Source organism: Dendrobates tinctorius, unplaced genomic scaffold, assembly GCF_039654945.1.
Source record: "Dendrobates tinctorius isolate UK_male_01 unplaced genomic scaffold, ASM3965494v1 ptg000129l, whole genome shotgun sequence".
Lineage (NCBI taxonomy): Eukaryota > Metazoa > Chordata > Amphibia > Anura > Dendrobatidae > Dendrobates > Dendrobates tinctorius.
Window position 1 is genome coordinate 1,107,755 of NW_027361797.1, and position 576,716 is coordinate 1,684,470.

The window sequence follows — 576,716 nt, forward strand, 5'->3', positions numbered from 1 at the left end:
CAGGGTCCAAATTATTTGTGCCTATGTATCTTAGATTGCGTCTGTTAGGGAAGTTTCATGATTCTGTCTTGAGTGGTCATCCTGGGGTCACAGCTATGTGAAGTCCATTGCTGTATGTTTTTGGTGGCCGTCCATGCATAATGATATTAAAGATTTTTTATCTGCTTGTGGAGTCTCCACCCGCGCTAAAGTTTGTCATAACAGGCTGGTCTCAGAATTGGCTCCATTGCCAATATTTCCCCAACCCTGGGCCCTTTCCTTTCTGTCCAGTTCTCAGTCGTTCCAGAGAGTTGAAGAATTTTTTAGTGCCCTGGGGGCTCATTTATGACGATCCCGACTGTGTCGCCCTGGCTGAATACAAACTACACCTCCAAAAAACTTTAATAATAAATACCTATCCAAGAATATGAAGAGATTCCGGCAGTAGTGGTTAAAAAAAGTATTTTTATTAAGTAAATACATAAAAACAAATACTGAATAAAATGACAGGTCAAAAGAAAACCTCCAAAATGAGACACAGAAATTGCCAAAGAATTAGAAAAACTACAGGGTGAGCCATTTATATGGATACCCCTAAATAAAATGGGAATGTTTGGTTATATTACCTTCATGTTTGTGGCACATTAGATTATGGGAGTGGGAAAACTTTTCAAGATGGGTGGTGACTATGGCGGCAATTTTGAAGTCGGTCATTTTGGATCCAACATTATTTTTTCCAATAAGAATAGGGTCATGTGACACATCAAACTTATTGAGAATTTCACAATAAAAACAATTGTGTGCTTGGTTTAAACGTAACTTTATTCTTTCATGAGTTATTTACAAGTTTATGACCACTTATAAAATGTGTTCAAAGTGCTGCTTATTGTGTTGGATTGTCAATGCAACCCTCTTCTCCCACTCTTGACACACTGATAGCAACACCGCAGACGAAATGCTAGAACAGGCTTCCAGTATCCGTTGTTTCAGATGCTGCACAGGTATGGTATATGGAGTAGATAGTGGGGCCATTCTTCATCAATGGAAACCTCAATGCCACTGGATATCTGAAATTGCTACATGATGATGTGTTGCCCTCTTTATGCACTGAAGATGGCACGTTCCCTGAGTTTTTACAGCAAGAAGGTGCTCCACCACATTATGGGTGTCAGGTCCGAGCATTCCTACATGAACAGTTTTCTGGAAAGTGGATTAGTCATCGTGGGCCAGTTGAATGGCCACCAAGGTCTCCCGATCTGACCCCCTTAGACTTTTATCTTTGGGGTCATCTGAAGGCAATTGTCTATGCTATGAAGATACGAGATGTGCAGCATCTGACACAATGGATACTGGAAGCCTGTGCTAGCATTTCTTCTGCAGTGTTGCTATCAGTGTCTCAAGAGTGGGAGAAGAGGGTTGCATTGACAATCCAACACAATGGGCAGCACTTTGAACACATTTTATAAGTGGTCATAAACTTGTAAATAACTCATGAAAGAATAACGTTATGTTAAAACCAAGCACATCATAGTTTTTCTTGTGAAATTCTCTATAAGATGGATGTGTCACATGACCCTCTTCCCATTGGAAAAATAAAGTTGGATCCAAAATGGCCGACTTCAAAATTGCCGCCAAGGTCACCACCCATCTTGAAAAGTTTTCCCCTCCCAAATACTAATGTGCCACAAACAGGAAGTTGATATCACCAGTCATTCCCATTTTATTTAGGTGTATCCATATAAATGGCCCACCTTGTAGTATAAAGATCCATATACATAGGAGAGCCAAGGGTGTAGATACCTAAAGTGCCAGTGCTGTGCTCTAAAATAGGGTAAATTTATGCCACCTAAATGGCTAACCATGCAGAGACCTCACATGTTGTATTGCCTCAAGGTATCATACATTTAAAAACAATATATGAAAAAATTGTGAATATATGACTCTACAAGATTCATATAGAGAAAATGATGATTTTAAAGACCGATATAATTACGGTACATCTTAATTAACATGGTTATTTGCCAAGTGAGGGAAAATGTCACCAAAAATAAATGACTTAATAAAAAGTAAAATAAGAAGATCCCCTGCCGACAGGACCCCATACATAGCAATAATTATGGTAACAATTAGTTACAGGAAAGATATATATTACAGAAATATGTGGTGAAACGCGTGCCGGGTCCTTCGTGGGTGAGCTAATAAATCTTTTTTCTGTTTCCCTGCTTTTTGTATATTAGATATACTCTCTTCCTTGGCACATCTTTCTCATTGTTGGTTTTACAAATTTTCCCTGTGCCATATAGGGACGATAAGAAAAATGATATGGGTTATCTGTGATTCTATTGTTACATAATATCAGATATAGCGACTTAATGGCCCACTATTACAAATGTTGGTAATTTGGAGGCAAGGGTATTTCATTCACAGTTCCATTCTTCACATTTTCATGCCCTGCAAGTTTCCCCTTCCTCATCCATGTGGGAACACTGATATACTTACTGCATCGGCCCCGTGGCGTGGTCCCTGGTGTGTTCCCTACTTCCTGGTCTGTGACTTTGGAGGCATGCCTAGTGCGCTTGCACGCTCTCCTGCTCTTAAAGGGGCAGGGCGCATATAGTGAAATGCCCCCTCTTGTAGCTGAGAGGCATTCAGTGTTAATGTTCACCAATAACTGGGGCATTTTGCATATAATACTCCCTCCCCCTTAGGGAGTCACCAAGCAACACAATGAGTCATTAGGTAGTGTGGAGTTCTACCACTGAGGTTGTGAAGCCACCTGGCTCTGGTGTAGCTACTGTCCTGAACCATAATCCCTGGTCCCGGTGTGACCATTATGGACAGTTCTGGACCGGAAATCCCAGGCTCCGGTATGGCTAGTGTCATGAAACTGAATCCCCGGTCCTGGTGCAGTCAGTCCTGTACTCAAAGTCCCTGTTCCTGGCGCGCCAGACCTGAAGTCCAAGGTCCTAGTGCATCCAGTGCCTGAACCTCGGCCTCTGATCCGTGTGCGACTAGTCCCTGAACCTATACTCAAGACTAGAGTTGAGTGACTTTGGTCGGATCGGGTTTCATGAAACAAAATTTGTTTCAGACGCAACTGGTCCGACTAGGGCAAAAAAAGTCGGAGTTTCGTCCGAAACCCGACCCCAATGCAAGTCAATGGGGAATAAAAGTTAGCATTGAGTGGATGACATTCATCCACTCAATGCTGACTTTTATTCCCCTTTGACTTGCATTGGGGTCGGGTTTCGGACAAAACTCCGACTTTTTTTTGCCCGAGTCAGACCAGTTTCATCTGAAACAAATTTTGTTTCATGAAACCCGATCCAACCAAAGTCGCTCAACTCTACTCAAGACCTGTATGTCTGAACCAATGCTTATCCGAGTCCTCCATATATTCCAGCTGCTACAACCAGTCTCCGAACACTGAAGCCACATCAGCAGCACATGTACCCTGAAGCTGCTCCGGCTGTATCTGAATTAGTCCTGTCTCTCCGTGTCAGTAACTCTTCTGCAGAGTACCTAGACCCTATTAGTCTACCTGTAGCCAAGCATAACTCCATTGTCAGGAGCTCCAGTGAACTCCAAGTAGCAGCTTAGGTAAGCCTGGCCCCATGGCACAGTGGGTTTGTGAAACCTTGTGTGCCACCTGTGTGCCTAACATTTCATTATATATGGTTGCATCTGGTTGTGCACTTCCCCCTGCCGGCTTATCCCACTGACTTCCTGTAGTGTGTAATCGTGTGACCGCTTGCGTTCCATGCATGTGGTCCAGCTTGCACTGAATAGGAAGTCCCATTGGTTCTATGCACCAACGATACCAACATATGGCTAGTGACCCGGCATCCTCCCATTCACAGGCGAGCAATATTTTTAGATCTCGATCTGTCACTTTAAAATACAGTCGTGTGACTGTACCCTTACAGTAAGCACATAACTAACGAACTGCTCATATATTGTTATTAATCTTTGTATTTATGTACTCGCTAACAGAACTGGTAATGATGGACTGCATGGACACAGTCAGAGTTATCGGACAACAAATCCCAGCAATCCAATTAGAGCACTACGCAAGCAGTAGGACATAATTGGCCAAAGATCCCAAACAGCCAACGTAAATCATTGAGATTATAAGTGATGCACACTATGTCTACCGCCCAGAACTCCAATATGAAGCCACATCCGCCACATTCACTGTAAAGGTAAAATGATGATAATGGTCATAACAATCTGTACAGATGTCTACCATTTAAAAAAAAACACAGACACATCAATTTTTTTTTACTGTTGGGGAAACAAGTGCCCTATTTTTATTGAGAAATTTCAGGACAGTTGGCAACCCTGATAACTGGGCATACAGTGATGTCTGGCCGGTGTACAGGGAGCTGCAACAGTCAATAGGCACATTTTTTATTAAAGGTTCCATGGAATTTGTATTTGATTCCCTGAGTTTGGATTATTCTGCATGTGACGACTATTTATGTAGAAGCATTTGGGTACTGTTGTCATTTTACTTTTTTCACATTTGTCTTGTATATTTATTTCATTGATCATAATGCAATATTGTATAATATCAGAGTCTGTATTTTAACTACCGTATGTAATATTTATGATATTTCTGTATAACCAGGGACTGTATCGTCAGCCATTGAGAAACACTATTGTGATCTACTGGTTATATCACCTGTATCAATGTGGCAGATGGGTTCTTGTATTATACAATATGGCAATTAGTAGCAAACCCAGATGTGTTACATTCATGCACATTCACCCCAGAAATTCACCTCCTTCCTCCATCAGTAGAATGCTGCGTTATCACTTATCAGCAGCAGGCAGCAACAGACAATTATTGCAGCGTCCATGTACTAATGTCTAACGACTCCACACATGAGAAAAACACTAGTACTAATCTAATGTTCCACATAAAAGATGCCGGATATTGTACAGTGTAATTAATCTGCAATCATCCTCTCCGTACACAGTCATTCATTTGCCCAAATATTGTTTTTGTTATGTGTATTAGCACCTAGAATATTACATTGCCTATTTAATTATTAGGAGTCACGTTGCCAGCCTACATACATGATGTTATTTAGGAGCATAACTCTGTCCATATATTTAGTTAACTATATATATTTTTTTAATTTTAGCTGCTATTAATACTTTTTTTTTAACTAAATCGACCTTCAGTAAGAAATGTGGATTTTTTTGCTGTGTCATGTCATTGTGGGTCTTCATGATTAGATTACTTATTATACATTTGAACTATAATAATTTTTTAGCCTTTTTAAGCAAATTTAGCATTTCAGCATACCAATCTATATGATCAATGGCTAAAAAATCAATATATAATAAAGTAATCAGACAATAAATATTTATCTATCTATCTATACATACATATATATATGGTCTGATTTATATATATATATATATATACTGTATATATACTTATAAATACATATTAAATAAAGCTTCATTTATACACTTTTTTCCTGAGCTATAATGATTTTGTGCATGTTTCTATAACATCAATCACACATACTGTTTATACTTTATGACATATAAATGATGTCTTTTTAATTATCATTTCAAGAACGTATTGATATGTAATAAACATGTCCCCAGCTTTATACCAGGAATATGTCATTTACATTTGTCGCTTACTCTTAAATTCCATGATTATTTTATTACAGTCTAGCTCCTTATTAGAGTTATCTCTAAAATTATTAAAACTCTTAAAACTAGGCTGGGCAGCTTTTTCCTGGAGTTGATCCAGGCAGTTGGGTGTGGAAGCTATGGTGGGCCCAGGAGGAGCTACAAGGTTGGCTGATCCAATAGATGAATCTGGAGGTGGGCACAGTAGTATCAGAACCCCATAAAAGGCTGAATTTAGGGAGCTTTCATCACTGGCGTGCATTGCTCACTCTACACCCAAGCAACCATGGCTCTCAACGCTGACGACAAAGCACACGTTCAGGCCATCTGGCCATCTGTAGCATCCCATGCTGAACAGTATGGAGGAGAAGCTTTGTACAGGTACATGTGGTTTCACTCATTTACTATGGGATATGGTGGGACGGGATGGGGTGGATTGTGGATTTTCAATGTTGAATAGTCCTCATTTCTGTTCTTACCATGCTGTTTGTAACCATATACAGACATGTATTTACTCAATCTTTTTTTTTTATTTATCCTTTTTAGGATGTTCCTTTCCAGTCCCCAGACCAAGACCTATTTCCCCAACTTTGACATGCACAAGGATTCTCCTCAGATTCTGGCTCATGGCAAGAAAGTTGTTAACGCCCTGACTGAAGCTTCAAAGCACATGGATGACATTGATGCAGCCCTGAGTAAGCTGAGTGACCTCCATGCCTACGACCTGAGAGTAGATCCTGGAAACTTCAAAGTAAGTTTGCCATATTTACCACTTGTGTAGTAGAACATTAATGCCATTAGTTTGCTACAGTATGGTTTCACACAGGACATTGAGTTATAGGGTGTTGCTAAAATGTATTCATGGGTTTCATTCCTTTGTAGATCCTGGCTCATCACATCCTGGTAACAATTGCCACCCACTTTCCTGACAAGTTTGATTGTCTCACTCATCAAGCTCTGGACAAGTTCCTGGCTGCCGTTGGGACCTGTCTGACATCCAAGTATCGTTAAATGTGTCGAGAATGACGGAGAATTCATCAACATCATAGACCTACCAATGGCTAATTGTCACATCTGATTGATAACCTGTGAAATAAAGTGGATTACATTTCAATTACTTGTCCCTTAATTTGTTGGTTATACTGGCTTTAATAGATGACAGTTTATCATGAAGGGGTAACACAGACAACCAATAAATACATTTTCTTCAATAAATAAAGCTCTCAGCATTACAGGGGAGATAGATGGTTCTCCCCATAGGGCACACTGGGGAAATGATCATAGTGAGAACATTAGGAGAAATAAAATAATGTCACATTGCTATACAAATGGTAAGACATAAATGGTCATCACTGGATAGAAATAGCTTACCATGTAAATCAACAGTACAACATGAACATGGATAAAATACAATATCAAGTGTGCTATATTCAACACCAGAGGTTGCAGAACATTACTATATCCACCACCACTACTACAGAACTTCTTTTTGATATTGATGAAGGTATTTCATAACAATCAATGGCAAAAAGAAAATTCAGTATATTTGTCAGAAAAAGTTTCTGCAGTAGCTGAGATGGAATATTCCACTCCCTCCTGTGGACCACTGAGAATATTAAATACAAGAACAAAATAAGCAAATACCATGCACTAAATAAATAAATAGCAATAGCACATGAAAATAATATAGGGTACTTAGCTAACATAATTTTGATAAAACCATGCCACCATGTCACGGTGACCCTATTTGGGACAGTTCTAACTTCTAGTATTAAAACCTTATCGTATGTCAAATTAGATAAATGTGAATAAAGGCTAAGGAGCAATGAGCCCCTGACTAATGGACACTCAGCCATGGGGAGCTATATAAGCGTAATGTCCAGCACAAACAAAAGGGCGACCACACCTGTATTTGCACAGAGCACAAAATAACTCAAGCAAAAACTTAAACTATGAACTGGAATATAAACAGCATGTAGGCTTATGTTCACACTGGCTATTAAACAGACAAAACCGAAGATAAAAACAAAATGAACAAATAAAAGCAATAGTGCATGAAAATACTGTAATGTAACATCATTTTGATAAAAAAAAACATAAAAGCCATCCCACCATGTCAAGGTGACCCTACTTGGGAAGGTCCTAACCAAAGTATTAGAAGTTCTAGTATTAAAACCTTATCATTTATTTCTTTGGACATGCACCTGCATGCTGCATGAACACCAACTTATATTCCAGTTAATTTCTTTTAGTTTTTAGTGATATAATCTTTGTCAGTGACCTGTATGAAAGCAGTCACACTGCAGCTTTTTTTATATGTTCACAAAATTTCTTGGGTGACTGCAATATTTGTATACACTACGGAATGGGAAATACATTATTATCATACTTGTAACTTTACCTGGTAAAAGAACAGGTAAAGGTAATGCAATGAATATAATAACCTAAACCTAAACTATTTTGGTTTTCTACAAATATTATAGGAGTGTGGAAATAGGAGGTGGATTTGGGGGAGGTGGTTTACAGAGAGCATTAGATTAAATAAATGATTCACACAGTTAACCCCCTTTACGACTATTGACAGACATAGCACATCATGAGCGGGTGTCAGTTCCCACACCAGGACAGGCTAAGCGCATCATGACATAAACACACAGTGACAGTTCAGTGCTGACAGCTGTCAGTGACTAACTGAGTGATCACACCATTATCGTGCAGCAGGTGCTGACAGCCCCTCTGCCTTTGGATCAGAGACCCCTTGGGATGACATGGGGTCCCGATCCTTGCCATAGTGACCCGATGTTGTCGTGACAACATCCGGGCCACCAGAGCTAGGAAACTTGCTGATTATGCGCAGTGCATGATCAGCAACTTTCCCTGTCAGTGCAATTTTTTTTAAATAATTGAAAAATATTTTTTAAAAATCAAAAATAATAATAAAAATCAAAAAATATTGTATCTAAAAATAAATATTTGAATAAAAAAAACAATAAAAGTACACATATTTGGTATCAACGGGTCTGCAACGACCTGACCTATAAAACTGTCTCACTGGTTAACCCCTTTAGTGAACACCATAAAAAAATAAAAACCAAGGCAAAAAACAATACTTTATCATCATAACACCAAACAAAATGTGGAATAAAACACGATAAAAAGACGGATATAAATAAACATGGTACCGCTGATCTTGTCCCGCAAAAGACTGTGTAAAAGTGCCAAAACATAAAAAAACTATATAAATGAGGTATAGCTGTAATCATACTGACCCAAAGAATAAAACTGCCTTATAAATTTTACCACATGCAAAACGGCATAACCCCCCCAAAAAAAATCCTTAATTGCTGTTTTTGTTTGTTCTTCCTCCCATAAATCGGAATAGAAAGCGCCTAAAAAAGTCACGTACCCAAAAATAGTACCAATAAAAATGTCAACTCATCCCGCAAAAAACAAGCCATCACATGACTCTGTGGGCCAAAGTATGGAAAAATGATAGCTCTCAAAATATAGTGATGCAAAAACTGAGCACTTGTGCCAGGGTTTCCATGGAAATCTCTGAAATACATGACTTAGATGGAGCCTCTGGTGGAAGATTCCCTATAATGAGGCAGATGGAGGCACCATGGACGCCATGTGACCTGTGATCCTTCGGTGTCCATCTTTTTACAATTGCATAAAATTGTCATCCGCCACAGTTTTGTGCACTTCTGAAAAGGACACCGCTGAACAGAGGCCAGATGGAGTCCAGAGTAGCTCTGCTGCCTCATTATAGTGAATGGATCCCTCGAATCACATCACTCAGAGATTTAGATGGAAACCCCAAAGTAAGTGCTCACCGTAGAGCGCCAAATAAATGTGATCCCAAACATTATGTAAAATGTTCCCAATAAAAGCTTCAACTCAATCCACAAAAAAAATCAAAATCAAATCCCCACTCAGGTCTGTCATCTGGTAATGGAAATATAGAGGGCTTCCATGATATTGGTAGTACAAAGGCTCTGGAAAAGCTAAATGGCTCCTCACCCGCCAAAAGAAATTCAACAAATTCTCTGCTCTCAAATCCAAATGCCCCCTTCCCTTCTGAGCGCCACAGTGTACCTAAACCACATATTGTGTCCACGTTTGACATTTCTGAAGTGATGAGAGCCCGCCTAACTTACAGTTGCATGCCTCCAGAAGCACTGGCTGGACATAGCATGCTGGTGACTACAACGGACTGGTCACTACACTGTACTGGTCACTACAACGGCAGTTTGCAATTTTCACTTGGCAACATTTGTTGCTGCTTGTTTCTGGAAAATACCCATGGAGTCAAAATCGTCACTACACCTGTAGGTAAATTCCCCAAGGGGTATAGTTTCCAAAATGGGGTCACTTGAGGGGGATTCCAATCTTCTTGCAATTATGGGTTCTGTGTATGGAATCCAAAAACTGTTCTAGGAAAATCTGCACTCCAAGAGGTACAGTGGGGAAAAAAAGTATTTAGTCAGTCAGCAATAGTGCAAGTTCCACCACTTAAAAAGATGAGAGGCATCTGTAATTTACATCATAGGTAGACCTCAACTATGGGAGACAAACTGAGAAAAAAAATCCAGAAAATCACATTGTCTGTTTTTTTTTCATTTTATTTGCATATTATGGTGGAAAATAAGTATTTGGTCAGAAACAAGCAATCAAGATTTCTGGCTCTCACAGACCTGTAACTTCTTATTTAAGAGTCTCCTCTTTCCTCCACTCATTACCTGTAGTAATGGCACCTGTTTAAACTTGTTATCAGTATAAAAAGACACCTGTGCACACCCTCAAACAGTCTGACTCCAAACTCCACTATGGTGAAGACCAAAGAGCTGTCAAAGGACACCAGAAACAAAATTGTAGCCCTGCACCAGGCTGGGAAGACTGAATCTGCAATAGCCAACCAGCTTGGAGTGAAGAAATCAACTGTGGGAGCAATAATTAGAAAATGGAAGACATACAAGACCACTGATAATCTCCCTCGATCTGGTGCTCCACGCAAAATCCCACCCCGTGGGGTCAGAATGATCACAAGAACGGTGAGCAAAAATCCCAGAACCACGCGGGGGGACCTAGTGAATGAACTGCAGAGAGCTGGGACCAATGTAACAAGGCCTACCATAAGTAACACACTACGCCACCATGGACTCAGATCCTGCAGTTCCAGATGTGTCCCACTGCTTAAGCCTGTACATGTCCGGGCCCGTCTGAAGTTTGCTAGAGAGCATTTGGATGATCCAGAGGAGTTTTGGGAGAATGTCCTATGGTCTGATGAAACCAAACTGGAACTGTTTGGTAGAAACACAACTTGTCGTGTTTGGAGGAAAAAGAATCCTGAGTTGCATCCATCAAACACCATACCTACTGTAAAGCATGGTGGTGGAAACATCATGCTTTGGGGCTGTTTCTCTGCAAAGGGGCCAGGACGACTGATCCGGGTACATGAAAGAATGAATGGGGCCATGTATCATGAGATTTTGAGTGCAAACCTCCTTCCATCAGCCACGGCATTGAAGATGAAATGTGGCTGGGTCTTTCAACATGACAATGATCCAAAGCACACCGCCAGGGCAACGAAGGAGTGGCTTCGTAAGAAGCATTTCAAGGTCCTGGAGTGGCCTAGCCAGTCTCCAGATCTCAACCCTATAGAAAACCTTTGGAGGGAGTTGAAAGTCCGTGTTGCCAAGCGAAAAGCCAAAAACATCACTGCTCTAGAGGAGATCTGCATGGAGGAATGGGCCAACATACCAACAACAGTGTGTGGCAACCTTGTGAAGACTTACAGAAAACGTTTGACCTCTGTCATTGCCAACAAAGGATATATCACAAAGTATTGAGATGAAATTTTGCTTCTGACCAAATACTTATTTTCCACCATAATATGCAAATAAAATGAAAAAAAAAAACAGACAATGTGATTTTCTGGATTTTTTTTTCTCAGTTTGTCTCCCATAGTTGAGGTCTACCTATGATGTAAATTACAGACGCCTCTCATCTTTTTAAGTGGTGGAACTTGCACTATTGCTGACTGACTAAATACTTTTTTTCCCCACTGAAAATAGCGCTCCATCCCTCCTGAGTCTCTCCATATGGCTAAGTAGTACTATACAGCCACATACGGGATATTGCCATGTTCAGTAGAAATTGTGGGACAAATTTTGGTGCCATTTTTTCTCACACCTTGTGTGAAAATGTAAAATCTGGGGCTAAAATAAAATTTTGGTGGTAAAAATGTAGTTATTTATTCTTCATTGCCCAATGGTATAAAATTCTGTGACATACCCGTGGTGTCAATATGATCACTGCACCCATTGCGAGGTGTAGTTTGTAAAATGGAGTCACTTATGGGGGGTTCTGCTGTTCTGGAACCTCATGGGCTCTCCCAGTGAGTCATGGCACCTGCAAACCATAACAGTAAAATCTGGCCCTCATTTCCTTCTGAGCTTTGTACTGCACCTGAAAATTTTTTCCCGATTATATGTAGGGTATTGACGCACTCAGGAGAAAATAGACCTCGGTTTGTTGTAAAAAAAATTCCTATTAGCCTTTTGAAAAATAAAAAAAATTGAGGCTAAAGCATCATTTTAGTGGTATAAATGTAATTTATTCTTTCTTCACCGCTCAGTGGTATAAAATTCTGTCCAATATGATCACTACACCACTAGATTAATTCATTGGGGAGTGTAGTTTGTAAAATGAGTTCATATATAGGGGGTTTCTGTTGATCTGACACCCCAGGGGCTCTGCCAATGTGACATGGCACCCTCAAACCATTCCAGTAAAATCTGAACTCTAATATGGTGCCTCTTCCCTTCTGAGCTTTGCACTGCTCCTCAAAAAGTAGTATTCCCCACATATGGGGTATCGACGTACTCAAGAGAAATTGTATGGTGCAATTTCTCCTGTTACCCTTATGAAAATGCAATACTTTTTGCTAAAAATATATTTGTGGGGAATTTTTTTTTCTTTTTAATTTTTACGGCTAAACTTTATAAACTTCTGTGAAGCACCTAAGGGCTTAATGTGCTTACCACACATCTAGATCAGTTCCCTGAGGGGTCTGGTTTCCAAAATGTTGTCATTTGTGGGGGATTTTCACTGTTTAGGCACATCAGGGGCTCTCCAAACGCAACTTGGCATCCGCCAATTGTTCAAGCAAATTTTGCATTCAAAAAGTCAAATGGCGCTCCTTCCCTTCCGAGTTCTGCCTTGTGTCCAAACAGTGGCTTTCTCCCTCATATTGGGTATCGGCATGCTCAGAAGAAATTACACAACAAATTTTGGGGTCCATTTTTTCCTGTTACCCTTGTCAAAATAAAAAAAAAATTGGATCTGAAGTAATTTTTTTGTGAAAAAAAAAGGTAAATGTTCATTTTTTTTTCCACATTCCAAAAATTAAATTCCTGTGAAGCCCTGAAGGGTTAATAAACTTCTTGAATATGGTTTTGAGCACCTTCAGGGGTGCAATTTTTAGAATGGTGTCACTTATGAGTATCTACTATCATATAGAACCCTCAAAGGGACTTTAAATGTGATGTGGTCCCTTAAAAAAATGGTTTTGTAAATTTTGTTGTAAAAATGAGAAATCACCGGCCAAATTTTAACCCTTATAACTTCCGAACAAAAAAAAGTTGGTTACAAAAAATTGTGCTGATGTAAAGTAGACATGTGAGAAATGTTGCTTAAGTATTTTGTGTGCCATATCTCTGTGATTTAAAGGCATGAAAATTCAAAGTTGGAAAATTGTGAAATTTTAAAATTTTTTGCCAAATTTCCGTTCTTTTCATAAATAAACGCAAGTCATATCAAAGAAATCTTACCACTATCATGAATTACAATATGTCATGAGAAAACAGTCTCTGAATCACCGGAATCCGTTGAAGTGTTCCGGAGTTATTACCTCATAAAGTGACAGTGGTCAGAATTGTAAAAAATAGTCCCTTTCATTAACGTGCAAACCACCTTTGGGGGTAAAGAAGTTTAGAAGAAAAAACGCATAATCCTCTTTTGTGGACCTGGAATTGCCTTTCATTTACCAGCAGCTCGGATTTTCCACTATTTTTTCCTTGTACGTATCTGTATCTGGTCCCAGGACCCAGAGGTTTTTTAAGCAATTTTTATTACAGCACATAAATCGTATGGCGGCCATGCCACACGTACTGTACTCTACCTAGAATCTCCTCTAAGAAGTAACTACACCCCTAGTATGCTACTAGTACTCACAGATGAAAGCTGCCTTTCTAGCTGCATGGCCAAGCGCCTGTTCAGCTTGCAAACTCCATCCTGGCACAGTGATGGTCACATTGGTCAATGTAGTGTAGATGGACCTGGGATGATGTCACTGTCACAGGACCTGAGAGGTGGAGCTTGTGTGCAGAGACTGGGAAAGAAAGTGAAACAGACCGTCTCCTCATGTGGTTGGTGTTCTCTCAACCTGGGGAATTCTGGGAGACAGTTGTAGTTCCAGTTAGTATATACCCTCTCTGTAATATCACTGTCACATAGCATGGACATAATTGAATTGTAGTTCTCCTCACATCTCCTCCCTCCCTGTAATGTAATTTTCAGACTGTAATTTTCTCTACTATTACACAACAGCCTGGGATTCTGGGACCTGACATCTGACATCCCATAGTGGTATTGAAAGCTTACAGTCCGTCTTCCCTTCCCCAAGTTGAAAGACTGCAGGCGAGTTCAATCTGCAAGACTATCAGCAAAGCTTCCAAGCAGCTTGCAAATAAAATGGGATTCTTGATGATTCATGTATTTTGTGATGCAAAGAATCTCACTCTGAGTGCAAACACATTTCCCGTACGTATCATATATCATATCATATTGCTTATGCTTTTTCTTTCAATGATGCATTTAAGCCTTCTAAGTGCAATGACGTAAATTATTGTGGCGCCCCTGAGGCACAGTCGCCACAGAGGTACTGCACCTTCTCCTAAGGTGTAGTGCCCCACCATCCAGGTAAGGTGGGAACTCCTTTCCACGCTCCAACACCCGCACCCCACACACACACAGGGTAGTTCTGCACAGCCACAAGTGGCTCTGTACTTAGTGAGTAGCAGAGCACCTTTGGTGGTTCCCTGCTTGGAACACTGGACGTGCTGGGAGGTGGGTGGAGTTAAGGCATATAAAAGACTGGGAAGGTTTAGAATTACAGGTCAGTCTGACAAGGAGTCAGTCCGTCTAGAGTCAGATAGAAGGTCGGCGGAGTAGTAGGACACTCCAGGAGGAGTGAGGATCCCTGGAAGAAGGGATGGAGGAAGGAGTTCTGCAGCTGCCTCAGTGATCTGAGCCAACTGGCACAGGAAAGGAGAGAAAGGAGAAAGATGTAGAACTGTAACCTAAGTTTCCATAAGAAAGAGAGTCAAGTACGGAACGAAGGAGTAGAGAACAGAGAGGAGACGTGGGTTGGAAGAGGAACCCTGCCTATAGGTTCTCAGCGCAAGGCCGAGGCCCGGTCCCCGAGGTTGTATGGACACTTATGGTTCTGCAGCAGACACCGGTGGAGTAGTTGGCTGTAAATGCACTACTCCCATCTAAGACTTGGGGCACAACAGCATCTGTATAGAGAGCCGGGACTCAGGAGAAGGGAGTCCCCAAAGCAGGCTACAGCTGTCTGCCATACGAGTAGAGAACACAGGAACATCTGTAAGGAGGAACTCCAGCGTAACTTAGTGCTAAGAGATCTTCACACTTAAAGGCGCAATAGAGGAGACCTTCAGAATGGTACATGTTGGCGGAGTGTTGGAGAGGAGCCTTTCATCTTGCCTGGGGGTTGACTGAGTCCCTGACCCAGAGGACAAAGCACGGAGGCAGGCACCTGTGTGCCCTACTGACTGTGAGTAAAGCGTTGGAACTACAGACCCTGGTGTCCTCCTTTCATTATCGCGCCTACACCCTCAGCACCACTACATCTGGGTACCAGCTCCTATACCGCCTGCGCCTCTCCTCATCCATTAATACTACTCTGCCCTGGGGCTACAGCTTCACCTGTGGGGAGCTACACCATCTATGCTGCAACACACCACCAGCCCCAGAGGATCTGCATGCAGCGTCGGCCTAACATCCCACTTGCCGAACACCACGGGTGGCGACACGAACTATTACACTACAAATCGCAACCGCCATTGATTTGGGCGCCCAGGGCCACGGACCGGGTCACTGCTGCTGTGACACATCCAGCTGACACCGGCCCGGTACCGAGTACCCCACGGCCCTGGGAGGGCGACCCATTATCATCATGTGAGTCCGAACGGTCACAGAGAACTGTTGCAATGCAATGTTCAGGGAACACTCGAGAAAAGATTTTGCAATAACATTCTAGCAATGTCATTACAATGTGCTGGTTCCGTTGATAAATATCAGACTGATAAGATTTATGCTTATTCTTAGGAGCCCTCCAGGAGCGAAGGGGGTGTTGTCCGTAATAAGTGACGACATGGAAAGAAAGTGTAGGAGAGAAGGCAACCAATCTGGAAGTCATTTTACAGAATATGTCATCGATTGTCACAGATGGAGTGACCTTAATTATAGGTGAAAAGGTGGGACTGTGAACCCTACTGAAAGAATTAGCGAGGTCAAGCAGTCTGACAAATGCCCAAGGCAGTATGCCTCCACCTCTTGTTAAGATATGGTGCTGCGTACATAGGTCAAACCTAGCTTGGAGAAGTGTCTGCAATACATTTCCAGAACTGAATATCATGTTTCAGAATCTGTCTTCAATTCGCAGTGTTTTCCACATGTCTGGACTCAGAACCAGGGAACTGCACATTATAGCTAAGGTGAATAATATTGATTTAGTCAGTCTTCCTGAAATGTTTGAGGTTCGCTGGCCTGAATTTACACATGTCTGTGCTACGGTCTTAGCAGGCTTTTGTTTTGTACTCCACGTAAAACCATGCCGATAGCTCTTGCTATGGTCACCTAAAATTTCTCTGCGCGGAGGACAACTTAGGATTTTGTGCATTTCTGGCTAATGTACTGTCAGTCTTCAGCAGGTATCAGAAAGCACTTCAGTCAAATTCTACCAATATTGTTGACATGGCTAGACTGATTAAATTTGTGAATTCAAAAATAGCATCCATTGCTGAAGATCTCATCTTGGGAGGGTGGACATCGACACTCATAGAAAGCATTACTATACTACACTGTGGTTTGAGACAGCTGAAGGGCGTTGATCTGACTTCCGGATATGGTTGCAGCTTCGGATCATCATCACCAAAAAGAAGTAGGGTCCGGGACACAATTTCTATGTTACTGTTATGAGGGACTTAACCGCCTTATTCATGGAGGTGAAGGATGACCTCATAACTTTCTTCAGCAACCATTTCTATCAAGATGAAAAGATGATTGACATTTTGAAGCCATTTGCGATCTGTCCAAGGATGCAGATATGAAGGCTGTAATTAATACTATTGGCAGTGATCTTGATCTATCAGAAATAGAACTTGCGTATCGAGACCTAAGAGTTTACAAAATAAAGACATTCTCCTTGGCAATACACTTGCAGGAAAAGTGAAATATTTTGCCTTTTCAGCAAATTACAAAAATCTAGCAACTCTTTTTGGTCGTAACCTTGTGGCTAAGCCTCACAATGCTGATGTCAGCGCATGCTTAGCAACTAGCGGTGACATCACAGAGCCTGTGCATGCTGCTTCTCTTTCATTCCCCTGTAGTTTACAGTCGGAGCGGTCGCATTAGCAGCGCTCCGGCTGTAAACTGATTAAACTCCCGAGATGGATTTACGCCGTGGGAAGTGACTGAGCGCCGGACAGGCATGGATATTGTTGGTTTATTATTTTATAATTTTTTACAGGAGAACGATGGCGTCGATATGAAATTAGTAGTATAATAAAGCTTTAAACACTGTGTGTAGTGTATTCTTTCATTAAAATACTTTGTTCTTATTGTGTGTGTGTTTATTTAATTCTTTAATAACTCTAGGATTAGTAATGGATAGGTGTCTTATTGACACAGCTCCATTACTAATCCGGGCTTAATGTCACCTTACAATAGAAAGGTGACATTAACCCCTTATGACCCCACTTGCCACCGCTACAGGGCAGTGGGAAGAACCCTACAAAGCTCCAGAATAGGCGCATCTAATAAATGCGCCTTTTCTGGGCAGCTGTGGGCTGCTGTTTTAGGCTGTGGGGGGTCAAGATCAATGGCCCCTTACCAGCCTGATAATAGCAGCCCCCAGCTGTGAGTTTTGCCGGGTTGGTTCACAAACAGAGGGGGACCCCACGTTGGGTTTTTATTCATTCTTTCTCTCCTGTTCGCTGTTGCCGACAGAGCAGGAGAGAACAATGACAGCCGCGTTCAGCACCAGCCACCGGGGAACAGCGGCTTACTGTAGTGTTTATAATAATAATAATAATCTTTATATAGCGCTAACATATTCCGCAGCGCTTTACAGTTTGCACACATTTTCATCACTGTCCCCGATGGGGCTCACAATCTAAATTCCCTATCAGTATGTCTTTTGGAGTGTGGGAGGAAACCGGAGTGCCCGGAGGAAACCCACGCAAACACGGGGAGAACATACAAACTCCTTGCAGATGTTGTCCTTGGTGGGATTCGAACCCAGGACCCCAGCGCTGCAGCAGCGCTAACCACTGAGCCACCGTGCTGCGTTTCTTCCCCAGTGGCCGACCTTGTGGTCCTGATGCGGCACCCGGTTGCCACACAGATGTACCACGTATCCACACGGACACTGATAGCTCCGGTACCGTTTTTTCCGGTACCGGAATTATCTGGATGTGTGAGACTGCCCTCAGGTAAACTCTGTCTGACCAACTCAACTCCCCCAGCTGTTTTTACATTTTTAATTGTGTATTTTTTATGAACTTTTTTGCTCTGAATAGTCACTATTTTTTCAGACATGAAAAATTTTTTCATTAAATAATTTGATCAATTTGCCCTTTTTTCCAAAAATGTTTTATGGTTTCACATATGTCTTGCATTAGTGGCCAAACTCCTTGTATTGTTCATGCTTGCATGGAGGAAGCAAAGCTGAACTTTGGCATCCTGAAAAATGCAGCAAGCAAAGCAGCAAAAAAGCAGAAAAACATGCTTTTTGTTTGCAGATTTTTATAAACTGCCAATAGAACAGGTTTTGGCTGCAGAAAAAAAGATCAAAAAGCAACGTGTGAACATAGGCTTAAAGTCTTATTCCCCTTCTCTTGTAGATAACCATTCCCTCAGTCAGGATCCTCCATCCATATGTGCTAATCTGTCACTTATAAAGCTGCCTTTGTTGTATTTTTTGTACCTTATGTTGCATGTTTATGTTATATCATTATTAATACATTACGTGCGAGAATAGAATGCCTCGTCTGTCGCCAAATTAATGTAATATAGCATGACTTAGCATTTTTTATTTCATGTGTTTTTTCCTGGCATATACAAGTGTTTAGCATGACAGGCACTATTTCATCAGAGGAGTGCAGCGACGGGCGCACTCTCAAATAAATTATCAGCTGGACACATTAAAACGTTATCACTACTGACGAACGAGGCGTATGTGATCTCGCATTTCCAGGTTTTTGGGTGTGGGTAACCTCAAGTGCACTTCTAGAGCTAAATGGCCGTAAGCCAAAAATAAACTGTGCAGAGGCTATGTGGTTTAATTATACAGTATTATTATTCATTATTTCACTTATAAGACATATGAAGGTATAGACCGAACGCTCTAAATACCTAATATCAAATGACCATAATTAGCATTTACTTAAATTGCATTTGTTTAATAAAACTATAATATGTCCAAGGTCATACACAATAGAATAGCTGCGTACATACAAAAACACCGTACAGCACCACTCCAGTGTCGTTCTTTTCAGCACTGGAGTGGCGCTTTAATCCAAGCCACCTGCCTCCTATCATATACTCAACCTCCAGCATTTTTACGGGTTTTTTTGGTGCCGCTACAGTCTCCCGGCACCATCTTGTGAGCGCAGCTTCTGACTGTCCAGAAGTCAGAAGCTACATAACAAGAGCGCAATGCAAGTCTATGAGAGGCAGAACGAGGCCACAACGAGACTCCCATAAACTTGAATTGTAAAGTGACCTCCGCACAGCTCAATGAAACACTGAAGCTGCCGGCAGGTGAGTATGAGGCAGGGGACTTACATTTAAAGCACCACTCTAGCGGTGCAATCAAAAAAATGCTGGAGTGGTGCTTAATTTACACTTAGGCGCTTAGGCTTCATGGGCAGCGCAGCGCAGTGCGCAGGAGGCTGTAGGGAGACACACGGAGCCCCTGGTGAACCTCTTTCAGTAGAACAAGCCACAATTTTTTTTCTAAGCATACAGACATATATTATAACCTCCTAGAAACCTGCGGGTACCCATTTATGGTCCCATACTCAGTGGTTAGATTGTGGTAGGAACATTTGTAATCCCTGTAGATTTAGGCCTCAGACATATGTGTTGCATGGATATGTCGTATCCATTTTTTCATGGATTGATCACGTACGCATTATAATCTAGGGGGCTGATCACATGTCCATATTTTCTTTGTGTCTACGGGTCTGTGAAAAATACATACAGCACATGGATGGCGTGTGTGTGTCGTCTGTGTTTAACACTGCAAAGTATAGGAGAAGCATGGTAAAAAAACACTGATGGCACACTGATGGTAAAAACAGACACACTGATGACACACTGATGGTAAAAACGGACACACGGACCACACACTGACACACTGATGGTAAAAACAGACACACGGACCACACACTGATGGTAAAAACGGACACACGGACCATACACTGGTGGTAAAAACAGACACACGGACCACACACTGACACACTGATGGTAAAAACGGACACACGGACCACACACTGATGGTAAAAACAGACACACGGACCACACACTGACACACTGATGGTAAAAACGGACACACGGACCACACACTGATGGCAAAAACAGACACACGGACCACTCACTGATGGTAAAAACAGACACACGGACCACACACTGACACACTGATGGTAAAAACGGACACACGGACCACACACTGATGGTAAAAACAGACACACGGACCACACACTGATGGTAAAAACAGACACACGGACCACACACTGATGGTAAAAACGGACACACGGACCACACACTGATGGTAAAAACGGACACACGGACCACACACTCATGACACACTGATGGCAAAAATGGACACACAGACCTCACACGGATAACACACTGACACACTGATGGTAAAAACGGACATACGGACTACACACTGATGACACACTGATGGTAAAAACAGACACACGGAGCACACACTGTTGGTAAAAACAGACACACAGACTACACACGGATGACACACTGATCGCAAAAACGGACACACGGACCACACAGGGATAACACCCTGATGGTAAACATGGACACACTGATGCACAACACTGATGACACTGGCACAATTTGTTCACGTATGTGTATAACCATGGATGTGTGAATGAGGCCTTATACTGTGTTAGGCCTTCTTCACAAGTCCGTATAAAACACGCACATAAAAAACCGGTACCAGCGTCATCAGTATTTCCCATCGTTTCTTTCCTTCCTCTGTCCGTTTTTACCATTAGTCATCAGTGTTTTTCTGGTATGGATGAGGAAAGAACTAAACGACAAGGCTTCTCCTATACATTGCAATGTTAAACCCGGACAGCACTCGGATGGTACATGTGTGCTGTACGTGTTTTTCATGGACCCATAGACTTGTGCTGGTTCTTGTCATCCATGCTGCTTTAAAAAAAACGGCTATGTCTCCCTGTATTTTGCATGGACACACGGTGTATGTAAAACACAGATATGTGCACAGAACAATAGGTTATAACGGGTACATGTGGTATCTGTGAAAAAAGGGGAAAAAAACGAAGTTGGCCGAATTGGTAGGATCGTCACCAGTGGAAGGCACAGGAAGTCCTTGGCACTGAGGCATGGAGTGAAATTGTGCACTGTTTGCTGTAAATCTAGGGAGCATCCTCTTGTATAAAGGCTTCTTGCCCATAAACAAGGGGACAAAGCAGTGCAAAACGTGGGCACTGAAACCTGAGTGGGCTCATAGGCTCTTCTGCCACCCTATACTGCCCAGTAGTAACCTGCCCACGACCCCAGAAGCATCCTGGCACCTTATGGTGCATTTTCTTCAAACCTCCCGCAGCAGAGGTGGCACGGTGACCTTCCCTGCGGTATTATCACAAAGGGGGAAATTCACACTGAGATCCGTGGTGTAAATGCACATGTCAAGTATCTCAACCCTGCAGCTTTTGTCACTTTTGTGCTGCAGATATTTTTTTGCAACATGCGCATGCGAATTTCTTAATCCTATAAGATCGGGACATTTTTCGGTTTTATTTCTTCTCTTCTTCCAAAAGCCATAACTTTTTCAGGTTTTGCTGTGGTCACCATAAGAGGGCTCGATTTTGAAGGAATGAGTGGCAGTTTAGAATAACACCATTCGTTTTACCATATGATGTCTTGAAAAACAAATGTCCAAGTGGGGTGAAAAAAAAATCTTTGTTTTCCGTTTTTATGGCATTGTGGGGTAAAAATTACCTGGTAATCTGATTTTACAGGTCAGCATGATTACGGCAATTCCAGACTATATATACGCATGTGTGTGTAAGTATGTGTCAGTAGTTAAAAAATTGGAATCTTTCGAGAAAAATTGTTTGTGTTGCCATTTTCTGAGACCCATAACCTCTTATTTTTTTCATGACTACATCTATGCGAGGGCTTTCTGCTTTGGGTGCTGAGCTCTACTTTTTATTTATACCACGTTGAAGCACACACAATGTTTTGATTGATTATTACTTATTTTTAGGGAGGTGTGGCAACAACAAAAAACAGCAATTTTGGCGTGGATTAAATATTTTTTTTGTTTTATCACGTCGGAAAGTTTTAGACACGACAATACTAGATGCAGTTATTTTTTTTTTTTAAGAGGGAGAATTGTATCCGTTTTTCATTTTTTACATTTTTATTATATTTATTACTATATTTTGTAGAGATACTTGGAAACTTAAATCTTATTGCTACATGGGAAATGTACTTTTAGGACTGTGCTACATTCCTGCCTAGAATCAATACGCTGAATTGTGTCAGACATTCTGTGTGCCTTTGTGTAAAGTCGGTCCCCAACAAATTAGCAAAAAATGTTTATTCATTTATTCTGCAATGTAACACAATGGAAAAAACCCCACAAAATAACCAAATCTAATCCCATCCCTACAAATACCTGATCCTTCTTAACAAATTACTCCACAATTCAAAATTAGGACAGTGCCGGACTAATGATAGTGAAAGTCAACTATATCCATGCTGGAAATGTACCACAAAGTTGTACTATAAATTTGTTTGACTGTCATTTACATGTCGTAATAGTCCGTAGGATTTAGTATTGTTAACTCTTCAAAGACTGGGAGCCCCCAGTAATTTTTATTTTATTTGTGGACAGGGGATAAATAACAGCAAACGTTCAAAAAAAAGAATTAAGAAGAGATTAACAGTTCGAGAAAAAGAGTAGCGTAAGAGTCTGATCTTTAAATAATTTCACTCTGATCGTTCTTGTCCTCCTAAAAAAAAAATATTATCTATAGTATTACCCAGACACTAGAGATACATTTACAGAAATATTAATGTTAACACACACATACAGACACACATTATATATATATATATATATATATATACACACGTACATATATATGTGTATGTGTACATATATATGTACGCTTACAGGTATGGTAGGGTATATTCTTCTATATATTTTAAAATACATAAAACATTTTTCAATCATCTAAATTTGGGTTAACTAATCGTATGGGTTGGGTCGGGCGCAGCCGTAGAGGAGGAGGGTGAGCAGATAAGTGTGGTCCATGGCAGCCAATAGTTGAATAGTGTAGATGAGGGATGGACGGTGTGAATCCTATTTAAAGTCAGGGTGTAAGTCAGCTAAAGCACCAGGCTCTTTTCCTCAGAAGCTCAAACCAGAAATCCTAATCTTTCACCATGGTCCACCTGACAGACCAAGAGATCAAGTCTATCAATGCCATCTGGGGCAAGGTAGACCCCAAGGCTGTTGGAGGAGAAGCTCTTGCCAGGTAAATAACAGCAATAAGAAACAGAGATGAAAGAATCTTTCTGTGTAGATTGCATGTCTTATCCTATTGACCGGATTTAACACTTGTTTTATATGTGCTTCTCACCAGGCTTCTCATTACCTACCCCTGGACCCAAAGATACTTCGGGAGCTTTGGCAACCTCGGCTCCTGTGATGCCATCTGCCACAATGCCAAGGTCATAGCTCATGGTGAAAAGGTACTGCGCTCCATCGGAGAAGCACTGAAACACCTGGACAATCTGAAGGGACATTATGCCAAACTGAGCCAGTACCACTCTGAGAAGCTGCATGTGGACCCTGCCAACTTTCAGGTAATTAGTATAAGCATTATTTTACCAGTAGCCTTGGTTTACCTGCTAACAGGAAACATACGATTGTTCCATTGTAGTAGACCTGTTTTGTAAATAACTAATGGCGACAATCTAACAGAAAATGCCATTTGCGCCCATTTTAATACACGTGTTTCTTCTGCAGCGCTTTGGAGGTGTGGTGGTGATTGTCTTGGCTAAGAACTTCCATGGAGAATTCTCCCCAGAAGTACAGGCAGCCTTTGAGAAAGCATTCTGTGGTGTGGCAGACGCTCTTGGCAAGGGTTACCACTGAACCAACATCTCTACTACTTCCAAGGAGTCTCAAGCTACAAGAAAACCATCAGGCACTGGACCATCCAACAATATTGCAAATGTAGTTTTGAGTTTTACAAAGTAGATATTACAACTAGCTCCAAATAAAGTCAGTATTATTATTCCCACTCCTGGTGCCTGTGTATCTTCTGTTTAATCATAGAAGCTTAAAGTCTTATATTCTAACCTGCGTAGGTGGTTTCAAGCCATTATCATATCACTTACCCAAAAGTAATATACATAACATATACGTGAGTACAGATCAGGGCTTTGTAACCTGTTACTCTCTCGCTGCCAACTCCAACACCACAGCTGGAGAGTGATGGGTTACAGACCTCTGATTAACAGTTTACAGGGAAATGTTTATTCCCGTCGCCAAGATCCTATTCCAATATGTAGTGGGTGTAATAATAAAATTAGTAGAAATGTAGTATAGTTCTTCAGATTCGCTACGTCACTTACGACATGTAGGGTATTGCAACAGCTTAGGTATCCATGGTCACGACCAAGAGCTGTTGAATTAACTGTCATTATATCAGTGGCCGTAACCATGGATACCCAAGATATTGAAATGCCCTACATGAAGTAAATGATATAGCAAATCTGAAGAACTATACTACATTTCTTATTTAAAGTATTTGCTAATATTATTATTATTACAACTGCAACATATTGGGATAGGATCTTGAAGATGGGAATTCCCTTTTAACTTACTAGGCATACAAACCTATAGGGCTGTATTGACAGTGCGTTTTGTTAAATTTTACCGCTGGAATGGTGCTTCTAATCTAAGGTGTCTGACCCTACTGTCATCCTCACCTGTCACCGTCTTTACATTCTATCACTGCCGCCCCCGTTGGTCTCCGGCAGTTTAAGACCTGCCAGATCACTCCAGTGTTTGCCGGAGGGACCCGGAGGTCACTCATAACTCAATATCTATATATATAAAAATGAGTGTATGTGTGTGTGTATGTATCAGCCACGCCCACTCCACATAGCAACCAATTACTAAGCACCTTTCATTTCACCAGAGCTGTTTAAAAGAAGCTGAGCTGTGATTGGTCGCTATGAGCAACAGTTTTCCTTGTAGACAGTTGTGGTAACTGAGGCCTATTATTCTTATCATTTCTATGGTGTTATCGTCCTTCTGTATAGCTGGAAATAACACAATTTATTACCGTGCCAACATAGACCACCCTCTGACACAGACTGCAGGGGGAGCCCAGGGGGAGCGCAGTATCACACAGGATAGGATTAGATACACAGCTCAGCACACAGTGTCACACAGGATAGGATTAGATACATGGCTTAGCAGACTGTATCACACAGGATAGGATTAGATACACAGCCCAGTATCACACAGGATAGGATTAAATACACAGCTCAGCAGTCAGTAACACTGAGTAGGATTAGATACACAGCCCAGTATCAGACAGGATAGGATTAGATACACGGCTCAGCAGACAGTAACACGTAGGATAGGATTAGATACACGGCTCAGCAGACAAGACAGTATCACACAGGATAGACTTAGATACACAGCTCGGCAGTCAGTAGCACAGGATAGGATTAGATACACAGCTCAGCAGACAGTAGCACACAGGATAGGATTAGATTCACGGCTCAGCAGTCAGTATCACACAGAATAGGATTAGATACAAGGCTCAGCACAGGATAGGATTAGATACATGGCTCAGCAGACTGTATCACACCGGATAGGATTAGATACACGGCTCAGCAGACAGTATCACACAGGATAGGATTAGATACACGGCTCAGAAGACTGTATCACACAAGATAGGATTAGATACATGACTCAGCAGACTGTATCACACCGGATAGGATTAGATACATGGCTCAGCAGACTGTATCACACAGGGTAGGACTAGATACACAGCTCAGCAGACAGTATCACACAGGATAGGATTAGATACATGGCTCAGCAGACAATACCACACAGGATAGGATTAGATACATGGCTCAGCAGACTGTATCACACAGGATAGGACAAGATACACAGCTCAGCAGACAGTATAACACAGGATAGGATTAGATACATGGCTCAGCAGACAGTATCACACAGGATAGGATTAGATACACAGCCCAGTATCACATAGGATAGGATTAGATACACAGCTCAGCAGTCAGTAACACGGAGTAGGATTAGATACACAGCCCAGTATCACACAGGATAGGATTAGATACACGGCTCAGCAGACAGTATCACACAGGATAGGATTAGATACACGGCTCAACGGTCAGTAGCACAGGATAAGATTAGATACACAGCTCAGCACACCATGTCACACAGGATAGGATTAGATACATACATGGCTCAGCAGACTGTATCACACAAGATAGGATTAGATACACAGCTCAGCAGACAGTATCACACAGGATAGGATTAGATACACAACTCAGCAGTCAGTATCACACAGGATAGGATTAGATACATGGCTCAGCAGACTGTATCACACAGGATAGGATTAGATACACGGCTCAGTAGTCAGTATCACACAGGATAGGATTAGATACACAGCTCAGCAGACAGTATCACACAGGATAGGATTAGATACACAGCTCAGCAGTCAGTATCACACAGGATAGGATTAGATACATGGCTCAGCAGACTATCACACAGGATAGGATTAGATACACAGCTCAGCAGTCAGTATCACACAGGATAGGATTAGATACACGGCTCAGCAGTCAGTATCACACAGGATAGGATTAGATACATGGCTCAGCAGACTGTATCACACAGGATAGGATTAGATACACAGCTCAACAGTCAGTATCACACAGGATAGGATTAGATACACGGCTCAGCAGTCAGTATCACACAGGATAGGATTAGATACACGGCTCAGCAGTCAGTATCACACAGGATAGGATTATATACATGGCTCAGCAGACTGTATCACACAGGATAGGACTAGATACACAGCTCAGCAGACAGTATCACACGGGATAGGATTAGATACATGGCTCAGCAGACTGTATCACACAGGATTGGATTAGATACACAGGTCAGCAGTCAGTATCACACAGGAGAGGATTAGATACACAGCTCAGCAGTCACTAACACAGAGTAGGATTAGATACACAGCCCAGTATCACACAGGATAGGATTAGATACACGGCTCAGCAGACAGTAACACATAGGATAGGATTAGATACACGGCTCAGCAGACAAGACAGTATCACACAGGATAGAATTAGATACACAGCTCGGAAGTCAATAACACAGGATAGGATTAGACACATGGCTCAGCAGTCAGTATCAGAGAGAATAGGATTAGATACACAGCTCAGCAGACAGTATCACACAGGATAGGATTAGATACATGGCTCAGCAGACAGTATCACACAGGATAGGATTAGATACACGGCTCAGCAGTCAGTAACACAGGATAGGATTTGATTCATGGCTCAGCAGACTGTGTCACACCGGATAGGATTACATACACGGCTCAGCAGACAGTATCACACAGGATAGGATTAGATACATGGCTCAGCAGATTGTATCACACAGGGTAGGACTAGATACACAGCTCAGCAGACAGTATCACACAGGATAGGATTAGATACATAGCTCAGCAGACGGTATCTCACAGGATAGGATTAGATACACAGATCAGCAGTCAGTAACACGGAGTAGGATTAGATACACAGCCCAGTATCACACAGGATAGGATTAGATACACGGCTCAGCAGACAGTATCACACAGGATAGGATTAGATACATGGCTCAGCAGACGGTATCTCACAGGATAGGATTAGATACACAGATCAGCAGTCAGTAACACGGAGTAGGATTAGATACACAGCCCAGTATCACACAGGATAGGATTAGATACACGGCTCAGCAGACAGTATCACACAGGATAGGATTAGATACATGGCTCTGCAGACAGCATCACACAGGTAGGATTAGATACACAGCTCAGCACACAGTATCACACAGAATAGTATTAGATACACGGCTCAGCAGACAGAATAACAGGATAGGATTTGATTCACGGCTCAGCAGTCAGTATCACACAGGATAGGATTAGATACACAGGTCAGCAGACAGTAGCACACAGGATAGGAATACACAGTTCAGCAGTCAGTATCACACACGGTAGGATTAGATACACAGCTCAGCAGACAGTATCGCGCAGGATAGGATTAGATACACGGCTCAGCAGACAGTATCACACAGGAGTATTAGATACATGGCTCAGCAGACTGTATCACACAGGATAGGATTAGATACACAGGATAGGATTACCGGTAGATACACGGCTCAGCAACAGGATGTGCCAAAGGAGAGGACTTTTTCATTCCAAGAACTCCACTCATTTCATCTGATTTGCCTTTTGATTTTAAACGCCTCCAGTTTCCACTTCGACTGGCATTTGCAATGTCCATTAACAAGGCTCAGGGACAGTCCTTGAAAGTAGTAGGGATCGATTTGCAATCTCCATGCTTTTGTCATGGTCAACTTTACGTGATCTGTTCAAGAGTTGGAACTGCCAAAAATCTGTTTATCTTTGCACCGAAAGGAAAAACCAAAAATGCTGTTTATCAAAAGGCTCTTAAATGAGTTGAAAACAAAAAAATACTATCAACACTTGGGTAATCGTTTAGTTAATTTGTGTTGCAAATCTGTAGTGTTGAATAAATGATGTGAAATGTTTTTATGTGCAATATAATCATTAGAATTTGCTATAACTAACCACAGTTGGATACTATGCCCAGGCAACGCCGGGCTCTTCAGCTAGTAAGTCTATAAAAGCCTTTTTCTGGCTCTCGTAGACTTGCATTAATAGCTTGTGATGCATCTTTGGTCCAATAAGAACCATGGAACCGGAGTGGCGCAGAAAAAAATGTGAAGGCGCAGGAAAGTGAGTATAAGATTGTGGGCGGGGACCCCTTAATGACAGCCAAAACGTCTTTTTACTGACCTGAGATATAAGAGACTAGCTTCCCCAGGTGACCATCCAGCAGCTGTTGGCTGTCCACTATAGCTGACAACTTGCTGCATCAGCCACGATCAGTGTTGGCACCGACCATATCTGTTTAACCCCTTAGATGCTGCTGTCAATAGTGACTACGTCATATAAATGGTTAACAGAGTGTGGGGGCTTCCTCTTTAACCCCACTGGCATCCTGAGATCATGATTCTGTGGTCCTGATGTTTGCCATGGCAATTCACAGGCAAATAGCAGCCTTAGAGTCTGCCAGCTATAGTGGCCTGTTCAGAAGTCAGCGACATTTAAGTGGTAAAAATATATTTTTTCATTCCTGTCATGCCACTTTGCATTCATTCCTTAACATCACCTGAAGGGTTAATAAAATACCTGACAGCAGTTTTCAATATGTCAGGGGATGCTGTTTTTAAAATAGTATCACTTTTGGAGGTTTTCCAATATGTAGGACCCCAAACGTCACTTCAAAACTGGATAGTTCCTTAAAAAATAAGTTTTGTAAATTTCCTTGAAAAAATGAAAAATTATTGCTACATTTTTAAACCTCCTAAAAAGGCTGACAAAATAAAATATCATTTTACAAATGGTGCTGATGTAAAGTCGACATGTGGGAAATGTTATTTATGAACGTTTTTGTGTGGTATGACTATCTGGATTAAAGGAATAATTATTCAAAGTTTGAAAATTGCAAAGTTTTTTTACATTTTAGTCAAATTTCTGATTTTTTTTATAAATAAACACAAGACATATAGAAATAAATTTACCATTAGCATAAAGCACAACACGTCACAAAAAACAATCTCAAAATCGTTGGGATCTTTTGTAACGTTCCAGAGTTATTACCACATAAAGGGACACTGGTCAGATTTCAGATTTCAAACATTTGGCCCCATCACTAAGGGGTTAAATTAAAAGCCCCACTTCAGCACTGAAAAAAACCAAACATACAAACACACACTGGAGTGGTGCTTTAAAGAGTTAGCAAAACTTTGCAAGGTCCTTTCATATTTCAGTGCTCTTATATTTACAAGCAGATAAATGGAGGTCCAAAAAGTCACAAGATGCATCTTTCATGTCCTCTACATGGGTCTCTTTTCTCCTGTCATCTTATGTGGAACCATAAGGCTATGTGCCCACGAATGCAGAAAATTTCTCCTTCAAAACCGGACACCTTCCCAGAAAACGCGCGTTTTATTTCCGCGCATTTTTTGCGTGTTTTCCGCATGGTTTTTATGCAAAGTTTTTGATGCGCTTTTTTACGCGCATCTTCTGACTCATAGAAAATAGCAAAAACGCGGACTTTTCTGCAAAATTAATGAGCATGCTGCGCTTTTTACCGCTAAGCGTTTTTTGCGCGGAAAAAAACACATCAATGTGCACAAAAAGTTCGGTATTCATTTAAAATGAATGGGATGCTTCTTCTATGCGCTTTTGAAGCGTTTTGACCTGGACAAATGCTTCAAAAACGCTTCAAAAACACTTACGTGGGCATACAGCCTAAACCCGCACCTCCCTTATGTGTATCTACTGCAGCATTGTTATGGAATATTACATTTCATGTGAACTAAGTCGTCCATACTTATTGTATATAGGCTTTTAGCATTATTTAAGATATTTTAAAACTTTACGTGTAAGATTTTACCTGTTTTTTCTGTGCTATACTTTATCACTACATGTCAGCAGCAAGAACCGGAGAGTCAGGACATGTATAATTGTATGTGCTAACGTAATAAGAATGATCTTAGTCTATTGGAAGGTTTAGACTTCTGCTGGCCCCTATGGAGGGGACTGGTGGTCTAACTGTTGTAAAGAAATACTGAACGTAAGTATGTGAGGGTGAGAGACAGGTGTTGCAAGAGTTAACTGTAGGGCCGGCCCTTGCTGAGGCATAGAATTTGGGGGATCTTGGAGTAAGAACTGAGAGAGACTGAGATAGTGTGAAGGAATTTTAGAGGCAACTAGGGCCAGTATTAGACAAAGTGGTGCCCTAGGCAAAAGTTTAAAGTGGGGACCCAAATGTTAACATATTGCACCATCACACAGAAACATTTCTGTACCATTTACATGCACTGACTTTATGTTGTTAAATTAGTGTGATCGACAACATTGAAGTCATTCAGCACTTGATTCCCAGCCTCTTTACACCGGCTGAGGAAGAATGATGGGTACACAACAATCACTAGTATATCAAGTTATCAGTAGCACATATGCAGTTTTCACTGGGCGATGTGCTGCTGAAAACAATTATTTTTGTTCTGGCATAAACAATCATATCACTCAATGAATAGAACAAGCAAGCAAAGGTATACAACAGCATCATGTGTACCACAAATTTAAGATGCCGAATATATAGGATAAACAAAGGATAAGTCGTTTGAACGCATAGCATATGGGATGTGGAAACCACAAATTACGACCAAAAATCCATAGGAAAAGCCATAGGTACTTTATTAGGGAAAATACATAGAACGGGAAAATGGGGGAACAGTTGCACAAAGAAAACAAGTGCTACAGTGCAAGAGGACACGCGACCTGACCCAGACCAAAGTTACATGTATAAATGTATACATAGATAAAAGTGAATATCATCTTTCCTGAGGCCTGTATAACTTGACAAACCCTTTATTGTCTAGGGGAGCTCAATCCACCTTATATATCACTATATGTTACTATTCATTAGCAGACATTGTTGCTGTGGACAACCATATGTACCATACTTAATATATATAGAGATATAAAGGCAGTACCGCATTCAGTGGAATCAAGGTATAGTATCCACCATTGTATATAGTATAAACTCCACCCACCCACACAGGTGAACGGTACAAGAGCAAAATAATTACCTCCAGGGAAGAATCAGTAGATGGCCAGGCGGTCAGCGCGTTACCCCGACGCGCGTTTCGGAGAGGATCTCCTTAGTCAGGGGCCGTGTAATGTATAAAACTGGTGAGTTTAAATATTGCCGGACCGGAAGTGCCCGTGACGCAAACCGGAAGTGACGTGGGTGTAGTCATGGAGACCGGGAACGTTGGATGGACACGGCGTCATGCGATGGGGAGGCGTCCAACAAGTAGGGACACTCCTCCACCGCATAGAGATACCGAGACCAGCCCACGCACCGGGACATGACTCAGATGCGTGCCTGGTTGGCGGCACGTCAGATCCACCGTTACAAAATCATGGAGAAGATGGTCAGGGACATAGTAAAACTGTCCATGTCATGAAACAAAGTTGCCTACACCAGACAGTCACAAAATAAGAGGACATATCCAGATCTCATTATAGCCACCTACTATAGCAATATACATAAGTTGAAACATAATGTCATATTGGAATTGCATATTATATATGGGGCAATACAGGATGTTATAGTCTCAAACCTCGATATATGGGACTAATCCGTCAGACAAAGACATGGACATATAAACATACATGTGTCACACATTGTGAGACATAGCAAAACAGCTAAAAATACACTAATGGACAAAAGAAAAAAAGAAGAAAAACAATATATAAACATAGTTATATACACCATCCATATACATATAAATATGAAAAATGACAAAATAAACGTACAAAAAATATATAGCATATATCAAAAAATAACAAAATTAATTGAGAATGAAAAAAGGAAAAGTATGGAATAATAAATTAAAAAATAATAAAAATAAAAAATAATAAGATAGAATAAAAAATAAACAAAAACATAAATAAAGAAATAAAAAGTATATATGAATTGTGCAGTACATATATGCGTATACATATATAACATAATCATGTCCATGAGGAGGAAGAGGAGAAGGGTAGAGGAAGGGATGGTGTGGGAAAGGGGGGGGGAAGAAAAAGACCAATCTTCATCTAAGGCAAGAAAAAGGGGAGTCACTGATCTTCCATGTTGTTCCAGTCCGGACCATAAAAGATCAATCTAAGAAAAACTAAAACAAGAAAAAATTAAAATCAAAAACTAAAACGAACTGCAGTACAATGCAACTCCATGCACTGCTCAAAAAACAGGGGCATCACAAGAATGGAACATACGATAAATTTTCATTTAATCCTAAGGGGTGTACCGTGTCCAGAGTCCATATCCAACGTGTCTCTTTTTGGGCCAATTGTTGGGACACGCACCCACCTCGAATTCCCACATCGATCATATCTATGCCTTTCACCCTGAGACCACTACTGTCGCAGCCATGATAGATCTTAAAATGTCTCGGTAAAGTTTTAAGCAAATTCAGATCTTCTTCATTTGCTGCGGCCTGTATGCCCAAAACATGTTCCCTGATCCTCACCTTTAACTGCCGAGTGGTCAGCCCTATATAAATCAAGGAACAGGGACATGTGGCATAATAGATTACATTGCGGGACGTGCAAGTGATGGATTTCCTAATCTTATACTCTTTCTGTCCGGAGGAGTCAAAGAATGTATCCTCCTTGACCATATTACTGCATGCCACGCAATGACCACAGGCCTTACTTCCACCACTTTTCTTTCTGGCAAAATCATCCAGAAAAGCCTTAGGGGGTTCACCGACATAATGGCTGTGTACAATGTGGTCCCGTAGGTTTTTGGCCCTCCTGGAGGTGATCTGGGGTCTATCGGGGATAATTTTAGAAATAATGGGATCTGTTTTTAAAATGGCCCAAGATCTTTCCAGAATCCCACGCATTTGTCTCGATCGTGCATTAAAGTTAGTGATGAATCCCACCTTATCAGATTTCCCCTGTAGTTCCTAAGTTTTGTACAAAAGGGAGTTCCTATTACTGTGTTTAGCACGGAGATATGCCTGACCCAGACCAAAACTACATGTATAAATGTATACATAGATAAGAGTGAATATCATCTTTCCTGAGGCCTGTATAACTTGACAAACCCTTTATTGTTTAGGGGAGCTCAATCCGCCTTGTTATATTGTTACTGTTCTGTGTTTTGCACAGGTTTTTGCAGTCAGTGGATGCTATTGTGAAGAAAATCAATGAGACACAGGTCTCAAAATTTAATAGGGATCTTAAAGATTACCAAACTAAATCAGTATATCAATGGAAGAAATCTACTTCACATTTATCATCCATGCATCGTAGTGTGTCTAACACTTCGGTGTCATCAAGTAGTGCACAGTCCGATGTCTCTGCGTCATCGATAATTACTCGATCTGGAGTTAACCATGGGAAGATGAGGAATTATAACTACCATCCATATAAAAGAACGAGAAACCGCTTGCCTGGAGGCCGTAATAGGGACAATAAGGTAATTAACCTTAGTACTCATGTTCTTACACGAGCTGACTGTGCACTTCTACATAAAGGCCTGTCCTTCTCACCTGTGGCGGGTTTTGATCGATTTACGGCCATTAAAGATCTACACATTTTTGCTAGGTCTCTTTTGTTTAAGCGTTTTTTCTTTGATGACAACTTGAATAAATTATTCCCTACAGAGAAAGAACGATCAGCCCTGAGGATATTAGAGGACCTGTCTGATGAACATCTAACATCAGAGGGAGGTAAGATACCCCCGTCAATCAGGCCACACTCTAAGAAATTCCCCCCCCTTTCGAGCTGTAGTGCCATTGATCTTTTTGTCAAAGTGGTGAGCAATGAAATTCTGAAAGTACCTCAGTATATCCAGAGGGACAATCTAACTGGGGAGGAGAGAAAACGTCTTACCTATTTGAAGAGTCTCCCTGATGTTGTGATCAAACCGGCGGACAAGGGGGGTAACATTGTTTTATGGCCTAAACATCTTTATGAAAAAGAGGCCATGCGTCAACTCTATGATACTACTTGTTATAAGAGATTGACATATAACCCCTTGTCCGCCTTTTGTGGGCAGCTCAGGGAGATTCTGACAAGAGCTATGGAAAATGACATTATCTCGAAAGAGCTCTTGTCGGCTTTGATTGTGGTCGAACCGACCATTCCGACGTTCTATCTGCTCCCTAAAACTCCTAAGAACATACAGATGCCACCAGGTAGGCCCATAGTGTCGGGGCGGGGGAGTTATTTGGAGTGTGTGAACAAATGGTTGGATTCCCTTCTCCAGCCACTTGTGGAATCCTTGCCCTCGTATCTCAAGGATACCAATCAGCTGTTGCGCAGGATAGATAATCTTTCTTTGGATAGTGATACGTTTCTAGTCACCATGGATGTCGAGTCGTTATATACGAGTATCCGGCATGGTGATGGTTTACGTGCCACAGAATTTTTTCTGTCGATGTCCAATTTATCTCTGGGATTTAGAACTCTTATCCTAGAGATTTTGGAATTTGCTCTTACACACAGCTTTTTTGTTTTCAGGGGGTCCTTCTACCTACAGCTCCAGGGGACAGCCATGGGAGCGGCCTATGCGCCTTCTTATGCTAATCTGTTCCTGGGGCTGTGGGAGAGGGACCTCCTGATGTCAGATCGTCTGTCATCTATGAAACACGTCCTGTTATGGATGCGCTGCATAGATGATATTCTTGTTATCTGGCAGGGTGAGGCTAGGCTATTGAAGGAATTCATAGGGGTACTTAACGATAATGACCGGAATATCCGTCTCACCGCCACTTTCAATAGGGACAAGGTTGAGTTTTTAGATGTTTCCCTCTTTAGGGGGGAGGAGGGGCTGATTCAAACAACCATATTTCGTAAACCGACATCTACGAATGTACTCCTACATGCATCCTCCTCTCACCCAACTCATATGGTGCGATCCGTACCAGTTGGCCAGTTTTTACGCCTTCGACGGATCTGCTCAACTGAAGATGAATTTGACTCTCAAGCCCTTGATTTGAGGAATCGTTTTGCTGAGAGGGGATATAGTAATCGCTCTATTAAGTGGGCATATCTCCGTGCTAAACACAGTAATAGGAACTCCCTTTTGTACAAAACTTAGGAACTACAGGGGAAATCTGATAAGGTGGGATTCATCACTAACTTTAATGCACGATCGAGACAAATGCGTGGGATTCTGGAAAGATCTTGGGCCATTTTAAAAACAGATCCCATTATCTCTAAAATTATCCCCGATAGACCCCAGATCACCTTCAGGAGGGCCAAAAACCTACGGGACCACATTGTACACAGCCATTATGTCGGTGAACCCCCTAAGACTTTTCTGGATGATTTTGCCAGAAAGAAAAGTGGTGGAAGTAAGGCCTGTGGTCATTGCGTGGCATGCAGTAATATGGTCAAGGAGGATACATTCTTTGACTCCTCCGGACAGAAAGAGTATAAGATTAGGAAATCCATCACTTGCACGTCCTGCAATGTAATCTATTATGCCACATGTCCCTGTTCCGTGATTTATATAGGGCTGACCACTCGGTAGTTAAAGGTGAGGATCAGGGAACATGTTTTGGGCATACAGGCCGCAGCAAATGAAGAAGATCCAAATTTGCTTAAAACTTTACCGAGACACTTTAAGATCTATCATGGCTGCGACAGTAGTGGTCTCAGGGTGAAAGGCATAGATATGATCGATGTGGGAATTCGAGGTGGGCGCGTGTCCCAACAATTGACCCAAAAAGAGACACGTTGGATATGGACTCTGGACACGGTACACCCCTTAGGATTAAATGAAAATTTATCGTATGTTCCATTCTTGTGATGCCCCTGTTTTTTGAGCAGTGCATGGAGTTGCATTGTACTGCAGTTCGTTTTAGTTTTTGATTTTAATTTTTTCTTGTTTTAGTTTTTCTTAGATTGATCTTTTATGGTCCGGACTGGAACAACATGGAAGATCAGTGACTCCCCTTTTTCTTGCCTTGGATGAAGATTGGTCTTTTTCTCCCCCCCCCCTTCCCACACCCTCCCTTCCTCTACCCCTCTCCTCTTCCTCCTCATGGACATGATTGTTATATATGTATACGCATATATGTACTGCACAATTCATATATATTTTTTATTTCTTTATTTATGTTTTTGTTTATTTTTTATTCTATCTTATTATTTTTTATTTTTATTATTTTTTAATTTATTATTCCATACTTTTCCTTTTTTCATTCTCAATTAATTTTGTTATTTTTTGATATATGCTGTTGTATTATTTTTTGTACATTTATTTTTTCATTTTTCATATTTATATGTATATGGATGGTGTATATAACTGTATGTTTATATATTGTTTTTCTTCTTTTTTTTTCTTTTGTCCATTAGTGTATTTTTAGCTGTTTTGCTATGTCTCACAATGTGTGACACATGTATGTTTATATGTCCATGTCTTTGTCTGACGGATTAGTCCCATATATCGAGGTTTTAGACTATAACATCCTGTATTGCCCCATATATAATATGCAATTCCAATATGACATTATGTTTCAACTTATGTATATTGCTATAGTAGGTGGCTCTAATGAGATCTGGATATGTCCTCTTATTTTGTGACTGTCTGGTGTAGGCAACTTTGTCGCATGACATGGACAGTTTTACTATGTCCCTGACCATCTTCTCCATGATTTTGTAACGGTGGATCTGACGTGGCGCCGACCAGGCACGCGTCTGAGTCATGTCCCGGTGCGTGGGCTGGTCTCGGTGTCTCTATGCGGTGGAGGAGTGTCCCTACTTGTTGGGTGCCTCCTCATCGCATGACGCCGTGTCCATCCTGCGTTCCCAGTCTCCATGACTACACCCGCGTCACTTCCGGTTTGCGTCACGGGCACTTCCGGTCCGGCAATATTTAAACTCACCAGTTTTATACATTACACGCCCCCTGACAAAGGAGATCCTCTCCGAAACGCGCGTCGGGGTAACGCGCTGACCGCCTGGCCATCTACTGATTCTTCCCTGGAGGTAATTATTTTGCTCTGGTACTGTTCACCTATGTGGGTGGGTGGAGTTTATACAATATACAATGGTGGATACTATACCTTGATTCCACTGAATGCGGTACTGCCTTTATATCTCTATATATATTAAGTATGGTACATATGGTTGTCCACAGCAACAATGTCTGCTAATGAATAGTAACATATAGTGATATATAAGGTGGATTGAGCTCCCCTAAACAATAAAGGGTTTGTCAAGTTATACAGGCCTCAGGAAAGATGATATTCACTCTTATCTATGTATACATTTATACATGTAGTTTTGGTCTGGGTCAGGTCGCGTGTCCTCTTGCACTGTAGCACTTGTTTTCTTTGTGCAAGTGTTCCCCCATTTTCCCGTTCTATGTATTTTCCCTAATAAAGTACCTATGGCTTTTTCTATGGATCTTTGGTCGTAATTTGTGGTTTCCACATCCCCTATGCACTCAATGAATAGGCAGTATTGTACTCATTTAGTATAATGCACCCCATAGTCCTCCAAATAGTATAAATCAATCAATTGTCCTCTATACAGTATAAAGCATACTTCATAGTCCTCCATATAGTATAACGTGCCCCATAGTCCTCCACTTAGTATAATGTGCCCCATTGACCTCCACATAGTATAATGTGCACCATAGTCCTCCATATAGTATAATGTGCACCATAGTCCTCCATATAGTATTATGTACTCCCCATAGTCCTCCATATAGTATTATGTACTCCCCATAGTCCTCCATATAGTATTATGTACTCCCCATAGTCCTCCATATAGTATTATGTACTCCCCATAGTCCTCCATATAGTATAATATACTCTCCCTAGTCCTCTATTACAGTATACTGCACACCTCATGGTCCTCCATAAAAAAAAATGCACCTCATAGTCCTCTATATACAATAATGCACCCAATAGTCCTCCATATAGTATGATGCACTCCCCATTGTCCTCCATATAGTATGATGCACTCCCCATAGTCCTCCATATACTATAATACACCCCATAGTCCTCAATATAGTACAGGGTGCGCCATTTATATGGATACACATAAATTAAATGGGAATGGTTGGTGATATCAACTTCCTGTTTGTGGCACATTAGTATATGGGAGGGGGGAAACTTTTGAAGATGGGTTGTGACCATGGTGGCCATTTTTAAGTCAGCCATTTTGGATCCAACTTTAGTTTTTTCAAATATAACTTCTCCCACTCTTGACACACTGATAGCAACAGCGCAGAAGAAATGCTAGCACAGGCTTCCAGTATTCGTTGTTTCAGATGCTGCACATATTGATAGTATGCTGTGGTATATGGGGTACAAAGATAGTGAGGCCATTCTTCATCAATGGAAACCTCAATGCCACTGGATATCTGAAATTGCTACATGATGATATGTTGCCCTCTTTATGCACTGAAGATGGCACGTTCCCTGAGTTTTTCCAGCAAGATTGTGCACTACCACATTATGGGTGTCAGGTCCCAGCATTCCGACAAGGAATCTTACCCCCTTAAACTAGCATTTCTTCTGCAGTGTTGCTATCAGCATGTCAAGAGTGGGCAAAGAGGGTTGCATTGACAATCCAACACAATGGGTAGCTCTTTGAACACATTTTATAAGTGGTCATAAACTTGTAAATAACTCATGAAAGAATAAAGTTATGTTAAAACCAAGAACACCATTGTTTTTCTTGTGAAATTCTCAATAAGTTTCATGTGTCACATGACCCTCTTCCCATTGGAAAAAATAAAGTTGGATCAAAAATGGCCGCCATGGTCACCACCCATTTTGAAAGGTTTCCCCACTCCCATATACTAATGTGCCACAAACAGGGTTGATATCACCAACCATTCCCATTTAATTTAGGTATATCCATATAAATTGCCCACCCTGTATAATGCACCTCATAGTCTTAAAAATATTATAATTCTCTGGTCCTCCATATTGTATAATGCACCCCCATAGTCCTCCATATAGTGTAATGTACTCCCCATAATCCTCCATGTAGTATAATACACACTCAGTAGGCCTTCATATAGTATAATTCACACTCCATAGTCCTCCATATAAAATAATGCACCTCAAAGTCCTCCATATACAATAATGCACCCCATAGCCCTCCATGTAGTATAATGAACTCCCCATAGTGCTCCATATACTATAATGCACCCCGTAGTCCTCCATATAGTATAATGCACACCCCGTAGTCTTCCAGAGTATAACACCATAGTCCTCCATATTGTATAATGCTCACTCAATAGTCCTCCATATAGTATATTGCACTCCCCATTGTCCTCCATATTGTATAATGAACCATCATAGTCCTTCATATAGTACAATGCACTCCACATAGTCCTCCATATAGTATAATGCATTCCCCACAGTCCTCAATACAGTATAATGCACTCCCCATAGTCTTCAAAATAGTATAATACATCCCATAGTCCTAGATAAGGGTATAATGCAGCCCTCATATGATACACATAGTATATTGCACCCCATAGTCCAGGATTGAGTATAATTCAGCCCCCATATAGTACATATAATACAATGCACAACCCATAGTCCTTGATAGAATATAATGCAACTTATGACCCACCTAGGTTTAGAACCAGCGCTATTCAAGTTCACCTGGCCTGCCAGTTTCGAGTTGTCCCATACCGGAGAGACATCACTCTGGGCCTGGCTGAAACCTTTTCCTACCCAGGGAGAAGGCAAGGGGGGCTTCACAAGATGCATGAATTCTGTATAGGCTGGAACAAAGCCATCAAAGAGAGACAGACCGTGAAGCAGCTGACACAAGAGTGGCATGAAAGGCCATGCGCAGAATTTGATGAGCAGTGCTCTGATAGCATTGTTGTGAGTTTCAACATCGTCCGAGGATTCAGATTCATCTGGGAGGAAAGAAAAAGAAACTTGGTGTATGTCAGCCACACGGACATCAAGAGGGAGTATTTGCCTCTAAGACTCCACAGTCTGTATTCTGGGAAGGCCATGTGATTTATGAAAATGGATGGGCTATGTGGCTTGTACATCATGGGAGCTGAGTGTCCGTGCATGGCCGAGGACATACAGTTGTGGCCAAAAGTATTGACACCCCTGCAATTCTGTCAGATAATACTCAGTTTCTTCCTGAAAATGATTGCAATCACAAATTCTTTGGTATTATTATCTTCATTTAATTTGTCTTACTTAAATGAAAAAAACACAAAAGGGAATGAAGCAAAAAGCAAAACATTGATCACTTCACACAAAACTCCAAAAATGGGCCATACAAAAGTATTGGCACCCTCAGCCTAATACTTGGTTGCACAACCTTTAGCCAAAATAACTGCGACCAACCACTTCCGGTAACCATCAATGAGTTTCTTACAATGCTCTGCTGGAATTTTAGACCATTCTTCTTTGGCAAACTGCTCCAGGTCCCTGATATTTGAAGGGTGCCTTCTCCAAATTGCCATTTTTAGATCTCTCCACAGGTGTTCTATGGGATTCAGGTCTGGACTCATTGCTAGCCACCTTAGAAGTCTCCAGTGCGTTCTCTCAAACCATTTTCTAGTGCTTTTTGAAGTGTGTTTTGGGTCATTGTCCTGCTGGAAGACCCATGACCTCTGAGGGAGACCCAGCTTTCTCACACTGGGCCCTACATTATGCTGCAAAATTTGTTGGTAGTCTTCAGACTTCATAATGCCATGCACACGGTCAAGCAGTCCAGTGCCAGAGGCAGCAAAGCAACCCCAAAACATCAGAGAACCTCCGCCATGTTTGACTGTAGGGACTGTGTTTTTTTTTCTTTGAATGCCTCTTTTTTTTCTCCTGTAAACTCTATGTTGATGCATTTGCCCAAAAGCTCTACTTTTGTCTCATCTGACCAGAGAACATACTTCCAAAACATTTTAGGCTTTTTCAGGTAAGTTTTGGCAAACTCCAGCCTGGCTTTTTTGTCTCGGGGTAAGAAGTGGGGTCTTCCTGGGTCTCCTACCATACAGTCCCTTTTCATTCAGACTCCGATGGATAGTACGGGTTGACACTGTTGTACCCTCAGACTGCAGGGCAGCTTGAACTTGTTTGGATGTTAGTCGAGGTTCTTTATCCAACATCCGCACAATCTTGCATTGAAATCTCTTGTCAATTTTTCTTTTCCGTCCACATCTAAGGAGGTTAGCCACAGTGCCATGATCTTTAAACTTCTTGATGACACTGCGCACAGTAGACACAGGAACATTCAGGTCTTTGGAGATGGACTTATAGCCTTGAGATTGCTCATGCTTCCTCACAATTTGGTTTCTCAAGTCCTCAGACAGTTCTTTGGTCTTCTTTGTTTTCTCCATGCTCAATGTGGTACACACAAGGACACAGGACAGAGGTTGAGTCAATTTTAATCCATGTCAACTGGCTGCAAGTGTGATTTAGTTATTGCCAACACCTGTTAGGTGCCACAGGTAAGTTACAGGTGCTGTTAATTACACAAATTAGAGAAGCAACACATGATTTTTCGAACAGTGCCAATACTTTTGTCCACCCTCTTTTTTTATGTTTGGTTGAGGTTAAACTTACTGGCCTATAATTTCCAAGTTCAGTTTTTGTCCCCTTTTTGAATATTGGCACCACATTTGCTATACGCCAGTCTTGTGGTACAGACCCTGTTATTATGGAATCCTTAAAGATTAAAAATAATGATCTATCTATGACTGTGCTTAAGACGATGCAAAGCGGGGCTGGGACAACAGTGGAAAAAAATCTTATACCATAAAGCTCTTGACATCAAGCTATAGTCTGATGCATAATTTATTATGATGTTTGTCAGTGTATTCAGTTCTGTCTCAATAGAGAAATCTTTTTCAATATATATTGAAATTTTTTAAAGGTTCCAAAAAAAGTGCTTAATGCAAAAAACGGAGCCTAATTAGAAATTATTCATAGACAGGCTGTAAAACTGGCATACATGAGGATACATTTTAACATATAAAAATCAGCAAAGTTCAATTCATATAATAAGTCATTTGATGCCATCAAACAAATAAATAGATTAGTGAAGCAAAAGACTACATCACCTGAATAGTTTAGAAATGACAGAATGCAAAGGGAGACCAGGAGAGCCGCACATCCCCAACCTCTATGTTGTTTCGCAGTAGATTCTTCTGGGGGTGTGAGAAGCTTCTTCCCCATAGTTGCATGATTGGCCCAGCCCCACTTTGTTTGCATAAATCCCCTCTTTGGAGGTTTATTTCTACCCTGTTTTTTTATTTGGAATTTTCTCTCTTTTTTGTTTATTTTTAATTGTATATCAATAAATTATTAATTTTTAAACTATTGCTAGACTCACTCTGTATCCTTAGGTGGTAAATTACCACTACTTTCGAAAGTGTGGGTCATTAAATAATTTATATCGAGGACAATGAGGTACCAGGTAATAATTTACTGGGGAGTTAGTTGTTCTTAATAGAGACTTTTATATATCGGACATATATCAACATTAAAAATATTAATGATTATTACCGTATTCCATTGAATGGTCCTATGTACCATATATTCTATCAAGACTCACTAATTAATTTTAGTCTGCAATTAGGCAGGAAAATCTAAATACAGAAAAACTAAACTTATAGTTTTAAGTACACTATCATAAGTGATAATATACATTTCCTCTCCATAAAAATCGTATTTCTCCAAATGTATTAGAGGAAAGCACTATAACTAAAACCTTCATTGAGACCATATGGATTCCGCAAATTCAGCCTGAAGAGCCATTTATCTTCTTCCCAGGGCTGTGGAGTCGGTAAGCCAAACCTGCGACTCCGACTCCTCAGTTTCCCTTACACCGACTCCGACTCCAACTCCGACTCCGCCTCCCACACATATTGCTTATATTTAAGTGAAAAATGTATTGTAGTACAATGTGAACCTCAGACATTTAATCATTTTTATGATCCAATAATCAAGATATTTAGACAGAACAGAATATATATTGGTGTACTACCCGATTTTCATTCTTTTTGGTACAGATACGATATGGATAGACAGATATGGATAAATGGATAGATAGAGCAGATTACTAATCTGCTTTTGCTATTGAAAACATTATCTATGAGCTCAAAAACCTTTCAGGTGATGCAGTTTTTTAAAAAGATGATCAGCTTTTGCAGCTGAAAAACGTATCCTCAAAAAACACAGGAAAAACGCTGTGTGTGAATGTAGCCTTAGATCAGGAATAGAACAGCCATTTATAGGACATTTCATAACTTTCCCAAACTCCTATGAAAAAATATTCAGCACATCCTGCATTGAATTACTGTACCCAATTTATTATATATTTTAGGAGTCGGAGTCGGTCCATTTTATACCGACTCCAACTCCGACTCCACCAAAATGAGCACCGACTCCGACTCCACGACTCCGACTCCACAGCCCTGCTGCTTCCTGTAGAAGTAGTTTATCTAAGTTCCCACTGCTTGGTCCCAAGTGCATTTTCCTAATTCCACAGAACTCTAAAGCCCCCGTTACACACTGTGATATCGCTAGCAATATCGCTGTAAAATCACCGATTTTGTGACGTTGCGATATTTCTAGCGACATCGCTACATGTGATACTTACCTCCGACCGGCTCCCCCGCTGGTTATCGCTGATTGCGCGAGAAGCTGCTGGACCATTTCTCGTCGTCAACTTCCTGCGGCGCTTCCTGCTGTGACGACGAGCGACGCGTGGAGCCGGGCGGGAGGACGCAGGATCGCCGCGTCTGACAGGTAAGTAGCGATCGCCGTCCCCAGCGATGTCGCTGGTGAGATCTGCCTGAGTGAATGGAGAGGTGTGCAATTTTTATCGTAGGTACACGTCACCTGTGAGAGATAGAATCTAAAAATAAAAACCAGAAAATAAGTGTATGATTTTTACAAAATTAATTTACATTTTATTGCATTAAATAAGTATTTGATACAATCAAAAAACAGAACTCAATATTTGGTACAGAAAACTTTGCAATTACAGGGGTTAGACGTTTCATGTAGTTTTTGACCAAATTTACAAACACCGCAGCAGGGATTTTGGCCCACTCCTCCAGATCTTTCAGTTTTTTGGGCTGTCACTGAGCAACATTGAGTTTCAGCTTCCTCCAAAGATTTTCAATTGGGTTCAACTCTGAGGATTGGCTAAGCCACCGCCGGACCTTAAAATGCTTCTTACGGAGTCCCTCCCTAGTTGCCCTGGGTGTGTTTCGGATTGTTGTCATACTGAAAGATCCAGCCACGACCCATCTTCAGTGCTTACTGAGAAAAGGTGGTTGTTGGCTAAAAGTTTGCAATACATGACCCTGTCTATCCTCCCTTCAATAGTGTCCTGTTCCCTCAGCAGAAAAGCACCCCCAAAATGTTTTCCCCACCAAGCTTCATGGTTGAGACTGTGTTTTTTGGGTTGTACTCATCCTTCTTCCTCTAAGCAGACCAAACAGTTCTATTTTGGTCTCATCTGACCACATGACCTTCTCCCATGCCTCCTCTGAATCATCCAAATCGTCATTGGTGAACTTTAATAGGGTCTGAACATATGTAGGTGGCATGAGCAGGGGGACCTTGCGTGACTTGCAGAATTTTAATCCATGACACCGTTGTGTGTTACTAACGGTAAAGTTTGAGCCTGTGGTCCCAGCTCTCTTCAGGTCACTGACCAGGTCCTCCCATGTAGTTCTGGGCTAATTCTTGACCTTTCTGAGAATCATCCTTACTCCAAGAGGCGAGATCTTGCATGGAGCCCTAGACCTAGGAAGACTGACAGTCATCTTGTGTTTCTTCCATTTTCTTTTTTTTTTTTTTCCAACAACAGATTTTTATTAAAGAATTATTCAAATAACCAACAGGTACATTGTAGTGATCAAACAGAAAACGAACATTTAATTGGGTGGAGTACAAGGGGAGAGGCCAACGTAAGTGACAGGAAGGAGCAGATGGTAAAGGAGGGGAAAAAAGAAGAGAGGGGGAGTTAGTAGAGTCTAAATATAATATAAAGAATTAGGACGAATCTGGGGAGTCAGGAGAATGTAAACGAAGTGATGGTGTGGCAAAGGGAGGGTGGTTGGCATACTCTGCCCAGGGAAGCCAAATGTACTCAAATTTACAGACTTTATCCATAAGTATGGCAGATAATTTTTCATTGGTCATATACCAAGAAAGGTGTCTCGACTTCTGATAAATCTTGACCTGATTTCTTCCAGTTTGATTGGCTGCTAGCAATATAAATGAGAAGAGAATTTGGGTGTGTTTATGGATGATAGGGATACGATCGTTAAGTAAGGCTTCCCAAGGGTTTTTTTAAGGTTAGTGTTCGTGACAGAGAATAAGGTGACATACCCTAGTCCAAAATCCTCACACCACTGAGAACATCCACGTCAGAATCACAACCTCTAAGACATTTAGGAGAACAGTCGGGAACTGCCTTGGCAAGTCTAGCTTGGGTTAAGTACCATTTAATTAACACCTTATAGTTTGTCTCTAGCATTAAGGTATTTAGAATTCGCTGGTTGAAGAGGACCAAATCTGAGGCCATTCTGAAACAGTAAGGGCAGAGCTGAGATCAGACTCCCAGAGAGAGTTAAATTACACCTGTGTGATGTGTAGTGCTATGTGAGTAGAGGTGTGAGATGGTACCTGGGGTGTGTGGACTCAGGTGACACCTTTTTTCTAAAGGAATGAACGTGTAAAGCGGGATGGAGTTTCTCAGAAGTGTGGTAATAAAGTTCTTCCAATTGTAAATAGCAGAATATTTCTCTAGCAGGGAGTGTGTACTTTTCTTGTAGGGCTGGGAATGGAATAATACCATCAATATTAAATAGATGGTGGACTCTCGTAATGCCTGCAGGGACCCAAAGCCAGAAGCTCCAGAGAGACAATGTTTCTTCCATTTTCTAATAATTGTGTCAACAGTTGTTACCTTATCAACAATTTTGTCCCTGGTGTGCAGAGTAGTAGGGCTTCTCAAAAAAAAACTAATAGGTCTGTGAGAGCCAGAATTCTTGCTGGTTGGTAGGTGATCAAATGCTAATTTCATGCAATAAAATGCAATTTATTTACTTAAAAATCATACAATGTGATTTTTTTTTTTTCTTTTTAGATTCTGTCTCTCACAGTTGAAGTGCACCTATTAAAAAATTACAGACCTTTTCCTTCTTCTAGGTGGGAAAACTTGCAAAATCGGCAGTGTATCAAACACTTATTTTCCTCACTGTACAGCTCTGGCCAAAATTAAGAAACCACTGCACAGTTTTATAAAACTCAGCTTCTCTACATGTCTGACAGCCATTCCATTCCAGTGTCAGTTGAATTCCAACCAGAGTACACCTCACTCTACTTAATGTGCTTCTGATTAGTAGAGTTGAGCGATACCGTCCGATACTTCAAAGTATCGTATCGGATGGTATCGGCCGATCTTTAAAAAAAGTATCGGTATCGCCGATTCCGATACCGGAAGTCCCATTCAAGTCTATGGGACTTCCGGTATCGGAATAAGAAAAACCCTTTCCTGCCCTTGTACAGCCTCTCTGGGGTCTGTACGGGCCTTTCGGGGGGCTGTGCCGGCCTGCCAGGGGGTCTGTGCAGGCTCTGGTGGTCTGTGCCGGCCTGCCGGTGGTCTGTGCAGGCTCCGGGGGGCTGTGCCGGCCTGCCGGGGGGCTGTGCCGGCCTGCCGGGGGGCTGTGCCGGCCTGCCGGGGGGCTGTGCCGGCCTGCCGGGGGGCTGTGCAGGCTCCGGGGGTCTGTGCAGGCATCGTCCGATGGGACTACAAGTCCCATCGGGCGATGCCTGCTACCATGACAGTGATTGACACATTAGCCAATGATGGGACAGTAGTAGTCCCATCATCCGGCTAATGTGTTAAATGTAAAAAAAAAAAAATAAAAAAAAAATTACATGCTACATACATACAACGTGCATACTACATACATGCTACATTCATACTACATACTAGCTACATTCATACTACATACTACATACATGCTACATACATACTACATATATACTACATGCATGCTACATACATACTGCATGCTACATACATACCACATACATACTACATACATACTACATGCATGCTACATTCATACTACATACTACATACATGCTACATACATACTACATGCTACATACATACTACATATATACTACATGCATGCTACATACATACTACATGCTACATACATACCACATACATACTACATATATACTACATGCATGCTACATACATACTACATGCTACATACATACTACATATATACTACATGCATGCTACATACATACTACATGCTACATACATACCACATACATACTACATATATACTACATGCATGCTACATACATACTACATGCTACATACATACCACATACATACTACATATATACTACATGCATGCTACATACATACTACATGCTACATACATACCACATATATACTACATACATACTACATATATACTGCATGCTACATACATACTACATATATACTACATGCATGCTACATACATACTACATGCTACATACATACTACATACATACTACATACATACTACATATATACTACATGCTACATACATACTACATGCTACATACATACTACATATATACTACATTCATGCTACATACATACTACATATATACTACATGCATGCTACATACATACTACATGCTACATGCATGCTACATACATACTACATATATACTACATGCATGCTACATACATACTACATGCTACATACATACTACATACATACTACATACATACTACATATATACTACATGCTACATACATACTACATGCTACATACATACTACATATATACTACATTCATGCTACATACATACTACATATATACTACATGCATGCTACATACATACTACATGCTACATACATACCACATACATACTACATATATACTACATGCATGCTACATACATACTACATGCTACATACATACCACATATATACTACATACATACTACATATATACTGCATGCTACATACATACTACATATATACTACATGCATGCTACATACATACTACATGCTACATACATACTACATACATACTACATACATACTACATACATACTACATACATACTACATATATACTACATGCTACATACATACTACATGCTACATACATACTACATATATACTACATTCATGCTACATACATACTACATATATACTACATGCATGCTACATACATACTACATGCTACATGCATGCTACATACATACTACATACATACTACATTCTACATACATACCACATATATACTACATACATACAATACATTCATACAATACATACATAGACATACAGTACATATAACATAGAGTAACATACTTACCAATACTTGTCACATTGTTCCCCGAAGCCATTGTCGTCTACGGAATAAATATTAACATAACAAACCACAAAAATACTCACCCACGATCCGAAGCAGTCCACGAGTGTGTCCCACGACGATCTTGGGTAGAGAACTGCAGCATCAGATGATGCTGCCGTTCTCTACGGGCTGCAGGAATCCAATGACGGAAGGTAGGTATCCTTCCGCACTGTATTCCTCCGCCACTTAAAAAAAAAAAGTCCCTAGTCTCACTTTATGCCATTGCTGTGTGGGAATTTCCCACACAGCAATGGCATAAAGTGAGACTAGGGACTTTTTTTTTTTAAGTGGCGGAGGAATACAGTGCGGAAGGATACCTACCTTCCGTCATTGGATTCCTGCAGCCCGTAGAGAACGGCAGCATCATCTGATGCTGCAGTTCTCTACCCAAGATCGTCGTGGGACACACTCGTGGACTGCTTCGGATCGTGGGTGAGTATTTTTGTGGTTTGTTATGTTAATATTTATTCCGTAGACGACAATGGCTTCGGGGAACAATGTGACAAGTATTGGTAAGTATGTTACTCTATGTTATATGTACTGTATGTCTATGTATGTATTGTATGAATGTATTGTATGTATGTAGTATATATGTGGTATGTATGTAGCATGTAGTATGTATGTAGCATGCATGTAGTATATATGTAGTATGTAGTATGTATGTGGTATGTATGTAGCATGTAGTATGTATGTAGCATGTAGTATGTATGTAGCATGCATGTAGTATGTATGTAGCATGCAGTATATATGTAGTATGTATGTAGTATATATGTGGTATGTATGTAGCATGTAGTATGTATGTAGCATGCATGTAGTATATATGTAGTATGTATGTAGCATGTAGTATGTATGTGGTATGTATGTAGCATGTAGTATGTATGTAGCATGCATGTAGTATATATGTAGTATGTATGTAGCATGCAGTATATATGTAGTATGTATGTAGTATATATGTGGTATGTATGTAGCATGTAGTATGTATGTAGCATGCATGTAGTATATATGTAGTATGTATGTGGTATGTATGTAGCATGTAGTATGTATGTAGCATGCATGTAGTATATATGTAGTATGTATGTAGTATGTATGTAGTATGTATGTAGCATGCAGTATGTATGTAGTATGTATGTAGTATGTATGTAGCATGCATGTAGTATGTATGTAGCATGTATGTAGTATGTATGTAGTATATATGTAGTATGTATGTAGCATGTAGTATGTATGTAGCATGCATGTAGTATGTATGTAGTATTTTTTTTTTTTTTTTTTAACATTTAACACATTAGCCGGATGATGGGACTACTACTGTCCCATCATTGGCTAATGTGTCAATCACTGTCATGGTAGCAGGCATCGCCCGATGGGACTTGTAGTCCCATCGGACGATGCTTGCACAGACCCCCGGACATCAGCACAGCCCCCCGGCAGGCCGGTACAGACCCCCAAAGGGTGCACAGACCACCGGCAGGCCGGCACAGCCCCCCGGCAGGCCGGTACAGACCCCCACAGGGTGCACAGACCACCGGCAGGCCGGCACAGCCCCCCGGCAGGCCGGTACAGACCCCGGGCAGTCCACACAGCCCCCCGGCAGGCCGGCACAGCCCCCCGGCAGGCCGGCAGAGACCCCCGGAAGGCCCGAAATGACGGCGCATCATGATGCGCACACACCGCGCATCATGATGACGTCAGGCCGTCAATCAACTGAACTTCCGATTCCGATGCCGAATTCCGATATTGAAAAAATATCGGAAGTCGGTATCGGAATTCCGATACAGCAAGTATCGGCCGATACCCGATACTTGCGGTATCGGAATGCTCAACACTACTGATTAGGTGATCACCTGATCCAAATCTTATTTAACCAAGGAAAGTATAAAAAAAAAAACATGCAGTATTGTTCACAATCCTCTTGCAATAGGACAAGCTGGATGGCAAAACAAGTGCTAGGAATATCCCAAAACTAATAGGAATGAAGAAAAAAAAAACATTTAACCATGTCAAAGGAGTTGAAAAGTCTTGAGTGAGGAAAAGAACGGCTTAATTCTGGCCTTACTAGCAGAGGGATACAGTGAGTGTCAGGCTGCCTCCATCCTTAAAATTTCTAAGTCGGCAGTCCATTACAAACAAGGTCAAGCAGCAGACATTGGGGAAAACAAAGCTACAGACCGGCAGAGGGCGAAAATGACTCTCCACTGACCGGGATAACCGTCATCTTATTCGAATGTCACTCAGCTACCGCAGGATGACATAAAGTGACCTACAAAAGCAATGTCAAATGGCAGCTGGGGTGAAGTGCACGGCCATAACAGTTCATAACAGGCTCCCAGAGGCAGGGCTCAAGTCATGTAAAGCTAGAAAAAAGCCTTTCATCAATGAGAAGCAAAGGAGAGACAGGCTGAAGTTTGCCAAAGACCATAAGGATTGGACCATAGAGGACTGAAGTAAGGTAATCTTCTCTGATGAGTCTAATTTTCAGCTTTGCCCAACACCTGGTCGTCTAATGGTTAGATGGAGAACTGGAGAAGCGTACAAGCCACAGTGTCTTGCACCCACTGTGAAATTTGGTGGAGGATCGGTGATGATCTAGGGATGCTTCAGCAAGGCAGGAATTGGGCAGGTTAATCTTTGCGAAGGACGTATGAATCAAGCCGCATACAAGGTTATTTTGGAAAAACAGTTGATTCCTTCTGCTCAGGTAATGTTCCCCAACTCTGAGGACTGGATTATCCAGCAGGACAATGCGCCATGCCACACAGCTAGGTCAGTCAATGTGTGAAGGACCACCACATCAAATCCCTGTCACGGCCAGGCCAATCTCCAGACCTGAATCCCATTGAAAACCTCTGGAATGTAATCAAGAGGAAGATCAATAGTCACAAGCCATCAATCAAAGAACTGCTTACATTTTTGTACCAGGAGTGGCATAAGGTCACCCAAAAGCAGTGTGAAAAACTGGTGGAAAGAAGCCAAGACGCATTAAAGCTGTGATTAAGGCTGAGTTCACACGTGGCGTTTTTTTCGCGTTTCCGCGGCGGTTTTAACCGCGCGATTTTGCCGCGAAAAATAAGCATCCCATGCATTCCTATGGGATTCCGCAATGCTGTGCTAATGCTGCGGTTTTTACCGCGGCGGAATCGCTTTGCGGTAAAAACCGCAGCATGCTCATTAATTTGTGGAATCGCGGCGATCCCGCACCCATAGGAATGCATTGTTCCGCTTACTTCCTGCATGTGGCTGTGCACACCATGCGGAAAGTAAGCAGAACAATTGCGGATGGTACCCACGGTCCGGAGGAGAGGAGACTGTCCTCAGGGCTTTGGGTGCCATATCCCTGTAAAAAAAAAAGAATTTAAAAATAAAAAATATTGTTATTCTCACCCTCCGACGTCCCGCACAGTCTTCCCGCTTCTTTTCACGCTCTCGTTCCCAGTAGTCCTTTGCGAAAATGCCCGCGATGACGTCCGTTCTCGCGGGATCGCGAAGTCTCGCGGTCATTCGCGCGATGTCATCGCGAATTACCGCGAGACATCGCGATCCCGCGAGAACGGACGTAATCGCGGGCATTTTCGCAAAGGATTACTGGGAACGGATGCGCGGGATGTCGGAAGGTAAGAATAACACCATTTTTTTTTTTTTTTTACATTCTTTTACTACTGATGCTGCATAGGCGGCCTCAGTAGTAAAAAGTTGGTCACACTCGTCAAACATTATGTTTGACGAGTGTGACCAACCTGTCAATCACTTTCCAAGCGATGCTACAGATCACTTGGAAAACGCTAGCATTTTGCAAGCTAATTACGCTTGCAAAATGCTAGTTTTTCCGCGGGAAAATCGCAGGAATTTAAAATGCGATTTTCCCGCGGACTGGAATTCCGGAATTCTCGCTGTAATTTCCGCGAGAGTTCCGGTACGTGTGCACTTAGCCTATCAATCATGGTTGTTCCACAAAATATTGATTTCTGAACTCTTCCTGAGGTAAAACATTAGTATTGCTGCTTCTAAATGATTATGAACTTGTTTTCTTAGCATTATTTGAGGTCTGCAAGCACTGCATTTTTTTTGTTATTTTGACCATTTCTCATTTTCTGAAAATAAATACAAAATTTAGTGCTTGGAAATTATTCAAAGACATGTTGTCAGTAGTTTATAGAATAAAAGAGCAATTTACATTTTACTCAAAAATATACCTATAATGAGAAAAATCATACTGAAAATTTTGCAGTTGTCTCTTAATTTTTGTCAGAGCTGCATATGACCCCCTTAGGCTATGTGCACACGTAGTTTGAGGTCCTACGGATTTTTCCACGCTGATTTGGAAAAATCCGCAGGTAAATTCTCAGGTCAAAAGACCTGCGGATTAGCCTGCGGTTTCACACCTCTACAATGGAGGTGTGAAACCACAGCGGAATCCGCACAAAGAATTGACATGCTGCGGATTTGAACCCGCAGCAAATCCACAGCGTTTTTCAGTTTACTGTACAACGCACCTAAATCTGCTGTGGACCCACAGAGTCTGAAACGCTGTGGATCCGCAGCAGAATCCGCACCGTGTGCACATTGCCACTCTACGGCTATCAGATTCCTGATGTAATAATGGCAATGATCCAGATTATCCACAGGATTGACAAATTCTCTTTTTGCTGGTAAGTACTTGTAGAAATAGAATCTGCCACATGGATTCGAGCCACTCCAAAGTTCTTCTAAACAATTAAGTGGTGTCACTTTATTCTCAGCACTAAAATGACTGTGAATCAAGAACTCCTTCAAGTTTTGAGGCAACACGGATAGGAGAGTTTCAGCACCAGAACGCTAGTGTGGACGTGCTCAGCAAAACAGCGTTATGGAACTACGGAAAGGAAGAAAACGAGAGTGCATGTCAATAAATAAAAAAAAAAAGAGTAACTGTCCATGAAATAGAAGAGGCAGCTCTGACCATTTCTAGTGCAATCCTTTATTCATAATTGTAAACACATGGTGGTGGGAGTCGTGTGAAGACAAGATCGGAATAAGGCCATTTCGCACTGCGTGCGCTTCCTCTGGTACTTCAAGCTTTGCTATCTAAGGAAGGTCTCCTAACAATCAGGCAATCCCCACATGTGTTGTGGCTGTCCAACAGTCGCAAAACATGCAGCTGCAGGGATTTGAACATATTATCTCAGCTTGACAAGATATTCGGCTAACACATTATCCGAGCACATTTGCTCATCACTAATTATAACCTTAAAGGCTCAAACTAGTATAGAGCTGTGGAGGCTCCATGCCGGTTGGTTGGGGTGTGTGTGTGTTTGGAGTGACATACCTATCATTACTGCTTACATGAACCTGCACACGAGTCGCATCTTCCAAGTCCTCTACAAGGGTTCTCGTCTCTCCTGTCATCTTATGTGGAAGAATAAAGCCGCACCTCTCTTATGTACATCTACTGCAACATTGTTTTGGATTACTACACTTCATGTGAACTTAGCAGGTCCATACTTCTACTGTAGAATATTTTATATGAAAGCAAAAATACACAGGCTTTTAGAATTTTTAGGATATTTCATAACTTTACATATTTATTCTGTGCTAAACTTTATCACTACATGTCAGCAGCAAGAACCGGAGAGTCAGGACATGTATGTGCTAACGTAGTAGGAATGACCATAGTCTATTGGGACGTTTATATTGCTGACCCCTATGGAGGAGACAGGCAGTCTAACTATTGTACAGAAACACTGAATGGAAGCATTCAGCCATTGACATTTTATGGAGACTCCAGTGGGTGTCACTATGACCACATAACCGATCATTAGCTGAAGTGTGACACCTTATGTTGCACAACTATAATGGTATGTTTCCACAGTCAGTAAATGCTGTGGGTTAGATGCTGCGTACATCTGCAGCGTCCAACCCGAAACGGTCAGATGTTACAGCATAGCAGATGGTATTTCAAGAAATCCCATGTCCACTATGCGTGCACCGGTGGCTTCCCTGCGGAGACGGACATGCGGCACGTTTTTCCAGACAGCAGCATGTTTATTTATATTGCGGAGACCCTCCATCTCCGCAAGATAAATGTCACTTGTACAGTGTATTGGATGCAGCAATTCCGCACAGTTCAATGAACACATGCGGAATCACCTGCGTTAAAAAGCCGGCAGCGCTTTGGACAAAGCGGACATGTGCTGGATCCAAAGTGCTGCCCAATACTGAACGTGTGCACATACCCCAAGTCACCTTGAAAAGTAAAATCTTAAAACTTTTTTTTTTACTTTTTGTAATGACAACATACAAAAAAAAGGATTTAAATGTACATAAATATAAAAAATATTTAAAGGGATTGTTCATTCCTCATATACTGACTTACCCTGACTAATCAGCTGTTTGCAAGCCCTGCATACAAGTTGACAGTGAATGGTGCTAGGACATCACAGCTCCATACACTGTGTAGTAGCCGTTCCCCGCTACTGCAACTCAGCTCCCAAATACCTCAATAAAATCTGAGCTGCAGTAACTGAGAACATCCACTATACAGTGTGAGGCGCTGTGGTGTCCTTGCTCCGGTTTCAGGAGCTGCAAACAGCAGCTCAGTGGGATGCTGGGACACTTAGACAAGCCCTTTCACGTTTTATTCTTCATTCATACCATTTTCCTTTTCTTTGTTTCAGGGGTTGTCCAGACTTATGATATTCATGAGCAAGCCTCAGGATATGTCATAAATACCAGATAGTGAAGGTCTGGTACCTGGAACCCCCACTGATCAGCTGTCTCCACGTCTGGTCAGATGTAAGCAATGCATGAAGACAGAACAGCAAAACTGTGTAGTGGCCGTTCCCAGGTACTGTAGGTCAGCTCCTATTGAATTGAGTAATAGCTGAGCTTCAGCTCTAAGCAGCGGCCACTACAAAAGAGTGCAGGTGTACTGTTATGGCCTTTTACACTGTCTACATGCAGTCTCCGCCGGAGTGGAAAATAGCAGTTTGGGGTGGGTGCCAGGTGTCGGCCCCCACTGATGTATTTTGAGGACATATCCTCAGACAGGTAAATATCATAAGTCTTGTTCCCCTTTAAGAAAGAATAATATCCACTTTAAATGGAAGCCAATTGAGCTGTTCTCTTCTGTAAATCTGCCATGGCGCCTATAACGTGTGACACCAAGGCTTTCTACAAATGAAAAAGCAAGGCTGTTTCCAATCGCTATTTCTTTAAATTTATCTGGGTGGCAATCCGCTGAATTTGAGTAAATATATCTGTAGTACCCCATGACAGATAGTCAAATGAACAGCCATTTATTTACTATATGGATGGGGCAGGTCTGCCACCAAGAGAACCACTGACATGGCTCCTCCGCTTTGGTTCCAAGAGGAGTACACACTAAGACCCTTCAGGATTCGGGTAAGAAAAAGACAGATCACATGGCAGGAGGGGTTGGTTAAAGTTCAAAACGAGAACAGAAGTTATTTTTCACCATTTCACCAAGTTTAAATAAAGAAAATTAATAGAGAATTTGCCCCCAGACATTAAGATACATAAGCAATGTCCACTGACAACACAAAGGGTAAAGGATCAATCCCTCCATCGGTGGCCACACTGTAGATTGCAACACTTGTAGAACGTAGTCATTGGCTCATCGGCTGATCTGGTCTGAATCTGCATGAAAAAAGCTCTTGGATGCTCGCACTTAGGGCACGGTTCTGGAAGAAGAACATAAAAATTACACAAAGGGAGACGCATCAATCCTAATGTAATGCAACTGGTGTTCTGTGCTATCACAGCTACAAGTGTGTCTCACCCAGCCTGGCTACATGACGTTTACACGGCTAATCCAGCCAGCCCAGCTACGCGGCATTTACACGGCTAATCCACCCAGCCTGGCTACATGGCATTCACACAACTAATCCAGCCAGCCCGGCTACATGGCATTCACACGGCTATTCCAGCCAGCCCGGCTACGCGGCTAATCCACCCAGCCTGGCTATATGGCATTCATACGGCTATTCCAGCCAGCCCTGCTACGCGGCTAATCCACCCAGCCTGGCTACATGGCATTCACACAACTAATCCAGCCAGCCCGGCAACATGGCATTCACACGGCTATTCCAGCCAGCCCGGCTACGCGGCTAATCCACCCAGCCTGGCTATATGGCATTCACACGGCTATTCCAGCCAGCCCGGCTACGCGGCTAATCCACCCAGCCTGGCTAGATGGCATTCACACGGCTATTCCAGCCAGCCCGGCTACGCGGCTAATCCACCCAGCCTGGCTATATGGCATTCACACGGCTATTCCAGCCAGCCCGGCTACGCGGCTAATCCACCCAGCCTGGCTACATGGCATTCACACGGCTAATACACGATGCAGGAAAGCAGGTGATAAAGTCCTGCATGGGAGATATGTGTCAAGTGACTAGCCTCAGAAGCTTCCATATGGCACCTGAATCACAATTTTAGCGATAAGTTGCAATTCTTTAACATGGGAAACTGTATTTAGTCTTGTAAATTTTATAACTGCTCATGTATAAAAACAGCTGCAAAAACATCCACTTGTTTGGATGAAAGTCGGGACTATTTTTTTTTTTTTTTTTTTTTTATACGCCAAGCCTACACTTAGTACTGTGAGTAACTCTTACCTGCAGTCGAGTCCACGTTTTCCCATGCTGCAGAGCCTCCCAGCACATCATCCACCTCCTTCAGTTTGGGGTATTTTCGGCTAGTTACCTAAAGGGAAGATCGATCACAAATATGACTAGTGATATTATTATTTATGCAAAATTCCCAAGTGTAGACCACGAAAGATCATAAATCAATTAAAGAGATAGAGAGATAAAGGCAATGATGATGGGACAGAGTATTGCTAAAGGGGTTGACCACTATTAGGCAATAGAGGCAGGTCAGGCTACTTTCACACTTGCGTTATGAGGCGCAGCACACGGCCGCCGTGCAGCTCCGCCCCCTGCCGCACCCCCTCCGGTCAGCTCCTATGCGCGCATGACGCTGCATGCGACCTGCATCCCCTATATTTAGCGTTGGGTCCGCAGGCCGTGCGCTGGTATGCTTTTGCCGGCGCATGAGCCCTTTTGGCGCTGTGCTGAGCGCTCCAAAATGCAACACGGTGCGTTTGGCGCACGTCGGCGCATGCGCCGGCAAAAGCATACCAGCGCACGGCCTGCGTACCCAACGCTAAATATAGGGGACGCAGGTCGCATGCAGCATCATGCGCCCATAGGAGCTGACCGGAGGGGGCGCGGCCGGGGGCGGAGTTGCACGGTGGCCGTGTGCTGCGCCTCATAACGCAAGTGTGAAAGTAGCTTCATTCAGACAATACTGACCTGTCAGAGAATGAAAAGAGGCCGGCGGTAGAAGACAGGCAAGACAGCAGTGCAGGCTGTGCTGCACTTTTAGCTCATTAACATAAAAGTTGAGCAAAGGATTTTAAGGAAAATCGTTTCTCTACAGCAGATGTATAAAAGTGATCTCCTTTACAGCGTCTTTGCTTAAATGCCATTCATTTGGGACAGAACAATCTGCTGACAGGTTCCCTAAATACTGTGTAACCCAATTCTCCTCTGTAGAAAGATGATAGTCAGTGGTGACATGCGGCCACCAAGTCTCCTGCCCACAGGTGTCACCAGAAGCGGCTCTCATGGTGACGGATTAGTAAGAGGCTGGTCCTGCAGCAGACGGTGACGCTGCACAGCTCCTGGCACCCCTGCCCCATCAGTTACACTGGCCCCACACAGAATTACTAGGGTGAGGCGGCCGTGCAGCCCCGAGATGCCACCAGTGACCCTGCCTTATATCACGTCTATGGCCGGCACAGACACATACTGGATAGCCGGGACTATACGGCGAGGGCGGCCATTGTGTATCTAATGTGTAAGGCTAATACTTGGGTGAGGCGGCCGTGCAGCCCCATGATGCCACCGGTGACCTTGCTTTATATCACGTCTATGGCTGGCACAGACACATACTGGATAGCTGGGACTATATGGCGAGGGCGGCCATTGTGTATCTAATGTGTAAGGCTATTACTTGGGTGAGGCAGCCGTGCAGCCCCATGATGCCACTGGTGACCTTGCTTTATATCAAGTCTATGGCTGGCACAGACACATACTGGATAGCTGGGACTATATGGCGAGGGCGGCCATTGTGTATCTAATGTGTAAGGCTATTACTTGGGTGAGGCAGCCGTGCAGCCCCACGATGCCACTGGTGACCTTGCTTTATATCACGTCTATGGCTGGCACAGACACATACTGGATAGCTGGGACTATATGGCGAGGGCGGCCATTGTGTATCTAATGTGTAAGGCTATTACTTGGGTGAGGCGGCCATGCAGCCCAAGGATGCCACCGGTGACCTTGCTTTATATCACGTCTATGGCTGGCACAGACACATACTGGATAGCTGGGACTATATGGCGAGGGCGGCCATTGTGTATCTAATGTGTAAGGCTATTACTTGGGTGAGGCGGCCGTGCAGCCCCATGATGCCACCGGTGACCTTGCTTTATATCACGTCTATGGCTGGCACAGACACATACTGGATAGCTGGGACTATATGGCGAGGGCGGCCATTGTGTATCTAATGTGTAAGGCTATTACTTAGGTGAGGCAGCCGTGCAGCCCCATGATGCCACTGGTGACCTTGCTTTATATCAAGTCTATGGCTGGCACAGACACATACTGGATAGCTGGGACTATATGGCGAGGGCGGCCATTGTGTATCTAATGTGTAAGGCTATTACTTGGGTGAGGCAGCCGTGCAGCCCCACGATGCCACTGGTGACCTTGCTTTATATCACGTCTATGGCTGGCACAGACACATACTGGATAGCTGGGACTATATGGCGAGGGCGGCCATTGTGTATCTAATGTGTAAGGCTATTACTTGGGTGAGGCGGCCATGCAGCCCAAGGATGCCACCGGTGACCTTGCTTTATATCACGTCTATGGCTGGCACAGACACATACTGGATAGCCCGGACTATATGGCGAGGGCGGCCATTGTGTGAGGCTGTTACCACGGCACCAACGCCCTGACGGGGTGTAACGCAGATCATACGGCACATGAGATCTTTACACAAGAGGCTGAGAACACAATCGCTCCCGCCATCCTTCGCTTTGCATTGATTGGATGGATCCAAAGACGTCGCCGACGCAGGATGCGCTTTCTTGCTTCCTCCTTGTCCCGAACAATCATTGCCAACAGACTGTCCTCAAGAGCAAAATCCACACATATCCTCGCAATGTTCGCCAGAACTTCTTCCATCTCTGCCACTTGCTCTACAACCTTTCAAAGATGGGGTGCTAAAACACTCATATATATATATATATATATATATATATATGTTTCCAGGAGCCAATCACGTTTTGGGAGCCTCCCATCTGGCTTTTGAAAAAACGGATCCGTCAAAAAAACGGAAGAAACGGATGGAAAAACCGGATACAACGGATCCGTCGAAAAAACAGATCCCTTGCATCAGTTTTTCACTACTTTCGACGGATCAGTCGCGACAACGGATTTTGACTGACGCCAAAAGACTAAAGTGTGAAAGAAGCCTTATACTGAGGCAGAGTAGTGGGGGCCTAGGAAGCAGAGCGCTGCAGACACAGGGGCCCCGTGGTCTCTGGTCACCGCTACTGACTGTTGCTAGGCAACAAACCTGCCGTGGACATTCTATTACGCATTCACTGGGAAGCCGGTGAGGCTATAAACTCGCCCCACACTGACCTTGCGGTTGATATTGTGCACATAGGGGCAGGTATTGCAGGCGAACCGATAGCACTTCTGCCCCTCCTCCACAATCAGCACATTCCCACAAGTTGGGCAGAACAGCAGCATGCCGCCAGCACGCCAGGACCGGACCCGGCACACCGCGCCACTTCCGCCAATACTTCGGCCGTGGTGACGTATTTCCGCCCTCCGATCATATGCTGTTTCCGCCAGCTGTATGACGTGTATCCGCCCACAGGTCACGTGTTGCGATGTATTTCCGGTGGTCACTGTTAAGCTCTCTATGAAGCATGATGCTTAGTGACAGAAGTCAGACAGCTTCCCGTGCTGTGTAGCCGGTGAGTGGGCGCCATGTTTGTGTTATACCGGTGCGTTACTGCTCCTTGTGCTGTAGAGGGCGCTCAGCTGGATGAGCCTGACATCTAATGTTCTCTATCAGCCATTGCGGTGTGGGTGACATTGCCTCTCACCTTCTGATAGAAGACAAGGAATTAATAAAGATCTTTATTTATATAGCGCCAACATATTCCGCAGCGCTTTACAGTTTAACAGTTTCAAAACACAAGTCATAAGTAACAACGTTAACAATAATACAATAATTAAAGCAAAATAAGACGACCCTGCTCGTGAGAGTCTACAATGAGGTGGGGGAGATACAAAGTACAGGTGTGTATTTACAATGGTGTATTTACAATGATGGTCCGGCCATCTTGAGGGAGGGAGTGATGGATGGAGATAGTGGATGGGCTACACACACACACTTGCACATAAAATGACTGATTAGTGAGCATGATAGGCCGCTCTGAATAGATGTGTTTTGAGAGAGCGCCTGAAACTATGCAAATTGTGGATAGTCCTAATTTCTTGGGGTAGAGCATTCCAGAGGATTGGCGCAGCGCGGGAGAAGTCTTGGAGTCGGGAGTGGGAGGTACGGATTAGTGCAGAGGTTAGTCGAAAGTCGTTTGCAGAGCGCAGTGATCGTCTAGGCCGAAAGACAGAAATGAGGGAGGAGATGTAGGGGGGTGCCGCACTGTGGAGAGCTTTGTGGGTGAGAACAAGTACTTTGAATTGGATTCAATAATGAATGGGCAGCCAATATAAGGACTGGCGAAGAGCGGACACGTCCGAGTACCGATTAGCCAGATAGATGACTCTGGCTGCTGCATTAAGTATGGACTGGAGAGGGGAAAGTCGAGTAATGGGGAGACCAATTAATAGAGCGTTGCAGTAATCCAGGCGGGAATGGATCAAATGCTACAGTGAGGGTTTTTGTTGCTTTCATGGTGAGAAAAGGGCGAATTCTGGAGATGTTCTTTAGGTGTAGGCTGCAAGAGATTGTATATGGAATGTGAAGGAGAGATTGGTGTCAAACATAACACCCAGACAGTGCGTCTGCTGCCGGGGTGTTATTATGGTGCCACCCACGGAGAGGGAAATGTCAGATTTAGGGAGGTTAGTAGATGGCGGGAGCAGAAGAAGTTCCGTTTTTGAGAGGTTACTGTCACTCATTGAGAGTGACAGAGCGGCCATCACTCCCCCACCGGGCCACCGTTCTCCACCTGCCGGACTCTGTGTGTACTTAGGATGTCACATGTCTGCTCCGAAAGTGGGTAACAAGTGACGAGGGCCTGCTGATCGCTGTGCTAGCGCTGCTCGACGGCGTCTCTGATGGATCTCATGGCTCCGCCGGCCCATTGGTGCAGTATTGGGGTCCTAGCAGGAACCCCCAGGACCGAGTCTGAGCCTCACCAATAAAGATCTTGTCTCTTTTAGGAAATAGAAGTAAATATGAATTCGGAGGACGAGGGCGATCCCAACCATTTGGGAGGTGAAATCAAAGAGGAAGATGCGGAGGAGGAGCTGCCACATGCGGAAGTCATAGACATATTCCAGGAGGGTCTCGCAATGTTGGTCCAGGACCCTCTGCTGTGTGACCTTCCCATACAGGTACGGCGAGGCTTGTGGTCTCCTCTGATAACAGATGCTTAACAGGCCGGGGTGCACAACTGTTTCTAATCCCAGGGCCACATTGTCAGATTGGATCAATTCCTGAGGCCTCAGTAAAACCTAAATTATGATCTGGGACATTTACCAAATATTGTAGTTAAATGCCACAAATGTCAGATGTGCAAGTTACAGGACTCCCACATACCAGGAAGCTGAGTAGCTGCCTTCTTGCCATCCCAAACTGTGCTTATAGGGGATCCGTCTACTGGGTCATGCTGCCCAAACTGCAAGCAGCACGGATCACAGCCTTGCAAGGGACCTGTGAATCACCTTGAGCGGTACTGGGAAGAGCCGGCCAGGGGCAGCGCTGGACCCTGCTTGCCTACGCCTGGGAGTGATTACAGCCGCACTCTCCATAACTGATCAATGACTGAAAATGAGCAGGGACAGGGAGAATAAATTGTCATTTTCTCCCTGTAGCTGCTCCAGTAAGGCAGGCAGACATGATTCAAATGCTATTTACATGCAGATGAGCACTATATCTGCAGGGAAACAGCAGTTTAGGAGCTGACTGGTGCACTTTTTTTTTTTTTTTTTTACAGTCTTTAAATGCGTTTTCCATGATTAGAAAAAAGTTGATACAATATAATATCACTTTACCTTTTCCATTGTGTTTACTGATGATTGACCTCTCCCTTTTTTAATTGCAGGTTACGTTAGAAGAAATAAATTCCCAAATTGCACTTGAATTTGGTCAAGCAATGACCGTCCGGGTGTGTAAAGGTGACGGGGAAGTGATGCGTAAGTGTTAAACCAGAGCAGCGACCATTTGTGTTACACTTCTAACACAATGGAATATTTGGGCAGTTTTACAATGTCCAATATTATAAAACCCCAAACTGAACAGATGCGGTGTGAGTCTTCATTTAAATATGTCCAGCATATATTGGTATCTCTCTAATCCAGGTAGTGACGCCCAGACAGTGACGGCAGCATAACAAAGGCTCAGCCTTCAAATATTCAAAGCTGGACCAGGAGTGTACATACATAAAAATCCAAGGACCTCATAGAAAAAGTCCTAAGGATAGGTCCTCAGTGATAAAGTAGTGGACAGCATTGTTTAAGCTCCTGATTCGTTCCTCTAGGGTAAATCTTCAGGGTGATAACCGGGTGAGATTGTACCACTTTTTACTATGCACTGTTATATCTCTTTACACCCCATTTTTTTGTTTGTTTTCGCTTAATTTAGTACCTGTCTGAGCTTAGCTCCTTTTTAATGGTATTATTAAAAGTAAAACTTTAGTTTATCTTGATATTCTCTCTCCCTGCTACTTTGATATATATAATGGTTTGAGAGATCAGTATCACTGTTATTGGTTGAGACCCCTGACTGATTCATAAAGAGCAGTTACCTGTAGTCTTTATTTCTCTTCTGTGAATAAAGCAAACGGGATTCACAGAAGATTATACTTTTTTTTTTTTGGCATTTCAAGTTTGCTTTATACATTACATTAAAAATGAGTTCAGTCTGTGATCCCCCTCCAGTATCAGTGACTCTGCTGGGACACAGCTACAACCCTCTTACCACAGGGCTGTTTTATTAAAACCGCTGTACCTTGTAGTATAAGGATTCACCACTAGAGGGCAGTGAAGGCCAACAGCGGATGTGTATACACAATGTAAGGGCCAGAACATCGCCGCTCTGCAGGCTGTCAGTGGCCTCTGCCAAGGCTGCAGATTGTCTTCTATTCACTAGAATGGGCGAGAATCTGCAGCGGTCACTACACACTGTGGAGTTCTGCTCCTTACATTACAAGCCCACACAGACATGAGAAGAACATGCTAGATGCATGCAGATATTATTTGCTTTTTTTCTTATCACATATTTGTAGCTTTTTAGGAAACCCTATCCTAGAGGTCAGGGTGATACAATAACACAATCACATGAGTGTACTAGATAAACAAGACTAAATTGTAAGTTACTTTGCTGCATTTCAGAATATAGTAGGCAACTGCTTAGGTAGTGATTCCTCCCATTAGGTATCAGAACAACCCGAAAATATCCGCACACGTGCCGTGGGCACCCACCATGACGCCTGCACTGTACAGGCTTGTAGAACACACAGCTTCATAATGTAATCCCTCGGAGAATAGGGATTATTTCCTAACTGTAGAAGTCCAGGGTGGTATCAGTAATTGATCCCGTTCTGTCCTATAGGGCAGTGACTGCACAGAAGTACATGTGTGACTGAGGCTCTTATGTACTGTGCTACATCGCCATCTGCTGGTAAACCTGTGTAGTACTGGCGGTGTGGATTTTGCAACATATGGTACAAAATCACTAAACTGCAAAGCAACTAAAAGAGGACTAAAAATCCTCCAAAAACTATCAGAAAACAGCAGAAAGAAGGCAGTGATGTTTACCTGCCCAGGCCTCCAGACAAATGCACTATCAGGGAGCAGCAGACCCATGTAATTAAGATGGCGGTAACACAGGTGCAGAAATACTGATGAAACAACCACTCTCTGCCTATCAATCCATGGAGGAGGTGGTTGCCTAGTATGTTATTGCTCAATAAAGACTTGTATGTGGCGCTGTTCACACAATGGTCATTCACAGCATCTGGTTTACAGCCTATTAGTGACACCCTTCTATTAACTCAGGCGGGCTGCCCAGCGCTATCCAGATGCATCCTATGTGAACAGACACCACAGTTTACAAGACTATATTGGCCCAACTGCACCCTGAATAATAAAGTGCAGAAAAATACATATAAAAATGAGGTATTAGTCGATATTTTGGTCAAGATATGCAAGCTCGCAACCCACGTCAAGAGTCCTCGCGCTTGTGAGTCCTAACACTAAACAGCAAAGTAACTAAAAGAGGACTGAAAATCCTCCAGAAATTCTCAAAAACCAGCAGAAACAAGGCAGTGATGGTTACCTGCCCAGGCAATAACATACTAGGCAACCACCCATGGATTGGTAGGCCAAGAGTGGTTATTTCATCAGTATTTTTGCACCTGTGTTACCGCCATCTTAACTACATGGGTATGCTGCACTTTGACAGTGCGTTTTTGTGTAGGCCTGGTCAGGCAAACGTCGCTGCCTTCTTTCTGCTGGTTTTTGAATATGGTACTTTTGCATCATTCTATACATTTTGTATCTCTACATTTTATGTACTTTTTTCTTGCAGCTGTAGTTGTTATCCAGAATGCCACAGTTCTAGATTTAAAGCGAGGAATCCAGCGCTACGTTCAGCTAAAGCACCAGAGGGAAGGAGGAATACAGCACATCAGCTGGTGAGTGCTGTAGTATATTTTGTGTGTTCTTTGTGGATCGGTGTGATGTGATATGTGATGACTGACGCACATTTCCCTATTGCTAGGAAATATGTCTGGAAAACTTATCAGTTGTCCTTTTCTGGAGAGAAGCTGGATAATGATGAAAAAAGTCTTCGGGAGTAAGTTCAGTCCATTCTGCTGTGTGCGGAGCTGAGATGGGTCACAGTGATGTTCTCTTTCCTTATACAGGCAGTCCCTGTGTTGCCAGATAGAGACATTCTGGATATGATGGCCACCCATTGCACATATGATCCTCTTCTTTCTGGCATCAGGCGTTCCGCATCTCCGGCCTCTTCACTATAGGCCTGGGCTTCAGTCCCCGTCCATGCGGCAGCTCACTGCACATCATAAGGCTGCAATGACGATGTGACCTTATGACTCTCGGTTATCTCCTGCTTGGACACGGCTGGGAGCCTGACCTTTAATGAAGAGCCCGAAGATGCAGCACAGTGAAAAGAAGATTTGATGGTGGCTGGAGAGGTCCGCAGTGAGGACAGTATGTTAGTGGGGGGGGCGGTTTCAACATCCGATATTCCTATCTAGACGTCCCATGTAAGTCAGATGTTTGTAAGTTGGGACTGCCTATTTTTTTTTTTTTTTATATAGGTTTCAGTGTCCTCCTCTTTACTACTGTCAGGTTAATTAAGGACTTAATTCCAAGAGGGAGAAATGGGGTTTACAGTATATGACCCAATTCATAGCACAAGTATATAACATGAGGACCTTGTGAGGGCCTACCTTCTACTAGAGAAGGAGACAGTGGGTGGCAAGACTAGTGGCTCACGTGGCCATGCTGTGGCAGCAGGGTTCATGTAGCTTACCGGCTTTTTTATTCTAGAGATGGGATCTGCCCAGTTAGGGATCAAGTGCAGAGTATGGTGGTGGCACGGGGGAATCTTAGAGAAGACAAGAAAAACAGAGGTCTTATGAGGACGGGAGATAACATAGGAGGAGATTCGGTCACAGATTGCTGCTTTGTGAGCTGTTGTCAGTACTTTCAACTGAATTCTTTGGACGATGAATGATGAGAGAAGGGATTGGAAGAGGAGCAACAAGGGGAGAGGTGGATTGGAGTGGTGTGTGGAGCCATTTCTGTAAATGAGAGGTCTGGATGGAGGGAGGAATAAAGAATTTGGTTATCTGCCAAAGCAGAGGGGTGAGATCTCGGACTAAAAGGTAAATTTGCAGTAAAAGAGGTAATGCATGCAATTCTGAGAGCTGTCCTCTGCCAATAGTAAGGCTAGAGAAGATTAAGAGCCCCAGGGCAGAGTCTTGAGGGCCACAGACGAGACAGACGTGGTGTGTGAGTGATGGACACTGAGGACTTGATTCATTGTTACACCTGTTTTTTGGTTAGTTTTGAATGTTTATCATGTTTTTGCTTTGCTCAAATTGTTTTTTTAGTTTTTGCCTTTTTTGTCATCTATTTTATGTTTTCCTAATGTTCAGTACTGTGAGCGGGGTTTGGGGTTTCTGGATATTTTCAACTGATTCATCAATTTTTAAAAAAGTCTCAACATTATGTAAATGTGCTGCAGTTTTCCCCTGGATTCGTTTTCTTTTGTGTTTCTGAAAAACTTTAGCGGAACAAGTGACTTTTTAGTTGCAAAAAAAGGTTAAAGGAAAAAATAAAAAGCATTTATGATTTGGCACAAAGTTCATGAACCACGTGCATCATATTGACGAATTGGGCACAAGAAATGTAAAGAAAAAAATATGACTTTAAAACCATCTTCCAAATGATGAATCGGGCCCTAAACGTCAGTTGTTGAGGTTTGGCGCTTTAGTGAGATGCGGCTATGTTATACTTAATGACTGAACTATTTGATGTCTTTTAGGTACGGGATTAAAAATCGGGATGAAGTGGTTTTTATTAAGAAACTGAAAAAGAAGTACTGATTGGGTCAGTGGCATTACATCTAGTTCCCTTGTGAAGGATTTTGTCATTACGTAGATATATCTGTAAATATTACAGTTTCGGTAGCATTTTTACTGATGGTAACGCCTGCAGGACCTATAGAAAAACCCTATGGAGAAGAGGAACAGATTCCAGCAGGACTCACGAAGCTTAGGGTCATAGTGCTTGTGATAAAACATGGCATAGCACTCGGCCCAGTGTTATTCTATGGGACAGATTAGATTATTTTCTCATGCTGATTTGGCATGAGAGAACGATGGCAGAATGCAGCGAGTGCATCTGAGAATTGGATCACACGCACCCATACGAGACTATGGGTGTGTGTAAAATATTGGACTGCACTCAGATGTCATCCCAGTGTAGTCTGATATACACAGAGTCAGGCCATGGAGGAAATTACTTTCTCCATCTCCTCCACACCTGTGCTCTGATTGAAGAGGATGACACTCGGATCACACTCACCGCAAGAGCCGAGGGTTATTAGCATCTCGCATCGGGTGCCATACGCTAGTCTGTTTCCAGCCTCGTAGTAATAATTCAGCCTGTTTCACTTGCATCACGGGGAAACACTTGTAGCCAAGCAGAAGCAAGCGGTCTGCAGACCGGACACTGAATAAATGGACTTGACGGCGTCTCTACCTGGACAATGACTATAGCCGATGTCATGAACATGCCTTTGTATGTAAATTGTATGCTTGTGCTAGGCAGCCATGATCCACCTGGTATTCTTATTTCCATCGTGTTCTTTGAATAAACGTTGAATTAAGCCCAATTTATACTAGGCCTGGTTGACTTTAGAATATATACAATCATATATATTGATGGATGACAAAGCACGGACCCCGCTGATGTCTGCCGATCTTTTATTGATTGCAGATGTCCTTTTCACAGTCTTGTATAATAAAAATTCACAAATGTTTTTATAATTTATTTTGTCTGTGTACAGCTAGGCTTTATGGACACAGCCCGTCATGGGCAGGAGTCAGCTCCTGCACCAGGACGTACTGTGTCCGTCATGCATTTAAACTGTCACTAACAGCCAGGAGCAGTGTACGTGCCTCCCCTGGCTGATAATCCCCTAAATGCTGTGACCGATCACAGCATTCAGGAGGGAGGCAGATTGACGGGAGCTCCCTCTGCCTTCAGATCAGCGTCCCCGCTAAATCATTGCAGGGGCCCGATCATTGCCATGATGACCCCCAGATCACCAAGCTACAGAAAGCTTGAGAGCATGCTCACAATGCTGGTGCATTGCAATGCATTATACCTGCAATCAAAGTAAAAAAAAAAAGTGAAAGTTCCATAAAGGACTAGGTAAAAAAGAATGTAAAAAGAAATCTTGCATAATAATAATCCACTATTAAATACACAAAAGTACACGTTTGGTATCGCCGCGTCTGGAACAATTCGATCTATAAAATTGTCATGCTAGTTAAGCCCTTCAGTGAATGCCGTAAAAAAAAAGTAGCAAACTATGCTTTACCATCATACCGTTTGGAAAACGTGGAATAAGACACGATCTAAAAGACGAATGTAAATAAAAATAGTATCACTGAAAATGCCATCTTGTCTCGCAGAAAATAAGCCGCCAAACAGCTCCTTAAGTGGAAAAATAAAGTTATAGCTCTCAAAATAAAGCGATGCAAAAGTACCGTATTTTTCGGACTATAAGACGCACCCCAATTTTCAGAAGGAAAATAGGGAAAAAAATAATGTGTCAAATGGGGGTCCGTCTTACAGTCCGAATTCAGCTTACCTGGGAAGGGATCCGGCACAGGTGGAGGAGTGGTCACAGGGGTCATTCAGTGGTCCAGGCTCGTGCGGTGGCGGCTCTGTGCTGGGGCAGGTTGGTTGTGCTGGAGCAGCTGGGCTGTACTGGGGCAGGTTGGCTGTGCTGGGGCAGGTGGGCTCTGTGCTCCGGTGCAGGGGCGGCGGCTCCACCGGCATTTCCTCCAAGCCCGGAGGCCCCGCACATCCCTTGCTGGCCGCCGCCATGTTGCGGTGGCCGCCGGGAAGATGGCCGCCAGTCCGGGGATGGCGCATGCGCAGGTTCAGATCTCGTCCCGAGATCTCGGAGGACGAGATCTCGCTGCCGAGATTTGAATCTCTTCCTTCAGATCAGTGTCCCCGCTAAATAATTGCAGGGGCCCGATCGTTGCCATGATGACCCCCAGATCACCAAGCTACAGAAAGCTTGAGAGCATGCTCACAATGCTGGTGCATTGCAATGCATTATACCTGCAATCAAAGTAAAAAAAAAAAGTGAAAGTTCCATAAAGGGACTAGGTAAAAAAAAATGTAAAAAGAAATCTTGCATAATAATAATCCACTATTAAATACACAAAAGTACACGTTTGGTATCGCCGCGTCTGGAACAATTCGATCTATAAAATTGTCATGCTAGTTAAGCCCTTCAGTGAACGCCGTAAAAAAAGTAGCAAACTATGCTTTACCATCATACCGCTTGGAAAACGTGGAATAAGACACGATCAAAAAGACGAATGTAAATAAAAATATCACTGAAAATGCCATCTTGTCCCGCAGAAAACAAGCCGCCAAACAGCTCCTTAAGCGGAAAAATAAAGTTATAGCTCTCAAAATAAAGCGATGCAAAAGTAATTATTTTTTCTATAAAAGTTTTTAGGTGAAAGCACCAAAACATAAAAAAAATATAGATGTGGCATCGCTGTAATCATACTTATACGAAGAATAATGCGGCCTTATCAATTTCACCACACGCAGAATGGAGGAAAAAAAATTCCTGAATTGTTGGTTTTTGTTTTCTCTGCCTCCACAAAAATCGGATAGAAAGCGATCAAAAAATGTTATGTGCCCGAAAATGGTACAAATAAAAACTTCAACTTGTCCTGCAAAAAACAAGCCCTCACATGACTGTGGGCCGAGATATGGAAAAATTAAAGCTCTCAAAATATGGCGATGCAAAAACTTCTTGCAAGAAAAAGCGTCTTTTAGTGTGTGACAACAGCCAAACATAAAAAAAAAACCTGATATAAATCTGGTATTGCTGTAATTTCACCGACCAGAAGAATAAAGTCGCCTAATCACTTATATTGCACGAGGAACTGTGTAAAAAATAAATTAAACCAATTCTTCACCTGCTGTGGATTTGTTCATTCTGCCTCCCAAAGATCGCAGTAAGGCTTGGTGCGCATTATCCTGCACTCTACACTAAGTGCTTACACCAGAGTTTCCGTGTAAATCTCTGAAATATGTGATTCAGACAGAACCGCTGGCAGAATATTCCCCATAATGAGACAGATGGAGGCCCTGTGGATGCCATAGGACCTGTTATCTGGTGGTGTCCGTCTTTTTTGGCGTGCATAAAAACGCAGTCCACCATAGTTTTGTGCACCTCTGAAAGGAAGGACAACGCTGAACAGAGGCCAGACAAAATCCAGAGTAACTCTGCTGCCTCATAGTGATTGGATCCCTAGGGGGTTTCATCTGTCACGTAGCTGGGAGATTTAGATGGAAACCCCAAAGTAAGTGCTCAGCGTAGAGCGCCGGATAAATGTGATCCCAAACGTTATGAAAAATGTTCTCAATAAAAGCCTCAACTCAATCCACAAAAAAAGCAAGTCCCCACTGAGGTCCGTCATCTGTTAATGAAAATATAGGAGGCGTCCACGTTACTGGTCGCACAAAGGCTATGGAAAACCAAAATGGCTCATTGCCCCCAAAAAGAAATTCAGCGAATTGTCCGCTCCCAAATCCAAATGCCCACCTCCCTTCTGAAGCCCAGTGTGCATAAACCACCTTTAGCATTCACATTTGACAGGGGACGGTATAATTTCCAAAATGGGGTCACTTGAGGAGGGATTCAGCTCTCTAGCACTTAGGGGCTCAGTATATGGCGTCTATAAACTATTTTAGGAAAATCTGCGCTCCAGGAGGCAAATAGCGCTCCATCCCTACCGAGACTCTCCCTGTGGCTAAGTAGCACTGTACAGCCACATATGAGGTATTTCTATATTCAGCAGAAATTGTGGGACAAATTCTGGTACCAATTTTACCCACTTGTGTGAAAATGTTAAATCTGGGGCTAAAACAAAATTTTTGTGGTAAAAATGTAGTTATTTTTTCTTCACTGCCCAACGGTATAAAATTCTGTGACCCAACAATGGTGTCAAACTGATCACTGTACCCCTAGATTAATTTATCAAGAGGTGTATTTTGTAAAATGGGGTCGCTTATGAGTAGTCCTGCTGTTCTGGCACCTCAGGGGCTCTCACAGTTGGTCATGGCACCCTCAAACCATAATAGTAAAATCCTGCACTATAATATGGTGCTCCCTCCCTTTTGAGCTTTGCACTGTGCCTTAAAAGTAGTTTTCACCCACACATGGGGTATTGGCACACTTGGAAGAAATTGCACAACAAATTTGGGTCCATTTTCTCCTGCTGTCCTTGAGAAAATAAAAAATGTGATCTAAAAGAAAAAATTTGCGGAAAAATATTTTTTTTTTTTAAAGTTTTCTTAGTTCTGTTATAAACTTTTGTAAAGCACCTGGTGGTTCAAGATGCTCACGACACATCCAGATAAGTTCCTTAAGGCTACTTTCACACATCAGTTTTTTGCCGTCAGGCAGGATCCGGCTATTTTTAGAAAAAACGGATCCGGCATAAATTTTGGAGAACTGTAGAAACGGATCCGTTTTTTTGCTGGATCCGTCTAGCAGGTTATATCTGTTCCTGGGGGCTGGCCAATTGGATCTGAGCATGCGCAGACTTAAAAAAACCGGATCCGGTGGCTGGATCCGTCTTTTTCTGGATCCGGCGCATTCCGGCGCCCATAGACTTTCGCCGGAGACAAAAAACGTTACAGTAGCCGTTTTTTCCAGACGCCGGAATGAGACAAGTTGCCGGATCCGGCAAAAAACGGATGAAACGCAGTGCCATCCGGCACGATCCGGCGCTAATGCAAGTCTATGGGGAAAAACTGGATCCGGCATTGCATTTTGCCGGATCCGGTTTTACAAAAAAAAGCCGGATCGCGCCTGAAGGCAAAAAACTGATGTGTGAAAGAGGCCTTAGGGGTCTGGTTTCCAAAATGATATCATGATATCACTTGTGGGGGGTTTCCACTGTTTAGGCACATCAGGGGCCCTCCAAAAGTGACATGGCTTATGCTCTCAATTCTAGCCAATTTTGTGTTCAAAAAGTCAAACCTTGCTCCTTCCCTTCAGAGCCTTGCCGTGTGCCCAAACAGTAGTCTTCCTCCACACATGGTCTATCGGCGTACTCAGGAGAAATTGCACAAAAATTTTGGGGGTCCATTTTCTCCTGCTACCTTTGTTAAAACAAAAAAAATTGGTGGAAAACGATGATTTTCGTGTAAAAAATTTGATTTTTAATTTTCATGGCTCGTCGTTATAAACTTATGTGAAGCACTTTGGGGTTCAGGGTGCTCAACAAACATCTAGATAAGTCCCTTGAGGGTTCCCTGAAAAATACCTACAGGAAAATTGCCCACACGTAAAATTGCCAATTGCAGCATCACAAAGTTTCAGATCTATGATATTTGAGGTCCAAGGTGAGGATGTTCACGTGATATGTGATCAACGTGTGATTTACAGTTGACCTAATGCAAAACTGCAAGAATGATGAAGATCTGTAATTTGTAGCAGTCTGTCATTATCAGCAATAGATAGACCTAGTCTGCTCTCATCTCTCACTGATTCTGCCTTACTCCTCCCACCAGCCCAAAACAGCAGCACATGCAGAACCATCAGTATTGTGATCCAGAGGAGCCATCACTGCTATCAGTACTCACAAAAGTATCACTGTATTATCTGTGGCGTTACATGGGACTGCAGGTCAGATCTAAGGCCACGTTCACTCAGTGCGGATTCTCCTGCGGATCCGCAAGTCATGTACAGTACAATGTTAGGCAATGGAAATGGAAACTGCTGTGGACATGCTGCGGAAAAATCCGCGCGGATTAGCTGCGGGTTTATTTCCGCAGCATGTCAATTCTTTGGGCGTATCTGCAGCGTTTCTGCACCCATTGACTTGCATTGATCCGCAGCAAAAACGCAGGTCTCAAAAAGATCTGCGGCTTTGCTGCGGATGAACTGCAGCAGATCGGGAGGGGGGAAGAGTGTGGGTGGAGTGTGGGTGGTGACTGTGCGAGTGTATGGTGTGTGGGCAGTGACTGTGTGCAGGGGTCTGTGCGGAGTTGTCGGGGGTCTGCGGGGCTCATCAGGCTGTCGGGGTCATCGGTCTGTCCGGCGGGTGTGCAGGGGGGCTGTGTGTGTGTGTGCAGGCATCGTCCAATGGGACTACAAGTCCTATTGGGCGATGCCTGCTACCCTGTCAGTGAGTGACACATTAGCCAATGATGGGACAGTAGTAGTCCCATCGTCCGGCTAATGTGTTGAATGTAAAAAAAAACAAACAACATATAACATACAGAACATATAACATACAGAACATACATATAACATACAGAACATATAACATAAAGAACACACAACATAGAGTATAACATACAGAACATACAATATATAATATACAGAACATACATACAACATATAACATACAGAACATACATATAACATATAGAACATACAAAATATAACAGAACATACATATAACATACAACACATAACAGAGTATGTACTCACCGCACACACCTAATTAACCGAAGCCATCGATCACCTGTAATAAAAATAAAATAATAAACCAACCTATACATTACTTTTTCCCGTTTCCCATGACGGCACACATGAGAGAGGGGATCCGCGCAGTCAGGACAGGAACCCTACTGAAGATAAAAGGGCGGTACCTCTCCCTCGCTTCAGTTAGGTTTCCTGTCCTGACAGGGACCCGTGTACTGAAGACGTACCTGCCCCTCTCTCGTGCCGGCGTGGAAGAACAGGCAGGGTCCTGGGCGCCATGCGTCGGGGAAGGGAAGCGCCGTCCGCGGGTCCCCCGGGGGCTCAGCGTCCGAGCGGGCGCAGGAGCAGCACGGCCTGGGGTCCTGGGGCTCTGCCGTGGCTGCTGCGCCGCCCTCTCCCCATCTGCCGCATCCAGGAGCGTTAGGGAGCGGCCACTTCCGGGTCGCGCTCCCCTGACGTCACACGCAGGGCACGCTGGGAGGGGGCGCCGGCAATCCAAGATGGCGGCGCCCATAGCAAATAACGCCGGCTGGCGAAAGGAGATCCCGGCGGCATGGCGGGGGGGGAGGGGCTGTGGGGTAACCGGAGGAGGCGGAGAGTGCAGTGGATCCCCCTTACAAAAGGGGGATGACCACAGAAGACGCACTCATGCCCAAGACTTCATGATGGAAGTGGGGCAAGACGAGCAGCGTCAGCAGCAGCGACAGCAGCGTCAGCAGCAAGACCTCTCGCCAGATGCCAGGCCGAGCCGCCAACATACCAGGAGCAGTCGCTCGAGTGGTGGGAGCGGCAGTCGTAAACGCGACCGGCATGACTCTGAAACGTCCAGGAGGAACATCACGAGTGCATCTGAGGAGCCTCCGAGATCAGTACCCCTGATTGACAGCGGTGGTGAGTGATCTACGTGAATGTCACCCTTATGGTAACGGGGTTCCATTTTCTCTGTTTGACCACTAGGGGTCGAGGAAGGCCAGCAGCAAAACCAAAAATAGAGAATGCGCCCTATGTAAACACCCGCTGGCAGATCAGTGGCAGAAAGACCTCTGCGCTGACTGTATGAATAAAACTATACAGGAGGAGACCCCTGATTTGGTGACTAGCCTTAAACAGTTAATTCAACAGGAGGTGAAAGGCTCCCTAAAGGCAGCCCTTAAAAAGAAAGATAAAAGAGATTGTAAAAGAAGCTCCGATTCAGAGGCCTTGCCAAGGCAGAAGGGGCGGGATAGATCCTTGTCCCCCTCCACCTCCTCTTCCTCTACTTAGTCCTCAGAATCCTCCTCGGACAGCGATATAGGCGGCCGTCCATGTTTCCCAACAGAGGATGTGGAAAAACTGGTCAGAGCGATTAGGGCTACAATGGGCCTTTAACAAGGAAAAAGCTCCCAAATCATTAGAGGATGTAATGTTTGGAGGACTGGAGGAAAAACGAAAACGTACCTTCCCTGTAAATGATAAAATAAAAGCGCTAATTGACAGGGAATGGAAAAAACCGGAGAGGTCAGGGGGCTTACCTTCCGCATCATAGAGGAGGTACCCTTTTGAGCAGAAGGATTCAGAAGCCTGGGAAAAAGTCCCAAAAATTGATGGGGCTGTAGCCAGATCCTCAAAAAAGGTATCCCTACCATTAGAGGACTCTGGCGTGTTGAAAGACCCGCTTGACAAAAAAGCAGACGGTTTCCTGAAGCACATCTGGGAAGCTTCAGCAGGTGGATTGAAACCAGCGATAGCTGGTACCTGTACCGCTCGTGCCCTCATGGTCTGGCTGCAACAAATAGAGGACCAGATCAAGGATAGAGTTCCTAGGGACGAAATTCTGGCTAATTTGACACTGGTGCACGGAGCAGCGGCTTTCCTAGCAGATTCCTCTGCAGACTCCGCAAGATTGACAGCTAGGGCAGCAAGCCTGTCAAGCGCGGCAAGACGAGCCCTGTGGCTTAAAGGGTGTCCCGGAGATTTACCATCAAAGCATAGGTTATGTTCCATTCCATGCGATGGCCAATTCCTCTTCGGGAAAAAACTAGAAGAGATTTTGGAACATGCGGGGGATAGGAAGAAAAGCTTTCCCCGATTTCCGGGACAACCTAAAAAGCAGCCCTTTCGGAGGAGGAGATTTAACAGGGGTCGTCCCCCGGGAGATAGAAAAAGTTGGGACTTTAAAGAAAGAAGAGGATCGGGCTATATGTTTAAAGGGCCCTCCACTTCCTCCAAAAAATCTCCCCAATGACATTGGGCCGGAGGTAGGGGGAAGGCTTTCTTTCTTCCTTTCCGCCTGGGCAAATATCTCCCCCAGTACATGGGTCCTAAATATAATCAAGGACGGCTTAAAAATAAAATTCATCCGTCCGCCCAGGCATACCTTCATAGTGACACCCAGAAGGAAAGCCCAAGAGCAACAGCTGGCCCTGGAGACGGAAGTCTTGGGACTAGTGAAAAAACAAGTCCTACGGGAAGTCCCAGTGCAAGAAGAAGGAAGGGGGTTCTACTCCCCCCTCTTCTTATTACAAAAACCAGACGGCTCTTGGAGAACCATTGTCAACCTGAGGAGACTCAATCAGTGGGTAGACAATTGCTCCTTCAAAATGGAGTCAATCAACACGGCCACAAAGATCCTGTTCCAGCATTGCCTCATGGCAGTGATAGATTTAAAAGATGCCTACTATCACATCCCAATTCATCGGGAGTATCAAAAATATTTGAGAGTAGCGCTCTATGTCCAGGGGCAGGTGAAACACTACCAGTACGCAGCCCTTCCATTTGGCCTGTCTACAGCCCCCAGAGTATTCACCAAAGTGATGGCCGAAGTAATGTCTTTTCTGCGTTCCAGGGACATAGTGATTGTCCCATACCTAGACGACTTTCTGGTAATAGGGAGGTCGGAGTCCCACTGCACACATCAAGTGAAGGAAGTGATAGCAATTCTAGTAGGACTAGGATGGATAGTAAACATCCCCAAGTCAAGGATAACCCCAGTAAAAGAGCAATCCTTCCTAGGGTTGATATTGGACTCCGAGCAACAACGCTGCCTCCTACCAGAGAGCAAAGTGACCAAGATAAGGGGCCTAGCTCGCACAGCAATACAAAGGCCAAATATGACACTGAGGAACGCAATGTCCCTTTTAGGCTCGTTGACATCATGCATACCCGCAGTAGCATGGGCGCAGTACCACTTAAGGCAACTACAGTGGGAAGTTCTGTCAGCACAGAAACAATTAAAAGGGCATTTAGAAGGCAAACTATGTCTCTCAGTGGCTGTAAGAGATTCCTTGCTCTGGTGGACTGTAGAAAAGAATCTAACAGCCGGGGTCCCGTGGCAAAAAACAGTCGAAGACATCATTACAACAGACGCGAGTGCCACAGGATGGGGAGCACACCTGAGATCCCACTCAATACAGGGGACCCGGTCCTCGCTAGAAAGAGATCACGGTTCAAATGTAAAAGAACTATGGGCAGTGGAAAAAGCCGTGAAACATTTCCTTCCCTTACTTCGGGGCCGCCACACCCGGGTCATGACGGACAATCAAGCAGTAGTAGCCTACATCAGTCACCAGGGGGGAACGAGATCTCGGGGCCTCATGCAAATATCAGATCTACTCTTCCAGCTAGCAGAACAACATCTGTTATCCATCACCGCACTGCACATAAAGGGGGCAGAAAATATACAGGCAGACTTCCTGAGTCGCAGGCACCTAAGACAAGGGGAATGGTCCCTAAACCCCCAAGTCTTCCAACAAATAGTTCAGGCCTGGGGCAAACCAGAAATAGACCTGTTCGCTACCGCACACAACCGGAAGGTCAGGAAGTTCTGCTCACTAAACCCAAGGGAAAACCCCTTTGCAGTAGATGCCCTACAAATACCCGGGAAGTTCATCCTGGCCTATGCATTTCCCCCGATAACAATGATCCCAGTAGTGGTCAGGAAAATCAGGGAGGATCGAGCGAGAATAATTCTTATAGCTCCGTTTTGGCCGAGAAGGCCTTGGTTCTCCCTTCTGAGGCTTATGTCACTGACAGATCCATGGATACTACCAGAGATTCCAGACCTGCTCTCCCAGGGACCAGTGGTCCACTCTCAGGTGAAGGGCTTCCATCTAGCAGCCTGGAATTTGAGAGGGCACTACTGAGTCGCCAGGGATTCTCTCCAGGGTTAGTCTCCACCCTGTTGAAAAGTAGGAAACATATAACATCCCAAATCTACGTTAGAACGTGGAAAAAGTTCCTAGACTTCCTGGCGGAACCCTTGGGGGATGTAGTGCCAGTGGGACCTATCCTAGAATTCTTACAGTCGGGGGCTACAACTGGGGTTAGCCACTAACACACTCAAAGTTCAAGTCTCAGCTTTGGGGGCCCTATATAACTGCAACTTAGCAGCCAATAGGTGGGTGTCCCGATTCATAAAGTCCTGTGGCAGGTCAAGGCCGGTCATTATCCCAAAGATACCACCCTGGGACCTCAACCTAGTCTTAGAGGCCTTAACCAAAGACCCCTTTGAACCACTACTAGAACTGTCACCAAAGCTACTTACACTTAAAACCGTCTTACTGGTAGCCTTAATATCAGCCCGAAGAGTCAGCGACCTTCAAGCTCTGTCTATATGTCCTCCATATACACAGATCTTGGATGACCGAGTGGTTCTAAGACCAGACCCGGCCTATCTCCCCAAGGTAGTCCAAAAGTTTCATAGGACTCAGGAGATCTCCTTGCCATCGTTCTGTAACAATCCTAGAAACCCTGGGGAGCAAAAGTTCCATACATTAGATGTAAGAAGAGCCATATTACAATATCTGTCAGTAACTAGTCAGTGGAGGAAAGATCAGTCCCTTTTTGTAGCCTTTCAGGGTAGTAGAAAAGGGCACGGGGTAGCTAAGAGTACCATTGCCAGATGGATCAGGGAGGCCATTATGTTATCCTACTCCGCAAGTGGCGCTCCGGTTCCAGAAGGCATGAAGGCTCACTCCACCAGAGCCGTGGCTACCTCCTGGGCAGAGAAGGCTGAGGTATCAATTGAACAAATTTGTAAAGCCTCTACTTGGTCCTCACCTTCCACCTTTTTTAAGCACTACCGACTTGATCTGTCTTCCTCTACTGACCTAACCTTTGGTAGAAGGGTGCTGCAAGCGGTGGTCCCTCCCTAAGGTGTCTTATTCTACAAAAGTCTCTCGTGTGCCGCCATGGGAGACGGGAAAACACCAAGGTTACTTACCGGTAGCCGGTTTTTCCGGAGCCCATGACGGCACCTGTATATTCCCCCCCTTTTTCACTCCTTTGGTGTGCACTATAGTTTGGGTGTTTTTTTTTAGTTAGATATAATGTGGTGATAGTTTTACCATGTGTACTAACCCGGGGGCCTCTCATGCTCTGTAAACCAGCTGAAGCGAGGGAGAGGTACCGCCCTTTTATCTTCAGTAGGGTTCCTGTCCTGACTGGGCGGATCCCCTCTCTCATGTGTGCCGTCATGGGCTCCGGAAAAACCGGCTACCGGTAAGTAACCTTGGTGTTTCTGCCGTAGTCCAATTAATATTGAGGGTCCCACGATGATCTCCCATGGAGAACAGCCGCATCAGCTGATGCGACCCCTCTCCAGGGGCTCCAGCACTGAAATGACAGGAGAAGGTAATTCTCCGCTGTGTATCCCTCCGCTGGGAAAGACGTCCCGTAACCCTAGCCCTAACCCTAATTCTCACGCCGCAGTGCTGTAAAGTGAGACTCTGAACTAAGGTAACCTTAGTCATGGACTTTAGGAGCCATTGTCTCCTGTAAGTTCATCACTGGGAGCCCCTATAGAGCAGTCACATCGCCTGATGTCACTGTTCTATAGGGAAGATCGTCACGGGACCCTCATTATTAATTGGACTGCATCGGACAGGGAGTATCAAATCAATCAATCAAATCAAATTTATTATCGCCAAGTACATATTACATATATACAAGGAATTCTTTGTGGCAAAGAGGCAACATAATATATAACAACAGATACAACAAGTAACATCTAACAAGACAGATACAGTATATAGTCTACACATGACGATTTAATTGTTGAACAGAGAGTGGATAGAAGCTGTTCATATGGCGGTTGGTGCTGCATTTGGGGACTCTGAAGCGACGTCCTGAAGGGAGTAGTTGGAATGAGGAGTGTCCCGGGTGAGAGGGATCGGATGAAATTTTCAATGCGTGGGATCGAATACTCTTATCATAAAGATCCTGGATTTTAGGCAGGGGGGAACCTATAATTCTCTCTGCTGTTCTGAAAGTCCTTTGTAAGCGGAGTTTGTCATGCGCAGTGGCTCCCCCATACCAGACTATCAGAGAGGAACAAATCACAGATCTGATGACAGCATTAAAGAATAAGATCAGCAGATTCTTAGACAAACCATATCTTTTCAGCTGACGCAGGAAGAACATCCTCTGTTGTGCTTTTCTTATAACAGCATCCACGTTTTTCCCCCATTTAAGATCATGAGAGATGATAACACCAAGGAATTTGGTCTCTGTGACCCTAAGAACCACTTCGTCATGGATGTAGATTGGAAGTATCTCATGTTGATCTTTCCTAAAATCCACAACCATCTCAGCAGTTTTTTTAGTGTTGAGTACAAGATTATTGGCTTTACACCAGTCACATATTCTTTCCACCTCACTCCGATACAAGTCTTCAGCATTTCCCCTGATGAGACCAATCAGTGTCATATCATCGGCAAATTTCAAGATTTTTACTGAGTCTGCTGAAGAGATGCAATCATTCGTATAGAGAGAAAACAGTAACGGGGACAAAACACACCCCTGAGGTGCCCCGATGTTTGTGACCAAGGTGTCCGAAGTGAATGGTCCAACTATTACACTCTGTATCCTGGCTGTCAGGAAGTTATAAATCCACAAGCATAAGTTGAGAGGGACTCCAAGAGCTACCATTTTCTTATGAAGTAAATTCGGATCAATGGTATTGAACGCTGAGCTAAAGTCCATGAAAAGAATCCGGACATATGAGTGCAGTTCATCTGTATGATCCAAAATGTACTTCAGTGCCAGATTGACAGTGTCGTTTGCCGAACGATTCTCCTTATAGGCAAACTGAAGCGGGTCCCATAGCTTCTGCGTGAATTTTATCAGGTGGGACATCATAATTCTTTCGAAGACTTTCATAGCTACAGATGTGAGTGCTACTGGTCTATAGTCGTTCAACTCAGAGGATCCCACTTTCTTGGGGACAGGGATAATTGTGGAATTTTTCCAACACTGAGGTACAACGCACTCTTTCAGTGACACATTGTATATATTTGTCAGTATAGGGGCAAACTGGGAAGCACATACTTTCAGACACATTGGAGATACACCATCAGGGCCAGGTGCCTTTTTGACCTTAAGTCCCTTCAGGATGCGTATCACCTCTGCCTCGGAGATCACTACTTGGGTGTTGCACAATGAATGATCTTTATATGAACAGACTGAGGAGCTTAGAGATGAATAGCCACTGTGTGTAGAGCTTGCCTCAAATCTGCAGTAGAATTCATTTAACTCTGCTGCCAGACTTCTGCTGGGGTTCACTATAGTGGGGTGGCTTTTATAATTGGTGACCTCTCTTAATCCTCTCCATGCAGTATACGGTTGGTGTTTTTTTCTAGGAGACGAGGGCGTCGCTTGGATCTGCACGCACAATAAAAATATGAAAACCTTGTCGTGTTTTATTTCATTAAAAGACTTTATTCTTTTGTGTGTGTTTTTTTTTAACCCTTTCAAAAGATTAATAATGGATTGGTGTCTTATTGACACCTCTCCATTATCAGGCTAGTTTCACATTAGCGTTTACGGCGGCTGCGCACGGCCGCCACTAAGCCCCGGCCCCTGCCGCGCCTCCGCCGGTAGCTCCGCCTACGGACGCATGACGCTGCACGCGTCCTGCGTCCCCTATCTTTAGCACTGGGGACGCAGGCCGTGCGCAGTATGCGTTTGGCGGCGCATGCGTCCTTTTGACGTTGCGCCGACCAGCGCCAAACGCAACAGGTTGCAATTTGGTGCGCTCGGCGCAGCATCAAAAGGCGCGGCAGTGGGCGGGGCTTAGCAGCGGCCGTGCGCAGCCCGACGCTGCAGCCGTAAACGCTAATGTAAAACTAGCCTTAACCGGGCTTAATGTCACCTTCCAATAGCAAGGTGACATTAACCCCTTATATTACCCCATATCCCACCGCTACACGGGAGTGGGAAGAGAGGGGCTAAGTGCCAGAATTGGCAGATCTTATAGATGCGCCATTTCTTTGGTCGCTGTGGACTGGTATTTGTAGTCGGGGGGGCAATATCCATGACCCCTTCTTAGGCTATGAATATCAGCCCGCAGCTGTCTGCGTAGCCTTTCTGGCTATAAAATATAGGGGGACCCCACGTCACTTATTTTGGGGGGTCCCCCTATCTTAACCCCTTAAACCCCAAGGGTGGTTTGCACGTTAATGACTGGGACAAATTTTACAATTCTGACCACTGTCCCTTTATGAGGTAATAACTCTGGAACGCTTCCATGGATCCCGGTGATTCTGACATTGTTTTCTCGTAACATATTGTACTTCATGTTAGTGGTAAAATTTCATTCAAATAAATTGCGTTTATTTGTGAATAAAACGGAAATTTGACGAAAATGTTGAAAATTTCGCAATTTTCAAACTTTGAATTTTTATGCCCTTAAATCACAGAGATACGGCACACAAGAAACTTAATAAATAACATTTCACATATGTTTACTTTACATCAGCACAATTTTGGAACCAAAATTTTTTTTTGTTAGGAAGTTATAAGGGTTAAAAGTTGACCAGCGATTTCTCATTTTTGCAACACCATTTTATTTTTACGGACCACATCACATTTGACGTCACTTTGAAGGGTCTATATGATAAAAAATACCCAAAAGTGACACCATTCTAAAAACTGCTCCCCTCAAGGTGCTCAAAACCATATTCAAGAAGTTTATTAACCCTTCACGTGCTTCATAGGAATTTTTTGCATGTTTAAAAAAAAAAATGAACATTTAACTTTTTTTCACAAAAAAATTACTTCAGGTCCAATTTTTTTTATTTTACCAAGGGTAACAGGAGAAACTGGACTGCAAAAGTTATTGTGCAATTTGTCCTGAGTACGCTGATACCTGATATGTGGGGAGGAACCACTGTTTCGGCGTATGGCAGAGCTCAGAAGGGAAGGAGCGCCGTTTGACTTTTTCAATGCAAAATTGGCTGGAATTCAGATCGGACGCCATGTCACGTTTGGCGAGCCCCTGATGTACCTAAACAGTGGAAGCCCCCCATAAGTAACCCCATTTTTGAAACTAGACCCCCCAAGGAAATAATCTAGATATGTGGTGAGAACTTTGAACCCACAAGGGCTTCACAGAAGTTTATAATGTACAGCCGTACAATTAAAAAAATCATATTTTTTCCACAAAAACAATCTTTTCACCCCCAATTTTTATTTTCCCACGGGTAACAGGACCATAAAAGTTATTGTGCAATTTGTCCTGAGTACGTTGATACCCCATATGTGGGTGTAAACGACTATTTGGGCGCATGGCAGAGCTCGGAAGGGAAGCAGCGCCATTTGACTTTTTTGGCTGGAATTGAGATCGGACACCATGTCGCGTTTGGAAAGCCCCTGATGTACCAAAACAGTGGAAACCCCCAACAAATGACACCATTTTGGAAACTAGACCCCCCAAGGAACTTATCTAGATGTGTGGTGAGAACTTTGAACCCCCAAGGGCTTCACAGAAGTTTATAACGTACAGCCGTACAATTAAAAAATCATATTTTTTCCACAAAAATTATCTTTTCACCCTGTTTTTATTTTTCCAAGGGTAACAGGACCCCAAAAGTTATTGTGCAATTTGTCCTGAGTACGCTGATATCCCATATGTGGGAGAAAACTACTGTATGGGCACACGTCGGGGCTCGGAAGGGAAGTAGTGACGTTTTGGAATGCAGACTTTGATGGAATGGTCTGCAGGTGTCATGTTGCCTTTGGAGAGCCCATGATGTACCTAAACAGTGGAAACCCCCCACAAGTGACCCCATTTTGGAAACTAGACCCCCTAAGGAACTTATTTAGGTGTGTGGTGAGCACTTTGAACCCCCCAGTGCTTCACAGAAGTTTATAATGCCTGGGCGTGAAAATAAAAAAACGCATATTTTTTCCACACACATGATCTTTTAGTCCCCAATTTTTTTATTTTCCCAAGGGTAACAGGAAAAACTGGACCCGAAAAATTGTTGTCCAATTTGTCTTGAGTACGCTGATACCCCATATATGGGAGAAAACTACCGTATGAGCACACGTCGGGGCTCGGAAGGGAAGTAGTGACGTTTTGGAATGCAGACTTTGATGGAATGGTCTGTGGGTATCATGTCACGTTTGGAGAGCCTCTGATGTGCCTAAACTGTTGAAACTCCCCACAAGTAATCCCATTTTGGAAACTAGACCCCCACAGAACTTATCTAGATGTGTGGTGAGCACTTTGAACCCCCAAGTGCTTCACAGAAGTTTATAACGCCCGAGCATGAAAATAAATCATATTTTTGCCCCCAACTTGTTATTTTCCTAAGGGTAACAGGAGAATTTGGACCCCAAAATTTGTTTTGCAATTTGTCCTGAGTAGGCTAATACCCCATATGTGGGGGGTGAAACACTGTTTGGGCACATGGCAGAGCTTGGAAGGGAAGGAGCACCATTTAACTTTTTGAAAGCAGAATTGGCTGGAATTGAGATCAGACGCCATGTTGCGTTTGGGAGAGCACCTGATGTGCCCAAACAGTGGAAACCCCCAATTCTAACTCCAACCCTAACCCCAACACACCCCTAACCCTAGCTCTAACCCTAGCCCTAACCCTTACGGGAAAATGGAAATAAATACATTTTTTTAATTTTATTATTTTTCCCTAACTAAGGGGGTGATAAAGTGGGGTTTGATTTACTATTTATAGCGGGTTTTTATTTTTGGCAGCTGTCACACGCTAAAAGACGCTTTTTATTGTAAAAATAGTTTTTGCTTCACCACATTTTGAGAGCTATAATTTTTCCATATTTTGACCCACTGAGTCATGTGAGGTCTTATTTATTGCGGGACGAGTTGACGTTTTTATTGGTGCCATTTTCAGGCACGTGACATCTTTTGGTCGCTTTTTATTCCGATTTTTGGGACGCAGAATGAACAAATACCAGCGTTTCATGAATTTCTTTTGGGTGGTGCGTTTACACCGTTCTGCTTGCGGTAAAATTGATAAAGCAGTTTTATTCTTCGGGTCAGTACGGTTACAGCGATACCTCATTTATGTCTTTTTTATGTTTTGGCGCTTTTATGCAATGAAAACAATTTTATATAAAAAATAATTATTTTTGCATCGCTTTATTCTGCGAGCTATAACTTTTTTATTTTTTCGCTGATGACGCTGTATGGCGCCTTGTTTTTTGCAGGACAAGATGACGTTTTCAGTGGTACCATGGTTATTTATATCCGTCTTTTTGATCGCGCGTTATTGCACTTTTTGTTCGGCAGTATGATAATAAAGCATAATTTTTTGGTTTGTTTTTTATTTTTTACGGGGTTCGCTAAGGGGGTTAACTAATGGGACAGTTTTATAGGGCGGGTCGTTACGGACGTGGCGATACCAAATATATGTACTTTTATTGTTTTGTTTTTTTTTTATTTCCAAAAAATGAATTTATTAGGGAATATTTTTTTTTGTAAAATTTATTTAGCGTTTTTTTTATAAATTATTTTTACACTTTTTTTTTAACTTTATTACATTTTCCCAGGGGGGGACATCACTGTCATGTGACAGATCGCACTTTGCAGGCGTGAGGAAGCCACCTCCCTGCAGGCCCCCGAAGGTCCCCGCCGCCATTCTGGAGCCGGGGACCTGCAGGGAAGGAGGCCCCCGTAGCAGCGCTGCACATCGCGCTGCTGCGTGGGTCTTAGGGAAGCACGGAGGGAGCCCCCTCCCTGCCGATGCTTCCCTAAACCCCCGGTACGCTGTGATTGTGTTTGATCGCAGTGTGCCAGGGGTTAACGTCACGGGGGCGGTCACATAGTGCCGGGTGTCAGCTGTGATAATCAGCTGACACCCGGCCGCGATCAGCGGCGCTTACCACGTGAGCGCCGCTGATCGCTATGACGTACTATCCCGTCCCTTGGAATTAAGTCTCAGGGCACGTGGACGGGATAGTACGTCATATGGCAGAAAGGGGTTAATAGCCAGTAAAGGCTATGCAGACAGCTGCGGACTGATATTCATAGCCTAGGAAGGGGCCATGGGTATTACCCCCTTCCCAGGCTACAAATATTGGCCCCTGGTCATCGGCTTTTCCCCTGTGGGAGCCCACGCCATTTTTTTTTCTGTTGTTTTTTTTTTAAATACAGTATATATGGCTATATATCTTTAGACATATCTATGTATATGTCTATAGATATATCTATGGAAATATCTATAGATATATCTATAGATATAACTATGGAAATATCTATAGATAGATAGATAGATATGGGATAGATGGATCGATAGATCCATATATCTATCTATATCTAACTTTCTATCCCATATTTATCTATCTATCTATCTATCTATCTATCTATCTATCTATCTATCCAAAAAGAATACAGCAGCACATGTACATGAATCTAGGCCATGTGAAAACACAGAAAAACATTAAAACCATTCAATTTAAGTAATAATCCTCAAAAATATATTTTTTCAAAAAAAAATTTTTTACTTACAGTAATATGAAAATGAAGGTTCTTGGTGCACAAATTGGCCAATTCATGTAAGCCCATCAACCATGGCAAGGTGACCTCCCCCTGATGGGTCCCTGCTCTACCGTACATAAGCCACTTCTGGGCCACCAGCCTACAATTTTGGACAAACATGTCACTACCGGGCTAAGCCTACAATTTATGGGCAGGTAGAGCTGATTGCGGCCACCTGCAAGGCCAATGGGAGGGGGTGCAAGATCAGGCTGGAGGCAGCTAGCATCCAGCAACTACTGTAAATAGACAAAAAAAAAAAAACGACCAGCACCTCCTAGTGTGAACACGTGCAAGCTGCAAAATCTGCACAATATAGACAAAAAGAATACAACAGCACATGTACATGAATCTAGGCCATGTGAAAACACAGAAAAACATTAAAACAACTCAATTTAGATAATAATCCTCAAAAATATTTAAAAAAAAATTGTTTAAACTTACAGTAAGATGAAAATAAGGGTTCTTAGTGCACAAATTGGCCAATTCATGTAAGCCCATCAACCACGGCAAGGTGACCTCCCCTGATGGGTCCCTGCTCTACCGTACATAAGCCACTTCTGGGCTTATTTTCATCTTCACTGTAAGTTTACAAATTTTTTGAAAAAATATTTTTGAGGATTATTATCTAAATTGAATGGTTTTAATGGTTTCTGTGTTTTCACATGGCCTAGATTCATGTACATGTGCTGCTGTATTCTTTTTGTCTATATTGTGCAGTTTTTGCAGCTTGCACGTCTTCACACTAGGAGGTGCTGGTCATTTTTTTTTTTATCTATCTATCTATCTCATATCTATCTATCTATCTATCTATCTATCTATCTATCTATCTGTCAAAAACCGCGGCAAAAACGCACCTGCGTTTTCCGTCAAAAGCTGCGTTTTTTGCGCAGAAAAATCTGCATGAGTGTCCGCACTGTGTGAACATACCCTGAGTGCAACTGTCAGACATAGTTGGTCCTGGAAGCCCAGAAGGCACAGCAGAAAGGTAAATTCTGCCACTTGTACCACCTTGTGTTCTTGCTAAGAATGTATGATATGTTTTTGCAGTGGTGTAACTGGAGTCCAATGGGCATCAGTGCGAAATTTGGACGTGCCCCACACACACACACGTTGGTCAGATGTATGTGCCCCTGTGGTGTTCTAAATTCCATAAAGACTTATGAATTGCCCCCCTTCATTATGTAGAAATGTCCCCCATCCTGGTATATATGCCCATCATCCTGATGAATATGTCCGCATCCTGGTATCCAGTATATGTCCTACTGCTGGTAAATATGGTCCCCATCCTGGTATATATAACCCCATCCTGGTTTACATGGTCCCCAATCCTAGTGTATGTGTCTCCGTTCTGCCCCTAATGCATAATTGAAAACAAAAACATTCTACTCACCTTTAATCTGCTCCCACGTCGCCCAGTGTCTTTTGTATCCACCGCACAGCCCAGCAGCTGACATCGGAGTGTGTTCCATTGTCATGCACTGCTCCCTGTGGCTGCACCTCCGACGTCAGCTCACAGCCACTGCACCAGCAACTTGTACCACAGTGCAGGGACCCGACGGGTCTCTGCAACACGATGCATGTCATCTGGATCTGCGTCATCAGTGAGGACGTAGATCCAGCAGAAGCAGGCACCTGTACCCCTGGGCCTGGTCGTGGCCCTGATCCCTGTGACCACAGTCGTTACTCCTCTGTGTTTTTTCTGTTGGTGAACCAATAGTCTTACCAATGTGTGTTCCCCTCATCCTGTGTTGTCTGAGTGGTGTTCTACCCACGGAGATCAAGTGCGGGTGTTCAGTGGGATGAGCCCTGGTTCTTGCGGGCTTTTGAAAGACAGCCAGGCCCGCAGACAAAAGCAGTGAGCTCTTAAGCGGTGATGTCACTGAGGACACCCTTGCCATACTAACCGAGCGAGTGGTTACCTGCCGCTATCCCCGTGGCTCATTCAGGAGCCGGAGGGATAGCGGCGGAGTGGGCAGGGAGTTAACTGAGACCACTCCAGGACACCCTTATCATAGTAAACGCTCACTTGGTGACTATGGCAGTGGTGTCCTCAGTGACGTCACCGCTTACCACGTCGCACTCACTCATTCAGTATCAGAGACCACGGGGAGCGGAAGCGTTCTTCTGCTCTGTGGTTGCTGGTGTAGCAGAGCTGCATCTGTTCATGAAGAGAGAAGACGAGGATCATGGATGGGTACGAGGTTGTGGAGGGAGTAATAAAGATGGAGTCACTAAGTGTCTCTGTGTGTTTATTTCTAATAAATTAATTGATCCCTGTGTTGTCTTTTCAAACCATTTATTTGAGATTCTTAATGGCCGGGTCTAATTTGGCCTGACATTAAGAATCTCAGGGCTTAATACCAGCTGCCAATACAAAGTTGGTATTAGCCTTTTATTACCCAGCGTGCCGCCGCCACCAGGGCGGGAGCCTGGTAGTACGCCTGGAAATGGCGCTTCTTATGAATGCGCCATTTTCAAGAGTGTCTGCGGGCTGCTATTCTTTAGCATGGGGGGCCCTAAAATAATGGGCCCTCACCCCATTGAGATTACTAGCCCTCAGCTGCCTAGTTTTACCTTGGCTGGCAATTAAAAACAGGGCGGAGCCGAGGCATTTTTTTCTCAGCCAAGGTAAAATTAGGCAGCGGAGGGTGGCAGCTCGCAGCTGTCCGCTTTCATCGGGCTAGACTTAAAAATGCTGCGAATCCCCACTCGTTTTTTTTTTTATTATTATTTATTTAACACCCTATGATAGCAGGTTGGTTGCCATCTACTAGTGTGTGGGAGCCAAGCACAATCCCCATCCAGATTGAGGAAATGCAGTCTGACTGCAACAGCCAATCACAGAAGACTCTCACAGTGTAAGTGTCTGTGATTGGCTGTTTGCTGGTCAGTGCAGTGAATATGCTTGAAGCTTAATGGCTGGCCCTGGAAGTAGCAGCAGGAGACTGGTAAGATGATCTAGCTATTCCTACTATCTATCTATTATATTCTAACTTTTTAAACCAGTTCACCGTATTCTCTTACTAATATCATAAAATCATCAACTTTTATTATTATCAAACATAAAATTAACACAACACCAAAGAATCCCAATTATTTACAACACTGCATCATACCAAACCAAGAAATGATTACCGTAGGGAGGTGCCTATCCCTACACTGGCCTATTTTGTCCCTACCTGACAGCGGAGGTTGGAGCCCTATAATCTGCGCAATGGCCCCCCCCCCGCTGCATGACGGCTCTCCCTACTCACCCTATAGTGGCGATCTCTGCACTCACGGACTGCTCCTGACAGCGATAATCCTGCTTCCATAGACATAATGTCGGCCTAACTGCAGGGAAACTGCTGCCAATCAGCGTGATGTCAGCAGTGACGCTCCGTCAATAGAGCAGACCGGAAGTTAAAGAGCTGCTCTGTTAATGTGAGGTGAAATAAAGCAGCAGGCTTGCCAGCTGCTCTGAGATGGGCACCGGGCAGAACTGATGTCATGCTGCTGAAATGCAGGTAGGAGCAGGCTCCATTAGATGGCAGTAGAGTGGAGGCAGGACTACACCTAAACAGATCTGGCCTGCAGTGCAGCAGTGAGGCTACCACAGGTGGCAGCAGAATACTCAGGCAAGCAGAATCAAGTAAAAAACTGTAGTACGGTACCAAACAGAATGAACAAACTGTAATGCTGTAATGTCTATTGTCTGTACAAATCCCCTCTGAAATGTAAAGTGCTGCGGAATATGTCGGCGCTATAAAAATAAAATTTATTATTATTATTATTATTATTATTATTATAACAAACTCAGGGTCAGAAGCTAGCCGAGAAGGTCAGTAACGGTCAGGAGTGGATAATACAAAAGACAGAAGCAGGTCAGGATACAAGCCAAGTCAAAACCAGGGAGTCAGCACACTAAAGGGAAACACTGATACAAGATGGGAATAGGGGAAAACAAAGATACGGGTTCAGACAGCAAGTGCAGCAGGACAAATCAAAGCAATCAGGGTCAGCTACAGCAGCCCTAGGCAAAAACTATAACTGACATCACCTGCAGTTAGCAGCGGTGACAAATAACCAACCTGAACCCACACTGAGGCTGGGAAAGGTTAACTCTTGACATGACCAGACCAGGAAAAAGGGAAAACAGGACTCAAAACCCGGTATAAATTCAATGCCTATGTTAGAGCAGCTTAGAGCCCAATGGAGGATTCAACCCATTGAATGTCCCATCAGAGCCAATCATGGTACACATAATTCATGTAATTTATAAATATATATTATTAGCATTCCCTATTCTTTTTATTTTAGGACAGGGCATCCTCTACTGCATCTGCAAAAGGGAAACCAAAGAGATTTCAGGGAAAGCTAAGAAGTGCCATTTGTAATATGTTACCGGAAGCATATGGGAAACTTATGTGCAGACTGCATTTCCAAAATTGGTAAGGATGAACAATCCTCCTTGTCAGATATAAGGTCTATGATAATGGAAGACATGCAGACCACAGTTTCCAGTCTGGTTTCCCCTCAATGAGCATAGACTTTCCAGTCCTAAAAGATGAAGAAGGGAAATGGAGTTAAGCTCAGAAGAAGACAGTCATCCTATTCTGATCAGGAGGAGGAAGGGAAGAAAGCCGTAACTGTCCCAGAAGAGGGGAAGAAATACAATTTTTCCTCAAACAATACAGATGACCTCCTGCGGGCAGTCAAGAGCACCATGAGGGTTGAGGAAGCACAAACAGCCCATGTTATTCAGGATGAAATTTTTAGGGGGGATTAGGACCTAGAGACATAGGGTTTTGCCCATCAATTATCATATTTGTGCTATGATTGTGGGAGGATGTAGAAAAACAATTGATTATTCCAAGAGACTTTACGATGCCTCTCTCATTTGAACAACCTGAAGACATTATAATTTGGGAGGAAGTCCCAAAGATTGATGTTCCAGTGGCTAGGATAATGAAGAAAACTTCTATACTGTTTGAGGACTCTGAGTTTTGAAGAGCCTATGGATAGAAAGTTAAACAGGCTGCTGAAAACAGCCTAGGATGCCTCGGCAGCTATATTTAGAGCAAGAGCAAATATAGCGGCCACTTTGGTAGCTAGTTCCACACATTTAAAGATCGACGATCTATAAAATCACTTAAAGATTAAAGCATAAAATCACTTAAAGATTAAAGCATGTAGAGAGACCATACTGGATTCAAAATGGCCACAGGTTTCATGGCAGATGCTTCAGCGGAGTTGGTCAGGTTCGCCAAAAGAAATAATGCTCTTTCTAATTCAGCTCATAGAGCAACCTGGCTAAAGACGTGGTTGGATGACCAGATCAAAAGTTCGGATGACCAGGTCAAAAGTAAGCTGTGCTCTATCCCCTTCTTAAGTTTACAAGTGTTTGGGCCAGTCTTGGATGAGATCTTAGAAAAGACCTTGGATAGCAAAAAGGGGTTCCCAGAGGAAAATATTTCAGTCCTTTCATAGGTCACACCCTGCTCAAAGACAGGAGTATAGGAGAAAAGTGAAGTTGGTTAGGTGGAGCTACCCAAAATGAGGTAGAAGTTTCCTGTCCGATTCGGGTCCAGGTATTCCATGATGCTAGAGGTGTAGGCGGGAAGCTCCATTAGTTTCTAAAAAGTGGCAGGCAATACTTTTAAATCATTGGGTTCTTCAGACCATTTCAGTAGTGTACAAGATGGAATTTACCCAATTTCCACTAGAAAGGTTCCTGTAGACATGAGTTCCTGAGGCATGCTTCGTCTACTGTGTTCGGACGTAGGAAATCTGATAAAATCCAAGGTGTTAATTCCCGTTGCCTGTTGTGAGTTCATTTTCCCCTTCATTACTGAGGCCCGAGGAACTCCCTCTTCTGGTAAAGAAAGGTAGTGAGCCTGATTGTCAAACACCTGAGGCTGATGATTGTGACTGGCTGAGTGGAGTTACGGACTGGATATAATGCTGCCGACGCCCTTCTGCCCTGCGGGTGATTTCTCTGTGGGATCCTTGGAGACCAGTCTGGATTCCTGCTCCTCCGGAGCTAAGTTTGCTGCTCTGCCTTTTGCTTTTGTGCTTTGGCTTTGTTTTTGCTTTGTTTTTCTGTATTTCTGCCATTCCCTGCTGGGGTGTGCTGGGTTCGTTTGGCTCTGTCTTCTGAGAGTGCCTGAGTGCTGATTCGGTTTTTGGGGCCTGGCTGCTTCAGGGCCTTTTTCATATCGGCTGGTTGGCTTGTGTTTTTGATGGGGTTTTGGCAGATTGCAGACAGCAGCCTTCCTTTCCTTTCCTATCTAGGTGGTTTTGGGGCCCCGTCTTTGCTCAGTCTATCTTTCTGTCTGTGTTGGTGTTTTCGTCTTGCTTCACCGTCATTATATGTTGGGGGCTGCCTGTTGCTTTGGGGTCTGCTCTGGGGCAGTTTAGATTTCCCCTTTCTTTCTTTGGGCCTGTGTATTTCTCCGGCTGTGATCAAGGGGTCTAGGGCATCGTGGGAACCCCCCACGGCTGCTGCTGGTTGTGTTGATGGGTTCAGGGGTCTGCAGTCTGATAGTTGCCAACTTCTCTGGTTTTCTGGACTTAGCTTGTATTTCTGCTTTTGCCTCCTACGGTGACTCAATCATAACAGAATCACCCGCCATACCGCAGATTCTAGGGTACTCAATAGCAGGAAAGAATTGTTAAAAAAAAAAAAAAAAAAAAAAAAGTGTGTATATTTTTTCCTCTATATCTCTGAGGCTGTAGGTGGAATTTTTTTTTTCCTCTCAATGGAGATAAAGCAATTGTCTGATCGTGTGGAGCAACTCGCTGCGGAAGTGCGGGGAATTTCCGCCTACCTTGCTCATTCACATGCTGCTGAACCAAAGATTCCTACACCTGATGTATTTTTTGGGGATCGGTCTAAATTTTTGAATTTCAAAAATAATTGTAAATTATTTTTTGCCTTGAAGCCTAACTCGTCAGGGAGCTCCGCGCAGCAGGTTAAAATTGTCATCTCTTTGCTGCGTGGCGATCCCCAGGATTGGGCGTTTTCTTTGAAACCAGATGATCCTATTCTGACTAATGTGAACGCATTCTTTCAAGCTTTGGGGTTGTTGTATGACGAACCTAATGCCATAGATCAGGCTGAAAAGACCCTGCTGGCATTGAGCCAGGGTCGTGATTCTGCAGAATTGTACTGTCAAAAATTCCGAAAGTGGGCAGTACTTACTACCTGGAATGATAATGCCTTGGCTGCTCTCTTTCGGAAGGGGTTGTCAGCAGCCGTAAAAGATACTATGGTGGGATTTCCTGTTCCCTCTGGTCTTGACGATTCTATGTCATTAGCCATTCAGGTTGATCGGCGTTTGCGCGAACGCAAAGCTGCACGAGAGGTGTTGCCACCTGTTGAACAAATGACTGAACCTATGCAATGTGATAGAGTTTTTTCCAGAGAGCAGCGTCAGGAGTTCAGAAGGCGTAATAAGTTGTGTTTTTTCTGTGGAGATGCCTCGCATATTATTTCTGTCTGTCCCAAACGAGAGAAATGCTTTGCACACACGTTTTTTGTTGGGAGTGTTCAACCTAAGTTTCTTCTGGCTATTACTCTGATCTGCTCCCTGTCCACATTTTCCGCCAAGGCGTTTGTGGATTCGGGAGCTGCCCTAAACCTAATGGACTTGGATTTTGCTAAACGTTGTGGATTTGCGATAACACCTCTGCAGACGCCTATCCCTTTGAGGGGAATTGATGCTACTCCTTTGGCTAAAAATAAACCCCAGTTTTGGACCCAGGTGGTAATGCGGGTCGCCCCAGACCATCAAGAAAATTGCAGATTTCTGGTGTTGCATAATCTGCATGATGCTGTTGTTCTGGGGTTTCCCTGGTTACAGATTCATAATCCAGTTTTGGATTGGAAATCTGTGTCTGTGGTGAGTTGGGGTTGTCGGTGTGCCTTTAGTGAGGCTCCGGTGTTTTCCACCTCTCCTCAGTCGCATAATGTTCCTGATTATTTGGCGGACTTTTAAGATGTATTGAGTGAGAATGAGTCTGCGTCTCTGCCTCCTCATAGGAGTTATGAATCTGCAATTGAACTGAGCCCGGGGTGTAAATTTACCAAGGGTCAGCTCTTCAATTTATCTGTACCCGAGCACGAGGCTATGTGATCCTATATTAAGGAGGCGTTGGAGAAGGGTCATATTAGACCATCCTCGTCACCCTTGGGTGCCGGGTTTTTTTTTTTGTAGCCAAAAAGGATGGATCATTAAGACATTGTATTGATTATCGTGCCCTCAACAAAATTACTGTTAAATATCAGTATCCGTTACCCCTGATTTCTGATCTATTCTCCAGAGTTAAAGGTGCTTGCTGGTTTACCAAGCTTGACCTCAGGGGGGCGTATAATCTTATTCGCATTAAGCATGGGGATGAATGGAAGACGGCGTTTAATACTCCGGAGGGACATTTTGAGTACCTGGTGATGCCTTTTGGGCTCACTAATGCCCCTTCTGTCTTCCAGTGCTTCATGAACGATATTTTCCGAGATTTTGTCGATAAATTTTTGATTATCTATCTGGATGATATTTTGATCTTCTCCAAGGATTGGGATTCTCATGTGGAACATATTCGGACTGTCTTCCGGATCTTGAGGGAGAATTCCCTGTATGTCAAGGGATTTAAATGCCTTTTTGGAGTACAGAGGATTTCTTTTTTGGGATTTATTTTGTCCCCGTCGACTATTGAAATGGACCCGGCCAAGGTACAGGCCATTCACGATTGGGTTCAGCCCACTTCTTTGAAGGCCTTCCAGAAGTTTTTGGGTTTTGCTAATTTTTATCGGAAATTTATAGCAAAATTTTCTAGTATTGCCAAGCCATTGACTGATTTGACTAAAAAGGGTGCTGATGTGTTAAATTGGTCTCCGGAGGCTGTTTCTTCCTTTCAGGAGTTGAAGCGAAGATTCACCTCCGCCCCGGTTTTGCGGCAACCTGATGTCTCACTTCCATTCCAGGTAGAGGTGGATGCTTCTGATATTGGTGCAGGAGCTGTTTTGTCCCAAAAGGATCCTGTAACATCTAAAATGAATCCCTGTGCTTTCTTTTCCCGAAAGTTTTCTCCATCTGAACGTAACTATGATGTGGGGAATAGGGAACTGTTGGCCATGAAATGGGCATTTGAGGAGTGGAGACATTGGTTGGAGGGAGCTAAGCATCAAGTCGTGGTCCTCACTGACCACAAGAATTTAATTTACCTAGAGTCGGCTAAGCGCTTGAACCCTAGACAGGCTAGGTGGGCCTTGTTTTTTACACGTTTTGATTTTGTGGTTTCTTTTCTTCCCGGAACAAAGAATGTCAAGGCAGACGCCCTCTCTAGGAGCTTCCTTGCTGATTCTCCTGTGGTGACCAAGCCTGCTACCATCTTAGGCGAAGGGGTAGTTCTTTCTGCCATCTCGCCCGATTTGAGACGTGCTCTGGAAGAGTTCCAGGAGGACAAACCTGAGCGTTGTCCCAGTGGAAAGTTGTATGTTCCTGACCAGTGGAAGAAGAGAGTGATGTCTGAAGTTCATTGCTCTGCTTTGGCTGGTCATCCAGGTATTTTTGGTACTAGAGATCTGGTAAGTCGTTTTTTTTGGTGGCCCTCCTTGTCTCGTGATGTCAGGAATTTTGTGCAGTCCTGTGGGACGTGCTCCCGGTCTAAATCGTGTTCTCGCTCTAGTGGGTTGTTGATGCCTTTGCCTGTCCCCAAGAGGCCATGGACCCATATTTCAATGGATTTAATCTTTGATATGCCTGTCTCTCAGAGGATGACTGTTATTTGGGTGATTTGTGATAGGTTCTCTAAGATGGTTCATCTTGTACCACTCCCTAAGTTGCTGTCTTCTTCTGAGCTGGTGCCCCTGTTTTTACAACAGGTGGTTCGTTTGCACGGGATTCCTGAGAACATTGTATCTGACAGAGGAGTGAAGTTTGTGTCTAGATTTTGGAGAACTTTCTGTTCCAGGCTGGGAATTCAGTTGTCCTTCTCCTCTGCTTTTCACCCTCAGACCAATGGGCAGACAGAGAACAAACCAGACCTTGGAGTCATATTTGAGATGTTTTATTTCTGCTGATCAGGATGATTGGGTTTCATTTTTGCCCTTGGCCGAATTTGCTTTGAATAATAGAGCTAGTTCGGCCACTTTGATGTCACCTTTTTTTTGTAACTTTGGGTTTCATCCTCGATTTTCTTCAGGGCAGGTGGAGCCCTCTGCCTGCCCAGGTGTTGACACTGTGGTGGAGAGAATGCACCAGATCTGGGACCAAGTGGTGGATAAGTTATCTCTCTCCCAGGAGAAGGCCCAGCGGTTTTCCAACTGACATAGGACCATTGGTCCCCAGTTTAAGGTTGGTGATATTGTGTGGTTATCATCAAAAAATATTGCTATGAAGGTGGCTTCTCCTAAGTTTAAGCCTAGATTTATTGGACCTTACAAGATTGTGGAGATTATTAATCCGGTCTCTTTTCGTTTGGCTCTTCCTGTCACATTTAAAATCCATAATGTGTTCCATAAATCTTTGTTGAAGAGGTTTGTTGAACCTGTTGTTCCGGGGGTGGCACCTCCAGACCCTGTATTGGTTGAAGGTAACATGGAGTATGAGGTAGAGAAAGTACTGGATTCCCGTCTGGCTAGACGGAGACTCCAGTATTTGGTTAAGTGGAAGGGTTATGGTCAGGAGGATAATTCCTGGGTCTCTGCCTCTGATATTCATGCCAAACGATTGGTGCGTGCCTTTCATCGGGCTCACCCTGATCGCCCTGGTGGCATAGTTGAGGGTTCGGTGACCCCTCCTCAAGGGGGAGGTACTGTTGTGAGTTCATTTTCCCCTTCATTACTGAGGCCCGAGGAACTCCCTCTTCTGGTAAAGAAAGGTAGTGAGCCTCATTGTCAAACACCTGAGGCTGATGATTGTGACTGGCTGAGTGGAGTTACGGACTGGATATAATGCTGCCGACGCCCTTCTGCCCTGCGGGTGATTTCTCTGTGGGATCCTTGGAGACCAGTCTGGATTCCTGCTCCTCCGGAGCTAAGTTTGCTGCTCTGCCTTTTGCTTTTGTGCTTTGGCTTTGTTTTTGCTTTGTTTTTCTGTATTTCTGCCATTCCCTGCTGGGGTGTGCTGGGTTCGTTTGGCTCTGTCTTCTGAGAGTGCCTGAGTGCTGATTCGGTTTTTGGGGCCTGGCTGCTTCAGGGCCTTTTTCATATCGGCTGGTTGGCTTGTGTTTTTGATGGGGTTTTGGCAGATTGCAGACAGCAGCCTTCCTTTCCTTTCCTATCTAGGTGGTTTTGGGGCCCCGTCTTTGCTCAGTCTATCTTTCTGTCTGTGTTGGTGTTTTCGTCTTGCTTCACCGTCATTATATGTTGGGGGCTGCCTGTTGCTTTGGGGTCTGCTCTGGGGCAGTTTAGATTTCCCCTTTCTTTCTTTGGGCCTGTGTATTTCTCCGGCTGTGATCGAGGGGTCTAGGGCATCGTGGGAACCCCCCACGGCTGCTGCTGGTTGTGTTGATGGGTTCAGGGGTCTGCAGTCTGATAGTTGCCAACTTCTCTGGTTTTCTGGACTTAGCTTGTATTTCTGCTTTTGCCTCCTACGGTGACTCAATCATAACAGTTGCCCATACGAAAAGATTCCAAGGTCATTACTCTAGTCTATTCTCCATCAAAAACCTTCAGGGATTTCTGTGTCATAATAAACCTGAGGCCCTTAAATCAATGGGTCACTTAAAAAAAGATTCAGGATAGAGTCGATAAAAATCCACTGTACCCTTAATTGACAAAGATACTGTAATGTGTACACTGGACTTAAAAGAGCATTATTACCATGTTGCCATTCATCCCTCATGTCAAAAGTATTTAAGGTTTGCAATAAGGTTTCAGGGTCGAGTCCACAATTTCCATTTCCAGTGCCTCCCATTTGGTCTATCATCTGCCCCACGAGACTTCACAAAATTAATAGCTTTCCTAAGACAAAAAGGATCATCATAATCCCGTATTTAGATGACTTCCTGATAGTGGCGAACTTGGAGGGCCATCTCGCGGTGACTAGAGTTGAGCGACTTTGGTCGGATCGGGTTTCATGAAACAAAATTTGTTTCAGAGGAAACTGGTCCGACTAGGGCAAAAAAAAGTCGGAGTTTCGTCCGAAACCCGACCCCAATGCAAGTCAATGGGGAATAAAAGTTGGAATTGAGTGGTTGAATGTCATCCGCTCAATGCCGACTTTTATTCCCCTTTGCCTGCATTGGGGTCGGGTTTCGGACGAAACGCCGACTTTTTTTGCCCTAGTCGGACCAGTTTCATCTGAAACAAATTTTGTTTCGTGAAACCCGATCCGACCAAAGTCGCTCAACTCTAGTGGTGACCATTACAACCTTGTAGTTGGTGGGGTCGATTATAAACTGGGAAAAGTCTAACTTAAAACTGGGGACCAGGAAAGTTTTCTTAGGAATCTCAGCAAAGGAAATCTTTCCTTTCAACATCAAAGCATGTAGTAATCAGAGACAGAATTTGTTCCTTTCAACAAAAGCAAAGTTCAAACAGGTTGGCAATGAGTGTTCTGGGGGTGATGATGTCCTGTATTCCCAGTGTGAGGTTGTGTCTGTTCCACTCGAGAGCTTCTGGAAGAAATTTTGTCCACATGAGACAGACGGCAGGAGACCATGGACAAGAATATGGCATTGGCACCGCGAAAAAATCTCTGTATTGTTGGGCGATCCTGAGACATCTTTGGAAGGGTATCCCTTGGGTCTCCTCTGCCTGTGTTACAATCATCACTGATGCAACTCAGGCAGGATGGGGGAGGCTCAGGTAGGAATATAATCTATTCAGAAAGTTTGGTAGTCAGAGATACAGCCCAGGTTCTCAAATTACAGAGAGCTTTGAGCAGTTTGGGAAGCGCTGCAGAGTGGTCAGACCCTTCTAAGAGGTCAGTATGAAAGGATTCTGTCAGACAATATCACTGTCATGATCCATTTTTGGATCTGTGGCAGATCTGGTTCTCAGATTAAAACTTTTTTCCTTTCAGGCCATTGGGGGTTAATGTATTTTTTTCCCGCTGGTGTAATTACATTGCTGCTGGGTTTGCTGATGTTTGGTGACCACTTGCACAGCCTTTAAAAGGTCACCTGATGCATCAGCTGACTGTTGGTGATACAGGTCCTTTCTGGAAACCAACCTAGCAGGAGCAGCGATCTGGTGTCTACCACGTTTGGTGTTAAGAGCCCTGTTGCTGGTGATATCTGCAGTGTGGAGGTTTGCAGCGGTGTATATAAGCTAAGTGCTCTATTTTTGTTACCACGACCCTTTTGTGTCTGTTCCCCTCCCCCTGTGTTTATCAGTAGTGGCTAGGTTAGCATCCTATGCTGTCCAGTGCACTAGCGAGGGCAGTTTAAGGTGACAGTTTAGGGACGAGGTATCCTGACGTTGGCAAGGGGAAGGACCTGCATAGGGTGTTAGGAGAGATCAGGGACAGGCTCAGGTTGGAGCTCAGGAGGTGACCATCCCAGATTCCCTATTGTCAGGCCCTCCCTCTCCCATATTCCATCGGCGTTGTGTTGCTGTGTTGTTTGGTGACCAACCAATAGTAGGGTCGTGTCACACTGGGCCAGTTACTCTGTGACATTCACGGTGGTATCATTTCTGGGTCACCAGGTAATATCTCCCGCAGGCTCCAGCTTCAAAATGTTTTCTTTGGGCTGAAAGAACAGTATTGTCCATCTCAGTGGTACATCTGAACAGTTCGCAAAACCAGGTGGCAGATTTCCTCAGCAGACAAAAAGTGTGGTCCTCAGAATGGGAGTTGAATGAGGAAGTGTTCCAATTGCTGTCTCAACGATGGGGGATTCCTCAAATAGATCTGTTTGCTATGAGGAAGAACGCAAAGGAAAATAAATTCTTCTCTCTAAACCTGAGAGAGTAATCCCCCCGAAGATTCTAGACTTTATACAGGCTGGCTTTAATAAGGGACTAAGGCCAAATACCTTGATGGTTTGACTTCCCTTTAGCAACTCACCCCTGGGTTGTCATATTCTCCAAGGCGATACAAAGGCTGAGGCCAATGGTGAGAAAGTCAGCACCCCTGTGGGACCTCAACTTAGTGCTGAATTCTCTCTGTAAGACACCCTAGGAACCCAGCGTGAAGATAAACATTAACATTCTTTCATTTAAAACAACATTCTTGGTGGCCATCACTTCTGGAAAAAGAATAGGGGATATTTAGGCTTTATCAATCAGTGGCCCATACCTACAGGTCCTGGAAGACAGAATAATACTTAAATTAGATACGGCTTTTTTTCCCAAAGGTAGTATCAACACCTAATATGAATCATGAAATTATCCTGCCATAGTTCTTTCAACCTCCTAAGAATCAAAAAGAATTTTTATTTCACTCTTTGGACGTTAGGCAAGCAGTGTGGACCTTCTTAGAAGCTACTCAGGACTGGAGACGGGACTCGAACTTCTTCATTCGATTCGGAGTCAGGAGCAAAACGAATAAAGCTTCAAAGGCAACCCTAGCTAGATGGATCAGATCCACAATCTGTCTGGCATATTCATCAGAAGAATGAACATCTCCGGAAGTCATCAGAGCACATTCCACAAGGGCAGTCTCTAGTTCTTGGGTGGAGAGAGCAGGTGCCTCTGTGGACCAAATTTGTAGATCAATGACATGGTCCAGCTTGAGCACCTTCTGCAAACACTTTAAGTTGGACATGTTGTCAAGTCAGCAAACTGCATTTGGAAGAAAAGGCCTCCAAGCAGTTATCCCCTCCTAGTACTTTAGTTTGGTATTCTCCTATGTGCTGTCAAGAGGGATGTCATGGAAAGGGGGAATTAGTCCTACCGGTAATTGCATTTCTTTGACCGCACCTGTATAAGGAAATTCAATAAAATTAAGGTGCATCCATCCTGGTGTGATACTTTGAAAAGGCACTGATGGGTGAGGGTGGGAGGGGTCTTTTAACCTCTCGTGTGTTTCTGGTCCCTATGACCTCCTATGTGTTGTCATGATGGACTTCTGGAAATACGATTACCGGTAGGACTAATTCCCCTTTTCAAACTGTTCGTTAAACGCTAAAAAGAAAAATAAGAAGTTGATAAACCAGGTCCTGGAACAAGGTAAGGTAAAAGTGAAAGCACAGAAACAAAGAAAAAGTCTGGATTCTTAAGTACTAACTTTACTTGCTCCATGAATATTTTCTTAATCACCAGTTTCCTTTCATAGTCTAGTGATTGGAATGGGTATTTGTTTTTTTACTGTATATATGCTATGCATCCATATAGATCTATCATGCTTATGGTCAGAAACAACAAATCACCTTCCTACCCTGTTATATTTGCTGACATTAGGATAGATTTATAATAATGGGGGTTTACATACTAAGCAACATAATCTTGTCCTGTGCTACAGTACCTTATGAAAGTATTCGGCTCCCTGGAACCTTTCAACCTTTTCCCACAGATCAGGCTTCAAACATAAAGATACCAAATGTAAATTTTTGGTGAAGAATCAACAAGTGGAACACAATTGTGAAGTTGAACGAAATTTATTGGTTATTTTAAATTTTTGTTGAAATTCAAAAACTGAAAAGTGGGGCATGCAATATTATTCGGCCCCTTTACTTTCAGTGCAGCAAACGCTCTCCAGAAGTTCATTGTGGATCTCTGAATGATCCAATGTTGTCCTAAATGACTAATGATGATAAATATAATCCACCTGTGTGTAATCAAGTCTCCGTATAAATGCACTTGCTCTGTGATAGTCTCAGGGTTCTGTTTCAAGCCCAGAGAGCATCATGAAGACCAAGGAACACAACAGGCAGGACCATGATACTGTTGTGGAGAAGTTTAAAGCCCGATTTGGATACAAAATGATTTCCAAAACTTTAAACATCCCAAGGAGCACTGTGCAAGCGATCATATTGAAATGGAAGGAGTATCATACCACTACCAAGACCCGGCCGTCCCTCTAAACTTACATCTCAAACAAGGAGAAGACTGACCAGAGATGCAGCCAAGAGGCCCATGATCACTCTGGATGAACCGCAGAGATCTACAGCTGAGGTGGGACAGTCTGTCCATAGGACAACAATCTGTCGTACACTGCACAAATCTGGCCTTTATGGAAGAGTGGCAAGAAGAAAGCCATTTCTCAAAGATATCCATAAAAAGTGTTGTTTAAAGTTTTCAACAAGACACCAGGGAGTCACCCCAAACATGTGGAAGAAGGTGCTCTGGTCAGATGAAACCAAAATCAAACTTTTTGGCAACAATGCCTAACGATATGTTTGGCGTAAAGGCAACACAGCTCATCACCCTTCACACACCATCCCCATTGTCAAACATGGTGGTGGCAAGATCATGGTTTGGGCCTGCTTTTCTTCAGCAGGGACAGGGAAGATGGTTAAAATTGATGGGAAGATGGAGCCAAATATACAGGACCATTCTTAAAGAAAACCTGTTGGAGTCTGCAAAAGACCTGAGACTGAGAAGGAGATTTGTCTTCCAACAAGACAATGATCCCAAACATAAAGCAAAATCTACAATGGAACGGTTCACAAATTATTATTATTATTATTTATTTATATAGCACCATTGATTCCATGGTGCTGTACATGAGACAAATAAACGTATCCAGGTATTAGAATGGCCATGTCAAAGTCCAGACTTGAATCCAATTGAGAATCTGTGGAAAGAGCTGAAAACTGCTGTTCACAAACGATCTCCATCAAACCTCACTGAGTTCGAACTGTTTGCCTAGGAAGAATGGGCAAGAATTTCAGTCTCTCAATGTACAAAACTGATAGGGACATACCTCAAGCGATTTGCAGCTGTAATCACAGCAAAAGGTGGCGCAACAAAGTATTAAGTTAAAGGGGACAAATAATATTGCACGCCCCACTTCACCAAAAATTTACATTTGGTATCTTTATGTTTGAAGCATGATACGAGGGGCGCCTGAAAACTTCGAGGCCCACCCATTAAATCTTTTTTGCATGGTCTTGTTTAGCAATGCAATATGTTATTTAGTTAGTTGAATGGTCTCATGAGCAATCTGGATTTATTTTGATTTTATTTGTTTGCGTTACAGCATTTTAAAGTTGGGTCACAAGGCTGAAATATGGAAATGGAGAAGTTGGCAAAGTTCACACATCGGCTGTTGCAATGGCTGCAATTCCACCAAGGTGCTTTTTCATCTGTGGGAATAGGTGATAGTCCGAGGGAGCCAAATCAGGGGAATAGGGTGGGTGCTGAAGCAGTTGGAAACCACAGGAGTGAATTGCAGCAGCCGATGTGTGAACTTTGCCAACTTCTCCATTTCCATATTTCAGCCTTGCGACCCAACTTTAAAATGGTGTAACGGAAACAAAAAAATTCAAAATAAATCCAGATTGCTCGTGAGACCATTCAACTAACAAAATAACATATTGCATTGCAAAACAAGACCATGCAAAAAAGATTTCATGGGTGGGCCTCAAAGTTTCAGGCGCCCCTCGTAAGTGGGAGAAGGTTGAAAAGTTTCAGGGAGCCGAATACTTTAGCAAGGCACTGTATATTTATTACCTCCAGCGCAATACCTATAACAGAACTATTAAGTGGTTGTCTCATTAACAACAGTGGTCCCAGGAGTTGGACCACTGACTACCACTTACTGGTGATCTTGTCTAAGGGAAGGCAAGTAATGTTTCAACCCCAGAAAACCCCTATTTGTCTGTTATTCCAATTTCACAGCTTTTCCTTTGGGCAGGGCAATCCTTGTATTTACAGACCATGGATGAAGTGGCTGTGGTCAGATCTGTTTTTAGACTGTTCTGTGATGTAGGTCCCAGTATATTATCTGTGAACTTAAAAGAGAAATGTGGGCACTTCCTCCTGCCAACTAGTATTTCTTTCCCACTCTACTACACTTTCCTTCAGGATTTATATCTGTATTCTACAACTGGACTACATATATATTCAAATTAAGACTGTCATGATCCAAGGTGGATCTGACAAGTAAATGGACAAAGTGAACTTTTTTTCCTTTGGCTTGGTTGATTGCCCCTGGTGGCCATTAGAATTATTACACGTGGTGTCATTTGTTCTAAGTTGCCCCGGTGGTGGTGAGCGGTAGTGCACTTTAGTTTCTTTGGTTTAGTGCACATAATTACAAATCAGGTGTGAGGCTCTATAAAAGAGTGCCAGGTGTGTTTGATCACTGTTGGTGATAGTTAGTTATTCACAAGTAAGCCTGGGTGAAAGATGGAGCTGAACAGGAGTCCTGGGCAGCCCAGCCAGAGGGGATGAGTGCCAGCTATGGAGTCTGCAGGGAGTGCTGGCATGGATTGGTGGAGTCCAACGATGTGGTCTGCAAGAAGTGCTGGCATGGCATTGTGGAGTCGCAGTTTATGGTGTCAGCAGGAAGTGCTTGCATGGCTTGGTGGAGTGGCGACTACAGTGAGAGTTGCACTCAGCATGCTGGACTTGGTTGCTGAAAACTGGACTCAAGCATGCTGGACTTATGAGCAGAAAAGTTGGACTCAAGCATGCTGGACTTTTTGGCAGAAGCTGGACTCATCTTTGGGACTCTGTTTACTGGGCAGCTGCAACTGGTGGTGGACTCTGCTCCAAGGCTGCACTATGGTGATGGATCCGGTTGGAGGAGAATATGCACGCAGGTGGTGGGCTCTGTTGCGGGGAGCGTAAGCAACAGAGCAAAGCTAAGTGGTGTTTCCCCTGTTTTGTCATCTTTCCTCATGTGTGTGTGTGTGTGGGATTAGTTTCCGCACCGACCAATTCCCTTGTGAGGGTTTAGGTGCAGGGCGAGTCAGGGTTTGAGGTACGCGTGCGTCGCCCTCTGCGGAATCGGCTTAGGGAACGTTAGGAGTGCAGGGACACTGGCTCAGGGGAGTACAGGAGGTCTCCACATCCCTATTTCCTATCGCAGGGCCCACCATTGTTATTGTTACCCAGGTTTCCCCTTTATTATTTAAATTCACCTTACTGGAGGTGGGGTTTCCAGACTACTGTATATATAACGTGTATTACCTAAATTCGCCAGTTGGAGGCGGTGTATCCAGCTGCACGTTTTATTATTTAAATTCGCCCTACTGGAGGCGGTGTATCCAGGGTCACGCGTGTCATGGGTTCGCCTTGCGGTACTCGCTGCGTCCAGACACACGTGACCGTGACATTATCACCAAACCTTACTTTTTTTTCTGGTGAGCCTTGGCCATGTGGAGACCGCTGAGGAATTGCTGCCAGGCCTCACTGAGGTGAGTGAGGAGCGGCATGGTGTGTTAGAGCCGCTGCAGCAGTAGTTATCAGGGTCTGGGGCCTTCCCTTTGGCTTCACTAGAAAATCAAATGGCTGCTGCGGTCTAGCAAAAAGCCCCTAGAGTCGCTGCTGGGGAGCAGGACTTGTTCATACAGGCAGACGTAACCAGACAGGTGGGTGGAATTGGTGTCCCTTTGGTGCTGTCTGGGGTTCCCCGAGGTGAAGGGGTACGTCCCTGTAGTGAGCAGACTGGTATAGTCGGCGGGGCTCACGCCAAATCTTCAATACCACCGAAGAAGCCACCCCTCCTGGTCATGTGGAGGCAACCAGCGAGTGTATTTCTCCTCCATATCCCTGCAGCGCTGGCAAAAAGCCCCCTAGAGTCGCTGCTGGGGAGCGGGACTTGTTCATACTGGCAGACGCACCCAGACAGGTGGGTGGAGTTGGTGATCCCCATGGTGCTGTCTGGGGTTCCCCGAGGTGAAGGGGTACGTCCCTGTAGTGAGCAGACTGGTGTATAGTCCGCAGGGTTCACGCCAAATCTTCAATACCACCGAAGAAGCCGCCCCCTCCTGGTCGTGTGGAGGAAGGCGACCAGTGAGTGTATATTTCTTCCATATTCCTGTCCCCTTCTCCTCCAGGTGTGAGCGGCAAGTGTGCTGCGGGGGAATAGGGACAAATCTCACCCCTCGCCATTAACCAACCCTGGGAGGCGCAGACCTCATGGTGAAAGGGTTGGAGGGTGGTGTCCCTTGGTGAATAGCGAGGGTGTGAGTGTGGTGACACAGGGGGACGCCTCTGTTGTCGAGTCCAGAATGAGTTCACCAAAATATGACAAACGAATGTGTGGCAATAAACGTTCAGGTCCGGACCTGTGTGTGAATGAGCATGTATGGGTGGCCACCAAAAAAACATCTTGTGGAAGTGTGTTGTGGAGTCTGATCAGCTCATAGCAAACATACACATACATAAACTCGCTCCCCAGGTCGGCGCTGTGGAGATGAGTGGTGCCTCCAGAACATGTATTGCCAATACCAGCGGTGCGTTTGTCATAAACCTAAAGTTTCAGGTGGTGGTGGGGTGAACCCAGGATCTGGGCGTCCCCGCTGTAGGTGTTTCCCTTATGAAGAGTGGTCTTGAGGGTCCAGAGGCCCCTCATTAAGGAGGGGGTACTGTCATGATCCAAGGTGGATCTGACAAGTAAATGGACAAAGACCTTTTTTTTCCTTTGGCTTGGTGCCAAAGTGGGTTGATTGCCCCCGGTGGCCATTAGAATTATTACACGTGGTGTCGTTTGTTCTAAGTTGCCCCGGTGGTGGTGAGCGGTAGTGCACTTTAGTTTCTTTGGTTTAGTGCACATAATTACAAATCAGGTGTGAGGCTCTATAAAAGAGTGCCAGGTGTGTTTGATCACTGTTGGTGATAGTTATTCACAAGTAAGCCTGGGTGAAAGATGTTGCTGAACAGGAGTCCTGGGCAGCCCAGCCAGAGGGGACGAGTGCCAGCTATGGAGTCTGCAGGGAGTGCTGGCATGGATTGGTGGAGTCCAACGATGTGGTCTGCAAGAAGGGCTGGCATGGCGTTGTGGAGTCGCAGTTTATGGTGTCAGCAGGAAGTGCTTGCATGGCTTGGTGGAGTGGCGACTATGGTGAGAGTTGCACTCAGCATGCTGGACTTGGTTGCTGAAAACTGGACTCAAGCATGCTGCACTTATGGGCAGAAAAGTTGGACTCAAGCATGCTGGACTTTTTGGCAGAAGCTGGACTCATCTTTGGGACTCTGTTTACTGGGCAGCTGCAACTGGTGGTGGACTCTGCTCCAAGGCTGCACTATGGTGATGGATCCGGTTATGGTGATGGATCCGGTTGAAGAATATGCATGCAGGTGGTAGGCTCTGTTGCAGGGAGCGTAAGCAACAGAGCAAAGCTAAGTGGTGTTTCCCCTGTTTTGTCATCTTTCCTCATGTGTGTTTAGTGCAGTGGTGGGATTAGTTTCCGCACCGACCAATTCCCTAGTGAGGGTTTAGGTGCAGGGCGAGTCAGGGTTTGAGGTACGCGTGCATCGCCCGGTGCGGAACCGGCATAGGGAACGTTAGGAGTGCAGGGACACTGGCTCAGGGGAGTACAGGAGGTCTCCACGTCCCTATTTCCTATCGCAGGGCCCACCATTGTTATTGTTACCCAGGTTTCCCCTTTATTATTTAAATTCGCCTTACTGGAGGCGGGGTTTCCAGACTACTGTATATAACGTGTATTACCTAAATTCGCCAGTTGGAGGCGGTGTATTCAGCTGCACGTTTTATTATTTAAATTCGCCCTACTGGAGGCGGTGTATCCAGGGTCACGCGTGTCATGGGTTCGCCTTGCGGTACTCGCTGCGTCCAGACACACGTGACTGTGACAAAGACAACAGGAACTCTAGTGCCAACTATTGAAAGTAGCAACTCTATAAGTCTGTATCAACCCTTTTAAAGGGCCTTGCTGCATGACTTAGGATGTAAAGGTAAATAATAATCTCCACATGCAGACACTTGTTTCGGGGTTCTTACCCCTCATCAGTGCAAGGTGGCAGACTGATTGGCTTGGCTTCATCTCCTGTTGGTGCTTTCACACTGAGTTCAGGCACCTGTTCATTGGCTCCTTCGGGGCTTACATCCAAACCCCCACCCCGCAAACAGAATTCGGGAGTATGCGCTGACAGGGCTATAGACTATAATGGTGCTAACAGATTGAATGTGCACTTTGACATACATCATTGTTTGGTGTGTATGCATACTAGAGGTGGACACCCAGACACAGTCTACTACATCCTACATCTGAGTCTCCTCCTCCAGTAGGTGTACACGCCCCAAAATTATGCACAATGGCTCTGTTGGCACCGTTAGTCTATAGCCCCATCAGCGCATATCCCCAAATCCAGTTAGGAGGGGGGTTTGGACACAAACCCCCAACAGAGCCATTGAAAGAGTGCCTGTATGCAGTGTGAAAGCACCCTCAGTCATATGGCAACATTCTTTAACCCCTTCACCCCCAAGGGTGGTTTGCACGTTCATGACCGGGCCAATTTTTACAATTCTGACCACTGTACCTTTATGAGGTCATAACTCTGGAACGCTTCCATGGATCCCGGTGATTCTGACATTGTTTTCTCGTGACATATTGTACTTCATGTTAGTGGTAAAATTTCATTCAAATAACTTGCGTTTATTTGTGAGAAAAACGGAAATTTGGCGAAAATTTTGAAAATTTTGCAATTTTCCAACTTTGAATTTTTATGCCCTTAAATCACAGAGATACGGCACACAAAAAACTTGATAACTAACATTTCCCACATGTTTACTTTACATCAGCACAATTTTGGAACCAAAATTTTTTTTTGTTAGGAAGTTATAAGGGTTAAAAGTTGACCAGCGATTTCTCATTTTTACAACACCATTTTATTTTTAGGACCACATCACATTTGAAGCCACTTTGAGGGGTCTATATGATAGAAAATACCCAAAAGTGACACCATTCTAAAAACTGCACCCCTTAAAGTGCTCAAAACCACATTCAAGGAGTTTATTAACCCTTTAGGTTGCGTCACAGGAATTTTTTGAATATTTAAAAAAAATGAACATCTAACTTTTTTTCATAAAAAAAATACTTCAGGTTCAATTTTTTTTATTTTACCAAGGGTAACAGGAGAAATTGGACTGCAAAAGTTATTGTGCAATTTGTCCTGAGTACGCAGATACCTGATATGTGGGGGGGAACCACTGTTTCGGTGCATGGCAGAGCTCAGAATGGAAGGAGCGCCGTTTGACTTTTTCAATGCAAAATTGGCTGGAATTCAGATTGGACGCCATGTCACGTTTGGAGAGTCCCTGATGTACCTAAACAGTGGAAACCCCCTACAAGTGACCCCATTTTGGAAACTAGACCCCCCAAGGAACTTATCTAGATATGTGGTGAGAACTTTGAACCCACAAGGGCTTTACAGAAGTTTATAACATAAAGCCATACAATTAAAAAATCATATTTTTTCCACAAAAATGATCTTTTCACCCTCAATTCTTATTTTTCCAAGGGTAACAGGACCCTAAAAGTTATTGTGCAATTTGTCCTGAGTACGCTGATACCCCACATGTGGGGGTAAACCACTATTTGGGCGCATGGCAGAGCTCGGAAGGGAAGCAGCGCCATTTGACGTTTTTGGCTGGAATTGAGATCGGACACCATGTCGCGTTTGGGAAAACTCCTGATGTACCAAAACAGTGGAAACCCCCCACAAATGACACCATTTTGGAAACTAGACCCCCTAAGGAACTTATCTAGATGTGTGGTGAGCACTTTGACCCCCCCAGTGCTTCACAGAAGTTTATAATGCCCAGGCGTGAAAATAAAAAATTCGTATTTTTTCCACAAACATGATATTTTAGTCACCATTTTTTTATTTTCCCAAGGGTACCAGGAGAAATTGGACCCCAAAAGTTGTTGTCCAAATTGTCCTGAGTATGCTGATACCCCATATGTGGGAGAAAACTACTGTATGGGCACACGTCGGGGCTCGGAAGGGAAGTAGTGACGTTTTGGAATGCAGACTTTGATGGAATGGTCTGCGGGTGTCATGTTGCCTTTGGAGAGCCCCTAATGTACCTAAACAGTGGAAACCCCCCACAAGTGACCCCATTTTGAAAACTAGACCCACTAAGGAACTTATCTAGATGTGAGGTGAGCACTTTGAACCCCCAAGAGCTTCACAGAAGTTTATAATGCCAGGGCATGAAAATAAAAAAATCGTATTTTTTCCAGAAACATGATCAATTAGTCCCCAATTTTTTCGTTTTCCCAAGGGTAACAGGAGAAATTGGACCCCCAAAAGTTGTTGTCCAATTTGGCCTGAGTACGCTGACACCCCATATGTGGGAGAAAACTACTGTATGGACACATGTCGGGGCTCGGAAGGGAAGCAGTGACGTTTTGGAATGCAGACTTTGATGGAATGGTCTGCGGGTGTCATGTGCGTTTGGAGAGCCCCTGATGTACCTAAACTATTGAAACTCCCCACAAGTGACCCCATTTTGGACACTAGACCCCCCACAGAACTTATCTAGATGTGTGGTGAGCACTTTGAACCCCCAAGTGCTTCACAGAAGTTTATAACACTCGGACGTGAAAATAAAAAAATCATTTTTTTCCACAAAAATGATATTTTTGCCCCCAATTTTTTATTTTCCTAAGGGTAACAGGAGAAATTGGACCCCAAAAATTGTTTTGCAATTTGTCCTGAGTAGGTTGATACTCTACATGTGGGGTAAAACACTGTTTGGGCGCATGGCAGAGCTTGGAAGGGAAGGAGCACCATTTGACTTTTTTAACTCAGAATTGGCTGGAATTGAGATCAGACGCCATGTTGCATTTGGAGAGCCTCTGATGTGCCCAAACAGTGGAAACCCCCCAATTATAACTCCAACCCTAACCCCAACACACCCCTAACCCTAATCTAAGCCCTAACCCTAGCCCTAACCCTAGCCCTAACCCTAGCCCTAACCCTAGCCCTAACCCTAGCCCTAACGGGAAAATGGAGATAAATACTTTTTTTTAAATTTTATTATTTTTCCCTAACTAAGGGGGTGATAACGGGGGGTTTGATTTACTATTTATGGCGGTTTTTATATTTGGCAGCTGTCGCACGCTAAAAGACGCTTTTTATTGTAAAAATAGTTTTTGCATCACCACATATTGAGAGCGATAATTTTTCCGTATTTTGACCCACCGAGTCATGTGAGGTCTTATTTTTTGCGGGACGAGTTGACGTTTTTATTGGTACCATTTTCGGGCACGTGACATTTTTTGATCGCTTTTTATTCCTATTTTTGGGACACAGAATGAACAAAAACCAGCGTTTCATGAATTTCTTTTGGGGGGGTGCGTTTACACCGTTCCGCGTGCGGTAAAATTGATAAAGCGGTTTTATTCTTCGGGTCAGTACGGTTACAGCGATACCTCATTTATGTCATTTTTTTATGTTTTTGTCGGTTTTATGCAATGAAAACTATTTTATATAAAAAATAATTATTTTTGCATCGCTTTATTCTGCGAGCTATAACTTTTTTATTTTTTTGCTGATGATGCTGTGTGGCAGCTCGTTTTTTGCGGGACAAGGAGACGTTTTCAGCGGTACCATGGATATTTATATGCGTCTTTTTGATCGCGCGTTATTACACTTTTTGTTTGGTGGTATGATAATAAATCATTATTTTTTGCTTCGTTTTTTATTTTTATTTTTTAAGGGGTTCGCTAAAGGGGTTAACTAATGGGACAGTTTTATAGGGCGGGTCATTACGGACGTGGCGATACCTAATATGTGTACTTTTATTGTTTTTTTTTTTTATTATTTCCAAAAAATGGATTTATTGGGGGAATATTTTTTTTTTTTTTCTAATTTATTTGGCGATTTTTTTAAATTATTTTAACACTTTTTTTATTTTTTTTTTTTACTTTATTAAATAGTCCCAGGTGGGACATCACTGTCCTGTGACAGATCGCTGATCTGTCACATCACAGATCACTGTGACAGATCAGCGATCTGACACAGGCACTGCAGAAGGCTTCCTCATGCCTGCACTTTGCAGGCACTGAGGAAGCCAGCTTCCTCAGGCCCCCGTCGCCATCTTGGATTCGGGGGCCTGGAGGAAAGGAGCCCCCCGCAGCAGCGCTGCACATTGCGCTGCCGTGGGGGGCTCAGGGAAGCACGGAGGGAGCCCCCTCCCTGCCGATGCTTCCCTTTAACCCCCGGTACACCGCGATCATGTTTGATCGCGGTGTGCAAGGGGTTAACGTGTCGGGGGCGGTCCGTGACCGCCCCTGACACATTGTGCCGGGTGTCAGCTGTGATAATCAGCTGACACCCGGCCGCGATCAGCGGCGCTCACCACGTGGGCGCCGCTGATCGCGCTAGACGTACTATCCCGTCCATGGGCATAGGGGCCCGGGTCCCATGGACGGGATAGTACGTCTCATGTCAGGAAGGGGTTAAAGGGTCAATAATGATTTCTAGGATTGCTCCTTCCAATTGGTGGCACTAGAGACCCTGTTATCCTCTTCTGTGAAGAAGCTACTTGTATATTTTATTTTCCTGGGAGCATTGCAATGCCTATAAGGCTTCCTACACCACCTTGAAGGACCTTACGGTGTGCACACATGTTGCGGTTTCAGCGGATTTGGTTCTGCGGATCCGCAGCAGATTCCATGCGGCTTACAGTACCATGTAAACCTATGGAAAACCAAATCCGCTGTGCATATGCTGCAGAAAATTCTGCGCAGATTCTCTGCGGTTTATTTTCCGCAGCATGTCACTTTTTCGCGGAACCGCAGCTGCATTCTGTTCCGGGACATACAAAAAAATCTCTTCTTTTTTCTCTCTCTCTCAAAAACCGCAACATGTGAACACACCCTTAAGGAGAATCTTAGACCCCTTTTTGTACTGTAAAGGAAGTACAGACATCTCTTCCCCGTGTGCAAGGAACAACATGTGACAAAATAAATATACTTCAAGAGGCAACGATTCAAAATTAAATAAATTTATTCATTACCAAACATTAAACATAAAAAGCGACGTCTGCAATAAATAGAAATAACGGAGCAATAACTTTACAAAACCCATTTATTCCAGTTCACTTCAGAAGGGAAGATTCCCCCCAGCCTCATCGTGCAGTCAATACTGGGCCAATAAAACACGCTTAAATCCTCTGATAGTTTGCTGCTTGTGTACATCGCTGGGACTCCAGACTTTGAGAAGAGAGAAGCTTTGGTAGATTTTTCTATGTAGGACTTTTTTATGCAGCCCATTTGTTCCAGCACCTAAAGAAAAAATAATACAAGTCTGATTAAGAACAATAACGTCATAAGCAAAAAAAAAGAAAAAGTAGGAGACTCTGTACATGTCAATTTACTGAATGGTTCTACTATGGTCAAGTGGTAAAAATGATACAATCAGAAGATCTCAAAACTAGCTGCCTGGAAGAGCAATGGACATTGTTAGCCCAGTTTCACCTACGGTAAGCGCTGTACTATGGGTTTTTGAGCCACATATTACAAGTTAGTAGTCCCACGGTCAGTGCAAGATACTTGGCCGTAGGGTGGTGTACCAATATAAAAAAAAAATCATCATCTGTTGTCCGGAGAGTGATACTGTTCATCAGGTGTCTGCTGGGATGTCCACCCCAGGCCAGAGCCTAGTTTCTCCCTGGCTGTGGTTGGTCGCACATGCACTTTGCAGATTCACTCTAAGTCTATAACACTGGTGAAGTTAATGAAGAGCTGCAAGCAGCCATCGTCACTCCCATGGACATTAAATGGAGCCGCAGAGTGTGAGCAACCTGACAATCAATGCAACTCCTCCTGGCCTCCATCATGTGGTGAGAGGAGAACCAGAGACAGGGTCCCTAGTTCTGGGGATTAGTGGGGACCCACACCAACATTTAAAGGGAGACTATAAAATATTACCTGTAATAACTCCAGTATAATGACAGGCTGCAGCACGTCATTGTAATGTTGGATCAAGCTATGCTGTGTGATCCCAGGCTTGGTCATTACTTGGTATAAAACCGCCTCCATCATTCCTTTACAGACTGGTTTATTTAGGCTGCCATCCACAATCCTCCATGGTCTTCCAAGAAAGCAAAAATCTAAATCCCTAAAAGACAAATTAAAAAAAAAAAATCCATCGTTCAGGTTACCCAACTTTATGGTCTGCGTTAACCCCAAAAGGACAAAGTATATATTTTTTTTTTTATCAGTGTCACAAAGGAGGAAAGAAAAAGACCGGGTTTTTCAATGTATCCGCCCTGAGGAAGTGGCAGATTTGCCACGAAACGCTTCGGCACAATAAGGCTTTGAAGAATAATCCTGTCCTTGTGTGGTCAGCGCGGATACATTGAAAAACCCGGTCTATTTCTTTCCTCCTTTGTGACATTGGTATCTACGGGAGTCTGCAGCGACCACTGATTCCTTTCACATTCTGCAAGGGGTTGTGACTGTTCACAACCTGTAAAGGTGAGTGCACTAACCGTGTATTGTCACCCAAAATATCACTTTTATCGCCGTATGTGCGCTCTATTTCTTTCATTTTTTTTTTATCAGGTAATTTTTTTATTGAACATTTTCAAAAGTTAAAGAACACGTAATCACATACAGGATAATTCCCAGACAATGTATTTCATAAACACATTAGAACCCCATAAAGTTCCCTCTCGTCTCACCCCCCACCCTCACCCAACGAAAAACTCTCTTTTCTCCCGATGCATTTGGTCCCTCACAGCCACAATTTTCCGGCTATAAACTCCTCAGCGCTCTCATCCACGTTAATTTAGAAGGCGCCAACCCAGGAGTGTCCAACCAGGGCGCCCACACATCCTCCCACTTCTTAATTGTTCTTCTCTTTTGATACACATACTTTTCCATATCTATATTATTATTGACTGCATAAGTCAAAGTATATTCTTAATTAACCCCTTTACCCCCAAGGGTGGTTTGCATGTTAATGACCGGGCCAATTTTTACAATTCTGACCACTGTCCCTTTATGAGGTAATAACTCTGGAACGCTTCCATGGATCCCGGTGATTCTGACACTGTTTTCTCATGACATATTGTACTTCATGTTAGTGGTAAAATTTCATTGATATAACTTGCGTTTATTTGTGAAAAAAATGGAAATTTGGCAAAAATGTTGAAAATTTCGCAATTTTCCAACTTTGAAATTTCATGCCCTTAAATCACAGAGATATGGCACATAAAATACTTAATAAGTAACATTTCCAACATGTTTACTTTACATCAGCACAATTTTGGAACCAAATTTTTTTTTGTTAGGAAGTTATAAGGGTTAAAAGTTTCTCATTTTTTACAACACCGTTTTTTTTTTTTACAATACCCAAATGTGACACCATTCTAAAAACTGCACCTCTGAAGGTGGTCAAAACCACATTGAAGAAGTTTAATAACCCTTCAGGTGCTTCACAGGAATTTTTGGAGTGTTTTCTAAAAAAAAAAAAAAAAAAAAAAAAAAAAAAAAAAAAAAAATATGAACATTTAACTTTTTTTTCACAAATTTTTTTTTACTTCAGATGCATTTTTTTATATTACCAAGGGTAACAGGAGAAATCGGACCCCCAAAGGTTGTTGTACAATTTGTCCCGAGTACTATGATACCCCATATATGCCGGAGAACCACTGTTTGGGCACATGGCAGAGCACGGAAGGGAAGGAGCGCTGTTTGACTTTTCAATGCAAAATTGGCTGGAATTGAGATTGGATGCCATGTTGCGTTTGGAGAGCCCCTCATGTCCCTAAGCAGTGGAAACTCCCCACAAGTGACACCATTTTGGAAAGTAGACCCCATAAGAAAGTTATCTAGATGTGTGGTGAGCACTTTGAACCCCAAAGTGCTTCACAGAAGTTTAGAATTTAGAGCTGTAAAAATATAAAATCATATTTTTTTCATAAAAATGATATTTTCGCCCCCAATTTTTTTACAAGGGTAACAGGAGAAATTGGACCCCAAAAGTGGTCCAATTTATCCTGAGTATGCCCATACCCCATATGTGGGGGTAAATCACTGGGCACACAGCAGAGCTCGGAAGGGAAGGACCACCGTTTGACTTTTTCAATGCAGAATTGGCTGGAATTGAGATCGGACGCCATGTCACGTTTGGAAAGCCCCTGATGTGCCTCAACAGTGGAAACCCCCCAATTCTAACTCCAACCGAAACCCCAACACACCCTTAACCCCAACCCTAACCACAAACTTATCCCTAACACACCCCTAGCCCTAATTCCAAACCTAACCCTAAATTCAACCGTAACCGTAATCCAAACCCTAACCCCAACTCTAGTCCCCACCCTAACTTTAGCCCAACTCTAACCCTAATGGGAAAATGGAAATAAATACACTTTTTTATTTTTTTTTTCCCTAACTAAGGGGGTGATAAAGGGGGTTTGATTTACTATTTTTTTTATTTTGATCACTGTGATAGGGTCTATCACAGTGATCAAAATGAACCAATAGGAAAAAAAATCTATTGTAGCCGGGTGCCGGCTGGCAGATCTCGGCGGGTGCACTGCGCATGCGCCCGCCATTTTCTCCCGGAAAAAGAAGCCGGCGGCCCGGGGGACTTAAGGGGGGCCTGCAGGGACAACGGAGGTATCGGGGGGGGGACCCTATCTCACTCTCCTACATCAGAGGAGAGAGAAATTAAATAGGAAATCTGACTTTTTTTTTATTAACGGTATAACGGCAATCTGTTGTCAGTTCATTCTCTGGTTCACCAGTTGTGAGTTCTCCTTCCAGAATCCCTCTGGTGGTAACAGCAGGTAGTGAGGCTGATTTGATCGGTGGAGATCTACCACCTGAGAATGAGGATGACGATTGGACCTCAGGAGTCTCAGATTGGATTTAAGACAGCCGACGCCCTATTCAGTTGCTGGTGATTCCTTCTGGCTTGTCAGCTCTTGGTTTTCAGCTCTGTTCCAGTCATCTAAAGCTAAGTTTTTCTGCTAATGTTCACACTTGATTTTGTTGGTCTATTCAGTTTTTTTGTGTGGTCAGCCAGCCCCGACTGGGGGCTGTGCTGAATTTCCACTCTTATTTATCAGTATTTTGCCAATTTGCTTTTTGTCCCTTACTAGTTTGGTCTCTTTTTGTTCTGTCTCAGAATATTTCAGAGTGCTGATATAGTGGGAGAAATCTAGTGACTTCAGGGTTAATTTTGCTATCAGAAGTGTTGGACATTATTTTTGTAGGGTTTTTTGCAGGTTGCAGACAGTGTCTTTCCTTTCCTTTATAGTTAGTTTGGGCCCCATCGTTTACTCAGCCTATTTTCCTGACTGTGTTTGTGCCTTCATCTTGTTTCACCGTCAATACATGTGTGGGGGCCATCTATTCCTTTGGGGTCTGCTCTGGGGCAGTTAGTTTTCCCCTTTTCATGCTTCAGGCTTATTTAGTCCTCCGGCTGTGACGAAGCGTCTAGGAACATCGTAGGTACGCTCCACGGCTGCTGCTAGTTGTGTGGTAGGATCAGGGATCTGCAATCTGCATAGTTACCAACCTCTCTGGTTTTCTGTGACTTAGCTTGTTTTGCTTTTTTCTCCTCGGTGACCAATTCATAACAGCAATCGCAACATCGGGGTCGGTAAAAACCAACCTGAATCATGTTCTCTGGGGTCTCGGCTACCCACGGCAGCCGAGACCCAGGAAAAAATTCCGACGCTGGGGTGCACTATAACCTTAAACCTCAGCGCCATTAAAAAGCGTATCGGCGGTTGTTAAGGGCTTAAGTGTAACTCTCCTCATTCTCCCCTGCTCGCGCCGATCGGCGGGGAGAATTATGAGAGCTGTGTTCAGCACCCAGTGCCGGGGAACAGCGCTTACTGCAACGCTTCTTCCCTGGTGCCCATCTGTGTGGTACTGATGCCGCACACACATGCCACACGTGTGCTGCTAGTAATACACACACGGACACTGACATCTCAGATACAGGAGATGTGAGAGGCCTTATAGCGGGTTTTTATGTTTGGCAGCTGTCACACGCTAAAAGACGCTTTTTATTGCCAAAAATAGTTTTTGCATCACCACATTTTGAGAGCTATAATTTTTCCATGTTTTGGTCCATAGAGTCATGTGTGGTCTTGTTTTTTGCGGGACGAGCTGACATTTTTATTGGTATAATTTTCGGGCATATGATATTTTTTGATCGCTTTCTATTCTGATTTTTGAGAGGCAGAATGAACAAAAAACAGCAATTCATGAATTTCTTTGGGGGGGGGCGTTTATACCATTCCGATAGGTAAAATTGATAAGGCAGTTTTATTTTTAGGGTCAGTACAATTACAGCGATACCTCATTTATATAGTTTTTTAAGTTTTGGCGCTTTTATATAATAAATACTATTTTATAGAAAAAATAATTGTCTTTGCATCACTTTATTCTGAGAGCTATAACTTTTTAATTTTTTCGCTGATGATGCTGTGTGGCGGCTCATTTTTTGTAGGACAAGATGACATTTTCAGCGGTACCATATTTATTTCTATCCGCCTTTTTGATCGCGTGTTATTCCATTTTTTGCTTGGCGGAATGATGATAAAGCATTGTTTTTTGCCTTGTTTTTTTATGGTGTTCACTAAAGAGGTTAACTTGTGGGACAGTTTTATAGGTCGGGTCATTATGGACGCGGCAATACCAAATATGTGTACTTTTATTGCTTAGATTTTTTTCATTCAAATATTTATTTAATGATAGAATATTGATTTTTATTATTTTTTAATATTTTTACAATTATTTAAATTTTTTTTTTTTTTACTTTATTCTAACTTTTAGACTTTGTCCCACTATGGGACAATCATTTTTTGCAGGCTGATCGCCGTTTCTATAGCATGCATATGAAGCAGCATTTGCATGCTGTAGAATCTGTCAGCGCTGCACTTACTGCACATTGACATGAGAGACTTCCTGACATGCAATGCGCATGACAGGAAGTTTATTAGGTCTGGTAACCCGGATGTCGCCATGACGACATCGGGTTACCATGGCAGCGGTCTCTGATCCAAAGGCAGAGGGGCTGTCAGCCCTCTGCCTGCTCCCGGAATGGTGCGATCGCGTTCGATCGCAGCATTTCGGGGGTTAAAGTGCCGGGTGTCAGCTGTGAGAATCAGCTGACACCTGGCCGCGATCGGCTGCACGCCACCCGTGTGTGGCCGATCGCTATGACGTACTATACCGTCTCAGATTGGGCCAGGGTTACTAGTGGGGTACCACAGGGTTCTGTATTGGGCCCCCTACTATTTAATATATTTACAGTATTACTGATCTAGTGGATGGCTTACACAGTAAAATATCAGTATTTGCAGATGATACAAAACTACGTAAGGTAGTTAACACAAAGGAGGACAGTTTGCAACTACAGAAAGATTTGAGTAAATTGGAGAATTGGGCTGAAAAATGGCAAATGAGGTTTAACACAGATAAGTGTAAGGTTATGCACATGGGAAGGAGAAACAGATGCTATAATTACTTACTAAATGGGAAACTGCTGGGGAAATCAGACATGGAAAAAGACTTAGGCATCTTAGTCAATAAGAAGCTAAATTGGAGTGCCCAGTGTCCGGCAGCTGCCACCAAAGCAAATAGGGTCATGGGATGCATTAGAAGAGGTCTGGGGACACGAGATGAAAACATAATTCTCCCTCTGTACAAATCACTCGTCAGACCACACTTGGAGTATTGTGTGCAATTTTGGACACCGGTGCTCAAGAAAGACATTACTGAACTTGAAAGGGTTCAAAGGCGGGCTACTAAAATGATAAATGGAGTTGGTTCACTACAATGCCCAGAAAGGTTATCAAAATTAGGTCTATTTACTCTAGAAAAGAGATGACTTAGGGGAGACCTAATATATATGTACAAGTATATCAGAGGGCAATACAGAGATCTCTCCAATGAACTGTTTGTACCAAGGACTGTGACAAGAACAAGGGGGCATTCTCTTCGTTTGGAGGAAAGACAATTTCTGCACCAGCATAGAAGATGGTTCTTCACGGTAAGAGCAGTGAGGCTCTGGAATTCTCTTCCTGAGGAAGTGGTGATGGCCAACTCACTGAATGAACTTAAGAAAGGAATGGATGCTTTTCTTGTGAGTAACAGTATAGAAGGTTACGAATAACATAATATTAAAGGTAGATGGTTGACCCAGCTTAGGGGATGGAATTTTTTTCCCTATGGAGAAAATTGGCTTCTACTCTGTGGGTTTTTTTTGCCTTCCCCAGGATCAACAATGCAGAACAGCTGCACTAAAAATAGGCTGAACTAGATGGACATAAGGTCTTCCTTCAGCCTTCAAAACTATGTTACTATGTTCAAAACCATGTATGTCCATGGTCAAATTGTGCCAGGTCACATGAACGGCATAGTCAGAAAGGGGTTAAAACAAATAATAGGTAATCCATGGAAGTAACTCACCTTTCGTTTAGTGTCCCCATATAGTCTCCTGAAAGAAACAATGTAAAATATTAAAAAAAGACTGTTGCTTTGCCATATCATGCTTAGGAAATATAAGAGCAAGACTTAACCACCATCTTTTACATATACATTGGGTGAAATAATTATTGAACTCATCATCAATTTTCTATGTAAATATATTTCTAAAAGTGATAAGGACAGGACATGAAATTCTCACCAAATGTCAGTAACAACCCATCCAATTCGTACAGGCAAATAAATCAAACCTTAGATGTCCATAAATCAAGTTATATATAATAATTAGGAATGACACAGGGAAAAAGTATTGAACACATGAAGAAAGAAAAAAAAAAAAAAACGTGAAAAAAGCCATGTAAAGTCATGACACCATCTGAAATCTATCAGTAATTAGAAAGCAATCCAGCCACTTAGCAAAAAATAATATCAGCTGGTTCAACTGATGGTAATGAGACACCATTCTATAGGCCAAGATACCACACAAGAAACATTTCATGATAGGTAAAACCAGTGAGCGGTCTCAAGATAGTTGCAACCTTATTATTGCAAAACATACTGATAGCATTGGTTACAGAAGAATTTCTAAACTACTGAAAGGTTCCAGTGAACACTGTTGGGGCCATAATGTGGAAGTGGAAAGAACATCATTTCACCATAAAATCGGCCATGACCAAAATGCTCCACACAAGATTGGTTCAAGAGCCAAGGACCACCTGTGGAGAGCTGTAGTAAAAACCTGGAATCAACAGGTACAATTGTTTCAAAGAAAACTATAGGTAATGTACTCATCCTCCATGGCCTGCATGCATGAACACCACGCAAGACTCCATTGCTAAGCAAAAAGCATGTTCAAGCACGTTTACAGTTTGCTCAACAACATTTAGACAAGCCTGTTAAATACTGGGAGAATAAAGTCTAGTCAGGTGAGAATGAAATTGAACTCTTTGGATGTCATAATGCTCAGCCTTTTTGGAGGCCAAAAGGCACTGCAAATCACCCCAAGAACACCATATGAACATTTAAGCTTGGAAGTGAGAGCATCATGGTGTGGGGCTATTTTTCAGCATATGGCACTGTCAAACTTCAATTGATTGAAGGAAGCATGAATGGACAAATGTATTGAAACATTCTTGATACAAATCTGCAGCCATCTACCAGGAAGATGAAGATGAAATGAGGGTGGACATTTCAGCAAGAAAATGATACCAAACACACATCCAAGAAAACGTTCAATTGGTTTCACAAAAACAAAATAAAGCTGCTGGAATGGCCCTGCCAATCACCTGACCTGAATCCAATGGAAAATGTATGGAAGGAACTAAAGCTCAGAGTTCATAGAAGGACCCAGGGAACCTTCAGGATCTGAAGTGTGTTTGTGTGGAAGAATGGGCCAAAATCACACCTGAGCAATGCATGTTTTTCCATACAGGAGGCATCTTAAAGCTGTCATCGCCAGCAAAGGCTTTTGTACGAAGTGTTACTTCTCATTATTACTAGGGATGAGCAAACCGGAAAGTTCGGGGTTCACAACAGGCACCTAGTGTACCGAACACGTACTTATTATTGTATTTCCGGTTTCCTGTTCAGGTTTGTCAGTCTAATAAAGTTTGTTGAAAGGCTACAGCACAGCCAATCAACAAGCTTTTAGACTGTGGGCACTTCCGAAGCCAAGTATTGGCTTAGCTGTGACTGGCCGAAACAGCACATATCTGGGCTGCAGAATTATGACAATAAGTAATTTACTTTCTGTCACTAGTTTGCACGGTTTTCTAGATATTCTGAACAGAACATCCAAGGGGGGGTGTGTTATGGCATTGAAATGAGAACTAGTCGAAACCTCCTACTCTACTCCAAACATGCCCTCTATAGCAACAACCCCACCCTCCATAGCTACAGGCCCTCCCCGCCCACATGAAACAAATCCTCCCCCTCTAGCAGCCTCACTGCAGAGAGCAGCTACTCCTCCCCCAGAAACACGCTGAACAGTGATCTATGAAAAGTGAAACTAGTGAGGAGGAGGGAAAATCGTCCTGTATTCTGGGCCACTCCATGATTACAATACATAACTCATTATCAGCAATTCCTTCCCTCACTGTCCCAGGCTGCTGGCAGCAGTGAGAACAGACTGTGTGATGGCCAGTGATGGGGGTCTGCAGCTTCTAATCTGCACAGGGGATGGCAGTCACTGATGTAATCTGTTGTGTGACAAAGCCTCTGCTGTGTGAATGAGACAGCTCTATGTCACTGATGTCTTCACACAGCAGCAGATTTGGTGCAGTGTATGTGTGAGCACTGTGTCTCTAATGACACAAATACTGATGGGAGCAGCCTCTCCCAGAATACAGGATGATTTTCCCTCCTCACTAGTATCACTTTCCATAGATCACTGTTCAGCGTGTGTCTGGGGGAGGAGCAGCTGCTCTCTGCAGTGAGGCTGCTATAGAGGGAGGATTTGTTACTGTGTGATGAGGGCTTCTTCATGTGGACGGGGAGGCCCTGTAGATATGGAGGGTGGGGTTGTTGCTATAGAGGGCACGTTTGGAGTAGAGTAGGAGGTTACGACCAGTTCTCATTTCAATGCCATAACACCCCCCCCTGGACGTTCTGTTCAGAATATCTAGAAAACCGTGCAAACTAGTGACAGAAAGTAAATTACTTATTGTCATAATTCTGCAGCCCAGATATGTACTGACATTATGTGAAAAGCCCGGACAACCCCTTTAAGGATTTGCCCAGCAGTGGTGGCTTGCGCAAAGTGCATCTGTGACTGCGCAATTGCTGTTCTGATGCGAGTCGCTACAGAGTATATATTCCTGTGCAGAGCAGTATCCACTTCAAGCTACCAATTCTGACCTACAAAGCCGTCCATAATCTGTCCCCCCCCACATATGTTTAAACTAATCTCCTTATATCTCCCACCACGTAATCTCTGGTCCTCACAAGACCTACTTTTCTCCTTCACAATCGTACGTTCCTCATCCAATCGCCTGCAAGACTTCTCCCTAGTATCCCCCATCCTGTAGAATTCTGTGTCTCAAAACGTCCGGTTATCCCCATACATTCAGAACTTTCAAGCGGGACTTGAAAACCCATGTCTTCAGAACAGCTTACAGCCTGCAATGACCCTGATGACCGTTTTCACTATCTCTCCCACGTACTCATACTCCAACAGAACAAGTGGTTGGGCATCAGTTCACTGAATTTCTTCCAATTGTTGGCCAGGTTCAGGTGGATGAGCCACAGAACAACAGCCAGCAGCGTTGTCAAAAAGCAGAAGTGACTGCAGGATGACTTGGGGCTCACACTGCTTGCCTGATTTGTAAGGGGGTGAGGTGGAAGACAGATATCCATGGGCTGTAGGTGGAAAATCTGCAGTTTCCGGGTGGAAGACAAAGCAAAAGGACTGAAGGCACTCGCAAGCCAACCAATCTAAAACCACTTCTACTTGTTCTGGCCTCAGCATTCATCCAGTGGTCCTTGTCCGTGATTTGCATTATATACTAGATCATTACCTTCGCAAGTTCTTACCTGCATCCATTTTTGGAGTTAAGATGTCACAGTCAGAAGCTCTCGGCTCTTCAGAAACCGCAGTGTTTTCTGCATCATTTGAGTTCTCAGAATCCACAATCTCTAAAAGTTCTTTCTTTCTAGGCGGCTCATTAATACTTTTATCGCTATCGACCTGGTCCTCAGACATTTGTGGTGCTATTTCTGAGCAGTAAAAGTCTTTACTTAGTAGTGTCTCTTTCAGGCTGTAGGAATGCAGGACCCAGGGATCAGCGTGACCCATGGCTACCAGTCTGACACAAGCTCCTCCAACTTGTAGCACTTGTCTGTATGTTAAAAGATCCTAAGAAATCACAGAAATTGTAAAGTTAGTAGTGAACCTACAGTATTAGTAGCTTTTTCTAACGAGCATCTTCACCAAGTTGATAAGTTTTTTTAGTCTGACCAGTTTTGCAATATTAATATTCCTGGAATTACTGGGCAACAACTAAAAGGCACCATTATAGCTTTCAAAGTGGTCATCAATGATCATCCACCATCTTTCCAAGACTCACGAATGGCAGATATGATTGGCCTAATTAACTCGTAATATCCCACAATCAGAGGTTAAAGCATAACTGCAATTACACCATAACTTGACAAACAAGACTCTAAGTCCACTTGTCTGCCTTCAATTAGTGCACACGGAGCAATATCCTGAATACATAGAAAAAGGCCAAAGTTGGAACCAGGATCTTCAGAAAAGTCAGAACCTGGAAAAGACTTCACAAATGACAGAGACGCATATTATTCCACCTATAATGCAGTAGGTCCTAGAGAAAACGCACTCATCTAAACCGTCACACAACATGTGAGCGCCACACACCAAGTTGGTCTGCAGAGAACAAAAACTCTATAACTGATGATCAGCTGATGGATCATGTGACTATTTAAAGGGAGGTGGGAGTGGTTACCAACTAACATCAGCTGACCAGCCTAAAAGAAAAGCCAGCATGAGACTGACATTACCTCTTGCAGGACAAAAAGGAAAAAACAATATTTAAATTTCAGCAGACCCCGAGCTGCCACAAATCCCATAATGATTTGTGATACATGGCTCCCACTTTCATGAGCCCTGTGCTTGTTCAAAGTCCCGGTTATCTCTATATAAAAATATAGTGACTCAGAACAAGCAGTGATAATGGTTAACTATGTAGTAGCAGAATGAAGCTGCTCACCAGAACTGTCACTCAAGGAGGAGCATCCGCCCCGCAAGCAACCAGGAAGTAAGAAGACCGCATTGCTCTGCGCTGCTCAAGAGACATCTTGAAAATACCTCTTTAACTGGTAACTTTAGGGTTGGTCAATATGACGTAAAAGTAAAAACCTCAATCTTTTAGAACTTACAAATGATTCTCAATTTTAATCTCAATTTAAAAACATGGATTTTTGTGATAAACTCACCGTAAAATCCTTTTCTCCGAGACGCTCATTGGGGGACACAGGTACTGTGGGTGTATGCTACCGCCATCTGGAGGCTGACACTAAGTAAACAACACAAGGTTAGCTCCTCCGTCGTATACACCCTCACCCCAATTGCGGTCGGAAACCAGTTTAGTGCAAAAGCAGTAGGAGAATAACGAAAATCAGCCTTAATGCAGATAACAATATGTCTGGAAAAGAACCACCCTGACATCAACAAATAATGCACCTTAATTAAACAAGAGCCAACTTGGCTAACAGGGTGGGTGCTGTGTCCCCCAATGAGCATCTCGGAGAAAAGGATTTTACGGTGAGTTTATCACAAAAATCCATGTTTCTCCTTCGTCTCATTAGGGGAAAAAGGTACTGTGGGACGTCCTAAAGCAGTCCCTGGGTGGGAAGTTGACTCACCAATCCAATCTACATGCACCTCATGTCTAAAGGTGCGCCACCGCTGCTTGGAGAATCCTTCTACCTAGGCTGACGAAGCCCGAGTATGGACACTGTACTGTTTAGTAAACGTGTGCAGGCTGGACCAGCTTGCTGCCTTACACACCTGTTCCGTCGAAGCCTGGTGCTGAAGCGCCCAAGAGGTGCCCACTGACCGAGTAGAGTGTGCTCTGATCCCTGCTGGAACCGGCGCACCCCTGATGCTGTAGGCCTCCTGAATAGTTAGATGGCTCCATCTGGCTATGGTCGATTGTGAGGTTGCGAGTCCCTTCCTGCGCCCCTCGGGAAGCACGAACAGCGTGTCCATCTGACGAAAGGGTGCCGTCCGCGACACGTACCTCCTGAGTGCTCTCACCAGGTCTAACGTGTGAAGAGCTTTTTCCACGCGATGTACTGGCGCTGGACAAAATGAGGGCAAGACAATATCCTCATTAATGTGGAATGAGGACACGACCTTCGTCAGAAAGGGGGGAGCTGGTCTAAGCACCACCTTATCCTTGTAGGTGAGAAACGGTGCTCGGCAAGACAGGGCCGCCAACTCCGAGACTCGCCTAATGGACGTTATGGCTACCAAGAATACCACCTTCCAGGAAAGGTTCGACAAAAATATCTTGTAGCAGTTAAAATGGAGCTTCCTGCAGAACACTCAGGACCAGGTTAAGGTCCCAGGTGTCCAGGGGCGCTCTATAGGGCGGTACCAAGTGGGAGACTCCCTGGATGAAAGTCCTCACCTGCATATTGGTAGCAATTTTTCTCTGGAAAAGGATGGACAATGCCGATATCTGTCTCCTAAGGGAGCTCGGGGCCAATCCTGAGTCTAGGCCTGACTGGAGAAAGGCCAAGATGTTGGGGATAGAGAATGTCAGTGGAGAAAATCCATGATCCCGACACCAAGCAAAGAAGACTTTCCAGGTGTGATGGTAAATTCTCGCCGAGGTAGGCTTCCGTGCGCTAACCATTGTAGCGACCACCTAAAGCCCACACCCCGCCTGGGTCAGAATCCAAGATTCAACGGCCATGCCGTCAAACACAGGGCCCCTGAGTTCGGGTAGAAGATCGGGCCCTGGGACAGTAGATCTGGGCACTCTGGCAGTCGCCATGGGACGTCAGCGAGCAGCTGCACTAGATCTGCGTACCAAGCCCGACGGGGCCAGTCTGGGGCCAGCAGAATCGCTGGAACCCCTTCTGTTTTGATCTTCTTGATGACCCTTGGAAGTAGTGGCAGCGGGGGAAATAAGTATGGGAGGCAAAACTGGTTCCATGGCAGAACCAACGCATCCATGGCGATCGCTCGTGGGTCCCGAGACCGAGCAGCAAACACGGGCACCTTGGCGTTCACCCTGGAGGCCATCAGATCCACATCCGGTGTTCCCCACCATTGGCAAATCTGCTGGAAGACCTCGGGGTGTAGAGACCATTACCCAGACGCGACACCCTGCCGGCTGAGGAAGTCCGCCGCCCAATTTTCCAAGCCCAGGATGTGGACTGCCGATATTACCGAATGGTTCCTCTCGGCCCAGTGAAGCACATGTCCCACCTCGCGCATGGATGCCCTGCTGCGAGTGCCCCCTTGATGATTTACGTAAGCCACCGCCGTGGCGTTGTCCGATTGAATCCGGATGGGACGTCCTGCTAGAAGGTGCTGAAAATGTTGCAGCGCCTTACGGACCGCTCGTATTTCCAACAAGTTAATCGGAAGGCGTGCCTCCTGTTGCAACCATTGCCCCTGGGCCGCGTGGTAGCGAAAAACTGCTCCCCAGCCGAGGAGGCTGGTGTCGGTTGTGACCACTAGCCACTGATCTGGGAGAAAGGGTTTCCCCTGAAGAAGGGAGGACCTGATCGTCCACCACTCTAGTGACTGTCTGACCTGAGAGCATAGCTGGCACTGATGATCAAGCGTGAACGGGTTCTTGTCCCAAGATGACAAGAGGGCGTGCTGTAGGGGGCGAAGATGAAATTGGGCAAACGGAATCGCTTCCATTGCTGCCACCATCTTCCCTAGTACCCTCATCCCAAACCGAATGGTGTGCAGGACTGGCTGTAGAAGCTTCTGGACTCCTTGCCGAAGCGCTAGGGCTTTGTCTTGAGGGAGAATTACCAACCCTCGGGAGGTGTCGAAGATCATCCCTAAAAAGGAAATCCTCTGGGCTGGGACAAGGGATGATTTTTTCCTGTTGACCAACCACCCTAAGCGGGAGAGGGTATCCAGCGTAATGCTGACATTCTCCTCGCATGCCCGAAACGAGGGGCCCTTCACCAAGAGGTCGTCTAAGTATGGCAAGACAACTATGCCCCAGAGTGTAAGACGGCCATAACAACTGCCATTACCTTTGTGAACACTCTGGGAGCAGTGGCTAGCCCAAAGGGCAGTGCTGTAAACTGGAAATGTCGGTCATTGATGGCGAAACGTAGAAACCTCTGATGCAGAGGAAAAATGGGGACGTGCAGGTAGGCATCCTGGATGTCGTTAGAGGCCAAGTATTCTCCTTGCCCCATAGCCGATATAACTGAACGGAGAGATTCCATTCGGAAATGTTTGATCCTGATGAACTTGTTCAGGAGCTTCAAGTCCAAAACCGGCCTGACTGTCCCGTCCTTTTTGAGGACTGCAAACAGATTGGAATAAAAACCCTGAGCCCTCTCGTGCTCTGGTATGGGAACAATGACTCCGTTGTGCTGGAGTGAATTGATGGCCCCTAGTAAAGCCCTTGCCTGGGGCTCCACTTTGGGAAGTCGGGACAGAAAAAATTGTTTTGGGGGATTCTTGATAAACTCTATCTTGTACCCTGAGGACACCAGTTCCGCCCTACCCATGAGTCGTGTGCTACCGCGACCCAGACATGGCAAAACCAGTGCAGGTGGCCGCCTATTCTGCTGATGTCGCCTAAAAAGTGCTCCGAGTCAATTAGCTGAGGATCTCTGGGATCTGGTTCCCCTCGACCTGGGCTGGCGAGCACGCATTCTCCCCAGTGGGTTGGCTCTATATGAAACATGTCGCTCCCTATCCTGGTTGGAGCGAAAGAACTGGCCGCTGCCGTCCACCCGGGGTTGTGAAAGGCCCAAAACCATGCCTGAGCCTGGCAAAACGGCTGTTTGACCTTTTGTTGCGGGAGGAAGTTGCTTTTTCCCCCTGTAGCATCGGAGATGAGTTGGTCTAACTTTTCCCCGAACAGGCGGCCACCCTGATAAGGCAGGGAAATCAAGGACTTCTTGGAAATTGAATCGGCCCGCCATGTCCTTAACCATAGAGCTCTCCTAATGGCTACCGCGTTCGCGGCCGTAAGTGCCACACAATTGGCCGCATCCAAGGAAGCGTTGATTAAGTAGTCACCAGCCATAGCGATCTGACTCGCGATCTCTGATACCTCCGTAGGCAGGTCTCTATCCTGCAAGACTTTGTTCAATGACTATGACCATGACATCATGGCCTTGGCTACCCACGTCGCCGTGAACGAGGGAGAGAGTGCTGATCCTGACGCTTCAAAAACTGAGCGAGCCAAACTCTCTATGAGCCGATCAGTGGGGTCCTTAATAGAAGAACCACTAGGTACAGATAACAAGGTTTTCGAGGCCAAGCGTGACACTGGTGGATCCACCACTGGGGATTCCGCCCATTTTTTATAGAGCTCCGGGGCAAACGGATATCTTGCCTCTATCGTCTTCTGGCCCAAGAAACGCCTATCCGGCCGTTCCCTGTGACGCTGCACTATGTCCTCAAACTCTGGGTGAGTGCCAAACACTCTATGCGGTCGCTTAGCCCGCTTAAAGGATACCTTATGGCCTGAGGCCAAGGTGACGTCATCCTCAACCTCCAGAGTCTGATTAACAGCTTCGATGAGGCTGTCAACTGTTTCTCGACACCCCAGGGTATCTAGGTCCAGCGGCTCATTTGAGTCATAATCTGAACTCTGCCCGCTCCCGACTACTGGTGAAGGAGAGCGTGATGCCGAACTCATGGATGCCGAGGCACCGGATAGGCCAGGAGACGCCGTGTGGGTTCGTTTCCTTTGCGCCTGCCTGGAGTGAGAGCGGCCCCTGCAGGCCGGAGGCTCTTGTGAGGTGGAGGACCCCTCCCAGATAAGTGAGCCACTATCCTTGCCCCTATCTGGAGCGTGAAGAGACTCGATCGCCTTTGTAAGCGATGCCATAGACTGCGATAGTGATAGGGCCCATTCCGGAGGATTTGGATCACTGGGCTCGGTCGCAGGGGAGGGCTCCTGGGCGTGGAGTCGCAGGCTTCGCATAATTTATTGCCCTGCGCCCGCGGAAACGAGGTCCGACAGGAGATGCATGCAGCGTATAGGAACGTGTGCGTCTTCCTCTTCCCAGCCATATTGTATCCGCCAGTTCTCAATACTGCTCGGCTAGGGGACGTGGGGGGGAGGAGAGCACTCCTCAATTGTCCGTAGTGCCACTCGGACTGTCTTGTGCCTCTGTACAGCCCATGGCTTCCATACCTAGGGGTGCTCAGGGCTAAGTGCGGCCTCATGTCCCACGTCGCGGGAGAGGATACGTGGAGGGATACTCGCACGTGCTCGCCAGTTGATGGTTTGGGGAAATCGGACCCTTTCAATAGGATCCGTTGCCCCTGTCTTATCTTCATAGCCAAAGAGGAAAAAAAACAGTCTGGGGAAAATGGCCCAGATATGTCCCACAGTGCGGGAAAGGATACGTGGAGGCGATACTCACACGTGCTCGCCCGTTGTTGGTTTGGGGAGATTGGACCCTTTCAATAGGGTCTGTCGCCTCTATCTTATCTTCATAGAAAAAAAAAGAAGTCTGGAGAAAACCAGACAAGTGGTTTCCGCCCGCAACTGGGGCGAGGGTGTATACGGTGGAGGAGGAGCTAACCTTGTGTTGTTTACTTAGTGTCAGCCTCCAGATGGCGGTAGCATACACCCACAGTACCTGTGTCCCCCAATGAGACGAAGGAGAAATACTTATAAACTTTTTTTTTTTAAACAAAAGGGAATGTCTTAAATCATGCTAAACTATTCACTGAACCAGTTCCTTAGTTTATCTGATGTTACCAGATCCTCCAACTGAAATGATTATTTTTCGGGGTAACTGAGAGGGCCTCATACATTGAATTGTAAGGTGTAACCAACGTTAATTTAATGTGTATGGGTCCTGCCTCTTCAAACAGCCTACTGTGGGCCAGCTACCTAGTAGGGATGACACAGATATATAAAGGTAATAAGAAAGGAGACTCAAAAATAAACTGATCAGGCGGGGAAGACAATGATGTACATTGGCCTCTACAACAATGAAACAAAGATCGCAATGAGATATCAGTCACATATTACTAAAATGTCTGTGCACATAGTTTACTGCATGCTGTATACAGGAGTATATGTGACCGGCCTACAATATACTAGGACCACAGAAAATAAGCTGCTATATCCCGGATAATATGGTACACTGGGACTAGATAATATCAGATAGTATATACAGGATAATATGGAATGACCATACAGAATAATGCACTGGACTGATTTCGGAAGTGAACGCTGTCCTGCCACTTCACCAAACAGAAGCGCTTCCTCCTGCACCTGGGCCGATAAGCCTGCTCCACCCCTCCTTCAGCTTCAGGTGCCCACAACATTAACATCTCCCTGATCTACTTCACACCCTACTGCGCTATCACTCCGCTATGGGGACGGGGCGAAGATCAAGTTTACAGTTCTGACCAAAATCAGAATCATGAGGACGAGAAAGGGTGAATTACTCTAATTAATTTGATGAATTTCCCCACCCTACCATTAGGTGTGAACATACAGAGAAGAGAGTAAAGGTCACTTTGCTCCTAACAGCACATTGTGGACCACGGTAAGCGTTGATTACACACTCATGTCCTACCTGCATGTACTGCTGTAAAGATTTAGTTCGTCCATCTTCTAGATCTTCATATTTGATAAATCTTTCTCCAATATCTGACACCTGCATGCCAAAATGTGAGCCGGCTTCAATGGCAGATAAGATTTGCAGGACCGACTCTACGTCTTCTTGGGTGTAACCCTGGCTATTTGTACACTGACTTATGAACGTGGTGACGTTCTGATCTTTGGTGTTCACAAGCTCAGTGAAAACAGGAGGAAGCGAAGGCATGTCGGCAAAAAAATCACTAAAGGAACCTAGAAAAATAAATTAGACATATATTTTATTTTTTCATCTGAAGCCCAATGTCTTCATTTCTGACCAGTGTCACTTTTATGTGGCAACAACTCTGGAACGCATCAACGTATCCCAGTGATTCTGTTCTTTTTTTTGTGACACATTGTACTTTATATCAACAAAGAGCCATATCTCAACTATTAAGTGGAAATTAGGGACCAAAAGAGTTTTAGCAAAAAAAGATAAATTTTTATTACATAATAATTAAAAACAGCAACAGAGCATCAATGCTAGAGCAGGCAGTGATAGACATGAATAATTAATGACATCTAGAGTAAAAAATCCAAGTGGATAGAATAATCGTAGAGAGCATTACTCCCTCAAAGTACTCAATAATAAGTCACATCCATATAATATAAATATAATCTAGGGTGCCATATTTATATAGTAGAGATAATAGAGAATATTTCCCTTGCCAAAGAATTTCTTTTAATGAATTCACTAAAATGTTAGTTCTTAGCTAAGGCAAGAATGCAGGACCAATATTATATAATGTGCATTGCACCGTGAACAGTTTTCACCGCACGGAGAGTGGTTTTCAAAAAACTGCGCCAATCACATAACCCTTGCCATTTTATGTGAGCTTAAGAAAAGAGTACAAGTAATTACTTATGTGATTGGCGCAGTTTTTTGAAAACCACTCTCCGTGCGGTGAAAACTGTTCACGGTGCAATGCACATTATATAATATTGGTCCTGCATTCTTGCCTTAGCTAAGAACTAACATTTTAGTGAATTCATTAAAAGAAATTCTTTGGCAAGGGAAATATTCTCTATTATCTCTACTATATAAATATGGCACCCTAGATTATATTTATATTATATGGATGTGACTTATTATTGAGTACTTTGAGGGAGTAATGCTCTCTACGATTATTCTATCCACTTGGATTTTTTACTCTAGATGTCATTAATTATTCATGTCTATCACTGCCTGCTCTAGCATTGATGCTCTGTTGCTGTTTTTAATTATTATGTAATAAAAATTTATCTTTTTTTGCTAAAACTCTTTTGGTCCCTAATTTCCACTTAATAGTTGAGATATGGCTCTTTGTTGATATATACTGCTTTCTGAGTTGTGCTATCACTTGTTTCCCATTAACAGGGAATTTTTTGGTACATTGTACTTTATGTTAGTGGTAAATTTAGGTCGATATGTTTTGCTTTTATTTATAAAAATATCAAACATTTGACAAAAAGTTTCCAATCAATTAGCAATTTTCAAGCTCTATGTCTGCACCATTTCCAAAATTACATTTTTTGGTTTACATGTTAGAAAGTTTAAAAATGTAGCAGCAATTTTTCAATATTTTTTTTTAGGGCCCTAATCAGTTTTGAAGTTATTTAGGAGGGACCTACATATTGGAAACCCCCCAAAGTGAGAGCATTTTAAAAACAGCACCCCTCAACGTATTCAAAACTGCTGTCAGGTAGTTTATTAACCCTACTGATTTTTTAGGAATTAATGAAAAGTGGAATGACAGGGATGAAAAAATGAGCTCTGCAAAGGAATACGTGGATTTCGTCTGCGCTGCCCAAATGATGAAATTCCAAAAGGTTAATAAAGTTTGACAGTGGTTTATTCTACGCGTTTCAAGGTTTTTTGCAACCTCTTCTTCAGGAAATACCTGGTACGTGGTATTTCCTGAAGAAGAGGTTGCAAAAAACCTTGAAACGTGTAGAATAAACCACTGTCAAACTTTATTAACCTTCTTGAATTTCATCATTTGGGCAGCGCGGACGAAATCCACGTATTCCTTTGCAGAGCTCTGTTTCAGATAGTCGGTGACCGACTTGTGGATCTGCAGCAGCCCTTATCTATACATGCTTTGAATACCTACTACCAGGTGAGCAGTTTTTTGTCAAAACGCTTACTTTATTTGTGGGATAAGACCCTATATTGCGCTTGTGTCTCCCTCTTTCCTCACAATAAGGGATGAAAAAATGAAATTTTTACCACTAAAATGTTGCTAACAACCGAACAGGCACCTATAGCCGACAGACTAAGGCCATGGGCAACCACCAGGACCACATAGCCATGATCTCACAGTGCCAATGGGGTTATTGAAGACGCCCCCACACTCTGTTAATCATCTAGATGGCAGTCACTATTGACAGCAGCATCTAAGGGATTAAACGGCCATGGTCGGTGTCAACACCAATTGTGGCTGGTGCCGTGGGGTGTCAGCCATATTGTATATCTGACAGCCACTGTACTGACCACGATCAGTGTTGACCCCTAGATGCTACTATCAATAGCGACAAAGGCATCTGGATGGTTAACAGAGGACGAAGGGCTCCTTCTTTAACCCCATCGGCATTCAAGATCATGATTGTGTTGTCCGTATGGTTACTGCCAGGCTTGGTGTGTCCCAGGCAAAATGTGCCACGCAACATTGTAGTGGGGATGGGGGGGATGTTCCTTTCATTAATTCCACTGTTGTTGGTTGTCCAATATATAAGCTCCTCAAAGTGACTTCAAAACTGATTAAGTCTCTAAAAAATATAATTTTTGTACATTTTTTTGAAAAAAAAAAAAAATTAAAAATTTCTGCTAAACCTTTTAACTCTTCTAACAACAAAAACAACATAATAGGACTTTGAGAAAACGATGCTGATGTAAAGTGAGAAATACGGATAATATTATTTATTAACTAATCTGGCTTAAAAAAAAAAAAAGGTTTAAACATTGCTAATTTTAAAATTATTCTTACAATTTACAATTTTATTTTAACGCAAAACATAAATCGATATAAAGTTTCCCGCTAACAAAGTCCAATGTGTCATGAAAAAACAATCTCAGAATCACGGGCTATGTTGAGACATCACAGCATTATTACCACATAAAGTGACACATTAGTACTAATAAAGAACATAACATATTAGGTAATTATTCATGTGATTTGGGGCCATACAAGCATGTTCCAGGCCAATAATATGCATGCCTCCAACATTTGCACCGCTATTTGCAAGACAATTTTAAAGGGAATCTATCAGCAGGTTTTGCCATGTAATCTGAGAGTAGCATTTTTGTAGGGACAGAGACCCAGTTTCCAATGATATCTCACTTACTGGGCTGATTCTTGCACTTTTGATAAAATCCGTTTTCTCTGCTGCAGATCTATCTGTTCTCTGAATGCAGACCTCAGACTAACCCAGCCCACACCACCGATTGGTAACTTTCTGTCTATGCACAGTGTACACAGACAGCTGCCAATCAGTGGTGGGGTTACATTGAGAAAGAGCACTACATGGCAAGACACAACTAGTCCTGTAGTGATGATAATCTCTTGCTGATAAAACACTTATTTTATTTATACTACATCATGCAGCCCAGTAAGTGACACATCGCTGGAATCAGGCTCTCTGCCCTATGCTGCTTACATATCAAAGCCTGCTGACAGATTTGCTTTGATGCTCCTAAAGCAGTCCACAAAATAACCCGCGAGTTACAAAGTTTACCTACATCTGCATAATCTCGCTTTGTATATTCATGAAAATTGCCATGAACACCATGAAGTGGATCAGTGATCCCTTATGTGTCATCAAAGTGAGACGTTGCTTTATAACCGGACTACCTTTCCCCCCTCTCACTTCGTGATTTTTCAGGGATTAACAGAATCAGATCTACTGTTTCCTATATAAACAGCCTCCATTGTGGATCCCTTACCAGAATAATTTAACCTTCCTTCCAGAGGTGTATTCCTTAGTTTTATCCGTACATGACAAGAATTGACAACCACGCTGTCATTTGGGTTCAGGTTCCTTAAGCTGACTATTCCGGGGGCGCAGTAACCTCTCATCAGCAGATAGTTAGTGTGAGACGCCTGACGCGCCTTCACTTCTATCTTCCGTTTGTTTCCCAAACTGTCGTCATCTTCATCGTCAAAATCTTCTTCATCCAGCCCTTCTTTTCCAAAACTGCAGCAAAATTTGAAAAGGATTATGAAAGTGTTATGTGGCAAGAGAAGAAAAAAAAAAAGTTACAAAACACGTAAAACCCCCCACAAAATTTACATAAAAATAGCTAACATTTCATATCCACACTAGATTGCTAGGATAAAAAGTACCGGTACTTTAAGTATTTTGGCTACATTCACACTGAAGTTTTTTGTATTGTTTACACTCTTCCTGAAGGCAAAATTTTACAGCTTTTCAAATATCCTTTGTTAAAAAGTTATAACCAATTTTGCTCCTATAGTCTGTGCAACTCCTTTAAATAGGTGGTTGTCCTGTTGCTGATGTAGAAACGACTGCATACTGGCTGTATGGTTTCCCCGCTCTTCCCCTCCCTTCTCTCAGTGTTAGGGAGCAGTCAGACATCGATATAAATCGAAGGCGTTATCGTAACACCGTGCACAGACTGGCTAGCAGGTCTCCTGTCCCAAGCGTGACAGCTGCATAGAAATACAGGAAACTGTCCCGCTCGGGTCCAGAGAGACGCCAGCAAGTCCATGCACTGCGTTACGAATGCTTCCCTTGATGCTCTCAACCAGTGTCGGACTGGGAAGTCAAGAGCCCACTAGTAACATCAACTGCAGGGCCGAACTTTTCAGCTACATGCAAATATGACTTTACCTTCATTCCCAAATTTCTATAACAATAAACTGGGTAGACTGTTAAATTAATTAATAAATAAGATGCCGCCTTTGTCTGTACATAATGATTCAAGTACTGTTCAGGAAAGGTGATGGCCCACCAGAGGATTTTCCTGTTCTCCTGTCGGCCAGTCCGAGCCTATTCTCAACACCTACACAGAAACCATTTACCTTTTCATGACTTCGTTCTCAACTAAGGTGCTGTCCACCACTACGATCTGGTCAGGGATTTTCACATTCACAGAAATAAACCCCAGGAGTAGTAGAGACAGAAAGGTCACACATTGGCCGCCTGGGCCATCCAAAGGAAATGACAGCATGTCTTCTGTAGAGTCATCTATCTGGTCACCAAAAGAGAATGTGTCTTCTTGATCAGCATTCCCACAAGACTTTAGCTTTTCCAAAAACTGGAAGGATTCTGTACAAATTGTAGAGGGAAAGCGCCAAGTAAAAAGCCTCGAGGAATAGAAAGAGACAACAATAAGCCGGAAAACGTTCACAGATAGCTAAAACTCGCAGGAAATTATTCAATGTCCTACCTGTAGTAACCCTGTGATAACTGGAAGGACATGGGCACAAATGGTAAAGCGCGGTTTTTCTTTGGTCCTAACGTATGATTTCCACGACGACGATTGACCAGTCTCTTCTTCTGAAACTCCACAAAAGCCTTTCCCAGAATGTCATCACGATACTGTCTGTACATTCGAAAAGTCTACAAAGAAATACAAATTATTCCCAAAAACCTGAACAACACAATCCTGCTTATTCTATTTGAAACCATGTGCAAATAAAACCAAACGTGGTGGAATCATACATCTCAGCATTTGATGCACCCAAAATGTACAAAAACAACTAATATACTCAACACTTCTACGCTCCACGTCCCGAACTGAATGGCTGTTACGTATACGTGACATGAAAATGACCTGGAATGGGGTCTACAGGGCAAATGCAGTATGGAACACAAGTTTTACAAAATCTCTACACATGTCCAGGATATCCTCACCCTCCCACTCAAGGCATATAAGCTCATGCACATTAGGGATTTGGCCAGATGCTAAATTGTAAATAAGATATTGCACTTACTTGTAGAGATCGGAATGACTTCATTTGCATGTCAGAAAGTGCCAGCGTGCTTAAAATGAGGTTCTGTAACACCAACACCTGGATGTCATCCACACTTTACAGAGACAGAAAAAAACAGCTTAGAATCACTTCAAATACTGCACTGGACAGGAAAACAACAAAGCAAAGATGCACTGAAATGAGCACTAGGAGGTGGTCACCCAGCTTCAGTGGGCACTGATGGAGGGCTAACCTAGCCTCAGAGGGCACTGATGAAGGGCAAAACTAGCCTCGGAGGGCACTGATGGAGGGCCAAACTAACTTCAGGGAGCACTGATGGAGGGCCAAACTAGCCTTGGAGGACCAACCCAGCCTTGAAAGGCTTGATGGAGGGCATACAAAGCCTTCAAGCACACTGATGGAGTACCTGACTTTAGAGGACACTAATGCAAAGCCAACTTGTAACCAGAGGAAAATAATTGAAGATCAACCTAGCTCTAGAAAACACTGATAGAGTACCAACCTAGCCCCAGAGAGTACTAATGGAGGGCCAACTTAGCATCAAAGGGCACTGATGAAGGGCCAACCTAACATCAATGGGCACTAATGGAGAGGTAACCTAGCATCAAAGGGCACTGATGGTGGGCCAACTTAGCCTCAGAGAACACTTTTAGGGGACCAACCTAGCCTCAGAGAGCACTTCTGGAGGGCCAACCTAGCCTCAGAGAGCACTTCTGGAGGGCCAACCTAGCCTCAAAGAGCACTTCTGGAGGGCCAACCTAGCCTAAGGCTATGTGCCCACGTAGCGTTTTTTTAAATGCTCAGGAAACGGGTTCTCTTTCCCAGAAAACACGCGTTTCTGATGCGTTTTTTTCCGTGCGTCTTTTGGACTATAGGAAATAGCCAAAAACACGGACCTAAGCGGAAATTAATTATCATGCTGCGTTTTTTTACCGCTAAGCGTTTCCTTAGCGGTAAAAAACGCATCCATTGGCACAAAAAGGCCAAAATGCATTTAAATGAATGGGATGCTTCTTTTAAGCGTTTTTGATGCGGTTTGACCCCGAAAAACGCATCAAAAACGCTTAAAAAAAAACGCTATGTGTGCACACAGCCTAAGAGAGCACTGATGGAGGGCTTACATAAGCTTGGAATGCACTGATGGAGGGCTTACATAAGTTCAGAGGGCACTGATGGAGGGCTCACATAGCCTCAGAGAGCACTCATGGAGGGCAAAGCTTGCCTCAGAGAGCATTGATGGAAGGCCAAGCCATTGTGAAAGCACAGTAAAAACAGTAACTCAACAGAGACATCTAATTGAGGGACAAACCTAATAGAGTTTAAAGGTGATGGAGCTAAGATGGCTCATCTATGATCAATACCTGCTGATGAGTTCCAAATCTTTTTTCTGGTTCAGTTCATCACCAACAGCCAAAACGCGAAACCTGCCAAATGAAGAATGTATTATTAACAAAGTATAACTAAACCCAAGAACGGTCAGGACAACGTGTTCAGCCTAAATGTAAATTACATTTCTATGCATTAATGACAAACAGAAATGTTGAAAACAATGAGGAAGTGAAACATATACAGTATTATGTATATTAGAATCATGTGTTGTGTCGCCCCCACAAGGTACCTAATATTTGCCCCTAAAACCTTGTGAGGGCATCACAACATAGAACCAGACCCCAATCAGAGGACAATAAAACTTTCACACTCCTTTTCTATGAACTAGTCCAATCTTTATGTTTATCCCTCTCCCATAATGACAATTTTGCTTCAAGTCACTTGTCTTATTTATTGCATTATTTCTGTGCTGTGTTGTGCATAAATATGTGATTCTTCAGGTTTTGTATTAGTCTAGCCTGATGAAGAGACCTGAGTAGTCGCGAAAGCTTGCTACGTGTTACCAAATTTTCAGTTAGCCATTAAAAGGTATCAACCACTGAGGACGCTCAATTCTGAATATTTTTCTTTTTTATTCTTCTTTTTTACTGGCTAATACAGTACAAAGATATATCTCGTTCCTGTACTGCAATCCTAAACTGTCTGGATGCGAATCAAGCTCTGATATTATATAAAAGACTTGTTAGCAAGCTCAGCACAATCTTTCAGTGCCTCCCTCCGCCTGTTTCCTCTCCCTGCTCTTCATTACTTCTCCACTATCCCACCTCCATAGAGTATAATGGCCTGTGCTCATGATGACTCCCGTCCATCTCATCTGAAGAAGATGGAATTGAGAGTTTAATTTCCCAGTGTGGATGACAAGTTCAGGAGGCCAGGGGGAGAGTTAGATGTGGCTAAAAAGTGGGGAATAAAGCGGATTTCTCTGATCAGATATATATTAATGTTTCTTACAATCCCCTGTACTATTGATTTATGCCAAGCACAGTTCCATTTTAAAGCCTCATTGGAATAGGAGTTGCATAAAAGCTATACAGCATGTTACCTGTTGAACAGCTCATCGATAGAGTCTGGAATTTCATATATCGTGTAACCCAGAGAAGAGCTGAACTTCAGCTTGAGCCTGTCCACAAATTCTTTAAACTCAGCAGCACAAACCTTTGTGGAAGAAAGACAACCTGAAGTAACATTGGGCTTTTGTTAAGATGACAACATTTCATTATTGTCCAATTTCCGTCTTGAACATGTGACATCTGATGTGAGCCTGTTTTGCCTCCCTACACATGACTGTATGGTCAGAAGTCCATTTTTGGATCCCTATGTGTAACAGATCTGTTTTTATCATCTGATTTGTACTTAAGCCCCCAATAGATAGATGACAGCGGACAAACAGCTACCACCCCAGAGACCCCACATGCTCATCGCTCCTGTGCTCTCTATGAGAGACTGCTCTGGTGGGGGCTTACATCATTAATAACAAAAGGATCGATCAGTGAAAATCCGGTATGCCGGATCCTTCTCTCCGCCACCATCATCTGTCAGGCAACAGTGGAGAAGCCCCCAACCATCTTAGACAGTCAGTCTTTATTAACATCTATTAGCAATTTTCACCAATAAAACAAATCCCGATGGGGGACGGAGCCATTTTTCATAAATTCCGACTGTGTGTCCTTTTTCAAAATCAATTGTCTGTTTGAAGCAAGTGACATAAGGTCACTGTACGCCCTTCATGTGGTCACTAGATATGTGGACCAAGAAAAATGTGTGTGAAGATCCCCGCAGAATGGAACTCGGGTCTCCATTGTGCAGACAGTTTGCAGAATTTGCTCGCTATATTTCTTAATTATTTCATTTTGAAAAGTGTCACGAAAAGAAGCATAGGAAGTCTCCTCTTCCATATACTGTAGAGCGGAAAGGGATCCAAATAGCTATAATATGGCCACCTGAGTGCTTCATTCTACATCAGAGACTTATGGTCGTCCCTAATGTTCCACTTTTATATACTGACTCTGTTGCCAGGATTGAATCCATTGAAATAGTTTTACGCACACACTCATACCTTAGCATCGTCATAATTTTCTCTCCTATTCATAAATTCTTCACAAAGTGCTTTATCCTGGTACACTTCTGCCAAGCACACCCTAGGACAAATGGAAGATGGTCATCACATACATAGAACAGGTGAGGAACATGGCCTGCAAGATTACCACCATAAGGCCGCCTCACGCTATATACTCAGGATGTCCACATAGTAATCACATACATAGAACAGCTGAGGAACGTGGCCTGTAAGAAGACCACAATAATGCCACCTCACCCTATATACTCAGGATGTACCATATACTAATCACATACATAGAACAGGTGAGGAACGTGGCCTGTAAGAAGACCACGATAATGCCACCTCACCCTATATACTCAGGATGTACCATATACTAATCACATACATAGAACAGGTGAGGAACGTGGCCTGTAAGAAGACCACAATAATGCCACCTCACACTATATACTCAGGATGTACCATATACTAATCACATACATAGAACAGGTGAGGAGCGTGGCCTGTAAGAATACCACAATAAGGCCTCCTCACCCTATATACTCAGGATGTCCCATATACTAATCACATACATAGAACAGGTGAGGAACGTGGCCTGTAAGACCACAATAATGCCACCTCACCCTATATACTCAGGATGTACCATATACTAATCACATACATAGAACAGGTGAGGAACGTGGCCTGTAAGACCACAATAATGCCACCTCACCCTATATACTCAGGATGTCCCATATAGTAATCACATACATAGAACAGGTGAGGAACGTGGCCTGTAAGAAGACCACAATAATGCCGCCTCACCCTATATACTCAGGATGTACCATATACTAATCACATACATAGAACAGGTGAGGAACGTGGCCTGTAAGAAGACCACAATAATGCCACCTCACCCTATATACTCAGGATGTACCATATACTAATCACATACATAGAACAGGTGAGGAGCGTGGCCTGTAAGAATACCACAATAAGGCCTCCTCACCCTATATACTCAGGATGTCCCATATAGTAATCACATACATAGAACAGGTGAGGAACGTGGCCTGTAAGATGACCACCATAAGGCCTCCTCACCCTATATACTCAGGATGTCCCATATAGTAATCACATACATAGAACAGGTGAGGAACGTGGCCTGTAAGAAGACCACAATAATGCCACCTCACCCTATATACTCAGGATGTCCCATATAGTAATCACTTACATAGAACAGGTGAGGAACGTGGCCTGTAAGATGACCACCATAAGGCAGCCTCACCCTATATACTCAGGATGTCCACATAGTAATCACATAATCGGCCAAAGGACCCGGGCACCGAATGGACAGTCCAATAATTACAACAGTTGCAATGTAATGCAGCATTGCCGCCAAATGAAGTCTTGTAGTGGCTCGACCCGGCGATCAGAGGACTAATGTCTAAATGGGCAACCAAACTAACCCCGCTCAATATTGGGACAATTTTCAGACTTTTTTTTATAAATTAAAATATAATCTAAATTATTAAAAAATGGCACACTTAAAATGGCAGCCAGCACTGGGGTGCCTGTATGCAATTTTGGGTACCACATGGATATCTTTATGCAATTTCGGGTGCCTCATGGATGTCTTTATCCAATTTTACATCGCAGTGTAACAGTTTGTATAAATTAAAAAAAAAGGCTATGTAAGAGTAGGTGCACAGCGCTAGAACATTAATAATTGGCCAGCCCTCAGCCCCCGGCGGCGTGGGGTCGGTACGTATGCCATAACTTACTTGTAGTTTAGATACGTCTGTGGGTTTTTGATGATGAACCGCGCTCGTCTTCCGATGGAGTGTGAGGTTTTGTCGAGTGACTCGTCCATGCTGGCGTGCATGATATCCCGCACAACTTGCCAGGGAACAAACGGTCTTTTCACCTAAGCAAAAAAAAAAAAAAAAAAAAAGAAGAGAAACAAAAAGTGGAAAATGCCCTTTTTCTTTGGTTTCTTGTCCCGTCCCATGTTTTTCTGCGGCTCTGGTGGTGAAGCCTTACCTTTCTGTTCAGGATGTTGCTGGTGATCCGACAGAGCATCAATAATCCGTCTTCTTGGGAGGTCCAGGCCACGCGCAGGCGGGTCATTCTTTGGAGAGCGCTCTGGTCGGCCTCGTCGTGGTAGCGGTTTTTCTTGATATTTTTCTCTTCATTTGTGTCCTCTGATACATTAAAAGTGTGGAAACCATAGATCTACCGTTACACGACGCAGCACGGCCATTTCTAAGCCTAATGATATTTCTCCAGAAAATGGGTTAAAATATTCAACAAATTGGGTAAGTCATCCTCCAAGGCAGAAATACAGCACACTGTACGAGCATATAAAGAAGTCTCTATTCGCGATGAGCGAGCACACATAAGGTGTTATCTAAGCATGCTCAGGTGGTGACCAAGTGGCTTCGGCATGCCTGAAAAACACGTTCATATGTTAGACAATCCCCACATGGGTTGCAGCTGTTGAACAGCCATGAGACATGCAGGTGGGGGAACTTGAACATATTATTTGAGCATGCCGAAGTCACTTGTTCAGCACCTGAGCATGCGCAGATAACACCTTATCCGAGCACGTTTGCTCATCACTATTCTCATGTGATTGCCCATTGTGCTTCAAAGTCACTGTTAAGTGTGTGTATCTAGTAAGTCTGAGCCTTACTTACTAAAGAGTAACTAAAATTTCATTTATTAATTAATCATATTGTCCAGCATGGAAAGTTATGAAACTTTGCAAATCGCTTTATTACGGGGTTTGTCTTAATTCCTATAAAAAATATTGAATGTAAGTAGCTTCCAAACCCCGTTTTTGCCCCAGTTTATTCGCCTGCCTTCAGCTGCACTGATAGAAGAACGTACTCATGTGGAGTCCAGATGATGGCAGTGATGGGTCGGAACCTGTCTCCTCCTCTGAATGTTGTGCTTATCAGAATAACTTCCTGCAGCAGCTTATCTCCAGAATTAGCAGACACGGGCTGAGCTGACCCTTTCACTTCCATCATCTGTACTCCAGATGAGTAATGGGGAAAAGCAGGGATTTGTAAGCTACTTACATGCATTTTTTTACAACCATGAAGGCAAATTCCCTAATAAGGTTATTTGCAAAGTTTCAGAACTTTCCGTGCTAGACAAAATTCTGAAAAGAAATAAACAAAATTCAGGAACTACTTCCGTATCGCCCATGGACCTTACACCTCCAGGTGGTCCGCATTCTATTCCACAATGTCACGCCATAAGTACACTGCACTCGATCGTGGGGGTCTCCCTATAGAGAAGGCACAGATGGTTTATTACCGCTTCTGCCTTCCCAGCGGTTTCTGACTGTTCGATCGGGGAGGGGTCATATACAACAATGGTGAGAACGGCGTAGCGGGCAGCCATTTTAACCATACTTACTCTTCATCTTCTTTGGTTTTGGCTTCTTCTCGCTTTCTTTCTTTTGCCTTTTCCGCTTCTGGCTTTTCCCCCCTTGCACTCGCTTGCTGCGGTTCGCTGTGACTTCCTTCACAATCTTGACAAGTTCTCCTGTCTCGGACATAGAAATCTCTCCAAAGAATTTCTTTTGATTGCCTAAAACCCAGAATGACAAGGCGCATTGGGCAAGTAGCAGCCATCTTGTATACGCTATGTATCATATCGAGTGGCTGAAGTACATGCTAGGGGCGGCCAATGTCGGACCGCATAAGACAGGGGGGGGGGCGCTAACCCCCTGAATTACAGTAGATTTTGTGTAGAATACTTGCTCTACACGACTTCAGAGATAAAGAGCAAATATCTGTCCTGCCAGGATTACACCTTGGCAACAAATCATTTTAGTTGTATTTTTATTTCCCCATCAAAATTATTTCCATATGTTTCTCAATTGATTTGTACAGATTATGTGTGACCTTAAAGGTGGGAAGAGTTCTGAAATTATTTTTCTTGGAAATTTTTTTTTACATGACAAAAACTTGGGATGTGTAGATGCTTTAGATCCACTGTAAGTAAATATAGTGATAGGAATGTACACTCCAGAACAAAGCATTATAGCGGAACCATAAAGCTCAGCACAAGCTCTACTAATGCTACCACTCTACTACTAACCAGAACTGTCAATCAGGATAAAGACCCCGCCCCTCCAGAAACCAGGAAGTGAGAAGACTGTGGGGCTGTGAGCTGCCCAGGAGACAGAACCCTCTAAGTTTATACTGAAATCAGAGGAATGCATTTATAGCGGAACCATAAAGCTTAGCACAAGCTCAACTAATGCTACCACTCTGCTACTAACCAGGACTGTCAATCAGGATACAGGCCCCGCCCCTCCAGAAACCAGGAAGTGAGAAGACTGTGGGGCTGTGAGCTGCCCAGGAGACAGAACCCTCTAAGTTTATACTGAAATCACGGGAAAGCATTTATAGCGGAACCATAAAGCTCAGCACAAGCTCTACTAATACTACCACTCTGCTACTAATCAGAACTGTCAATCAGGATAAAGTCTCCGCCTCTCCAGAAACCAGGAAGTGAGAAGACTGTGGGGCTGTGAGCTGCCCAGGAGACAGAACCTTTTAAGGTTATACTGAAATCACGGGAAAGCATTTACCTCGGGAGCCTAAGGGAAGATTATGCTTATTCAGGAAGGTCTGGAGTCTCAGAGTAAGGCCGTCTTTTGAAGATGAATTCTTTAAAGAAAAAAGAATTATAGCTTATGAAAGCTGGGCAGGAAACGCATATGAAATGAGATAACGTAACTTAACATGTCTGCAAATTAGGGCTGCGAACACCAATCACAACCGACCTTCTTATTGTTAATGATATAGCTGATCCAAATCCAATTTCGCTTTAGATGGCTGTAAAAGCTCGAGTCCAGGCCGCCGGCTCCTAATCCATCTCCGGGAACAGTGCCATCATCCACAACTTCCTTGCTGCCCCTGTAATGGGAAATACCAAAATAAACCCGTGCTACTCATAAAAGACTAATGCACTCTCCACCTGATGGAGTTATCCATGTTTCCTGACATAGGAGCATTACAACAGTATTATGTATATGAAAAAAGTTCCAATGATTAGCAAGGCTGAAAGTTCCTATTGATTGGGCCCTGGCACTTAGGATACAGTATATCCAAAGAGGTTTTCGCTCTACTTTGCATTATGGAAACAGGTGCAGAACACTTTTTAAAATGACACAAAACGATGTGGACGGGCATAGAAGCCTCACTGTACGCCGCAGGGTCTTTGATGCCACCTGCTGCCCATGGTACCATATGCACACAATGAAAGGACTGAGCTGCATCCACAGCTGTCGACAGTGCGGCGGTCATGCACCGAGCGCTTCATGCACCTGCGCAAGACCGGACGCAGGAGGGGGCACTAACATGTAGGTAGATCATTTGCCACTACCATGGATAGATATAGACAACTGCCGCCTCCATCGTTTACGAATGGTACCCGATAGCCATAGGAAGCAAATCGCCTTCTGCAATGCGGTAGGAGGCTAACCATGGCCGTATAGATTTCGCCCTATAACTGTGCACGGTGGAAGGACTCCTTCTAGTGCGGAGGGAGAGCAGGAGTCTCACACATGCAGAAAGACTAAAATATTTCATCTCTTGTCTAATAATTATTTTATCCTAGAGAAATGTTTTTCGTTTATGAAGTGCATCATATGGACAAAAGTACTGGGACGCACATCAGTCAATAAATCATATGTTATTCAGTCAGTCCCATTGCCCCTAGTCATGCAGTCGCACTTTACTAACATTTGGAAATATTCGCGCATGGTCCTATAACAGAATGCCACCAGTGTAACCAGTCAGTCCATGAAATGTCTTCACCTCTCTATACGTATTCCACCATCACCTGTGAACAATGTTATGGAAATTCGGAAGCGTTTAGGAACACTGTAACTCGGCCACAAAGTTTCCGACCATGTAAAAATACAGAGCGGGGGTCCCCGAGTGCACTAAAGTCACACCAACACTTTGCTGACTCCATAACGGCACAGTCCAAATCTTATATGTTACTAACATCAAGATAAAACAGTGTACCCTCCATCCCATCCCCCGGGAGGTCCATGGTATAGGTTTCTATGGCTGAGCAGCTACATGCGAATCTTATATCACCAAGCACAATGCCAAGCCATGGATGTAATGATGCAAAGCACTACACTACTGGAGTCTGAAGGAGCGGAAACATGTTATTATTCCGAAATCTATTGATTAAAATGGACTTTGTGGGGCAACCACTATAAAACAATGGGTTAACGTTTTAAGTGGGACATGAAGACGTACGGTATAATCTCCAGAATGTTAAATTTCGGCTCCAGAATTTGCTTGTCTTCCTGCTCCACCTCCATCTCTGGTCCTAACGCGCTTTGATCTTGGGGATTTGTCTTCTTTCCACGAGAACAACGGACGATACCTAAAGCCAAGTAGGAAGCAATGGTCATTAGATCCGCAGGTTTCCATTAGTAGGCATCTGTTGCCCTGAGAATATGGCTTACCTAGAGGCGTATTCAGACATACAAACTGCAAGTCGAACCAATAATTCTCCACATCTTGAAAACTTTCTAAGCTGTAAGAGCGCTTCTGGAAGGGATGACTAGCTTGTGCTATGTTGTAGTGGGGCTCACAAACCGTGGTGTCCACTATGGTTGCATTTTTCTTCACATACAAAAATACCTTAGGAAGAAGAAAGGACAGAAACTCTTTACATCAATTTTACAGGGGAAGTCTACCTTCTAGAGGGATTTTACCTTAAAGAACAATTGTTTCGGTAACCCCTATAGGACGAACCCAATTATAGGCGACTCCCCAGGGTTAGATAACAGCAAGTACAAAAAGGAGATTTTTGTGTACTCAACGTAAAATCTCTTTCTCTTAGCCTTTAATTGGGGGACACAGAACCGTGGGTGTTATGCTGCTGTCCACTAGGAGGCGACACTATGCATAATCTGAAAAAGATTAACTTTGGCTCCTCCTCTGCAGTATACACCCCTGGACGGCGTCAGCCTTCTCCAGTTTTGTGCAAAAGCATTAGGAGGAATATACCAGAAACATAACCATGCCTGTAAAAAAAAGGCTACTATAAAACAGGCTCAAACAACAATATGAGAACCCAACCGTAACAACGGCCCACAAGGGCCACAGGGTGGGAGCTGTGTCCCCCAATTAAAGGCTAAGAGAAAGAGATTTTACGTTGAGTACACAAAAATCTCCTTTACTCTGTCGCCTTATTGGGGGACACAGAACCGTGGGACGTCCCAAAGCAGTCCCTGGGTGGGAAGCAGTGGACGAATATTGTGCTGACAGTCCCCTAGACTTGGGGTACTGCCGCCTGCAGGACCCGTCTACCCAGGCTTGCATCCGCTGAGGACTGGGTATGCACTCTGTAGTGTTTTGTAAATGTGTGCAGGCTAGTCCAAGTGGCTGCCTTACACACTTGATGTGCTGAGGCTTGATGCCGAATGGCCCAAGAGGCCCCTACTGCCCGCGTAGAGTGTGCCGTGATACCGGCCGGAAGGGGAGAATTGTTGAGGCGGTAAGCCTCTTGAATGGTGGACTTGATCCACCTAGCAAGGGTGGCTTTGGAAGCCCGTAGGCCCTTGCGAACGCCTTCTGGAAGAAGGAAAAGTGAATCAGACTTCCGGAAGGGAGCAGTCCTAGACACGTAAATACGCAATGCCCTGACAAGGTCAAGCGTATGCAGAGCCTTATCTACCCTATGAACGGGAGCTGGGCAAAGAGACGGTAGTGATATTTCCTCATTGAGGTGGAAGCTGGACACGACCTTCGGAAGGAAGGATGGTACTGTACGGAGAACCACCTTGTCCTGATGAAAAATCAGGAAGGGTTGTCTGCAGGAAAGTTCAGACACCCTGCGTAGCGAGGCGATTGCCACCAGGAAAACCACTTTCTGTGATAGAAAGCGGAGGGAGACCACCCTAAGGGGTTCAAAAGGAGGCGACTGTAGTGCTGTCAAGACCAGGTTGAGGCCCCACGTCTCCAACAGACGTTTGTAGGGGGGAACCAATCGGGAAACCCCTTGGAGAAAAGTCTTCACTTGCGGCTTGTTAGCAATACGCCTCTGAAAGAGCACTGAAAGCGCTGACACCTGGCTCTTCAGCGAGCCCAGGGATAGCCCGGCGTCCAGGCCTGACTGAAGGAAACCGAGGACCTTTGGAAGAAAATAGGGAAGTGGAATCTGCCCACGAGAGTCGCACCATGTGAAGAAAACCTTCCAGGTACGATAGTAAATCCTGGCTGAAGTTGGCTTTCGAGCCCTGATCATGGTTTTAACAACGTCCGGTGAAAAACCTGCTTGGGTCAAAACCCAGGTCTCAATGGCCACGCCGTCAAATTTAGAGCCCCTGAGTTCTGGTGGAAGAACGGGCCTTGTGACAGGAGGTCGGGACGTGTGGGGAGACGCCAGGGAGCGTCTGCTGTGAGTTGCACGACGTCGGCGTACCATGTACGCCTGGGCCAGTCTGGAGCGATCAGAATGGTGGGAACACCCTCTTGTTTGATCTTCCTCAGGACTCTGGAGATCAGGGGGAGGGGTGGAAAAATGTACAGAAGCTGGAACTGGGTCCAGTCCTGAACCAGGGCATCTGCTCCGAGCGACCGCGGATCGCGCGTCCTGGCCATGAAATTGTGAACCTTGGCATTGAGATGGGATGCCATCAGATCCACGTCCGGGATCCTCCAATGATGACAGATCTGACAGAAGACTTCGGGATGGAGAGACCATTCCCCCCCCCCGAGTCCATTCCTTGTCGGCTGAGATAGTCGGCTTCCCAGTTGTCCACACCCGGAATGTGGACCGCGGAGAGTACCGACCTTGCAGCCTCCGCCCATTGTAGGATACGCGTTACTTCGGTCATCGCCTGGATGCTGCGGGTGCCGCCTTGATGGTTCACGTATGCCACTGCCGTGGCATTGTCCGACTGTACTCTGATATGAGAGTCTGCCAGCAAGTGATGGAAGGCTTTCAACGCCAGGAAGATGGCCCGAATTTCCAGGATGTTGATGGGCATGGTCGATTCCCTTGGTGACCACCTGCCTTGCGCTGTGTGATGTAGGTGCACCGCGCCCCAACCCATAAGGCTTGCGTCGGTGGTCAAAACCTTCCATTGACCGGAGAGAAAGGATTTTCCCCTTGCAAGCGAGGTTGGCTTGAGCCACCAGTGCAGGGACCTCCTGTTGTTTGCTGATAACCGGAACTCCCTGTCGAGGGAGAACGGATTCCTGTCCCAGGACTTGAGGATGGCCAGTTGAAGGGGTCTGAGGTGAAACTGGGCAAATGGTACCGCCTCCATTGCTGCTGCCATCCTGCCAAGTACTCTCATGGCATACCGGAGAGATCTGGGAGACTTGCGGAGGAGTGTGTGAACTCCCAGACGGAGAGCCAGTGCCTTGTCCCCGGGGGGGATCACCAGACCCTTGGAGGTGTCGAATAGCATCCCCAGGAAGGTCAGAGACTGACTCAGGGTAGTCGAGGACTTCTGTAAATTGACTAACCATCCCAGGCGCGTCAGAGTGTCGATCGTGATCGAGACGTTGACCTCGCAGTCCTTGAGGGTGGGGGCCTTGATGAGAAGGTCGTCCAGGTATGGAACGACTACTATGCCTCTGGAGTGCAGAACGTCCATGGTAGCTGCCATGACCTTTGTAAATGTTCTGGGAGCCGTGGCGAGACCGAACGGGAGGGCCACAAACTGGTAATGGTCTTGGTTGATTGCGAATCTGAGAAACCTCTGATGGGCGGGAGCAATCGGTATATGCAGGTATGCGTCCTGTATGTCTATGGAGGCAAGATATTCTCCTTTTTCCATAGACGCAACGATTGACCGGAGGGATTCCATGCGGAAGTGACGAACTCGAACGTACTTGTTGAGTTGCTTGAGGTCTAGTATGGGTCGGACGCTGCCTCCCTTCTTGGGCACCACGAACAGGTTGGAGTAGAACCCTCGGAAGCGCTCTTCTGCTGGGACTGGCACTATGACTCCTGCTCGCAGGAGGGAAGAAACCGCTTGACGGAAGGCCTGAGCTTTGAGCGGGGATTTTGGAGGGACAGAGGGAAAAAACCTGTGTGGTGGGCTGGTAGTAAACTCGATTTTGTATCCTGAAGACACTATTTCCTTGACCCACTTGTCTTCTGTAATAGGCAGCCAGACCTGCTGAAAGAGTAGCAGTCGTCCGCCTACAAGTGGGGTGTCTTCCAGAGGGCATGAGTCAGGATGAGGGAAAAGTCTGAGGTTTTCCTCCTTTAGGTTTTGCCTGGCTTGCCTTTGATTGCCAGTTCCTGTCCGGCCTCTGTGCCGCACGTGTGTTGTCCCTGCGGGGGGAACGATTACGGTTTTGTGCTGGGCGTGAGACGGACCAGCCTGAAGAATTCCGAAAGGATCGGAAACGAGATTGATTACGCCTTTTAAACGTGCGTTTTGGTCTTAGTTGAGGGAGGGAAGTACTTTTGCCCCCGGTAGCATTGGATATCATTGTATCCAGCTTTTCACCGAAAAGACGGCCACTGAAGTACGGGAGATTTGTTAGGGACTTTTTTGAGGCCACATCCGCTTTCCATTCTCTTAGCCAGAGAATACGCCGGATTGTGATGGCGTTTGATACTATTCCCGCTATTCCTCTTGCAGAGTCCAACGCTGCATGGACCATGTAATCTGCCACCACTGCAATTTGCACCGCCTGGTCCGCCAGCTGAGGATTTGAAGCTTGAAGGCCCTTTTGCAATAGATCAGCCCAAGCCATGATGGCCTTGGCTGCCCAAACTGAAGCAAATGCGGGAGCCAAAGAGGCACCTGCCGCTTCAAAGATTGAACGAGCCATGCGTTCGACTTGTCTGTCTGCTGTGTCCTTGAGGGTTGAACTGTCCGGCAGCGAGAGAAGCCTTTGTGCTGCCAGCCTAGAGACTGGAGGGTCCACTTCAGGCGGATCTGTCCAATCCTTGGTGTCTTTCTGTGGAAAGGGGTATTTTGCTTCCAAATACTTGCGATTGGCGAATTTTTTCTCAGGCTGCGAAAAATGCTTAGAAAGAATTTTTTGAAATTCCGGGTGATTAGGGAAGACCTTCGATGGTTTCTGAACACTTTCAAAGGAAATCTTGTGTTCTGGTGCTTCCGGGGTTGGATGGGGCCATATATGTGACTGGGGCCCTGTGGAGGGTCCCTTGGGGCGCCATTGCTGCAGAGACCGGGCCGCAGGGAGCCCTGTCTCTGATAAGTGCCGTGCCTCGCTGCACCTCCCCCGGTCCCAAAAGGAGCCCACAGGTGGACTGGGGTCCCTGGTGCCTGGTACAGGCCCTACCTGCGGTGTCTCAACCTAATACCCCCAGAGGGGGATTAGGGAGGGTGCTGCTGTCACCGTCAGGGGGCTTCATCGTCGCCTCGACCTCGACCCAGAGCCGGACGGAACTGAGGAAGGAGGGGGGTCTCGACCTCGAACCAGTACCCGAGGGACTGGTGAGGGAGCGACATGGGGAATAGCTACCTCGACCTCAACCGGGTACCCCTAATAGGGGACCGAGGAGGGAGCCATGCCGGGAGTCTCGCTGGAGACCCTCTTTTCTTCATCTGTAGTCCTTTGGAAAAAAAAAAATCCAGGAAAAAGACGGAGTAAAAAAAATCTTAGGTGTGCCTCCTGCGACACTAAGCAAAAACTGGAGAAGGCTGACGCCGTCCAGGGGTGTATACTGCAGAGGAGGAGCCAAAGTTAATCTTTTTTAGATTATGCATAGTGTCGCCTCCTAGTGGACAGCAGCATAACACCCACGGTTCTGTGTCCCCCAATAAGGCGACAGAGTAAAATAGATTTCATTATAACTGACACTTCCCCGTTGGTCTATCAAAAGTAGGGGGCTAATGTCACTAACTTTAGTGATTTACTGTACGAGATGGTGAGCCCAGTGATTCCAGGGTTTCTTTTTGTATATATACTATTGATACTTAGCTTCGGCGCATGGATGTTTGGGCCTTTTTCCTTTGAGGTTTATTTGTTTAGGGGAATATGGGGAAGTCTCTTGGGGTACCGTCCCTCCCCCTCGTTTTGATAGCCCCTTCAGTTCTGAGATAAGTTATGAATTTTCATAGAGTATGATGAGGTTACCCTGCAACATCTGGAGCATAGTCTGACACTCCTGGACATCATTCCAGTGTGTGGAACACATTTACGCTTGATCTCCCCGATATTCCGGCGTCACTTCTGTTGCGCGTCAATCTGGACCGCATTATGCGTTCCACACGCTCCTGTATGCAGCTCAAGCCCTTGTTTGAAAGGGAAGTGACCGCATAAACCTCGATAAGATGGCAGCACCCGGGTCAGACGCTGCGCACAGCATTTCTGCGGTTATATGGAGACAGATTGGCTTCTCCCACTGGTCCCCTGATGACCACAGGAGGAAATCCATGGGGACAAGTGCCCATATACTACAATGGTTGTATCCCATTTTCTACTGACTTTGTGATTCCCATATTGATGGGTATGCTAATGCAGGCTCCTGACTATGGGATAAGAATTGTATTTTTATATTTGCATAAGAACTGTGTATGTAACTGTATATCTGAAAAGCTCACTGATTCTTTGCAGATGAGTCCAGAAGTAGGAGACCGTGTGATGAGCAAGGTGTCCATGTGTACTGAATCTCAGGTACTGTTTCATCTTCACGGATATTGTTCCTTGAATACTTTGCAGAGTTGTTTAACTTAATGGGATTTTCCCATGAACAAAGTATATTTTAATCAATAAGTCTTAAAATAATAATAATTTTCACAATTGGATGTGTATAAATAAAATGTTCCTGTGCTGAGATAATCTTATAGATGTGCCCCTGCTGTGTACTGTGTAGTGGCTGTGTCTGACCGTGCAGGGACATGGTCTGATCATACCACAGCTCCTGGAGGCAGATTCTCATACAGATCAGTGTCCAGCCCATAGTGCTGAACAGATCATTTACATTGACTTGGCTTCGTTGTGTAGACTTTGTTGCTTTAATGACAGCCAGATTCTATTCATGCGATACTCAGATACTCACACTCCGCAGGTCTGGCACTGATCATTCACTGACTGATGTGGACTAAACATTTTAAAATGCAACCTTTTTTTATAATATAGTCATCGCCACCACGCTTTTTGCAGTCCATCCACTATGGCTTTACACATGACATCAAGGTCATTCTGTGTATACCAATATAATAAAATAAACCACTGTGTCGCTTTTTGTTTTCTATATAGGATGAATACAGATTTCTTATACCTAAATATACAGATCTAAATTAGTATATAGATTACCCTTGTGACACATCAATCAATTTTATTAATGTGTCTGTCAAATACACTACCATAGTATTATTTATCCCCTATTTATTCAAAATCCCTTTTTTTGCTGTTACTTTATAGTAATTGTCTTACTGCACAAATATGGATAACAAACGCATTAGTAGGTGCTAGTTCAGACATACTTTTTTGATATTTCTAAACCAAAACACTAGTCCATTGTACTGGGATATTGCTCTCTGCCCTCATCAATATATACAGCTCTGGCAAAAATTAAGAGACTGCTGCACAGTTTTATAAAAATCAGCTTCTCTACATGTCTGACAGCCATTCCATTCCAGTGTCAGTTGAATTCCATCCAGAGTACACCTCACTCTACTTAATGTGCTTCTGATTAGGTGATCACCTGAACCAAATCTTATTTAATGAAGGAAAGTATAAAAAAACCTTGCTGTGGTGTTCACAATCCTCTTGCAATAGGACAAGCTGGATCCCAAACAAGTGCTAGTAATATCTCAAAAGTAATAGGAATGAATAAATAACATTTAACCATGCCAAAGGAGATGAAAAGAAAAGTCTTGAGTGAGGAAAAGAAGGGCTCAATTCTGGCTTTACTAGCAGAGGGATACAGTGAGTGTCATGTTGCCTCCATCCTTAAAATTTCTAAGACGGCAGTCCATTACAACAAGGTCAAGCAGCAGACATTGGGGACAACGAAGTTACAAACCGGCAGAGGGCGAAAACGACTGTCCACTGACCGGGATGACCGACATCTTATTCGAATGTCACTCAGCAACCGCAGGATGACATCAAGTGACCTACAAAAGGAATGGCAATGGCAGCTGGGGTGCAGTACACGGCAAGAACAGTTCGTAACAGGCTCCTAGAGGCAGGGCTCAAGTCATGTAAAGCTAGAAAAAAGCCTTTCATCAATGAGAATCAAAGGAGAGCCAGGCTGAAGTTTGCCAAAGACCATAATGATTGGACCATAGAAGATTGGAGTAAGGTAATCTTCTCTGATGAGTCTAATTTTCAGCTTTGCCCAACACCTGGTCATCTAATGGTTACACGGAGACCTGGAGAGGTGTACAAGCCACAGTGTCTTGCACCCACTGTAAAATTTGGTGGAGGATCGGTGATGATCTGGGATGCTTCAGCAAGGCTGGAATTGGGCAGGTTAATCTTTGCGAAGGACGTATTAATCAAGCCACATACAAAGTTATCCTGGAAGAACAGTTGATTCCTTCTGCTCAGGCAATGTTCCCCAACTCTGAGGACTGGTTTTTCCAGCAGGACAATGCGCCATGCCACACAGCTAGGTCAATCAGTGTGTGGATGAAGGACCACCACATCAAATCCCTGTCATGGCCAGGCCAATCTCCAGACCTGAACCCCATTGAAAACCTCTGGAATGTAATCAAGAGGAAGATGAATAGTCACAAGCCATCAAACAAAGAAGAACTGCTTACATTTTTGTCCCAGGAGTGGCATAAGGTCACCCAAAAGCAGTGTGAAAGACTGGTGGAAAGCATGCCAAGACGTATGAAAACTGTGATTAACAATCATGGTTATTCCACAAAGTATTGATTTCTGAACTCTTCCTGAGTTAAAGCATTAGTATTGTTGCTTCTAAATGATTATGAACTTGTTTTCTTAGCATTATTTCAGGTCTGCAAGCACTGCATTTTTTTGTTATTTTGGCTATTTCTTATTTTCTGAAAATAAATACAAAATTTAGTGCTTGGAAATTCGGAGACATGTTGTCAGTAGTGTCATGGTCCAGTCCGGAGTTTATCTTCTGCTGTCTTCACTCCGGACTGGTCATGCGGGGGTTAATCTCCTCAGCCTCATTCTGGAGCTAGCTGGGCTATTTCAATCCCTCACAGCCTGCTGACCAGTGTTAGTGAGAGCTCAAGCTTGCAGTTTAGAGCCGCTGACCCTTGTACCCTGGTGATCCTCCTGCCTTGGACTGATATTCACGTGTATGACCCGGACTGATTTCTGACCCCGTCTCTTGGTATTCCTTTCTGCTGTTACGTTCCCTCTCTGGCATCTGACTCCCTGGCTTGTACCCCGACCACGTATTTCGTCTCACGTTTTGGACCCTGTGCTCATGTTCTGGCTTTCTGACTCTCGGCTTTGGTATTTTGACTACGTGTATTGCTGCTCCTTCTGGTACGTCTGCTCCTGTTAGTTTCTGACTCGGTTCGTCTGACTATTCTCTCTTGTTACCTGTGGCACCTGTGCTGTTGCTCAGGGTTGCTGCTCTTAGGCTACTTTCACACATCAGTTTTTTGCCGTCAGGCAGGATCCGGCTTTTTTTTAGAAAAAACGGATCCAGCATAAATTTTGGAGAACTGTAGAAACGGATCCGGTTTTTTGCTGGATCCGTCTGTTCCTGGCGGCTGGCCAATTGGATCTGAGCATGCGCAGACTTAAAAAAACCGGATCCGGTGGCTGGATCCGTCTTTTTCTGGATCCGGCGCATTCCGGCGCCCATAGACTTTCATTGTAGCAAAAAGCTGGAAGCGCCGAATCCGGCGCTTCCGGCTTTTTCGCCGGAGACAAAAAACGTTACAGTAGCCGTTTTTTCCAGACGCCGGAATGAGACAAGTTGCCGGATCCGGCAAAAAACGGATGAAACGCAATGCCATCCGGCACGATCCGGCGCTAATGCAAGTCAATGGGGAAAAACCGGATCCGGCATTGCATTTTGCCGGATCCGGTTTTACAAAAAAAAGCCGGATCGCGCCTGAAGGCAAAAAACTGATGTGTGAAAGAGGCCTTAGTGTATAACCTCTCTTCCCTCACCAGCTCCCCCTGGTGGAGGTTTCACTACATTATCACTAACCTCACATTTAAACGGTATTTTGCTTTTTTTTTTCCTCTGGCCATGGATCTGCTGCATAACTTGGCAGATCAAGTGTCCAGTTTGACACAGATGGCGCAGGACTTTTCTGTGAATCATCAGTCCCTTGTCATGTCTCAGACCCACTTACAGAAAGAACTGACTGAGACTATTAAGACCATGCAGGGAAACACCTCTCATATTGTTTGTCCACCAGGTGACTCTGTAGATGTTATTTTGCACTCTCCTGAACCCTCAGTTAAACTTCCTGACACATTTTCTGGCGAAAAAGATAAATTTCATATATTCAAGGAGAGTTGTAAATTATGGTTTTCTCTTAGACCCCGATCGTCTGGGGATGAGACTCAGCGGGTGGGGATTGTTATCTCCTTACTTAGGGAGGGTCCCCAATCCTGGGCTTTTTCATTGCCCCCTACTGCCCCTGAACGGATGTCGGTAGATAGGTTCTTTGAGGCCCTAGGACTTATCTATGATGAACCGGACCGTGTTAGGGTGGCAGAGGACACTATTTTGGGTCCGGGGCAAGGGAAGCACTCAGCCGAATGGTACAGCTCCGAATTCCGTCGATGGTCCACTGAGGTGTCCTGGGACGACTCTGCACTGAGATGTCTGTTCAGGAAGGGACTGTCGGATTGCTTGAAGGACGCTCTGGCTCTCCATCCACCTCCCAGTTCATTGGAGGAGGCTATGACTCAGGCTATCCGTATGGATCGGAGACTGCGGGAGAGAGGTGTTACTCAGCGAGGGGTTCCGTTTTTCCCTGCTAACCCTGATGTTTTGCTTCCATCTGAACCTATGGAGGTGGGAGCCACCAACCCCCAGGAGAAAGAGAGGAGATGGCGACGTGATGGAAAATTGTGTTTTTACTGTGTCTATGTCATCCGTCAACCTGGAGGGTATTCCGGAGTACCTAAAGGGTTTTAAGGATGTGTTCTCCGAAAAAGAGGCTGAGGTTCTACCACCACACCACCCATTCGATTGTGCCGTGGATCTTGTTCCCGGTGCCAAATTGCCCAAAGCCCGGCTGTACAATCTCTCCGGCCCTGAGCGGGCTGCTATGAAGGAGTATATCTCTGAGAGCCTCCGTAAAGGGCATATACTGCCATCTGTCTCTCCCGTGGCAGCGGGGTTCTTTTTTGTAAAAAAGAAGGATGGTGGTTTACGCCCATGCCTCGATTTTCGAGAACTGAATAAAATAACCATAAGAAACGCTTATCCTCTCCCACTGATACCTGATTTGTATAATCAATTGTCGGGGGCCAGGTGGTTCTCTAAGTTGGACCTCAGGGGAGCATACAATTTCATCCGTATGCGGGAGGGGGATGAATGGAAAACTGCGTTTCTCACCTCTGAGGGTCTGTTTGAAAATTTGGTTATGCCCTTCGGTTTGACTACCGCACCAGCGGTATTCCAGAATTTCATTAACCATGTTTTTTCTGATTTTATTGGACGTTTTGTAGTTGTTTATCTTGATGATATACTTATATATTCTTCTGATAGACAAAGTCATATGGGTCATCTTCATGCGGTTCTCCAGAGGCTCAGGGAGAACTCACTCTTTGCCAAATTGGAGAAGTGTTCATTTTTTACTCAAGAAGCGTCCTTTCTAGGGGTCATCCTGTCCGCTGAGGGGTTTCGTATGGACCCTAGGAAGGTACAGGCCATTGTGGATTGGGTGCAACCCAGAGATCTCAAGGGTCTTCAGCGATTTCTGGGTTCCACAAATTATTACAGAAAATTCATCAAGGCGTTTCATGACTGCTCCGGTACTAGTGCAACCTGACTTGTCTAAACCATTCATCGTAGAAGTGGATGCCTCTGAGGTGGGAGTGGGGGCTGTGTTGTCCCAGGGGCCCACCACATTAACTAACTTAAGACCCTGTGCCTTCTTTTCTAAAAAAATTTTCCTCTGCTGAATGGAATTACGATATTGGTAACAGGGAATTGTTGGCCATCAAGTTGGCATTTGAGGAATGGCGACATTTTTTGGAGGGAGCTGTCCATCGTATCACTGTCATTACAGATCACAAGAATCTGTCTTACATCGAATCCGCCAAACGTCTGACTCCGAGACAGGCAAGGTGGTCACTTTTTTTTTCCCGATTTCAGTTTTCCATCACTTTCAGACCAGGTTCCAAGAATGTGAAGGCGGATGCCTTGTCTCGCAGCCTAGATCCGGTATCGCCTCCGGAGCCTCCTTCCTCCATTCTTCAGCGCGGGGTGGTGGTGGCCTTGGTGTCCCAGAGATTGGAGCAGGAGATTCGTGAGGCCCAATCTCTAGCTCCCCCATCCATACCTGAAAATAAGCTCTTTGTGCCTGTCCAGTATCGGTTAAGGGTGCTTCGAGAGTTCCACGACTCGGCTCTGAGTGGGCATCCAGGAATCTCGGCCACTCGTAAAGCCATCACTAGGCTGTTCTGGTGGCCCTCGTTGACTTCTGACGTCACTGGTTTTGTGTCCTCCTGTGAAACTTGTGCCCGTGCTAAAGCCTCCCACAACCGGCCGGCCGGGGAATTGGTGCCACTGCCAATTCCGGATAGACCGTGGACTCACCTGTCCATGGATTTTATCACCGATCTCCCACCCTCTAATGGCAAAACCATGATCTGGGTAGTTGTGGATAGGTTCAGTAAAAAAGCACATTTTGTACCCTTAACGGGCCTTCCTAATGCTGAGACTCTATCTAAGCTATTCATTGAGCATGTGATTCGGTTGCATGGTGTGCCTGTCAGTGTGGTGTCTGATAGAGGGGTGCAATTCGTGTCAAAATTCTGGAGAGCTTTTTGTAAAAGGCTGGGCATCAGTCTGACCTTTTCATCGGCCTACCATCCCGAGACCAATGGTGAGACTGAAAGGACCAATCAGTCTTTAGAGCAGATCCTGCGGTGTCTTGTCACATCCAGACAGGATGATTGGTGCTCTATGATACCTATGGCGGAATTCGCCTTCAATAATCGTGTCAATCAGTCTACTGGTACTTCTCCTTTCTTCTGCAACTATGGGTTTCACCCTCATTTTGGTGAATTCTCCAGACTAGATTCGGAGTGTCCAGGGGCTGATTCAGCCTTTTTGCGGTTGGAGGAGGTTTGGAGGGAAGTTCAGAGAAACATTGGGGAGGCTCAGGGCAAATATAAGTTTTTTGCAGATAAACGACGCTCGGTGGGGCCGACTTATCAGGTGGGGGATAAGGTATGGTTATCCACCAAAAACATAAGGCTGAGAATTCCCTCTGCTAAGTTGGGTCCCAAGTTTATTGGTCCGTATGAGATTTTAGAGGTGATTAATCCTGTGGTGGTCTTGCGCCTGCAGTTGCCTCCGTCATTACGGATTCCTAATGTGTTCCATAAAGCGCTTCTGAAGCCATCGGTGCCTTCCTCTGATGAGTCTCCCTCGCACCCGCCGCCTGTTATGGTAGATGGGCAGGCCGAGTACGAGGTGGAACAGGTGGTGGATTCTCGTATGCTCCGTCGTTCACTTCAGTACTTGGTCCAATGGAAAGGATACGGTCCTGAGGATCGGTCATGGGTGCCGGCGCGTTCGGTCCATGCGGATCGGTTGGTCCGGGCCTTTCACGCTCGTCATCCAGGGAAGCCTGGGGGTCCAGTGGCCCCCCATTGAGAGGGGGTACTGTCATGGTCCAGTCCGGAGTTTATCTTCTGCTGTCTTCACTCCGGACTGGTCATGCGGGGGTTAATCTCCTCAGCCTCGTTCTGGAGCTAGCTGGGCTATTTCAATCCCTCACAGCCTACTGACCAGTGTTAGTGATAGCTCAAGCTTGCAGTTTAGAGCCGCTGACCCTTGTACCAGGGCTGTGGAGTCGGTAAGCCAAACCTGCAACTCCGACTCCGACTCCTCAATTTCTCTTACACCGACTCCGACTCCAACTCCGACTCCACGACTCCGACTCCGACTCCCACACATATTGCTTATATTTAAGTGAAAAATTTATTGTAGTACAATGTGAACCTCAGACATTTAATCATTTTTATGATCCCATAATCAAGATATTTAGATAGAACAGAATATATATTGGTGTACTACCCGGTTTTCATTCTTTTTGGTACAGATACGATATGGATAGACAGATATGGATAAATGGATAGAGCAGATTTCTAATCTGCTTTTGCTATTGAAAACATTATCTATGAGCTCAAAAACCTTTCAGGTGATGCGTTTTTTTAAAAAGATGATCAGCTTTTGCAGCTGAAAAACGTATCCTCAAAAAACACAGGAAAAACGCTGTGTGTGAATGTAGCCTTAGATCAGGAATAGAACAGCCATTTATAGGACATTTCATAACTTTCCCAAACTCCTATGAAAAAATATTCAGCACATCCTGCATTGAATTACTGTACCCAATTTATTATATATTTTAGGAGTCGGAGTCGGTCCATTTTATACCGACTCCAACTCCGACTCCACCAAAATGAGCACCGACTCCGACTCCACGACTCCGACTCCACAGCCCTGCCTTGTACCCTGGTGATCCTCCTGCCTTGGACTGATATTCACGTGTATGACCCGGACTGATTTCTGACCCCGTCTCTTGGTATTCCTTTCTGCTGTTACGTTCCCTCTCTGGCATCTGACTCCCTGGCTTGTACCCCGACCACGTATTTCGTCTCACGTTTTGGACCCTGTGCTCATGTTCTGGCTTTCTGACTCTCGGCTTCGGTATTTTGACTACGTGTATTGCTGCTCCTTCTGGTACGTCTGCTCCTGTTAGTTTCTGACTCGGTTCGTCTGACTATTCTCGCTCGTTACCTGTGGCACCTGTGCTGTTGCTCAGGGTTGCTGCTCTTAGTGTATAACCTCTCTTCCCTCACCAGCTCCCTCTGGTGGAGGTTTCACTACATGTAGTTTATAGAACAAAAGAGCAATTTACATTTTACTCAAAAACTTACCTATAAAGACAAAAATCAGACAAACTGAACATTTTGCAGTGGTCTCTTAATTTTTGCCAGAGCTGTAGATCACACTCAGGGCTACATCTGATTCAGTACAATAAAGACAGAAAATTATTATCTGGGCAAAGTGCAAGGCCATAGTGGATAGACTGCAAAAAAGACAGTGGAGACGACTATAGTTTTTTAAACAAAAAAAAAAATAAAGGTTAAATTTTAAAATACTTTTAGTCCACATTACTGATGGGCAAATGTGCTCAGATAAGGTGTTATCCCAGCATGCTCATGTGCTAACCAAGTGTTTTCGGCATGCTTGAAAAATACGTTCCAGTCCCTGCGACTGCATGTCTCGCAGCTGTTCAACAGCCTCAACACATGCAGGGATAGCCTGTTCGGCAATGCACCTTGGTTGGTGATGACAGCTTTAAGACGCTTCTGTATGGAGAAACTAGCTGACTTTGGCCTCCAAACATGGTGTGTATTATGGCATCAAAAGAGTTCAATTTTGTCATCATCTGACCAGACTAGAATACACATAGCGATGCACCAGCGATCCCGACAACGATATGGATCGCTGGTGCATCGCTATGTGGTCGCTAGTGAGCTGCCACACAGGCAGATCTCACCAGCGACATCACAGGGGTTGGGGGTCGCTACTTACCTGTCAGACGCGGCGATCCTGACGTCCTCCCGCCCGCGTCCATGCGTCGCTCGTCGTCACAGCAGGAAGCGCCACAGGAAGCGGACGACGAGAAATGATCCAGGACCTTCTCGCGCGACCAGCGATAACCAGCGGGGGAGCCGGTCGGAGGCAAGTATCACATGCAGCGATATCGCTATCAATATCACTGCTATGTCACAAAATCGGTGACTTTACAGCGATATTGCTAGCGATATCGCAGTGTGTAACGGGGGCTTTATTGTCTTCTTTGAAACAATTGTACCGGATTGTAGGTCTTTCTGTAGTTCTCCGCAGGTGGTCCTTGGCTCTTGTACAACTCGTCTGATAATTCTTTTCACTCCTCTATCTGAAATCTTGCCGGGAGCACCTGGTTGTTGCCGGTTTATGGTGAAATTATTTTCTTTACACTTCCGGATTATCGGCCCCAACAGTGCTCACTGTAACCTTCAGAAGTTTTGAAATTCCTGTGTAACCGATGCCATCAGTATGTTTTGCAACAATAAGATTGCAAAGGTCTTGAGACAGCTCACTGGTTTTACCCATCATGAGATGTTTCTTGTGTGGCACTTTGGTAATGAGACACCTTTTTATAGGCCATGACTTGAACCAGATGATATGATTTTTCACTAAGTGGCAGGATTGCTTTCTAATTACTGATAGATTTCTGCTGGCGTCATGATTTTCCATTGCTTTTTGCACCTCTTTTTCTCCAAGTATTCAACACTTTTCTCTGCGTCATTTCTCATTATTACACATCATTTATGGACAGCTATGGTTTGATTTATTTGATTTTGTGGATTGGATGGGTTGTTACCGACATCTGGTGAGAATTTCATGATAGTACATTTAGAAAAATATTTAATTAGAAAATTAGTGACGTCGTCAATACTTGTTTCATCAGATGTATGTATATGTATATATGTAAAGTAAGCTGCCGTTATCCAGCTCACATATGTAAAGCATATTCACACAGACTGAAATGCTAACCTACCTGATCTTTGTCTTGAAATTTTTCAGTTGGCCCGAACTGCAGTAGACCCATCCAGTTTAGTTTCTGTAGCCCCTGAAACACTGAGAAGACGTATCTCCTAAAGAAAAAGAAAGAGGACAGCCATAAGAAAGTGAGAGAGATGAATACTATTCGTCCCCTCTCCATGTGCAGGATGACACTTTTTTTTAGCAGTAATTGTATTCAATTAACTTGGGCAGAAGATTTTCAAACCAAATGTCCACATTTCGGCGCAAAGAAAGTTCCCACGCACCTTTTATACAGCAGCTGCTGTCGTATTGATCGGGGCAGGTACCTGATCAACGTGTGCTTTTTAATTGGATCATTTAAATAGTCATCAAGGTCGTCAACCTAAAAAATATAGAAGAAAATCATTATGTTCTGCAAGAAAATATTCTAAACTTTAAAAAAAAAAAACACACAAAATTGCTTGTGTGCGCGCTCCCAAATTCTTTATCAGTAATCGATACATAGCTATAACAGTAAAAGTGTAAATTCTGCTTTATTTAAGATTAAAATCACATAAGCCATCGAAAATTTAATACTTTGCGAACATAGCTTTACTGATACACGAGGGGGTACCCCCAAAAAACAGACACTGTCTTTGGGTTTCTGCTGCCAGGTGCATGTCTGCAATACCTTTCTGAGTCAGTTCGCAGCCGACGTTGTTGGGGAGGGTGGAGTTTACCTTTAGTGATTTTTTTCTTTCAAGAGTTGTTTTATCATTTGCCTATATTTTATTTATTATTACAATTGACCGCCGAACTGATGAAATGTGATGAAAGCTCAACAAGCCATTCTGGAAGATCTGCTGCCATTGAACCATTGATGAACTCATGGAGTTATCTGGGAATTCATGAATTTCCTACTGGCAAATTTTAAAGGAGAAAATGGGCATGAAACAAGCTGCAGCCTCGCCTCTCATCCCCGATCGAGACACTTGCCGGGCTACGAATGGAGAGATCTTTGAAGGAGACTGAAGTTTCAAGAGGTACAAATAATTACACCATGGGTCCAGTTCATCAAGGCGTTGCACATGCCGGTCTTGATGAGGGGGCGTGCTGGAGTCTGACGCTCCTGACTCTTGAAGAGGTGTATGTGTTTTCATGAATCTTGAATATCAAACAAGTGGCGTCTTGTGCGCTTCCATACGCTACACCAGGAATCTCCCTCTTAAGTCAGGAACTGAAGTGAGATTTCTGGAGTACGGAACACCACACCTCGTCAAGAATTAGCGTCACGTCCATGCAGAGTACCCATCCTGCCCCAGCTCAGTTCATTTTGGTGCAGCTGGGAGAAACTGGCGTGAAAGCTCAGAGTTGCACCTAAATTTTGTGACTTTTTAAAGCATTTAGACCAGAATTCTGAAGTGAAAGCTTTGATAATTTACTGACAAAGAATGGATAATTGGTGAATGGTTGAACTTGATGGACATTGGTCATTTTTCAACCTATAGAACTACGAATCAGGCCCTAAATTATTAGACATAAATTCAGGTTTCTTTTGGGTACCCAAATGTCGTAGCTGTATGTTGTTCAAGTGAATAAGACATCGAAAAGTTGGCAAAAGATTGAGCAGTTAGTTGAAAAAAAAAAAAAATCAGATGCAAAACCTTTAAAGCCAAATGCATCCTTCCCCAATGTGGGATGACATACTGATCCAGAAGGCTTCCACCAGCATTCACCTATGGGCAGACTCCAGTGCTACGACCCACCCACCCTCCAGAAGATTATTCCTGACAAAGAAGACCAACTGCAGGTTCTTATGTCCCCTCTAATGGCTGCCTTCCACTAGTGGGATTTGCAGATTTATAATCATGGTATTACACATCGTAACCCAGCAGCTGGTCCACTATTATTCCCGTGATGGACTTTACCTTGTAGCTGACTTGGACTATCTGAATGAAGATGGAGAGTGGTAGACAGAGAAGTAAATCTTTGACGAGGACCCAGCCTGGTCCAAATTCAGAGTGTATTGTAGCAGGTGGCACACACCTCAGCCACGACACTTCATCAACATAGACTGGAAAAGAAGCAATGTGATAGAAAATGTCTTGGAGGTAAGATGACGCATTCCCACAACGTATCATTCAAGAGCAGCGGTGCAGTATAAGAAATGTACTTCTATTCTACGGTGGGCATTCTGGGTGGTACTAAATCCAGGGACCGGAATCTCAATCTCCACAGTCGAGACTGACGCCCCATGGGGGTCTCTCAGAGGATGCCTTCTACTAGACCGTGCTGCACCAAAATAACAACGACAATATAACAGGAACTTTACCCCCTTTCCGACCAGGCGATTTTCCATTTTTGTGCTTTTGTTTTTGCCTCTCATTGCTATTTTTTTGCGCTGTTCTGTTAGCCAAAAAACTGAAAATCTGCATTTTTGATTTTTTTTCTCCCAAAGCAGTTTAATCGATCGGGTTAAAAAACGTTATATTTTACAAATGTGGAGATACACGTGTATTTTTTTTCCGGTCATTGTTAACGGGGGAAAGGGGGGGGGGGGGGGGTGATTGGAAATTTTTTTATTTTTCCATATTTTTCAAAATATCAATTTTTACTGTATTTGTTGGTCCCTTAAGGAGACTTGAACCTGTGATTGTCTGATAGCTTGTGTTATGTACAGCAATACTACAGCATTTCTACATATAGCAAAAAGCACGATCTATGAACACCAGTCATGAGCTGGCCTTCACAGGATTAACGCCATGACAAGCATCGGGGTCTACAGCAGATGGGACGTGAACTGTAAGTGCAGGAGTCACAGATTGACAGTGTAATCGAACAGATTAACAGCTGCAGGAGCAGCTTTGCTCCATTCATGGCTGTATCATACAGCCATCATCTGTCAGGAAACATGAAGGCTCAGTGGGTTCAGTTTCTGAGCCCGCATCAAAGTAAGGGAGCCGACATATGACATACCAGCACGTCATAGGTCAGTAAGGAGTTACATAAAAACGTGCATAATATTTGAAAAACTATGTCCCCTTTGCTCACCAGTTCTCTGTATGATTAAGTAAGGCGAAAAAAGATGAATATAAAGGGGGAGAAGCCAAAAATGATAGTAAGGGAGGGAGATTAGTCGTAGAGCAATGATGTAAAAAATGAAGTGCTGTGACACAATACCTTGTTCTGTGCTCTCGGCTCCTTGGTCCGATACGTACTGTACCATGTCATCAGCCGTACTGCTGGGATGTGCAGTGGGTGGGCAGTCTGTGGGGCAGCTGACCGGTGGCCCTGTAGTCTCACGGTCAGCAGTGCACTCGGTGATGGGGTTGGGATCAGGGATTTTGGGCTGCTGCCGTGTTTTGTGGGACGAATGACCATATACAATATACCATAGGAACATATGAGTTATTTTTAGGCGTGGCATTTTGGGAAGAAACCCAAGTGTACGTCCAAGTCCAGGAACTGTTTGGGGAAAAAACAAAAATATTACTGCAGAAAAGAAAGGTACAGTAGTGTTCAAAATAATAGCAGTGTGTTAAAAATTGTGAGTTAATCACAAAATCTTTATACTAGTTTACAGAAAATAACAAAAAATGAACATTGGGCTGTTCTATAAAATAGCAGTGTCTGCATTTATCTTCACATACTCACAATATGTACTATTTTTTTGATGATTTAGTACTCCTGTGAATCACTAACCTAATATTTTGCTGTATATCCACAGTTTTTTTTAGAACTGCTTCACATCTATGTTGCATAGTCACCCAACGTCTGGCTTCGGTCACCTGTTATTCCATCCCAGGATGCTTAGATCACATCCCACAGATTTTTGGCATCTGTTGGCTTTGCCTCAAACGGCATTTTTGATGTCACCCACAAGTTTTATATCGGGTTAAAGTCCGGGAATTGGGTTGGCCACTCCATAACCTCAATTTTGTTGGACTGGAACCAAGATTTTGCTCATTTACTGGTGTTTGCAGCGTCGTTGTCTTGTTGAATCACCCATTTCAAGGGCATAATCTCTTCAGCATAAGGCATCATGAGCTCTTCAAGTATTTTAATATATGCCCACAGGTCCATGATCCCTGGTATGTGGTAAATAGGTCCGGCACCATAGTAAGAGAACCATGCCCATATCATGATGCTTCCACCACCATGCTTCACTTTCTTCAGAGTGTATTGTGGCTTGGATGCAGAGTTTGTCGGTCGTTTGATGAACTGTCTGCGGCCCTTGGACCCAAAAACAACAATTTTACTTTCATCAGTCCACAGAATGTTTCTCTATTTCTCTTTAGGCCAGCTGATGTGTTTTTTGGCAAATTGTATCCTCTTCAGTACATGTGTTTTTTTTTTTTAAACAGTGGGACTTTGTGGGGACTTCTTGCTAGGAGATTAGAGTCACACAGGCGTCTTCTAATTGTCACAGTACCCTCAGGTAACTTGAGACTGTCTGTGATCCTCCTGGAGCCGAACATTGGCTGAGCCTTTGCCATTCTGGCTATTCTTCCATCCACTAGAATGGTAGTCTTCTGTTTCCTTCCATGTCTCTCTGGCTTGGCTTTCCATTGTAAAGCATTGGAGATCATTTTAGATGAGCAGCCGATCATTGTCTGCACTTTATAAGTTTAACCTTTTCCAATCAACTTTTTAATCAAAGTACACTGTTCTTCTGAACAATGTCTCAAACGACCCATATTCCTCAGGCTTTCAAGGAGAGATGCATGTACAACATGTCCTGGCTTCACCATTAAATTTCTTAATGATTGACCTCACTAATTGATCTCCACACCGATTATATTGAACACCCTCTTTCAATTAATCTAATACACAGACTCAAAGACCTGCAGATTATGAATGCCGAGTCTGGGGGTTTTCTTAGAATCTACTGCACCAACTGGTAAATTGTGCGACATGTGGTACTAGAATTTATACCAAAACCTGTGATCTCTCTGGTCATATTGGACTGATAGTATATTGAATACTACTGTAGGACTCTAAAAATATCATTAAAAGTGGTAAAGTCATTATCCCATCCTTTGAGGTCAACGTACTCCATTCTCAGGGCTTTGGATTGAGCTCTCGCCTGCCTCCATGCACATTAAATTTATAGCGCACCTCCACTTCTACAATAGAGCGACCATAGTGCAGGACCTTCCCCCATATAGTGTGGTAACCACTAAGCTGACAGCCACTGTCCTTCGTGGGCAGTCATGCACCCCATAGACAGCACAGCAGCTGCACGATCCCTATACACCGTGAAGTCTACTTCCCCCAAACTACACCACCCCTGAAGTCACCTTTCTTATAATAGCCCCATTTCTTTTTTGACCGGTGTGCGTATGACGCTGCCACATCACGGTCAAATGACAGCGCTTCCTACAAAATTAAAATAGCAGGAGATAGAATGGGAACATTTGGATCAGGGTGGGCTCCTCATCTGTGGGCCACCAGTTGTTCACCATTACCACAGGATGTCCCCACATAGTTGAAGATGAGACAGTCAGCTGTATGTAATAAGCTATAAAGGTGATTCAGAAGTATTCAGAGATTTTTCAGTAATTTTTGTGATTTACAGCTTTTTCTCATTTGAAGCTCCATTTGTGACGGCAGAACTGACGAGGTTCTGAGATTAATACCAGTACATTCACATGTCACTAGCTGGTGTCAGTGCTCTGCGAGTATACAAGCTACATACAAGACCAGTATTAACAATCCGCTTGCTGATGGACAGGTTGGGAAAGATCTGCATCTTTAGACTGTAGGTTTTCTACTCACTCGGCTGCGTTTAAGGTAGGCATGGTAAGCGGTTTCAATAAAATGTCCAGGCTATTTTATTAAGACTTCATAAACCGCTCAGGAAACCAAAACAAAAAGAAAACAGCCTTTTCCAGCACAAAGTGAAAACACAAAGAAAATAGTCCCCAAAATATTGCAGATTCACCCACTTGGATTGGTGTCCAGTTCTTGAGTCCTTAGCAAAGACCATCACACTGGAGATGTAGACACCTCCAGACAAAGACACTGAATGAGACAACTGGTCTCCATTTTATCTGTCACACCATGCCCCAGAAGTGGGGATATGTGAGCTGTTATTCCCACCGATCTCTTTGATTGCTCATAAACCTGGCCCTGATACGCCTATCAACCCTCTCACACTATATGTGTGCTGGTGCCTTCTTTCCCAGGCTTACATCACCAAAGCTACCAACCTCGATGATGCATATCTCCCCTCAAGGACCTGTCCAGTGGCCATCTTACAAAGACTAACATTGCTCATGGATTATAAAGACGAGAATTCTTTAATCAAAATTGGGACATTAGATATAACTTGGTCTCCCATGAGAATCCATTTTCCACAAGCGATATAAACATGTAACATAGATATTACATATTTGTCTGAAGATTTATATTATGGGCTTATAATGGCCATGGTCATGAGCGTGGCCCGAAAGCTTGGTTCCTCCTGCTCAGCCAAGTGTGCACGTGTTATTAATGGGGAGGGAGTAACCCACAGCCAGACACATCGAATAGTGGCTTGTCCCCCAGGAACAAAGCTGATATCCAAAATACCCAGTCCTTGCTCCCGGACATCTGCTGTTGGGAAGAATTGTCTGATCCCACACACTATTACATAGTTGTCCAGCTGCACCAAAATCAGCTTGCAAGCAATGTGTCAGGGCACCGTTAATAATTTTCATTCTATTGCAATTATATTGTACTGATTTAGACATTTTCCTTTGCGTATACGAGTCTTAACCATCAAGTCAAGAACAGTAATGGAAAAGCACTGAACCTTCTCTCATCAATCTTCAGGAGCACGCCGCTCCCCAGCATGCCGGCATGCCATGGGCGGTGCGCTCCTGCTTTACAGTTGGAAACATTGGGATTGTTGCAGCGCTGGCCTGAACGTTGTGCTCTCCATTGGTGCTATATGAAGCAGCTTTGGCACTGGAGCGATCCAGAGCTTGTAAGGACTGCACATGTTCAGCCTATGCTACTACACTGCATTATAGATGACAAGTCTTATGTTTTCTAGTAACAAAAAAAACAAAACAGAAAAGCATACCTATAACAGGATGGTAATTTTTTAACTGTGTCACTTCCATTGGGTCAGTGGGCTTCAGTGGATTTTCTGCAGTGTCACCCAGACATGCACCACGTTTTTCCTTTTGCTTCCCTTTAGATGTATCATCAGTCTCCGGTCTGCCAGGTCCTGACTGTCCTACAGGTGAGCGCGACCTGCACAATGTACCAGAGACAGAAACACAACACATAACATGTAACAAAGTCATCTGTCTTCAATGTGTACATTAGAAAAAAAATCCCGATAGACTATAAAAAGTTGCTCTAAAGGGAATTTATCACCATCATTGCATTTTTTTTGTAGGTTTTCCCAATTTCTTGACATTATTGGGGGTACATCAACTGTACCTGAGCTTTTGGATGAGCAACTCCAGAGATTTGTGTTATAGCAGACAACTAGACACAGCAAAACTCATATCATGCATTAACTCTATAGGAGTGTCGTGGGCATGCTCTGTTGACATGTGCAGGAAGATGAGAGAGATCAAATGTTCCCATCATCAATTATATTGGTGGGTCCTGAGTTATCTGCCTCCAACTTTAGAATAGAGGTGTTATTATCCTCTTGTCTTTAAAAAAATGAGGCATGATTGCAAAAAAGTGATCTCAACGATAGCCTCTGTGGCCAGAGTAAAGACTGCTGCATGTAAACATTAGCTTTTTTAACATAGTGCTATAGGATAATAATACAATTTAAAAAATATATCATGTAAAAACCTGACCAACAATTAATGATATATAACATATGATGACACAGCATTTTTTCTGAATCAGGCCAGACGTATTTCTCAGTAGGTCAGGAGACATAGGCCATTGTTCATATGAGCCTTACCCGAGTTGATGTTTGTTGTATTGTTGAAGAGCTGCTGTTTACCTATTATACCAACTCCTACAGTTTATTGTGCTCCTCTGCTCGGAGGACAGGGACATTGCACAATCAAGGCTCGCTAAAGTGTTGATTAGCTATGGTATAAAGTCCAAGAAGCTTGTTGACCTGCAGACATTGAAGGATAAACTGCAAATTGATTGAATACTTGAATAATGAGAGATTACCTCATCCCACCTTCCCCCTGATCTTGGTTTGATGGCTTAAGGACAGTTGTAAACTATAAAAAGGGGATTTGCCTCTGTTCCAAGACAGATTCTACAGGATGCCAGCTTAAGGTACCATGACCCTAGCTGGAGGAATACAGATCTGCTTCACTGACCTTCACTAAACCCTCAAAGATATTTGGAGAATCCAGGTTGGGACAATCAGGTCACCTGGCCCTATGGAAACGCTTGGAAAAGCCAGGTTGGGACAATCAGGTCACCTGCCCCCATGGAGACATTTGGAGAAGCCAGGTTCGGACCATCAGGTCACCTGGCCCTATGGAGACGTTTGGAGAAGCCAGGTTCTGACGATGAGGTCACCTAGCCCCATGGAGACGTTTGGAGAAGCCAGGTTGGGACAATCAGGTCTCCTAGCCCCCCATGGAGACGTTTGGAAAAGCCAGGTTTGGACAATCAGGTCACCTGGCCACGTACCTCAATGGAATGTCTGCTTCCTCAGCTTGTCGTTACCTCCTCTCTTTAGGTGCCCATCAAAAGCGGGGTGTCACTGTTGGCGGTAGTCGGCTCTGGAAACCCCAAAGTCGCAGCTGCTCTAATCCCAGTGAGTCAGTGTAATTTGCACCATTTTGTGTATTTGCTGGGACTGTTCTTCTATACAGTAGGTTATTGTCTGCTGGTGCCTCAATAAAGTATTGCCACACTATTTTACCCTCACTCTGAGTTGTCTGGGTATTCTGCCCATGAGGAAGGACAGCGAGCGTTCAGTGGGATGAGTCTTGGTCCATGGGGTCTTTCTAAAGACAGCCGGGCAAGCAGACGATAGTACCCACTGACCCTCGTGTACACAATATTTTTCAGAGTACTCAATGCACTTTTTAGCAAGAAAAAATGCTGCAAAAAATGTGTGCATCTTCCAGTCTGGAGGAAGCTTCCTGTGTTTAAGCAGAAGACTGACACAGCGTCCTTCCCGATTACAGAGAACTGCACAGCAGCACAGTTCTCTCTCCTCCTGCTCAATCACTAAAGCTGCATGGATCCTGCATGTCCTGGATACCTGAAGGACTTTTCAAATCATGTGATCAGTCAGCAGAAATTTCAATATTTGATAACGTAGCTTAGCTGTGTGTGTTTGATAATGTAGCAGAACTGTGTGTGTATGCAGAAGAACTGTGCGTGTATTCCGCAGTGCTGTGTGTGTGCTTGTAATATGCATGCAGCAGTGCTGTGTATGTTTGCACTGCAGAGACTGTACATAATGTGAGTGCTGTAAAGCTATATGTGTATCGTTCACATGCTACACACATTAACAATAGATCTATTACCCGGCTATATTTTTTTGTACATTTATACTAGTGATATTGACCCCTCCAATATCACTAATTTTTAGTTAGTAGGAAATATGTTTTTTTTTTATTTTGTGCTGTATAAATCTGGGGTGCGACTTCTAGTAAGATGCGTCCTATAGTCCGAAAAGTACGATAATTTACAGGCAATAGATTCCTTTCAAGCCAAACCTCCTTTTTCCATAATCTTCATGCATTCTTACTGACTAATCGTTCACAATATAAAGTTTGCTTTCACTTACCGATTCCCTGATGTCGAATTTGAAATCCGGAAACGGATTTGCTCAATGGCGCTTTTCACCAACGGATCATTTGGATTGATTGATGGATGCACAACAAACTCCACCTGTCAAATCATTTTCAGCAACTTTTAGTTAAGACCACGCAAACTATGAATAAGGCATAACCAGAATATCTTACAGTGTTGTCTACTATTTCTATGGTAAAGTACTAGAACTGGAAATAAACGGTCACCTTTCCCTTATTCTGTCGCCTGCTCTTCGTTACCAATTTTTTCTATACAGCTACAATAACAAAGTCCATATTTGCATTCAACAGCGATATGGTGGGGGATAAACATTATAGCCCACCCTTCTTGACTCGGAATGGGGAGATGCCGAGACTTGTCAACTACTCGGACAACACATTCTCAATTGCTATATTCCTCCGTGTAAAATAACAGCCTCTACTCACCTTTGGCACCCTTCCAGCGATGGCAGCACAGACTCTCCGGGGGGCTTGCGTCACATTGCTATATCACCTGAGCCCTGCAATCAATCAGTGGCAGCCTCACGCTCTCATCCTTTGGACGTAACTGACATCTGGAGGAAGCGAGAGTAGCAGGCAGCGGCTCTCATTTCTTCCAAGTGCTGCTTCACTCTGTAGGGATCATGTAGCATAACAACATCATAAAAACCCCTGTGAGGAGCTGGCCATGGATTAAAGACTATTGGACCAATGCACGTAGAGCGGAATCCACGGCTCTATGGGATGCAGACTTTTTCCAGCATGGCGCACAGGTGAAGTTTATCTTATTGTTGTGTTTTATTAGAGATTTGCTTGCTCATCAGTTTAGTGCACTAATTTCACTTGGAATGTGTTCAGTTTAAGGAATCAATGTTTCCATTCAGTGACAGTAGTCAGAGGAAGATGTGCAGGCTGGATCTAGGCCAGACACGAGATTGGTAATCAGGTAAAGCAATCATTCCATTACTTTATTAGTGTCTTGGAGGCATCAATTGAGCCATTGTTTCACATGAACCTGTACGCTGACTCTTGTATGTTAATTTGTGAATGTCTACTTATTACCTATTGCTTCAGCCCACTGTAGGTTACTAACCTACAGAACTTAGGATAAATATGCAGATTATTTGAACAATCAAACAATAAATGATCACTTCCCCCCATCTTCAAATCCTGTGGAAGAATGTCCTGAATGGGAGCTGCGGGTATAAAGTCTCTAGCTTCGTCTGCAAAGATACACTCTTCAGGAACAGCCGAAGGAACTATGGCTCCATCTGGTGGAATACAGGTCTGCTCCTCTGCCCATCACTGAATCCACAAAAGATGAATAGAGAACCCGGATTGGGACTCTGTACTAAACGTTGTTGTTGGCTGGAGTTGGATATGTATGGATATGTGCTACAGTCTGATATCCATCATCTGGATGTTGGAAATATCTTACACTGACTCAGGGGAGTGCAGGAGGTCTCCACGTCCCCTTTCCCTATCGCAGGGCCCACCGTTGTAACCAATTCCCTTCCACTTGTCTTGTTGTTTTAGTTACCGGCCTGCGGGCCGTGTCACACAGGATGGGTCCAGGTGACAACTAACAACCAGGTAATTCCAACTTGCCTGCCTGTTGTGCATGGCGTCGTTCATCACCGGCACAGAACGGTCTGACCGGTCTTGCCGGGGATGCAGAAGCCGCTGCTGACGTCACGTCTACAAAGCAGAGGCTTGCTTTCTGGTCCACTCTGTCGATGGGGCGAAACTTCTAAGATAATTCTGACTGACATCCGAATCCCCTCTGCCTAACTGGGTAGGCCGGCTGTAATCAGAATGACCTTGGAAGTCCAACGCCATCACACCAGCAGAGGGAGCTGAATCCCCAGCAGAGGGAGCTGAATCCCCAGCAGGAGCGGACTGTGACCGCTCTGCGCCAGGGAAGCATGCACCGTGCACAACAGGCAGGTACGAGGGGCGCCTGAAAACTTCGAGGCCCACCCATGAAATCTTTTTTGCAGGGTCTTGTTTTGCAATGCAATATGTTATTTAGTTAGTTGAATGGTCTCATGAGCAATATGGATTTATTTTGATTTTTTTTGTTTCCGTTACAGCATTTTATAGTTGGGTCGCAAGGCTGAAATATGGAAATGGAGAAGTGTGTGAACTTTGCCAACTTCTCCATTTCCATATTCCAGCCTTGCGACCCAACTTTAAAATGCTGTAACGGAAACAAAAAAAATCAAAATAAATCCAGATTGCTCATGAGACCATTCAACTAACTAAATAACATATTGCATTGCAAAACAAGACCATGCAAAAAAGATTTCATGGGTGGGCCTCAAAGTTTTCAGGCGCCCCTCGTAAGTTGCAATTACAGTATTTTTCAGACTACAAGATGCACCAGACCATAAGACGCACGCCAAATTTTCAGAAAGAAATAGGGGAAAAAAAATTTAACGCATCAAATGGGGGTCTGTCTTACAGTCCAGAATTCAGCTTACCCTGGGGAGGGGGGATCAGCTGTGCTAGTGAAGCAGAGTCACAGGGGGTGTTTGGTGGTCCGGCGCTGATCTGACCCAAACTGGTGTGGCAGGTTCGGCAGTACTCGGTGGGGCAGAGGCTTCACCGACATTTTGTGAAAGCCTGGAGACCCTGCACATCCACTGCTGCATTGTGGTGGTCTCCAGGAAATCCCATCCCAAGACTGGTGCTGCAGGCTCGGCGGTGCGGGGGCTCTGGCGACATTTTGTGAAAGCCTAGAGCCTGCGCACTTCCATTGCCTCGATGCTGTGGCCTCCGGGAAAATGGCAGCAGGAGGCAGTGCATGCGCAGATTGAGATCTCGGCATCGAAATCGCATCCCGGCATCGGGAGACGAGATCTCAATCTGAGCATGTGTCGCCTTCGGCGGCCATTTTCACGGAAGTCACAACATCGAGTTTTCCGGAGGCCACAGCATTGAGGCAATCGAAGTGCGTGGTCTCCGGGCATTCACATAAAGTCACTGGAGCCCCCACATCACCGAGCCTGCTGTACGGGTGGGAGTGAGATCATCACCCTACAGCGCCAGACCACAGGAAGAATCGCCCGACTCCTGCTGCTACCTCGCTAATTGTAAGTATGGTATATTCCGACTATAAGAAGCACCCACTTTTTACCCCCAATTTTTTGGGTAAAAAAGTGCGTCTTATAGTCCGAAAAATACGGTACCTGCCTGTTAGTTCTTAGATACACTTATGTTTTTTGTAAAGTCCCAGAGACCTGCTTTAAGGACTAAAGTCTTGGGCTTTCATTTTCACCTACTGCTCCATTCGACTCTTTTACAGCGGTAAAAGATCTACATTTATTCGCACGCAAGCTTGTACTAAAAAAACTACATGATAGAAACAAGCAAGAGGATGAATGGAGCACTAAGGAACTTGAAGCCATCTCCATTTTGGAGGAATTGAGTGAAGAGTGTGAAAGACCAACCAGAGGGGGTAAGTTTATGCCCCCGGTCCCCAAGAAATTTCCTCCATTGAATTTATACTCCAATGTGGAGTTGTTTGTCAAGCTGGTTTCGGAGGAGTTTGAGCATATTCCTAAATATATAGGCCATGGCAATCTCACCTTTGTCCAAAGGGAAGCCCTGAAAGAATTAAAAAACCTTAAAGAGGTAGTTATCAAGCCTGCGGACAAAGGTGGGAATGTTGTTTTATGGCCAACTGTACTCTATGAAAGAGAAGCTCTAAGACAACTTAGAGACAGTGTCTATTACCAAAGATTGACATTCAATCCAACTTTGAAGTATCAGAAGGAAATTCTATCAATCCGACATAAGGCTTTTGAGGATGGGCTTATTACCAAAGATCTAAAAGATAATCTGATACCAGAATTTCCAAAGGTGGCGTGCATTTATTTTACACCTAAAGTGCACAAGAATAGTACAACACCTCCAGGGCGACCAATAGTGTCCGACAAGGGGAGCCTCTGTGAGATAATCTCACAGTATTTTGATTTTTAATTAAAACCTATGGTGACTGACTTACCGTCTTATGTTAGAGGTACGGGTGATGTTTTGAAAAAGGTAGATGGAATTCCCATGGATACTGATATGTGGCTGGTCAGTTTCGATGTAGAGTCTCTCTACACGTCAATCCAACATGTTGATGGTGTGGAGGCATCTAGGATGCATTTAGGAATGACGGATCTTGGTAGTGTTACTCCGCTATGTCCTGGATCATAACTGTTTTATACTTAAAGATAACATCTATCTACAGAAACAGGGTACGGCTATGGGGGCGGCATTTGCCCCCTCATATGCCAACCTCTTTCTAGGCATGTGGGAACGTAAGATCTTTTCCACAAACCCAATGGCATATATTGAGAAGGTCCTGTTCTGCGTCCGTTATATTGATGATATTCTCATGATCTGGCAGGGGACAGAACAGGACCTTCTCAATTTTCGGGATATGCTGAATGATAACTCCATGAACATTAAACGGACATGTAGTTACAGTCAGACTAGCATAGACTTTTTGGATATGATGATATCCAAAGGTGAGGATGTTTTTTTGCACACCAATGTCCATCGGAAAGAAATAGCTGTTAACTCAGTCCTACATGCCACGTCCTCACACCCTAAGTCTCTCATAGACAGCATTCCAACGGGTCAATTCCTTAGGGCTAGGAGGATTTGCTCCACTGAGAAAGCCTTCCAAGAGCAGGCTGGAGATTTGTCTCAAAGATTCAGGGCTAGAGGTTATTCTAATCGTAGTATAAGAAGAGGCCTTAATAAAGCCAGTCGGGTTAACAGGAGAGATCTGTTGGTTCCTAAGAAGAAAAATACTAATGACCTTCAAAAAGTGAGATTCATAGGGACTTATAATAACAGATGGAGCGAGGTTAGGGAAGCCTTGGAAAAATACTGGCCTCTACTTCAGACTGACAAAACTCATTGAAAAATATGTGTCAAAACAGCCGTCTATCACCTTTAGAAGGTCAGAAAACCTTAAAGATCACTTGGTACGGAGCTTTCACAGTGGCCCTAGACCTAATAAGGTATTTGGATCGAAGGGTCAGAAATGGTTTTTTTCCCAAACATGACACGAGCATCCACATTCTCTTCCAGTGATGGAAAGAAAACATTTGACATCACTCAATACATTACATGCAATACAACGGGAGTAGTATATTACGCAACATGCCCGTGCATGAAAATTTATGTAGGGATGACCTCGAGACCATTGAAAGCTCGAGTCAGAGAACACTATAGGGACAGCAAAAATGCATGCGAAATAGATGACAGCACAATTTTGAAACCCCTACCCAAACATTTTAAGGCAGTGCATGACTGTAATCCCAAATTATTGAGCGTAATGGGTATTGATAAAATCCATGTGGACCAAAGAGGTGGAAATGTGAGAAAAAGACTGGCACATGTAGAGACACAATGGATATATAGAATAGATTCAGTACAACCGAAAGGCCTCAGTGAGGTTCTGAGTTTTTCCCCCCTTCCTTTAGTGTGGTTTTCTGGTATTTTCTTTTAGAATTTTAATATGTAGTTTGTTTTTCAGATTTTTCGATATTGGGCTATCTGGGAATATCGTGGTGGTGATGGTTCCAGTCACTAGGATTGCTCCCTGGAGAGATGGCTTATTACTGTATGTCCCTATGAAGAAAAGGTGTAAGGATGTGAAGAACTGAGTATGATGGGACGAGGGAAGTCTGTACCCTTGGACTTCCATGGTGACTACTGTGGATTGAAAAGTTCTCTTTGGGAAACAGGAATGAAGATGAAACCGTGTGGAACATTGTTATGTTTCCATGTAATCTCTCCTTTTGAGCATAGTGAATGTAATCAGTGCACATAATGTCTGTGTATTAGTAATTTTGTATAGTTAATATATATTCTCTTTGTGTATCCCTAGAGGTATAATTGCTTAGATGCTATTTTATACATATGAAGATAGTGTGGGTATTATGTACCCTATGTAGGGCCTAATACATTGGGAGCTGTCGGTTAACATATTTAGATATATATACTCTTTTTCCCATATATCATTATACTAAGCTTGTGTGTCTGGTTAATACTTGTGGGCATGGATGCACACCGTTCTCTATATATATATTTTTTACATTTTTTGTTAGTCTTATACATAGATGGGTATGTGTACATATGTATGCGGTTCTTTCATATATCTTAAGTACCACTGCAGAATAAAAAAGACACTGTGCACTGATCTTATCTATGTTTATACTCTTAAGCGCGGTGTGCACACATGTGGATATGGTTTTCTGACTCTCACTTTGTGGCATCGTCCGCCTGGCCTGCTTGTGTGGCTTCTCTATCCTGACACGGCGGATGGGGGTATGGCCAAGCGGCTGACGGCGAGGTCACGTGGTGAGGTGTGTAACCATGGGGACGCGGCGTCCTGAGAGGTTTCCTGCTTCCTCCCTGTTCTGACGTGTCAGACGGGGGAGTGGCGGAGCTGTGGGCGGGCGCACCCAATGGCGGCGTCACACGCCAGATACTGCAGGCCTTTGAGGTAATTATCCCAGACCGCGGGGCTATTTAAGGGCACACAAGACCTATAGCCATATTACTCACCGCCCTGAGACAAAGCTAGAGCGAAATGCGCGTCGGGGATCTGCGCTCAATAAGGTTGTATGTTTTCGTGTATGCTCTATGCACTTTACTGTTAGTAGGTAGACCTGGCTGGGGCTTGATGGTTAGTATACTGGTTACCAGACCGCCCTACATATGCTCTGATTTTTGGCACTTAGTGTTGGATTTATATATCTGTACCGCTGCACTCTGCAATTTATGTACCTTTTAGATATTATAGGTCTCTCTCTCTCCTTTATAATCTTTATGATACATGTATCTAGAGAGCAATTTTTTCATTTACATCTATATATGCATGGAGCACTAGTAACTGAGTGATTAGTTACACTCTAACTTGAGTATTGTTGTGGGTTACTACCTATTTGTGAGATATTTTTTCACTGGGATTATATTAGTGCAAACTGGTGTGGATATTGTGTCATTTATAGAGAGCTTTACTGAAGAACATTTAGTGGAGCATTTATGCATGTTTGCAGCCATTACACTATGTCTATATCTATGTACTGTATGCTCTGCTGAGGTGTTTGTTTGACATGAGGCAATATATGCACTTTCCTTATTGGGGGGCATTGGACATGTATCTCCTTTTAGTGTTTTTATGTTTATATGATTGCTATAATAAAGGTATTGACTTTATGGCATTACTTCTCTTTTCGTTTTGGATTTTTTTCTGCTTGAAGGACTGTTGTTGCTGGCTGGAGTGGGATACATGTGCTACGGTCAAGATATTTGTCGTGTGAAGGAGCATGGACTGTACCGGAAGGAGATAAAAAAAGCTGTGGGACAATCAAAAGTCAGAAGACAGTGGGTATGGATGGGATCCTGTAGACTGTGGACATTGCATTGTGACCATCTACTCTCAATTTCTGTAAGATCGTGGACTTAAGGAATAAAAAATAGTTGCATTGTTAACATTGTTGTGATTATTACAACCCACAACCTCAGATCTTCACATCCCCATTAAGAAGGTGCAGGGGAAATGCATATGTGGAAAAAATCCACGCCTAAAGCTAGTCGTATACATTAGATGGCTAACAGCCATCATTGGTGACTCTCCCATGCGCTCCTATGACCTCAATGAAAAAGCCACCAACTACATGTTGGCCGGTGGCTTATGTCCAGGAGAACAAAATTCAGCAGTTCTCAATTTGACATCCATGATCCACATCACTACCGACCACCACTTGGTCCATGCCCCATACACATTAGATTATTGGCTGAATCGGTCTGTGTTAGTCTAATGCTTATGAAGGGATTAAATCAACTGTTGAAAGAAGTTGGACCCCGATATTTATTTGGGTAACTATTTCCGTTCAATGAAACTACAGTAAAATATTACCTGTCAAGGTCTCCATGACTGGAGAAGTACAGGCATAGCAGGCGGCCATAGTGTAGTGTGCATTGTGTAACAATGGTAAGAATGAACATACCTTTTTGCTGACGCCATCTTGCACGACCACAGTGTTGTACAGTCTAAGAAGTCCTTCCTGAGAAAGCCTCTGGACCAATCTCCGGATGGATTTTTTGCAGCATTTTGTAGAAACTCCATCCTGTTTTTCTTGCTCCAAAATCATTTTTTGAAGACTGCAAACATTAAAAATTCAAGGTTAAAGGAGTTGTCTACAGTTGTACTCATTCATTCATTTTAATTAAATTTGTGTATCATTATATAATTACTAGCTGAAGAGCCCGGCGTTGCCTGGGCATAGCAACCAACTGTGGTTAGTTATAACAAATTATAATGATTATATTGCACATAAAAACCGTGCATCTAGTCCTATTCTGTGTGATACTGTGTGCTGTGCTGCGTATCTAATCCTATCCTGTGTGATACTGTCTGCTGAGCTGTGTATCTAATCCTATCCTGTGTGATACTGACTGCTGAGCCATGGATCTAGTCCTATCCTGTGTGATACTGACTGCTGAGCCGTGTATCTAATCCTATCCTGTGTGATACTGACTGCTGAGCCATGTATCTAATCCTATCCTGTGTGATCCTGGGCTCCCCCTGCAGTCTGTGTCAGAGGGCGGTCTGTGTTGGCACGGTAATAAATTGTGTTATTTCCAGCTTTACAGAAGGACGATAACACCATAGAAATGATAAGAATAATAGGCCTCCGTTACCACAACTGTCTACAAAGAAAACTGTTGCTGATAGCAACCAATCACAGCTCATTTTTCATCTTTTAAACAGCTCTGGGACAGCGTGGCGAGTTTTGAGTGGCGACTTTTGTGTTTTGACTTTTATGTGGCGAGGTTGGTGTATGTGTGGTGAAATGTATGCTGAGGGTTGTATATGTGTTGAAGCACGTGGTAGTGTGTGGCGCATTTTGTGTGTATGTACGTATCCCCATGTGTGGTGAGTATCCCATGTCAGGGCCCCACCTTAGCAACTGTACGGTATATACTCTTTGGCGCCATCGCTCTCATTCTTTAAGTCCCCCTTGTTCACATCTGGCAGCTGTCAATTTGCCTCCAACACTTTTCCTTTCACTTTTTCCCCATTATGTAGATAGGGGCAAAATTGTTTGGTGAATTGGAACGCGCGGGGTTAAAATTTCACCTCACAACATAGCCTATGATGCTCTCGGGGTCCAGACGTGTGACTGTGCAAAATTTTGTGGCTCTAGCTGTGACGGTGCAGTTGCCAATCCCGGACATACATACGTACATACGCACCCACATTGAGCTTTATATATTAGATAATCGTAATGACCTGGACAATCAGGCTATCATGTCATTTTTACCACACAATGAACACTAAAAACAAAACCCCAAAAAACAATGCCCTCTCCGCTCCTTCCTCCATTGCCCTAATCTTTTCTTCTACACTTTTTCCATCCTCCTTATTGGTTGGAATAATTCTGTGGAACACTTTTGCAGTATATATTTTCATTCTGGATGTTTAATTCTGTTCTTCTCATCTTTTATATGCTTTTAAGTGTTTTTAGACACGTTTACTAGTAATTATGCTTATCATATCTTTGTATATCGCAGGACAAAGACCTCTCGAAACATTAGATGCCATCGGTTCCTTATCTTCGGTGCCGGATCTGATAATAAAACTATTTTATTTGTAAGCAAGAATAACCTACTTCATTTGTGTCAAAACAAAAATTGGGAGCGCAAAGGGCAATTTTGGTACTAAAAAATAAATAATTTAGGAGATGGAGACATGGAAGATATTCTAATCGTTCATCTTTCATGGTGTCACAAGATGTTTATCTTGCAGGTAATTCAGAAACTGTATTCCTGAGAATCCCAAAGAACCAACGGAATAAAATCAAAAATAAAGATTTTTACGTGAACAAGTTCTCCACTAATCGCAGATTCTTCACCGCTTCCACGATTATGTTTCTTCTCTTCAAGAGACGGACGGTTTCGCGAGATCTCTCCTGTGTTCCAGGCTTACCGGGTTTTTTACCTTTATTCCCTTCATTATCCTAGATTTACATAACACAAAATAGTTCTAGGGTTATTCCTAAACTCACAATGCAGGTTTATAGTAATGTACACATTTATTTATTTTTGCCAATATAATTCGGTTTTTATTCTGTACCATGTCGCTCATTCCTACCCCCTAAGAATGCCCCTCCAGGATAAATTTATCCCCTCCCAAAAATACACAAATTGAGCTGGAATTTGAGTTCACATTGGGCATGAAACAGACAAAACCTACAAGAAACAAATTGAGGATAAATCCTGTAACTAAATAAGTAAAAAGCAAAAGTGCATTTAAATAACAGAGAGTAAGGTTTTAATATTAGACAGTGTAGGTTCATCCCGAATAGGGTCACCTTGTCGCAGGTGGGATGGCTTTTATGCTTTTTTTTTTCTATCGAAAACAGTGTTACTAAGAACCGTGTTATTTAAAAGCACATTTGCTTTTACTTGTTAGTTACAACAGAGTTTATGCTCATTTTGTTTCCTGTAGGTTTTACCTATATTAATCCCCCAGTTGCCAATGGACCATCCCCACTGCAGATCTATTGCTCATGCCCTGCGCAGTCTACCTCCGCTTGCCTCCTCCCAGCACATTTCTTCTCTGCTTCCCCTCCTGACATAGTATATTCTACATATAGACTAGCACACTATATGCTCCAGAACAGTACTCTGCCTACTCGATTGCATCTTCTGTCGTCTTCACTACAATAACCGTATGAGTGGTTTTACAACATAGTTCGCTGTCTACTAGCTGAGCTCAACTCTCCTGCACACTGCCATGCCAGAAAAACAGAGATTGTAATAGCTAGGCACAGTAGCGCTAAGTTGTGTGTTGTTGCCTGCTGCTGACAGATCAGAGATGTGAAACCTGCAAAAACTGCTCCGTTAATGCATAGGACAGAAGATAATCTTCTGCCGTATGCATGAGTAGAGCAGCATTTGTAGTTTTGTACCATTGATCTGTCAGCAGTCTCTGCACCATCTTATTATTACAAGCTCGATTGCAGAGAAGTGCAGGAGTTGAGTTCTGTTAAAAATCTAGAAGTATAGATAGGACAAGAAAAAGTGGTTAAGAATGTGGTTGTACAGAGACAGGGTAGAGAAGAATAAGGTGAATTCTACATTTAGATTGGATTGAATGTAACTCAGATAGGTAGGGTAAGTCAGGAGAGAGATTCCACGAGAGGTGTGGGGGAAGGGGTCTGCAGCACTGACGAGAAGCAAGCACTGCTGGGAAATGTAGTTTTAGCAGTCTAAGAATAAGACTGCCCATTTTGCAAAAAGAAGCTAAAAAAGGAAGATCAAGACATACACAAAGTACAAGAAATGTTAGGCTTAATCTGAATATTGAAGGGTTGGTCCAAGGTCAAAAGTAATTTTCCTCCTAAATCCCTATTTGGTGCCATAATTTAAGATATTTTCTAATGTACTTGAACTAAAAATTCCCTATCCTTCACTAACTACTTTTTCTATTTTTATTTTTTTTTACTTCCTTTTTGTGGATGCGTCATTTGAGAATCCCAGTGCATGCTGGGAAACGCAAATGAAGGGTCATCAAAGGACAGAGACTGCGATCACTGCCACAACCCCGATCCCCTCCCTGAAATGAAGGGTAAGCAGCATTTTAACACTAGGAGTTTGCCCAGAGACCATCAGCCCTCTGATGACACAATTGTAGGATGCTGATGGGTGGTCATAACAGCTGAGCGCCTGCTGAAGGTGCCAATGGCTGCCATGTTTTATCTCCAGATGCAAACTTGGCGGAATATGAGACCATCATTTTACTTGCTCTCAACTGCCATACTCTGGTATTGTGGAATATAGTGGAATATAGTACAAGCAATCAAATGATCGCAGGTTCAAGTCACATATGGACTGAAAAGTAAAAATATTCAAACAATTAGAAAACATAATATTAATACTCCACTTTTTCCCAGTTAAAAACTAAAGAGAAAAATTATATCTCATATTATCACACCCTAAAGAGGTTAGATCTTTCAGAATATAAAACAGATTACCCAAAATGGTAAATGTAAAGAATAAAAAAAACTAAACACTACACAGTCTTAGAAAAAGAAGCAGCAAGCACAATGACGAAACCAATAAAATATCTGACCAAGAACTCCTCGATCACGGAGATCTCATCGTCATCCTCATCAGCAGACAGATTGGCTTCTAGCGGGAAACTGTCCAAACTACAGTCGTTTTCAGACGAAGGCATTTTGTCTACATCCAAAGAAGAAGTGTTCTTCAGGTGAATTCTGGATATACCTAGGGAGACGATGGATGGCCCTGGTAAAATACTAGTATGACGGCATCATTTATTTTTTTGAGAGACCCATTTACAATAATGGCCAGTTAGAGTAAATGACTGACAATGAAAATCTACAGAGAACATTTCCTCCCCATCTGCAGAAAGGATCGCATTGACCAGATCCATGAAACCACTGATCATGGGTGGCGTGTAAACGCAACGTGATTAATAATGTAATATCATCATTATTGGCTCCTCAATCAAATGCAGATATTTGAAGACCATTGTTGGAGCAGGCACAGAAACCTCTCCAGGTTGCCCTTTCTTTATGGTACTTCTGGATCATGTAACATAATATACAGCTGGGAGGTTTCCTAGTGGACTTGCAACACGTTCTCCAAATATATTCATCTCTAGAAAAGCAATAATGTGCTGGCCTTACCTGTTGATGAAGGCAGAGGAGTGTTGGAAGTAGCAGCACCTGCCAGAAATGATTCTTCCGTTCTTGGCCGTTTCCTGCTTCTCGGCTCCTCCTGCTCATCCTCCGAGCTTGGAGCTTCCTCTGATGGCTTGTTTTCAGGAGATGCTTCTTTGTCTTCGCCAACACTTTGAGCAGGTGTCAAGCTAAGCTTGGACAATTTATCACTTTTAGCCTTTTCCTCCATAAACTGTTTCCGTAACTCGCTTTCCTCAACAAACACATGAGAAATGAACTTTGTTGTCCTCTGACGCCCTTCATCCTCCATGAAACCCTAGAATGGACAGCAAAATAATGTATGAAGAAACGTTGTTGTTTAGACAACGTGCACTAAATGATTGTTCTGTGCCAGGGGTGGTAACCTGGGGCATTTTGTAAGCATTAGAAGAGGGGAAGAGTCAAAAAATTTCAGCACTCCTGTTGTAGATTTTATTTTAAGAAAAAAGACAAATATGCATTTTTTCGACCCAATCTCCCTGCTTTTCACTAAACTCTGTCCATCTGTAATCAAGCTTTCGTACTCCCTCATAAAAATATTTTAGGCTGAGCTGCGAGCCACCAATACACCACTGCCTTCACCTCCTCAACAGACGTGAATGGTTGTGTGGGTCACAACAAAATCAGCTCAATGTAGTCATCAGTCGTGGACGGGCATTCAGCGCCTTCTTCTGCATCACTGACACTTGTGAGACCTTCCTTGACAAAATTTTTTTTCGATTCTGTAGGCAAAGTCTTTAATACCCGTATATTCTCGATTATAAGCCGAGGCACCTAATTTTACCATGGAAAACTGGGTAAGCTTATTGACTCGAGTATAAGCCGGATATGAATTGTCCCCTCATCCCTGTCCTGGTATGTGTGGCTCCCCCTGCTGTATGCATGGCTCCCTCATCCTACTCCTGCTGTATGCACGGCTCCTCAGTCCTTCCCCTATTGTATGCATGGCTCTCCCCCCCCCCCCCCCGTCCTCCTCACCCCCTCCTGACGCGGTCTCTGAACTTCCCTGCTTCTCCGATGGTCTCCGGCAGCTTCTTCCTGTGTTTAGCGGTCACATGGCACCGCTCATTAAAGTAATGAATATGCTTTCCACACCTATGGGAGTGGAGTCACGTGCATATTCATTACTTTAATGAGCGGTACCACGTGACCGCTGAACACAGGAAGAAGCTTCCGGTGCCAAAGACCATCGGAAGATCAGGGTAGTGCAGAGACCGCGTCAGGATGGGGTGAGTATGATGTGACAGTGGCCGGCTCCTGCCAATCCCCCTCCCCCGCCGACCCCCTGGGACAATGACTCAAGTATAAGCCGAGACGGGCACTTTCAGCCTACAAAAATGGGCTGAAAATCTCGGCTTATACTCAAGTATATATGGTAAATATCGGCACCAGACTACCTCTCAGACCTAAAAACGAATCACTGCACGATGCTCTTTCTTCGTGTAAATCACAAGTGGGACAGCCATTACTTCTCACAGTCACAAATGAAGTGATGTAATGGGTTCAAACCTGCATATCAGTGACTGAGGGGACAGCCACCTTGCGCAGAAGGCGTTCATAAGACGGTGCAGTCAAAAGAAGTTTTAGTATAACAGGAGTGTGGAATATTTTTGACTCACCCTCATATTTTAATTTATGAAGCACTATTACTTCCATGGTGTACATTTCAGGAGGGTTTACGGACAATAAACATTTACAAAATATAGTGAACATGCTGACAGTGACAGACTGGTACAGAAGGGAGAGGATCCTGCCCTCGAGAGCCAAGAGTCTATGGAGAAGGAAAAGAGACAGTAAGTAGGGGGTTACAGCAGCTCCGGTGATAGTGAGGTGGTAGAGGGGTTAATGAAGGCTGTAGGCTTTCCTCAACAGATATTTCAGGTTATGTCTGATGGATTCCATTGTGGGAGACATTGGCACTGAACTGCAGAGGAGGGGGATGCTTGAGGAAGTACTGGAGATGAATGAGTGAGGAACATATGAGAGCAGAGCACACAAAGGGGTCTTGTGAGGACAGGAGGCTAAGTGTGGGGAGGTATCTGGAGAATAGTCTGGAGATGTATGGGGAAGACAGATTATGGACGGCCTTGTAAGTCATTGCTAGTAGTTTACACTGGATTTGCTGGGGAATTGGAAGCCAATGAGGGATTGGCAGAGGGAAGAAGCAGAGGAGTAGCGGAGGGGAGAGGTGCATTAATCGGGCAGAGGAGTTAAAGCACCACTTCAGCAGTATTTTTTATTTCAGAGCTGGAGTGGTGCTACTAATCTAAGTTCCTAGACCCTAATTCAGAGATGCAGAGTCACCAAACCTGCAGGTTCTTGATAAAAAAAAAACTTGAACTTTATTCCATATTACTTAAAACAGGAAGATAAAGCACACAATGTTTGGGCTATACTTGGCCTTTCTCAAGCCTAAAAAAACACAGCTTTTTGAGCTTGAGAAAGGCCAATTGTGGCAGAAACATTGTCTTCCTGTTTTAACTAATATGGAATAAAGTTCATGTTTTCTCATCAAGAACCTGCGGTTTTAGTGACTCAGCGCCTCTCAATTTTCTACATTGTTGTTGGACCTCTTGGGAGGCCCAGCCGAGCTAAGCACAAGTTTGGTAACTGGTGCACATGAATTTACTTTTGGATCCTAGTTTTATAATTACCAGCTCTGCAACTTTTGACTGATGGTAAGTCAGGAGGTAACGATCACAAGCTCTCACTGTTAGTCTATGAGGGCCTCATTCTGGATCTCATGGACTTACATTGAGTTCTGACTTTCGGATCGCCTAACAAACACTAGAGCGATCAATCAAGTCACAGACTGCTGAAGATCAAGTCGAGTGGCGCTGATAGCAGATGAAGACAGCAGTGGGTAAGTAGGAGACAAGATGTAGCGAACTTAGACTAGCAGCACCACTTCAGCGTTTACAAAAAAAAACAATGGTGAAATAGCGCTTCAAAAATAGAGTCGCGGAGTGCAAGAGTTTTAGTTGGGAGGCCACATGGGAGGATGTTGCAGTAGTCGAAGGATTTGCTAAAGTGTGTGCTAGCATCTTAGATTCAAGGGAGAGAAAAGGAGGAATTCTGGAAATATTTTGGAGTTGGACGCGGCAGGATGTGGGATAAGGGTTTGTACAGAGTAAAGTCAAGGGTTACATTGAGGTAGCGGTCTTGTAATAAGGGTGAAAGTGTGCCGTAATTTCTTGTGATAGATAGATAGCTGAGGGAGATGGAGGAAAGATTATCAATTTGGGAAAGAGAGGTAGATCTGAGTGTCATCAGCGTATTGAGGTAGATCTGAGTGTCATCAGCGTATTGAGGTAGATCTGAGTGTCATCAGCGTATTGAGGTAGATCTGAGTGTCATCAGCATATTGAGGTAGATCTGAGTGTCATCATTGTATTGAGGTAGATCTAAGTGTCATCAGTATATTGCGGTAGATCTGAGTGTCATCATTGTATTGAGGTAGATGAGTGTCATCATTGTATTGAGGTAGATGAGTGTCATCAGTGTACTGCGGTAGATCTGAGTGTCATCATTGTATTGAGGTAGATCTGAGTGTCATCATTGTATTGAGGTAGATCTGAGTGTCATCATTGTATTGAGCTAGATCTGAGTGTCATCATTGTATTGCGGTAGATCTGAGTGTCATCGTTGTATTGCGATAGATCTGAGTGTCATTGTTATATTGAGGTAGATCTGAGTATCATCATTGTATTGCGGTAGATCTGAGCGTCATCAGTGTATTGCGGTAGATCTGAGTGTCATTGTTATATTGAGGTAGATCTGAGTGTCATCATTGTATTGCGGTAGATCTGAGTGTCATCGTTATATTGAGGTAGATCTGAGTGTCATCGTTGTATTGCGGTAGATCTGAGTGTCATTGTTATATTGGTGGTGCCGGAAGCCATGGGACTTTATCAGTATATAAATAGAATGTAAGTCCGCAAGGACAGGGTCCTCTCCCCTCTGTACCAGTCTGTCACTGTAAATTTGCTTACTGTTCACGATATCTATAACTTTGTATGTAACCCCCCCTTCTCATGTACAGCACCTTGGAATTAATAGTGGTATATAAATAATAATAACAATAATAATAACATGAAACAGAATTAAATCAGTTAAAGACTCAGACTTCATTTTTATTAGCCGTTGTCACAAACAATGTGAACAACTAGAAAAAGAAAAGAGAAAGAAAAAAAATGGAAATACTGAATTATAGGTGGCAGGCAGAGGAAATGAAAATGCTAAAAAGCAGATAATAGCCTCTGACCTTAATGAGCCGGTGTCGCTCTAACAACCGGCACAACATTCGGGCCTCCAGCTTCCCGACATTCATTGCCATTTTGATTTCTCTTTGAGAAATTCCCTTTGTTCCTCGATTTTCAACTGCAAAAAACCCCAAAAAAAACAGACAAAATTATATTAGATTGTGAGGCGTCAGAAATAGGGACGAGTGGAGCTGTGGAAGTTCGGGTTCAGTCACCTGTCCCCAACTTTGGTCCAAAGCTCCGTTCGCGTACCAGAACTTGACCATGAACCCCACTGAAAACAACAATACCATAATTTCTTCTCTCTCTTTGTTCAGTGTTTAGCACAGGACACTAAACCCCAAAAGTTCTTTTTAATCACTAGATCTTGGAATAATAATAAGTTCCGCTATTAGATGTGTTTAAATAAAATGTTCCTGTGCTGAGACAGTCTATAAAAAGTAACACTGCATAAGAAAGGCCAGCTCTCTGGAACTGTATGGCAGATAAAAAAACAAAAAAAGAAAGAAAAAAGCAGAATACTCAGATCACCAAGAATAACAGAAGATAAACAACTGGGCCCTTCTGACATGACGTCAATTAGACTGGCTGCATAAAGCAGTCAATCTGGAAGTCTCCATACACGTAAGCAAGCGAAATGCTGGTTTTACCACACTAAGTGAATGACAAAAGTGACTGGCACGGTTATCTTCCAAGAAACAAAAGATCAAAAACATTCACTTCTACCCCTATTTCTGTGGACAGGGAAGAGTCGACTGTGACTATACACAGACCAAACAGGGCTGTGGAGTCTGTAAGCCAAACCTCCAACTACAACTCCTCAATTTCCATGACACCGGCTCCGACTCCCTCATTCATGGCTCATGTTTAAGGCTATGTGCACACGTAGGAAAAGTGGTGCAGAATTTTCTGCACAAAATCCGTGCCGCTGTTTTTATGCGGATTTGCCGCGGATTTTCTGCAGTTTTTACCACTGCGGATTTCTTACATGGAGGGGTCCAGAAACGCTGCAGATCCGCCCAAAAGAAGTGACATGCACTTCTTTTAAATCCGCAGCAATTCCGCACTGATTTTTCTGCACAGCTTTTTTTTTTTTTTCCATTGACTTACATTGCACTGTAAATCACAGTGCGGATCTGCAGCGTTTCTGCGCGGAAAAATCCGCTGCGAATCCGCAGCAAATCTGCATCGTGTGCACATAGCCTAAGTGATAAATTTATTGTAGTAAAATGGTAGCATCAGGCTTTTAATCATTATTATGATACAATAATCACACCATTTAGATAGAACATAAAATATATTTATTGAAATACAACTTCACAGCAAAAAAACGTTTGCCTATTTACAATTTATTATACACTATGCAGTAAGTGGAAAAAAAAAGTTTTCAACAAAAAAAGTGCTGAATAACATTTGTGCAGTCTATGAATTTGTTCTGAGACACAGTATCGCCTCCATCAGATCCTCCTTCATAGATGACCTCAAATCTGACCTAATTTTTTTAAGGCCAGAGAACAACCTCTCTACAGTAACTTGGGTTGGAGACAAAGCCGTAACCACATGGGCAACATCTCTAACAATTTCCGGGTATAAAGGAATTGCCTCATGCACAGTCAGTTTTGATGAACGATTGAAATCTTCTACTTTGAGAGCAAGTGAAACATTTTGCTGAAATATGGTCAATCTGTTTTTTTATGGGAGTGGAATCTTTCCCTGTGGCAACACTTTGCCTGGTCCATGTGGTCCAAATACTTGTCGAAATCAAACTCCTCATCTGACGAGGATGAAGGAACGGCGGCAGCATTGACAGGACCCGAGTCCTCTTGCTCTTGGCGTCCTGTAGGCCATTCATCCTAACTGCTACCTCAGTCAGAGCGTCTTTTCCTTTGGTAAGCTGTTGATCATCAAGCAGTATACAATGACTCGGGTCCACATAATCAGCTGCCAGAAGAATTTTATTTTCTAATAGCAGTGTCTTTCTCTGTTTCATTGAAGCAGCAATGCTATCTGCGATTAAACCTCCTCTTTGAGACAGGCAAAATAGCAAATTCTTCCACTCCTTGATAACAATGCCAGGAGTTAAATCCTCAGCTTGTAACTTTTTAGTCACTGTAAATGGGTGATGAAGCAATTCCTTCAATTCAGTCAATTGTGTCCATTGACCATCATGTAGTGTTACCTGAGGATTCGCCATATCTACAAGGAAGGGTTGCAGCTCAAGCAGTCACTCACTCATTAAATAGGTGATTCCCCACCGAGTGGCTTGATCCACAATTGCCCCTTTTCCAGCACGTCTCTTCAAGATGGAATCAATATTAGGGGTTCTGGCAGCAATAGCCAATTTCCTCACTTTGCTAATCAGAATTCCAGCATGTCCCTCTTGCAGACTCTCTCTTATTGCCAGCTGTTTAATTGTACTGATCATGTTTGAAGCATTATCAGTTACAGTAGCAAGAACCTGTTATTTTGTGAGTTCATAATCTTGCAGAACTTTTTCCACTAAGATCTGGAGAAACTGGCTGCTGTGATGAGCTTTAGTATCTTTTACTGCCAGTGTCTTAGTAACAATTTTTTTGTTCTTACAAATATATTGAACGTTGATAGCAAAATAGTTCACTCTGTGACATATGCAGGCATCCATTTTAAGAAACAAAAAGTGTTTCAAGAGTCTTTTTAAGATCTTCCTTTTGGTTAGGGGCTTCTTCAATCACTAATTTTCTAGTACTTTCTCTTTCCAGAGAAACACCAAGTTTGCGGCCATTTTTCCATTAAGAGCTGTAAAAGCTAGTCGTGCAAATAATAACGGTACACCGTCCTTCACAAAAAGCTCGATGAGCTGTCTTTTTAAACACATCTGCTGTTATTTTTACAGTAACTTTGTCACTTACAAAATATCTTGTAACTGATGTTTGAGATGCAGTGGTAAAAATGCTCCTTCAAGAGCTTCCAATCTAAAAAGACATTTACAACGCTGCCACCCAGAAGTTTACAAAGCTGTGATTGAAAAAGATCACAGCAGCACCAAGAAACCAGCACTTCCTGCCAGGCAAATGTCTCAGAGTCTCAACACTAAGCTGCAACTCCGCTTTCTCACCATCAGCAGCAGCCTCAGAACTATCATCACTTGGCTGTAAACCTGCTAGTATCATCAATAACAGTCTTGGAACATATCACTGATTTGTGGTCCAGCTTCCCAGCAGTCTCTAAAGGCATTATCAGAGTAACTGTGTTGTAACCTAGATTTCTCACTATTAGCAGCAGTCTCAGTGTTCCCAGCCACCTCAGAACCTACCATCACTGATCTGTAACCCAGATTTCCTACTGTGGCAATGCAGTTACAGTCACCAGTGGCAAAGCTGGGATACAGCCAAGAGCTTCTTACAGTATACTAATCAAATGCACATACAATGGAGCCCCTAAGTACAGTGGAGGACTTTAGGGAGAAAGGCGGTGGTCAATGTAAAATATGAAAATAAGTGTGCACGGAGCTAAGATAATCCATCAAATTGAGCAAGTAAAAGATTTAAAGACATTTATTTATTCTTCCGTATTAGTAGATCATCAACAAAACCTGCATTATCTGATCAGAAGATACATGATTTGATCTAATAATCGACCATGAGCCGCCCGTCAAGTAGAATATCTGCCTTATTAATAAGTACAGGAGATACATACCGAGCTCATAGGTTTGGGTGAGCATATCCTTCTCATAAATGAGATCTACTGGCAAAGACGCTTTTACATCTTCCTCGGCTTCAGGATCATCATCTTTTTTCTTATATTCTTTGAGAAGCTTAATACATCGGATCATTATATCAGTACCTGGGAAAACGCAAAAAAAAAAAAAACATTATATTTCCTGCCTTGACACATTTTACACATTTGTTGGTAATAACGCTGGAGTTTTATGTAAGTGCTTATTCACACGCAGCAGAATATCTGATAACAAAACCAACCTCTCTTAGTCTTGAAGCGCGCGGCTTGTGGCTGAAGCTCCAGTAATGGTATGGAAAGTATCTGTATAATGCCAGTGTTCCCCATACAATGATAAAGCCTCTTAAAAAGTCGCTCGGGCACACCCTGCAAATGAAGACGGAAAATCGAGGCATTAATAAAAGTAATTAGCTACAAGCACAATATCAGCAGTGTAATAATGTCTAATCCTGCAAAAACACCTAGCACAAATGTTAGAAGGAGCGATGCTCTGAGGCTGGTCGAATCAATGGATGCCGACTTCCCTGGTAGCCGGGGAGAGCGCTCAGCTTAGACCAGCAGAGCGACAATGCCGCTGCTCTGAGGCTGGCTTGATCAATAGATGCCGACTTCCCTGGTAGCCGGGGAGAGCGCTCAGCTTGGACCAGCAGATCGACAATGCCGCTGCTCTGAGGCTGGCTGGATCAATAGATGCCGACTTCCCTGGTAGCTGGGGAGAGCGCTCAGCTTGGACCAGCAGATCGACAATGCCGCTGCTCTGAGGCTGGCTTGATCAATAGATGCCAACTTCCCTGGTAGCCGGGGAGAGCGCTCAGCTTGGACCAGCAGATCGACAATGCCGCTGCTCTGAGGCTGGCTGGATCAATAGATGCCGACTTCCCTGGTAGCTGGGGAGAGCGCTCAGCTTGGACCAGCAGATCGACAATGCCGCTGCTCTGAGGCTGGCTTGATCAATAGATGCCAACTTCCCTGGTAGCTGGGGAGAGCGCTCAGCTTGGACCAGCAGATCGACAATGCCGCTGCTCTGAGGCTGGCTGGATCAATAGATGCCGACTTCCCTGGTAGCCGGGGAGAGCGCTCAGCTTGGACCAGCAGAGCAAAAATGCCGCTGCTCTGAGGCTGGCCAGATCAATGGATGTCGACTTCCCTGGTAGACGGGGAAAGCGCTCAGCTTGGACCAGTGGAGCAACAATGCCGCTGCTCTGAGGCTGGCCAGCCTTCTACCACAACAGTGGGGTACTCCTGATGGTTAATTGGGGGAAACGTGAATATATTTTATTTTAAATATTAGAATTAGAGATGTCAATAATGGTTATCTGTCCGCAGTTTTTTCTATTTGATATGAGAGAAGCATGTTAAAGAGGCAAGGAGCCTGATTCCACATATGTATCACATGCTCAGCAGCTTGCTGTAATTTCAATACAATCAGTGTTTTATCAGCAGGAGATTAACACTGCTGGACTAGATGAAAGCAGTCCAGCTAATCAGTGTAACCTCGCCCCCACCACTGATTGGCAGCTTGCAACATAATGTACACAGGAAAATGCCTGTCAGCAGTGTGTGTGTGGTTATACACAGCTCAGCATTCAAAGCACTGCTACACCTCCAGCAGCCCCACTGGCTGGCAGGCAAATGATAGCCTTGGGGGCAAGCAAGAGCACTGGCCCATCCTTAAAGGGGTTGTCCAGTTTTAAGCTACAAGTCTGCAGTCACTCTAGTGCCGGCAGCGGGTGGTCATATGATCTGCACATTACTCCAGCTTCGCTCAATACACTTGCATTAGGTGAAGCCAGGCAAATCTAGGCGGCACAGGACCACATGTACAGAAATCACACACTTGCAGTCCCACGCCGGGTGCTCTCAGCAGAACCGTCACAGCGTGCAGTACACTCAATGTGAGGATTCACAAGTCTGCAGTCACAGAGTGACGGGGACTATTTTTTGTACTGCCATTGCAGACACCATTATACCCTGTGTTTTTTGTAGATAGATCTTATAGATCCCCCTTTTCCCTCTTGCAAATACACTCTCCTGATGAGACCTCGTGACTGAGGCAGAAATGCGCTGGGGGACCCGATTTGCAGCAAAGCTCGGACTCCTGCAATAACTCACAGTGAGCTCCAGCAGTGCGGCCACCCATCGGACAATGTACGATAATTAGGAGGTAGTGTCCCGCTACCCCCTCACAGGAGAATGGCTGCCCCAACACAGTCATTACCCCAAGCTCAAACAAAGTCCACACAGCTAGCCGTGGATGTGTCTGCACATCTGCCATGTGGCCGGCCAGCATCAACCACTACATAAGGTACAATGCTGGCCCGTCAGCGGCCCTGATCAGCTTCTGCCCTCGGCACAGTCTGCCCTTGCTGCCACGACACCATGCTGCTTTCAAATTACAGAGCAAAAACCTGACAGATTCCCTTTAAAAGTAATCTGTATTGTTGCTAATAGAGAACCATTAACAGTCTACTGTAGCCTCATGGAGCTAACTAAGGAGGAAATACATAAGGGGAAAGGGGGTGGGTCATAGAGGGCACAGAGAGAGCAGAGAGGGGAGAGAGCAGGAGGGCAAAGAGGCGAGAGCAGGAGGACAAAGAGGGGAGGAGCAGGAAGGCAAAGAGGCGAGAGCAGGACGACAAAGAGGGGAGGAGCAAGAAGGCAAAGAGGCGAGAGCAGGAGGACAAAGAGGCGAGAGCGGGAGGGCAGCAGGAGAACAGCAAGGGGAGCGAAAAGGCAGAGAGGGGAGCGAGAAGGCAGAGAGGGGAGCGAGAAGGCAGAGAGGGGAGCGAGAAGGCAGAGAGGGGAGCGAGAAGGCAGAGAGGGGAGCGAGAAGGCAGAGAGGGGAGCGAGAAGGCTGAGAGGGGAGCGAGAAGGCAGAGAGGGGAGCGAGAAGGCAGAGAGGGGAGCGAGAAGGCAGAGAGGGGAGCGAGAAGGCAGAGAGGGGAGCGAGAAGACAGAGAGGGGAGCGAGAAGACAAAGAGGGGGAGCGAGAAGGCAAAGAGGGGAAGCGAGAAGGCAAAGAGGGGAAGCGAGAAGGCAAAGAGGGGGAGCGAGAAGGCAGAGAGGGGAGCGAGAAGGCAGAGAGGGGAATCGAAAAGTGCAGAGAGGGGAGCGAGAAAGGCAGAGAGGGGAGCGAGAAAGGCAGAGAGGGGAGCGAGAAAGGCAGAGAGGGGAGCGAGAAAGGCAGAGAGGGGAGCGAGAAAGGCAGAGAGGGGAGCGAGAAAGGCAGAGAGGGGAGCGAGAAAGGCAGAGAGGGGAGCGAGAAAGGCAGAGAGGGGAGCGAGAAAGGCAGAGGGGAGCGAGAAAGGCAGAGAGGGGAGCGAGAAAGGCAGAGGGGAGCGAGAAAGGCAGAGAGGGGAGCGAGAAAGGCAGAGAGGGGAGCGAGAAAGGCAGAGAGGGGAGCGAGAAAGGCAGAGAGGGGAGCGAGAAAGGCAGAGAGGGGAGCGAGAAAGGCAGAGAAAAGGCAAATAGCGAGCAGGAAGGAGACATCTTCATGGAAAGTATACAATTCAGCTGAAGGTTTTCAATATACATTACCAGTTCTTCTCGAAGGTTTACCAAAGTTTCGGTTTTATTTGGACATTCACTTAATATCTGGGAGACTCTCTCTGTCAGCAAGTCATACTTATTTCTCCTAAAGATAAGGAAAGAAAAGCAAGGCAATGACTGGAGAAAATCTGGTTAGTATTCTCACGTTGTGCACATTTACTATACCTTTTTTTTTTTTAAGACAGGGTAAATGAAAATGAATATAGATAACTTATACAAAGACGTCTCATGTTACATCCCTTAGCCAGAACTTACAGAGTAAGGATGATTGACAACGGAGATATCGATCCACTGGGATTCGTTCACATACAATTGTATAAGTGAAGTAGTTAATATTCCAGAGCAGGGGTCCCGAACCTGTAACTCAGGAGCCATATGTGGCTCGAGGACCCGTGATGTGTGGCTGGCGGCTGCCTGCCGGCTTGGTGCAACAACCATTAAGATCAGATCAGAAGAGCAGATCTGAATGGGGGGAAAGATAGGAGACCATAGAGCTTGGCATTCTGCCTTGGGATGATTTTAGTGAAAAGCTTTAGCTGTCATTACACCGGTAATAGGGTCTCTGTGTGTCACTACTACGAGTGGGAAAGGAGCTGGATGTTTTGACTGTAGCTGCTCCGTTCACACCTCTAAGACGGACACCTGGCGGCTCCTAGGAGGAATAAAGTTCATTTTCTCCCAGCTGCTCTTTCAGTACAGTGACCAGACAGCATTGGAACGCCATTACCTTGCAGGCTAACAGGGTTGGGGAATATATCAGGTTCCTTTTAAATCAAATTTTTTGAGTAAGTAACAGGTCCTCTTTAAAGAGGTATTCCCAGCGTATATATTTATGGGGCATCCAAAGAATATGTCCATAAAGGTAAAATAGATGTGTTCTCATCAATGGGACCTGCATTTTACATCAAGAACAGATCCTGAGAGCCATCTTGGTCAGCAGAGGTGGTAGAAATTCCCATAGAAACTAATAAGTTCTGTGACCAAACCTGCACTTGTTCTGGAGATGAATACAGGACACATTGGTGACCGTGAGTCTACTATACATTAATGAGATGACTACAGTTGTATGAAAGAGAATTTGCCACCTTCCTGATTTCCTATTTTTTGGCATGTTTGTCACACATAAATGTTTCAGATCACCAAACAAATGTAAATATCAGACAAACATAACACAAGTAATCACAAGATGCAGTTTGTAAATGAAGGTCTTTATTATTAAGGGAAAAGAAATTCAAACCTACAGGGCCCTGTATGAAAAAGTGATTGTTCCCCATCTTATGTTTATAAATTAATTGTGATTTATCAAATCAGGGGAAGCCGAGTTCAAATTCCCTAACCACACGTAGACCTGATTACTGCCATACCTATTCTCAATCAAGAAATGACTTAAATAGGACCTGCCTGACAAAGTGAACTAGACCAAGGAATCCTCGAAAGCGAGAAATCATACCGGAATGCAAAGAAATTTTGGAACAAATGAGACACAAAGTAATTGAGATCAATCGGTCTGGAAAAAGTTATAAAGCCATTTCTAAAGCTTTGTGACTCCAACGAACCATTGAGAGAGCCAATATCCACAAATGGCAAAAACATAGAACAGAGGTGAACCTTCCCAGGAGTGGCTGGTTGACCAAAATTGCCCCAAGAGCGCAGCAACAACTTCACAAAAGACCCCACCACAATATCCAAAGAATTGCAGGCCGCACTTGCCTCAGTTAAGGTCAGTGTTCATCACTCCACCATAAGAAAGAGACTGGGCAAAAATGGCCTGCGTGCCAGAGTTCCAAGACGAAAACCAATGATGAGCCATAAGAACATAAAGGCTGGTCTCAGATTTTCCATAAAACATTTTCATGATCCCCAAGGTTTCGGGGAGAATATTTTGTGGACGGACAAATTGAACTTTTTGTAAGGTGTATGTCCCATTACATCTGACGTAGAAGTAACACAGCATTTCAGAAAATTAACATCATACCAACTGTAAACTATGGTGGTGGTAGTGTGATGGTCTTGGGCTGTTTTGCTACTTCAGGACCTGGAAGACTTGCTGTGGTAAATGGAACCATGAATTCTTCTGTCTAGAAAAAAATCATGAAGAAGAATCTCCGGCCATCTGTTCATTACCTCAGCTGAAGCGCACTTGGGTTATGCAGCAGGACAATGATCCAAAACACACCAGCAAGTCGACCTCTGAATGATTTAAGTAAAACAAAATTAAGACTTTGGAGTGGCCTAGTCAAGTCCTGATCTGAGTCCGTTTAAGATGCTGTGTGTGGCATGACCTTAAAAAGGTGCTTCATGCTCGGAAACCCTCCAATGTGGCTGAATTACAACAATTCTGCAAAGATGAGTGGCCAAAATTCCTTCATAGCGTTGTAAAAGTCTTATTGGTAGTTATCGCAAACGCTTGATTGCAGTTGTTGCTGCTAAGGGTAGCCCAACCAGCTATTAGGTTTAGGGGGCAATCACTTTTTCCACACAGGGCCCTGTAGGTTTGGATTTGTCTTTCCCTTAATAATAAAGATCTTCATTTAAAAACTGCATTTTGTGTTTACTTGTGTTATCTTTGTCTAATATTTACATTTGTTTGGTGATCTGAAACATTTAAGTGTGACAAACATGTAAAAGAATAGGAAATCTGGAAGAGGCAAACAGTTTTTCACAAAACTATGCCCAATATGTATTAGTGAAGACAAGGTGTAAGCTGTGAACACCCAACGAGGGTCCCCGGGGCATGCGCTGATCAGACTGCACTCGTGTTCGACAGGGATCAATATCTTGGTGGGCTATTTGACTGGGGTCCAGCAGCTGGAAATGCTGGTGACAAGCAGCTCACAGTGGCGATTCTGACTTTGATCCAAAACATAATGTAATATTGAAGCCCCGTTGTGCAGACGGCGCTCTTCCCCATGGGTCTACATCAGAACTGATGAGAACGTACCTGTCCACATGAAACCGCTTCAGCAGTAAGAGCAGTGAATGCTGCTGACTTCCACTCGTAAGCCTTATTACGTAGGTCTGCATTGTGATTAGGCCGTTCTTATCCAGCACACGTCTAAGGTAATGGATCTTCCCAGCATCCACTCTAAAATGAATAAAAGCCAAGTAAATCCCATCTAGTCTATGTAATCTGGCTCAGTATATACACTGCATAAAGTGATTATGTAGAACTAAGCACAGAATCCCGTGGTGCTCACATCTACTGTCGTACACAGGACCGGGGTCTTGGGAGGCCCTATGGTATATAACATAGGTGGTATTACAGTCACATACTTGAATATACCCTGCAGGTCCTTCTGAATTTCTCCTTGCCATCGTGATCTTCCAACTTTCTCGAGAATACAGTAAGAATAGTCTGGGAGCTCTAATGAAGGATCTGCTTCCCATCCAATCAAAGTCCGATGGCGCAAGGTCTGAGATCCAACAATCACAAGCTTCTCTCCCCATCTGAAAACATAAGAATGATGGACATGTGCGAGGAAGATAAGGTACGGCCACATATATAGTATAAAACCGATAGGCCACATGTACTCAGCAGCGGCTGCTTCTACCGCCGGGCAATCATTCAGATGATGGTGACCAGGAGGCTGTGATCATGGCTTGGGTGGCAGAATGGTAAATGCCGCCAAGTGACTGGCGAGTGAGTGTAGCCACCCTCTTCTCTGTACTAGGGGTAAGAACCAAGAGTGAGAAATGTGGGGGTCACAGTATCTTAGGCTGGAGTAATCCTATGGGAACATACAGGAACTTATTATTTTCAAGTCTTGCCACAATCAAGTATTATAATGAAGGGGAAGTAAAGCTGATGCCACATTCCCTTTAATTAGCGTCTTTCACATCATTGAAGTCAGAGATACGTTCTCCCCACCAGTAACCAGGCACACCGGAGAAGACATGATTACTAGGAAGGCAGCTTTGTGATTTTAGAGGACGCGCACATTCCCCTCTGTTTAGGTCATAGGCCAACTGTAGGTGACAAAAGTCTTAAAGGGGTTATAACCTTTCAATTATTGTTAGCCTACCAGTGCAGTGATGTGTAAAATTAATTTTAATTACCCTCCCCGAATCCAGAGCTGCCTCTCCGCTGCTGCCCCGGCCTTTACTGATAAAGTCCAATGCTGACAGCTCATTGACGGGGGCTGAGACCGGCGCCATTGATGCGGGCTGGGACCGGCGCCATCGACGCGAGATGGGCTCAGTAATTGACCTCACCGCTGCGGTTAATCAGCAAAGACTGGGGCAGCTGCAGAGAGGCACTGCAGGAGTGAGCGTTACTTACTCTTCTTGAGTCTGCGGCTGACTCTCTGATGTTGCTGACATTTTTCCTGATCAGCTGCAGCGGTGACGTCATGCTGACAGGCAATCATTAAGTTCAGTGGCTCAAGCCATATACATGGGGTTCAGTGATTAATGTCGGTGTGACGTCACCACCGAAGTCGATCAGCAAAGCAAGAGGCAGCACTGGATCTGGGCAGGGTTAGTAAAGCTCAGCTCAGCAGTGACTCTCAGCAGCTGCCCTAGCCTTCGCTGATGGTGCCAGTGCCGGGCAGGTTCAGAGACCCCCCCCGCTGACAGGAAAAAATTAATTTTATTCTAAGTTGAGTCACGGGGATGGTGCTGGTGCGGATTCAGTCACCGCTCTGTGTATAGAGAGCAGCAGCTGTAACCGCATCCCCAGCCCTGACTGACAGCCGGCCCTAATGCTGAGCTGCTGACAGTCAGTATCGGGGAGCCGTTACATCTGCCACTCTCTATTGACAGAGCGGTGACGGAATCCACACCAGCACCATCCCCAACGTAGAATAAAATTAATTTCCTCCTGGCAGTGGGGGTCTCGGTGCCAGTGCCGGGCAGGGTCAGAATGCTACCATCCTGTAGATGAACCCTATATATGAGGGTAATAGCATTTTTCCTGTGACAAGTTCCCTTTAGATAATATAACAGTCTTATGTAACGAGGATACATAAGGTGGTGTTTCAGCTAGAAACTACGACGACTCTCACCTGTCAATGGCAGCGTCACAAGGCACAGACTCAGTCCGTAGAAGCTCAGTAACTAAACTCCGCTCATGAAAATACTGGCAGGAGCCCTGATTGCCCCCTTTATGGTCAGTCACAGGGTGAAATGGATAGAGGTCTTCAGGCAATCCTACAACTCTGACGGTACCCAGATCAAATTCTTCTTCCTCATATCTGGAAAAAAAAACACGAACAGGAAACAACCACTAGAAATCCCATCCTTGTGGTGGCGTTGTTAACACTGACGGCGGATATCTGGCACTGTCTATCTGAAGTATCAGAAAGAGACTTTTAGCCAGTGACAACAAATATTACCATCCTTATAATTCTGGTGAAAAGGAAAAGTGGCGCAGTTACTCCGAGATAAACTAGCCGGTTGTTGGTTTCCTTCCCAACCATGCATGTTGAGAAAGGGAACCTGACTTCTGGTCTCCACCATAAATGTATAGAAATCGCTGGCCGACATAGTGCGTAGGGCAGAGTGTGGCTCCCGAGTGCTGCACTGATCCCTATTCCCTAGCCTGACCGGAGGGGCGACGACGACTGTAGCCTGTCTGGAGAGAAGACTGTAGCATGACCTGAGGGGCTGACGACTGTAGCTTGACCGGAGTGTCGATGACGACTGTCGCCTGACCGGAGGGGCCAATGACAACGACTGTCGCCTGACCGGAGTGACGACAAAGACGACTGTCGCCTGACCGGAGGGACGACGAAGACGACTGTCGCCTGACCGGAGGGACGACGAAGACGACTGTCGCCTGACCGGAGGGACGACGAAGACGACTGTCGCCTGACCGGAGGGACGACGAAGACGACTGTCGCCTGACCGGAGGGACGAGGAAGACGACTGTCGCCTGACCGGAGGGGCGACGACGACTGTAGCCTGTCTGGAGAGAAGACTGTAGCATGACCTGAGGGGCTGACGACTGTAGCTTGACCGGAGTGTCGATGACGACTGTCGCCTGACCGGAGGGGCCAATGACAACGACTGTCGCCTGACCGGAGTGACGACGAAGACGACTGTCGCCTGACCGGAGGGACGACGAAGACGACTGTCGCCTGACCAGAGGGACGACGAAGACGACTGTCGCCTGACCAGAGGGACGACGAAGACGACTGTCGCCTGACCGGAGTGACGACGATGGCTGCCACCTGGCCGGATAGACGACGATTGTCGCCTGACCGGACTGGCTGCGACTGCAGTGTATCTGGTACTGACCTGTTGCTTATCACAAGAGGGCGCCGCTCTGTGGGCAGCATGTAGAAGTGCAGCTCAGGATGACACACCAGAGATCGCCATATAAACTGCTTAGTGACAGCATCAAGCACAAGAGGGAAAGGAGGAACCCGATCCTGAAGCCGCAGCCACAGGGCCGGCACAGTGATGCCGTCCAGTCCTTCCAGGGCCACCTCATCCAGGACAGCCTCCAGCACCTCCATGTCACGGTCCCGCGGCCACCACCACCCAGCGATCACCCCTCATCGGAATACAACTGAGAGACTAGCGATACTGTTCCGTCAGCAGAGGCCGCTGTGCTCATCCTATTACTGTCTGTTCAGTAAGAGCCATTTTGTCGGGGACACTGCTGTAGTAACAACAAAAGGAAGGCTCCGAAATCATGGCCGTTGACGCGGTGTGAGCTCCCGGAAGCGCAGACATGAGGAAAGAAACTCTCACAGACTAGTATCAGCCAGCTCAGTGATTGGATCAGACGTCCTTACTACAACCGAAAGGCTCAGCTACCATTGGCTGATGTAAAGAAAACAGGGTCGTGATTGGCTGATTTGCTAAGGCCCCTGGGATAGACGGCTGTCATTGGCTGCTGAAAGTGGCCGTCTGGTATTGGTAGTTTGCAACTAGGTAACCGGAGAAAACATATGAGCACAGATAAATCTGTTGTGTCTTCATGAGCGGCGGCTCGGTCGGTCTGTATGATGCACAGTAAGTGGTGGCGCGGGGCTCCATGGTCTGCGGCAGTGACCCCGGAGATGAGGAGAAGTAGAGTGAGCATTGCTGGGGCCGGGCGGGACTGCGCAGCACCGGGACCTTCCCCAGCTGACGGGACAGACCGGCATCATAACTGCTGATCGTGACGATCGGTGCGAGCAGATGTCGGGTTGTTGTTCTGGTGTCAGATCCCGGGTGTGGAGCCTTGATCGCCCCCTGGACCCTGCAGACCCCACAGGCTCTGCTGAATGGAGCTGTGCACAGACCTGTACTGGTGATCCACCGAGCAGGAAGCTTCTTCTAAAGGGTGAATGGCCCCATCATGTATCTGCGACCAGTGACGAACAGTGTGTGCACCCAGGGGCTGGTTACACTGTGTGCCTGCAGGTCTCTGTGTGTACACCCGGGGCTGGTTACAGTGTGTGCCTGCAGGTCTCTGTGAGTGCACCCAGGGGCTGGTTACAGTGTGTGCCTGCAGGTCTCTGTGTGTGCACCCAGGGGCTGGTTACAGTGTGTGCCTGCAGGTCTCTGTGTGTGCACCCTGGGGCTGGTTACAGTGTGTGCCTGCAGGTCTCTGTGTGTACACCCAGGGGCTGGTTACAGTGTGTGCCTGCAGGTCTCTGTGTGTGCACCCAGGGGCTGGTTACAGTGTGTGCCTGCAGGTCTCTGTGTGTGCACCCTGGGGCTGGTTACAGTGTGTGCCTGCAGGTCTCTGTGTGTGCACCCAGGGGCTGGTTACAGTGTGTGCCTGCAGGTCTCTATGTGTACACCCAGGGGCTGGTTACAGTGTGTGCCTGCAGGTCTCTGTGTGTGCACCCAGGGGCAGGTTACAGTGTGTGCCTGCAGGTCTCTGTGTGTGCACCCAGGGGCAGGTTACAGTGTGTGCCTGCAGGTCTCTGTGTGTGCACCCAGGGGCAGGTTACAGTGTGTACCTGCAGGTCTCTGTGTGTGCACCCAGGGGCTGGTTACAGTGTGTGCCTGCAGGTCTCTGTGTGTGCACCCAGGGGCAGGTTACAGTGTGTGCCTGCAGGGCTCTGTGTGTGCACCCAGGGGCAGGTTACAGTGTGTGCCTGCAGGTCTCTGTGTGTGCACGCAGGGGCTGGTTATAGTGTGTGCCTGCAGGGCTCTGTGTGTGCACCCAGGGGCAGGTTACAGTGTGTGCCTGCAGGTCTCTGTGTGTGCACCCAGGGGCTGGTTACAGTGTGTGCCTGCAGGTCTCTGTGTGTGCACCCAGGGGCTGGTTACAGTGTGTGCCTGCAGGTCTCTGTGTGTGCACCCAGGGGCTGGTTACAGTGTGTGCCTGCAGGTCTCTGTGTGTGCACCCAGGGGCAGGTTACAGTGTGTGCCTGCAGGGCTCTGTGTGTGCACCCAGGGGCAGGTTACAGTGTGTGCCTGCAGGGCTCTGTGTGTGCACCCAGGGGCAGGTTACAGTGTGTGCCTGCAGGGCTCTGTGTGTGCACCCAGGGGCTGGTTACAGTGTGTGCCTGCAGGTCTCTGTGTGTGCACGCAGGGGCTGGTTATAGTGTGTGCCTGCAGGGCTCTGTGTGTGCACCCAGGGGCAGGTTACAGTGTGTGCCTGCAGGTCTCTGTGTGTGCACCCAGGGGCTGGTTACAGTGTGTGCCTGCAGGTCTCTGTGTGTGCACCCAGGGGCTGGTTACAGTGTGTGCCTGCAGGTCTCTGTGTGTGCACCCAGGGGCTGGTTACAGTGTGTGCCTGCAGGTCTCTGTGTGTGCACCCAGGGGCAGGTTACAGTGTGTGCCTGCAGGTCTCTGTGTGTGCACCCAGGGGCAGGTTACAGTGTGTGCCTGCAGGTCTCTGTGTGTGCACCCAGGGGCTGGTTACAGTGTGTGCCTGCAGGTCTCTGTGTGTGCACGCAGGGGCTGGTTACAGTGTGTGCCTACAGGGCTCTGTGTGTACACCCAGGGGCTGGTTACAGTGTGTGCCTGCAGGTCTCTGTGTGTGCACGCAGGGGCTGGTTACAGTGTGTGCCTACAGGGCTCTGTGTGTACACCCAGGGGCTGGTTACAGTGTGTGCCTGCAGGGCTCTGTGTGTGCACCCAGGGGCTGGTTACAGTGTGTGCCTGCAGGTCTCTGTGTGTGCACCCAGGGGCTGGTTACAGTGTGTGCCTGCAGGTCTCTGTGTGTGCACCCAGGGGCAGGTTACAGTGTGTGCCTGCAGGGCTCTGTGTGTGCACCCAGGGGCTGGTTACAGTTTGTGCCTACAGGTCTCCTGGTGTGCACCCAGGGGCAGGTTACAGTGTGTGCCTGCAGGGCTCTGTGTGTACACCCAGGGGCTGGTTACAGTGTGTGCCTGCAGGTCTCTGTGTGTGCACCCAGGGGCTGGTTACAGTGTGTGCCTACAGGTCTCTATGTGTGCACCCAGGGGCTGGTTACAGTGTGTGCCTGCAGGTCTCGCTGTGTGTACACGCAGGGGCAGGTTACAGTGTGTGCCTGCAGGTCTCTGTGTGTACACCCAGGGGCAGGTTACAGTGTGTGCCTGCAGGTCTCTGTGTGTGCACCCAGGGGCAGGTTACAGTGTGTGCCTGCAGGGCTCTGTGTGTACACCCAGGGGCTGGTTACAGTGTGTGCCTACAGGTCTCTATGTGTGCACCCAGGGGCTGGTTACAGTGTGTGCCTGCAGGTCTCGCTGTGTGTACATGCAGGGGCAGGTTACAGTGTGTGCCTGCAGGTCTCTGTGTGTCCACCCAGGGGCTGGTTACAGTATGTCCCTGCAGGTCTCTGTGTGTACACCCAGGGGCTGGTTACAGTGTGTGCCTGCAGGTCTCTGTGTACACCCAGGGGCTGGTTACAGTGTGTGCCTGCAGGTCTCTGTGTGTACACCCAGGGGCTGGTTACAGTGTGTGCCTGCAGGTCTCTGTGTGTACACCCAGGGGCTGGTTACAGTGTGTGCCTGCGGGTCTCTGTGTGTATACCTAGGGGCAGGTTACAGTGTGTGCCTGCAGGTCTCTGTGTGTACACCCTGGGGCAGGTTACAGTGTGTGCCTGCAGGTCTCTGTGTGTACACCCAGGGGCTGGTTACAGTGTACCTGCAGGTCTGAGAGGATAGGAAAGATGACCAGGATGGTCTCACACAGAAATACAGAGCTCGGTGCCAATGCAGGGAACTGGAATGTATTAAAGGGGTTGTCCAGGCTCCTCTCTACTGCTTCGCTCTGCATAGGAATCAGCGGCACCAGAGATGCCGCTGGCTGCTTTACTCTCTTAGCTGGGGGGCACAGTCCTAGAAGAATTGTGGCTTGCTACTGGATCAATTGCCAGTCTGGATGGGGCTGTGGGGAGTTCAGCGTTTGCTCCCCCATAGAATTTGGCTCCTGTGGCCCGGCACCCCGATGTTCCATTGTATACCATAACTCTCTGAATCCCCACATATATAACATTGAGTCACCCCTTACGGTTGCAGTTTTATATCTAGGGCTTGTCTCCTGTGTCTGTTTTTACAAGATGTCAGACACAAACTTGACGACCAGATGTTGTGTTTTTTGTCTAAAATCTTTGTGATCTGATTGCAGGTAAATCCATGGGAAATGATAAAAGAAAACAATGCAGATCTAAGCCAAGCAGTGTGGTAAGTGCTCATCCTCATTAGTCTCTGGAGCAGATTGATGTGTGTCGGTCGGTGGGACGAGGTCCTTTCTAGAACATTATTCCTGTAAATCCCTGGGGCTGAGAGTCAGGGGTCGGTCCTAGAGTCTGATCACCGGCTGTCTGTATGAGTCTGCAGCCAAAAAGCCCTCGTTAGGAATGATTACTGGACTCCAAATCCCCCCATAAGTACAGTACTGTGCAAAAGATTTAGGCAGGTGTGGGGAAAAAATGCTGCAAAGTAAGTATGCTTTCAGATATAGAAGTGTTAATAGTTTTGTGTTTTGATTATTGGTAAAAAAATAAAGTGACCGAACAAAGAGTCATCAAATTCCAAACAATAAGAGGTGACCTTTCTCTTCCACAAAGCATCGGTTCCTCTACTTACGCTTGCACAGTTTACGAAGGAACTCAGCAGGGAGGTTGTTCCAGATGCCTTGTAGGACTAACCACTGATCTTCTGTGCATGTAGACTTGCGCAAACCCTTCTGTCTCTTGTAATCCCAGACAGACTGGATGATGTAGAGATCGGGGCTCTGTGGGGGCCGTATCATCACTTCCAGGACTCCTTGTTCTTCTTTACTTTGAAGATGGTTCTATATGATATTCACTGTATGCTTGGAGTTGTTGACCTGCTGCAGAATAAATGTATAGCTAATTAGACGCCTCCCTGATGTCGTTGTATGATGTCTGCCTAGAAGAATTGATATTTTGAAGACAATGGGCGGTCACACTAAATATTGATTCAATTTTGATTTTTCTTTTGTTCATTCACTTTACATTTTAAGTGATAGAAGTGTTAATATTTTATTTTTATTTTGTTAAGCGTTCTTGCTTTGCAGTATCTCTTACACCCCCTGCTCTGGCATTTTTTTGCATTAGTTATGCAACAGATCTGTTTTAATATTGTGTGTCCAGGAAAATGAAACCGACAAACAGAATGTCAAACCTCAAGTGTGAGCATAACCTAAAAAATGTCAACCGTCTGTAAGAAAGTCTCCTGTTATCCTGTTGGTGGTGGCATCAGACATGACCCGTCCTCTGGGCATGTCATCCTATTGGCGGAGACATCAGACATGACCCGTCCTCTGGGTGTGTCATCCCGTTGGTAGAGGCATCACACGAGGTCCGTTCTCTGGGTGTGTTATCCTATTGGTGGAGGCATCAGACATGGCCCGTCCTCTGGGTGTGTTTTCCTGTTGGTGGAGGCATCAGACATGGCCTGTCCTCTGTGTGTTACTTTCTTCCTATTGGTTTAGTCATCAGACATGGCCTGTCCTCTGGGTGTGTTATCCTGTTGGTAGAGGCATCACACATGGCCTGTCCTCTGGGTGTGTTATCCTGTTGGTGGAGGCATCAGACATGGTCCGTTCTCTGGGTGTGTTATCCTATTGGTGGAGGCATCAGACATGGCCCGTCCTCTGGGTGTGTTTTCCTGTTGGTGGAGGCATCAGACATGGCCTGTCCTCTGTGTGTTTCTTCCTATTGGTTTGGTCATCAGACATGGCCTGTCCTCTGGGTGTGTTATTTTATTGGTGGAGGCATCAGACATGGCCTGTCCTCTGGATGTGTCATCCTATTGCTGGAGGCAGCAGACATGGCCTGTCCTCTGGGTGTGTCATCCTATTGGTGGAGGCATCAGACATGGCCCGTCCTCTGGGTGTGTTATCCTATTGGTGTAGGCATCAGACATGGCCCGTCCTCGGGGTGTGTTATCCTGTTGGTCGAGGCATCAGACATGGCCTGTCCTCAGGGTGTGTCATCCTATTGGTTGAGGTTCAGACATGGTCCGTTCTCTGGGAGTGTTATCCTATTGGTGGTGGCATCAGACATGGCTTGTCCTCTGTTTGTGTTAACCTGTTGGTGGAGGCATCAGGCATGGCCTGTCCTCTGGGTGTGTTATCCTGTTGGTGGTGGCCTCAGACATGGACTGTCCTCTGGGTGTGTCATCCTATTGGTGGAGGCATCAGACATGGCCCGTCCTCTGGGTGTGTCATCCTATTGGTGGAGGCATCAGACATGGCCCGTCCTCTGGGTGTGTTATCCTATTGGTGGAAGCATCAGACATGACCCGTCCTCTGGGTGTGTTATCCTATTGGTGGAGGCATCAGACATGGCCCGTCCTCTGGGTGTGTTATCCTGTTGGTGGAGGCAACAGACATGGCCTGTCTTCTAGGTGTTAAAATCAGACCTATGATCAGGTAGGAGACCGAGCACTCCAAGTGATCGGACCCAAAGAGTGGTCATAAATGGCTGCACATCCAGTTGGAAGAATGTCTCAAGTGGGGTACCGCAGGGCTCTGTCCTGGGCCCTGTATTGTTCAACATCTTTATCAACGATTTAGATGAAAGAATTGATGGTAAACTGATTAAATTTGCTGATGACACAAAGCTAGGAGGGATAGCTAATACTAGAGAAGAGAGAGAGAGAGGATTCAAAAAGATATAAATGAACTGGAGCAGTGGACAGCAACTAACAGAATGGTTTTTAACAGGGAAAAATGCAAAGTACTACATCTGGGCAATAAAAATGAAAAAAGCATACACAGAATGGGACGAATAGGGCTAAGCAACAGCACATGTGAAAAAGACTTGGGTATACTAATAGATCACAGACTGAATATGAGTCAACAGTGTGATGCAGCAGCAAAAAAGGCAAATGCAATTCTAGGATGTATTAACAGAAGCATACAGTCTAGATCACGTAAAGTCATTATTGCCCTCTACTCCTCTTTGGTCAGACCTCATCTGGAGTACTGTGTCCAGCTTTGGGCGCCACATTTTAAAAAATACATCAACAAATTGGAGCAAGTTCAGAAAAGAGCGACCAGAATGGTGACCGGTCTGCAAACCCTGTCCTATGAGGAAAGGTTGCAGGATTTGGGAATGTTTAGCTTGCAGAAGAGAAGACTGAGAGGAGACTTCATAGCTGTCTACAAATATCTCAAGGGCTGTCACATTGTAGAAGGATCATCTTTATTCTCATTTGTACAAGGAAAGACTAGAAGCAATGGGATGAAACTGAATGGGAGGAAACACAGATTAGATATTAGAAAAAACTTTTTGCAGTGTGATCAATGAGTGGAACAGGCTGCCACGAGAGGTGGTGAGTTCTCTTTTCATGGAAGTCTTCAAACAGAGGCTGGATAGTTATCTGTCTGGGATGATTTAGTGAATCCTGTTTTGAGCAGGGGGTTGGACCAGATGGCCCAGGAGGTCCCTTCCAACTCTACGATTCTATGATTCTAAGGCAATGTGCTCATGTCAGCTGTGTAAGTTAATTTAGAGCAAACGATGTCCTTCATTGTCTTGATGTCTTGGCCTTCATTCATCTTCATGGGTTTTTTTTTCTGCAGAATGAACCAGCTAATCAGAAAGATTTTGATGAGAAACACGATGAATATTTAATTTATCTGCAACAAAAAAACAGGTGAGAACACATATCGGCAAATGTCTAGAAAAGGGCTGAAAGAATTAAGTCCCTCAAACCCATCCAACATCTGAAGATAGGTGAGCGGTGCAGACCCCACTGTCATCTATGCCTATGGCCAACCCCACAGGAGGTGACCTATGATGGCCGATCTTCAGTTTTTTGCATCAGTTATAATCCGCCAAAAAGGCGGACAAGCGGATCCGTTCTCAACTGATGTTACAGGATCCGTTTTCAGACGGATCCTGAAAATGAAGAAATTTAAAGGAATCGCTGGCCGGGAAGAGAGAGAGAGAGAGAGAGAGAGAGAGAGAGAGAGGAAGGAATCGCTGGCCGGGAAGAGAGAGAGAGAGAGAGAGAGAGAGACAGGCAGGCACCCGGGTTAAATCAGTGTTTGCAGGATCCGCCAGAGGAAAAAACGTTACAAGCTCCGTTTTGAAATTTTTGAGGATGGTGACGGACAGCAACTTTTGGCGGATCCTCACAAAAAACGGATGCAACGGACAGCAATCCGTCACAATCCGCCATTAATGCAAGTCAATGGGAAAAAAACGGATCCTCAAAAAAAATTTGAGGATCCGTTTTTTTTTTCAAAACCTGGCGGATTGTGACTGATTGTAAAAAACGCAAGTGTGAAAGAGGCCTTAGGTAAAAAATACAGATTTATGGCAAGAAAATTAAAAGACGTTGAAAGACCTTTAGATATTAGTGGTCTTCTTGTTGAGAAATCTTATATTCTTATCTTAATGATTTCTTCCAGGCTCTGGGGTGTGCGGTGCTTGGAAGAAATCCCTGCCTCCTATCTTCATAATAATACTACCCCCCCCACCCCCATGCGCATCAGTTGTGGCGCTGGAATCCCGCACCTGCACTCTCTCCACAATACGTATCTTTTCCTCCCTTTTATGAGCACTGCATTCAGGCATCTTCTACTACACAGGTACCGGCGACTCACAGTGACCTCTGGTGTTCTTGACGATAAGGTGCTCTCCCCACTTCCTCCCTGCATGGTCATCGCTAGGAACCATGTGTACATAGCAATGACTATGCAGGGAGGAAGTGGGGAGAGCACCTTATTGTCGCACACGCTGGAGGTCACTGGAGCAGAAATCGCCAGCGCCTGCGCAGAAGATTCCTGAATTAAGTGCCCATAGAAAAGAGGAAGAGGTATGGTTTTTTGAGGTAGTGCAGGTGTGAGATTCCGGCACCAGAACTGATGTGCATGGGATGGGGTTAGTATTAATTACACTGAAGACAGGAAGCAGGAATTTCTTTGAGGCACCGCATGCCCCGGAGTCTGGAAGAAATCATTAGCATAAGGAAATAAAAATACGTTTACTTAGCAACAAGACCATTAATATGAGGCATACAGGCAGGACTAGTTTAATATTTCTATTACCTGTATGCTCTGTAGTGCAATGGGGTTGCTGCAGTGCCACAGATGGGATGCGAGTCTGAAAATAAAGACACTGTTTAACAGGAGTGATATCCTCCGGATCGCAGACAGGTTTTCACAAAATTTTAGTCCGTGTTCAGAACCTGTTGCTGTGGACAATGGCACCGCTGTGTCTCTTGGGTGTGTCAGCTGCCTTAAAGTTCCTGGCTCTTTGTTAGCTCCACACAGACTTGGGTTGCACAGAGCCTCCTGCTCTACAGCTTGCAAACTCCAAACTGACATACTCAAGAAAAAAATTAACAGACTTTAAATGGAATTGCGGCCATACAGCCACTTCCAAAATCCAGAGTGGAGAGAGGGGTTCGCCCCACTACCAAAACTTCAGAACCCTTTAAAAATAAAAGCCCTTGACTGGTTTTCCTAAAAATCTGACTGAGTCACTACTTGGACCCAAGCCACTCTTTCTTTTATTTTTCCTTGTGATTCACAGGCATTCTACATCCTGGGGGACACATATCGACCCTCACATATGATCCCCCTCACTGCCTCACAGCCCATAATAATAGGTCATATACGTCGTGACAATAGCTGAAATCTCTCAGTAGTTAGAAAGCAATCCTGCCACTTAGTGAAAAATGTCAGCTGGTTCACCTGATGGCCTATAAAATGGTGTTTCATTGCCAAAGTGCCACACATGAAACATCTCATGATTGGCCAAAGCAGCAAGCTGTTTCAAGACCTTTGCAACCTTATTGTTGCAAAACATACTAATGGCATTGGCTACAGAAGAATTTCTAAACTTCTGAAGGTTCCAGTGAGCACTGTTGGGGTCCTAATCCAGTAGTGGAAAGAACATAATTTCACCATAAACTGGCCACGACCCGGTGCTTCCCGCAAGATTACAGACAAGGGAGTGAAAGGCATAATTATCAGAAGAGTTGTCCAAGAGCTTTAATTATAAAATTGGTGACATGTTCAATACTTATTTCAACCACTGTATGTTCCTGGTAGTAAATTTTGTACTAAGCAATCTGATACGGTTTCATTCAATGAATGAGGAATATGGTGGTTCAGAGTTCGCTCTGCCAAGGTTCAAAGACCCGATCACACACAAAGGTGAAGCATGAATGTGGTTTATTGTCAACATGTTTTAATGTTTCCAAACCTCTTCATCAGGACCAAACCACAATGATGATCATTGTGGTTTGGAAACCATGAAATGTGTTGACAATAAACCGCATTCATGCTTCACTTGAACTTTGTGTGATCGTATTGTTGAACCTTGGGCATTGCGGACTCTGAACCACCATATTCCTCATTCATTGCATCGTATATCCTTGGTGGTCCTGCTGCAGCCTTCACTTGCTTCTATAGGAGTTGTGACTGTCACAACTCCATCAGGTGAGCGGAACTATAATATTTACCCCACTTGGTCATCAGGTAAAAACCTATTTGCGTTTTTTTTTTTGTCTCTCCAGTTTTAACTTTGATTTATTTTGTTTGTTTGGCTAGATGTACGACTTATGATCGTTCATAATCCTTCCAAATATTTGTTGGGCTTGTTGGATTTTTTTTGGCTGATGAGAAGCTCTGGTGGCATTATTGGTTGAAAAAAATCCAATTTTGACCATTATAATGTGTGATATGTTTGGACCATTGACTTTCTTTGGCCAATTTTTATCTAATATGCACAAGGGCCTTAAGTGACCAGAGCTCAGATTGTGGTTTAGTTGATTGTGATGCTGATGTGTTACATATAGACTAGTGGATTTCACCCTTTTACAGTCATATTGTGAAATCCATGGAATAACTGTGCCAATTTCTGCCAACGCTTGCGCACCACACATGGGCTCCCGCTGCGCGCCACACATGGGCTCCTGCTGCGCACCACACATGGGCTTCAGCTGCCGCACATGCATGTCACATATGTAGGTTTTTTCTGCAGATTTGCAGCACAGTCTGCATTGGAAATTGTCTTCTGTACTTAGATGTTACCTTTCTTTATAAGGTATATTATATTTTACAGTAGAAATTCCAATACATACTTTCTAACATACATTGCAAAGAATAAGTGATTTTCTGGCGTTAGGTCCTCAGTCGCTCATATAGCTGGTTTTCTCCCTTTCTCCGGTGCTTCAGGATGCGAGTGCAGCACTTGGCAGCAGCCTGCCATGGGACTGAGTGCAGCAGGATGGCACGGACAGGCAATAGTGCTGTCACTTTCCTCCTGCAGTATTTCTATCCATCCTAGAAGCAGTGACTGCTCTCGGTTTTATACAGTTTTTTTCTGTCTCTGATTTAGGCTGCTCGTGGTTTGGGCAGCCTTAATCGCCTCGTGGGTATAGACGAGGTAATGGTTGGGGCTCGGCAGGCCTCCTCTGTGTACAGTAATGTTTTGCTGAGCTGACATCAATTCTGTTCTTAGGATCCTGAATAACTTCAGAGCAAAGGATCCGGCACGCGTTAAGCTGGAACATCTGGAACAAGGATTTTCTCTGTACATAAATGGAGCAAATGCTGATCTGAAGAAACAGTACAGCACACAGGATTTAGCCAGAGGAGGCGTAAAAACGCCAAAGGCCAAAGGTGAGTGTTGGTCATGTTGAGGCTGCGCGTGATGCTTTCCTCCAAGATGCATGTAAGCGGGCACATGTAGGGATTGGGCTGAGATTAGATTTCATATTATATATCAATAAGTCTTTAGTATTTAAACCAGTGCACAGAGAGATCTCAACCCCGCACTGACCCTGTTACACCGCCTACATCTGCCTGTACCCGCAGCAATCGAACCTGCGCTGCCATCGTTGCTGTTAACTGCTGCTGCTGCAAGGCACGTGACGAGAGATCCTGACCATGAGCATATTGCCCGTCTTGTAAACTCTTCAGACACCCTGTCCTAGGCATCTCATCTGGCTAAGTCAGATCCCTTACTTTGCACTGATGAGGGGCAATTGCAAAACATGCATTCATTTAGACGTGTCTGGAAATAACATTTCGGGCTTAGTTTTTTATCCTAAACTATTTGTCAAGGCTAGTTAAAGGGTCAATATTGACTTTTAGGATTGCTCCATCTTTATTGTAGATGATGGATTTTCCGTTCTTCCTGGGAGACGGAATCGTACTGCCCCTGGCAAGATTCAAAGGAAAGCGTGGATACAGGTAAGACTGAATTCATATATTAAGATTTAATTAACAACCTTATTGTTAAATCCTTACAGGGGAGAAGTTTAAAGACTTATCCCTTTATTCCCTTTGAGTGTAGAAAATCCATCTAGACTGTGGGTGAAGCTTCGGGAGCGGCTGTGCTTTGCTGCGCTGCGCTGTGCTGCACTAGCTCTGTGACTCCCATAGAAGATACAGCATAGACAGTGTTCCCTGTACGTTGGAGACTCTTTTAGCTAAGTGTTTAGAACTGAATCAATGAAATTGACACTGCTTCTATGAAACCTCTCTACATTCAGTTCTCTTTACAAGTACATATTTACACACACGTAACATACCCTATTACACAGGTCACATATGTTGATTATATGTTAAGCAGTTACATAATATATCATATTTTTCAGACGATAGACCACTCTTTTGGCAGGAAAATGTCTTTCTAAAACTTGCTTGCATCCTTAGTCCTTAGTTACTGGGCCGTCCGGCCCAGATTGCAGCCCCCTCCCAACCATGTCTGTTTTTCAGGCAAAGCTCTCCTAAAGCAGATGACAAAGCATTATATTCCTTTTGTCACATGCACATCTTGTGTCCTGGATGCTGCTGCCCCAGTAGACTTTCTGAATTACCCTTTGCAAGTGGAGTCTTTGCCAAGACCGCAGGAGTCGCTTTTTTGAGTTTTTCTGCTCTGCCCGATAATAGAGCCATAGACATAGGTCCCCCAGCCTGTCAGGTAGTAGCTTGTAATTTCCAAGCCACCAAACCCACATTACATCACAAGTTGGCAAAGTGAAACTAAATGTATAATAATAAGGTTGCAAAGGTCTTGAGACAGCTCACTGGTTTTACCCATCATGAGATGTTTCTTGTGTGGCACCTTGGTAATGAGACACCTTTTTATAGGCCAACCGTTGAACCAGCTGATATTATTTTTCGCTAAGTGGCAGCATTGCTTTCTAATTACTGATGGATTTTGGCTGGTGGCTGTAAACAGTCACGTATACTGTGATATATGTGCTGTACTGCACGTAAGTGACCTCTACAGCTCAATTTTGTTGCACGCCATATGTTTAGAGCTCCGTTGACATTAAATCTGAAGCTGGACCACGACTGCACATTGGCCCAAATGTAAAGTACTCTGAGGATTTTGACACAGATGATGATGAGGAAAGCAACGATGACCATGTGAAGTCTGCACGCCATTATGGGAATGATGAGGTAAGTTATCACAGACTGTGGTATTGACTTTCTTTGACAATGCAGAGACTCCAGCTTCACAAACTCATAAAATGTTTTCTTTAATGGTGACATTAACAATTCAGTGCAAAAATAAAATCTTTAAACTGTATGGCCTAAAGGTAGAACCATGGGAAACACAAGTCAAAATGAAGGCCATCCTCCCTTCTACGTGTTTCGGGTGTGTTAACCCTTAGTTTTTTTTCTATAATAATGTGTCTTACAGAATGAACTCACATATATATATATATATATATATATATATATATATATATATATATATATATATATATATATATATATATATACATACATACATACATACATACATACATACATACATACATACATACATACAGTGGATGTGTCCTTCTGTCCGAATGGCTGGCCCCGGAATCAGTGCATGCCGCACTATGGCACCATTTTGTTGACGACACTGTGTATGTGAATTCGCAGACCCAGTGTCTTCACTAAAAGAGCGCTGGAGTCAGCACGTACACATACCGCGATCTCCAGCGCCATTTTATTGCAGGCACTGTATAAATGTATCAATAAAAAATGCAGAACGGGATTAATAGCTAGTACCTTAAGTCTCACAATACCAGTTTTGCCAAGTTGGTGACATTCTTTGTTTTAGTGTACATTCAAGAAGGCTAGGTTAGCGTCAGATTTCTCACTCGTAGCAATAAGGTGGAATTTAAAAAGGAAAATTTACCATATATTAGAAATTGGATCAATGGCCAAGGAAAGTATGTTATATGTCTGACTGGTGGCAGTATGAATCAGAGAGAAGGAAGATCCGGCACTGGAGACTTGATAAAATCACGATAAGTTTTATTCACATAATTTCATGATAAAACCATAAAGGGGAAAACAGACCCCCCACGCCTGACGCGTTTCGAACCTTACACCAGGTTCTTCCTCAGAAGAATCAAAGAGGCAGACAACTAAGCCCTCAAATCACTGGTGGAGTCACTCCCTTGCAAGAAGAGAGAAAAAAAAAAAAAAAGGAAAAGACCTATACAACAATGGACAAGACATAGAATAAATAAAAACATGTGCAATACACACGTTATATTTTTTTTTTTTTGTTTTTTTTTGTTTGTCATTTGATAGTTGTTATGTATTTATGCATTTATACGTGTGTATTGCACATGTTTTTATTTATTCTATAGTATAGGAGTAACCCCGGCACACTAATAACATGAAAGCAAAGTCTTCTCAACGACAGTCTTTAATTGTTGTGATTTTATTGATTGTGAAAAAAAAGGGTGGTGTTACAATCCAAAAAAGGGTGGTGTTACAATCCAACGTTTCAGCTCTACATCTCGAGCTTTCATCAGGGATATGACTAGATCCTTGGTTTTGAGGTGTGTGTATAAGTGGTATAGGTTTGCCTTTGTAATCCAGCTGCTGGAACAGTACCTATAGTAACCACGATGTGTAGGGTCAGCACGTGACTCCCGTCCTTGTGTCCTAAATCTAGTCAGGTGTGGAGGAGGCTGGCCTCCTCCACACCTGACTAGATTTAGGACACAAGGACGGGAGTCACGTGCTGACCCTACACATCGTGGTTACTATAGGTACTGTTCCAGCAGCTGGATTACAAAGGCAAACCTATACCACTTATACACACACCTCAAAACCAAGGATCTAGTCATATCCCTGATGAAAGCTCGAGATGTAGAGCTGAAACGTTGGATTGTAACACCACCCTTTTTTGGATTGTAACACCACCCTTTTTTGGATTGTAACACCACCCTTTTTTGGATTGTAACACCACCCTTTTTTTTCACAATCAATAAAATCACAACAATTAAAGACTGTCGTTGAGAAGACTTTACTTTCATGTTATTAGTGTGCCGGGGTTACTCCTATACTTTAGTCTTGTTTTTTCCCAGAGCACCTAAGTTGGGGTTTGAGCCTGTCATATCTACTTTATATTTATTTATTCTATGTCTTGTCCATTGTTGTATAGGTCTTTTCCTTTTTTTTTTTTTTTTCTCTCTTCTTGCAAGGGAGTGACTCCACCAGTGATTTGAGGGCTTAGTTGTCTGCCTCTTTGATTATACACATGTGTGGAGTCCCTCTGCTGATTAGGAATGTTTATAATCATTTTGTGAACTGTTTTGTTTCATGTCTCTGAGGAAGAACCTGGTGTAAGGTTCGAAACGCGTCAGGCGTGGGGGGTCTGTTTTCTCCTTTATGGTTTTATCATGAAATTATGTGAATAAAACTTATCGTGGATTTTATCAAGTCTCCAGTGCCGGATCTTCCTTCTCTCTTCATGTTTGCAACACATGGTGGTCAGCCATTTGATCCCTAGGCACGACTGGCTTACAGGACTATTTTGGTGAGCACAAATTTCCCTTTCCCCTTCCTAATTTTCTAAGTATGAATCAGACTCTGGCTGAGTTGTTACAGCCTTGTATATTTCTTTTACGTCTCAGAATAGACATATTTTGGCCATCTGGGGACTGTGCTTCTCAGCTGTCCGGTCAGAGACAGGTCCGGGGTGGCTTCTCTCTGCTTCGTTCCTCTAGGCTGACATGTGAGTGTATATGGAGAGACGTGTCAGTCAGAGAGAAGCCACCTGGGACCAGCATCAGAGTGGTCAGCCGAGACGCACACACCCAGCCGGCTGCCGTCTGTACCAAGGGGCCATGTCACCTCTTACCCAATATAAAACAGTTGGCAGATCATGCACTAGCAGCACAGACGTGGCCGCAGATATAATGGGTGGTATGATGTTTTATTTGTCTCTATAATATAATACATTTTCAACTAATTTAAAAATATTCTGTAGACTCTTCCAGGTCCTGGTGGGAACAGTAAAGAAGGCAATAAGAAGAGGCTGCTGCTGGATGCCGGTGACGTTACGGTGTGTTGCGTTATTGTATTACAATTCTGTTTTAGTTCTTAACATGATTTAGAATAAAATTCAGCCATGTGTGGTGAAAAACCAGATACTCCCCAACCAGACCCCTGCCACTCCACTGCCAGTGTCTCCTGCCTGAAGGTGTCCCGCGGAGTCTAGTGGGGGGGACACGGACTGTGATCATGTGATTAGAAACCCCTATATGCGTCCAGCACACCACCGCAATGTATAGACTTCAGAATTATGCTTTATTAGGTGTAAAGTAGAGCACACAGGAAAGTAAAGCCATAAAAAACCCAACATGGAGAAACTGGGGGCGCAGGAGTGCAGCGCACCAAAAACAACGACTGTATACAGCTTGGGGAAAAAATGTATACGTAACTAATGAAGAATGGTCTGAAAATTGGAACATTATCGAAACGCCTTGATTTAAGGATTACCACACAAATGATGGTATAAATGGATAAATATCTTTATAAAAATCAATGAAGTGCTAGAGCATAGTAAGTACTATAGTGATCCATTCATAATCCAATAATAAATTGGGTATTATTTCATAATACAAGATGGGTCAGACTAATATAATGATGAAATAATACAGGGCTACAAACCTGAAGTGTCCATGAGCGCTGCTCGTTCCCCCCCCCCCACCACCACCCCCCCAACACGCTTCTTCAGGGAGTGGTGTGATCATGTGATTGACTATAGACTCGCGAGCTGGAAGAGAGACGGTTTCATCATTGGCCATAGGTGAGTATCTGTTCTTTGTTAGAAAATCCATTTTTATATCTCCAGTGGATCACCCCTTTTTTTGAGCTTCTAATAAAAACCTGAGGAAAGCCCCTGTGCGACACCAAACCAATGCCAACCAGCAGCACATTGTGTAAGCACTCTGGCTCGTTATCATGGCCGTAATCTAGATTGGCAGCGTGATGTAACAGCGGACACCCGGTTATACATTACACCATCGTCGTAGTGTCATCTGTGTGTGCTGTAGAGTGGGGTCCCCCGAAGACAAGATAAGGGATGTCCTGCTGCCGGGAGCCCCTAAAACCAATTGTTGCCTTGGAAGAATACGTGTTGACTCTGCAGAATATTGCCGAGTCTTGCTCCAGATCGGAGAGGCTTTTGGAGCTGGCTATTAAGTGGAACCACTTTATATTAATTCAGCTTGTTCTTGTGGGACATATTCTGGTGGAAGTGTGAAAAAAGTTCACTTTATATTTACTTCAATAGCCAGTAGAGGGCACTGAGGACTCGCCTAGGACTTACCTACTGATCGGCATGATTGTAGTGTACAATATACGGTGTGTGTGTAAAATATATGGCAATCAGCAGAAAGACCCCACTGCCTTATGATTTGTAACTAATTAACTAATGTATAATAATTGAGCCCATGTCTTGTACCTTACAGGCCCTGCGAGAAAGCCTGGAGCGGAGCTTACGTCTACAGCGTGGCAGCAGGGAGAGTTCTGCTGAGGAGTATGACTCCATTGAGGAAGACATTGAGGACGAGCCTTCAGAAGAACCCAAGGCCTTCTCCTCCATGAAGCCAAGACCCTCAGCTGCTGATCATAGTCACCTACTCCCGGGGGACTTGGTTGTGCTAGAATTTAACGGTACTGGTAATAGACTTTTTTAATTTATTTCCTACGTGGGCAGATTGTGAATTATAGAGTAATTATCATTTTAATTTTTCATTCCATGAATCAATGGTACATGTGGAAATAAGCAGCTTTGTGATGTATCTTATTTGGGAAACTTTCTCTTTCTCCTGCTGGTCTGATCCTTCATTACGTGTTCATGGGTAAAATCTGCATTCAGTAAAGACATTTTCCCATTACTGAGATAGGAGATGACAGCTGGTGCTTTTAAAACTTTATGGAGTGATGAGGAGCTAGAGACAGACACTTTCTGTTGCCAGTTCTCCTGAATCCACAGGTACGGTTCTCCATAGAACTTAATGAGCACCAACTGTCGTCTTTTATCTCCGTAATAGGAAAAATATGTATTCACAGAAGACAGATATTACCGGTGAACTGAGAATGACTGATTAGTCCAGGAGGAGAAAGAAGATTTCTCTAATAAGATATAATACAACGTTTCTTATTTTTCTTTTCGCCACGACAGCACCCACTGAGAGAGGGGATCCGCCCCCAGGAACAGGAAACCTACAGAGAGATAAAAGGGGCGGTCCCCCTCGCTCCCTCAGTTGGTTTCCTGTTCCTAGGAAGGAACCCACAGAGAAGAGGATTCCTGGCCTGGTAGCCGCCCGCAGTATTATGTGAGCAACGGGGGCCCCAGAGCTGGAAGCAGCGACGGGCGGATCCGAAATAGGAATCCCCCCTCTGCTGGTAATGCGGGTGAGGCCGTGACGAGGACTGCCTGGCTCACCAGGAGGTGCAGTGGAGGAGCACCTGGGAAATCCCTAGGAGGGGATTGTGCATTACGAAGCGCTGCACAGACGCAGCATGGCATGGTGATGCAGCATATGGCTGGAGTAGAACTGGCTCCGGTCTGACAGCGTAGACCTGGAGAGGCCGACCTGGCGCGTATGAGAGGCGCAGCACGGCGCAGAAGGCCAGCAGTCGGGGGCTTGGCATGGTGATGCAGCATATGGCTGGAGTAGAACTGGCTCCGGTCTGACAGCGTAGACCTGGAGAGGCCGACCTGGCGCGTATGAGAGGCGCAGCAGGCCTGCAGCCGGGGGCTTGGCATGGTGATGCAGCGTATGGCTGGAGTAGAACTGGCTCCGGTCCGACAGCGTCGACCGGAAGAGGCCGACATGGCGCGTATGAGAGGCGCAGAAGGCCAGCAGCCGGGGGCTTGGCATGGTGATGCAGCATATGGCTGGAGTAGAACTGGCTCCGGTCCGACAGCGTAGACCGGAAGAGGCCGACATGGCGCGTATGAGAGGCGCAGAAGGCCAGCAGCCGGGGGCTTGGCATGGTGGGCCTGAGTCTCAGAGGAGAGCCGAGGTAGATTGACTCCCCCCTCGGCCGATAATGACAGTGTGAGGCAGGGGCCAGGTGAGGCCATCCTCGCTCACGGATGCAGCACGATATGGCTGGAATATAACAGGCGCGCATTTGCGCAGAGGGTCTGCAGTTGAAGGCCTTGTATAGCCACGGATAAAAGTGGTAGACAGAATGATTCCACGGAACGAGGTGGTACTACACGGTGAAGCAGACCACATCTTAGGCTGAGTTTCCACAGCCGGTACCATGTGTTAATCATCAAGGAGACGCGGGGTTGCTCTCTTTAGGTGGCTGCTGAGCAGATGAAGGCCGGGCAATTACCAGAGTGGGAGAGAGACCAGCTGATGATCCCTAGTCTGGTTGATGTGTGAAAAGAAAAAAAAAAAAAAAAAAAAAAAAAAAGTGCACTAACCTCACCCTGCTTCCCTGGAGGGGAGGCTCAGTATAGCTAGACCCTCGGCTTGCAATTGGGGGCTACAGCACCCGGCAGGGGTTAATGAAGCAGTGTGCAGGAGTTTGATCATTCTTCCTCCTGCTCTCCGAGAGAAAAAAAGAAAAAAAAGGAAGGGTCGGCAGCCTTTCCAGTCTGACTGCTCTCGTTAGATGGCAGCAGCTAAGTAGCTGGAAGCCAGGCAAGTACCAGAATGGAATACCAGTCATAGATCCTGTTAAACAGCAGCATACTGGTAGCAGTCCAAGAGGCACACACAATTTCATGTGCTGAGAGCCTTATGGGGGACTTCAGCAGCGCATTGTCTCCGTGAAGATTGCCAGCTGCAGCTCGTTAATTGGCTCCTTCGGGGGAGGTCACTCTGACAATTGAGATGTACCATTCAGAGTGGGGGTTATCTGGAACTCTGAGAGGTGCCCCCTTGAGTGTAACTGTGGGCCTGGTCTCTTGTTTAGCACCTTCAAGCGGGGCCGTAAGTCTGTCTGTACCCCATGGGGCCTATGTATATCATATGGTATAATAGAGTCTGGATGTATCGTATTACGTCATAGCGGCTCTATGAATCGTACTGCATCATAGAATACTTCATGGTAATTCATAGTACTTCAGGGTACTGCATGGTGCTTCATAGTACGAAAGATATGCAGTGAGAGGTGGACACCACTGTATAAATTACCAAATATTACGGCCCGCTGCAAACATGCGCCAAAGATGAATAAAAAAAAAAAGAGAAAGCGCAAATAGTGATGCACACGCAGCCAATGATATAATTCATGGTACGTCATATTTGCTTTGTGGTACTTCATGATATGTTATAGTACTTCATAGTACTTCTAGTTGCATCATAATGCATCATAGTGTGCCATAGCTCATCTGACTGCTTCATGGTACTTCATGATAGGTGATATGTGTGTCATAGTACCTTGTGGTACTGCTTATTGCGCCATAGTACATCATAGTATGTCATAGCGCATAATATTGCTGCATGGTATGCCAGGGTACTTCATAGTACTTCATCATATTTAGTATTGCATCATAGTACTTCAGATGGCATAATAGTACTGAATAATGCTGTATTGTGCATCTTTTGTGGTTCATAATATATATGGCTTCATGGTACTTCATAGTACTGCCTCATACTTAGTATTGCTCCATAGTACTTCAGATTGCATCATAGTACTTCATAGTGCTTCATATTACTTCATGGTACTTTATAGTACCTTCACAGTACTTCATAGTGCTTCATATGGCTTCATAGTGCTTCATAGTACTTCATGGTACTTCATAGTGCTTCATGGTACTTCATAGGGCTTCATAATGCTTATTAGTACTTCATGGTACTTCACAGTGCTTCAGAGTACTTCATGGTACCTCAAGATACTCCACATTGCTTCATAGCGTTTCATCGTAATTCATAGTGCTTCATAGTACTTCATGGTACCTCAAGGTACTCCACATTGCTTCATGGTACTTCATAGTGCTTCATGGTACTTAATGGTACTTCACAGTGCTTCAGAGTACTTCATGGTACCTCAAGGTACTCCACATTGCTTCAAAGAACTTCATGGTACTTCATAGTGCTTCATGGTAATTCATAGTGCTTCATGGTACTTCATAGTGCTTCATAGTACTTCATGGTACCTCAAGGTACTCCACATTGCTTCAGAGTACTTCATGGTACTTCACGGTACTTGGTGCTTCATGGTACTTCATGGTACTTCATAGTGCTTCATATTACTTCATGGTACTTTATAGTACCTTCACAGTACTTCATAGTGCTTCATAGTACTTCATGGTACTTCATAGTGCTTCATGGTACTTCATAGGGCTTCATAATGCTTATTAGTACTTCATGGTACTTCACAGTGCTTCAGAGTACTTCATGGTACCTCAAGATACTCCACATTGCTTCATAGCGTTTCATCGTAATTCATAGTGCTTCATAGTACTTCATGGTACTTCATAGTGCTTCATAGTGCTTCATAGTACTTCATGGTACTTCATAGTGCTTCATAGTACTTCATGGTACCTCAAGGTACTCCACATTGCTTCATGGTACTTCATGGTACTTCATAGTGCTTCATGGTACTTAATGGTACTTCACAGTGCTTCAGAGTACTTCATGGTACCTCAAGGTACTCCACATTGCTTCAAAGAACTTCATGGTACTTCATAGTGCTTCATGGTAATTCATAGTGCTTCATAGTACTTCATGGTACTTCATAGTGCTTCATAGTACTTCATGGTACCTCAAGGTACTCCACATTGCTTCAGAGTACTTCATGGTACTTCACGGTACTTGGTGCTTCATGGTACTTCATGGTACTTCATAGTGCTTCATGGTACTTCATAGTGCTTCATGGTACTTCATGGTACTTCATAGTGCTTCATGGTACTTCATAGTGCTTCATGGTACTTCATAGTGCTTCATGGTACTTCATAGTGCTTCATGGTGCTTCATGGTACTTCATAGTGCTTCATGGTACTTCATAGTGCTTCATGGTACTTCATAGTGCTTCATGGTACTTCATAGTGCTTCATGGTACTTCATAGTGCTTCATGGTACTTAATGTTGTTTCAGAGTACTTCATAGTGCTTCATGGTACTTCATAGGACCTCATATCACTTCAGGATGCTTCATGGTATGATATGGTACCTTCATAGTATGAGGAGGAATACGGTCAAGAACTCTGATATCTACCGCAGAGAGAATCCTGCAGAGAGCCAAAACATACCTGTTGTTCCTATTGACCCGTTTTTATCAGGGTAGTAACTTCAGAGCCTGTTCCTGGTTGCTCTCCATGTCAGAGGAGTGGACAATTCCGGAGCACACCTCCTCAGCCACCCTACCCGGCATCAAAAGGAATGGGTGCTCAGCCGGGGCATCTTCAAGATGATAGCGGCTATATAGGGCATGCCGGAGATAGATCTGTTCGCTACAATAGACAGGTCGAAGGGTTCGCTCCACTGTACAGGGCATGTACTCGACGCCCTTCTAAACCCTTGGACGGTTCACCAGACCCTCCGATGTTATGGTCGCCAGCTGTTACCAGGATGATGAGGTAATAAGGAGCGAGAGTCATCTTAATAGCCGGTGGGGCTAAAAAGACGTGGGTTTCATGGCTGAGAGCCATGTCATGGGTTCTCCCTCTGGATCGGGACCTGCGCTCACAAAGACCCTGTTACACCCTCAGGTCAAAGGTCTACGCCTCACAGCATGTAATTTGAGGGGCAGTTACTGAAGCTAAGCAGATGACTTATTTGGCACCCTCTTGGAGGAAAAACTTTAAATTTTCCATTCAGCAGACCTTTCCGGGGAGGGTCTTTTTCCTTGCTATATTAGAGTTCCGGCAGGAGGGGCGTGAGTTTGGACTTGCAGGTAACACCCTAAAATTCCAAGTTTCGGCTCTGGAGGCCAACTATAATAACGTGTGGGCAACAAAGGGGTAGCTCGATCCTTGCTTGCCAGCAAGCAAACCCGGTTCACATTCTTCAAGGACCGCCTTGGGGACCTTAGCTTAGTCCTAGATGCTTTCACACAGGGACCATTCGGGCCCATACACTTGACCTCAATAAAGTGCGTTTCATTGAAAGCCGCCATATTGGCAGCTCTAGTATCGGCAAGGAGGATGCATGATCTCCAGACCCTGTCAATAGATCCTCCATCCTGACAATATTGCAGGACAGAATAGTGTCAAAGACGGACCGTCCTACCTCCCTAAGAAGGCTGCTAAATTCCATAGATCCAAAAAATCTACCTTCCCTCTTTTTTTATTATAGCCCGGCAACACCAGAGAAGGAAAGATAGCATGGCCTAGACGTAAAGGGGGCCATCTTAGTCTATATAGATAACTCTAGGCCCTGGAGGCAGAGCAGGGCTCTTTTTGTCTCTTTTTCTCTTTCCAGGGTAACAAGATGTGTGGATCAGAAACGCATTGGCATATTCGGCAAAAAAAGGAGAAAGCCCGCCACAGGGCGTGAGGGCACATTCTGCAGGAGCCATATCTTCTTCCTGGGCCAAAAGGACTGAAGTCCCAATTGAGCTAATATTGGTCTGTTTCCCTAGAGGTGAGTAGGAGGTAAGGCCGCAACCTGGTCTTCTCCTTCTGCCTTTTATAATCACTACAGGCTACATTTGTCTTCTTCCGATGACTTGGCCTTTGGTAGATCTGTCCTTAACACGGTGGGCCCTCCCAGGTGATTATCTCTGAAAATCTCTCAGTGGGTGCTGTCGTGGCGAAAAGAAAAAAACGGATTACTTACCGGTAATACTCTTTTGTAGAGCCACGACAGCACCCGCTCACTTCCCTCCCTTGATATATATACATGTGGTTCACTCTGGTGGGTGAAGGATAGAAGTTGTATATAAATATATGCTAGAATCGCTTACTGAGCAAATTGACTAAAGCATGTGTGGTGGTTCCTCTTGTTCTCTGTAATCCAACTGAGGGAGCGAGGGGGACCGCCCCTTTTATCTCTCTGTAGGTTTCCTGTTCCTGGGGGCGGATCCCCTCTCTCAGTGGGTGCTGTCGTGGCTCTACAAAAGAGTATTACCGGTAAGTAATCTGGTTTATCATGAGTACTTTTGATTTTATGAAAAAAAAATAAAAATAAATTGTTACTCTTTAAAGGTGTTGTCCAGTCTTAAACTATGTGCAGACCTGTGAATCCTCGGGTCTCGCACAGATTCTTTAGTACTGGCGCCGGTATCGGCAGTCATGTGACCGCAGGCGTGCAATATGCATAATGCCGGCCACATTCCGACTAGACTGTTTCCGGCCTCGATCAATACACTTTCACAGGGCGAGGCTGCGCCCAACTAGTTAAAATGTGACCGGGAGGAGTATTCATATCTCATGTCTGCGGTCACATGAGAATTCTCCCTGCGCGCAGTGCACACAATGTCAGGATTCACTAGTCTGCAGTCGCATAGCGGACAACCCCTTTATGTCTCGCTAAAGGACATGGCCCCCAAGGTATTTTATATGAAATCCTGTGTATTCAAGTATTCCACATCCACACTCGTTACATTCTTAATTACTCATCCCCATTTATCGTTGTCTCGATCTAACTCTTTACTTATTATTATTATTATTATTATTATTATTATTATTATTATTATTATTATTATATTTTTTTTTATTTTTTTTTTATAAAGCTGTTGGAAAAAAGGATGGGAGAGTTTTGTCTGCGAAACGGAGAGACAGCGCTGACCTCTATATTCCGATGAAGCCTGTGATGGTGAAAAGTAAAGTGCCGAGGAGCTCGCCGAGACGAGAGGAGCCGCGCGCACCACGTACGGCAGAACATAGGGCGCACGTAGTGGTCGTTTATGCACGAGACCTTGGGGGGGCTTCTGCTGTTCTCCGTCATTACGTTACTGCTGTATTTTCTTGCCAGTCATACCTATATCGCCATATGTTATCCTAGTTACCAGCAGGAATCCCAGGCTTGGAGTGAGGGTCTAGCTAGATGCTGAGGAGAGCACTGTTTGCACAGTCCAGGTGTTCTCCAGCAGTATCATTGTTTGACTGTCCATTTAAAGCCCCCCATACACATTACAGTAAGGTCGGCCAAAGGTTCCCATATTGATAGGTTTCTAATGTGTATGGATGGGGGTACCAGCCAACGATGGTCAGGGGAGATGTCGTTCAGCATATTCGATTTCGGGCTGCCAATCGTATTGTTCGATCATAGCTAAGCCGCCGACCAACGTGTCAGCCGGCAGCGTTCTTATAGAGCGCACTGGAGTGCTCCGTAAAACAAGCACTACGGTGTATGCAAGAGTCGGCTAAGATGGCTGCCGGGCCAAAGTATCGTTTCACCCATGACCACCTAATGTGTAAGGGGGCCTTTTCTCTACCAGTGCCCATATACATTAGACAAACTACATCTGTGTTTTACTGCTCAGCACTGCTCTCATTTCATAATGTCACTTCATTCTATTCAATCTAAAGGAAATCTGCCAGCAGGTTTATGCTGTCATCTGAGAGCAGGGTAATGTAGGAAAAGAGACCCTGATTCCAGAGATGTGTCACTTTGTTTGCTGGGTGCAGCAGTTGTGGCACAATCAGAGTTCTTGGATATATATATATACCGTGTTGGCAGGGTTAGCTTTCTTAGCTCTGCTACAACAGGCTCTGTATATACATAGCTTAATTCACAGGAGGCGGCGGGGTCAGACCAGGAGGCACGAGGCTGCCAGTCATGGCAATGATAATGTCCTAGCGATAAAACCTTCATTGTAAGTAAACAGCACACAGCCTGAAATTTAACGCATTGCTGAATATAATTGTTTTAACCCCTACCTCATGCTGCCTTCAGATTACATAGCAATAACTAACTGACAGATTCCCTCTAATATACAGCTCTCCAGATCCCTGACGTAGATTTCCAGAGGACATCTTGGCCACCTGATACCACTTCTTAAATATCCACACCATCCACAATTGTCAGCTTTCTGTCTGTCTGCAGTGTAGGTAGAAAGCTGTCAATCTAGATGGGGCTGTGTGGGGTCTGTGGGCTGTGTAACGGACAGTGCATGGAATCCGAGCGTGGCTGCTCTGAGTAAGGATTGTGTAGTAATTCCCTTTATGGAAGTGAAGTTTCACCAACTCGAAGTCCTTATGTTCTTACATTTGATGGTTAACTTTTGCACCTAAACAACAATTTCTTCTGTTCCTTAGGACCAGCTAGTCGGAAAGAGAGACCGCTATCTGCAACAAGAAAACAGATGGCAGAAAGTGAGGATTCTGAGTATTTTGCGAATGAAGTTATAAATGCTGTCCAAATGGAGAATGAGGCGGTTGGGAGAGCAAGGAGCAGACTAGAGGTAACGAGCAGCTAATTAATTGTATCAACTTATTTGGACAAAAGGCAGAATATTCAGCTGATTCTAGTATATGTATATATAGATAGATAGATACAGGGCCTTGCGAAAGTATTCGGCCCCCTGGAACTTTTCAACCTTTTCCCACATTTCATGCTTCAAACGATCTCCATCCAACCTCACTGAGCTCGAGCTGTTTGCCAAGGAAGAATGGGCAAGAATTTCAGTCTCCGATAGCAGGGCTGTGGAGTCGGAGTCGGAGCTCATTTTGGTGGAGTCGGAGTCGGAGTTGGAGTCGGTATAAAATGGACCGACTCCGACTCCTAAAATATATAATAAATTGGGCACAGTAGTTCAATGCAGGATGTGCTGAATATTTTTTCATAGGAGTTTGGGAAAGTTATGAAATGTCCTATAAATGGCTGTTCTATTCCTGATCTAAGGCTACATTCACACACAGCGTTTTTCCTGTGTTTTTTGAGGATATGTTTTTCAGCTGCAAAAGTTGATCATCTTTTTAAAAAACTGCATCACCCGAAAGGTTTTTGAGCTCATAGATAATGTTTTCAATAGCAAAAGCAGATTAGAAATCTGCTCTATCTATCCATTTATCCATATCTGTCTATCCATATCGTATCTGTACCAAAAAGAATGAAAACCGGGTAGTACACCAATATATATTCTGTTCTATCTAAATATCTTGATTATTGGATCATAAAAATGATTAAATGTCTGAGGTTCACATTGTACTACAATAAATTTTTCACTTAAATATAAGCAATATGTGTGGGAGTCGGAGTTGGAGTCGGAGTCGGTGTAAGGGAAATTGAGGAGTCGGAGTCGCAGGTTTGGCTTACCGACTCCACAGCCCTGTCCGATAGACACATACCCCAAGCGACTTGCAGCTGTAATCACAGCAAGAGGTGGCGCAAGAAAGTATTAAGTTAAAGGAGCCGAATAATATTGCACGCCCCACTTTCCAGTTTTTGAATTTCCACAAAAATTTAAAATAACCAATACATTTTGTTCAACTTCACAATTTTGTCCCACTTGTTGATTCTTCACCAAAAATTTACATTTGGCATCTTTGTTTAAAGCAGGATATGTGGGAAAAGGTTGAAACATTCCAGGGAGCCAAATAGTCAAGGGGTTTTTGTAGCCAATGTTAGGGAAGGCTTGCTTACAATGCACTTACTAGTATTGCCATGCCCCTCGTAGCACCAACCTCTGGTCACATCCTGGCTGTCATGTCTGCCATGTCTGTTATGTGTCATGTCCGCCATGTCTGTTATGCTGCAAGTTGCCTGGAGCAGTGTGCACGCGCGCCTTACCTTATGGCTGCACACTGTTGCTGGGTAACCATCCGTCTGTCTGGTTCTGCAATCCGCTGTATTCCTGGAAACCCCTGATCATGTGACCTTTCCTGTGTTCCAGCCCTGCTCTGGTTCTGCAATCCGCTGTATTCCTGGAACTCCTGATCATGTGACCTGCTCTATGGTTCTACCCAGGCTGTTCTAGCGATGCTCTCTATGATCCTGGAGGATCTGAAGCGGAAGTCCTTCTATGATCCTGACCCGGAACTGCAGGTGCTATATCAGACCGCCCCTCCCTATGGTCAATGCCTGATTACCGTGTTTCTGCCTATGTTCCTCTTCAGGTTCCGCTCCTTGCGTTGTCTTTTCCTTGCCCTGTTGGTTTCCCTTCCCCCCTGTCTTGTTGTTTCAGTACCGACCTGTTGGTCGCGTCACACAGGACAGGGTCACTAGTCAGTCCTGTTTTAGTTACCGGCCTTTGAGTCGTGTCACACAAGGCATGGCACGAGACAAGAGGCAGAGTACAAGCACAGAGCGTGTGCAGAGACGCACGACTGGGCAGAGTGCAGGGGCACAGAATACAGGTAGCGACCGAGTAGACCAAGCAGCCATGCAGGGAAGCAATACGGTAATCAGGCCCTGACCATAGGGAGGGGCGGTCTGATATAGCACCTGCAGTTCCGGGTCAGGATCACATGGAAGGACTTCCGGTTCAGATACTCCAGGATCATTGAGAGCATCGGTAGGACAGCCTGGGTAGAACCATAGAGCAGGTCACACGATCAGGAGTTCCAGGAATACAGCGGATTGCAGAATCATAGCAGGGCTGGAACACAAGAAAGGTCACATGATCAGGGGTTTCCAGGAATACAGCGGATTGCAGAACCAGAGCAGGGCTGGAACACAGGAAAGGTCACATGATCAGGGGTTTCCAGGAATACAGCGGATTGCAGAACCAGACAGAGACGGATGGTTACCCAGCAACAGCGTGCAGCCATGAGGTAAGGTGCGCATGCACACTGCTCCAGGCCACTTGACATGACATGGCGGACATGACACATAACAGACATGGCGGACATGACACTGGCCGTATTAGCGCCCCTCCCCTGTCTGTGATCGCAGCAGATGGAGGTTCTGTGCCTAGGTTCTTGTAATTAACGGGTTACTATATGGTCACGTTGCCCCATCTTCATCAATGTTTTGGACGGCATTGCCATTCTTTACTGATGTACTGTAGAGCCAGCTTTCAGTCAGTGGCGGGCAGTGGTTTCACCCACTGCTCACAGTCTGAGTGGTTACTGAAGCTGGAGGCTGCTGGAAGGAATAAAGTTAATTTCCTCCTGGCAGCGGGCTTTCAGTGCAGCGGCCTCACGGCCATAGGACGCAATTATCCTACGGATGAATCTCATATGTCGGTGTTAATAGCGTTATTTCACATGACGGGTTCCCTTTAAAATTAGATTTAAGCATCTTCCCTTGGGTAGCCTGTGGTCCCATCTGGATAGTGGTTCCATCCATAACAGGGCTGCAGATAGAAGGGCAGAACCAGACATGTCATTCAGCCATCATGCCTGTGCGCTAATATTGTGTGCTCAGTGTTTTAATAAGGGGAAAGCTGGATGAAGAATGATGGTCACTAGAGATGAGCGAGCACTAAAATACTCAGGTGTACGTTGCTGGAACCGAGCAATTCCTAATACTCGAATGCTTGTTTCAAGTAATGAGTATAAAGGGAGTCAATGGGAAAGCCAAGCTTTTTTCTGGCAGACCCTACAAAGAGATCTGGGGTGCAGTGAAAATGTTCAAGCAGATGGGAAAAGTACTGAATGGAAGGACAAAAGAATGGGGAAGACCCCTGGAAGCATCTCTGACTCATATCGCTGCTGAGAACAATGGTGTCACGTTAAGGAGTGACAATAAAACATTAAAATCGATGAGAAATTGCATTTTACAAGAAAAAAACGTTAAGCTTTTTTTTTTCCAGTATAATTGTATATAAGGCAAATTTTAAAAAGGATATTAAAAAAAAAAAATTATTTAAGCCAAAATTGAATTAATTTTTTTAAATAAAAAATAGGAAATATCAGTTCATTTATGTAGGAAGCAAGAACTGCCAAAAATTAGGGACTCTGATACACCCTGTATTAGACATAAGAGAGGGCCTCATACACATTCTGTTCAAATTCTCCTGTATTAGTACTCCTAGACTCATAAAGTCTATGCACTTTTGATAGTTATATGCCAAGGAAATGTATAGTCTATGGGAGAGCAATATAATACCGATTTCATATTTGAACAAGTTTTTTGAGGGTTCTATAACGGAATAGTGTATGGGTGAGAAATGTAAGACATCAAAAATTTTTAAGCCTTTTTGGATTGTTATATATCAGGAAGCACATATTAATCTGTGGATGAGTAATTTAATCCAGAAATATTTTTCAAATCTTTTAGTGAGTTTAACATACCACCGTAATGCAGTAATAACCTGTCACGAGTGTGTCATGTCAACGGGAGATCTGGGGGTAGAAGATCACTGCGTATTGTGAATCGCAGATCTTCCATTTAGCCTGAGTTTGGATCTCATATTAAATTGATTTGGTTTCCTTTGGTTCTGAAGAACCTTTCTATGCTGGTCAGAAACATGCAGCTCCATTTCTGCTGCTTCTGATCTGGTCATTAGCTCTTCCTATAAAATCTGGACAGACCCTCTGTCTTGCCAGTGAAAGCTCTGCTTCCTTGATCTTAGGAGACGTTGTGCTGAATAGGAGATTTGTCTTCCTGTGCTGTGTGCTTAAGCTAAGTTTGGAGAGAAGTTGTTGTAGAGATGTTCTGTTGTACATGTGTTTTTTTATCTCCTGGTCCCTGTTGTCTTTTATTTTATTCCTCCCTGTCCCTTTGCTCCTTCATGTTGTTGGTTGGTGCTTTTGTGTGATAGATGGTTTCTGTTATCCCTGTTTTGTCTTGTTCACATTACATTTCTGTCCCAGGCTCCATGGGGTGGGCGAAGGGACAGACCAGGGATTAACTTGAGCAAAGGGAGGCCGGAGACTTGGGCCTCTCTACCATCAAGAGAACCCCCTGGACAGCAATAGTTAGGGTCCCAGTTCAAGGGACTATTTGAGGCCCTCCTCCCTATCTAAGATCGAAACAGCGTGACATAACCATGTTAAGCTGCATGGATAAGTCATTGAATCCATAAAATAAATTTAGATCGTAAATATTTTGATAGTGTAGTTGATGTACTTATATAGTTCTAAGTGCTTTGCAGAAAGTGCAAACCAGGCAAAAATTATAAGAAGGGTAATCAGACCCCTGAAAGGCAACAACTGGTGGGCCTCATTCAAATATTGAATATTACAAACACTTTGTGCTGCTGTCGGCTGGTGGTGTGGAAAATTGTGGGCTTATCCAGGCTTCATTCATTTTTATGAGTGAGCCTGTCAGTATTCTCAGTTGACAGGCGAAAGCACCTGTCTGTTAATGACACCCCTCTTCCCCCGGTGTCACTAAAAACCGGCTCTGATAGGACGCTAGTGTCAAGGCAGCACAACATCTCCAAGGCATAGAGGGACAGTACATGCCAGGTGTCAAGCTTTGAGACCCAATAGTTGAAAGTCACAGAGGAAGAAGGCAGGCCCTGGATATTGAGCTGGTGTCATGAAATTGGCTCACATCTTTGACAGTGTATCCCTGCCTCTGCTGTGTGTCTCCCTGCTTCTCCTCCTTGGTTGGGCAAGGAAGCTTACCCCCAGCTGCTAGCATTGTCTGATGGGAATTTTTTCAACATATTTTTCACAATGGCCTTCTAGTATATCACCACTTTAGTAGTCCTCTCCACCATAGGAAGAAGAGATGCAAAGCTTTCCTTTGTGAAAATCTGGGTAGGTTGTCAGAAACCTCTGAACTACCAAGTTGAGCACATGGTCCAAGTTGTGAGACCTCATATGAGTGAGAAATGTAGTGCAGCAACAGGCTCTGCTGTAGCTAATTTGTCTAGTAGGCAAACCACACACCACGGCAGAGTTACTTAAAGGAATAACATACCAGACAAATTTGTATTTTTTGCTGCTGAACCTCCAACTAGGCATGGTCGTGTGTGATAATAGGCATAACCTGGTAGTGACTGTGAAGCTTGTTAAGCTTTCACACGCTTATACCCCATATGTGGGTGAAATCTACTGTTTGGACACATAGCAGGGCTCATAAAGGAAGGAGTGACTTTTGTAATGCAGACTTTGATGAACTGCTCTGCGGGCGTCATGTGGAATTTGGACAACCCCTGATCTGCCTAAACAATGGAAACCCCCCACTAATTGGTCTAGTGTATTTCCTGGTATGTGAATTTAATATCTTGGCATACGTGCGATTAAGTTGGCTTAAGTGAGTTGTGTATAGGGCATCAGGTTGGCATATGTGAGTTGTGTAAGACAGAAATAAATGTATTAGTCAATGGATGAGTTGTAGACTCTGAAACAGTCCTTCATACTCAGGCCAGGTTTGTCAGGGCTGGTGTCACACTGATAAATGGTGTCATTTCGTATCCCCCTTCTGTAACACGTTTTGCACCTTTTTTGCGACCTTCCTCTCTTTGTGGTTTGAAGAACCTCATTTTGACCTGGTACAACACGGGTACCTTCAGTTCCGGAAGTACTGGGGCCTGCTCCTTCCTGACTGCCAAAGAGGGCCTTAATCACTACCTCCTGGAACTGAAGGTACGACGTAGCGGTCTGTCCTGCACATCATGATTGCACAGACTGCAGTGCACAACGCTTTCGCATTATGTGCACGGCCAGCTTCTTGTAAATCACTTTGGCTTTTCTCATGGCACTGTGCGGCTGGAGGTATTGATCAGAGAAATCAACTCTCTCCATGTTCTTGTTGTGCCCCAGTATATAGTCTGGTTTGGGGACCTGTGTAGAGTTACCTCGTACAGTAATGGGGTGACACCATTACCAAGTATGGTGCTCAAGAGGAGGACATCCCTCTTGTCTTTGTAGTTGACCACCAGCATGTTGCCACTACATTGGCCTCTGGTCTCGCCCTTCATGAGCAGATTCCCAATTAGCATCCTTGGAAGGTCTCTGGTTTTTGCAGACAGTACTGCATGCTGCGGTAGCTCGCACAGAGAGTGACTTGGAGTGGATTAGGAAAAAGCTAGTGATCCAGAATGGATCAGGAACCTCTTCTTTCAGGAATTGCAGGAACACCTGCAGCAGTGATATCACAGACTTGAAAAAGTCTGTGGCACCACAAGTCCCATCAAAGTGCGACAGAATGCCAGTATCACCGGCCTGCACAAATCCGAGCCTAGAATGAGGCACGACGGTCATACTAAGGTCAAATCGCCTCTGACGTCGATCGACGTCAATCAGAGTGCACATTGTCAGATCACACCAATCAGAGCTGGCCCTGGTGACTCCGGCATTGCTAGGCTCCAGTCTGATCGGTGCTGAAACACTGAAAACTCTGTGATTGGCTGTTCAATTCTGAACAGCCAGCCATTGATCATAGTTGCGTGGGGTGGCACGACCCCATTGTGGCTGCAAGTCCCAGTTCCCTGCTGTCAAAAACGGCAGGCATCTTCATGCGATCAACGTGCGTTTAGGTATGTTATGGCGATCATGTACTGGACAAGAGCTGTGCCCCTGCAAACGCCAACGGGAGCTCGGCTTAAGTGATAACCAAGCCCGGCTGGCAGAGCCAGGGGCGGTGCTTGTACTGTCCATTGCTCTTTAACCTTTTGAATGCTGCATTCTATATTGATCACAACATTTAGAAGGATAGACGAGGGAGTGGGCTCTTTTCTATCCGATCAGTGCCTCGAAACGTCATCATGATGGTTGTCGTGGCAACTAGAGATCGTCATGACGACCTCCGTGTTTGCCAGCAATGGTTGCCTGTTTAGACCATGCCAGCAGCATTGCAGTGCTGGTGCATTGGAGTGCATTATACCAGCGATCAGAGTAATAAAAGTCCCATAGAGGCACAAAGTAAAAAAAAAAAATTGTGAAAATAAAAAAATTACAAAATGAAAACAGGTGGAGAAAAAGAAAAATTATATAAAACAAACAAAAAGGTATACATATTTGGTATCGCCCTGTCTGGAACGACCTGACCTATAAAACTGTCATTGGTGAACACCGTAAAGAAATAAAAAAATGTGGCAAAAAACAATGCTTTTTCATTATATCGCCGAACAAAAAGTGGAATGAAATGTGATTTGAAAAGTCTAATATAAATAAAAATGGTACTGCTGAAAAAGTCTCAGGACAGGGGAGTAACAAGCTATAACTGACAGGTAGAAGTTGTTGTTGGAGTTTTTAAATAGGGAGCTCGAGGCTCACCAGCAGGTGTAACCAATAATTAGCACCCAGCAGCTAGATGGTGTCCCTATCTGGGCAGGATCACTAGTCCTAGCCTGACTAATGTAGAACAAGACCACCCTTCAGCATCCCCCAACGCTGTCATCGGTGCAAGGGTGAACCTACGTAGCCACAGTGGTTGTTGCAAAGGGTACCAAGGCGGACGTAACACAGGGGAGACAGCACCCCAGAGTCATCACTAAGGGGTTGTCCAAGAGTGACAGCAGTACTGGCTCTCGCCCCAGGGTCATCACTAAGGGGTTGTCCACGAGTGACAGCAGTACTGGCTCTCGCCCCAGGGCCATCACTAAGGGGTGTCCACGAGTGACAGCAGTACTGGCTTTCGCCCCAGGGCCATCACTAAGGGGTTGTCCAAGAGTGACAGCAGTACTGGCTCTAAAAGCTGGAGATATGATCAGGGTGCCACATGGTAATATATCTAAATTTACACTATTGGAAATTGCTATTATTGTTGGTGCAAATAAAAAGGTCCTTCTAAAGTCAGATCGTGTTCCTTGTATTCATAACAGACATCTTCACAAGAGGAGCAGGAAGGAGTTATCTCACAAGCTATTGAAAGAATCACCCTTATGGAATTGAGGTAACCGCTCCATTATGTCTTCACCATAATGCTACCATTGTTTGGAGGAAGCTGCAGTGTCTTTTATTGTATGGTTAATTTAAGTGGTTTGCAAAATAGTACAATTTTCCACTTCTCGTCTGCCTTGTCCCCAGAGCAGTCCATGCATTCACTTTGTCTCTAGGTAAATGCATGTTGCCAGTATGACAACCTGGACCACTGAGATGAGGAATAGGCGTAGGGGCAAAAGGTCTAATTGCAATCGTGGGTTATTTTCTGCTATTACAAAAAGCCACTGCTGCTTTCTCCTCAAGATACATCCGAGCTGCATTGTCTGCAGTGTCCTGACAGGAAGGGAACATGTCTGGGCCAAATACTTGTAAGTGAGGACAATGCAATATTCTATTCACTGAGAAATATCTTATGGAGACATCCTATGCTGCTCCTGTAATGTTAGATGCTCTTCTCCATTGTTCATTCTGAAAGATGCCTTTACAGAGGATCTGTCATCAGATTCATATCTATAAAATACCTGAAGGGGTGAATTCACATGTGGCAGATTAGCCGCAGAAATTTCTAGAATTGCACCATTCATTGCAAGACACTTACTGAAATCAGTGTGCTTCCTGAAAGAAACATGATTCAGCTGAGTGTGGTGGGCAGAGCCGACATCAGGGTATTACTGTCCTTACTACTGTATGGGGCCCGGTGAGCAGTAGCAAAAAGGGGGGCCCAGACTCGCTGGCAGCCCGGGCCCTCCTCTCTTGCTTCTGCTTGTCAGGTGCAATAGTTCAAGGCCATTGCAAGCCAGATACATAACACTTCAGAGATTTAAAGATACACCTACAGTGTTGTTAATGCATGCGTCGGTCAGAAATCAGTGCTGTACCTTTAAGCCATAGTAGCGGGCCCGAATGTATCATGGTCCTGACGCCAGTCATTTCACGCGCTGCGCACTCTTCTTCATTCTGGATCAGAGCAGCATGCCACGTTTGTGGGAGACACGAGACACTGAAGCCGGCGGCAGGCAGGCAGAGGAGGTGGGCAGTTTGAGAGGACTCGGAAGAGGCTGCTGAAGGGAGTGAGGAGGTGGGATGATGCTGAGGGGAGTGTGGAGGTGGGAGGATACTGAGGGGAGTGAGGAGGTGGGAGGATACTGAGGGGAGTGAGGAGGTGGGAGGATACTGAGGGGAGTGAGAAGGTGGGAGGCTGCTGAGGGGAGGCTGCTCAGGGGAGTGAGGAGAGGGGAGGCTGCTCAGGGGAGTGAGGAGAGGGGAGGCTGCTCAGGGTAGTGAGGAGAGGGGAGGCTGCTCAGGGGAGTGAGGAGAGGGAAGGCTGCTGAGTGGAGTGGGGAGGCTGCTGAGGCGAGGGGAGGCTGCTCAGGGGAGTGTGGAAGTGGGAGGCTGCTCAGGGGAGTGTGGAAGTGGGAGGCTGCTCAGGGGAGTGAGGCGAGGGGAAGCTGCTCAGGGGAGCGAGGGGAGGCTGCTCAGGGGAGTGAGGCGAGGGGAAGCTGCTCAGGGGAGTGAGGCGAGGCTGCTCAGGGGAGTGAGGCGAGGCTGCTCAGGGGAGTGAGGCGAGGCTGCTGAGGGGAGTGAGGAGAGGGGAGGCTGCTGAGGGGAGTGAGGAGAGGGGAGGCTGCTGAGGGGAGTGAGGAGAGGGGAGGCTGCTGAGGGGAGTGAGGGGAGGCTGCTGAGGGGAGTGAGGGGAGGCTGCTGAGGGGAGTGAGGAGAGGGGAGTGAGGAGAGGGGAGGCTGCTGAGGGGAGTGAGGAGAGGGGAGGCTGCTGAGGGGAGTGAGGAGAGGGGAGGCTGCTGAGGGGAGTGAGGAGAGGGGAGGCTGCTGAGGGGAGTGAGGAGAGGGGAGGCTGCTGAGGGGAGTGAGGAGAGGGGAGGCTGCTGAGGGGAGTGGGGAGGCTGCTGAGGGGAGTGGGGCGAGGGGAGGTTGCTGAAGGGAGTGAGGAGGTAGGAGGATGCTGAGGAGTGAGGCGAGGGGAGGCTGCTCAGGTGAGTGAGGAGATGGGAGGATGCTGAGGTGATTAAGGGGAGGCTGCAGAGGGGAGTGAGGAGAGCGGAGGCTGCTGAGGAGAGTCTGCATCTGTCAGGAGGAGGCTAGTGAGGGGATGCTGTATCCTGCAGGGGGAGGCTGCTTACGGGAGTGAGGAGACGCTGCTGAGGGAAGTCTGCGTTCAGCAGGGGGAAGCTGCTGATGGGAGTCTGGATCCTGCGTCTGACATGATGAGGCGGGAGCAAGGGTGACCGGGGCTAGTCGACGAGAAGCGACGGCAGCAATTTCGATTTAAAAGGGTGCCAACCTCTGCAGACAGGGTAGGAACAAGAGTAGTTGACAAATAGCGTGATCCCCATTTGTGCTTGACTACTTTATATTTTCTTTCTATTATCACTTTTTGAGTTCTCATGTTTTGGGGTGTACTTGCTGTATATTCTAGAATTTATAGAGGTTTTTTTTTAATGAATACCAATAAAAACATTTTTTGTTAATGTATAGTGTGTGTATATATATATATATATATATATATATATATATATATATATATATATATATATATATATCTATCCAGAAAAACTGGAGGCAGCACACGGTTTGTAGTGCAAAAAAAGAGCTATTTAGTAAGCCCAAAAGGCAACGTTTCGGTCCAGACAGGAGTCTTAAGCAGTGAACATGTGAAAGTGCCAGAAATATAAAGGGTATGCATAATTATAATCATTTACATTAATCATCATTGTAAGAGCATGTATTTAGATTATAATTAACATGCATAAAGTACAGGAATCGTTCATCACATAAAGTGCAGTGCATAAATATACGGTAGTTAGTGAAGACCTTGAAAAATATGCATTGAAACATCAATCGGTAATAATAAAACAGATGTACAACCTTGTTAATCACATCCATGATTTGCCCCACTCTCTTAGGTAAAGGCAAAAAGATCCAAATAGACAACATATTACAAAGGAACGAAACCTCAGCGCTACTAATTCACAGCACTTTTTAAAAACAAAAATATATAAGCAGAGAAATAAATATACAACGATGTTATAGCATGATTATAGTTCAGTTTTCTTCTTATGCTAATATAAAACACCATAGATATAGGTCTCATTTTCAAGCATGTTACAAAGGGACAAAACGTCAGCGCTACAATATCTACATAGAATGACTAATAAGCTACAACACCTTTATAAGTATAGACAAAAAAAGGTTTTAAAAAAAAATATAAGTTTAAATCACCCCCCATTCGCCCCATTCAAAATAAACCAATAAAATAAAAATACACATATTTGGTATCGCCATGTTCAGAATCGCCCGATCTATCAATATATAAAAAGAATTAATCTTATCAGTAAATGGCATAGCGAGAAAAAGTCAAAACTGGCAGAATGACTTTTTATGGTCACTGCAACATTGCATTAAAATGCAATAACGGGCGATAAAAAGATCTAACTGCACCAAAATGGTATCACTAAAAACGTCAGCTCAGCGCACAAAAAATAAGCCCTCACCCAGCCCCAGATCACGATGGAGATGTTACCGGTATCGGAAAATGGCGACTTTTTTTTTTTTCTCTTTTGACAACATTTGGATTTTTTTTCACCACTTAAATAAAAACGAACCTAGACATGTTTGGCATCTAAAAACTCGTAATGACCTGGAGAATCATAGTGGCTGGTCAGTTTTATTATTTGGTGAAAATAAAAAAAAAAAACAATTGGAGAATTCCACTTTTTTTTTTTTTTTTTTTTTGCAATTTCACCGCATTTTGAATTTTTTCCCATTTTCCAGTACACTATTTGTTTAACCAGTAACCAAGGGAAACAATGATGTGCAAGCCCAAGTAACGATAAACATCAAATCTTTGTTATTAATAGGTATTTTAAAATTGACACCGGTAGATAATGGACAAGGGATTGTAGAAGATGACAGACTAATTGTTCATAGAATGCTGTTACACAAAAGGGGCACACCCCCCCACAAGAATGTCCTAACCAGTGAGCAATATATTTAATACTAAAATATTAATCAATTAAGGCACCATAGATACAACTCTTTTATATTGTATTCCAAAAATGAACCCACAGTACATATAAATGCTATAAAGCAAGATCCCATAGCATGTTAAGTGGACTATGACATCAGCCTCTATAGTAAAGCTTAGGGGATCAATGATAATTACCTGGATATATTGTGCAGAGTGCGCAGCTCCTGGTGAGGGTCAGGGGTGGAGTGTGTGCCCGCCCCAATGCACGTTTTGGACCTACCTTCGTCAGGGGGCACACACAACCCGTCCCTTGTGCTGTATTTTATATATATATATATATATATATATATATTATACTGCAGCCATTGCCACAGGTCCAAGGTCGGCATCACATGGCCGGAAGTGACGTCCCCAGCCAGAAATGACACGCAAGTTGCTATGACAACCGCGACGCCACACGGCGTCACACGGTGGGAGGCATAAAGTGTCAATCACCGCACAAAGACGCTGAAAGCCGGGAGGGGCCACGGGAGCAGAGTAAAATCGCACATACAAGCGCTGACGGTGTATGTATGAAACCCTGTGAAAGCACTCAGAGGTCCTCTCATGCTCTTTAATCCACTGATGCGGAGAAAGGAGTCGCCCCTTTTATCTTGAAGGTTTCCTGTCCTTGAAGGGCGGATCCCCTCTTGTTGATGCTGTCATGGGTTCCGTAAAAACACATTACCGGTATAAGTGTTTCTGTCCAGGCCTGTTCATGAGCTTTATTTTCTTAAAAAAAATCTGTGGAAGCATGGTTGAAAAGCAATGACTGACTGACTTTCATTTGTTCATTATTATTACTATTATTATTACTTTTGTCAGATTCAAGTTATTTCTGTGACCATTGTGGGTGTTTCTGTCATTAAACGAAGGGTACCAACAATTTTTGACCGTGTGTCGGTTGGTGACGCATCTGAATATTCTTAGATGTAGTCAGTGGTGATGTGAATAGAAATGGGCCCCTAATTGCTAATTTGACCACGTATGAGATTAGTCTCTGGTGGCATCTCTGCTCTAAGCACAAGTAGATTTTTGAGATGTGGAGTCATCAGATTCCAGTGTTTCCTATTCCAAAAATAGGTTTTTAGGCTGGTTATGTTTGTCTGCAGACACAAGCTCACGCCTCTCACCCAGTTTACATCTTCTTAGATTTGTAATGGAAATGCACAACAGTAAAAGTTTATTTTAAATCTAAGGCGGGATCTTGATGATGATCGCCCATATGGAGACTGTAATGGCATCTATTACTCATGTAGGAGGCAAAGATAGTTCTGGAACAACTGCACATAACATTCACATGAGGAGAAACTGAAGACGTGTCATGGGTCAGATTGAGCTTGCTTTGTGGCCCCTAGTTGATCACTTCCATCAGTCATTACATGTAGTACATACCATTGTTGTCTTGCACCATTCCGTTACAACTTTGAGTTACTACTTCTGGAAGGAAGGAAACCAAGATTAGGAACATGTAACGCCATAGATTGTAAAAGTCAGTAATTGTTTGTTTGATGTATAATTCAGTATTTTCTTTTTGTAGCCAGCAGAAGAAATTGTTGAAAGTTCTCCAGAATATTGATAAGGAACATGTTTCCGGGAGTGACCTAAAGGTAGGCAATGTGAAATATTTCTTGTGCAAGTCATGTTCTTGTTCTAAATTAAAGGGAACTTGCCATGTCCCCAATGGCTGCTCAGCCATCATCATTAGGTTCTACAATCTTAGACCTGTATTAATGTTATTTTGCTTGTAAGTGCACTGTTTTTTGTGCAAAATCAACATATATTACATCACAGACTAATCTTCCCCTGCCTTTGATTATGATCTTGTGGGCATGATTGAGGTTCCCTACACTACCCTTGTTCTCTTATTGGCCCCCTGAATGCTCCTTCACGTATGTGGTCTTAAATGTTGGGACTTGCGCAGTGAAAATGGGTGTACAGCCCTTTTCCCCCCCTTGCTTCAGTAGCGCACCACACATGACCTACAGATGTGCTCCCATGCCCAGCCCAACTGCCTCAGACGGGCTCGGTGCCAAGTCCAGAGTTTGTGCATGTGCTAATGTGGCCTTATTATGCCCACAGTTTTAATAAATTGCTCCTCTGCCCAAAGTTTTGTGAAAGTGCTGTTGTTCATGGGTGTAGCACGTGATCACTGAGGTCCCAATGATGTTGCGAGATCTGGATTATCAACCTTTGCATGTGACACCCCTGGGAATGATAACTTTTGTGCAAGATCTCGAGTCGGGGAGAAAGTTAGAGAAGAGTGGCCTGACAGTCAGTGACGGGAGGCTATCAGCAGGCGGGGAAAGTGCAATAGAGACTGGAGAGCTGTAAGTTCAGGGCCAAACTCACTGCTATTGTGGCTCATAAGCATAAAAATTAGAAAAGGGATTTGTCCGCAACAGAATCCAGGATTGACGAAACAAAGGTATGGATTTAGTCTGCATTATCGCAACCTAACATAGATTATATCAGTTTGGGGTGTAAAAACCCGCTTACAGGTTCCCCTTACAAGGTAAAAGGGGTTTACCAATCAATGACAGTTACCCAATAGTCCTCCATTGCCCAGGCTAGAAGAAGGATCTGTAGGCAACAGTAGTTGAGCACTCACCCACCTGTTTCTATATCTGATATATGGTGGTATAAAGCGGCGTGATGCAGTCTTGGCTATGGCTTTTGAATTAGCTTTCAGATTGGTAGTATTTACTCTAAACCATTTTTAGCTATTCATTGGTGGTTCAAGCATAACTACGCTCCACGGTAAAACTGGAGAATCGTCAGTCATGTATGTGTGTAGAGTGAGCAGCAGGGTAACCTAATGTACTCTCCATTCCATTAAAGAAGCATGCCCATGAAGGTGTGTGTGTGTGTGTGTGTGTGTGTGTGTGTGTGTGTGTGTGTGTGTGTGTGTGTGTGTGTGTGTGTGTGTGGTGTTTTTTTTTTTTTTTTTTTTTTTCCTCTCACCCTTGCTGACCGATTGTACAACCTTGCCTGGGACTCTTGCGCCTGTAGGAAGTCCTCTCTCACACTAGGCATCACTTCAGCAATCCTTTCTTGCATTTGGGCTACATGCTCAATTGCGCTCCTGTAGGGTGTAGCCTCTGCCTCCCATGTCTCCTTCTCTATATGCAGGAGTCCACAGGGGTGTCGGCCATACAACAGTTTAACTGGGGATAACCCCATAAAAGCCTGCGGAACTTCTACGATGGAAAATAACAGATACTTCAGTAGTTAGTCCTCTTTTCATGACTGTCCATCTGCAGGTGGTACACCAAGGACTTGAGTTGTGTAATCTGCAGGACTTTGCACAACTCTCTCATGACTTTTGACATGAACAGAGCTCCTTGGTCCATCAGGATCCCTTTCGCAGTCACGTCTTGGAATAGACATGAACCAGCTCTTGGTTTATACTCTTAGCGGAGGAGTTTATTAATGGTACCGCTTCCGGGTACCATGTCTCATAATCCAGAACCACCAGGATATTGTGATGCCATCTGGCATACCTGACCAGGGGTCCCACTTAATCCATCCCTGTGTGAGCAAGCGGGACCTCAATAGTGGGTAATGACACTATGTGACTGGAAATGAGCGATCAGGGAGGTTAACTGGCAGGTGGGAAAGGACCTACAATAATTCATGATTTCTTGGTGACAGCCGGGCCAGTAGAATCTCTGGAGGATCCGGTCCTTGGTTTTATTTACCCACAATAAGATATTAGTCTGTTCCTTGTCTAACACCCTGCGTCTGTAGGGCATTGCCACTAACAACTGCTCTATGACGACACCTCTGTTTAACGACCCGATTCAATAACTCTCTATACATGGCAAAACTAAGGTACAGCAACCTCATTTATTAGTTACATTATCAAACGCTCCTTTTAAGAGTTAGTTCCCTTAGCTGGGTGGTTCCTAAGTCCTCGGCCCTCCTCCCTCCAAACAACTCCAGCTCAGGCCTGTTGGCCTAAGGGGAAACTGCTTCATCCTCATCACTAGCAAGCACACAAAAATGAAACCCGGCAGAACGTGGGCTGCAACGTCGGTTCTTTAAGGGTGAACTAGTTGTTATCCGGGTAACCAAGCAACCCTACTTTCTGCCAAAAGTCCCAAAATAAATCAAAGGCCTGCCCTATTATAACAGGATTTAATAGGTCCTTGACTACACCCACCTCAAGGGACTCAATGTCACAGTTTGTCTATGACCACTCTGGCCACAGGGTAGTCTTTAGTGCTCTCATGGATTCAGTGGACACCCACCATCTTCCCAGGAATCAGCTGATGAGGAAGAGGGCCCTCGCTTGGGTTACCAAGTGTCCAGAGTCCAACAGACCTGATATGGTCTCTCCGTTGACTAATACGAGACATGCCTGCGGCTCCTCGCCAGGTTGAGAGTCAGCACTGCAGGCATTATATGCATAATACAAGCAGTGTCGACCGATGCTGGAGTTCATTGGCTTGGTAGTCTTGGGGCAATGGGTGGCTATGTGATCCAGGGCGTGACACAAATCCCATTATTAGGTGGGGCCTTCGGTAACAACTCAGACGCCCCCTGGGCTCTTAGAGCCACACCTAGGTGGCGTCAAGTTCCCTTCTTTTGGAAGTGAGCCACCCTTTGAGAACCCCAGTATGGATATGTTAGGACCCCTCACTTCCCCAAGGAACGGTTGACCACCTGGTACCTTTTTACCTGGCCCACCAGGTCACCGGCATTTCGGGGATCTCCATGGGCAACCCGGCACTGAATCAGCCTCGGCAGGGAGTGTATGAACCTGTTCATGATGACCTCTTTTGAACCAGGTGTAAGAGGTTGAATATTTGGGACCGGGGAGGTTTGTCACCATGACAGGCACAGTGATGCTCTCGTTGCATCCTGACAGTCAGTCACTCCTAAGAGGGCCACGATCTCCGTTTAAACTTGGCATACTCGTTTGTATACAGCAACTCCTGTTCCTAATAATAGGCCTTCTGCGTTTTCCCATCACATATGCTGACAGAATCACTGCCCACTGTGTCGGAGGTAATTTCTCCCATTCTGCCAACCTTCTGAAAACCACCAAGAACACCTCAACATCATCACCTGGGGTCATCTTTTGCAAGACTCTTCTTACAGTCTTCCTCACTTGTGAATCATCATCATCTTGACTTGGGGATGGTGCAGTTGCCCTGCCACGGATTGCCTGTGCTAGGATTTCCATCTGCTGCCTGTGCTGCTGCAGTAGCTGTTGCTGCTGGAGGTTAGCACCATTTGGTTTATCAGTTCCTCCGTGTTGCCTGCTTTTGCCCTTCCTGCCACTTTTACCCAAGACATGCAGTTTCCCCACTGACGTCACATGTGCCCCTCAGGATTTGTACTTGTGCTTCTGCATCAACTGTAAAATTTCTAATCGCTCAGTAGTGTTGAGGTAGGCTCAGTAAGCGGGTTTACGTAAAATGTCCAGACTGGTTTATTAAGTTTCCATAAACCATGCCAGAAGCAAAGGAACATAAACGGCCTTTTAGTGTAGGCAAAACAAGTAAACCGTTCAAGTTACTGCACTTTAGTGATAGTCGATAACATCCAGTATAACAGCTTAGTCTTGAGAACTGCCGCTGGAGGACTTCTTACCTCCACTCACTGTGCAATAATGATTCAGCTGGACTTCCTTATATCCAACATACAACGCCCTGAGGAGGGGATATGTGAGCATCCAGTCCCACCCATCTCTGACTGCTAGTAAACCCGTCCCTTGCCACACTCTATTAACTCTATCAGCACCATACATGCTGGAGCGTGCTTCCTGGCTTACATCACTGAGGACAACTAGGTCCGTGATCATATCTCCCATCAATGATGTGTCCGGCGGCCATCTTACAGTACATGTAGTGTAATGTGAGTGTAGTAGTGTACTCTCACCACTGCCTTCTCTGGGATCCAGCAACGCTCTGGTCCTCTTCTCAGTAACCTCTCTCCTCTTTAAACTTTGAGTCATGCTGTTCTCTGTGTAATCCGTCAGTGACTATTACAATGTAAGTCAATGGATGACAGAACAAGACTCAATCGACTTGCATTGTACGAGACTTCCGGCTCAGGCATAGAACATGGTAATCTGGAGAGCGGTGACGTAACTGAGAAGAGGTGCAGAACTGCGCTGAGTACTAGAGAACACTGCGGTAGGGGATCAATCAAAAAAGTTCCAGCAACAGACATCCAAATAGATTTTAGAATAAACGTTAAAACTTTGTTTATTGCAATGCCTTTAAAATCCTGCTGTTAAAATGGTAAGTCCATATACAGCGGTAGGGGAGTATATTAATACACCCGCTCTATATTGCATGCACAAAAAAATAGAGAAGCACTCGCATGAAGAACACTAAACACAAAAAGAGCTGGATATTGACTTAAAGGGCCACTTAATATGGTGGCAATGGTGGTTTCCGAAAGGAGCCACTCCTTGGCTGGGTCTTTCCCTGGAGGAAGATCTGGCTAGTCCCGTGTTTGAGACTCTTAATTGAGGCTCCACGGACTTTATTTGCATATTCATATTTCCCAGGGAGCAGTGCACCTAGGATTTCACTGTGATTGAGCGCCTTTGCCGGCTGCCGCAGTGTTTTTCTTTGACTGGTCTCCCTGAGGTCAGTGATTGTTTCGTGATGTTGGAGTACTAGAGAACACTGCGGTAGGGGATCAGACAAAAAAAGTTCCAGCAACAGACATCCAAATAGATTTTAGAATAAACGTTAAAACTTTGTTTATTGCAATGCCTTTAAAATCCTGCTGTTTAAAATGGTAAGTCCATATACAGCGGTAGGGGAGTACACCCGCTCTATATTGCATGTAGAAAAAAAAATAGAGAACTCGCACGAATAACACTAAAAACAAAAAAATTAAATATCCCCCAACTCCATCCTTAACCTCCTTCCTTTCTTCTGATTCGATCTCCTGGTACAGTTACAATATAATGTACAATAGATCGAATGGATGGCATATCCCCACATCCTTCTCAAGGTAGAGGGATATTTGCCAGTCAGAAATGGAACTGATGAGGAAAAAATTAAAGATGTTGACCTCATTTTTGGGGAGAATATTTTTATTGTATTTTGGGCTAAATCCTTTTTTGCATTTTGATTTCTTTACAAATTTTGCAGTGTTTGTCTTTTGTTTCCCTGCACATCCAACTTTAATGTAACCTTTGGCCATAAATCAACTGAGAGGAGCTCAGAAAAGATTGGCCACTTTCTTTCGTTAGTGCAGCTTTCCTCACAATCTTCCCAGCACTTTTGTCAATAGAGAAAGTTTGGCAAGGCAGTCATTATCATGACGTGCGGGCTGCGCTCACTTAAAGGATGAGATCCGGAGAATATAAACAAGGTTTATTCATCAACCAATTTTGGCATTGGGGCGGCACATTTCTTGAGGTAAAAAACAAGTTTCACCAAAAAACGTTGGTGGATAAAAAAAACTTTCCTTTTCATGAGCGGAGCCCGCACATCGTAATAATCTCTTTTGCCAAACTGTTATCTGGACGATACTTTCCTCCAGCCATGGTACTGCAGCAGCTATGGCACATCAGGCTTCTACAGGTGTTGTTTTCTTACACAACCCTTACAGGATAGCGCTACCATCACCTTGGCCCCAATTTTGCTCATTATGGTATTACCCTATCTGTGCCCATTTGTCTGATCTGCATGCAAAATATCTAGAAAGTTTATAGCTTTTCTTATCTGTTCTTTCTGATCTTTTCTCAACTGATTTATCTTCACAGTTTAGATTAAAGTTGAATATGAAGAGAAACAAAAAGCCAAATGGTTCAAAATTTGTATTGAAAGTTCTGTCTAGAGGGTGGCAACAAATGCTGACCCGTCTCTGTAACTTCCTTGTATCCAAATAGAATATAAAGACGGTCGTCTTCATGAGAAAACCTAATTAAATTTTTTTTTTTTCCCCTCTGGGTTAGGAAACTGTCAACTCTTCGTAATAAAAGTGTAATACATAAAAATCTGGCACATGATGAATGCTTTCAGTAATGCAGATGAAAAAGCGATTTTATTTTTTTTTTAGAAAACTTTTTTCTGTGTTCAAGATTTACATTTTCATTTGCTCCAAAAATCAAATTAACATTGAACATTGCTATTTGGGGGTTTACAGATGAATTGGTGTTGTGATACGAGCGCTGCATAACCTATGGGCCCGTCAGATTTCTGGTGTGAAAATGGGGGGGAAAAAAACGACCATTTTTCACCTGAAATGGATTGTCATCCCTTTTAGTTAGTGTTCTACTCGGCTGCAGTTTGACTAATGGTGGCCCAGCAGATGCTGACTGGTTATTATACAGCCAGGGCTTTTTCTGATAGCTATTCTCCTAAAAGTATGAAAACATCCAGCCCGGAATAGAATATGCTGACAGCCACTTTTGCCTTTATGGCACTAAAGACTAATGGAGATTCAGTGTTTGGAATCACACGGGCGGCATCTCCTCTGCCCCAAAAGTATACACACAAGACAACGGCATTGCAAAGCTGTTACAAGACAAAGGTCAATGTTATAAATACAGAGCATACATATTCATTATTGTCTGAGCATTTAGCACTGCTGGCATTATTTTTATGCACTGCGATTGGGTGAGTACAGTAAGTAAAGGGCAATGCTATAGTTGACAAATGCAATAAAATAAGCAAAGACAAACTGTAAATTTGAATTGCATCGGTCCGCTATTGTTTTCTGTTAAAGGAGAACCACTCAAAAGGGATAATTTCGTTCTACAGTTTCCCAAGAAAACAGATTGTAGCAAATAACTTGACAGTTTTATTGTCTTGCAAAGCCAGTATGGCCTCAGAATCGCTCTCCTTTTGTGTGGTTATTAAACGGGTATTCTGAGATGTTACTTTTTAAAGTAGCTCTCTCGTGTTTTTGGTTTTTCTTTTAATTGATTCTTTAGCTAGCTCTCAGATTGCTAGAGAATGAGCTACTCTTATTAAATATGTCAGTTACTTTAGTTGTTTCTTTCCATCTGATGATTCTGATTCCTTTTCTTCAATGGAGTCATGTGATTACATGGTCACCCTTTGGGAAATTAATGGCTATGTTTTCTGAAGGAAGGGGGCTCAGCAAGTTCCTGTATGATATAATAATTCATGCTATTTTATGTAGTGAAGTTCTCCACAGGAGGGTATTGGGGTAGAAGAAATTCCTGCCAGTTACTGATGATGACTGCACAGTTCCTGTCACACAGCTATAATGAAGGTCAGTTCAGACCCCTGACTGTAGACTTATACTTAAGTCCAGTGAATTGATTTTTCCAACTCCCATGGGAGTGGAGAGCAGTGAATATTCATTCCCTTTAGTAACGGGCACACATGATCGCCTGGTGGCTACAGAAGTCAGCATTGTGGCTAACCGTGTGTCTGCTATTAAAGAGGAATGAATATTCACTGCGCTCTGCGCCAATAGTCCCTCCCACCTCTCATTGCAGGCTTTAGTACATAGAGGTGGGCAGGACTATGGGCATGGGGAGCAGTGAATATTCATTTCTCTTTAGCAGCTGGCACAGGGTTTATCTGCGGCAGCACCGCTGAAGCATGGATCCTAGTGGCGCCTTGGATGAGGGTATCTTATAAATATGGTCCTAGATGTCTGTAGGCTGCCCTACTGTATGCTTGGACATGGAGGAATCTGCCAAAGCTGAGGCTAGCTCTGAACAGAGCCAGGGGCACGTGAGTAGATTAGTGAGATACCCACTTACAGCCCTTACCCCACACATAGAAGCACATGGCATGTACTCTGTGTATTCTAGGAGGGGAGTACCCTCCTCAACACCCAAAAGGAATGGCAAGAAAGCAGGGAAGGGTAGAACATGTGCTATCTGCAATGTGAAGCTGGCGGACACCTATCAGAAGCATCTATGCAAACTCTACATCTCAAAGGTCATCAGAGAGGAGAAGTCATCTCTGTCTGATATGAGGTCCATCATTAGAGAGGAGGTCCAGGCCTCTATCTCAGGGCTGGTCCCGATGCATGCTTCGCAGCCCGAGTCCCAGGGTGGTCCCCGTGCCAAGAGGCCAAGGGAGATGGAGTTAACCTCTGAGGATGACATATTTTTAGGCAAATCTGACCAGGAAGGAGGAGAAATGTCTGCCGACCCACCAGAGGGATGGAAGAAATACCTTTTCTTCTCTGAGGACACAGACTAACTCCTCCGAGCAGTAAGAAGCACTATACAGGTGGAGGAAACCCAAATGCCTCTCTCCGTACAGGACAGGTTGTTTGGTGGTTTGAGGTCCCAGAGGAACAGTCTTCCTGGTCAACACCCACATCTGTTCAGTGATGATCATGGAGGAGTGGTAAGATGCTGAAAAAACACTGGTTATTCCCAGAGACTTCAAGCTTCCTCACCCTTTGAGCCGGAGGACATCAAAGCTTGGGAAGACATTCCCAAGATCGATGTTCCCATATAGAAGGTGGCAAAGAGGATCCAAAGTCTCACGGTCATTCGTGCAAAGGATCACTGGGACTGGAGCGTGGAGAGAGGCAGGATGGCTGAACGGGACATCGGAAGGTGAGAATAACTATGTTTTTTATTTTTTTTATTATTTTTTACACCTGATCGCTGGTCTCCCGCCTGTCACACACAGCGATGCGTGCTGGCCAGCGGGAGACCAGCGACCAAAGAAATGTCCAGAGGTTTCTTCCAGCGATCAGCGATACCGGCAGGGGGGCCGCTCGCTGATCGCTGTCACACACAGCAATCTCGCTGGTGAGATCGCTGTTGCGTCACAAAAGTTGTGACTCAGCAGCGATCTCGCTACCGAGATCGCTTAGTGAGACGGGGCCTTTAGATTTGCAGCAAGGAATGAAACCTTATCTAATACTGCCCGGAGAACTATTTGGCTAAAAACATGGTTGGGGGATACACAGTCCAAAAACAAGCTGTGTTCCATTTCCTTCTCGGGCAATAGAATGTTTGGTCCTTTGCTAGATATTCTAGAAAAGGCATCAGACAAAAAGAAAGGGTTCCCCAAGGAGAAACCAAAGAAGTAACAGCCCTTTTGTAGACCCCAACCCAACCAGAGGGCAGGCTGTAAGGGGAAAGGCAAGTCAGGCAGATGGAGCTCCCCTGAGGGAGGTAGGGATAAGGACTCCATCTTTGGTTCAGGTTCGGGAAGAAAGGGACGCCGTGAGAGTGATGGGACGGCTAGGGCGGTACCTGGGAAGTTGGCAGGAGATCTCGGTAAATCAATGGGTGTTGGGGATAATCTCTTCGGGTTACAAAATATTGTTTACCCAGACCCCGCCAGCGAGGTTCATAATAACAAACTCCCGCCTCCAGTCTCCCACTCCCCCCCCATGTGTTCAGATGTTCAGGATCTAAAGATCAGAGCAATAGTCCCTGTGCCTGAGCAAGAAAAATGCAAAAAACCCTCGGGAGAAATGCGGACAATAATAAACCTGAAACCACTAAACCGCTGAGTAAATTACAAAAGATGGAGTCCATCAGGTCTACAATCCCCGATAGACAGACGTATGTATCCTAGACCTCAAAAAATGCGTACTACCACGTTCCCATCCATCTTTACTTCTAGCGGTAATTAAGGTTCGCTCTGAGAGTTCAAGGGAGTGTCCGTCATTACCAATTCTGTTGCCTTCCCTTTGGCCTAGCCTCAGCACCCAGAGGATTCACCAAGCTAGTGGCCGAAGTGGTCACCTACCTAAGGAAGCTGGATATTATCATAGTCCCCTACCTAGACGACTTCCTGAACAAGGAACAACTCATCGAGCACCGCCTGACCTCGGTCTGCACGTTAGACGCTAGGATGGGTGATAAACTGGAAGAAGTCGGATCTCTCCAAAATCCAGAAAGAGGTTCCCGGGGGTTCTCCAAGACTCTCACCTAAGAATATCTTTCTTGCCAGTAGAGAAGCAGACCGCTATAAGGGACAAGATCTGACAGTTCTCAGGAAGCTGTTGTTCCATCAGAGAGGCAATGAGGATCCTGGGACTAATAACCTCATGTATCCCGTGTTCGGTGGAGTCAGTTCCACTTGCAGAGGCTCCAGGGGGCCATTCTATCTGCCTGGGACAAACGCCAACTTGCCCTGAACACCGTGATACCCCTATCTGCCTAAGTGAGGAGATTTCTATGCTGGTGGATCATTATGGAAAACCTCCACGCGGCAGTTCCCTATGTTCTCTCTCCCCTGCATAGTAATCGCCACCGACGCAAGTCAGCTAGGCTGGGGTGGACATACGGAAGGAAGATACTTCCAAGGTATGTGGAGCCCAGAATCTGAGCCAGGTCCTCAAACTTCAGAGAACTGTACGCACTATGGAAGGTACTACTCCAGGTCAAGTCGGTAGTCAGGGCAGGCATGTAAAAATCCTATAGGACAACTGTAGCGTTCTTACGCTATCAAGGAGGTCATCCTTCCCTACAACATCTGGCAGGGAAGATCTTTCGGTGGGCGGATAGGACGGTGCTATCTGTTTCGACAGTTCACCTAGAGTGATCCAAAAACCAGGTGGTAGACTTCCTGAGCAGGCAAAAGTTAACTCTGACAGAGTAGGAGCTGAACGAGGAAGTGTTCTGCTGCTATGTCAGCATTGGGGAGTTCTACAGGTATATCTCTTCGCATCCAGAGAAAACGTGAATGTCAGGGAATTTTTTTTACTCTCCACCCCAGGATTGGGATAGTGTGTCGACATCCGCCAGATTGTCTAGGGGGTTTAAACTGTCCTACGCGTTTCCTTCTCTTCCTCTGATTCCAAGAGTTCTGAGGAATATACAGGAAGAGAGGGCAAAGATAATTTTCTTGGTACCCTTCTGGCCAAGAAGGAGTTGGTTTCCTCTGCTGAGGAAGATGTCAGTGGAAGATCCCATCCTGCTTCCACAGAGAAAAGACCTTCTCTGCAAGGGCCCAGTGTTTCACCAGAATCCGGACAGTCTACACCTTTCGGCATGGATCCTGAGAGACCAATCCTGAGAGTAAGAGGATTGTCCAGTGAGTGATATCTACCCATCAAGCAAGCAGGAAACCTGTAACCTCATCTATATATAACAAGATCTGGAAGCGTTTCTGCATGGAGTGTGGGGAGTTATCGATGGATACAGCTCACCCTGATATTCCCAGGATTCTTGATTTCCTGCAGGCAGGTTTCAACAAAGTTCTAAGACTGAGCACCCTAAGAGTACAAATTTCAGCATTAAGCGTGTTCTTTGATTCTCCCCTATCGGCTCACCCCTGGATAGCAAGGCTCTCCACCGCATTACAAAGGCTAAAATTTTCGGTGAGGGGATCTGTCCCACCTTGGGATCTTAACCTGGTGTTCAATGCACTATGTAAGCACCCATACGAACCAGTTAGCAGTATGGACACTTGTTTAAAATGGCCTTCCTAGTAGCTATTAGATCAGCCAAGAGGGTAGGAGAATTACAGGCCCTATCTATCTAGGACCCTTCTCTGCAGATATTTGAGGACCGAATAGTCTTGAGGCTCGACCTGGCTTTTCACCCCAAAGTGGTGTCAACCCCCAAATATGAACCAGAAAGTACTTCCCTCATTCTGCCAGCACCCTAGAAACCCTAAGGAGCAGACCTTTCCCTCACTAGATGTTAGGCAGACAGTTCTTCACTGCTTGGAAGCAACCGGGGACTTGAGGCAGGACCCAAACTTATTTGTATAGCATGGGGGAATAAATAGGGGTAGAAAACTGGCAAAATCCACTAGAGCAAGGTGGAGCAGATCCACGATTGGTCTGGCCTACAAGGCTGAGGGAAAACCTCCTCCTGAGACATTTAAAAGCCCATTCAACTAGAGCTATAGCCACCTCATGGGCAGAAAGAGGGGGGCATCAGTAGATCATATCTGTAGGGCCGCAACATGGTCCAGTCTGAGTACCTTTTTGAGACATTATAAACTAGACGTAGTCCCAGGACAAGTGGCCATCAGTAGGAAGGTTCTTCACTCAGTGGTCCCACCATAGATCACCATACTTTGGTATTCTCCATGGCGCTGTCAGGATTGATGATCTGGAAAACGGTCATTGGACCTACCGGTATTTGTGTTTCCAGGAATCCATCCTGACAGCACGGCTAGTTCACTCCTTTCTGAGAAATTCTATACTTATGTGTCGTAACGTTTGTATAAAAAATGGTCAATAAATTCTGTTGCATCCATCCCGGTGTGGTACTTTGAAAAGACACTGAAGGGTGGAGATTGGAAGGTTCTTTTTAACCTCTTGTTTCCTGTCCAAGTAAGAATAAGGACGTCCTCCATGGTGATGTCAGGATGGATTCCTGGAAGCGCAATTACTGGTTGGTCTAATTACCATTTTCTTCACCACATAAAGGATTTTGCGCTCATCAACCACTGTTTTCCATGGACATACAGGCCATTTTGAGTTCCCAAGCTCATCAGTGCGCTTTTTTTTTTTTGTATTATGTACCACTCTGCTGACTTAGCCACTTCTAACATTTGCTATCTGTTGGATTTCTTGTTTTTTTTTTTTTTTTTTCAGCGTAGTGATGGTCTTATTTTATTGAGAGCTCCTTTGAACGCATCTTGGGGGTTCACCGTAATCATATGCAAATGCTACAGTTGTGACACTAGGGACACAGTACCAGGACCAACCACCAGAGGGCGATGAAATGAGGGAAGCAGGAGCTCACCACAAGTGAAGACCTGTGGAGCCGCAGTGCAGGCACCACAAAGTGGCAGTAGAATAGCCCATCGCGCCGAGTCTGTAACAGCCGGGAGCGAGGTACCAGAGAGGAAAGCGGGGGGCAGAGTCAGAAGCAAGCCAAAAGGTTTGAGCCAGTCAGGAGCGCGGTATCTGAGGGGTGAAACGAGAGCACAGTCAGAAACACGGCAAAAGTTCGTAGCCAGTCCGTATCGGAGATCACAGAAGCGGACGGCAGAAGGGCAGATCAGAGATCATGCCTGGTCAAACACTGCAAAGTAAGCACGAGGGAACACTAAGTCGGGAATAGGGAACGGAGCGAATACGAACACGGGAAGTCAGGAAGCAAAGGACACTCAGGGTGAACTATAGGTCAGCTGCTCTAGCCGAGGACTGGAACTATCACTGACACGAGTTACCGGCGGCCACACAGAGAAAAGGCCACCCACACACCAGAGAGAGGCAGAGAAAGTTAACCCCCACATGACCTGGCCAAGGAAAGAAAAGTAGAAAGCAATCCCCAACCTGGATCATGACAGTACCCTCCCCTCAACGGGGGGCCACCGGACACCCAGGTTTCCCAGGATACCGAGCTTGAAAGGCCCGACCCAACCTATCCACATGGATCTATCGTGCCGGAACCCACGACTGGTCCTCAGGACTGTAAACCCCCCAATGAACCAGATATTGAAGTGAATGTTGGACCAAGCTAGAATCCACAACCCATTCCACCTCATACTCAGTCTGGCCATCCACCGAGACAGGTGGTATGGGAGACTAAGACCCCCCTAACGTAGGCCACAACGGTTTCAAAAGAGCTTTATGGAACATGTTGGGAATTCATAGAGACAGAGGAAGGGGCAAACGGAAAGCCACAGGATTGACCACTTCCATAATCTCATAAGGGCCAATGAACTTGATCCAGTTGAATCAGTACAGGGGCGGACATGAAACACTTCTTTAATGAAGAGAACACACCTCTTGCTGAGGCTGACCTAATCTTTATATCAGCCCCTTTTTGAGTCAGATCAGTGAGGGGTTTGACCACCTGAGAGAACCCTCGTCTATCACGTTTCTCTACACAGCTGTCCCTATCAGGTAGCTGGATCTGGTGGGTGGGATTGAACTGTGAACTAGTCTAAAATGTTCAGTCTGCCACTAGATCTTTGTCAATGATTAAGACGCACGGTTTTACGTTGAAACGCGTTTGATTTTAATGTCTGGACTATGTAATTGCTACGTAATTGCTTTTATACTATTGGAAGTTATGGAATAAAAGAAAAATGGATTTTATGGACTTACAGTGCTGGACTTATTTTTTTTCTAAACCCTCTTATGAACTTCCGATAATAATTAACAAACCCCAAGAAACGCTGAAGACCTTTCAAATCTCTGGGTTGTACCCAATCAATAATGACCTGAACCTTTCTAGGGTCAGCAGACAAGATGAAACCCAGAAAGGACAGTTCCTGAACAAAAAATGAACACTTCTCCAGTTTAGCAAAGAGAAAGTTCTCCAGGAGCCTCTGGAGAACCGCACAAAGGTGACCCATGTGAGACAGTTTATCAGCCGAGTACAACCCCTGGCAAAAGTTATGGAATCACCGGCCTTGGATAATGTTCATTCAGTTGTTTAATCTTGTAAAAAAAAAAAGCAGATCACAGACATGGCACAAAACTAAAGTCTTTTCAAATGGCAACTTTCTGGCTTTAAGAAACGCTAAAAGAAGTCAAGAACAAAAAATGTGGTAGTCAGTAATGGTTACTTTTTTTTAACCAAGCATAGGGGAAAAATTATGGAATCACTCAATTCTGAGGGAAAAAAAAATTATGGAATCACCCTGTAAATTGTTATTCCCAAAACTAACACCTGCATCAAATTAGATCTGCTCGTTAGTCTTCATCTGAAAAGGAGTGATCACACTTTGGAGAGCTGTTGCACCAAGTGGACTGACATGAATCTTGGCTCCAACACGAGAGATGTCATTTTAAACAAAGGAGAGGATTATCAAACTCTCTTAAACGAGGGTAAATCATCACGCAATGTTGCAAAAGATGTTGGTTGTTCAGTCAGTTGTGTCTAAAATCTGGACCAAGTACAAACAACATGGGAAGGTTGTTAAAGGCAAACATACTGGTAGACCAAGGAAGACATCAAAGCATCAAGACCGAAAACTTAAAGCAATATGTCTCCAAAACAGGAAATGCACAACAAAACAAATGGGTGGAAACTGGAGTCACCGTCTGTGACCAAACTGTAAGACATTGCCTAAAGGAAATGGGTTTTGCATACAGAAAAGTTAAACGAAAGCCATCATTAACACCTAAACAGAAAAAAACAAGGTTACAATAGGCTAAGGAAAAGCAATCGCGGACTGTGGATAACTGAATGAAAGTCATATTCAGTGATGAATCGCGAATCTGCATTGGGCAAGGTGATGATGATGCAACTTTTGTTTGGTGCTGTTCCAATGAGATTTATAAAGATAACTGCCTGAAGAGAACATGCAAATTTCCACAGTAATTGATGATATGGGGCTGCATGTAAGGTAAAGGCACTGGGGAGATGGCTGTCATTATTTCTTCAATAAATGCACAAGTTTATGTTGATTTTTTGGACACTTTTCTTATCCCATAAATTGAGAGGATGTTTAGGGGATGATGAAATCATTTTTCAAGATGATGCATCCTGCCATAGAGCAAAAACTGTGAAAACATTCCTTGAAAAAAGACACATAAGGTCAATGTCATGGCCTGCAACTAGTCCGGATGTCAATCCATTTGAAAATCTTTGGTGGAAGTTGAAGAAAATGGTCCATGACAAGGCTCCAATCTGCAAAGCTGATCTGGCAACAGCAATCAGAGAAAGTTGGAGCCAGATTGATGAAGAGTACTGTTGACACTCATTAAGTCCATGCCTCAGAGACTGCAAGCTGTTATAAAAGCTAGAGGTGGTGCAACAAAATTCTAGTGATGTGTTGGAGTGTTTTTTTTGTTTTTCATGATTCCATAATTTTTTCCCTATGCTTGGTTAAAAAAGTAACCATTACTGACTACCACATTTTTTGTTCTTGATTTCTTTTAGTGTTTCTTAAAGCTAGAAAGTTGCCATTTCAAATGACTGTAGTTTTGTGCCCTGTCTGTGATCTGCTTTTTTTTTTTCTACAAAATTAAACTGAAAGAAAATCCTCCAAGGCCGGTAAATCGATAATTTTTGTTAGGGGTTGTAAATTAGGATATCGTCCAGATAAACCACCATAAAGCGCCCAATAAACATGGTTAATAAAATTCTGGAATGCTGCTGGCGCATTAGTCAGACTGAAGGGCATAACCAAATTCTCAAACAGCCCCTCAGAAGTGAGAAAAGCAGTTTTCCACTCATCCTCTTCCCGTACCCAGATAAGGTTATATGCCTCCCGGAGGTCCAACTTGGAAAACCATTTGTTAGGCGTCGAGATTCCACAGCTGCACGGGGAAATATCAGGCCATGTCTTCTGCAGTCTCCCATTCTTCCTCGGCCGCAGAGGATCCTGCTCAACGGAGACGTCGGTCCCAGCGTCTTGCTAAGGCTAATGCTGTGCGTCTGGTTGCTGCTGCCTCCACAGGTCCAGCTATAGCAACCAGCATTTGTCAGCGGCGAGCAGATGCTCCTGGGACTGTCCTGCTTTTGTCCTTCTGAGCATGCCCGTGAGATGACCACTCATTGGTGGTTGGAGGTCACATGCCCAGGTCCATTTGCAAGGTCCCGGAAGATTGCAGCTTTAAAGGGATCGCACGGCCGTGCTCTAGTATATCCTATAATTGTGGAATGTGTGTGTGCAAGCGTGTATGTCTCTGGTGAAAGCTCCTAATGATTCCCTATCTTCTGGTTGTGTATGTGATTGGAGTTTGAGACAGCACTGAGTAGTGACATTGCCTGTGCGCCACTGTGCACTCAGTCTGCACTTCACGATAGTTAGCGTCAGTTATTAGTGTGCGCCTGTGCGACGCCATGCGCACTATGTGCGCTATATCTAGCTGTGCCCTGTGTAAGCTAACAGGATACGGTGTCCGTATATTGCAGTATGGCGCTCCTGTCAGTTAACAGAGTTCACCGCAGTACACACCGGGTGACAGTTAACCCACGTGTGTTGCTGAGCAGCAGTTACCATCTCTGCACGGTTGACCCCGGGTTGCCAATGCACCTTATTGTTATATTTATTTGGTGCGTTCCGCCAACCCTAACACCATTTAGCCCCAGACAATTGGTTGTATAAATCAGGTATAAGTGGGAGGGGGTAAGTATTCCTCACAGTAATCTTATTTAACACTCGAAAATCGAGGAATGGGCGTGAACCACCATCTTATTTAAAAAAACAAAAAACAAAAAAAAAACAGCTGCCATGGGTGAAACCGAGGGACGAATATACCCTTTACGCAGACTCTGAGATGTACACTTTCTTGGCAGCTTGCTCCGGAGCGGAGAGGTTGTACAAATGAACCTTGGGCAATTTAGCATTAGGAACAAGGTCTATAGTACAATCAAATGGGCGGTGTGGTAAAACCTCAGCCTCTTTTTCAGAGAACACATCCTCAAAGTCCTTCAGGTACTTCGGAATACCCTCCAGACTGACAGATGACACAGAAACAGAATCAAAGCAACCTGTAGAACAATTAGGTTCTCATTTCACAATATCCCGGGACTTCCAGTCAATGACTGGGTTGTGTACCCAGTCAACCAGGGAAACCCAACACCAGCCCCACAGAAAGATTGTCCAAGATAAAACATGAAATACGTTCCTGGTGTACGGCCCCCACCTTGATGATAAACTCCTCAGAGGCAAAATTGATACTATTCTTGGTGAGGGGTGTAGAATCAATGGCCACAACATTCATGGGAGACTCCAACCTAACTGTCCCAAACTTACAATTGGCCACCAATTTTGAGTCAATCAAGTTCACTGATCACCCAGATAGTTCCCTCTGGAATTGGCACCTGAGCGCAGAGTCGTTCCAAGACACCTTCGGGGACCATCGCCTAAATTCCGATCACCACTCAGCAGAGAGCTTTCCCTGTGAGAGACCCATGATTGTGTCCTCAGCCAACCTGACTCGGTCCGGTTCATCATAGATTAGACCTAGGGCCTCAAAGAACCTGTAACAAATGGAACCGGAGGCACAGATATTGAAGTGCACATTCGTTTATTGCTATTTTTGTGTAACCACGGGAACACAGGCCGGAGGGCTCTGAAGGGGGAGTGACTGTGCAAACCCCAGACACTCATAGTAAGACCCCCTCAAACAGGATCAAACTGACGTCGTTGTGGGTAACGGAGTGATGGACTGCTGAGCAGGATGGAACTTGCACTGGCAGCACTGGTATCGTCCCAGGGATGGAGTAGCAAGCTGCTGATAATCTGAGAAGACAAACCGTATTAGCTGGGTACTGGCAGGACACTGGAAAAGCACAACAGATCACAGGCATGTCAGAACACTAAACTGGAAACTAGCAACAGGAAACACTTGTTGCTCCGTCGCCCTCTCTATGGCAGAGGTGCACGAAATAGCACACACACAAGGATACCATTGGTTAACAGCATATTTTGAAAAATGCGCGCTGTCTCTTGAAGAGACCGGGAGCGCGCACGTGCATGACGTCCGCATCATACCTCGGGATCTGTTGGTCGTGCGCCAGGAAGCAGAAGCAGGGGAAAGACCAGAGGCAGAGCGACGGGGAGCAATCTGAGAGCGGAGGCCCTGACTTGGACCCAGCGGAGGTACGGGCACGGGTGTTGCAGTATCCCACTCTTTATGCCCCCTATTTGTCAAGCCTGCATAAAATCTCTCCTGTAGAATAGGGGCCTGGATGTTCTCTTTAGGCTCCCTAGACCGCTCCTCAGGACCGAAGCCCTTCCAATCCACGAAGTAGATCTTACCCTTTACTCTTTGTGGCCAAAATCTTCTCTACTTCATAGATATCCTCTTCACTGAAGGGATCAGGAGTGGTACCCGAGTCCTTAAAGAATGAGCTCAAGACTACTGGTTTGAGGAGGAAAACATGGAAAGAGTTAGGCCCACGTAAAGAAGCAGGCAATTTCAATTTATACGAGACTGCGTTAATTCATTTCAAGACTTCAAAGGGACCAATGAAGCAGGGACCCAATTTGTAGGAGGGCATCTTTAGATGGATATACTTGGGGGAGAGCTACACCTGATCTCCGGGCCGAAAAATTGGAGCATCCAGGCGTCTTTTGTCCGCATGTCTCTTCATACGTAGTGAAGCCTTTTCCAAGGCGGACTTGGTATCACTCCACACTTTAGAGAATTCCTCTGCAAAGGTGTCAGCTGCAGGGACACCTGAGGGCCCAGAGATGGGAAGAGTGATTCCGGGCTGAAGTCCAAATACAATCTGGAAATGAGACCTTCCAGAGGATTCACTTACTTGATTGTTGTACAAAAACTCTGCCGAGGGCAGTAACTTAACCCAGTCATCATGCGGCACATTGACAAAATGACGCAGGAAACTGGACAAGATTTGATTGGTCCTCTCTACTTGCCCATTGGATTGAGGATGGTAAGCTGAAGAAAAGTCCAGTTCCACCTTCATTAGTTTACAGGCCGCTCTCCAGAAGCGGTTGAGGTGAACTGGACGCCCCTGTCGGACACAATGTGGAGAGGAATCCCATGGAGATGAAAGATGTGCTGTATGAAGTAGTCAGCAAGCTCAGGAGCAGACGGAAGACCAGATGGATGAATGAAATGAGCCATCTTAGAAAATCGATCTACCACAACCCAGACAGCGGAGCAACCAGAACAAATGGGAAGATCCGTAATAAAGTCCATCGCGATGTGCTGCCAGAGAGCAGAAGGAATAGGAAGTGGCAGGAGCTGCCTGGACGGCAAGCGTTTTGCAGTTTTGTTACGGGCACACGAAGGACAGGTTGCTACATACTCCAGGATATCTTTGCCCATGGTAGGCCATCAGTGTAATGGGAGATAAGTTTCAAAGTTTTTTTTCTGACCGGCATGACCGTCCAACTTGGAAGAGTGACCCCACTGAAGGACACGATTCCTGTCCGAAGTGGGCACAAGAGTGTTTCCTGGAGGAAGCCGAGAAAGATTGACAAGAGGCTACTGGCACTAACCTGGACGGATTGATATGTTGAGGTTCTTCCTCTAAGTCAGATGCAGGAAAGCTCTGGAGAGTGCATCGGCCTTAACATTCTTGTCAGCTGGACGAAAATGAAAAACTAAATTTAAATCGAGCAAAAAACAAAGCCCACCTGGCGGGGAGTCAACCTCTGTGCAGACTGGAGATAAGCAAGGTTTTTATGATTGGTGAATATGACAACCTGATGGACCGCTCCCTCGAGGAGGTGTCGCCATTCCTGCAGGACCAACTTGATTGCCAACAATTCCCTTTCTCCAACAGAATAGTTCCTTTTAGAAGTGTAAAAAAAACCTCTGAAAAAACCCACAAGAGACCATACAAGCGGTAGACGATTTTTGAGAGAGAACCGCTCCAGCGCCTATGGAGGAAGCATCTACCTCGAGAAAAAAATGCTTATCAGTCCGGTCGATTTGGAGAACGGGCGCGGAAGAGAAGGCTTCCTTCAATGAAGTAAAGGCCTCTTCCGCCTCTGGGGTCCAATCCTTGGGATTAACGCCTTTCCGAGTTAGAGCTGAGATGGGTACCACTCAGTTGAGAAGTGAGGAATAAATTGACGGTAATAGTTGGCAAATCCCAGGGACCGTTGTATCGTTTTAAGCCTGGACGGCGAGGCCACTTGAGGATAGCAAATAACTTCTCTGGATCCATCTTTAGACCTATGGATGAAACTATGTAACCGAGAAAAGGTAGGGAGGATTGCTCAAAGACGCATTTCTCAAACTTGGCGTAGTTTGTTCTCCCTGAGCCTTTGTAAGGCCTGGCGGACCTGCCTCCGGTGAATGGCTAAGTCTGTGGAGTAGATCAAGATGTCATCTAAAGCCCCCGTCTCACATAGCGAGATTGCTGAAGCGTCACCGATTTTGTGACGCGAAAGCGATCTCGCTACATGTGACCATCAGCGGCGACCAGCCCCCCTGCTGGATATCGCTGATCGTGCTCGAATGTTCTGGGCCATTTTGTCATCGTCGGTGTCCCGCTGGCCAGCGCGCATTGCTGTGTTTGACCACGACGAGCGACCTTGTTGGCGACGCATAACTCAGTGACTCAGGCGGGAATCATCAGAAAAGCTGCTGTGTGACAAGGTACCAACGACCGCCGAGGTCGTTATACGAATCGCCAGGTCATTGCTGCGTCGCTGAAGAGATCTGCGTGTTTGGCAGCTTACTAGCGACCATTTAGCAACGCACCAGCGATCCTTACCAGCTCAAACACAAAAATTGAGCTTGGTTTGAGTTGGTACACATGCAGCATATAAATGCATGTTTACATGGCCAAAAAGCATACAAAACCTACAAAAGACAAAATGAAAAAACCCTGCTATAATAAGTAAAAAGCAAAAGTGCATTTAAATCATACAGAGTTCTTAGTAATACTGTATTTGATCAAACATAGCATAAAAGCCGTCCCACAATTGACAAGGTGACTGTGGTCGGGGCGGTCCTACACTGTCTAGTATTAACAACCTTATCATGTGTCAAAGTTGACGTCTGTGTGAATAAGGGCAGACAAGGACCGGGTCCCAACCACTAGGACACCAGTCAGAGGAAGCCTTTAAATACAATTTCCAGCTCAGGAAAGGGAGGCCACACCCCAGCTTGCACAGAATGCAAAAATACAAAGAAAAAACACAAAAATTGAGCTTGGTTTGAGTTGGTACACATGCAGCATATAAATGCATTTTCACATGGCCAAAAAGCATTCATTTTGTCTTTTGTAGCTCTCCTGAGCTGGAAATTGTATTTAAAGGCTTCCCCTGACTGGTGTCCAGTGGTTGGGACCCGGTCCTTGTCTGCCCTTATTCACACAGATGTCAACTTTGACACTTGATAAGGTTATTAATAATACAGTGTAGGACCGCCCCGACCACAGAGTCACCTTGTCGATGGTGGGACGGCTTTTATACGATGTTTGATCAAATACAGTATTACTAAGAACTCTGTATGATTTACATGCACTTTCTTTTGCGTTTTACTTATTTATTATAGCAGAGTTTTTTTCATTTTGTATTTTGTAGGTTTTGGTTCCTTACCAGATCGTATCGTTGTCGGCGTTGCTGGTGCGTCGCTAAGTGAAACGGGACCCTTAGTAAACCACAACACATGAGTAGAGGAGATCTCTAAAAATATTGTTTACAAACTCCTGGAAGACCGCGGGTGCATTTCTAAGGCTAAATGGCATTACCAGGTATTCATAGTGTCCGTCTCGAGTGTTTGAAGGCTGTTTTTCATTCATCTCCTTGACGTATCCGAATCAGGTTGTAGGCCCCTCTGAGATCTAGTTTGGTGAAGATCTTGGCCCCTTGGAGACAAACAGCTCTGAAATAAGTGGTAATGGATATCTATTCTTTAACGTAATCTGGTTTAACCCCCTGTAATCTATACAGGGCTGTAAAGATCTGTCCTTTTTCTTAACGAAGAAGAATCCTGCCCCCGCAGGAGATTTCCGGATAAATCCTCTAGTCAGGTTCTCCTGGATGTAATCTGACATGGCCTGGATCTCTGCATGGGAAAAGAGGATAGATTCGGCCCTGAGGGGGAGACGTTCCGGGAAGCAGATCAATGAAACAGTCATACGACCTGTGTGGAGGTAGTCTCTCTGCTTCCTTTTTCCCGAAGACATCAGAGAAGGCCCAGTAAGGATGGTAAACCCGGTAGGGCAGTTGGCTGAACTGGAGGAGGAACAGGATGGATAGGAGCGATACATTGATCGGCGCAGGAATCTCCTCAGCACAGAACTTCTCCAGTCCTCCAATTTAAGACGGGTTCATGTGTTTGGAGCCAAGGTAAATATAGAAGAAAGGGGTGAGACAAACCAGGCAAAACATAAAAACAGATTCTTTCAGAATGCGTTAGACCTACCCGAAGTTCCACTGGCTCAGTCTGGAACCGAACGGACTCGGTCAATGGTTTGCCATCCACGGAAATCACCCGTAACGGATTTGGAAGGCGCTGGACTGGAATCTGGTAACGGTCCATAACCGCTTGCTGGATGAGATTTCCGGCGGCTCCAGAATCCAGGTGACGACAAAGTTCCGAAAATTTATCTGTGTCAAAGGACAAGGAGACAGTCATTTGCAGAGATGGATCCGATGCTCAGAACTGCCACAGTAGAAACATCTGCCTTCCACACGGCGCATCTCCTGGCGCTGACTAGCCAAGCTCACGTGATCCACTAGCATAGCTTCAGGAAGAGAGTTTGGGGACGGGGAAGCAGACTGTCTCTGAAGACTAGGAACCAGTCAATAAGGTCTCTTCTCCCGCTTAGATTCCCTGGAACGTTCTTGGAACCGAAGATCAATCCGGGTTGTTAGGGATATCAGGTCATTCAGCGTCGCAGGAGTACAGGAGTATCTCGACCCGCCAGCTCATCTTTTATTCTCCCAGACAAACCTTCCCAGAAGGTAGCCACCAAGGCCTCATCATTCCAGGATAACTCCGAAGAAAGGGTCCAGAAACGAACTGCGCTGGGCAACTGTGAGATTCTCCTGGCGTAGACAAAGAAGCGAAAAGACTGTCGAGGAAGATCGACCCGGCTCGTCGAAGGTCCTGCGAAATGTCTCTAGGAAAGACTGAAGATCATTAACCAGAGGATCCCCTCTCTCCCACAACAGATTCAGCCAGGTGAGGGCCTCCCTGGCGAGGTGTGACATAATGAAGCCCACCTTGGCCCGTTCAGAAGGAAACCTATGCCCCAGGAGTTCAAAGTGCAGTGAGTATTGATTAATGAACCCGCGACACTTGCGTGGGATCACCATCAAAGCGAGAGGGAGCCGCCAGACGAAGTCCTTTACCTGCCGTTCAACTGGAAGCCATTGGTTGAGAGAGGAGGGACCGAAGATTTCAGCAATCCATACGTGTAGACAAGTTGCGCAGATAGGTCGTGATCTTGTCCTGCTGGTCTCTTAGGCGAGTAACCTCTTGACACATCTCTGCAGCTGGATGTGTTTGGGACCCAGCGGGTTCCATGGCCTAAGCAATCTGTAACAAATGGAAGCACAGATGTTGAAGTGCACATTCATTTATTGCTATTTTTGTGGAACCACGGCACCATGGTCTGGAGGGCTCCAAAGGGGGCGTGATTATGCAAACCCCAGACACCCGTAGTAAGGACCCTCAAATAGGATCAGAATGGAATGTCTGAGGGACACAGGTGCTACCCTTCAGTTAGACCCCGACACGTGGAAGCTGGCCCAGCAGAACTGGTGCACAGACGGGGATAACAGGTAGCGTAGAACTTGACAAGTGTGACGTCCGTCCGCGGATCTGGACTGCAGTAGGGACAGCACCCCGAGAAACCCCAAGACCCTTAACCCCTATACAGGGATCTGAAATTGTAGCAAGGCCCAGGGGGTAGCTGTCTAGCAGAGCAGTGGACCAGAGCAGGACGGTCGCCAATAGGGAAGAAGGCAGGAAACCAAAAGCGTAGTCAGAAACCAGGAGAGCGGTGGAGGTACAGGAACAGCAGGCAGTGGCAGAGTCGATAGTCCAGGCCAAGGTCACCAACCGGGAGAGTAGCAGAGGTACAAAATCATCAGGCAGTAGAGGTCAGAAATCCAGGCTGAGACCTAAGTCTCCATCTCAAGGTCACCCACTTTGAGATACATAACCATCCTTCAGGATTCTGCCACTCATCCGTTCTCTTGGGACATCCACACAGCGCCCCCTAGCGGACACAGTGGTTGCTACACCACAATATATATATATATTTTGCGAAAAGATATGCTACTCTACATCACCATGATGGATGATAAATATTCATTCTTTGCATCCATCTAATGAAATGAGTCTTATGGATACTTTTGAGAATCTCTGGAGAGGGACAGAAGCGCACGTAAAATAGTGCAATACGTTTGGTAAAGGATGGGTATGAGCGACGGTAGCGTTTAGCTAAAGGTGTTGTGTGTAGGCACAACACCTATAAAGGCATGGAAAGCTGCCGCTGCTGGTCCGAGACTGAAGGAAAGGGTTCTTCCAGATGTATAATGGCAAAAAATGGATTCTGGCACGTTTAGGAAGGCTGCGCTGCATTAATGAAGAGCCTTGGGATTCCAAAACAATTCTTAATACCAACGCGTTTCTGCTTGGTTTTCATACTTTGAGAAAGGCCAGCAGTACAGCGAAGAAACGCGTTGGTATTAAATACTTTTGGAATGCCAAGACTCTTCTTCCCCGTAGCGCAGCCCTCCTAAATGTGCCAGCATCCATTTTTTGTCGTTGATGCATACACATGCCCATAGTATCCATCAGTGTGACTACATCTTTACATTTTACTAGTTAATTTAGATGTGGGAGTAACAAACAATAGGATTTACGCTTTAAGGGGCTGAATTGCACACAAAGTTCAAATACACGTTATTCGTCTCTTGTGATAATTTATAAGCTTTTTGTCAGGAACACCGCACTGCACTTGCTCACTGAGCCAGTGCGCGTGTCCTGAGTAAGACAACCTGTGCTCAGAGATACCTGTGGAGCGGGCAGCAGCAGAGAAGATGTGTGCTTCAGACCCACAGGACCTGAAGCATGTGACTGCTGGGGGCGTGGCCTAAACTCCCGAGAGTTAGGAGCTGCAGGAAAACTCCTAGAATGGTAACTACAGAACAAAGTTACTAATAGGCATAGACAGGGAAATAAACCATATCAGGCCGGGGTCAAAGCACGAGATAGCACGACAATTACCGAAGGGCAAGACAGAACGGATAGTCAAGACGTAGCCAAGAAGTCAGAAACCAGAGAAGCAGATATACAGTACAGAATCAACAGGCAAACTCACAACGGGGGACAGAACCGGATCAGAACCATATAAGCAAGCTATAAGACAACGAACAGGCACACAGGGGTCACAACACTCGGCCAAAGGCAAAAGTATAACTGACAGGGATTGGAGTATCTCAGGGCAATAAAAAGTTCTGCCAGAACCAAAGAGAGGCCACAATAATTAACCCCAGGTGGGCAGGTCAAAGCCTGCACTGAGCTCAAGACATTAACCCCTGACGTGCAGGTCAAAACCTGCACTGGGATTATGACACTTTTTTTTTTTTTTTATTGTCTCATATTTTTCTCTAGTAAAGTATTTTTTTGTGTTGCTTGTACCTAAAAGGAATTTCTTACATCCATTGTTATGCTTCAGTTATAAGGGGGTTAAGAGTCAGAGTATATGAAATACATATTTCTCCAAATATATAATACAAGGAATTTTTAATAATAATCATAATAGTCAAATAGGAAATGGTTCTGGAATCCGAGTTGTATTTTTTTATCATCATGCAAAAGGTCACAGATGAATCACATAGAATTTATTCAGTGTGCAGGCTATACGTAGTAATCTCGGAGGAGACGGTGCTCAGAATGATAATGCCCTGTGTATCTCGCCATAAACTATGCTGCCCCAAATTCTCCACTGTGTGCAGCGAGCTCCTAATGACGCCCCCTGCTGCTAAAAATTATTAAAAGGCAACAAGTTTAGTAATCGTGCCGCTGCATGGGGTCCTCAGACTAATGCTTCTTTCTGTATGGGCAGAAACACACTTTTTGACTCCTGCTATCTCTTTTTTTCTCATCAGGATAGGACTTAAATTCACTTCTTAATTTTTTTTTTTTTTCACTTTTTAACAAAGAAAAAAATGTAAATTGGGGGAAAAAAATTTTTTGTAAACTTTGTATTTTGTTTGTGTTACTGGAGACAATTAATTCTAGATCATTCTGCCTTTTCATCTTTGTATTCTAGTAATTGTTACAAAACAGTAGTATTTTACTGTTACAGCAATGTTATTTATGTATATATACTCCTCAACATTGAAGATGCAATATTCATGGAAATCCCAGGGCGGATAGACATTAGTGATGTGCACATCATGAGAGAATGGAAACATTTCCAATACATCTCGATTTTAGTATTAAGTATGAGCATCACCTGCAGAAATACCGTACTCGTGTTTTAACTGTTTGTATCCTCCCAAAAAAAACGGACCCCACAGATGATCCTCCATGCTTAGCTATATTATGTCTCGATAATGGGTGTCCTTTGTTTTTCTTGGTGATGTTGTTAATCTTTTCACTGATTCCCACATATTTCTTTTTCCACAGGCACATAATGCAGTATATAATCCCCCTAGTCTTACAAGTCATATTTTCATTAATTTTTACATTTTCTATTTCCTTCCCTATCAGTAAATTCAGATATTCTTTTGTTGCTTTTCAAAATATGGCATAGTTACCAGCTTTTTTTTTTTCTCTTGTGAAAAATGTAAACACCTGACATTAAAGTTGTAGTCTTCAAGACGGTTCATACTCTGTATTGTTGTGGACAACAAAACACCCACTATATAAGAGAATCAGTGAGCACATTAAAAGCATCACCTAGAAAAACAAGACACCATTATTGAAGCATTTCTCTGCGAAACGCGCGTCGATGCGGCGGGCACCTGGTCTTTGAACTCTCCCTGACTGATTTAACCAAACATATACGGTATTATACTTTCTTTTGATGTTTATTGTCTGGTATACATGTAATCTCCTATAGATGGCTTACTTGGAGTGGTTTGATAATGGTTCTGGCCATACTTTCTACTTTTGAGATGTACCTCAGGACATATATAAGAATTGTGTATGTACTACTAAATATGGTTTTATAAAATTATATAACTAGGCTTTATTTATATATACCAACTTTCTTTTTTTTTTATATATTTATACCAGGTGTCCCCTTTTCCCACCTGTGTTGTCTCATTATTATCGCATTTTATTTTTGTTCTATATGTATAGATTCTAAATAAATGTGATTTATTATTTTTTTTTAATTTATTTTGGCTTTCATTTTTTCTAAATTTCTGTTATTGTGAAGGGTATAACTGCAATAATTTTCTTGGAGAAATACTTCATGACGAAAGTGGGTCCACCCTCACATTTTTGTAAATATTTTTATATCTTTTCATGGTACAACACTGTAGATATGACACTTTGAAACAATGTAAAGCAGTCAGTGTGTAGATTGTATAACAGTGTAAATTTGTTGTGCCCTCTAAATAACTCAACACACAGCCGTTAATGTCTAAATCGTTGTCAACAAAAGTGAGTATACCCCAAAGTCAAAATGGCCAAACTGTGCCTAAGTAGCCTTCCCCCAGTGTCATGTGACTTATTAGTTTTACAAGGTCTCAAATGTGAATGGGGAGCAGATGTGTTAAATTTGTATCGCTCTCATACTGGTCACTGGAAGTTCAACATGGCACCTCATGGCAAAAAATGCTCTGAAGATCTGAAAAAAAGATTGCCAACACCCTGAAACTGAGCTGCAGCACTTTGGCCAAGACAATACAGCGGTTTAACAAGACATGTTCCACGCCGACCTGGCCTCGCCATAGTCGACCAAAGAAGTTGAGTGCACATGTTCAGCGTCATAGCCAGAGGTTTCATTTTCAAAATGGATCTAGGAGTGCTGCCATCGTTGCTGCAGAGGCTAAAGGGTGGGGGGATCATCCTGTCAGTGATCAGACAATACGCCGTACTCCATCAACTTGGTTGCATGGCTGTTGTCACAGAAGGAAACCTCTTCTAAAGATGATGGACAAGAAGGCCTGCAAACAGTACCAGTAATTCATGTCTTTAGTCTGCAGCAAACTATGTCCTGTGGTCTGATGAGACCAAGATAAGATTATTTGTTTCAGATTGTGTCAAGTGTGTGTGGCGGGCAACCAAGTGAGGAGTACAAAGATGTGTGTCTTCCCTACAATCATGCATGTTGGTGGGAGTGTTATGATTTGGGGCTGTATGAGTGTTTCTGGCTGTGAGGAGCTACAGCTCATTGAGGGAACCATGAATGCCTACATGTAGTGTGACATACTGAAGCAGAACATGATTTCCTCCCTTCGGAAACTGGGCTGCTAGGCAGTATTCCAACAGGATATTGACCCCAAACACACTTCCAAGACTATCACTGCCTTGCTAAAGAAACTGAGGGTAAAAGTGCTGGACTGGCCAAACATGTCTCCTGACCTAAACCCTATTGCGCATCTGTGGGGCATCATCAAACGGAAGATGGAGAAGCGCAAGGTCACTAACATCCACCAGCTCCGTGATGTCTTCACGGAGGAGCGGAAGAAGAAGAGGATTCCAGTGGCAACCTGGGAAGCTCTAGTGAGCTCCATACCCAAGAGAGTTAAGGCAGTGTTTGAAAATAATGGGGGCCACACAAAATATTAACATTTTGGGTACAATTTGGCCATTTTTACTTTGGAGTGTGTACTCACTTTTGTTGACAGTGTTTTAAACATTAATGGTTATGTCTTGAGTTTTTTAGAGGGCACTCCAAATTTGCACTATTATACAAGCTGTGCACTGACTACATTGTATCAAAGTATAATATCTCCAGTATTGTCCCATGAAAAGATATAATAAAATATTTACAAAAATGTGAGGGATGTACTCCTTTTTGTGATATTGTTTGTGTGTACGTATATACAGTAAAAAATTTGGACACCCCTAGCCATAATTACTGTTATTGTGAACAGTTAAGCAAGTTGAAGATGAAATGATCTCTAAAAAGCATAAAGTTAAAGATGACACATTTCCCTTGTATTTTAAGCAAAATACATATCATTTTATCATTTTTTTTTTTACATTTTAAAAAATTACAAAAAGGAAAATGAGCTAATACAAAAGGCGTGCCCAAACATTTACATTCCCGTGTGTGTGTGTATATGTATGTAATAAATTTACTTTATTATTCCAAAGGCTTAGACTGTACATGCAATGGTTTTCCTTAGGGCTCATACTCATCTGTGAGGAAAATGGACTAGTGCAATCTGATTAAAAAAGTCAGATTGCACTCTGACAAATGTTAAGCTATGAGTCACAGCTTATCTGCATGGTTTTTTTTGCTTGTTTTTTTGTTAAGCCAAAATCGGACTGAGAAAATTGCAGCATGCTGTGATTGTCCTCGTATCTCGGGCGAGACTCTCCAATGCAAGTCAGTGGGTGCGAGAAAAAAATTGTACGGTACTCGGACCATGCGAGTGCTGTTCAATTTTTTCACACCGGTGTCCTTTGAAAAAGTTGTCAATTCATCTGCCACATACAGTAAACTCCGTGTGTTCCAACAGAATAGAAGATGTATGCACATAGATTAGATAGATATAAAGATGTCAGTCACATATATAAGCAGTACAGTGCTTGTGTAGTTTATGGTACATGTATTTTTTCACTTACTAAATTATTTTCTGAAAAAAATCCCCTGACACTTTATTAAGCAGCGGACAGCTGGGCACAGATGTTTATAGCCTGAGAAGGGGGTAATACCCATGGAGTTTCACAGGCTATTAATATCAGCTCATACTGCATCCTAAGCCTTTACTGGTTATTAAAATGGGGAGCACCCCCCAAAAAATGTATGGTCCCCCTATAATTAATAACCAGCAAAGGCTAGGCAGACAGCTGCAGGCTGATATTAATAGCCTAGGCAAGGGCCATGGATATTGGCCCCCTCCCAGACTAAAAATATCAGCTCTCAGCCACCCCAGAAAAGGCGCATCCATAAGATGCACCAATTCTCTTACTTAGCCTCACTCTTCCCACTTGCCCTGGTGCAGTGGCAAATGGAGTGATATTTAGGGGGGTTGATGTCACCTCTGTATTGTCAGGTGACATCAAGCCCAGAGGTAAGTAATGGAGAAGCGTCTACAAAAGGCCCCCATTACTAACCCCGAAGTGATATTGTATAAAAACCACACCCAGAATAAAGTCATTTTAATTGAAAGCATGACACAGACTCCTTTAATTAATTAAACCATACTTATGTCATCACCCAGTCCACTGAAGCCAGTGTCCCCTGTAACAGTATTAAAATAATAAACAACCATATTCCTTACCTGTCTGCCAAGAAGATAATAATCCATTTGTCCAGCGATGGGTCTAGCTCTGCTACATCTAGATGGCAGGCTGCATTGTTGCATAATGTGACTATACAGCCTGTCATCTAGCAGAGACACTGAGTTCTGCGTGCTTGATCAGCGCCTCGTGGTAAATTCCTTTCACCTTACTGACGTCACCGCGAGCGTGAGAAAGTTCACACACTCGCGGTGCTGTCAGAAAGGTCCTGCGAGTTCACAGCCCGTTAACTCAGTACAATTCACTCACGTCAGCACAAACACCGTTGCAACATTTCCCATGGTGCTCACACTGACATCCGTGAGTTGAACGGAGTTCATTGATTGTTTTAGGCGTCAGGTTTCTGTGTCTGCTCTGCAGGAATCCAGAGCCTCGCATTTTGCGGTCTCCTGCTGTCTTTCTACTGCAGAGGAGATTACTTTGCAGCAGACCGCTCCAGAGACTAAGTCCTTCTGTGCTCCTACTGGGTATGCTCACGAGGCGATCTCCCATTGGAGATCGGGAGTCATGTGCCCAGGTCCTGTTCCAGATCTCATTGGTCAATCTCGGAGATCTGGAAGGTCCCGCACGGCTATAAAAAGTGCGGATGGCCATTCCGCCATGCGCTAGTATAGACTATACTGCTATGTGTGAATGGTGACGGATGTATGATTCTGGTGACTGACTTATTATGAAACCCCTTCCCTCTGATATTACGCATGTGGTTAGGGAATTAGTTCAGTAGTCTGCGCCAGTCTGTGGCAAGCCTTAGGCCACTGTGCACACCGCACCTCTGCGCTAGCGTCCGACATAGCGCCTGTTTGTAGCTGTGTCTTCCAGTGGCAGTGCCCTGCGCCGCGCTGCAGTTGCAGCCCTTCTTGGCATTCGTAGTAGCGACGCCGCACACACGGTAGGTCTAGATGGACGCAGCCCATCTGTCTTAGTTCCTGCTCCTGTGACCTTATACCGTGTGTGCATTTATCTGAGGCCTGTGACTCTAACAGGCTCAGCCTTTTGTATGTTTTTGTTGCGGCGCCTCTGTGTGTGAACAGAGCCCGCTCTGCGCACTTCTGGTGAAGTTGAACCCGTGCGCATTATATCGCCATATTGCTCGTCTGCCATTACTCAGCAGCGGTTGTAACACCTACTGCACGGCGGACCCCGAGCGGCGAACGCACTTTATTATTATTATTTTTATTTTGTGCGTTCCGCCGTTCCTAACGGGTTGTGAACTTGCAAGACCTTTCTGACGACACCGCAAGCTTGTGAACTTTTTCATGCTCGCTGTCACGTCAGTGAGGTGAAATGAAACAGCGCATTGTCTCTGGATAGCAGGCGGAATAGTTGCATCATGCAACATTGCAGCCTACCCTCTAGATGTAGCAGAGCTAGACTAGTCGCAGGACAAATGGATTATCTTCTCGGTGTACAAGTGAGGAATATTGTTTATTATTTTAATTGTGTTACACGAGACCTTAGCTTCAGTGGACTGGGCGATGACGTGGGTATGGTTTAATTTAGTTTCATTTAAGGAGTCTGTGTCATTCTTTCAATTAAAGGACTTTATTCTGTGTGTGTTTGTGTGTGTTTTTATACAATATCACTATGGGATCATCCTACTGTATATTACTTATCACTGTCGCATTACACTAGGCATCATAATGTGATCATAATTACTTGCGTGACACAATGATGTAGCTACTACATATAGTGAACTTTTGGTGTGTTCCGCATCCTAGCAGGATTTTTCAAAGAGGCCCCAGATGTCATTTTAGTTTGAGACCCCTTGTTTAGGAAAAATGTAAATTGCAATGTATGAAAAACAGGCTGTAAGTGGCAGCTTCACGTTAGAGTACATACAGTCATTTGTAAAAGTTTGGGCACCCCTATTAATGTTAACCTTTTTTCTTTATAACAATTTTGTTTTTTGCAACAGCTATTTCAGTTTCATATATCTAATAACTGATGGACTCAGTTATATTTCTGGATTCAAATGAGGTTTATTGTACTAACAGAAAATGTGCAATCTGCATTTAAACAAAATTTGACCGGTGCAAAAGTATGGGCACCCTTATCATTTTCTTGATTTGAACACTCCTAACTACTTTTTACTGACTTCCTGAAGCACTAAATTGGTTTTGTAACCTCATTGAGCTTTGAACTTCATAGCCAGGTGTATCAAATCATGAGAAAAGGTATTTAAAGTGGCCACTTGCAAGTAGTTCTCCTATTTGATTCTCCTATGAAGAGTGGCATCATGGGCTCCTCAAAACAACTCTCAAATGATCTGAAAACAAAGATTATTTAACATAGCTTTTCAGGGGAAGGATACAAAAAGTTGTCTCAGAGATTTAACCTGTCAGTTTCCACTGTGAGGAACATAGTAAGGAAATGGAAGAACACAGGTACAGTTCTTGTTAAGCCCAGAAGTGGCAGGCCAAGAAAAATAGCAGAAAGGCAGAGAAGAAGAATGGTGCCCAAACTTTAACATATGACTGTATGTCAAACTCTGGCCTGCAGGCTGACTCTCCCATCATTCCCCCTCTGGGTCTGATGTTTCAGCACAAGTGGCATGATGACTTTACTATGTAGGACTCATTGTATTGAGCACAATGTGGGGCCCATTATACTGTATGGAGCACTATACGGGGCCATTATACTGTATGAAGCACTATATGGGGGCCATTATACTGTATGGAGCACTATGTGGGGTATTATACTGAATGGAGCACTATGTGGGGCCATTATAATGCATGGCAGTTAATGCAGAAGGACTATGTGAGGCCCATTAACCTGTATCGAGGGTTATGTGGGATTCATAATAATGTGTGGAGAGCTGTGTGTGCATTACAGTTGGAGAATTATACTGTGATGGGGTCATCAGTCTTTGTCTAGGAGACTGAGGAAGGTACAGTAGCATCATCATACTGTGTGTATGAAGTGTACTGTGGAGGAAATCACTGTATTATTCAAAGTTTTTTTATACTTTTGTTATTATATATTAAAATTAGGCCATTGGGGGCCATGTGGGTTTTACTTCTCTTACATAAAATATTATATTATTCCTATATTTTACTGGCCTTTACATAGTGTTGAGGTTTCCTACTCTGAGTGAGATAGTGATTATTGCTTCATTCAGTGTTTGGAAACAGACTTTTTATATCTGTAATTAACAATAAAGATTATTGAATGGATGAAAAAGTAATGCATTTTGGTCATTAATGTAATATCCAGAATGTTGTGAAATTTCTCATAGCATAATTATAAAATTAGAACCTTATTTCAAAGATGTGTGGGTGTACAATCTGCATCGTGTATTCCAGGAAAAGGAAAAAAATCATCTGAATGAAATAATAAACCCCATAACCTTTCAGGCATCGAGCGTCTCATATTGTATTGCTGGAGAGAAGATATTTGTTACATCTTGCATCATTCTTTAACAAAGAAAGAACAAACCTTATGTGGAGCTGTGTGCCCTTATCATGCATTCAGCCAAGTACAATGATTCACATAAGTGTAGGTATATATCTAGAGTGGATGAAAAGCAAAATAAAAGAGCACAGGTGTAATCTAAGTGCAATTGCGGAGAGAGTGTATTCGATAGTCACTTGGACAAAGCATCAATGCTGTTTGGACATAGACTTTTGCATGCCTCATGCAAAGTCATTTTTCTGATAATAAAGAATTTGGATGTGATGATCCCATGATTACGGGAAGAGATTTTTTAAAGTACAATATTACATATAACGTTAAAGGTTTGTGTTCAAAATTGGTTTATTAGAAGTATTAGGACACCGACAGGAGCTGTTACCATATCTCATTCTTTATCCATAGGCATTAGTATGGAACTATCCCCCCTCCCCACTTGTTTTGCATCTATAAACAGCTTCCACTCTTCTGGAAATGTTTTCTACAAGATATTGAGGGTGTGTTTGTTGGAGTTTTACCCTTTCATCCTGAAGAGCATTTGTGAGGTCAGACCATTTCCAATCTAGTCCCAACAGTGTTGGATGGAGTTGAGGCAGGGCTCTGTGCGGCCAACCATGTTCCTCCACACCAAAGCCCCACTACTATTTCTTTTTGTCACACTGTGATGGTCTTCAGTAAGGAAGGGGGACCTCAAACTGTTCCTGGAACTGGGACCCTAACTATCCCTGTACTGGGGGTACTCTTCGAGGTAGAGAGGTGCGAGTTTCTGACCTTACTGTGCTCCTGTTGAACCCTGATGTGTCCCCACCCCAAGAGGCATGGGACAGAAATATAAGGTAAAGAAGACACAAAGACTAAACTAGGATAGCAAAGCCTCTATCCTACAAAATCACTAGCCAACAATAGGGAGGAGAATAGGGACAGGGAGGAATAAACTAAAACTAAATGGGAACAGGGACCAGGAGATAAACACACAGGTATTACAGCAAACTACAGATCACTACTACAACAACTCCAGCCATTTAGCTTTAGCACACAGCACAGGAAGACAAATCTTTCACCGGCAGGTACAAGAAGGTCTAGCAAGTTTTTATAGGAAAAGGTAATGACCAGATCAGAAGCAGCTGAAATGGAGCTGCATGTTTCTGACCAGCATATAAAAGGGTCATTAACCTCTTCAGCACCAGGAGAAACTAAATCCATTTAATATGGGACACAAATCGCACCATCTCTAAAGAAGACCTGCAATTCATTACCCGACGTGACCGTTTAACTCCAAGTCTTACAGGGGGACGAGACACCCTCGTGACACGTCATGGGCCTTGCTTTGTGCACGGAGTCAGCCATCATGTGCGGGGAAAGTCGCTCATCAGCCCACATCAAAGGCAGGGACACAACTTATGACATAAGTATATGTCCTTTGCCATAAAGGGATAAAAGTACGATCAGCCCTTTGAAGTAATTTATATTAACATTCTGGTCATAGGAAGATAATAAAATGATACCTTGAACTCTGTGATCCGATATCTTATTCCAGAGGAATTCACATTTTTCTTATATGTAAATGAGCTGTTCAGGATTATGGGTCGGACATTTATCTGTATGAGAATCTGCCTCCAGAGGTTATTTACATGAAATGGGAAGTTACTGTAAGGTACCCATGGCGGTAGCCTTGAGCGATATGCTGCTCCTCCACGCCATGGTACTTTACAAACAAACGCTGTCCCAGTCTATATGTGTTGTGAAGTTTGCTTTGCACTTAGGCTTCTGCTGCATCAACGTCCTTAACTCAGCCGCACACATGAAGGGATACACGATTCTTTTTAACAAGTTCAATTTTACTGGACAGTTCAAGCACATCAGTCTTTAACACACAGTATCTGGCACACCACCCTCCAGTTCCATCAGCACAGTATATTTCAAGCGTTTGCTTACGTTCAACTCAAACTATACGTAGCATTGAACATCTTGTCAGCACCAGGGATTTCCCGTCCTGCCCCACAGCTCTCTAAATCCTTACATCTCCCTCTCAAGTTTTCCGGTGGAGGTCAAGAAAAGGCTCAGAAGACCAAGCAAAATTTTTGTGAGAACTGCTCGTAGGATTGCTAGAGCGATAAATCAGAACCCCCCGCTTGACTGCAAAAGACATGCAGAAAGATTATGCAGACTCTGAAGTTGTGGTACATTGTTCTGTTCAGAGACGTCTGCACAAATATGGCCTTCATGGATGAGTCATCAGAAGAAAACCTCTCCCGCATCCTCCCCATAAAATTCAGCATCAGAAGTATGCAAAAGACATTGTAAACAAGACTAATACATTTGGGAAACAAGTCCTGGGGACCAATGAAATTAAAATAGAATTTTTTAGCCACAATGATCAAAGGTATGTGCGGAGAAGAGGGCACAGATTTTCGGGAAAAGAACATCTCGCCAACCATTAAGCATGAGGGTGGATCAATCATGTTTTGGGCTTGTGTTGCAGCCAATGGCAGAGGGAAGAATGTTTTAAATGAAATTTCAAATAACCCTTGATGCAAACATAACACCATCTGTTAAAAAATATGAAGTTGAAAAGAGAATGGCTTCTACACATGGATAATGATCCTAAACACAAGTATAAAATCCACAATAGACTACCTCAAAATGCGCAAGCTGAAGGTTTTACAATGGCCCTCAAAGTCCCTTGATCTGAACATCATTAAAAATCTATGGCTATGCCTTAAAATAGTAGTGGATGCAATACGGACTTAGGAATCTCACAGAACTGGAAGAATTTTCCAAGGAAGAATAGATGAAAATCCCACATACAAGAAAGACTGTTGACTGGCTACAAAAAGCATTTACAAGCTGTAATACTTGTAAAAGGGTGGCTACTAGATATTAACCATGCATGGTGCGCTAACTTTTGCATCTACCCATTTTCCTTTTTGTAATTTTTAAAATATAAAACATGGCAATATACAATTTTTTTGGCCTAAAATGCAAAGGGAATGTGTCATCTTTACTTTAGGCCTTTTAGAGAGCATTTCATCTTCAAATTGCTTAACTGTTCACAATAACAGTAATTTTGACCAACGGTGCCCAAACTTTTACATGCCACTGTATGGAAGGGATTAAGGCACATTTCTCTTGCCTAGTTCTGACTGTAGGCCCTGGATGTTACAGGAAGGTCTGCAGGAAATTTGATACAAATGCATGCTGCCAGAACTATATGTACTCCCATGTGACTCCAGCACACTGCACCTTGAATTTTGTCTAGTCACAAGCCTCAAATTTACTCTAACTAAACCAGGAAGTGATTATCTTCTTTACTTGACCCAACCCACTCCTACACTGGGCTGGACTCAAACATCTAATTGTATACTACACTATTCCTATTACTGTACACTAATCATCTATTCTAATGTTTCTATCTATCACTGCCTAAGTTCTAGCATATTTTCTACACTTTCTCTACCCCTGAGCTGAGTGTACCAAAGTTACTTTATGCCTTAGGTTACAGTACCCACACAACAGCCTCAGTACTTAAAACACTCTGCACATTTCACATTACACAATAAAATGCAATGCAGCTGCAAATCAATATCCACTCATTTAACCCGAAATTCTTTCTGGGTGCCGGACAAAAAAATCTCAATCTCTCTCTCTCGCTCTCTCTCTCTCTCTCCGTCCTTTTGGCGGATTTTGACTGATGCAAAAAACTGAAGTGTGAAAGAGGCCTAAGACTACAGTTTGACTCCTTACGTGCAAATTCTTTGAAGCTCTCTGAGCTCTGCTGTGTTGCAACAATATTGCAACCCCATGAGATAAAGCTGAAACACTGAGAGGAACCTACAGATGTGTCAGTTATAACCACACACAGCTCTGCAGTGAGATCAGGAGAGCAGAGAGCTGCCATCAGACTGGTAATGCCTCATGTAAAATAATCTCTGGAGGCAGATTCTCATCCATATCACTGTCAGACCCATAGATCCGAACAGCTCATTTACATATAAGAAAACATAGATTTCTCTGGAATAAGACATTGGATCGTAGCTATCCTGGTGTTATTTTATTCCGCTTCCAATGTCCTACGTGCCCATATAGACGTCTTGGGAGGGTTGATCCTACTGACCGATTTGCTTTATTGCTCCGGCATTTCAGAGACAATATAGTTACGAGATCTGGCTCCTCCCAGCGTCCCTCTATTAATTACCTACAGCGGTGCTGGGACAACAGACTCTGGACTAGTCTCATCTACAGCTATTGTCCTCGGCTGGATCTTTAAAGTATATTCTCCTTGAAACACCGGAGCATTTTAGAGACAGATATACGTGGTTGCAACAAGACTCTGATCCATAATTGCTGTGGTTTGGGCAGCATGAAACATGTGACGTTTCTGTTTAAGAGTTGTGTACTTTTGGCCATATAATACATCTGTATCAGTTGACATTTATTTTTATGTCATTGAATGCTAATTCCTTATTTTACTGTTTTTTATTTTTAGGTCTGTTCACCTCCAGCAGAAAGAGACGCTATATACATAACAGTGGAAATTATATCCAACTGGGGGAATCCTTACACTGTCGGGTTAACAGAGATTCAGTTCTTCAATATGAAGGATCAGAAGATGTTCGTCTCCCCTCATGATGTGGACATTAGAAATGCTGCTTTTCCTGGAGACCTTCATTGTTTGGTTAATGGAAAATTTCAGGTAATGTTGTTTTTAATAAATATTGCAACTTAAATACGGTAATTAGGTTTTTATTATTCATGAACTTATCCACTAAGTAAATCGCATTCTACTTCTCACTGACTAATCACAGTTGACTCTAAACACCTTAGAGAAAAGTTAGCTTCCAGTCTGGGGGTCCCCTGAATGTCCCACCACAGATGCTGTCGGGAGAAAGAAGGATTGAACACCTTAAATTTTGAAGTCCCGTCCTTTTGTTATTCCAGGAGTTGATCTACCGCTAGAAAACTCATTTACCAAAAAATTCTATGGGAAGACACAGCAGAGCTCAGAGAGCTTCAAAGAATGTGCATGTAAGGAGTCAAACTGTAGTCTTAGGCCTCTTTCACACTTCAGTTTTTTGCATCAGTCAAAATCCGCCAAAAGGACGGATGGCGGATCCGTTTTAGTACTGATGACAACGGATGCCACTTGTCCGTTTTTTTTTTACGGATCCGACAAATGAAGAATTTTAAAGGAATCGCAGCCTGGAAAAGGAGAGAGAGAGAAAAGCTGAGAGACCAAGGGAAGAAGCCCACGCGAAACGCGCGTCGGGGCACAGTGTGCGGACGTTTGTGACAGTTATGGGTAAGAACTACTGACTGGGGTTATGACCCACTGACGGATAGGTGAGGGATCACTGGGTCATTTGTACACCTCACTAGGGGGTTTTTCACGCCTCTACCTATCTTTGTCTCTGGGGCCTCATTTATACTGCGGCACTGGCTTTCTTTATATAAGTCTGATATACCCTACTGTCTAAAATACTGCACTAGTGTTGCACCTTGGTCTCTCAGCTTTACACTCTGCTATAATATTGTACATTGATCATGTCTTAATGTGTAATGCAATTTATCTAGATGTAATGAATCTAATAAAATAATTGGGATATTTTTTTACACATGGATTTAGACTCCTTTCTTTCTCTTTGTTTATACGGTTGATGGAGTTTTCCTGTTGCTAATGCTAGTTGTTGGTGGTGTTTTTTTCCCTGACCACTACTCTTTGTAATGATTTGTGCCATTGAGATATTGTATTATAGGAACTCAGAACCATAAGGGGTCTTTGGGAAGAATACTGAGGGTGTCAATCGTGACACCTCAGCCTAGTGAGTCTGAGTTTCAAAGTGTGGACAGATGGTCATTGTAGTGCTTGTTACTATCGGGAGAGGAGTAGTTGGAAACACAAAGTATTAAAAAATGCAAGGTGCTTGCCGCTAAATTAGTCCACCGTCCAGTCACAGACCAGCAATTTTAATATTATAATTTAGGCCATCCTGGAAACCTGAGCCCAGGACCCGGCATATAAAAAGATGGGTCACACAATAATAATAATAATAATTTTTATATAGCGCCAACATGTTCCGCAGCACTTTACAGTTTAACAGTTTCAAAACACAAGTAGTAACAGCTTTAACAATACAATAATTTAAGCAAAATTACAAGCTTACAATCTACAATGAGGTGGGGGAGATACAAAGTACAGGTGTGTATTTACAATGGTGTATTTACAATGATGGTCCAGCCATCTGGAGGGAGTGAGGGATGGAGGGATGGATGGAGATAGTGAATGGGCTACACACGCACACTTACACATAGAATGACTTTGATTAGTGAACGTGATAGGCCGCTCTGAACAAATGTGTTTTGAGGGAGCGTCTGAAACTATGCAAATTGTGGATAGTCCTAATTTCTTGGGGTAGAGCATTCCAGAGGATTGGCGCAGCGCGGGAGAAGTCTTGGAGTCGAGAGTGGGAGGTGCGGATTAGTGCAGAGGTTAGTCGAAAGTCGTTTGCAGAGCGCAGCGGTCGGTTAGGCCGATAGACAGAAATGAGGGAGGAGATGTAGGGGGTGCTGCACTGTGGAGAGCTTTGTAGGGGAGAACAAGTACTTTGTATTGGGTTCTATAATGAATGGGCAGCCAATGTAAGGACTGGCGAAGAGCGGACACGTCCGAGTACCGATTATCCAGATAGATGACCCTGGCTGCTGCTTTAAGTATGGACTGGAGAGGGGATAGTCGAGTAGGTATTCACGTGGGTGTCGACCTGTGCTGATTGTGATCGGTAATTCACTTCTCCTTGCCTCAAGGAAACAGAAGAATAACTTTAGATGGAAACGTTTAGATATTTCTTTTATTTCCACCTCTGTTTTGCATATTTGTGTGTCATTTTATTTTTCGACTTTTATACCTTTTCTTGTAAATACTGTACTTTTTTATATTAAAGCTTAAAACTTGAATAAGCTTGGTCTTTGTATGCTGTGAAGAATCCATAGTCTTTCAGAGAGTGGGTGTCCTTTTTATTTGTCAGACAGTATCATATTTTGGGGACTCATCACCCTGTGTGTTTGATGAGTGGTGTTAGCGTGTTTGTGTAGCCAGGGTGTGTGGACTGTGTCAGGGTGTGATTTATGCTCACTTTATAGCCTAAAACAGAGGTTAAGTACTGGATTTAGTGAGAGGTGATAAATTAACCCTTGCAGGCACCTCTCACATCACGTGCTGTGACATGTGTACGTGACACTCTATATGCGGGCGAGGCGGCCACTATAAAACGTATGTATATGCTGTGTGTCAGCACAGTTTGATTAATGAATACATGAACTTCACTATTGCTATACACCTAAAAATGTGGGGGGTACATAGCTTACTTTTTTTTTTTTAAAGCATAGAAGCCATCCAACCACTCCTTAAATGCCGCTGTTAATTTCTGACACCAGCATTTAAAGCGAGCGAACCATGAGATGGAGCGCAGCATACCAGGAACCTGACGGCTTTTCCGCAACACGATCACCGGGTGCCAATGGGTTCACATGGCAGCCATGCCTGTAATGATGGCGCTGCTCTGACTGGCGATCATAGGAGACTATGATTTTTCTATATACGTCAGTACAATATTGTCTTTTGCGGTATACAGTATATCTAATACTGCTCAGGCACGTTCCTGCTTTCTCTGCTCTTTCCTGTAATATGATGTAGGTATTGTATTGTACAGGTAAGCTGTGCTATTGCAGAATTCTTAACACTTGCAAGGATGATCTTTAATAAAAAAAAAAAAAATGTGTCAAAACACTTTTAGAAAATAAGTGAATTTTATTCATTTTTTTATATGAGAAAAAAGATAATCAATTTTACAAGAGAGAGGAAGGGCTTTGTTAAAAGCATGGTTTGAGGAGGGCTGATATTACAATAATATGAATAATATGAACCATGTGAGCAACCAATATATTCTACCATTACAAGTGAAGACTTCCTATTTCACGATCATATTGATTGCTCGTCGACATATGTAGTTTACCTACTGGACTGCAAGTGCGACCTACAGCACATGGGCCGAACGCAGCAAACCTGGGGACAATGGATCAATAAACATCTGTGCAATACAACAACGGCTTGTTACTGCAAAGTGTCTCCAGACATTTAATGCTGCATCACCATAAAGGTTTCTCTAGTAGAAAGATTATACGTATTGAGCATAGAAGTGTAAGTGTAAATAATAGATTTAGCAAATTGAAATCCCGCAAATCCTATTGGAAATATAAATTCCAATATTTAGCTTCAAATCCATGGAGTGAAACTGTGGAATCAATCTGGTAATAAATATATGAAGCCTCAAAACCAGCTGGGTCATTATGATCTGCTCATTTTTCTTTCTTCTTCTTATATAAGTGGTTCTTTTACATTATTGGCTCTTCTATACCATACATTCTCATATTAGAAGCCTCTTCGCCTTCATCGCAGCTAGTTTTTTAAATTGGCGGCTGCACCCACTAGACAGGTTCTGGCCGGGAGTTTGTATATCGCGTACTTGACTGCGATTCCTCACAGTTAATAGCGTGTCATTGTGTGGTCTGGGAAGATTCACAAATCTGCAGTCACACAGAGACACTGCAGACTTGTCATTCTAGACCGGACAGCCTTTAACATATACACTGGGATGATGTTTAGAAAACACAGTTAACTACGCTATTCGAAACATCAGGCGCCGTCATTGTTTGCCATATGTCAGATCCGGCACGCTTTTTCCTTTTTTTGTTTTTTTTTCCGCTACTGTGATGGAACACAAACCTGTGCTTATCTAGCTCAGACATGATGTAAAGCCAGTCTTAAAAAGCTTCCACGTACATTAACACAGAAATAAATAGAAAATGACTTTTGTCAATTTCAAATTATGTCAGTGACTATTGTGGTTTTTCTTGGTTTAACAGAAGAATGCCAACAATTTGGTCCATACATGTCTATAGAGCTTGTCCAAGGCAATCTGACATGAGAGGACCTTCTACCAATGATTGTATCACCTTGATCAAACATGTTGAACTAGACATCATATTTGTCTTTTTTTGAATGTTTCTTGAATAGGTCTGTGGCTTACTGTACTTCCTATTAATACATTTGTTACCCTTCTCTATGAAAATTGGTCTTTGTGACACCTATAGGAAGTAGCAATCCAAACGGTCAATATCGACCCTTTAACGAGCCTTGTCATATCACTTAGGATAAAAGCCAAACCAGAATCTCAAATTGCAGACACTGTGTTTCGGGGTACTGCTGGTCATCAGTGCAAAGTGTGAGATCTGGTATAGGAGGCACTAGAGTTCTATTCCTCTTCCTCCCTGAAGAGACAATTTGCATATTTTCCAGAGGAGCATTGCGGCTTTAAGTTTCCTCATCTCGGCATGCTTAACATGTCACTCTCTGCAAGGAGAAACAATATGTCTTGGATCCCGGTCAGACGCCTCTCACACAGCCAAACCAGATCTCAGACTTTGCACTGACAAGGGGCAGTACCCTGAAACCCGCAATGTCTGCAAATTGAGATTCTGGTTTGGCTTTTATCCTAAGTCATGTGACAAGGCTCGTTAAAGGGTCGACATTGACTTTTAGGAATGCTACTTCCAATAGGTGGCACCTCGGCGTGCTTATCATGTCACTCTCCGCAAGGAGAAACGATACTTCTCTTAACCTTCTCTACAAATTCCGTACCCTCCCTCGTTACATCTCTTTTGACCATTTATTCTCTATAAGCCGAGTGAAGGCATGGTTAATGCTTGTAGTAGTGTATTATTTTGCCTTAGAAGAACAGCGTCTTCATCACGTGAGCGGTAATATCTAGAGTCATTCCCAGATTGCTGTGCTTTGTGGTGATTTTCTAATTCTTCCAAGTTTTTTTTTATTGCAAACAATTCACCTTCCCTCTTCTCCAGACCACAAAGGAAGACTACATGTGGATGTGCCCGTTCCTCCCGCCCGTACAGCTTTACTTTGTAATACGGAATCCATCTAGGTCATGTGAATTTGACATAGGCAAGATGAAGATCTGGAATTATAACAAGACGCTCAGTGTAAGTAGATTCATCTTATTATCTTATTTGCTGACCTGCATTCCCTCCACGTAGAACATAGTAACGCAGAGTAGACAATGACTTTTTATAAACTTTCCTTCGTTCTCCGAGAATATTTGTAGTTTTTATGCAGTTATATTCTGGGCGCCCATGTGATTTGGAGCAACTGGGTGAGTTAATTCACAATTTATCAAAGAATATTTTTAAGAATTTTTAGAAATATTTATAATGTTGACCTTTTTACTGATTGTTATTAATATTTTTATTGTCATCTGATTTTCATTGACATTTTAATATTGCTTCTAAAGAATTGGTCACTAGTCATGGGCATTTACGATGGTATTGAGAGAATTGAAAGATAAGAAAGAAAAATATAACAATAAAAAAATAGAACATATACTCATCTCGAGGACAATCGCCATTCCAGTGATTATCCGTGCTGTGTCTCTCGACAGTCACATGACTGCTGCAGCTAATTGTTGACTGCTTATAGACTGCAGCGGTCACGTGACACAACAATAACACATGCCCGCAGTTTGTAAGGGGACTTTGGTTTCATTCATTTTTTGGTTGATTCAATCTGGGTCAATTTAGTGTTTAAGAGAGGATTGTCCAGCAGTGGAGAAGCACTTTTATTTGTCACACCGTAGTGTTGTGAATTCGCTTTCTGGCCTACCTCTGGTTACTACTGAAGGTAGTGGAGCTGGTCAAATTGACACTGCGGTTGCGAGTTCTCTTTCTGGGCTCTCTCTGGTGGTTACTGGAGGTAATGGAGCTGATCTGATTAACAGAGGCTTGCCACCTGATAATGAGGACGACGATTGGAGATCTGGGGTTTCAGACTGGATTTAAGACAGCCGACTCCCTCTATCCCTGCCAGTGATTTTCTTCCTGCCTCCTAAGGTCATAGTTTCCAGCTCAGTCCCTGCATGTTCAGCTAACTGTTCATTTGCTATTCTTTTTTACATTTGATCTGGTTTTGTCTATTTCAGTTTTGTGTGGGTCAGCCAGCTCCGGCTGGGGCTGTGCTGAATCACCATCCATATGTTACTGTTTGTGCCAGTTTGTTTTTGTACCTTATTAGATTGGCCTCTTTTTGCTCTGCATTCAGAATGTACCAGAGTGCTGATATAGTGGGCGAAGTCATGCGACTTCAGTATTTTTTGCGTCAGACGTGTTGGACTTTTTTGCAGGTTTTTTTGCGTGATTGCAGACAGTGTCTTTCCTTTCCTGTCCTGTCTAGTCAGTGTGGGCCCCATCGTTTTCTCAGTGTATTTTCCTAGCTGCGTTTGTGTTTTCATCTTGTCTCACCGACAATGTGTGTTTGGGGGCTATCTATTCCTTTGGGGTCTGCTCTGGGGCAGTTTAGATTTCCCCTTTCTTGCTTTAGGCTTAGTTAGCTCTCCGGCTGTGTCGAAGCATCTAGGATCATCGTAGGTACGCTCCACGGCTACTGCTAGTTTTGTGGATAGGATCAGGGGTCTGCAATCCGCTTAGTTACCAACCTCTCTGGTTTTCTGTGGCTTAGCTTGGGCTTGCTCTCCTCCTCGGTGACCCAATCATAACACTGTAGGCCATTTTCACACATCTGTGAAATACAGATTTTTCTATGTGCAATAGACACATTAGAAGATAATCGGCATCAGGGGCGCAGTCAGATCTCCGCCTCTTCATCATAGCTCATCCAATTGTTTTTGATATGGTGCACTTACAGTATATGGCGCTGAGTCTGACACCAGTAGGTTGAACTTGAAGGACTGTGGATATCGGGTGATACCAGATGATGATCAATGTGTAGCAGTCACTGCCAGATACTGAAAAAATGTTCCGATTCACAATTTGTCTACATTCACACTATTGCAAAATTTGTTTATATTTTTACATATGTTTAATGCTGAAATTAAAAAAGAATCATGAAAATTCCGCTTTTCAGCCTCCACTCTTACACAAAGAGAAAAAAAAACAAATAATAGAAAGCGATTGTATGTCGTATGTGCCCACTAAAATGTATGTGTATAAAGGTCAGGGCACAAATAACAATCCCTCACCCAGCTCTGTAGATGGAAAAATGAAAAAAAAATTACAAGTATTAGAAAATGGCGACAAAATTATATTTTCTTAATTTTTACTTACAAATTTTCATAGTTTTTTAACAAAACCGAACTTATCCAGTTACTTTATGTCACCAAGTCATTTTTACAGCACAATAAATGCCACAAGAGCAATTCTCAAAAAATAATGGCAAAATTACAGAGGGACCGAATTTATTTTGATTTTCAATTTTTACGCATTCTGATTTTTTTCTCATTTTACCATAAATGGTGTCATTAAAAGTTACATCTCCGACAAAAGAAAAAGCTCTCCTTTTTCCATTCATAAGCCATCCTTTGGTTATTTGGATGGAAAAATAAAAAGTAAAGTTATGGATCTTGAGACAAGAGAAAAAAAAACAAATAATAGAAAGCGATTGTATGTCGTATGTGCCCACTAAAATGTATGTGTATAAAGGTCAGGGCACAAATAACAATCCCTCACCCAGCTCTGTAGATGGAAAAATGAAAAAAAAATTACAAGTATTAGAAAATGGCGACAAAATTATATTTTCTTAATTTTTACTTACAAATTTTCATAGTTTTTTAACAAAACCGAACTTATCCAGTTACTTTATGTCACCAAGTCATTTTTACAGCACAATAAATGCCACAAGAGCAATTCTCAAAAAATAATGGCAAAATTACAGAGGGACCGAATTTATTTTGCTTTTCAATTTTTACGCATTCTGATTTTTTTCTCATTTTACCATAAATGGTGTCATTAAAAGTTACATCTCCGACAAAAGAAAAAGCTCTCCTTTTTCCATTCATAAGCCATCCTTTGGTTATTTGGATGGAAAAATAAAAAGTAAAGTTATGGATTTTGAGACAAGAGAAGAAAAGCAAAAGGTTCTAGGGTAGTTAAGGGGTTAAAGGGTCAGTAACGCCAATGCCCAGGTGCCTGAGTTTTGGCAGGTTGGCTTGTCAATTTGTTAAGTTGCAGCTGTCTAAGGTGTGTTGTTCTTGATTATTCCTGTTAGGACGCATGCAGATGACCATAGTTTTGGTCCAAGTGTGATCCGTCAAAACATTGGTCCGAGTGACTCTGATGTTGTTCAGTGAGGTGGTGCTCATGTCTGATTGTCATGGCTGAAAGCAGTGGCTGTAACAGTGTTCCCCAACTCTGGTCCTCAGGGCCACCAATGGGTCATGTTTTCAGGATTTCCTTAGTATTGCCAGGTGATAATTACATTCTGGATGGGCAAGAATTCAATCACCTGGGCAGTACTAAGGAAATCCTGAAAACATGACCCGTTGGTTGCTCCTGAGGGCCAGTGTTGGGGAACACTGGGCTGTAAGCATGCCTAGACACTGACTCGCGGTGCAGTGCGTCAGTGTGGAGCCAGCTTTTAGTTAAAGTGCTGGGGTGTCTTTCCCTTTCTCCTAGCTGCCGTCCAGCACCTTCATAATGCTACTATTCGGGAGATTAACCCTATATCTGCAGGTTAATAGCATTATCCGATTCGCTTGAAATCTTCCTCAACCCACCTGCCGTCTGCCAATAAGTCCTGGCTGTAGCCTTGATACCGTGTTCCGGTGCTTGTCTTCCAATTCCTCACAAGACTTTAGAAACAAAGACTAATCCAGGGATAACAACCAAGGGATTCCTTAAAAAAAGTCCACACCCTCTTGAGGTCATTAAGGGTAAAGAGCTCACAATCCCTTGATCATTGGAATTGGTTGATCAACTTTGAAATCTCTAATCATCATTGGTCGTGCCAAGGTAGACGACACTGGCCCGCTGAGCCCAGTAATTAGCTAAAACAATTACATGGCAGCCAGCCATGTCGGCAAAGACCCCCAGGGTGTAGCGACGAGGTGGTACTGGAGCTTCGGGGGATAAGTAACAATCATTTTGGTATCTTCTAGGATATAAACAGTCAATGTTTTAGCCCTCACAACTGGTAAATGTTCCGTTTCAGTCTAATATATTCTGTATTATTGTGTGGGCCAAAAATTTCCTCCATTAAAAGGGCTATCCGGGCCTTTTTTTTTACAATGTGCCTAAGAACTAACATGTGGGTAGTTGCTAACTAAATGCTTGTTGTGCTCTTCGATGATCTCTGCCAGCACAAAGCAGTCACAAACTGCTTCTGCTGGTGATCCAGTTGCTTCCGCCGACCTCATGGGCTTGACTGCCGATGTCATGCTGATTGACAGCCTGCTGCCTATCTGCGGGAAGCTGGCTTCCAATCCACATGACATCTTGTTCGACAGAGCTGCTCTGTTGTCGTAGAGCAGTTGAATCATCTGCAGCAGCTGTTGGAGATTGCTCAGAGCTGGTGCTGGCTAGAACAGGCAGGTAGTTAGAAATACCTGCCTGTTTCTCCCTAAGCACATAGTAAATAAAAAAGTCTATGCAACCAAGCCGATTGTCAACTGAATCTGACAGTATTGATGGATTTGTCCGTCACTCTGTGTATAAGGTGCTGGTCAACTGATCGTCAGGGAAGATATCAATTGGCATGTCCTATGTTAGGCTGGTTTCACATTAGCGCTTTTTAAGCGCACGCACGGCCGGGGGTAGCTCCGCCCCCGAGCCGGCTCTCTGCCCGGCGTGCCCGCCCCTTGCTTGTAGCGCCGCCTCCTAGCGGACAGCGGCGCCTGCGATCGGCGCACCCTATCTTTAGCATAGGGTGCGCAGATCGTGCGCAGGCCGTGCGCTAGTTGCGCTTTGACCTGCGCTGCGCACTTTTGACGGTGCGCCATGCGCGCCAAAATCCGAAAAGTTCGATTTTGGCGCGCACCGTCAAAAGTGCGCAGCGCAGGTCAAAGCGCAACTAGCGCACGGCCTGCGCACGATCTGCGCACCCTATGCTAAAGATAGGGTGCGCCGATCGCAGGCGCCGCTGTCCGCTAGGAGGCGGCGCTACAAGCAAGGGGCGGGCACGCCGGGCAGAGAGCCGGCTCGGGGGCGGAGCTACCCCCGGCCGTGCGTGCGCTTAAAAAGCGCTAATGTGAAACCAGCCTTAGACTGCCGATCGTATTGTACTCCTGCAGATAAGCTGCCAGAAAAGATATTTATTGGCGGCTTCCTCATAGAGAACACAAGAAAAAGGGGGAGACAGGGCGCTTCCAATGCGTAGGTCTGTATGGAAAGTAGATGAGTGCACAGCAATTGTTAGGCTCACCTGATAGGGTTGTGAGAGTCACAACACCTATAATCGCATAAAACAGCTGCAGCAGTCTGCACGAGGTCCAAGGACTTGGTACAAAGAGAAGGCTGGTAGTGCAATAAGAGACTGCGCTGCTGTGGTAGAATTCAAGATATCTTTATTGCCAACGTGTTTCCTGAGCCAGTCCCAGCTCACTTCATCAGGGCATCATAGAGAACACAGGAACACTCGGCTCGACAAGTACTCCTGTGCATGGAGACGTCAGACAAGATGGCTGTAAGCCGAACGATCGTCCAAAGCAGGGGTCCCCAACCTGTAGCTCGGGAGCCACATGTGGCTTGCAGTCCCATGAATTGTGGCTCACGACTGTCTGCCAGCTTGGTGCATTATGTCCAGGTCTAGCAAACAGGTATGAAGAGAGCATCTCAAAATGGTGAATTTTGTGAGTAACCCTGCACAGAAGTGCAGATGTGGATGCACATTTACTGGTCTTGTGGTTTAGAGATGTTTGAGGTATGGTACGCTGGAGGACGGTACTTCCTGTCAAAGGAATTTCTCAAAGCTGGATGTGACAGTGCGTTGGGAGTCCTTGATGGGAGAATACTGAATGGGGGTATTGTGAGAACCCCTGCATCTCAGTGTACTGATTGGAGTGATTTCTGTGGAAAAGCTTTGGTTATCATTAACATGTAATGGGGGCTTTGGTTGACACCACTTTGAAGGTGGTGGGAGCTGGATGTAGCTCGCGCCCCTCTCTCTAAGCCGACTGTGGCTCTGAAGGTCCGAAAGGTTGGGAACCACTGGTCCAAAGCATCGATCAACCGGCAGCCATGTAATGTGTATGCCAGCTTTAGTAGTTATAACAAGTTTTATGGTAGATCTCAAATCCTGACCATTTTCGATGCTTTCTTTTCTAGATTTGTGGAAATATTTCCTATTGTCGTTATATTAGGCTTTTCTTTGCGTCTGAATTTAAAAGAAATGTATTATGTAAATGCATGTATTTCAGGAAGAAAAGAGTTCGGTTATCTAACTGATGCTTTCAATGGAGCTTATTAAAAGGAAGATTTACGATAATGCCACACAGTCTTTCATTTTGCGGATTTATTATTACAGATTTATCTTGAATTCTTCTACTAATCTTAGGTATTTAGATGTTCCACATCACAAAGATAAGCACTAGGAATATATGAAAGCTTAAAAGCATCTTTTATCGTGCAATCTCTAACATGCACAATTGTATCTTGATTTACATAGCTTTGACTCAAAATTAACAATAGGTTCCCGTGTATTGTCTTTAGTCATTGTAATATGTTAGAACATTCTTCGAAATTTCATACTAGTTACGCATAGCGGTCTGCGTCGATTGGCGTACCGGCTGTGTGCGGATCGGCGGTCGTTTAATAGCCTGGTAAGACAGGGGGACCGCTAAACAGCCTGTAGTAGCTTATTCTGTGAAAGTAGGCTGCTATTGTTCTTGGACAGCGCGGCGCTACGTGTTTGCCGATCAACTTCTCCCCTCTCTGATCTAGGTGATTGATCACTCTCTCCCTATATACACATGGGGTAGACCATCTGTCAATCAGCCAGAGCAGTGGAGGGAGAATACAGCTTGGGAAAATCTGGACTAGTCTCGTCTCTCCTTATAGACCCCATCCAGATCTTGAAACTATGTTTTCTCTGAAACATTTGGAGCATCTCAGAGAAAAGCCGACTTCCCCTGACGAAGCCCTGCTTGCCTGGGCGATACGCGTGGGGCCATGGTTTTCTTCTACTCAGAGCTCTGATTCGGGGGGGGTTGGTCCTGCTACATACACTGCATATCCGGTAAACTAAACCTATTTCCTTCAGGCTTCCATGGGGCCTTTGTCTCCTCCACCTTATTAGCATCTCCAGTTATTGTACTGGCTTATGTGTTATCCTTGAGGGGGGCTCCGTATCATGAGGGTTTTCCCTCTCATTTATGTGGTTAAAACCAGGTTTCTATTTTCCTGGTTTCTATATGTATTATATGCCTCATGAGCCATTAGGTTTAGGGTTCATGTTTTGTCAGATATATGCCATGCATTTTTGTACATATTGGGCCTTAGCTATTTTTCTGAGTAGATATGTGTTGGTTTTAATTGTGTTTTAATATTTTTGTGTGTCAATAAAGCTTGTACCATTATATTGCTTTAATCAAATTATATTGTGGTGTGCATTTCTGTACAGTAGTGCCCTTGTTGTTTTTGTATTCTTGACAGCGCGGAGCTACGTGTTTGCCGATCAACTTCTCCCCACTCGGATCTAGGTGATTGATCAGTCTCTCCCTGTATACACATGGGGTAGACCATCTGTTAATCAGCCAGAGCAGTGGAGGGAGAATTCGACTAGGTAAAATCAGGACTAGTCTCGTCTCTCCTTTATAGACCCCATCCAGATCTTGAAACTATGTTTTCTCTAAAACATTTTGAGCATCTCGGAGAAAAGCCAACTCTGTTGTAATTGTACAGCCAGGTTCTGATTCATGCCACCCGTTGTTTGGGCACCAAGAATTGAGTGACCGGTTCCCTTTAAGAAATGCTATCTGTACTGAATATTGTTCACATATTCAGTATTTGCAGCAGAAAAATCTACTGGAAATACTGTATTGTTTGCAGGAAAACCTTCACGTTAAATGCAGGCATTCTAGCCGTCCTTTTGCATGCTATCTTTTACACGTTTGAATTGGTGAAAAATGCTGAAAGAATTGACGTGCTGGAGACTTGAAACTGCTTCAAAACTTTAAAAAAAGCAACGTGTGCATGAGATTTCACTTTAATGGTACAGTAAAATGCTTAATGTGCAAAGAAACCAGATCACCCTAATGTGACTTCTGCAATCCTCGGCATGGAAGAAGCCACTCTCAGCCAATGTGGCACCAAGCAAATCCAAGTAAGAAAATCCCCCAGCCATGATTTCAAATATAATAATGAATATTATTCCAACAATGTTAAAAAAAAGACATCCATAACGTATATCCAAATTATAATTTGAGTCTTGCGACCCAGTCCTTATTCATGGATGCTCTGAGCAGGGTCTAACAGGCTTTCCATAGCTGGGTGATCCGGATGTCGTCACGACGACCTTAGGTTGCCATGGTAACAATCGGGTCCTCGCAATGACGTCCCTCCCCCCCTTCTAAATGCTGCAATCACATCATTTAGGGGTTTTAAATGGGCTGTGCCCACACGATCGCCGTGACGGAAATTTGTAATTTTGCAGGAACCCTTCCTGACTGACATAAACTTACCGTCATGGGTATACAGCGACAGAGAGTCTCTCTCTCTCTCTCTCTCTCTCTCTATCTCTCTCGTGCCATCCGTTCACATCACTTAAGAACGGATCCGCTTGTCTGACTTTTTGGCGGATTTGAACTGATGCAAAAAAACTGAAGTGTGAAAGAGGCCTTACCAGTCACTGATTCAAACCAGTTTTAACTGCTTTGAACAGGCACTCACACCTGTTCAAAGCAGTTAAAACTGGTTTGAATCACTGACTGGTAACCAACTTACGATTTTACTTAAAAAAATGCTTTGTCCCAATTAGTTTGCACAGCACTGTATTTGTATGATTGGTATTTTCATTTTTCCCTGTGCGTCTTCCCGTTAGCCTGGTTTGTATATTCTTATATACTGCTACTCCCTACTTCCCTGGATGGGGGAGAGGAAAGATAAGGTCTGATTAAGGAGCTCAGTAAGGCACGTGGTCCCGGAGTCTTCGCCATCAGAAGTAATCCGGGGAGCGGGGATGGCTAGGGTACCCCCAGCTTTAGGGATAGGCAAGGAGCCCCTAGCCCGGGATCTCTGACACTTGCGTCAAATGTGAAGAAGGTGTTAAAGGGGTATTCCCATCTCCAAGACCCTATCCCAATATGCGGTAGGTGAAGCAATAATATTAGCAAATACCGCCACTTAGAAATTGCAACAGCTTAGGTATCCATGCTTACGACTACTAACAACTAATTAACTGTCACTGTATGTATGACTGTAACAATGGATACTACTACTGCAATGGCCTGCACGAGTTAAGCAGCATAGCTAATCAGAAGAACTATATTACATTCCTAATTGGAAGTATTTGCTGTTATTATGGTTATTATTACACTTACTGCATATTGGGATAGAATCTTTGAGATGGGAATACTCCTTTAATACAGTAGTAGAATTGACTTTCCAAATCTTCATACTGCTCAGTCCTAATTCTTTTCTCTTGTTAGATCTACCTATTGCCCTTGGATATTGTGGTATTTTGGTTATTTGTTGAAATAGTTACCTGTCATTTGTACTTTGTTAAATGTCAGCATTAAAACCTACATAATTTCCTTTTTTTCAGGATCTAGACATTGGTGCAAAGCATGTGAAGGTCTATAAAGATGAAACCTTGGTGTTTGATGGTATTTTAGAGAAAGGGTGTGGTAACCAAGTATTTGACTACTGTAACACTATTGACTTACTAAATGGTGAAATGAAGACTGCCATCCCACCTCCTCTCAGCACCCAAAAAGAAGAAAGAGAAGAATGTGCTATTAGCCGCAATGAAAACCCGTGCGATCACATATTGTCACAAGCCCGGTCATTCGGATCACCTGAGGCGTCACACTTAGAAAGTTTTACAGATTTGAAGAAATCGGATTTGGCTGAAGATTTGAAAATTATGGGACCAAACAAATCTAAAATAAATCAAAGAGATGGAGAAGATGGAAACATTTTATGGAGAGAATTGAATTCCCGCAGTGATGAAAATAGGTTGTGTAATGAACTTCTTGAATTGCCCGTTAGCTCCGCACAACTTCCAAAGGCAGAAAGCAGCACTTCTATTGAACGTTCTCATTCTCCGCCAGATTCTGATGAACTGACAATAAAAGAGCAGCTGGAAAATCTTACTGGCAGAAAGCTCAGTAATTCAGCTAGTAAAACCCCTCACTGGTTAGAATCTTCATCCAGTCTTCAGCTGAAGCATTATAATCAAGGATCTGAAAAACCTTTTAACTTTTCAAGTCATTCCATCACTAAAGACTCTTTAAGAAATGAAAATAACGTAGTCCGTGACCAGTTCATTGATGAAATGCCTGCAAATCCCGAAATAAGGCATTTAGGCAGATATGACAATAAGTCAGATTCTTCTGTTATATTGGCACGGAACGCAACGGATGACTTGGAAAGCTTCGGCACAAGGATGATTTCAGATCAAAAACGTCCAGTCAGTGGAAGACGGGAAGCACTAAAATCAAAAGATAGAGAGTTAGAAAGTGAAACATTTCGAGATCTGAGCCTTCCACTGACAAGTACGTAAGAACCAATAGATGTTTTTAGAATATGATTTTGAACTCCAAGTCTATGTTAAAAAAAAAACTGGGAAACATGGTAGTCAATAGGAGAAAGAAAATACCATTGAAACAACAGTTTGAGAAATATAATAAACTGTGGAGATGCAGTAAAAAATTGTAAAAATATATATAAAAAATTACAAAATAATAATAGTTACAAATATTTCACTAAAGAAGTACACATTTTTATGTAAAAAAAAAAAAACACGCGTTTAGTATCGCCACATCCGTAAGGCCCAATCTATAAAAGTGTCACACTAGTTAACTGCTTCAGTGAAAGCCGTGAAAAAAAAAAAAAATGGCAAACTATGCTTTTTTTATCATATTGCTGGAAAAAAAGGGGGAAAAAAGCAATTAAAAAGACAAATGTAAATATAAATGGTATCGCTGAAAACGTCATTTTGTCCCGCAGAAAACAAGCCACCATACAGCTCCATCAGCGGAAAAATGAAAAGGTTATAGTTCTTAGAATAAAGCGATGCAAAAATAATTATAAAGTTTTTCTGTAAAAGCGCCAAAACATTAGAAAATGATATATAATCAGGTGTTGCTGTAATCCCACCGACCCAAAGAATAAAGTCGCCTAATCATTTAAACCTCATGATGAACGGTGTAAAAAATAAAACTAATTCGTCACCTGCTGTTGATTTTTTCATTCTCCCTCCCAAAGATCGCAGTAAGGCTCAATGCACATTTATTCTGCACTGATTACTTACACCAGAGTTTCCATCTAAGGCCAGGATCACACTACCGTGTGTGATGCGAGAAACTCGCACGAGTCTCTCGCATAAACACCTGGCGCTGCCGCCGGCACTCAGGACTGGAGTGCGGCTGCATGTATTCTATGCAGCCGCAGCTCTGGTCCTGAGTGCCTGCAGCAGCACCGAGTGTTGATGCGAGAGACTCGTCCGAGTTTCTCGCATCACACACGGTAGTGTGATCCCGGCCTTAAATCTCTGAAATGCGTGATTCAGACAGAACCTCTGGCGGAAGATTCCCTATAATGAGGCAGACGGAGGCACTGTGGACGCTGTCTGACCTTCGTTCTTGCGGTGTCCAACTTTTTAGGCGTACTGTCGGCCACAGTTTTGTGCACTTCTGAAAAGAAGGACACCGCTGAACAGAGGCCAGATGGAGTCCAGAGTAACTCTGCTGCCTCATTATAGTGAATGGATCCCTAGGGGGTTTCATCTGAATCACATCACTCAGAGATTTAGATGGAAACCCCAAAGGAAGTGATCAGCGTAGAGCGCCGGATAAATGTGATCCAAAATGTTATGTAAAATGTTCCCAACAGATGCTTCAACTCAATCACATAAAAAGCAAGTCCCCACTCAGGTCCATCATCTGTTAATGGAAATATAGGGGTTTCCACATTACTGGTAGTACAAAGGCTCTGGAAAAGCGAAATGGCTCCTCACCTTACAAAAGAAATCCAGCAAATTTTCCACACCCAAATCCAAATGCCCCCCTCCCTTCTGAGCCCCACAGTGTGCCTAAAACACATTTAACATCCACATGTGTGGCAGGGGTATAATTTCCAAAATGGGGTCACTTGAGGTGGGATTCTGCTCTTCGAGCACTTATATAGGGCTCTATATGTATGGAGTCTGCAAACTATTCTATGAAAATCTGCGCTCCAGGAGACAAATGCGCTTCGTGCCTCAAGTAGTTTTCGTCTACTAAGGAAAAATTGCACAACAAATTTTTGGGTCCAATTTCTTGTTTTACATTTTTTTTAAATTTTTTTAAATTTTTTTAAATTTTTTTTACATTTTTTTTAAATTTTTTAAAAAAATTTTTTAAATTTTTTTAAATTTTTTTTAAATAAACGGCTAAGTAACATTTTTGTGCAAAAAAAAAAAAAGTTAAAGGGAATCGGTCAACCTTTTTTTTGGCTTACAGCTGCCGGCATAGACATCGGGGGCTTATCTACAGCATTCTGTAATGCTGTAGATAAGCCTCCGATGTAACCTAAAAGATAAGAAAAACACGTTATATTATACTCACCGGGGTGGGCGGTCCGGTCCGGTGGGCGTTGCGGTCCGGTCCGATGCCTCCCTTCTTCATGCAATGACGTCCTCTTCTCCCGTCCTGTAATGGCTGCGGCGCAAGCGCACTGCTCTGCCCTGTTGAGGGCAGAGCAGAATTCAGCAGTGCGCAGGCGCCGGACCTCTTCAGACGCCTGCGCAATGCAGGACTCTGCTCTGCCCTCAACAGGGCAGAGCAGTGCGCTTGCGCCACTGCCATTACAGGACGGAAGAAGAGGACGTCATCGCATGAAGAAGGGAGGCGTCGGACCGGACCGCAACACCCACCGGACCGGACCGCCCACCCCGGTGAGTATAATATAACGTGTTTTTCTTATCTTTCAGGTTACATTGGAGGCTTATCTACAGCATTACAGAATGCTGCAGATAAGCCCCCGATGTCTATGCCGGCAGCTGCAGGCCGAAAAAAAGGGTGACAGGTTCCCTTTAAATGTTCATTTTTTCCTTCCTCATTACATTAATTCCTGTAAAGCATCTGAAGGGTTAATAAACTTCTTAAATGTGGTTTTGAGGACGTTGAGGGGTGCAGTTTTTAGAATGGTGTCACTTTGGGGGTATTTTCTGTCATATAGACCCCCCCAAGTCATTTCAAATTAAGGTGGTCCCTGTAAAAAAATGGTTTTGCAAATTTTGTTGGTCAACTTTTAACCCTTATAACTTCCTAGCAAAAAAACACTTATGTTTCAGAAATTATGCTCATCTAAAGTAGACATGTGGGAAATGTTATTTATTAACTATTTTGTGCGACATAGCTATGGTTCTGGACATAAGAATTCAAACTTTGAAAATTTGTGAAATTTTCAAAATTTTTCGCCAAATTTTCGGTATTTTCACAAATAAAAGCAAGTCATATTGAATTAATTTTACCACTATCATGAAGTTCAATATGTCACGAAATAACAGTCTCAGAATCACAGGGATCCCGTGACTCGTTCCAGAGTTGTTACCTTTATAAAGTGACATTGGTCAGATTTAAAAAAATGAGGCAATTAATGTGCAAAGTGGCTCAGTCCTTAAGGGGTTTAGATAATAATCTTTTGAACACAAGTAGAAATGTATGTACACACTTTTCTAACAATGGATTTTATTTTTAGGTAGTCAAGGAAGCGCTAAAACAAGGCAAAGGTGGGGCAGTGATCAGGAGAATAACTTGTTGGAGTCATGGACCTCTTTATTAAAATTCAATCAGTCGCACCGAGGTCGGATTTCTAATATGAATTTTGAAGGAGATATTTTTGATGAATTTTTGCATCAACAAAAGATAGGCAAACAGAACACAACCGTTAGAAAGGAGTCCGTGCATGAAATGCCTAAATCAGTCTATGGCAACATTGTAGAAAATGATGGACATGACTTTGAGATACCAGTTTTGCCTTATGGTCAACATTTGTGTATCAAAATTACTTCTACTTGGGGTGACAGACATTATGTTGGGCTTAATGGGATCGAAATCTTTTCATCCACTGGTAACCCTGTGAAAGTCGTAAAGATTGAAGCAGACCCCCCAAACATAAATATCTTACCAGCATATGGCAAAGACCCCAGAGTGGTAACAAACCTCATTGATGGCGTCAACAAAACCCAAGATGACATGCACGTTTGGCTGGCACCATTCACTCCAGGGAAGACGCACTTGATTTATTCAGACTTTGCATCCCCCTGTAATGTGGCAATGATCAGAATATGGAATTACAACAAATCAAGGATACATTCATTCCGAGGTGTGAAGGACATAGAAATTCTTTTAGATCATGGTGTCATTTTTAGAGGAGAAATTGCCAAAGCTTCTGGTACACTCAGCGGATGTAAGTGGATGGTTATTTTCCCACCTAAAGTCTTTAGTAGACCTTCCATTTTATAAATATACATATATAAAAAAAACTTTATTTAATATTAAACTTTTAGCGCCTCACATTTCTTGATTCCTCCTTTTCTTTTTCCTCTATTTTTCTCTCCTTTTCTTTTTAGGACCAAAAAATCCTTCAACATGAAGATCATCATTACATATCATTGCCCAAAAAATTGGAATAATTCTTTAGCAACATCTTAGGGTCTATATTGTTCTTTAGTTCCTTGGATGTAACGATTTTATCTCTAGGTCAGAATAGTGCTCTTTTCTGAACTGTTGTTTTTTGTCTCCTTGAAGGGGTTGTCGGATCATCTTTAGCAGGATCACACCTCATGGCTTCTTACTTCCTGGGGACGGTGCTGTTGTTAGATTGACCGTTTGGATCAGTGGTCCTGTTGCGCTGATGGCCCACGGTGTGTGCAGTCTGATGAGGCTGTGTGTGGAGTGGAAGAGGCTTTGAAGCTGTCCAGGATGGGAGCTGCTTCACAGTAGTCCTTCTACTGGATAGAGCTTGGGAACAATGTGCATGTTCGGCCAACACTGTTGGACCACAGCAGTAGCCGAAGCACTGGCAACAAGCTGTAAACAAAAAAGATATATTTATAAGGGGATACGGAACAAATTTTTAATAAAAAGGAAATTGCCAAGTTGCCCATTTTCACAAGCACTATCCATTTCTGCCTATCAATGAATATGGGAATAACCCTTCAATAGTATACAGTTGTGAGAAGGGTCATTCCGAGGTGGTCACGCTGTGAAGGTGTGGCTGTGCGTGTAACCCACAACTTAATCTATTATCTATGGGACTGCTCCATACATACATTAGTACATTGGAAACCGTGCCAATGAATAGATGTTATATCCAAGTAATGTGTTCCCTGCTAAATTAAAACTGGGGGACCACAAGCCCTCTGCTGCATTTCTTACCCCCATGATTACATGGGCATAGAGGGCAGATGGAGTGTATGCACATCAATGCTCTTTGCTATTCACTGGGTGTTATGGGAAGAGCTGAGTAAAAGCTTTACTTTGACTATCGATGATGGACCTCTACCACCCTAAAGACCCCATATGCATTTATAGTTTTCTGAACTTAAAAGGGTTTTTCACCTTCAGGAAAATGGACCCTACACACCCTGCAATATTTAAAGTGACAAACAGAGCAGGAACTCATCCTCCCTGGGTCCAGCCCTGGCTCCCCACCGCTGGTTGGTCTCTATGTTTTGACTGTTGTGGTGACTCCGTCTCGGCAGCATGTGCCACCACTGCAGCCAGTCACTCATGCTATCTACGTCGGCACAGCTGGTGATCTCGGTGATTAGCTACAGTGGTGATGCACACTGACAACGTGACTGCGACGCTGAAGCCAAAGTTGGACCCGCGAAGGGTGAGGACCAGCTCTGTTTTATTATTTTAGGTGTTTTAGAGCGTGTGGAGTCTACTTTCCTAAAAGTATAAAACCCCTTTGCGACTTCTATTCCACTTACACAACAGTTTAGTGCGAATGAGAGGTTTATTGGCAGATGATATCATGGGAGATAAGGATTAGGAATTTTAAAGGGACTCTGTCAGCTCAAAAAGACTGTTCAAAGCAAGTACTGATGCTCGGTGCACCCTTGTGTGGCCAAACATTAAGTGCATTTTCCCACTTACTTTTCAAAGCTGTCAATCAAAGAAGAGGGACGTGGAGATAGCATGAAAACAAGGAGGCGGAAAGGTGCACTTAAATGACTGGCCACACCAAGGGTGCACCGAGTGCCTGTACATGGTTTGAACAGTCAATCTGTGCGGAGATTTCCTTTAAATGTAGTTGCCCCTTTCTTTTCACTCCATGTAGATAAGATGCTGCTAGAGATGTTTGTCAGTGGCTCATATGAGAACTCTTGGCTTTATATTTTTGCTTTATTCCACTTTAGCCGCAGAACAGTTTGGAGATACAATTTTGTTCACCACTGACGATGACATACTGCAGGCGATGTCTGTATATGATGAAACCTTTGATGAGGATTTTGAGAGCTCAGATCTTCAAACAGGTGAAGAAATGGTCAAAACGCGCCCAAGGACGGCAGACAGTGGCGAGGAGGAAAGACCTTTTACACAGGCCGGCTCCAGTGAAAAATGTCAGGTAAGGACACAATACAACTATTGTTCTGCAATATACAACATGATATGAACTGGGTGTGCTCGAAGGAACTGAGAAACCAGACCAGTTAATAATATTGTCCTTACAATTGCTGTCCTTACATCTGTGACACCTCATGCCAGTGCGGCATATTTTTAGGATGGATTTTATTCCCCCCCCCCCCCCCCCCTGAAAACCTACTGAGAATAAACCAGTCAGACTGTGTATATACAAGTGCATCTCACAAAATTAGAATATCATCAAAAAGTTCATTTCAATTCTTCAATACAAAAAAGTGAAACTCATATTATATAGAGTCATTACAAACAGAGTGATCTATTTCACGTGTTTGTTTCTGTTAATGTTGATTATTATGGCTTACAGCCAATGAAAACCCAAAAGTCATTATCTCAGTAAATTAGAATACTTTATAACACCAGCTTTAAAAATTATTTTAAAATCCGAATTGTTGGCCTACTGAAATGTATGTTCAGTAAATGCACTCAATACTTGGTTCGTGCTTCTTTTGCATCAATTACTACATCAATGCGGTGTGGCATGGAGGCGATCAGCCTGTGGCACTGCTGAGGTTTTATGGTAGCCCAGGTTGCTTTGATAGCAGCCTTCAGCTCGTCTGCATTATTGGGTCTGATGTCTCTCATCTTCCTCTTGACAATACCTCATACATTCTCTATGGGGTTAAGGTCAGGCGAGTTTGCTGGCCAATCAAGGACCATGATACTCTGTGTAAACCAGGTATTGGTACTTTTGGCAGTGTGGACAGGTGCCAAGTCCTGCTGGAGAATGAAATTTCCATCTCGATAAAGCTTGTCAGCAGAGGGAAGCATGAAGTGCGCTAAAATTTCCTGGTAGAAGGCTGCGCTGACTTTGGTCTTGATAAAACACAATGGACCTACACTGGCAGATGACATGGCTCCCCAAATCTTCACTGATTGTGGAAACTTCACACTGAACCTCAAGCAGCTTGGATTGTGTACCTCTCCACTCGTCCTCCAGACTCTGGGACCTTGATTTCCAAATGAAATGCAAAATTTACTTTCATCTGAAAACAACACCTTGGCTCACTGAGCCAAGAGTCCAGTTCTTTTTCTCCTTGACCCAGGTAAGACACTTCTGGCGTTGTCTATTGGTCATGAGTGGCTTAACACAAGGACTGCGACACTTGTAGCCCATGTCCTGGATACGTCTGTGTGTGGTGGGTCTTGAAGCAATGACTCTAGCAGCAATCCAATCCTTGTAAATCCCCCCAAAATTTTTGAATGGCCTTTTCTTAACAATCCTTTCAAGGCTGCGGTTATCCCGGTTTCTTGTGCACCTTTTTCTACCACACTTTTTCTTTCCACTCAACTTTCCATTAATATGCTTGGATCCAGCACTCCGTGAACAAACATCTTATTTAGCAATGACCTTTTGTAGCTTACCCTCCGTGTGGAGTTTGTCAATGACTTCTGGACATCTGTCAAGTCAACAGTCTTCCCCATGATTGTGGAGCCTTCAGAAACAGACTAGAGGCCCCTTTACATTTAGCGATGCCGACCACGATACGACCCGGTCAGGATCGCTGGTGCATCGCTAAATGGTTGCTAGTGAGCTGCCACACAGGCAGATCTCACAGCGATGCAGCAGCAATACAGCGGTCGTTACTTACCTTTCAGACGAGGCGATCCTGACGTCCTCCCGTCCGCGTCCACGTGTCGCTCGTCGGCGCCAGCAGGAAGCCCAGCAGGAAGCGCCCGACGAGAAATGGAGCTGCGCGATCTCGTGCGATCAGTGACAGACAGCGGGGGAGATGGTCGGAGATAAGTATCACACATAGCGATATCGCTGCTGCATCACCAAATCGGTGATGCTTTAGCGATATCGCTATGTGTAAAACCCCCTTAAGGGACCTTTTTAAACACTTAGGAAGCCTTTGCAGGTGATTTTTGTTAATTGTTCTAATTTACTGAGATAATGACTTTTGGGTTTTCAATGGCTTGTAAGCCATAATCATCAACTTTAACAGAAATAAACACTTGACATAGATCACTCCGTTTGTAATGACTATAGAATATGAGTTTCACTTTTTGTATTGAAAAACTGAAATAAATTCACTTTTTGATGATTTTCTAATTTTGTGAGAAGCACCTATGATATCTCTATTTCACCTATACATGGAGGTCTGTAATATTTTAATGTTTTATTATACAAAACCTTTCCTTGATATGGTACCCAAGTTATTGTTTTTGTTAGATTTTAGAATACTGAATAATCCAGTGGAAAGATTTATATTGTAATTTATCCACATGTAAATGCACATATGGCCTCTAAGCTCACCAAGATCAACATTTTATTATTATTATCTTTTATTTGTAAAGCTCCAGCATATTGCACAGTGCCGTCCATTGCATGACAGAGGTATAAGGACCAGCTTCGACACAATTTATACAAAATCATGATACAAAATTAAGAGAGACGATCTGCTATGCTAGTCATATAAGCCCATCATAGTCTTTACAATCTTGTTAGGAAATACTGTTTTTCCGGAATACACAGCTAGCTAACGGTAGTGTCATGGTTCCACCCCTCATTGTGTCTGGGATGCAGTTACTAACAGCTTGGCTGTCCAATCTGGTACAAGGGCATGCTGAGCTGTCAGTGTGTTGATTGACAGCTTGACCATCCCATCTGAGACTTGTGAGGCGTCGGCTGTCTCCAAGTGTTCATTATGCCAGGTTATGGCCTTGCTTCTTAACTGAGCTGTGTCTCCCAGAACTCTGCCAGACGTACATACAGCTTGTAAGGTTTGTTCTCCTGTGCCTTGAGTTCTGTATGTTTTTTTATCAGGTAATTTTTTATTAAACATATTCAAAAGCTGAAAAAACAGGTAATCCCATACAGGGTAGTTCCCAAATAGTGTATTACATAAACACAATAGAACCCCACAAAAATCCCTCCCATCTTACCCCCCACCCGACAAAAAAAACCTCTCTTCTCTCTCGATGCATTTGGTCTCTCACAGCCAGAGTTTTCCAGTTATATCCTCCTCAACGCTCTCATCCATGTTAATCTAGAAGGAGCCAACCCGGGTGAGTCCAACCAAGGCGCCCATATATCCTCCAATTTCTTAATTGTTCTTCTCTTTTGGTACACATATTTTTCCATATCTATATTGTTATTAACTGCATCAGTAACTTCCGTGATTGTTGGTACAGAAGATCCCTTCCAGTGAGCCACCACTCTCTTATGAGCTTGATATAATATTCGTGAGACAGCCAGCTGGTGTCCCTCCAAGAGCGGCAAATTCTCCACCCGACCCAGGAGAGCAATATTGGGGTCTAGTACCATTTGACATTGATAGACCGTATTAAGTAAATCAGTCACATCCCCCCAAAACCTACATAGCCGGGGACAGTTCCAGGTCATGTGTATCAGATCCGCATTGGGCATTCCACACTTCCAACAATCAGCCTCTCTAGCATAGCCCATTTTCAACAGCCGTAGAGGAGTTCGATAAACTCGATGAAGCAAAAAACGATGTGACACTCTCTGCGCCTCACTAACCGAGACTTTTTTGACTTCTTGCAATGCATCTTCCCATTCATCATCTGTTAAATCACCTACATCAACTTCCCACCTATTCTTCAATGCTTCCAAGCTTGCCACTTTCTTTTCCAACATTGTTGCATATATCATGGATATAATACCTCTTGATCCTCCTCCCCCCACTACTCTATTCAACAGCGGAGTTTTGGCTGGGTTACCTAGTGGAATAAGTCGCTGTTGTGTTTCACAAGCATATCTCAGCTGGAGATATTGAAAAAATCTTGCATTAGGAATGGAAAACATCTGTATAAGATCCTCAAAGGATCGAAACTCCCCTTCCGAATAAAGCTGTGATATTAGTTTAATCCCTCTCCTCACCCATAGCTCAAAACCCTCCAATTTATTTAGCTCTGTACATGTCAAGTTTCTCCAAATCAGGGAATGCCCTGTGACTCTCTGTATACCCAATATTTATTTGGCCGTGTTCCATACCTTTTCCATGCACTTCATTGTTGGACTATTGATAGCTCGACCCTGACGGAACCGCCCCGAGTCTAGCGCCTGCACCAGTAAGTCCTTTCCCACTAAACATGTAAGCATACAACCCGAGGAACTTCGCATGATGGAATCCTCCTCCCCCAATCCTCTAAAATGCTGCAACTGCGCTGCACGATAATACAGAAACGGGTCAGGAACCGCTAAGCCCCCTAGTTCTTTAGATCTACGCAAAACCTCCAACAGAATTCTAGGAACACTCCTCTTCCAGATAAGCCCTCTAAATATTCTATTTATCTGATAAAAGACTCGACCAGGAATCCAAATGGGCGCATTGTGGAGGGCATACAAAGCTTGTGGCATGAGAACCATTTTTACTAGGTTTGCACTTCCCACCATACTCAGTGGTAGCCTGCACCAGTCCTTTACTTTTTGCTGAAATTTAGCAAGTAGCGGGGTAATGTTTAAACGCTCAAAATCTTGTATATTATGCCAAATATGGATTCCCAAGTATTTAAACTCTTTGACTACATTTAAGCCTACGGCCGATCCCAAGGAGTTCTCGGGGGCCTCTCCCACCGGCATAATTGAAGATTTCTCCCAGTTAATACGTAGACCAGAGATCACTGCGAAGGATCCAAAGACTTCCATTGCCACCCTCAAAGAAGATGGCCAATCTCCCAAAAGCATATCATCAGCATACAACGCTATTTTTTCTTGCAAAGACTCATATTCAAACCCTTTAATTTCTGGTGTCGCCCGCATTACTACTGCCAAGGGCTCAATTGCCAGAGCAAACAGCAGGGTAGACATGGGGCACCCCTGTCTGGTCCCTCTGTGTAAGTTATTTGTATTTCAGATCTCCCCATTTACTCTAATTTTGGCCTCTGGACTCGAATACAGCAGCTGTATCCAGGCAATAAAATTTTTACGGAAACCCATCTTGGCTGATATAGCCCACAGATATGGCCATTTGATGTTGTCAAATGCTTTGGCAGCGTCCAAAGATGCAACTGCTCTAGGTTCCTTTTCATCTGATGGGATCTGTAAATTTAGATACAACCGCCGGATATTAATTGTAGTTGATTTCTCTGGCATAAAACCAGTTTGATCTGGATGAATAATACTAGATATTACTCTAGACAGCCGCATCGCCAGAATCTTTGCCAAAATCTTGACATCAACATTTAAAAGGGAGATAGGTCGGTATGACTCGGGAAGACAAGGATTCTTTTCAGCCTTGGGGATCACCACTATGATTGCTTCATTTAAGGACCGGGGCAAGTGCCCATCTTCCCTAGCCACTTCAAACACCTTCAGCAGCTGTGGAAGCATTATATTTGAGTACTGTTTATATATATCTCCACAGGCAGCCCATCAGACCCTGGTGTCTTATTCCCTGCAATAGAATCTAGAGCCTCCTCTAATTCCTCCAGACTAATTGGTGCCTCCAGCCCAACAGCTTCCGATTCCGGCAGAGTAGGCAGACTAGTAGTCCCCAAAAAGCTACTGAGCAACTCATAAGAGAACCCCCCTTGCGAATTATATAATGTCTCAAAAAACTCGCTAAAAGTTGCTAGAATTGCCACAGAAGATCTTTCTAGTTACCCGTTTTTATTTTTTATCTCCGCCACCATTGTAGGGCCAGATTGAGTCTTGATCAGGGTAGCTAGCAGATGTCCAGTTCCCTCTCCCTCCCCAAAATAAACCTGTCACCGAAAATATCGTTTATCTGCAGCTTTTGAAAGCTTATGTTGGGCTGATCGTTTTTCCTCGTCCTTTAATGCGTTAAAATGTGTATCAGAAGGAGTTTTCAAGTATTGCAGTTCTGCAGAGATAACTTCCTTCTGTAGGAGTTCCCCATATTCTCTAGACTTAGTTTTAACTCTATTCACTTACAAGATCAACAATCCTCTCAGGTAGGCTTTAGACGCATCCCATATTATTTCCCTGGGGGCTGTACCCTCATTAATAACAAAAAATTATTTTATCAAGTCAGGAATCCTAGCACCTGCCTGAATAATTGGTAACCAGAATGCGTTATACGACCATTGTGCCCGTTCCTCCCTCCCGCCATTTTCCCAGTTAAATGTCGCCATAACAGGGGAGTGATCCGACAAGGCTCTAGATTGATACTCGACTCCTCTGGACAGTCGAGCTGCCTGTGGGTTACCCAGTATCATATCAATCCTGGACAGCGAGCCATGAAAGAGGGACATGCATGAGTACAATCTTGTTCGTGGATTATCTCGTCACCATAAATCCACCAGTTCCACCTCATCCAACAATCTCCCAAGGGGTGTCTGATCTCTCAATGGTCCCCCTGACCCCTGCGATCGATCTAATGTGTTATCCAGTATGTTGTTAAAATCACCCAGTATTATCGTCGGGACTCCCGGATATGTCTCTAAGAACCGAAGACTCTCCTTCAACACTGTTCCAGAATACGGAGGAGGAGGGACATAGAGCTACAATCAAACATTCAATTTCATTCAATCTGCCACTCAAACATACAGACCGACTATCCACGTCTATTTTGGAATCAGATTCACAGAACGTAGTATTTTTTCTAAACAGCACACTCACTCCCCTAGAATAAGTGGACAAGGTGGAATGAAAACAATTCCCAACCCATAGATGACGCAAAGATTGAAGTCTATCCTTTGTCATATGTGTTTCCTGCAAACATATCACTTCCGCCTGCGAAGATTTTACATAGTGAAGCACTGCTTTACGCTTAGTCGGCTCATTCAGGCCTCGGACATTCCACGTCAATATTTTAAGGTTTCGAGCCATAGTAACTACTTATGAGATATAAAAGCAATAGAGCAGCGTGAGGAAGCATTTCTCGCATATACCTAGCCGCAATACCCCATACATCAAGAGACAATTGAGAGAAAATACAAGCAAATCCCAACATGCCACCCCCTCTTCCCAACCAGTTCAATACCCCATTTAACCATAGTACTGGAGGCCGGGGGTCTTCTTCTCTATTTAAGGTACTGTCACACTTAGCAATGCAGCAGCGATATGACGCGGTCAGGAACGCTGGTGCATCGCTAAGTGGTCGCTAGTGAGCTGCCACACAGGCAGATCTCACCAGCGACATAGCAGAGGTCGGGGGTCGTTACTTACCTGTCAGACGAGACGATCCGGACGTCCTCCCGCCCCGTCCACGCGTTGCTCGTCGGCGCCACAGGAAGCCCAGCAGGAAGCTGACGACGAGAAACGGCGCAGGATGTTCTCGCGCGATCAGCGATAACCAGCGGGGGAGCGGTCGGAGGTAAGTATCACACATAGCGATATCGCTAGCAATATCGCTGCTACGTCACAAAAACCAGTGGCGTTTTAGCGATATTGCTAGCGATATCGCTTAGTGTGACAGGCCCTTTAGCGCGAGAGTCCAGACCATTAACCATCAGCTCTCCAGAAAAAAGGGAAGCGTTGTTAGCAGCTTATCACCGCCATCAATCAGGAGCTACAAAAAAAAAATAAATGAAAAACAAATCCTTTCCATACCACAGTTCGCTCCTCACATTGCCGGAGTCCTCGTTATCCAAATATTTTTGGACGTAATGCAAAATGGAGAGAAGAAAAAAATTGTAAAACAAGAAAAGGAAGGATTAAAAAAACATCAAAAAATTCTTTACACTCTGTAGCCCGCATGGACCACCAGAGCGGACTTAAAGTGTGCAACAGGGCAGAAGGGGAGATCCATCATTACTCCGCCGACAGTCAATCCAGAGGGAGGTATCTCGAAAAAACTACCAAAAGACATTTAGTGCAGATCTATTATCATGAAGTAGTTCATACATCAAGGATAAACAGACTCAAGTCTCCGAATGACGTAATGTTTTCTCATTCTTATCCAGCCAATCCCTTGCATCCCTCGGAGACTCGAAGAAACGGGTATCTTCCATAGCAGCCACTTGCAGCTTGGCCGGATTCAGCATTGAGCAAGGCACCTTTAAGGATCGCAGCCGGCGTTTATCATCCTGACATTGCCATCTCTTATTTTGAACTTCAATGGAGAAATCCATATACAAAGAAATTTGTTGCCCATTTATTGTTAGGGCAGTCTTATCTCTAGCCTCCCTCACGATGGCGTCTTTATCCATGTAATGAAGGATTCGTATCAAGACCGTGCGTAGCTGTGCCCCAGGCGGCTGAGGTTTAATGGGGACCCTATGGGCTCTTTCTATCGCAAACAATGAGGACAGCACATTATTCCCAAACGATTTGCGAATCCAATCCTCAAAATATTCCACAGCTCTATTTACATCTGCCTTTTCTGGGACCCCCACTAAACGCACATTATTGCGGCGCGTCCGATTTTCCAAGTCATCCTGCTTGGCTCTGAGTGCTTCTATTACTTTGCCGTATTGTTCAACTCGTGTTCTGACAGGCCAAAATACATCTTCCACCTCACTCTGTCTCTCCTGCAGCTCAGTGGTTCTGTTATTTAGGGATCTAATGTCCTGCCTCACATTCCTCAGCTCATCTTTAATGTCTTTCATCTGCAGGGCCAGCGCTGCGTTCCCCCTTGACACAGCATTCAGAACATCAGTGAGGGTGGGAGGATTATCAGCCTGTTCCACAGTGGCCCTGAGCACAGGGTCCTGCATCTGTTCCCCAGTATGAGGCTCTATGGCGTCCTGTTATGAACGAGTCACCGGAGGAGGAAAAAACAAAAATGCAAGCTAAGTCCAGAAAACCGGAGAGGTTGGTAGCTAACGGATTGCAGACCCCTGATCCTATTCACACAACTAACAGTAGCCGTGGAGAGTTCCTACGGTGATCCTAGACACCTCGTCACAGCCGGAGAACTACATAAGCCTAAAGAAAGAAAGGGGAAATCTAAACTGCCCCAGAGCAGACCCCAAACCAATAGACAGCCCCCAACATGTATTGTCGGTGAAAACAGATGAAAACACAAACACAGGCAGAAAGACAGGCAGAGCAAACGATGGGGCCCAACTAACTAGATAGGAAAGGACAGAAAAGATGCTGGCTGCAATCCGTAAAAATCCTACCAAAAATGTCCCAACACGTCTGATAAGAAAAACGGCCCTGAAGTCACTAGACTTCAAAATCCCTATATCAGCACTCCGATATATTCTGAAGACAGAGCAAAAGAGATTTAACCGATCACGGACAAAATGGAAATTCAGCAAAGCCCCAGCCGGGGCTTGCTGAACACAAAACTAAGCAAATCAGACAAAATCTCATGGAACAATAATAGAGCAAAACTTAGCTTTCTGAAGACAGGAACTGAACTGGAGGCCAGAGCTCAGAGCAGAGAAATCACCAGCAACCTTACAAGGGCGTCGGCAGCCTTATATCCACTCAGATTCCGGATGTCCAATCGCAATCCACCTGTTCAGATGACAGGTTTCTCCCATCCAAATCAGTTTCACCACCTCCTTTCACCAGCAGAGGGAGTTCATCGGACATCAAAGATGAACGAGAAAATGAGCTCACAACAGCGTCCCTTGCCCCCTGCATCTCCTGGGAGCCATCCACCTCCATCTGTCCCGCATCTCTCTCTAATCCAGCCTTTACCTGCTGGCAGTGTGTAGGAGAGCCAGTGGTGGGGGATCGCACATATATCTGCAGCCTTTCAGCTGTCTCCCTTCTCCTCTCCTCCGCACGTGTCCCGGCTGTCAGCCCACGCTGCAGTGCGGCGCCATCTTGAATTCCTCTCTCCTCACCTCTCCCCCGCCGCGTCTTCCTCATAATGGCGGAGATCTCTGCTGCTGACCTCCCGGTCACCGCCTGTCAGCACCGCGGGTCCCAGAGGAAGACAGTGAGACTGTCCAGACCCCTCAGGGCTCAGGATAATGAAAGATAACAGGATAATTTCACTGGCGCTCCTGTGTCCTGCTTCTTCTCACATTGCTGGCTAGCTCCACCCCCCTCTGAGTTCTGTATGTTTGATCTGTTGCCTGACCTTTGACTTCACTCTGACCATCCGACTGTTTAACCCCTTCAGCTCTGATCCATTATTTTCCCCGTTACTCTGACCTCGAAACGTTACCTGACTACGCTTTTGTCTCTTCCTTCTGTTTATCACGTACCCTTCTGGCTTCTGACCTTGGACTCCCTGACCATTCTGACTCAGGACTTGGCTGTAGGAAGTGACTAGCATCACAGGTAACAAAAAACTGACCGTCACATCCAAACATAAATTAGGTCTGAACAGGTGCTTACCTAGAGTAGCCAACTCGTATACAATCAAAAAAGCTGCACACTGTACTGCTAAAACATGAAATATGAAAATTGAATTGCATTACTGTACTAGAGATATGAAAAATTGTGAATGCTTAGCACATAAATTGGCCAATTCATGTGTGCCCGGCAGCCACAATAAGGCGATTCTTGTTGCCAGGATCTAATGCCAATAGTCTCTTAGACTGAAGTATATATCTCTCTGGAGAGGTAGGATCCTACTGCAATTAAAAATGCCTGAGGCTGAGGGGCGGAGTGCTCAGTCAGAAGGCTAAGGCCGGGGGCACACTTGCGATTAACTCTCACGAGTCTCGCGGCTCAGTACCCAGCACTGCTGCCGGCACTCGGGACCGGAGTGTGCGGCTGCTTGTATTTCTATGCAGCTGAGCGCTCTGGTCCGAGTTCCGGCGGCAGTGCCGGGTATTGAGATGCGAGACTCGTGAGAGTTTCTCGCAAGTGTGACTCAGGCTTAATACATATAAATAACAAAAGACTGACCGTCACATCCAAACATTAATTAGGTCTGAACAGGTGCTTACCTAGAGCAGCCAAACAAAAAGCAGCACACTGTAACGCTAAAATATGAAAGTTGAATTGTGTTACTGCACTAGAGGTATGAAAAATTGAGAATTTTCATATTTCATGATTTAGCGTTAGTGTGCTGCTTTTTGTTTGATTGTATATGAGTTGGCTACTATAGGTAAGCACCTGTTGAAACCTAATTTATGTTTGGATGTGACTTTCAGTTTTTTTAAATTCGTATTGGCCTTCTGACTGAGCACTCCGCCCCATAGCCTCAGGTGTTTTTAATTGCAGCAGGATCCTACCCCTCCATAGAGATATAGACTTCAGTCTAAGAGAGGATTGGCATTAGGTCCTGGCAACGAGAATCGCCTTATCGTGGCTGCCGGGTAAACATGAATTGGCCAATTTATGCGCTAAGCAGTCTCAATTTTTCATATTTCTAGTGCAGTAATGCAATTCAATTTTCATATTTCATGTTTTAGCGTTACAGTGTATTGCTTTTTGTTTGATAGCATCACAGGTAGACCTTTTCGGTTACGTTTGGGGAAATACGGATTTGGCCAGGTTGTATTTTCTTACAATTTACTCCGTTTTACCTAAATTAAACAGCTTCAAAGGCTGCTGGGATAGGCGATAACTTATAGTTCGGTAGTAATCCACCCTGGATTGGCAGAATGGAGCTCTTTTATCCCCGTTAAAATGGAGTGGTCGCTCGTGTTTGACCACTGCTCTGTTTATTGTCTCTGGAGCAGCAGAAAGAAATAGGGCGCGTTGCTTGGCAACCCCACAGGGGATGAATGGGGCAGCAGTCAGGCATGCACAACAGAGATCTAAGTGCTCCATTCTACTGATTGCTGTGAGCCCCAGTAGTCGGACCCCTGCTGATCTAGAAGTTGTCATCCAACATGGAGATGGGTGATACCTCCTCTTCATTTCAGAACCCCTTTAACGAGAAAGACCAGCCAGTGGAGTATTTAATGGGTACTCTATAATCTTTATATTGTATAATAAGTTGGTTGAGGATGCACCAGATCTGACTCTGTCATTCATCTATTTTTTGCGTGATCCATAAGTCACTGTTTGCAAAAATGTTATCCAATGGAAAACCACTTGAACTCTTGAATCATATGGAAACTTTTGAAATAGAAAATTATTTTTTATGTATGTTAGTGGTTACCTTTTGGTCAGTTTTTTTCACGCCCCTCCCTTATAGGCAATTTGCAGCCTGATCCAAGTTTCAGAGTTTTCACAGCACTTCAGTGGCAGTGTAATATAGGCTGGAAACTCGTATATCAGCACACCTTCTATCCTGCACTCATTTCCTCTTTATATACGGTACTTTCCTTCTTTTCAATAACTGTGTTCTCCCTGCCCTCCCTCAGATACTTTATCTCCTCTACATGCTGTGGAAATCTGTGTACAACCCCCTCCCTTGTGCTACCTTTAGCACTGATAGAAGGAAAGGAGCAGTGAGATCTGTCATAACCAGTGGCAGAAGCTCTGATGGATTTGTGACATCTTTTACCAAAGTGCGCAGCTAGATAAAGGCCTTAGTCACTTTATAGTAGCAACATGGAAGAACCTTTATAGTGAAGCCTATTTGGAACTTTGCTTTGTATTTAGAAATCAAATGAGCAATAAAAAACAATTTCTGCTAGCTATATGAAAATGGAGTGAAATGTCATAAGATACCGATGCCACATGGAGCCATTTGCCTATGGTAATGAGTCGTGAAAAAATCGACAGCTATGCTCCAAGAGTGACTAACCATACAGAATAGATCCTATATGCTAGTGTCATTCTACAGGGGGAGAATAGGAAACAGCGCTGTACAGCTGACTGTTAGCGGTGGTAAAAGCTCTCCTGTGCTCCCTTCAGCCACGTGCGGTGCTTATATTTCCGCTTCTCTGTATTCCATAGCCCTGCTCATGATGATCAGGTGCAGAGTTCACATTGAAGACACTGCTCAGCTGCGGCCAGTCTGACAGACTGAAGGGCTTCTTGCATAAATGAAATAAAGCTGATTTCTTATAGACCCTTACATTTTCTAGTATATAGTTGTATGTATGTGTGTATATACATACATATATATACATACATACAGTGGGGAAAATAAACATTTCATACACTGCCGATTTTGCAAGTTTTCCCACCTACAAAGAATGGAGAGGTGTGTAATTTTTATCATAGGTACACTTCACCTGTGAGAGACAGAATCGAAAAAAAAACAGAAATCACATTGTATGATTTTTACATAATTAATTTGCATTTTATTGCATGAAATAAGTATTTTATACAATAGAAAAACAGAACTTAATATTTGGTACAAAAACCTTTGTTTGCAATTACAGAGGTCAGACGATTCCTGTAGTTCTTGACCAAGTTTGCACACACTGCAGCAGGGATTTTGGCCCACTTCTCCATACAGATCTTCTCCAGATCTTTCAGGTTTCGGTGCTGTCACTGGGCAACATTGAGTTTCAGCTCCCTTGAAAGATTTTCTGTTGGGTTCAGGTCTGTACTCTGGCTCTCCAGAACTTTGAAATGCTTCTTACGGAGGCACTCCTTAGTTGCCCTGGCTGTGTGTTTCTGGTCACTGTCATTCTGGAAGACCCAGCCACGACCCATCCTCAGTGCTCTTAATGAGGGAAGGAGGTTGTTGGCCTTAATCTCGCGATACATGACCCCATCCATTCTCCCTTCAACACGGTGCAGTTATCCTGTCCCCTTTGCAGAATAGCACCCCCAAAGTGTGATGTTTCTCCCACCATGCTTCACGGCTGGGACGGTGTTTTTGGGCTCTACTCATCCTTTTTCCTCCAAACTCGGCGACCACATGACCTTTTCTCATGCCTACTCTAGATCATTAGCAAACTTCAAACGGGCCTAGACACGTGCTGGCGTGAGCAGAGAGACCATGCTTGCTAGGCAGGATTTTAATCCATGACGGCGTAGTGTGTTACTAACCGTAATGTTTGAGACTGTGTGTCACGGTCATGCATGGCTGGACACAGCGCCTCCAGCAGGGCAGAGTTAGATGACACGCGTGACCCTGGATACACCGCCTCCAGTTAGGCGAACTTAAATAATAAAACGTGCAGCTGGATACGCCGCCTCCAACAGGTGAATTTCGGAAATACACGCAAGTCTGAAAACCCCGCCTCCAGTAAGGTGAATTTAAACAATAAAAGGGAAAACTTGGGTAACAATGGCGGCCCTGAGATAGGCAACGGGGACGTGGAGACCTCCTGCACTCCCCTGAGTCAGTGTCTCTACACTCCTAACGTTCCCTAGGCCGGTTCCGCACCGGGCGACGCTCAGGATACCTTTAAACCCTAGCTCGCCCTACACCTACCCCTTTCTAGTGTAATGGCCGGTGCAGAAACTAATCCCACCACTGCACTAAAACACACATAAGGAAAAGAGACAAAACAGGGAAAAACCACTTAGCTTTGCTCTGTTGCTTACGCTCCCAGCAACAGAGCCCACCACCTGCGTGTATCTTTTCCTCCGACCGGATCTAACACCATAGTGCAGCCTTGGAGCAAACAGAGTCCACCACCTGCGTGCAGCTGTCCAGAAACAGAGTCCAGCATATGAGTCCAGCTTTCCAGCAAAAGAGTCCAGCATCATGAGTGCAGCTCTACACCATAGCTGCCACTCCACCAAGCCATGCAAGAACTCCTTGCTGACACCATAGCTGCAACTCCACCAAGCCATGCCAGCCCTCCTCGCAGACACCATAGCTGCCACTCCAGGACTCTCACTGAGCTGCCTGGGAATCTCCTTCAGCTCCATCCTTCACCCAGGCTTGCTTGTAACTGAGGACTATCACCAACAGTGATTACCACACCTGTGACTCTTTTATAGCAGAGTGTTATGATTGAGTCACCGTAGGAGGCAAAAATAGAAATGCTAGCTAAGTCCAGAAAACCAGAGAAGTTGGCAGCTATCGGATTGCAGACCCCTGAACCTATCAACACAACTAGCAGTAGCCGTGGGGGGCTCCTACGATGCCCTAGGCCCCTCGATCACAGCCGGAGGACTACATAGCCTAAAGACAGAAAGGGAAATCTAAACTGCCCCAGAGCAGACCCCAAAGCAAAAGGCAGCCCCCCACATATAATGACGGTGAAGCAAGAAGAAAGAACAAAACACAGACAGAAAGATAGACTGAGCAAAGATGGGGCCCAAGCTAGCTTAGATAGGAAAGGACAGGAAGGCTGCTGTCTGCAATCCGTGAAAACCCCTATGAAAATAAGAGCCAACAAACTGACAGTAAAAAAGGCCCTGAAGACGCTAGGCTTCAAAAAAGGCTATGTCAGTACTCACGAATATTCTGAAGACAGAGCAACAGGCAAAAGGAGATTCAGCTCACCCCAGCAGGGAATGGCAGAATCCAGAAAAGCAAGGAAAACAAAACACTAATGCAAAAAGGCAAAGCAGAAATCTTAGCTTTAGATGAGCAGGAATCAGACTGGTTTCCTAGAAGTCCACAGAGAAATCACCCGCAGGCCAGAAGGGCGTCGGCAGCCTTATATCCAGTCATTAACTCCACTCAGCCAGTCATCATCATCAGCCCCAGGTGTTTGACAATCAGGCTCACTACCTTTCTTCACCAGAAGAGGGAGTTCCTCGGGCCTCAGTAGTGAAGGAGAAAATGAACTCACAACAGCAGAGCCAGCAATCACACCTGTTTTATAATTACATGCACAAAACTAAAGAAACAGAGTGCAATGACGCTCCCCACCACCGGGGGGCAAATTTAGAACAAAAGACACCACAGTGCAATAATCCTAATGACCACGGGGGGCAAAAACCAAACCTGAGCAAACAGCTCAAAGAAAAAAAGGTTACTTGTTCCTTTTTCTCTGTCTTATCCAACCTGGATCATGACAGTACCCTCCCCGTAATGAGGGGCCTCTGGACCCTCAAGACCGCTCCTCATTAGGGAACCACCTACAGCGGGGATGCCCAGATCCAGAGTTCACCCCAACCACTACCTGACACATCAGGTTAATGACAAACGCACTGCTGCTATAAGCAATGTATGTTCTGGAGGAACCACTCATCTCCAAAGCGCCGACCTGGGGAACGAGTTATGTATGTGTATGTTCGGTAAGAGCTGGTAAGACTCCGCAACACAGTTCCACAGGATGTTTTTTGGTGGCCACCTATACATGCTCGTTCACACACAGGTCCGGACCTGAACATTTATTGCCACACATTCGTTTGTCATAATTCAGTGAACTCATTCTGGGATCAACAACAGAGGCGTCCCCCTGTGTCACCACACTCACACCCCCGCTATTCACCAAGGGAACACCACCCTCCAATCCTTTACACCACGAGGTCTGCGCCTCCCAGGGTTGGCTAATGGCGAGGGTTGAGATTTGCCCCTACTCCCCCGCAGCGCACCTGCTGCTCACACTGGAGAGGAAGGGGCCTGGAATATGGAGGAAAAATACACTCCCTGGTCGCCTTCCTCCACACCACCAGGAGGGGGCGGCTACTTCGGTGGTATGGAAGATTTGGCGTGAGCCCCACGGACTATAACACCAGTTTGCTCACTACAGGGACGTACCCCTTCACCTCGGGGAACCCCAGACAGCACCATGGAGACACCAACTCCACCCACCTGTCTGGGTGCGTCCGTCAGTATGAGCAAGTCCCGCTCCCCAGCAGCGACTGTAGGGGGCTTCATTGCCAGCCGCTATTTGATTTTCCGGATGAGTCAGAGGGAGGGCCCCAGACCCCGATTACTGCTGCTGGAACTGCTTACACACCATGCAGCTCCTCACTCACCCTAGTGAGGCCCAGCAGCAATTGCTCACATATCTGAACATGGCCAAAGGCTCACCAGAGAAAAAGTAAAGTTGGTGATAATGTCACAGTCATGCATGGCTGGACACGGCGCCTCCAGCAGGGCGGATTTAGATGACAGGCGTGACCCTGGATACACCGCCTCCAGTTGGGCGACTTTAAATAATAAAACGTGCAGCTTGATACGCCACCTCCAACAGTCGAATTTCGGAAATACACGTAAGTCTGGAAACCCCGCCTCCAGTAAGGCGAATTTAAACAATAAAAGGGAAAACCTGGGTAACAATAACAACGGTGGCCCTGCGATAGGGAACGGGGACGTGGAGACCTTCTGCACTCCCCTGAGTCAGTGTCTCTACACTCCTAACATTCCCTAGGCCGGTTCCGCACCGGGCGCCGCTCAGGATACCTTTAAACCCTAGCTCGCCCTCCACCTACCCCTTTCTAGTGTAATGGCCGGTGCAGAAACTAATCCCACCACTGCACTAAAACACACATAAGGAAAAGAGGCAAAACAGGGAAAAACCACTTGGCTTTGCTCTGTTGCTTATGCTCCCAGCAACAGAGCCCACCACCTGCGTGCATCTTTTCCTCCGACGGGATCCAAGACCATAGTGCAGCCTTGGAGCAAACAGAGTCCACCACCTGCGTGCAGCTGTCAAGAAACAGAATCCAGCATATGAGACCAGCTTTCCAGCAACCGAGTCCAGCATCATGAGTGCAGCTCTACACCATAGCTGCCACTCCACCAAGCCATGCAAGAACTCCTTGCTGACACCATAGCTGCAACTCCACCAAGCCATGCCAGTCCTCCTCGCAGACACCATAGCTGCTATTCCAGAACTCTCACTGAGCTGCCCGGGAATCTCCTTCAGCTCCATCCTTCACCCAGGCTTGCTTGTAACTGAGGACTATCACCAACAGTGATCACCACACCTGTGACTCTTTTAATAACTTGTTCCCAAGTACAGAATACATATTCTTATGGCAGAACAACCCCTCTTGTAATTCCAGGAAGGGAATAGTTCCCAATGGAGCTCCCAAATCACTAGAACAACTCAGAAAAAATGGAGCAAAAATCCATACAGAAAAACATGTAATCTAAATCTTGCTTTTATTAGTTTTCCAAAAGTTTCATTTGAGTTTCAATAAATGGGGAGGATGGGGGAGGAAAGATGGGGAAAAAAAAGGGGGGGGAGGGAAAAATGTAAAGGGAAAGAAGGAAAAAGGAAGGACAATAAAGTCCAAATATAAAGAAGACATAAAATGAAACAAGTTAATACAAAAGCATATTATGCAGTGAATTATTACAAAGGTAGGTATTTAAGCATATAATATATTAATATATATGTTCCAAAGACCCAAACACAAGGGGCCTTAGGCAGGTGCACTCTGGGTGAAGACTTAAGAGAACAACTCCAGCCATCTAGACCATTTCCTAGAATATTTAGCAAATTGATCATGCACATTCGCAAATTTCAATTCAAAAGAATGATGAAGGCTAAGTTTGTCTATAATTTCATTAATTTGTGGGGGTTTTGGGTCTTTCCAAAGAAAGGCAATACTATGTTTGGAGACTAGTAAAATGTGCGTAATCAATAGCCTGTTAAGGGCCTGTCACACTAAGTGATATTGCTAGCAATATCGCTATAACGTCACTGGTTTTTGTGACGTTATAGCGATATCGCTATGTCTGATACTTACCTCAGACCTCTCCCCCGCTGGTTATCGCTGATCGCGCGAGAACGTCCTGGACCGCGTCGCTCGTCGTCACAGCAGGAAGCCCAGCAGGAAGCTGATGACGAGCGACGCGTGGACGCGGGCGGGAGGACGTCAGGATCGCCTCGTCTGACAGGTAAGTAGCGACCCCCGACCGCTGCTCTGTCGCTGGTGAGATCTGCCTGTGTGGCAGCTCACTAGCGACCACTTAGCGATGTACAAGCGATCCTGACCGCGTCATATCGCTGGTCGGGATTGCTGGTGCATCGCTAAGTGTGACAGTACCTTTAGAAGTATCAATTTTGTCTGCGTCCAGAGAAAGAAGGGCCAGACGAGGAGACAAAATAAGTCGTGTTCCTAGTATAAAATCGAGAAGGTTAGAAATCTTTCTCCAAAAGGGAACAATTTTGGGACATTGCCAAAATATATGCAAGATATTTCCTGGCCTTCCACAACCCCTCCAACAGAGCGGAGAATTGTCAGGGTTGATTCTATGAAGTCTAACGGGGGTATAATACCATCTCGTTAAAAGCTTGAAGTGGGTCTCTTGTAGTGATAAGGAAATGGAAGAGGCATACGAGAGGGTACATGCCTGTTCAAGGTCAGAAGGGTCAATTGTCGTGTTCAATTCGGTTTCCCATTTGACAATATTTTGAGTCTTTACCGCTTCAAAGCTATTGTTACACCATTTGTACATGTATTCAAAACTCCCAAAAATATTATGATATATATTACAAATAAGGTTAACTGCTGGTTCAGAGATTCTCGGGTAGATAGTAAGGAACTCATGGATTATGTCTTTGAGGATAACATATTGTAAGAAAGCAGGGGTAGTAGATTGAAATCTTTCCTTGAGTTTATTGTAAGGTGTACAAGTAACGCCATCGTATAAATCTTTAATTTTTTTAAGTCCAAGTTCAGACCAAATTGGGTCAATGGTCTGATTAGACGCTTGAAAGATAACTGATAGAGCCAGATTTTTTATTGTGACTTCTATGTTAAAGCCTCTTTTTGGAGCAGAACATTTTTTCCAACCTTCAGAAATAGCTTGAAAAATCGGATGAGAATTTGTAATTAATTTTTTATGAAAGAGTTGGTTCAGAATTAGTAGGTGAAGAGGTTTATAATTATTAAAGAACAGTTCTAGTTCATGCCAAGCTGGTGTCGTATCATGAGGCCACTAGTATGAGCTTTGCTTGACTAAATTTTCAATGTAATAGGCAGTAATATTTGGAGAACCAGCTCCACCATAAGATTTATGGTTGTATAGAATATTTTTTGCTATTCTGGGTCTTTTGTTATTCCATATAAAGGAGTTTAATGAGGCATGAAGGTTTGTGAGCAAGGAAGTGGGTATTTTTAAAGGCAGTGAGCGAAGTAGGTATAGGATTTTTGGGAAAATATACGACTTGACCATCATGATTCTTCCCCACCAAGAAAGCCCATCATCTCTAGATGTACGGAATTCATTAAAAAGCTTTTTAGTAAGCAGCTCTAAGTTTATTTTTATTAGAGAGTTTACGTTTTTGACGAATTTTAGGCCTAGATTTGTCAGCCCATCAGTGGCCCACCCCCAAGGTGAGAGGCCCTCAATTTCCTCTTGGTCTGATCCTAAGTTAAAGCCAAATATTTTGGATTTTGAGTCGTTTATTTTAAAATAAGAAATTTTAGCAAAAGTCTGGATTAAGGTTTGTAAGGCAGATATAGAGTTGCTTGGATCTGTGAGGGTAAGAATAATATTGTCTGCATACAACGCTATTTTAAAATCTCTGTGCAAAGTTTTTATTCCCGAGATCTTTGTGCTGTTCCTGATTAGTTGGGCCAGAGGTTCAATAGCTAATGCAAAAAGCAATGGTGACAATGGGCAACCCTGTCTGGTCCCAATAGCTATATTAAACGTAGAGGAAAGATGATTGTTGGAATAAACCCTCGCACCAGGGCCGGAGTACAAAGCCATAATACAAAGTGATCTGAGAAGCCATTCCAAATTTTCTGAGAGTTGCTTCGAGATATGACCAATTAAGGCGGTCGAACGCTTTCTCAGCATCAAGAGAGATAACAATGGCCCTGAGTTTGTTCGAGGAAATAAGCTTAATTATGTTAATGCATCTTCTACCATCTATGGATTGTCTTCCTTTGATGAAGCCTATTTGATCATTGGAAATTAAACTCGGGAGGAATTGATTTAGTCTATTGGCCAGGATCTTTGCATACATTTTTACGTCTGTATTGATGAGGGATATAGGTCTATAATTAAAAATTTAGCTAGTGTCAGAATTTGGTTTTGGGATTACGATAATTGTCGCTTCCAGCATCTCTTTAGGAAATTGACCTGTTTGGAAAGCTGAGTTAAATACTTTGACAAGGTGGGGGGTTAATCTAATATATAAAGCTCAAAGTGTGTATGTGTGTATGTCCGGGATAGGCATCCGCATCGTCGCAGCTACAGCCACAAAATTTGGCACAGTCACACGTCTGGACCCCGAGAGCGTCCTAAGCTATGTTGTGAGGTGAAAATTTTAACCCCGCGCGTTCCAATTCACCAAACAATTTTGCCCCTATCTACATAATGGGGAAAGTGTGTGCGTATCAAGCCCCGCCCCTCATTATGATGTCACAATGGTTGCCATGGCGATGCTGATTCATCATAGGTTGCAAGCCCCGCCGCCCATTATGATGTCAATGGTTGACTATGGAATGGAGGCTGTGTGATGGGTATATGGGCACTGGACTGTGGGATGGAGGATATGTATGACGGGTATATGGGCACGGGCCTTTGGGATGGTGGATATGTATGACGGGTATATGGGCACGGGACTATGGGATGGAGGATGTGTGATGGGTATATGGGCACTGGACTATGGGATGGAGGATGTGTGATGGGTATATGGGCACTGGACTATGGGATGGAGGATATGTATGATGGATATATGGGCATGGGACTATGGGATGGAGGATGTGTGATGGGTATATGGGCACTGGACTATGGGATGGAGGATATGTATGACGGGTATATGGGCACGGGACTATGGGATGGCAGATATGTATGATGGGTATATGGGCACGGGACTATGGGATGGACGATATGTATGATGGGTATATGGGCATGGGACTGAGATGAAGGGTGTGTGATGGGTATATGGGCACTCGTCTATGGGATGGCGAATATGTATGATGGGTATATGGGCATGGGACTATGGGATGGAGAATATGTATGATGGGACTATGGGATGGAGGATTTGTGATGGGTATATGGGCACTCGACTATGGGATGGAGGATATGTATGATGGGTATATGGGCATGGGACTATGGGGTGGAGAATATGTATGATGGGTATATGGGCACGGGACTATGGGATGGAGGATAATTATAATTTGTTATAACTAACCACAGTTAGCTACTATGCCTGGGCAGCATCGGGCTCTTCAGCTAGTATATTACTAAAAGACTTGAAATAATCATTACTAAACCCGTCTGGGCCGGGTGATTTGAATGTTTAAAGTTTGTTTATGGTATCTAGGACTTCTTGGTCATTGAAGGGAGAAGACAAAAATGATAAGTCTTCAGGGTTAAGCTTTGGAAGGTTCATGCTGGAAAGAAATGATCCAATCTCTGAGGTAGATGGCTGCATATTGTGGTTTTCTTGGTTGATATTGTACAGATTTTTGTAATAATCGGCAAAAGCTGCTACAATATCTTTAGGGTGGACCAGGGATGTACCATTAGAGGAAGTTATACTGTCAATTCTATTCTGTTTCTGTATATTCTTAATTCTGTTTGACATGTATTTTGAAGGACGATTTATAGATAAGTAATGTTTGCATTTTGCTGATCTCATAGCTGAGTCGTAAAAATTGAATATGATTTTCCTTAACTGCAACCTGAGATCAGTAAGTTCTGATAATACAGCTTGTTTGTTAGAGGAAACAGAGGATCGACATAGTTCCTCTTCTTTAGATTTAATAGACTGTTGTAGGGTAAGGATTTTATCCCTATTAATTTTTTTTGTCTGGAGGAAATTTGAATCAAGACACCCTTCAATACCGCCTTATGAGCATTCCAATAGGTAAACGGATTGAGGAGGTTTGATTCGTTTTCACTAAAATAATTTTGTAAGGCTGAGCTGATTTCAGATTTGATGGTGGGGTTATGAAGCAGAGAGGAGTTGAATTTCCACATGAATTGGGGATGAACTGGGGACCCTATTATCAGTTCTGCAGTTACCGGGGAATGATCTGAAATAGATTTATTAAGTATGGAGCTGGAGGAGAACCTTGGCAAGGAGAAGACATCTGTGAGTATCAGATCTATTCTAGATGCCGACTGATGGCCATCAGAAAAATGAGTAAATTCTCTAGATGTGGTGTTCAAACAGCGGAATGAGGCGAATAGCTCGTGAATATAAATCCAGCTGTTCAAGGATTGCGTTTTTTGTCTGCTGGGAGAGGTGGAGTCTAGTACACCATCTGGCACCATATTAAAGTCCCCTAACAAAAGTAGGGTTCCTGATCGTAAGGTGTCTAATTTTTTCATTAGCTTATTCAGGAAGCTAATTTGTCTGATGGTGGGAACATAAGTATTAAATATTGTGAAGGTTTGGCCGTTCAATTTGCACAGGAGAATATGATAATGTCCTTTTTAGTCTTTTACTTCAGAAAGCAATTCAAAGGAAATTGAGTTACTAATCAGGGTTAAAACCCCAGCTTTCTTTCGTGGGCCCCAAGATTCAAATACAAATGGGACATTTTTGAGATTTATAGAAGGGTGGTTGTCTTTTTTTAACTTGGTTTCTTGAAGGCATACAACCTCAGGATGCATCCCGTTAATCTCCCTACCAATGGAAAATCTCTTCCAAGGGCTATTTAGCCCCCTGACATTGTATGATACAAATTTTATTTTCATGTTACAAGAATGGCTGGGTTCGTATGAAGTTTGGTAGGGGAAATGCAGAAACCTGAGTGCACCTACCTTTGTAGAACTTAGTTGTCCAAAAACCTCAAATTATATACCTATTTGAAACCAAAAACAAAAGAGACTCAAAAACAATAAGAACAAAATTGTCCTTCGGAAAGAGCCGATCCGGAAGGCTCTAATTCCTTAGTGGGGAAAGTTTGTGTATGGATCCCTTTGGAGGCATCCCTTGGCATAACAACACTATTCCCAGAAGGAAAATAATCTCATGTGATATATGAGTCCATAAAGTAGTAGAGAAGTGAGAAAACCTGTGGAAAGAAGAATAATAAGCAGTACAGTACAATACATTGACCAAATAATCAAGAAGTGTAGAGAGGCCTTATAACAAGGTGAGTAAATATATTTGCCAGGTCTCTCCGTTGGATCATCCCTTCTCTGACGAGGGCCCAGGGTCTTGAGAGTTGGAGATTCTATGGCGGTCAGGTATCCTGTAGTAGGACAGGAAATCTCTTCCTTCTTTAGGTGAGAATAAGGACGGTGGTCTTTCCTTTGTAGATTATCAAAAGTTTAAGTGGGAAGCCCCATTTATAGGGGATATTATTTTCCCTCAAGGTGGAAGTGACTGGCTTAAAAGACTTTCTTCCTTCAATCGTTTCCTTTGAAAGATCCGTAAATAGCTGAAGATGAGCATAGGGTTCTGGAAAACCTCCTAGATCTTTAACCGATTGTTGAATTTTTTCCTTAATCTTGAAGAAGTGTACCCTTAAGATGGTATCTCTAGGTAGATCCTTATCGATATTCCGTGGTTTGGGAAGTCTGTGGATCCTATCTATGATGAGATCTTGGTCTGTAAGTGTCGGTAGTAATTTTTTGAAAATTGTCTTGACAGTCTTCTAGTTTATCCGGTGAGATAGATTCTTGTACTCCTCTTATTTTCAAGTTGTTTCGTCTGTTCCTGTCTTCTATATCCGCAACTTGATTTTTAAGTATGTGAAATTCAGATTTGAGGTCATGGGTGTCTTTTGATAAATCATCAGTGTGTTCTTCCACTACAGTTAGCCGTTTTTCGTGGTTGTCTAACCTGCTGCTAAATTTATCCAAGGTGGACTGTAAAATTTTATTTTGGTTTTTAAATGATTGAGACATACTGGACTGGATTTTCAGGGCGAGAGTATCCATGTAAGAGTGTATGGATATAACATCCAGATTTTGGGAAGGAGAAGGATTGGTGTTATCCATCTTAAATTTTGACCTTTCCGGCGAAAAGTTTGGTGAATTATCTTCAGACTCAGGACTTGAAGCGTCGGCTGGCGATGTTAATTTTTCATAAGTTTTACCAGGATTTTTCTTTTTTGATGAGAGAGATGTATCCATGGCCTCTTTATGATGAGATCTGGCCTTAAATGGGTTAACGATATCCACTTGATCTTTAAAGTGAGAATTGTAAGGGTGTGTGCACACGCTGCAGATTCTGCTTCTGTTCCGCAGCGGATTTGGCCGCTGCGGATCCGCAGCAGTTTTTGCTGCGGTGTACAGTACCATAATATCCTATGGATATTAAAAACCGCAGTGCAGACGGTGCGGATTTTTCCGCGCGGTTTTCCTGCGGTTTCTAAACCGCAGAAAGAATTGACATGTCAATTCTTTCTGCGGATTCCGCTGCGGTTTGCCATCTCCTCCATTGTGGAGATGAAAAACCGCAGGGCAAAACCGCAGAGCAATCCGCAGGTCTTTTGACCTGCAGATTTACCTGCGGATTTTACAAAATCCGCATGGCCAAATCCGCACCCCAATCCACAGCGTGTGCACATACCCTAAGAATCCTGAAATTTCTGTGCTTTTTGAGGAGTCGTATTAGACACTTTCGTTGATTTGGACACTGGAGTAGCCTTGTGACTCATCTTGTGCCCTTTTTTGAATCCTGCCTTGCAGGGATTATATTAGAGAGAATTGATATTATTGGTGATGTTTATACTGAATAAACGTTAAAAATATAGAAAATTCTTGTGTCTTCCTATGCCTTTTTATAAAAGGGACCATGAGGAATGAGAGACACCACAGAATCAGATGGCACGTTTAATATTGTATGATGCATACAGTAAAATCCTTTATTAACTGCGCGCCGATATAGACGCGCTCTCTGTGACTTTAAATGCAGCCGTGACAGGCGGCTAGTCTTCATACAGGGCTCAGTGACGTCAGTCCCCGCTCATAAAATATGCAACAGGGGAGCCGGCAGCTGACACACGGCACCGCTGAAGAAAGGCAGATCACCCCAGTGGAGCCGCACAGGAGCGGTGGGGAGCGGAGGTAACATAGAAATAGGCACAAATCATGGACTATTTTGTGTCCTTCCGCCTCACAGATCTGTTATGACAGCAAAATGGCATACTTGAGATAGGACGTTGAGATAAAAGAGATCCCCCCGCAGCCGTTATTGCTCCCGCAGCCTCGCACAAAGGAGGGGAATATAGCTAAATTAGGACACCCTGAGACTTCCAAAGGGTCTAAAACAGACAAGAGGAGATTAAAAAAAAAAAAAGTCAATTAATTAGGCAACGAGAGAAATCCTGTCAGATTAGGCACAGGGTGGGGACTATTTTGTATCCTTCCGCCAATCAGCTGGTATATGACAGGATTTTTGTAAAAAAAATATCTCCAAAAGACAATAAAAATCTTTAAAATGTGGTAGACAAGCGTGGAGATACTTTTTCTGAGGACAAGGACAGCCGGTGGGTAATGGAGGGAGCAGGGAAAGGATTTTTTCACTCACGGTTCAAAATGGTGTCACCTTGCAGTAAAATGGCGGGAAAAGGCCTCAGATTTCAAAAATGTCTTTTTTAATGTCCAAAGCTCATACAAGGGGTATCAGAATGTACCTCTGAGTAACGAGAAAAGAATCCTTCAGTGGGTTATCAAAGAGAGCGATTTTCTTTTGCTTTATTTGTCGCTTTAGGAGATGCCTCCTCAGAGGTCCTGAGCCATGCGTGTTACACCATCGCCAGCTCAGGCCACGCCCCTAAATCTTGCTTTTATTAGTACAAAACTATATGTATTTTAAAAAAACATTGTTACAACATGATGCAAACTAGGACAGAAGTGTAAGACATTGATCAGAATGCACCACAATTGGAAAAAATGCGCTACCTGACACAGATGTTCAGCTTAGGGAATAGACCAAAGTCCTCCTCAAGGGCCCCATATATAACTCCAAACATCAATAAAGGTATCCTCATTATGTGAAAATCAAGATGGAGTTGTGAGCGATCCATAGGGAGCACAACCCCCTACTCCAAGTAGTAGTCCCCATATGCACCGATCAATACAATCATCAAAGGTATCCTACAAACCTATAGCCAAAAGTAATCAGTTGCACTAGTAAATGGGTGTGGAGGGAGGGGAGGAGGTGTCTTTAGCCATTACTCGTGCTGGTGTCCATTGGTACACACGTACCCCTACACACGTTTCGCAAGCAGCTTCCTCGGGGGGTTCCTGTGTATACATTGTCCTTCCGGGCCTCTTTATATACTGCTCCAGTCCACCGTCCTCGGCGCATGGAGGCGGTGCCAGACAACCGCCCCGGCGTCAAGATGGCGGCGCAAGTCCCACGAGACGCGAGACCTACGTCACATCCCGCGACGCCGGCAACGGTGTAGGCAGCGCAACCAAACCGCGGGCATGCGCACTCGTGTGCTGAGGTAGACCGCGCCATTTTAAATCAGGCGAACACTGCCAGTCTCCCATACATGGAGCTCCCTCTGATCTCCCCCACAACTGGGGTTGGAATCTCCAATCAGATTACTCAGTGCCCATCTCCAATGCACTAATGGCATCCCCCATACTGTGCTGATAGAGGAAAGATACATAAACATCCCCCCATTTAAATCTATAAGAGAGAGGTGCCAATGCAAGGGGAACAGGTACAATACACAAATACAGTATGTCAGACAAAAGTCCCCACTTTATCAATCCTAGTTAATAAGTACACATACATTAGAGACACACAAATCACAATGCATCAAAAAAATATATTATACCGCATCTAAAAGGAATGTCTAACATATAAAACATATAGGGCTCCAAGAGAACATAAATGAGTGGTTTCATTCTCCATCATGGACCGAGATTTCATCACCATTAGCACTTGATGGGTATCGAAGACAGTAAGGTTGCTCCTCAAAGGTACACCCGAGCATATACAAGGAAAAATGTGCATATTACGTCAAAGACTAGACAAAATATAAAAAAACAGAAGAACACATACTTAAAAACAAATCCAATTAAAAAAGTAACCATCAGAAACAAGGAATTTCACTGGCGTACAGGTATGAGGAAAAACTAAGATGTTCGTTAAGGCCCCCAGGGACCTGTGACTCTCTTATAGCAGAGCCAGCAATCACACCTGTTTTATATTTACGTGCACAAAACTAAAGAAACAGCGTGCAATGAGGCTCACCACCACCGGGGGGCAAATTTAGAACAAAAGACACCACAGTGCAATAATCCTAATGGCCACTGGGGGCAAAAACCAAACCTAAGCAAACAGCTCAAAGAAAAAAAAGATTACTTGTGCATTTTCTCTGTCATATCCAACCTGGATCATGACACTGTGGTCCCAGCTCTCTTCAGGTCATTGACCAGGTCATAGATGATTTATATACATACACATATATAGTAGGGATACATGCTTTCAGGTAGGTACTAGCGTTCACACAGGCACCAGATTCTTGTGTCAAGGCAGTGTGAGGTTAATTGGACTCCGTAAACTTGCACAGTTCTTTAAATTAAAGCAGCCTTTTCCAGGCACATACATAATAACAAAATTCTAACGGTGACTCCTACATGGCTGAGCTAGTTCCAGTTTGATCACATAAAACAGCTATCGTCTATAGCAAACGGTGATACTTGCAGTTTGGCGCTCACAGCCTGTGCTGTCTCTTGAGAGAGAGAGACTCTGGCTTGGCTTGCCTCTCTACAGCTGACCACCTAAAAAATGAACACAGGGCCTTGCTCTAGACATAGCTAGCCAGGCGCAATGATAACAAATCTATATTGCTCCTCTTCCACTTTCCGGATTGAAATTTTGAGACAAGACTCCAATCATGGAATGGTAAATTCTGAAGAGCGTTTGATATTGCACATTTATGTTTTAATATTTTTTTAACCAAATACCTTTATTAGTTGGAGGGCCAACTAACCTTATTTGGTACTCTGGATACTCTATAGCACCATGGGTCATTTCAGAGTATTTGATATTATTATCAGCAAAAACTCTTCCTTTTACATACCATGCTGATATGCCAAGCAGCCAGGACAGTATTTGCCACTAGGCACCCGAGGGTGAGTGACTAGGGCAGCAATTTGTGGGGGGGCAGCACCACCGTGAGGGGGGGGATAAATTTCTCCCTTCATACCAACGCTGTATCTAGTGCCAAAACCAGCGTTTTTGTGGGGGGAAAGAGGATGGGCGATGTGGTTGGGAGTTTGAGATCTAAGTGCTCCTGCAGCAAGGGGCAGAGAAGCGCTCTCTAGCTTTTTGCCTGGACAGAAGACATACATCCTCCTGGTGACAGACCTGTGATGAGATCATGTCCATGTGACTCGTGTGGGAGGAGCTATCATAAAGCTTGCAGGAAGTAGTTTTTTCCTTGTAGGAAACATCAGCTGCTGGAGAAGATGGCCACTGGTGACAGGTAATCAGGGCACAGGGGTACATGGTGGTGCAAGCTGTATGTGGCGCACATGGGGGTGCAAGCTGTATGTAGGGTACATGGGGGTGCAAGCTGTATGTGAAGCACATGTTGGTGCAAGCTATGTCTCGGGTAAATGGGGGTGCAGACTATTGGTTACATGGGAGTGCAGACTGGGGTACATGGGGGTACAAGCTATGTCTGGGGTAAATGGAGGTACAAGCTTTGTGGGGTACATGCTGTGCAGACTATATGTGGGGTACAAGCTGTGTGTGGGGTACATGGAGTGTAAGCTATGTGTGGGGTACATAGGGGTGCAGGTTGTTTGTGGGTTACTTGGGGGTGCAAGCTCTATCTGGAGTGCAAGATGTGTGTGGGGTGCAGGTTGTATGTGTGTTACTTGGAGGTGCAAGCTGTAATTGGCACATGGAGGTGTGAAATACGTGTGAGGTACATGGGGGTGCAGGGTAAATGTGGGGTACATGGGGGTGGTGCAAGGTGCGTGTAATAGTATCACAAGAAGGACACAATGGAGAAGGAACGCACTTCTTTGTGGACCTGAGGTTACAAGTAACTTGCTCACACTTGATGAAATCGGAAGAATGCAATCCTATAAAAAATTGGATTGCATTCAGAACTATGTTATTCAATGATTCAGTGCACATCTGCAATTTTTTTTTTGTTATCAGCTCGGATTGCGATTGGACTGATAAAAAATTGAAGCATGCTGCAAGTGGATGCGAATTTCATATCGGAATGGCCAATACAATGGGTGCGAGAAAGAAAATCACACCGCACCTGGACCAGGCGCGTGCCATCCGATTTTTTTTTTATGTACTCATCTCATAGGAAACGCGACATTTCATCAGCCGAATACAGTAAATTCACAGCGTGACCCATCAGAGTAGAATAGAAAAGAATATATATGTTCTGTCCTCACTGAATGAGGCAGACTCGTTGCAGCTTATACAGACAGCTAAACCGCTATACCAGGGTCCAATAAGGAGACTGTGGTTGAGTCTATGCTTTTATTGAACTTGATAGTATATTGGCACGGTGAAACTGAAAACAATCATAATACACATAATCAGTACAGGGTACAGCAGAAATACATATTATACATGACATACATTGTGCATGAACATTTACACACTAGTAGCTGACCCAGGGGTAGGACTGACTAAGCTAGGCTAATATTTAGACAGGAATTAACTATAAAGAGCATAAATACATACCGGCAATGCAATCGCAAGGGGACAGCAATAGATGAGGTTCTTCTTGGATACAAGCTGAAGGAAAAATGGAGGAAAGTGGAGGGAGATGGAGCCTGAGATAACCATAATGCATTGCAAAAGAAGGGAGGAGATTCAGACATAGGAAAAAACAGAGTAGGACTGTGAACATGACTCTGGCCGCTAGAGGGAGCCAAAACACTGCAGATGAATAAAGGTTGTTAAACTCCTAAATATACAAATTTCCTATATGAAACTACAATTATGCAAACAAACAATCAGATAACAATTAGATGTCGGAGACTGAACAATATATATATACACACACATCGTTTTTAAGAAATCTCAATATGGAAGAGGCCAGGAGCCATTTGGTGAGCTGCATTTCTTGCTACATGTTCACAGACTTACCAGTGGAAAAGCCAAACTTCACATGCCACAAATGCAAGCTTGTGTCCCTGTTGGAGGAAAAGTTGCAAAGTCTCGAAGAGAGGTTAGCTACGTTGAAGATCATTAAGGAAGGCGAAGAGTTCTTGGACAGAGCAGAATTATCTCTTCATGTTACAGAAAGAGAAGAAATTCGAAGTGCACCTGAAGAAACAGAGGAATGGAGACATGTGACCCAGAGAAGCAGGAGGATCAGGAGGCAGTCAGCACCCATACTCCTCAGGAACCAGTACCAGGCTCTCACACAGGAAACCAATGAAGAAATACATCAGGATAAGACTTTGCCCACAAACAGCAACCTTGTACGCCTTCAGAGTCCTCCTGGATGGAGAAAGAAAAATGTTGTGAAGAAGAAACGGAGAGTGGTGGTCATGGGGGATTCCCTGTTGAGAGGAACAGAGGCCGCTATCTGCAGACCGGATATAACTTCAAGAGAAATGTGCTGTCTTCCAGGTGCAAAAATTAAAGATGTGTCTGACAGGATATCAGGACTCTTCAGATCTACAGATGACTACCCATTCCTGCTACTACATGTGGGGACAAATGACACCGCAAGAAACGACCTGGAAACCATCTGCAGAGACTTTGAAGACTTAGGCAAGAAAGTGAAAGAACTGGGAGCGCAGGTGGTCTTCTCTTCCATCCTCCCAGTGGATGGCCATGGAACAAGGAGGTGGAATAAGATTCTGCAGGTGAACAACTGGCTACGTCGATGGTGCCGTCAGCAACGATTTGGATTTCTGGATCACGGAGTGAGGTACCTTTACGATGGACTACTTGCTAGAGATGGGGTGCACCTTACGAAGACTGGAAAACATGTATTTGGAAGTCGTCTTGCTACACTTGTAAGGAGAGCTTTAAACTAGAACAACATGGGAAGGGAAGCAAAAGACTAGAAAAAGCCATACACCTGACAAATGCTATTGAGAACTCTGCTATTAGAAGTGGAAAGGAAGAACAGGAAGAACAAAGACAAAAGAATCTAATTAATAAAAATATTGGAGATAGAGAAACCAATCACAAACTAAAATGTTTCTATACTAATGCACAAAGCATGGGCAACAAACAAGGAGAATTGGAACTACTAACGCAGGAAAAGAAATATGATGTCATTGGAATCACTGAAACTTGGTGGGACAATACACATGATTGGAATACAAGAGTAGAAGGATACAACTTATTTGCAAGAAACAGACTTGATAAACGAGGAGGAGGTGTCGCATTGTATGTTAGAAACGCGTATATCTGCACAGAGATTGAAGCTTCAGAGACTGGGAGTTCTGTGGAAACTGTTTGGGTAAGAATACAAGGACAGAACAATGGAAAGGACACCATTGTAGGCATTTACTACAGGCCACCTGTGCAAGCTGAAGATATGGATGAACTCTTTATGCATCAAATGGCCAAGTTCTCCCAAAAATATGACATAGTTGTCATGGGAGATTTCAACTATCCAGACATTTGTTGGGAATCTCTCTCAGGCAAAACTAACAGGTCAAGGAAATTCTTATCCTCTCTTGCTGACAACTTTATCTTCCAAAAGGTACGGGAGAAAACAAGGGGAACTGCTACCTTGGATCTAATCCTTATAAACAGGGAGGAAATGGTTGAGGAGGTAAAAGTGGCTGGGACCCTAGGAGGTAGCGACCATGCTATTTTAGAATTTTGGATAACTAGAGGAGGAAGACCTGTGAAGACTCAGACGTCAAGGTTAGATTTCAGAAAGGCAGATTGTAAGGGATTCAGAAAGAGAATTGGAGGGATCCAATGGCTGGATATCCTTTAAAGACAAAAATGTCCAGGAAGGATGGGAAATCTTGAAAAATGAAATTCTCAAAGCACAATTGTTAACAATTCTGAAAAGAGGGAAGAATAGGAAGCATTTAAGGAAGCCAGGATGGATGAACACAGAACTTAAGCACATGCTAAAAAGGAAGAAAAAAATGTTTATAAAATGGAAAGAGGGAGGCATATCTAAAGAAGAATATAATGCTGTCTGTAGAACCTGCAGGGCACAAATCAGATTATCTAAAGCTGACAATGAATTGAGGCTTGCAAGAGATGTCAAAAGCAATAATAAAGGATTTTGGGGATATGTCAAAAGTAAAAGAAAAGTCAAAGATGCTATAGGATTTTTACAGGATGAAAATGATGAAATGGTAAGACAGGATGTTGAGAAGGCCGAACTTTTAAATTCCTATTTTGCATCTGTTTTCTCTCAGAAAGGAAATGTGACATCAACTGTTCTTCACTGTCCTATTAAGGGTATAGAAGAATCCAGGATATCTATAAACAGAAAGATAGTGAGGAAACACTTAGCTAACCTAAATGAATTCAAGTCTCCAGGTCCAGATGAATTACACCCCAGAGTACTGAAGGAGATAGCAGAAGAAATTTTTGAACCCCTCTCCATAATATTTGAAAATTCTTGGAGAACAGGAGAAGTCCCAGAAGACTGGAGAAGAGCAATTGTTGTTCCTATCTTCAAAAAGGGGAACAAGGTGGACCCAGGCAACTATAGGCCGGTGAGTCTGACTTCTATACCAGGAAAGATCTTTGAACAAATTATTAAACAACATGTATGTCAGTACCTGGATAAGAATGAAGTGATTAAACAGAGTCAGCATGCGTTTGTAACTAATAAGTCATGTCAGACTAACTTAATTTCCTTCTATGACGGAATCACTGATATGGGTGGATCAAGGAAATGCTGTAGATATAGTATATCTTGACTTCAGCAAAGCATTTGACAAAGTCTCTCATACAATCCTTATTGAAAAAATGACTAAGTATGGAATGGACAAGGCAACTGTTAGGTGGATTCATAACTGGCTTAGTGATCGGACCCAAAGAGTGGTCGTAAATGGCTGCACATCCAGTTGGAAGAATGTCTCAAGTGGGGTACCACAGGGCTCTGTCCTGGGCCCTGTATTGTTCAACATCTTTATCAACGATTTAGATGAAGGAATTGAGGGTAAACTGATTAAATTCGCTGATGACACAAAGCTAGGAGGGATAGCTAATACTAGAGAAGAGAGAGAGAGGATTCAAAAAGATATAAATAAACTGGAGAACTGGGCAGCAACTAACAGAATGGTTTTTAACAGGGACAAATGCAAAGTACTACATCTGGGCAATAAAAATGAAAAAAGCATATACAGAATGGGAGGAATAGGCCTAAGCAACAGCACATGTGAAAAAGACTTGGGTATACTAATAGATCACAAACTGAATATGAGTCAACAGTGTGATGCAGCAGCAAAAAAAGCAAATGCAATTCTAGGATGTATTAACAGAAGCATACAGTCTAGATCACGTGAAGTCATTATTTCCCTCTACTCCTCTTTGGTCAGACCTCATCTGGAATATTGTGTCCAGTTTTGGGCACCACATTTTAAAAAAGACATCAACAAACTGGAGCAAGTTCAGAAAAGAGCAACCAGAATGGTGACCGGTCTGCAAACCCTGTCTTATGAGGAAAGGTTGCAGGATTTGGGATTGTTTAGTTTGCAAAAGAGAAGACTGAGAGGAGACTTAATAGCTGTCTACAAATATCTCAAGGGCTGTCACATTGTAGAAGGATCATCTTTATTCTCATTTGCACAAGGAAAGACTAGAAGCAATGGGATGAAACTGAATGGGAGGAGACACAGATTAGATATTAGAAAAAACTTTTTGACAGAGTGATCAATGAGTGGAACAAGCTGCCACGAGAAGTGGTGAGTTCTCCTTCAATGGATGTCTTCAAACAGAGGCTGGACAGACATCTGACTGGGATGATTTAGCGAATCCTGCTTTGAGCAGGGGGTTGGACCAGATGGCCCAGGAGGTCCCTTCCAACTCTACGATTCTATGATTCTATGATTATATACAGTGCCTACAAGTAGTATTCAACCCCCTGCAGATTTAGCAGGTTTGATAAGATGCAAATAAGTTAGAGCCTTCAAACTTCACACAAGAGCAGGATTTATTAACAGATGCATAAATCTTACAAACCAAAAAGTTATGTTGCTCAGTTAAATTTTAATAAATTTTAAACATACAAGTGTGGGTCAATTATTATTCAACCCCTAGGTTTAATATTTTGTGGAATAACCCTTGTTTGCAATTACAGCTAATAATCGTCTTCTATAAGACCTGATCAGGCCGGCACAGGTCTCTGGAGTTATCTTGGCCCACTCCTCCATGCAGATCTTCTCCAAGTTATCTAGGTTCTTTGGGTGTCTCATGTGGACTTTAATCTTGAGCTCCTTCCACAAGTTTTCAATTGGGTTAAGGTCAGGAGACTGACTAGGCCACTCCAACACCTTAATTTTTTGCCTCTTGAACCAGGCCTTGGTTTTCTTGGCTGTGTGCTTTGGGTCGTTGTCTTGTTGGAAGATGAAATGACGACCCATCTTAAGATCCTTGATGGAGGAGCGGAGGTTCTTGGCCAAAATCTCCAGGTAGGCCGTGCTATCCATCTTCCCATGGATGCGGACCAGATGGCCAGGCCCCTTAGCTGAGAAACAGCCCCACAGCATGATGCTGCCACCACCATGCTTGACTGTAGGGATGGTATCCTTGGGGTCGTATGCAGTGCCATCCAGTCTCCAAACGTCACGTGTGTGGTTGGCACCAAAGATCTTGATCTTGGTCTCATCAGACCAGAGAACCTTGAACCAGTCTGTCTCAGAGTCGTCCAAGTGATCATGAGCAAACTGTAGACGAGCCTTGACATGACGCTTTGAAAGTAAAGGTACCTTACGGGCTCGTCTGGAACGGAGACCATTGCGGTGGAGTACGTTACTTATGGTATTGACTGAAACCAATGTCCCCACTGCCATGAGATCTTCCCAGAGCTCCTTCCTTGTTGTCCTTGGGTTAGCCTTGACTCTTCGGACAAGCCTGGCCTCGGCACGGGAGGAAACTTTCAAAGGCTGTCCAGGCCGTGGAAGGCTAACAGTAGTTCCATAAGCCTTCCACTTCCGGATGATGCTCCCAACAGTGGAGACAGGTAGGCCCAACTCCTTGGAAAGGGTTTTGTACCCCTTGCCAGCCTTGTGACCCTCCACGATCTTGACTCTGATGGCCTTGGAATGCTCCTTTGTCTTTCCCATGTTGACCATGTATGAGTGCTGTTCACAAGTTTGGGGAGGGTCTTAAATAGTCAAAAAAGGCTGGAAAAAGAGATAATTAATCCAAACATGTGAAGCTCATTGTTCTTTGTGCCTGAAATACTTCTTAATACTTTAGGGGAACCAAATACTGAATACTACTTGTAGGCACTGTATATATATATATATATATATATATAATACAGTGGGGAAAAAAGTATTTAGTTAGCCACCAATTGTGCATGTTCTCCCACTTAAAAAGATGAGATGCCTGTAATTGACATCATAGGTGGACCACAACTATGAGAGTCAAAATGAGAAAACAAAGCCAGAAAATCACCTTGTCTGATTTGGCAACTTTTATTTTACAAATTATGGTGGAAAATAAGTATTTGGTCATTAACAAAAGTTCATCTCAATATTTTATTATATATCCTTTGTTGGCAATGACAGAGGTCAAACGTTTTCTGTAAGTCTTCACAAGGTTGGCACACACTGTTGTGTGGTACTGTATGTTGGCCCATTCCTCCATGCAGATCTCCTCTAGAGCAGTGATGTTTTGGGCCTGTCGCTGGGCAACAGAGTTGTGGAAGTAGTGCCAGCGTTTTCTCTATGTTTTTGCACTTTACAGAGTAACTAGATTTTGGGGAGTTTTTTTTTTTGCATGTTTTTTGCTCTTTAATTCTGAGCAGATTGTTGCGGATCCAGGTTTAGAGACCCCCATTGATCGCTCAAAAGACGTCTTAAAAGTGCTGAGCTCAGTAGAGAGGAATGCACAAACAGAAGAAAGCACATGCAGTAGACCAGTGGCCCCCAACCTTTTTTGCACCAGGGACCGGCTTCAAGCAAGACCATTCTTCCATGGCCCGGCAGGGCGGGGATGGAGGTGTGACAGGGGCGGGGCTTTGGTCAAAAGGGGGCGGGGCTATGGACGCAGTAGTAGTTTAGCAGTGCATACTTATCATTTAATTATAACATTTATAATGTGACTAAACTCACCATAGGTTTTGAATGAGTGGGAGCACCTGGCTTGTTTCTCTGTTTCAGTGGGAGCACTGGGCTACTTCTACTGATGACCGTCACTGCTAATGATGATTGGAACCTACAAGGAAATGGAGCATTGAGCACTTAAGAAAGATTGTACTGGAGTACTGTACATGCTGATTATTTTCTAATCATCAGAAAATGTATGTGTGGTTCCCCCCGTCCTGTCCAGCTCTGTGTGACTCGCCCTGTTGTATGCATGGCTCCCCTGTCCTATCCTTGTATACATGGCTCTGCTCCCATCCTTGCATACTTGGCTCTGCTCCCACTCTCCCATCCTGTATGCATGGTTCTGCTCCCACTCTCTCATCCTCTATACATGGCTCTGCTCCCACACTCCCATCCTGTATACGTGGCTCTGCTCCCACTCTCCCATCCTGTATACATGGTTCTGCTCCCACTCTCTCATCCTCTATACATGGCTCTGCTCCCACTCTCCCATCCTGTATACATGGCTCTGCTCCCACTCTCCCATCCTGTATACATGGCTCTGCTCCCACTCTCCCATCCTGTATGCATGGCTCTGCTCCCACTCTCCCATCCTGTATACATGGCTCCCCTGTCCCATCCTGTATACATGGCTCCGCTCCCACTCTCCCTCCCGTGTATATATGGCTCCGCTCCCACTCTACCTTCCTTGTATATATGGCTCCGCTCCCACTCTCCCTCCCTTGTATATATGGCTTCGCTCCCACTCTCCCTCCCTTGTATATATGGCTCCGCTCCCACCCTCCCTCCCTTGTATATATGGCTCCGCTCCCACCCTCCCTCCCTTGTATATATGGCTCCGCTCCCACCCTCCCTCCCTTGTATATATGGCTCCGCTCCCACCCTCCCTCCCTTGTATATATGGCTCCGCTCCCACCCTCCCTCCCTTGTATATATGGCTCCGCTCCCACCCTCCCTCCCTTGTATATATGGCTCCGCTCCCACTCTCCCTCCCCTGTATATATGGCTCCGCTCCCAATCTCCCTCATATATGGCTCTGCTCCCACTTGCTCTCCCTTATATATGACTCCGCTCCCACTCTCTCTCCCTTATATATATGGCTCCGCTAACACTCTCCCTGCCTTGTATATATGGCTCCGTTCCCACTCTCTCTCCCTTATATATGGCTCCGCTCCCACTCTCTCTCCCTTGTATATATGGCTCCGCTTCCACTCTCCTTCCCTTGTATATATGGCTCCGCTCCCACTCTCCTTCCCTTGTATATATGGCTCCGCTCCCACTCTCCTTCCCTTGTATATATGGCTCCGCTCCCACTCTCCTTCCCTTGTATATATGGCTCCGCTCCCACTCTCCCTCCCTTATATATGGCTCCGCTCCCACTCTCTCTCCCTTATATATGGCTCCACTCCCACTCTCTCTCTCCTTGTATATATGGCTCCACTCCCACTCTCTCTCCCTTGTATATATGGCTCTGCTCGGCTCCCCCATCATACTTACCCTCACATCGCTGACCTTCCTTCCGCTGAACTTCCCTCCCTGCATCTTAATAACACCATACACACAAAGAACACACACAATAAAAAATACTGGTAAATACAAAATATTTATAATTAACCCACAATATATCTCCTGTATGTACCCCAATCGGTATGCAATACACAGACACAGTATAAGCCAATATACAGCACCAGGTCAGCAGGGTTCCAAATCTCAACAAAGTATCAAGGTGAAAAGATCATAAAAAATATAGCGCAAAGTGTACATAATGTATACAACAATATACAGTAAAGATACCTTAGTGTATAAAGTGCTTAGTGCCAACTCATGAATAGAGTAGTGCAAGATACCACATTTTATCATATAATTAGATCACAAATAAAATAAATTAAATAGAAATAAAAACCAGTGAGACACAGTGACCACAGTGCAAAATATAAAGTGCTAAGTGCAATGGACTCCCAACTGGCATTAGTAAAAAGCAAATGCTCTATATAATTGTTAGAATATAGTGTCTATATGCTTCTGGAATAGGATCCTAAATGCAGAGCACAAGGTCTAAATACAATGCATACACCTTTAGGTCATACACTATGACAAGCATGTTAGCAAAATCACTGACCAAGCTGTTGCACTATCATAGGTGACAAACAGGGGACAGAGAAAATCAAACAAACAGTTAATACCTTAATAGTAGGGGGAAGAAAGAATAGTGATGCAGTACGCGCCCGGACGTGGATGTCAGGCACTCAGACCATCCTCATGGAGTCGGTTTCTAACCGTTTGTGCAGACACATGCACATTTGTGGCCTGCTGGAGGTCATTTTGCAGGGCTCTGGCAGTGCTCCTGTTCCTCCTTGCACAAAGGCAGAGGTAGTGGTCATGACGCTGGGTTGTTGCCCTCCTACGGCCCCCTCCACGTCTCCTGGTGTACTGGCCTGTCTCCTGGTAGTGCCTCCATCCTCTGGACATTACGCTGACAGACACAGCAAACCTTCTTGCCACAGCTCACATTGATGTGCCATCCTGGATGAGCTGCACTACCTGAGCCACTTGTGTGGGTTGTAGAGTCCATCTCATGCTACCACGAGTGTGAAAGCACAACCAACATTCAAAAGTGACCAAAACATCAGCCAGAAAGCATTGGTAATGAGATGTAGTCTGTGGTCCCCACCTGCAGAACCACTCCTTTATTGAGGGTGTCTTGATAATTGCCAATAATTTCCATCTGTTGTCTATTCCATTTGCACAACAGCATGTGAAATTAATTGTCAATCATTGTTGCTTCCTAAGTGGACAGTTTGATTTCACAGAAGTTTGATTTACTTGTAGTAATATTCTGTTGATTTCACAGAAGTTTGATTTACTTGTAGTAATATTCTGTTGTTTAAGTGTATGTATATATATATATATATATATATATATATATTTATTTGTAATTGTAATTTCGCCTCACTGTTGAAGAGATTTTGGCATTCAAAGTATTTGGCACCTAATGAGCTATCCGTTTTTGTCAAATTTTGTGTTATCAGATAGTTTTCACTGAGGGCGTGTACTTCTTCATGTTAAATACTTTGGTAATATCTCTGCAACAGAGAGGCGAAGTTAAAAAAATAAATAAATAAATAAAATTGTTTTATACGGCTCTGCAGCCACTAGTACATTCTGTGTTCAGTTCAAAAATGAAAAAAATGATGGAAGGTTCTCTTTATAGGAAATCTGTCACACCTCAAACTATGCATATTTGCATGCAGAACCAAAGGAAAAAACAATGTGTGTATATACCCTAATGAAAATAAATAAGTAAAAAAGCAAGTGCATTAAATAACATAGGGGTACTTGGTAAACACTATTTTGATCAAAAAAGTATAAAGCTGTCCCACCACGGCAAGGTGTACCCATTTGAGACAGTAACTACACTAACAGTTAAAACCTACCTAGTGTGAATAGTGGCAGAGAGTCTCCGGGTCACAAACGGACACCCAGCTTCAGAGGGACTATAAGTGAACTACACAGCTCAGTAGAAAGGAGGCCACACCCTATTTGTACTGAATACAAAAATGCTGAAAAAAAAACAAAAAAAACTGAACTGGAGTAGACTTGAATGACATGCATGATGTAAAAGCATGTTCACACTGGCCATAAAAGCAAGCAAAACCAAAGGAAAAAACAACGTGTGTGTATATACCCTAGTGAACATAAATAAGTAAAAAAGCAAGTGCATTAAATAACATACGGTACTTGGTAAACACTGTGCATGTAGCTCTTTCAATGACAACTCCTTTATGTTACCTTTACTTGTCTAGTCCATTCCTCTGTTACTGAGAACTTGGCATTGGATATGCAAATTAATTTAAAAAGCTATTTGAATTTTTTATATATATACAATGGCCAAGAAAATATTAGTTCTCCTCATACATTTCAGTATCTTCCTTCCAATTCTATCTTGCTACTGTTGAGTAAAATTACCTATCACCAGGCGGCAGGATATTCTCTTGTGCGTCTTGGAACATAATATATATTTTTTGCTCAGTAATTGCACTTACTCTGAATAAATCTAAAGCCTCTAAAATAATGTTATTACCCTTTCACCGTGATTTGTATCTGAAGTAGTTTGTCTAATTTTACTATTTTTTTTTTTTTCCTCAAGCCGGTTTTTATAGCTTGATCACAAGTCAAACCTTCAGATATTATGATAGACTCTTGCCAAGTTGTTCACTTTTTGATATGCAAATGACCCTTGTATAGTTGCGAGGTTATATCACTGCATGCCAGCTGTCTTTTTGTTTCAGATGTAGTCAGGGTGAAAGAAGCAGATGTATCTCAAGTCACATTTTAAATAATGGAGTAAAAATGTGCATTTGCTTTTTCCAATGATTTTTTCATTTACAGCAAACAACCTAAGTTTAGTGTATTTAGCCCCAGTCAAACATTTGGGTGCAGATTGCTTATTTTATCTAATTATGCAGGAGGCACACAATATTAAAGGGGTTGTCCACTATCCGGAACTTGAATCCCAAACAGGGTAAAAATACATAAAACAGCAAACACAATAGGTACTTTCCCTCCCTGGGTCCAGTGCCGGCTCTGCACCACTCCTCCGGTCTCAGTGGTTTGGCTGCAATGGTGACGTAACATGTACACATCTACAGCTCACATCACCGTTGTAGCCAATCACTGACCTCATTGGCTTGTGCTGCCTATCTTGGCACAGCTACTGAGCTTATTGATGGGCTAAAGCGGTGATGTGAGCTGTCAACGAGACTTCACCACTGGTGACAAACACTGACACCAGCAGCGGCACGAAACTGACGCTCAACCCAGGGAGGGCGAATTCCTGCTGCGTTTGTTATTTTAGTTTGTTTACAGCATTCTGGTCTACTTTCCTCAAAATGAACAACCCCTTTAAATCTATCTGGTTCAGAAAAATAAAGTGTCAAACCAGAAAGCACCAAAACAAAAAACCCCTCAAAAATTAACTTTTATTAGTCATTAAAACAACCCATATATAGATATCTAAATATACCAGGGGGTCAAAGGTCCGTTATTTATATAAAAGAATTTTTACCTTATATGTACAGGAGCAAAAAAGCTAGATTGCCCTATAGTGACCCTTCCTGACCGCGGAGGTTGGCACCCTAGTTGTAGACGATATGGTGCCCCCGCTCAACGTTGGCGTCCCTAATTACGCCCTAGACCACCCTGCGTATAAAAAAAAGGACACAAAAATTTAACACACACACACCTACGGTACCGAAAAAAGAACAAACAAAAATGAAGAGATAATAAGTCTCAATAGAAAAGTGCTGTAGTGCTGTAAATCTTATTTCATAGTATGAATACAGTCTTATGTCAAAAATTGAGAAATTGCAGCTTTAAAGGGACTTATCTCGTAGTCAAAAATACAGTAAGCTGCAGTAGACGAAAAATACTTGGGCTTACGTAACCTATTCAGTAATTTATAAAAAACGTCTACAAAGGGGTTAAACCACAATTCACACTCGATGCAGCTTCCAATGGAACTTATCTCGTAGTAGAAAACATCATAAGCTGCCATCAATTCATACCTGGGTTTAATCCCCCATCAACTATAGGAAGACTGAGAAGCTTCAGCAGCACAAATAGTACACATATGTAAGGACGCGCATTTAAACTTAAATACACTGCGATGCCAGAGAGAATTGCTAACATAAATGTGGTCTCTGCAGCTGCACGCCGCACTGACCGGACAGCCTGGGGTGATGATACCCCCTTCTTCTGACCCCTGACGAACCCTCGTCTATTTTGAGGGGGAAACACGTCGGGTTTCGTTTCCATCAATGGCTGGCTGATAAGTACCTTTTCCAGTTCACCACCTGACAGCACATTGGAGGACGTCCTTTTCATCCGTAGTGGGACAGGAAACCACAAGAGTTTAAAAGGATCCTCCCTTTCCCATCCCTCAGTGTTTTTCCTGTCCCACTGCGGATAGGAACGACGAGAGAAGATCCGGCCGTTCCATGCAGATGGTCAGGATCGGGGGGCCCAGCCTCACCCTTCCTACCTGCTGAGATCTGCAGCTGACACCCGATGGAGGGTCCCTCAGCTTCTCCAGTGTAGCGCTGCTACCGGACGCCGGGTCGCTTCCTCCTGACGGGGGCTCTCGACCCTGGACGCCACCACCGCCAAACAGCCGCTGGGGTTTTCAGAGCCCACAAGCGGTCCTCCTACATGAGATTACAACCGGGTGGAGCTGTTGTGTCCGGAGGGGCCGCTATGCCCGGAGGCAGGAGCGCGCAGTAGCAGGCGCGCGTCAGAGTCCGGGGGCGCCCCGGGGCCGGCTGCCCACCGGAGGAGGACGCGCAGGCCAGGGTGCGCGTCAGAGACCGGGGGGCTCGTCACTTCTGGTGCGCGCATCACGGATGCGTCACTTCCGGTCGGACGCATCACTTCCGGCCGCGTCGCCGCTAGGAAACCTCAGGCAGCGACCGCCCGGTACCAAGCACACCGCGGCGGCATAGGCCCATCAGTAGAAGGGCAGGTGTCTGGAGGCTGGATCGGCAGCGCAACAGAGGCGGTATGCAGCTCTGCTCCACAGGGCAGGCGGCAGGAGGGGCCCGTCACCGCTTACAGGTCTGTGTCTCCACAGTGGCAGCAGACCGCAGCGGTTTTCCATCACCATCAGGAAAATGGAGGACCAGGCGAAGACTGAGGCAGGAGCAGAGTGCCAGGGTCACCGGGGAACCTTTACCTCTGAGAAAAAGGAGCCTAAACGGAAGGATAAGAAGTGTCCGGTTTGCTCTAAGAAGCTAAAGGACACGTGGCAGAAGACCCTCTGTGACGCATGTGCAAGGCGTATAATGGGGGGAAGAGCAGGCTACTTTTATGTCTAATATGAGGGCGATAATTAGGGAAGAAGTGAAAGCCTCGGTATCCAGCCTAGCCACTTCCCAGACCCCGCAGGCAAACCCCCAGTCATCCACGAAAAGACAGAGGGAGTCTGATACGTGATCTGAAGGCATTCTGTCCGACTCAGACGCAGAGGAAGAGGAGATTAGAGAACACCCAGAAAGGGGGAGAAAATACCTGTTTTCGTCTGGGGATACAGATGAACTATTGGGAGCGGTGCGGCAGACCATGCAGATTGAGGAACCCCCTCCTTCCCTCTCAATACAGGATGAAATGTTCGGGGGATTACGCTCCATGGTCTTCCCAGTAAACACCCACATACGGGCGATGATACTGGAGGAGTGGGAGGAGGCTGAGAAAAGGTTAACTATTCCCAGGGACTTTAGGTCGCGTCTGTCGTTCGACCCTGAGGAGGTTAAAGTCTGGTAGGAGATCCCCAAAATTGACATTCCCGTAGCTAAAGTATCAAAAAAGACGGCAATTCCGTTTGAGGCTTCCTCAAGTTTGAAGGAACCCCTAGATCGGAAGGCAGACGGGCTCTTAAAAAGAGCCTGGGAAAGCTCAGCAGCGGTCATAAAGACAAATATAGCCGCGACATCGGTAGCACGCTCCATGCATCTGGATAGATGACCTAGAGGAGCATCTGTCAGATAGAACCCCGAGGGATACCATCCTAAAGTCACTCCCCTTACTTAAGTTGGCTACGGGGTTCTTGGCCGACGCTTCAGCAGAATCAGTTAGGTTCTCGGCCAGAAGCCAGTCCCTGTCCAACACAGACAGAAGGGCTATCTGGCTTAAGAGTTGGACAGGCGACATGCAGTCAAAAAATAAACTGCTCAATTCCCTTCTCGGGTGGCAGGGTCTTCGGGCCCGTGCTCGACGACATTTTAGAGAAGGCGTTGGATGAAAAAAAGTGGTTCCCTGAGGAGAAACGTAAAAGATACCAGCCCTTTCATAGACCCCGTTACAACCAGAGAGCGGACTACAGGGGGAAAGGGAAGTCAGGTCGATGGAGCTACCCCAAAGGAGGTGAGGGTAGAAATAGGAATAGAGAACATCTTTTCCGGCCCAGGGTCCAGCTCCCGGAAGAAATGACGCCACCAGAGTAGGGGAGTGACTGCTCAAATTCTCGGGAGAATGGCAGAAAGTCATCTCCAGCCCCTGGGTATTACAGGTCATCTCGAAGGGGTACAAAATAGAATTCAACTCCCTGCCCTCAAACAGATTTTTAGTGACCAGTTCACGTCTCAGTTCAGCTTCCCCCATGTGGTTGGACATCCAAGATCTCCTAGACATGGAAGCAATTACTCCGGTTCCCACCCAGGAGGAAGGCAGAGGACACTACTCGAGCCACTTTGAAATAAAAAAAACCCTTGGCGGAAACACGAACCATAATAAACCTCAAACCTCTAAACAAATGGGTGTCTTACAGGCTCTTCAAAATGGAATCGATAAGATCCACGATTCCTCTTCCGGGGAAGGACGTGGTAATGTGCACTTTGGATCTAAAAAACGCATATTATCATGTCCCTATCCACCCGGATCACCAAAGATACCTCAGGTTCGCGGTAGAAAGAGACGGCACAATATACCACTATCAGCTTCGTTGCCTACCCTTCGGCCTAGCATCAGCCCCGAGGGTCTTCACAAAAGTAATGATAGAGGTAGTGGCCTACCTAAGGGCCCGAAATATCACGGTGGTCCCATATTTAGACGACTTCCTAATTATAGCCGATTCAGCAACCCAGCTCAGGATCGACTGTCAATCCTCAACCTCCACGCTGCAGAGTTTAGGATGGATAATAAATTGGGCAAAATCAGATCTCATACCCAGGCCCAGAGTAAAATTCTTGGGGGTCATGTTAGACTCAGAAAGAAGGATGTCGTATCTACCAGCCGAAAAACAGACTTCAATGCCGAAGAAGATTCATCAGTTTTCAAAGAATCAGGTATCGGTCAGAGATGCAATGAGAATCCTGGGGCTGATGACTTCTTGCATTTCCTGTGTCAGTTGGAGTCAGTTCCACTCCCGCGACCTCCAACACACAGTCCTAGCGTCCTGGGACAGAAGGCAGACTTCTCTGGACAGCAAAATACTGTTAACCCTACGGGCCAGAAGATCGCTACTATGGTGGACCATTCCGAGAAACCTAAAAAGGGGTGTCTCATGGGTTCAGTCCCCGGAGGTTGTAGTGACGACGGACGCAAGTCTATTCGGCTGGGGCGGACACGTCGCAGGAAAGTATTACCAGGGGCGATGGAGTCCGGAGGACAGCAAAAGATCCTCCAACGTCAGAGAATTACATGCGGTCTGGAAGGTGCTGCTCGTCGCCAGGTCTCACTTGAAGAACAAACACGTCAAAGTCTTGTCAGACAACACCACAACAGTATCCTTTCTCCGTCATCAAGGCGGACCAAGACATCCCACACTTCAGGCCTTAGCAGATCCGATTTTCAGATGGGCAGAGAGGGAAGTCCTCTCAATCTCGGCCGTGCATCTGGAGGGCTCCCGGAACCAGATCGCAGACTTCCTCAGCAGGAGAAGGGTAACTGCAACAGACTGGGAGCTCAACGACGAAGTGTTCAGCAGCCTGTGCGATCATTGGGGACAATCAATGGTAGACCTGTTCGTGGACAAAGAGAACGCAAAACTCAAGACCCTCTACTCCCTGAACCCCCTGGGAAATCCGGCAGGAATAGATGCCCTATCACAATCTTGGAGCAGGGGACTGTTGTACGCCTTCCCGCCCCTAGCCCTCATTCCACAGGGTCCTCAGAAAGATCTGCGAGGACAGAGCCAGCATTATATTTGTAGTTCCCTACTGGCCAAGAAGAAGTTGGTTTCCCCTACTCAGGAAGCTAGCATGCGAGGAACCCATTTCCCTACCAAGAAGGAAAGACCTCCTCCGTCAGGGTCTGGTTCTACATCAAAAACCAGAAGCCTTCCAGTTGTCAGCCTGGATCCTGAGCGGCAGGTCCTAAGAGCAAGGGGTCTATCGGACGAAGTCATTTCTACCCTACAAGCTAGTAGAAAACCCATGACCGCGGCAATATATAATAAAATCTGGAAAAAATTCTGCAGGTTTTGTGGGGAGGAGACAGTTGGAACTGACCAGCCTGACATCCCGAAAATACTTGACTTCTTGCAGGAAGGGTTCAGGAAAGGCCTTAGACCCAGTACTCTGAGAGTTCTGGTAGCAGCCTTGAGCGTGTTCTATGACACAGCCCTATCATCACACCCATGGGTAACTCGGTTCTCGAGAGCGGTGCAAAGGCTTAAACCCCTAATTAGGAACTGCATACCACCTTGGGAGCTTAACCTAGTCCTCAATATGCTTTGCAAGCAGCCATATCAGTTATGGGCAGAGATAAGTATTCATAATCTCTCTCTCTCAAAACAGCCTTCTTAGTGGCAGTCACCTCAGCCAAGAGGTTAGGAGAACTGCAGGCCTTATCAACCCAGGATCCCTGCTCACAGGTGTTTAGTGACCATTTAGTGTTAAGACTCGACCAGGCCTTCCTACCCAAAGTCGTCTCAAACTCCAACATGAATCAGGAAGTAGTACTTCCTTCCTTTTTCCAGTCTCCCAAAAATAGCAGGGAAAAAAACTACCATAGCTTGGACGTAAAGGAAACTGTGCTCAGGTACCTGGAGGCGACCAGACCCTGAAGACAGGAGAGCAATCTCTTTGTCCAGTTTAGAGGCCCTAATAAAGGAAAAAAGGCATCAAAATCGACAATAGCAAGGTGGATTAGATCCACTATTAGCATAGCCTACAAAACACAAGGTCAAAATCCCCCGGGTAACCTTAGAGCCCACTCAACCAGGGCCATGGCCGCATCATGGGCAGAAAGGGGGGGGCCTCGGCATAGCAGATCTGCAAGGCGGCATCTTGGACTAGTCTTAGTACTTTCTCCAAACACTATAAACTAGACATAGCATCCACACAGCTGGCATTTGGGAGGAAAGTGCTCCATGCAGTAGTCGCGCCCTAGGACCAATATACTTTGGTACTACTCCAATGTGCTGTCAGGTGGTGACCTGGAAAACGGTAATTAGACCTACCAGTAATTGTGTTTCCAGGAATCCATCCTGACAGCACTGTTAGATCCCTCCCGATAATACTTTCCATACAACTGTGATATAACATGTGTATGAAGAATGTTGGTTTATATAAAATCTGTTTGCATCCATCCAGAGGTGTTACTTTGTGAAATCACTGAGGGATGGGAAAGGGAGGATCCTTTTAAACTCTCGTGGTTTCCTGTCCCACTATGGATGAGAAGGACGTCCTCCAATGTGCTGTCAGGATGGATTCCTGGAAACACAATTACCGGTAGGTCTAATTACCGTTCTTTGTACATTATATCTTATGGACAGATGATTAGTGGACGCTGGGGAAAATTATGTACCTCATGATGGAACAGATGTATTAAGAAATGTTTTTTTCTATAAGCAACACTGCATAGTCTATGCATAATAATATGTCTGTCTCTGCGTCTGTTTTCATTTGGCGGAGAGTATCTGGTTAACATTTGATGAGGATATATTTTTTCATTTTTTTCATTGCATAGAAGACTGGGCGACTATATATCTTGGCCTTCCCAATGATTGATATGATGCAGAGAGCACATTTATGTTAGCAATTCTCCCTGGCATCGCAGTGTATTTAAGTTTAAATGCACGTCCTTACATATGTGTACTATTTGTGCTACTGAAGCTTCTCAGTCTTCCTATATTTACGTTGATGGTGCGTTGTGAGGGCTTGCTATTTGCGGGGGTGCGCTGATGTTCTTATTTATACCATTTTGTGCTAGATGTAATATTTTTGCATGGTGAGCTGACGTTCTTATTTATACTAGTTTGGGGACCATCTTGTGGCATTTTTTGGTGGCGTTTCGGTGACTGAAATAACACAATTCTGCCATTTCAATTTATTTTTTCTCTTTATGGTACGGATTAATTGATTTCATATTTTGATAGATCTGACTTTTACAGACACAATGATACCAAATATGTTTATTTTTCATGGAATGGGGTAAAAGTGATTAGAAACTTTATACATTTTTTTTTTTAATTTCAGTTTCTATATTTAAAACTTTTCTTATTTTTTTAGTTCCAATCTGGACTTGAACCTGAGATCATCTCACCACTTGTTCTATATAGTGCAGTACCATAGTATTGCAGTACATAGAGACAATCACGGTTTCCTATGAGGCCTAACCTGGTCTATATAGAATATCATCATGTTTTTCACAGGGGCCTTCATCAGGCTCCCAGCTGCCATAGCAATCCGTTGGCACGACTTGATTGTGTCGCGGTGGGGCCAACGGGCTTGTGTAATCTGCTGTTATGATGCATGCTCACCACCTGAGCCTTCACCATACACGAGGACCTGACATTGGATGATCCAGAAATATCTGCGCAGTACACTCAGTAGTCCCATAAAGAATGAATGGAGTGGAGACTGAGCATGCTACATCCACTCCATTCATTGCAGGGTTGCGGAGCCTAGTTCTCAGGGTTGGAAAGCTGATGCAAAGATCCCATGGATAATCGATAACTTGATTTGTTGAGAATAACACTTTACATTTTAGGCTTATTTTATCTTGCAGACCCGTGTTACCAGCATTTTTGGTTTTGGCATCTATGATTTTAGTTTGGACTATAATAATATATGGGTGTAAGAATATTTAGTATATCACATTTAATTATAAATATTCTATTTTATTATTTAATATAAAATAGAGTTCATCGTAAAACAATTAAAAGCAAAAGATTCAGCGTATTTATAAAATTACACTCAATGCTGCCTGTATTACTGGCTGTCAAAGGTAATGTAAAATATAATTATGTACTGTCGAAATCTTTATTGCTCATTACACAATCATTATTAGGTTAAGCCATGCTTATTACAATGTGTTAGTGTTACATTCTAGTCTTCATTGGATGTCCTGTGATGCTTCCTAAAAGGAAAATCCTCCCAAAATATGTGTTTTGACCATATAGACAGAGTATTGCATCGCGAGGTTTCTAACATTTTTAACTCTACCTCTACTAACTTCAAAAATGTTATAGCACCCAAACCCCTTAAGTGATAACTGGATTAAAGCCCTAGATGTTACAGCACCCAAACCCCTTTGAGCACTACCTGGACTAAACCCCAAAAAGTTATAGCACCCAAACAATTTTGAGCACTACCTGGACTAAACCCCCAAATTTTACAGCACCCAAGCCCATTTGAGCACTACCTGGACTAAACTCCAAAATGTTATAGCGCCCTTTGAGAGTGATCTGGATTAAATTGGTTGTCTCCTCTTATTAAATGAAAAACTAGCAGCATTGCAATTTATGTCTTATTAAAATTTCTCTCCATTCTCAGGAACAATTTGTTACAGGTTTACTATAGTTTATATGGTTGGACCCTTTTACTCTGCGGTGTCTGATTTTCTAGGCAAGAATCATGCGCTTGTAAGTTGTTGGCTTTACAGTTTGCAAGCGCTATTCTGCAGTGGGCCGGATTGCTGGATCCAGCTAACTTCAGTGCTCTTGCATTCTTTTGATGCTAGCACACCAAAACCAGGATGTGTAACCATCCAGGATGAAGAAGAGATCCAAAAATTAAAATATACAAGTTTATTGAGACATCTTTCATTTTTTATGTGTATGTTTTTTAGATATTGAAATCAACTTTTATATTTTAATTTTTGGATCTCTTCTTCATCCTGGATGGTTACACATCCTGGTTTTGGTGTACAATGATTGTAAAGTGCCATTTTTTATTTCTTTTGAGGACAACTTGTATATTTTAATTTTTGGATCTCTTCTTCATCCTGGATGTGTTAGCGTGGCTGGTCTGGAGCCGAAATCTCCAGGAGTGGACCCTCTGGGCCGTGGCACCAAGGGGCCCCGGGCGAGCTGCCAGGTGGAACCGACCCCTATACAGGGACTGTTAGGAGCAGGCCCAGGGGTTCGAGTACCTCGGTAGCCGGTACCGAGAGGGGCGGCTCAGGATGGACTGGTGTAGGAGTGTGGGACTGAAGTGTAGATGACAGAACAGCGCTGGAACACAGGAGACAGGAGTGGAGTAAGACTGTAGACTGGAACGTGGAGGGACTTAAGTGTAGATGACAGGACAGAGCTGGAACACAGGAGACAGGATTGGAGTAAGACAGTAGACTGGAACATGGAGGGATGGCTGGAGCAGGAACACAGGAGACAGGATTAGAGGAGGACGGAAGGACTGGAGCAGGATGGAACTGGAACACCGGAGGCAGGACTGGAGAAGGACGGCAGGACTGGAGCAGGATGGAACAAGAACACCGGAGGCAGGACTGGAGTAGGACGGAAGGACTGGAGTAGGACGGAAGGACTGGAGCAGGATGGAACATGGACACCGGAGGCAGGACTGGAGTAGGACGGCAGGACTGGAGCAGGATGGAACAGGAACACCGGAGGCAGGACTGGAGTAGGACGGTAGAACTGGAGCGGGATGGAACAGGAACACCGGATCCAGGACTGGAACAGGAACACCGGAGGCAGGACTGGAGTACAGCAGGGGACACGGATAGCTGGACTGCAAGGCTGCTGCAGGGAGCACATGAGAACGGGACTGTGAGACTGCAGAGAGCACACGAAGAAGCGAGGCCCAGTGTGCTAGGAAACACAATGATCAGGCGCCTCCCTCAGGGAGAAGCGGCCTGATATGCCCCTGTCTGGCCTGCCATTGGTCAGGAGGTGCTTCCGGGTCAGGGCATAGCCGGAGCACAAGAAGCAGAAGGGAGACGCGGCCCCGGCCTATGGCGCATGCGCATTGCATGCAGAGACACCGTCGGCCGCGCCTGTCAGAGGTGCCCGCCGTAGCCGTCGGGCGGCGAGTGGCTACGGCGTGGGAGCGATGGCCAGGTGAGTATGCAGAGACGGCGTGGGAGCGGAGGCCGGGTGAGTATGTTGGAACGGCGTGACAGGATGGTTACACATCCTAGTTTTGGTGTACAATGATTATGAAGTGCCATTTTTTATTTCTTTTGAGGACAATTTTGTTAGTTTTGCCTAAGCAGCATCAGAAGAATTAACAAAATTGTCCTCAAAAGAAATAAAAAATAGCACTTCACAATAAGTGTACACCAAAATCAGGATGTGTAACCATCCAGGATGAAGAAGAGATCCAAAAATTAATATATACAAGTTTATTGATACATCTTGCTTTTTTATGTGTATTTTAATTTTTGGATCTCTTCTTCTTCCTGGATGGTTACACATTCTAGTTTTGGTGTACACTTATTGTGAAGTGCCATTTTTTATTTCTTTTGAGGACAATTTTGTTAGTTTTGCCTAAGCAGCATCAGAAGAATTAACAAAATTGTCCTCAAAACAAATAAAAAATGGCACTTCACAATAATTGTACACCAAAACTAGGATGTGTAACCATCCAGGATGAAGAAGAGATCCAAAAATTAAAATATACAAGTTTATTGAGACATCTTGCTTTTTTATATGTATTTTAATTTTTGGATCTCTTCTTCATCCTGGATGGTTACACATCCTAGTTTTGGTGTACACTTATTGTGAAGTGCCATTTTTTATTTCTTTTGAGGACAATTTTGTTAATTTATTCTTCTGAGTTTTGCCTAAGCAGCATATCTCGGCTTTCCACATTAGAGAGTGGTCCGTTTTGGACATCACCTCAGCCATTCCACTGCCCCAGACCGTCAATCTTCAGAAGCACATGATTCCCCTGACACACAAGATGCTGGGAGGCAGGGGAGCAGTGCGCTCCTGAATATCTATAGACAAAATCTTTAATAGTGAAAGTATCTGACACATTCAAAGAAATTTACTATTCATTTGAACAGTCTTTTGTTTAGGATGTGTCAGAAAATTCCAGTGTGAGAAATCCCTGAGTTAATACTGAATACTTTTGAGGGCTGTAACATTTTCTCCTGACCGCTATCTAGGATGGTAAAACTGCTCAATTAATTTAGGAATTTGAGAAATAACAGAGAACAACACAATATAAAGTAGCAAGAAAAGCAGATACTAAACAATTATTTTCATGGGGAATGACAGCATTTTCTTTCCTATGAAGGACACTTATTATGTACAGTATAGATGCAGGAAAGCGGAGAAAATGTTTGGTAGCTGTGTCTCTCACTTGTGATAGCACCACTATCAATAGAGAAGGGTCCCAAGCCCCTTTTCATTCTCACTGTTTCTGAAGATTAATGGATTAACCTGGTCAACCAATTGCACTGCCACTCCATTTATACTAGCAAGCAGGATTTTTATCCACTAGTATAAAAAAGCAAGGATAAAATATAACCTTTATTCTTAAAATTTAAAAACTAACTCGCCAAACAATGTGACCCAAGTGTAAACACACTATGAAAAACCACAAAGAACAAATAGACAAAAATAATGATAAAAATACCCACAGGGTTCCCTGTTGCTAATGGGTATAAGGCCGCTTCGGATATATAATATTTTATGATAGGTACAATACTCTCAGACTCAATACCCCAAAAGTATGAATCTTCACTTGAGACAAAGTAAAATATTGTCACACACCTAAATCAAAACCATAGGACTACTACCCCCAGCTGGGTTATAGTGCTTGTGATCAAAGGTCCACTTAGTCTCCAAAGTGCTTAATGCATGTGTTAAATTGGTCCTTATGTCAGGAACTAATATTGCACTTAAACCGACAGACACTCACTGTCTAAAAAATGCTTGGTACATGAAAGTAATATCCAATACTATAATAATGAGGCCTTAGTATTAATACAGACAAGCCGCAAAATGAGGCAGGCAAAATAAAGAGATCGCCGCATGTATAGTCACCAAATTGGAACCAAGCTTCCTCACTATTTCCGTGAGCATTCCTTGTGACAACTCTGCGGTAACATCATCATTCATGCCGTATTAATAAATGTCTTACCGGCTCTATATTGTCAGATCTCACCCGGTCAGAGGAGTCCCGTAGTCCAGATGTACTGGTATGCTAATTTATCACCGGGAACCCCCACTGTACTGTTAAACCGTTACTGCCTCCTTCATACATTGCGTCTCCCGACGTGTTTCGTCATAACTTGACTCCTCAGGGGAGTCTCTGCAAATAAAGTCTGGCTGCCTTACTGTTGTCTCGGCTCCTGTGGTTCAAATAGCTTCTGCCTAGAATCGCACCAGATGAAGCCACGCCGCCAGCGTGTGACGCGCTTCCGGGAGGTGAAGTGCATTGTTTATGCGACACTTGAAAGGCTTATGGAGCGCTCCATTACGATGGTAACACCTGGAGCAAAATGACACCTCATTCAGGCTCATCATAGCGCAGCGTTTTTTCTCACAGTATCGTCCACCTTAATAAGCATATTAATTGAATCGAGCTACAATATCCACGATTGTCAGCCCTGAATACACTCAATTTAATAGGTCTTACCTAGAGTCTTTCATAGGTATGACCAGTCCCTGTGTTTGTGTATAAACCCCGTGGTGAATGAATCCCATTAACACCCAGGGAATCCAAATGGTATGATTCAAAGTTCCACACATACCCATATGCTGCCAACCATGTGCAACAAGGCCATTAGAGATAGCTTAGAGATTAATAAAATACCCAAATGTTCAAGTCTTCAGGGGGAATTTTTTAGAAAATTGTGAAGGATTCTAGAAAAATTTTTTTGCTTAAGGGAAAACTACTACTTTTAGAAAGGAAAATTTGTTATAGGAGGGGATCTCTGGAGCCATATGGTAGAGAAACTGGGCAAGTGGACCAAGTGAAGACCACCCCCTATACAGGGAGTGTTGGGGGCAGACTCAGAAACCCAAACCCATATAGCAAGAAAACCAAAGTGAGGCTCCACAAGATTAACCCATACAGGGAATTAATGGCTATTAGTCGTAGGAGGCATAATTCAGAGGAGTATATACCAGAGGGGAACCCCAGGGCCCCATGACTCAGAAACTGGGTGAGCGAACGTGTTAGGTCACCCCTTATAGGGAGTGGTGGTAACAGGCCCAGGGACCAGGATCATGCGGATAAACATAGGCAACGGCTCTTACGGTACAAAATCATATGAAACAACCATAAGATAGTTGCTCATTTAAACCATGCTGGTGTATAGTTTTCAGTTGAAAAATCCATCTGCTCTCTTTTTGAAGTATCAATTTGTCCCAATCTCCCCCTCTCACTGGGGGAGCAATCTTGTCAATACCGGTGAACAAGATCACATTAGAGTCCCCTTGATGGTACACATTCACATGGTCAGCCACTGGAGTGTCTTTCCTATTCACAATGTCCCGTAAATGTTCACCCACCCTCTTGCGAAATTCCCTTTTTGTTTTTCCGGATGTATTCAATGCCGCACCTGCAAGTGGTCTTATATATCACTCCACTTTTGCGACAATTGATAAAATGATGTATGGGGTATGCTATCTTGGTCACATTACTCACAATTTTTTTGTCTGAGTGACCGATGCACACGCCTTACATCTCCCGGATTTATAACAACCTTTTGGTTGATTTGACAAAAAGTTGCCATTCTCTCTTGTTTGGAAGTTGCTATGTACCAGTCTGTCTCGTAAAGATGTACCCCGTCTATATGTTATCTGGGGATTCCCGGGAACAAATTTGTTAATGTCATTGTCCATCCTCAAAATTGACCAATGTTTTTGCAGGATTGCTCTCACTTGTTCAGAACCATTGGAGAACTTTGTGATGAAACGAATGTAGTCTTCTTCCTTCTTTTGGGCTTAGGAATCAATAATTCTCTCCTATCTTTTTTTACAGATTCCTTGTAGGCTTTGTGCAAGACACTATCAGGGTACCCCCTCTCCAGGAATCTCTCTTGTAATTCCCTTGCTTGGATTTCAAAATCTTTCGTCTCTGAGCAGTTTCTGCGTATCCTAATATACTGACTCCTCGGTATACCCCTCTTGAGGGCTGAAGGATGATTACTCTCCCATTTTAACAGGGAGTTAGTGGCCGTTTCTTTCCTGTGGGTCTTAGTGCAAAGAAGACCTTCATCATTTTTTGTAATACAAATATCAAGGAAATTCAGTTTATTCGCATTCACTTCATAAGTGAAGCGTAGGCCTATGTCATTAGTGTTAAGACCCTCAACAAAGGCACCGAAGTCTGCCATACTGCCCCTCCAGATGACCAGGATATTGTCGATGTAGCGAAGCCATATGACGATCCTGTCATCTGGAGAATGCGCAGAGTCACCAAAGATCACCTCTTCCTCCCACCAACCCAGGAGCAGATTTGCATAGGTCGGCGCACAAGGGCTGCCCATCGCGGTGCCCCTGAGTTGGTGGAAGTACTTGCGATCAAACAAGAACACATATTTTGTGAGGCAAAACTTTAATGCCTCTAAGATGAATCTGTTGTGTCTGGCATATTGTATGCCTCTTGTAATCAGATAATGTTCTACTGCCTGCAGACATTTGTCATGTGGAATGGATGAGTACAGTGACTCCACATCCACACTGCCCAGTACCATATCTGGCTCAAGACATACACCCTCCAATTTTCATAACAAATCCATAGAATCCCTCACATATGAGTTCAAAGAAAACGCAAACGGTTTAAGAGTTTTATCCAAATATATGCCAAATTTTTCAGTCAAGCTACTATTACCAGACACAATAGGTCTCCCCTTAAGAGGGTTGGTACCTTTGTGTATCTTAGGAAGGCAGTAAAAGGTTGGCATCACAGGGTGTTTCGGGACCAAAAATTATTTTTCTTCTTTACCCAAAACACCTTCCATATACCCCCATTCCACTATTGATTTCAGTTCATCCAAGGATTGCATACTGAGATTTTTGTCCAGAATTTCATAATCACCTTCCTTCTCAAGTAGTACAAGACACATCAACCGGTAATCAGAGCTGTCCATAACTACGATATTGCCTCCTTTATCAGAAGGTTTTATTATGATGTTATTGTCTTTTTCCAGGTTACAAAGACCAGTTATTTCACTTTTGGTCAAATTATGTTGATACCACTGATCCCCGGTTGATAGTTTCATTAAATCCTCTGTCACCAGATTTAAAAAGATATCTATCGAACCTATGTCACCACTTGATGGAGGCATTCTGGAACTTTTATTTTTCAAATCCGTAAAGGGACCTAGTCCCTCGGAGTTAGGGTCAGGATCACTTAGATGATAGAGAAACTGGACATCGTGCAATAGATCATCTGGTACCCCCAGTTCTTCATATTTCCTTTTTTCCTCTTTCAGAAAGAATCTTTTCCATCTTAAACATCTAGCAAATAAGTTTAGGTCCTTCACAATTTCAAAATCGTCCATGTCTGACGTCAGTTCATACGACAGTCCTCTGTTCTATAACTCTACCTCCTCTGGTCTCTGAAGATTAATGGATTAACCTGGTCAATCAATTACACTGCCACTCCATTTATATCCAATATACACTGCTCACTTCACCATCGGAGGTGAGTCGTTCCAAAGACAATTCCTGACAAGACATGTTTCCGGTCACCAAATAGCCTGCGCTTGTCTTGTTCACTAGAATAGGGCATATGAATGATACCTGCCAATCGTGCAGATGTCTAGATAGGTATCACTTGTCTGCACCAGCCACCTCCGATGCGGAAGTGAGCGGCACCAGATTTATTGTCTATGGGACTTATGGAAACAGACAAGTCATTGAATAGAGTGGTCGTGTGCATGCAACCACAGTAACGAAGACGAAGGATCCTGTGATCACAAGGTTTCCAAGGTTCAGAATCCCAGCAATCAGGCATTTATCATCTATCTTTTGGATCCCAAAAGGGCTTTTATAAATGTGATGGTAGTGGTGCAGTGTCTGCAAATTTGCAACAAAAGTAATGGGACCACAAGATGAAAGGTTTCTCATTGGGGAATTCAAGAAAAGCACTTCTGAGCATCCGCGCTGCTTTAGTGATAAGAATTCTTCAGAAATCCATATAAATCTTTCAAGTTTTTTATTATATGTACTACAGAAACTACGCGTTTCGAGGTGACAAACCGCACCTCTTCTTCAGGTTACAGTACAACTCTGTACTGTAACCTGAAGAAGAGGTGCAGTTTGTCACCTCGAAACGCGTAGTTTCTGTAGTACATATAATAAAGAACTTGAAAGATTTATATGGATTTCTGAAGAATTCTTATCACTAAAGCAGCGCGGATGCTCAGAAGTGCTTTTCTTGGATCCTCAACTTATGATACCTAGTGGACGCTGTCCACCTGCACGAGCTCTGCAGCAGCTATATGACTGCAACAAACGTTGAGAGTGGTTGTGTCTGAACACAACCCATAAAGGGTGAGTACTCCAGAGTATTTATATTTTAATTGATTTATACCAGGTGAAGCCCTATGTCTGCGCCCCCGCCCTTGTTTTCTCTCATTGGGGAATTCGTCAGTTGTGACACCCATTATGCAAATATTTTCTGCAAATATTAGTATCAAATATGTGTGCTGTAGAATAGAACTAAAGAGATAAAAAATAAGAACTGCAGAACATGTGTGAAACATAGCCAGAGACTGAGCAGAAGACCATTAAATAATAATAAATAATTTTTAAGATATAGCCACTTTTGTACTTGGCTTTATTATACAATTTCCAAGTTTTCTCCTTATACAGCTAATCACTATATGTGCTTTTTCCCCCACTTCCTGTGATGTATCATTTGAACAGGGAGTAGGTGACATATGAAGGTGTGGTAATAGAAGCAGTGTGAGTGACAGTAGTTAAAGCCCCAGATTACAATTAATTTAAAGGCAGTGAGAGAAGCTGTGGGTCGGTGCAACGGTCACTCACCCTACTTCCATCACAGCCCCCTGTTAACTATTCATTTCAGGGAAAGATATAGACATGGTAGAAGCAGAGACTGTATGGGAAGGCTCTCATGAGGGGTGATAGACGTCCCATTTGAGACTTCCCTGAAACGAACGGTCACAGGACATTAAGTTAAAATATAAGGATTAGCTGTATAGGTATATTAGCAATGAATTTTATAATAATGCACATTACAAAAGTGGTTAGGACTTAAAAATAAATATTTATAATGGTATTATAGATATCGTACAGCCCCTTTAAACACCCATTATGGGGCTGTGACTGGAAAAAAATATTCATCTGTGAGACCAAGAAAAAACCATATGGATATTTGATTTTGATACCTAATGGAACAAATTTTAGGCTCAATCTTTCGTTTGTGTGTGTGTGTATATTATATACAGTGGGTATGGAAAGTATTCAGACCCCTTTACATTTTTCACTCTTTGTTTCATTGCAGCCATTTGGTAAATTCAAAAAAGTTCATTTTTTTCTCATTAATGTACACTCTGCACCCTATCTTAACTGAAAAAAATCAGAAATGTAGAAATTTTTGCAAATTTATTAAAAAAAAAATACTGAAATACCACATGGTTGTAAGTATTCAGACCCTTTGCTCAGTATTGAGTAGAAGCACCCTTTTGAGCTAGTACAGCCATGAGTCTTCTTGGGAATGATGCAACAAGTTTTTCACACTTCCTTGCAGATCCTCTCCTGTTCCATCAGGTTGGATAGTGAACGTTGGTGAACAGCCATTTTCTGGTCTCTCCAGAGATGCTCAATTGGGTTTAGGTCAGGGCTCTGGCTGGGCCAGTCAAGAATGGTCACAGAGTTGTTCTGAAGCCACTCCTTTGTTATTTTAGCTGTGTGCTTAGGGTCATTGTCTTGTTGGAAGGTGAACCTTCGGCCAAATCTGAGGTCTAGAGCACTCTGGAAGAGTTTTTCATCCAGGATATCTCTGTACTTGGCCGCATTCATGTTTCCCTCAATTGCAACCAGTTGTCCTGTCCCTGCAGCTGAAAAACACCCCCATAACATTATGCTGCCACCACCATGTTTCACTGTTGGGATTGTATTGGGCAGGTGATGAGCAGTGTCTGGTTTCCTCCACACTTACCATAAAGTTCTATCTTCATCTCATCAGACCAGAGAATCTTATTTTTCATAGTCTGGGAGTCCTTCATGTGTTTTTTAGCAAACTCTATGCGGGCTTTCATATGTGTGGCACTGAGGAGAGGCTTCCGTCGGGCCACTCTGCCATAAAGGCCTGAGTGGTGGAGGGCTTAAGTGATAGTTGACTTTGTGGCGCTTTCTCCCATCTCCTTACTGCATCTGTGGAACTCAGCCACAGTGATCTTGGGGTTCTTCTTTACCTCTCTCACCAAGGCTCTTCTCCCATGATTGCTCAGTTTGACTGGATGGCCAGGTCTAGGAAAACTTCTGGTGGTCCCAAACTTCTGCCATTTAAGGATTATGGAGGCCACTGTGCTCTTAGGAACCTTGAGTACTGCAGAAATTCTTTTGTAACCGTGGCCAGATCTGTGCCTTGCCACAATTATGTCTCTGAGCTCCTTGGCCTGGGTTTCACAGTCACTACACACGTCGGTTTACCTTCATGCCCGGTTGCAGTGTAAAACTGCACCGCCGTGTCAGTGTCCCTTTACTCACAGCTTTTCCACAGTACACAATATCCCTCAATTTGCAGCCATTACACACACTAATCCTCCTTCGGGCACATTACCGTCCACCTCTGAAACCTGTTACTCTGGGCGACTGCACCGATGTGGATGCCAGGCTATTCAGCAGCTGCTGACCTGTGTTACCTCACACAGGTGGAGCTCTGCAACACCAACTGCTCTGCACACTATCAAGCACCAACTGACTCTGGCCCTGATACTGACATACCCATACCCTTTACTGCAAGGATTTTAACTGGGCTCTGTGGAAAACCTGGGCCTGGAATGAAACGGACTGCACGACTACCATCCTCCAGTCTGTTTCAAAATAGGGTCAGAACCACAGAGCTGAGTGGAACGGTCCTAACTTCCATACCAGGGATCCCTTTAAGAGAGGCTTAGGGTCAAAACCAAAGCCCTGGATGGATTTGCTCTGACTTCCCTACCAATGATCCCTTTAAGAGGGAAGATGTGCCTACGGGATGGAGGATGTGTGATGGGGATATGGGCAGGGAGGGGGGATTCATTTCTGTCATGTGCTCTCTGCTCCTTCCAAGGGGGCAGACAATGGCTGGGAGATTATGTTCCCGAAGATGCTAGATTTCTCCCACCCTGTCAGTGTCTGCTGAGGTGTTGTCAAGTGGGAAAACTTGCTCATAGCAACCAATCACAGCTCAGCTACTTTTAACCAGCTGTGGTGAAATGAGAGATGCTTAGTGATTTAGTTGCAAGGAAAACAGTGGCTCATAGCAACCAATCACAGCTCAGCTTCTTTTGAACAGCTCTGGTAAAATGAAATATGCTTCTTGATTGGTTGGTGATACACAAACACACATACATACATACATACAGTCACTTTTATATATAGAGATATATATACCAGAAAGCTGACATATTGTAGGGGTTTCAGCTTTCTGATAGCTGCTTAGACACACTAAGGCATGGAGTTCGATATCAAAACAAAGTAAAGTTTAAGGTACCTTCATAAACTTTTGAACTCCAAAAAGGAAAACGACTTTCTTCCGCACAAATTAATAACAACACCATCTCTTCTTTTGGGGTAAGGCAAAACAAATCAAACGGCCTCACCAGCTTGCTGTCACCGGCACTTCTTAGTCTCCAACATAGACTGTCCACCATGAACTGTCTTTCTCCAGCCCCAGCACAACACAGTGTGCTAAGCTAACCTGTCTAACTGTTATTAGATCTGTAAGACACGGACAGGAATATAGGAGCAACCGTTCCCTCCCATGCTCTCTTGGTCGCTCCTAAATTACGAACCCAAAATCCAGTCAGAATAAAAACCATCTTAGTAACCTATTGTTACTGATGCACTTTCTCCTGGGACTTACATCACCGAGCCTAGCCACCTCAGTGACACACATCTGCATCCAGTACCTTCCGTGTATACATATAAATAAAGGAAATATTTTATCCTTACGGATGTGCTGACTTATCCTTATTACTTGGTGTATAATTTAGATAAATGATGTATGTTATTTGTGATAAACCCATTTAGGCTATGTCCAAACTCGCTTTACTTCTCTCAAATCACAATAGCGTAGCATTCAGTACTTTTTTATCCATTGAAAAAAGAGAAACCCAATGGACCCCTGAGAGACACCAGTGAATCATAACTGATCTTTCAAACATGTCACATTTGTTCTGTCCTGCTCGCATCTGTTCTGTATCCTTGATGAGAGTCTTGACCCCAGTGTGAACAGACACTGAATGAATTTCCACTAATTATCACATTTATGTTTTATTTTTTTTTACATTTTCCTTCTGACAGTTGTCTGTATTATAAGCAAACAGTCCGGCACATCCGGATGGTGAAATAATGCAAATCTTCTTTTATTTCATATGTGCAACAATCATAAAATCCATCAAATCCACAAACAGGTAAAGCGTCTCGAACAAACAGTTCTTTGTCATGCCTTTGGCTTTGACTTGACAAAGAACTGTTTGTTCGAACTGCGTTGCCTGTTCTGGGAGCACAAGTCATTGTGGACTTTATGGATTTTATGATTGCTGCACATATGAAATAAAAGATTTTTATTTTTTTTCACAATCCGGATGTGATGGACTATTTTCTTATATTATTGAGAAGGTGATCACAAACCACCGTGCACCCGGGGGAACGAAATCTGCAGACGTGGTCAGCTGAACACTTAGATCTTATAACTTTCTTAGTATACGTTAGGATTGATAGACTGTATAGAACAATAGTTTTTTAGTAGTTCCACTTCTTTTGTTTTTACAGGCTTCTGATCAAAAATCTGTAGCATCAGTATCCCCGAATCTCCACAGTAATATACCCGGAGTGTACACTGGGAAATGTAAGTATATTTGATAAAATGTGTAATAGTATATAAGGAAACATTTTGTGCAGTATTGTTAATACCCTTTCGGATGATCATAGATTATTTCGTATTCTAGTTTCCATACATTTTCTTTGCTTCTTCTTAGAATCCATTTGATGTCTGGCCGCCATTGATGGGTTTATTGATTTTTAATAGGACTTTTGCAATTTAATAGTCTATGGCTGAGATCTAGTGTCTTTTAATTAAGATCATTACTGGTAGAATATATAATATAACTAAAACTCGTTCAGTTCTGCAATTCAAAGCTTGGTTAAGCTGGTACAACCTCCTAATCTAGTAGCTAATTATCTCCTTTGCAAAATTTAATGAGGTCGTCTCATCAATTTAAATTGGTAAAATTGCATAGATTCTCTAAAAACAAGCAAGTTTGCAATTTACCTCTTGTTAAAAAAGCTCTCTATTCTTAAGGACTAGAGGAAATTTGAATTTGATAGTTTCTGGCCATCTGTCACGGGGGCTTAGTTCAACTAAGGCTGAAATACCCGGGGCCCCTGTGGTGTCCCTTTTACTAGGGGAAACCCTGTCTGACCCTCAACCCAGGGTTTTTGCTGAAGGTGCAAATGCCTGAGCCTCCGACCTTTCCTTATCTCCTGCTCAGCCCTGCACTTAACCCTCCACCCTCCACCCAGTGAGGAGTCACACCACCAAAGCTCCCACACAAATAATGACAGACAGGGAGAACTTAAACTGCACTGCGCCGCACACACACAGGAATAAACAGTAATGTGAACAGGGCACAACTAAACACAAATATGGGAAGGAGAAAGGATAACGACGGATCATACGACACCAGATATGAATCTCTCTCTCTTGAACACCTCCACTCCAGACCGGAACCACTTGGTATGAAACACAAGCTATAATCGGCGACGCCCATATGCCAGTATGACTATTTAAAGACCGTGGGCGTGACTAACCTTCCAACCTGGTCTCCAGCAGGATTAACCCCCGAGAGCCTGAAGATCAAACCGGCGCCACTGAGGCTATAGTGGCTGGAGGTGGAACTACCTCTGCCTGCCGGATGCTGTGGTGTGAACAGCGTCCGACATGACACCATCTCGGAGCGCACACTTGGAAGTTGTATGCTACACAGGTTGCGATCATTGGATTGCTGAATATTTCCAGCTTTAGTGCTCCTGAAACTGCAGAACCAAAACTGCTCTTTTCTAACCGCATCGGGAAAGACAGGGAATTCGGGCCAGGCGCTCAGCACTGTAGATGGGCAAAACTGTCAAGTCACCAGGAGCGCCCTGTCCTTTGGCAACCAGGAAGCAGAGGAGCACTACTGAAGATTGAAAGGGAGAAAACCAGATTAAGAAGCCACCTGCTGTGCCATGCTTTAGAAGAACCATTTACATATAATTTAGTGGATGTAATTATTTTGTATTTATAAAAAAAAGTTCTTGCATGTGTAGGAAGATGGACCGGGCCAGTGGTGCTTCTCCTGTGCTGGTCCCGGAACCAAAGAGACTGTCACCATTGTTGCAGGGGTAAAGACATTCAGACCTGGACCAACCTTTGCACTGGACTGAAAGGGCATGACTGAGATAAAAGGGGCTGTGCGCGGGAATCAGGGAGACTTGGCGGGAAGACAGAGTAAACAGCAGGAGACAGTTAATTCTCTCTCCGTGAGATGACTCCTGGATACCATTTCTCACTGTCGTACACCTCCTCTTACCGTGAAGGCATTGACTGCGTGCCTACACCTAACTCTGAGACAGAAATGACCATGCGTGCAGAACCGCAGACTAATGTGGGCACACAGTCTTCCCTTGAACAGCGCTGTCAGCATTGCATTCTGCGAAACTCCAGTGGAGTTAGAGACTGCTCCACGATCCGCACGTTGCTCCGTCTCTGCAGGACCTCACCCAAGGGAACCTGAACACACTGCTTTCATCAGGAGACAGTGCCTCGAGTACCTTCAGGACCAAGCCAGAGACTTCACGCGCTTCCTTCGGCGCCACTGTGGAAGCACAAACCGGCAAAGCCCTGAAGACTTCAGACTGATGTTTGTCAGTTACTTAGCTAACTTTATTGTTTTCCCCTGTGTTTTATGTGTTCTGCCTTCACCCCCTTCATTACCAATAACATCCCCAGTAATAAACCCCTTTTAACTCTTGATCTACCTCCTGCTCATCACTTTATCCTGCGTTCCTGTGCTCTCCTACACATGGACAATCTGAAGTGTTGCCTTACCAGTCATAGATCAGAGGTCCCGTGCACCACCCTTTTGGTCAGTTGTTGCAATAAATTGGAGGCTAATTTGGGCAGTGATTCAATGGGCAGCGCTTTTGGCTAATAGAATGGTCATTAGTGAATCATGAAGGGACACGTGAGTTTCAGTCAGTTATCTGGTGTGGGTACCTCAAATTCCCTGACAAGATATTCTGTATATTCTTCGTGTAAAGGGATCATAAGTTGAGGATCCAAGAAAAGCACTTCTGAGCATCCGCGCTGCTTTAGTGATAAGAATTCTTCAGAAATCCATATAAATCTTTCAAGTTCTTTATTATATGTACTACAGAAACTACGCGTTTCGAGGTGACAAACCGCACCTCTTCTTCAGGTTAAAGTACAGAGTTGTCAACTCTGTACTGTAACCTGAAGAAGAGGTGCGGTTTGTCACCTCGAAACGCATAGTTTCTGTAGTACATATAATAAAGAACTTGAAAGATTTATATGGATTTCTGAAGAATTCTTATCACTAAAGCAGCGCGGATGCTCAGAAGTGCTTTTCTTGGATCCTCAACTTATGATACCTAGTGGACGCTGTCCACCTGCACGAGCTCTGCAGCAGCTATATGACTGCAACAAACGTTGAGATGGTTGTGTCTGAACACAACCCATAAAGGGTGAGTACTCCAGAGTACTTTTATATTTTAATTGATTTATACCAGGTGAAGCCCTATGTCTGCGCCCCCGCCCTTGTTTTCTCGTGTAAAGGGAGGCATAGCATTATCCGCCATGTCGAATAATAGATATTGGAGTATTGAGACATCTGGAAAAGTGTCTTGGGAAAATTTAGCAGCGGCATTCTTTGTCCACGCCCGTAGCCTATTCCTGGTCTCTTGGCTTTCAGAAAAGTAGATTTGATACTGAAAAAGCTTAATAAGGTCACTCCCTAATTAAGTTAATAGATGATTTCCAAGGCTTGTTGCACTTTTACATATTTCCATTTGATTTCTCTTTAGGGTATGCTATAAAACTTTGATGTTACTATTATATTTTTTAGGTCTTCAATTAAATTTTAGTATGACCTGGGGAGACCAGCATTACCTTGGCCTTACTGGACTAGAAATTGTCGGTTCCGATGGTGAAGCGTTGTCCTTAAGCATGAATATTATGACAGCCTCACCCCCAGATCTCAGCGTGCTTCCTGAATACCAAGATGACAGCAGAACTTTAGACAAGTATGTTTAAAATCACTGATTACCTTGTGATCAGTAAAACACTGTCATTGTATATTCTGTTCTTTACATTGTATTAAGGAAAAGAGTTAGTGAGGGCCGATCGTTACATTTTCTGGAGATCCCCAGTATACCCCGAGTTTTAGCATCGTTTTTTGTAGGTGTCACTGTGTGACAGAGCTTTAGTTGGCATATCTGCAGCTTTTATTGTGAACGTTCCATCGTGGTTAAAAGGAACGTGGCAGGTGATTCATGCTGCCCAAACCATGGATCATACAAATATCCACATTTTACTATGAAACGCTGCAATGAGGTGACTAAGTGAACTAGTCTGACAGATGTTCGTGGCCGAGCTCTGCATGACTGACAGGTCTCTCCCTGTACACACCTAGGGAGAGACCTCCAGTGGATCTAGTCGCTTAGTCACCTTATTGAGTCCCCACTTCTTGTTCATGCTATGTCGTCTCTGAAACACTGCAGCTTTTCAGGGTAAACCATGGATATTTGTAATGATGGGACCCATCTTATACTTTCTACTTTCTTTGCTGCAGGTTTTTCCTTTGTAGAAAATTGGTAGCATGCCCGACTCTTGTGAAAAAGTACCCTTGGGCTGAAAACTCACTATCGTATGGGATCTGATGCGAGATGCTAATGACTCGTCTGTGGCTCTGCTGCAAGTGTGATCCAAGTGTCAGTGCTCTGTGGTCCGATCCTCTCGCACGAGAGAATCCCAGCACAGGTGCGGTGGAGACGGAGAAAGCAATTTCTCCTTCTCCTCCATGTCCTGACTCGGCGTATATCGGAATGCACTGGGATGACATCCGACTGCAATGTTTCACATGCGCCCATAGACTTGTATAGGTGCGAGTACGCCAAGTCTCGCTGCCATTATTCTATCTTGTCGAATCAGTATGAGAAAATAATTGTAGATCTGAGTGGCCCCATAGTATAACACTAGGCCGAGTGCAATGCCATATTTTATCATATAGCACTCTGCCATGTTTTATCGCATAGCACTCTGCCATGTTTTATCTTATAGCACTCTGCCGGTGTTTTATCGCCTAGCACTCTGCCGGTGTTTTATCGCCTAGCACTCTGCCGGTGTTTTATCGCATAGCACTCTGCCAGGTTTTATCGCATAGCACTCTGCCAGGTTTTATCGCATAGCACTCTGCCAGGTTTTATCGCCTAGCACTCTGCCGGTGTTTTATCGCCTAGCACTCTGCCGGTGTTTTATCGCCTAGCACTCTGCCGGTGTTTTATCGCATAGCACTCTGCCAGGTTTTATCGCATAGCACTCTGCCAGGTTTTATCGCATAGCACTCTGCCAGGTTTTATCGCATAGCACTCTCACGGTGTTTTATCGCATAGCACTCTCACCAGGGCTGTGGAGTCGGAGTCGTGGAGTCGGAGTCGGTGCTCATTTTGGTGGAGTCGGAGTCGGAGTTGGAGTCGGTATAAAATGGACCGACTCCTAAAGTATATAATAAATTGGGTACAGTAATTCAATGCAGGATGTGCTGAATATTTTTTCATAGGAGTTTGGGAAAGTTATGAAATGTCCTATAAATGGCTGTTATATTCCTGATCTAAGGCTACATTCACACACAACGTTTTTCCTGTGTTTTTTGAGGATACGTTTTTCAGCTGCAAAAGCTGATCATCTTTTTAAAAAACTGCATCACCTGAAAGGTTTTTGAGCTCATAGATAATGTTTTCAATAGCAAAAGCAGATTAGAAATCTGCTCTATCTATCCATTTATCCATATCTGTCTATCCATATCGTATCTGTACCAAAAAGAATGAAAACCGGGTAGTACACCAATATATATTCTGTTCTATCTAAACATCTTGATTATTGGATCATAAAAATGATTAAATGTCTGAGGTTCACATTGTACTACAATAAATTTTTCACTTAAATATAAGCAATATGTGTGGGAGTCGGAGTCGTGGAGTCGGAGTTGGAGTCGGAGTCGGTGTAAGGGAAATTGAGGAGTCGGGGTCGCAGGTTTGGCTTACCGACTCCACAGCCCTGACTCTCACGGTGTTTTATCGCATAGCACTCTGCCATGTTTTATTGCATAGCACTCTGCCGTTGTTTTATCGCATAGCACTCAGCCGGTGTTATACGCTGGTGTGACCCTGGCCTTATTCTGTAGCTGACGTGTTTCATGCAGATATCCCTCTGGGGGTCATACAAATTGGTAGTTATGGTTTATTAGGAAATTTCTATATAAGCTATGGTCAGATAACAGGTGGACATGCGATCTAAATACTACCGCCAATAAGTTACTCCTTGTAATGCTGATCGTATGGCAGTAGAATTGCTTCAGTTTGCTCGTAATATATTAGAGGTACTGTTAGTTTGAGATTTGCTTTTTTGCAGTTCACTAATCTATTAATCCTTACTGGGGTTGTATACTACCTGTACAACCTCCTTTTAAATAAAGTAGTCCCCTTGTAAAATGAAAACACCATATACTCCTCCCCTGCAGTGACATTTCTCCCGCTATGTCGGATCTGGATGACCCAGGGCTCGCGTGACAGTCAGCAGCCGCTGTTGGACTGCAGTACTCTTACTACTTCTGCTTGTCTGAGGTCGTCCAGTGGCGCGGTCCTAAGCCAGACAGAAGTGTTAGCAGTTAGCATATACTACACAACCTTCTTCACACACCCCATTGGTGTAGAAACATGCCAGGATTAGTAACTCCATAGTATAGCTTCCAGTTTTTTAGAAAATTTCCCTTGATGCCCTGCCGATACAGGAAGTTCCCTCTCTGTGAATGTAAACCAGAGTTACAGCAATTCATTCCTAAGGGTCTCAAGCATCCTCCTATAGCCAATGCTTTTTAAGGCTCTAAAGAAATCTGTCACCAGGTTTTTGCTACTCCATCCAAGAGGCATGATGAGCCATTTTATTTACCTCCTGCTAACCTTCTGCAGATTGGAAACGCGTGATAATCTGATATCTGCCTCATCCTAATAAAGGGTCTCTGTTGATTGTTCACCACCACCCAGGCTCATATCCACTTTTTCATTTTGTTCCTCTAAAAGCTTTAGACTTTGGGTAATGACCTACTTTACAATATATATAATTATTTCCATTAGCTTCATTTTCTGATGCATTCCTTTCTTGGTTTTCTAGACTCATTGATGGTATGAACATTACCAGTGAGGATTCCCACATGTGGCTTATCCCATTTACCTGCGGAGAAAATCACACCATCACCATCAGTTTTGATAAAGTTGAAGCGGTTGCAGGGCTGAGGATTTGGAATTACAATAAATCTCCTGAAGACACATACAGAGGGGTAATGTTTTTCGTACCTTCTTGGTAAATTAATATTGCTTCATGAGAACCTCGGAAATAAACTGTTATGAGAAACTAAGCTTATACCTTCCATAGCATCCGTCAAAGAGCAAAAAATATACGTATGCCGCTAATGGTTCTTTTTTTTTCCATTGTCTTTTAAATTTATTGCTCAATTTTTTAATTCATTTTTATTTTATTTCTTTTTTTTTCTATTGGTGGATTGCTGCTCTTGTAAGCTAAGATGAGATGTAACTTGTTGCTCCCCATTATTCATCTTTAACTTAAGGGGAACTGGTCAGCAGGTGGTTATACCCCAGACGAATGCTCTGCTAATTACTTCCATAGCATCATTTTAGAGAAATTTATTGTTAAATTGTTATACAAATCAGCCTCTAGTCCAACATGGGGCGCACGGCACACAGCTCTGCTCTGATTGACAGGTCACTCACCCTTCAATGTCTTGCTTCCTCCAGCCTCAATCTAGTGCAAGTTCTGCTATTCCCCAGAGTGGCTCATGCGCAGTACAATCCTGATGAAGACTTTATAGTTTGCAGATCGCGCCAGACACTGACCGTCCTCTTCATCAGAATGACTGGTGCGTGAATGAGCAGCAGGACTGAAGGAGACTGTCACTATCTGGTGCAATCTACAGACTGTGAAGTCTTCTTCATCAGGACTGTACTGCGCATGCACTGCCCAGACAATGACGGCACTTGTACTAGATTTCGCGTGGGGGAAGCAGGTCACTGGAAGCACAACTTTCGTGTTTTTTTTTATTGCATCTCTGTGTTCCTGCTTCTAATCTAAATACCCAGCCCTAGTATCAAGACACCCCATAAAACCCCAAAAGAAAGAAATGGCAATGTGGTCAAAAATAATTCAACAGTGGCACGGTATAAACAATAATGCATATGGTATAGTAGTTAAATGGCGAGATTGTAGCACATTTACAAGTATATAGAAAAGGTTGTTAATAAAGAGACAAAAAACAAGATTCAAATTGATAAAAATATCCCCTTAGTCCAGATAGTTCTGGGAAAAGTGAAGCAGTTTCAAAACAAACACAAAGACCCACCTACTATGTACGTAAACTTTATTAAATAAGTAATTAAAAAGGAAGGGATTATATACTACACAGGGTGGAGATGGAAAGGTGTAGGGTTACTGGCCCTAAATTTGCCTTAATGATAACCCTACCTTGCCATGAAGGTTGGCACCCTAGTGAGCGAAGTGGCGCTCCAGCTCAACGATGACTTACCCTCACTGCCCCTAATAAGTCCTGTAAAGAAAAGAACACCACCTAGAAAAAAAATGTTAAAGTGACTTGGATATACCAGCAAATCAATGACACGATTGTGGTCTTAGATATAAGACCCAATCATAATCAGCTCTAAGCAATCCATCCCAATAGATGACAAAATATATGATTTTAGTTTTCAAAAGCAAGCCAAAAATTACTTAATTTAATAAAGTTTATATACCTATTAGGTGGGTCTTTTTGTTTGTTTTGGATTTTTTTTGTCTTTTTTGGACCTGCTAAGGCATGTTTTTTTTGTGTGTTTCCTAAAAGTGAAGTAGTTGCACAAACCTCCATCTATATTGACAACATTATTACAAGGGTAAGCACCATAATAACTAATGAAAGAAAGTCTATTCATGAAGGAACTCAATTCATAATATAAGAAACTGTATTCATAAAGGAGGCGCTCTGACTGACAACATTACTAAAAAAGTGCAGAGCGACAATGCCAGCCATACCCACCAAAATGAGTAACCAGAAACAGAGCACACTGCCCAGTACCCCGACTCACGGGTCATGTATAGCCTCGCCAGGGGGGCACATTGGTTATATTGAGAGCAAAATGATGGCGCAAGACACAAGTTGTAGCGAGAAGAGCTGAAGACAGCGGCTGGTAGTAATAAGACTAGGCCTATGGAACTCAGGTTAGCTCCAATACACAATCTCCAATTTGGAAGATTCCAGAGAATTTTTTTTCTTGACCCTTATGGATCCATCCAGGACCCCCACTGTCAGTCCACTGCATTGGATCACAAGGGGAACTGCCTTATTGGGCTTTCAAGGTTTTTTGTTTCTTTTGCTACCTATATACCAAAATCTGTATGCTTCTGCCTAAATGTAAATATAACGTTACATATGTGTAGAAATGATCCCAAATATCTATGTCAGTACTGTTCTAAGAGTTCCAGCTTGCATAACCCCGTGAAATGTGTGTTAATAAATAAAGTTGCTTATATAGGATGTAGGGTTCCCCCTTTTTCCGACATAATAAGAATCTCTGGTAATAGCGGTGTTCTGCATGTAGGTCACAGCCAAGGCTTTTTGTTACAATAGTACTGTATACGTACAATAGGTTGTAGTGAAGGATTACTGTTGGCGTCATATAGCGGAGATCTGTTTGGCAGGTACAGAGTACAAGCTTCTCATAAATGCTATTGTCAGGAAAGCTTCTCCGAGATAATAAGCGATTGTTTCCAGATGATCACTTGCTTTAAAACATGTCATAGTAATTTTGCTGACAGCCATTGTTTGATTTCATGCCTAGTGACATACTACCGAGTTATATCATAGGGCAGAGAGTCGAATTATAGACTTCCCGTAGAGCAGAATACACGTGTGTTCATCTTCGTGTTTGATGAACTATAGAAAACAGTCAGCACTGTTCAAAAGACTGAAACCCTTTTTTTTTCCATTCCCAACCAGACACATTTTTGAGGTTTTATCATATTCACGCTTTTAATGGCTCTAAAATAAAAATTCTCGTTCAGATATTAAAATTATTTTGTTCTTTTTTTCCCACGATATATGGGGCTTAATTGTTATGTTCTTTTTATATTACCATATGTTTCAGACTATAAAACGCACTTTTTTTCCAAAAACATTTTTGGGGAAAATAGGGGTATATCTCATAGTTCGGATGTACTTACCAGAAGTGTGGTGGCAGCAGGAGTCTGGCGATTCTGCCGGCCCTAACCTGGGAAGAGGTGGGGTTCGGAGGTACGACACTGCAGGGCAATGATCTAACTCACATCCCGGGCTTGTTTGGCAGTGCTGGGGCTGCACCAGCATTTTGTGAAAGCACGAAGCCCCCGCACTTCCATTTCTGTAATGTGTTGGCCTCCGGGTAAATGACCACCGGAGGCGGTGCATGTGCAGATCGAAATCTCGGCAACGAGATGTCGGTGCCGAGATCTCAATCTGTGCATGCGCCGCCTCTGGCGGCCATTTTCCCGGAGGCCACTGCATTGCAGGAATGGATGTGCTGGGGCTCGGAGCTTTCACAAAATGTTGGCGGAGCCCCCACATCACCAAACACCATTGAACCTGCCGCACTAGCCTTGGATGAGAGTCAGATCATCGACAGACCACAGAACACCTCCTGTGACCCCGCTCCACCAGCCCTCCTGATCATTTTCCCCGGTAAGCTGAATTCAGACGCCCATTTGACGCTTTAATTTTTTCCCCTTGTTTCCTTCTGAAAATGTCTTATAGTGCGAAAAATTCTGTAATTTTATTTATTTTTACATTTTTTTATCATTTTTTTTTTTACAACCGTGAAAGACATTCCTAAATTGTGTTCCCCTTTCTGTACAAGTTATTTTTATATATTGGACATATTTTTTTTTCATCAGGGGGCAGGGCTGTAAACATATAAACAGTGATTTGACATTTTTATGTTTTTCTTGTTTTTTTTCTTTTTATCTTTATTTTACACTCTGTGCCCCTAATAAGGTCTTAAGATAATTGAGGGGGCATTTGAACTCAAGATTATTTTATTGCTAATTTTCCCTGTAACTGCGGCTGGTATTTAGCCCTAGTTCAGCAGAAATTTGGACACCTTATTCCTATATTTGCCATCATTGGTTTTTGCATGTGTTTGATCAGGAAGGCACACATAATAATAATACTGTAGGCATTCTCTATAGGGACTAACAAAAAACTGCAATTGTTGCGTAATTTTTTTTGTATATGTTATTTATGTTTTTGATATCTCCATTCAAGATAAAGACATAGTGTTATAGAATGAGTCGATGAAACTTTTGATGTTTTACTACTTTTGCACAAGAACATTAGTTTAAAAGGGGAAAAAATGTATGTATGTGTATATATATATATATATATATATATATATATATATATATATATATATATATATATACCGGTAATATAGAGAGAGAGATATAGTCCTCCCTCTTTCTCTCTCTTATTGGTGGTACCATTTGGGGGTGTATATGACTTTTTGATCATTTTCATTTTGAGAAGCAGAATGTAAACATGTTATAAGTCTGTTTTACTTTTTTCTTTTACTTGTTTTTCTAGCAGCATTTACTTGGTGTAATAATTATATATTTTTTTTTATTGTGCTGGTTGTTGAAATCGCGCTCATACCAGCTATTGTATCTTCTTTTTGGCATTTGTTTTATTATATTAATTTAAATTTATTCTGAAAAATTGTGAATTTCTTGTAACAATTTTTATGTACTTAAAAACATGTTAGATTTTTTCTTCTTTTACAACATTTATTAGTCCTGCATGAGGACTCGAAGATGCGATTGTTTGATAAATTCAATGCACTACTCATGTAGTGCAGAGCATTGCGAAGGCTGATAGTGTCTGCTTTGGTCTATTAAGTTCCTAACTGTGGCACACCTAGAGACCTTTGTTATTTCTTTTATTGCCATAGCAACCATTGGCACCCCATAATTGTGTTGCGAAGAGCCAATAGATTAAAAGAGGGAGGGATCTCCCCACGTCCTTATATGTTGCAGATGCTATTGACCGCAGTATGTGAAGTTTCATGCTCCCCAAGCCATGGTCAACATGAATCGATGAATAGCTACACAATTGCAACCAGTTATATTTTTTTTCGAAACACTCCTGTGTTTCAGAGAAGGTATGCTTTAAAGATGTGGTCAGGGACCATAGCCAGAGGGGAAAATAGTCCAGAATGACATTTCCAAGCACCGCTCTAGGTAATTAATAGTTCTATTACTATGGGAGAGTCCTGGCAATCACCTGCAGTAGCGATGGGAGAAGCTGCCTGCAGTCGGCACCGTACTAGTCTCAACTCTGGCTATGATCCTCATTTGAAACTTTTAAAGTATTGATGGAGTGTTTCAGAGAAAAATATACTTAGCTGCAATTATGTAACCAGGCTCTGATTCATGCTTCTGCGGTTTGGCAGCATAAATCAGGAGACAGTCCCTGCAGAAATTGTTTGAATGCAGTGTGCACATGTTGCTGAGCAGCAGGTGAAATGAGCTTCTAAAGAAGCTTGAAACTGCACTGCAATTTAGGCTCCAATTTGTAAAAGTGTTTATTCCAGACATCTGGCCTATAAACACTTTGAAAAATTGTAAAAATGTTGCGACTTTTGCTGTTCTTCATCAGTGTTGGTCAACAGCACCAGAATAATTGTAGCTGAGGTGGGATGAGGCATGCCCACCCATCAAAGTCCCAACGAGATGTGGTGTACCTTTATGCTACAATTCGAACTCCAGTCACTTCCTGGAGTAAGATTTGTTGTGAGGTGCATGGAGGAACACACGACTTTTCAGATGAGTCTGATACACTAAGAGGCATGTGACTCTTAATGAATCAGGAGTAAAGTTTGGCGGACCCCTGGGTGTTTGGGTTCAGCCGAACAGTTAAAAAAAAAAAAAAATCAAGTTTGAGTGCCAGAACAATACCCCAACCTGGACCCCATTCACTTGAATGGGTGGCCAGAACATCCAGTGTTTGCCATGCTGTCATGTGCATGACAGTACAGTGACATGCGCAGCTTTGATCGGACGTAGAAAGCTTACCTCATGTCACTGGCGTAAGCTACTGCTCACATTAGCCTATGCTGACTGCCGCTAATAACAGCGAGAGCAGGCATAGTCAGATGCGAGTATTCATTTGCCGGTGCCTGTGCTATAAATAAATAAGTAAAAAAAAAGAAACACATGGGTTCCCCTGTATTTTTGATAACCAGCAAGGCAAAACTGACATCTGGAGGCTGCAACCCTCAGCTGTCTGCTTTAGCAAGGTTGGTTATCAAGAATAGAGGGGTCCCCACTCTGTTTATTTATTTAAATAATTTAAGAAAAAAAATTTAAAAAATGGCGTTGGATCCCCCCCATTTCTGACAAACAGCCTTGCTAAAGCAGACACCTAAGGGCTGGTACTCTCAGGCTGGTAAGGGGCCATGGATTTTGGCAGGGCCACATCCAGGTTTTCGTGGGCCCCGGGTGAAAGTCACAGTGGGCCCCTTTAACACATACCACATTTCATGATGCACAGATACAGCAGACAAATATATAGTATAATTCCAAAGATTTCACTTACTTCTTACATTACATGAATGATATCCATTGTAAATTCTACAATAGCTCAGAAACCAGACAGTATAGTCCTCCATACAGTATTATGGGCACCACATAGTGCTCCATACATTATTATGGGCACCACCACATAATCCTCCATACAGAATAATGAGCCCCATATATTGCTCCATACAGTATTATGGGCACGACATAGTGCTCCATACAGAATAATGGACCCTATATACTGCTCCATACAGAATGGACCCCATATAATTAACCATATATAATGGGCCCCATATATGATGCTTCAGTGTGTGATGGGCCCCATAAAATGCTCCATATATAATGGGCCCCATATATGATGCTCCAGTGTGTGATGGGCCCCATATAATGCTTCATATATAATAGACCTCATATGATACTGCAGTGGCTGATGGGCCCCATATAATGCTCCATATATAATAGGCCTCATATATGATACTCCAGTGTATGATGAGCCCAATATAATGTTCCATATTTAATAGGCCGCATATGATACTCCAGTGTATGATGGGCCCCATATAATGCTCCATATACAATAGGCCTCATATGATACTACAGTGTATGATGGGCCCCATATAATGCTCCATATATAATAGGCCTCACATATGATACTCCAGTGTATGATGGGCCCCATATAATGCTCCATATATAATGGGCCACATGTGATGGTCCCTATATATTGTTCCAAGCATATAAAAAAATTGAAATACTCACTTCTCCTTGCTAGCTGCTGCGTCGGCATCTTCCAATTCTCTGCACTGTGACTGTTCAGAGCAGAGTGTGCATGGTAGTCACGTCATCCCACCCCCTGACCTGAAATGTCACACTCAAAAGACGCCGCAGTGGAGGAACAGGGAGAGGTAAGTATTGCAAGTGCCGGAGCCCTGTGCAAGCTGGTGGGGACGCACTCGCAGGCGTGGCCACAGGCACTGTGTCCCCATAGGGCGCCGGTGTCCCCTATGGAAAGTGGGCCCCCTCTGCCTGATCAGGGCCCCTGCACTTGTCTGGGTGCGCCGGTTGCTGACGCTGGCCCTGGATATTGACCCCCCGAGCTTAAAAATACCAGCCTGCAGCTGCCCAGAAAATGCATATCTATTGGATGCTCCAATTCTGGCGCTTTGCCAGTGCTTCTCACTTGCCCTGTAGCGGTGGAAAGTGGGGTTCATATTTGTGGGGTTCATGTCAACTTTGTATTGTCCAGTGACATCAAGCCCACGGCTTAGTACTGGAGAGGCTTCTATAAGACATCCATCCATTACTAATCCTATAGTTATGGTATATTGTAAATAAAGACAGCCAGAATAAGGTTCTTTATTTAAAATAAAACAAAACACACTTTTCCTTCTTTATTTAAAAATAACAAACACCGTTCTATTCACCTAATGCCCGTTTCACTGAATTTCTCGTCGTCTGTAATAAATAGAAAATAAAAAGCATTAATAACTAGATGTGTATTTCCTGAAGGAAGTACAGATAGTGCTTTGAAATGGTGCCTGGGCTGCCCCTTTAAGAGAGACTTGCCTGCTGCCCCTGCAAGACTTTCAACTCCGGATCCGTTTTAACTGTGGATGCCTCTCAGGGGCCACTTTGGCCTGTGGGGCCCCTCAGGGTCTGATTTGGTGGGTGGGGCCCCTCAGGATCCGATTCGGTGGCTGGGATCCTCAGGGCTTGAATTGGTGGACGGGATCCCTCAGGGTCTGATTTTGTGGATGGGGCCCCTTAGGGTCTGATTTTGTGGGCGGAGTCCCTCTTTGTCCGATTTGGTGGGCAGGGCCCCTCAGGGTCCGGTTTGGTGGGCAGGGCCCCTCAGGGTCCGATTTGGTGGGCGGGGCCCCTCGGGGTCCAATTTGGTGGGCGTGTCCCCTCTGGGTCTGATTTGGTGGGCGGGGCCACTCTGGGTCTGATTTGGTGGGCGGGGCCACTCTGGGTCCTATTTGGTGGGCGGGGCCACTCTGGGTGTGATTTGGTGGGCGGGGCCACTCGGTACGATTTGGTGGGCGGGGCTACTCTGGGTATGATTTGGTGGGCGGGGTCCCTCAGGGTACGATTTGGTGGGCGTGGCCCCACAGAGTCCGATTTGGTGGGCGGGGCCACTCTAGGTCCAATTTGTAGGCCGGGGTCAATCAGCCTCCGATTTGAAGCCTGGGGTCACTCAGCTTTCGATTTGGCGCGCCGGCCCTTTAAGATTTATTTTAGTGCGCCGGCCCTTCAAGAATCACTTTGGCGCGTCGCCTCTTTAAGAGCCAGTTTGGCGCACTGGGCTTCTAAATCCACTTTGGCGCACATTCTCTTTTAGGGGCTTGCGTCATGTGATGAAGCTAGATTTGCATTTGTGCTGTGGGTTTCGCTTTAAGAGCTGATATTATCTGGCAGAAACTGTGTCCTGCTGGGGTCATGTATAGTTCGTAGGCATTGGCATAGTAACAGGGTGTGTCTGCGCATATCAATGAGCTTAACTGCCATTTGAATCACCTCACGACTGCCCCATGTTTTCCCTATGGCAAAATTTTCCCATTGAAATGCATTGAGACAATTCATTCCAATGACGGGAAAAAAAATTTTCAAACGCAAATTGCGCAAAAACTACAAATCCGATCGGCACGAAAAATGCTTTGCACCCCACTTGTGGACGCTGGCTTCGAAACAACACCTCAACGGAGTCTGTGCGTGTAGCGGTTCGGGCCGCATTAATTGCGAAATCAAGAAGAAGAAGAAGTTAGCAGCGCTCAGATTACAAGATAGTGGTTTTTTCAAAGCACTATAATAATCTTTATTTGTATCCCGCCAACATATTCTGCAACGCTTTACAATTTAACAGTTCATACACAAGTCATAACTAACAACGTTAAAAATAATACAATAATTAAAGCAAAATAAGACGACCCTGCTCTTGAGAGCTTCCAATCTACAATAAAGTGGCACCTGTTCGACATTCTGTCCCACTCCGTAATCTATGTCTGGGGATTAAAGGGCCCATTACACTAAGCGATATTGCTAGCGATATCGCTATGTGTGATACTTACCTCCGACCGGCTCCCCCGCTGATTATCGCTGATCGCGCGAGAACGTCCTGGGCCGTTTCTCGTCGGCCACTTCCTGCTGTGGCGGCGAGCGACGCGTGGACGCGGGCGGGAGGATGTCAGGATCGCCTCGTCTGACAGGTAAGTAGCGACCCCCAACCGCTGCTATGTCGCTGGTGAGATCTGCCTGTTTGGCAGCTCACTAGCGACCACTTAGCGATGCACCAGCGATCCTGACCAGGTCATATTGTGGTCGGGATCGCTGGTGCATCGCCCAGGCTGAAAACCACTGGGGAATGAGCTGCTGCGGGGACCTCATCGAGGTTACTACAGGTCACTGATGCTGCTTTCCCATCTGGCCAATGAACTGCTGTGCCCTCCCTCGATGAGGTCACCGCTGTTTACTGATTTTGGGCTCGCAGCAGCTCTTTCATCAGTGGTTCTCAGCCTATACGGTCACATCTTGGCCCTGTCCACATTGAAAACTATTACTACCAATTTTCCACCAAGCTGGTCCAAGGAAAAAAAAAATCACACCATGCACAATTTGCATCTGTAAACTGGATTGCACTCACCTATGCAAGTCATTGGCTCCATTAAGAAAAAATTTGACCACACTTGGATGACATCTGAATTTGGTCCTATTTTCATAGAATGACAGAATGGAGAATATGTTGAAATTATTTTTTCCAACTTCTCATCCGAGAAAATCAGATCACACTATGATCACATTCTGATTATGACGAGCGTCAGCTTACGCTGAGTCGTTTTTCCTTTTAGAGTTGACCCTCTGGGCCGTGGCACCCACCCAGGGCGAGCGAACCTAGTGAGAACCCACCCCCTGTACAGGGAGTATCAGGGGCAAGACCAAGGGGGTGAGCCACCACAGCAGCTGGACCAGGCGGCCGGCTCAGGGAGACACTATTGAGTGTCAAGCAACAGGACGAACAGGATACGAAACATAAAGCAAAGTCACAGGATTTCTTCAGCAAACGTGGTTACACACTTTAATCAGATACAAGGCAAAAATATAGAATCAGATGCAGGGCACCAACGGTGAAACACGGCAAAGTGCGTGCAAGGGCACACCAAATGTTCCAGACATAACACGTGCAGAAAACATACCGGAGTCCAGGGCAGGGTACGTGTTAGGGGTCACACCAGAGTTACTAGGAGGGATGCGTGCTAGGACATGCTAGAGTCCAAGACAAGGTGCGCGCCGAGAGACAAGCCAGAGTCCAAGGCAGGGTGCATGCAAGGAGACACGCCAGGGTCCAAAGCAGGTGCGAAGGCATCAGACTCCGGAAGACTGGCAAGGACTGACATGATCCAGGTATCAGGATGCACTCATCAGGTTCCAGACCTCTGGCAGCGGTCGGCAGGCTTCGGGAATCCGGCAGACAAACCAGGATATGAGGCAGGGTGCGTGCTAGAAGACACGTCAGGTTCAAGGACGGAGGCCTGCGCGTGCAGAGGGCACGCCAGGGACAGATACAAGGACGGAGGCCTGCGAGTGTAGAGGGACACGCCAGGGACAGGTACAAGGACGGAGGCCTGCGCGTGTAGAGGGACATGCCAGGGACAGGTACAAGGACGGAGGCTTGCGCGTGCAAGGGAACACGCCAGGGTCAGGTTCAAGGACGGAGGCCTGCGCCGGCCGAGGGGCATGCCAGGGACAGAGTTTAAAAGCAGAGTCCTGCGCGTGCAGAGGGGCACACCAGGGTCAGGGTTTGAGACAAGGTACAGACTAGGACCTGTGCGTGCTATAAGGCACGACAGGGTACATGGCAAAACCTGCGCGTACTTTTATAGAAGCATGGGGAGGTATGCCACGGGCAGGCGAGGACCTGCGCGTGCTATAGAGAACACGTAGAGCACAGTGCAGAAACAGCGTGAAGTGCAAGGAAGCACAGAGAGCACGGCTGGGGCACTGGCTAGCTGATTGGTCTGCAGCACTAACAGGCAGGCAAGACTCCAGCGAACCCGGCTGAGGCATAGCAGGCGACACAGCTGTCACTGACCGAGCACGGCTGAGGCACAAGCAGGCGGGCACGGCTAGGGCGGGCACGGCTGAGGCACAAGCAGGAGGCTAGGAAGGCCAGGCGCATGCAAAGGGCACATGAAGCAGCAAAGCAAGACAAGAAACAAGGCAGAGCTAGGCAGGTACGGAACACGAAGCGGAAACTTAGGAAGGAACACAGAGTCAGATCAGAGCGAGAACAGAGCTAGCAGCAGAGCGTAGGCCGAAGCCCAGAGCCGGACCAAGGCAGAGCCTTGGGACTAGTCAGAGAACGTGCTAGAGAGCACCATAGATCAGAGAGCAGGAATGGTGCGTGAGCCAGGTGGCACAACAGGGCACCATAGGTCAGAGCAAGGGAGAACAGGCAAGAACAGAGACCAGAGGAGGGAACACAAGATTGAGCAAAGCGAAGGCAAGACATGGCAGAAATGGGCAAAGCAGAGAACACCAGAAGGACAACAAGTCCAAGCAGGACAAGGACGAACATAGCACAACGGACAAACATAAAACAAGGCATGGGACAAGAGATGGAGTACAAGCACAGAGCGTGTGCCGAGACGCACGACAGAGCAAAGTGCAGGGGCACAGAATACAGGAGCGACCCAGCAAGGCAAGCAGCCATGCAAGGAAGCAACACGATACTCAGGCCCTGACCATAGGGAGGGGCGGTCTGATATAGCACCATAGCAGGGGTTTCCAGGAATACAGCGGATTGCAGAATCAGAGCAGGGCTGGAACATAGGAAAGGTCACATGATCAGGGGTTTCCAGGAATACAGCGGATTGCAGAATTAGAGCAGGGCTGGAACATAGGAAGGGTCACGTGATCAGTGGTTTCCTGGAGTACAGCGGATTGCAGAGTCAGACAGAGACGAATGGTTACCCAGCAACAGCGTGCAGCCATGAGGTAAGACGCGCGTGCACACTGCTCCAGGCATCTTGGCGGACATGACACTGATCAGACTTTGAGTAGCGTAATCAGACCTGGTTTCTCAGAGGATGAAAAATACGGTTGTGTGACCATAAGTGACACATGGGGCTTGGCCCCAAAGGTGAAATTTGATTCCGTCGCTAAATGGGGTAAGAGAATATTTGCTCAGTATGGGCTTCCTTGCGACCATATGAATAATGTCCATTTTTCTGCTTCGGACACCTGAGAATACACAGTTTATTCACCAGATCTAAATGTAAGTTAACCATTGGTGATTTTTTTGTCTTTTTAACAGTTTGTATAATGTCTGATAAAAGCTGTATACGCAGTAAATAGAGTCTGACAGCTATAGAATAAATGTTGTTTTCTTCAATCACCCAAACTAATCCATTTTTTTAAAGGCTAAAATTGTCCATGTAACACTTGATGGATGCAGCATTTCTCCACCTGAAGGGTTTCTGATCCGGAAGGGTCCTGGTAACTGTCACTTTGATTTTGCCCAGGAGATTCTTTTTCTCGACTTCCTTACAGAACATCTTACTGATAAACAATCAAGGTAACTTTCTGAAATGTCTCTTGCAGTTTGTATTCATATGGCATAAACCGCAGACGTTTCTAGTTTATTTCTTTGCTGTATACATTCTACCATTACGACCAATTACATCAGTGAGATAAATTTGGCATTGTTACAATGTATCATTTTAGGTAGTATTTTCTGTAGTATCTTTTAGGCTTCTTTTACACTTGCCGTGTCTTTGCGGACCATTTTTGCGTCCCCAATAGATTTCTATTGGGCCACAAAAATTAGTCGGAGCGTCGTATGGCCGTGAAGGTCGTATTTACGGTTGTGAAAAAATATCGCGCTTGCACGATATTTTTCACATCTTACGGACACGGCCCAGATTGAAAATCAACGGGGCCGCAAAAACAACGGAAGCTTGCCCAGTGTGTTGTTTTTGCGGTACACCGTGAAGACTATTTGCGGAACGCCATTTTATTTCCCTACTTTTCAAAAGCAATTCAAAACCAGAAAAACGGCTATTCGAGAAGCTTTTTGCATCCCGTTTTTGCGGAAGACCGTGAAAATTACGGCAATACGGCCCGCAAAAAAAGGCCCGCAAACACGGGCCACAAAAAGACACGGCAAGTGTAAAAAAAAGCCTAAGGCTGTCAGATCGTTATGGCAGCTTTCACACAATGCAGACAGCAGTAAACTGTAGCTTACAATTCTGCTGATCGGTTTGTAGAATACCAAGCTTCCTAGTATATTTTATCCATGCTTCAATAGGATTTATTACTTGTTGGTTGCTACACAACATTTATGTAGTGTTCTATAGAAAAAAACACTGATCTATAATTCAAAGCTGAGATTTCACTTTCAAGAGGTTTTCGAGGACCACAAATTGAGCACCTCTTAGCTAAACTCGAAAAATTAAGCAAGCGTGTAATCTGTGTGAACTTGGAAAGTGTCCCCATTTAGGTTTCTTTTAATCTATAAGGAAATTGTAAGGTATTTATGAATTATGGAAAACCTTTTAAATTCACTTTAATTTATGTGTCTACAAAATAGCTTAGTTATATACAGTATTTAAAGCGGACCCGTCACCAAGTCAAAAGTAAGCGTTGCTCCCCTGAGAATTCCATTTTTTTTCTTCTTTCTTATGGCTCCAGAGAGATCTAGGCCTTTTTATTTAGTGTCAGTTTTTATAGCCTGGGTGTGGATCACGTACTTTTCGGATGTTGTGTCGTTAGGCCTCTCTGCATTATTAAACTATGAGCCACGCCGCCTTGGTAAAACATTAGAAAGTAGCACTAAAAAAAATGGCCTATTTCTCGGGAACATTAAAATAGGAAGAAAAAAAATAATGAAATGAGAGCTCAAACTGGCCACTTTTGAACTCATGACAATTCCTTTTTAAAGGCTTATTCCCAAGTAATCAAGTTATTCTTTATGGGTACAATGGAGGTGATAGGTTCCTGATCTCTCACCATCCAGCTGCTGGGACCCCCATCGTTCCTGAGAATGCAACTCTAGAAACCAGCCCCTGCAGAACAGGGCTGTGGAGTCAGTCGTGCAGTCGGGTTTATGGAAATTGAGGAGTCCGAGACGGAGATTTGGCTTATCGACCCTTGCCAGGGCTGCGGAGTCGGAGCCCATTTTGGTGGCGTTGGATTCGGTGTCATGGAATTAGAGGAGTCAGAATCAGAGGTTTGGCTTACCGACTCCTCAGCCCTGCTGCAGAACCTCATTTTCTGGGGGTTGGAACCCAGCGATCAGGACGCTATGCCAAACCTATTGGATAGCAATAACCTACAGAAAAAAAAAATAGAGGATTAAAGGTGCTCATCGGGTTACTGTATCCTGATTTACTGTACTCATTTTTCTTGTGCTTTTTTTTTTACAGTAATTTAAAATGCATTGAACCTGCTAGCATGGATTATGAAGCACCACTGATGCCCTGTGGCTGTATCCTTTCATGCTCTAGTTTTCTTCTCTACACGTAAACAAATTCTGTGTTTTCAAAAGTTCTGAGCTTTTTAAACTAAAAAAGTGCGAGATTTCTTCCAACAAGCACGTCATAAGTGCATTAGTTTGGGAACTAGGGAGTAAGCTGATCTTGTGCATGGTTCTCCTATTTTAGCAGTGGGAAGCCCTTTGCAGTAGGATCCTTCTGTAGCAGTATAGTTTTTGTAGCAGTTATATAAAGTCTGTTCTTACAAGCACTAAAAGTTTGGTTGTGTCACGAAAAAAGTTCTCCTTTCCTTAAAAATTGTGTTCAGTTATCTTCCAGTTTCAGCTTCTCACCAGCTGGGGTGATCCCTATTACATCGGTCTAAATGGTCTTGAGATGTACAATGGCCACGGAGAGAAAATCCAGCTCACGGAGAACAGTATCCTTTTCATATATGTTTTAATTTTTAATTTTTTAAGATTGTGTCTGATTTCGTATGTGTGAATTTCCTTCATGCTGTTTGTTCTTATGTTTATTTAATGGAAGTTTAACTAGTTCTACGAAAATTCTGTCGATCACTGGGGTTCGGCTGCAGGGATACCCAGTGAACCTGAGATCAAGGCCCTGAAATACTGATCACTCTGCTCTGCAGACCCTTCTTAAATGTAGCAGAGTTGCACATGCTCAACCTCCTCTCCATTCCTTGTCTACGGTACTGCCAAAGAAAGCCAACACTATACTGGGCTATTTCCAGTGGGCCAACTGAGCAGAGGTCAAACGTGCAACTCTGCTCCATCCAAGATAAAGATCCAGAGCCCTATTATCAAGGTTCGAGAGCTACAATTTTGGGAATGCTGATGTACCAAGGGTCAGACTACCTTCGATCAGCAAGTTATCTTTTTAACCCCTGTAGGACCTGGCAATTTTAATTTTTGAGCTTTTGTTTTTTTCCTCCTCTTTTTTTCAAGAGGCAAATATTTTATATTTTTCCATTGAATTATCCTTAAGCGGGTTTATTTTTTGCTTGATAAATGGTAGTTTTGAATGACACCAATCATTTTACCATAAAATGAACTGAAAAAAATGGAAAAAAAAAATGCAGTTCTGTCATTGTCTTTTGGATTTTTTTTGTATTGCATTCATTGTATGGTAAAAATTACCCACCAAAATGATTCTCCTGGTCAGTACGACTGTGCTGATACAAAACCTTACACAGTTTTTTGTTTTTTTTCAATTTAAAGGGAATCTGTTATCAGGTTTTTGCTAAATAATCTAAGATCAGCATCATGTAAGGCAGGCGTGGGGAACTTCTGGCCAGCACGCTATGCACTCCAGTCCCACCAATGAAGACAATCAAAGCATAGACAGCCAAGCCCTTCCTGTGATGTTTATGCTCCCAGCGTCTCCTGTGATGTACCGTATTTTTCGGATTATAAGACGCACCCCAAATTTTGAGGAGAAAAATAGGAATTTTTTTTTAATAAAATGGTGGCGGTGTTATAATCCATGCATTTTATTGCTTACCCAGGGCAGTGGCTGCAGTGAAGCGGGGTCCCAGGGTTGCTGCTGGAGGAGGCAGGAGTAGGGTGATGCTGCAGGCCGCAGGCTGGAATCAGGGGGTGTTCCGATGTGCGGCGTTCTGCTGCGGGTGTCTGATGCTTCTGCGGGTGTCTCCAGTGCTGCTGCGGGGGCTCTGGCCTTTCACAAAATGTGAGCAGAGCCCCCACAGCTCCGGAGACACCTGCAACACCATCGGACACTCCCATAGCACCACCGGGCACCCGCAGCACCGCCGGACACCCCCCTCATCCCAGCCTGCGGCCTGCAGCAACAGTACCGGTAAGGCATATCAGCATTACAGTGCGTTGCAAAAGTATTCGGCTCCCTGGAACTTTTCAACCTTTTCCTACATATCATGCTTCAAACATAAAGATACCAAATGTAAATTTTCGGTGAAGAATCATTAATAAGTGGAACACACTTGTGAAGTTAAATGAAATTTATGGGTTATTTTTAAATTTTTGTGGAACTTCAAAAACTGAAAAGTGGGGTGTGCAATATTATTCGTCCCCTTTACTTTCAGTGCAGCAAACTCACTCCAGAAGTTCATTGTGGATCTCTGAATGATCCAATTTTGTCCTAAATGACTAATGATGATAAATATAATCCACCTGTGTGTAATCAAGTCTCCGTATAAATGCACTTGCTCTGTGATAGTCTCAGGATTCTGTTTGAAGCACAGAGAGCATCATGAAGACCAAGGAACACAACAGGCAGGTCCGTGATACTGTTGTGGAGAAGTTTAAAGCCAGATTTGGATGCAAAATGATTTCCAAAACTTTTAACATCCCAAGGAGCACTGTGCAAGCGATCATATTGAAATGGAAGGAGTATCATACCACTGCAAATGTACCAAGACCCGGCCGTCCCTCTAAACATTCATCTCAAACAAGGAGAAGACTGATCAGAGATGTAGCCAAGAGGCCCATGATCACTCTGGAGGAACTGCAGAGATCCACAGCTGAGGTGGGACAGTCTGTCCATAGGACAACAATCAGTAATACACTGCACAAATCTGACCTTTATGGAAGAGTGGCAAGAAGAAAGCCATTTCTCAAAGATATCCATAAAAAGTGTCGTTTAAAGTTTGCAACAAGCCACCTGGGAGACACGCCAAACATGTGGAAGAAGGTGCTCTGGTCAGATGAAACCAAAATCGAACTTTTTGACAACAATGCCAAATGATATGTTTGGCGTAAAGGCAGCACAGCTCATCACCCTGAACACACGATCCCCACTGTCACACATGGTGGTGGCAGCATCATGGTTTGTGCCTGCTTTTCTTCAGCAGGGACAGGGAAGATGGTTAAAATTGATGGGAAGATGGATGGAGCCAAATAAGGGACCATTCTTGAAGAAAACCTGTTGGAGTCTGCAAAAGACCTGAGACTGGGGCGGAGATTTGTCTTCCAACAAGACAAAGATCCCAAACGTAAAGCAAAATCTACAATGGAATGGTTCACAAAGAAATGTATCCAGGTGTTAGAATGGCCAAGACAAAGTCCAGACATGAATCCAATCGAGAATCTGAGGAAAGAGCTGAAAACTGCCATTCACAAACGATCTCCATCAAACCTCACTGAGCTCGAGCTGTTTGCCAAGGAAGAATGGGCAAGAATTTCAGTCTCTCGATGTATAAAGCTGATAGAGACATACCCCAAACGACTTGCAGCTGTAATTGCAGCAAAAGGTGGCGCTACAAATTATTAAGTTAAAACCGCCGAATAATATTGCACGCCCCACTTTCCAGTTTTTGAATTTCCACAAATATTTAAAATAAGCAGTAAATTTCATTCAACTTCACAATTGTGTCCCACTTGTTGTTGATTCTTCACCAAAAATTTACATTTGGTAACTTTATGTTTGAAGCATGATATGTGGGAAAAGGTTGAAAAGTTCAGGGAGCCGAATATTTTCACAAGCCACTGTATAAGACGCACCCCCATTTTCCCCCCAAATTTTGGGGGAAAAAGTGCATCTTATAATCCAAAAAATGCGGTATATGCTCCCAGCGTCTCCTGTGATGTATATTCCCCCTGCCCCACCTGTGATGTATATGCTCTCTGCGGCTGCTATGATATGTAGTATATGACCCTGGCCCCACCTGTGATGTATATGCTCTCAGCTGCTTCTGTGATGTATTTGCTCCCAGCGTTTCATGTGATGCAAATGCTCCCGGCGTCTCTTGTGATATATATGCTCCAGGCGTCTCCAGTTATGTATATTCCACCGGCCCCACCTGTGATGTATATGAGCAGTGGCTGCTGTGATGTATATGCTCCCAGCCTCTCCTGTTATGTATATGCCCTAGCCCCACCTATGATGTATATGCTCCCAGTGTTTGCAGTGATGGATATGCTGCCAGCTTCTCCTGTGATGGATATGCTCCCAGTGTCTCCTGTGATGTATATGCTCCTAGCCTCTCCTGTTATGTATATGCCCTAGCCCTACCTATGATGTATATGCTCCCAGTGTTTCCTGTGATGTATATGCTCCCAGCATCTCCTTGTTGTCCTTCTGCGAATTGACCACTAGTGGCTGCTATTATTTACTTTGACACCTGGGCTGCATTTCAGCTCCCTACCACTGGAGGCTGCTGTTGTGTTCTGCAATCGCCCCTTACTGAGATGGCAAATTATGAACCTGTGGAAGCCATCTTGTTTCCGTGTTTGGGCCAAATTAAAGCCACGTGGACCACTCACTCATTGCTGGAGTATTCTTTCTCTTTTGTCAAGTTCCGGTCTCCAGCTCCTAAGAACTGTATTACAAAGACTGTTCCCACTCCTCTCCGGATTGTTTCCCACAGCACCTATTGCTACCTCCAAGGATTTCCACTACCGCTTGCAGTACCCAGCTAGTGCTCCTCCAGCAATTGGATTCCAGCTGTGCTTCACCAGGATCCTAACAGGATACTCAAGCCTTTGTCATGGAATCTGCCAAGGGAGGAAAATTGGAGGTTCCTGTAAACAAAATGAAATGTTTTGATTACCAACATTATGCTGACATGCAAACATTAAAGACCAAATACATGGAATTTGAATCTGATACATACCATAGCGTTTACATTTTTGGACAAGCTACACAGGATTTACAGAATATTAAGACCTAAGCAATAAGATTGCACAGATGATCCTTTAATTACAAAATCAACACACAGCTCCGGACCCACCACCCAACTGTCCACTCTAACCTTTCAGTCTGGTGGAGACCGTGAAAAATATCGTGGATTCATCAATAAGTGCAGATTGTTCTTTGTTGCACACCCTTTTCACTTTCGTTTTGACAGATCAAAAGTATTGTATATCAATATGTTGCTGACACATAAAGCTTTACCTTGGGCTAGTCTTCTTATTGAAACTCACAATGATTGACTGAACGATCTGGAGGTCTTCCAAGCAGCCATGAGCCAGGGGTTTGATGACCATAATCGTTGTGTAACGGCTTCAGCCACATTGGTTGCTCTACGTCAGGATAAGCGCTCTGTCACAGAGTAGCCCCAGAATTCAGACTGTGGATGATCCATAGTGAATTGAATAATGCGGCAAATTATCTTTTTTAAGAACAGACTGTCCTGCAGATTTAAAGATGATCTAGAACAAGCTGATGCTCCCACAAATTTTGATGACTTCATTCACCATTGTATTTAAATAGACTGTGACACCCAATTATCAGAGAGAAGACTGGAGACGTGGAAATCAAACTGGTCTCATAACAGTAAATGTTTTCTACTTGTTTCAACCACCAGTCCCAGAGACTTTGAAATAAAGAATTGTCAGATATCAGAAGCCATGTCATTAGACAGCCTAACAAAATGTGAAAGTGCCAAGGGGAAAGGAAGGAGACTTCCTCAAAATCAGTGTCTCAAATGTGGCAAGTCTGACCACTTTCTCTTCAATTGTCCTTCTCGACTACATAAAACAGTGGCAGTAGTAACGGATCCCAACTTCTTTGATGAAGAATCGGTCTTCTCTGAACCAGTGACTCCAGTGAATGCTGTCATCTATTCAATTTCTTCTATTGCACCCAACATTAGCAAAGAAAACAAGGATTCTCATTGCTTCATTTCTATCAAGTTTCAAGTTGATGCTCAGTGTATCTCCACATCTGCCACGGATGATTGAGGAGCAAACAGAAATGTTATGGTCATATATTTTGCCAAAACACACAAAGTAAAAATCCAAGATAGACTGTCATCTATCATTATGGAAACTGTTGATGGATCCCGTCTAAGTTTAGGACCAGTGAATCAAGAGACTGAACCTTTGGAGATAGTTGTTGAACCTAATCACCATAAGTGTAATAATTATAACGGATAATGCAGGAGTCTTTTTGCGTGGACCAAAGACAGTACAGAACACAGTTTATAAGTGAAAAAGTCTATATTATAATCAGACGGTGTTCCACAACAAGTGCAGAGAAAAGTCCATAAACACTCAATGAAAAACTTAGTCTGTTGGAAACTTCAGAGGACAATGCAAACAGCGGAGCAGTCTGTAAAGCACAGTTCACACTTGAAACAAGTAGTCCTTATCAAGTTCATACACTGGGGTGTATATTTATATGTATATGAAGCCACCAGGAACAGAACACTGGCAGAATACTCTAGCACTGACTAGAGGCTGGGGTGGAGTTATAAAACAGGAAGACAAAGGGCACATGAGACAAAAGACGTCATCTTGAAAGAGGGCAGGAATGCCCAAAAGGTAAACAAAAAATATTCAGCGTCCTGACATTACTCCCTCCTTAGAAGCAGCCTCAGGACGATCTTGGACCCTGTTTCCCAGGGAATCTCTGAAGGAATCGAGAAATCTTTTGTTGGGCATTGATGTTTTCCACAGGTTCCCCAGAGTCTTCTTCAGGGGTATACGCCTGCCATCTAATCAGATATTGTAGATGATTTCTGAGAATCCTAAAATCAATAATTTCTTCTACCACAAATTCTTCTTGACCATCAATCACCACAGGCTGCGGAGGTGTCACAAAATGTCCCTGGAAGTTATTAGGAGATACAGACTTTAATAAGGAAACATGGAAAACTAGGTGTACCTTCATAGTCCTAGGCAGCTTCGGACAGCAGGTCACAGGGCTCACAATACCGTTGATCTTGAAAGGGCCGATGAATTTCTGTCCAAGTTTCTGTGAAGGAATGTTTAACTTGAGATTTTTAGTGAATAATCACACGGAATCTCCTACCTTGAACATGGGTGCTGGTTTTCAGAATCTATCAGCCGATCTCTTGTAACGTTCTTGAGCTGAGGTCAGAGATTCCTTCAAAACCTCCAGATTTTGTCTTATCGCAGTCAGCCTTTCCTCTACAGCCAGAACTGAAGCATTAATCAGGAACCTAGGTAAGATACTCGGATGGTAACCTAGATTGGCAGGACTGGTGTGACATTAGTGGAGGCATTCTGAAATGGTTATATGAGAATTCAGCTAACGGAAGTAAGGACCCGGCACACATAGCGACGCACCAGCGATCCCAACAATGATATGACCTTGTCAGGATCGCTGGTGTGTCGCTACATGATCGCTGGTGAGCTGCCAAACAGGCCGATCTCAGCAGTGATCAGGACAGCGACGACGCCTGTAACAAGCGACGCACGTCGCTTAGTTACCCGCAGTGTAGCTTAGATACTAGTGCGCTGGTACAGGGAGCTGGTATTCAAGGTAAACAGCGGGTTTCTAAGCGGCGCTTAGAAACCCGCTGTTTACCTTGGTTACCAGCTCCCTGCACCAGCGCGCTGGTATCTAAGGTACACAGCAGGTTTCTAAGTGCTGAGCGACGCTTAGAAACCGACGGTTTACCTTGGATACCAGCTCCAGCTCGCTGATCGCTGGTCTCCAGTCTACCACACGCAGCGATGCGTGCTGGCCAGTGGGAGACCCACGATGAAAAAAATCTCCAGAGCTTTCCAGAACGATCAGCGATACCCGGCGGGGGGGCGGTCGCTGATACCTGTCACACAGCGATTTCGCTGGTGAGATCGCTGTTGCGTCACAAAACTTGTGACTCAGCAGCGATCTCGCTAGCGATCTCGCTGTGTGTGACGGGGGCTTTACTGCAACCAAGTCTGGTTGGTACGCTCGGTCTGCCATTCGTCTGGGGGTAATAAGTGGAAGAAAGACAGACATTAACATTGAGTGCAGAGCAAAACCCCTTCCAGAATCTTGGGGTGAACTGCACTCCACGGTCAGAGATGATCTCATCCGGAACCCCATGCAGCCGAAAAACATTCTGTATTACCAAGTTCACTGTATCCTTAGCTGAGGGGAGGCCTGTGCATGGAACAAAATGAGCGGCCTTAGGTGAATAACCACCACCAGAATCGTATTCATGCCACCCGATGTAGGCAGCCCTACAATGAAGTCCATCGAGAGAGACCCCCATGGGCGGGACGGAACAGGTAATGGTTGAAGAAAACCCGTAGGTGACACACGAGGAGTTTTGTAACAAGCACATAGCTTGCAAGAGAGAACATAGTCCTTAGTATCCTTCAGGCAAGTTGGCCACCAGAAAAATTGGCTTTGGAACTATTGTGTCTTCTGTAACTTGGAGTCATGGACCAACTTGAGGATTTGCAGACGGATGGCCTCAGGGAAGTAGATGCATCAATGTCATGGTATGCCTAGGTTACTTTAGGCAAAAACCCCGGGACCCCTGCGATGTCCCTCAGACTAGGGGAACCCTGTCTGTCCCTCTACCCAGGGTTTACACTGAAGGTGTGCCTGCCTGAGCCTCCACCCTGTCCCTGTCTCCTGTCCAGCCCTAAGCTGAACCCACCACCCTCCACCCAGTGAGGGGACCAGACACCAGACCCCACAAATACGTATGGACAGGGGTAAAAGAAACACCACACAGTTAATACACAAGGGAATACAATAATGTGCAAAGGCAACCAAATATATATATAACAGATTGGAGAAAGAACCACTGAGGGATATACTGCACCAGATATCAGACGCTCCAACACCACCACTGCTGACCGGTATTGCTAGCACTAGGCTAAAGCTATAGTCGGCGACGCCCATAGTCAGGACGAACTATTTAAAGACCAAGGGCGTGGCCCAGCCCTCAGCCAGCATGACAACCTGGTTAACCCTATCCCGACTGGAACAGAATACCCAACAGGGTATTACCGCTGTCTGCCGGACACCCTGGTGTGAACAGTGTCCGACATGACAGTACCCCGCCTTCTACGAGGGACCTCCGGAACCTCACCATGTCGAGGACCTGGCTTGTCCGGATGGCGACGATGGAACATAGTAACCAGTCGATCAGCATGAATGTCAGAGGCCGGCACCCATGTCCTCTCCTCAGGACCATAGCCACGCCAGTGGACCAGGTACTGTAGAGTGCGACGCACAACCCTAGAGTCCACCACTTTGGACACCTCAAATTCCAACGCGCCATCCACCAAGACGGGAGGTGGTGGCCCGGGGGAACCATCCACCAAACCCACGACCTTCTTTAGCAATGCTTTGTGAAATACATTATGAATCTTATACATAGCCGGCAACTCCAAACGAAATGCCACTGGGTTGATCACTGCGGAGATTCTAAATGGGCCAATGAACCTGGGACCCAACTTAAGTGACGGTATCTTGAGCTTAATGTTCCTAGTAGATAACCACACCCAATCACCCACACACAGGTCCGGACCTGGCACACGTCTGCAGTCAGCCACCCGTTTGTACCTGGAACCCACCTTCAACAAGCGCTGCTTGACTCTCCTCCAAACAGACGACAATTGAGCTCCCAACTGGTCCTCTTCAGGGACGCCAACTGAGCACCCCTGACGCAAGGTGCAAAATTGAGGATGTTGACCATACACACAAAAAAAAGGAGATTCCCCAGACGATTCCTGGCAATGGTTGTTTATTGCGAATTCTGCCAGAGGAAGAAACGCTGACCACTCTTCCTGATTGTCGGAAATAAAGCAGCGCAAGTATTGCTCCAGGTTTTGGTTCATCTGCTCAGTCTGTCCATTCAACTGAGGGTGGAAAGCCGATGAATGAGATAATTTGATTCCAAGGCGAGAACAAAAAGCTCTCCAAAACTTTGCCACAAACTGCGTACCTCGATCAGACACAATGTCAGACGGGACACCATGAAGTCTGACCACCTCGCGAATAAATATCTGAGCAAGAGTCTTAGCATTGGGCAAAGACGGTAAAGCAACGAAATGTGACATTTTGGAGAACCTATCAACAATTACCAAAATGACCGAGTTCCCTGCCGAGGCGGGCAAGTCAGTAATAAAATCCATGGAAATCTCAGTCCATGGCTTACTGGGCACCCCGAGAGGCTGCAAGCTACCAGCGGGACGGGAACGAGGTGTCTTGGCCCGTGCGCACGTGGTACAGGCAGCCACATATGAGGCCACATCCTGCCGGATTTTAGGCCACCAAAAACGACGCGATACCAATTCCAGAGTGCTCTTAACCCCTGGATGACCTGCCAGTACCGTGTCGTGATGTTCGCCCAACACTCTAGAGCGTAGATGTAGCGGCACAAAAGATTTATTAGCAGGTAACCCCGGCGGTACCACCTCCTGAGCCTCGGCAATCTCTGCCTCAATCTCTGTCGTGATGGCAGATACCACCACACCCTTTTGGAGAATAGGCACCGGCTCTTCACATAACTCTCCACCAGGAAAACACCTGGATAAAGCGTCTGCCTTAACATTCTTCGACCCAGGTCGATAGGTAACAATGAAGTTGAACCGGGTGAAGAATAATGCCCAGCGAGCCTGTCTGGAGGACAGGCGCTTAGCAGATTCTAAATAAAGCAAATTCTTATGGTCGGTTATCACAGTAATCTGATGAACAGCCCCCTCCAAGAAGTGTCGCCACTCCTCAAATGCCAATTTGATGGCCAATAGTTCCCTGTTGCCAATATCATAATTACGCTCCGCAGGCGACAGCTTCTTGGAGAAGAAGGCACACGGATGCAACTTGGCCCAAGAAGGGCCCTGAGACAGTACAGCCCCCACTCCAACCTCCGACGCATCCACCTCCACGACAAACGGTAAGGAGACATCGGGCTGCACCAGAATGGGCGCTGAGGCAAAACTATTCTTGAGGAATTCAAACGCCTGTACCGCAGGCTCAGACCAGTCAGAAAAGTCGGTACCCTTCTTAGTCATGTCAGTCAGTGGTTTGGCAATCATAGAGAAGTTCTTAATAAATTTCCTATAGTAATTGGAGAAGCCAAGAAATCGCTGAAGCGCCTTAAGATTATCAGGCCGATCCCAATGTAGTACCGCCTGCACCTTTGCGGTGTCCATCTTAAAACCTGAGGCAGAGATTATATAACCCAAGAACGGTAGCTCCTGTACAAAAAACACACATTTTTCAAGCTTGACATAGAGCCTGTTCTCTCTGAGCAACTGCAGAACCTGTCTAACATGCTCTATATGTGTATCATGGTCGCGAGAGAAAATGAGGATGTCGTCAAGATAAATTATAACAAACCTCCCCAACAACTGAGAGAAGACATCATTAATGAAGTGTTGAAAGACCGCCGGTGCCATAGTCAACCCAAACGGCATTACCAAACTCTCAAAGTGACCCTCAGGGGTATTGAACGCTGTCTTCCACTCATCCCCCTGACGGACTCTTATAAGATTGTACGCCCCCCTGAGGTCCAGTTTGGAGAACCACCTGGCACCAACCACTTGGTTGAATAAATCGGGTATAAGTGGCATAGGGTAAGGATCACGGATCACGTAATCTGGTTGAGTTCTCTGAAATCCAGACACGGGCGTAAACCGCCATCCTTCTTTTTAACAAAGAAGAAGCCAGCAGCCAGAGGAGAAGAGGAAGGTCTAATATGACCCTTGCTCAGGCTATCCGCAATGTATTCCTTGAGAGCTAGCCTCTCGGGACCTGAGATATTAAACATTCTAGCTTTAGGTAACTTGGCCCCTGGTTTCAACCTAATAGCACAGTCATAGGGGCGATGCGGTGGTAGTTCCGAACAACCCTTCTCAGAAAATACATCCGCATAATCCAGCAACGGCTCCGGGATACTGGGGGTCAAAGCGGAAATACATGTAGCCAGGCACCTCTCCTGACACTCCCTGCTCCACTGAATTATGTCCTGGGTCTTCCAATCAATAACAGGATTATGCATTGACAACCATGGAAAGCCCAGAACCATCTGAGCCGGTAAGTTACTTTAGGCAAAAACCCCGGGACCCCTGCGATGTCCCTCAGACTAGGGGAACCCTGTCTGTCCCTCTACCCAGGGTTTACACTGAAGGTGTGCCTGCCTGAGCCTCCACCCTGTTCCTGTCTCCTGTCCAGCCCTAAGCTGAACCCACCACCCTCCACCCAGTGAGGGGACCAGACACCAGACCCCACAAATACGTATGGACAGGGGTAAAAGAAACACCACACAGTTAATACACAAGGGAATACAATAATGTGCAAGGGCAACCAAATATATATAACAGATTGGAGAAAGAACCACTGAGGGATATACTGCACCAGATATCAGACGCTCCAACACCACCACTGCTGACCGGTATTGCTAGCACTAGGCTAAAGCTATAGTCGGCGACGCCCATAGTCAGGACGAACTATTTAAAGACCAAGGGCGTGGCCCAGCCCTCAGCCAGCATGATAACCTGGTTAACCCTATCCCGACTGGAACAGAATACCCAACAGGGTATTACCGCTGTCTGCCGGACACCCTGGTGTGAACAGTGTCCGACATGACAATCAATCTCTCAACCTCATGCCACCCTTAAAGACCAGATTGATAGCAACAGGTGGACTGGCCAGAAATACATCACCATCAAAAAGCCTCCTTGAGCTCCTTCCACAGGTCCTGATCGTGAATAACTCAGATGAAGTTGGCTTTGGACGGGGATCCACGTACGGAATCGCAGCATGGATTCAGGATAAAGCATCAGCCTTCCCATTACAAGAACCTGGACGGTACAAAATAACATAATTAATTTGATTTAAAAATAAATTCCAACGAGCCTGACAAAGAGAAAGACGCCTAGCGGATCTGAGGAACTCTGAATTGCGATGGTCAGTCAGCACTACGATCTGTTGTGCGGCCCCTTGCAGATGGTGCCTCCTTTCCTTGAAAGCTGCAATAATAGCCAGCAGTTCCTTGTCTCCCACATCATAGTTTTTCTCTGCTGAGGTAAGTCTATGGGAAAAGAAAGCACAAGGATGTAGCAGACCCTTCTCTCCAGTTCTTTGGGAGAGAATGGCTCCCAAAGCATTATCAGATGCATCCACCTCCACAATCAAAGGATGTGCTGGGTCTGGGTGGATCAACAGCAGTGCTGAGGTGAAACAGGTCTGAAGCCAATCAAAAGCTTCTTGAGCCTGTGATGACCATTGAAGGAGAACTCACCACTTCTCGTGGCAGCCTGTTCCACTCATTGATCACTCTAACTGTCAAAAAGTTTTTTCTAATATCTAATCTGTGTCTCCTCCCATTCAGTTTCATCCCATTGCTTCTAGTCTTTCCTTGTGCAAATGAGAATAAAGTTGATCCTTCTACAATGTGACAGCCCTTTAGATATTTGTAGACAGCTATTAAGTCTCCTATCAGTCTTCTCTTTTGCAAACTAAACATTCCCAAATCCTGCAACCTTTCCTCATAAGACAGGGTTTGCAGACCGGTCACCATTCTGGTCGCTCTTTTCTGAACTTGCTCCAGTTTGTTGATGTCTTTTTTAAAATGTGGTGCCCAAAACTGGACACAATATTCCAGATGAGGTCTGACCAAAGAGGAGTAGAGGGAAATAATGACTTCACGTGATCTAGACTGTATGCTTCTGTTAATACATCCTAGAATTGCATTTGCCTTTTTTGCTGCTGCATCACACTGTTGACTCATATTCAGTCTGTGATCTATTAGTATACCCAAGTCTTTTTCACATGTGCTGTCACTTAGCCCTATTCCTCCCATTCTATATATGCTTGTTTCATTTTTATTGCCCAGATGTAGTACTTTGCATTTCTCCCTGTTAAAAACCATTCTGTTAGTTGCTGCCCACTTCTCCAGTTTATTTAAATCTTTTTGAATCCTTCTTTGTCAAGGAAGTAATGAGACGGACAATGGCAGAAAAATTTAGAATAAAACGTCGATAGAAATTAGCAAAACCGAGAAAACGTTGGACCTCTTTAACGTTCTTGGTTATTGGCCAGTCAAGGATTGCCTGAATCTTTCCAGATTCCATGTTCAGCCCCTGAGGAGAGAAGACATAACCTAAAAACTGTATCTCAGAACGATGGAACTCACACTTCTCCAGCTTGATATATAGATGGATCTCTTTCAGATGTTTCAAAATAGATTTGACTTGTTCTTCATGTTCCTGTAGATAGTCAGAAAAAAATAGAATATCGTCCAAATGGATCTCAACAAACTGGTCCAAAAAATCTCTAAAAATATAATTAGCAAGATGTTGAAACATCGCAGGGGCATTGCAAAGCCCGAAGGGCATCACGAGAAATTCAAAGTGTCCATACCAACATATGAATGCTGTCTTTCATTCATCACCGAAACGAATATGCTCCAAAAAGGATAACGATTCCCTATGGTTACCTTATTGAGTTCACGATAGTCAATATAGGGTCTCAGGGTCCCATCCTTCTTTTTCACAAAAAATATAGGTGCCCCTGCTGGTGAGGAAGAAGGACGTATGAAGCCTTTGGCCAAATTCTCATCGATATACTCCTTCAAGGCTTGAAGCTCAGGTGCCGCCAAAGGATAAACGTTACTAAAAGGAATAGCTGCCCCTGGAAGCAGCTCAATAGGAAAGTCATAAGGCCTATGTGGAGGAAGCTGATCTGCTTTCTTCTTGTCACAGATGTCAGATAATTCTTTATACGCTGAAGGTAAAGTAAATACCTGTACAGGGGATTCTGTATCTGTGGACTCAGGGACAGCTTCAGTTATCACTGAGTTGCTCCTTTTCGGAAAGATAATCTCATTGGTCTCCCAGTTGATAGTCTGGTTCTGTGAAGGCAACCAAGGGATGCCTAGTATAACAGGAAAATGAGGAGAAGAAAGAAATGATGAATTAGGCTCCAACAAAATCTCAAGGGGTACAGTGTCCTGATCCACAGGCCCGGAGATTAAGGGTGACCCATCCACTGTTTCCATAGGAATCGGAGAGGCTCTTCACCACATCTCAATAATGCCATCGCGGCCAAGAAATCATCCAAATTATTCAACCGTGTATCACGAGACTCGATCATCGGATTCGCCCAGGCGAGCGCTCGCGAGGTCAGCAGCATAATTACACACAATACTTTGGATCTATCAGTAAGGAAGCGGTCAGCATGCACATCAAAGTATAGCATACACTGATTCACAAAACCGCAAAACTTGTCGCGATCGCCATTAAATCTGAACGGAGTCAACTTAGGTGGGCTAACTGGTGGCCGTTGCCTAGAGGGTAAAGTCACCTCAATGTTCATGAGCTCTGTATAACCTCATTCCCACCACTGAGACTCTGCATAGTGAATAGAGGACACGGTCAATCAGTAGTGGACGTGGATATACAGAGCCCCTGGCAGCAGGTTTACTGTTTATTACTCCTGTGGTGATAATCTCTTGCTGACAAAACAGTGATTTTATCAAATCCACAGCCATCAGCCCTGTAAGTAAGTATTTATATACATACATGCATACAATATACACAGGATGTTACAATATGACCTTTGTATACACATTCTGAAATGGTGATGAAGAAGTGCTGGAGAGAAAAAAGATTTCCCCAAGGACTTGCTCTCATATATATGAGATTTTATTAAAAAACTGTTCAAAGGGACCCCTATGAAGGAATGATGCCATGAGTATACATCATAGTCTAATACTAATTACACCTCAAGGAGACACATGCGGTCTCCTATCCTGTATTGTCATTTATTATGCATTGGCGTGACAGTGATTAACAGCTTTAGCTATTTCTTGATCTGTATTTTATTTAAAATCTTTCGATAATTGAGATTAGCTTTTTGGAGAAAATGGAAAGTGGCTAAGGTACTGTGCTGCTGGTCCGATAAAATCCAGGAAATATAGATAAGGAATCAATTGCTGTTTTTTTTTATTTCACATGTTTCGAAGTCTTGTTTAGAAGAAACACAACTTTAATGCCAGGAACAACAGGTTGCCGGTTTAAATACTTGCAGCAAGGATGTGAAAGTAGCACATCGTCGATGTGTACATAACATTTTTATGATCATATGAAATGGTGATAGGCTTTGATAGTGCTGTACTTGTCATAACAGAGCCAGGTGAACATAAGCGCAACGCTATATTATTTGGATAATGCCCTTTTGTGCTCTCTTGTCACTTTTCAGTCTCTGGTTAATTTAGATGCCGTTTTTAGCCAGTGATTAGATTATCAGAATTACAGGGGCACACGAGTATCATGCTGGTGCTGCTTAAGCAGGAGCCTTTTGCAGTATGCGCTCGTTCTGTTTGTTTAGTCAGTCACTTATGAGATGTTATTTCTCTACATTCCCTCTAAACATTGAACATTTCTATAGTGATCTGAGGTTTACAAAAAAAAAAAAATCCGTAGCGCCAATTGCTTTTTTCACAGCAGTGAATATCCTCCATGTGCTAAGTAATTGTCAGATGCCATTTATTTCAGTTCAGTTGCATTTTCCAGCAGTGTCCTCTCCCTTGGGCTAAACTGCTATTAGCATCAGCTTCCAGCCGATCGCTAGAGGAAAATCACTGGTGTGACATCCTCCAATAACATTTAACGCACGTCCATGGGGACAGATTTTCGCAGTGATTTTTAGCTGTAATTTTTAGTGACATAATTGCTGCAGAAATATGTCAGTGCGACTCTAACCTTGCCGATGACATTTTAGACAAACTTTTAATAAGGTTAAAGAGGAACTGTCATTACTCCTGATGTGTGTTTAAGAAAATATTTTAATTAGGCTCTTCAGAAAGAAAGAGGAGCTGAACTCTAATGCCACCTATTGGATATAGCAACCCTAACAGTCAATATCGACCCTTTAAAGTTACTTGCCAGATGATTTAGGATAAAAGCCAAATCAGAAATCTCATTTCAAGACTCATGTTTGGGGGCATTTGCCCCTCATCAGGGCAAAGTAGGAGATTTGATTTAGCTGAATGAGAGGCCTCTGAAAGGTGGTCTAATAGGGAACAGTTCTTCTTTTATACAGCGCCAAGATATCGTAAGTAGACTTATAGGCCATGCAATGCTCCTCTGGGAATTTAAATATGCAAATATCTTATACAAAGAGGACAGAAACTCTAGTGCCAACTATTATATTTAGCAAACAAATACAAGCTGAATCTTTGTATTCCCCAAAATATAGCAGTTGTAGATCATCCTTTCTTAGAACTGTGTTGTGCCTTTCCTCTGTTATTCCTCTAGAAATGTATATAAGCACTGATTAGACTGTGTAGGGGCTAGTCCTCAACTGGTAAAAGCTTGTGTGTGTGTGTATATATATATATATATATATATATATATATATATATGCACAGCGTATATATATAAAGGAGCTTCTCTGTTCACACATTTATTATTTCTTTTATTTAGGTTTCTGTTTCTCATTGTTAAGCAACACCAAGGGCTAAACAGAATAGTTGTATCTCCAAAATCCAAAAAAGCTCAAAACTAGAGCCACCATATATCTGCCATGAATGTGGTTGTTTTACAGAGGAATATCTGATGGGGAAAATTTCTCTTTGTGACCAAGATGGCATAGGGACTTATCGGCCATGCAGTGCTCCCCTGGGAAATTAAATATGTAAGTAACTTCTTTAGAAACGAACTCATGTCCCACCTATTATATTCCCAGAGGAACATTGCACAGCCTATAAGTCTCCCTACAACCAGCTTGGCACTTTTCACAAGGAGAAACTTTCCCCTTTGCTCTCTTTTTAGAGGTCTCTCACCCAGCCAAAGTGCTACCTCAGCAGGGCAAAGCAGGAGATCTAAACTCCATGAAACATGCGTCTGCAAATAGTTTCAAGTTTGACTTCTTATCCTAAGTCGTATGGCAAGGTCCTTTAGAGTTGATGTGTCAGCAGGTTATTAATAATAATAAATTTTATTTCTATAGCGCCGACATATTCCGCAGCACTTTACATTTCAGAGGGGATTTGTACAGACAATAGACATTACAGCATAACAATAATCACATAGATTATAACAAATACCAAGAGGAATGAGGGCCCTGCTCGCAAGCTTACAGTCTATGAGGAAAGAGGTAGACACGAAAGGTGGGTGGTAACAGTTGCCCTGATTGTATGGACCAGCCATAATGTTAAGTGTGTAACAGTACAGACACAGAGGGCTAATGGATGCATAAAGCATGTGGGAACCTGATGTGGGGAACCTGGTTATGGTAAAACTTTTGGCTGTGCCACACAGGGATAGATTAGGTTAATGTGTTGAGGCGATGGGCCAGTCTGAATAAATGCGTTTTCAGGGCACTCTTAAAATTGTGGGGATTGGGGACTAATCGTATTGACCTGGGAAGTGCATTCCAAAGAATTGGCGCAGCAGGTGTAAAGTCTTGGAGACGGGAGTGGGAGGTTCTGATTATTGCGGATGCTAACCTCAGGTCATCAGCAGAATGGAGGGCGCGGGTAGGGTGGTATACTGAAACAAGGGAGGAGATTAGGGTGGTGCTGAGCCATGGAGGGCTTTGTGGGTGAGGGTAATAAGTTTATACTGAATTCTGGAGTGGATGGGTAGCCAGTGTAATGAGTGGCACAGGGTAGAGGCATCGGTGTAACGATTGGTGAGGAATATGATCCTGGCTGCAGCATTCAAGACAGATTGGAGAGGGGAGAGTTTGGTAAGAGGGAGACCGATTAGAAGAGAGTTACAATAGTCGAGACGAGAAAGAATAAGAGAAACAGTAAGAGTTTTTTCAGAGTCATAAGTAAGAAAAGGTCGAATTCTAGAAATGTTTTTGAGGTACAGATGACAAGAGCGAGCCAGTGATCGAATGTGGTGGGCAAAGGAAAGCTCGGAATCAAGTATGACCCCAAGACAGCGGGCATGTTGCTGGGTAGTAATAGTGGAGCCACAGACAGAAATGGCAATGTCGGGGATGTATGTACATTAGTAGAGGGAGGAAACACAAGGAGTTCAGTCTTTGACAGGTTCAGTTTCAGATATAGTGAGGACATGATGTTAGACACAGCGTTTAGACAATCGCCGGTGTTTTCTAGAAAGGCTGGCGTGATGTCAGGAGAGGAAGCGTATAATTGGGTGTCATCAGCGTAGAGATGGTACTGGAAACCAAATCTACTGATTGTTTGACCAATAGGGGCAGTGTACAAGGAGAAGAGGAGGGGGCCTCGAACCGATCCTTGAGGAACCCCAACAGTAAGGGGAAGGTGAGAGGAGGAGGAACCGGCAAAAGATACAGTAAAGGAGTGGTCAGAGAGATAGGAGGAGAACCAGGAGAGAACGGTGTCCTTGAGGCCAATGGAACGGAACATAGTGAGGAGGAGCTGATGATCCACAGTGTCGAATGCTGCAGAGAGATCCAAGAGAATTAGCATGGAGTAATGACCATTTGATTTAGCTGTTAGTAGATCATTAGAGACTTTAGTGAGGGCAGTTTCAGTAGAGTGTGAGGAGCGGAAACCGGATTGGAGAGGGTCGAGAAGAGAGTTATCAGAGAGATAGCGGATAAGACGGGAGTGGACCAGGCGTTCCAGGAGTTTAGAGATGAAGGGAAGGTTAGAGACAGGTCTATAGTTAGCGGCACAGTTTTGGTCAAGGGATGGTTTTTTAAGTAGTGGATGTATGATTGCATTCTTAAATGAGGAGGGAAAGATACCAGAAGAGAGAGAGAGGTTAAATATTTTAGATAGGTGAGGGGTGACAGCAGGGGAAAGGGACTGGAAGAGATGTGACGGAAATGGGTCACTGATGCAAGTGGTTGGGCGAGAAGATGCAAGGAGCCTGCTTACTTCTTCTTTGACTGGTTCAAAATCAGGGAGTGAGCTAGATGCAGTGGGGGAGGGAGGACAGTGCATGGTATGAGGTGATTGGGAGATAATTTCCTGTCGAATCTGGTCAATTTTTTCTTTGAAGTAATTGGCCAGATCGTCAGCTCGGAGCTCCGTGGTTGGGGCCTGTACTCTTGGGTTGAGTAGAGAATGAAATGTGTTATGAATGAGTCACCGAGGAGGAAAAAACAAATAGCAAGCTAAGCCCAGAAAACCGGAGAGATTGGTAACTAGCGGATTGCAGACCCCTGATCCTATCCACAACACCTAGCAGTAGCCGTGGAGCGTGCCAACGGTGGTCCTAGACGCCTCGTCACGGCCAGAGAACTAAATAAGCCTAAAGAAAGAAAGGGAAAATCTAAACTGCCCCAGAGCAGACCCCAAAGCAATAGACAGCCCCCAACATGTATTGTCGGTGAAACAAGATGAAAACACAGGCACAGGTAGAAAGATAGGCTGAGCAAACGATGGGGCCCTCGCTAACTAGAAAGGACAGGAAAGAAAAGCTGCTGTCTGCAATCACGCAAAAAACCCTGCCAAAAAGAATGTCCAACACGTCTGATAGAAAAAGGCCCTGAAGTCGCTAGACTTCAAATCACTATATCAGCACTCAGGTATATTTTGAAGACAGAGCAAAAGAGATCAACTGATCAGAGACAAAATGGGGATTAAGCCCAGTCCCAGCCAGGGCTGGCTGAACACAATAATAATCTTTATTTTTTATATAGCGCTAACATATTCCGCAGCGCTTTACAGTTTGCACACATTTTCATCACTGTCCCCGATAGGGCTCACAATATATATTCCCTTTCAGTATGTCTTTGGAGTGTGGGAGGAAACCAGAGTGCCCGGAGGAAACCCACGCAAACACGGGGAGAACATACAAACTCCTTGCAGATGTTGTCCTTGGTGGGATTCGAACCCAGGACTCCAGCGCTGCAAGGCTGCAGCGCTAACCACTGAGCCACCATGCTGCCCTTAACACAAAAACTAAGTAAACCAGACAAAATCTCATATGAACAATAGCAGAGAAAACTGGAAACCAGGAGCCAGAGTCAGGAAAAATCACCAGCAAGAAACTAGGGAGTCGGCTGCCTTAAATCCAATCAGAAACTCCTGATGTCCAATCGCAGTCCTCTTCCTCAGGTGGCCGGTCTCTGCCATTTAGATCAGCTTCATTACCTCCCTTCACCAACAGAGGGAGTCCAGATAGAGAACTCACTACTCCTCTGTCAGCACAGCCAGCTCCATAACCCTCCCCAGAAGCCAGAGGCAAACCCGAAAATGAGCTCACAACAGAAAAGTGTCAAAAAGACGTTTTGGGTTATTGGACAGTGAGGTGATGAGGGTGTTGAAATAGGTTTGTTTGGAGAGGTGAAGGGCAGTGTTGTATGTTCTAAGCATAAACTTATAATGGATGAAATCTTCGTGTAGATTGGATTTTCTCCACAGACGTTCGGCGCACCTGGCGCATCGCTGCAGGAAACGTGTTTGCAGGGTGTGGCAGGGTTGTCGCTCTCTGTGTTGTGGTGTTCTATTTAGAGCGGATGCAAATTCATCCAGGACACTTTGAAGTGTTTCATTGTAATTCTTCAGTGCAGAATCAGGACATGAGAGGGAGGAGATAGGGGCCAATGAAGACTGCAAGTTCTTCATAAGTTTCTGGGTGTTAATGGCCTGTATGTTTCTATAAGTATGGACAGTGGGGGTGACCTGAGCAGCCTGGCAGTTCTTGATGGAGGATGAAAGAAGATTGTGGTCAGAGAGAGGGAGAGGGGAGTTTGCAAAATCATCCACTGCACAAAGCCGAGAGAAGACTAAGTCGAGGGAGTTTCCATCTTCATGCGTTGGAGAATTAGTAAGCTGTAAAAGGCCAAACGAGGAGGTTAGAGATAAAAGGTGAGTAGCAGATGGGGAGAGGGGAAGCGCAATGGGGATGTTGAAATCTCCCATGATGAGGGTAGGGATGTCACAGGAGAGAAAATGTGGAAGCCAACTGGCAAAATGATCCAGGAACTGATGGGAGGGGCTGGGAGGACGATACACCACCACCACTCGCATGGAGAAGGGGGTGTAGAGTCTGACGGCATGGACCTCAAAAGAACGGAAGACTAGTGAGGGTAGTTGAGGGATAACCTGAAAGGTATATTTTGGTGAAAGAAGCAGACCAACGCCTCCACCTGCTCTATTGTCTGATCTTGGGGTATGAGAGAAGTGTAGTCCCCCGTATGAAAGAGCAGCAGCAGCGGTAGTGTCTGACTGCTGGATCCAGGTTTCAGTAAGAGCCAGGAGGTTAAGAGAATTAGAAAGGAAAAAGTCATGAATGAAGGAGAGTTTGTTACACATTGAGCGAAAATTCCAAAGTGCACAATTAAGAGACAGATGGCATGCAGGGAATATTAATAAGATTAGAGGGGTTTCTGAGTGTAGCATTTGGGGGGTTTGACTTTCTATAACATGGGGGACCAGGGTTGGGAGCAAGGTCTCCTGCGACTAGGAGAAGGAGGATAGAAAGAGTGAGCAGATGTTAAGTGATTTGTGAGAGCGTCTCTTATGTTGAATGGTGGGACTGACTGGATCTGTGCAATTTAGCAATGTGAAAAGAGCGTGAGTGCTATACATGGGAGAGGAAAGAAGCGAGGGGCCGATATGGATGGAGTGTAGAGAGTTAATGCCAGGGCGGTGGATGTGTGTGAATGCAGCGGCCAGGATATAAATTACACAAATGCATATGGTATATATTTGTTGTATTTCAAATGTACAGAGAGTAGATGTATATAAATGTCTTACCTGTCTCCTGCCCTGTCTAACTGCCATGTTATAACTGCCAGTACTTTGATACATGTACTTCGATTACATGTGCATAAATGCTCCCTGCATAAATGCCTTCCCCAAGCTATGTCTGAATATATAGGAGGCAAAGGCCTCTTTCACACTTCAGTTATTTGCATCAGTTATAATCCGCCAAAAAGGCAGACAAGCGGATCCGTTCTCAACTGATGTGAACGGATGGCACAGGATCCGTTTTTAGACGGATCCTGAAAATGAGGAAATTTAAAGGAACTGCTGGCCGAGAGAGAGAGAATTTTTTTTGTCAGGCACCCAGACAGAATTTGGGGTTAATTTAGTGTCTGGAGGATCCGCCGGCCAAAAAAACGTTGCAAGCTCCGTTTGGAAATCTTTGAGGATGTTGACGGAGACTAACATTGTGGCGGATCCTCACAAAAATGGATGCAACGGATGGCAATCAGTCAGGATTCCCCAATAATGAAAGTCAATGGGGAAAAAAACGGATCCGCAAAGAAAAATGGCGGATCCTTTTTTTTTCAAATTTGGCGGATCTTGACTGATTGTCAAAAACGGAAGTGTGAAAGAGGCCTAAGGCTTTTTTTTTTTTGTGCTCTCTCTCTTCTCGTTAATCAATCAAACTTAATTGAGACAGCAGGACCCAATAAAATGTTGTGGTCAGATAAACAGATGTCCAGCACTACATGGATCATAAAGTACTTTGAAAAGTTTCTTGACCTCACAACACAAGGGGACAAACAGAGTAAGTTGAAATAACTATATACCAGATATAAGCTTGCATAGTTGAAAACACATATATAGCATTCAGGATTAACTGCTTGCTGACATTGGTTATTGAACAACTAACTAAAGGTATCAGTGTAAAGCTCCTTTAATGCTTAATACATTCAAACCTTTTTCGTAGAATTTCTTTGGGGGCATTATTCATATATCTTTTTTTGAAGTTTTATTCTTAAGTGCATCGAAGCAGGCACTTCACTTACTAGCTCTTCAGTACTGCACCGCCCACCACTGGTGAGATCAATGTTCAGGCTCTCACATGGTCACTATTTACTCACTGCACAGGCACCGCCATTGCAATGAACCCGGACAATGACGGCACCGGTGCAAAAAAGAGTGACCTGTCAATCATTGTCCAGTGGCGGGCAGCGAAGTACAGCAGAGCTGGCGAGTGAAGTGCCTGCCCCGATACACTTAAATAATATAACTTCAAAAACAGATTTCTCAAAAATTCTTCAATGAAATTCTACTTGAAAGATATGACTGAAACATGCGTTAAAGGGGCTTTACATTCATATCTTTAATTAGGGGTCAAATATCCTTCTGACAGGTCCACTTTAAAGGGACAATATTGACTTTTACTGCCTCTATGTCCAATAGGTGGCACTATAATTCGTGTTCTCTCCTTCTCTGAAGAGGCTTCTTGCACATGGACAAGAGAGGCACTCTTTCGGAAATAATAACAACACCGACTTTTTTTTATTTATTATTGTTTTTATTATTATTTTTTTTATTAATCACATGGTCTGATTCTTTGTAACCTATTTTATTCTGCAAATGTTTTTCATTTGTTTTCTGTCAGCAGTATACGGCAACATTTTTTTGTGAGCCTGATTTTTTTCTTTAGTTAAAGGTTGAAAATCCCACACAGAGCAGTGCTGCTTCAAAGACTTAACCATATGGACAACTATTGGGAATTAAAAGTAACTGTAGTGAGAAAATTGAATGTGATCTGTTTATACAAAACGTTCAAAAGAGGATTTGCTTCTAAACTCTTGAGAAATGCATCAGAGAAGCTTAAGATAACATAAGATAAAACCTGATTAAGGCTCTGTCTGGCGACATTTTCACTGTTTCTATGATTGCACAGTAAAGCAGTTATAATAAAATGTTATATAACATCTTTATGAAAATATAGCCGAATCAACTAAAATTAGCACAATTTTTGCAGATGACACCAAGCAATGTAGTATAGTTTACAGTATGGTAGATGTTTATAAGTTACAAGCTGACTTGGACAAACTGAGAATTTGGGCATCCACTTTGCAGAGGAGGTTTACTATGGACAAATGTAAAATTATGCATCCGAGCACATATAATATGCGGGTATTATATATTCTAATGAGACTAAAACTAGGAGAGTCACTTGTAGAAAAGTATCTTTATCCCTTCACAACCTTTGATGTACCGATACATCATAGTTGGGCAGGGATTCCCGACTTTTGATGTATAGGAATGTCATTGCGATCGTGCGGGCTCAGGAGCAGTGCCTGCTGGATTGCCATGGGGAGTCGGCTTACATAATAGCAGAGTGTATCATCCAGGATCAGTTCCCGCAACGTCCCCATATGTTTAAACCCCTAAATGCTGTGATTGATATTGATCGCAACATTTAGGAGGCTAGGAGAGGGCTCTCTCTCCCAAGTGATCGGCGTCATCGCGATGGACCGATCATTGTCATGTCATCCTGAGGTCGTATTGATGACCTCTGGGTCTGCCAGCTACGGGAACCTGTTTACACCATGCCAGGAGCATAATCTAAGAGGCGTTCCGTCAGTGCAGCATTGACTGGTATAATTCACTGCAGTGATGGTGCATTGGTATGCATTATACCAGCGATCAGAGTAATAAAGGTTAGTCCCATAGAGGGACTAAGCAAAAAAAAAGTTAAACAAAAATTGTAAAGATGTTTAAAAAAAATTACAAAAAATGAAGAAAAAAAATTATACAAATAAATAAGTATATCTATGTAAAAACAAAAAATAAACAAAAAAAAGTACACATTTGTTATTGTCGTGTCTGGAACAACCCGCCCTATAAGGGTATGTTTCTACGTGGCGTATTCTGAGCGCTTTGGACGTAGCAGACACCCGCCCCGTCCAAAGCTCTGACGGCTTTTGTACGCTCGGTGATTCCGCATGTGTTCATTGAACACATGCGGAATCACCGCATCCTATACATAGAACGTCTCCGTAAGATAAATAGACATGCTGCGGTCTGTAAAGACGCGCACCGCATGTGCGTATACGAAAGTGCCACCTGCGTCTTTGTACACATAGGGAATATGGGATTTCATAAAATCCCATCCACTATGCGGTAACAACTGGACGCTGTGGATTGGACGCTGCGGCTCTATGCAGAGTCCAATCCACAGCAAATGCGCCACATGGAAACATACCCTAAAACTGTCACACTAGTTAACCCTTTCAGTGAACACCGTGAAAAAAAATTGAAAACGTCACAAAATACTATTCTTTTCATTCTACTGCCAAACATGGTATTTCCTGTAGTGGGCTGGCGAAGTCCATTCCCACGTTTGTGATTGACTCTGCACCTTTCAGTCAGGTCAGCTTTACGCAAATAGTGCATAAGGTGAAACTTCGTGTAGGGGCTCTTCACAAGGAGTTCCTTTCTTGTTACCTTCTGGAAGGCCTCCCTAGTCCCATTGTGTTTGGTCTTCCCTTGTTGACTATGCATAATCCGATTATAGACTGGCAGGCAGCCAGAGATAATTAAGTAGAGTGATTTTTGCAAAAATAATTGCCTATCTACTATCATCTCTAATGTCTCTACTAAAATCATGCCATCTTTTATGTCTGATTTTGAAAAGGGGTGTCAATAACTTCCTCCCATTGTGTGCTTGATTGTCCTGTGAACTTGCCTGCCCAAGACCAGATTATACAATCTGTCAAGTCCTGAGGGGCAGGCCGTGAAAGTTTTGCCAAGGGTGTCAAACCCCTTACTGACATGACTAGGAAAGGTACGGACTTCTGGAGGTGATCCAATGGCGCTCGTCAGGCATTTTCTTCTCTGAAGATATGTTTTTCTACTGCGCCGACACTCATCCAACCTAATTCTTCTCAACCATTTATTGTCGAGGTTAAAGGGCCTTTTACATTTAGCGATGCACCAGTGATCCGACCAGCGATCCGATCCGCTTAGGATCGCTGGTGCATCGCTAAATGATTGCTAGTGAGCTTTCACACAGAAAGATCTCACAGCGATGCAGCATCGACGCAGCGGACGATACTCACCTTTCACACACAGCGATCCTGACGTCCTCCCGCCCGCGTCCACACGTCGCTCGTCTCACACAGCAGGAAGCCCAGCAGGAAACAGACGAGAAATGGAGCCGCCCGATCTCGCGCGATCAGCGATGGACAGCGGGGGAGCCGGTCGGAGGTAAGTATCACACATAGCGATATCGCTAGCCATATCGCTACAACGTCACAAACTCAGTGACGTTTTAGCGATATTGCTAGCTATATCGCTATGTGTAAAACCCACTTAATGCTTCTGAGGTGGTGGTTGGGGCTCTATTTTCTCAGGGGTTGTAACCTGGTATGTGGTATCCATCTGCCTTCTTCTCCAAAAAGTTGTCATTGGCTGAAAGAAGCTGAGATGTAGGCAATAGGGATCTTTTGGTCATTAATAGTGATGAGCAAACCCCTGGATGATCGGGTCTGGCGGGTTTGGCTGAACATTTTAAAAAAAGTTTGGTTTGCGTACCAAAACAGTATCCGATCCCAGACCCCATTCAGATGAATGGGGTGCCCGAACATCCATTGTTTGCCGTGCTGTCATCTGCATGACAGCGTGGAAAGCACTGCCTCTGATCTGCGGTAAGATTATTACCGGCAGTCAGAAGGCTGCGGCTGTGACCGGCGGCAAAAAGTTTACCTCAGATCAGAGGCGTTGGGCTGATGAGAGAGTACTACTCCCATCAACCTTCGCCTGCTGCGTCTAACAACAGTGAGAGCAGATACATCTGATGGCAAAATTAATCAGCTGGTGCCTTCGCTATAGACAAATAAAATTTTATAAGTGACATGGTGTCTTTCTATTTTTGATAACTAGCATGGCAAAACTGACAGCTGCACCCTGCAACCCTCAGCAGTCTGCTTTATCACGAATGGTTATCAAGAATAGAGGGGTCCCCATGCCGTTTTTAAAAATTATTTAAGTAAATCATTTTAAAAAACTTCATCGGGTACCCCCCCCATGTCTGACAATCAGCCAAACTAAAGCAGACAGCTGGGGGCTGGTATTCTCAGGCTGGTAAGTGGGAAGAGCAGGGCAAAGCACCTGAATTGGTGCATATATTTGAGGTACTTTTTCTGGGGTGGCTGCTGGCTTTTCTTTTTAGGGTGAGGGGGCAATATCAGCAGTCTGCTTTAGCTAGGCTGGTTGTCAAAAATGGGTGGTGGACCACACATTTTTTTTTTTTAATTATTTCTTTAAATCATTTTAAAAAATGGCATGGGGAGCCCTCTATTCTTGAAAACCAGCCATGATAAAGCTGAAAGCTGCAGGTGTCAGTTTTGCTATGTTATCAAAAATAGAACAGACCCCACGTCATTTTATTTATAGCGCAGGCTGATGAATTATCCCATCAGCAGTGCCTGCTCTCTCTGTTATTAGTGGAAGCAGGCGTAGGCTAATGGGAATAGTACTCTCTCATCAGCCGAAGTCTTTGTAATCGGAGGTAAAGATTTTACCTCCGGTCACAGCTGCTAGCTGTCCGATGAACCTCTTACCGCTAATCAGAGCCGCCGGTGTTTCTTGCGCCGTCGGGTTGCCGAACCCGAACAGTAACAGACATCCTGGAGAAGTCTGTGTTGAGGGTTTACTGTTCGGGTTCGCTCATCACTAGACATTAAGTTGGCATCTGAGGAGTGGCATCATTTATTTGGAGGTGGCAGTTCACCTGGTCAAGGTCATCCCTGATCACAAAAACTTGACGTACCTGGCATCTGCTAACCGTCTTAATCCCAGGCAAGCTAGATTGTCTTTGTTTTTCACCCAATGTAATTTTGTGATTACTTACCATCCTGGTATTAAAAACATCAAAACGGATGCTTTGTCTCTGAGTTTTCCTGTGGGTGGGAGTACTGATGATTCTGTCCCTATTTTACAAGAAGGGGTGGTCGTCTCTGCAGTGTTTTCTGAGGGTGAGGTATTGAAGGTTCAGGGGGATTCCCTTTCTGGTCCTTCAGGGTAATTGTTTGTACCTTAACATCTGTGTCTCAAAATTATAGGGTCACGTCATGACTTTGCTCTGGCTGGTCCCCCAGGTAGTTAGGCGACCTTGGATGTTTTTTGTGGCCACGGTTGCGTAAGGATGTATGTAGTTAACTTTGTTTCTCCTTTAGTATCTGTGCTCGTTCCAAAACCCCACCTACTCGTCCATCTGGTGCTTTTTTTGTCATTAACTATTACTGACCGACCATGGGCTCATTTATCCATAGATTTCATTATGGATCTTCCTTCATCCTCTGGTAAACGATTATCTTAAGGGGGTTTTACACATAGCGATAACGCTAGCGATATCGCTATAACGTCAACGATTTTGTGACGTCATAGCGATATAACGTCAACAATTTTGTGACGTTATAGCAATATCGCTTGCGATATCGCTATGTGTGATACTTACCTCCGACCGGCTCCCCGGCTGGTTATCGCTGATCGCGCGAGAATGTCCGGCTCCATTTCTCGTCGTCAGCTTCCTGCTGGGCTTCCTGCTGTGACGACGAGCGATGCATGGAGGCAGGCGGGAGGACGTCAGGATCGCTGTGTGTGAAAGGTGAGTATCGTGCGCTGCGTCACTGTGAGGTCTGCCTGTGTGACAGCGCACTAGCGATCATTTAGCGATGCACCAGCGATCCTGACCGGGTCTGATCGCTGGTCGGATCACTGGTGCATCGCTAAATGTAAAGGGGCCTTTAAATTGTGATGGATAGATTTAGTAAAATGGCTCACTTTATTGCTTTACCTGCTCTCCCTAATGCCATTACACTGGCTCAGGTGTTTGTCATAGAGATCTTGAAGCTTTACGGGGGTTACCTCTGATGTGGTGTCAGATCGGGGGACACAGTTCGTATGTAAATTTTGGAGGGCATTTTGTTCTTGTTTAGGGATTCATCTATCCTTTTCTTCGGCATTCCATCCTCAAACTGTGGATGGAATGGCCAAACTGAACACCTAAACCAAAGTTTGGAGACTTACCTCTGATGTTTTGTGTCAGATAACCATGAAGACTGTTTTTTTTTTTTGTTTTTTTTTTACTATTGGCTGAGTTTGCTTTAAATAATCATTGCAGCAATTGTTCTGGTAAGTTACAATTTTTTGGCGCATGTCGCTTCCATCCACAATTCTGTACCTTCAGTAAAGTGGAATCTTCAGGGGTTCCTGGGGAGGACCGATTTTCTTTTTCGCTCTCATCAGTATGGAAAGAGATTCATAACAATCATGGGTGACAAATACAAACATATGGCTGCTCCTGATCTGGTCGTTCCATCTCTCTATAAAATCTGTCCCGGCTTTCTCTTCCTTGCCAGAAAAAATTTTACTTTTTGGTTCCCTGGAGTTGCTGTACTTAATCGGCGATCATTTGAGCTGCTGGAGATTGTTGTATGCTGTTTTTGGGTGTATGCTTTTCTCCTTGGTCCTATTCCTGTTTAGTTGTTACATTTGTCCCATTCCTTATAAACCTCTCTGCAATTAGTGACTGTTTTTGTATGTTACTGACTTTTCTGTTATCTCTGTCTTACGTGTTGATACACTAGTGTTTCTGTCCCAGGCCTCCTGGGGGAGGGTGAAAGGACAGCTTAGGATATAACAGGAGAACATTGAGGCAAGAGGTCTAAACCTCCTCCCCTTCAGAGGTACCTTTGGGAACAGGGACAATTAGGGCCCTAGCCGAAGGGACAATGTAGGGCCCATTTCCCTATCTTACGTACTGCCACAGCATGACACATTTACAGTTCAGGGAATCTGTTCAGAAAAATAGATGTCTTGAAGTTCAAAACGTACAAATAGCTACAAAACTAACATGAAGCATGGATATTCAAATGAAATTTATTTAGGCTTGAAAAATTCTGTCTAAAGCTGGACATAATTAACAAGTGCATAAATGACCCATCAGAAAATATGGTCAAAGGTTGTTTCATATGACAAGAGGGTGAAAAAAAGTTTACTCACCAGACAAGACAGGCCTTCATTACTATGAGCACTATAAGTCTTTGGAATAGTCTATCTTAGGCAATGCAGGAACTATAAATACTTATGTACATGTGTATAATTCATGTTCTGAATGTTGATCCAGTTGATGAACACTTGGGATCAGGAGGGAAAAGCTTGCTCTTTAGGGCAGACTAGATCATGTATGATGGCTGTACTTCTACCCTATTCCCCTTATCCTTTCCCTTCCGTTGGTTGAACATGATGGACGTGTCGTTTTTCAACAGCACCACCTCTATAACTATGTGAGTGATAGCTTATCTCAGCATTTTGTAATCTCTTTCAGAGATGGGAATGCTTCTTTTTGAAATTGCATACTACTCATTCATAAGCTAATAAGAAAAATATGTCTATGAATTTGAGAAAATTACGGGTAATATATATTATCACATATCTAGAAAGCTACTGATTGACATTTGAAGGACCTAACAAAAGAGGACAACTAGTGATGAGCGAGTATACTCATTGCTTGGGTTTTCCCGAGCATGCTCGGGTGTCCTCCGAGTATTTTGGCGTGCTCGGAGATTTAGTTTGTGTCGACACAGCTGCATGATTTGTGGCTGCTAGCCAGTCTGAATACATGTAGGGGTTAGTGATAAGCGAGCAACGAGTATACTCACTTATCTCTAATGACAACTCAAATACATATTATTTGGATTTTATTTAAGATTATTTGTTATTTTACTTTAGATATTTTGTCATGTAAGTGTAAATTCTGATATAGTATAAAAGTTCAACTATTCTATTCATGCTGCAGTATGTGTTATTTCGTCTGTTCCATTGTTCCCACCAACTGTTGCAGTGTAAAATGCAGCAGAAAATTGTGAATATAAAGATGGTCACAATTATTTTAATGAAACCATTGTCAGAAGGGAAAATACTCAACAGTATCTAATTAGAACAGTTTAAATTGGAGCAATCACTTCCATATTAGCAAACTAATACCCAAGACGTGATAGACTTATTTTTCTTACATCTCGTATAATGATTATTGGTTGACAATCTTGAGGGGGAATCCAGTGTAAATGTATCCATATACATTCTCGTAGCATATCTAGTAAATCTGAGTATTTTATAGTTTACGTTCATGGTCACACTTTTTTTTTTTTTTGTGCCATGAAGGATATGGATCTGATGGGCAGTACATAAAAACACACATAACCCTGGTCAGATTGTATTTTGAACTCACAATGGCCATTGTAGTGCTGAAGCACAGTATCTCCACCATTGTCAGGAAATGCTCGTACTGCCAATCACATTCCGAAAATAGAAACCTTGAAGAAGACTTTGTTAAAAAAAGCAGGCTACCCATCATATAATGGCCACAACAACTGTTATTCCTAATGTGTACACATGTCAGTTTTTACTAAAAAGTCACCTGAAATATGGTCATAATAACATTTTATTTTATTTAACTTTTTTTGCTGTTTTATCGTTGCATGCCGAGAGCCATAATTTTATTTTTCCTTCGATGTAGTTGTATGACTGTGTTTTTTTTTTTATATATTTGCTGTAGATGTATTTTTCAGTGGAACTGCGTATAATTTTAACTAACCTTTCTGAACTCTTTATGGAAAAACAATAGTAACAAATAGAATTCTGCTTTTTAAAAAACTGTTTTACACTATTTTATCTATATTGTATTGTATTATTAGTTTTTGTATTGTCGTATTCTCAGAACAATGATTTTAGAAACTTTTCTGTAAGTGGAGCTGTGTGAGGGCATAATTTTTGCTTGAAAAGGTAAAGTATTCATTAGTACCATTTAATAGGTTATACTACTTTTTGATCACTTTTTATACTTGTTGTTTACAGGAGATATCTGCCTGGATTTGATATTGTGTGTTTTATCCTAATACTCTATCCCTTTTGGTTTATCCCGCCTACAGTTGCCTAGATTTCCACTCGGTCGTTTTGTGAGTTTGTTTGTTTGTAGTTTTCTTTTATCCCTGTTTGTTTCCCCTGTATGCCAGGTTTGTGTTATCCTATACTCTTCAGTCCCATACCTCCATGGGTGGGAGATGGAACAGATCAGTGTGCATATAGGAACATAGCAAGCTATGAGATCCCAGCATCTCCACCTCTTCACCATCAGGTGTAATTAGAGAACAGGGATAGCCTAGGTTCCTCCTAGCTTGAGGGACAGGGAAGCAGTCCATTGTCCTGGGAAATACCGTTACAGTTTCATGACAACAACTTATTTAAATTCCATCACCAACCAGATAGACCTCCCATTTATCTGAAGAGATTCCTTTTGAGCCTCCCTACTGGCTAACCTCCCACTGGAAATCCCTTCAGAAGCATAACCTTTTTAAACTTGTGGTAAAGTACTTCTCGCTTTCTGGACTTGAACATTTTAACGAGATGGATATTAATTTAAACCGTGAGTTTTTGATGTGACTCCATCCCCACCACCCACCTGTTTCAGAATATAATCTAGTGACCACCATACATCCCTGAGGACACCACAGTCATCCATGATCCAACTATACTCCCTCACATTTCTCCGCCTAACTTCTCTGGTTTCTTAAGATAATATTGCCACTATCCCTCATCCTTTCCCTAATTACATTATCTTGGTAGGTGGCCTATTACAGTTTCTTCTTCAGTAGAACATTCTAGACGCTATCCTAAATTGCACATTATAGTATTAGTGTTTTTTATTGTCCATGCTGCTCTTGGTTTCATAGATTTCCTCCATGCAGATTGGGATCTCTGTTTCACAGGACTAAGTCTGGGCCCAATTCTGAGTTTCTGGCCTACAGTATCTTAAGGGCTTGCCTGCCTCTTCCACTTAATTACAGCTATATACCTGGCTCCTGTCTACAATAAAATTTTGTCTTGTTGGGACCTATTTTCCATGTACTAAATAATGATAAAGGGGGTCAATATTCATTCCCTTTTATCTGTTTAAGTGTTTTTTTACCCTCATTTATGTTTTAATATGGCTACTCAAACAAGCAAATTTTGGGCCGTCAGCAACTTCAACATTTAGATGCCACTGACAGTGAGTGACATCATTATTTAAATGGTTAAACTACAGCGATTAGTGCAACCTCTGGTCGCTGTAGTTAGATTCAGATCCTGGCTGTGTAACACAGCTGGCATCTGCCATGTATGATTTAGGCTGTACTCCTCAGGCGGTGCCATAAATGGGGACCAACATAGGATGATGTCCAATTACGTCCTATGTCATAAAGATCTTAATTAATGAAACAGAAATTAATGACATGATACATTCCTTTTAAATATTCTAGAATTGGCAGAGATGACTCATTGCGGATTGATTGACACTCTTGCGCCTACAAATTGAAAATACAGATAAAAGACATGCAGGCTTGTACTAATTATAGTAGTCAGATATTATAAGATTGCACCGTCTGATTATTGCAGAATTATTGTATGTACTCAGCTAAACCCATGCAAAGATAATCCAGTGGATTTTGCAGAGAAAGTGGCCATATGTGAAGAACCTCATGCTGCTTTTCCTACATTGAGCACTGAAACTACAGGTTATGGGGTCATCTGCCAATCACAGAATGTAATCTCTGCTGCACTGGTTACAGCTGGGAAAAAATGTTTCTGCGAAATGGCTAATACACAGTAAATTGATTGCGACAGCGTTGAATGTTCTATTCAGATAAGCTGTTTTTGAGAATAATATGAGATTATTTCTGTTATGAAGATTTCCAGGGAGAAAGAAAAATCTATCAATTGTATACTGATATCCAGCCATGACATTTGATATGGAAAGCACTTGTTTTACCCACCAAAAACTAATCTGATCCTTAGCTGTGATCTGCTGCCCCACTAGACGCCTTCCATACTGGACTCCATAAGGCTATGTGCCCACGTTGCGTTTTAATCCGGACACTCAAAACCGGACTCCTTCCCAGAAATCGCGTGTTTTTTTCCGCGCGATTTTACCGCGATTATGTTTGCGATTTTCGCGTGCAATATTCAAGCACTTTCCAAGCGATTTGAAGCATCGCTTGGAAAGTGATTGACAGGTTGGTCACACTCGTCAAACATAGTGTTTGACAAGTGTGAGCAGCTTTTTACTATTGAGACCGCCTATGCAGCATCAATAGTAAAAGATAAAATGTTAAAAATGATTAAAAAAATAAAAAATCAGGGTATATTTACCTTCCGACGTCCCACGCAGTCTCAGCAATGCTCCCGTTCCCAGCGATGCCTTGCGAGACCTGTGATGATGTTGGTCTCGCATTGCTATAGCGATCTCACGAGACCGCTAGTGTAACGCGAGACTACGTCATCACAGGACCTTGCCGCAAGGCATTACTGGGAACGCTGAGGCCCGGGAAGGCTGCGCGTGACGCCGGAAGGTAAATATACCCCGATTTTTTTTATTTTTTATTCTTTTTTTTACAGGGGTATGGTACCCAGGGCCTGGAGGACAGTCTCCTCTCCTCCATACCGTGGGTACCACCCGCACATGAGACGCTTAACTCGCGCATGTGGGCATAGCCACATGCGGGAAGTAAGCGGTTCTCATGCATTCCTATGGGTGCAGAATCGCGGCAATTCTTTGCGATTCTGCAAAAAAGAATGAGCATGCTGCGTTTTTTTCCGCGATGCGATTCCGCCGCGGAAAAAAGCGCAGCATTAGCACAGCATGTGCGGAATGCCATAGGAATGCATGGGGTGCGTTCTGTACGAGTTTTTTAAACGTTTTCGCAGCATTTTCGTGCCAAAAATCGCAGCAAAAACGCTTAAAAATCGCATCGTGGGCACACAGCCTAAAGGTTATATCAAGTCTATTCCAGAATTCTGCCCACTTGCACCTTTTTGTTAGGTGATTTTTTTTTAATCTTTCTTTGTGTTAAAAGACTTTTTTTTTTTTTTTTTTACAGATTTTTTAGTGTAAACTGCCCGTATTCTCCAGTGAGTTAATGTGTATCCTTCCAGGATTTATGCAACACAGCTAAGGTTCTGCTTCATACAATTTTTTTGTGCCCCGGTATTATATACACTGCTCAAAAAAAATAAAGGAAACACTAAAATACCACATCCTAGATATCTCTGAATGAAATATTCCAGTTGCAAATTTGTATTCATTGCATAGTGGAATGTGTTCAGAACAATAAAACATAACAATTATCAATGTAAATCAAAATTAATATCCCATGGAGGTCTGGATTTGGAATGATACTCAAAATCAAAGTGGAAAATCAAATTACAGGCTGATCCAACTTCAGTGGAAATGCCTCATGACAAGAAAAAGATGCTCAGTATTGTGTGCGGCCTCCACATGCCTGTATGACCTCCCTACTGTACAACGCCTGGGCATGCTCCTGATGAGGCGGCGGATGATCTCCTGAGGGATCTCCTCCCAGACCTGGACTAAAGCATCCGCCAACTCCTGGACAGTCTGTGGTGCAACGTGACGTTGGTGGATAGAGCAAGACATGATGTCCCAGATGTGCTCAATCGGATTCAGGTCTGGGGAACAGGTGGGCCAGTCCATAGCTTCAATGCCTTCTTCTTGCAGGAACTGCTGACACACTCCAGTCACATGAGGTCTGGCATTGTCCTGCATTGGGAGGAACCCGGGGCCAACCGCACCAGCAGGGGTCTGAGGATCTCATCTCGGTACCTATTGGCAATCAGGCTACCTCTGGCGAGCATATGGAGGGCTGTGCGTCCCTCCAAAGAAATGCCACCCCACACCATTACTGACAAACTGCTAAACTGGTCATGCTGAAGAATGTTGCAGGCAGCAGATCGCACTCCAATGCGTCTCCAGACTCTGTCACGTCTGTCACATGTGCTCAGTGTGAACCTGCTTTCATCTGTAAAGAGCACAGGGCACCAGTGGCGAATTTGCCAATCCTGGTGTTCTGTGGCAAATGAGAAGTGTCCTGCACGGTGTTGGGCTGTGAGCACAACCCCCATCTGTGGACATCGGACCCTCAGACCATTCTCATGGAGACGGTTTCTAACTGTTTGTGCAGACACATGCACATTTTTGGCCTGCTGGAGGTAATTTTGCAGGGCTCTGGCAGTGCTCCTCCTGTTCCTCTTTGCACAAAGGCTGAGGTAGTGGACCTGCTGCTGGGTTGTTGCCCTCCTACGGCCCCCTCTATGTCTCTTGGTGTACTGACCTGTCTCCTGGTAGTGCCTCCAGCCTCTGGACACTACGCTGACAGACACAGCAAACCTTCTTGCCACAGCTCGCATTGATGTGTCATCCTGGATGAGCTGCACTACCTGAGCCACTTATGTGGGTTGTAGAGTCCGTCTCATGCTACCACGAGTGTGAAAGCACAGCCAACATTCAAAAGTGACCAATACATCAGCCAGAAAGCATTGGTACTGAGATGTGGTCTGTGGTCCCCACCTGTAGAACCACTCCTTTATTGAGGGTGTTTTGATAATTGCCAATAATTTCCATCTGTTGTCTATTCCATTTGAACAACAGCATGTGAAATTGACTGTCAATCAGTGTTGCTTCCAAAGTGGACAGTTTGATTTCACAGAAGTTTGATTTTACTTGAAGTTATATTCTGTTGTTTAAGAGTTCCCTTTATTTTTTTGAGCAGGGTACATAATAGTCTATTGCATTGTCTTGATTAAAAAGAAAACAATTGCATCCATTTTGGATCATTTTATAAAAGGACTCTGCCATAGGGTTTTTGTCTACCCCATCTGAAAGCAGCATTTTTTAGGAGGAGAAACCCCCAGTACTCACACACTGTAGCTCTAGCAGTTCTCTTAATGCTGAGCCCTGTCTAACCCCACCCACACTACTGACTCACAGCTCTCTCTCTCCATGTATTGGGTACACAGAAAGCTGCCAATCAATGGTGAAGGTGCGGTTATACAGAGCTCATGAATATGGATGACTACCTGTCAGCAGGTTTACTAGTCCTCTAGTGATAATCTCCTGCTGATAAAACTGTGATTTTATAAACGCTACGGCAAGTAGCCCAGTAATGAAAACTGAAAGAAAAAGAGCGCAATAGGGTCTTACCCGAGAAAATGAGAAAGTAAAACAATAAGTTATACTCACCCTGTGTAGGAGAGTATTAAGCATAAAGGAACAAAGTCAGCTTGCTGCACATCCAAATGACCACGCCGTGGCCATAAATCATCAGATTCAAAGAAGGAATTTTTATGGATTAGCCGTGCGCTGCCAGACCATCACTCCTCACAAGTTGTGTGCTTTAAAACATTTATTTCCCAATGCGTTTCAAAGTTAAAAACTTCTTCCTCAGGGGATGACATGTACAGACAGGTATAGACATTGCCGGTTTTATATACACACAGTTCAAAAATTGGCGCCAAGGGTCACATGTTGCGAGAGAGACAGAAGTCAAAGTTCATCAGTGTTGCAATGTCAAAGGTAATTAAAAGCTTATTACTTCAAACGAAATTAATTCTTATAATATATTTCCAGGTAAAAAGAAAGAAAAAAAGAGGAAAAAAGAAACGAAAAAAAGGGGAAAGAAGAAGGAAAAAAGAAAAAGGAAGAGGACTTGAACAGAACCAGAAAAACGGAGTCAGAAGAGAGAAATGGCCAGTGCATAGACCACTACTCTAGTGAACAGATTACGTATTGAAAGGAAAAAAACGAAGGGAAGGGAGAGAAGGAAAAGGGAATGAAAAGCTTTGTATGAAATATATAAATATTAATAGAAGTATAAAAAGTATGTGAAATTAATGGATTTAAAAACTGTAGTAAAAACGAAATTTATCAAACTTTATTGCATATAATAAAAATGTAGATAAAAAAGTTAATAAAAATGTGTCAATTCAATAAAAAGCGAAGGAATATGAATTGACACATTTTTATTAACTTTTTTATCTACATTTTTATTATATGCAATAAAGTTTTTGAAAAATTTCGTTTTTACTACAGTTTTTAAATCCATTAATTTCACATACTTTTTATACTTCTATTAATATTTATATATTTCATACAAAGTTTTTCATTCCCTTTTCCTTCTCTCCCTTCCCTTCGTTTTTTTCCTTTCAATACGTAATCTGTTCACTAGAGTAGTGGTCTATGCACTGGCCATTTCTCTCTTCTGACTCCGTTTTTCTGGTTCTGTTCAAGTCCTCTTCCTTTTTTCTTTTTTCCTTCTTCTTTCCCCTTTTTTTTCGTTTTTTTCGTTTCTTTTTTCCTCTTTTTTTCTTTCTTTTTACCTGGAAATATATTATAAGAATTAATTTCGTTTGAAGTAATAAGCTTTTAATTACCTTTGACATTGCAACACTGATGAACTTTGGCTTCTGTCTCTCTCGCAACATGTGACCCTTGGCGCCAATTTTTGAACTGTGTGTATATAAAACCGGCAATGTCTATACCTGTCTGTACATGTCACCCCTGAGGAAGAAGTTTTTAACTTTGAAACGCGTTGGGAAATAAATGTTTTAAAGCACACAACTTGTGAGGAGTGATGGTCTGGCAGCGCACGGCTAATCCATAAAAATTCCTTCTTTGAATCTGAAGTAGCCCAGTAAGTGACACATCGATGTCTGATTACATAGCAAAAAGCTGCTAACAGAGTCCCTATAAATGAAGCCAATATAAACAGGACCCAGTATTTAAAATAAAATCAGGAACAAGCTAAATACATGAATATTTGCATATTGACAATTATTTTATGAATAGGCAGAAATTGTAATTCCTTCCCATTTGCAGTTTTAAAACCTGTTGCCTGCAATGATTGGATCTCCAGCTATGCAGGAACTTAAAAAGTTGTTGTTTTGCAAACACTTGAGGGTGCAAATGTTTGATGAAAATAATTGAATCTAGAAATGACTGTGTTATGGACTGACGTGGTTTGGAGTAGTGGTACTGCAATCACTAGGGGCAGCAGTGGCAGGTAACATAGTAAGGGATAGCCAGAAGTCGGTACACAATAACAGCAATGTAGTTTGAATTATAAACAGAAATCGTAGTGATGGGTAGCAAGAAGTTGGTACACAATAGCAGCAGTAGAATCTCAAGGATAAGCAGCAGGTGAACGCAAGCTTGACTAAAGGCTGATGGCTCAATAATCTAGCAAAGAAGGGAGTTGTATGCCAGGTTTCAATAGGCTGTTCAATCATGATGGAGTCAATCAGAAACTCAGGGTGGTGACCAACAGGAACTCAGGGTGGAGACAATCAGAAACAATATAGGTACAAGTATTTGGGTTAGCACAGAACTGTCCAGTGAGCAGAATAGCTCAGAGGGAAGAGCTGCCGCCTGGTGCACAAGAGCTTCTGGGTTTGAATCCTGATAGACTGAATATAATATAGCAAGGCCATGCTAAATTAAGGTATTGGGTGCTGTCACAATGCGGCCATTTTGGTCATGTATGTATCTCTTGACTTTTGGGTATTTCCATGCATGCACTTTGCGCTGGAACACGTCATCCATGGAGGGATTGTTCTATGATGGACATTGGAGAAGGACCTACACAACACACACTCCATGCAGGACCCAATTATTAAGAAGCTGGACACATGCATGCGTTTTTTTTTTTTTCTTGTCACTTGGAATAAAGCTAAAAAAAGTGATTTCCTGTTTGCGGATATATTGGACTACGTTCCCACGGTCCGTAAACGCTGCGGATTGAGTGCTGTGTACATCCGCAGTGTCCAACCTGCAGCATCCAGCTGTTACAGCATACAGTAGTGGATGGGATTTCAAGAAATCCCATGCCCACTATGCATGCACCGATGCCCACGGCTCACCCCAGAGACAGACATGCGGCGCATCTTTCCAGATCGCAGCATGTCATTTTATGTAGCGGAGACGGAGCTGTGTAAATTACCCATTCACTATCGTTAGATGTACTAAAACCGCATTATCTTCCTAGTCACATGTGTAATAAGTGCGGGAACGCAGCTTACTACACATGTTTACTAATTTAAATAATGTCTGTCTGGTATCTCTGCATATTTGTGTAGACACACCCATAAACCTCTTTGAGTTATACTTCGGGGTTCCAAAGTTGTCATTTATGCTGCCATAAACACAGATTACTGTCAGTGCATATCATCATCTTTTATTTTACAGGTGCCATAAACTGTACAGGAATGTTTTAATTTATTGTTAATATTATTACTCTTAATTTTAATGTATCTCTCATGTAAATAATGTGTTATGGATACAGCATAGCAAAGATATTTATTTGATACAGCAGAAGCCTGTTTCACCTGCCTTCTGCTGGTGATAAGTTTCTCTTGATCAGCTCTCAAGCAGTAGAGCTCTGCTTAAAGCTGCTTCTAACGGAGTCTGCACAACTCAAACAAGAATAGAATAGACAGTCATTTTAAGTTAGGGGTGGTTTATAACTGGTGAACATACCGAAAAGGAGTGGGGTGTGAATATGTAAGAGCTGCCAGGAAAGCTGATGTTGTCATCCTGTAGTTCACAGGAAGTTAGAGACTGACCTTCTGTCTAAATGGGTGAGCATATATTGTACTACAGATCAGAATTGAGGGCACATCACACAGCTGTCCATAATCAAAGGTTTAAAATGTATAAATGCACTGCTAGAATTTTGTGTACGAGTATTGCATGTGCAAAATGATTGCTGGAGTGCGATCTTTAAATCTGTAAATGGATTATCCGTCAATGTCCAATGCTACTTGCATCTGCCTCTGAAGTCAGAAGTGCCGATTATGTTACAAATCAGACACTTGTTGAGAGTGTGGTATTCATTAGAATAGGACACATCCACAATAGCTACTGATCTTGCACGCATCTCGGCAAGCGTGCAGGTCATAATGTCATCACCTCCTCACTTTTTGATGCAGAAGTGAGCAGCTCTTGACGTTGTCGGATATCCATTTAAGCCTTGTAACTATTTTTGAAAACAATCTATTTTTCCAATACGGCTCCACAACGTGTACTTTTATTCACTCTTTAACTTTTTATTAGATATTGCCGCTTTCCCAGAAAGTATAAATATTTTAGAAGGTGTGTGTGGAGATGTGAGAACACCGGACAAGCTCATAGACAATGTGAATGACGCTAGTGATGGTAGACATGCGTGGCTTTCTCCAATTCTTCCTGGCTTGGTAAGTTACATCCAATGATGAATAAAGGTACTCGTATTACTAAAATCCAAGTTTAGTATTGTATAACATGAATATTCACAGTATTCGCAATTTGTTGGAAGATGACCATGATCTTAGAGGGAAACAACTTATTTGTTATTTTGATAGGACAGGGTTCTATGTAACGTGATCAGAATATGTGCATCAAAGGAAGCAAAAAGAAAAAAATTACATTAAAAAAGGCAAAGTGCTGCATTTCAGTTTCCTATAAAAGTATTTATGATATTTCCTTTGTCACATGATACTTGGCTATAAAATTCAATCACACAATATAGATTCTTGGAAACAGTTTTTAGAAGAAATGTATGCAATGTTTAACAGGAAATCTCATAGACATTCTAATATATATATGCAAAATTAGGAAAGGATGGTTACAGGGAGTGGTTTTTAGAAATAAAAAACACTGCTTGGTGACCATCAGTGTATGATTGGTGAATGCCCACTCTCTGGTACCCCCACAATAAAAATAGACGCATCATTGTTTATCAAGCCACAGTGCCAATGCAGTGCTAAACACGAAACAACTGAGCTTCTAAATCAGCCCTTATCTGTCCCCTCCCCCACCCAGGGAAGTAGGGAGTATCAGTATATACGAATAAGGCTAACAGGGGAAGACGTATAGGGATAAATGAAAATACCAATCATACCAATATGTACTCACAAACAACAGAGTGGAACACCGGGACGTAAAGGGAGGAAAAACTAAATAGGAGAGGATGAGGATATACACACAAATAAATCACCAAGCAACAGTTTTTTAGAACAACACTCCAAATGCCTCCTATCAACCAGCTCCTCCAACTCAAGAACCAGGCAGTATGAAACTAACACTGGCAACACATGCTTGCCAGAGGTGAGTATGTATAGCAGAGGAGAGTGGCCAACACTGAACAGCTGAGACCATCAAAGCAGGAAAGCTTGAGGAGCTCTCAACTGAACAGATTAACCCCTGCACTGCTAGCAGAAACCAGCACTGTTTAATATAATGGTGAAGTGTTTCTAATCCGTGCAGGAGTATGTGAAATCAGATGGTAAACCTGTGACAGCTTGTAAAAACAAGCACTTAACTTTTTCAATTTATTGCTTATTAAAAATGTTCAGCCAATCTTCAGATATTAACACTTTTATTTTGTTTACAGCCCATTGCCTAGCAGACCGACCACTGCTGGCGTCTAGCTTGTAAGCATTGCGCTAAAGCTGGCTGGGATTAAGAGGTAACATCGTGCTCCAGCGGTCTTGGCCAGCCGCAAAACAGTGAATATAAGCTCTATAGAAAAAGTTTGTAAGCACTTTGATGTTGCGCTGTCTAGCAGTGATGGTCAGTCTCCAAGGCAACGGAATGTAATAAAAAATGTTAACATTTTAAGAACAGCTGAAAATGTTTGTAAGCTGTAAACTGCAAAATTGCTTCTATTAGCATTATCTACAATACCCATTTATAAAGATGGGAACAACCCTTTAAACAGTAAAGATGTGAAAGCTTTTTTTAATTGAAACCTTTTTTTTTCATTAGGTTAATCGAATCTATGTTGTTTTTGATCAACCAACCAAAGTGTCTATGATCAAACTGTGGAATTATGCAAAAACACCACTAAGAGGTGTAAAAGAGTTTGGCGTAAGTATTAAACATTAACTACGGTAGTTAATTCATTTACACGGAAAGTTTGTCAGCGAAGAAAAGTATTCAGAAAATTACTATGGTTATCGCTCCAACGCTAATGAAAAACTTTATATTATAGTCAACATTACATGTGTGTAAATGGGAAATGAGAACCATTGATTTAGATGACCCTACATGATACGTGTATTAAAGGTTTTTTTTGCTTTTAGAAAGCCTATGTGTTCACTTTTATTTGGCTCTTTATAGATCCAGAGCATAGGCTTGCCGGCTAGAACAATTATAGTTCTCCTTCTGGCTTAACAAGATTTATTGTTTTAGGACCATAAAGTATCAATCACAAATATTGATTTCCATCAGACAGTAGAATAAAAGATTTAAACTTTATAGGCAATTATAAGTGCTCCCTAATAGTTCAGTTTACAGCTATTGCGCTGTGGTCAAGACCTTGTGCACTAAGCCACGTATTTATTTTTCTTGCTTTTAATATACCCACATTTGTTGGACTCAATCTGAAGGCAACTGGTCCTCAAAACGTCATCGGGCTTCACCGTAAACCTATTTCAGGGATCAGGGATATGTTACTGGTTTCTGTTAACATCCACCAAACATTAAGTCTTATTCACTATTCGTGTTAACATTATTGCTTTTTTTAGTCCTGTCCATGATATATGACATATCGTACAGGCAAAATGAAAATTGGTTTAAGGCTTTGTAGCTTTACACACTTAGCATCAGTGTCTGTCAGCCCAAGAGAGATCCTCTATTGGTTGAAGCAGAGGAAATAGGTGAAATAAAAGTGTATAGTGGACATGAGTTAGTTAAAGTGGTTGTCCTACAGAAGACATTTATGTATCGGATAATTCATAATTTTACAATCTCTGCGATTTCCACCGATCACAAAAACGAGATCCCAAGTAAGTGAGAAAGGGTTTAATGTAGCAAAGCAGTGAAGAAAACTTTTGAATGGAGCAGCGCAGTTGAGCATTTAGCACCAAACCTTTGGACAGATGACAAATGTCCTTGGTAGGACAATTCCTTAAAGGCAGCAGCAGATGCTCAGACCACACAACCATATTATAATACTGGGAGAAACCCTCCAATGAGGAGTCAGAAACTAGGACCGGGTTACCAACTATTTCTGAAAATGACTAAAGATTACTGGAAAATGCAATTTTTTAACTGAACTCCAAACAAATGTAAATATATATTTTTCCATGTCAAAGATGTCCATGGCCTTTAATTATCAGCGTGTCTTTTATTTCGTCCCCAGTCCCAAGATATAATGATGCTTTCAAGGGAACCTATTACCAGGTTTTCTCCATATAAAGTACAGATTGCATCTTTAAGTCCTCCGATACAGCATTCTAGTAGGCAGACACAGCTATGTCTTGAAACATTGTTTCCTACACAAAGGCTCAGGGAGCCCGGCTGTCTCCTCTATTATTGGTAGGTACTACTAAGGCATATGTGATGCCAAGAAAGTGGAACCGGTTACTATGTTTCCCCCGGGACACTAGAATGCTGTATGCCTGTCTTCAGTCCCCTATGCAAGGCACAAAAAAGAGCTTTTATTTTTCTCACAGTTGGCAATGTCCAGTACGATGGGCGTCTCGGGTCTTGATCTGGCACATCCTCTCTTTCTCTAGTCACCTTCCACGACAGCCATATCGGAGGATGTCTCCCCGCCCTAATGGGGGACAGGAAATGCACAAGAGGTTAAATAACCCTCCCCTTCCTGCTACCACCAGTGTTTTTCCTGTCCCCTATGGGGCATGAAGAGGTCCTGATAGTGCTGCCGTGGCCGGCGACAGGAGGCACTACAACATCTGAATACCTGTGACCGCCGGGCAGCCAACGGTCGGGGGCTCTGCTCTCCTCCGTGGGAAGGCTGCTCCCGTCTCCACTTCGGTGATAAAAACATGCAAAACACAAGCTGCGGAGACACCATCACATGTCTCTCAACGCAAGCAATGACTAGCCAGGTCTTTCCCCGGGAAGGAACAACCACAGGAAGGGCAGTCTCCAATGAAGGAAACCACCTATGCCAAAACATGGTATCCATCCACAGACAGCTGTTTCGGGGTATTGGCCCTCATCAGTGTGGAGTAGGAAACTGGCTAGTAGGAGCAATGCCTAGTAAAAGGCTGTGAACAATGAGGATGATTGAAATGGAGATCAACATCCAACACTGCGGAGACACCATCACATGTTTCTCAACGCAGTGATTCTAGAGCAATGCCCCCATCCCTTATGGGAAATATGCAAAAACATGCAAAACACAAGCCGCGGAGACACCATCACATGTTTCTCAACGCAAGCAATGACTAGCCAGGTCTTTCCCCGGGAAGGAACAACCACGGGAAGGGCAGTCTCCAATGAAGGAAACCACCTATGCCAAAACGTGGTTGTTCCTTCCCGGGGAAAGACCTGGCTAGTCATTGCTTGCGTTGAGAAACATGTGATGGTGTCTCCGCGGCTTGTGTTTTGCATGTTTTTGCATATTTCCCAGCCATATCGGAGGATGTCTCCCCGCCCTAATGGGGGACAGGAAATGCACAAGATGTTAAATAACCCTCCCCTTCCTGCTACCACCAGTGTTTTTCCTGTCCCCTATGGGGCTATGAAGAGGTCCTGATAGTGCTGTCGTGGCCGGCGACCGGAGGCACTACAACAGCCGAATACCTGTGACCGCCGGGCAGCCAACGGTCGGGGGCTCTGCTCTCCTCCGTGGGAAGGCTGCTCCCGTCTCCACTTCGGTGGTACTCAGGACCCTTGCCCGCCCCTCCTGCGCTCCCTCAGTGGGGTAAAGCAGGGTGGTGCTGTGCGGCCGGGGTCCTCCTGGAGCTCCCCGGCGTCCTCCTCCCCATGTGGCCTGTGCCGGAACTGCGTGCACGTGCACACCGGAAGTGGCGTCGGGACCGGCGCCGAACTTCCGGTTTGCCTCCCACCTGTGTGGAACGCACACGTGGCCTGCAGTTACCGGACTGCGGACACGGTCCGGGGCCCCAACCACCGGCCCTTCGAGACTGAACGGGACTGCTCTAGTCAGGCAGTGGCTAAGCAGCTTGAGGTGGGCCAGGAGTAATGGAGCACCGCCGACCCCCACAGGCGACGGGGTGAGTGTGCAGGGGCAGCCGCTGAGCAGCTGGAGAATCAGCTGTGGAGAAGGGGTGATTGGAATGACCCCCCCCCACCTGTGGACCGAGGGGAGGAGGAGCACACAACACGCTGGTGGACCTCGGATATTCCAAATCCTGGTCTGGGTGCGTCCAGTTAAGGCATTATCTGTACACTGTGACAGACTGACCATAGACAACGACAAACCCTTACTGCCTGCTTCTGTGGAGCCCAGCGTTCACCCTCCTACTGTAAGTAGCAGGGTGGGTCCCCAATTTTCTGTCCAGGGGTAGTCTCGGAGGTGACTTGGTATGCCTTCTCTCTCTCTAAAGGGAGACAAGGCTTCTGACCCTAAAAATGTGCATGTGTGGTTTCAGGCTTCCCTCTTCATATAGGAAGCTTTCTCAGCCCTGCACGGATTATGTATTACGTACAGAGCAGCCTCCCTACTGGACAGTATAAAAACTCTCATCACAGAAGTCCAATCTTCTATGATGACGTTTTCCCAGACCCGATACCACAGCCCCCTCCTGCTAGAAGGAAATGGGCATCTGTGGAATCTGACTGACTCTGGCGAGATTGATACCTCTAACTCAGAGGAGGCTTGGGAAAATGAAGGTTCCACTTCCACCCCCAGTTCTGAAATTACTATTTTTCTTCCGAAGTTAGTATGGGAGGAGGAAGTGGAATTCTCTATACAGTATGAGACGTTTGGGAGGGGCTGAAGCTTAAATCCCAAAGGGGTTTTCCATTGACGGATATATCCGGAATCTGGAGGAATAGGCCCTTCCCGAGAGAGACATAGTGTCACCTCAGAAATTGAGAAATTAGTCCCTTGGAGGGAAATTCCTCCTTATGGGAAATCCCTAAAGTGGACGTGCGGAGTCCAGGGTATCTAAAAGAGCGGCTCTTCCATTTGAGGGCAACTCTCAATGGCGAGCTTGCTTAGGAAATCCTGGGACGCCTCCACAACTCTGCATCCCTGTTCCGCTGGTTGCGTACACTGGAGGATCACCTCACTCGGGGGACCTCTAGCCAGCGGGTATTCGACAGGTCCAGGGAAGAAACCCTTGACTCACTTCCCCTATTACAAAGCGACAGGGTTCCTAGTGGATGCTTTCACGAAGTCCGTCCGGGTAGCAGCAAAATCTGCGGTCCTCTCCAACTCAGCCAGCTGTGGCTGAAATCTTGGGGAGGAGACTTTACGATTCCCTTTCAGGGAAATTATTACTTAGCTCAGCTCTGAATGATATCCCAGAGGAAGCCACTGATAAAAAGAAGTCGCCTCCAGAACAGCCGTTAAGCAGCTTAAGGCTGGGCCCGGACCAGATTCCTCCCAGAGAGAATTCAGGGGGAAGGGGAAAAACGGGCCGGTGGAGTTATCCTAAAGTAGGTAAGAGCAGAATATTCTTGCCCCCAACCACAGCAAGGAACGTACTGGTGACTGCAACGTACTGATCACTACAGCGTACTGATTAATACAACGACAGTTTGCAATTTTCACAATGACGGTTCTCCGGTTGAGGGCCGACTATCGAATTGCATAGATCGTTGCAATCCATATCCTCATACCAATGGGTTATTTGCACCATTCGCGATAGACTGAGATTTGAGGTTCGAGAGTCCTCCCCCCCCTCAATGCCTAAGAGTGACGTCCCTGCAGGCGCACCTCCAAAAAATCCTTGCTGTCAGACATAAAAACACTTCTGCAAGCTTGTAGGCTGTAATTGACTGCTCCCGTCAGGAACGATCTCCTCAGTTCCACAACAGACTTGCCTCTCCGTATGTGAAAACCCTCAGACAGGGTCATAATAAACTTAAACCCTTGAACTAAGTGGTAAAGTACAGAAGATGGAGTCGGTCAAGTCAGGCCACCAGCCATTCTAGGCTGAGCGTGACTGCAGTCGTCAGGTTGCGGCCGCTGGCCAGCTTGGGGCTGGGCTGGGTCCAGAATGGGAGTCCAGCCTGCAATCATGGGTCATGCATTTAACAATCCCCCTCATAGGACAAAATTGTGTGATTGGCCACAATGGACTGAGGGACGCTTTCTTTCACGTCCCGATTCATCCAGACGGGGAATTCCTCAGGTCCCAGGGTCCCCAGGTCAACCACTACCAGTTCAATGTCCTGCCGTTCGGGGTGTCATCAGCCCCTCGAGTGTTTACCAAGATAATGACAGAGGCAATGAACTTCATTTGCCAGCAGGAGATTTGCAGTTTCCCATACTTAAGCGACCTTCTAATAATGGCTCCATCCACATCTCGCCTGAACCAGGACATAGAAAACTCCCTGGAGATTTTACAGTCCTTGGGTTGGATCCCCAAGCTGGAGAAATCAGACCCTCCTTCTTCAAGGAAGAAGTTCTTAGGGATACTCTTGGAATCAGGAAAGCGAACATCTTTTTTACTCAGTGGTTCAGAGGACGTCCAGGTTCAAAGACCAGAGAGCACCAACCCTGAGAGACTCAAATGTCCATCCTAGGTTCACGTAAAGCGTGCGTCCAAGCTATTTCCTGGGCTCAAGCCCATACTCGGACCCTTCAGTCCTATCTACTCCGGTGTTCAAAGAAGTATCGGAATACTCTGACCAAGAGAACCCCTCTTCCTGGTCAGGTGAAGGTGTCTCACCTATTTTGACTGGACTACCAGAACCTCCAGCGGGGCGACAGCTGGGATCAGCTCTCCCTGAAAATCGTCACCACAGACGCCAGTCAGAGTCCGGGGTGCTATAGTGGAGTATTCACACTTCCAGGGGGTATGGCCCCCAGGCATCAGAACCAGCTCCTCAAATGTGAGAGAACTAAAAGCTGTAGAGGAAGTGTTGAAAGCAGGGTGCCAGCGGCCCTTCTAGGGCTCCTGTCAGGGGCCATTTGCTAAGTAGGTTGCAGCTGGGCTGGGACCAGAATGGGAGACCAGCAGCCAAATCGACAGGTCCGGGGTCATGCGTTTAAATACGTGGACAATGCGACTACAGTGTCCTACATCCGACACCAAGGAGACACGAAATTCTTCAACCAGAAAATTGGTGGCTGCAAGAATTTTTTCATTGCCAGAGAAACGTCTGTCCATATCAGTAGGCGGACTTCCTCAGCAGGAAGGACGTTCATTCTGGGGTGGAGCCTAGACCAAACAGTATTTTTGTCTCTGGTGTCAAGGTGGGGAAATCCCGATTTGGACCTTTTTGCCATCGGTCAAAACGTGAAAGTGGAAACATGTTTTCCCTCAGTGCCACCGATGGAGCGTGGGGAGTAGATGCCTCCTCCCATCCAGGGCAGTTCGATCTGGCTTAAGCCTTCCCTCCGATTCCCGTGATGGCGAAAACACTGCAGAAGATATGGGCAGAACAAGTCGCTACAATCCTAGTGGCTCCCATGTGGCCAGGGAGAAGCTGGTACGGAGCCCTATGGAACATGGCTCAGGAAGCCCCAATACTTCTGCCCCAAAGGGCCAGTCTCCTACTACACCCAGACCTGCACAGAATGAACCTTGCGGCCTGGCTACTGAAGCCGAAATGCTAAAAAAGTGTTCCAATCTCTACAGGGCCACTGGCCATTCTAGGCTGAGCGTAACTAACGCCATTTCGGGAAGGCTTGGAAGAAGTTCTCATCTGGGTGTTCCCCAAGTGCCCAGACCCCTTCCTTCCTAATTTCGCACAGATCTTAGCGTTCTTCAAGACAGCTTAGTTCTGGGGCTCACTCCTAGTGCACTAAGGGTTCAGGTGTCAGCTCTTAGTTAATTTTGCGATCAAGATCTAGCAAGCCAACTATGGATCAGGCGATTCATGACCTCAGCAACTAAAATTCGTCCCAGACTCCGAGGTCAGATTCCCCCTGGGATTTGAACCTAGTTCTCAAAGCCTTGACCAGGGAACCGTTTGAGCCACTGTCTTCCACGACCCTGGGAAAATTAACACTAAAAACTGTGTTTTTGTAACAATCACCACCGCAAGGCGCATAGGAGAATTACAGGCCCTTTCAATACAGGAGCCATACCTGACCATCACGAAGGATAGCATCATCCTAAGGTTTGATCCCTCCTTATGTCTAAGGTAGTCTCGAACCTTCATAGGTTCCAGGACATTATATTGCCTTCCTTCTGTACAAACCCCTCCAACACGAAATAAGTCTTTCACACTCTTGACGTCTGTAGAATAGTTCTCTTCTACCTCCAGCAGACAGAGTTGGAGGATTGACCAAAATTCATTCATTCATTCAAGTTTTCTGGTCGTAATGAAGGCAAAGGCGGCAATAAATACAATCGCGAATTGAATCAGGCAAGCGATCAGCCTCACCTACTCGTCACAGAACGTTCCTCCTCCTACATCTCTGAAAGCCCACTCTACTCGTTCAGCGTCAACATCATGGCCAGAAGGAGGGAACGCATCTTCGGAGCAGATATGCAGAGCCGCCACCTGGTCGTCTGTCCATACATTCACCAGACATTATAAACTAAATTTCAACAGGGAATTAACGTTTGACAGACGTGTTCTGCAGGCTGTCGTCCCTCCCTAAGAAATTAGTTGTTGGTATTCCTCCGATATGGCTGTCGTGGAAGGTGACTAGAGAAAATAGAATTAGTCTTACCGGTAATTCGGTTTCAAGGAACCTTCCATGACAGCACTAATTTCCCTCCCTATCTGATACTCTTATTGGATGATTCCTGCACTTTGGTGGTAACTATACATGCTAGTGTGTCCAGAAAAAACACTGGTGGTAGCAGGAAGGGGAGGGTTATTTAACCTCTTGTGCATTTCCTGTCCCCCATTAGGGCGGGGAGACATCCTCCGATATGGCTGTCGTGGAAGGTTCCTAGAAACTGAATTACCGGTAAGACTAATTCTATTTTTTGCGTTCATCTCCCTCCTTCCCATCTTCATGTGGATGTCTTGTCCTGCATCATCCACGCAGTGTTCCCCATTGTGCTCCTGCGCAGGCCCACTTCTCTCTGGCTTACCGAGATCAGAGCAAAGTACTGTAATGTGCATGCACCGGCAGAGAGAAGTGCATCTGTGCAGGAGCGCGGCGGGGGACACTGTGTGGACGACGTTGGACGCATCATCCACATGAATCAGGGAAGGTACACTGCGATCACAAGAAGAGAGGAGGTGCCAGATCAATACCAGAAATGCCTATCGGACTAGACTGCGCCATTTGAGCGTAAAATAAAAGCTCTTTTTGTGCCTTGCATAGGGACTGGGGACAGGCATACAGCATTGTAGTGTGCTGTAACAGAGGGATTAGAGGCTCTGGCCGTACTTTATATGGTGAAAACCTGGTGACCAGTTCCTTTAACTTTCTTGGCATCACAGGTGCTTAGTATTACCTACCAATAACCAAGGAGGCAGATGGGCTCCCTGAGCCTTTGTATAGGAATCAATGTTTCAGGACATAGCTGTGTCTGCCTGCTAGTTGTCTTAGATCAGTAGTGGTTAATCTCTACCTTCACATTCAGGCAGGGGTATCTGAAGATGTCGACGCACTCCAGCAAATAAGTATGACAATTTTTCACTCTTTTATTTGTGGACAGTTTTTTCCATATATAAATTGTATCTAAAATCAGGTCTGGAATCTTCAATAAAGCCAAAATTATTTCAAAGCAGATGTAAGATCTAATCTTTGTTTTTTTTTAGTAAACCACATACAGAGGCATCTCAGAATTGTACACATATGTAACACATACATAATGTCAAATAGAAGGGTACCACAGCACCCACATAAGATAAGAGCAAGCTGATCATCCCTCCTGTTCTTTATACTTGGACATGAGTCGGATGTCTAATAATTAATATCATGGTGGACACTAATGCTACAATGAGGACTACTTGGGAGTGACGGACCTCTGGGTTCCTATGGGTCGGGCAAGGCCAGTGTAGAGATGGCAGAGATACAGTTTCTGTAGGCAATGACTGTACAAGTTTTCTGAGATTTAAGACAAAATCAAGATCACCCAAGCATAGCTGCTAAAATCTAAGCTAGGCCCAAAGCTGTATCCTGGTATCAGTAATCTGTTGCCTGCGTTGGTCGATTCTCAGATGATACATTGTGGAATGACATCGGTAAATGACCCACCCAATATGTTTTTAGCAAGTTGATGATTTGCCTGAAAGTTTGAAGGACAAATAATATGCTTCTGCCGATTTTATCATTGTAGCAGTTTTAAAATTCTGATTCTTTATCATTAAAAATGTATTTCTTTTTTATTATCCTACTTGATTAGACAATAATCCTGTTTAGTGTTTGTGTGACGTGAATCCACTTCTATTTATTCAGTAATTGACACATGCTTTATGCACACAATTGATAGCAGACTGTTTGTTTCTGCTTCAGAGGAAGCATATTGTCGAACAGCGGTTGTGACGTTTAAAATGATATATTGATCGAAGACAAGTTTATAACTTCTTCCATTTCTTTCTTCAATATCACAGTTATTACTTTATTGCTATCTTTGCGTGTTTCATTATTCATAATTGTTTGCAGTAAAATGTATTAAAGATTTGGTAAGAAGCCTTTCCCATATTGCTGTTTTGTCTGGATATCTTGCCAGCTTCTTGTAGATGACCTCCTTGTGTACAATGGGATTTTAAACCAAGTCCGTCACATTTCTTATGGAATACTGCCGACTTGTGATCCTGTGATACCATATCATACCATCCTCTTTACAAATGACAAGAAAATATCAGAAGCAGAAAAAAGAACCGTCTTAAGGTATGTAGCGAGATTTGCCAAAATATTTGTTTTATAATTCAACATGTTTGAATGGGCTGCCCCCTCTCTCCATTGCTATTCGCCATCGCTATAGAACCGTTGGCCGTGGCAATCCATCTTTCCTCAAAAATTCATGGCTACCCATATGGGGTACACCAAAAGAAATTTGCACTTTATGCAGATGATCTTCTTCTTTTCCTAGACTATTGGCCTCCATCACTAGTGGAAGCTATGGCCATTTTTAAAAAGTATGGTTTGCTATCAGGCCTCTCTATCAATTGGGGTAAATCGGCACTTAGGACAGTGGAAACGAAAGCCCCAAATGAGATGATGGCTGCGGGACAACTTAAGATGGCTCGTTCTTTTACATATTTGGTTATACAGTGCCAACACTTTCTACAACGCCACCCTCACATCAGCCATAGACTCAGTCGCTCCTCTCATGCATGGCAAAGTGCGACAAACCAATAGGCAACCCTGGCACAACAACCTCACTAAAAAACTTCGACAAGCATCCAGGGCCGCGGAGCGGCGTTGGAAGAAAACACGCCTGCCAGACGACTTCACTGCTTTCAAACAAGCTACACTTGCCTTTAAATCATCCCGCACCTCTGCTAAACAGACCTATTTCACAAACCTTCTATCTTCATTATCCCACAACCCAAAACAACTGTTCAGCACATTTAAATCTCTCCTCCGCCCACCACTGCCACCTCCAACTCCCCTCATCTCTGCTGAGTACTTTGCCACCTACTTCAAAAACAAGATCGACCAAACAAGGCAAACCTTTACAGTTCCACCACCCCAACCACTCCACATACCGGACCTCTGCCCTTCCATAATAACCTCCCTCTCCAACATCACTGAAGGAGAGCTTACTCATCTCCTTTCCAAATCACACCTCACCACCTGTGCACTTGACACCATCCCTTCCCACCTGCTCCCCAACCTCACTAACATGATCATTTCAGCCCTAACCCATCTCTTCAACCTATCCCTAACTTCTGGTACCTTCCCCTCTGCCTTCAAACATGCCAACATAACACCCATCCTCAAAAAATCAAACCTTGACCGAACTGCTATGCCCAGCTATCGCCCCATATCACTGCTCCCGCTTGCTTCCAAACTCCTTGAACATCATGTCCATGCTCAACTTTCCTCCCACCTCTCATCTAACTCCCTCCTTGATATCCTGCAATCTGGCTTCTGCCCCCACCACTCCACTGAAACTGCCCTGACCAAAATTACTAATGACTTACCCACAGCCAAATCTAACAGACAGTTCTCCATCCTCCTCCTTCTCGACCTGTCCTCTGCCTTTGACACAGTTGACCACTGTCTACTGCTGCAGATCCTTTCTTCCCTTGGCATCAAAGACCTTGCCCTGTCGTGGATTTCCTCATACCTTCCTGCGTTTCCCACTCCCACACTACCGCCTCATCCCGCCCCCTCTCTGTTGGAGTCCCTCAAGGCTCTGTCCTGGGGCCCCTACTTTTTTTCCATCTATACTCTTGGCCTAGGACAACTCATAAAGTCCCATGGCTTCCAGTACCACCTGTATGCAGATGACACTCAGATCTACCTCTCTGCTGTCCAGAATCCCGGAGTGTTTGTCAGCCATATCATCCTTTTTCACCTCTCGCTTCCTAAAACTCAATGTAGACAAAACTGAGCTCATTATCTTTCCTTCATCTCACGTATCTTCCCTACCCGATCTATCTATTATGGTAAACGGTATCACGCTGTCTCCCGCACCTGAAATCCACTGCCTCGGAGTAACTCTCGACTCTGCCCTGTCCTTCAAACCACACGTCGAAACTCTTGCCACCTCCTGTCGCCTCCAACTCAAAAATATTTCCAGAATCCGTCCCTTCCTCAGCCCTCAATCTACTAAAAGTCTTGTACATGCCCTCATCATCTCCCGCCTTGACCACTGCAACACTCTCCTCTGCGGCCTCCCTGCTAACTCTCTTGCACCACTCCAGTCTGTCCTCAATTCTGCTGCCCGACTAATCCACCTCTCTCCTCGCTACTCACCTGTCTCCCCCTCTGCAAATCCCTCCATTGGCTCCCAATTCCCCAACGAATCCATTTCAAACTACTATCACTGACCTACAAAGCCATCCACAACCTTTCCCCTCCCTATATGTCTGAACTAATCTCCCAGTATCTTCCCTCACGTACTCTTCGATCCTCCCAAGACCTCCTACTCTCCTCCACACTTATTCGTTCCTCACACAGCCGCCTCCAAGATTTCTCCCGAATATCCCCTATCCTCTGGAATTCCATGCCTCAACACGTCCGATTATCCACCACCCTCGGATCCTTCAAACGGAACCTGAAAACCCATCTTTTCAGGAAAGCTTACAGCCTGCAATAGCCATTCTTCCGTCTCACCACCACCTGAGCTGCCACCTCATCACCACCAGAGCTGCTGCACCCCCGACCTTCTGTCTCTTTCCACTATCCTTTAGAATGTAAGTCCGCAAGGACAGGGTCCTATCCCCTCTGTACCAGTCTGTCATTGTAAATTTGTTTATTGTTAACGATATCTATCACTTTGTATGTAACCCCCCTTCTCATGTACAGCACCATGGAATTAATGGCGCTGTATAAATAAATAATAATAATAAATAATAAATAATAATTATATCAGTAAGTGACGATATTACTGAGTATGAATCCCTAAATATCGGCCATCTCCTAACTAAATTCCAAACTAAAACAACGGCATGGTGTAAACTACCTTTATCGGTGATAGGATGGGCAAATTTCATTAAGATGGTTCTTATGCCACTACTGCTTTAAATAATTGCATAATACCCCAACATGGCTTTTCCTACTATTTTTTTTATAAAGTAAATAACAACTTAAGAGATTTGATTTGGAAAAAGAATATTCCAAGACTAAGACTCAAGACCTTGCAGAGACCCAAAGAGATTAGATGTTTGGCTATCCCGGACCCCCTGTTGTATTTTCTTAACTCACATTTGCAGCATCTGAGGGGATGAGGAAACCCAGAACTTCCATCCTCCTCCACTAGAATGATTAGACACGTGCTGGGGGTGAGGAGTTTGGTGGAGGCCTTGGGGGGGATGGTTTCAGAACTATAATTTCTCAGGTATTACTATTAGAGGGATTCACAGAATATGTTCTAGATGATGGATAGATGATGGGTATGGTGGGATACTACCATTATTCACCTTTATGGAACAATTCTAACTTCCCAGAATTTGACAAATTAGAAGGTTGTTTGCACTGGCAAATTAAAGGGCTCTCCCGGCTTACCCAACTAATTAAAAATAATCAGTTCAAGGTTTTTCAGGAATTTTGGAGAGAGTTGGGCATTCCGAGTCAAGAAAGGATTTTAACAATATTTGTAATCAAAACATTCGTACACACTGCAAAATAGACTATCTCCATGTCATGATCCAGACCGGGTTTTGGGTCGTCTCTCCTTTCCCAGTCTGGTCATGTCAGGGGTTAACTTTCTCGGTGTTGTTCCGGTGTCGGGTCTGCTATTTCTCTGCACTGCATCCTGCAGGCATTGCCAGTTATATTTCCTGCCTACGGTGTGTGTAGCTGACTCTGGTGAAACCCTGATTTGTCCAGCTGCATTTAACGGTCTTTGCCCGTGTCTGTTCACTTCTCTCTTACCCGTCCTGACTCTGTGTGTCCCTGTCTTTTCGGATTCCCCGGTACTCGACTCTTCTTTGGCTCTGACTTGATTCTGTCTCCTCCTTCTTGTACTTCTGCTACTGACTAGTACTGACTTTTTGGCGCTCCTCTGTCTCTGTGTTTGGGATTCCCCTTGGTACTACGTTGTTGTGAACACTTTTGACCTGACTTCTGAGTTTGGGCTCCCTCTGGTGGTTGCTGCGAGTAATGGAGCTGGTCGGGTTGACAGAAGTCAATCACTTGAAGAGGATGATTGGAGGTCAGGTGTTACAGACTGGGAAGATTTAAGTCAGCAAGCATCCCTCAGTTGTTGCTGGTGATTTGGTTTTCTTCCTGTGCATTTTGAAGTCCGCTTACCCCCTGCTTGGTCCTGCATCATTCAGATAAGTTATTTGTTTGCTGGAATCTATTTGCGTTTGATCCAGTTTTTGCCTTTCTCTGCTTTCTGCTTTGCTGTGTGGGTTCAGCATTGTTCCCTGGTGGGACCAGTGCTGAACCCCGTTCCATATGCCACAGCTTATGTCAGTCTGTTCATTATTACTAGTCCCCTGTTTTATCAGTATCTTTTGCTTTGCTTCCAGTTCACACCAGAATGCTGATCTAGTGGAGGAGAGGTTGTGTGGCCTAAGTATTTTTGCATATCAGACGTGTTGGATTTTTCTTATGGTTTTTGCGTGATTGCAGGCAGTATCTTTCCTGTCCTGTTCTATCTAGACAGTTTGGGCCCCATCATTTGGTTACTCTATTTTCTGCCTGTGTTTGTACCTCATCTTGTCTCACCGGCAGTATATGTTTGGGGGCTATCTATTCCTTTGGGGTTCTACTCCGGGGCAGTTTAGCTTTCCCCTTTCTTGCTTTAGGCTTAGTTAACTCTTTGGCTGTGCCAAGTCGTCCAGGGCATCGTAGGTACGTCCCACGCCTAATTCTAGTTGTGTTGTTAGTTTTAGGGGTCTGCAATCTGCTTAGTTACCAACCTTTCTGTTTTTTTGGTTGCCTAGCTTATTCCCCGGCTATCCTCCTCGGTGACCTAATCATAACACTACGCTACTCTCTGGTATTGACCTGGCTTGTCTGATTATTCTGCTGCCACCTGGTGGTTGCCTTTCTGCAGTTCCACTGGTCTGCTCTGAGCAGGACTTCAGCCCTCTCTCCACTCTACTACCATCTAGTGGAGTTTGCATTTACCTGCAGTGCTGCAGAGTAACACTCCATTCATCCAAAGTAAGGGGGCTGCATTTTTAGACAGTGAGGTTAGGAAAGACTTGACGAGATGTATTATCTCACATCATTATAAGTGTTTGATGGAGCAGATTCTTAAGAAAAGAAGCTGTAATCTTAAAACCAAATGGGAACGGGACATAGACCCTATAAGTGAGGATGCGTGGGAAAATATTTTACAGTCAATCCCCATGGTATCAATGAGTGAAGTTCAACAACTTTCACAATACTACCTGATTCATAGAATGTTTAATGCAGGTATACAGGTATACACCTTTAGTTATAAAACAGATTCAAAGTGTTATAGGTGTGGGGCCCCTAATGCAGATCTGTGCCATGTAATGTGGAGTTTCCCTAAACTTAGTGAATTCTGGACAGTGATTTTGTATCCAGGGTGTTTGGGTTTGAGGTTCCATCAGATCCTGTTATCTGTCTACCGGGGTATGTGAGTGCTTTGACAACTGAGGAGGTCCACCAATTATCCATCCTTCGTTTGCTGTATCAAGTTAGAAAATGAGTTGCCTTTTATTGGAAGGACACTGATCCCCCTAATATGCAAGAATACATTCCCAAGGTAAACTCTATGTTTAGTCTTGAGAGATCTGTGTTACAGAACTCCTCTTAAATTTAAAACAACTGTGGGTGCCATGGTTGGATTCTACGGGCATGGCCCCTCTAACATTAACAAGGCTGAGAATGCTGATGAATGTACTTACCAGATCTTAGAATCAAATAGTAATATATGAGCACTAGCTGAAGAGCCCAGCGTTGCCCGGGCATAGTAACTATCTCTGGTTAGTTATAACACATTATCAAGATTATATTGTACATAAAAACATTTCACATCATATATTCAACACTACAGATTTGCAACACAAATTAACTGAATGATTACCCAAGTCTTGATAATATTTTATTTTCAACTCATTCAAGAGCCTTTTGATAAACAACGTTTTTGGTTTTTCCTTTTGGTGCAAAGATGAACAGATTTTTGGCAGTTCCAACTCTTGAACAGGCCACATAAAGTTGACCATGACAAAAGCATGGAGAATCATAGAATCATAGAATCGTAGAGTTGGAAGGGACCTCCTGGGCCATCTGGTCCAACCCCCTGCTCAAAGCAGGATTCGCTAAATCATCCCAGTCAGATGTCTGTCCAGCCTCTGTTTGAAGACTTCCATTGAAGGAGAACTCACCACTTCTCGTGGCAGCCTGTTCCACTCATTGATCACTCTAACTGTCAAAAAGTTTTTTCTAATATCTAATCTGTCTCTCCTCCCATTCAGTTTCATCCCATTGCTTCTAGTCTTTCCTTGTGCAAATGAGAATAAAGTTGATCCTTCTACAATGTGACAGCCCTTTAGATATTTGTAGACAGCTATTAAGTCTCCTCTCAGTCTTCTCTTTTGCAAACTAAACATTCCCAAATCCTGCAACCTTTCCTCATAAGACAGGGTTTGCAGACCGGTCACCATTCTGGTCGCTCTTTTCTGAACTTGCTCCAGTTTGTTGATGTCTTTTTTAAAATGTGGTGCCCAAAACTGGACACAATATTCCAGATGAGGTCTGACCAAAGAGGAGTAGAGGGAAATAATGACTTCACGTGATCTAGACTGTATGCTTGTGTTAATACATCCTAGAATTGCATTTGCCTTTTTTGCTTCTGCATCACACTGTTGACTCATATTCAGTCTGTGATCTATTAGTATACCCAAGTCTTTTTCACATGTGCTGTCACTTAGCCCTATTCCTCCCATTCTGTATATGCTTTTTTCATTTTTATTGCCCAGATGTAGTACTTTGCATTTCTCCCTGTTAAAAACCATTCTGTTAGTTGCTGCCCACTTCTCCAGTTTATTTATATCTTTTTGAATCCTCTCTCTCTCTTCTCTAGTATTAGCTATCCCTCCTAGCTTTGTGTCATCAGCAAATTTAATCAGTTTACCCTCAATTCCTTCATCTAAATCGTTGATAAAGATGTTGAACAATACAGGACCCAGGACAGAGCCCTGTGGTACCCCACTTGAGACATTCTTCCAACTGGATGTGCAGCCATTTACGATCACTCTTTGGGTCCGATCACTAAGCCAGTTATGAATCCACCTAACAGTTGCCTTGTCCATTCCATACTTAGTCATTTTTTCAATAAGGATTGTATGAGAGACTTTGTCAAATGCTTTGCTGAAGTCAAGATATACTATATCTATAGAATTTCCTTGATCCACCCAATCAGTGATTCCGTCATAGAAGGAAATAAAGTTAGTCTAACATGACTTATTAGTTACAAACCCATGCTGACTCTGTTTAATCACTTCATTCTTATCCAGGTACTGACATACATGTTGTTTAATAATTTGTTCAAAGATCTTTCCTGGTATAGAAGTCAGACTCACCGGCCTATAGTTGCCTGGGTCCACCTTCTTCCCCTTTTTGAAGATAGGAACAACATTTGCTCTTCTCCAGTCTTCTGGCACTTCTCCTGTTCTCCAAGAATTTTCAAATATTATGGAGAGGGGTTCAAAAATTTCTTCTGCTATCTCCTTCAGTACTCTGGGGTGTAATTCATCTGGACCTGGAGACTTGAATTCATTTAGGTTAGCTAAGTGTTTCCTCACTATCTTTCTGTTTATAGAGATCCTGGATTCTTCTATTCCCTTAATAGGACAGTGAAGAACAGTTGATGTTACATTTCCTTTCTGAGAGAAAACAGATGAAAAATAGGAATTTAAAAGTTCAGCCTTCTCAACATCCTGTCTTACCATTTCATCATTTTCATCCTGTAAAAATCCTATAGCATCTTTGACTTTTCTTGCAAATCGATCCCTACTACGTTCAAGGACTGTCCCTGAGCCTTGTTAATGGACATTGCAAATTCCAGTCGAATTGGAAACTTGAGGCGTTTAAAATCAAAAGGCAAATCAGATTGAATGAGTGGAATTCTTGGAATGAAAATGTCCTCTCCTTTGGCACATCCTGTTGCTGAGCCATGTATCTAATCCTATCCTGTGTGTTACTGTCTGCTGAGCTGTGCATCTAACCCTATCCTGTGGGAAACTGTCTCCTGAGCTGTGTATCTGATCCTATCCTGTGTGATACTGTCTGCTGAGCTGTGTATCTGATCCTATCCTGTGTGATACTGTCTGCTGAGCCTTGTATCTAATGCTATCCTGTGTGATACTGACGGCTGAGCCGTGTATCTACTCCTATCCTGTGTGATACTGACTGCTGAACCGTGTATCTACTCCTATCCTGTGTGATAGTAACGGCTGAGCCGTGTATCTAATCCTATCTTGTGTGATACTGTCTGCTGAGCCATGTATCTAATCCTATCCTGTGTGATACTGGGCTGTGTATCTAATCCTATCCTGTGTGATACAGTCTGCTGAGCTGTGTATCTAATCCTATCCTGTATGATACTGTCTGTTGAGCTGTGTATCTAATCCTATCCTGTGTGATACTGTCTGCTGAGCCGTGTATCTAATCCTATCCTGTGTGGTACTGTCTGCTGAGCTGTGTTTCTAATCCTATCCTATGTGATACTGGGCTGTGTATCTAATCCTATCCTGTGTGATACAGTCTGCTGAGCTGTGTATCTAATCCTATCATGTGTGATACTGGGCTCCCTCTGCAGTCTGTGTCAGAGGGTGGTCTGTGTTGGCAAGGTAATAAATTGTGTTATTTCCAGCTTTACAGAAAGATGATAACACCATAGAAATGATAAGAATAATAGGCCTCAGTTACCTCAACTGTCTACAAGGAAAACTGTTGCTCATAGCAACCAATCACAGCTCAGCTTCTTTTAAACAGCTCTGGTGAAATGAAAGATGCTTAGTGATTGGTTGCTATGTGGAGTGGGCGTGGCTGATACACACATACACACACATACGTACACTCATTTTTACATATATAGATGTGCTTTAGGTAACATTTATTGAGGATGACTATGGGAAGAATTGAAGTAGCTACAGAAAGCCACAGTTGGAATAATACATACAAAGTTTAATGGAGAAATAATCTGAGGCATTTAAGGATGTGTTTGATTATAAGGAAATTGTTCACAAATTATATTACTTATACAAAGAGGGGAAAAGAAACGAGCCAAAAAGGGTGTTGTATAAAGCACTTTATTTGACATTGTGATGTATACATTGTTTTGGGGGTGAGAGAAGTAGGGGAAAGAATGGACCATAAGGACTACCTCGCTGCAGGAAACAATGGACTTGTGGATTCTTTCTAGAAGAAATCTAAAATAAATAATTGAAAGTTCTTTCTTAAATCTGAGAGTTGGGTGGGGAAGGGGTGGGGTGAAAGTTTTTTGAAAATGTTCAATAAAAATATAATTATTTGATTAAAAAAAACACATGTTTGAACAGTAAGGCTATGTTCACACATTGTGTTTTTTCTCAAATTTTAAGCAGCGTTTAAGCTGCTTACAAAAAGCATGTTTTGCTACGTTTCGTTTTTTGCTGCATTTTTGTTGGTACATTCGTCTCTTGTGCATGTTGATAAAGTTTAGTGCATAAAAAAATCTGATTCAACTTCATCAGGTTTTCACACCAAAAGCGCCGCAAAACCTTGATACTTGCGTTTTCTTGCAGTATTTTTTTGCACTAACCATTGCTTTCAATGGATGAAAAATGCTGAACGAAGTGACATGCCGCATTTTGCAAAAACAGATCTCTTTGACAAAACAGGAAAAAAAAAAACAAGATTTGTTCACGAGATTTCTGAAATCTCATAGGCTTTGCAAGTACTGTAAAACAGCTGAAAATTTGCAGCTCATGTAACTCATGTACCGGAACTACGTTTCCCAGCGCGTGCGCTCTTCTGTGTTTCGGCTTTGCCCGCAGTTGGGCAAAGCCTATTGCGCAGGCGCACAAAGCTATATTTCTCAGCAGGCGCGAGATGTCCCACAGGGCAAGAGGCGTTATTGAACGAAGTAGGATGGCGACCAGCAGCAGATGGGTGTGATGTAGAGACCCGAAACCACACCCATCGGACCCGACTGAGAAATTACCATACAGCGCAGGGCATATTAAAACACGTTTATGTGAGTATACAAGGGGGTCAGGGGGTTCTATAAAAGATGTAGGGAATGCATAGCAGACACTTAAGGCAATATTTTTAGCTGCTATGCCATAAAAGTGGTGACAAATTCCCTTTAAGAGTTTCAAATCACCGTACAAATGTAAATATCAGACAAAGACAACACAAGTAAGCCCAAAATGCCATTTTTAAATGAAGGTTATTGTTATTAGGAGAAAAAGAAATACAAACCTATAGGGCCCCGTGTGAAAAATTGACTGCCCCCTATACCTAATAACTGGTTAGGCCACCCTTAGGCTACTTTCACATTAGCGTTTTTCAGCGCAGCGCTTCGTGCGCAATAGAAACGCATGCAAAAAACGCATCATGCGTTTTGCATGCAATTGCTTTTTTACGTGCATGCATTTTAACCAGTTTCTAGCCATGTTAACTCACAAAACGAATGCGTTTTAAAACGCAGGCGTGCGCATGTCCATGCGCATGCCTGCGTTCCCATAGGCTGTAATGCGTTATTTTGTCGCAATCCGTGCGCAAGTGTGCGCATGCATTTTTTTATGTCGTTGAACGGACCCAAAAATGCAACAGATTGCGTCTGGCGCACCTAGGCGCACACCTTAAAAAAACGCATGTGTACGAAAACGCATACGAACGCGTGCAAACGCTAGACCACGATGCGCTGCGCAAAAAAAGCTAATGTGAATCCAGCCTTAGAAGTACAACTGCAATCAATCGTTTGCCATAACTGGCAAGGAGTCTATTGCAATACTCTGGAGGAATTTTGGCCCACTCATCTTTGCAAAATTCTTGTAAATCAGCCACATTGGAGGGTTTCCACTTGTATGCAAACTGGTTACTGCTTTTGATTTGACCCGTGACATGAAAATGTCTTCCATAAACTTTGCAGCAGAATTTGGCTGTTCCTCACCCAGTTTTTAACCTTATAAATGTTGTTTCTGTTTCAGTTAACAACTATGTTCCCGCCTATAAATGAAAATGATGATCCTTATCACGATTGGTATAGTTGGTTACTCATACACCTGACTATAATCTTACAAAATCCCTCCCTGTCATTGTGCACATGTACCCAGCAGAATTGATGGTGTTTTGAAAGCAAAGAGTGGTCACCCCAAGTATTGACTTTATATAGACTTCTTTTATTCACTCAATTTGCGTTTAGTTAATTGATTAAAAAAATGACATTTCTACTTTCAGAAGCATTTTTGCCGCATTTGTCTATGCTCAAACCAAAGTAATTTACACTGTACTATACATATTTGTATTTATTCATATTTATTTGATACATTGAATGCCTCTTAAAATGGTGACAGAATGGTGCAGCTTATTGCATTACATTTATTTGTTGTCATTCTATTACTCCTCTGTTTATTCTTAGAATAAGTCACCATTTTGGGGGGCGTGTCCTGATGCCGGCATGAGCGGTCGTATAGCTGCAAAGCTCCCACCGGGCACATAAAACTTTAGGCAGAAGCACCCTTCACCAGCACTCAAATACTTTTCCGGATAGACCCCAGGAGATCCAGAAACCTAGCGCTGCCGGAAGTGGTGTCCACGGGTCCCGCAACGGCCCTGGACACCTTCCTCCGACGGGATCGGGGCGCTGCTGGAGCTAGGCACCGCTCAGGTGGTTTAGGAGTGGATGGAGGATGCCGGGGCTGTTACCAGAAGGACTAGTGAGAGGCCTTCAGGTCATGCGGACTCTGGGCTACCCGGAGACATAGCTCCACATATAAGTGACACTCCAAACTTGTGCTCCTGTGCTGGATTTTTGCAAGAGCCCTCTTCCCCTGGCCAGCAAGCTGCGGTCCTGGGTGTATGCGGCATGATGGAGGGAGAAGCCATTTTCCTCACCCACCTGATCAGCCTTACAGATTCCTTCCAACAGATCACCCACACAGAGTCTCATATGGAGGGGATTGGCTCTCGGGGAAATAAATGGGTCTCTGCCCATCATAGGGAACCTTCTAAGTTAACCCCTAGTAATACCTGCACTGAGGTTGGGAGCGAGTATTATTTAAACGGGTCCTCAGATGAAGAGGTTGGCCCCCCTGGACGATCATCTACACCCACAGTGGCTAAAGTTCCTCTCGTTTACCTTCAAGGGAAGACTTTAAGGCAATAATAACGGAGGTCAAAGACTCTTGCAGGTCAGAAATTGCACGTGTGCGACAGGATCTGCAGCTTTTAGCAGGCAGAATTGAATCTTTGGAAGAAGAGCATGATGAAACCAGATCACATGTGGCTGATTTGCACCAGACATCTATTATGCAGCAAAATGTGATCAAAGACCTGCAGGTTCAAGTAGAAGACTTGGATAACAGAGGCAAAAGGTGCAACATTAGAGTAAGGGGAGTCCCCGAATTGGATGGACAGAAAAATTTAAAAATAATTCTTCAGGAAATATTCACCTCCATCTTAGGCGACTCAGTCTTCACTCCCTTTAAATTTGACCTGGCTCTTCGGGCCTTACAGCCCAAAGGAGCTTCTCCTTTCCCAAGACACATTATTTGCTGTCTCCACAACTTTGAAATTACGGAGAGTATTATGAGGAAGGCCAGGTCCCTGAAGGAGATTTTGTATCAGGACACCGCCATTCAATTATTCCCGTATCTATCTCACATAACATTGCAAAAGTGGAGATTCCTCCGGCCTTTACTGTCCACTCTGTAGGATCTCAGCATCCCCTATAGGTGGGGGTTCCCCTTTGCCTTAACAGCCTGAAGAGAGGGTGTGTCAGCGACTCTGCACTCCCTAGAAGATCTGTCATCCTTTTGTGAGAAATTGGATCTCCAGGTCCCCAAGATTTCTGATTGGGACCTCCAGTTTGGACCGAGAAGAGAAGGAAGGAACGTCTCTCTCAGAAACAAGAGAAAGGAAGGGAACATCGGGTCTTCGCTGATCTCTTGGACGGAACTTTTTTATTTTTTTCAATACTTTTGGCATTTTTTCCTCATAAAGAATGCAAAACTTGGTTTTCACAATTGTTCAAGACTTTTTAAATGTTTTAGCCAGTGCAGGCTAATTTCTATAGCATGTTATAATACTTTAATAGCCATTTCTCTTTTCACCCTCTTTAACTGGGTGACCTGCAAATTGTTGATGTTGTGTGCCTGGGGGAGCCCTGTTTGATCCTTTGTCAGGGGATTGCGCCTCTATTGTTGTTTTTACTTTTCAGGGTTCGGGTGATGGGCTACGTCTATTTGTATTTTCCCTCTATGTTCTTTGTTTTCTTTGTCTTCCCCTCTTCCTACCATTTTCCACTTTTCCAATCACCTGCTTGCAAGTTTCAGATCTCAGCTCGCAAAATATCCTGAAGGAGAGGGTCTGGTACTGCTTCTTGAGGGTTGTGAGAACGGTATTGGCTTTTGGTGATCATATGCTTGTGAATACTTTGTACAATCCCAAATGTTATGCATACTATCTTTAAATGTCAAGGGACTTAACTCCCCTAGAAAGAGGAGGCTTGCCCTACGGGAGTTGAAGTTCCAAATGGTAGTTATCGCATTCCTTCTGGAGACACATTTTGATAACACAGGCTCCTTCAGGTTCGCCTTTGGCGTCTTTCCCGTGACACATTCTGCATTCTCAAATAATGAGAGGAGGAGTGGCCATCTTGATTTTCTCTACAGGTGAACAAGGCGCCCACTGACCCCGAGGGCAGATATGTAGTATTGGTGGCTTCTTTGAGAGGCAGCCCTATTATTCTATGTAATATTTACGCTATAAATTCAGGTCTGATCAAATTTCTGAGAAGGGTTTATTCCTGATTCAAAAACTATTGATGGCAGCTGTAACGGGGTCTACCCAAGCTGGGGTACCTCTTTCAGTACCACCCCGTGTTTTCGGATGTCCACTCTGCGTTGGCTGGAGTCTGAATGAATGACGCTGGCTGGAATTCCTTGGTTACATGGGCGCATATAAAAGATCACTGCTTCTCCACGTATTTCCAGTCTGACAACACTTTACTCACAGGACACAGAATATATCACACATATACAGAGGGCAGGTCAATAGAAAAGCGGCAGGCCAGACATGCATTACAAAAGCCGCAGGTGGCCGGAGCCTGCCGATGTTTACTGTGGGAATTACAAAGGTGGGGGGGAGGGCGGACAAAAAGAGAATATCGTGTCCCCTCTGCCCAGGTTCGCAGCCTGTGGGCTGATGCATTAGGGACATGCATCTCACATAGAACCTATTATACATACATATAACTGCACAACATATTCTGGGTGCTGAGTGGTTCTGTAACACGTAACACGGCTCCCCTTTTCAGCGACGCGATCGGCATACACAGTCTGATCCTCAACGGATCAGTTTGGGGATGGGTCTACCCAAGCTGGGGTACCTCTTTCATTACCACCCCATGTTTTCGGAGGTCTGCTCTGCATTGGCTGGAGTCTGAATGAATGACGCTGGCTGGAATTCCTTGGTTACATGGGCGCATATAAAAGATCACTGCTTCTCCACGTATTTCCAGTCTGACAACACTTTACTCACAGGACACAGAATATATCACACATATACAGAGGGCAGGTCAATAGAAAAGTGGCAGGCCAGACATGCATTACAAAAGCCGCTGGTGGCCGGAGCCTGCCGATGTTTACTGTGGGAATTACAAAGGTGGGGGGGAGGGCGGACAAAAGGAGAATATCGTGTCCCCTCTGCCCAGGGGCGCAGCCTGTGGGCTGATGCATTAGGGACATGCATCTCACATAGAACCTATTATACATACATATAACTGCACAACATATTCTGGGTGCTGAGTGGTTCTGTAACACGTAACAGCAGCCTTGCTGGTGGGTGGAGACTTCAACATCCCTTTCTCAGAACAATTTGATAGATTCTGTATAAGTGGTAGACCCACACCACAAAACCTCATCAATTTGGCGAGAGACTTTAGAAAACTAATTAGGGCTAACTCTTTGTTTGACTTGTGGAGAATTGACCACCCTAGGGACAGGACCTTTTCCTTCTACTCTCCACCTCATCACACCCATTCTAGAATAGATTATTTTTTTGCTAATATTTCAATCCTTAGGATGATGGTGAAAGCAGATTTGGGTCACATCACCTACTCTGATCGTGCCCCGGTGGCTTTAGACCTTAAATCCATTCAACCAATTTACAGGGTGTGTCACTGGCAGTTGAATTAGTTTCTAATAAAGGATCCAACAATTCAGAAGACTTTATTGAACCATCTCTCTGACTTCTTCCATCTGAGTGAGGGTTCAGTTTCTTCCCCTTTGGTTCACTGGGAGGCCCATAAGGCCTTCAAGAGGGGGTTCTGTATTATGAAGGGTTCTAGATTAAAAAGAAACGTTAAAGTGGAATTTGATAAATTAACTTCTCAATTATCAAGTGAGGAGCGTAAGTTGTTAGCCTCGCCTTCAGTGAGGACCTTAAATAAGGTTGTGGCACTTAGAAACAAATTGAAGGACCTGGCATCACGTAGGGTTGAAAAACTCAATCTTTAGATTAAACAAAAGTACTACGAAAAAGGAAACAAAGCTCACACACTTTTGGCCAGATTGCTGAAGGATAGAGCCTTGAATTCTCATCCCCAGGCTTTGAGAGGTACTGACGGTACGATTCATTATGATCCTTCTGAAATCTTAGACATGTTCTGCAATTTTTATAGTAGACTATATAACTTACAAGACACTATCTTTTTAAATAGGTCTGATAGAATAGGGACACTACATCAATTTTTGTTAAGTTTAAATCTTCCAATTCTTCTCACTGAGGCCTTGTCGTCTCTTAATCACAGTGTGACAAGGGAGGAGGTTCTGGACATTTTGAGAGTCCTCCCCTTGGGTAAATCTCCGTGCCCAGATGGGTTGACTTACTTGTAACTACAAATCCTTTGCAGAGGAGCTCTCTCCTTATATGGTCAATCTCTTTAATTCTTTTCTTGAGGGCTCTCCTATGCTGGATAGATTAGCTCATTCCTATTTGGACCTTATCCCAAAATCGGGGAAGTATCCTCTGGATTGTTCAAACTATCTCCCAATAGCGTTGTTAAACTCTGATTTTAAAATATTCACCTGCTTACTGGCTAATACATTGAACTGTTGGCTCCCCCAGCTTATTAACAAGGATCAGGTGGGTTTCGTCCCTAACCGGCAAGGGGGAGACAACACTAGAAGGGCGATAGACCTAATTGATATTGCTAATAAAAATAATTTACAGTCTGTTACATTAAGCTTAGATGCAGAAAAGGCATTTGATCCCCTTAATTGGTCCTTTTTATTCGATACTCTGAAGGCTTTTGGCTTTTCGGGCCCTTTTTTGTTAGCTACTGGAGTATTGTATAGCACCCCTTCTGCCTCAATTAGGCTTCCTGTTTACACTTCTCCTTTATTTAAGATATCAAATGGGACCCATCAAGACTGCCCTGTATCGCCCCTATTATACGTTTTATGCATAGAGCCGCTAGCAGCGATGATTAGGCGAAATTAGAACATATCAGGGGTAGAGGTACGCGATTAAACATTTTGCCTTTTCCCTTTTTGGCTCTTCGAGAGTCTCCCTGCCAACAGACTTTGAGAGGATCTTCAGGAGAGGGACATCAACCAAAGGTTTAATTTCAGAAATATGTAAAATTCTGAGTTTTCCCCAAGATGGTCATCATAGAATCAAAGAATCGTAGAGTTGGAAGGGACCTCCTGGGCCATCTGGTCCGGCCCCCTGCTCAAAGCAGGATTCGCTAAATCATCCCAGACAGATGCCTGTCCAGCCTCTGTTTGAGGACTTCTATTGAAGGAGAACTCACCACCTCTCGTGGCAGACTGTTCGACTCATTGATCACACTGTCAAAAAGTTTTTTCTAATATCTAATCTGTCTCTCCCATTCAGTTTCATCAGATTGTTTCTAGTGTTTCCTTGTGCAAATGAGAATAAAGATGATCCTTCTACAATGTGACAACCCTTGAGATATTTGTAGACAGCTGTTAAGTCTCCTCTCAGTCTTCTCTTCTGCAAGCTAAACATTCCCAAATCCTGCAACCTTTCCTCATAAGACAGTGTTTGCAGACCCGTCACCATTCTGGTCGCTCTTTTCTGAACTTGCTCCAGTTTGTTGATGTCTTTTTTAAAATGTGGTGCCCAAAAATGGACACAGTATTCCAGATGAGGTCTGACCAAAGAGGAGTAGAGGGCAATAATGACTTCACGTGATCTAGTGTAGTGCAAATATAAATATGGCTATTTTTGAGTCCATATTGAAATATACAGAATGCATTCAGACCATGACAGAGCTGCATTTCTTGTCAAACAGTTACAGACAGAGACAATTCTCATAGTGATACAATCTTAGGAACTATTGTTTATTACCTGAAACCATTTCACTTCACTCAGGCTGTGTGCACATGCTGCGGATTTTGCTGCGGTTCCGCAGCGGTTTTGGCCGCTGCGGACCCGCAGCAGTTTCTGCTGCGGTGTACAGTACAATGATTCCCTATGGGAATCAAAAACCGCAGTGCAGACGGTGCGGAATTTTCCGCGCGGATTATCTGCGGTTTTCAATCCGCTGAAAGAATTGACATGTCAATTCTTTCTGCGGATTCTCCTGCGGTTTGCCATCTCCTCCATTGAGGAGATGAAAAACCGCAGGGCAAAACCGCAGAGCAATCCGCAGGTAAAACCGCATGTCTTTTGACCTGCGGTTTCACCTGCGGATTGTACAAAATCCGCGCGGATGAATCCGCACCTTTTCCGCAGCGTGTGCACACAGCCTAACAGTTCTATGTTTATCTATGTTTGTTGTTTGTAATTGTAAAACATTAAGGTTTATTTAACCTCTGTCTGTGGTGGTTTTATCTAAAACCATGTGGCTTTTATATTGTTAGGGTTTACGACCAATTGGCTGATGATACCAAGTTGTCTGTTTCATCCAACCTTGAAGGCTGGCCACTGGAAGGGTTGGGTGAAGCAAGTTACACATAAGTGTAATTTAGTATATAATACCAGAGAAACATGACTAAGACAGAAGCACAACTTGGATACCTGTACACATGTACAGTGTTGATACCTGCATAATTGGGGACGCCCATGCATTGTTGTGAATCTTCCATGGGGTTCTGTGTCTTGGCGTTGCTTCTCTGATATTCCAGACGGATGATATTTAAAATCCTCTTGGTGGTTGATGATGTGAGTATAATGTATATAGTTAATCTTTATATATACTTAATCATTATATGTATTCAATCTTTATCTGTACTTAACCTTTGTATCTTAAAATATACAAAAGTGTACGCAATCATACTATCCAATCATACTATTCCTTTAATTTTGTACATTGAAATAAAATTGCACTATATCGCAAGCAGTAGCCTTCTTTAAAGCCATATCCGAACCTTAGTGTTAAAAACCTGGCAATACATTTAGACTGTATGCTTCTGTTAATATATTCTAGATTTCAAAACCTACAAAAGACAAAGGAAAAAAACCCTGCTATGATTAAATAAGTAAAAAGCAAAAGTGCATTTAAATCATACAGAGTTCTTAGTAATACTGTATTTGATCAAACATAGCATAAAAGCCGTCCTACCATCGACAAGGTGACTCTGTGGTCGGGGCGGTCCTACACTGTCTAGTATTAATAACCTTATCATGTGTCAAAGTTGACGTCTGTGTGAATAAGGGCAGGCAAGGACCGGGTCCCAACCACTAGGACACCTTGTCGATGGTGGGACCCTCTGCTTGTGGTTTCTCTCCGTCAGCTGTTACAAGCAGAAGGCAGGGGAGATAGGCTGAACGTGTGTCTCACACATTCTATAAATATGTGCGAGTCAGGTATGGATGATCGAATTTCTTGAAATTTGAATCGCCAGGTTTGAGGAAATTTCTAGCAAAATTTGATTTTCAGCGAATCACAATGCTGAAAAGCCTCCAATTGCTCTGAATAGAGATGAGTACCACTCTGAGGTCTCCTACAACTATATCTAACCACTTTCAATCTCTTTAACACAGACACCGCTTTATTAATTTCAAAGTTCTCTCACTCTATAAGCAGACAATACCCTATTTTAACCCACAGCCATTTAATAGAGCAGTGCATTGACAGACATTTCATGTTTTTTAAAGCTGAAAAACGGTCCAAAAATTATCCGTTTTTGGTCATTTATGATCAGGCAGACCATTTTGTGCAGAACAGTGGCTCAAACTGACAGTGTCAGGTAGCATCATGCTATAGTGACTCAGATGAGTTATGTGCCGTATATATTTCATAAAGCCCTCCACTTCACCCATCCTCCCCACTCTAATAAGAATGACGGAGGAAAAGAAGGCCAATTGTTACATGCATTTTGTAGTACTATTGCCCAGACGGCTGGTGCCAGTGGTGTCTAGGCTGCTGCTAATGGTGTTTAGGCTGCTGCTAATGGTGTTTAGGCTGCCGCTAGCTAAATTCTTAAATTCTTAGCCTTGGAATTTTGTTTTGTTTTTGTTTGTTTTTTACACTACCCCATCATTACCATTTTTTTACCATACATTTGATACAACCCTTTAACTTTTGCCAGTCTTTTCAGTCCCAGTTTTTAACCCTTACCAAAAGGTAAGAAATGCTAGGTATGTAGTTATATGCACAGAAAGCAAAATGTCTTGGCAGGCCATAGTATAGGTGAGGTGTGCATCTGCTAGGCAGGTACATGTCCAACAGGACATGGATGCAAAGCTTGACTTTTAAAACATGTCAGAAAAAGGTAGCCATATATTTACCAACACAGGTCACAAATCTTAATGCACTTACAGGATGCAGCAGCTCCTCTTGTTAAAAGTGGAGGCAACACAGGTGCAAAATACTGATGAAACAACCAATCACCACCTACCAATTCATGGAGGGGTGCCTAGTATTAGAATTGCACGCAGGTAAGGCTTGTGTAGGGCTCCAGTCACACAGATGTAGTGCACATCGTCTTCAGCTTTGTTATACCCATACTATTAGATTAAGCGGTTGCCCAGCACTCTTTTCTTTGTGTGTCTTTTTTCTGTGTTGTTGTAAAACATATGCAAAAAAAAAATTGCCTAGGACACGCACACTTCAAATTAGTTTTTTTTAAATTATTCCCTTTTCCGCAAAAGCATTGTGTAAGAAATGAAAATCTCAGTACAGTCGCTTGTAACTAGTAAGCACAGTGTCTCTGAAACTGATTACATTTTTTTCCTGTAAAAATATTGTACCGTACTGCTGCTTTCTAGTGTATGAAGAATGAAGGAAAAATGCGTACTTGTAATTGAAGCGCAGCATGACAATTACCAGCTGCAACATATCATGATCAATCACACTCAGCCTAGCACTGCCGCTGGCATTAATCCCATCTCTGTATTATGCGCAGACTACGCCACTCATCCTCTTTCTATATAGCACGGATCCCCTGTAGTCTGCTTTGCCAATCTTTGAATATATATACTTAGAATTGGAGATGCAGATTTTGGCCAATGTCCCTAGGGAATGACAGTAAGAATTTCTAGTTTCCATGCAGAATAACACGCCGTCAGTCACAGTGTACGGCAATGAGCGTCATGTGAAGTGATGATGGTCAGTGAGGTGGAAAACCTTTCGATAGCGGTCAGACGCTTATTGGTCATTTCTTAATTCTCTATCGATATGGTGAAGGCTCATGCGCTGTGGTTTTACATTACCAGGCAGCTAATGATATAAAAAACATATAAATCTAGTTTACACAAAACACATTGACCTGTCAATAGCATAATTCATTTTCACTGAGCCATTTGTTAATCCTAAAAGAAGGATTATTGGAAGAAGAGAGACATAAGAAAATTGAGTACATAAAAAGGCATCTCTTTACAGACTGATAGCTTGGATCTATCATACACAGATTTGTCTCTGGTTTTCAGTGAAATGACAGATACGCTTTCAAAGAATGGACTTTACCGTTCATGTGGGCGTTTGCTCTGTATCAGCATTCTATCAGCATTGTAGGCGCTGGAACTTTCTTATCTTTGCACCTATCATTGTCCAATGGTTTGCCTGCTCGGAACAAAAATCCTACCTCTTTGTTATACGGTATGCAACAGGAGAGCAGGATCCAAAAGTCAAGGACCCGCTCCCACCTCCTGTGGTCTAAATTATATGCTGCTGCTGGGTTGCAATTAGGCAATGGACAGCAGGATAGATTGAGGGGAGACACCATGTTATGGATGACTCTAACCTATAAAATATTCAGTGTATATACAGCTCTGGCAAAAATTAAGAAACCCCTTCCAAATTTTCAGTTGGTCTGATTTTTCTCATTATAGGTATATTTTTGAGTAAATTGCTCTTTTATTCTATAAACTACTGACATCATGTCTCCGAATTCCAAGCACTAAATGTTGTGTTTATTTTCAGAAAATGAGAAATGGTCAAAAGAACAAAAAATGCCGTGCTTGCAGACCTCAAATAATGCTAAGAAAACAAGTTCATAATCATTTAGCAACAACAATACTAATGTTTTAACTCAGGAACAGTTCAGAAATCAATATTTTGTGGAATAACCATGATTGTTAATCACATCTTTCGTGCGTCTTGGCAGCTTTCCACCAGTCTTTCACACTGCTTTTGGGTGACCTTATGCCACTCCTGGGGCAAAAATGTAAGCAGTTCTTCTTTGATGGCTTGTGACTATCCATATTCCTCTTGATTACATTCCAGAGGTTTTCAGTGGGGTTTAGGTCTGGAGATTGGGCTGGCCATGAGAGGGATTTGATGTGCTGGTCCTTCATCCACACATTGATTGACCTAGCTTTGTGGCATGGCACATTGTCCTGCTGGAAAAAACAGTCCTCAGAGTTTGGGAACATTGCCTGAGCAGAAGGAATCAACTGTTTTTCCAGGATAACCTTGTATGCAGCTTGATTCATACATCCTTCACAAAGATTAACCTGCCCAATTCCAGCCTTGCTGAAGCATCCTCAGATCATCACCGATCCTCCACCAAATTTCACAGTGGGTGCAAGACACTGTGGCTTGTACGCCTCTTCCGGTCTCCATCTAACCATTAAACGACCAGGTGTTGGACAAAGCTGAAAATTAGACTCATCAGAAAAGATTACCTTACTCCAGTCCTCTATGGTCCAATCCTTATGGTCTTTGGCAAACATCAGCCTGGCTCCCCTTTGCTTCTCATTGACGAAAAGGCTTTTTTCTACATTTATATGACTTGAGCCCTGCCTCTAGGAGCCTGTTACGAACTGTTATTGCCGTGCACTTCACCCCAGCTGCCATTTGCCATTCCTTTCGTAGGTCACTTTGTCATCCTGCAGTTTCTGAGTGACATTTGAATGAGATGACGGTCATCCCGGGCAGTGGAGAGTCTTTTTCGCCCTCTGCCAGCCTGTAGCTTTTGTAAATAAATTGTGAGATATATCACACAGAGAAATCATATATATAAAGTGTGACGAAATGATCAGGACCTATGGACAACAAAAATCGCACATAGCACTTGAAAACAAAAGAAAAAATTGCGACAAAAGAGACCAATTAAGAAAAATATATATAAATTTTATTGGAAGTGCATATAGATATAAGGAGAAGGAGGAATGACACCCACAAAAGGCACAAGTAGATAAAAGACGCAGCCAGATCAGAGCATACATATACTATACATTAGGCACACATATACATAGACAAAGCATAAATAAAGGCTAAGTAGCCAGTGGAAGTAAAAAGGCAAACTGACAATGCAAACAAATCCAGCAGTTAATACCGTGCCATACTACACATAGGTACGTATGCAACAGCAACCTGTATCCCCATTACAAGTATGAGAGATGGTAAATACCTGAAATAAACACAGGGGCAGGAGCCGGTGTCCGGGAGCGTCACCCCGACGCGTGTTTCGGCTGAAGAGCCTTTCTCAAGGGGCATGACAGGAAAGAGGAAGGAGTTTAAAAAGGCCTATCAGCCAATCAGATAGCTGCAGTATACGGTCGTCATAGAAATACCCAGCCAATCACTGAGGATGCCCTAAGTGTGTTATGAAAGCGGAGACAGCCCAGAGACCGTGACGACGCATGCACGCACCAGGCCAAGAGCTGGGCGTCGTCACGTGACCCGCAACGTCAAAGCGTTGTCAGGACAATGGAGACGCCGCAAGCCGGAGCACAGAGCAAGGCACTGGTGCGCATGCGTACTGGGTCCGAGGGCAGTAGATGATGACCGCAATGATAAATTGCAACATCCAGAGCATATTGGGGCAACCAAAAGAATATTAAGACACCCAATAACAGGAAGGGGACCAAAAATTAGCATACTAATACACAGAATCAGAAATAGAGTGGCTGGGTGGTTTCATATGTATTTATATAACACCGTAACACACAATAAAGGGAAAGGTGAGGTAAGTATAATCCCAACACTACGGACATCAAAATATGGGACACATGCAGAATTAAGGACCCCCAAAAAAGGATAGAAAATCCTTGTAACCAATATATCAGGGGCCATATCTTAAATATATCATATTCATACTCAATATAATACCAAGATGTTTAGGTAAAAAAGTATACAGTTTATATATGTACAATGCTTAACAAGAGTACATCATTGTTATATGGTATATAAATTCCAACAAAAAAGTAAATCAAGGTTCATGACACAAGGTGATGCAACATCAAGAAACACAGAACCAAAACATCAACGTAACATGCAGGGTCCTTTTCTTGGTCCTAGAATGGTATGGACAATGTAGAAGTCTTCCTCATGAAACCCAGTGTGAAAAAATGGCCAATATTAAACGAGATAGAAAAATAAAAACAAGGAAATAAGTAAAACAGTTAAAAAACACCCAAAAAATGTTTTGCAAACAACAAGTGCACAAAAGCAGTGGGACTGATCACAAAAATGGAACAAAGCTAAGGTTCTCATTGAGTCCTTTTGGATGGACCGTGTCAAGGGCCCAGATCCATCTCGTCTCGCGTTGGGCCAATCTGGAGCTAGTATTACCACCACGGACACCAGGATCGTTGGCATCAATACCACGAAACCTAATGAGTGAACCGTCACAATTATGTTGCTGTTTAAAATGACGGGGAAGGGTCTTAAGTGTGGATACATCATCCTGATCAGCAGCCGATAAAATCCCCAAAATATGTTCACGGACCCGTGCTTTAAATTGCCTCGTAGTGAGGCCCACATATATGAGGTTGCAGGGACATACTGCAAAGTAGATGGCATTTTTCGTATTACAGGTTATTGGTTTTCTAATCTCATATGTACGGGATCCGGATGAATTGAAGAATTGATTGGTGGACTCAATATTGGGGCACGCGACACACCGACCACAGGGTCTACATCCACACGTAGGACCCACTCCATCAATAAAGGCGTTCTTGGACTTAAATTGATAATGGCTATGAACTAGATGGTCACGAAGATTTTTAGACCTCCTGATGGTAATACTAGGTTTTTTCAGGAATTAGTTGTTTTAATATAGGGTCCACCTGTAGAATAGGTAATGCACGTTGGAGACATTCACGCATGCGTGAAAATTGTGCATGGTAATTAGTGATGAACCTGATCTGGTTCACAGATTGATGCTTCTTTCGTGCATATAGCAATGAATGACGAGTAGAGTATTTCCCTCTATGATATGCACGTTTAAGGATGCGTCTCCCATACCCTCTATCTCTAAATCTGTTAAATAGATCTTTGGCCTGGTGTTCAAATTCATCATCTTTGGAACAGATCCTCCGTAAACGGAGGAACTGTCCAATGGGTATGGAGTTGGTCATATGTCTTGGATGTGAGGAGGAGACATGTAGGAGCACATTAGTGGAGGTCTCCTTCCTATAAATAGTAGTCTGCAACATAGAGTCTTTATCCCTCCATACTGTCACATCCAAAAAATTAATTCTATTTTTATTACAATGGTAAGTTAGATGGATGTTTTTATCATTAATATTTAGAAGTCCCAAAAATTCATCCAGCTGCCCACCGGACCCCTGCCAGATCAGGAAAATGTCGTCAATGTAACGCATCCAGAGAGGGATGCGATCCATTGACAACTGATCTGACAGGGAGAGGTCCCTCTCCCACAGCCCCAGGAACAAATTGGCATAGGCCGGAGCAAAGGACGCACCCATGGCAGTGCACTGGAGCTGCAGGTAGAAGGACCCCTTGAATACGAAAAAATTGTGTGTAAGGGAAAACTCTAACAACTCTAGAATCAGACAAATGATGTCTCGTGGCAGATTGGACATCTCCAAAAAATACTTAGTAGCCATCAGGCCATCACTATGTTTGATATTAGTATATAGTGATTTGATGTCACAGGTCACCATGAGGGAGCCAGGTTCTACATAGAGACCATCGACCCTCCTCAAAAAGTCGCCAGTGTCTAGGATGAAGGATGGAAGTCCCTCAACTAGTGGTTTTAGTTTAGATTCAATCCAAAGATTAACCTTTTCAAGAAAGTTGCCAGATCCCGATATGATAGAGCGGCCAGGTGGTTGTTCAGGGTTTTTGTGAATCTTTGGCAATAAGTATACTGTGGAAATAGTTGGTTCCCTTACTTTCAATGCCAGAGCTAATTCCTTAGTAATTACCCCACTAATGGTTGCCGTATCAAGAATCTTATATAGTTGATTAGTAAAGGACAAAAGGGGGTTGAATGTTAAGCGTTTATAACATGTACTGTTAGTGAGTTGCTTGAAGGCCTCCTTTTCATAAAGATCAGTGGGCCAAATCACTATATTCCCCCCTTTGTCCGCTGGCTTGAAGACTACGCCAGGGAGGGAACTCAAAACCTCCAGTCTATCACGTTCCACTCTGGTTAGATTATCATGGGGAATTCTCATCGATATTTTGCGAAAGTCCTCCTCTACAACCCGATCAAAACAGTCTATACTGGAACAACAAGACAGGGGAGGAAATTTTTTGGATTTACTCCTAATGGATGAGGGAATCTTACCTCCCTCTTCCAGTTGATGTTCATTGGAGAGATCCTCCAAATCCTGGAGAGCTAATTGTTCTTCCTCTGTGGGAAATAAGGTATTAAGTTGAGGATCAAAAAAATGCCTCTTAAATAGCAGTGACCTAGCAAAGAGATGAAGATCTTTGATAGCAGTAAAGGTATCAAATTTGCATTTAGGTGAAAAAGTTAATCCTTTATTCAAAAGAGATATATCACTATCAGCCAAAATATGAGAGATAAGATTGATTACCTTATTTCCTGTCTTTTTACGTTCAGGTGACTTATACTGTGTATGTCTGTATGGATGAAAATTCGTGTCCGTCACCCTATTCTAGAGCCAGAACGAGTCGTAATTGATGGATTAGACCACCCGGAAGAGTCACTAATGTTTGATAACGAACTCTCAGAGGGTGTACGGGACACATTGCGAGTAATAGAGTTGGGTTTTCGCCATAAATAGACAGTCTTAGGCTGGTTTCACATTTGCGTTAAAACAACGCTGCGCCCTGCAACATGCTGCATTTCGGCGCGCACGGCGCACCGTCAAAAGTGCGCAGCACGCTACTTTCACACTGGCAGCGCATGATCTGCGCACCCTATGCTAAAGATAGGGTGCGCCGATCGCATGCGTGCAAATGCGAAAGTAGGCGGTGATCCCGGATGGGGCGGGCAGGGAGCCGGCTCGGGGCGGGGCTTAACGACGCAGGGAGCAGCGTTGTTTTAACGCAAATGTGAAACCAGCCTTAGACATATAGTCCTTCAAATCACTTTGCATCTTATTGCCATATGTTTCATGTATTTTTTTAACACATAAATCCAATTTTTTATCAATCTGGGTATCATAGCCATTAATTTTGTCAGAAGGACAATCATTTCTAAATTTGGTCTGAATCTCATCAATACACTTGTCAAGGTGATAGATTTTCTTTGCATCCAAATCAATGAGCAGCTGCATGAGGGACCAGGAGCACATACTACATGCCTCCTCCCACCTGGAGACAAATTCAGCATCCTCAACTGTGAAAGCTGGAATAACGCGCACACGCAGACCACGTGGAATCATCTTATTAGATAAATATCTTTGTAAAAATGCGCAGTTCCACCATAATTTGGTGCGTTGTACAAGTAGCTTTTCTATATCTTGGGCCTGGTTATCCCATTTGTGATCACCCACTGGTGGGGGCACACTCACACCCAACTCCAAATATCTGGTCAATCTGCCCGAGCCAAGTTTTATCCCTGGCACGGAAGTCCATCGTCACAAGAACAGAACCTATGCAAAACACAGTAAGTAGATAATGTAAATAACTTGTGAGATACATCACACAGAGAAATCATATATATAACGTGTGACGAAATAATCAGGACCTATGGACAACAAAAATCGCACATAGCACTTGAAAACAAAAGAAAAAATTGCGACCAAAGAGACCAATTAAGCCTGTAGCTTTGTTGTCCCCAATGTCTGCTGCTTTACCTTGTTGTAATGGACTGCAATCTTAGAAATTTTAAGGATGGATGCAACATAACACTCACTGTGTCCCTCTGACAGTAAAGCCAGAATTGAGCCCTTCTTTTCCTCACTCAAAACTTTTCTTTTCAACTCCTTTGGCATGGTTAAATGTTATTTTTTCATTCCTATTCCTTTGGGGATATTACTAGCACTTGTTTTGCCATCCAGCTTGTCCTATTACAAGAGGATTGTGAACAGTATTGCAGGTTTTTTTTTTATACTTTCCTTTGTTAAATAAGATTTGGTTCAGGTGATCACCTAATCAGAAGCACATTAAGTAGGAGGAGGTGTACTCTGATTGGAATTCAACTGACACTGGAATGGAATGGCTGTCAGACATGTAGAGAAGCTGATTTTTATAAAACTGTGCAGTGGTCTCTTAATTTTTGCCAGAGCTGTATATATTAAAACTTAATTGTTAATATTAGGCACCCAAACAGTCAAGATGAGTTGAATACCAGTATAATATGAGTACGTAATACTCTGTCATTTAAGTATTTTTTTTTTTATTATTTTAATTAAGAATTTAAATTCTTGTATATCAGTTATTAGAGATAAGTGACACAAGGAAGGATAAAAATCTAGGTTGTAATGTTCTGCACACCTGTGTAATAGGAATAGGTTACACTATTATACTCCTCTCTCTTCCACTGTGACATCGCCGTGGGCTGTATACCCTTTTAATATATATATCTTCAGACTATTGTCATTGTACTTTCTGGGGGCTTCACTACTGATTATATATTCCCAGATGCAGTTATTTTGGGAGATTTTGTGTTTTTAATTGTTTTATGGCCTTTATATTTCCCTCTCATGCATTTTGTTGCTGATACCCTCCTCGTATTTTTGATTGTGCTTGTTGTCCTCCTTTATTACATTTGTAGAGATACGTTTCCATTTTCACATATAGAGTCTTTATTAATTTATTATTTTGAGATAAAAAAATCAATTAATTCTCATATAAAGGTGTATTTCCATCATATATAACTACTGCATATGGAGAAAGCCATGTTCTGGTCTTTATGCAGATGTGAATGGAGTCTTTATTTCGGTTTGTTCAGGGTGAGGTCACTGTAAATCGGCAAATGGGCGTCTCATGACCCATAGGTAGATATGGGAGAAGGATAAATACGGCAATGCCATGACTGTGTTTGATGGGAATACCCCTTTATTGATGTCAAAGCATGAAAAAATAAATGCGGGCAATTACTCTTACAGACGGCGTAGGCTTCATCTCATCGCGTGATGTAACTCGCACATCACAGCGTTATAAGTGACTTTATTGTATATTGTTCTTGTATTACAGCAATAACATAGAGGATCAAGATGTAAGGATGATGAATGATAATAAGGTTGTCGTCAACTTTAAGAAGAGCCACAATGCCGACCCAGGTCTGTGTATCAACTTATATGTAGCATTGTTGTTAGTCCTCCATCATTCTTTTATTAGGTCTTTCGATATGTATTACTGCGTAGGTGCCTGTTAAAACAATGCAAAAATTGTAATTGGTTGTAATGATCTACTCCATTTTGGACATACGAAGTGCTTGTAACGCACGCATGTATCTAGTATTTTTAAATAAGTGCAGCATTTTGTGAATTATGATTTCCTTCAGAATATATCTTTATAGGAGTCAGATCTTTGTTTTTTCGTATACGCATAAAAATACAAATATCATTAAATGGGAACCGTACTCTTAAAAAAAACTTGGCATAGACCAGTAAATCAATAGTACATCTTGTCAGAGAAATCTTTCTCCACTTATGAGCCACCTCTTCCCTTTCTTCCTGCCTCCTAAGGTTACTCTCCACTCTGAAAAGACAGCTCCAATCTCTTTTTTTTTTTCCCAAGACAAAATGAGCTGCCAATACAGTGAGGAGTGACTGGTTACACCTCCTATTATAGTCTATAGAGAGCGGAGATAGAAAATGAAAGGCCAGAGTCAGGACACAGAAAAAGTACTGAGCTTTCTAGCTAGTCTTTTACCACATCTCAGAGCTGGATTCACTTCTACACTGCTTAGCACTGCCATATAATTTTCGGCGTCTGTCTGTGTGCGAACTAAGGAACGTAGAGCAGAAATCCCTCTCTGTGAGCTCTGCTGTGTTTGGGAGACATCATGGCAGCTGGTCTCCAGCTCAAAATCATTTGCAAATTAAAAGATAAACTCTTCCGAAGACACCAGGTGAAAATTCAGGATATTAGATATATAGGCCCTGATTTTATCATTTGCTTTCTTTGTCACTTTCTTTTTTTTGTCTTGCGGTATTAGTTGCCATTTTTTTACATGACATTCTTCAAAATGGCGTACGTGATTCATGAATTTGACACAGCCAAAAATGGTCTTTTTTCTGGTTTTGAACATTTTTGCAGCTTTTGGCACCAAAAGTCACACATTGGCACAAAGTTGCAGCCAAATTTTGGCCTCCTAAACGATGCGCCATGCCAGAGGGAACTTGAATGAACTTGTACCCAATTTTGTAACTTTTAAAAAGTAGCAATTAATAAATCAGACAAAACCTACTAATCATTAACCCCTTTCCGACATGTGGCGTAATAGTACCCCTGTGTTGGACTCCCCTGTTTGGTGTGGGCTCCGGCGCTGAGCCCGCACCTTTCTGGGCACATGACAGCTGATCTATACAGCTGACGTGCCCAAAACAGCCACGGGTGGAATCGCAATCCACCTGCGGCTGTTATCTAGTTAAATCCCGCTGTCAATCTCTGACAGCGGCATTTAACTCGTGCTTACAGGAAGCATGTCACACATCCATTCATTATGACCCCCCGTTACATGAACGCGGGACACCGATGGCTCGGCATGATAGCCAGAGGTCTGCAGCAGACCTCCATGGTTGTCATTGCCAGTGGCAAATGGTATAGAAACAAAAGAAACAATACCATCACAAACGGTCTTCTGCCACTCCTTAGCCAACACCTCTGTGGTATCCTGCTGGTTTCACGTCACCTAACTCCAGTGACATCTTGGTGTGTCAACACCACGGTGAGATCACTGCAGGCATTCACTGGTTGTAAAGGTAACATTTTGACACCACTGAGTTCAACGCTGTCAACAGTGACTGGCTGCAGTGGTCACATTTTGAGGTGACATGGCTGAAGCCAGTTTATCACTGACAAGTGAGGAATCATGGAAGTACCTGCATGAGAAATGTAAGGATTAGTATAGTAGAATTTTTTTGTTATTGTGTACCATCGTCAGCTTTTTGTAAAAGCTTTTGCCTGGAAAACCGTTCAAAACCAAGACGTTTACTTGGAAAATGATGTACAATATATTTTAATTTTAAATTCTTATTTTAATCATATGGTTCCCTCTAACAACCTTGTAACCTCTGAAAATATAACATGTCTTGTCTTCATCTCTTGTTTTACAGCTTTACGTCCTAAGACTTGTATAACTGACAAATCGAGCGGGAGACAAAGACGGTTCTGAAGTGGAATCCGTGCCCAGGAACAATAGCCAGAGTTATTTATTTACCAAAATTTGTATAAATTTTTAATACTTTTTATGTCAAATATTTTTATATGTACCCAATAAATATCTAACACAAGCCTCTGTAATAGTAATATGCTTCATTGCGCAAGCCAAAGAGAAGAACTTGACAAACCTCTTCCTATGTTTTTTTAGTCTTCTTCCTTATGTTTTACTATTTCACGTGAAATCTTTAAGCGTGCCCTGGTTCTGTAAATCATCTTAAGTGTGATGCCCCTTCCTATAATCTCAGCTTTTAAGTAGCAAATGTTAGCATTTACAGTAGAAATGGTTCTGTCCTATTGTTAATAAATAGCGAAAGTAGATTGTTATTTTTGCAGGAATTCACTTTGTGTAAACCTAAAAGAAGATGACTACAAGGCTTCAGTATTCTTGTTTGGGAAACAAAATATTTTTAAGATCTAAAATCATAAATGTAACCATACTACAACCGAACTACAGGCAACATGAATCAGAGAAAACCATACTACAACCGAACTACAGGCAGCATGAATCAGAGATAACCTTACTACAACCGAACTACAGGCAGCATGAATCCAAGATAACCATACTACAACGGAACTACAGGTAGAAGGAATCACATATAAACATACTACAACCGAACTAAAGGCAGCATGAATCAGATATAAGCATACTACAACCGAACTCCAGGCAGCATGAATCAGATATAAACATACTACAACTGAACTGCAGGCAGCATGAATCAGAGATAAACATACTACAAAGGAACTACAGGCAGCATGAATCAGAGATAAACATACTACAACCAAACTATGAGCAGCATGAATCAGAAATAACCATACTACAACAGAACTACAGGCAGAAGGAATCAGATATAAACATACTACAACCGAACTACAGGCAGCATGAATCAGAGATAAACATACTTCAACCGATCTACAGGCAGCATGAATCAGAGATAACCATACTACAACGGAACTACAGGCAGAAGGAATCAGATATAAACATACTACAACCGAACTACAGGCAGCATGAATCAGATATAAACATACTACAACCGAACACAGGCAGCATGAGTCAGAGATAAACATACTACAACTGAACTACAGGCAGCATGAGTCAGAGATAAACATACTACAACCGAACTACAGGCAGCATGAATCAGATATAAACATACTACAACCGAACTACAGGCAGCATGAATCAGAGATAACCATACTACAACAGAACTACAGGCAGAAGGAATCAGATATAAACATACTACAACCGAACTACAGGCAGCATGAATCAGAGATAACCATACTACAAAGGAACTACAGGCAGCATGACTCAGCTAATCATACTACAACCGATCTACAGGCAGCATGAATCAGAGATAACCATACTACAACGGAACTACAGGCAGAAGAAATCAGATATAAACATACTACAACCGAACTACAGGCAGCATGAATCAGATATAAACATACTACAACCGAACTACAGGCAGCATGAGTCAGAGATAAACATACTACAACCGAACTACAGGCAGCATGAGTCAGAGATAAACATACTACAACCGAACTACAGGCAGCATGAATCAGATATAAACATACTACAACCGAACTACAGGCAGCATGAATCAGAGATAACCATACTACAACCGAACTACAGGCAGCATGACTCAGCTAATCATACTACAACCGATCTACAGGCAGCATGAATCAGAGATAACCATACTACAAAGGAACTACAGGCAGCATGAATCAGATATAAACATACTATAACCGAACTGCAGGCAGCATGAATCAGAGATAAACATACTACAAAGGAACTACAGGCAGCATGAATCAGAGATAAACATACTACAACCGAACTATGAGCAGCATGAATCAGAGATAACCATACTACAACCGAACTACAGTCAGCATGACTCAGCTAATCAAACTACAACCGATCTACAGGCAGCATGAATCAGAGATAAACATACTACAACCGATCTACAGGCAGCATGAATCAGAGCTAATCATACTACAACCAATCTACAGGCAGCATGAATCAGAGATAAACATACTACAAAGGAACTACAGGCAGCTTGAATCAGAGATAAACATACTACAACCGAACTATGAGCAGCATGAATCAAAGGTAACCATACTACAAAGGAACTACAGGCAGCATGAATCAGAGATAAACATGCTACAACTGAACTACAGGCAGCATGAATCAGAGAAACCATACTACAACCAACCTACAGGCAGCATGAATCAGAGATAAACATACTACAAAGGAACTACAGGCAGCATGAATCAGAGATAAACATACTACAACCGAAGTACAAGCAGCATGAATTAGAGATAACCATACTACAACCGAACTACAGGCAGCATGAATCAGAGATAAACATACTACAGCGAAACTACAGGCAGCATGAATCAGAGATAAACATACTACAACCGAACTACGAGCAGCATGAATCAGAGATAACCATACTACAACCGAACTACAGGCAGCATGAATCAGAGATAAACATGCTGCAACTGAACTACAGGCAGCATGAATCAGAGATAACCATACTACAACCAACCTACAGGCAGCATGAATCAGAGATAACCATGCTACAACCGAACTATAGGCAGCATGAATCAGAGATAAACATACTACAACGAAACTACAGGCAGCATGAATCAGAGACCATTATTACAAATTTCTATATTTCACTCAGGGAAGCTGTTCAGAGCAGCTTTTCTCTAAAATGTAGCAGTGAGCCTTGAGGGTACGTGCCCACAATCAGGAAGAGCAGCGTTTTCACCCATAGCCATTCACTAGATGCGTTAAATTTCGCATGGTTCAGTGAGCACACGTGCAGTTAACTGTGTGAGTAAAACGCAGCCTTTTGGACGCAGTGAAAATGCGCTGTATCCAAAATGCTGCTATTTCTTGATCTTGGCACATAGCCTGAATGACGTGACTGTGCATTTTCTTTGCACTCCCTTACCCTTATGTGTGCATACAAAGAGACCAATTCCCTGAGCAGAGCCGAGCATGGACCCTTGGCCGTGGACTACTGTGAAAGCCTTTTAACCAGTTCAGAACCAAGCCATTTTCTGCCGTTCCAGAGCAGACACATTTTTGGTTTTCTGTCATAAAGAAAAATTTAAATCCATTAGACATCTCCAGAGAGGGGACATATCTCCCTCACATCGAACATATGGCATTAATTTCTAACACTTCAACTTCCATTAAAGTAGGGACTTCCTGCAGTGTTTAGGTAATTGCAGCAGATAAACGCTTTGAGAAAAATACAGCAACTCTGGGATTTGTTTAATCAGAAGTGGGAAGTACATTTTCCAGGTATAGAGCTTCCTCTGATGAAAAGAATTTTCTTAGACTTTTTGGAGCCAGTGGTCAGTGATCAATATTTAGGTTTAGCATTAATCCGATATTTATTGGAGATATATTTTCAACATCATAGCGAAGGGACACACATAACGCATTCACTCACATCACCGTAAGACCGTCAGAACTCAAACTTAATATCCGTCCAATAGATGGTGCTATCCATGTCATGTGTCACCTACTGTTCGGACACGGACACCAAACACGGACTTCACCAGGAAGTCCATGTTACTGTTCGGATTTGCCCCCTCCGAACACCGGGTGTTTGTCGTGGCAGACACCGCTTCTGATCGGTGGTAAAATCATCACAAGTGAGACAGCCACAGTTTTCATCCTTATCCTGCTATGCATGACCTCCTCATCCCTATCCTCGTAAGCATGGCCTTTTCATCCTTATCCTGTCATGCATGGCCTTTTCATCCCTATCCTGGCATGCATGGTCTTCTCATCTCTATTCTGGTATGCATGGCTCTTCATCCCTATCTTGGTATGCACGGCCCCCTTATCGCTATCCTGGTATGCATGGCCCCCTCATCTCTATCCTGATATGCATGGCCTCCTCAACCCCATCCTGGTATGCATGGCCACCTCATCCCTATCTTGGTATGCACGGCCACTTCATCTCCACCCTGGTCTGCATGGCCACCTCATCCCCATCCTGGTATGCATGACCTTCTCATCCCTATTCTGGTATGCTTGGCCCCCTCATCCCTATCCTGGTAGCCTGACCCTCATCAGAAAAACATTAAAAAAATAAACCATCCTACTTACCTTCCCTGCACTCCCTCGCAGCTTCTTGTTCTGATACCAGCAGCTTATTTTTGCTTGTGAGCAGCGCATGGCAAGGACATCATGTGCTGATTACAAGCAGAGGAAAGCTGCTGGAATACTGGGACTATGTGCATGGAGAGCAGTAAAAATTCATTGCTCTTTAATAGGCACAGTAATCGCAGCTGCTGCCTTCCTGCAGCGGTCGGGTAATCACATGTGCTCACTACTGAAGGGAATGAATATTCCCTGCTCTCCACTCCCATTTTTTTTAAATTATTTATTTACAGTGCAACCGCCGGCTGATGAATACTCCCATCAGCCGCTCCTGCTCTCACTGTTATTAGCGGCAGCAGATGTTGGCTGATGAGAGTAGTAGTCCCATCAGCTGCCACCAATAACTGGAGGTAAAGTTATACCTCCGATCATAGCTGCAGATTCATGCTGTCATTTGACAGCGTGGGAACCATGGCTGTCTGACCGGCAGTGATGATTTTACTGCTGATCAGAAACAGCACATGACAGCGTGGCAAACATTAGATGCTCAGGCCCCCTATTCAAGTGAATGTGGTCTGGGTTTGGGTATTGTTCTGATACCCGAACCCAAACTTTTTGTAACTGTTTGGCTGAGCCTGTTGGACCTGAACATCCAGGGGTCCGCTCATCTCTATTTATGACTGTCATTTAAAAGAAGGATGGCTATATTGGTCACTGATATATATTTTTTTTCATTTCAGAAATGTATTTTTGGACAATTGTTTGGATATTATTCTCACTTTAACAGATGAAAATAAACAAATGAGATGGGAAAATTCACATTTTTCATTCAGTTGCTCAATAATTCTGTACCCATGGATATTCTCCTAAGAAAGACAAAACCTCAGTTTGCGTTCTTATATTTAGGTTTATTAACTTTTTGGATTGACAGATAGCACTGTAGTTGTTCAATAAAAAAATTAATCAACAAAAATATAAATTGCCCAATAATTGCGCTTTAAACGATATTTACTTGCAGATTACCCCTGTATGTGCAGGTAAATAGCGTTCCTGGATGTGACAGGTTCCCTATGAAGGGAACCTGTCAGCACAGAAGACATTTGTTTACCTGGAGATTACCACTATGACTGTAAGTAAATTCGGTTTGTTTGTTTTTTTTAAATCCCACAAATTAAAGAGAACCTGACAGCAGGATTTATCTCTATTAACTATTTCCAGTTCCGCATTTGTCATACACTGATTTCTGGTAACCCAAAAGTTAAGGGAATGTTGCCTGTATAATTATAACTGTAGAATCTACATTTTAATCTTTTATTGGTGAGCACTTAGTACTGAGCAGCTCAGCCAGTTGATATCACATAGGCGTAGTTATGGTCTCTGCAGTGCCCCTCTGCTTCCTAAATCACACAATGCCTATCCCCCTCTGTGACTTCTGGCATGCGCAATAATCCACCTACAGTAGTGTTCATAATACTAAAATCATATTCCCACATGTCAAACAATTTACCAGTTGGTGCAGCAGAGTCTAAGAAAACCCCCAGACTCAGCATTCATGATCTGCAGGTTTTTGAGAAAATGGGGGAATGTTCACAATAATAACCGTGTGGAGATCAATTAGTGAGGTCCATCATTTTGTGAAGAAACAGGTGTGAATCAGGTGGCCCTTATCTAAGGGTGAAGCCAGGACATGTTGTACATGCATTTCTCCTTTAAAGCCTGAGGAATATGGGTCCTTTGAGACATTGTTCAGAAGGACAGTGTACTTTGAATACAAAGTTGATTGGAGACGGTAAAACTTAAAAAGAAGTGCAGACAATGATAGGCTGGTCATCTAAAATGATCTCCAATGCTTTACAATGGAAATCCAAACCAGAGAGACATGGAAGACAATGGAAGACTACCATTCTAAAGGCCTCGTCACACTAAGCAATATCGCTAGCAATATCGCTATAACGTCACTGGTTTTTGTGACGCAGCAGTGATATTGCTAGCGATATCGCTATGTGTGATACCTCCAACCGACTCCCCCCGCTGATTATCGCTGATCGCGCGAGAACGTCCTGGACCATTTCTTGTCGTCGGCTTCCTGCTGGGCTTCCTGTGGCGCCGACGAGCGATGCGTGGACGCGGGTGGAGGACGTCATCATCGCCTCGTCTGACAGGTAAGTAACGACCCCTGACCGCTGCTATGTCGCTGGTGAGATCTGCCTGTGTGGCAGCTCACTAGCGACCACTTAGCGATGCACCAGCGATCCTGACCACGTCATATCGCTGGTCGGGATCGCTGGTGCATCGTTAAGTGTGACAGTACCTTTATGGATGGAATAATAGCCAGAATGGCAAAGGCTCAGCCAATGATCGGCTCCAGGAGGATCACAGACAGTCTCAGGTTACCTGTGAGTACAGTGACAGAAGACACCTGTGTGACGCTATGCTACAGTATTAGCAAGAAGTCCAAACAAAGTCCCACTGTTGAAAAAAAACACATGCACTGAAGCGGATACATAAAGCCCCATAAATTGTAGGCTTTTTAGTCCAAGAGAGGTATCTTATCAGGACTGGGACCCAACTATAAAGTATGTCTTGACGGTGGCAGTCGGGCTCATACATTGGCCACTTTATGTGCAATGTACCTTCTTTTTACTGTACACTTCCTATAGCATTATTGCAGTTCCAGTTTTCTAAAAATTCCATATGTACATAATGTAGCACTTGCCTATTTTCAGTGGCAGTAATGCAGTTCCAGTTTTCTCGATTTACCAGTCTTAACATTCCAGCTTTGTATTTTCTTTTCTGAGGATGAGTTTAGCCCCTTCCTGCATTAGGACGTGAATAAGCTTCCGATGCATGTATCCGCATAGGTGGCATCTAGGTCTAACAGTAGAGGTGAGATCTGGACGTGGCTGTTAACTGTTTAGGGCAGACGTGGGCAAAGTGCTGCAGTCCGCAGGCCTCATCCGGCCCTCTGGCTCTTCCAGTCCGGCTTGCAGACCTAGACAGCTGAAGAGCTGAAAACAAGCCCATGGGCAGTATTATGCAATAGTCCTCATCTGATGTCACCGATATGTGCATTCTCAAGATGCAGTTAGCGATGAATATAATGGTGCGGCGGAAGGAACAGGTCTCCTCCTTCCACCATTCAGAGTGTGCGTCAGCAAACGCAATGCATCGCAACTGATGTGCGGGGCGTCATGGCACACAGCAAAGAAAGGAGTGGAGCATTGGGGGAATGGGAGCGAGGTATGTGAGGTGTATATATATATATATATATATATATATATATATATAAATAATGTGTGTGTAATGTATGTCTGTATGTAGGGGGCTAATGCTGTAGGGGCGGACGTGTGAGGTCATACTGTATATAAGGGTGCCGTGTCGGGGCTCATACTGTACAAGGTGTGGAGTGCTCATACTGTATAGGCGGGGCTATGTGTAAGCTCATACTGTATATAGGGCTATGTGGGGCTCATACTGTATATAGGGGCTATGTATTGGCTCATTGTATATAAGGAGGAAATGTGAGGGCACATACTATATATATAGGGGCTGTGTGTGGGCTCATACTGTATATAGGGTCTCATACTGTACATGGGGCTGTGAGTGGTTTTATGCTGCATATGGGGGCTCATACTGTATGCGATGGCTGTATGGGGTCCCATACTGTATATGGGGTTAGCTGTATGTGGGGGCTCATATTGTATATAGGGGAGCTCTGTGTGGGATACTGTATGTAGGGGGCTGTGTGTGGTGGCTTATACTATATCCCTATACAGGGATCTGGGGGTGTGTGTGGACTCATAAATATATATCTATATATATATATATATATATATATATATATACATATATATATTGTGAGACTGTGTGGGTGCACATGCTGCAGATAGGGGTGCTGTGTGGGTGCACATGCTGTACATAGGGGAGCTGTGTGGGTGCACATGCTGTATATAGGGGAGCTGTGTGTGCTCATACGGGGAGTCAGCATACTTAATTCTGTTTAACATTAAGCTATATCCTTAGTATAAAAATATAATCATAATTAATATTTTAATATTAATATTGAGCACAATTTTTTTCATCTTATTGGTTTGGCCTCCAACAGTCATGGTCTCTCATGTGGCCCCTCTGGAAAATTAATTGGTCACCCATGGTTTAGAAGCATCTGTCAATCTCTGACAGTGGCATTCAAGTGGAACGGTTGACGGACGGCCCTTCGTAACACAATTGTGGGGTACCAATAGATACTATCCTAGCTGGGGGCCTGCTGAAGGTCAGCATGGTTGCCATTAGCTGCAGGCTGAGCTCCATAGACTAGATTTTTCATATATATACTGCAACACTGCGGTAGTTTGATGATACGATCGCACATTCAAGCTCCTTAAGGCCGGTTTCACATTAGCGCTTTTTAAGCGCACGCACGGCCGGGGGTAGCTCCGCCCCCGAGCCGGCTCTCTGCCCGGCGTGCCCGCCCCTTGCTTGTAGCGCCGCCTACTAGCGGACAGCGGCGCCTGCGATCGGCGCACCCTATCTTTAGCATAGGGTGCGCAGATCGTGCGCAGGCCGTGCGCTAGTGGCGCTTTGACCTGCGCTGCGCACTTTTGACGGTGCGCCGTGCGCGCCAAAATCCGAAGTTTGATTTTGGCGCGCACGGCGCACCGTCAAAAGTGCGCAGCGCAGGTCAAAGCGCAACTAGCGCACGGCCTGCGCACGATCTGCGCACCCTATGCTAAAGATAGGGTGCGCCGATCGCAGGCGCCGCTGTCCGCTAGTAGGCGGCGCTACAAGCAAGGGGCGGGCACGCCGGGCAGAGAGCCGGCTCGGGGGCGGAGCTACCCCCGGCCGTGCGTGCGCTTAAAAAGCGCTAATGTGAAACCGGCCTAAGAGGGAAAAAAGTTGAACAAAAATGTTTTTTAAAATAAATCATCCTCTTTTTCACCATTAAAATTAATAATGAAAATAAACATTTTGGGTCACCGCATCTATAAAAGTGTAATCTAAATATAAAATTATTAAACCTTTCCAGTATGTACCATAAAGAGGAAAAAAAAATCAAGATGCTAAAATTTAATTTTTTGGCTACCACACCTCAAAAAAATGCAATCAAAAGACATGAAAACTTTGTATGTACCCATAATTAGTAACATTTTGCATCGGGGTACTCGGGCATGTTTGTTACTCTATCAAATATCACGGGTGCTCGAGCGCCATGCTGAAGTCCCCGCCCCGTATGTTTGGCACCTGCTTTATAGCCGGTAAACATGCGGGGATTGCCTAACATATATGGTAAAGCCATAGCCATGCTGGATACTGGAATTACTGTGATTGTCCGGATGCATCGTCATGGGGTCTGATATAAAACCTGTTGACATGATACTCGACACGAAGCAGTTCAGGGAGAGTTGTTATAGGGGGAGAAGATAGGCAGGGTTTAATATTGCTATTGTAGTACTTGTACATATATTTCTGCTGCAGCATTAAAAGAAAAGTCCTTTTCAGGGCTACATACTGTCCTTTCTCTAGTAATAACTTCTGATACCTGCTTTCAGTGTAGGGATAGTTTTGGATTACAGGCATAGAGGCCGTGTTGAATATTGCTATTGCAGTACTTGTATACCACTGCTGCACCATTAAAAGAAAAGTCCCTTGCAGGGCTACATATTTTCTTTTTCCTATTAATACTGGAAAGTTTGCAGGCCTATAAATACTGTATCTGTCTAATTTAAAATGCGCAAGACGTGCAGTAAGGGACGGGGAAGTGGACGTTCTCCTGATGGTGCACAGAGCCTGAGGTCATGGGCCAGGTGAAACTGCCTGGTGCAGGAGAATGTAAGGAGGAAGGCCGCGGGTACCTGTAGTGAGCCAGGTCCGAAACTGTTGAGTCTGCCTCCCTTGTTGCCTGGGGGAAGGAATGAGGAGTCGGACCGACCTCATAACACGGGTAGGAGGGGCAGCTTAAAGAGCAAAGCGTGCGCAGCCGCAGGCAGTTTTGCACGAATCAGCAGCAGCACACAGGCAGGTGAGCAGTTTTCTCTGTCCTCTGAGCACTGGCGCCGTGACAGGCTGCGTTGTTTGGTCCCCGCCACCTCCAGCGGGACCGCTGCAGAGAGAAGTGCCATGCGCTCAGTAGCTGCCAGAGACAGAAGTGCCATGCGCTCAGTGACTGTGAGTACCATGCACTTGCAGAGAGGGGGAAGGCCGAGTACTGGACAGACTTTTGCGGCCTTCCTTGCCACTTGCTTCCTGCCCATTTACGATTGACTCTGAGATTGCCGCGGCCATGTTTGTTTGTGTCGCACATATTTATGGACTAGGGGCTCAGCAGAAGGTACCGGAGACCGACCGCTGCTTCCAGAATATGAACTATCGTTTAAAGGACCCCATTTGAGGACATCGCCTGGCCACTGCCGGTTCTACAACCCCTCTGCGGGATCATCTGCTGCTGAGGAGCATACAGGACACGATAAGTTCCTTCATTGGACTGCTGTTGTTTTACATTTGTCCCTATTATCCCTCCTTAACCATTAACCTCCCTGCGAGAAGTTCTATAAAATTCTAAATTGTTCTATTAAACTGTTACATCTTGTTAACCCTTGCTCTGCCTCCTGTCTGTCACTGCATCCCGCAACCTGCTTACAAGAACAACAAACACACTCATCTGCAATACTTGGCTTACTGTCCCAATTTTCAGGGGTGCGCGGGACAGCACTCTTGAAGCCAGAACAGTGAGAATAGGTGGTTTTTGGATGGCAAATAATGCTTCCATTGTTTCCAAGCACCAGTTTGTCATCCACACTGTCCAGTTTCACTAGCCAATAGTGTGGACCACATAATGCTCACCCTGATCCTCCTTCCTCCCACCAGGTCGAGTCCCAGGAGACAAGTGATCCCACAGTCAGACACTCCGTGGAGCTCTTTACATTTGCATTTATTAACTGTGGCCTCTCGCCCTGCACATGATACAAGGGACATGAGGAGATCATATATGGTGATGCACAAATATTTGAGCAGGCATAGTCAGAAGAAGAGAATGATGGGGAATGGCTAGGTACTCTGTTCCTGGACGCCAGTATTTTTCTGAGTGTATCATCACCGCCTTACACCAGCACGTGTCTGATAACTTTACCCATGCCCTGACCAACTCAGTTACTGGGAAGGTCCACTTAACGACCGACAAATGGACAAGTACTTGTGGCCAAGGACGCTACATTTCCCTGACTGTACACTGGGTGCACCTTATGGAGACTGGGACAAGTCGCACCCTGGGACGGCACACGTGCTACTGAGGCCAAGGAATGAGGGCCCTAGTTCCATCAGGGTTTCCTTCACCTCCTACCCCAGTTCCTGCCACCCCCTCATCCTCCATCTCTGAATTGTCATCTCGGAGCACATCGTCCTTATCCCTCACAAGCTGGAAGCACTGCAGTACTGAATCAGTGAAGCTGCAACAGTTTCTGCTGAAACTAATTTGTTTAGATGGCAAACCACAAACTGCCGCAGAGTTGTTGAAAAATATAACAGACCAGACCAATCTGTGGCTCTTGCCACTGAGCCTACAACCAGGTGGTGTGTTGTAATGCCCACAAACTGATAGTGGCTGTGAAACTTGGCGTGCCTGGCCCACTTGCTCAACTTTTTATTTACAGTAACTCTAATCCTTCCTTATGATAAAGTAAGGACAAAAGAAGATATCCATCAAATTAACATTTTTATTTCTGATATTAAAAACAACAATTTACATAAAAATAAGCAGAATGCCTCAAAAATCAGGACAGAACAACTCATGCAAAAAATCAGTGGAACAATGATACAATACAAAGATAATGAATGCCCATATGTCAAAAATTTAATGCCAAAAAATATGCAAATAATTGTTTATCATAAAGTGCACAGTGCCAGATATATGAAAAAATATATTATTCTTTGACTAAAAAGAAATAAAAGCATTGTTTTTCATTAATTGTGCCACATCATATAAGGTCAGAAAGACCAAACAGCCACTTAAGGGCATGTCACACTAAGATATCGCTAGCAATATCGCTATAACTAGTGACGTTATAGCGATATTGCTAGCGACATCGCTGTGTCTGATACTTACCTACGACCTGCTCCCCCGCTGGTTATCGCTGATCGCGCGAGAACGTCCTGGACTGTTTCTCGTCGTCTGCTTCCTGCGGCGCTTCCTGCTGTGACGACGAGCGACGTGTGGAGCCGGACGGGAGGACGCAGGATCGCCTGGTGTGACAGGTAAGTAGCGACCCCCGTCCCCAGCGATATCGCTAGTGAGATCTGCCTATGTGGCAGCTCACTAGCGACCACTTAGCAATGTACCAGCGATTCTGACAGCGTCATATCGCTGGTCGGGATCGCTGGTACATCGCTAAGTGTGACAGTACCCTTAGTATTGACAGTATTAAATACAATGAACAGCTGAATAGGTCACCACTAAGTAATCCCAAAAGTCAATAGTAGGAGGTGTGATATAGTAAAGGGAAAGCAGTGCATCTAATTCAGTGATTATACCACACCATGTAAGATAATAGACCAAACTGTCACTAAAGGGGGTTTTACACATAGCGATATCGCTAGCAATATCGCTAAAGCATCACCGATTTGGTGACGCAGCAGCGATATCACTAGCGATATCGCTATGTGTGATACTTACCTCCGACCGGCTCCCCCGCTGTCCATCGCTGATCGCGCGAGATTGCGCAGCTACATTTCTCGTCGGGCGCTTCCTGCTGGGCTTCCTGCTGGCGCCGACGAGCGACGCGTGGACGCGGGCGGGAGGACATCAGGATCGCCGTGTCTGAAAGGTAAGTGACGACCGCTGTATCGCTGCTGCATTGCTGTGAGATCTGCCTGTGTGGCAGCTCAAAAGCGACCATTTAGCGATGCACCAGCGATCCTGACCGGGTCGTATCGTTGTCGGGATCGCTGGTGCATCGCTAAATGTAAAGGGGCCATAAGTCTAAACAGTATGCATACTATAACCGGCTGAGTGAGTGAACGCTGAATAATCCCAAAAGTCAATAATAGGAGGTATAAGTAATAAAGGGAGAGCGATTCACCTGATGCAGAGTTGTGACACCCGTCCTGACACCCCGACGCGCGTTTTACCGCTCGGCTTCTTCCTGGGGACGTGCTCAACCTGTCTGAGCTACTTGTGAACATACGCCGACCATTTCCCCAACTCAGCTACAGCTACCTCCAATCTGGCAGTACTTCAGCAGCACTTGCAAGTGTCCGTTCACCAACTGGTGTGCAATGTGACAATGTGCTGGAATTCCACATTACACATATTGGAAAGGATTTGGAGCAGCAGAGGGCAGTAGTTGAATACCAGCTACAACATGCCCGTTGATAATGTGGTCACCCATTGCACTTAGCAAATGACGAGTAGGCATGTAGGCATGGATGTCTGACATCTGTGAAGTTCTACAAAACTCTGAGGAATCAGCCAAGATGGTGAGCAGCAATGATGCCATAATCAAAGTAATCATCTTGCTTCTGTATCTACTCAAGCGCTGGCTGCTCACAATGGAAGCTTTGCATGTGGAACAGATGGAGATGGAGGAAGAAAGTACACAGGGTGATACTACCTAGCCTCATCTTATCTTCTCAGCACGGATTGAGTGAAAAGGAGGAAAAGGAGGCTGAGGAGGAAAAGGAACATGAGATGGCTGCCTGCGCTACAGAGGGTACTACCCACACCAGCTTCATCCCGTCTGTTCAGCATGGATGGGCTAAAAAGGAGGAGGAGATGGACAGTCGTCCTCCTGGTGGGGACAAGGAAGACTTGCCTGTTGAGAGTCTGGCACACATGGCTGACTTTATGTCCCTCTGCCTTTCCGACGACCCTCGCATTATATGAATTTTGGACAACACCGATTACTAGTTGTTCACCCTTACTGACCCATGCTACAAGAACTTTCCATTTCTCCTTCCTGCAATGGAGAGGGCTAGTAAAATGGTGCAATAGCATAAAGCCATTGTCAACCAATTAGTACAAAAATTCCCATCTGACAACACTGGCTACAGAGATCATAGATCCTTGAGCGACAAAGGAGACACACACCAGGTCCAACAGAGGTATGGGAACACTGTCAGACCCTGATGTGCAGGGTAGTCTGGCAAGGAGGAAACCATTTTTGAAGATGTTGTAGTACCTAGCTGACCGTTCGAGCATCCTCCTTGATGCCCTCTTGGGTATCCAAGCTGGACATGTGGCATGAACTGTCCCTCTAGGCTTTGGAGGTGCTGGCCTGCCCTGCTCCTAGCATTTTCTCTGAGTGGGTTTTTAGTGCCACCGGGGGCATAATAACTGATAGGCGCATCCGACTTTCAACTGAAAATACTGACAGACTGACTTATCAAAATGAACAAGGCCTGGATTGACTCAAAGTTCTCAACCTCACAAGACTACATCAGGGGAACATAAAGCCAGTTCTATGTGTCTTCCAGGGTGTATTGCAGTCCCTCCTTCTAATTTATGGCAGCCCCTGCATTTAGTAAGAAGGCTTTATGCATCTAGGAGTCCCACTACCTAACAATTTTAACAGAATGTGTATGAAGCCCTTCTTTATGTTTAAAACAGGGTGTATTGAAGTCCCTTTTCCTTTTAATTTTTGACAGTTCTTCCATTGTCTGCATATGCTTTGTGTGTTTCAAAGTCCCTCCTTCATAATTAAACAAGAGGTACAGTCATGGCCAAAAGTATTGACACCCCTGCAATTCTGTCAGATAATACTCCGTTTCTTCCTGAAAATGATTGCAAACACAAATTCTTTGGTATTATTATCTTCATTTAATTTGTCTTAAATGAAAAAACACAAAAAGAATTGTCCTAAAGCCAAATTGGATATAATTCCACACCAAACATAAAAAAGAGGGTGGACAAAAGTATTGGCACTGTTCGAAAAATCATGTGATGCTTCTCTAATTTGTGTAATTAACAGCACCTATAACTTACCTGTGGCACCTAACAGGTGTTGGCAATAACTAAATCACACTTGCAACCAGTTGACATGGATTAAAGTTGACTCAACCTCTGTCCTGTGTCCTTGTGTGTACCACATTGAGCATGGAGAAAAGAAAGAAGACCAAAGAACTGTCTGAGGACTTGAGAAACCAAATTGTGAGGAAGCATGAGCAATCTCAAGGCTACAAGTCCATCTCCAAAGACCTGAATGTTCCTGTGTCTACCGTGCGCAGTGTCATCAAGAAGTGTAAAGCCCATGGCACTGTGGCTAACCTCCCTAGATGTGGACGGAAAAGATAAATTGACAAGAGATTTCAACGCAAGATTGTGCGGATGTTGGATAAAGAACCTCGACTAACATCCAAACAAGTTCAATCTGCCCTGCAGTCCGAGGGTACAACAGTGTCAACCCGTACTATCCGTCGGCGTCTGAATGAAAAGGGACTGAATGGTAGGAGACCCAGGAAGACCCCACTTCTTACCCCGAGACATAAAAAAGCCAGGCTGGAGTTTGCCAAAACTTACCTGAAAAAGCCTAAAACATTTTGGAAGAATGTTCTCTGGTCAGATGAGACAAAAGTAGAGCTTTTAGGGCAAAAGCATCAACATAGAGTTTACAGGAGAAAAAAGAGGCATTCAAAGAAAAGTACACGGTCCCTACAATCAAACATGGCGGAGGTTCCCTGATGTTTTGGGGTTGCTTTGCTGCCTCTGGCACTGGACTGCTTGACCGTGTGCATGGCATTATGAAGTCAGAAGACTACCAACAAATTTTGCAGCATAATTTAGGGCCCAGTGTGAGAAAGCTGGGTCTACCTCAGAGGTCATGGGTCTTCCAGCAGGACAATAACACAAAACACACTTCAAAAAGCACTAGAAAATGGTTTGAGAGAAAGCACTGGAGACTTCTAAGGTGGACAGCAGTGAGTCCAGACCTGAATCCCATAGAACACCTGTGGAGAGATCTAAAAATGGCAGTTTGGAGAAGGCACCCTTCAAATATCAGGGACCTGGAGTAGTTTGCCAAAGAAGAATGGTCTAAAATTCCAGGAGAGCATTGTAAGAAACTCATTGATGGTTACCGGAAGCGGTTGGTCGCAGTTATTTTGGCTAAAGGTTGTGCAACCAAGTATTAGGCTGAGGGTGCCAATACTTTTGTCCGGCCCATTTTTGGAGTTTTGTGTGAAATGATCAATGTTTTGCTTTTTGCTTCATTCTCTTTAGTGTTTTTTCATTTAAGACAAATTAAATGAAGATAATAATACCAAAGAATTTGTGTTTGCAATCATTTTCAGGAAGAAACTGAGTATTATCTGACAGAATTGCAGGGGTGTCAATACTTTTGGCCATGACTGTATAAGACCATGCCTCACACACCACGTGCCCAGAAATGGTAGTAAAATGTTAAAATCACATTTACTGGTGACTACTGGAGGTTATTGTTTTATTTCCCCCTCTACTATGTCACCTACTGTAGTCATAGGCGATGGTGAAATACGGTGAGAGGTGGCTTGACAATTAAGGGGTGGAGGAGGCACTTTTTTTTTCCTCTTTTTAATTTTGCCTTATATACAAGTCTTTGTACAGGAAAGAATGTTCCCCAACCTATAAAATCCATTTTAGCTTCAGTTTTGCATTTTTTATTGTCGGTTTGTGTAGTAAAAGTGGAGTAATACTCTGACAACATTGTTCCCAGCAGCGACCTGGGAGTCAGAGATGCGTCCAGGTGTCTTCCCCATGCTGTTTCCATTCCATTTGAGCAAAGTTTCTGTCCATTCCAGCGATTTTCTTCCCTCCTAGCCCTCATGTGAAGGCCTTTTGGAAAAATGCTCAAGCTTCTCACTTACTTCCATTATAATCGTCACTCACGCCCGTTCAAGCATCCGACCTGCTCGGTTCTAGTACTGAGCATGCCAGCATTTTACTTCCCGGTCATCACTAGTAACAATAAAACGAGTAGAAAAGTAGAAATTCGGTACAGCCAAATGGAAATCAAATGACTTAAAATGTCTTAGTCTTTAATAGAAGTCCATAAAATTATGAACCAGTACTGCTGACATGTTAACCTCTAAACATGTCACCAGTACTGATTCGTAATTTTACGGACTTCTAATAAAGACTAAGACCTTTTTAAGTTATTTCCATTTGGATGTGCCAAATTTCTACTTTTCTACCTGACATTGCTGAACACACCAGCAAAATTCTTGGCACCCATGGTGTTCCATTTATTAATTCCGTGTCCAGAAGCTGCATTGAGAAGGTGGTGAGCTCTGTTCTCTTTCTATTTAACAATAAAGCGATCTGCTTGCCTTGCAAAAAACAATTCCTACAAATTCAAATCACCCTCTTTTCCTCTGATAAAAAAGCTCAAAATCATATTCGATATCACTGTGTATATCACTGCACTGTAATTCTAATACGTCAATGCAGTCTAATCAGCTTCACTAGATTGTGAAGCTGTCGGGGAGGGAAGCTGCTGTCACACATAGCCAGACCTTGTTACCATGTTTACTTACTCCATCTCAATGCTGAACAACTGGTTGTGTATACAGATTAGAAGCACTTACCCTGCTTTCATCTCCGAACCCAGTGAACATGTGATCACTGGGTGTAGGGAGGGAGGACAAGCTGCTGGTTCCTAGGAAACAAACAATTCTTCTAGGTCACAAGGAGGCATAAATTCCACTGCAGCTGGGGCTATTATACCAGCTCCAGTTTTGGGAGAACTCAGGAAAAACAAAAAAAGTTGATATGTTGCAATGCTATCCTGTGCCCCCAAAGGTCATTTAAGATCTTAAGGAAAGCACAGTGTATAAAATAAATGTAGAAAATGCGAAAGTAGCAAAAAAAAAAATAGAAAAAAAGCATGAATTAAAAAAATTAAACTAAAAAAGAGATACTGCTAGTCTAAATCATTGTTGCCTGCCTTGGCCCATCGAAAAAAATATGTCCAATAAATAAAAATTTTTATATTATTTTTATTTTTATTGAAAGGCGAACACAGTTTAAAATGTTTAGTGGTCTTTTGTGGTTGTAAATAAAAGTTAAAAAGTGAAAAATGAACATGTATTTCCTATTTTTCTTAACAGGAAAATATATCTTCATACCGTGTTAGCCAGTAGAAAGAATATTAAAATTTGGTCCTCAGTGGTTTATACCTTTTAATGGTAATGAGAAGATGGTAACAAATAGCAGATTTTTAGTTTACTCAGGTCTTTTCATCAGTTATAGAATAACACAAAATCTTCACAGTCACACTAAAAGAGCAAAGAATACATCTACCTGTGGCCAAACATGTTTGTAGCCCTGATCGCATTATCATGGACATAAAATTGCTGGTTTTGAAAGGTAACTTCACATCCCAGAGAAACAACAGTATACGGGAATTGTAACATCCCTGCTGGCATCACTGCATGGCTTCCCATCTCCCATCAGGCTAATACACCGACTTACTCACCACTCCAGGCCATGCTGTGAGTTCTGACATCCGCCTGCTCCATGCAGTAAACCAGGTGTCTTCTGCTTGCTGTGTGCATACTTCTTGGCTGTGTGCTTAGCGCAGCGGTGCCTGCACTTCCAGATTCTTGAAGAGACAGTGTACGCATTCCTAATGTGCCATAGCTTATTGCCAAGAGGCACCGGGTACTTAGGGCATTCCCACCAATGGGAGAATGCCTGAGCAACATTCTCACTCAGTCTGTATTCAAGCAATGAGTTGCCAGGTTCTGTCCTGGTTCGGCTTTTGTTTCTTTCACCCTGGGGGCCATATACCCAAGTGTGTATCTGTATCCTATGTGTCTTGTTTCTGCTACCCTGGGGGCTGTATACCCAGGCCTGATTCCTTTATCCTGAACTTGTTTCCATGTCTGAACTAAGTCCAATACCTGAACCTGTTTGTATCCTTATTTGGAGCTTTCCCTACCCTGCTGTGTCTATCCTTGTTCCTACTCCTTTTACTTGCAGAACCTGTACCAGCACATGTCTCTATTTGGTTGTCGCTGCACAACATTAGAGCCCCTGGTGTACACTTGGTACTTCACTGCAAGTACTTGTGTGAATCTGGTCCTGGCTGCTCCTTCTCCGCATCAGAGCTCTGCTATGCTCCCTCTCCACCTCAGCGGCTCTGCTCCCTCTCTGCCTCAGCAGCTCCTTGTTCGTCCAGTCCGAACTGGGTCCTACCTGTTCCACATCCCACTCGTACCTGCCTGTGTCACAGGACTTCCTGAAATTGTTCCTGCTCCTCCAGTTTGTACTGGGTCCTACCTGTCCCAACATCCCACTTGTACTTGCCTATGTCCCAGGCCCTGCAGAAACTGTTCCTGCTTGTCCAGTCCGAACTGGGTCCTTCCTGCCCTCATATCACAATCGTACCTGACAGTGTTCCAGCCTTTTCTGCAACAGTTCCTGTTCTTCCAGTCTGAACTGTGCCCACCTGCCTGCCAGAGTGTCAGCCATGCCTGCCTGCCATTGTCAGTCCTTCTTGCTTGTGTATCATCCATGCCTGCCAGTTCTTGCCAGTGTAAGCATCAGCTATCTACTGTACTCGCCTGCACCTGTCGTTAGTGTCCTGTCCCCCTGTGGGGTCAGCTGCTACTGCCAGACGCTGCCCTGGAGTGGTACCTGGCAGCACATGCCTGACTTCACCACTAGAGGTTTCAGTGAATACCAAGGTAGCTGCTTAGTCAAGCCCCTCCGGGGTGAGGCTCAGTTCCCATTTGTGTATATGTGCGCAGCATATCATCTGCATGCACAAACACATGCTACTGCAACGTTTTTTATCAGCTTATGCATGACGCCAAAAAAATGCTGTGCGTACATGCGTTTGTATGCATTTTGGCATGCGTTTGCGTTATTTGTGCGCATGCCTTCGATAGGACAATGCTTTTCCAGGAGAATTTCCTTGGACGTGTGGCATGGCAAGACGAAATGGTTAGCCGCTAAAATGTACCTGTAATGTTATGTATCTGTCATGTTATGTACCTGTAATGTTTGCTGACTTTAATAATAAAATACCTCAAGTGAAACACCCGTTTTTACTTCAACAATATACACACGTGTGCGTTTGTAGAGCATAAAGAGACAAAGAGAAAACAGTGATTATGCAAACAAAAACAAATTTTTATTGAACAATAAAAATAAGTAATTATCTTTGGGGTATGTCAGAGGGTGAGATATTGTGGACGTGGGGGTGTGGAGCTGGGATGAATGGCTACCATGAGTGGATGACGAAGGGGTTCCAGGGGAAGGGTCTATAAAATGCATGGGGTCTGGGAGGCCATGGATGGGAGTAGACACATTAGGAGTGGAATTGTGGGAATAGAGAGACATATTAGAAGGGAGAGACAAATGAGAAAACACACATTGGTAGTTGAGGATGGAGTTGGTTGGACAGATTTGGGGCGACGTTTGGTGCCCCTAGTCTTCCTCTTCTGGCGGGTCTGTGCAGAGCTGGTACTGGGTATCTGTTTCCTGTTTTTTCCTTGGGTGTGTGGGAGTGGTGGCTTCAGGCTGGAGTGCTGTAGGACTCGGCACGGTGGTGGCTTGAGGCTGGCGTGCTGCGTGCAGGACTTGGCATGGTGGTGGCTTGAGGCAGGCATGCTGCAGGACTCGGATGGTGGTAGCTTGAGGCGGGCATGCTGCAGGACTCGGAATGGTGGTGGCTTCAGACTGGCATGCTGCAGGACTCGGCATCATGGTGGTTTCAGATTGGTGTGCTGCTGGACTCGGCATCGTGGTGTAGCTGGGTAGTGGTGAAATAGTCCTGGTGTCCAGCGGTGGTGGTGGAGGATAGGTCGCCGTCTTCTGCCACTGCCCTTTTTGCTGTGTTGCAAATTCCATGTATGGCTGCTCGTAGTACTGGGACTGCTGCATTGCCTGGCTGTAAGCAGCCTGGCAGGCGTGCATCACATTCAGGTGGAGTTCAGGCATAAGGTTTTCCAACATGCCCCACTCTATAGCAGAAAAAAAATGTTGTGCCGGTCTCTGAAGTTCGGCTTCCAGGCGGTCAAGGGGGTGGTTGACTTCCTGGAAAAGTGTGTTCACATGGGTGAATCCACTTTCCAGTCTCTCTCCAATCACCTTCTGCCCATTCTGGAAGACCGAGCTTAAGTGAAGAAACTTGGGCATGACTGGCCTGTCCCAGGCCCTCTGCTGATGGCGAGAAGACACAAAAAAAACAGTGGCAGAGGACTGGGACAGGGGAAAATCTGTTCCCCAGCCTGTGAAGCATGCCTACTTGCTGCATCGCTGGTGGATGACTGGGACTGTTCGGTGGCTGGTCGATGAGGGGCCGCTCCAACAGAGGACGATTCAGGTTTGGTGGTGCTGCTCCAGGCTCTGTGTGGAAAATAAATGAAAAACATTACTATGAAAAAATAAAAATTTTAAAAGTGCCAACATATCCTGTGGAATAGAAAAATATACCATGGAATACAACACAAAAATACTTACGTTCGATGAGCAACCGCAGGCCTCAGGAAGGATGGTACTTGTATTTTGAAATCTTTGGAGCTGCACCACTTCAAACTAGGTTCTCCTCTCTCTTGTCCTTATTGAAGCGATCCTTCATTGAACACCAATGGACTTTTACTCTCTTCCCTGTGAAGGGCAAAAAAAAAGAAATAGTAAAACAATGCTCCTTTACAGGTTCACTGCCGTGTCAGACCACATTGCAATACTTGCGAAAATCCTTTCTGACTTGTGGCATGGTTTTGTCCCAATCATCCAACAGCGATCTGGCCACTTCTTTCCAGAGTTGTGTAATCACCACGGTGTCCGAGTGCTGCCGATCACGGGTGTCCCACAACGCTAGTCGCTCTTGCACCAGCGTAATCAAGAGGTCATTGTGAATGGTGGCTTCCTCACGTTGTGGAACCTAGAAATCAAAGAAACACATTAGTCATATACTTGTAAAGATAATACACTTAAACTAAAAACATTCAAGAATACTTACACCCCGTCTTTCCACCTGAGGAACTTGGGCCCGAGTCAACTGCTCCATCTCTTCCGCACTGGAACTGTTCTGTAAAGAAAATACATGATTTTACCAAATGTCATATTGACAGTCAATACATATCTATCAGTATAGCAAATGCCCTCACTTCATCAGTCTCCTGTCCACTCTTGGAGGAATTCTGGTCTTCACTTGAGGACATCTTTGAAGAAGGCTGCAAGAGAGACAGAAGTGAGTACAGACTGCAGTGAGAGAGACAGATAGACATTTTCATAGCTCACATCCAGAGTGAAATCCAGAGAGAGTCTTCGCAGCAGATCCACTGGCTTGTAATAGCATCCAGAGGCTTGAGAGTAGTGGACTTCTAGTGTCCACACCCTCTTTTTATACAGCTTTGTTTTGGGGGTGGCTGAAACCAGTTCCTGGACCTGCTCATTCTGAAGTACGCATGCATATCGAACGCACGCGCACGCTTGTCCTTGCGTACCAATGCGTTCCCATAGACAGTAATGTGTTCTTCTGACTCACTTCATCCGCACTCATCCGTATGTGTATGACTGCACATATTTGATGCCTCAAAAATGCAACAGGTTGAGTTCGCCGCAAAACGACGCATGCGTACAAGTCCGCAAGCGAATGCATTCAAACGTATGTTCCTGTATACACCATGTTAAAGATATGTACGCATGACGCATGCGGATCAAACGCTGTGCACAGATACGCAAATGTGAAACCAGCCTTAGTCTGGTTTGTGGCACAGTGGGGCCACAATTCTCGCTCGCGCCATTCAGTCTGGGAGCAAGCATTACAGGAATGAATGTGTTGCAAGGATTTATGTCTTTCTACTGCAATTAAGAAATATGCTCTTCAGACCTGTGAGGGCATCACAACCTTGGGACAGACCTCACAGAGGACAACACTGCTATTCTATGGGCTCCTCCAATATTTACTGTTTTTCCCTTTCCCACATTGATAGTTCTGCTTCACCTCACTTGTCTTATTACTGTTATTCCCCTGTCCTTTTGTGTATTAATATGTGAATCTTCAGATTTTGTGTTATACTCTGCCTGATGAAGACAGCTTAATAGTCTCCAAAGCTTGCTATTTGTTACCTTTTAATGGCTAACTGAAAATATTGTATCAACCATTTAAGACTGTCAAATTGTAAAATTTTTCTTTTCATTTTCCCCCAATATCAATGAAAAAAAGTAAAAAAAAATAGGATAAAAATGAAGTCCCATGTGTTGAGAAAAAAAGAGGCAAAAATGATTTTAGTCTCTGAACAAGAAAAAAATTATAGAGCCATTATATGATATGATAAAACCTCAAAATGTCCCTGGCCAGGTAGTGGATAAATGGTTAATTAACCCATATGTTAAATACTGTAAGGAGAAAAAAAAATTGAAACTCCAGAATTGCCAAATGTACCAAAAAAAGGCATTGGAGAAAATGCATGGTTTATTGTGCAAAAAATCCCTCACACAACTCTAGTTTACAGAAAAAATTAAAATTTGCAAAATATGACAATCTAAAAGTAGTACATAAAAGTAATAATAATACATTTTATTTCTATAGCGCCGACATATTCCGCAGCACTTTACATTTCAGAGGGGATTTGTACAGACAATAGACATTACAGCATAACAATAATCACATAGATCATAACAATTACTAAGAGGAAAGAGGGCCCTGCTCGCAAGCTTACAGTCTATGAGGAAAGAGGTAGACACGAAAGGTGGGTGGTAACAGTTGCCCTGATTGTATGGACCAGCCATAATGTTATGTGTGTAACAGTACAGGCACAGTGGGCTAATGGATGCATAAAGCATGTGGGAACATGATGCTGGGAACCTGGTTATGGTAAAACTTTTGGCTGTGCCACACAGGGATAGATTAGGTTAATGTGTTGAGGTGATAGGCCAGTCACTGTTTTTTGTGACGTAGCAGCGATATTGCTAGCGATATCGCTATGTGTGATACATACCTCCGACCGGCTCCCCCGCTGATTATCGCTGATTGCGCGAGAACATCCTGGACCGTTTCTTGTCGTCAGCTTCCTGCTGGGCTTCCTGTGGCGCTAACGAGCGACGCGTGGACGCGGGCGGGAGGACGTCAGGATTGCCTCGTCTGACAGGTGAGTAGCGACCCTCGACCGCTGCTATGTCGCTGGTGAGATCTGCCTGTGTGGCAGCTCACTAGCGACCACTTAGCGATGCACCAGCGATCCTGAGCGTGTCATTTCGCTGGTCGGGATCGCTGGTGCATCGCTAAGTGTGACAGTACATTTAGGAGCCTATTGCATTTAAAGATTATTCACAAATCAGTCATGTCAGGGTTTTTTTCTCAATTTTTGCAAAAAATAGGCAATTTAAAATGCTCCATTTTCTATTGAAGCTTTCTGGTATCAAAATGGGGTAAAGTTTTTTTATTTTTATTTACCCCTCTGTGGACCCATTTGAGAAACTTTTTAAGTCAGAAAATCCCCTTTAACTTTACGGACTTTGAATCAATACTACAATACTAATGATTGTACTAAGGATAGAACCCTAAGGCTGGAAACATACAGCACATGTGTTTTATTTTAGCCTAAATCAGGTGTGAATCCAGCAGCAGAAGAAAAATGATATATGATTTCTTTGTATATCTTTTTTTCTGTAATTCACTCCTGGCTTTGGCTAAATAAATGCACCAAAACCTATATGTCACGAAGTGACTGGCCCTGTGTGACACGACCCAGCAATCGGTCAGTCACTAAACGACAAACAAGCAAGGGAACACCGGGGACACAATTACAACTGTGGGCCCTGCGATAGGGAACAGGGAATGGACACCTGCACTCTCCTGAGGCTGTGCCCTGGTCTATCCTGATGTCCCTATACGGCTTCTTTAAAACCGTTGTCGAGAAGGATACCTTAGCCATCACTTGCCCTGCACCTATCCCTACCTCCCCTGGGCAGCAGCCCTCACACGACTGATCCCAGCTGACTACATCCCTGGACCGCCAATCTATGACCGGGTTGTGTCTTTTCAACCAAGGGAGGCCTAAAACGATAGGTGATGGCATTCCCCCAAGACGTAGCATGACAGGGACTCTTCATGATGAGTCCCTATATGCAGATGTATAACATCCATGATTTGGGTCAACCTCCCATGGCTAAGTGGGACAGAGTCAATGGCCTGGACGCCGAGGGGTTTGGCTAGTGTCCTACACCTCAGGCCATGGGTCTGGACAAAGTGAGCATCCACCAGATTGACACCTGCACCACTGTCCACAAGCACCGGTAAACCCTCAGTTACCCCTCCAACCACCACTTCTGCTGACAAGGTACACTGAGGGGAAAAAAAATGGAGGAAATATACACTCCCTGGTTGCCTCCCTCCACACAAACAGGGGGACGCAGCTTCTCAGCTGGTACAGATGATTTGGTGTGCGTTGGGCAGACCCCGATAAAATGCCCCATCTGCCCACAGTAAAAACATGCCCCCACACAACGACGAACTGCAGACGACACCGTTTGGGAACTAGCTCCTCCCACCTGCATGTGTTTGTCCGCCAGCACTGGTGTGTTCTCCTCCCTGAAAAGGACTAGGACTAGGACTAGGAATCTGGTTTCTGACACGTCTATACAGAAACCCAGATTCTCACATGCTGCAGTCTCTTGCCCATCTGCTGCAGCAGAAGGGATTGCTGAGGAGATTGTCTCACAACAACTGTCTCCAGAGGCTAAGTCCTTTATTCCATCTATTGGGCATGCTCACGGGACGAGTTCCTATTGGACTTCGGGAGTCAGGTGCTCAGGTCCCGCTCCGGATCCTATTGGCTCTTCCTGGACTCCTGGAGATTTCCGGAAGGTCCCGTGCGCTATAAAAAGTGCGCATGGCCGTTCCGCCATGCGCTAGTGTAGCATATTATGCTGTGTGTGTATGGTGATGGATGCATGGACTGGTGACTGACTTATTATGAAACCCCTTCCCTCGGTTATTACGAATGGTGACAGTGTGTCAGTCTTAGTCAGTTACAGCGCCAGCGTGCCATTTGCATCCTTGCCTCAGCAGCCTAGTGTCCATATTGCGCTTGCCTGATAGCAGCGTTTTCTTAGCGGTTGCGTTCCTGCCGCGCTGCTGTAGCAGCACAGTGTACGTTCGCAGTTGCGACGTCTCTTTCACAGACGTATACGGTAGGTCTAGACGGAGTTGGTGCCGTCAGCTCACGCCTCTCCTGTGACCAGTTACCGCGTCTGTGTAGCTGAGCCTCTGTGAGTTAAACAGACTCAGCACTTTTGCATTTCTGTTTATCCTGGCAGCTCTGTGAGCTAAACTGAGCTTGCCCAGTGCACCAGGGTGACGTTAACCCCGTGCACTCTACCGCCTCATATTCTGCCATCTCCTAGCAGCGGTCTTACCATCTGCCGCACGGTGGACCCCGGGTGGCGAAGGCACTTTATTTATAATTTTTATTTAATGCCTTCCGCCACTCCTAACATTACACTAGCGCCAGGGTCTGGCTAGAGATGGCAGATCAGCAGCAATTGTTGCAATGTGTTAAGCAGCTCGGCGACCGGGTGGCCGCTCTTGAGAAGTCTCTCTTAGCTGCTCAAGCTACTGATGCTGCCGTACAGGCGTTAACGGATGCAGTAGCGCGTTTGACCGTGTCCACCCTTGCGCCGACAGTTACCCGCCTTCCGTTGCCCGATAAGTTTTCCGGGGATGGCGCCTCCTGTAGGAGTTTTATCAGCCAGTGCTCGATCCATCTGGAGGTGCTGGCTGCACAATTCCCTACGGAACAGGCCAAGGTGGCATTCATTATATCCCTACTGTCGAGCAAGGCTCTGGAATGGGCTACGCCGTTATGGGAGCGTGGTGATCCCGATATACGAACCGCAGCGCACCTGCTGATGGCCATCAAGCATGTTTTCCTCGGCCCACGGGTCACGCACGACACCTCCCTGCAGCTACTTGCACTCTCTCAGGGATTCCTCTCGGTGAGCCAGTATGCCGTACGTTTTCGGACACTGGCGTCCGAGTTGGAGTGGGCTGATAGGGCCCTTATCTCTGTCTTTTGGAAAGGGTTAGCGGAGCATGTTAAAGATGCTCTTTCTACCAGAGAGATTCCTACGACCTTGGAAGAGTTAATTTCCATCTCCTCGCGCATTGACCTCCGTTTTTCGGAGCGCGGCTTAGAGCATGCTCACTCAAAACGGAAGGGTACTCCGCTTCCCAAATTTTTTGAGCCGCTAGAGCCACCTGAGCCAGAGGTCCTACCTCCTGAGCCCATGGTGGTGTCTCGTACCGATCTTAACACGGACTCAGACCAGGAATCTGTTTGCGGTTGTCACCACGTATGTGCGGTTTCTCCGGAAGCCAGCTCCCCGCAATGGTCTGAGTCTGAGCCGGTTGTCGAGACCTTTGTCCCTTCTCATCTTAGGGCTCAGGTACTCGCTTGGGCGCATGCGTCCAATGCGTCTCACCACCGAGGCTACATGCAGGTCTCGAAGCACTTAGCCGGAGCATATTGGTGGCCTCATAGGGCTCAGGATGTTAAGAGGTTCATTCAGGCATGTACCTCTTGTGCTCGGCATAGCCTCTCTAGGCGGAGTGGGGCGATGACCATCGATACTCGGCGGTGTGCCACGGCCACTCCCGCTCCTTCCATTTCCCAGATTTCCCTCCTGAAACCGGGCGATCTTGCCTCCGCTGGTACCTTCCATGTGTCCCGGGTTACCATGTCACCTACCAGGACACCAAGCTCGTCTATAGGCGAGTTTGAGCCATGTGCCACCGCTAGGCACAGGGTGATGGATCGGAAGGTTCAGGGAGGGGGGGGCCCTAGGAGGGGGGGTAATGTTAGGAATCTGGTTTCTGACACATCTATACAGAAACCCAGATTCTCACATGCTGCAGTCTCTTGCCCATCTGCTGCAGCAGAAGGGATTGCTGAGGAGATTGTCTCACAACAACTGTCTCCAGAGGCTAAGTCCTTTATTCCATCTATTGGGCATGCTCACGGGACGAGTTCCTATTGGACTTCGGGAGTCAGGTGCTCAGGTCCCGCTCCGGATCCTATTGCTCTTCCTGGACTCCTGGAGATTTCCGGAAGGTCCCGTGCGCTATAAAAAGTGCGCATGGCCGTTCCGCCATGCGCTAGTGTAGCATATTATGCTGTGTGTGTATGGTGATGGATGCATGGACTGGTGACTGACTTATTATGAAACCCCTTCTCTCAGTTATTACGAATGGTGACAGTGTGTCGGTCTTAGTCAGTTACAGCGCCAGCGTGCCATTTGCATCCTTGCCTCAGCAGCCTAGCGTCCATATTGCGCTTGCCTGATAGCAGCGTTTTCTTAGCGGTTGCGTTCCTGCCGCGCTGCTGTAGCAGCACAGTGTACGTTCGCAGTTGCGACGTCTCTTTCACAGACGTATACGGTAGGTCTAGACGGAGTTGGTGCCGTCAGCTCACGCCTCTCCTGTGACCAGTTACCGCGTCTGTGTAGCTGAGCCTCTGTGAGTTAAACAGACTCAGCACTTTTGCATTTCTGTTTATCCTGGCAGCTCTGTGAGCTAAACTGAGCTTGCCCAGTGCACCAGGGTGACGTTAACCCCGTGCACTCTACCGCCTCATATTCTGCCATCTCCTAGCAGCGGTCTTACCATCTGCCGCACGGTGGACCCCGGGTGGCGAAGGCACTTTATTTATAATTTTTATTTAGTGCCTTCCGCCACTCCTCACACAGGGGGCACATTTGGTGTATGCCTCTCCCTGAGGGGTCTATCAACCCAGATGGCAAGGGACATGGTGGCCTCCAACGACCTGGGGGAGGCGTACTGCACCAAAGTATCCTGCAACCTTGGGGACAGACCCTGCACCAAATGACTCCTAAGGGCAGGGTCATTCCACTGTGTGTCAGTGGCTCACCTCCTAAACTCTGAGCAGTACTGCTCAGCCGACCGGCCTGCTTAATTTTACGGAGTCGGGTATCCTCCAGGGAAACGCCATCAGGATCTCCATACACCAGCGCCAGAGCCGCAAAAAACCCGTCCACCAATCGTAAAGCTGGTGAATCAGTTGGCCGGGAGAAGGCCCAGGATTGAGGATCACCCTTGAGAAGGGAGACAATAATCCCCACACGCTGTTCCTCACTCCCTGATGAACAGGGGCGGAGCCTGAAGTATAACTTTCAGGCCTCCTGAAAAAACAGAAATTTATCTCTCCCTCCAGAAAACCTGTCAGTGAGAGATATCTTGGGTTCTGGTTGAGCCTGCACCTGAGACGAGGCCCAGAACCCCACCAACTGCTGCAGTTGCTGCACCACCTAACCCTGCAGCACCTTAAGCTCATCGGTGAGGGTCTGAAGCAGTTGGGCAAAGGCCTGCATTTGGCCCATGGCTCACCAGAAAAAAAATGTGAGGGTTGGTTATAATGTCACGAAGTGACTGGCCCTGTGTGACACGACCCAGCAATCGGTCGGTCATTAAACGACAAACAAACAAGGGAACACTGGGGACACATTTACAATGGTGGACCCTGCGATAGGGAATGGGGAATGGACACTTCCTGCACTCTCCTGAGGCTGTGCCCTGGTCTATCTTGATGTCCCTATATGGCTTATTTCAAACCATCACCGAGCAGGATACCTTAGCCCTCACTTGCCCTGCACCTATCCCTCAGTAGGGAATTGGCAAGTTCGGACACTGGTCCCACCGCTGCACTAATACAACAACACGGGAAAATAAAACAGACAAGGAAAGACAAACAACACTTAGCTTTATCTGCTGCAATGCACCGCACAGCAGTGTAAGGCACCAGATCAGCATTCAGCTGAAGCAGCACTGTACCAGAAATCTCCTGTCTTCAGCATGGTTGGTTTCCAAAAGGACCTGTAAAACCAACAGTCAGCTGATGCACCAGGTGACCTTTTAAAGGAAGGTGGGAGTGGTCACCATCTGCATCAGGAAACTCACCTAGCTATGCAATTGCACCAGCGGCCACCGGGGAGGGAAAACTGATGTTAACCCCCAATGGCCTGAAAGGAAAAAGGTTTATATGTGAGAACAAATCTGCCACGGATCCAAAAATGGATCGTGACACTATAATTCACTGCAAAAGGGTTGGAGGCAGCAAGGGAACAAATCCTAATACTACGGTAAATGTGAAGAAAGTTTATTTTTTTATTTTAAGCTTTTGAGGTTTTTTGAGTTGAGTTTTAAATTTAATGTATATAATCCCAGAAAACTGTAATCACATTTTTTGTATTTTTTTTTTTGTTCAGCGCCATTTCTGTTTTCAAACAATGTTACTTTTAAATCTATAGCAAATTATTTAAAAGTGGAGCATTTTGGGGTTTTGTAGCTTTTTCAGTTTCAGCATTCTCTGGGTATGTGATTTTTTTGTTAGAGTGTTTGTCCCATAGGCCCCTATAAAGTACATAAAGAACGTCAGAAATTCACTTTTTTTTTAAAAAAAAAAAGGTACAAAATGAAGAACATTGCCAAACCACTTGTATAAAAACTTTCTACAAATGTGTATGAAATGCTGAAAAAAATGTGTAGGTAAAGGAAGACTGATGCCTTGTGATTTTATTTTTAATCTAGGTCCGTCTGTGATTTTCTAACATACGACAAGTATATATGAGACAATTTATTTAAATGCTCACCGACGGCTTTCACATGTTAAGGCTCAAAGCTGTGTCTGAGGTCCTGGATGGAGATGAATCGGAATGCTGAGCACTCTCCACAAAGCACAAAAGTGAAATGAAAATCAGAGAATAAAGCCCCGTTACACATAGCGATATCGCTAGCAATATCGCTGTAACGTCACCGATTTTGTGACGTAGCAGCGATATTGCCAGCGATATCACTATGTCTGATACTTACCTCCGACCGGCTCCCCCGCTGCTCATCGCTGGTCGCGCGAGAACGTCCTGGGCCGTTTCTCATTGGGCGCTTCCTGCTGGGCTTCCTGTGGCGCCGACGAGCAACACGTGGACGCGGGCGGGAGGACGTCAGGATCGCCGCGTCTGACAGGTAAGTAGCGACCCTCGATCCCTGCGATGTCGCTGGTGAGATCTGCCTGTGTGGCAGCTCACTAGCGACCACTTAACGATGCACCAGCGATCCATATCATTGTCGGGATCGCTGGTGCATCGCTAAGTGTAACGGTACCCCAACAGCCTGGAAGTTTCTGACCGAGCCACCAAAAGGAGCAATCAAGCTTGTATTTATAGCTTTACCAACCTGATCAACGTAGGAATTGTCCAGCTAAAAGTATAAGATTGTGTAGATTTTTCAAGTGAAAATAGATTAAAGAAGCACTCCTCCTCCAATCAAAGTTTTTATCCTCTTAATATATTGCACTCATCATATGATATAGCATTACGTACTTACAATTGCTTATTTTGTCCCTCTACTCCTCTAATTCTTCTGTTTTTGAAATAGGCCTGTGACATCTTGTGATCAAAAGCTGACTTGCTGAATCCTCTATGTAGAAGCAGGAGGTCTCTTTTCCCTGCATGAGTCATAACTCACTTCAAAAGTCCATGGCAGGGGGAAGAAGGTAATGAGTTGGTTGAAAAGGGGAATGGTTCATGCAAGGAAAAAGGACTTCCTGTTTGTACATAGTGCAGTTAAAAGTGAAGAAATTGGGTAGAAATACAAAATGAGTAATTGTAAGTCCACAGTGCAATATAATATGATGACTGCAATATACTAAGAGTAGTGATGAGTGCAAGTGCTCGGTACTCACGTTTGTCTAGTTTATGCACCGAGTATGATGCAGGAATTGCCCGTGTTTGTCAGGCAATCCCCACATGTTTTGTGGATGTTTCACAGCTTCAAAACTTGCTGCTTTGGGGACTCAAACATGTCACTCGAGCACTCGCAGTTCTCGGTGCATACCCGAGCACCCTAGGCAAACTCGAGTATCGAGGAGCTGTGCTCATCACTAATAAAGAGGATAAAACTTTGATGGGAGTGCTTCCTTAAACTTATGAATATATTTTATGAAAGTCACAGGTATGTCCTGATTCAAACGAGGTTCTGTCCTATTAGCCCCCTTCAAGCATGTAACAATGGAGCTAATTAGCCAATTCACCATCACAAAGACAAGGGGCAGGCTTACTAATGAGACCAGTAAGACAGCCTTCCTACAACACACATGGTGTGATGAAGAAAGAGCTGTCAATCCTTTCAAAATGTATACTTGTAACATGGTCAAAATCACAAATTCAGGATGTTTAGAATGATACTTACAGTAGATAAAAACATGTACCATGACACTTACATTTTAAAAGGAATTGTCTTCCACATTTAATTAATTTAAAGATGGGCCCATGGCTGGTGTCCCCTACCGGATTACTGGTTTTCATCAACGACCTGTGGGAGGATAGAATGGCTGCAAATGGCCATGCTAGCCAATAAGTTTCCAGTGGCTGCAGTGGTCATGTTCCATTGAGTCGAAAGAAACAATGTTTTAGCTCTTTGTTTTAGTTCATGTAAACAGGGGCGGAGGAAGCAGTAGTACAGAAATTTTACAATTCAAGTAATCAAAATGCAATACCTAGTAAATGGCAATTCACAAGTCACAGACGATAAATTGCTACACAACACTTGAATTTGCTGTTAACTTTAACACTGCTGGTCTGCCCTTATTTCTATCCCTAAGGCCCTAACCACTGCTCTCTAAAATAATAAAACCGGTGCTACCGCACTTAGAAGTGTGCACCAAAAAATTTCTTGTCGACTAAAGATTCCCTAGCTTTACCAAACAAAGTTAAACGCTTTTTTCGTGTATTCAAGAACTGGCTTATATAACACAATCTAAATCACAAACTTAAGCTATGTAATACACAAAGATGATATTTAGGAAGGATGCACTGGTCTGTTGTCAGTCAAAGTCTGTGCCTTTTCGGTAAGGGCTTTTGCTCAGCCCCTCTGACTCTTGATGGTGGTTACCACGACAAACCTGTTTTCACCTTCATGACTGGCCAAATTTTACAATTCTGACCAAAGTGACTTTATGAGGTAATAACCCTGGAGTGCTTCAAAGGATGCCACTAATTATGATTTTTCGTGACCTATGGTAAAATTCGTTTGATATGACTTGGGTTTATTTGTGGAAAAATCAGAAATTTGGCAAAAAATTTGAAAATTTAACAATTTTTTTTTTGCCCTTAAATCCGTTATGTTACTCAAAATAGTTAATAAGTACAATTTCCCACATGTCTTATTTACATCAGCACAATTTTTGAAACATAATTTTTTTGTTAGGAAGTTAGAAGAGTTAAAAGTTGACCAGCAATTTCTCATTTTTAAACCAAAATTTACAAAACCTTTTTTTAGTGACCATATCACATTTGAAGTGACTTTAAGGGGCCTATATGACCGACAATACCCAAAAATGACACCATTCTAAAAACTGCACCCCTCAAGGTGCTCAAAACCACATTCAAAAAGTTTATTAATCCTTCAGGTGGTTTACAGGAATTTTTGCAACGTGGAAGGAAAAAATGAACATTTAACTTTTTTTCCCCCAAAATTTTACTTTAGACCCAAATTTCTTTATTTTTACAAGGAAAACAGGAGCAAATGGACCACAAAATTTGTTGTGCAATATCTCCTGAGCAGGCTGATACCCTATATGTTCTTTTATCCCCAATTTTATTATTTTCACAAGAGTAACAGGAGAAATGCACCATACCGTTTGTTTTGAAAATTCTCCTGAGTACGCCGATACTCTATATGTGGGGGGAAAAGAACAGTTTGGGTGCATGGCTGGGCTTGGAAGGAAAGGAACACCTTGATTCCCCAGGAGCTTCACAGAAGTTTATAACATTGAGCTGTGAAAATAAAAAAAATCACATTTTCCCACAAAAATGTTCTTTTTGACCCAATTTTTTTTTATTTTCAAAAGGGCAACAAGAGAAAATGAAACCCAAAATTTGTTGTGCAATTTCTTCTGAGTATGTGGATACTAAGGGTATGTGCACACGTTGTGGATTCTGCTGCGGATCCGCAGCAGATCCGCAAGCAATGCACAGTACCATGTTAGCCAATGGGATTTCAAAACCGCAATGCACATGATGTGGATTTTTCCGCGGTTTTAAATTAGCAGCATGTCAATTCTTTGTGCGGATTCCGCAGCGGTTTGACACCTGTTCCATTGTCCAGGTGTCAAATCACAGGGGAAAACCGCTGGCAAATCCGCAGGTAAACCACAGGTCACTTTACCTGCGGTTTTACCTGCAAATCCGCACGGAAAAATCTGCAGGTGAATCCGCACTGTGTGCACTCACCCGAAATATATGGGGAAAAACTTCCATTTGGGAGTACGACATGGCTCAGAAAGGAAGAAGTGACGTTTTGGAACAGTTTTTGATGGAAAGATGTGCAGTTGTTATGCCGTTTTTGGGAAACCTTTATGTGCCTAAACAGTGAAACACCCTCACAAATTACCCAATTTTGTAAACTAAACTCCTCAAGGAATTTATCTAGCTGTATGGTGAGCAGCTTGAACCTCCAGGTGCTTCACAGATTTTTTCAACATTGATCTGTGAAAATGAAATAAAAAAATTCACACAAAACTGTTTTTAGCCTCAAATTTTTTTGAGAAAATGGACCCCAAAATGTATTGTGCAATTTCTCCTAAGTACACCAATACCCCAAATATAGTCAAAAACTGCTTTTGTGGTACAGAGCAAAGCTCAGAAGACCCACCATATTGAAGTTAAGATTTTGCTTGAATGGTTTAAGGGTGCCATGTCACATTGGGAGAGCCCATAGCACTCAGCCTCAGTCCTGGGCTTTTTCTCTACCACAGGATTCTATGTGTCTGCAGTCTATGGAAGAGTTTTTCAGGGCCATAGCCCTTATCTATGATGTTCCTTATTGTATTTCCTTCTCTGAATCCAGGCTGCGTCGCATTGAACAAGGGAATTGTTCAGTAGAGACATATAGCTCAGAATTCCGCAGGTGGTCAACTAATACCAAATGGAATGACCCGGCTCTCAGAAGCCAATTCCTTCAGGGCCTCACTGAAAGGTTAAAGGACGCATTACCAGTGTATGAAACGCCAATGTCTTTGGAGGCTGCCATGTCCTTGGCTATTCGGGTGGAGAGACGCCTGAGGGACAGATGGGTAAGACCATCTGCTTATAAGCCCTCTTTCCTTGACAAGATTCCTGTGTTGGAGGAAAGGTCCGGGGGTGAACCTATACTTGTGGAGTTTGAGGAACCCATGCAGTTGGGAAGTGCATTTACGTCGCATGTTTCTCCCGACATTTGCAAGAAAAAGGGTGTATTTTTTTTTTGGGAGGAATGGACATTTTATTGGGGCATGTCCTGCAGTCCCAAAGCAAAAAGAGACTTGATTAACCCTTGGTAGCCTTTAGCTTCATAATCAAAGTGTGTGTTCGTCTTCAAACTGAAATTCTCTTAATGTTCAGGCAGCAGAGGTGGTGCTAGAGAGCAGGTCTGAAAAAATGTATGTGTTTGTAGACAGTGTAACGGGTTAAGTAAGATGTTCTGTGTTGTATTTATTATTCTTTGGTAAGATGATACTGCTGCATGTTTACATGTATTACCGCATGTGAGAAATGGTACTGCTACCCCTTCTGGGTATTACCATTGTTTTGTTTTTATGTTTATTGTATTGTTGCTTTTATTTGCACAGAATAGTGATAATGTTTACTGCATTTCATGGTTTGTCATTTACAATATAGGGAAAGTGAAGTGCTCTTTTTGGACACTAGAGGGGGGCATTCTAGTGTATAGAACTCGTAGTAGGATAGGGTTAAGTGTAGGAGGGGCTTCCGGGAGTTAAGGTTAGAGTTGAAGGGAAGTTAGTTCAGACGGGGCCAGCGTGCCCGAATTGTCTACATGGGCTATAGGCCCAGGACGGCTCGGCAGCCACGCAACATTAAGCAGCGACAAACCACGTTATCCACAACCACTGGACATCAATACAGTGTGCCTGTATAGTAGAGAGAAGATGTGGCGACACCTTTAGGGCGGGAGTCGGTTGGAGTAAGGAACAGAAGGATGCTGAAGCTTCGCAGGGAGCGGTACAGATGGGTCGGATGCTTTTCCAGAGGCAACCAAACCAGGTGGTGGATGATTTCAGGTCTGGGGCGAAACAGGCAGAGGCAGAAGGAATTGTCATCATGGCGAGGTTAGGCCAGAAAGTAGCTGGGAAGCAGTCCATGTACCGTAAAATCCTGAGAGACAACCTCCTTCCATCCCCCAGAGATCAAAGTTGATGAAATCCGGTGAACTTTCTCATGGCAGCTCAGTGCTAGACACTGCAGGAGTGATTCCGCTCCTATCACTGTGTTCCGGCTGGCGGGGTGAGAGCAGTCACTAGTATGTGACCACTATCTAAATCATCCAGATCATCATAGGACAGTATAGATTATCTTCAGATTGGACAGGTGAGGGATATGGATGTTTATTATTTTTCTTTTCAAGGGGACATGGGCATCGGTGGATTATGTATAAAGATGAGCATATGGTTGTTTAGTATTTTCTTTGTTTTACAGGTAACATGGGCTTCATTAAGGCTGGGGGAAATATCAATGGCCCCTTATCAGTTTGAGAATGCCAGCCACCAGCTACTGTATTTGCTTTAGCTTGGCTGGTTGTCAAAAATGGGTAAGACCCCAAACCTTTTTTTTTTTTTAAATTATTTATTTAAATGATTTTAAAAAATGGCATGAGACCCCTCTATTCTTGGTAACCAGGCAATGTAAAGCTGACAGCTGGGGGGCTGCAGCTCACAGCTGTCAGTTTTGCCTGTGCTGGTTATCAAAAAGAGATGGGATCCCACATCATTTTTTTTTTCAAATTTAGTTATTTATAGCACCAGGCACCAACTGATGAATACTCCCCTGAGTGGCATCTGCTCTCACTGTGTAGATTTAGAAGATTGGTGTGCACTCGATCGATTTACAAAGTGCTGGTGCAACAGGGTACATGACCCCTTATCAGCGACAGCAGGTGTAGGCTGATGGGAGTAGTCATCAGCCAACACCTGTGACTGGAAGTATCCCTTTTACCACCAGTCACAGCTGCTGGCTTATGCTGTCATGTGACCGCGTGGGAATGGCAGCTCTCTGACCGGCGGTAATGCTTACCTCCTATCAGAGCCGCCGGTGTTTTTCTGTCATGCACATGACAGCATGGGAAACACGATGTTTGGGGTGCCAAACTCGAACAGTAACATGGATTTCCTGGAGAAGACTGTTTCTGGGTCTGTGCAAGGACACTCGGTGTTCGGAATGGACCCCTAACTTTACTGTTTGAATTCAACCATCTCTAGTTATCAGTCTTTAGTCCCAGTCTTTTAGGATTTGTCTGTAAGCCAGTTCTGATGACACTGCACATGTAATTTGGTACAAGTCTGGGCAATGACTCATTTCTGCCTTGGCCTTTGAGGCTTTTATATTTACTTGCTCCGTTACAACAGGTCACATGTCTCAGTCCATCTAGCCTTTTCCTTCCTTCCATGCAACCAGTCATTTTTCTTTTGGTCCCTAAGTTGTTGCTTTTAGTTCCCATGCCTATAGTCTCTGGCCACTAGATGACAGTGTTTGTCCACATAAGCTTCACTGTCCATTTCTATTGTCTGCTTCACTCACTCCCTTACATTCAAACGGAACATGACCACTGCAGTCAATCATTGGCCGCCATTTGGCTGAAGCTGTGGCCCACTGAAAGAGAAAGCGTGGAGACTGTGGAGGGACCCCAGCAGTGAACAGGAGCTGTGGAGATTGGGTGGGTGAGTATGATTTTTTTCCTTTTATACTAATAAAATGTTGTGGAAAATCCCTTTAATTGAAACTGTTATTTTTGCCTAAAATGTATACATATTTAAAGCAAACTTGAATAAAATCAAATGTAATAATTCACAAAAATCCTCTTTCTCCCATGTTAGATCTGTTTCACATTGTAACATGCTATTGTTGTTTTCATATAAAGCATTCACTCACTGGAATGGAAAATTGACCGCCAGCCAGTCACAAAGATTGGAGGTTGCTCTGGCTTCATAAAACCTTTGTTCTCTCTCTTGCTCTGACCTCCAACACTGGAGATCATTGTACAAAGAAGAACCTAAATGCAGTCAGCCAGTAAATGGCACAAAGCGCTCAGCTTCCTGGGCCTGGGGAACTGATCTGCAATGCTAATTTCGGCAACATTTCTCATTTTGTTTCAAATAATCTCTTATTATATTTTTCAATGATTAACCTTCATTTATTCTTTTGTCTGCACTCTGTGGGTATAGTCGCTTAAATAACATCTTTTTTTATTTCGGCTACTACGTTTTATTATGGCAGCGGTTTGTCTAGTGAAGCATGCACAAGTTGGCTCTACTGACAATTCCCCAAATCCTCCTCATTGTGTTCATTTAAAGCCCATGCACACAGTCGTATTAGTGATCATCGGTAATACTCTGCTCTTGGCCCATTCTGTTACTCCATGGTCCATCAGATGCCAACAGGTTTCTGGCACAACTATGATAAAGGCCAGTTATGGCTGAAGCGCGTTAGCACATAGGTTCTTTTCACATTTCATCTGCAGTGTACATTTGTCAAACGCAGCAGAAGAATTCTCTGGGAATACTTTAAGTGAATCTATAGGTCTCCATTCACAAGACAGGGGCCTCCACATAGACAGTATATCTAGGGGAAGGGGGGAATTTAATTCTTTGGCTATATGAGCTATTACATTCAGAGGCATCCAGTAAAAAAAAAGTATGCTATGTACGAATGGGGCATCCGTAAAAATCTATGCAGGGTAATAAGAGTTCTACCTGTTGGTGTTTAGCTTAAATTCCTGATGTGAATTTTTGGGATTTTACCATCACAGTGGTGGATCATCGTGCATACCTAAAATGTTTTATACCCTGAGAAAATCATTGATATACTATTTAACGTTAATATATCAACTGATACATTTATTTATACTTTTTATATTATTCAGCTAGCTGAGAGTTATTATATATATATATTTTTATAGATTATTTTTCCCAGTGCGTTGGGCTGTATTGGGTTGTAAATTTCCACTTGATTATTGGTCTACTACCATATCCATTCTTTGACATACCTTCATTATTGCGGCCATCCATTGTACTTCAAACGCACCTTATTGTTTATTGTTTTCCTTGATTGGATATCTTTTTTTTCCATGTTTTTTTCAATAAAGATTTATAATACTTTATTTATCCTCTGGCATTTTTTCTTTCCTCACATTTTCTCTATCTCAATGTTTTAGGACAGTATACTTTGCTGTTAGTTTGCTTTACTGTTTTTTTCCCTCTCTGAGAAAAGCATAATGTAGGGGCAGAGACCCTGATTCCAGAAATGCATCACTTATGCCAGCTGTCATTTTAATAAAATTACTGCTTTATCTGCTTAAGATCTACCAGTTCTCTGAGTGTTGAGCCCTGTATACCCCGACACACCACACCACTGATTGGCAGCTTTCTGTCTATGCACAGTGTACACAGAAAACTGCCAATCAATGGTGGGGTTATACGGAGATCATTAATCACTTAGAACAGGGAACACCTGAAGGAAGCCCAGCATCTCCCAGTCTCCAATTGGATGGCTGAGAGCTGTATCAAAATAATGACAACTCAGTACGTACCTGCACTAGATTGTACGAATGGGCTGTCATTCACCAAACTGACAGCTCAGCATGACCCTGATTCCATAGGGTAGCAAACTGTCACTCACTGCATCCAAGACTTACAGAGCAAAGGAATTGTGACAGTACCTCCTCTTTCAGGGGTGCCACCAGACCCCAGATTTCCTAGGAAACCTAAGATGGAAGGCCCTGACCAAACGATTGGCTTTTACAAAACTAGCCGGAGCCCAGGATCTCTCCTCAGTCCGTATCCCCTCCAATGAACAAGATATTGTAGGGAATTTCAGACCCTTTCAGAATCCACGATCCTCTGCACCTCGTACTCTAAACCTCCACTGACAGAAACTGAAGGAGGCGGGGGACAAGACAGGAACAAACTCTTTTAACAGGGACTGTGGAACACATTATGTACACGAAGAGACTGAGGAAGTTTTAAACTAAAGGCAACCAGATTGATTACCTCCAGGATCTCATATAGGCCAATAAACTTAGCACCCAACTTCATGAATGGTACATTCAATGTAATATTTTTGGAAGAAACCCAAACCTTATCACTTACTTTGAAAACGAGACCGTTGAACTACCTTTATCTATTGCACCCAGGCCCGGATTTAGGGGGGGGCCCAAGGGGCCCGGGCCCTGGGCCACCCACCAAGCGGGGGCCTCCCACCAATATAGGGATAAATATCTCAAAACATGTAAATTACACGTCTCTCTTTGCTGTGAACCGTTTCTAATGATAAGGAATATTTAACAAAAGAGAATCTGTTGAAAGTGATTGCTGATGACTTTGAAGAAAAAAGCTGTGTACGGTGTGAAGCAGAAGGACTGTTAAGACAAATGAATCAGCTTGAATTGGTATTGACACCACCTTCTGGAATGATATCCTGCAAAGAACAGATGCTACTAGTAAAAACCTACAACACGCAAAACTCGATCTAAACACTGCTGTGGCGTCACTGACCAGCTTACAAAACTATGTCGCATCAAAGCGTGAAGCCTTCAAAATTTATGAGAAGCAAGGCAAAGAGCTGTCTAGTTCATCTGAGTATGTTCAGACGATAACTCGACACAGGTGCCGAAACGTGTGTCTCAATCCATTGGATTATGGCCATACAGAAGAAGCACAACTCAACCCCTCTGAAAAATACAGAACAGAAACTTTCTTGCCTATCATTGATCAGTTTATCGCTTCTCTTGACCAATGTCTTCAAGCAAATAAAGATATATCAAGCAAATTTAGCTTTTTTAGCCATCTGAAAGAACTGTCTTCAGACGAGCTTAAGGCCACAGCAGAGCAACTCATCAGGTCTTATTCAGATGACTTGGACATTACATTTATCGATGAACTGTGTCAGTTTGTAACATTTGCCCATTTATTCACAGACGAGGAGCCAAAAGATATGAGCACTGAACTTTTCATGTACAAGCTTATCATGGAAAAGGGTGTGCAGGACACTTTCCCAAATATTGAGGTAGCTCTAAGGATATATCTAATTTTGATGGTAACAAACTGCAATGGTGAGCGTTCCTTCTCAAAACTCAAATTAGTTGAAAACTGATTAAGGACATCCATGAAGCAGGAACAACTTGTAAATTTGGCTATCACGAGCATCGAGTCAGATATACTGTGTGAATTGGACTTTAGTGACATCATTAGTGATTTTGCAGCACAAACATCAAGGAAAGTGCTTGGAATGTAAAAATGAATGATTTTACCTGAATTACTCTGCGTAAATGATTTTTGTAAATAAACTTGCGTTCGTTTCATTTTGTGTTTTTGCATTACATATTGCAACACCTTGAAAAATGGGCCTCCCTCCAAAATGGGCCCTGGGCCACCCACCTCTTAAATCCAGCCCTGATTGCACCTTACATATTCCAATATACATTTATTGTGAGGGTTGGTGAAACCATTGACGGACTTTAAACATCCACTGTTGCTCTATGTGCTGCCCTACTTTCCTCATTTTTAATTAGGTGTTTTTCATTTTTTATGCAGAGTGTAATTTATTTTCTTTAATAACTTAATGTGAGTACATTCTGGCAGCCAATCAGGGCACAGAAATCATACACAAGGTCATGACACAAGGTCTTCTATGATTGGCTGCCGAGGTCAAATCATTTATGATAAAACTGTGCTGCAGTGATGAATCAGGAGGCCCTGTTTCCTCGTAAAAATCGTTAGGCCTAATATAGATGTTCAGACAGGAGGCCCTATTTGCTAATCCAAATCATTTGGAATAAAATTGTGTTGCAGTGAGGAATCAGGAGGCCCCATTTGCTCTTATAGAATCATTAAGCCTAATATTGGGGTGCAGCCAGGAGGCCTTATTTGCTAAACCAAATAGTTTGGGATAAAACTGTGTTGCATTGAGGAATCAGGAGGCCCCATTTGCTCATCAAAATCGTAAGGTCTTAGAGTCTTGTTCAGGCACACTAAGAAAATAAATAGTGATTGTTCATTTATTGACAGGTGACTGACAACTATGGGCTTAAGGTTTTGAAACAGCAATTGAACATGAATGAGTGGGGAAAAAAGCGAGGTTGTGGCGGAAGAGGGAATAGGTTTGGTGTTCGACGTGTACATGAGTTAGGTGTTAATGAAAGCTCAACTGAACAAATAATGTCTCGTCCTATCCAAAGACCACTGACAACATCTGTCAGTGTTTTGCACTATAGGAGCACAAAAGCGCAAATAGGGTCTTATCCGATGATAAAATTATAAACGTATGTAGAATCTACTCACCTGCTATAGAAGAGGTTAAAGCACATAGAGTTAGTGATCAGCTGCTGCACGTCCAAGGGTCAAACAAGTGACCGCCGACACATCAAATCCTATGGAGCTTTTTTTTGGGACTTTTTGTGCTGCTTAACATAATGCACAATTACTGATATATTAGAAGATCAATGTTTTTATTCCCAACGCGTTTTGAAGCATGAACTACTTCTTCCTCAGGGGATGACATACCCTGAGGAAGAAGTAGTTCATGCTTCGAAACGTGTTGGGAATAAAAACATTGATCTTTTAATACATCAGTAATTGTGCATTATGTTAAGCAGCGCACGAAGTCCAAAAAAAGCTCCATAGGATTTGAAACATCTGTCAGTGGACAGGCTACATGACCGCCTCTCTTTGGCAGCCGCACCGCAGTATGCCTTGTACATGAGGCTCAGAAAGAGCATATGCTCAAGTGGGTGGCAAGCGCTGCATCAAGTGGCCTCTCCTACTCTTCCTTCACCTTACCATCACAAACAGTCCAATCCTCAGAGGTGGCATCCCTATCACCCTTGTTTCTCCTGTGTCACAAATTTCCAAATGCCCAACTGACTGTGGGGAATCACAGTTAGGCCATTCTGCAGAGCTGTTCATACATTCTATTCCATGGGAATCCTATGTCTGTTCCAAAGATTCACAGAATCCAGAGAATGAAAGCATCTGCACCAATGCACAACATTTTTTCATGATGTATCTGGGGCTGTATGGAGTAGGAGAAAGACGAGGAGGTTACGTTGCAGATTGCCACACAGGCACAGAGTGACAAGCACTGCATCCTCAGCCACAATCATGGCTTTGGCCAGCACCAGTCACGAGTCTGCAGTTCACAGGGGCGTCGAGGGTTGCCTAGCAAGGGCCTTTTTTTGAGACGGCAAAGGATGACCCAACACTCGTTATCTGCCAAATTTGCAAAACAAGACTTAGTAGAGGCAAGAATTGCTATCATTTGACTACTACATGCATGACCTGAACAAGCGCGATCAACATTCTTTAGTCTGGGAATCTCACTACAGTAAAATGCAGACTAGTAGGTATCGCAACCACTGGCAGTCCCATCAACCACATCTGCTTCTTCCTCCTCCAAGTGTTCTCACATAGGTGTCTGGCTGCAGAAACTCCACTTGTTTACACCCTACGATAGGGGTGAGTGAGAGCCCGTCAACTGTTACAGAAGTGGAGATGCCTGCTGTTTTTGTTTCACTGAGCACAACACATCTTTCTTAATCCACCATAACATTTATGCCTGTACATCATTCACAGTCCAGCAGCTTGTCCTGCTAACTCTACTCCACCCTCTCTCAGCACAGCACCAAGCTCTTGGTCCCACAGTTGAGGTCACGTAAAAGAATGTTTCCTCCTATACATGCCAAATCTAAGAGCTTGAACTTGTACTCTATTATCTCCAATCTTGAAATCCTCAAGACTTGCGGGAGAAACCTCTATATCTAACACTTCTTCCACTGCTTCTGGCTTTTTCACCTCCTCTAGGGCCTCTACGTGCGCCCTCAACCCCTTCCATAATGAGACACGCATTTCAACAGTGCAGAGGGAATTCTCTCCACCTCCGTACTGCGCAGCCAGAGCTAACTGCAATCAGGCAGTGTTAAAATAAATATGCCTTGGAGATCACAGTCAAACAGCCAAGAGTTGTGGAGAGCTATCCAGGCCGAGTTTGAGCAATGGCTGTCTTCACTGAGCCTGGTGCCAGGTAAGGACATGTGCGAAAACGGTGCAAACCTGACCTGGTGGCGGCCTTACAACGGGGAAACCTCACACATGTGCCTTGCATAGCTCACGTCTTCCACCTGATGATACAGCAATTTCTCTGCCACTAGCCTGGCTTGGATGCACTGCTGGAGAAAGCATGGTCGCTGTGTGCTCACGTGCGATGATCGCACCCCGCAGGTCATCGACTTGCATCACTACAGAGGTCTTTCAGCCTACCGGTTAACCGCTTGATTTGCAATGTTCCGACACGGTAGAATTCCACTCTGAAGCGACTGTGGCAGCAGCGACAAATGTCCTTTTTGCATAGCCTGGGCCAACACAGTATGGACGCGGTGCAAATCACGCTTGCGAAGTGGGCACAGTTGAATGTACTCTGCACCGTTCTGCACAGTTTTGAAATGGCTACTAAGATGGTTAGCGCTGACGATGCCGTCATCAGCACCAATTCCTGTCATCTACATGACACTTTGAATAGTCTGTGTGAGGAGGTGGTTGTACCAGAGTAGGATGTGGAAGGTATAACAATATCTCTAGGTTCCGGACTGTCTTCGCACAAGTGGGTGCCATGTGTGGGTGGATTACAAAAATTGATGGGGCTCATGGTATCAGACAAACCCTTAGTTAGGGTACAGCAGCCAAGGAATCAAATGGAGGATGACAAGGAGGGTGATGGATGCGCATAAGTCAGGAGATGAAGAGGATAATGAACCTCTCTCTTTTGTATGTGGTTGGCGGGAGGGGATAGAGGAATCAACCTTGACTATTACCCAGCCACCAGCACACCATGGACTTGGCCCTCACCCAACACATGAGCGCAATTGGACCCTTTGGCATTTTGGTCTTTAAAAATGGAAGAGGGTCCGGAGCTCGTCTGTCACGCCTTGGAGGTTTTGTCATGCCCGGCAGCCAGTGTTCTCTCAGAATGTGTGCTCAGCGCTTTTGGTGGTGTCCTGGCAGATGAGAGCAACAGATTGTCCCCTGAAAATGTAGACTGCCTAACTTTCATCAAAATGAACAAGTCATGGATTTCCAATGACTTTTGCACCTGAGTTGCAGACTGGGCAGATGAGGCGATGGTGTCATTTTTATTGTCATGCATTTATATTGCATTATTGCAGTCTGGTACAACTTTGGTTTGGCTTCTGTGCCTGCTGTTCTTACTGCTGTTGATGTTACAAACAATTTTTTAAAATGTGGGGACGGGTCTCCATCTGGTGGGTTGCCTGTAGTGGAAGGTGTGTCACAGACCCATTATACTGTTTCTACTGTGTGTAAATTGATGCCACTTTAGTGGTGTGTGACAATAATTTTTTGAAATGTGTAGAATCCAAGTTGGTTGTCAGGACTCGAACCCAACAGCTCTTGTGCACCAGGCGGCAACTCTTCCCTCTGACTAATTCCGCTTGCTGGATAGTTCCATGCTAACCCAAATACTTGTACCTGTGTTGTTTCTGATTGTCTCTACCCTGAGTTCATGAGCTACCAGCCTCTAGTCAAGCATCCTTTCACCTGCTGCTTATCCTCAAGATTCTACTGCTGCATCTTGTACTGACCCCAGGCTATACCTGACTACGCTATGTGCTGCTCCTATAAACTACATAGCTGCGCCTGTGTACTGACTTCTTGGCTATCCCTGACTACACTACATGCTGCTACTTTAAACTACATTGTTGCTCCTGTGTACTGACTCCTTGGCTATCCGTGACTATGCTATCTGCCGGTGCTGCTTCTAGTGGTTGCAATACCACTACTCCAACCCAGGTCAGTCCATAACATTGGGTCTTCTTTATGTGTGTTGCCTGTAGCAGTAGGTTCCCAGACTGGCAGGCCTGCACTTTCACTCAACTTCCTGTGTTACTCTCCTTACAGTTTTCTATCAATAGTACTCTATGAAACTGATGTTTGTGCCATCTGAATGTGGCTGGGAAAAAAGAAAAATTGAACTGTTGCATGACGTATCAGGACTCCATGCAAAGGAGGATTATACCGCTCTCTTAACCACTGAGTCTTAGTTGAAACTTCAATTCAAAGTTCTAAATGCTGCCCCGGACCCTGATACCTCATGCATGGGCCATGGCTGACTGCTTCTGGGCCATTATAAAATGTTCTACTGTGGGTCAATTGATCAGTCAACTACCTGTGTTACTTTCTTACATTTTCCTATCTGTAGTACTCTACTGTATGAAACTGATGCTTGTTGTCATGATCCAGTGTTGGATCTGGCGGTATTAAATTCATTAAGTGAACTTTTTTTCCTTTGGTTCCAAATTGTGTCATGATTGCCCCCGGTGGCCATTAGAATCATCACGTGGTGTCGTTCATTCTAAGTTGCCCGGTGGTGGGGAATGGTATCGCACCTTAGGTTTAGGTTAATGTTCACTTAATTATGGATCAGGTGTGACACCCTATAAAGGTGTGCTCAGGGTGTTCACTCACTGCCTGTGATATTGTGAGATTGCTTTCACTTTGAGTTGGAGAGCCTGGAGGAAGGATGGAGCTGGTGAGGAGTCCTGCGCAGCTTAGCCAGGGGGGACGTGTTGCAGCTATGGTGTCTGGACGAAGGGCTCGCATGGGTGGTGGAGTCGCAGTGATGGTGTCAGCGGGAAGTGTCTGCATGGGCTGGTGGAGTGGCTACTATGGAGAGTGGCACTCACCATGTGGGACTTGGCCGCTGAGCTGGACTCAAGCATGCTTGACTTCGTGGCAGAAGCTGAACACTTCCTTGGGACTCTGGTACTAAGCAGCTGCAACTGGTGTTGGACTCTGCTCCAAGGCTGCACTAAGGTGAAGGATCCTGTTATGGTGATGGATCCAGGTGGAGGAGAAGATGCACTCAGGTGGAGGGCTCTGTTGCTAGGAGCGCACGCAACAGATCAAAGCTAAGTGGTGTTTCCCCTGTATTGTCTCTTTCCTCATGTGTGTTATTAGTGCAGTGGTGGGATTAGTCTCCGCACCGACCCATTCCCTAGTGAAGGTTTAGGGTCAGGGTGAGCAAGGGCGTTAAGGTACGTGTGCGGCGACAGGTGCGGAGCCTGTTTAGGGAATGTAAGGAGTGCAGGGACACTGGCTCAGGGGAGCTTAGGAGGTCTCCATGTCCCCATTCCCTATCGCAGGGCCCACCATTGTTAAAGTTTCCCAGGTTCCCCCTTTGTTATTTGATTATTGTATGTATAACGTGTAATACCTAAATTCGCCAGGTGGAGGCGGCGTATCCACCTGCACGTTTTATTATTTAAATGCGCCCCACTGGAGGCGGTGTATCCAGGGTCACGTGTGTCACATGGGTTCGCCTTGCGGAAACATCTGCGTCCAGACACACGTGATCATGACATTATCACAGGCCCTACAGTTTTTTTTCTGGTGAGCTTTGGCCATGTGGAGACCGCTGAGTATTGCTGCCGGGCCTCACTGAGGTGAGTGGGGAGCGGCAAGGTGTTTAGAGCCGCTGCAGCAGCAGTTATCACGGTCTGGGGCCTCTGCTCAGGTAACCAGGAAATTAAAATGGCGGCTTTGGCAAATTGCGGGTCTGGCAAAAGCCCCTAGAGTCGCTGCTGGGGAGCGGGACTTGCTCTCGCACGGGGAGGTACCCAGGCAGGTGGGAGGAATGGTGCCCCATGGAGCTGCCTGGTATTCCCCGAGGTGAAGGGGTACATCCCTGTGGTGAGCAGACTAGGTGTGTAGTCGCTGCTGGGGAGCGGGACTTGCTCTTACAGGGGACGCACCCAGGCAGGTGGGAGGAATGGTGCCCCACGGAGCTGCCTGGTATTCCCCGAGGTGAAGGGGTACGTCCCTGTAGTGAGCAGATTGGTGAATAGTCCACGGGGCTCATGCCAAATCTTCGATGCCGCCCCTCCTGGTCGTGTGGAGGCGACCAGCGAGTATATATATTTTCCTCCATATTCCTGCGGCTATGGTACTAAAACCCCCTAGAGTCGCTGCTGGGGAGCAGGACTGGTTCATGCAGGCGGGCGCACCCAGGCAGGTGGGAGGAATGGTGCCCCACGGAGCTGCCTGGTATTCCCCGAGGTGAAGGGGTACGCCCCTGTGGTGAACTGACTGGTGTGATAGTCCGCGGGGTTTTACGCCAAATCTTCATACCATCGAAGAAGCCGCCCTCCTGGTCGCATGGAGGCGACCAGCGAGAGTATATTTCCTCCATTTCCCGGTCCCCTTCTCCTCCTGGTGTGTGCAGCAGGTGTGCTGCGGGGGAGTAGGGACCAATCTCTACCCTCGCCATTATCCAACCCTGGGAGGCGCACTCCTCATGGTGAAAGGGTTGGAGGGTGGTGTCCCTTGGTGAATAGTGGGGGTGTGAGTGTGGTGACACAGGGGGACGCCTCTGTTGAGTCCGGAGTGAGTTCACCAAGTTATGACATATGTATGCAATAAACGTTCAGGTCCGGACCTGTGTGTGAACGAGCGCGTATGTGTGCCACCAAAAAACATCTTGTGGAAGTGTGTTGTGGAGCCTGATCAGCTCATAACAAACAAACATACACATACATAAACTCGTTCCCCAGGTCGGCGCTGTGGAGATGAGTGGTGCCTCCAAAATGAACTTTATTGCCATTACCAGCGGTGCGTTTCTCATAAACCTGAAGTGTCAGGTAATGGTGGGGTGAACTCAGGGTCTGGGCATCCCCGCTGTAGGTGTTTCCCTAATGAGGGGTGGTCTTGAGGGTCCAGAGGCCCCTCATTAAGGAGGGGGTACTGTCATGATCCAGTGTTGGATCTGGCGGTATTAAATTCATTAAGTGAACTTTTTTTCCTTTGGTTCCAAAGTGTGTCGTGATTGCCCCCAGTGGCCATTAGAATCATCACGTGGTGTCGTTCATTCTAAGTTGCCCGGTGGTGGGGAATGGTATCGCACCTTAGGTTTAGGTTAATGTTCACTTAATTATGGATCAGGTGTGACACCCTATAAAGGTGTGCTCAGGGTGTTCACTCACTGCCTGTGATATTGTGAGATTGCTTTCACTTTGAGTTGGAGAGCCTGGAGGAAGGATGGAGCTGGTGAGGAGTCCTGCGCAGCTTAGCCAGGGGGGACATGTTGCAGCTATGGTGTCTGGACGAAGGGCTCGCATGGGTGGTGGAGTCGCAGTGATGGTGTCAGCGGGAAGTGTCTGCATGGGCTGGTGGAGTGGCTACTATGGAGAGTGGCACTCACTATGTGGGACTTGGCCGCTGAGCTGGACTCAAGCATGCTTGACTTCGTGGCAGAAGCTGAACACTTCCTTGGGACTCTGGTGCTAAGCAGCTGCAACTGGTGTTGGACTCTGCTCCAAGGCTGCACTAAGGTGAAGGATCCTGTTATGGTGATGGATCCAGGTGGAGGAGAAGATGCACTCAGGTGGAGGGCTCTGTTGCTAGGAGCGCACGCAACAGAGCAAAGCTAAGTGGTGTTTCCCCTGTATTGTCTCTTTCCTCATGTGTGTTATTAGTGCAGTGGTGGGATTAGTCTCCGCACCGACCCATTCCCTAGTGAGGGTTTAGGGTCAGGGTGAGCAAGGGCATTAAGGTACGCGTGCGGCGACAGGTGCGGAGCCTGTTTAGGGAATGTAAGGAGTGCAGGGACACTGGCTCAGGGGAGCTTAGGAGGTCTCCATGTCCCCATTCCCTATCGCAGGGCCCACCATTGTTAAAGTTTCCCAGGTTCCCCCTTTGTTATTTGATTATTGTATGTATAACGTGTAATACCTAAATTCGCCAGGTGGAGGCGGCGTATCCACCTGCACGTTTTATTATTTAAATGCGCCCCACTGGAGGCGGTGTATCCAGGGTCACGTGTGTCACATGGGTTCGCCTTGCGGAAACATCTGCGTCCAGACACACGTGATCATGACATTTGTTTTATGAAGAGTTCAATTTTTTCCTTGGCTGTTTTGTTGTTTTTTAGTGTTACGACTCACATTATTCCTCTAGGTTTTGTGGTAGTTTTGGATACCGTTCATAGATAAGGTCTGTCTGACACACATCTGTATAAAATATTTACAATGAGTACGGAAAGTATTGAGACCCCTTTAAATTTTTCACTCTTTGTTTTATTGCAGCCATTTGGTAAATTCAAAAAAGTTCATTTTTTTCTCATTAATGTACACTCTGCACCCCATCTTGACTGAAAACCCACCAGAAATGTAGACATTTTTGCAAATTTATTAAAAAAGAAAAACTGAAATATCACATGGTCATAAGTATTCAGACCCTTTGCTCAGACACTCAAGTTTAAGTCACATGCTGTCCATTTCCTTGTGATCCTCCTTGAGATGGTTCTACTCCTTCATTGGAGTCCAGCTGTGTTTAATTAATCTGATAGGACTCGATTTGTAAAGGTCCATACCTGTCTATATAAGACCACACAGCTCACAGTGCATGTCAGACCAAATGAGAACCATGAGGTCAAAAGAACTGGCCAATGAGCTCAGAGACAGAATTGTGGCAAGGCACAGATCTGGCCAAGGTTACAAAAGAATTTCTGCAGTACTCAAGGTTCCTAAGAGCACAGTGTCCTCCATAATCCTTAAATGGAAGAAGCTCCCGAGGACTGTGCAGGCTACTCTATTTAAGTGTGTTTGAAACGATAGGTGCAGACCACTGGCGTAGCGTGGGGGGGGTGGGGGGGGCGGTCCGCCCCAGGCGGCATGTGTGTGGGGGCGGCGCGGCAGCAGCAATTCCACCCTGCAGTGCAGTGCAGCGGCGGGCAGGGAGCGATGCGATCACGGCAGCTCCGCTGCCTGCAAGAGTGAATAGCAGGAGCGGAGCGGCAAGGGTCCGTCCTGCTTCCTGCCCGGAGGCCGCGCTTCCTGTTTCACACAGAGGAGCGCCGCTGAATGACGTCATCATTCAGCGGCCGCTGCTGTGTGAGGGAGGAAGCGCGGGCGATGCTGCGGACAGGTGAGAGGAGAGAGGTGGTGTCTTGTGTGTATGTATGTATGTATGTCTGTGTGTGTGTGTGTGTGTCTGTGTGTATGATGGAGCAGGCAATGATGGGAGTGATGGTCTAGAAGGCAATGATGGGGTGATGGAGCAGACAATGATGGGGTGATGGAGCAGGCAATGATGGGGTGATGGAGCAGGCAATGATGGGGTGATGGAGCAGGCAGTGATGGAGCAGGCAATAGGGTGATGGAGCAGGCAATGATGGGGGTGATGGAGCAGGCAATGATGGGGTGATGGAGCAGGCAATGATGGGGTGATGGAGCAGGCAATGATGGGGTGATGGAGCAGGCAATGAGGGGAGTGATGGAGCAGACAATGATGGAGTGATGGAGCAGGCAATTATGGGGTGATGGAGCAGACAATGATGGGGGTGATGGAGCAGGCAGTGATGGGGTGATGGAGCAGGCAATGAGGGGAGTGATGGGGGTGATGGAGCAGGCAGTGATGGGGTGATGGAGAAGGCAGTGATAGGGTGATGGAGCAGGCAATGATGGGGTGATGAAGCAGGCAATGAGGGGAGTGATGGGGGTGATGGAGCAGGCAATGATGGGGGTGATGGAGCAGGCAATGATGGGGTGATGGAGCAGGCAATGAGGGGAGTGATGGGGGTGATGGAGCAGGCAGTGATGGGGTGATGGAGAAGGCAGTGATAGGGTGATGGAGCAGGCAATGATGGGGGTGATGGAGCAGGCAATGATGGGGTGATGGAGCAGGCAATGAGGGGAGTGATGGGGTGATGGAGCAGGCAATGATGGGGGTGATGGAGCAGACAAATATGGGAGTGATGGAGCAGGCAGTTATGGGGTGATGGAGCAGACAATGATGGGAGTGATGGGGTGATGGAGCAGGCAGTGATGGGGTGATGGAGAAGGCAGTGATGGGGTGATGGAGCAGGCAATGATGGGGGTGATGGAGCAGGCAATGATGGGGTGATGGAGCAGACAATGATGGGAGTGATGGGGTGATGGAGCAGGCAATGATGGGAGTGATGGGGAGAAGGCACAGTGATGGGGAGAAGACAATGATGGGGTGATGGTCGAGAGGGCAATGATGGGGTGGTGGGTGAGAATGCAATGATGGTGGTGGTGGAAAGGGCAATAAATGGGGGTGGTGGAGGAGGAGGAAATGATGGAGGTGGTGGAATGGGCAATGATGGGAGTGGTGGAGGAGAAAGCAAAGATAGTGGTGGAGAAGAAAATGATGGAGGTGGGGGAGAGGACAATAATGGGATGCGAGGGGAGGAGGACAATGAGGGGTGTGGGGGATTGGGATGGGAGGAAGGGGGACTTATAATGGCCTTAGGAACAGGGGGAGGTGGAGGAAGACATTATCGTTTATTATGTCTAACACAGTCCCTTAGTATATAGTGTACTCACTAATTCTGTATAACACCATCCTTAGTTACATAGTTTCCTCTTTTATTATGTATAACACCGCCCCTTATTACCTACCATCCTCTCTAGTTATATATGGTGCCGTCCCTTATTATATAGCTTCCTCTGCTGTTATGTATAGTGCTGTCTCTTACATAGTGTATTTTTGTTATTTTTGTTATTCACAGCGCCCTCTTTTATTACATGGTCCCCTCTCTTGTTAGATATAAAATGACTGCTGATCGAGGAGCCTGTGACCAGACGACCAGTCCATCAGCTCCTCCATTAGAAAGGAAGCTTTCCCATGCTCCATCAGCCATCATTGCATTATACAGCTAACAAGACAGGACGGTATGTAATAAACAGGGCTCTATATAATCCAATATGTAAGGGACGGAACTGTACATAACAAGAGAAGGCACTGTGTATGGGACAGCAATATACATAATAAAGGAGACTATGTAATATATACCTGTATGTGTGTGTGTGGCTATATAATATCAATAATCTATCTATCTATATATATATATATATATACACACACACGTAGCTTTGACGCCATAAAAGGAGGGGGGCCCGGACACATTTCTTGCACAGGGACCCCAAGCTGTCAGTGTCCGCCCCCTGTCCGCCAAAATAATTTGTACTTTCTGTTTTTTTTTCTGTCACATTATTAAAAATTATTATTAAAAAAAGCCATTAGGTCTTCATCCAGCATCATCAAGCTAATACATACATATATATAGAGAACTGCAAGAAGTTGAAAGTCTAGAAATTTAGAAATAATAGCAGAGTTAGTAGCAGACTAAAAATTAGATCTTTGAGTGTAGTGTGGGCTCTTCGGATGCTTCCGAATTATCAACGACCAAAGGGGCGACAAATTTTTCGACCGCCCCGGGCGCCACAAACAGTTGCTACGCCACTGGTGCAGACAGTGTAATGCTGCGAAGCTTTATGGACTGCAATGTACAGTATGAGTGGATGTTATTAGTCATAATGGTGGGTTGGTCCCACTGTTTTGGTTCTTTACTCCTGGGCACTGGCGTAGCGCGGGGGGGGCGGTCCGCCCCAGGTGGCATGTGTGTGGGGGCGGCGCGGCAGCAGCAATTCCACCCTGCAGTGCAGTGCAGCGGCGGGCAGGGAGCGATGCGATCACGGCAGCTCCGCTGCCTGCAAGAGTGAATAGCAGGAGCGGAGCGGCAAGGGTCCGTCCTGCTTCCTGCCCGGAGGCCGCGCTTCCTGTTTCACACAGAGGAGCGCCGCTGAATGACGTCATCATTCAGCGGCCGCTGCTGTGTGAGGGAGGAAGCGCGGGCGATGCTGCGGACAGGTGAGAGGAGAGAGGTGGTGTCATGTGTGTATGTATGTATGTATGTCTGTGTGTGTGTGTCTGTGTGTATGATGGAGCAGGCAATGATGGGAGTGATGGTCTAGAAGGCAATGATGGGGTGATGGAGCAGACAATGATGGGGTGATGGAGCAGGCAATGATGGGGTGATGGAGCAGGCAATGATGGGGTGATGGAGCAGGCAGTGATGGAGCAGGAAATGATGGGGTGATGGAGCAGGAAATGATGGGGTGATGGAGCAGGCAATGATGGGGTGATGGAGCAGGCAATGATGGGGTGATGGAGCAGGCAATGATGGGGTGATGGAGCAGGCAATGAGGGGAGTGATGGAGCAGACAATGATGGGGTGATGGAGCAGGCAATTATGGGGTGATGGAGCAGACAATGATGGGGGTGATGGAGCAGGCAGTGATGGGGTGATGGAGCAGGCAATGAGGGGAGTGATGGGGTGATGGAGCAGGCAGTGATGGGGTGATGGAGAAGGCAGTGATAGGGTGATGGAGCAGGAAATGATGGGGTGATGAAGCAGGCAATGAGGGGAGTGATGGGGTGATGGAGCAGGCAATGATGGGGGTGATGGAGCAGGCAATGATGGGGTGATGGAGCAGGCAATGAGGGGAGTGATGGGGGTGATGGAGCAGGCAGTGATGGGGTGATGGAGAAGGCAGTGATAGGGTGATGGAGCAGGCAATGATGGGGGTGATGGAGCAGGCAATGATGGGGTGATGGAGCAGGCAATGAGGGGAGTGATGGGGGTGATGGAGCAGGCAATGATGGGGGTGATGGAGCAGACAATTATGGGAGTGATGGAGCAGGCAGTGATGGGGTGATGGAGCAGACAATGATGGGAGTGATGGGGTGATGGAGCAGGCAGTGATGGGGTGATGGAGCAGGCAGTGATGGGGTGATGGAGCAGGCAATGATGGGGGTGATGGAGCAGGCAATGATGGGGTGATGGAGCAGACAATGATGGGAGTGATGGGGTGATGGAGCAGGCAATGATGGGAGTGATGGGGAGAAGGCACAGTGATGGGGTGATGGAGAAGGCAGTGATGGGGAGAAGACAATGATGGGGTGATGGTCGAGAGGGCAATGATGGGGTGGTGGGTGAGAATGCAATGATGGTGGTGGTGGAAAGGGCAATAAATGGGGGTGGTGGAGGAGGAGGAAATGATGGAGGTGGTGGAATGGGCAATGATGGGAGTGGTGGGGGAGAAAGCAAAGATAGTGGTGGAGAAGAAAATGATGGAGGTGGGGGAGAGGACAATAATGGGATGTGAGGGGAGGAGGACAATGAGGGGTGTGGGGGATTGGGATGGGAGGAAGGGGGACTTATAATGGCCTTAGGAACAGGGGGAGGTGGAGGAAGACATTATCGTTTATTATGTCTAACACAGTCCCTTAGTATATAGTGTACTCACTAATTCTGTATAACACCATCCTTAGTTACATAGTTTCCTCTTTTATTATGTATAACACCGCCCCTTATTACCTACCATCCTCTCTAGTTATACACTCACTGGCCACTTTATTAGGTACACCTGTCCAACTGTGTGTTAAGACTTAATTTCTAATCAGCCAATCACATGGCGGCAACTCAGTGCATTTAGGCATGTAGACATGGTCAAGACAATCTCCTGCAGTTCAAACCGAGCATCAGTATGGGGAAGAAAGGTGATTTGAGTGCCTTTGAACGTGGCATGATTGTTGGTGCCAGAAGGGCTGGTCTGAGAATTTCAGAAACTGCTGATCTACTGGGATTTTCACGCACAACCATCTCTAGGGTTTACAGAGAATGGTCCGAAAAAGAAAAAAAATCCAGTGGGCGGCAGTTCTGTGGCCGGAAATGCCATGTTGATGCCAGAGGTCAGAGGAGAATGGGCAGACTGGTTCGAGCTGATAGAAAGGCAACAGTGACTCAAATTGCCACCCGTTACAACCAAGGTAGGCAGAAGAGCATCTCTGAACGCACAGTGCGTCGAACTTTGAGGCAGATGGGCTACAGCAGCAGAAGACCACACTGTGTACCACTCCTCTCAGCTAAGAACAGGAAACTGAGGCTACAATTTGCACAAGCTCATCGAAATTGGACAGTAGAAGATTGGAAAAACGTTGCCTGGTCTGATGAGTCTCGATTTCTGCTGCGACATTCGGATGGTAGGGTCAGAATTTGGCGTAAACAACATGAAAGCATGGATCCATCCTGCCTTGTATCAACGGTTCAGGCTGGTGGTGGTGGTGTCATGGTGTGGGGAATTTTTTCTGGGCACTTTTTGGGCCCCTTGGTACCAATTGAGCATCGTTGCAACGCCACAGCCTACCTGAGTATTGTTGCTGACCATGTCCATCCCTTTATGACCACAATGTACCCAACATCTGATGGCTACTTTCAGCAGGATAATGCGCCATGTCATAAAGCTCGAATCATCTCAGATTGGTTTCTTGAACATGACAATGAGTTTACTGTACTCAAATGGCCTCCTCAGTCACCAGATCTCAATCCAATAGAGCATCTTTGGGATGTGGTGGAACGGGAGATTCGCATCAGGGATGTGCAGCCGACAAATCTGCGCCAACTGTGTGATGCCATCATGTCAATATGGTCCAAAATCTCTGAGGAATGCTTCGAGCACCTTGTTGAATCTCTGCCACGAAGAATTGAGGCAGTTCTGAAGGCAAAAGGGGGTCCAACCCCTTACTAGCATGGTGTACCTAATAAAGTGGCCAGTGAGTGTATATGGTGCCGTCCCTTATTATATAGCTTCCTCTGCTGTTATGTATAGTGCTGTCTCTTACATAGTGTATTTTTGTTATTTTTGTTATTCACAGCGCCCTCTTTTATTACATGGTCCCCTCTCTTGTTAGATATAAAATGACTGCTGATCGAGGAGCCGGTGACCAGACGACCAGTCCATCAGCTCCTCCATTAGAAAGGAAGCTTTCCCATGCTCCATCAGCCATCATTGCATTATACAGCTAACAAGACAGGACGGTATGTAATAAACAGGGCTCTATATAATCCAATATGTAAGGGACGGAACTGTACATAACAAGAGAAGGCACTGTGTATGGGACAGCAATATACATAATAAAGGAGACTATGTAATATATACCTGTATGTGTGTGTGTGGCTATATAATATCAATAATCTATCTATCTATATATATATATATATATATATATATATACACACACACGTAGCTTTGACGCCATAAAAGGAGGGGGGCCCGGACACATTTCTTGCACAGGGACCGCAAGCTGTCAGTGTCCGCCCCCTGTCCGCCACAATAATTTGTACTTTCGGTTTTTTTTCTGTCACATTATTAAAAATTATTATTAAAAAAAGCCATTAGGTCTTCATCCAGCATCATCAAGCTAATACATACATATATATAGAGAACTGCAAGAAGTTGAAAGTCTAGAAATTTAGAAATAATAGCAGAGTTAGTAGCAGACTAAAAATTAGATCTTTGACTGTAGTGTGGGCTCTTCGGATGCTTCCGAATTATCAACGACCAAAGGGGCGGCAAATTTTTCGACCGCCCCGGGCGCCACAAACAGTTGCTACGCCACTGCTCCTGGGTCACCCTCCCATGGCTGTGGGGTACTCGGTACCGGGCCGGTGTCAGCGGGATGTGTCACAGCAGCAGTGACCCGGTCCGTGGCCCTGGGCGCCCAAGTAATAAAGGGAATTGAATGGAATAGTTTGTGACTCCACCTGTGGTGTTCGGCAAGTGAGATGTTAAGCCGACACTGCATGCAGATCCTCTGGGACTGGTGGTGTGCTGCAGCCAAGATGGTGAAGCTCCCCACAGGCGGAGCTGTAGTCCCAGGGCAGTGTGTATGTAGGGGTAGAGGAGAGGCGCAGGCGGTGTAGAAGCTTGTACCCAGATGTAGTGGTACCGGGAGTGTTTGTGCAGGAATTGGAGGACACCAGGGCCTGTAGTTCCAAAGCTTTACTCAGTCTGTAGTCTCCTAACCCACGTCCTTTGTTCCCTTTTACTCCTACTTTCCGTACTTGTCTTTCCTTCTTATGGAAGATCAGGTTTCTGTTCTAAGTCTTTCTCTCTCTTTCCTTTCCCGTGCCAGCAGACCCAGGTCACTGAGATCTGCTGCAGCACCTCCTTCCTCCATCCCTCTCTCTAGGGATCTTCTCTCCTCACTCCTCTGACTCTACTCACTGAAATTCTAAACCTTCCCACTCTTTTATGTATTCTAACTCCACCCGCCTCCCAGCACGTTTCGTGTTCCAAGCAGGGAGCCACCAAAGGTGCTCTGCTACACTCCAAGCAAGGAGCCGCAATGTGGCTTTGCTGAACTACTGTGTTGTGTGGGATGCAAGTGTTGGAGTGTGGTCAGGAGCCTCCAACCTACCTGGATAGTGGGGTACCACACCTCAGGAGGAGGTGCAGTACCTCTGTGGCAACTGAATCCTCAGGGGTGCCACATTCCCCCCGTTAAACACAGCACGTCCGCGGGCTGCAAGTCAAACAGAGTTAACAATACAGGAACATACAAAAGTTTTATAATGCTGAATAAACATTTCTTATACTAAACTTCTCAATGTGAGAGGCACTTTTCTTGAACGTTACAAACAGTTTTAACTAGCTATCTATATTCAAAGTTATGCTACCTAATTTAAAGTGCTATTGAAGCAACTCAATATCAATTCACATTTTCTAGCAACACATTTTCTTTCTGTTACCTTGCATATTCTCTTCTTTCTTATATGACACCCCTGGTATCTGGTTCATCACCTGTAACTTCAATTCTTTATTCACATTCAAGGCAATGGTACTTCAAAATCTCTTTAGTATATCATTTACTAATTTCTTCCTTTGTAAAACATTTACTAAATTCCTTTTCTCAATTATACTCTATAAAATCTAGCATTAAAACATTATCATTTTCTAGCTTTCTGTTTCAAAAATATATTAACCACTATCAATAAGTGCAAAGAGTAGACACGGGTCCAACCCACATGTCTGGAAATGTCCTTATGACGAGGTAATTCTTCTAAGTGCTGGACACCGCTCCCAGCCGGGATTTCTTGCAGTGTCCTTTAGTTGGAGCCATGCCCCATATGAGGTAGTCCTTATCTTCAAAAGAAGGCCTATGTAAAACCAAGAAAGGGCACCTAAAGAGGTGAAACTATATACAATTACAGTTCTGGACCATTCAGCGTTCATGATCTCTGCAGTCCCGACTCCCAAATGTAGAAGTGCTGCCAATCAAAAACTGAGAAACAAAAGTAAACAGGGAAACATGATGAACAAAAACTTAAAAACAGGCACTATTGTGCAAATACCCTCCTGGGTAACGAGAGTTAGTTATTCTTGCTATTGGTGGTCTCCTCCTGCGATTTTTGTAGACTAGTTACTAGAACTGTTTCCAGGGGAGAAACTTTGGGTGTCGTCATCCTGTCGCTGGTTGCTTGCCAATTGCATGTACTCTGCCTCCCAAAGGGTGAGATAGGGACTGGTCGGGGTAATTGAAAGGGCCATGGAAATGTCAACTGCCTGCGGGGATGGCAGGTCCGCTACCACCGATGGCACTTCGGCTGCTGCCGGCGACTCAGCCGGCACTGACGCTGATACCTCGGAGTCTGATTCTTCTGTGTCCATGGGGACCTCAGCTAGCGGAACCGCAGTCTGGGGTCGCCGGCGGAGGTCAATTGGGCCATTCCTATTCGTTGGTTCCGCTCCTAAGACTAGGGTCATGTCAGGGGCGGTGATCATACCTTGCACTCCCACGTGAGGTTCCAGTCCTGGTACCTGGTAGTGGACGGCGGCAGCCGCAACTCCCGGAGTTGCCGACGGGGCAGATCGCAGCTGGATTCGGGCGGGGGCAAGGTCGGTTGCCGCCAGAGCCGTCGGAGGCCTGTGCAACTGCGCCCGATCCAGACGGGGACGCGGTCCTGGCCCTCCATTCTGCTCCGGAACCCTAATATACCTCCTCCGGACGGGGCTCATCCAATGGCAATATCTGCCTTGAGGTAGTGTCGGGTGCTGCCGAGGGTGTATCAACGGTCGGATCCTCCGCAGGGGCAGCCTGGGGGTGAGTGGCTTCTCCTCCCCCTGTCCTTCTGACTTCTTTTCTCTTTCCATTATTGCGTTCTGGCATTCTTCTTCCTGCCTCGGCCCCTTTCCCGCCACTGGCCTCCGCTCCTCCTTCTTGGGGCGGCGTCTTCTTCCAGCTCCTCCATACCAAGCCAGTATACGAACCCCTCGGGGGGTGGGCAATGTCGCCGTTGCATAGTAATTCAGGCAGGGGAGGCCCAGGACAGTTCGCGGTCTTTTCTTAGGACCGCCCAGGTTGTCACGCCCTTCTTCACCGCGCCAGCGGCCATTTTTAGCATTCATTTTACAGTCTATTAAATTGGGTCTTCTGCACATTTTCAAAAACTTTGTCTTAGGCACACAGAACCCGATGGCATCGGGTCTCATCATCCTGTTCGTGACTCCAAGTTGGGTCTCCCTCCCAGGGCTGTGGGGTTCTCGGTACCGGGCCGGTGTCAGCGGGATGTGTCACAGCAGCAGTGACCCGGTCCATGGCCCTGGGCGCCCAAGTAATAAAGGGAATTGAATGGAATAGTTTGTGACGCCACCTGTGGTGTTCGGCAAGTGAGATGTTAAGCCGTCGCTGCATGCAGATTCTCTGGGACTGGTGGTGTGCAACAGCCAAGATGGTGAAGCTCCCCACAGGCAGAGCTGTAGTCCCAGGGCAGTGTGTATGTAGGGGTAGAGGAGAGGCGCAGGCGGTGTAGAAGCTGGTACCCAGATGTAGTGGTAATGGGAGTGTTGGTGCAGGAATAATTGGAGGACACCAGGGCCTGTCGTTCCAAAGCTTTACTCAGTCTGTAATACACACAGATGCCTGCCTCCGTGCTGTGTCCTCCGGGTCAGGGACTCAGTCAACCTCCCGGTCAGATGGAATGCTCCCTTCCAACACTCCGCCAACATGTGCCTTCTCTGAAAGTCTCCTCTTATAACGCCTTTAAGTGAAGTACTCCTAGTACTGAGTTACACTGGAGTTCCTCCTGACAGATGTTCCCAAGAACCTTACTTGTACGGCAGACAGCTGTAGCCTGCTTCGGGGACTACTCTCTCCTGAGTCCCGGCTCACTATCCAAGTTGCTGTTGTGCCCTCAAGTCTTAGATGGGAGCAGTGCATTTACAGCTCACTACTCCACCGGTGTCTGCTGTAGGACCACTAGTATCCATACAACCTTGGGGATCGGGCCCCGGCCTTGCGCTTAGAACTTCTAGGCAGGGTTCTCTCCTAACCCACGTCCTCTGTTCCCTTTTACTCCTACATTCCGTACTTGTCTTTCCTTCTTATGGAAGATCAGGTATCTGTTCAAAGTCTTTCTCTTTCTTTCCTTTCCTGTGCCAGCAGACCCAGGTCACTGAGATCTGCTGCAGCACCTCCTTCCTCCATCCCTCTCTCTAGGGATCTTCTCTCCTCACTCCTCTGACTCTACTCACTGAAATTCTAAACCTTCCCACTCTTTTATGTATTCTAACTCCACCCGCCTCCCAGCACGTTTCGTGTTCCAAGCAGGGAGCCACCAAAGGTGCTCTGCTACACTCCAAGCAGGGAGTCACAATGTGGCTTTGCTGAACTACTGTGTTGTGTGGGATGCAAGTGTTGGAGTGTGGTCTGGAGCCTCCAACCTACCTGGAAGGTGGGGTTCCACACCTCAGGAGGAGGTGCAGTACCTCTGTGGCAACTGAATCCTCAGGGGCGCCACACTCCCCTGATGAATCTTGACCAGAGGAAACGTGTTGGGAGTAGTGTACCTTTCTACTGTGCCCATCACCATTTGAATTGACAGTCCCTCCTCCTGGCTGTTTTGGGTGAGACTGTTCTAATTTACTCTCTTTTAAAGTGATGGTTACATATGATGTTTGTTTACTAAGGATAAAACTTTGGGTTTTGTGTTGACATGTTTTTGGTACATGGTCTAATCTTTATACTATAAATAGCCAATTCGCTGCCAGGCCCTGAATGGTTCTATGTGTTGGTCAGTGTTGACTTGTTATGGTTGTGGTACACGGTCTAATTTTATACCAAGAATAGCCAAATCACTGCCAGGACCTGAATGGTCCTATGTGTTGGTCAGTGTTGACTGTTTATTGTGTGTTTTTTGAGTGCAATGCTGCACTTTTTTTGCATTTTTTTTGTTTGGGCTATTTTAAGATATAGTTGAATTAAAAGTGAAGTTGTATGACCACTTTTTTTGCTGCAAATTCTATGACAAAATTCCCAAGCCACACGCAGGTTTACCGCCATACCTGTTCTCAATCAAGAAATCACTTAAACAAGACCTGCCTGACAAAGTGAAGTTGACCAATATTTCCTAAAAATCTAGACATCATGCTGTGATCCAAAGAAATTCTGGAACAAATGAGAGACAAAGTAATTGAGCTCTATCAGTTTTTAAAAGGGTTATAAAGCCTTTTTTTCAAGCTTTGGGACTCCAGCGAACCACAGTGAGAGCCATTATCTACAAATGGTGAAAATATGGAACAATGGTAAACCTTTCTAGAAGTGGCCAGCTGACAAAAATTCCTCCAAGAGTAAAGTGACAACTCATTCAAGAGGTCACAAAAGACCCCACAACAACATGCAAAGGGCTGCAAGCCTCTCTTGCCTCAGTTAAGGTCAGGGTTAATGACTCCACCATAAGAAAAACACTGGGCAAAAATGATCTACATGACAGAGTTTCAAGAGTGAAAACCACTGCTGAGCAATAAGAACAAAAAGGCTCATCTAAGCTTTGCCAGAAAACATCTTGATGATTCCCAAGACCTTTGGAAAAATACTCTGTGGACTAACAAGACAAAAGTTGAACTTTTTGGAAGGTGTATTTCCCATTACATCTAACGAAACAGTAATACAGCATTTCAGAAAAGGAACATCATACCAACAGTAAAATATGGTGGTGGCAGTCTGATGGACTAGGGCTTTTTTACTTGCTTCAGGACCTGAAAGCCATGCTGTGATATATGGAACCATGAATTCTGTCTTCCAAAAAATCCTAAAGGAGAATGTCTGGTTATCTGTTTGTGACCTCAAGCTGAAGAGTAGATATACAGTAGGACAATGATCTTAAACACACCAGCAAGTCCACCTCTGAATGGTTTAAGAAAAACAAAATTAAGACTTTTGAGTGGCCTAGTCAAATTCCTGACCTTAATCCAAGTGAGATGCTGTGGCATGACCTTAAAAAGATGTTTTATTCTCCAAAACCCTCCAATGTGGTTGAATTACACCAATTCTGCATAGATGAGTGGGGCAAAATTCCTCTAGAGCGTTGAAAAAGGCTTATTGACCGTTATCACAAATGCTTGATTGCAGTTGTTGCTGCTAAGTGTGGCCAGACCAGTTATTAGGTTTAGGGGGCAATCACTTTTCACAAAGGGCCCTGTAGGTTTGGATTTCTTTTTCCCCTTAATAATATAGACCTTCATTTAAGTACTGCATTTTGTTACTTGTGTTATGTTTATCTAATATTTACATTTGCTTAGTGATTTGGAGCATTAGTGTGACAAACATGTAAAAGAAGAGGAAGTCAGGAAGGGGGCAAACACTTTTTCACACAACTGCATCATTTATTATTGTGACATACCATTCTAAGTATTATTTTTCCTAGGCCGGTCTTGTGATTTTTACTGTATATATCTACATGCTTATACTGCTTTTACTTCTCTAGTTTTTGGTGTGATTTTTTTGTATTGGAATTATTTTAATATCTATATTAAAAGTTATATTTTAGAGGTGTACTATGTAAAATTGTTGTGTCCATGCCCTTTTTCTATCCCATACTTTGCAAAAATATCAGCAACATTTCCAATGTGAATAAAAATGAAAAAGCACATTTTCTATACAGGTTGGTATGTGGCTACCAGAATTGTTTCCCCCTGTGGGCCCAGGGCATATCAACCAGGAATTAACCAGTTTATATCAGTAAAGAGCTTTGAAAAAAATGTTACATCAAATGGCAAGACACTTTTATGAGAAATATATGGTTAATCTAAGGCAGAAAACCCTTAGACTGTTCACTTGACATGATATATTAATCCTGTTGTGGAAAAACTATAGGACACTGACATCAATCTATTTTCATTTCTTGTAGCTGTTATTATAATCGATAGTCTTGCTGATGAGCAAATGCTTGGTGCTTGTCGTGTACCACTTAGATTAATGGCAGGAGCTGAACATCTTTCATGTTCCTATTTCCTTGTCCATGTGCAAAACACAATTTTCCAATCAAAGTATTGGCGTAAAGTTCATTGGAATAAACACAACTCTTTATTCTGTAAAGTTGCATAACAACTCTGCTAATGAAGTTGGTATCTAATGGAAGAAGAAGGATTTCTTCTATTTCAAGAAGCTAACATTGATCATGGCAAAAATGTTTCAATGAAAGTTTTATACAATTTATAACATTTAGAATAAATAGACCAAAAGCTTCTACTCCAGTCTTGTAAAATGAATATTTTGCTTAGAACTTTTCATTTAAGTAATAAGAGTAGAGCAGTTCCACACACGCTTACGACCATGTGTACTTTTCACATGAATTCATGTATAATATAATTGGCAGTGCCATATATGGTTTCCATTTAATCTTTGTTACATATGCAAATAGCATCTTCAGGGAAAAGAGGATAGCAACTTCAGTGCCACCTATTGGAAAAAGAACCTCTAAAAGTCAATAATGACCATTTAATGATCCTTGCCACATGGTTTAGGACAAGGTTCTCAAACTCGGCTGGGTATTTGGACCGCAGATAGAAAAAAATTGAATTTGGGGGCCGCATTCTTTGATGGACAAAGTGACATTTTTAGTGATACCATTTTTTTTATATATACCTGTTGAACATTTTTGCCATGTTTTACATTTTTTTTAGAGCTTGGGTCATTATAGACGTGGTAATAACAAATGTGCACTCAATGTAGAAATGTCCCCATATTGTAGAAATGTCCCCATATCCAGGTCCTTATATTGTAGGTTATGTCCTCATATTGTAGATATGTCACCATCCAGGTCCTCATATTGTATTTATGTCCCCATCCAGGTCCCCATATTGTAGATATGTCCCTATCCAGGTCCCCATATTGTTGTTATATTCCCATTCAGGTTCTCATATTATAGTTATGTCCCCATATTGTATTTATGTTCCCATCCAGGTCCTTATATTGTAGTTATGGCCCCATATTGTAGGTATGTCCCCATCCAGGACCTCATATTGTATATACACTGCTCAAAAAATAAAGGGAACACTAAAATACCACATCCTAGATATCTCTGAATGAACTTTTCCAGTTGCAAATTTTTATCCATTGCATAGTGGAATGTGTTCAGAATAATAAAACATAACAATTCAATGTACTTTAAATCAAATGAATATCCCATGGAGGTCTGGATTTGGAATGATACCCAAAATCAAAGTGGAAAATCAAATTACAAATAATAAATATCTCAGCCACAGCGCTAGCGCTATAGTCTACTCAGCTGCAAAATATTAGGATAATACCACAAAATTACTCCAAATAAATAAATAATTAAAAATTTTAATATTTGCGCTCAGAGATAGACTTTTATATATACTAAACTCACTCCTCAAGTAGAAGTGGAGAACTAAGTAGCCAACCTAGATTGCAACCTTCAATTAGCGATGAGGGTCAGGCACCGCCTACTTGACTCTTTACAGAAATAGAAAATAAAAAAGAATTTTTTTAAAAATCAAATTATGCCACGTATGCAAAGTTCACCATAGGGCTAAGGAAAATAAAAATTGTCCATATAACGAATGATGAAGGAATCCGTTGATTCAGAAACGCGTCGGATGTTTTTTGAGCTTCACCGCTCTCCATAGCTATTTTTCTGATTCTTTTTCTTCGTTATATGGACAATTTTTATTAAAATTTTTAATTATTGAAAATCAAATTACAGGCTGATCCAACATCAGTGGAAATGCCTCATGACAAGGAAAAGATGCTCAGTATTGTGTGTGGCCTCCACGTACCTGTATGACCTCCCTACTGTACAATGCCTGGGCTTGCTCCTTATGAGGCGGTGGATGGTCTCCTGAGGGATCTCTTCCCAGACCTGGACTAAAGCATCCGTCAACTCCTTGACAGTCTGTGGTGCAACGTGCTGTTGGTGGATAGAGCGAGACATGATGTCCCAGATATGTTCAATCGGATTCAGGTCTGGGGAACGTGTGGGCCAGTCCAAAGCTTCAATGCCTTCATCTTGCAGGAACTGCTGACACACTCCAGCCACATGATCATAGAATCATAGAATCGTAGAGTTGGAAGGGACCTCCTGGGCCATCTGGTCCAACCCCCTGCTCAAAGCAGGATTCGCTAAATCATCCCAGTCAGATGTCTGTCCAGCCTCTGTTTGAAGACTTCCATTGAAGGAGAACTCACCACTTCTCGTGGCAGCCTGTTCCACTCATTGATCACTCTGTCAAAAAGTTTTTTCTAATATCTAATCTGTGTCTCCTCCCATTCAGTTTCATCCCATTGCTTCTAGTCTTTCCTTGTGCAAATGAGAATAAAGTTGATCCTTCTACAATGTGACAGCCCTTTAGATATTTGTAGACAGCAATTAAGTCTCCTCTCAGTCTTCTCTTTTGCAAACTAAACATTCCCAAATCCTGCAACCTTTCCTCATAAGACAGGGTTTGCAGACCGGTCACCATTCTGGTCGCTCTTTTCTGAACTTGCTCCAGTTTGTTGATGTCTTTTTTAAAATGTGGTGCCCAAAACTGGACACAATATTCCAGATGAGGTCTGACCAAAGAGGAGTAGAGGGAAATAATGACTTCACGTGATCTAGACTGTATGCTTCTGTTAATACATCCTAGAACTGCATTTGCCTTTTTTGCTGCTGCATCACACTGTTGACTCATATTCAGTCTGTGATCTATTAGTATACCCAAGTCTTTTTCACATGTGCTGTCACTTAGCCCTATTCCTCCCATTCTATATATGCTTTTTTCATTTTTATTGCCCAGATGTAGTACTTTGCATTTCTCCCTGTTAAAAACCATTCTGTTAGTTACTGCCCACTTCTCCAGTTTATTTAAATCTTTTTGAATCCTCTCTCTCTCTTCTCTAGTATTAGCTATCCCTCCTAGCTTTGTGTCATCAGCAAATTTAATCAGTTTACCCTCAATTCCTTCATCTAAATCGTTGATAAAGATGTTGAACAATACAGGGCCCAGGACAGAGCCCTGTGGTACCCCACTTGAGACATTCTTCCAACTGGATGTGCAGCCTTTTACGACCACTCTTTGGGTCCGATCACTAAGCCAGCTATGAATCCACCTAACAGTTGCCTTGTCCATTCCATACTTAGTCATTTTTTCAATAAGGAGACTTTGTCAAATGCTTTGCTGAAGTCAAGATATACTATATCTACAGCATTTCCTTGATCCACCCAATCAGTGATACCGTCATAGAAGGAAATTAAGTTAGTCTGACATGACTTATTAGTTACAAACCCATGCTGACTCTGTTTGATCACTTCATTCTTATCCAGGTATTGACTTACATGTTGTTTAATAATTTGTTCAAAGATCTTTCCTGGTATAGAAGTCAGACTCACCGGCCTATAGTTGCCTGGGTCCACCTTCTTCCCCTTTTTGAAGATAGGAACAACATTTGCTCTTCTCCAGTCTTCTGGCACTTCTCCTGTTCTCCAAGAATTTTCAAAGATTATGGAGAGTGGTTCAGAAATTTCTTCTGCTATCTCCTTCAGTACTCTGGGGTGTAATTCATCTGGACCTGGAGACTTGAATTCATTTAGGTTAGCTAAGTGTTTCCTCACTATCTTTCTGTTTATAGATATCCTGGATTCTTCTATTCCCTTAATAGGACAGTGAATAACAGTTGGTGTTACATTTCCTTTCTGAGAGAAAACAGATGCAAAATAGGAATTTAAAAGTTCAGCCTTCTCAACATCCTGTCTTACCATTTCATCATTTTCATCCTGTAAAAATCCTATAGCATCTTTGACTTTTCTTTTACTTTTGACATATCCCCAAAATCCTTTATTATTGCTTTTGACATCTCTTGCAAGCCTCAATTCATTTTCAGCTTTAGATAATCTGATTTGTGCCCTGCAGATTCTGCAGACAGCATTATATTCTTCTTTAGATATGCCTCCCTCTTTCCATTTTATAAACATTTTTTTCTTCCTTTTTAGCATGTGCTTAAGTTCTGTGTTCACCCATCCTGGTTTCCTTAAATGCTTCCTATTCTTCCCTCTTTTCGGAATTGTTAACAACTGTGCTTTGAGAATTTCATTTTTCAAGATTTCCCATCCTTCCTGGACATTTTTGTCTTTAAGGATATCCAGCCATTGGATCCCTCCAATTATCTTTCTGAATCCCTTAAAATAAGCCTTTCTGAAATCTAACCTTGACGTCTGAGTCTTCACAGGTCTTCCGCCTCTAGTTATCCAAAATTCTAAAATAGCATGGTCGCTACCTCCTAGGGTTCCAGCCACTTTTACCTCCTCAACCATTTCCTCCCTGTTTATAAGGATTAGATCCAAGGTAGCAGTTCCCCTTGTTTTCTCCCCTACCTTTTGGAAGATAAAGTTGTCAGCAAGAGAGGATAAGAATTTCCTTGACCTGTTAGTTTTGCCTGAGAGAGATTCCCAACAAATGTCTGGATAGTTGAAATCTCCCATGACAACTATGTCATATTTTTTGGAGAACTTGGCCATTTGATGCATAAAGAGTTCATCCATATCTTCAGCTTGCACAGGCGGCCTGTAGTAAATGCCTACAATGGTGTCCTTTCCATTGTTCTGTCCTTGTATTCTTACCCAAACAGTTTCCACAGAACTCCCAGTCTCTGAAGCTTCAATCTCTGTGCAGATATATGCGTTTCTAACATACAATGCAACACCCCCTCCTCGTTTATCAAGTCTGTTTCTTGCAAATAAGTTGTATCCTTCTAGTCTTGTATTCCAATCATGTGTATCGTCCCACCAAGTTTCAGTGATTCCAATGACATCATATTTCTTTTCCTGTGTTAGTAGTTCCAATTCTCCTTGTTTGTTGCCCATGATGTCTGGCATTGTCCTGGATTAGGAGGAACCCAGGGCCAACCGCACCAGCATATGGTCTCACAAGGGATCTGAGGATCTCATCTCCGTACCTAATGGCAGTCAGGCTGCCAAACCCGTCATGCTGAAGGATGTTGCAGGCAGCAGATCACTCTCCACGGCATCTCCAGACTCTGTCACGTCTGTCACATGTGCTCAGTGTGAACTTGCTTTCATCTGTGAAGAGCACAGGATGCCAGTGGCGAATTTGCCAACCCTGGTGTTCTGTGGCAAATGCCAAGCGTCCTGCACGGTTTTGGGCTGTGAGCACAATCCCCATCTGTGGACGTTGGGCCCTCAGACCATCCTCATGGAGTCGGTTTCTAACCGTTTGTGCAGACACATGCGCATTTGTGGCTTGCTGGAGGTCATTTTGAAGGGCTCTGGCAGTGCCCCTCCTGTTCCTCCTTGCACAAAGGCGGAGGTTGTAGTCTAGTAGTCCTGCTGCTGGGTTGTTGCCCTACTACGGCCCCCTCCACATCTCCTTGTGTTATGGCCTGTCTCCTGGTAGCGCATCCAGCCTCTGGACACTATGCTGACAGACACAGCAAGCCTTCTTGCCACAGCTCACACTGATGTGCCATCCTGGATGAGCTGCACTACCTGAGCCACTGTGTGGGTTTTAGAGTCCGTCTCATACAAGTGTGAAAGCACAACCAACATTGAAAAGTGACCAAAACATCAGCCAGAAAGTATTGGTACTGAGATGTGGTCTGTGGTCCCCACTGTTGTGAGTTCATTTTCCCCTTCGTCACTGAGGTCTGGTGAATTCCCTATTCTGGTAAAGGAAGGTAATGAGCCTGATTATCAGGCACCTGAGCCTGATGAGGATGACTGGCTGAGTGGAGTCACGGACTGGATATAAGGCTGCCGACGCCCTTCTGCCCTGCGGGTAATTTCTCTGTGGACTTCTAGGACACCAGTCTGATTCCTGCTCCTCTAAAGCTAAGTTTTCTGCTTTGCCTGTTAGCATTTGTGTTTTGTTGTTGTTTTCCTTGCTTTTCTGATTCTGCCATTCCCTGCTGGGGTGAGCTGAATCTCCTTTTGCCGGTTGCTCTGTCTTCAGAATATTCCTGAGTACTGACATAGCTTTTTTGAAGCCTAGCGTCTTCAGGGCCTTTTTTACTGTCAGTCTGTTGGCTCTTATTTTCATAGGGTTTTTCACGGATTGCAGACAGCAGCCTTCCTGTCCTTTCCTATCTAGTTAGCTTGGGGCCCGTCTTTGCTCAGTCTATCTTTCTGTCTGTGTTAGTGTTTTCATCTTGCTTCACCATCATTATATGTTGGGGGCTGCCTACTGCTTTGGGGTCTGCTCTGGGGCAGTTTAGATTTCCCCTTTCTTTCTTTAGGCCTATTTAATTCTCCGACTATGATCGAGGGGTCTAGGGCATCGTAGGAACCCCCCATGGCTACTGTTAGTTGTTGTGGATAGGATCAGGGGTCTGCAATCCGATAGTTGCCAACCTCTCTGGGTTTCTGGACTTAGCTAGCATTTCTGTTTTTGCCTCCTACGGTGACTCAATCATAACAGAATCACCCGCCATACCGCAGATCCTAGGGTACTCAATAGCAGGAAAGAATTGTGTTTTTAAAAAAAAAAAAAAAAAAAGTGTATATTCTTTCCTCTATATCTCTGAGGCCGTAGGGGGATTTTTTTTTTTCTCTCAATGGAGATAAAGCAATTGTCTGATCGTGTGGAGAAGCTCGCTGCGGAAGTGCGGGGAATTTCCGCCTACCTTGCTCGTTCGCATGCTGTTGAACCAAAGATCCCTACACCTGATGTATTTTTTGGGGATCGATCTAAATTTTTGAGTTTCAAAAATAATTGTAAATTATTTTTTGCCTTGAAGCCTAACTCGTCAGGGAGCTCCGCGCAGCAGGTTAAAATTGTCATCTCTTTGCTGCGTGGCGATCCCCAGGATTGGGCGTTTTCTTTGAAACCAGATGATCCTATTCTGACTAATGTGAACGCATTCTTTCAAGCTTTGGGGTTGTTGTATGACGAACCTAATGCTATTGATCAGGCTGAAAAGACCCTGTTGGCATTGAACCAGGGTCGAGATTCTGCAGAGTTGTACTGTCAAAAGCTCAGAAAGTGGTCGGTTCTTACTACCTGGAATGATAATGCCTTGGCTGCTCTCTTTCAGAAGGGTTTGTCAGAAGCCGTAAAAGATACTATGGTGGGATTTCCTGTTCTCCCTGGTCTGGACGATTCTATGTCATTAGCCATTCAGGTTGATCGGCGTTTACGTGAACACAGGATTGCACGAGAGGTGTTGCCACCGGTTGAACAGACGTCTGAACCTATGCAATGTGAAAGAGTTTTGTCTAAGGCGCAACGTCAGGAGTTCAGAAGGCGTAATAAGCTGTGCTTTTTCTGTGGAGATGCCTCGCATATTATTTCTGTTTGTCCTAAACGAGAGAAACGCTTTGCACACACGTTTTCTGTTGGTGGTGTTCAACCTAAGTTTCTTCTGGCAATTACTCTGATCTGCTTCCTGTCCACATTTTCCGCCAAGGCTTTTGTGGATTCGGGAGCAGCGCTAAACCTAATGGACTTGGATTTTGCTAAACGTTGTGGATTTCCGATGACACCTCTGCAGACGCCTATCCCTTTGAGGGGGATTGATGCTACTCCTTTGGCTAAAAATAAACCTCAGTTTTGGACCCAAGTGGTCATGCGGGTCGCCCCAGACCATTAAGAAAATTGCAGATTTTTGGTGTTGCATGGTCTGCATGATGCCGTTGTTCTGGGGTTTCCCTCGTTGCAAATTCATAATCCAGTTTTGGATTGGAAATCTGTGTCTGTGGTGAGTTGGGGTTGTCGGTGTGCCTTTAGTGAGGCTCCGGTTTTTTCCATCTCTCCTCAGTCGCATGATGTTCCTGACTATTTGGCAGACTTTTATGATGTATTTAGTGAGAATGAGTCTGCGTCCTTGCCTCCTCATAGGAGTTATGACTGTGCAATTGAACTAAGCCCGGGTTTAAATTTCCCAAGGGTCGGCTCTTCAATTTATCTGTACCCGAGCACGAGGCTATGCGGTCCTATATTAAGGAGGCGTTGGAGAAGGGTCATATTAGACCATCCTCTTCACCCTTAGGTGCCGTTTTTTTTTTGTGGCCAAAAAGGATGGTTCTTTAAGGCCTTGTATTGATTATCGTGCCCTCAATAAAATTACTATTAAATATCAGTATCCGTTACCCCTGATTTCGGATCTATTCTCTAGAGTTAGAGGTGCTTGCTGGTTTACCAAGCTTGACCTCAGGGGGGCGTATAATCTTATCCGCATTAAGCAGGGGGATGAATGGAAGACGGCGTTTAATACTCCGGAGGGACATTTTGAGTACCTGGTGATGCCTTTTGGGCTCACTAATGCCCCTTCTGTCTTCCAGTGCTTCATGAATGATATTTTCCGAGACTTTGTCGATATATTTTTGATTATCTATCTGGATGATATTTTGATCTTCTCCAAGGATTGGGATTCTCATGTGGAACATATTCGGACTGTGTTCCGGATCTTGAGGGAGAATTCCCTGCATGTCAAAGGATCGAAATGCCTTTTTGGAGTACAGAGGATTTCATTTTTGGGATTTATTTTGTCTCCGTCAACTATTGAAATGGACCCGGCCAAGGTACAGGCCATTTATGATTGGGTTCAGCCCACTTCTTTGAAGGCCCTCCAGAAGTTTTTGGGTTTTGCTAATTTTTATCGGAAATTTATAGCAAAATTTTCTAGTATTGCCAAGCCATTGACTGATCTGACTAATAAGGGTGCTGATGTGTTGAATTGGTCTCCGGAGGCTGTTGCTTCCTTTCAGGAGCTGAAGCGAAGATTTACCTCCGCCCCGGTTTTGCGGCAACCTGATGTCTCACTCCCGTTCCAGGTAGAGGTGGATGCTTCTGAGATTGGTGCATGAGCTGTTTTGCCCCAAAAGGATCCTATAACATCTAAAATGAATCCCTGTGCTTTCTTTTCCCGAAAGTTCTCTCCATCTGAACGTAACTATGATGTGGGGAATCGGGAACTGTTGGCCATGAAATGGACATTTGAGGAGTGGAGACATTGGTTGGAGGTAGCTAAACACCAAGTTGTGGTCCTCACTGACCACAAGAATTTGATTTACCTAGAGTCGGCTAAACACTTGAACCCTAGACAGGCTAGGTGGGCCTTGTTTTTTACACGTTTTGATTTTGTGGTCTCTTTTCTTCCTGGAACTAAGAATGTCAAGGCAGACGCCCTCTCTAGGAGTTTCTTTGCTGATTCTCCTGTGGTGACCAAGCCTGCTACCATCTTAGGCAAAGGGGTAGTTCTTTCTGCCATCTCGCCCGATTTGAGACTTGCTCAGCAAGAGTTCCAGGAGGACAAACCTGAGCGTTGTCCCAGTGGAAAGTTGTATGTTCCTGACCAGTGGAAGAAGAGAGTGATGTCTGAAGTTCATTGCTGTGCATTGGCTGGTCATCCAGGTATTTTTGGTACTAGAGATCTGGTGAGTCGCTCTTTTTGGTGGCCCACCTTGTCTCATGATGTCAGGAATTTTGTGCAGTCCTGTGGGACTTGCTCCCGGACTAAATCTTGTTCTCGCTCTAGTGGGTTGTTGATGCCTTTGCCAGTCCCCAGGAGGCCATGGACCCATATTTCAATAGATTTCATCTCTGATATGCCGGTCTCTCAAAGAATGACTGTTAATTGGGTGATTTGTGATAGGTTCTCTAAGATGGTTCATCTTGTACCACTCCCTAAGTTGCCATCTTCCTCTGAGTTGGTGCCCCTGTTTTTGCAACAGGTGGTTCACTTACACGGGATTCCTGAGAACATTGTATCTGACAGAGGAGTTCAGTTTGTGTCTAGATTTTGGAGGACTTTCTGTTCCAAGCTGGGAATTCAGTTGTCCTTCTCCTCTGCTTTTCACCCTCAGACCAATGGGCAGACAGAGAGAACAAACCAGACCTTGGAGTCGTATTTGAGATGTTTTATTTCCGCTGATCAGGATGATTGGGTTTCATTTTTGCCCTTGGCCGAATTTGCTTTAAATAATAGAGCTAGTTCTGCCACTTTGATGTCACCTTTTTTTTGTAACTTTGGGTTTCATCCTCGATTTTCTTCAGGGCAGGTGGAGCCTTCTGCCTGCCCAGGTGTTGACACTGTGGTGGAGAGAATGCACCAGATCTGGGACCAAGTGGTGGATAAGTTATCTCTCTCCCAGGAAAAGGCCCAGCGGTTTTCCAATCGACATAGGACCATTGGTCCCCAGTTTAAGATTGGTGATATGGTGTGGTTATCATCAAAAAATATTGCTATGAAGGTGGCTTCTCCTTAGTTTAAGCCTAGATTTATTGGACCTTACAAGATTTTGGAGATTATTAATCCGGTCTCTTTTCGTTTGGCTCTTCCTGTCACATTTAAAATCCATAATGTGTTCCATAAGTCCTTGTTGAAGAGGTTTGTTGAACCAGTTGTTCCTGGGGTGGCACCTCCAGACCCTGTATTGGTTGAAGGTAACATGGAATATGAGGTAGAGAAAATACTGGATTCCCGTCTGGCTAGACGGAGACTCCAGTATTTGGTTAAGTGGAAGGGTTATGGTCAGGAGGATAATTCCTGGGTCTCTGCCTCTGATACTCATGCCAAAATATTGGTGCGTGCCTTTCATCGGGCTCACCCTGATCGCCCTGGTGGCGTGGTTGAGGGTTCGGTGACCCCTCCTCAAGGGGGAGGTACTGTTGTGTGTTCATTTTCCCCTTCGCCACTGAGGTCTGGTGAACTCCCTATTCTGGTAAAGGAAGGTAATGAGCCTGATTATCAGGCACCTGAGCCTGATGAGGATGACTGGCTGAGTGGAGTTATGGACTGGATATAAGGCTGCCGACGCCCTTCTGCCCTGCGGGTGATTTCTCTGTGGACTTCTAGGACACCAGTCTGATTCCTGCTCCTCTAAAGTTAAGTTTTCTGCTTTGCCTGTTAGCATTTGTGTTTTGTTTTTGTTTTCCTTGCTTTTCTGATTCTGCCATTCCCTGCTGGGGTGAGCTGAATCTCCTTTTGCCGGTTGCTCTGTCTTCAGAATATTCCCGAGTACTGACATAGCTTTTTTGAAGCCTAGCGTCTTCAGGGCCTTTTTTACTGTCAGTCTGTTGGCTCTTATTTTCATAGGGTTTTTCACGGATTGCAGACAGCAGCCTTCCTGTCCTTTCCTATCTAGTTAGCTTGGGCCCCGTCTTTGCTCAGTCTATCTTTCTGTCTGTGTTAGTGTTTTCATCTTGCTTCACCGTCATTATATGTTGGGGGCTGCCTACTGCTTTGAGGTCTGCTCTGGGGCAGTTTAGATTTCCCCTTTCTTTCTTTAGGCCTATTTAATTCTCCGGCTGTGATCGAGGGGTCTAGGGCATCGTAGGAACCCCCCACGGCTACTGTTAGTTGTTGTGGATAGGATCAGGGGTCTGCAATCCGATAGTTGCCAACCTCTCTGGGTTTCTGGACTTAGCTAGCATTTCTGTTTTTGCCTCCTACGGTGACTCAATCATAACACCCCACCTGCAGAACCACTCCTTTGAGGGTGTCTTGATAATTGCCAATAATTTCCATCTGTTGTCTATTCCATTTGCACAACATCATGTGAAATTGATTGTCAATCAATGTTGCTTCCTAAGTGGACAGTTTGATTTCACAGACGTTTGATTTACTTTGAGTTATATTCTGTTGTCTAAGTGTTCCCTTTATTTTTTTGAGCAGTGTATGTCCCCATCCAGGTCCCCATATTGTAGTCACGTCCCAATATCCAGGTCCCCATATTGTAGGTATGTCCCCGTACAGGTCACCTTATTGTAGTCATGTCCCCATATCCAGGTCCCATATTGTAGTCATGTTCCTAGGTTTTAGAGGAGGAAAAAAGAAAAAAAAGTGAAGCAAAAAATGTGACTATCTTGGTATGCATTGCCCCCTCATCCCTATCCTGTTATGCATGGCACCCATCCCCATTCCAATCCAGCTATGCATGGCACCTATCCCCATTCTGGTATGCATGGCCCCCTAATCCCCATCCTGGTATGCATGGCCCCCCCATCGCCATCCTGGTATGCATGGTCTCTTCATCCCTATCCTGGTAAGCATGGCCCTCTCATCCATATCCTGGTATGCATGGCCCCCTCATCCCTATACTGATATGCATGGCACCCTCATCCCTATTCTGGCATGCATGGCCCCCATCAGAAAAACATAAATAGAGCAAACCATTCAACTTACCTTCCCTGCGCTCCCTTCCAGTGTCTTTTTCTGGTGCCAACAGCTGATTTATGCTTCTAAGCAGAGCATGGCAGAGACGTCATGTGCTGCTTCCAAGCAGAGGACAGCTGCCGGAATACTCACTGCTCTTCATGTTGGGATGTCCCCCTCATCCCTATCCTGGTATGCATGGCCCCCTCATCCCCACCCTGGTATGCATGGCCCCCTCATCCCTATCCTGTTATGCATGGCCCCCTCATCCCTATCCCGGTATGCATGACCCCGATCCCTATCTCGGTATGCATGGCCCTCTCATCCCTATCTTGGTATGCATGGTTCCCACATTCCTATCCTCGTATGCATGGTCCCCTCATCCCTATACTGGTATGCATGGCCCTCTCATCCCTATCCTGGTATGCATGTCCCCCTCATCCCTATCCTGGTATGCATGGCCCCCTCATCCCTATACTGGTATGCATAACCTCATTCCTATCCTGGTATGCATGGCCTCCTCATCCCTATCCTGGTATGCATGACCCTGATCCCCATCCCAGAATGCATGGTCCCTTCATCCCTATCCTGGTATGCATGGCCCCCTCATCCCTATATTGGTATACATGGCTTCCTCATCCCCATCCTGGTATGCATGGCCTCCTCATCTCTATCCTGGTATGCATGGCCCCTCATCCCTATCCTGGTATGCATGGTCCCTTCATCCCTTTCCTGGTATGCATGGCCCCCTCATTCCTATATTGGTATACGTGGCCTCTTCATCCCCATCCTGGTATGCATGGCCCCCTCATCCCTATGCCGGTATGCATGACCCCGATCCCCATCCCGGTATGCATGGCCCTCTCATTCCTATCCTGGTATGCATGGTCCCCTCATCCCTAACCTGTTATGCATGTCCCCCTCATCCCTATCCCGGTATGCATGGCCCCCTCATCCATATCGTGGTATGCATGGCCCCCTCATCCCTATACTGGTATGCATAACCTCATTCCTATCCTGGTATGCATGGCCTCCTCATCCCCATCCTGGTATGCATGACCCTGATCCCCATCCTGGTATGCATGGTCCCTTCATCCCTATCCTGGTATGCATGGCCCCCTCATCCCTATATTGGTATACATGGCATCCTCATCCCCATCCTGGTATGCATGGCCTCCTCATTTCTATCCTGGTATGCATGGCCCCCTCATCCCTATCCTGGTATGCATGGTCCCTTCATCCCTTTCCTGGTATGCATGACCCCCTCATTCCTATATTGGTATACGTGGCATCTTCATCCCCATCCTGGTATGCATGGCCCCCTCATCCCCACCCTGGTATGCATGGCCCCCTCATCCCTATCCTGTTATGCATGGCCCCCTTATCCCTATCCTGGTATGCATGGCCCCCTCATCCCTATCCTGGTACACATGGCCCCTCATCCCTATCCTGGTATGCATGGCCCCCTCATCCATATCGTGGTATGCATGGCCCCCTCATCCCTATACTGGTATGCATAACCTCATTCCTATCCTGGTATGCATGGCCTCCTCATCCCAATCCTGGTATGCATGACCCTGATCCCCATCCTGGTATGCATGGTCCCTTCATCCCTATCCTGGTATGCATGGCCCCCTCATCCCTATATTGGTATACATGGCATCCTCATCCCCATCCTGGTATGCATGGCCTCCTCATTTCTATCCTGGTATGCATGGCCCCCTCATCCCTAACCTGGTATGCATGGTCCCTTCATCCCTTTCCTGGTATGCATGACCCCCTCATTCCTATATTGGTATACGTGGCATCTTCATCCCCATCCTGGTATGCATGGCCCCCTCATCCCCATCCTGGTATGCATGGCCCCCTCATCCCCACCCTGGTATGCATGGCCCCCTCATCCCTATCCTGTTATGCATGGCCCCTTATCCCTATCCTGGTATGCATGGCCCCCTCATCCCTATCCTGGTATGCATTGCCCCCTCATCCCTATCCTGGTATGCATTGCCCCCTCATCCCTATCCTGGTATGCATGGCCCCCTCATCCCTATACTGGTATATGTGGCGTCCTCATCCCCATCCTGTTATGAATGGCCTCCTCATCCCTATCCTGGTATGCATGACCCTGAAACCCATCCCGGTATGCATGGTCCCTTCATCCCTATCCTGGTATGCATGGCCCCCTTATTCCTATATTGGTATACGTGGCCTCTTCATCCCCATCCTGGTATGCATGGCCTCCTCATCCCCATCTTGGTATGCATGGCCTCCTCATCCCCATCCTGGTATGCATAACCTCCTCATTCCTATTCTGGTATACATGGCCCCCTTATCCTTATCCTGGTATGCATGGCCCCCTCATCCCTATCCTGGTATACATGGCCCCTCATCCCTTTCCTGGTATGCATGGCCCCCTCATCCCTATACTGGTATATGTGGCGTCCTCATCCCCATCCTGTTATGAATGGCCTCCTCATCCCTATCCTGGTATGCATGACCCTGATCCCCATCCCGGTATGCATGGCCCCCTCATTCCTATATTGGTATACATGGCCTCTTCATCCCCATCCTGGTATGCATGGCTTCCTCATCTCTATCCTGGTATGCATGGCCCCCTCATCCCTATATTGGTATATGTGGCCCCCTCATCCCTATACTGGTATATGTGGCCTTCTCATCCCTATCCGGGTATGCATGGCCCCCTCATCTCTGTACTGGTATGTAAAGCCTCCTCATCCCTATCAAGGTATGCATGGCCCCCTCATCCCTATATTGGTTAAGTGGCCTCTTCATCCCCATCCTGGTATGCATGGTCCCCTCATTCCTATCCTGGTATGCATGGTCCCCTCATCCCTATCCTGGTATGCATGACCCTGATTCCCATCCCGGTATGCATGGTCCCTTCATCCCTAGTCTGGTATGCATGGTCCCTTCATCCCTAGTCTGGTATGCATGACCCCCTCATCCCTATATTGGTATACATGGCCTTCTCATCCCCATCCCGGTATGCATGGCCTCCTCATCTCTATCCTGGTATGCATGGCCCCCTCATCCCTATCCTGGTATGCATGGTCCCTTCATCCTTTTCCTGGTATGCATGGCCCCCTCATTCCTATATTGGTATACGTGGCCTCTTCATCCCCATCCTGGTATGCATGGTCCCTTCATCCCTATCCTGGTATGCATGGCCCCCTCATCCCTATATTGGTATACATGGCATCCTCATCCCCATCCTGGTATGCATGGCCTCCTCATTTCTATCCTGGTATGCATGGCCCCCTCATCCCTATCCTGGTATGCATGGTCCCTTCATCCCTTTCCTGGTATGCATGACCCCCTCATTCCTATATTGGTATACGTGGCATCTTCATCCCCATCCTGGTATGCATGGCCCCCTCATCCCCACCCTGGTATGCATGGCCCCCTCATCCCTATCCTGTTATGCATGGCCCCCTCATCCCTATGCCGGTATGCATGACCCCGATCCCCATCCCGGTATGCATGGCCCTCTCATTCCTATCCTGGTATGCATGGTCCCCTCATTCCTATCCTGGTATGCATGGTCCCCTCATCCCTATACTGATATGCATGGCCCCCTCATCCCTATCCTGGTATGCATGGCCCCCTCATCCCTATACTGTTATACGTAGTCTCCTCATCACCATCCTGGTATGCATGGCCTCCTCATCCCCATCCTGGTATGCATAACCTCCTCATTCCTATCCTGGTATACATGGCCCCCTTATCCCTATCCTGGTATGCATGGCCCCCTCATCCCTATCCTGGTATGCATGGTCCCTTCATCCTTTTCCTGGTATGCATGGCCCCCTCATTCCTATATTGGTATACGTGGCCTCTTCATCCCCATCCTGGTATGCATGGCCCCCTCATCGCTATCCTGGTATGCATGGTCCCTTCATCCCTTTCCTGGTATGCATGGCCCCCTCATTCCTATATTGGTATACGTGGCCTCTTCATCCCCATCCTGGTATGCATGGTCCCTTCATCCGTATCCTGGTATGCATGGCCCCCTCATCCCTATATTGGTATACATGGCATCCTCATCCCCATCCTGGTATGCATGGCCTCCTCATTTCTATCCTGGTATGCATGGCCCCCTCATCCCTATCCTGGTATGCATGGTCCCTTCATCCCTTTCCTGGTATGCATGACCCCCTCATTCCTATATTGGTATACGTGGCATCTTCATCCCCATCCTGGTATGCATGGCCCCCTCATCCCCACCCTGGTATGCATGGCCCCCTCATCCCTATCCTGTTATGCATGGCCCCCTCATCCCTATGCCGGTATGCATGACCCCGACCCCATCCCGGTATGCATGGCCCTCTCATTCCTATCCTGGTATGCATGGTCCCCTCATTCCTATCCTGGTATGCATGGTCCCCTCATCCCTATACTGATATGCATGGCCCCCTCATCCCTATCCTGGTATGCATGGCCCCCTCATCCCTATACTGTTATACGTAGTCTCCTCATCACCATCCTGGTATGCATGGCCTCCTCATCCCCATCCTGGTATGCATAACCTCCTCATTCCTATCCTGGTATACATGGCCCCCTTATCCCTATCCTGGTATGCATGGCCCCCTCATCCCTATCCTGGTACACATGGCCCCTCATCCCTATCCTGGTATGCATTGCCCCCTCATCCCTATCCTGGTATGCATGGCCCCCTCATCCCTATACTGGTATATGTGGCATCCTCATCCCCATCCTGTTATGAATGGCCTCCTCATCCCTATCCTGGTATGCATGACCCTGATCCCCATCCCGGTATGCATGGTCCCTTCATCCCTATCCTGGTATGCATGGCCCCCTTATTCCTATATTGGTATACGTGGCCTCTTCATCCCCATCCTGGTATGCATGGCCTCCTCATCCCCATCTTGGTATGCATGGCCTCCTCATCCCCATCCTGGTATGCATAACCTCCTCATTCCTATCCTGGTATACATGGCCCCCTTATTCCTATCCTGGTATGCATGGCCCCCTCATCCCTATCCTGGTATACATGGCCCCTCATCCCTATCCTGGTATGCATGGCCCCCTCATCCCTATACTGGTATATGTGGCGTCCTCATCCCCATCCTGTTATGAATGGCCTCCTCATCCCTATCCTGGTATGCATGACCCTGATCCCCATCCCGGTATGCATGGTTCCTTCATCCCTATCCTGGTATGCATGGCCCCCTCATTCCTATATTGGTATACATGGCCTCTTCATCCCCATCCTGGTATGCATGGCCTCCGCATCTCTATCCTGGTATGCATGGCCCCCTCATCCCTATATTGGTATATGTGGCCCCCTCATCCCTATACTGGTATATGTGGCCTTCTCATCCCTATCCGGGTATGCATGGCCCCCTCATCTCTGTACTGGTATGTAAAGCCTCCTCATCCCTATCAAGGTATGCATGGCCCCCTCATCCCTATATTGGTTAAGTGGCCTCTTCATCCCCATCCTGGTATGCATGGTCCCCTCATTCCTATCCTGGTATGCATGGTCCCCTCATCCCTATCCTGGTATGCATGACCCTGATTCCCATCCCGGTATGCATGGTCCCTTCATCCCTAGTCTGGTATGCATGGTCCCTTCATCCCTAGTCTGGTATGCATGACCCCCTCATCCCTATATTGGTATACATGGCCTTCTCATCCCCATCCCGGTATGCATGGCCTCCTCATCTCTATCCTGGTATGCATGGCCCCCTCATCCCTATCCTGGTATGCATGGTCCCTTCATCCTTTTCCTGGTATGCATGGCCCCCTCATTCCTATATTGGTATACGTGGCCTCTTCATCTCCATCCTGGTATGCATGGCCCCCTCATCGCTATCCTGGTATGCATGGTCCCTTCATCCCTTTCCTGGTATGCATGGCCCCCTCATTCCTATATTGGTATACGTGGCCTCTTCATCCCCATCCTGGTATGCATGGTCCCTTCATCCCTATCCTGGTATGCATGGCCCCCTCATCCCTATATTGGTATACATGGCATCCTCATCCCCATCCTGGTATGTATGGCCTCCTCATTTCTATCCTGGTATGCATGGCCCCCTCATCCCTATATTGGTATACGTGGCCTTCTCATCCCCATCCTTGTATGCATGGCCTCCTCATCTCTATCCTGGTATGCATGGCCTCCTCATCTCTATCCTGGCATGCATGGCCCCCTCATCTCTATCCTGGTATGCATGGTCCGTCCCTTCAGTCCTTTCCTGGTATGCATGGCCCCCTCATTCCTATATTGGTATACGTGGCCTCTTCATCCCCATCCCGGTATGCATGGTCCCTTCATCCCTATCCTGGTATGCATGGCCCCCTCATCCCTATATTGGTATACGTGGCCTTCTCATCCCCATCCTTGTATGCATGGCCTCCTCATCTCTATCCTGGTATGCACGGCCTCCTCATCTCTATCCTGGCATGCATGGTCCCTTCATCCCTTTCCTGGTATGCATGGCCCCCTCATTCCTATATTGGTATACATGGCCTCTTCATCCCCATCCTGGTATGCATGGCCCCCTCATCCCTATCCCGGTATGCATGACCCCGATCCCCATCCCGGTATGCATGGTCCCTTCATCCCTATCCTGGTATGCATGGCCCCCTCATCCCTATATTGGTATACGTGGCCTTCTCATCCCCATCCTTGTATGCATGGCCTCCTCATCTCTATCCTGGTATGCATGGCCTCCTCATCTCTATCCTGGCATGCATGGCCCCCTCATCCCTATCCTGGTATGCATGGTCTGTCCCTTCATTCCTTTCCTGGTATGCATGGCCCCCTCATTCCTATATTGGTATGCGTGGCCTCTTCATCCCCATCCTGGTATGCATGGCCTCCTCATCTCTATCCTGGTATGCATGGCCCCCTCATCCCTATATTGGTATATGTGGCCCCCTCATCCCTAAACTGGTATATGTGGCCTTCTCATCCCTATCCAGGTATGCATGGGCCCCCTCATCTCTGTACTGGTATGTAAAGCCTCCTCATCCCTATCATGGTATGCATGGCCCCCTCATCCCTATATTGGTTAAGTGGCCTCTTCATCCCCATCCTGGTATGCATGGCCTCCTCATCCCCATACTGGTATGCATGGCCTCCTCATCCCTATCCTGGTATACATGGCCCCCTCATCCATCTCCTGGTATGCATGGCCCCTTCATCTTTATCCTGTTATTCATGGCCCTCTGATCCCTATCTTGGTATGCATTGCTAGTCAGCTGATGCTGTCCCGCTGACTCTGGATGGCTGGGTTCCTCCTTAAACATTGCGGGGTGCTGAGTAGCTCAGGCATTTAGCCCACCCGAGCACTTCGGGCTACCTAGCCCCAACTGACTCTACCCACGCATTCTCCCTGCCTTACACAAAGCTAACCCCTCCTATGGTTAACCATTTACAGGAATAAACTCTTGTCCTATACTATATACACTACTATGTTGCCATCTAATGGCCTAAACAAATATCACTCTCCCTATGTATAACATATATACTACAGCCAGGAAAACAGGAAATCACTTTTTTTTCCTTTCCATAAGCCAAATTTCAATTAGCTTTGTTCCAAGTGACAACAAAAATGCATACAATGAAAAATGCATCAAAAACGCAGATAATCTGCCAGTGACCTCAGATGCAAATTGATGCCATTCCTGATCGTGTGCACATACCCTCGATCTTACAGAATTTGGACACTATTGGAGGTATTTTTAATTACTTTGGCTAAAAATAATTTTTCCCATGGAGTTCTAGAAAAATTGAGACTTTTTGGCTTCTACAGACTCTGTGCTTTACGCTACATAGCAGAATGAGTTAACAATAAAGCCATCAGAGAGTTGATTCTGAAGCTGAGATTGAAATTATCACTCATCTTCTGCACTCTTTTAAGACGATTTATTATAGCCACATCAAAGTTGTGCTGAACATTGATGTGGTCATAAATCAGCTTAGAGGAGCTCAAGAGAACAAAGGTAATAGTTATAAACTCTGCCAAAACAATGAGTTCACATACCGATTGTTAGTTAACATTCCGCTGATTGTCACCTACATTCAGTGAAGTGCAGAGGCTGCATCAGCTAAATGATTCAACATTTTTAATGAAATCCAATTTCAAAAATTGTTTTTAGCCCAATTTGCATGGATTTAAATTAAATAAAAGCCTCCTAAAGTATCCATTATCTTTTAAGGGGGAAAACACAGCAACTCTCTTTTGTCATGCACATTCCGCCTAAGGTCCTGCATGAAACATAACACAGTAAAACCAATTCATCAAAGGTGGTTTTTGAAGTCTTATCAAAGCGTACCTGTCAGCAGGATTTCGCTAAGTAAACTATAGGCATTGTCAGGTTGTTGCTTTTATACTGATTCAAATGATACCTGGGGGTAAAGAAATCTGTCTTGTAGTTCTTGTATAATAAGTGTTAGAAGTTTTCAGTTAATGCAATGCTTGTGCTTCAGGGTGGGACTGTAGGCAGAGTCTTATCTTGGTGCTCTAGGCCAGAGAAACCAAGAAAAGACTTGCCCACAGGCCTCCCAGAAGCACAAAAAGGCTGTCTCTGTTTCTATGATGAAGAACATGTTTGTGCTTTGTAGCCTACAGTCCCGCCCAGGAGCACGAGCATCTCATTAACTGAAAACCTCTAACCCTGATTACACAAGAACCACAAGACGGATTTCTTCACCCTAGGCATTATTTTAATCAGTGTAACAAAGCCAACCTGTAAATGCTTGTAGTTTAATTAGCAAAATCCTTATGACAGGTTCACTTTAAAACATTTTGGGTCCCATTCATCAAGGCCATTGATGGTGTTGATGAGGAGATGGGCTGGAGTTAGACGCTCTTAATTCATGAAGAAGCATATGCATCGGATGAATAGCGTACACGTCTGTGTGTGACTTACCACAAATCCTACTCCTCCACATATCCTACTTGTGGTGTAGTGAACACCACTCATCATGAACTTGATGAGTGGCAGTCACCACACCCCCATCCCATCCCATCTCCACCCATTTTGTCAGAGCTGTGGAAAAATGGCAGAGAACAGTACAATTCACATAATTTTAGCACAGCTGCCAGTTGCATCCAAATTACTGCATGAGACTTTCAAATAGCTTTATGCCAGAATACTGGTGTAAAAGCTTTGATGTATTGGGCCCCTTTTTTTTCTAATCACCTGGAGGTACATTTTTCATTAGGCATTGTAGGAGCATGTATCGCCATCAAAGCCTAATAGTCCAAATTGTGTTTTGCTAAGTCACTTTTCTATCGTTGTGTTGCAGAATTCAGTTAGTTTGTTTGTGCCAAATTCTTCAAAACAGCACTTGTGATTCATGAATTTTGAGAAAAATCAAACGCACTCTTCATTTTTTAAAAACATTTTGTATGCCTTTTTGGAGCAAAAATGTGCATGATTATCTGAAAAGTCACAAAATATGTGAAAAAATTAGCTGTCCAAAAGAACCATTTCCAGGTGTGACTGGAGTACATTTGCACAAAAATTTGCCAGTTTTTAAAAAGTCATAATTGATGAACCGGCTGCAAACATGTGGAAAATAAAAAACATGTTCACTATGGTGAACATAAACAAAAAAACAACAAGAGGCAAACACATAAAAAAAGCTAAAAGAAAGCACAATTTAAAGCAAAAATTTGGCTCAAATCAAAAACAGGCTTAACATTCACTGCTGAACCCCCTCCTCCTCCCCTCCCTGGTAAGTTGTTCAATGGTCTTTAGCATGCAGTCTTTTGACCTTAATCGGCATTGGGTTTACCTTTTACCCTCATTGTTAGTAGGCATCGGTCATATTACATTTTGTTACTGCTATCATGGCGATTTACCCTATAGATGCTGGTGTGGCATCTTGATTTGAGATATGATCTATGTTCCATAGTTTTTACTCACCGGGTTTTCCATCTGGGGAGTGTGAGGTTGGTTCATGGGACATATTGTTCATTATTGTTCATGAGCACATCTTTTGCCATCCATTTTGTACTGTTGCTATATATTTAATAAAAATTTGTATTTTTCTATATGAAATTTATTGCGTGCTCTTATGTTTCTCCTCTTATTAATAATATGTTTTGAGCTTGCGCTTAGGGTGTTGGAGCTGGGTTGTCCCTTGTCTCCTCATCACCTCATACCTATGGGATTTTTGCTGCCAATACTTATGACAATATGTTCATTGAGTGAAGACTTAAGAATGAGAAAATCACATACGCCACTAGATTGGGCACATTGTCATCAATGTTCTCTCTAAGGCTGGGTTCACATTGCGCTAATGGCAATGCGCTGACGGCATCCGTTACATAGCGGCACTAACAATATGTAATGGATGCGTTAGCGCAGCCATAGACCGCCATTATGTAGCCCATCGCAAATACATGCCATAATCGGCATGTGTTAGCGATGTGCCGTCATTCTGTGACGGATCCTCGGACGCGGGCTGCAGCGTGATCGCTAAACGCGATCACAATATGACGGTAGTGTTAATGCAGCCCGTCAACGTTATGTGTTGAACGGACTGCATTAACGCAATGTGAACCTAGCCTAAGCCTTGACATCTGAGGAGAGAATTGGTGAGGGAGTTAAGCAATGTTCCATCAAAGGTGGGAAACCGTTTAAAAATCAGAAAAAATCATTCATGTCCTATTCTAATTAGTAGGTCATCGGGCGATGTGTGGCAGTGTCTCTCCACATCAAGAGAGATGAATGTTAGTGGCCAAATGGTTTTCTACATTACACACATATACACAGTACACACACGTGCAGAAGCAAATATACATACACAAATACACATTATGCACACATACTGGCTGAGCCTGAGATGGCAGAAATATAGTTTCTAGTAATTCTTTATCAAAGGTAAATGAACAGCTAAAATCCATGTGTGAAAATATCCTAGAAAAGGAGATAAGTAGTTGTAAATGTAAGTTGGTAATTTCAATATTTTATCTGATAATTTAGGTGCTTTACACGTTTTTGTTTTTCACCTTCCCACAACAATAACCATAACAGCCATTACGTGAATGTTGCTCCATGAGGTCTTGTTTATGTGACACAAGCTGTAATTATTTTGGGTATCATTTCCCTTACACATAGGTAGGTGTTGCATTTATTTGAATTCTTATTTTGAGTTAAATTTTTATCGACTCCATTTACTGATCACGCAAAATAATGTTACAGAGATCCAGAATCTGAAAGTTTATTGTAATTGTTTTGCACCTTTAATAGTAAATCAATAAGAAAAAAATCCCTGACATTTACGGTACTTTTCAGCACTTATCATGTACTGGCTTCTAGAAATGTATCATACATATACCACTAACATGTGGCATGTGCAGTGCGCATGCGCTCAAAGTCTATGACAGCTCAAATGACAAAAGTGCCAAAAAAAGGCCATTTAGATTACACCCATATACTGTACTTTTTTTACAGTATCGACTTTTACGCGTCCTTTCATAGATACTAGCTATAATCATTTATTTGTGCAAATCCACAAACTGACTTAGGGGACTGTGAAAGAAGAAGAATAAACCTCTAAAGGGTTAAATGGCTTAGATTGCAGGGCAGCATAAATCATACGTGTATATGTAGAAAAGCTACTGACCAAACAAGCAGGGATCACCAAGAAAAATAATAATAATTTTTATTTAGACAACCATTGACAACACAAATATAAAAACATTTAAAAGTCATAACACATGACAGATCATACACAAGGCTCCTAATAAAGCCAAACAAGCATCCCCCATGGAGCTGAAATGATTGGGCAATAAATGCAAATAACCTGAAGAGAGCTAAATATGACAGAAAATAGTCAGTAACACTGATTCAAGATATGCCTAATTCAAAATAATAACATAAAGGTTATCCATGTAACAATAGGTATAAACTCAAAGCATGTCCCGCAATGCTGCTGCAGCAATATACATAAACATACAATTACAAGGACAGGTTAAGATAAAACCAAGATAGATGAAAACAAATCACGCCATGTGAGAAATAAACACACGGAACACGCTCTACAAAAGATGCACAAATGAAGTTGCCCAGAGTATCTAAATAACCCTCTTACACATGGGGGAGCTTGTGGAGTGCCCTGCCCGACGCGTGTCGCTACCGCAAGGTAGCTTCGTCAGGGGCTAGAGAGTGTATGCAATGGAGGTCATATAAATACATACCATAATAGACTTAATAAGTAGCAGCTGCGGGATTTAATCCGTTTGAACACAATATGTGAAGGCGCAAGGACGCACATCAGGCCGAGACCGGATATATAACCCGAGACTCTCAACTCCTTCCGGGTACATGCAAGAGAGACGCAATAACATAAACTGCGCATGTGCCAAAGGAATGGTAGTTATAGCAACCAGAGGACGCTGATGTCGGCGATTATACAGCAAGAAATAGTCCTAATAATCACAGAGCGCAGAAGTCGGCAATATATAACAGTTTTGGGAGACTTATATCTCAATTAAATATAATATATAAAGGCGCAGGAGAACATGTCGAATCAAGGCCAGAAGTGTAACCCACTCCTTACAAGTAGATATAAGAGATACGGTGGCACATACTGTGCATGCCCAAAGACATGATTATATATAGTGGCCAGAAGAGACCAATACCGGCGAGTATGCACAAGCGATTAGTGATCATGGTACACGGAAAAGACCAAAAAAGATTTAATGCAAATGCTTAGATCTTAAATATTTAATATTATAGGCAATTCTCCATTGTTGCAGTATAGGGGGAAGTACCGATGATACCGCATACACAAAAAAAAAACAAAACAAACCACAATAAACAGCAAGGCGTAATCGCTCAATTGCGAAAAGAAAGACATGCTCATAATCATAACCAGACAACGCTGGAAATAGGGATGAATGACCATGCTGAAAATATGCAAGAAAAACGCGCCGTGACTCCAATGTAAAAAGGGGAGAACAGCAATGGTGCGTGCCGATGTCAGGCACAGAGACGTATACATAAATTACAATTGCCAGATTAGATCTAAACATCTTATTTGATAGCGGCTAGATAGGAGGCCCTAAAAGTAGGGTCAGAACTGTGACCCATAATGCATAATTGTTGTAACAAAGAGAGCTTGTTCATCCTAGCGACTAGAAGACACTGATAGTGGAAATGCCTGACCTTGCTAAATTCTTAAAGCATAGATATTTACTGCGAGTCCACCTTATTAAGGTAAAGAAAGTAATAATGACAAAAGTGCATGCCGATACCCTATACATGGATATACACACGAATTACAGTCAAATTGAAATATGCACACTAGTGGACATATTAATTCCCCAGTAAATAAAATAGCTGGGGATAAAACAATATAGCTCCTGAATTGATAACCCATAATTCATGGTATAAGTCACCCAGTCCTATTTAAAGGAAAAGCTCCACATGAAAAGCAAAGTCACAAATATCGTTTTATTATAATAATACATGAAAAAAAGAGCGACGTAGAAGGCGCCACAGGAGGGGTAGACGTGGCAGGAGAAGCCACAAGGAGGACCAAGAGACATCGCCAATGGTCTCCCAAATTTCGGAGAGACACCAGACAGAACAGGAGGCATTAGTCCCCCATGTGGCAACTTTATCTAAATCTACTGATATGGCACACCAACCTGACGGTAAGCTGTCAATTATCAATCTGTCTAACTATAATCTGTCTCAAATGGAGTATTCTATTCTCCAACGTGGACTATCTTTTTGTCCTATGAACACTCTAGACAAATTTGTGTTTGTTAAAGATTTATATTTATTTTGCAGACAGCTTACCTTCAAATTACTATATCACCAACCTACGATTGTGGACACTTTACCGATGGAGGATAGACAAACATTTAGAGATCTACTTTCTCTCTTGGAAGAAAATTATAACCCTGCTACTAGAAATCGCTTCACAGGACGTTTACCTTCCCAGGCAACTCCTAAATTTTCGCTATTTCCTGTGGTCCAGATTTTTTTTGACGAGGTATGTAGGGACATACAGCAATTTGGAGTTAAACCTGATTGTCAGAATAACATTACCAAATCTGAAAGGAAGGCCCTAAGAAATCTTAGTGACAACAAAGATCTTGTGATAAGGGAAGCTGATAAAGGTGGCAATATTGTCATCTGGCCTGCTGATCAATATCTCAAGGAGGCTAGGAGACAATTGAGTAATGCCCATTTCTATTTGAAACTCCCCTCTGATCCCACCTCAGTGTTTAATTCCAAATTGGATAAACTTTTAAATATGGCCCAGGCCCACAATGTCATCAGTAAAAAGGAAAGAGAATTTCTCACTACCCACCACCCGAGGGTTCCAACCTTTTACATGTTACCTAAGGTGCACAAATCTTCCATAGATCCTCCGGGTCGACCCATCGTGTCGGGTATTGGTGGTATCTTTGAGAAACCCTGCATTTATGTTGATTTTTTTCTTCAGCCCCTAGTCACTACCCTCTATTCCTATGTGAAGGATACCTCACACCTTTTGGTTTTGCTAAATGATTTGACTATCCCACCTAACACGTTTTTAGTTTCACTTGATGTCGAATCTCTGTACACCAATATCCGACACGATTTGGGTACTCAGGCGATCGCCTATTTTTTGGAACATCATACCACTGGCGATCGCCAACATGATTCATTCTTAATTGACCTGTTGTATTTCATCTTGGACAAAAATTATTTTGTCTTTGATCGGGCATTTTTTAGGCAGGTTTCAGGTACAGCAATGGGGGCACGCTGTGCCCCATCTTATGCGAACCTGTTTCTCGGATGGTGGGAGTTGACACACGTCTACCCACTTACCGAGTACAGAGATCATGTATTCAAATGGTGGCGTTACATCGATGACGTTCTCTTATTATGGTCCGGGCCTTTGGAAGAATGTAAACATTTTGTTGACAAACTCAACAATAGTAACCTAAATATTCATCTTACTGCTAACTTTGCAGGATCTGCGGTTGAATTTTTGGATTTGAGATTGGTCTTGGAGGGGTCTTCCATTAAGACGACGCTTTTTCGTAAACCGACTTCCACCAACAGTATCTTGCATTATTCCAGCTTTCATCCGAAGCATCTGAAGAATGGAATCCCTAAGGGTCAATTTTACCATCTTAAAAGAAATTGCTCCACCCAACAGGATTTCTTGACACAAGCCAGGGATTTGACAAGACGCTTTAAAGACAGGGGCTACCCACATAAGGTAATTTCTAGGGCTTTTCAATCAGCTAGGGGTGCTAATTGGGCTGATTTGTTGTGTTCACGACCGCCCAGGTGTGATAGACCTTTGGGTCTTGTCACCACATATAACAACCACTGGCATGACTTGCGAGGTATTTTGACGAAGTACTGGGGTATGTTGGTTGAAGAGCCCAAGTTGGCTCCGCATATTGCACCACAACCCACCCTCATTGCCAGAAAAGCAAAATCCCTGAAGGATTCCTTGTGTCACAGCCACTTTAAAAGACCCGTTACTAGTTTGAACAGAGGGGCACGCTTGGTTGGGACTTTTGCTTGTGGTGGTTGTAGCATTTGTCATCTCACTGTTGGTAGTGAGGGTGTTAACTTACCCACATTGACTTTCCCAGTCTTTTCTAAGACTTTCTTTAATTGCAGGTCCAAAAACTTGATATATGCATTGGTTTGTCGTTGTCCGAAAATTTATGTGGGACAAACCACACAGGAACTTAGAAAGAGAATTCAACAACACCTCTCAAATATCAATACAGCTAAAACAGATCGTGATAAAGGTAAGCCCTTAACCCCGGTAGCCTTGCATTTTTTGCGTGAACACCATGGGTGCAGCACTGGTACTAGAGTCCTGGGTTTGGAAGCTGTTCAGACCAATAATATTAGAGGGGGGGACATCTCGTTGGAATTGCTTAAACGTGAATCCAGGTGGATTTTCCATCTTCGGAGTCGTTCCCCCTTGGGATTAAATGAAGATTTATTATTTACCGGATATTATAAACAGATTTGATTTGTTTTTTGTTTTTTTCCTGGATGTTTATTCTTACATCTCTTCTGTTCTGGACCTCATGATTTGTAAACTTGTTCTTGATCTCTGTTTTGTCAATTTAGATCTATCCCTCCCCTTGGTGTTACCTGGATAAAGTTGGTCTTTTGACGCCTTACAACATGATCTGCACATCTACTATATTATGGACTTCTCCTAAAGGACTTTATTCCTGACCAGATGTCTCTGTCATTTAGACTTGTGTTTATGAGCATATATAGTTGTCTTTTTGTCATTCTATTGTATTTATGAATCTTGTATTCTGTTCAATTATGTTTTTCACCTTAATGTGCTCTGTTACTGGTATATATTTATCCTCTAGGTGCCTATGGGGGGAGCTTGTGGAGAATTTTTATTTCACAGCCGTTTTTGGTCTGTTTGAAATAAGGTCTATTGTATTTCCGGATCCTCTTTCTGTATTTACATATCCTCTTTCGGATTAGATCATTCTTGTCACTCTATTCAGGGTTTTACATTTTTGGTGCGATTAAAAACATGTTTTTTGTTTTTTTTTATTTTTATAATAAAACGATATTTGTGACTTTGCTTTTCATGTGGAGCTTTTCCTTTAAATAGGACTGGGTGACTTATACCATGAATTATGGGTTATCAATTCAGGAGCTATATTGTTTTATCCCCAGCTATTTTATTTACTGGGGAATTAATATGTCCACTAGTGTGCATATTTCAATTTGACTGTAATTCGTGTGTATATCCATGTATAGGGTATCGGCATGCACTTTTGTCATTATTACTTTCTTTACCTTAATAAGGTGGACTCGCAGTAAATATCTATGCTTTAAGAATTTAGCAAGGTCAGGCATTTCCACTATCAGTGTCTCCTAGTCGCTAGGATGAACAAGCTCTCTTTGTTACAACAATTATGCATTATGGGTCACAGTTCTGACCCTACTTTTAGGGCCTCCTATCTAGCCGCTATCAAATAAGATGTTTAGATCTAATCTGGCAATTGTAATTTATGTATACGTCTCTGTGCCTGACATCGGCACGCACCATTGCTGTTCTCCCCTTTTTACATTGGAGTCACGGCGCGTTTTTCTTGCATATTTTCAGCATGGTCATTCATCCCTATTTCCAGCGTTGTCTGGTTATGATTATGAGCATGTCTTTCTTTTCGCAATTGAGCGATTACGCCTTGCTGTTTATTGTGGTTTGTTTTTTTTTTTTTTTGTGTATGCGGTATCATCGGTACTTCCCCCTATACTGCAACAATGGAGAATTGCCTATAATATTAAATATTTAAGATCTAAGCATTTGCATTAAATCTTTTTTGGTCTTTTCCGTGTACCATGATCACTAATCGCTTGTGCATACTCGCCGGTATTGGTCTCTTCTGGCCACTATATATAATCATGTCTTTGGGCATGCACAGTATGTGCCACCGTATCTCTTATATCTACTTGTAAGGAGTGGGTTACACTTCTGGCCTTGATTCGACATGTTCTCCTGCGCCTTTATATATTATATTTAATTGAGATATAAGTCTCCCAAAACTGTTATATATTGCCGACTTCTGCGCTCTGTGATTATTAGGACTATTTCTTGCTGTATAATCGCCGACATCAGCGTCCTCTGGTTGCTATAACTACCATTCCTTTGGCACATGCGCAGTTTATGTTATTGCGTCTCTCTTGCATGTACCCGGAAGGAGTTGAGAGTCTCGGGTTATATATCCGGTCTCGGCCTGATGTGCGTCCTTGCGCCTTCACATATTGTGTTCAAACGGATTAAATCCCGCAGCTGCTACTTATTAAGTCTATTATGGTATGTATTTATATGACCTCCATTGCATACACTCTCTAGCCCCTGACGAAGCTACCTTGCGGTAGCGACACGCGTCGGGCAGGGCACTCCACAAGCTCCCCCATGTGTAAGAGGGTTATTTAGATACTCTGGGCAACTTCATTTGTGCATCTTTTGTAGAGCGTGTTCCGTGTGTTTATTTCTCACATGGCGTGATTTGTTTTCATCTATCTTGGTTTTATCTTAACCTGTCCTTGTAATTGTATGTTTATGTATATTGCTGCAGCAGCATTGCGGGAGATGCTTTGAGTTTATACCTATTGTTACATGGATAACCTTTATGTTATTATTTTGAATTAGGCATATCTTGAATCAGTGTTACTGACTATTTTCTGTCATATTTAGCTCTCTTCAGGTTATTTGCATTTATTGCCCAATCATTTCAGCTCCATGGGGGATGCTTGTTTGGCTTTATTAGGAGCCTTGTGTATGATCTGTCATGTGTTATGACTTTTAAATGTTTTAATATTTGTGTTGTCAATGGTTGTCTAAATAAAAATTATTATTATTTTTCTTGGTGATCCCTGCTTGTTTGGTCAGTAGCTTTTCTACATATACACGTTACTATTTTCTTGCTGACTGCAGGAGGATCCCATATTTGTATTTGGTAGTGCCCTCCTTGGTTTCACTTTCATAAGGGCAGCATAAATCAGACACTGGCTGCACAGTTCCAGTTAGGTATGTTTTACTGTGACATGTTGCAATGTTTCAAATTTAATGTTGCAATTTTAGAAAGCCATCCAAGGACCTTGTCCCTGCTGACTAGTCCAATGTGGTCCCTGGCCAGCTTCTTCCTGCCCCACTGTAATTGACTGACAGGTCTCTCACTGCAACATGTGTGCATAGGCAGTGAGTCCTGTCAGTGAAAGGGAGTGAGGTGGGGAGCAGCTGGTGCTTGCATCGAACTAGTCAGAGTATACACATAAAGCCCAGTTGGCTTTTCAAAAAACTTTTGACTGTGTTTTTTTGCCTAGTTTTGTGTGTTTTATGTCTAGATTTTTTATTTGCACCCAGTTCATTATTCTATTTGCACCTCTTTTGAAGTTTATTTTGTACTAGCTGAAGAGCCCGGTGCTGCCCGGGCATAGTAACTAACTACTGTTAGTTATAAAAAATTATAATGATTATATCTATATATATAAAGCTGAGTGTATAGCCCCGCCCACTCCGCATAGCCACATTCACTATAATATCCCACATCATCCCGTCAGCCAGAGCCACCGGACTACTACCCCTAATATCCCACATCATCCCATCAGCCTGGAGTCAGAACAAGAGCGCTGAGGGGAATGATCCTAACTTCCATACCGGGGATCCCTTTAAGAGAGGCCTGGCGTCAGAACCAGAGCGCTGAGTGGATTTGATCTGACTTCCATACTAATGATCCCTTTAATAGGAGCTTGGGGTGAAAATCAGAACACTGAGGGATTTACCTTATCTTCCATACTGGAGATCCCTTTAAGAGAGGCCTGGGGTCAGTACCAAAGCACAGAGTGGATTTGCCCTAACTTCCATACCGGAGATCCCTTTAAGACAGAAGATGTGCCTATGGGATGGAGGATGTGTGATGTGTATATGGGCACGTGACGAGGTGATTTATTTCAGTTATGTGTTCTCTGCTCCTTTCTAGGGTGCAGACAATGGCTGGGAGCTTACAGTATGTTCCCAGAGATGCAAGATTTCCCCCACCATGTCCATGTCTGCTGAGGTGTCGTTGAGTGGGAAAACTGTTGCTCATAGCAACCAATCACAGCTCGGCTTCTTTTAAACAGCTCTGGTGAAATGAAAGATGCTTAGTGATTGGTTGCAAGGAAAACTGTTGCTCATAGCAACCAATCACAGCTCAGCTACTTTTAAACAGCTCCGGTGAAATGAAAGATGCTTCGTGATTGGTTGGTGATACACACACACACACATACATTCAATTTTATATATATATATATATATATATATATATATATATATATATATATATATATATATATATATATGTGCTCACTAGATTTAGTTTGTTTTCCACTTTGTGGTTGGAGTTTAGCGATTCCAGAAGTTTTCACCTAATGCATCAATTGTGACTTTTTAAAAAGTTGCAAAATTTGGTGCAACTCCACTCTAGTCCTCCATTTTGATGAATTTGGTGCCAAAAACGTAAAACTACTATAAAATTACAAGACATAAAAGTAAAGTGACTTTTAAAATGCAAAAAATTCTTAATTGTTTTATTGATTTGTGTACATAGAGTGCTGTGAGAGCTGTCAAAATCCCTAATAAGGGAGTAACGCTAATATTAAAAGACACACTTCTTGCTGATGATTTAATTTTGAATAGAATTTTTAGCTCACCAGTATTTTGCAGAAAATTTTACACCATTTTGCAAAATGTTTAACTTTTGGTGCCAAAAAAATAAAAAAAACAGTTGGAAAACAGAGAAAAAAACATATTTGACTTTGAATTGCACGCACCATTTTGAAGAATTTGGTTCCAAACATAATAAATAATATCACAAGACAAAAACAGAAACTATCTTTAAAAAAAATCCCTGTAAATGATGAATCAGACATTCAACGTCTGGGTTATGCTGCTTGTGGTTTGTGCAGCATAGATCTAACAGAGCTGCCACCAGGAATTTCAGGGTCAAATATTGACAACATTTCCAGGCCATTCACCATCCCAACTCTGCCTCCAACCATCAAACCTTCCATAGTCCCATAGCCCACTTTTGGAAAAATTCCACTTCTGCACCACTTTCTCACCAATCACACATTAACAGTTCCCATTGAACAACAGATCCACATACATTGCCATCAGCCTTTGTTTTAGCCAAAAGATTTTTTTTAAGCCTCCCACCACGACAAGGTAGACTCTTTTGACTGGGCCGTACTCTCCTCTAACCTATTAAATATTTCTTAAAATACCTAATACTTTTTTAAGCATATTTTTATTTAAGGGAATGTGTCACATACATTTTTTTTTTAAGTCATCAATAAAACCACATAAAAGGGACAAATACTACAACACCATGACCAGACCCCATATTACCACACCCACAGTGACCTAATAATATCACACACAAGGAACGAATACCACCACACCATGACCAAACCACATATTACTACTAGAGTTGAGCGACTTTAGTCGGATCGGGTTTCATGAAACAAAATTCGTTTCAGATGAAACTGGTCCGACTAGGGCAAAAAAAGTCGGAGTTTTGTCCGAAACCCGACCCCAATGCAAGTCAATGGGAAGTAAAAGTCGGCATTGAGCGGATGACATTCATCCACTAAATGCCGACTTTTATTTCCCATTGACTTGCATTGGGGTCGGGTTTCGGACGAAACTCCGACTTTTTTTGCCCTAGTCGGACCAGTTTCATCTGAAACGAATTTTGTTTCATGAAACCCGATCCGACTAAAGTTGCTCAACTCTAATTACCACCACTTAGTGACAGAATAATACCATATACAATGAATAAATTCCACAACACTATGACCAGACCACATATTACCACCTCATAGTGACCGAATAATACCATATACAAGAATCAGTACCGCCACACCATGACCAGACCGACCAAATAATACCACATACAGGGAACAGATAACGTCACACCATGACCAGACCACATATTACCACCACATAGTAACTGAATTATACCACATGCAAGGAACAAATACCACCAAACCATGACCAGACTACATATTACCATCACATAGTGACCGAATAATACCACATAGAAGGAACAAATATGAATTACATTATACACAGGAGCTCTGTTCATAGTATACAGCAGAGGTCTCAAACTGCATTCTTCAAAGGCCGCAAACAGGTCATGTTTTCAGGATTTCCTTGTATTGCACAGGTGATAATTTAATCACCTGCACAGATAATGATTCCAGAACCTTGTGCAATGCTAAGGAAATCCTGAAAACATGACCTGTTTGCGGCCCTAGAGGAATGCAGTTTGAGACCTCTGGTATACAGTGTATAGTATCAGTGTATAGGTAATACAGTGATCACCAGTGACATTATGCACAGTAGATATGTATATAGTGTCAGTGTACAGGTAATACAGTGATCACCAGTGACATTATACAGGAGCTTTGTATCTCGTGTCAATGCACAGGTAATACAGTGATTACATGTGACATTATACATAGGAGCTCTGTATATAATGTCAGTGTACAGGTAATACAGTGATCACCAGTGTCATTGTACACAGGCGCTTTGTACATAATATAGTATACAATGTATAGTGTCAATGTACAGGTACATAACACACTGACTCACCAGTGACTTTTCTAGTTGAAGTCCTTCATCTTCACTTTTCTTCTGCATCCAGTGAAGACCGCCATCACTTCTTCCAGCCAGGATTAGTTTCTGCAAAGCATAAGTATCTGAAGCCCCGCTTCCAGAGCACATTCCCCACTTTTTCCACAATTTCTACACTATGTCAGATGAAGAAAGTGACATAGTGCCTCCCTGCACAGTAACGGGACCTCTCCCTCAATTCATCATTTGCTATCCCCCACCATCAATTCATCATCAGTAGAGATGAGCGACTTTTCCTTTTTTCGGGTCGAGTCGGGTTTCATGAAACCTGACTTTCTTAAAAGTTGGGTCGAACGAAATCGGCCGACTATAGGGAAAAGTCGGGGTCCGACTGAAACATGAAACCCAATGCAAGTCAATGGGGAAGCAAAGTCGGCAGGGAGTGGAGGACAGTAAACACACCTACAGTGCCCATTTCAATGCCAACAACATCAATTCCTATTACTTAAGCTTGGCAACCTTAATTTACTTTATAATAATAGTTATGCATTGAAAACTGGGGTTATTTGGCTCAAGTTGTGGGGGGTAGGGCTGGTGGCAGGTTTTCGTGTGCCCTGGGCCAAAGAGTGTCAGTGCGCCCTTTTAATACAGTACATGCCACAATTCATAATGCTCCGATACAGCACAGAAATATAGGTATAGTACAATGAAAAATACTTCACTGCTTACATGACATGACTGATATCTATTTTAAATTCTACAATAGCTCAAAAAACGGACAATATATTACTCCATACAGTATTATGGCCACCACCTAGTGCGCCATACAGAATAATGAGCCCCATATATTTATCCATACAGAATAATTGGTCCCATATAATGTTCCATACAGTATATGATGAGCTCCACATAATGCTACAGTATATGTTGGTCCCCATGGATGATGCTCCACTGTCTTATGGGCCCAAATAATGCTCCATAGAGTCCATATATAATGGGCCCCATCTCTATAATGGAGTATAATGGGCCCCAGTGTACAATGGGCACCGTAAATGCTGCTCCAGTGTCTGATGTCTCCCATTTGGAATGCTCCAGTATATGTTGGTCCCCATGGACGATGCTCCAGTGTGTTATGGGCCCAAATTATGCTCTATATATAATGGGCCCCATTTCTAATGATCCAGTGTATAATGGGCCCCGTAAATGCTGCTCCAGTGTCTGATGTCCCCCATTTGGAATGCCCCAGTATATGATGGGCCAAATGGATGATGCTCCAGTGTATGATGGGCCCCATATATCATTCTCCAGTGTATATTGCTAAAAAATACACCCAACATTTAAAAAAAAAAAAAATACCTCTCCTTGCTGGGCACTGCCCTACTCTGGACTCCTCAGCATTGCCATTTTAAAGCTCTCTGCACTTGTACTGTGTCGGTAGAGGGCATACAGACGTGATGTCATCGCGCTCTGTAACCTGAATGTCACTGTCAGGAAAGGCGGAAGACGTCATGGCGGTGGAGCAGGGAGAGGTAAGTATTGCAAGTGCTGTGGCCCTGAGCAAGCATGGGGGGCCCACTCGTGGGTGACGGCAGTGGCACAGGGCCCCTCATAGTACGACGGTATGTCTGACGGCGAGTGGGCCCTCCCACTGGCAGAGACACTTTTGCGTACTATGAGGGGCCCTGTGCCACTGCCGTCGCACACGAGTAGGACCCCCCCACCTGCTCAGGGAACCCAGCACTTTCATCTGCACCTTCCTCTGTGTCACCGTGTAAGGTGATATAGTATGCGGGAAGGGGAACCTGAGTTTCATCAGTGTCACATTCTGGTTCTGTAGAGTGCGAGGGGAATGTAGGGCTGTGGGTCAATGTACCAGCAGAATCATCTAGCAGTGGCTGTGCATCAGTGCACTCCATCTCCGATTCATGTTGGACTGGGGAATTCAGAATTTCACTTGATAACACAGGCATGGCCTGTGAAAAGAGCTCCATGGAGTAATTTGAAGTGTGGGCTCTTGCATCCTTCACTTTTAGTGGGGGTGAAAGAGACAAGGAAAGGGGTGCTTCCTGACCAGAAGCCTGCACTGACGACTCAGTGCTTGCATTTTTTTAAACTTCAGAAGAGGAGGCGATAGAGCTGGAGGCTTTTTCGGCAATGTAAGGCAAAACCAGTTCCCGATGCTCCGGCTTTAAAAGCGGTTTACCTACTCCCAGAAAAGGGAGCCTTAAAGGCCTTCTTGTGTCAGCTGATGATGCAGGCTCAACACCTCCAGCCTTATCTGCTATTGTGCTTTTAGCACGACCAGCAGATGCACCACCACCACCATCAGTACCAGCTGGCCCCCCCACACCCACGTCCACGGCCTCTTCCACCATAGTTAATAATTTTTGTGAAAATGGACTCAAAATACCAGCAGATATATGGTACTGTTTCAGAAGCGGACAGCTCTATACAGTCTAGGGATAATTGTAAGTCTCCGTATATATTTCATGTGTCAGACACAGATGGTCACAGGCTGAGTATGGATTAGTCAATAATATAAAAATTTGCAAAAGGGTACAGTATCACTAGATACAAGGTATATATAGTATAGTTTAAACATACTGAATCTCCGTATACATTTCAGGAGGCAAACACAGACGCTCTCAGGCCCAGTATGGATCCGACAACAATATAGAAAGTTGAGAAAGGGTACTATGGCGCCCCTGAGGGTACGGTCGCCACAGAGGTACTGCACCTCATCCAAAGGTGTGGTATCCCACCCTCAGGTAAGGAGGGATCACCACTCAGGACTCCTAACCCTGCACTCAACACACACACATGTTAGTCAGTGCTTTCTGGGTGTACCCGGTGGGAGGATGGCCTCATCCCAGACTGACTAGGAAAGGGTGTTGGGGGTTAGTGTGGAAGGTAGGTACAGTGGGAGGAGCTTAGGTAGTGGAGTGATTGTGGGCATCCAATCAGAGAGAGCAAGCTGACAGTTGATGGGTGGAGCTAGTCTGAGGTAAATGGATCTTTCTAGAGAGTTGTCAGTCGATGACAGGACAGAGTAAGAGCAGGATTGCTGTGAGAGGGCTAAGGGTCAGAGAAGAGAGAAAAATCTTGTCCAAGCTCCTAGAC

General features: G+C 44.1%; 6 protein-coding genes across 13 annotated transcripts; 4 read left to right on the forward strand and 2 right to left on the reverse strand.

Moving 5' to 3' along the window:
* The first annotated feature begins 5,858 nt into the window (after positions 1 to 5,858).
* Positions 5,859 to 6,748, forward strand: LOC141047615 (hemoglobin subunit alpha-2-like). Its single transcript, XM_073542762.1, has 3 exons — positions 5,859 to 6,015; positions 6,181 to 6,385; positions 6,517 to 6,748. The coding sequence occupies exons 1-3, from the start codon at positions 5,921 to 5,923 to the stop codon at positions 6,643 to 6,645; spliced, it is 429 nt and encodes a 142-aa protein (XP_073398863.1). The 5' UTR covers positions 5,859 to 5,920; the 3' UTR covers positions 6,646 to 6,748.
* A 16,856-nt stretch (positions 6,749 to 23,604) lies between these two features.
* Positions 23,605 to 24,533, forward strand: LOC141047616 (hemoglobin subunit beta-2-like). The gene is made up of 3 exons (XM_073542763.1): positions 23,605 to 23,762; positions 23,871 to 24,093; positions 24,257 to 24,533. The coding sequence occupies exons 1-3, from the start codon at positions 23,671 to 23,673 to the stop codon at positions 24,383 to 24,385; spliced, it is 444 nt and encodes a 147-aa protein (XP_073398864.1). The 5' UTR covers positions 23,605 to 23,670; the 3' UTR covers positions 24,386 to 24,533.
* Positions 24,534 to 54,485: 29,952 nt separating this feature from the next.
* On the reverse strand, positions 54,486 to 61,400 carry POLR3K (RNA polymerase III subunit K). The gene is made up of 3 exons (XM_073542776.1): positions 61,268 to 61,400; positions 58,166 to 58,253; positions 54,486 to 57,229 (listed from the first exon to the last, which is right to left on the reverse strand). The coding sequence occupies exons 1-3, from the start codon at positions 61,376 to 61,378 to the stop codon at positions 57,102 to 57,104; spliced, it is 327 nt and encodes a 108-aa protein (XP_073398877.1). The 5' UTR covers positions 61,379 to 61,400; the 3' UTR covers positions 54,486 to 57,101.
* A 70-nt stretch (positions 61,401 to 61,470) lies between these two features.
* On the forward strand, positions 61,471 to 182,502 carry SNRNP25 (small nuclear ribonucleoprotein U11/U12 subunit 25). Of its 4 annotated transcripts, XM_073542772.1 has the most exons (7): positions 62,417 to 62,553; positions 63,044 to 63,217; positions 63,928 to 64,018; positions 66,414 to 66,519; positions 66,606 to 66,680; positions 68,400 to 68,464; positions 180,807 to 182,502. In XM_073542772.1, the coding sequence occupies exons 1-6, from the start codon at positions 62,551 to 62,553 to the stop codon at positions 68,458 to 68,460; spliced, it is 510 nt and encodes a 169-aa protein (XP_073398873.1). In that variant the 5' UTR covers positions 62,417 to 62,550; the 3' UTR covers positions 68,461 to 68,464; positions 180,807 to 182,502. The 4 variants fall into 4 exon arrangements, with proteins under 4 accessions (XP_073398874.1, XP_073398876.1, XP_073398873.1 ...); XM_073542773.1 differs by lacking the exons at positions 62,417 to 62,553; positions 180,807 to 182,502 and adding an exon at positions 61,471 to 61,608 and having other exon boundaries at positions 68,400 to 69,398; XM_073542775.1 differs by lacking the exons at positions 62,417 to 62,553; positions 180,807 to 182,502 and adding an exon at positions 62,054 to 62,198 and having other exon boundaries at positions 68,400 to 69,398.
* GTF3C1 (general transcription factor IIIC subunit 1) lies at positions 114,674 to 206,136 on the reverse strand. The gene is made up of 37 exons (XM_073542764.1): positions 205,794 to 206,136; positions 204,560 to 204,748; positions 202,830 to 203,003; positions 202,498 to 202,641; positions 199,545 to 199,641; positions 196,250 to 196,373; positions 195,969 to 196,115; positions 192,296 to 192,411; positions 187,999 to 188,308; positions 187,419 to 187,573; positions 185,162 to 185,301; positions 183,289 to 183,442; positions 175,264 to 175,367; positions 172,609 to 172,781; positions 168,720 to 169,004; positions 167,468 to 167,613; positions 165,845 to 165,942; positions 165,574 to 165,670; positions 149,347 to 149,524; positions 149,135 to 149,264; positions 147,643 to 147,775; positions 147,448 to 147,526; positions 146,265 to 146,438; positions 144,879 to 145,039; positions 144,620 to 144,762; positions 142,860 to 142,941; positions 141,846 to 141,958; positions 140,776 to 140,838; positions 139,415 to 139,508; positions 138,868 to 139,040; positions 138,500 to 138,784; positions 137,401 to 137,651; positions 133,417 to 133,691; positions 125,668 to 125,989; positions 122,122 to 122,149; positions 115,615 to 115,804; positions 114,674 to 114,969 (listed from the first exon to the last, which is right to left on the reverse strand). The coding sequence occupies exons 1-37, from the start codon at positions 206,012 to 206,014 to the stop codon at positions 114,760 to 114,762; spliced, it is 5,958 nt and encodes a 1,985-aa protein (XP_073398865.1). The 5' UTR covers positions 206,015 to 206,136; the 3' UTR covers positions 114,674 to 114,759.
* Positions 206,137 to 206,401: 265 nt separating this feature from the next.
* KATNIP (katanin interacting protein) lies at positions 206,402 to 475,340 on the forward strand. Of its 5 annotated transcripts, none has more exons than XM_073542765.1 (28): positions 206,402 to 206,516; positions 210,054 to 210,109; positions 213,483 to 213,556; positions 217,378 to 217,538; positions 218,035 to 218,111; positions 219,186 to 219,329; positions 222,154 to 222,228; positions 223,640 to 223,850; positions 230,813 to 230,950; positions 232,341 to 232,486; positions 240,689 to 240,759; positions 246,314 to 246,383; positions 285,344 to 285,550; positions 290,773 to 290,910; positions 300,473 to 301,424; positions 304,612 to 305,322; positions 307,283 to 307,491; positions 369,843 to 369,918; positions 373,196 to 373,373; positions 376,519 to 376,684; positions 389,427 to 389,581; positions 391,431 to 391,492; positions 391,807 to 391,917; positions 432,764 to 432,903; positions 434,456 to 434,557; positions 444,223 to 444,383; positions 473,077 to 473,162; positions 475,164 to 475,340. In XM_073542765.1, exons 1-28 carry the CDS (start codon positions 206,507 to 206,509, stop codon positions 475,220 to 475,222), a joined length of 4,746 nt encoding a protein of 1,581 aa, XP_073398866.1. In that variant the 5' UTR covers positions 206,402 to 206,506; the 3' UTR covers positions 475,223 to 475,340. The 5 variants fall into 5 exon arrangements, with proteins under 5 accessions (XP_073398866.1, XP_073398867.1, XP_073398870.1 ...); XM_073542766.1 differs by having other exon boundaries at positions 223,640 to 223,844; XM_073542767.1 differs by having other exon boundaries at positions 206,409 to 206,435.
* Positions 475,341 to 576,716: the final 101,376 nt, after the last annotated feature.

What these genes read in the sequence shown, in the direction of transcription:
- GTF3C1 (XM_073542764.1), bottom strand. Translation starts at nt 206,014, where the DNA reads ATGGAGGTGCTGGAGGCTGTCCTGGATGAGGTGGCCCTGGAAGGACTG. An exon ending in CAGACGTATCTAAACTACAA is followed by an intron (nt 142,942 to 144,619) that starts GTAAGTTATGGC and finishes CATTTGTCCTAG; the next exon opens with GGTGTGCTTGGCAGAAGTGT. An exon ending in TTATACTGGAGTTATTACAG is followed by an intron (nt 114,970 to 115,614) that starts GTAATATTTTAT and finishes TTTTTTCTTTAG; the next exon opens with GTGCTGGAACAAATGGGCTG.
- KATNIP (XM_073542765.1), top strand. An exon ending in GATCTAAGCCAAGCAGTGTG is followed by an intron (nt 210,110 to 213,482) that starts GTAAGTGCTCAT and finishes TTTTTTCTGCAG; the next exon opens with AATGAACCAGCTAATCAGAA. An exon ending in ATCACCCTTATGGAATTGAG is followed by an intron (nt 240,760 to 246,313) that starts GTAACCGCTCCA and finishes TTCTTTTTGTAG; the next exon opens with CCAGCAGAAGAAATTGTTGA.
- SNRNP25 (XM_073542772.1), top strand. An exon ending in GGAATACAGCACATCAGCTG is followed by an intron (nt 66,520 to 66,605) that starts GTGAGTGCTGTA and finishes CCCTATTGCTAG; the next exon opens with GAAATATGTCTGGAAAACTT. An exon ending in GATGAAAAAAGTCTTCGGGA is followed by an intron (nt 66,681 to 68,399) that starts GTAAGTTCAGTC and finishes GATGTCTTTTAG; the next exon opens with GTACGGGATTAAAAATCGGG.
- LOC141047615 (XM_073542762.1), top strand. Translation starts at nt 5,921, where the DNA reads ATGGCTCTCAACGCTGACGACAAAGCACACGTTCAGGCCATCTGGCCA. An exon ending in GGAGGAGAAGCTTTGTACAG is followed by an intron (nt 6,016 to 6,180) that starts GTACATGTGGTT and finishes TATCCTTTTTAG; the next exon opens with GATGTTCCTTTCCAGTCCCC. An exon ending in TAGATCCTGGAAACTTCAAA is followed by an intron (nt 6,386 to 6,516) that starts GTAAGTTTGCCA and finishes ATTCCTTTGTAG; the next exon opens with ATCCTGGCTCATCACATCCT.
- LOC141047616 (XM_073542763.1), top strand. Translation starts at nt 23,671, where the DNA reads ATGGTCCACCTGACAGACCAAGAGATCAAGTCTATCAATGCCATCTGG. An exon ending in GGAGGAGAAGCTCTTGCCAG is followed by an intron (nt 23,763 to 23,870) that starts GTAAATAACAGC and finishes GCTTCTCACCAG; the next exon opens with GCTTCTCATTACCTACCCCT. An exon ending in TGGACCCTGCCAACTTTCAG is followed by an intron (nt 24,094 to 24,256) that starts GTAATTAGTATA and finishes TTTCTTCTGCAG; the next exon opens with CGCTTTGGAGGTGTGGTGGT.
- POLR3K (XM_073542776.1), bottom strand. Translation starts at nt 61,378, where the DNA reads ATGCTGCTGTTCTGCCCAACTTGTGGGAATGTGCTGATTGTGGAGGAG. An exon ending in TGCACAATATCAACCGCAAG is followed by an intron (nt 58,254 to 61,267) that starts GTCAGTGTGGGG and finishes TCTTCCCTTTAG; the next exon opens with GTAACTAGCCGAAAATACCC. An exon ending in AAACGTGGACTCGACTGCAG is followed by an intron (nt 57,230 to 58,165) that starts GTAAGAGTTACT and finishes TTCTTCTTCCAG; the next exon opens with AACCGTGCCCTAAGTGCGAG.